The following is a 521467-nucleotide window of genomic DNA, read 5'->3' as shown; positions in this document are numbered from 1 at the left end:
GTTTGTCTCTGGATAAAGCCAATAACATCCCGTGGCTGGCGTATGTTAGAGCGGCATGCGCGAGGCTAGGGTGCCCAGAAATGTACTCTCTACCACACAATTTAAAAAAAGAGGATGTGAAGTGGGTCAAGCTGCATTTCCAAAACCTGTTAGAGTCTGAAAGGGAAACGGTTGAATTAGGTAAACCAATGGTTCGATCACTTTTCCAACTTTCCTCAACTTTAGCCATGGAACCTTATTTGAAATATGTTACCAAGCCGTACCATCGCTTTCTACTTATAAGGTTCAGGTTTAATCTAATACACCTTGTGCTCGGCTCACAATCAAAGTGGGGCTTACCAGAAAACCTACCCCCCCTGTACCTGCGATTGTTTCTCTATACAGGACACCCTCCACTTAGTTATGCTTTGTGAACATTATCTGGTGGCTCGCAAAAAATTCCTGGTACCTATTCTGAAAAATTTGAACTTTGTCCAGGTACGGCCAGCATTATTATATCTACAGATGCTGAATTCGGTACAGACAACATATGGGGTAGCTTGTTTTCTGGCAGCAGCTGCCAGACAAAATAAACTAAGAACGGCTGCTATTCCTAACAACCAAATTTGACATTTGTATAACTTTGTTGGACACCATTTAACTTTGCTGATACAGTCACTTACTTTAAACAAAATTCTTTTTGTGCTTTTATGAAGGTGTAGTAATGTCTTTTCATACATGTTTAATTGAATTTTAAACTAGCTTTGTATACTATGTTTTGCTTTTATGGTTTTAAATAACCGAATAAAGTTTCTTTGACTGACTGACTGACTGACAGAGGCCCCTCAGTCTTCTCCCCGGAGGCCCATCGCCCAGTGTCCAATGGCGGGCCTTAGGCATGCAGCACAATAAATCCAATAGAATTTAAACCTGGAAGCATTGTTCTTCGTTGTCCTCTTCACCCACATCTCCCAAGGGTGAGCCGCTTTACATTCCCCCTCCTGATGCTTGGGACTCCGGGTGACGTCCAGTGTTACGACCCTTCTGTTGCCGGTTAGATCGCCGAGGGTGGGCGTTCGTCCTCCATCCCTCCAGCCAGTCTTGCGCGGATTCTGGGGTGTCGAAGAACCAAGTTTTATTTTCCGCAACAACCCGCAACCTGGCCGGGAAGAGCATCGAATATGGGATCTCTCTCGCTCTAAGTTCTTTCTTCACCTCGAAAAACGTTCTTCTCCTGCGTGTGACCTCCGCCGTATAATCTGGGAAGAAAGCCACAGTGGAGTTCTGGAGCCTAACAGGGGGGGATGCTCGGGCAGCCTGCAAGATGGCATCTCTATCCCGGAAGTTGAATAGTCGGGCAACAATGGGCCATGGGGCCGCCCCTGGTTTTGGTTGGCCACCCGGCATGCAGTGCGCCCTCTCCATGGAAAAGAAAGTGGACAGTCCTTTCGGTTTAAGTTCATTTGTGATCAGGCTTTGAACGTATAAGTCCATGGCTCTCGTGCCTTCCGACTCTGGTACGCCAATTATGCAGATGTTGTTCCGTCTAGAGCGCCCTTCCTGCTCGTCGAGCTTCCCACGCAGTACCTTATTGTCTGTTGCCAACTTCTCCACCGCCAACTGAAGTTCAGACACATCCTCCACTAGTGATTTTGTTACCACTTCCATGGCGTTGACCTTCTCCGCCATTTTATGGAAGTCAGCTCTGATCAATGTAATTTCGGTCGAAATCGAGCCAACAGTTGTTTGTAGTTGTGCCAAGGCCTGCATCACGTCATCCAGTGTTGCCTTCTTGCCCCCTGGTGCATCCACGGATTTGCCAGCTGTCTCTCTCCCGGTCGTCGGGGAGGTGGCAGGCTTGTCGCAGGCATATCGGTGTATTCGGGTCTGTGTGGTACCACTCTTTGGTCCCTTCCCGCCATGCCGGTGTTTTTCGCGGTCGTCGGGCACTCCTGAGTCAGAGGACCGCGTCCACCCCTCCTGCGTTTAATGTTGTTCGCTGACGTCTCTGCCTGTGTCAGTGGTTGGGCAGGAGGCTTCGTATCTGCCCTGGGTTGCCCGCGAGCAGAGGACTGTGGAGCCGCACCGTCCCCTTATGCCGGGCGAGGTCTATAGGAGGAGACCTGCTCTGTAATGTCGGTTGTTCCCCGCTCTTTGGGCCTATGAGGTGTGCCGCCTTCCAGTTCCCAAGCAAAGGGTCGATTGTCAGTGGGCGCCCATGCACGGCGCTGTGTAGGGGTGCCAGACGTCCCTCTGCTGCTTGTACCACCGAGGGTGTGCACCGGAAACGAGTGGTCGGACCCACCTGTAGGGTATAACCATGCTGTGTGTGGCGCCTCTTCTCAGCGTCCCTAAAGCCAGGATGTGCTGCCCCACGGTTGCATATCTGCTGGGCGAGTCAGTCAGGCGCTTTGCGGCGTCAACAGCACCCTGTTTTCACCATGCGGGGCCAGCGCCAGAGGTGTGTTACAGGCCCCTTTAGTAACAGCCGCCCGCAGCTCCGTGGAGTCGGTGCAGGTCCACACAGTCTAGTGGCATATATGGAGTTTTGTTTGCCCCCTCAGCACCATGCGCTCCGTGATGCTGGTCCCACCGGTGGGGTTCAGAGTATGGTGCGGGCGGTTGCCCCAATCGTCCGACGTCTTCCCCAGCCGGTTAGGCCAGGCGTGCTCTTCACCCGCCTGAGGTGCACACAGTTAGTGGGTCGGTTTCACAGGCAGCCGCCACCCGCAATCGCCGTGTCTCCCAAATCCAGGCGCGGTGCACGTAGCCAGAGAGCAGTTAGTGCCTAGTGTGCAGTGTCCTCCGCTCCCCACAAAATGGCGGCTCACCTCTTTTCTGTTACTGTTTTCAGCGGCCTGCAGTTCACGATTCGGTCGCCGAGGAGAGGGGAAATGTTGGGCAGGTGCTGCCTCCGCACCTCCGTTTGAGGTCAAAGTCCGGCCGACTGGTGCACACTCCGGAGTCCGGCGCACCTTCGCTAAGCAGGGTCACTTGGCGGGAGCTTCCTGTGTGGGTCCCCCGGAGCAGCTTCACTTCCTGCTGGGCAAAGCTAACAGGACAGTCCCCGGCTTGATCGTTCCGAGTGGGCCACTCCGCAGCTCCGTCAGCATTCGGCTCCCAGACGTCGGATTTGCACACCGCTGGCCGCCGCTTGCACCGCCCGGTCCTGGGCTCTGGTTCCCTCCTGCAGGGATCTTAGGAGAGGCCGCCTCAACCACGGAGTACAACAAAAATGGCCACGCATTACCTCACCGCACAACACTGTGTGAATGACCTAAAGTGGACAGTCATCGAACAGTTACCTTCAGAGGCGGGCCTCTTTCAAAAGGAACAACAATGGGTATTCCGTCTTGGCACCGACATCACAGGCCTGAATGATGATGTTCTGTGGGGACAACTCTCCAACTAGAAAACTGACTGATTGTTTCAAATTTCATAATCATTATCTAAATGATGTCCCAAGATGATAAAACCACACTTCGGTACCCATACCAATCCTTGCTATAACGGTCTAAGTTGTAAAAATCCGCCCGTACAGACTGCACATATGATAGACCAACGCCGGCATGCGTGCGAGTAGGATCTTCGCGCATGCGCGTAGATAAAGACATGTGTGTGTTAGCTGTTCAACTACCGGCGCCCCATCAGGACACACGGAGACGTAGGATCATGATCGGATATGCCATACAAGGGCATACAATTAACCTGACCACAACGGAACACCCTTATTTGGTCAAGTCATTAAAGCATGTAATTAACCTGTCAATATCGGAATACCCATACTTGGGTCATGTAGTCATATCCGGCCGCTCAGACTCACAATCAGGAGCCGGGGATAAAATGTGATTGCCGCTAGCTCTCCTCACACCAGCGGAGCAGCGTATGGGGTAGGACGGTGAATAGTATGTCCCGGACCTGTGAGTATGAAACGGAAAACTTTCATTGCTCCAAACCAACTTAGTAAGTGAGAATGTACTTTAATTCCTACACTATCTCTCACTTCAGATTGCATAAAAAGCAACACCCCAGACGTTCCTATTTGCTCATGAAGCAAGCAAGCTTCATAAGTAAGACCCAGACTTCCAGTTTATTCTAGTAATTTGTGTATCTTTGTTGTATGTTTTGTCAGTATCTTCTTTTACAGGGCTTATTTAAGCGCATGGTACGGTTCCAGGTGACTGCACCTGCTTGAACTACCCGGTACATGGGTGACCATCTCTTTGTTTCTTTTTTCCTATAGGTCAATGTACTTGTAGCATACCGCTGTAGGCACATTATAGCCTCTTAGTATTTTCACTTTTGATATTTATCAATTTTATTACATTTTGATACATAATTTAAAAAAACGTGAGTAAGGTGGGGAAGTTGTGCCCCCGTCCTGAAGAAGGAGCTTTGCCTCCGAAAAATGTTGACGCACACCAGAGGTTCTGTCCATTAACACGACAGGTTTCACCTCACACTGCACTTTTTTTAATAGTACCAGCCGGAGTTAATAAAAATTATTTCGAGTACACTCACGTGCCAGGTACTTTTTAAACATTCACCACGTCCCACCACTCATTTTTAAATACACCCAATACACATGCACCACATATAGTAACTAACTATAAGAGCTCCCACGTAGTCGTAGGTCGCAGCACACCGCATCCCATTAGAGGGGTGCGAAGACCCCGATGATGAAGCATGACACCAAGGGGCCTTTTGGTGTGTGAGGGGTATTTTACAAAACACTAAGTGCTCCAACACCACTTGTTGAACACTTTCCCTTCCTTTGAGTTGGATTCTCTTTGTTTAATAAAGAGAAACAGAATAGCCTGAAGGTGTGCATTAAAAGGGAAGAGAGGTGAAATCAGCTGTCCTCCATCATGTGTGAACCCAAGCAGCATTGCTGTGCATGATTTTTTTTAAAGACATTTTTATTTATTGTTTAACATTTTCAGAATCACAGTAAAATTATGACAGAGATTATCCATCGCAGGTGCTTATGACAATAATATCAGTACAAACCTTTCCTCAAGCATGATGGATCAAGGAACTGCAGGCTCAGGCGATGCCCCTGTTCTGGGCTCAGCAGCATTAAATACTTGTGCAAAAGCGTTCTCACCATCTTGCGTACTACAGGAGTCCCTGAATTAACACCTCAAGGACCCTTCGCTCCCATCTTTAGAGACACCACCTCTTTCCAGACTGAGTGTCCAGCCCCACTGAATCTTTGGCATCCGCTGGAGTTGTCTCGGGCTATACCTTCAATTTCTATGATAAAATTGCATGATATAAAACTAGTAAAGCCGGGTAGCGAGAACATCACAACATTCGAGGCAATGAGAGAGCACAGTGAAGTAGTGTCCTATACACTAGTCAACCCTAAGTTGATCAACAATAATATAGATTACCTCCATGTGATAGGCCTGGATATGCTCCAGCAAAGACGAAGATCAAAACTAGCTGGTATAGTACATAATCATCAAAAGGAATTGTCCATGGTATCAAGTGGGCAAGAAAAGCCACAAGGTCCTCCAAAAAGGCCCAACAGCAGTTTTAGACTCCAGCCAGGCATGTTAAGTAATGCAAAAACGTTGAGAGTGACCAAGTGGAGATCTACTGCGGTTAGGACAGTGGCCATCAGACAGAATGAAAGGCCTGCTCCTCGAATTGATGAAGTCAGCTTGCAATGGTTGGCATACCTCTTAACAATTGCGAGAAAACCAAACCGAGAGGTGGAACAATTTTGCCTACACACCTTTAACTGAAAAAAAAGCCCAGTCTCCTGGTAACATTTGCAAGCCCATAGACAGTGATGAGACCTATTGTGGGACAGAGAGGATTACTATCATTTCATGGAACATAGCTGGATTGCAATCAAAACTCGAGGATATCAATTGGATAGCATTTGTGAGCGCAGAGCGGATATGTAGTTCCCAGGAGATGTAGGAAGCAAATATTCTTAGTGCCTTACATACACCTCCAGGCTTTATGGGGGTTGTCATAGTGGGACGCAAACTTAGCAGAGGGTGAGCAATAGGGCAACTAATCACGCCAGACGTTCATCATGGATATGTTGATGGGGCCCGCTGCAGCAGTAGACTGGATCAATCAGCTGGAAAGCAGGCTTGAACGTCATACCGGGATGTTTGATAAGGTATTGCAAGCTATCTAGGACTTGTAGACCACTATGGAGACTCCGCTCAGGGCCATTCAGATGGAAACGGGACTCCTGCAGGCAGACCACGCTAACTTGACAGAAAGAGTAGATGAAGCGTAATTCCCTCTGGCGTCCACGCAGCCCTCTTTTGGCTGCTGTCCAGGAGCAACTGAAGATGGTGTAAGCAGAGGCGCTTGACCTCAAGGCTAGGGCAGAACATGTTGAAGGACGGTCAAGATAAAATAATGTCAGCTTTCTGGACTTTCCATAGCGAGTGGAGGACCCCAACATGGAGTTCTTCCTTGAGGATTGGTTGCTGCAGATGGCGCTCCTTGACCGCACACCAAAGTTCTTACTGTAGAACATGCACACCGTGTACCTGGCCACCTTCCAGCCCCAGGGGCCCGCCGTGACCTGTGAATGCACGATTGATCAACTATAAAGATAGGGATTTGATCCTACAACTGTTTCGTCTGAAGGGCCACTTGTCTTACAATGGGAACACCATCACAGCTTATCCCGATTATACTGCAGAGACGGCGTGACACCTTCGGAGCAGTGAAGGTGCAACTTCGGTCCTAGGGATTGAAATAATCACTGCTCTTTCCGGCACGGCTCTAGGTAGTTGACTCTGATACAATGCATTTCTTCTCCTCCCCGGAAGAGGCCTGTACTTGGCTGTAAACCAAAGGCATCCAGAAGCAGGACAACGCGGAGGTCAGAGATCTACGAGCTGGTCTGATGGGCGCCCCAAACGACAACAGTGCAAACCACAGAGATCCTGTTCATGGCCCTCTACTGAGCAGATGGCCCTGGAACGGGCACAGGTTGCAGCGGAGGTCTACATGCACAGTGCCAATCGCTTCCAGGTGTTTACACCAGATACTGACTAGGACTCAGTCTCAGTGGTATCCGGACTGGGGTCCTCAGATGGGGACTCAAAAAGTGTATTGGTGAGGTCACCCCAATGGGAGGTGCAAGACTAGTGATTATACCATGGGTTGGTGAGTGATGCAGGTGCGGGGTTGTGGGGGGAGAACTTTAGGGTCGGTGTATGCCACATGGGAGTATGATGGGTATGCTCAGTTATGTGCTTGATGTGGGACTTGAGGTGCTCCCCAGATGGGCCTGGGTTGCTTTGACCTTTTAATGCAAAAGAAATCTTTGTCGCCATTCAGCCTGATCCCCAGGGACTTCCGTACAGACTGACTCATTTAGGCGGTGATGCCCTAGGGCACATTATGTACTGTTTGGGTAGTTGTGGCGTTATACCCGTTGGTATCCAACCCATTGGAATGGGTGTTCTGGTTAATGTTTTGGTCTATTGTTTTTTGTTTACTACCAGGACTGGGCTGATCAAGGAGAAGGAGGGGTGGTTCTTCTGCTCTACTGGTGGAGGGGGGTGGGGGGGCAGGGTCACCTGTCCACAGAACCCAGGAAGGGGGTGTCAAATGTTCATCATGGTGGTCACATACAATGCACTGACATGGAACATCAGGGGAACGTCAACCCCGGTGCACCAACACAGGTTCTATGCCTATCACAGGCGCCGCCAAATACATGTTGCTTGCCTACATAAGAGACATCTCTCTGCCCATCTGGCGAAGGTAGCCGGATGCTGGAGAGGGCAACTCTTTGGGACAGGGTACTCTGCCTTTCGAAAGGGGGCCTGACCTGGCTGTCCCCGGGTATTCAGTTTATCCAGCAAAGAACAGTTTTAGACCCAGAGAGCCGTTATGTCCTGCTGGAGGGGATGCTGGACGGGCGCCCGCTCTCTGTTGTTTCATTGTATGCACCTAATACACTTCAGGGTGAGTTTTTGCGCACAATAACCCCGGCCTTGCTTGCTGAACCCTTCCCCCAGCTCCCGGCATTTGGGGAGGGGATTTTATTTGTGTTCATTGCACCTCCTTGGACATGTTAGTGCCCCGTTACCTGGGACACAGGGCCTACAGGCGACCAAACACTTTCTATTGGGACGTCCACAACACACCTCCAGGATGTCTGGCGCCTCGGAAACTCAGGTGAGGTGGAATTCTCTGACTATGTTCCTGGCCACCAGGTGCACACTAGGCTTGATTATATCTTCTGTAATGCTGATTTTTGGCCCTGAGTGCATAGTTTGGAACACTTAGGCTGAACAACCTCAGCTCATAGTCCATTGACGGTGACATTCCAGTGGGGGAGTATAGGGCTCTGATCCTGACGGGGCAATTACGGAAGCTTTACTAGATCCGGTACACTATAGGGACCCACTTACAACGCTCCTTCGAAGAGAATGATGGCTTTACCATGACTAGTGGTGTGGAGTGGAAAGCCATAAAGGTCGTTATGCGGGACCATTGTATAAAGACTTCCTGGATAGAGTGCTAGGCCCTCCTTTGTAGCTTGCTGGCACTGGAAACTCAGGTGCGTGTCCTTGAGCAGGAGGTGGTCACTGTGGTTGAGGCCTATGCGCGGTTGCAGCCTTTTAGGGGGCAGCTTAGAAACGAAACGCGCCGGCTGCACAATATCGACCACAGGGCATTCCTTGCAAGGCAGCATGCAGACAGGGATAAGGCTGGCACCACTTTGGCTTGGCTCCTGCGCTTAGAAGTGCCTCAAACTGTTATTGGTGCCCCAGATGGAGAGGTGGTGAATGCCCAAGCTGACTTCTGTGAGACTTTTGCTCAGTATTATGAACAGTTAAATTTTCCCCTGGCTGATCCTTCCCTTTCTTACCCCCGGACCTATATAGCAAAGGCTTCCATTCCTCGCTTGAGTCCCTTACAACTTCAGCAGCTTGAGCAACTCCTGCACGTGAAGGAACTCCTCACCGCTATTAGCCAGATGGCTAGGAATAAGGTTCTGGGGTCTGATAGGCTCCTGATTGAATTTTAAGCTGCATAAGGGATGAGCCTTGCACTCAAATTGCTTGCAATATACCAGGAGGCACATTGGCTTGGCAAGTTGCCCGACTCCCTGCGGGAAGCTCTGATAGTGGTACTGCCCAAGGAGGGGTTTAATCCTCTGGACAAGGGTTCTTACCGTCCATTATCAATATTAAATCTTGATTATAAAATCTTGAGCAAGGCCCTTGCGAAGAGGCTACTGATGTTGTTCCCGACTATGGTGCATCCTAACCAATGTGGTTTCATCCCCAACAGAGCCACTTTTCTAATATTCGTCGGCTCTGGCAGATTATGGGGCAGTCGAGTGGTCTGAGAGGTTCCCATTGATGGTATCGCTGGACTTCGAGAAGGCCTTCGACACCCTTGGCTGGCCGTACCTGATGGCCGTCCTCGAAGCCTGCGGAAAGGGTCCAGAGTTCCTGGGTTGAGTTAGACTGTTGTACACAGCACCCAGGGCCAGAGTGCGGACAGGCCGTTTGATATCCCGTCAATTCAACATAGGCAGGAAAATATCCCACGGCAGCTTCCTCTCCCCAGTGATTTTTGCCGGAGCTATGGATCCACTGGCCAGTCTGCTACGGGACGAGGGCACAACATGGGGTAAAGCAGTGTGTCCCTGTTGGCGTGTGGTATCGCTTTATGTGTATGATATCCTGGTGTAACTGCAGCTACCTGCAGAGTCCAGAAAGGAGGCTCCTGGCTTATTTTGCCGCGCTGGACAAGTTCAGTGATTTGGAGGGCCTGCAGGTGAACTAGGGGAAGTCTTGCATTTATCCTCTTCTAAGGATGGAGTGTGCAGATTTGAAACAAATGACCATAAGCCTTGGCAGTTGGACACGTTTCGCTACTTTGGGGTACGGATTTATTATGCAGACTGTGACCTCCTGGATGGTAATCACGGAAAGGCCCTCGCATCAGTGAGGCGGTCCCTGGGTTTCTGGACATGCCTGCTCCTGTCACCCATGGGTCATGCCTCAATCACGAAGATGTTGATACTCCTGCGGCTCCTCTATCTCTTTGTGGCGGTGCCTATCGTTCCCACACTGGCCTATTTGAGGGACTTTCGGAGCTTGATCTCTGACTTCATATGGGGGGATGCATGCAAACCAGTATCTATCCGCAACTTGCAGTAGCGATTGATGGAGGGCGCCCAGGGAGTTCCTGATCTGGAGTGTTATTTAGCGGCAGCGCAGCTGCAATAGCCAATACACTGGTTGGCAGGTGAGGGGATGGAAGAGGGTGCAGCGGTATGGGAAGAGTTGGGAAATGTTGGATTACTGGGCTGGTTGCTGTCCCCTGGCGGTCCGCCGCGAGACCTGAGCCAACTGGCACGGGTTGCCAAGGTTTGTTGGAATAGATATATCCAGTTGCGGCATACGCTGCCGCCATATGCTCTGCACCTTCCAATTTGGTGTATGCCCAGCATGAAGGCCCTACTAAGGGCCCATGATCCAGGGCCATGGCAGGAGGCGGAGCTGTTGACCATAGGCGACCTTTATCAGGATGGTACCCTGCACTCCTTCCAGGATTTGCAGGACGTGAATGGCCTACATGACAGCCTGTTTTTTACGTATAATGCTCTAATGCTGGAACTCAGACACATACGGAAAGCAGCCTAGGATGCTCCGGCCCTGCATCAGGGGCTGCAGTGTGTTGACCTATGGATCAGACCGTAGAGCAGTCATGGTTCTCTCTGCAGCATTGCAGACCTTTGATGCCACTCTGTCGTTGTTGAGCAAGCCCTGGTGGAAGGAAAGCCTGGGCACTGCCCTGACTTACAAACAATGGAAGATGGAATTAGAGCCGGTAAAACAAGTGTCCCAAAACACAAGACAGAAATTTACCAGATTCAGTTATTTACATTGTACATACATTACACCCCACAACTTACACAAGATGTTGGTGCCCCTCATTGGCACGGATCTGGGTGCAGGTCATGGATCACACAACGGAGATACTGGAGATGCCTGTCCCACCCCATCTCATATTTTGTTTGCTAGGGATAACAAAGCTCTCAAAACGCACTAAAGGTCTGCTCACATTTGCTGATCTGGCAATGGTTCTTTTCGTTCCCATAATAGCTTTTGGTTTGTAGAGGAGGCCATGGCCTGTACATATTCACTAACACCACCCCATCGGCCACATGCCCTAACACCACATCATTAAGACCAATGATTTCTTTTTACAGATTACTGTGTTAAGTGTTGTTTTTATTATGCACCATTTCCGTGTTCACGGTGGTACACACCTGTATATGCCAATAAAGAAATATATAACAAAAAATAGATGCCCTGGCCAGCCATATTCCAAAGAAAGTAGACTGTACAGCCATTAAAATGTCCTCAACTGCTTCCTCACTGTACACACTGCTCGATAGATTTCCAAAAGAGCATAGGAAATGCAACTCTATACAAGACATCATAAATGTGTACCTAAATTCAAGCAAATGCAAGAAGTTTGAGGATCAACTTGCAGCCTTGCAAACACATTTCTGCGCCATGAAGAACCCGACCCCAAGCAACAGTATGCATTACCTTCTACTCTGTGGTCACGTCAATAACTATCCACCAGAAGATCTATGGGACACAGTGAAAAGCATAGGAGAGAACAGTTGGGGTATTCCATCACCAGAATTGGGTAGTTTTCTTACACTCAGCAGACGCAAGAAAGGGAAATTATTTAGCAGTTTCTTACCAAATCACAGCTAACATTCCTAAATGGTTGAACGATATCAGACAGCCCTGCAGCGCCCACATTTCAGAATAGCAAAAGATCTAGCCTGATCAACTACATTCTCTTTCCAAATGAATGCTGGGATTTGGTTTGTACAAAGAAGTGATCCAAAAACTTGAGAGCAACCACGACCCTCTGTGTTTTTAGGTGTGCAGGCCTGACTGAGCAGAAAAAGGGTGAACCCTTCACCTCCAGCTGTTGGGCCTGGCCCTTTTTGCAGGTTTAGACCCAAAATGTTTGCCTTTGGCCTCCTATTTTTCTGACCTGTTTTTGTTAGCTTAAGAATTCTGGGCACTTTACCATTCCTGATCAGTGGTAAAGTGCATATGCTCTCTGTGTTAATCGTAAGTCTGATTGTTTCTCCATGATAGGCATACTTGATTTACTGGTACGCTCATGGCAAAGTGCACTATGTGTGCCCAGGGCCTGTTAATCAAATGTTACTGGAAGGCCCACAGCACTGGTTGTGCCACCCACATGAGTAGCACTGTAAACTTGCCTCAGGCCTGCCATTGCAGTGTGTGTGAGTGCGGTTTCAATCTGCTATGTCGACCTGCCAAGTGCACCCCCTTGCCAGGCCCTAACCTTCCCTTTTACTACATGTAAGACACCCCTAAGGTAGGCCGAATGTACCCCCATGGGCAGAATGCAGTGTATGAGAAAGGTAGTACATGTACTGGTGTGGTTTAAATGTCCTGATAGTGAGATTTATGTATTTATTAATTTTTGGAGTTTTATATAGCGCTGGCTAGTCCCAGAGGTAACAGAGCGCTTTACATAGGTGAGAATGTGAATAGTTGCACAATTAACATAAAAGTAGATACAAACATCAATGTCCAACATTTGAGAAGAGAAGCGGAGCTAGGGATAAACACAGGCAAACGCAGCAAGGAGCAGAGGGGGATCGGGAGCCAGGCAGAAGGCAGTAGGAATAAGATTTAAGTCCAGCAGAACGGCACCCACCAGGGCACGCCCGGACAGTCCATCCCACCGGACCTGAAGCAAAGGCACCATTTGGTATAGCTTTGTTCGCCCTAAGTTGGCACGGTATGCCCAGACGTGGGTCCCTTGCTCACTCTGCCACTGGATTCAAGATAGCCTGGCTTAGGAGGGTTATGAACCCGAAACCGGCCCCAGGATGCTTGTTTCCGGACCAGGGAAGACATGGCTTGGCAGTTCGGGCTGAACTGTTCCCATGAGGGACAGGGTCAGACTGATTTGCATATGGCCATGTCTGAACTGGAGTGGTGGAGTGAGCTAAAGAATGATGATGGATTAAACCCAGATCAGTTGACTGGGGGTGAATGTTTGATTTGCTCAAATGCTCCATCCATCATCCCATTTGGTATAACATTTGAGAAGAGCAACGGAGCTAGGGATAAACACAGGCAAACGCAGCAAGGAGAAGAGGGGGGATCGGGAGCCAGGCAGAAGACAGTAGGAATAAGATTCAAGTCCAACAGAACAGCACCCACCAGGGCACGCCCGGCCAGTCCATCCCACCGGGCCCGAGGCAAAGGCAGACCAATATGAGTTCGGTGTTAAAACCCACAGGAGGGTTGTGGTGACGGCACGCAACGCAGGCGGACGGTTGTGCTCGCCGAGCCGAAGACAAGCAGACCACCGAGAGGCCATCAGATGAGATGAAAATGCCAGTTTGTTTTTCACTATTTCAAGTACTAGCTCTCCCATAGCCTATTATTGAAGCTGCCTTGTAACACAGTGTAACTTTCAATTGGGAACAGCCAGAGATTTAGAGTTTGGCCTCTCTGCCCTCAGAATTTAAAAACACACCTTTTAGTGAAGTTGGTTATTAAATTGTGGGTTTGAAAATGTTTGTTTTTAGAAAATGGTCATTTTCTGGTTTAACCATCCTGTGCCACTGCCTGCCTGTGGAATCAACATCTGGTTTAGTCTGACATAGACCTGTTTGTGCATTCACTCTGGACAGTCACATAGAGGGAGTTGAGGTATGTCCTGTGTAGGAGGCTGGCTTAGTATATGGTGCACACATATTTAAGTGAAGCACTTTGCACTAATCCAGACAACTTTTATGGTGATTTTAATGGTCTTTGAAAACTATAAACAGCTTTTTATCTGTTGAGAACAGTCTTCTGGCTTAGTCCAGAAGGAGTGTTAAGCAGCTTGTTGTACCAGATCTATTCATATAGTGTAGATTAAATGAAAAAGAACCACACAGTGTATTTATAAAAATATATGTCTATTTATCATACAACACTCACTAACACATTGGTATTGCTCCTACCCGGAGATATCAACATAAATACACACAATACTTCAATTGTAAACAGGTAAGTAAGCTCAATACACAGTGGTTTCCAGGGGGAGACCAAACCATATACTAAGAAAGTGGAATGCGGGGGCGTGGCTACTCGGCGGTGTGTGATGGCCGCCATGTAGTGGAGCTCCGGTGAACCTGACCTCTCCCGTACATCCGCCCAACTGAACTGCAACATTCACAGAGGGATCTGTGCATTGTAAGACACCCTGACGGATACGCCAGAAAAACTGACTTTCTAGCTTCCTCCTGGGCAGAGATACAGCTGCTGACGTGCTTGGGCCTGCTGAGGGCTGGGAGCCAGGAGCCGGGGCCTCGAGTAGCAGCGAGCGTCAAAAACGTGCTGACGCAGGTGGCAGAGATTGAGACCTGGGTGCGCGCCTTGTCTTCCCTGGTACGGTATTCAAGTTGAATAAATCAGCAACAGAGCGGGTGTTGAACTCCTGGAGAGCTGCCGCAGGATCGACGGACTAGTGCGGCGTGAGGCACAGAAGCGGCTGCCTCGCAAAGAGAAGACCCAGACGGTGGAAACGGGAGGGGGACGCGACCGAAGATCGGTGCTGCCTGAAGCCCGCAGTGAGTGAGACGGTCCCCCATCCTTCCACTGCCGGCATTAACATATAGACTGCACTCATCGGGGTAGTACTGCCAATTTTAGTTCCGTGCTGGGACCTGCACACAAAACAGTCATCGCGCCATGCCAGAGGCGTCCCACGCTGGGGGAGAGAGGTAACCAGCAACTGAGAAGGAGACAGAGATACCGACCCAACGCAGCTTGTATGCGGGCACAAAACTGCATACTACGGTCGTGTTGAGGTAGGTCTCCTTGCCCACTAGAGGCCCAGCTGAGGTGCCCACAAGTAAGAGGATCCGTAGCAGGGATATTTGATGGCTACAATTGGTCCTTATTGGAGAGTGTTGCACCACAGATCTTCACCTTCACCGCTTGGAAATCCCTGGGAGCAATATTGAGGGGCTGGTGCAACTGTGCCTTCCTTGATACATACTGGGCAGCCTACCATAGGCTTTCAACATAGCGACAACAAGAGGCCTTAAATCCGCCCAAAGAAATAAGCTTGACAAATATGCCTTCACCAGAGAAAGTGCGCAGGATAACTCCCCCAAACATAAGCCAGTCGGTGATCAAGGGGGCTCGGACAAAGAGCCTACACTAAAGGATGTGATGGCAGCAATCGCGGACATCAAAACCTCCCTGGAACACAAAATGGACGCTAGCTCAATCGAAGTCAACCTCGTTTGGGCAGATCTAAATAAGAACAATATGAAATTAAAGCAGGTGGAGCTCAAGACCAATAGCCTGGTAGAGGATACATCCCAAATACAAGCTGAAATAGGGGACTTGTAGGCCTTCAAGAAACTCGCCGAGGCGAAGATGGACGATTATGAGGGACGGCTAGGTCGCAATAACGTCCGAATTTTAGTGGTTCCGGAACAGGCAGAAGGGGAATCGGTAGACCTATTTGTGGAGGACCTCATTCTCCAGCATCTCAAACTGAAAGGTCTTGGAAAACTCTTTGTAGTTGAACAAGCTCAAAGGGTCCCCGGGGGTCGCCCGAAGCCAGGGACTCCCCCGTGTCCGATCCTGGCAAGGATTCTCAACTATAGGGACAGTGATGCCATACTGCAACAGGCAAGAACGGGGCCCCACTACGCTTTGAAGATGCAGACATTTTTTCCTGATTTTACCCAACTGGTCCAGAAGCAAAGACGGTCATTCCTGGGGGGTCAAGAAGCAGCTCCGAGATAAAAGCCTCAAGTACGCAATGCTTTTCCCGGCCCGACTTTGAGTGGAGGCGGACGGAAGAGCTTGGTTCTTTGATCTTCCCGATGTGGCTGCGCACTGGCTGAAATCTCGAAAGGCGTGAGCTGGGCAATGTTGGGACAGTGAGTCATTGACCTGGAACATTGAAAATATGCTGGGTCTGCCTGGGCACTTGGGTTTCCGACTGTATGTCTATGGGCCTACCGGCCTGCCTCACAGAACGGGTGTGAGTTTTTACTCCAGCTCTTGGGTGAAAGGTGAATTGTTCTACTATCGATCGACTCTTATATCACAGATGGTTACCTTGTAGAATTAAATGCTGGTTGGGAGGGGTTGGGGGAACTGGGGACATTACACTCCCTGTTTTACTTCCTTTAATACAGGACGTTGGGCGACAGGCACTCTGCCAATTTGCGATGGGCAGTTTTAAGTCCAGGGGCAGGGCAGCAGGGAGGGGGGATTGTTGAGGGAGGAGTCTGAGTTGTTTTTTATTTGTTTGGTTCTTCATCGACAAACCTGAAACAGGTGCAATGGGAGGCTGCACATTTTTCCGTGTTACTAATGCATTCACAGTGGGAGAAAAGTATTAAAATATTGAGTTGGAACGTCAATGGGCTTGGGGATAAAGTGAAGCGTAGTATCGTTCTCCAGTATGTCAGGAAACAGGCGCCCGATGTGGCACTCCTCCAGGAAACGCATCTGTTGGGCCACTCTTGTAAAGCGCTGAGTAGGGGTGGATATAGTCTGATCGCACACGCGGGGTTCAAGACTGGTTCCAGGGGGGTGGGGATCATGGTGCGAAAGTCCTTCCCCCTGAGTGTTGAATCTACCTGGTCTGATGATAGGGGTCGTTATGTGGGCGTCTCTGGTTCTTGGGAGGGACGCACCATCACGCTATTGTCTGTGTATTTTCCCCCTGGCCTCCAAACCACTACATTTCAGGATCTCCACACCATTCTTCTGTCTTTGCCACAGGGACTGCTGCTGTTGGGTGGTGATTTTAACTCTGTGGACTTGGGGGAGGTGGATCAAAATCCTCCCCGGAAATTGGGACCTGCTACACGTTGGCTGCCTGACTTCGTAGAAGCTATGGGTTTGGTGGATTGCGAGTGCACATATAACCCCGACAAAAAGCAGTACACTTTCCATTCCGGGGCCCATCGTAGTTTATCACAACTAGATTATATTTTGGTACCGAGTTCCCACATCACACAGGTCCACAAGATCCGACACTAAGCTAGGGGCATTTCCGATCACTCACCACTTTGGGCTCACATACTTCTTGACTACACTCGGGTGGGTAGGGTGGCTCCGATCAACCCCTGGTTCCTTCGGGACCCTAAACATCGTAAGAGGCTACTAACTACTATGGACAATTACTTTAGTGAGAATGAGGGTTCAGTGTCCTCTGTACAGACACTCTGGGAGGCCTTCAAAACGTTGGTTAGGGGGGAGGTTCTGTCCCTCATCAGGACGCAAGAAGGAACGACAGAGGGAGGTGTCTGACATAGAAGACGATATTTACAGATTGGAGAGAGACGCTTCATCTACTCTGACTTAAGCAGGACGAATACAAAGCATTAGTTACAGATGCTGCTCGCACACTGGGGAGGGAACAACTTGGGAGACTCTAGGACTTCGGTGACAAGGCGGGGAAATTAATAGCCTTGCTGGACAAATACAAATGGGCGAGTAGACTTGTCCCAACCCTACATGATGCTAACAACACCAGTTTGGTGCTCCCCCAGAAAATCGCAAATCAATTCGCCACTCACTTCAAGGCGGTGTATAGCACGAGTGCGCCATACAATGAAGTAGATTCTGCAGAATTGTTGTTAGACATTGTGTTACCCCCCCCTTTCCCCTTCGGACAGACTTTTGATGGACAGTCCTCTGTCTGCAGACGAGATTGCGCAAGCAATAAGAACACTTCACTCAGGGAAGGCCTCGGGACCAAATGGAATCCCCATAGAACTGTACAAACTTAACCCTAATAAACTAGCCGTTCATCTCAAATCTATGTTTGAACACAGTAGGGACAGGGGGGAATTGCCCTTAGATCAACGTTTAGCCAATATTGTTGTGATACACAAAGAAGGCAAGCCCAAGACAGACTGTGCCTCTTACAGGCCTATTTCCCTCCTTAATGCTAAACCCAAAATCCTGGCAAAAGTGCTGGCCAATTGGTTAGTTACATTTATTCCGGGCCTTGTTCACTCTGACCAATCGGTATTCATCCCACACCGAAATACGGAGCTTAATCTGCGCAGAGTCCACGGAGGTCTTGGTAGAGTGGATACCCTGCAGGAGATGGCGGTCTTCGTATCTCTGAGCGCCACCATGGCGTTTGACATGGTCGAGTGGCCCTACCTTTTTGCTGTACTTCATGAGCTGGGGTTTTGTTCCGAGTTCATTAGATGGGTACACCTTTTGTATGCTGCTCCTCTGGCGCGGGTAGTGGTTAATAACAAGCAGTCGGATACATTCGGTTTGAGCCGGGGCACCCGCCAAGGATGTCCGCTTCCCCCTCGACTCTTTGCGCTAGCACTTGAACCATTGGCGGCTTAGATCCAGCGGGATCCAGTGATTCGAGGTATGAGGTGGGCGCCGGATTGGTAGGACCATATATCGCTTTACACGGATGACGTGTTACTCTACCTAACCGACCCCCGTAAATCCTTGACTGCATTAATTGACATACTTGCAATGTATGGTAGATATTCTGGATTAAACCCCTTCATTGCGGCGGCTATTCCGCCGCAGTGCTAAGGGGGCGGGCGGCCGCGCGGCGGGCGCATGCTGGTGATGGAACCGCTCCGTCACCAGCCGCGGTTTAGCTGTGCTCATGACGGAGCGGTTCCGTCATGGCCCCGCCCGCTCAATAGAACGCGCCGCGCAGGTGCGGCGGCCGGGCCATGACCGAACCGCTCTGTCATCAGCACAGCGCCACCGCGGCTGATGACAGAGCGGTTCCGTCATCAGCATGGATAGGGTTAAGTTTAATTGGAAGAAGTCTCACGTATATTCCATTTGTGAGGGGTTACTGGCCCTACCCTGCAACTGCCCAATACAGCTTAGTACTTCAGTCTTCAAATATTTAGGGATCTTCATTCCCTTAGACTGTACTCTCCGGTACAAACATAACCTTTCCCTGTTACAACGTCTAAAACGCGACGTAGCCAGTTGACAAACCCTCCCGCTGTCTCTCTTAGGAAAGGCAGCTCTATTTAAAATTATGTCTCTTCCCCGCTTCCTCTACACTGTACTAAACTCACTCAATGTAGTTCCAGGGGCTTATTTTAAAGAAATTGATCAACTTCAGAGGGAGCTACTTTGGAACGGGGTGCCACGGATAGCTCTCAGAAAGCTTACTTTGAAGTGGTACGATGGCAGCATCGCTTTCCCTGATATTATGAAATATTATAGCGCAGCCCACATGCCCGCCAATAACCAGTGCGTTTATGGAAACCCCGAGAATCCGGGCTACCGTATGGACAGGTGGCTTCTTCCGGGAGGGACTTATAATAGAGCATTGTATTCAAAGCCAGCTAGACCTCCGCTGTCGGGCCCGACCGGGCACATGGTGGCGGTTTGGCATGCCGCCAATAGGTCTCTGGGTTGGGAGGATTGTATTCAAAGCCAGCTAGACCTCTGCTGTCGGGCCCGACCGGGCACACGGCGGCGGGTTGGCATGCCGCCAATAGGTCTCTGGGTTGGGAGGATAAACTGACATTGGCAACCCCTCTCTGGGATTCTGTGCGGTTGGGAAATCTGTGGACGACAAAGGGATTCGACAAATGGGTATCTCCCATGTCCGGGATATGTGGTAGAAGGGTGACATCAAAATATTTGCGGCCCTTCGGGGTCAATATGAAGTGGCCACCTCTGAACACTTTCGCTATCTACAGGCCTCTCCCTTAGAGAATAGGCTATTGGATGGTCACCTCCCAGAAAAGACCATTTCGCTGATCTATTATAAAAAAATCTTTAATATGGAGAACCCTTTCACTTCGTTACGACAAAAGTGGGTGGCAGACGGCATTGAGCTGGATGATGAAGATTGGCAGGAGGCTGCATCCTCTCACAGAGTGGTGGATATACCAGCTAGATTGCGATTAATACAACTTAAAATCCGCCATAGGATATACATGATGGGGCCTAAACTGTTGCAGATGGGAAAGGCTGAGACTGGGAACTGTCGTAGACACTGCGGACACACGGGAACCTTTCTACACATTGTTTGGAAATGTTCACATGTGCAGCCCTACTGAAGAAGGGATACATGAGGTGGTTGGGGCTGTGATGGGGACGTCCCTTCTCCCAGAGGCACGCAGGTGTTTATTAAACATTTGGGCACCAACCGATCTGAATACACACCAGACACAGTGGGTCACTCTGGGATTTATGGTGACAAAAAGGAACTTCGCCAAAGGCGTAGGGGACTCCAGCCCCACCTACTTTGGAGAAATGGAAGTCGGATATGGACCGGTGCATGTTCCATGAAAAGACTGTCTTTGTTGCGAGGGGCTACCCCAAAAAATGGTCTAGAATATGGGGGCCCTGGAACTCGTATAGCGGGGACATATGTACCCCGCCACAACAACCTGCTCTGGACGAACAGCTCACTCCTTGATTGACTCTCACTGTGTAATTTGTATGTCCTTACTGCTTGAACTTGCTGCACCCAAACTGCATTTGACTTGAAGTATTATTGTAAATTGTATGTCGATGACTGTTAATAAAAAGAGTTAAAAAAAAAAAGAAAGTGGAATGCGAACTGCGACTGAAGTCAGGACTTGGAGCAGGAGACTCAGAAGAGCTGGGGACACAAGGAACCACCCCAGGTAAGTACCCATGGAGGCTGTGTGCAGAGCGAAAACACAATCACATACTCAATCGAAGTCAACAGGAACGTTGTGGTTGCAGTTTTGGACAAGAAAAACCCTTCCCAGTGGACTCTAAAGAAACCAAGTGAAAGGCAGAAGGTTGGAGAGTTACCCCACCCGTGGATACCCCAAGAACCAGGATACCTACACCAGGGCAGCCAGGTGCATAGGTGCGAAGTGACGTCGGAAACCACCGTAGCCCACAATGGAGGACTTCAGGAAAGATGCTGCTGGTGATGACTGTGCAAGAGCCTATTGGATCCAAGGGTGGATTCTTATAGAGGAGAACCTGCAAGCAGAGGAGTCTATGCCACTGGGAGGTGACCAGGAGGCACAGAAGAGCAAGGACCACCGATGGAGGAAGATGCAGGAGGGATGACGGTGACCTTGTTGCTGCAGTTGTGAGGACCAGGCAATGCTGTTGAAGACCAATCGTCGTTCATGAGCTGTCCCACATAGGAAGTCGAGCACCAGGGGGTTGGTGTCCAGCAGGAGCACCAACAAGCCTTGGCAGCAGCAACAGACATGAAAAACGATTATGTCTCCCAACACGGAAATCCCAATGTCATCCCACCTACAGAAACCCATCAAAATCGCCAGTGGCCGGAGGTGTGTGCCGCGCCAAAGAGGTGTAGCACCGTTTAGCTTGCCCCACCATCTCATCTGTCGGACCGCTCTCCTCCAGATCTGAATGACAGTCCTACAAGCCGGAGGAAGTTCCATCAGAGACGAGCTATACAAGAAGTGGAGCAGCGGGGTTTCGGCCATGAAGAGACGTTCCACGGCATAAGCTGGGTCCGACTGTGACCCATACCACCAGTCGTTTATCACTAGGAGATGTGATGCCCAGTAATATGCCCGAACATCCGCCGCCGCTATCCCACCACAGTATGTAGATTGGATACAGGTTGCAAGCTCCGCTCGAACTGCTCCTCCCCCCAGAGAAACCTATTTAGTAATGCATTGACTTGACGAAACCACGACGGGGGGATTGGAAAGTGGTAATTTTGCAGTCTATAAAGCAGGCGATACTGTGTGTGTTTTGTACAAATACTTTACACATTGCTTCTGAGATTAGCCTGACTGCTCGTCCCAAGCTACCAAGGGGGTGAGTAGGGGTTATCTTAGCTGTGTAATCTCTTTACCCTGACTAGAAGGAAGGTTCCCTGCTTGGACAGGGTGTATACCACTGCCAACTAGAGACCCCCATTTCTAACATCAGCATCACCCCAAACAACAGCAGACAAGCGGTAAAATGGAACATAGACAACTGTTCAAACAACGAGACTTCATTAAAGGTGTGCCTGGAACATTTTTCAACCTGCACCATGGATAGCGACTAGCACGACTAACAAACTATTACAAACTCTCAAGGGAACTTATGCACCACTGGTCTGCACCATGGGTACTAAGGAGTATAAGCAGAAATAAAAGTTGGTATGATAAAGAGTGCAGAAGAGCCAAGAATAAGGTGATCTGGGTGTACAATGATTGACTGGGCTCTCAAGGATAAGAGAAATCCTTCAGGGCCATCCGGCGAGAATAGAAAGCTTTACTTGGACAAGATACTGAGCTACCAGCAATAACTATGGCAAGACCTGATCAAGGCAGCAGAAGAAAAATATAGCAAATCCTTATGGAGAAAAATCGCCAGAATATTTAGAGAAGGTCCTGGATACCAGGACAATCACATTTCACCACAAACCTGGATAGATCATTACAATACCATATATTCCAGTGGCAACCGAACTCCAGACCTGGTCAATTGTAATGTCCTCTGCCAACGGAGCAGTTAAACATTCTGTGCCCATAAGTAAAAAGAGCAATCCTGGGCCAGAAAACCAGAAAGGCGCCCAGACTGTGTAAAAGTTTACATGTTTGGCCTAGACTACAAGGCTTGGTCTGTGGCCCTGATTGGGATATTTAAAGTGGTCCTGAGATCAAACAATATCCCACATTCCTGGTGATCTGCCATCATAGTCCCATTCCAAAAAAAAGTAAACAAGTTGTTACCATGTAACTACAGGCCAATAATCTTTACAGTACCAGGAAAATCTTTGGGTGCGTCCTTCTGAACAGACTGCAAGCCTGGGTGGACAAAAATACTGGCCTCATAGATGCTCAGGCAGGGATTTGCAAGGGCATTAGTACCATCAGCCAAGCTATAAAAATATTTATGGGATTCCTAAAATACACAAAGATGGTCCAGCACCCACTCTGTTTGTTCTTTGTAAACCTTAAATAAGCATTCGACCTGGTAAAAAGAACAAAACTATGGGAAATGCTCAGAGAACAAGGAGTCGAAAAACATCTCTTACAAGCCATTAAAATATTGCATAAAGACACACGTACTTGCATTCATTACGAACACAGAGGAGAATGCAATCCTTATTTTGACATCTGTTTGAAGGTGAATCAGTGATGTGTCCTCGACCCACTATTGTTCTTCCTCTTCTTGAACAACCACGAAGAACTTTTACTCAAGTGAGACACAGACATACCGAAGCTGGGCACCAATAAAATAGTTTTCCTCTTAGTTTCCAGACGATGCAGTAATACTATCCTGCACCTAAAATGTGCTGCATAGGAGGTTGGGCAGTTTAGAAGGCTACTGCAGCCAAAAAGACCTCTGTATTGACGATCGAAAGACAAAAGGAATGCCACTGGGATTATCTCCATTGCTAATAAAACCACCAAGAATTGCTGTCAAAGTATTTGAAATTATTAAGTTCTGTGACTACTTGGGCATCTCTTTTAACAACTACTTACCCTGTCACGCCCACATTGACAAGGTAGCTACCAATTTACAGAAGTCTACCAACGAAATCCTAAAGCTCAAGAACAAGATCAGCTGCCACTCATTGAGCATCGTTTTCCAAGTATTCAAGCAAAACGCAGTGGCATCAGCAATTTACAAAGCAGAATTATGGGGGTATGGCAATAGCAAACATCTTCAAGAGATGGAAAATGCTTTCTTTAGATTGCTGCTACTTCTAACCCCTGGCACACCGCTTCTTCTGCTGTATCTCGAAATGGCCTGGTCTCTCTTTCTGAGCTCAAAGCTTTAGCCACAGTCCTGTGGTGGTTATGCTTAAACTACAATCGCTACGGTCCTATCTAAGAGCAATGCTTGAAGTGTCCCCTGTAGGAGAATCCATCCTAATTTCTGGGGAAACTACCTGATAAACTTCCTCCAAAACCTTGGCCTTGAGCACCTTTGGCTAGAGTCGCCCACATAACCAGTATCAGTGCTGCCATGGTCAAAGAAGCACTTCTTCATACTAAACTCAAGGCCCATATTGGCATAGCATGGCCGTCCATCTTAACTTGCAATTATATCCACACAAAGCACACCCTCAGCATGGAACAATATCTGAATGACAGCCCCAATGCATGTCGCGCTTCATATCTAGAAATAATGCCAAGACACCTTGCCCATTACAATCTATACTGGCAGATTCTCTAACAGCTGCCTCAACTCTGTGATTGCAAAGTGGGTGGTAAAAAGTCAATAATGCACTTTATGCTATTTTGTAGCAAGACTAAGCATTTACGTTCTAAGTGGCTTGTCCCACTGATTAAACAATTTCTGATTTCCTCTTGCACAGAAGCACTAGCAGTTTGTGCCAGATCAGAAATATGTACCCTCTACCAGCCCATGTTCAATTATATTAATGGAGCTTGGTCTAGCACAAGAAAGGCACAGAGAGCCCTTACTGCTGATCAATCATATTCTTATTCAATTTGGACTGTTAAATTATCATTGGGTTTTAATCAAATCAAATCAAAAAGTCTTTATTTCGATTTTTTTTTCAATCCTAAAAGACATTTACAACCTTAAACATTTTCAAGAAATTTTTTTTACTATTTAAAAAATGAAGAGAAAGTTTTTTAAATTACCCTTTCTTGACAGCTAGTATAATCCTTGGCAGGTAGTATAATCCACAATTCATCACTTCGTCTCTCATTTAACAATTATTAATAATAATATTGGCCAACCACCAAACATAAAATCCATAAATTACAATCAAATAAATTATGTTAAAAAGAAGACATAAATATTGTAAAAAAAAAATTCAAAATTCATCACAAGGAACATTACTCACTATATACAGTTTACAGTTTCAAGTATCATTAGGCCAAAATTACTGTAGGCTCATTTTACGGGCCCTAATTATCCAAATTATCAATAATCTTGTGTAATTGGAAAGTTTATTGTTATTGTTATTTAAATGTTATTTTTAGTATCTTATGGCATAAACATGGTAATAAAGATAGATGAGGTGAGCAATAAATACAGCCAAATACTTTACACCATTTGGAAATACTGGAAGTGGGCTCAAAAAATCAATCACCACTTTATCCAAGATAAAATGGGAATCTTAACAGGAGACAAAGGCATATTTCTCAATACAAAATGATGTGCAGCATCCTGACATGGTGAACATGACCTCAAGAAAATGTCAAGCGTATAAACCAGGCCACCAATAACACAACTTCAATTTTGTTTTGTGGACGTCAGTCCTAGATGTCCAGTATGGGCTAATCACACTAATATTTCTCTTACTTCCCTTGGCAGTACAAACCTATTCCCTTTCAGCAACAGATCTCCTTCAATACTCAAAACATCTTTGATTTTGTACAGCACACAATATTCCTTGGACAATTTATGTTCTTCTGGCCAACATTTACCAATCATCCTCTTGGTGTAATTCAAATTCTCATCCTCATCCATAGCAGGAAGCCACTCTTCTTTTCTTATGGAATCTCATTCTGATCAGTTACATCCATCAGTCCAATTACACATTCTTTCAGCCATTCACTATCTTTTTCATCAGTGCTGGACCTCACTGAAAAACATGACAACAAGTCTGCTCTATTATTCTTGCCCCCTGAAATATGACATACATCTAAACTAAATTCTTAGAAACGCAAAAAACTTTTTAATCTTGGGCTGCCATTGTCCATGCCTTTGTCTCCCAGAGCAAGGAGTATTTTCTCTACATTAGAGGTGACGTGATTGCATCGTTATTAATCATTTCCAATTTATGAGGATTGTGTATCTATTTTTCACACTAATTTTATTTGTATATTTTTGCAGTAACAAACAGTAGGTGGGTCCTGATGAAGGCACAAGACAGCACGTTTTCTGTATGTGCTGAAACATGTCGACCACTTTATACATTTTAGACAGCTATTTGGTTAAACTGTCTTTTCGCACTGTTTTGAATTTGAATTGCTGGAGACATTAATAAAGTTGGGGTTTATCGTAACTCAATTTTAAATCACACTTTTTCACCTATGCACTGCACTCTGTTCCCACACACTTAACTACTCAAATCTGGGATGATAAAGAGCTAATACTCCTATATGAAAACATTCTTGGGCTCCCCATCACTATGATAGGGTAGTAGCCCTTAGTGTCACTAGTGTGACTGAATGAGGAGACCAAGATGATGAAGCATGTCACCAGTTTGGTGAGTGATGGGAATCCGTAAATTAATTATATATTTCTTCTCCTTGTGGCGAGTGTCTCACTGTTGTTCTTTCCTTCAGACCGTGTAGTGTCCAGTATATGGTTGTAGACCCGTGGATATTCTAGGTTTGTGAAAGTCTTTTGCGACTTGCAATTTGCGAGGCGCTCTTTTGCATGTAAAACAGTGTGTTTAACACTGTTGCGGGCTGAGGATGAATTGGGGGAGATGATACCCTACTCCCCGATAGCCAAAGAGACTGAAGTGCTATTCCTCCATGTACAGGCTACAGGATGTCCCTTTAATTCCTCAGTGAGTTCGCTCGGGGTGGAGCCCCGTATGCCATGCCGGATGACGTCTTCCCCGCCGGCCCAATCAAGAGAGGACATCGTAAGCGAGGAGTGAGAGAGGACCCTTCAGACAGAGGAAGAGGATGTGAACACCAGAGGATGCAGAGAGACGGAGCCAGAGCAGATCCTGTGGACGTAGCCCAGGACCCCTGGTAGCGGACGTCCAAATCAAGGTCCAGGATGATGAGGAGATGCCAGGAGGCCAACGAGACTGCGCTTCGCCCCGCCACTCTCCAGGAGGAGCGTGCCTGGACAAGGTACGATTCCGGCTGCAGGGTTTTACCAGGCACTGGACAGGGAAGGGAACCCAATAGAGGGAGGATACAGTTTCTGTCTCTAAAATCCAACCCGGGCTGCACGTGGTGGTGGTAATTGGTGTTACTCCCACACATGACTGTTAACCTAAAATAAGGACATCCCGGTCCCGAATACTGATCCGAGTTTTTCTTGTTATTTACTTTCTGGGAAACGACAGAGATCCATGGTCCCTAATGAGCATCCCAGCCGTCCCAGGTGAACACAGGAACACCTCCGAAACCAGGACCTAACTGCACCAAGAAGATATATGTTTTCCACATCTGTGTACAACGAATAAAAGAGAAAAAGAGTACAGACTTTAGAGTCTCCTTTACATGTCATCTTCCGGGTTGTTTGTCCCTGGAGAATCGTGTGACAAACACTATGTGCGATTTCCAATGGAGTCGCAAATTGCGAGGCTCATGACTATTAATGAGCCTCTCGCAATTTGCAAGCCATTGGGAATGACAGGCCCTCCCAGGGATAGCGGCCTGATGGGCTCAGCAAACCACCATGTCTGGGATTGCTTTTAAATAAAAAACTTTTTTTAAAAAAATATATTTTTTATTTCAATTTTCCTCTTTTTCCAAGAATTCCAATGCATATTACATCACACATATTTCAAAATAAACATTAACAAACAAAAATATATTCCCGCCAATAATACACACCTAATTATACATCCCAATTTGCTTTCATGCAACAGATACAATTCTCCCCTCTGATCCCAGTAATGGAAGACCCTCCGCTAGCCTGCCGTGTTTTTCCACTGCTCCATAGGTTGCCATATCCTCCCCCCAATGTTCTTGCCCTTCTGCCCTTCTTGTCATATATAGCTTTCTCCATATTGTATGTAGATAGTAGCCTTGCTACCCACGTTTGAAATGTGGGTGGTGTTCTGTCAAGCCATGCTCTTGCAATGCCAATCCTATATACTGCCGTTATCATAAACAGAAATTCTGTGGGGAGGCCTTCAGCTCCTGCGATCACCCCTAGCATTATTAATTCATCTGTCATTTTGGTCTTAATCCCCAAGGACCCCTCCAAGAATTCCTCAATTGCCAACTTCAGTGTATGCAGTTGCGCAAACATGTCCACAATATCAGCATTACTTAAGTCACAACGTGTTCCTGTAACCCCCCCCCCCCCCCCGCCCCCTCTGTGCGATTTTGGCAGGCGTGTGGTAAAGCGAGTGTAGTGTTTTGTAATGCTGCGCTTCTAACGTCGCCGAACACAGAACTGTCCGTCCTAGATCTAAAGAAGCCTGTAGTCCCTCAGGGCGCGAACCCACTTTTTCCACCCATTTTCTAGCATGTTTTTCCCTATCGTCACTTTTTAGTGCATAAAGTTCTGCATATAGCTGCCTAATTGTGCAGTGATTACTCCGTTCTATATAATCCATTATTCTGCAGTGGCTAAACCCTATGGGTCCTCCCTGTTTATTTATGAAATAGCTCCTTACTTGTAGATACTTGAAAAAATTACTTCCAGGTACCTCAAATTTGCTTTGAATTTCCTGAAATTGTAATATTCCTCCCTCAGTGTCCAATAAGGCCCCTACCTTCTTAATCCCCTTGATATACCACTCCTTCATGACTGTAACCCTAAAGACCTCCCGTGTGAGTGAGTGATTTGTGTGCAATCTCGTATATCTATTACTAGCAGCCCGTCCCGACGTTGTCCGGGTATGAATTGCTGTCGGCCAGTAGTATATTGTTTTGTAGGATTTCGTTTTGATAGCATTTCTTATCTTACAGGCCTGTGAAACGCTCCGATTCACAGTGCACTGCTGATGCACTTAAGAGTGCGCAAACTCGACAACATGGCATGAGCACAATTTACATTACAGAAGAACACATTCATTTGTGGTAGGCACGGGGAGATAAAGCGATTTGCCTGGAATCACAGGACGTTGAGCTGATGCCGAGATTCGAACGTAGCTCCCCAGCTCTAAAGTTCGCAATTCTAGAACTTGCAGCGGGAGGTGTGTCTAAAAGTGTATGTCGTGCTGGCCATCAATGAGACCTGTGCATTTTTCAAATGGGTGGTGAAAAAATATGAGTATGTTGCTGGAGATGTGGGCCGCCGTGCCACCAATGTACTTACCGGGGGAGGGTAAACACCCATTATTCCGCAACTTTCTTTCCGCATACCGTCACTTCGCATACTTTCATTACGAAAGTACCATGACTCCGCAATGCCATTATAACGCATGGCATTACATTTTATATGCTTTTACCACGCATACGTTTACAAAGCAATTCGTTGTAAATGCATGAATGGTAAAAGCATCTATTTTTTTTAATGTTTGAATAAGGTAAGAATGGGTATAGGGGTATATGTTTTGGGGTATTGAGGTATATGTTTTGGGATGTTTGGGTATTTTAAGGGTTCAGATATAGTTTTGGGTTATGGGGTACAGGGGTAGTTTTAGGGTTTAGGGATAGGTATGGGTTTTGGGGTACAGGGGTATTTTTAGGGTTCAGGGCTAGGTTTGGGTTTTGGGGTATAGGGGTATTTTAAGGGTTCAGGGCTAGGTTTGGGTTTTGGGGTACATGGGTATTTTTAGGGTTCAGGGCTAGGTACTGGGTTTTGGGGTACAGGGGTATTTTAGGGTTCAGGGGTGGGTTTGGGTTTTGGGGTACAGGGTTATTTTTAGGGTTCAGGGCTAGGTTTGGGTTTTGGGGTACAGGGGTATTTTTAGGGTTCAGGGGTAGGTTTGGGTTTTGGGGTACAGGGGTATTTTAGGGTTCAGGTGTAGGTTTGGGTTTTGGGGTACAGTGGTATTTTTAGGGTTAAGGGCTAGGTTTGGGTTTTGGGATACAGGGGTATTTTTAGGGTTCAGGGGGTAGGTTTGGGTTTTGAGGTACAGGGGTATTTATAGGGTTCAGGGCTAGGTTTGGGTTTTGGGGTACAGGGGTATTTTTAGGGTTTAGGGATAGGTTTGGGTTTTGGGGTACAGGGTATATTTATAGGGTTAAGATGGGTTAGTGTTTAAGGGTGTGGGGTTATTTTAAGGAGTAAGGGTGGGTTATGATTATGGGTGCAGGGGTATTTAAAGGGAACATGGTGGGATTAGCACACAATATGAGACATGGCATGAAGGGCGGAACGTACCACACGCCCCCAGCGTTTATCACACCCCCAGCACACGCCCACAGCACATTGCAGACACGCCCACAAGGGACTACTTTGCTGGCACGGTTCTTTTACCTTTTAAATGTAAATGGTGGGCGTCTGCATAGCCTATGTCCTTCTGCTGCAACTGCCCTTTCCAACGCTGTATTGGGTGTTGTGATTGGTGCTGTGGTTCCCGAGATTACCCACCTCAAAGGTTTGGGCTCTCTCTTTATTATATTAGTATGGATATCTACCTATTCCCAGCTTTTTTTCAACCGCCTTCCAGATATTGTATACTGCTCTTAGAGTCTTAAACCTAGTGTGTTTGAAGTAGCTATAATCCACAGTATTTAATAATCCATTCTCAGCCTCCCTCCCCACCAGTGCTTCATAAACATTCGAGACGCCAGGTCTGCCAGCCCTTTGACTAGAGCCTCCTCCACATAAGAGCCCTTGAGACTACTGCAGTGCCGCTGCCCAATAGTAGAGTCTGAAGTTAGGTGCCCCCCAGCCCCCCTTATCCCTTGGGAGTGTCATAAATCAATAAGCTCTCCTGGTCTTTCCCTGTGTCCATATCAGTCTATTGAGTATTATTTCTAATTTGTTAAACCATATGCAGTCGAAGAAGAGAGGAACGGCTCTGAAGATATACAAGAATTTCGGAAATGTGACCATTTTGATCACTTTAACGCGACCCATTAGGGTCAGGTGTAGATTATTAATCCTATCAGTATTTCTTTTTACTTTCCCTAGCAAAGGTTCCATATTTATTCCTTCTAGTCTGTCTAAGTCCGCAGTCACTCTAATCCCAAGATATAAAGCTTCGGGTACCACCCTAGCATCCTGATATATTGTAAACCTATTCTGCACTACCTGTGTCTTCCCCTTATTTATCAGATATCCTGATACTAACCCAAAGTTCCTTGCCTCTTGCTCTATTTCAGCTATCGCTCTCCCAGGTTCCGGTGTTATAATGGCCACATCATCTGCATAAGCGAATAATTTATAATCCCTTTCTCCCTTTCATGCAGCATAACCGGGGGATATTATTATTGCTAGCAAGTCTACTTAACATGGGATCCAGGTATAGCGCGAACAGCAAAGGTGAGGCTGGACAACCCTGCCTGGTCCCGCGTCTTATCTGCACTGCCTTTGTATAGGTTTTATTAATTCTTACCCCCGCTGTCGGCTGTTTGTATAAGGCCTGTATTGCTTTGATGTAACCCTCGCCTATCCCACACCACTCCATAGCCTTCCACAAATAGTCCCAGGAGACCCTGTTGAATGCCTTCTCTGCATCAAGAAATATAGCCGCAACAGGGTCTCCTGCAACCTCCGCAGCGTCTAAGATGGTAATCATCTGTCTTGTATGCTGGGTGGTCCCTTTCCCTGGGATAAATCCATGCTGCGATTTAATGACTAACCCCTCAATAACCCTACTCAATCTTTGTGCAAGCGATTTTGAATTTTTTTTTGCATCCGCGTTTAAGAGTGTTATTGGCCTGTAAGACCCTGGTTCTAGTGGGGATTTATCCTTCTTTAATATCACTTTTATCTCCGCCCCTGCCCAAGAGTGTGGTACCACCCTACCTACCTGTGCCTGTCTGAAAATAGCCCACATATCCTCCCCTATTACATCCCAGAAAGTCTTATAAAATTCAGCCGGGATTTGATCCGACCCTGTTGCTTTCCCTGACGGGAGGTTAGTCACCGCCTCTCTTACTTCCTGCAGTGTTAATGGGAGGTCTAACATCTCTTTCTCCTCAGCACTTAACCCTACAAGTGGTATATTCGCCAGATATTCCGTAATCTTAGCCTCTGTATTGTTTACATTTTGCTCATACAAATTTTCATAAAATCTCCTAAATACTTCTTGCACCTCTTCCACCTTATTTACTATATTCCCTGTGCCATCTTTGATTTCTTTTATTTCCCCTGCTGCTAAGATTTGCCTAGTCCGAATTGCCAATAGGTGGTCTACCCTTTCATTGTATTCATACTTCGCTAAGAAGTTCCCCGCCGCCTTCCGTGCCAAATTTTCCCCTGCCTCTGCTTTATTTAATTATATTTCCAACAAAATCCCGTCTATAGGATCTTGCCTGCTTATGGCCAGATTTAAACCCTCTTCTAGCTTCTCCAACTTTCTCACTCTCTCCTCCATCCTGATCTTTTCATTCTTACTCCTCTGCAGCGTATAGCTCAGAGTTTCCCCCCTGACTCCGGCTTTAAACGCGTCCTACACCATGTCAGCTGAGGCTGAGTCCCTATTAATTTCCCAGAACTGTGTGATCCATTCCTGCATCTGAATTACGTATCTCTCTTCCTTCAACAGCACTCTCTCAAAAGTCCATGTGTTAATTTTCCTTTCCCTTCTGTTAGTCAGCGGAATACTTAATACCAGCGGATTATGTTCCGATACTATCCTCGGAAGCCGTTCTATTTGAGCCCCGCCTAACAAAGAGTTTGAAATAAAGAAATAGTCTAACCTGACGACCATCCTATGAGGTGCTGAATAATAAGTGCTCCCTGTCCCTATTGGATTGTTCTTGTCCCACACATCCACCAGGGCATTGTGTTGAGCTAGATTCTGTATTGCTTTATAGGTCTTCTTCTTCCGCCTACCATATCCTCCCCCAGCCCTTGAGCCAATCCGTCCAAACCATTAATATTAAAATCCCCACAACATATTACAGGCTCTGGCCAGAGTGGAAGTTCTAAATCAAGATATTCAAACACTTCAGGTTCATCGTCTGTAGAGCCATACACAGAGACAATTGTAAAACTACCAGCAGCTGTTTCCCCCTCCACAAGTATCCACCTCCCGCCTTGATCCTCCTTTTTCCTTTTGAGTTTTACGGCCCCTCTCTTAGCTAGTATAGCCACCCCTCTTGTCCTAGTTTCTTGTCCTGTATGGGCGAGCACCTCAAACCCCAACTGGTCCAACATGAACTTGTCCTTCCCCACAATATGTGTTTCCTGCAGGCATATGACATCCAGTCTCCACATTCTTAACATGGCGGCTACCTTCTGCCTTTTCTCTCCATTATTAAGACCGCAAATATTCAGTGAGGCTATCCTTAATGCCATATATACTTGCTAGAACTTTCCCTACTAATCACCCTCTTACCGCTCTTTATGCTCCCTTCTGTAAGTGTAGCTAGCCAATCTCCTCGACTCTGTGTATTTTGAAATTCTGTGCTGTTTTTTCCAAACCCCCTTCACCAACACCCTCAACCTTTCCCCCCACCCCTCCCCTCGCCCCCTCCCTCGATGCCTCCCTCCCGCTGAGATCCCTCCCCCCTTCCACAGGCAAATAGGTCACACATGACCTATGTGTGACTGATATGTGTTGTAGTGTCGCCTCCCTCTCCTTCCCTTTATTAAACCTGGTTTTCTGTCTGATTACATACTGTAACCCTGAACTACAAGCAGTGTCTTAGCCTTATCACTTATTGTTGTTTCTCCCCCTGTTCTGCTCAGTAAGTTCTGCTAAGTATTCCCCTGCCTTTATTTCTGAAAAAAACATCCTGGTATAACCTCCCGCAATAACCTTTAGTTTTGCTGGGAACATTAAATATGCCTCTGCTCCTTGTCGCCGAAAAGAGGTAATTAATTGTCTGAGCCGCCATCGCCTCTCCACAGTCACGTGGCAGAAATCAGGCCTTGCAAAGAACGTTACCCCCTCAAATGTTTTCTTAGAATCTGGCCTGGCTTTCTCCATAATTTCTTGTCTTACCAGAAAGTTACCAAAGAACACTAGCATGGCTCTTGGCAAAGTATCTGAATTACCGTCCCGTCTTTTTTTAATTGTTAATGGAAACCTGTGTGCCCTTTGGACTTCCAGCTCCCATTGCCATTGAGCCCCCGGAAAGGCCCCTTTTAACAATTTGATGACATATCCTTTTGGATCCTGCCCCTCCACCCCTTCGTCTAGTCCAAGAAGTCTCACGTTATTACGCCTCTGGCGATTTTCGAAATCCTCAATTTTCCATTGCAGATCTTCAACAGCTTTTGTCTGCTCCATTTTAAATGCTTGCTAGTCCGTTACTTCGTCCTCGAGCCTGCCCGTTCTTTCTTCCACCACTTCCACTCTCTCCTCAACCTCTTCATACTTTTTATTTACTTTTCTGATTGCTGCTTGTATTTTTTAGTGTCATGCCTGGCTCTCCGGCTTTCAGCCCTGGCTTCCGCCTGCATTTGCTTTATAGTATTGAACAACAGGTCCAGTGTGGTGTGCTGTAAGGGTCCCTTATCGTTCCTCCCTACTGCTCCTTCCCTTTGGGTGTACTCCCGATACACACTAGAGGTGGCGGAGTAGTCCCAAAGCAGCTTCTTGTGAGTGTCAGCAGAGGATCCTCCCCCTCCTCGTCTTGCCGCTGATTTACGCCTTTTCTGCGTACTTTTCCCTTTAGAACCGCTACTAGCCTCTGAATCGGAACTTATATCAGTAGTGTCTTTGTCCTCTCCACTGCTTGCAGGGGTAGAATCAGAGCCTTTGTTAACCCAAAAAAATCTATCTCCTTCTGTCTCCCTGTGCTTTTTTTGTGACTCCAGACTTGCCAGGCTCCCCCACTTTGCACATTGAAGTTGTGCGTTATCAGAACTCATCTCAGCTTCTAGCTGCATCAGTGCATTCATCATCTGGGCATTGTTTCGGCTTTCTGTCTCCCCAGTGGCCCCCTCGCTCACCGTTTGTTTGGAGCTGCAGTCCAGTCTCTCCTGCTCGTTTCCAGACGCTACAGCCGTTACCGCGGGAAGCGTGTGCTCCGAGACTGCTCCCTCCTGTTGCCCAGCAACCGCGACGCTTGCGTCCTCGAGGACGGCGGGTTCCATCACAGCGTCCTGCAGAGGAGGGTGGCTCACCGGGTGTCTGCCTGCCATAACTGTTAATCCCTTTGTGGAAAATGACTCCGTCAAGGTAGGCTGCCTAAGGGTAAGGTCTTTACCGTTTTTTTTCAATGCCTGAGCATTTCGCGAGAGTGTAGAGCCGTCTTTATTTCCCCCGTGTAAGTCCTGAGTCGACTCACTACGGGCTGCCGCGGTCTGAGTCACCTTTTTCTCCTTCTCCATCTTCCGCTGCTGAGCTTTTGAAGCCCCGCTTATTGCTGGGGTCGATCGTTTAGTTGGAGGCGGCATCTTAGGAATGGCTCCAGTGCCGAGCACGTCCCTCCGGGTCTGTGCCTTGGTCACGCTGACAGGTGCCGGCTGCAATTTTTCTTTATCCTTTTCCTGTCTCCCTCGCTGCGCCATTTCTTCGGTGTCCTGATGCTGTATAGGCCCCTCACACACTTCTTCAGGATCCTCAACACCGTTAAAACTCCGCGCTGAATCTGCAACTGAAGCTCGGTGCTGATATTAATATTTGGCCCTTGTTGCTTCTTAGTCAGCCGGTAAACCAGCCACATACTGCCTCATAAAGCCTTCTGCATATCCTAGGTCCGGAAAAGGAGTAGAGTGCGACTTTCCTCTACAACGTTGTAGCGGCCATCTTGCCCTATCAGCTTGAGTCAAAACACTTTTTTTTTTTTAATGCAGCCCGTTTTCCTTAAAGGAAAACGGGATTCATTTAAAAAAAAAGTAACGTTTTTGTTTACTTTTTTAAGGGCAGGCTCTGGTCCCTGGGACCACTGCCTGCCCTTAAAAATTATTTTTGGAGCTAGTCACAAAGGGGAAGGAGTCCTCTAGGGACTTCTTCCCATTTGCGACTTCATTGCCACCCTCTTGAAGAGGGCGGTAATTTGCAAGTGTTTTGCGACCGCAAGTGTGGTTGCAAAACATTCATACATGGCTCTTGGGTTACTATTAGGTAGGGTACATCCCTTCCTAATAGCGAGTCGCAATGCACTATTTTGCGAGTCGCAAATTATTTGCAGCTCGCAAAATAGTGTAAGTACATGGCCCAGACAAAAATTGCATTTGCAAACAGGTCACAAACCCATTTGCGCATGCAATTTTACGTCGTACATCTGTCCCTTAGTCTCCTGCCCCACAAAAAGATTTTAAAATATTCAATGTCTCAAACACTAGTCAATGCATCTTTTTCAGTTGTGCTACAGGGGTTTTCTGCTTCTTTTAGGGAACAAGATGCAAACCCTACTGTGTGTTCTTTACTCTCTACTAATTGTGGTAACATTGCACCAATCCCTACATTGCTAGCATCCATGGTCACTGTACAATCAGCTCTAGAGCACTGGGACCTCCCCCGCAGGTAGAGAGTTTACCCCTGGCCGAAAAACTCCTCATTACGCAGAGTGGGGGAGAGGAGAGAGCCACACCTTCCCAGACCCATAAGGGCAAAGACCCTAGCTACAGTAAGCACCTAAAAATATTAGTACTCAACACGCGCTCACTCCAGAAACACTGCCTAGAGATCGTCACTCCTGCAACAAGACTCTCCCGACATACTCACACTCACTGAAACATGGCTTGACAGTGACTCAGGTCCGAACATATTCGCAGCTCTACCCGCAGGGTATGATGCCTTGTGGCACAATAGGCTTGACGGGGAAAGAGGAGGGGGGTGGCGGTACTGTATAATAAACAGCTAGCAATAGAAAAATTGGCTGGAAAAAATGTGGAAGGAGCCGATATTTTAGTGGCCAAAGTATGCACAAATACCTCATATATGGCAATAATGGTTGTGTACCGGCCCCTGCAAGCGCCCTCACAGTTCATTGACCACCTTACTGAAATTGTCACCGATCTACGGTTATGGTATCAGCAACTCCTGATGGTGGGGGACTTTAACTACCACTGGGACCAGCAACCGAGATAGGCACAGGCCCAACAGCTAGAGGAAACTATGTCCACACTCGGGCTACAGCAACTCGTGGACACCCACTTCCAAGAGAAAGGCCCCACCTTAGACCTCATCTGCCACAGGTTAATCTGGTGGATACTATTGTTGGTGAGACCACTACTTGATTAGCCTCCAGATCCCCCAAGCTAGCTGCTCAATGCCCCCCCCCCCAATGGAAAATGGTGCGTAGCTCAAACAATAATGAGGAAGAGAGCCTGGGGGGTACTCTGCGAGGCGACTCACCAAAGAATACTAGGCCAGAGGATTTCGAGGAGAAGGAGTGAATCCATCTTCAACCAACTGAGAACAGCCATCCACAGGCTAGCGCCAGCCCGTAAAGTAAGAGTGGAAAACAGGGAAGGTTCCCAGGAATTTTAAAGAAGCCAGAGTAATCCCCCTACTCAAAAAGATGGGAGCACACACCACCAACAGGAAAACCTACAGGGCCATCTCCCAACTTCTTTTTCTGGCTACAATAATGGAACAACACGTCCTCAAAACTCTATCAATGTTTATGGAAGAACATCAACTACTTGGGGACAGGCAGGCAAGCTTTAGAGCCCACCACAGCACCGAGCTGGTGATGCTGTCAGTACTGGACGAAATCAGGCTCACAGGTGACAGCAAGAAGCTGTGCGCCCTGGTCCTCCTAGACCTGTCACCGGCATTCGACACGACTCTTGGCAAGAATCAGGGACATTGGTATCTGTGGGACGGTACACCAATGGATCACCTCCTTCCTGACAGACCGTACACAAAGAATTCAGATGGGTGATTGTGTGTCCAACAGAGGGTCAATAACCTGTGAAGTCCCTCATGGGTCAGCACTGTCCCCACTTCTGTTCAACATCTATCTCAGACTGCTGGTGAGGGACTTGGCTTGTATGGACTGGCAGGTGTTTAATTACGCTGATGACACGCACATTATTTTACAAATTGACAACACCCCACAAGCCCACACACGTGTGCAAGATACACTCAGATATGTGGTGAACTGGATGACGGCCAACTCACAAGCTTAACCCAGATAAAATGGAGGTACCGGCCATCTCTACGGACAGCAACCCGGGGATTGACCAATTCTGGCCACAGGAGCTGGGAGACACACCTTCTCCAACCCCAGTGGTAAAAAGCCTGGTTATTAAAATAGATGCCAAACTTTCACTGACCTACCAAGTTTCCACCGTGATCGGGACCTGTGTGGGCCTGTTGAGGCAGTTAAGGATAAAAGCCTGGTTAATAAAATAGATGCCAAACTTTCACTGACCTACCAAGTTTCCACCGTGATCGGGACCTGTGTGGGCCTGTTGAGGCAGTTAAGGAAACTATCACCCCTCTTTTCATTTTCCACCATGCGGACGGTGGTGACCACATTGATCATGTCGCGACTAGAGTATGGCAATGCGCTTTACATTGGGCTACCAGAAAAGTTGCTGGGCAAACTACAGGTTGTGATGAATGATGCAGCCAGGCTGATCTTCAAGCTCCCCAGACGCACACTTGCCACTCCCCTGCTGCAAAAACTTTACTGGCTTCCCATCAAACAGAGGGCTAGATTAAATGGTCTTTGTATCACCCACAAGGCCCTGAATGGACATGCCCCAAGGTACATCAAAGAGCATCTGGGGAAATGTGTCCCGGCAGCACCCTACGGTCATCTGTGGGAGGCCAGCTAGCCTGCCCACGGTTTAACCACAGGACTAAAGGAGGGCGAGCCTTCTCTGTCCTCATCCCGCAACTTTGAAATAAGTTGCCGGGCCACATCTGGTTCGAAAAAACCCTTCTCCCTTTCAGGAAGAAACTGAAGACCCTCCTCTTCACTGAGGCCTGGGCATAACGCAGAGAGATCAGGGGTTAACATTCGCTCTTGGGGGCTGTGGTTACTCTCTCAGCTCTTAGAGACCTGCCGGTATTAAACGCTCTACAAATCGCAATTAACATTAACAATGGGGTTCAGTTTACTTCTTGTGTTCCGGAGGATTTGTTGGAGAAAAGAGGTATCAAGCACATAAAGGCTGCATTTTATCATCTGGAATTCAATGGGGTTGTGAAAGGTTTGTAAAAGTTCTGAAGGAAGCCATGCAATTGGTTGTAGAAACTAGAAATGACTAGGAAGCGGCTGTCAAAAAGAAGGTGCAAGAGTATAGATGTACCCCACATTCATCTCAAGGGTGGCTCCTTTTAGGTTGTTTAGAGGAAGCGCCACTGTCCCTGAAGTTATTCTGTTGTGGGTTGCGTCTAGTAGGAAAATTGCCGATAGTGGTGTGAAAGGTACAGGGGCATGGAAAGAGAGAGAGATGAAGAAGAGGAAGGAGTTGTTTTATGATTGAAAAGCGGTGAACAGTTGTGGGGGTTGGTGACTGGGTCGGAGTCAAGTTACCAAAGAAGGGTTTGGGTAACTCCAAGTTTGGAAAGTCCTTGAGGATCACTAAGCTGTTCAATAATGCAGTCAAAACTAATGACCATAAGATATGGAATTTAAATAGGATTGCCAGATGTCACCCACAGGAAATTGGAGATGCTGAGGTTCCTGTGACCCAAGAGGTGAAGAGGAAATCTACCTGCACAAGGAGGATTCCTCGTCATTTACAGGAATGTGTTTGCTAATGTACTAGCAAAATATTTCTTCTCTTTAAAAAAAACAACCTTCTTTGCTTTTTGTATGTTGTTAGGGGGAAGGTGGTGTGGTGTTCTGTAGTAAGCTTCTTTCCTTATCTCCTGTTGCCAGGCTATGATGTAATAATCCAGAATGCTAATCTGGAGGAAGAATGTTGTTGCTTGAAGTTTGAGAGTTGGATCTTGCTGTGGGTGAGGTCTCTTGTTAATGCAGATTTTCCACAGTTTTAATGTAAAGAAAATCATGATTTTATTAAAAAAGGCACGGAGGCTAATATTATGTACAATAAACAAACTTTCACCTTACCTTGTTGAAGACTTGCCATCTGCTGATTTATCCCAAGGCATCACCTCAGCATGTTGTAGTGTAATTATACCTGGTCCTGCAAGAGTATGCTGTAATGCTGTAGATGGTCAGTGTAGGAACTGAGAGGGTGCACAGTAGTAGGCACATTATTGTGTTGCTATTCCTGGCCCTGCAATGTATGCAGTAGCGGGTGAGTGAACCCTGGTCCTACAAAACTATGCAGTAGGGGTGAACGAGTTGTCCCTGTTCCTGCAAGGTATGCAGTGAGGGTGAGGTTGAGTTCCCTGGTCCTGCAAGGTATGCAGTAGCGGGGGAGTGTATTAAATGTGATCCCTGGTCCTGCAATGTAAGCAGTAGAGGGTGACTATGTGAAATGGGATACCTTGGTCCTGCATGAATATACAGTTGGAGGGAACTGTGTAGTAGTTATCCAACAGTAAAGGTCAAGGATAAACACCTTACAGGCAACAATTCAACGGTGCCCATATACATTTAACCCAAATAATTCACCCACATTCCCTGGCAGATCCACGGGGTTGTTTTATCATTTACTCAGTTCTGATTAGTTCGCTTTCTATAATCCCTGTCAATTGAACGCTCACAGATACAAATTCACAGTGCAAACTCCTTCATCCATAGGAGAGAAAATTTCATTTAACACAACAATCATTGACACAAACTCAGTCGGCAACAAAATGCATAAGAGTATATAGTTGTAGAGACAGCAGGATCAAAACAAATTACATTTGCAAAGAAATATGCAACTTCAAGACAGGCTGATAGTTACCTAATTATGGAAATCTGGAAAATCAACCCTCTGGCTAAAGGACTGGAGGGAGTCCCCGGAATTAAAATCAGGAGTCAAAGACTATAGGACAGGATCAGGACAGGACACATACTTACTAAACTTTTCTCTAGAACCCGATGATCCGGGGTGCTTCCCTCTCTACCTCCTCGATGTTCTTCCGGAATCTTCTAATCTAATCAGGCTGTCATTTGGATCTGAATCTTCCCAGTCTGCTCTCCCTCTCTCTCTTTTTCTATCAGCTCTTGCCTCTCTCTCTCTCAGCATCTGTTATCTGCCTCATCTCGTTCTGCATCATCAATGGTTCTGCTAATTCTCGTGACTCTTGAGACTTTTTCTAATCTAAGTCACTTTAGTTATGGTCTTTAATTCAACATGTCGCACCCTCTAAAGTTGCAAATATCAGTGAAATGCTGCATATGATTGGTTGGGGCAAGGGGAGTTTCTTCATACCATGCTGACATATTCATTTTTATTATAGTACTTATTGTTCTGCAAACCCTTCCCATTACCTCATTCATAACATTAATTTGTTTACATATATCATTGCAACTTTTATTAACATCTCAATACAGTCTTCATAGCCAAGGGTTACATAACACCACTTTCCCACGTTGCCTGTCCTTGGGATCTCACCGCTGTTCAATTCTTCAGTCATCAGGTCACAATCATGATTCATTAGGCATGCACGACTTGTTCGTCATCCAGATGCCATTTTCTTACTGTCATTATCGTATTATGCCTAAACATACACTATTGATAAAAGAATCAAAAACAGTTCTTATTTTCTTAAACATATGATCCACATTGTTCACCACCCACTTCTATTCTATCCAATGTTATTATTATTTTTCTGAGCAAAAGCATTATTCATTGCAGCCTTCTTTTAAATTCAAGCAAGCAGATGTTGGGCATGTGGTTCCTCAAGACCACGTGTTAGTCCTTCTTGCGCATGCATGAGAGTTTTTCCCTCTCAACGCAAGTTAGTCACATTATTACTACGCAATTCTGGTTCGCACATGCACAAAGCGTTTCCACACATAAGAGTGAGTTTTAGTTGCGTTGCGATTTTATTTCATATTAATTTAAGGATGTGTAAAGCTTTTCTCCCCATATTGGTTTCTGGTGCATATTAATTTCATTCCATTCATAGTATTAACAGTGAGTAAATGTTAACGATGATTGCTCCAAGCAAGTTTTGTTTTTCTTGAATTCCTGCTCCATCAGTATGTTTCCCAGTAGTGTATGCAGTAGAAGGCATATGGATTTCACTGATACTGCCATGATTTCCCTGGTTCTGCAAGAGTATGCAGTTGAGTTGGAGCATGTAAACGGTTTCCCAAAAGTGTGTGCAGTAGAGGGTGTGTTTCCCTGGTCCTGCCATGTATTTACCAGATCCTGCCTATATGCAAAAGTTAGGGGTGCATTAACTGTATGTCCCTGGTCTGGCAAGTGTCCATGGCAGGGAGCAAGTGGTGAAGTTTATTGATTGTATTATTTGCTATCATGTTTCCTGTTGTATTTTTGTTCTTTTTCTAAGGGGAGGAGATGTGTTAAAGCCTGATGTTAGCTGTAATGTGATGTGAGTTGGCACTTGTATAGCGCGCTACCACTCCAAGGAGCATCTTGGCCCTTGACTCCTAGTTATCAGTAAACAGCAGAGTGTCAATGGTAAAAACTACCTGTCTGTGGGGAGGATCAAAGTAACGCTGTGCATCCGGAGTCTGACAGAGAATAGATCCATGTCTTTAATAGTTTTCTGAATTTTTGCTATGTTGCAGATTGACGCAGGGAGGGAGGTAGTTTGTTCCATGCCTTGGCGCCAATAACTGCTATGGATTTTCCTCCTCTAGTCATCATCCTAAACCTGGGAACATGGAGCAAGTTTGCTGTGGAGGACCTGAGTGCCCGTGACGGATGGTATTGTCTAAAGTACTTGCGCAAATACAGTGGGCCTTGATGATGGAAGGCTCTGTATGTGATGGTAAGAACCTTAAACAGGATGCGCTTATGTACTGGGAGCCAATGTAAGGCATCCAATGCTGCAGAGGCTGAGGACTTTCTAGGCAGTCTGAGGACCAACCTAGCGGCTGCGTGCTGGACCATTTGAAGTCTGTGTAGGGCTGATTTATTTAGCCCTGCATACAGACTGTTACAATAGTCCAGCCTAGATGTTATTAGTGCTACAGCAACCGTTCGTCTAGCACTCAGAGGGAGAAGGTCAAAGAATTTTCTGAGACCCCTAATGATACTAAAGCATATCCCTGCTACTTCTTTGGCTTGTTGGGTAAATGACAGGGTATTGTCAAATTTAATGCCCAGGTTACATGCTGTCTTTGGGGGGGCTTCTACCTTTTCGGGCCACCAATCTTGTGGAGAAAAACAGTTGTTAGTACCAAAAGGCACAATCTCTGTTTTGGCCGAATTACATTTTAAGTGGTTGTGTGTCATCCACTTAAAGGTTGCTGACAGGCGTTCTCTCAATGTCAGTTCTGCATTAGATTGATTCTTATCAAGAGTCAAAACCAACTGGGTGTTATCAACGTAGGCAATTGTGCTAATATTGAAGGAAGAAATTAATTTTAATAGGGGGACCATATATAGGTTAAACAAAGTGGGGCTCAAGCTTGAACCCTGCGGGACCCCTTTTTTTATAATTTTTTCTTCGGAGCAGAGATTGCCCAGCATAATGATCTGACGCCAGATCGTTTTTAAACCATTCGAGTACGGTTCCTGCTATGCCTGCATTAGCAAGGCGATGTAAAAGGATAGCATGGGAAACCGTGTCGAATGCTGCAGAGAGATCTAATAGGATTTAATGCATTCTCTCCATAGATTCTCTGTTCACTGCTGCTCAGCCACTATGTGATATCATTGTATTTTGATGTGTGCCTTTAAGAGTGCCAGCTAGCAAAGTAGGGCTGAGTATTTAAAATGCTGCTCCTGGTGGGGTATATTTACTTTGTAACCTGTAACCTAAGCTATAACTTCTTGAATAAACCTACAACGTGTTATTCTAGCTATAACTTCTTGAATAAACCTACAATGTGTTAATCTACATGAATTGGCTACCTGACTCCTGCCTATAAAGAGGGTATCTTTTAATTACAACAAATTCCTATGCAGGATCATAGGCCTTATTCTACGCAGTGATTATCTCAAGATGAAATATGGGTTTTTAGTTGGGAAATTGGACCAAAATGAAAGTTTTGTGCATTTTGCAAATGACTGGAGTTTGTGTTCATTGGTGTTCCACCTACTGAGATGTAGCTATTACCTAGTGGGGCATTGTTATTTCAAATATCGTATTTGCAGCAGCCAAGCCACAGCCATATAACCTCTAGACAGGCTCACAGGTGCCCACCAAAAGGGTACTGAAACGCATGCGAATTGTGCAATGTCAGTCAGTCAGTTAAGAATACTTTATTTCGGCTTTACAGCCACAAAAGCACAATATATTTTACATCCAATAAAATAAAAGAATTGAAAAAGGAAAAAAAATGTTACAATAAGGAGAACGGTGAAATATAAAAGTTCCAAACAACCATTCCTTAATCGACAGGGAGATATTGGATTTTTAACTCAACTTTAACAGTCATAGAATGAGTGACTGACCCCCAAGGTGATGGCTTGCAGGTTGTCAATAACACCAAATTCTCTTAATTGGAAGTTATAAAACTATTTAAAAACAAGATCAATACAATTTCATCGTTGATTAGACTTCTTGTTAAAAAAATAACTTAAAAGGAAAAACATTAAAAAAATTACATTCCCACGTAACCAAATTAATCACAGTTAAACTGTGCAATGTGCAATCTCAGCCGCGGTGGGTACCTCTTCAAAATATTCAGGGTCGCCAGTGTCCCGATTTAAAGTGAGCTACTGAATTATCCGTCCACTCTCCAACTACCAGATTTTCCGCCTGTTACTAAAACGTGCCAGGCAAATCTCATGCTTGCTTAAACTACAACCCCCAGGCTAGCGCGATTTACCATTTAGAGGAAAAATCGAAAACACCAATCGGAATCGAGAATGCACTGATTGGCTAGACATCTCGGCCAATTAGAGGCGACTCTGCCGGACTAGTGTGACCAGTCTCCAGTGGTTTTACAAGGACGCAGACACAATATGGCTGCTTACTAGTGGGGAGTGCTGTGCCACCGGGTCTATGAAACTCAGGGGGAGGTTACTGCTTCTTTTTCTTGTTCTCGTGGAATGGCACTGCCCTGTGCTCGCACAAGAGGCGGTAGAGGCGCAGCTGCGGCAATGGAGTCCGACGCCGAGGATATGATGCCAAGGTTGCTTCCTGTGGAGTACTGTGACATCGCTGAGGACTTCGACCCATCTGTCCCACCTAGGACACCGCAAGAGTATCTGAAGCGTGTCCAGTGAGTGATAAGGTTAAAAGCTCCAAATGTTGTGAGGTCATCCATAAACTGTAGCTCTTTCCACTTGGGTGTTTATTGATAGACACCTGCTCTGGTTTTCCAGTAATAGTCTATGCTGTTTGATAGTTTTAGCGTCGTATTATTATATATTTGCCATTATATACATTACAGTTCAATTGACATTGGCTTGTAGACTCTAGTATTTTCACTTGTATACCAACTTTTCTTTAGAATATATTTTAAAGATGGTAACTTTTTCTAATATAGGGACTCTGTGACAGAACAAGGTTTCGTTTCAAACGAAATCTTGTTCTGAATCTTTTCGTAGATACCTGACAGCAGGGCTTTTAGTGGGATGAGAAAACTGGGGGGTGTCTTAAGGGTGCCTGGCCAATGTAATTAAGGGCATGGCTTAAAAACACGCAAGATACAAATCTGTGCTTAGCATAGCATGTCACCCGACTGGTATTTTGCTGTTTCTGTTATTGCACCCAGATATGATATAACAAGTAACATCATACCTACAACAAGTCAGGACTGTTGGCTTTGTCAATGGTTGTTAGTTGCATAAGATAAATAAGCAGCAACTATGGCATGTCTATAATATTGAAAAAGCTTCCATATAAAGTCCGGTGACACCATGACAATGTTGCTGCTGCTCCTGAGTTCCGAGAAGGGAAATCCAGAGAGAAAACCACTCTCTTTAAAGGATTTCCCTTCCCCTATAACGCTCGAAGAAAACTGGACCGCCTGTGCCAGGGCATAAAACAGAGCCTGATAGAGACCCGTTTCGAGGCCTCCTTAAAAAAACTGCCGGTGCTCAGACCCGGTAAGACCCGGTCACTTAAAGCCCTGCCTGACAGTGAGTCTTTGGAGCTCTTCCCCATTATTGCGGTGTGTAACATAATTAGAGCATCTGATCTCTGCACCTATAATGACTTCTCCATGGGGCAGGGTTCTGATTGAATCAGGGTTCTTTTTATGTAAAATCTTTAAATATTCACAATCTTATCGCACACTGAGGCTTTGTTTTTGTATGCCTGTAATAGAATATTATATAGATACTCAGGGGGCCCAAACGTAAAGGGTTACTGGGCTGTCATTCAGGTATGTATTTCTTTTCATCTCCTTCTCTCTTTCTCCATTCTGCTCAGTAGGAGCCAGTCACTAATACAGCTTTATTCAATCTTCGGTAAAAAGACCATAAAAGCACAACCGCTCATATAAAATAATTTCAAGTTATTAAATACATATTTACATTGGTTAAAATAAGTATTAAACAAGTTTGCTGGGATTAGAAATAGGACCTTTAAAATAATTTGTATGAAAGAAGAGAACGGTTCATGATTAAAAATTACACACTATTATCAAAAAGTGGTCCCACCTTTTTCCTCTTCCTAAAACAGTCCCATAGGAATGAAGCATCACAGATGCGTACAAAGGGGCCTGGTAAAGCCTTTAGAAAATACATGGCGACCCAGCATTGCCTAAATTTATGGTGCCTGAGGAATGGAAGTATAAATATTTTCTTTTCCTCAAAGTAGTTTTTACAAAATAGTATAATATGCAGGTCCGACTGGACAGCATGGTTGTTACAGGTGTCGACATTTCGTTCCCTGTTGGTCTAAACGATCCTTGGGACCATCTTCAGGACGAAAAAGTTGCACATTTACATCTAATGCAATAAAAATAAACCATATATGTGCTAGTCAATCCTGTATCTAATAGAGGTATCGTCTGCTCAACACATAAAGACAACAATAATGTTGGACACCCAATTTGTCAACTAAAACTCCACAAATATAAAAACATGCCACCAAACAAATGACACCGAACACATATGTGAGCAAAAATCCGTGTGACAAAAATGACCACCACTAAAACCAGAGAACTGAAAAAACTCATAGGCCACTCACTTCTTGGAATGCTTATGAAGGTAGAGACTTATCCTGTGTTAAGTATTTTAGCCAGTCTATGAAAGAAACAAACGATAATAATAACATCAATGTACTAGGTCTCTAGAGACAACGTAGGCTAACTAGAGCGTTAGCAACAATAATCACATTTCTAGAAAATCAATCAGATATCTTATCACCTGTAAGTGTAATCGACCAAAAAGGGGCATTAGCTTCAAGATGAATAGTGAGCTGAAGCCCATATTCCCCATACAAACACTGCAGTGTGTTATAGTATCAGTTTCTACTCATGTAATTGTGGCAATCAACAAGCCAATGTTTGCCTGAAACAAAACACGATATCTATCAATCATAACCAAAAACACGAGGCTAAAACTGTATTCTCAACAGCTCCCCACACCAATGTGGAGGAGTGTGGCTCAATGGTTAGAGTGGCAGACCCTGATGCAGAGATCTGGCCCGGGACCAGGGTTCAATTCCCGCCTCGGCGGGTCTTCGGCTCAATTTCCTCGGACCTGACAATGCTCGCCTCGGTGCCTATTCCAATCATGGGCCCCACACTGCAACTCTGGGCAATAGCTTGCTTAACCTCCACATCGGCCCCAACAGCGCTAGGATGCCTGGCTTCACCCTGGGGGTGCCCAGGAGTGGACACTTCACAGGGAAAGCCAGGAAGGGTTCCACAGCGGTATGAGTAATAGCGCCAGGAAGCCGCTTGGTGGCAGTGCGCTCTACAAATACCTTGACATTTACATTTACCAATGCTACTAGTATTTAATTTCGGTCAACATGGTGTTTTGGTAATCCATAGTCTAAGCAAAAGGTGTTTCTAATACTACTGCTAACTAATGTATGAACTTTAGCAGTATATCTGTTGCCAGGAATCAAGTGATACATTTTTAAGTGGAATAAAAAACACTTTTTTGATACAATCTGGCATATCTGCATAGATTTTCCTGTATTATTGGATTAATGATCATGAATGTGACACTATCCTGAATTATGAATGATTTACAAATGTTTCCTCTAGGGACAATGTGATTTTGTTATTGATTATACCCAGTCACCAGGGGGTTATTGGGTGGCTCTATTGTATTTAGTAGTGGTTGTTACAGGGGCAGGGAGCGAGATCTGCTAATATGGATCGTGATAGGCACACCCATAACCTTGTGTTGTATATCTTAAATTTTGCTGAACCTGCACTTTGGGACTGTCAAAACTACATTACTTACATTGTATATGGATGAGATCTTGCTGAATTTGAATGTATTGATTTAAATGTTTATATAAATAGCAGATCTAGCTATCATGATTGACTAGCTGCAGTGATCCACTCTACAGAAGTTTGTATAGGGATAGTAAAAATCAACAGGTGTCATTCCAATTAAAATCTCTAAATGGCTTCCTTTGATGATAACAGAAACACCATTATGGACGACCTGTTCAATTCAAACTCTAGTAAAAAAAAAAAAAAATGAAAGCACAGCAACTACTGGCAAGGAAGGACTAAAACAAAAATTCCTACGTCTGGAGAGGCTCAAAAAACAGGAGCTCTCCAGATGGTGGGATGCAACTGTCCTTCACAAGTACATAGATAAGGAGCAAGTGCCTAGAGGGCTGCGCATCTTAATTTTTCCCTCATTTGAGGATCTGGATAAAGGACATCTCAGGGAATGGGAGAAATTATTGTTTAACTCCTCGGCAGGGATGATGGACACCCTAATTAGAGATACGGAGCTTAAAAGAGACAAACTATTAGTGGAAATCTCAGCACTAGAGAAAGAAATTGATGACATGAACCTTCCAGATGTAACGCAACACAATCTGGTGATATTGAACGACGAGATACACAAACATCAGCTATATTTAAAGGAGAAAAACATCTCAGCAAATAAGAAGAAATGAGAGAGACTACCAAAATGGCAGAGTCTACACTTTCGCAAGAAAGTTTGACTATGTAAAAACAGGAGAGAATGTGGCTAGACATCAGATCAGTTACCACTGAAACCCCGAGTATGTCAGAGCTCCAAAGGTTCCGCAAAGGGAACAAGCAAGCTCTACAAAAAGAACTATTCTCAAAAAGACCAGGAGGGGCAAATGTAGAAAAAGATCCAAACACAAAGGTGGGGATGACAACGAGATCAGTGGCGCGAACTCAGCAATCATAACTTGCCTACATGATGTAAAAGACAGAGATGATGTGAACGTGGTGAATTTATCAGAATATGAATTGTCAAGAACTGAAATAAATCTTTTGAGCAGAGGTCTTGGGTTTTGTTCTTATGCATATCCTAATTTCACTTCTTTTCATGTAAGTTGTTTTAAATTTACTAGAAAACTCAAACTTCATAAGTTTTTTTCTAGATAGAAAACATGTAAGCTTGAATACAACTGACTTAGAAACACTAGGGCAATCTTATTCAGTCAAGGACATCAAAGCGATACATCTATTAATGACTATTGATGATCAGGATACATCAATTACACAAGAAGTATCTAGGAGTCAGAGAAGAGAACTCTAATCACAAACAACCCTTATCATGACAGAAACCAAGTATTGTGAACTAGATTATTCAGTAACACCACGTGATTCAATATAACACAGTGCACGTGATTACTCTACTGGGAGACACATACCTAAGGATAGGTGAGAATTTTCCTATCAGTTGTCGATCTGTTCCACCACTTTTACATCATATGGGTTCCCCTTACCCATGAGCTAGTGCGATCAGTCACAAGAGTGTAAAAGGAGTATGAGAGTAAGAAGACCCTTTGTTATTATCTAGTGGGTGGTGTCAGTGTAATATGACAACTGAAAAAAAGCAGTGCAAATAAGTGTTTAGTGATGGAATAAAATTGGGTAAGACTGAGTAGGAGTGGAAATTTTAATGATTTCTCTCCGCTCCCCAAACGTAAAAACAATGGTGAATAAACAGATTTAACAGAATATCTGTTCAGCAAATAGTGGTCAACATGTTTCTGCATAGATGGAAAGTACCAATGCATTCATCAGGACCTAGATGTTGCTACTGCTGTTGAGTTAGTGAAAAAGATAAAATAGAATCATATCACCTGTTTTTCAGGTTCAGAAACTTCGCCACAATCCAATTCGTGTGGGGATCGCGCCTCACCTCACCTGGCTGCAGCTCAGGTAATGAGGAGCACCGCTCTATCCGTCGGTGTCTCCTGGCGTTCCTCTGCGCTTGACAGGCCTCCCCAGTGGCGGGGTTTCTGAACCTGAAAAACAGAGGCACCCACCACACAGCTCCACAGAGGCACCCACCACACAGCTCCACAGAGGCACCCACCACTCAGTTCCACAGAGGCACCCACCACACAGCTCCGCCGAGGCACCCACCACACAGCTCCGCCGAGGCACCCACCACACAGCTCCGCCGAGGCACCCACCACACAGCTCCGCCGAGGCACCCACCACACAGCTCCGCCGAGGCACCCACCACACAGCTCCGCCAATGCACCCACCACACAGCTCCTGTGGTACTGAAAATTCTGGACCCGTGTTATAAACCTCGTCGTATCATGACGATTTTGGTATCATAAAACCGAGAATGATTAGGATACCATGCACAAGCATTTCCGTCATATTCGGGTGACGAAATCACCCTGAAATCAGAGTTTCCGTTCTGAACCCTCGGGTTCTATTTTGTGAACGGCAGCCATTTTGTGCTTGCCCTCACATAGGCCCAATGACACTTATACCTTTGCTGACTCCTCTGTGACCTGGGCAAGCTGACTCCACTGCCTGAAGCCAAACCTGTTCGGCCAGTTCCTTTCCCAGTGGCCGAATGAGATTAGTATCTAGGCACAACATATCATAAACCTTTCATCGCACACAAACTATGCCTAATCTTACACACACCTGTCCCCGTTTCTTTCTTTATGACTTGCTTTACGAGGAGGTGCCTGTTTTTATTGGGCGTCCGGCGATATCTGATGAGAATACTGGGCCTTGCCGAGTAATTGATTGTGGGCTAAACAAACTGAAATATGGGCTTGTCATCATGACTCTGCTTTTTCTTTGTAGTGAAAATATGTGAATGGTCAACTGTAAAATAAGGAATGTTTGCCTAAAACATAATATTTTGTATAAAAAGAGAAGGCTGGCTTTGTAAGATTGAGCAGTCTCCTGAGAACATACATCGTGTTGTACTTCTAGGGTACCTGTTACTGGCTGCAGCCAATAAATACGATCTTTGACTTCACCAAGAAGACTCTGTGTTTCTGTAGTCTGAAACAGGAAGGACTCGAAGTCTTAGGGTGTGTTCCCTGGTACCGCTGGGTTCCGAAAAACCCAGTACTTCATTTGGCGCCCAACGTGGTGCGATTTCAGCGGTACTGGTCCAAGCCAGAGGTTCGTGAGGAGCTTCGTGTGAAAATTCTGGAGGAAGGCCGCCACTTCATGGACCCCTGTATGTCGACGTGGTCCGAAAGTCTTTGCTGCGAGGTTCCCCGCTTCCCGACGGCTACGAAGGACTACTGCCCTGACTATCGCCCTGTTTTGGACCCTCGATGATTGGTAGAGCGAAACGTTAGACGAGTCTTCTGGTGACGTCATCGATACCTCAGTTAAGTATGAGTGGAGCGTCTCCCAGTCCTTAGTTTGGTTCTTAGTTTTTGGGTATCCCCTTGGGATCGCTTTTATTTGGAACTTGCAAGCACCAAAGCCGAGGGACTCGTGTATTCACGAGACTATCGTATTCGATAATCCTTTGAAGTTTGAAGCTAGACTAGAGAGCGAAGATGCCTGGTCTTAGCAGACTTGGAAACTTGTTTTGTTTTGGTCGTAATAGGGATTCCCGATTGGAGGACTCGTGTCCGGTTCTTCCGATTGGAACTCCAACCTATGAAGTATATGTGAAGCATGGTTTAGGCCCCATCGCATATAATGAAGTATGGATCCGATACACCAGGAAAGATGGTGTTTTAAAATGGCCCCAATATGGTAGTTTTGACACAGAGATTTTGGATAATCTGGAAGTTAAACTTTTTAAGAAGAAAGCCCGGCCGGCAATGTTCGACTCCTTTCGCATATGGCGCAAAGAAGCCAAACAGAGAGAAATTAAATTAGCGAAGAAAAATAAACGAGAACGAGGGATGTCAATGGTACAAGCTGCTGTTGCGTTTAGGGATAATGAGGAAGAGCAAGAAAGTGAACAGATGCTTAGAGTGAAGAAGTTAGCGTTAGATAGATGCTACCCAGTTTTGCCACGTAAAGAACAGGAAGAAAAGAAAGATCCTTTAATGTCGCATCTCTTGAGTTCACCACCCCCTTATGCCCAAAATGCTACGGCACTACAGAGGGTGGTCAGAGATTTTGTCGACAAGTTTGTACATAATTTGCTTCCTGAACTGTGTAATAAGTTGGAGGATTCTGAGAGTGCTTGGGCTGTTTTCACGTCAGCACAGATTTTAGCTACGGCCCAGTACTATGAAAATAGGCGCAAGGATGAGTTGGAGAAAGCGGATAAGAAGACCGAGGAACTAAAGACTAAAGTTCTTCTACAGCAAGCTTATCCACCCTGTAGTAATAGCCAGCGCGACTACCAGCAACCTCAGCAATATTCGAGAAACTCGCAAAGCAACGAGTCTTCTCAACAGCGTTTTCCGTATGGTCCTAATCAGTGTGCGTATTGCAAAGAAGAGGGTCACTACAAGAATAGTTGTCCGGTTTTGTTGCAGCGTACGAATGGTGCTTCTGGTGTACGTGGTAGAGGTGCTCAACAAGTGCGTAGAGGTCGTGGACAGAATGTACTTTCTTTGCCTCCACAGAACTCGATGAATAGTTTTGATCAACAGCGAGGTTCATCTGGTAGGACAGCTCAGTACTATACGGACGATTACTATAATGAAGGTGAGGAAATGAATGGTAATGATTGTTAGGACAGCTATGGACAAAGAGAGGGAGTTGTTTCAGTTCCAGTAGATCAGAGTGGACCTTATGTTGAGGTGATTACATCAGGTGTGTCAGAGCCTTTTCTGTTGGATACTTGTGCTACAAAGAGTTCTATTATCCACTCAAAACTCCCTGGCGCACCTTTGTCTGGCGAAATGAATGTTTCAGTAGATTTTTCTGGCGCCCCGGTTAGGAACCCGATTTCTAGTCCTATGTCTCTTTCTGTTCGACCGTATGAATTTGAAGCACCCCTTATTCTGACAACAGGTTGTGGGGAGAACCTTCTAGGATTGGATCTGTTGAAAAGACTATATGCGACGTTGTATTGTTCTCCTTCGGGAGTACAACTTACACTGGGCAGGAGAGTGGTCTCCCCGATCTATTTGTCGAAAGATACACTTCCGACAGAATTTTCTTCTCTCCCGGATAGTCTTTGGCCTACTGGTCCTAACGACGTGGGTCTTTTGGAAATACCGCCATATATTGTAACATTGAAAGCCAATGTTAGAATGCCGCGCATTCCCCAATACAAGATCTCTAGCGAAGGTGACAAGGTGTTATTAGCGATCATTTATGATCTGATCGAAAAAGATGTAATTGAAGAGACAAGAGGCAACGTTTGTAATAGTCCTGTTCTGCCTGTTTTGAAGCGTACCGACCCATCCAGCCACCTGTTTACAGGTTTGTGATTGAGCTTAGAGAGGTAAATAAAATAGTTGTGCCACAGTTTCCAATTGTCCCTGACATCACTGCTCTATTGACTATGATTCCAGCTTCAGCCACTTGGTTCTCGGTGATTTGACTTGAAGAATGCTTTCTTCAGCATCCCGATTGCAGAGGAGAGCAGGGATATTTTTGGTTTCAGTTTAGGAGGCCGAAGCTTCCGCTTCAAACGCGCTCCTCAAGGCTGCTGTGAAAGTCCATCAATATATAGTCGAGCTTTAAAAACACAGCTTGATACGATTGTTTTTCCAGATGGCGCTACCCTTCTTCAGTACGTCGACGATTTGCTAGTCGCTGCAGATACTGAGGAGATTTGTAAACAAGAAACGTTGTCGTTGTTGCGTCATTTGTCTGATCTGCACCACAAAGTGTCTTTCAAAAATGCAATATTGTTGACAAGAAGTGACCTACTTAGGTCACCTCTTATCGAAGAAGGGAAGGAAACTGACCCCAGAAAGAATTCAGGCAATTGCAAAATTGAGTGTGCCGAGGACAGAGAGAGAAGTACGTGCTTTCTTGGGCATTACATCATATTGCAGACAGTGGATACCGAATTTTTCTTTATTGGCCAAACCTTTGGTGGCATTAACTTGTGAAGATACACCGAATCCCATTCCGTGGTCTGAAGATTGTCAGAAAAGTTTTTCCGAATTGCGTGATGCATTGTGTTCGGCTCCTGTGTTGGGTACCCCCGACTACAGTAAGACCTTTACAATATATGTCCATGAGAAAGAAGGTTGTGCATTGTCAGTGCTGACACAGTCTTTTGGAGACAAGCAGCGCCCATGCGCGTATTTTTCGTCGTTTGGATCCGGTAGCTAAGGCGTTGCCAAGTTGCATGAGAGCCACAGCGGCAGCAGCTGTTTCTATTCGACAGTCTGCTGGATTAGTGATGAATAATATGCGAATTGTGATGGTCCCACATGCGGTGGACACTTTGTTAAACAGAACCAAGACCCAACATTTGACTAGTGTTCGTTTGTCAGGTTACGAGTTGACACTGTTAGCGAGTCATGTGCACATAAAGAGGTGCAATACGTTGAATCCAGCCACGTTATTGCCGATTTCAGTAGAGACAGATGATGTCGAACGGCACAATTGTTTTCTCAGGACAGAAGAAGAAACAAAAGGGAGAATAGATCTAAAAGATACTCCTCTTGTGAAGTGTGATGGAACCTTGTGGGTGGATTGTTCATGCTTCAAGCTTCCGAATGGTGATACAACTGCGGCATATGCTGTCACGACTTTGTATACGGTTGTTGAAACTGCACGTATCCCACATAATTCAGCTCAAGCAGCAGAATTGATTGCACTTACGAGAGCGTGTGTGTTGTCGAAAGGAATGAGAGTGACCATATTTACTGACAGTCCGTATGCCTTTGGTGTGGCTCACAGTTTTGGATGATTGTGGAAAGAACGTGGGTTCCTGACTTCGCATGGAGCTAAGATTCAGCATGGTCAGTTGGTGAATGAGCTTCTTGAGTCACTAACCTTGCCGTTACAAGTTGCGATTGTGAAATGCAGTACACACAAAAAGGTTACGGATGATGTTGGTCGTGGGAATGCATTTGCTGACGAAACCGCGAAAGAAACAGCAAAAGATGTATTGAACCAAATGTATGTTGTAGGCCCTGCAAGATGGGTTGGTGACGTTGGAATGTGTGAAGATACGATTGAGTGTGTGAAATCCATTCAAGCTGAAGCTACAGAGAAAGAGTTGAATGAATGGAGAGAAAGTAAGGGTAGATTGGATTCGAATGGTTGTTGGACTGATTTGTCAGAGCATCAGAGATGGTTGTTACCCGATGCGTATGTTCTTGCAGTGGTGACAATGGCACATATTAGCGTGAAAGGGATTTGCAAGTTGTTGGCTCCGGTTTGGCAGAATGCGGCAATTCCAAAATGTGCAGAGAACTTGGTGAAGAATTGTATGGTGTGTCTGAAATACAATCCTGGTAGGGGAACCCCAACTCCAGCTGGTCATTTTGCGCCTCCAACGTATCCGTTCGAGATTTTGCAGCTAGATTTCATCCACATGGAATGGTGCAACAATCTGAATTACGTACTTGTTGTTGTTTGTGCCTTTTCAAGATGGGTAGAAGCATATCCCTTAAAAGACAACACTGCCATATCCACAGCTAAAGCCCATGTCAAAGACTTTTTCCCTAGGTTCGGAATGCCGATAATGGGAGTGAATTTGTGGGTCGAGTGATGAAGAAAGTATGTGAGGGGCTAGGAATCCATCAAAAATTTCATGCTGCAAATCACCCCCAATCAGCTGGACTAGTAGAGTGCTATAATGGCACACTAAAACTGGCCAAGATCCAAGCGAGTTCTGGTCTTAAATGGCCTGACGCTGTGCCTTTGGCACTCCTATCAACGAGAATGACTGTGCATTCGCGAGTGGGACTTAGTCCCTATGAAATTGTGTTCGGCCGTTCGGCCAACATATGGGGAGTGCTAAGGCCGACAAAATTCAGCGAGATCGAACACCCTCTACTGCATGATTATTTGTATGAATTGACGGCAAAATTGCGTGTTCTACACCAACAGGTTCACGACACCCTGCCTCAGGTCTCTGAAGCTCCAGGACATCCTATTGATCCTGGATCGTGGGTGCTGATTAAGAAATTCCAACGGACAAAGAATGACCAGCCCAGTTGGACCGGCCCCCACCTTGTCCTTCTCTCAACAAGATCAGCTGTTCCAGTAGAAGGGAAAAAGCACTGGATCCACGGCGTACACTGTAAGAGGGTCCCTCTGCCTCTTCCGTGCTACCGTAGGGTCCAGGAGGGGATTGCTGACTCTGAAACTGAGACTGTGCCTCGTTTTCTGTCTTTTAGCGATGCACGTGTAAAAGGAACAATTTCTGAACAAGAAAGCGACAATATCTTGCAAGAAGCTGTGCCACCGTCAATCCGATTGAACACTACAGAGCCTGAACTCTTGTTTCAGAACCAGACAGTACCTGGAAAAAGCTGTTATAATTTGAGGCCGAGAACTATGGAAAAATAAAAATTCTTTTCTTTTTTTTCTATTTTTGAAAGTGCAGCTCTCTCATCTGAGAAACTTCTTATTTTTGTTTTTCGAACTGCCATCCGGTTCAGCTGCTAGGGTCGCGGTTGCCCAAGTCTTTGGAGTGCAGCTGAAGACGTTAGGTCGACAGTTCTGGTCGGTCTAAGGGAGTTGCCCTGGACTGACAGAAGCATTCCTTAGCATAGAACAACCTACCACCGCGGGTAGCAATTAGAGAGGATGGAGTTTTTCAAGATGGAGAGACCTGCCAAACAGATCAACTTTAAAGCCAGAATGTGTATATTGATGACAAAAATACGATTTTTGATATTATGCATTTTCATGTTGCTTAGTGTAATGGCATTTTTAATAGGATATGTTTTATTCTCTTTTCAAGTGACCTTTGCACCCACTACACAGCCCATACCTCCTTCTACTGTTTCCTCGCATTCTTTTCACCCTCTGCCAGAGCATGAATCCACTAGAAGATTAGAGTTTATCAATAACTCCTTCATCCAGCTTTTACACCAACACCAATTAGTAATGAACACAACTAATTGTTGGGTGCGTGGTCTTATGCCACATACAACAGATAAGGGTATTCCATACTTGGTCTTACCATTTAGCTACAATGGTTCTTTTGTGGGCGTTTCAGACGATGTTCATATATGCCATCGAACCATACCCCCCACGTTCCACAAGAAGTAACTCGAGCAACAAAGCATTGGTAGTGGGAATCACAAATATGAGCAGAAACATTGACTCGTATAGAACGATTCCCAGAGATGAGTTGCAAGCTTACGATAGATGGAATGTAACAAGATATGGAGTTACTCTGAGTGAGAACAGGCGAGCAAAGAGATCCTCCCCGATTTGGATTGTACCCCATCAGGGTCACCTATGTTTGCAAGGTAACAGCAAGAATCCCAGAGCTCAGCTAGGGAAAAGTGTCTGCACTGAAACGTACGTTTTTTCGTCTCCGGCTTCCCCTCCGTTTCTAGCAGCTAAGGGTACCTATTTCATCTGCCATGATAGAGCCTATACATGGCTGCCCCCTGACTTCTCGGGCACATGTTTTGTCTCGTTCCTGTTGCCTCCCACCTACACGGCCGCGGCAGATTACCACAAGACAAGGATAGTTAGAGGTGTCATTAGTGAGGAAGACACTGCAGGACAAGAATTTGGAGATTTTGTAAAGGGTTTTCTGCCGTTTTGGGGACCTATGGTTAACAGCAGAAACATAAGGCAATTGACAAGGGTGGTTGAATCCACTGTAGATGAAACCGCCGGTGCCCTTAGCAATTTGACGGCTGAGCTCCAATCGGATCGCCTTACGACCCTTCCGAACAGGGTTGCATTAGACGTCATACTTGCAGACCAAGGTGGGGTATGTAAAGTGATCAATCAAGTTGTTGTATTTTCATCCCAGATAACGCTCCGACAGTTTACCAGGCCATTTCCAAACTACATAAGATCTCTGCATCTATTCACGTGGATAAAGGAGATTGGTCATTTTTGGGGTGGTTCTGGGAACTGATATCTGCCTGGGGATGGAAGATTCTGATAGTCATTGGGATGATCTTAGCCATTCTTTTCCTGTTCTGTTTGTGTGTACAGTGTGCTCCTGCAATATGTGGCCTCTGTACTACATCGTGTGTAAGGAAGCCTGTATCAAGAAACGAGCTAAGTAATAGGATGATGCTACAGCAACATCTCAATGACTTTATGAATATAGACCTGGACTCAGATTAGCGTGAGTATAGGTTGTTGCCTATGTAAGGGCAAAAGGAGGGTCTGTGGTACTGAAAATTCTGGACCCGTGCTATAAACATCGTCGTATCATGACGATTTTGGTATCATAAGACCGAGAATGATTAGGATACCATGCACAAGTATTTCCGTCATATTCGGATGACGAAATCACCCTGAAATCAGTTTCTGTTCTGAACCCTCGGGTTCCATTTTGTGAACGGCAGCCATTTTGTGCTTGCCCTCACCTAGGCCCAATGCCTAAGGCCAAACTCGAGTCTGAAGGACACGTATACCTTTGCTGACTCCTCTGTGACCTGGGCAAGCTGACTCCACTGCCTGAAGCCAAACCTGTTCGGCCAGTTCCTTTCCCAGTGGCCGAATGAGATTAGTATCTAGGCACAACATATCATAAACCTTTCATCGCACACAAACTATGCCTAATCTTACACACACCTGTCCCCGTTTCTTTCTTTATGACTTGCTTTACGAGGAGGAGGTGCCTGTTTTTATTGGGGGTCCGGCGATATCTGATGAGCATACTGGGCCTTGCCGAGTAATTGATTGTGGGCTGAACAAACTGAAATATGGGCTTGTCATCATGACTCTGCTTTTTCTTTGTAATGAAAATATGTGAATGGTCAACTGTAAAATAAGGAATGTTTGCCTAAAGCATAATATTTTGTATAAAAAGAGAAGGCTGGCTTTGTAAGATTAAGCAGTCTCCTGAGAACATACACCGTGTTGTACTTCTAGGATACCTGTTACTGGCTGCAGCCAATAAATACAATCTTTGACTTCACCAAGAAGACTCTGTGTTTCTGTAGTCTGAAACAAGAAGGACTCGAAGTCTTAGGGTGTGTTCCCTGGCACCGCTGGGTTCCGAAAAACCCAGTACTTCACTCCACCAATGCACCCACTAAGCTCCACCGATGCACACACCACTCAGCTCAACCACAGCATCACTCAGCGCACCCACAGCATCACTGGTTCAAATATGTTCTTTCAATGTTTCAAGCTGTTTTCAAGGTTTCACGCTTTATTACAAATCACAAAAAGATGTTAATATTTCACTTCTGTTCTTGGATTTTTGTCACATTAAAAAACACTGAACATAATCTTCACAAAAGTTTAAGCTATTGCCATTACACATTAAATAATTTACTTAAAAAATGAAAAGCCATTGTTATTTGTAATATCAATAGTAATAGTCACGTAAATACAAAACATGTTGCATTACAAATGCTATAGGTGTCACATTTGCAAAAGTTATAACTATTGGCATTGTAAATGACAAAGCTATTAATTTAGCTATTATAAAAAAGAACACCTACATAAAAAAAATCATTTATAAGACCAATAGCTCAAACTTTCCTAATGCGAGCCCTATTGCATTTCCAATGCTTGTTTAAATTGTAATGTAACTATGGACAGAACGTAAGAGTCCGTCCGTTGTGTTGGTGGATCAGATGCAGACTAGCCTGAATAGGCTCACACGGGTAGCAATTTTACTATTCACAAAAGATTACAAGTAGTGTACTAATATTACTTATAACTCGTACTAAGACATGATGATTTTATGATTAACTATGAAGAAACACGATATTTGTAGAGCGCACACATAATTGAACACTCTGATTACACTGGTACGATTTTCATCTGCTTTAGTGTAACACAATGTTTTTTAAAAATCCCCTTCATCATAAGTAACTGGGGCAATACCTTGTAATTCGAGATATGATGAAACCTTTAAGAAATGGCGACCATGCGCTACGTAATATAGTAATGATGCAGTGACGAAGTCTGCTGTCTATGTCGACTAGGAAGTGGGGATCCCGACGGCTTTAAATATGCGCAGTAAAAGCGGATTGTCGTCTACAAGGAATACAACACAAAATTTACAAACTGGGGTGGTCGCTGTACCTAAATTTGAGGTAAGGACGAGATTGTTTTAAAATCAAGTGGGTAACAGATTCGCGTTTAAGGAATGCTTCATCCGAAAATTGGGAAAATAAGAATTGAGACTTTATTCGTCCATTTCTACATGGCGTATGTCTCCTAATAGAACTAGAAGTATTAGATGTAAACGAAGAGGCATGGGTGACATATTTCAAATAAATCTTAGAACTACCAACTGCTCCACCTATATTAGTGTCCCCCTATCCCCCCCTCCCAGAAATTCCACCTCAGGAAGGATTAACCTAGGAATTGGGATACAATTGAAAGAAAAGTTAATAATGGGAGAGGCACTCCTTTGTTCACAAAACTCACAACAAATAGTTCAACACAATTATCTATGCGTGCAAGCAGAAGGAGATGGAAAGTCCAAACTCCATCACAAAATTACGAAGAACAAAGACATCAAGCAGTACAGCTTGCCCTCTGCGCACTGTTGCAAATCCCAAGAATGGGATACGTGTATTAATAAATTCTTTTTACTTGCTAAACATTTAAATTCAAAAAACACTCTTCAAGGTATGTGTATTTGATTGTGATCTTTACTAACATATCTCTTAAGTCAACTCATGACATTCTTTTTGTGAAACGATTTTCATAGGTACAGAAAAACAAAATTATGAATTACAAACAACTCATTTCAAAGACATCAACAACAAACAAAATACTGTCCAAATTTTTCCTGCCCAATGCATTTCGGGCCCCCCGGCCCTTCGTCAGGGGCAATGCCTAAAGAACAGAAAACAAAAAAATCCGCTTTAATATAATGAAAAGAAAGGTTCTTTTAGTGTGCAAAGTACACCGCAAGTCACTCAGTGCATGCAATAAATCTGCTCATATGCCATTTAATTCGTTGTCCTGTAAACCTATCAACAGTATTTTATAATCATACTCACATAGAGACAATGAATTGGGTTGGAGAAAAAACAATCCGATTCAGGTATGAATGTGGGCTTCTCTACGTTTTCTAGAAGTGAAAAACGGTGCGTCTTTAGGACCATGTCATATGGTTAATTGAAAGAAATTTAAACCAGCGACTGTGTGGGGAGTTCCTTTCTACTTACTATCAGTCACGCATATGGTGCTACCCACAACAACTTGATTAAACGACCACCGGTCCCACACGATCCAGTTTATCAAGCACTCGACCCGGACGGTCACTCCGTATAACTGAAAGAAACATGCGAAAGCGGGAGATTAAATTCCACATCTTAACCCACAACACAAGCGTACTACCTATTGCAAAAAGTTGTGATCTGACCCACAGTGTTAGCGGAACAATACACACCTCTTATCTGCTGCAGTTGCTAGTTTTAACAATATCCTCAGTCCCTCGCAAATAACTGCTAACTTGCTCGCAGTCCACTACAAAAAAGAAGGAAGCTGGTTCAGATACGAGCACAACGCCTAAAGACACCTCAATGCCTGCCTCGTGATAAGAAAATCACTACCTCTGTGCTTCCGGTTGTCTCTTCTAAATTCTCCCTTCCACGGCTAGCCTCTCGTGAAGATCCCGGCACTCGGTCCACAAACAATAACATCCCGCGTCTCTTAAACACCTACCACTATGACGCGGTGAACACGCGCGGAGGTGGAAACTGACGGCGGACTAAGATTACTAAGTGGTGTTCATTAAAAGAAACCGTGAGCGCCATCTTGACGTGTGCAGTGCGCTGTAAATACGTTCATAAGAGCTCAATAATACTGTGTGATAAATACATTGCAAGTTACATGGATACAAAAAAATGACATTTGGCAATCAGCCTCAGGGCGAGCTATTCTGTGCAGTATCATAGAAAACAACTAAAGTCCACTCGATCATTGATCCCTTTGGGATCTTGTGTCTGGAGCCTCTTGATCCAGTAAATTTCTCTTTGTAGCAACGTTTTTGTTAAACTTTTTCCGGGTGTGGAAGTCACCATTTCTAGAATCTGGAATTTTAGTTGAGCAATGGTATGTCTATTTTTGTCCCAATGCACTGCCAGGCTGCTTTTCACATTTTTATTTCGAATGGTGCTCTTGTGTTCAGAAATCCTTATTTTTGCTTTTCTCTCTGTTTTCCCTACGTACAGAAGTCCGCAGGGACATTTGATGGCATATATTATATTCATGGAATTACAATCCGCATTTACCCTGAGAGGGATGGTTTCACCTGTATGTGGGTGTTTCACTGAGTCTGCAACAATCACATTATTGCAATGTATACAGTTCTGACACTTTTTCATTCCTTTGAAGTTGGTGGAAGTCCTTGGCATTTTTGATTTGAGTAATTGTTTGATATTGCTAGACCTTTTGTAAGCAAAAATGGGTTTGTGTGTAAATAATTCCTTGAAGTCAGTTTCATTACTGAGTAAATCCCAATGAGAGATGATACTTTTCTTGATTTCCTGTGAGCACGTTGAATATTTTGACACAAAAACCTGGCGCATTGGTTGGTCTTTAGATTTTTTGGTGAGTAAAACTTCCCTGGGTAGTTTCTCAACCTTATCCCTCGCTGTCTGTAATACATCTGCTGGGTACTTTTTGGATGCATACTTACTGCAAATAGTGTTAATGTTAGTGTGAAGAGTCTCATCCAAAGAACAAATCCTTTTTGCCCTTAACATTAGGGAGAATGGTAAGTTATTAATGAGGTTTTTGGAATGAAAGCTGTTATATGCTAAAGCCGTGTTTTTATCCGTCGCCTTATGATACACCTCTGTCTCTAAAGTGCCTTCACCTAATCTCACTAATACATCCAGATATGGAATTGCCTTGTCATCGATGACATGTGTGAATTGAATATTCTCGTCACACGTATTCAACTCAGCTATTTTCTGTTCAAGTAACATTGTGGAGTTCTGCCAAATTAAAAAAATGTCGTCGATGTAACGACAATAAAGGACAACATTGTCGGTCCAATCTCTATCATTCATTAAGAATTGCGCTTCAAATCTTGCCATATAGGTGTTCGCATAGGCAGGGGCCCCAGAAAAGCCCATGGAAGTTCCTTTGTTTTGAAGGTAGAATGCATTGTTCCACTGAAAATAGCTGTGGTGAAGACTAAAGTGAAGAAGTTCTAACAGGAATACTTTACTCACAGATAAGTTCTCTTGTTGCAGCAAGGCCCACTCAACAGCCTCTATTCCTTTGGAATGTGGAATAGAGGTGTAGAGGGCCTTGACATCCAGGGTGCATAAGCACATGCCAGGTTTGATTACAATTTTGGATAATTTTTGCAAGAAATGAGTGGTATCTTTGGTGTATGAATACCATGCCTGTACAAAAGGTTGGAGAAATTGATCAATAAACTGCCCCAGAGGTTCGAAAATGGTTCCACATCCAGTGACAATTGGACGAAATGGTGGGTTTGAAAGATTTTTATGGACTTTAGGTAGCATGTAAAGTCCTGGTTGCTTTGGATAAGGAACCGTTAGAAACTGTCTAGTTTTGGTATTGATCCATTTCATCTCCTCGGCTGTTTCCAAGATTTTGTTTAGTGTCTCTTTAAGATCTCTTGTGGGATCTTTATCCAACATCAAATAAGTGTTCACATCAGATACATGTTCCTGAACTTTGGTGTCATAGAATGTCTGATCCATTACTACTATGGCGCCGCCTTTATCGGCTTGCTGAATTTGAATGCATTGGGCAGGAAAAATTTGGACAGTATTTTGTTTGTTGTTGATGTCTTTGAAATGAGTTGTTTGTAATTCATAATTTTGTTTTTCTGTACCTATGAAAATCGTTTCACAAAAAGAATGTCATGAGTTGACTTAAGAGATATGTTAGTAAAGATCACAATCAAATACACATACCTTGAAGAGTGTTTTTTGAATTTAAATGTTTAGCAAGTAAAAAGAATTTATTAATACACGTATCCCATTCTTGGGATTTGCAACAGTGTGCAGAGGGCAAGCTGTACTGCTTGATGTCTTTGTTCTATACAATTGAAAGAGACAGCTCTGCTGGGCTAAGATGGGACTACTCTGCCACCCAAATAGCTGGTATCTCTGATACAACCGCCATATCAGGTGGCAATCATACAATCATTGATAGCAATGGTAGACACAATGATGGTAAAGCTGGAGCCTGCGCTGACAACAGTACTACATACTATCAAAAGCTTTCAAGAAGAAGCCAAAGCAGACAGTCGCAGGTCATGTCTAGCCACAAAAAAACTCCAAGGAACTGTGAGGAAGGTTGGCAAAACCTGCACAGAGATTGCCGATAGGATGGCTTCTGTAGAAACAAGGACAGAAAATCTTGAGAAAGACATGGCGGTACTAAAACCCAAGGAGAACAACAGGATGGCATTGTTAAAGATCTTTTATGGAAGAGCAGGAAAACAGACGACGACGCAGTAACCTTCGCTTTTTAGGCATTCTGGAAGGGATAGAAGGGAATGATCCCAGAGGTTACATGGTTTTGCTTCTTAAAGGTGCCTTTCCAGAGTTACTTACATGGGACTGGGATAAAGAAATCCAACGGGCACATAGATTTCCGCTAACACCCTCGAAACGCTCCTCAGATACCCCTCACCATCCTCGTGCTATGCTCCTATACTTTGGGAATTTCCTACTCCGCCAAGCCATGTATGATCTGGTCAGACCAATAAGCAAAAAAACTTTTAACGGCTTAACTTTTTTCACAAGACCAAATTTCTGCACACGCTACAGTTGAGCATACGTGGCGACTCAGGCAGCTCTTCATCCCTTTTCAACAACAAGGGGCTGAAGTATATCTGCAAAATCCGGCGCGCCTAAAAATTGTATGTAAAGGGACTACTCGCAGCTTTATCTCTGAGATCCAGGCTACAGCATACCTACAGGAAATTACTGTGAAAACCGGTAGCAAGAAATAGTAGCCACTAGATCCGAATTGAATGCTCTAAAAACTTCTGTTATACATTTTTGCAATCTTTTTTTTTTTTTCTTTCATGTTGCTTCTCATCTTTTTTGTCTGATGTCTTTTTTCTGTAGTTGTTTGGCTCCTGGTATCTGCATTCACGCAATGAGGTTGAGTTTTGTGTAGGGTAACTCGGAGTATACTAAGGTTTATGGCTGATGAGCTTCTCAGAAGTTTTTAATTAAGAGGTCAAAAAATGGGAGGATCGCAGGGAAATCGTGATTTTCTTTCTCGAATGCCATTAACCGGGCCTTGCAAAGGTCAGGTAACCTCAATTTTAAGGGGGGAGGGGGGGAGGGGCAGGGGTGGAGAGTGGGGGGACAGGGTCGGGGTTGGTCTAAAGAATGGGAAATGACTAGTAGAAAGAGTCCTCTCACTTCGTTGGGCACGGGTTGGATCCTTTCCACCTTTCTTTTTTTCCAATTTTATTAGTCTAGATGAGTAAACTACGCATTGCCACGATCAACATTTGCGTTCTGAATGACTGGAAGAAAAGATTGAACACAACAGCTGCCTTAAGGCTCCTGAATGCAGATATAGTCTGCATGCAGGAAACGCACATTGAAGCTGCACAAAGACACCTACTAGAGACACTTGGGTATGTTTTGGTAGGGGCCACAATGCAGAATTCACGCACACGAGGGGTTGCAATATTGGCTTAAAATAACATGCTACAGTTTAGTCGCACTTCAGTAGACCAGCTAGGGAGATGGGTTATCACTCAGTTACACAGACAGTCAGGAGACCCACTTACAATCTGCTCCATATATGGCAGCAACCTTGATGATCCAACTGTAATTCAGCAGGTTAATAATGAACTGGCCACTACCGATAATAGTTTGTGGGGAATTATATACAAATCTACCAGCTGAGTGTAATTTGAAACGGGACACTAGGGGGATATATAAGGGCCGTAAACCAAAAGTGTATAAGGCACCGAGGACACTTTGTCAGGAGCATGCACTTATGGATGTGTGGAGCTGGTGAAGCCCTAAGAATCCTGGATACACTTATTTCTCCCATCCTCACTGTAAGCATGTCAGAATAGATTATATTTTAGCCTCCTACTCTATACTCTGAGATTGCAGAATAGAAAAGAAACCTCGAATATTAGCTGACCATAACCCACTGGAAAGGATCTGTGGTGGTACTATACCAACATGGAGCTTTGAAAGGGCTCTTCTTTTTAACGAGTAATATTGCGAGATTATGAAGGGGTGGATACCTCAATTCATTAAAGAGAATATAGACCGCACCAGCATTGATATCGTGTGGGATGCACTCAAGGCAGGGATTCGGGTAGAGACATTGCGCTTTTCTGCCAGAATGAATACCAAAAAGACAAGCAATAATGAAAGATAGCTTAACCAAATTAGCAGCCGCAGAAGAAGAGCTGGTTACTATAATTCAAAATGGAGGAGAGCATAATGAAGTACTATTGGGGGTTATGGCAGCTAAATCTGCTATAATGGGGATAATAGCTAAAGGGGTGGCTGATAAACTAGCCGTTGGGCGCGAGGAGGCCTATGAATGCAGTGAGTAGGTGGGCCATCATCTTGCTGTTAGAACCAGACAAAAGGCAACCCGAAATCTAATCACAGAGATTGAAGAGCCAGTTAAAGGATTAACTACAGATTCGGATGAGATCCGAAAAAGTTTTTATACCCATTATCAAAATCTTTACCATGAAGAATTGCAAAGAGATGAGAATGAAATAGCAATATATCTTAATCAGATCCCTAAAGAAAGATTTACATGGGAGGAAAAACTACAGTTGGAGGAGATTCCCCAGTGGCTAGAGATACTGCTATGTATTAAGTCTTCCAACTGGTAAAGCTACAGGCTCTGATAATATACCCCTTGAATTCTACAAAAAAAATTCAACCCAACTTAAAGAATGTATGATGCACCTGATTATACATGTTTTTAAGGGTGGCAGGCCCCCAGAGCCATGGACACAAGCCAAAATTGTTACATTTCTTAAAAAAAAAGAAAGCACCGACTGATCCAGGGTCATATCGTTCGATCACACTAATTAACTCAGACACTAAGATTTATTCTAAAGTGTTGGTTATGCGCCTTGTCCCGATTATTCACACTGTTCTCTCCCCTAGGCAACATGGCTTTATCCCTGGTCGCGGGATGACCTATCATATCCGTAGAGCCATTTCGATTTTTGATGCAAAAAATGTCACAAAAGAACCAATAACATTGATTTTATTGGATGCGGAGAAGGCCTTTGACAGTCTCCTGGGCATTTCTCTGGGAGGCTCTGTCAAGGGTCGGAATAGGAGACGGTTTTCTGCAAGCATTCAGAATGCTATATGTTTATCCCACTGCTTAGATAATGGTGAACGGAGGCTTAACCAACAGCTTTGATATAACGAGAGGCACTAGACAGGGCTGCCCGAGTTCGCCATTATTATTTGCAATATATATCGATTCTTTTCTGCGAAAGATAGAGCATAACCCTATCATTAACCCAATTAATACAAACCGCGGGGAAACAAAAACCTTGGCATACGCCGATGATGTCGCTATCATAACCCCTTAACCAGCAATAGCAATTGAGGAAACTGAAACAGACCCCCCCCCCTTAAAGGCCTTAAAGGCCTCCCAGACCGTCTGAAAGAAGTCTACCGATCCCACATTAGTCTCGAAAAACGTTTCAATCGATTGGGACAAGCTCCTCCCTAAAGAGGAGAGAATATGGTGGAATACACCATGCAAACGGGAGAATCCGAGTTTTGGAAGAAACCAGGGAAATTAGCACCGGGAATGGTCACAATAGGTACGTGGTAGAATCGGGCAAGCCCTGATCTGATGAAGTAAGTGTCGAGAGGCAATCCAATAATCCATCGTAGTGTGTATGTTTTATATTGTGCTGAATAGTGTGTTTATGTTATATTAAATTTATACAGCGCACAGCTACTAGAAGAGTGTCCCGGCGGTAAATATATATAGCCACCTTGTAGAGGATACCGGTATCGCCATACGTCCACCATATCATATCGCACCAGTGTAGATTAAACTACTCCCGCGGCTGCCGACTGGGCCTGACCGGACCATCTGATCTGTCGATAGTGGGTTGTCTTGTGAAGTTGAAATCCCCGCCCCACATAATATCCTCCCCTGGGAATAATAGGGTAGGGCAATCGTCGCTAGGGTGTTATAGAACTCCGGGCAATCATAGTTAGGGCCATATATGTTTAGGAGAACTATATCCAGTCCCTTCCCGTGGCATCTAGAAAGTGTGTACCTGCCGTCTCGGTCCGCCGTCAGGGGAGTCAAAGTTATAAGCGATTGTGGATTGACCCAAGTCAAAAAAACCCTAGCGTGTGTCAAAGCCCGAAGCATGTATGTTACCCACTAGTCCCTTAGTGCGTAGTATGGGGCTGCCCAGGGGAAGGTGTGTTTCCTGTATGAGGGCTATGTCCACCCTATGTCTGTGGAGGTATTGAAGGATTTTGCAGACCTTACGATAGTTATTGAGACCCCGGACATTTCAATTCGGCAGTACCAGGGAGTCAGGAGTGTCAGTAGAATCAGTCGTAGGCATGTTAGTCGTGGAAAGATTTTAGCAGTGCGAGTCTATCGTGTGCTGTACTCCATACTCGCGCCAAATGAAGAAAATGTACCGCAAGAAGATATAACTGTGAACAGCATCAATAGCCCCACAACCAGCAAACCCCTCCCCCCGTGGCAAGAACAAAAGCAAAGTGGATCAAGCCATACAATAAACACTGTGCAACATAAGCACCCATATAGAGGATCAGGGGCAAGAAGCGAACAGTCCTCCTATAAGGAAGGCCCCACCCATGCCCGCCCAACACAACAAGGCTGCAAACCCAACAACCCCCCCCCCCCCAATCTCCAACCAAAAAACACATCCCAGGTGTATTACACTCCGAGGCAGATGTAGCTCGCGGAAAGAAATGTAAAAAAAACTAGGGTAAGGATGTACCCCGCCCCGCCAAAAAAGAATAGACTCAGCTGCATAAACATAAAACAAGACTGAATGAAGCCGCCCCCCCACGCCTTCAACCCCTCCCCCACCCCCCCGGAAGAGATCCGGAGTGTGATCAAGCCCCAAAGGCATCATCAAAGCAGATCATAGCAAGAAAACGGAGGAGCAGTAGCAGGTCCCTTCATGGTCATGCAACGGCCGTGGAACTATAAGGCGGGCGATGTATGGGAACGCTCCAGGGGGTCCCGTAGCAAATAGGAGAAGGCACAGAGCTCAGCAAACACTATATACAACAAAGACTGTGAAGTGAGGTGGTGGCAGCGCCTTGTGACAGCGCTGGGAAACTAAGGGGAGCAGACTGCGAGTCAAGCTCTTCTGCTCCGCTTTTCTGCAGAGCACGATCGCTGTTGGCGCTTTTAATGCTTTCTTATCCTTTTTAAAAAAACGCTTCCGTTTTCACTGACCCAATCGATTTTAAGAATTGTGTGGTGTTTTTTAACTGTTTGACATTTGCACATTAATTGTACCTCATTGCTGCTTCCTGGTCCCCCTGGTCCCCGGTCCACCGCGGCTTGCCTGTGCCGATTGTGTGGAGGGACAGGTCAGGCGCCATCTTGGGTGTCCCGGACCCCTACTGGAACGGAGTTAGCGCTCCAGCTCGGGGAGGGGCTTGGCCGTCAAATAGCGATGTGTCCCAGAGCGCGCAGCGGTCTCGCGCAGCGGGCGCGCCGTCTGCGCGCCGAAGGAGCGCCAAAGGAGGGCCCGTCTGTGCCCGTCCGTGCCTCGGACGGGCCCAGGACCAGCCACTCTGCTCGGCTTCCTTTGGTGATGGCCAGTTCAGCGCCGCGACAATATTCGCGCTCAGATCTTCTGAGACTTGCTCCTCACGCTAAGGGCCCGCCTTGCACACGTGCAGATCTAGCCTGTGTTCCGGGCAAGTGGGCTACGTGTGGATTCTATCCCCAACCCTCCCCCCTCCCACGTTCAGTCAATAACGCCACCACTACTAACATAAGGGCGGGACTGATCAATGCTAGATCAGCGGTTAAGCATGCGGCTGATATTTTTGAGCTACTATCGGACGGCCAACTGGAGCTGCTGTTCCTCACGGAGACTTGGATGACCTGCTCCTCCGCTCCCAGTGTAGAACTTGCGGTCCCCAGGGGGTTCAAGATAGTTAGAGCAGATCGCCCCCTGGGTAGAGGGGGTGGACTAGCAGTTGTGTTCAAGGAGGGATGGAGCTTTGAATCCGAGCCTCAGACTGTGAGTCTAGGAGGTGAGGTTCTTCACTTCTCCATTAAAACTTCCCCCCACTTTACCTTAGGTGGATCTTTGATCTACAGGCCCCCGGGCCAGGCCACCCAATTCCTAGACTACTTAGAGGAATATATAGTGCCGCGGGCCTTAAGTCTTCCTAAGTTTCTTTTGGTCGGCGACCTAAATATTCATATGGATGTTCCCGATTCCTCTGAAGCCCGCAGGCTTGGGGAAATACTTGAGCTGGCCCAGCTCGAACAATGGGTCACTGGTCCGACGCACGCGGGTGGCCATCTACTTGACCTGGTCTGCGCGAATTTCCCCATTCAGTCTGTAATTGTTGAAAAAACAACTTGGTCTGACCATGATTTGGTCAGGTTCAGTTGGAAGATGGTAGAGCCCAGCCCCCCACCCTTCACATGCCACTCTCAAAAAATGAATCTACCCGCATTTAGACAGGCCTTGTCTAACACTCGCCCACAATTTAAGTTGGGTTTGGACGAGGCGGTTTGCGAGTTTAATTAGTGGGTACGGCAGGCGGCGACAGCCTCTACTAAGCAAACCTTGCTGACCAGAGCCAGACGCTCTCCCTCCCAACCCTGGTTCTCTCCTGAATTGAGAGGGATGAAACTGGGGTGCAAAAAATTAGAAAGAACATGGAGGAGTGTGTACAGCTCTGAGGCTAAGTCCGCCCTACGACTCGCCCAAAAAGACTACTATGCAGCCATTAGGGTTGCTAAGGGTAATTACTATGCAGGGCGCATTAACAAGGCTGATAACAATGGCAGAGAGATCTTTGCCATTGTTAAAAGCTTTGTGTCCCCTGTTGCGGAAGCTGTGCCTCTCCCGTCCTCTGCACAATGGTGCGAGGAGTTGTCCACCTTTTTCATTACCAAAATAGCGAGGATTCAGCAGGGCCTTTTAGCGGCACTTTCTGCCGACTGCTCTGCTGCTGGCCTCTGTTTGCCTTCTCTCTCATCCTCTGGACAACAACTTACCACCTTCGCACAAATTGCGGAGGGCGATGTTCTCCATCTCCTCCAGTCTTTAAAATCGGGCTCTCCAGCCGACCCGTGCCCTGCCAGAGTGCTTTCGGAGGCGGCGGTAACAGTCTGCAGTGAGATCACGCAGATAGTTAACCTCTCCCTGGCTGCAGGCGCGGTCCCCCAGGTTTGGAAACAAGCCAAACTCCTGCCGCTTCTGAAGAAACCTGGACTGGATGTGTCGGTTCCTGGGAACTACCGACCCATCTCCCTTTTACCTGCACTCACGAAAATCTGTGAGAAGGTGGTTCTTCAACAAGTGGAGAGTTTTGTCGAAACATCCAATGCCCTTCACCCTGCCCAATCGGGCTTTAGGGCTGCATATAGCACCGAGACGGCCCTGGTGGAGATGACCGAGGCAATTCGGGAATGTCTAGACGGGGGTGGCAGAGCGGTCCTAATTTTATTGGACCTCTCTGCCGCTTTCGATACCGTCCCCTATGAGCTCCTCTTTGGCCGGCTGTCTGCCATTGGCATTGGGGGAGTTGTGCTGGAATGGCTGTCCTCCTTTTTATCTGATAGGACCCAGCAGGTCTGGATGCCCCCCCATGCCTCTGAGCCCAAGCCTCTGCTTACAGGGGTCCCGCAGGGGTCCACACTTAGCCCCTTACTGTTCAATGTGTATATTACACCCCTGGTTTATCTAGCTGAACAGTTCGGGGCTAAGATCTTAGGGTATGCTGATGATACCCAACTGCTGTTTACTTGGCCAGATGACAATCTGGACACGTCTACAGTTCATCTATGTCTGTCCTCGGTATTTCGCTGGTTAACACAGGCCCAGCTGAAGTGCAATGAGGACAAGTCCGAAGTGCTCTTTTATGGCTCCTTCCCCCCCCCTCATTTATGAGCGCACTTTGGCCTTCTAATATTCCTAGCCCAAAAGAGATGGGGAGACCAGCTAAAAATCTGGGCATTTGGTTTACGGAGGATCTCAGATTTGAGCATCATATTAAAAAAACTTACAGGCACTTGTTTTGCCACTCTGAAAATGCTCCGTAAATTTTTCCCCTTGCTCCCTAGGGAGGCCAGGGAGTCTGTTGCCAGGGCGCTCATATTGGCTCGTCTCGACTACGCGCATGCTCTGTTCAGTGGCATCCCGGCATACCTGGTCAAACGCCTCCAAATCATTCAGAATGCGGCAGTACGCCTACTATTTAACATCCCCAGATGGAAGAGCGTTCGCGTTGAGCTGCGCTCGCTTCACTGGCTTCCTGTAGCACAACGCATTTTGTTTAAATCTTTGGTGTTGGCGTTTCGTGCAATTAATGACCAAGGCCCCTTGTACTTGAGAAAAAGATTCACAAGATACACCCCGACACGTACCCTGAGATCATCTACTTTGTGTAAACTGTCCCTGCTCCGTTTTAAACGTGCTAGACTGGGCGGTCAGTCGCTATCTGTGGTGGTGGCTCGGGCCTGGAATGCACTCCCTCTCCATCTGCGCTCCACGCCGACAGTGGCTGCTTTCAAAAAACATCTGAAAACTCACTTATTCAAGAGTGCAGTCTAGGAGGGTTCCTCGATGTTTTGCTTTCTGCCTTTCTGTTTTCCTCCCCGCGCCAGGATACTCCCCAGTAACAGAGCGCGTTACAAAATGGTTTATACTACTATACTGTTCAGGGGAGACCTGTAAGAGTTGGATATAACTATACTAAATCACACATGCCCCAATAGCAGACCCAGCGTGCATACTCCCCGCCGTCCCACATCAACCCAGATAGAGAAAAAGCATTTGCAATGCAATAGGTCTCGCATTAGGAAAGTTTGAGCTATTGGCATTGTAAATGACACATTTTTTATTTGTGTTGGTTTTGAAAATAGAAAAATTAATAGCTTTGTCATTTACAATGCCAATAGTTATAACTTTCGCAAATGTGACGCCTATAGCATTTGTAATGCAATATGTGTTGTATTTACGTGGCTTAGATGTATTGATATTACAAATAATAATGGCTTTTAATTTGTTTAAATAATGAATACTTAAATTAAAGTTATTGTAATTTATAATGGCAATGGCTTAAACTTTTGTATATAACATTTGTGAAGATTATGTTCAGTGTATTTTATTGTGACGAAAATCCAAGAACAGAAGTGAAATATTAACATATTTTTGTAACATTTGTAATAAAGTTTTAAACATTGATAGAATATATTTGAATCAGTTGTTGTTGAATGGTTGCACAGATTAATGCTGTGGTGGAGCTGAGTGATGTTGTGGTGCCCCTGAGTGATTCTGTGGTGGTGCTCAGTGATGCTGTGGTGATGCGATAGGGGCTTGATTCAAGACTACGCAGCCATGGTATTGGGCACCACGGCCAACCCCCAATAATGTGGTCAGTGGACTTCAAAACTTTAACCCGGGAACTTATTTGACAATCTGCAAAAGCATTTTCCTTGTGTCATGTTTCCACAGCAATTCCAAGAATCCCCTTTATTTGATATCGGATAATAATTTAAAACCAGTGCTAAAATGATGTTTAGGTACCTCAGATGTCTGTCTCGCAATTATAACGAGCTGTACAGCGGGGATAATGATTACAGCTAATGATTTGCATTATTACAAACATATGGCTCAGTAATGATTCCTGCAATGAGTCCAAAAGGATACATTTGTATATTCTATTCTGCTGAATGTTATTTGGTTCATGTAGTTTCGAACCTTGCAGATCTCAAAGTCCATGAAAGGGTTTGGTAAAGTGCCATACATCCTGAAAGTGGCACATGTGTCTTTGTAGATGAATTAAAGGTTAGTAAAGCAGTTGGACTAAAGGATGCTCCCGCAAGTGGGGTGAGTAGTTCGGCATTTGGAGGCTAAGGCTTCAATGTTAGAAATAAAATACGACCCCACAAAAATTGTGATAGCTCACTTTAGCAAACTGGTAAAACAATAGTGAAAACAAACAGAAGTTCAGCTGGAGAGTAAGTCTTTGAAGGATGAGAGCCTCATTCCTAGTATATGGTAAGGTGAGCGACCAATGAGAGGAGTGTTGGGCTGCTTGTCGAGGGACATTGAGGCTCAGCGATTAAGAAATGAATCGCTGGTCTAATGGGGCAGGGGGGGCGGGGCGGTTGATGCAGTCTCAGGAGAACGGTAAAGGTGTTCAGGAGGATGAGCCCTTGTCACCTGGTGAATAGGTCAGCATGGACACCAGGGCATCTCCGTCTGTGGCTATCAGCTACCAGCCTATGCCTCTAGACTCCTCTCTGTAGAGGGTCACGCTTTCTGCCTCTGCCCATACATTGAAGGATCCGCACCAAGAGATACTGAGAGGGGCAGACCGCTTTTCCACTGTAGGGTAATGATTTTTTTTTTTGCAAGCGCCAAGCTAAGGCACCCGGAAACTACCTTGTATTTCTTTGAATGCCGGTAAATACCTCTCACAACCATCACCTTTGAAACGGGCGGGATGACAAACGCAGACTTTTTACCATACTGCCATGACAAGTAACCTATAAGAAAGGTGACTGAAGAGAATTGAATTGAAACTGACTATTACTTCATATCACTTTGCGGAAGATGCAGTAGTGAACCATGAATGGAAATTATTGGATCAGTGTTGAACCGTCAGCTGATTGAGATTTGAGGGATAAGACGTCAGAAACCTCAGACTGACGATTGGATTGGGATGGCAAGATAAACCTTGGGTGCAGTTTGCAGAGTGGTGCTCTGCAGAATTCCGCGTAGTAAAAAAAACCCCAAAAAACTCAGTGGAACTACGCTCCAGCCACACTATTTATTTATTTTTTTTAAACCACTTTCCTTCTTTTCTCGCTGCAGGTCGCCCTCCTCCTCCTCTGCGGTGTCTCCATTCAGGCGTCCTCCTCACTCCCCCTATGTATTATGTCAAGTTCACGTCCGTGAGCAGAAACACTGTCATTTGAAAGGTCTTTAAATTGCTCTCCAGGTGAAAGGAAAAGAAAACAACAAACTCGCCCACAACTGCCCATCGAAATTGAAGAAAGAAAGGAGGGTGTTATAGGTCTAGTTGTTGTATATGGCAGTCAGTTCTTATTGGTTGCTAGGCGCGCGGACATCTGTTAGTGACTAGCGTGTATATAACTGACGTCATAGAGATGAACTGGCAGAACACACCGTGACTCTGCGCAGTCACCGCTCATCGCACAAGCTCTTTCTCTTGATGAATAAAGTTTCTTAAATTCATTCCTTTCTTCTGGAATTTCTTCACTTTCATTTCACTACATATGGCGACGAGGACGGGATACGATTAATTAGCGAGCTTGTGGATGAGTCGTCTTCCAGCAGCGTATTCATTTCTTCAAGGCAAGTGACGAGATTCATTCTTTTCCATGAATAAAGATATTATTATAATTCATTCTTCGTTTTGTTTTGGGCGTCTGTGAAGCGGAATAAAGTTCTTCCTGCATGAAGCAGTGTCTGATGAAAGGACGTCACGTGGAAACAATCGCACTCGCCGAGCTGTTAGAAGATTAATTTCAGGCAAGTTCAGAGCGCTTGTTATTTCAACAGAACCTTCATCTGTTTGTACGTTTCCTTTCAACTTATGTATTCGCAGCGTTGGAGATTGAGGTGAAGTGAAGTGTTGTGAAGCTTCAGTTACAAGTGACGGTTTCGTCAGCGCAACTGTCATCTGTCAACTGCCTCAGCTGTGTGGCAATCAGTTTCTCTTCTCACACTTCATTGCGTCTGTTACGTAGGTAAGGCGACGCCATTTTGGGTGCTGGATTCACATTGAAACGCACAGCCACACCGTTGCGATCACAGGATATTCAAGATACTTACAGAAAACTAAATTCTTTTTAGTTAAGAGTAAACATAGTGAAGTATATATTCAGTTTCATGCGGTGCCAAAGAAATTAAGAGTTTATCGGTGTAAGTTAAATGATTATGGGGAGTTGCCAGTAAGATATAACGCCCGTGTCAATTCGTTGCTTCCCAGGAGAAATTGTAGTTCCTTTCATTCTTTTGTAAAGTCGAAATTCCGGGTTAATATGGATGTTGGTTGTTGGTTCTGAGAACTCAAAGGATATTATGAACTGAACAATCTAACGGGATAAACAAGAGAATCGTCACAATTAGTGGTTCCCATTTATAGAACTGCCGAGACGAGTAAAAGTCTGTCATTTTGTTTAACTTGTTTCACTTTACTATCAGGTGTTAATGCAGATTAGGTCAATCAATTTTCCACTGAACATTTATCGTTATTCTCTACATTTGTAAGTAAAAGCCATGTCGATTTAGAATCTATGTCTTTCAGCAGCAAGTAAGTGAACAAAGGTCACAGTTTCAGCGCTTCGCAGAACAGAAGGTAAACTATGTTGGTTTAGCTTAAAAGTTGAAAACGGTCTGAACTTCTTATTTTGAGTAAATAACTCTTACCTCTAATAGTATACAGTTTATTCAAATTGCTTTTTTCTTCCATAAAATTATATGTGAGTAATATTCAACTGTAAAGATCTGTTCAAGTACCGTGATACTGCATTTTATAGAGAGTGTATCTATTCTGTGTAAATCCATTTAATATTTAAAATCCGGCTTCACAATTGATATCAGAATTAAGAGTCAGGGGAAGGAAGTCACGTCATGTCCAGCGAGAGTATTTTCAATGCTCCAGTACATTTTCTCGAAATCCCAGGTAAACCGGTGATGAAATGGAAGATATGGTACAAGGCTTTCGAAAATTATTTGGTTGCAATTAATGGCAAGAAATTTGACGCCGAACGAAAAAAAAGCTATTCTTTATGGACTCTTAGGAGTTGCGGGCCAGGAAATTTTTGAAAGCCTACCAGAATATGAACCTGTTCCGGGACAGTTCATTCCCCTTGATGATTTTCATGAGGCAGTTAAAAGATTAGAAAAACAATTCGACGAAGAAGAGAACATTATGTTGGGCAGACATCGTTTTGCATTAAGGAAACAAATAGGATCAGAAAATGTAGAGGAGTATATTGGGAGTTTAAGGGTGTTAGCCACTAAGTGCGATTTTGGTGACATGGCAGATATGTACATTCGCGACCAATTTGTATTTCATTGTTTTGAGCATAAAATTCAGGAGAGATTACTTGCCTGTAAAAAACCTACATTGGCTGAAGTGGTAGATATTGCCAAGGTCAGTTGAAGGTAAAAAAGAATTAGCTAAGGTAAATGAAGAATCTTGTTCTAGTGTGTCTTACGTAAACGACAGAAGGCGAAGAGAATATAGTAACGAAAAATCATACAGTTCTAACTATAATTCAAATTCTTTCCCCATCGTATGTTTCAGATGTGGTTCCCTTAACCATAAAGCTGATTCCATAAGTTGTCCAGCAAGTAAGAAAAGATGTACTAGCTGCCTTAAGGTAGGACATTTTGCAAGCGTTTGTGGAAAATTTGACCAAAAGTACAACGGCAGAACAAACATCAATGTAGTAGTAGATTTTGATGAGAATATGTATTCCAACATTGTTATATAGCCTATTCCACGGTGTTAGATGAGGGTTTCATTCCTCTCTAGTCTCTTCCATCAGATACCAGTTATGAAGTATCTACCGTATAAGTAAGTCTATTAGTAGATCCTAAGCTGATAAGGTGTAGGATATGTTTCATGCAGAAAATAGCAAGTCATTCCAACACATCGAGCAGATAGTAAGTACAGCAGTTCACAAGAACTTATAAGAAGTTGTTCTTATGAAGGGTTTTAAATGATAAATTGTCCATTATACTCATGTATTCATTTCAAACATAGATGGTTTTATACTGAGCTAAGAAAGAATAGTTGTGGAAATGGAAACCGGACTACAGTTCAAGGGATGCTTCCTGTTTAAATCATCTTGCAAGCGGCCCAAGAAGTTAACGTTCAAAAGGATGGCTACGCTGTAGACTATTTCTTCCTATGCTCGGTTGCTGCATCCAAGATACTCTAATTTCCTAGAGACCTCTCCATATATCCTCCAAAAAACGAAGAACTTATTGGAAGGACGCAGAGCTCCTCATGGACATTATTTCACAAGTTTTGGGCTCCTTGCCACTATTCTAACGACAGCATACGCGAAACAAACGTCATTGTTTATGATGTAAGGGAGGGATATGCCTGTCTTGTTGCCACTTATAGATTGAATTATATCTCCTCAAATAGGTTGGGGTACACAATCTATACCAGGCAGTTTTAGTATAACAGAGTTTTAGGGTCCTACCTGTAGGACCCCCCTACTAAACCTAGATGAATAGTACCTTGTGTATTTAATATTAACGCTTACTTCCTGTTATTGATGTTTAGTTTTCCATAGGTGTTTAGAGGGGTGTAAGGAGTTTACTATTTTCATCATTAGTCAAATTCAGCTGTTACAACTAAAGTGTATGAGTTCATTTAATTATTTCTCCCATAGAAAGGGAGATGTTATAGGCCTAGTTGTTGTATATGGCAGTCAGTTCTTATTGGTTGCTAGGCGCGCGGACATCTGTTAGTGACTAGCGTGTATATAACTGACGTCATAGAGATGAACTGGCAGAACACACCGTGACTCTGCGCAGTCACCGCTCATCGGACAAGCTCTTTCTCTTGATGAATAAAGTTTCTTAAATTCATTCCTTTCTTCTGGAATTTCTTCACTTTAATTTCACTACAGAGGGTTTAAAAAGTACTGTGCTGCTGATTACTATTAATCAATGTGTTCCAAGTCACGTGAGGCACGAGTGACTATGGCAGCAGCCATATCTAACAAAGTTGCAGCTGCTCGCCAATTACCGCTGCTCTTCTCCCAACAATACGAACTTAAAAAGTAAATTTCAAATCTCCTGAGTTCAAATACATTTTTCTCTTGCCACATGGAAACTTGTTGTGTTGGACAATTACCTTTGCCGCCTATTGTCCCCTTTAGGCCCCCGTCCCGTCCACGCGCGCGTCCCTGCCCTCGTGCTGGCTAAGCATGACATCAGCTGGCATTCTAGAATGCCAGCTAACAGTTTATTTTGACAGTTTGAGCATTGATTCAGCCTGCAGCGAGTATGTAACCCATCTTCTGGCTGGTGTGTTGTATTCCAGAATTACAATTAAAACTTGTACAACTACTGAAGCAGAACCGCGTCCTTCTTAACCTTGATGGTGATGAGGATGGGGTTCGAACCCACGTGCGCATAGCACAATGGATTAGGATGCCATGGGAAAGAGTGGGTATAGGCATTATGGGACCCGTAAGGTACATGGAACATGTACACATTGTGGTCATGGTGGACCGTTTTTTTCTAAATCGCCTGAGATTAAGATATGCCATAAAGTGGAGACACAGGATATAGTCACATCCCTGGATAGAGTTTCCACCAGGGAAGGCATACCTAAAACTGTCGTTAGTGTCAACGGAAGCCAATTCACATCAGCGTGCTCCAAGAAGTTCATGGGAAGGAATGGAATTAAACCTAAAACTATGTTGATGTATCATTCCGCAGGAAACGGTGCGGTTGAATGCTTCAATAGAGTAATAAAAGGCACAATACAACTTGCTAACAACAATGGACTGTGTTGAATGAAAGAAGTGCACAAAATGATCTGGGCATACAGGATTGTGCCAGGAGAGAGAGCACTCACACCAGCCCTTTCGAGTTTGAGAGGAAGGACACCTTTATCAAAGGACAACGTTGGATGGCTCAAAACAGCAAGGAGAGTAGAGTGGACGAGTGCATCTGCAATGGAGAGCATCCAAAAGAAATAAGAGACCTGTAAGGAAAGATATGATAAAAAAACATAAGAGCAAAGAAATCATTATCAAAGAGGGAGACCGAGTGAGGGTGACAAAGTGGTTTTGTTGAAAAGGGGCAAATAGATTTTCTAAACCGTTTAGTAGTGGAGAAAGTCTTCTGCAATTCTGCCTTCCTTAGCGATGGGAAAGTGTGGCAAAGTGTGGCATGCATCCGCGCTATCAGCTTATACATCTACAGAGGGAGAAAGGGACGTTGGAACAAATTATCAGAGCACTGCCGAATCGCCACAACATGAGGAACAGGAGGACACTAATAAGAAGGATAACTGTGACCGGTTGATCAATGAGGAATCTGAGTCGGAAGGAGAAGGGAACTGCCCACCTGCATTATCCCAATACAATCGCAACGTGGTTGGTACTGACCAGGCGCACATTGAGTCCATCGGGGAATACAGAGACGCAGGCTCAAGTAGTTCGGCTGAGTTATACGGCGGAGTGAGCGATTGTAAGTCAGAGGAAGATCTGGATCCTGAGGAAGTCATTAAGAAAGAAGGAGACCACATCATTAACAATGCTGAGGATTTTACGGGTACTGAGAGCAACATATAGTCTGAGGAAGATCATGGAAAAGAAGGTGACACAGCGAAGGAAGCAGTATGTGTCAGTAGGCGAGGCCGAAGTATTGTGAAGCCCAGCAAGTACAAAGACATTGTTTGTGACTAACAGACTATGTCAGTGGTTATACTCCTTCTCTTGCGACGAACCCCGTGGCAATATACATAATATGGGGCAGTAAATGGGATTCCTGTGCCCACAGTGTTAAATGCGTACATATATACATCTTTGATAGAAAAGCAGACGTTTGAGGTGAGCAGATCTAGAGTGTTGCAAAAACTACCATAACCATCATGCCTGTATTCACGACGCCCATTGGGGCGGGACTTACCAATGAATAAATGTGATGTTTCCATACTTCCTGCTTCTTCCGTCATCTTTGCCAGTGAACAAGAGCAACAACCTATGCTCGAAACGCGTATGGCTTAATTGGAAAGCTTGAGGCATGCTGTCAACCCTGCTACCTGTGGCGGTTTGTGTGTTACCCCTCCGAGTGCGGCAATTCCTAAAGGGCAACTTTTGTGGATAGAATATATATATATATATATATATATATATATATATACACACATATATACACACACGCATACTACATTTACCTTAATACTGATATACTTATATATTTTTTGTGGTAATAGTAGGCACTGTAAGTACGGGTCGTAATTTGCATGCATGGTTTAGATTGCGTTGTAATTGCGGTGTCCCCTTTTTTATGGACTCGTTAGCAGTAGAAATGAAAATGTGGGCCTAAAAAAGCCTCTTTTCTAATGGTACGTTTTCTGGAAAACCATTCTGCATAGTTGTAGTACCATTTTTTTACATTTTTCTTTTTTTTTTTACATTTTCTTTCTTTATTACAAGTTCAGAAACTGTTTAGCCCAAGGATGCTTCAAACATGCATGAAAATAATGAAATAATTGTTTCATTTTTAGGATTGAAGCAGCCCGATGCCCAGATGTGGTTGTGGCACAGATAGACCCAAAGAAACTGAGAAAGAAGCAAACTGTGAACATTTCGGTAATGTTTTTTTGTTTATTTGTTGATTTTTTTAAATTTTTTACATTTTTTACTTCGCACTTTAAATTTTAGTCGCGCAAAATTTAAATTGTGTGGCCTGTATGCTAGTGCAGTTCTAATATATTAGCAAAATGTGTACTAGATTGATAAACTGCTCCCAGATACAAAAGAGACTTATTTTATTCAGCTATTCATTTGCTCACTAGGCATTCCTGCATTTCTCATTATATTCTGCCATGCATATGTGACACTCCAAATGTGCTTGGGTTAAACTGACTCCTCCGCAAACTCCCTGTTGTTCAAATAGTTAAAAGCCTTCCTATGTAGTCAGTGTAATAACTAAGTTCGCAAGAACGTGGTGGATAACCACAAGTTTGAAATAGAGAGCCATTTTGTCAATCTTGCCTCGTATAACTGACTTAAAACTTGTTTTGTTTGCAATACAAAAAGCAAACCACTGTTTAAGCTATTAATTTAAATTATTTTGGGTGCAAAAACTTTAATATTTGACTATGTAACCTATTGTTCTGAAACTCTGGGCGGGACCTCTGTATCCCATTGCCCGTTTTCACAGTTAAATAGTAATTCTGGCAGCGGTATAATGCTGAGACTCAGACATGTAAAATGTACTGCTTGCGTGTTTGAGTGAGCTTGCTGAGTTTCAAACTCCACCTTATGTTATACGTTTGGATAGGAACTGTTTAAACACCATTCTTGTGACATTGTACTAATTAATGGAAATATGTCTGTTTTTGCAAACGTCTTTTGTTTACGAAACCGATCTGCTCCTTGTTGTGGACTACCTTCAGTGAGTTAGAATTGGGTACCTTCTTACTCCTGCCAGCCAGGTAAGGTACGGAGAAGGTGTGCCTACATAATTATTTCCCAAGAACAATAAACATCCTTTGACCAGATCTGATATACATTGACCAAAGAACAGAAGCTGTCAGCTGTCATACAAGGAATGACTGGAGGGGAGGTTGACATTAATCAGGAAAGGGGAGTTCCTGATCCCAGACCTCTTTAGAATTTTGAAGGATTGAGGTTTGAAACTGGACAGTGGCAAGCAGCGGCATAGCGCGGGTTGCCAGCAAATATCCTTTCAATTTTCTTTAAAAAAGTTTGTGCCCCTAAAGTTTTTACTCCTGGGGCAAGCACCCCCCCCCCCCCCCCCCCCCCCTCCCTTCCTCCCACACCAACACGCTACGCCACTGGTGGCAGGATCCCACAAAGATAGTCATTTATTGTAGCCTCAAGATATGGCATGGGGAGATAGGAACAAGTGTGTTTATCTTTGATCAAGAAAATGAGAACGTATTATTTTATTTCTCCTTCGGTCTCTCACCTTGTGTGAATCATCTAACGCATGTTGCTGGCTGTGAGGACATGTTCTGTCTGACTCTGGCCCACCTTGGAGAATACATTGTTCACCAGCACCGATTTCTGTGGCGCAGGCCAATGGTGTGTCCTAACTGGCTCAGGCATGGCCGAAGTGGCACCATAGAGGATCTTTGATGTCCCTTGAATCAGTTTCCTTACAGAGGCTAGTGAAGTACCTTATCTAAATGTTGTTCCAGAGGGACATGTATGGTACACAGCTTGACAATCTTTGACTTCTGTCACTCATAATTGCAGATTAAAAGACATCTGTTATAGGAATAATAATGGACTTCAGTCTGAAATGATGGAATACTCAAGGAAATTCTGAATAGGACTTTACCCTGTTGATAGAGGAGAGCAGACTGAATCCAATCCAGTCTGCCCCGCTACAGTCCACTTCAGTCTGCCCTGCTTCAGTCCAATCCACCTCATCCCAATTCAATCCACCCCGCTCACTACCTAGCCCTCTCCAATCCACCAACTACAATCCAAAGCAATCGGCCCCTTTCCAATCTGCCCCAATTCAATCCAAAAACAATTTGCTACAATGCAAAGCAGCCTGCCCCACCCCAGTTTGCTCCAATCCAAAATAGTATGCCCCACTCCAGTCCCCCTCACCCCACTCCAATCTACCCCAATCCAGTTCAAACCACCCAACTCCAGCCCACCACAATCTGCCCAAATCCAATTCGCTCCACTTCTATCCACTCCAAGCTAGTCCACCCCACACAAGTCCAATCTACCAAAATTCACCCCACATCTATCCAATCCACCCTACAGCAAACTAATCTACTCCAGTCCACCCGACCCTTTTTCAATCCACAACACTCCTCCCCATCCAGTCCACTCCAATCCATCCCACTCAACCTGAATCCATCCCGCCCACTCCTCTTCTACCTACTTTTGAAGCTGGCTTCAGTACTTTTAGAGGGGTCGTGCTCACCAAGCCATGCACCGTTCTCACATTCTGCAGCTTTCACTTAATCTGATTTCTGAAGCCTATAGGTATTCTCTAATCTATTTTCTGATTAAGAAAACCTTGCTAGGATTCTCTTGACAAACCGTTTGTAACCTCTGTTTTGCAGCTCTCTGGATGCCAACCAGCCCCTGAAGGATTTTGCCCAAGTTTAAAATGGCAGCAGCAGCAAGTGGCTCAGTTTTCAGCTGTTCGCCAGGTAAAGATGAACTTTATTTTACATTTCTACCGTAGAAACTGGTGGAGGTAACCTGCAACCTCTTTTGCCTTCCCACCCATGGTGGGTTAACCGGATCTAAGGCTATTGCAAATGCAATTGAGAAAAAAATAGTGGTGTTATTTAGCCTCCTGTTTTTCTTTAGACTTGATAGAGTACACGAGTAACAGAGAGTATAAGAAATGAAGCTTCACTAACAAAATAATGGAGAAGGAGCAAGTGTGTCAGGAAATGAAGTGGCTACCATACAAAGAGATTGTAGAGCATTCTGACTGTTGGTGGCTCTGTGTTCTCTTTCTACCTTGGTTAGGAGCGGTCCTGTTACATGGATTATATGTGGTCTCCATGTTTTTTTTTAACAACAAATTTTATTGATTTTTCCAGCGTACCAAATGGGTGAAGCCCAACGGGGATATTACAAATTAAATGTATGAAAGAAAAAAAACAATGGTACATTGTATAGAGCCCAATGAGGTCGCAAAACAACAAACAACAAACTACAAAACTACAAACAGCACAGTACACACATGTAGAACATTGCAAGTTCATTATATATAAATTACTAGCAACAAAGTCTAAGGCAGTGCATTAAATAGGTGAGTTGCTAAACAGCAATCTTTCAATGGGGTCATGGGTTGCAGACTGCAACATTGGGGGCAGGTCTATGCCTCTGTATGCAGCCCAACGAGACCAGATCTTTCCCTGTTTCTGTCTGCACCCTCTCGCCTGAAAAATACCAGTCTGGGGGTCAAGCAGACTAATCCATGCCAGGACACAGCCCAGGCAGGACGTTGCGTTAGTCCAAAATGGCTGAATCGCCGTGCAGCTCCACACCGTAAGAAGAAAAGAGCCATCAGCAGCATATGGGAGACTGGATTGCACCCATTTTCCATAACCTGTGGTAAGTGTATTTATTTATTTGTGTTTTATAGAGCGCGAACTTGACCTGTTACGGTATCAGAGCGCTTTACAGGAAAACATAGCCATGTACAGAGTAGGCATAGCTTCATCCAGTTATGGATCGAATGAAGAAGGGCAGGGTGCAGGGTACTTGAGGGAGATAGGGCACGTATTTACAGAATAAATATCCAAATAATCAAGATGAGATAACCTATTTACAGATTACTTTGACCAATGTTCGCGACAAGGCCCCAGGTTTCTGATGGGGTGAGCTAGCTAATCTGAAGGGAGGCAATAGATGGCAATAGATCAAGGCCGTGGTGTTGGTGGAGGCAACATTTAAACCAGATATTTGCTCATGAGGAATGATTTGGCATACTTTTTGAAGCGAGTCAGAGAGGGTATTCTTCTGATCTCCAGTGGGACAGAGGTCCATATTCTTGGAGCAGCCCCGGAGAAAGCCCGATTGTAGTTTTTTTTTTTCCCTGAAAGCGTGCAGGTTGGAGCAGGAAGTCTCTGGCAGATCAGGAGTTTCTGATTCCTCTGGAAATCACAAGTTTCTGCCTCAGATATGCAGGGGAGTTAGAATATAAGGCCTTGTGTGTGATGCATGCTACTTTGAGCTGTATTCTTGCCTCCAGGGGAAGCCAGTTGAGAGCTTTCAAGTGAGGGGAAATGTGGTCGTATTTCCTCGTGTCTGTGAGTAGTCTGGCGGCCGCGTTCAGGCAGGCTTTTAGAGGTGCCAGGGAGATCTTGGGTAGACCCGAGAAGGGAGAACAGTCATATTCAAGTCTAGAGATGACAAGTGCTTGGACTGCCATTTTTAGGTTGAGTGTATCGAGGAAGGGTTTTAGTTTCCTAAGATAGCTAAGGTGGAATCTGGCTGATTTGGCCATTGAATTGATGTGGTCCCGCATGTTCCGATTTCTGTTGAGGGTGATTCCCAGGGATTTGACCGAACCCACGGATGGTTGGTGGGCAATTCAAGGCTGTGATAGCCTTAATCCATGATTGAATCTCAGGGTTGGTGTTGGGTGGGGCGATCAGGAGAAATTCCGTTTTCTTTGCGTTTAGTTTGAGTTAATTGAATGCGAGCCATTGGACAGTGAGTTTCAAGGCTTTGTTCAGGGAGATGATCTCTTCGAGAGATGAGGGTTTGATGTAGATCTGAGTGTCATCAGCATACATATGATAGGAGATCCTAGCAATGCGTAGTACTTCGGTAAGCCGTTCCAGTTGAAGATTGAAGAGGGTGGGGGAAAGTGTTGATCCTTGAGGGACTCCAATCGTGACAGGGGATGGTGCTGATAGGTTGCAGTTGACAAGGAATCTCTGGGACCGGTTATGGAGGAAGGATCTGAACCATTCTAGAACAGTGCCATTCAAACCCATCTTGAATTTGAGGTGCTAGAGTAATTTGTCATGGTTGACCGGGTCGAAGGACGAGGATAGGTCCAGGAGGATTAGGAGACTGGTTTTGCCTTGGTCAAGGGCTTGGAGAGCATCATCAATGTTATGTTAGGTTATGTTATGTTATAAAATTTTATAGAGCGCACAGCTGCCCCAGCAAAGGGGCGTCCCGGCGCTAAACTCCAGAACAGAAAAAGAACCATGAGCAAAGTAGTGAATAGAGATCTCCCCCTACATTTTTTTTTTACAGAAATAGATGGATTTTTATAGCTTTCCTAAAAACGGACAAACTTTGAATTCCTCTGATGTAAGATGGAAGAGCATTCCAGGCTTTAGCTGCAAGAAGACTAAAAGAACGTCCTCCCGCTCTATTACGTTTGACCCGAGGCACTTCGACCAGATTTTGGCCTGCGGAACGTAAAGTACGCGGAGGAACATACAAGTTCAGAAGCGGGCAGAGCATCCTGGGAGTTGTCAGTCTTAAGATTTTAAACGAAATACAGAGAGTCTTAAACTGTATTCGTTGGGCTACAGGTAACCAGTGGAGCCTTCGGATGGTCGCAGAAATCGAGCTGAATTTAGGCAAGCCTACTAGAACTCTAGCAGCCGCATTTTGAATGCGTTGCATTCGGACGATTTCTGCCTGATTTGCGCCCAACAATAATGAGCAAGCGTAATCAAGTCTAGACATCACTGTAGCCTGGACTATCATCTGTCTGGTCTCAGAGTCAGAAAGTTTTAAGACGAGTTTCAGACTACGCAGGATGCCACAGCAAGTGGCAGCAACTTTCTTTGTATGAGTGGAAAATCTAAGAGTCTAGTCTAGCCAGACTCCGAAATTTTTCACTTCTACCTTCGGTTCCGGAGCTTTCACCAAAGTAGCTGGCCACCAGTGGTCTCCCAATAGATAGGTGTTCCTACCAACCAGTAGAACCTCAGCCTCAGCCTTGGCCGCATTAAGCTGTAAGCAGTTGGCTGTCAACCAGTCAGCCACTGCAGACAGCCCAGCCCAGCTCTGAATCTGACATGATCCCCGGTTGCACCCTCCGATAGGGCAACCACCAGCTGCGTGTCGTCCGCGTATGAGACTATGTTAAGGTCCCACATCCCAGCGACCGCAGCGAGCGGCTGCACATAAAGGTTGAACAGGGTGGGGCTCAAGGCTGAGCCCTGAGGAACACCCTGCTCGATGGAATGCGCCCTCGAAAGAAAAGGAGGGGTAGAAACAAGTAAGGATCTTCCTGACCGGAAAGATCTAAACCATGCAATTGCCAGATCAGTGACCCCTGCTTCTTCGAGCTGATGGAGCAGAATCTGATGTGAAACAGTGTCAAAGGCGGCACTTAGGTCCAACAGGACCAGTGCCGCCGTTTGACCCTGATCAAGAGTTAAGCGAAGATGCTCAGTCATAGCAAGCAACGCTGTCTCAGTGCTATGGCCGGCGCGGAACCCATGTTGAGTTTTATCCAGAATGTTATTGGTATACAATACGGTGGAAAGTATTGAATTCACATGGGATTCTGCAATCTTCGCTGCCCATGGAAGCAGGGAGATCGGTCTAAAATGTTCTGGCTTCAGAGGGTCCAAAGTCGTTTTTTTTTTAATATGGGTGAGACCCATGCTTGCTTCCATTTAGCTGGGACAGTAGCCGATGAAAATGAGGCATTGATAAGGCTGTGCAGAGGAGCCAGACAGCATGATGCGGCGTCTCTAAACTGTGCCGGCTTAAGGGGATCCGCAGGTGATCCAGATTTAATTTTCCTAGTTAGAATGTTGAACTCCTCCCAAGAAATTTGTGGAATTGCCATCAAAAGGGAGGCAGGACTAGGTTTCACCAAGGAGGGAAGATTCGGCTCCTTCACAGGGATGAAAACTTGATAATGTTAGTAAAGATCGGATCTGGTACATGGCCACCAATGTGAGTGGGGTCCTTACAGTCTGGAAGAGCTGAAAAGCGTCCAGGTCCTCAATCAGGGTACGAATAGTAGGATCGTGCTCCAATTCAAAATGGAGATTAAGATCACCCAGGGTGCTAAAATTCGCTTTCCCCACAGCAAACGACCAAAAGAGAAGTCCCAAAACAACCTACAGCACCCGGGGGCCTCTAAATCAACAGCCCTGAGAAGGTATAATGAGTATTAATAGATATACTAAAAATCGCACATTCTCCTCTCTCCATGTAGACTTTCTCAAAGCGGCAGCCATAGGCTGCTCTCGTAATCACAGCAATTCCACCTCCTCTGGTGGATCTGTTAACCAAAGATATCGAATAGTCAGGAGGTAGGGCTAGGTTCGGAATGGACAGTTGGTCTTCCCTCATCCATGTTTCTGTTAAGAACAGGATGTCCGGGGATTCATCAACTATGAGATCTAAAACTTCCGCATAATGCTTCATTAAAGATCGAACATTCAGTTGTTGCACCTTTACCTGTTGTTGCATCTGAGGATTACAGGAGGCTTTAATAGTGGTCCGAATGGGAGGAGAGAATTGACCACACTGACAGAAACACGGGCCACTCAAAGGATACAAATTCATACAGCCATCTCGCTGTTTTGGGGCGCAGCTCATAGAAGTCCTCTCGCGAATAAAAACCCCCATTCGGCGAGGTTTGATCAGCGTCTCTGGCGAGAGGCGACGTCCTGGCGCGGATCGGCGCAGACGGGCACGCCCAATGATGTGAAGCATAGTGATTTGGGTGCTGTGCCCTGGTCTAAATCCAGATTGGAAGTCATCAAGCAGGTGGAAGTTGTTGATGTGTTGACTTAGCTGCTGTTGCACACATTTCTCCATCCCGTTGGCTAAGAGGGGGATGTTGGAGATGGATGTGAAGTTGTCAGGGGAGGCTGGATCCAGTGACTGCTTTTTCAGAATGGGGAGGACTTGGCCGGCTTTTAGATAGTCTGGCATCGTTCCTCGCCTGAGAGAGGCGTTCATTATTGTAGTCCAGCTAGGAATAATGGATTGGGCGACGGCAGCTAGGCAGTTTGAAGAAAGCGGGTCATTAAAATGGTTATTAGGGTTTAGAGAAGATAGGATTTTGGACACTGCGTCGTCGTCATAGTTTGAAGTCAGTCCAGTGAGCATGGTTTTTGGGTGAAGCCTGTGGGGGTAACGTGTCTGGAGAATGCGGGTCGAGAGGTGTTTGGGGGTATGTGATGGAGTTGAGTTCTTTTACGAGGGCTGAGATTTTGGCAGCAAAGGAGGAGAATTCCTCCGAGTATATAAGAGACATTGGAGTTTTTTTTGAAGTTTTGGCCAATTTGTTGGATTGGTGTTTGACTAGTTCGAAGAGCTTTTGGGGTCTGTTCCTGGCCTTCTCTAGTGCAGTTCTAAAGAAGTCTTTTTTGGACTTGAGTATGTTCCTATTGTAGGCATTTCTGGCCTGGCGCATGAGTTTTAGATGGGCGGCAGAAGGGTGCTGCCTTCAGGATCTTTCAGATTGTTGGAGGACTCTCCTCTCGTTGTTAAGGGATCCCGTGAACCAGGGGTTTCTGTCTTTGATTTGGGTTCTTTTCGACTTTAGTGGGGCTAGATCATCCAGGATGTTTGAGATAGATGCAGAATAGTGATAATTGAGGCCGCTGACTGTTGTGATATGCGAGGGGGAGGAGGGGAGGCCGGATTTACAGCGAGCCTCTAGTTCTCTGCGGTCCAGGTTCTTAGTGTCTCTGATCCAGTGTTTAGGAATCACCGGTTGCGATGCCCTAGTCTTGTGGGTGCCAGGTAGGAGAAAGGGGATGGCGTGGTGGTCAGACCAGTCGCATTGGTATATAGAGATGAGCTTGACTGTTGTTTCTTTGGAGGTAATGCAGTCAAGGTGGCCCCTTTTGAATGAGTTGGGAAGTGAGCAGGCTTGGGTCAGGGCTTGATCGGCCAGGAGGTCCTTGATGGCGTTGACATGTGAATCCTTTGGATCGTTCCAGTGAAAGTCACAAAGGAAAATGTAATTGGCAATATTGGGACTCTTAGCTGTGATGATTTCCATGAGGTGATGATTTCCATGAGGTGATTTCCATGAGATGATTTCCTATGGAGGTACTTAAACTTAATGAGTCTATATCTGGTGGACATCGCAGCGTACCGAGGGCTAGCCAGGGCTTCAGCCCAGTCCTCATCCGTGAGGGCCGGCTGGTCGGCTGTCCACGCCGCTCTGGTTTTGCGGATAGTGGTTTTGGTGTTTGCATTGAGTGTCTAGTAAATTTGCCTGATTTTGTGATTCCCCCAATGTTTGCCATCAGTAGGCGGCCCTCCAACAGATGGAACTCAGGAAGGGTCTTCAGCCGTCGAACCAGGGGGTCCAAAGCATGTCGGAGTTGCAGGTAACAGTGGAACTGGGATTTATGAAGATCGTAATCGGACTGTAGCCTTTGAAAGGATTTAAGCGTAGTGCCCTACATAACCTCCCCTGGGTGGAAATCCTCATAAGGTCCCATTTACAAAATCCAAAGAGCAGTTGCTATCCTGCCCTCCTGCACACATAAACCATAAATGCTCATTCTCTGCACTTCATGTTTTAGCACAGCACCCAGTTTTAGTTTTTACTACTTTAATCTTGTGTGTCACCAATCATGCCATAGACTTCCAGTGAACATGCTTTTTCTTTCGATCTGTATTTATCAGGATTTAGTAACGTAGTAAATTCAAGTAACTGACACTTTTGGAGGGCCCGAGGCAGCTTTCATCAGAGGTAATAAGGAAAGGCATGCCCTCTGAGTGACTGTTTTTAATAATCGCCATAATATTAAAATTCAGCACAATTCACTGCAGCTATTTTATCTGCAGCCGTTTGAATAGTGATGAATGTTCAGCTATAAACTTAAAAGCCAGCAGCTGGCCAAACAACATTAACTACACACGATTTTCTTAGTGACCATTACGCTGTGTGTTGCTTTGTGCCCTCTGACTGCATGTACTGCGCAGCCTCTTCCTGGACACTGAGTGCTATAGGGGTGAGGGAGCTCACTCCTCATGCTGAGCGCAGAATCTTCCAGCTCAAGCATGTAAACAGACAGCTGCAGGGCTGAATCTGCCTCCATCACAGCTCTCCTCCTTCCTTCAAGTTCCCCTTCCCCCTCCACCTACTACTCAGACTCCTCCCCTCCCCTCCTCTATCGTACTTTCCGTACTTCCTGTGCTACAGGCAGAAGAACCCGCTCCTGTTCTTTTACTTGTTTTAAATCTCTTGGTGCTACAAGGACTTCAGTTCACTTTCGAGAGCTTCAATCCAGGTTCGGTACTTGCCTCATAATGCTTCAAATCACCTCCTAAGTAATGACGTCTTTCGCCATATTTACTTGACCACTACATGTTTTTTGGTATATTTACCGTAAAGTGTGCTTTATCTACACTGGAGAGAACAAAATATAGGAGACGGGATAGCTTCATAGATATGCAAATTTCATCTACTGCAATGCCTTTTAAGTATAAAACGAGCTCTCCGTCAGGAAGTTACGGCTCTCTTGGCCAAGGGAGCTGCTAAGCGAGTACCTGTACCTGTCCCTGGCGGAGAAGAACCATGCGTAGCCACGAAAGGGGTAAAAGGCAGACTGCACAGGACGAGAGGTGGCAGCGAGGACCAAGAATCTGTCCATAACTCTAGAATCCTTGAATCACTCGAGGTCATGGTCCTTCTCCGACTCGCTGCTTCGAGCCGGTTCTGGGACCGGAAGTTACGGCACTTGGAATTCACTATCAACGTGGCGAAGTTAAACCTGATTCCCTCTCAGAAGCTCCTTCTCATTGGAGCAGTTCTGGATACAGCAGTTTCGGCCCTGTTCTCCAGACCAGCGAGTCCGGGATTTTCAGGTTATGATGCCGATGTTTCACCCTCTATCCCGGATTTCGGTGAGAATGACCCTGAGGCTACTGGGCCTCATGTCCTCCTGTATCCTGCTGGTGGACCATGCCTGGTGGCATATGTGGCCTCTGCAGTGGGACCAGAAGTTCCAGTTGGCGCAGCATCAGGGGAATCTTTTCAATTGTGTCCAGATCTCAGAGGACACTGCTCACCAATTGCAGTGGTGGCTAACGAGCCAGGACTGGGTCGGTCAACGGCAGATCCCTCTCCCTTCCCCCAACCAGACCTCATAGTCGTGACTTATGCGTCACTTCTGGGATGGGGCGGCCACATGTGAGAGGCGGAGATCAGAGGCCTCTGGTCTCCGGCGGAGTTTGGGCTTCTTACAAACCTGCTGGAACTCCGTCTTGCACTGAAAGCATTCCTTCCTTCTGTGAAAGGAAGAGTAGTGCAGGTGTTCAGACCACACCGCCGCCATGTGCAACAAACGGGGCGGGGTGGGGTTGTGGACCCTATGTCAAGAGGCTCTCCGCCTCTGGACGTGGCTGGAACATCAGGGTATGTCCCTGGTGGTTCAACACCTGGCAGATTCCCTGAACGCATGTTGGATCAAGAATGGCGTCTTCACTCGCATGTGGTGCAAGGTCTCTTTCAGTAGTGGGGAGAGCATTGGTTCTGTTCGCCACCGAAGAGAATATGCAATGTCAGAAGTTCTGCACGTTGGAATTTCCTAGGTGGAACTCGCTCGGGGACGCTTTTCGTCGCGAGAGGAATTGCGGTCTTCTAAACGCCTTTCCGCCTCTACCACCTCTGCTCAGAGTGCTGAAGAAGATCAAGCGCGACGGGACCCAAGTTATTCTTGTGGCTCCGGATTGGGCACGGAGAGTCTGGTATCCCAAGCTCTTGAACATGGCCATTGTTCCTACGATCAGACTGCCTCTTTGGGAGGATCTTCTGTTGCTCTAGCAGCAGGGTACTGTCCTCCACCTGAACCTGTCCGGCCTCCAGCTGCTTGCGTGGAGATTGAGTGGCGACAGTTGACCGCTTTTGACCTTCCTCCCAAAGTCTGTAATGTCCTCTTGGCAGCCAGGCGACCCTCCACAAAGACGGTAAACTCCTGTAGATGGACCAATTTTTGGCATGGTGCAGAGCAAAGGCTCTGGAAAGGCTCTGGATCCCCTCTTTTCTGCACCTCTTTCAGAGGTTCTCCTCTTCATTCTTTCTTTGGCCCGGCAGGGCTCTGCTCTGGGCACCCTTAAAGGCTATCTTTCCTCCATTTCGGCCTTTCTTCGTCTTCCTGATCAGCCTTCTCTTTTCAAGTCCCCTATTGTAAATAGATTTCTTAAGGGCATTACTCACCTCTTTCCTCCTATTCCTTTCGTAATGCTCCAGTGGGACTTGAATATGGTCTTAACGTACCTTATGTGTGCTCCTGTCGAGCCACTTCATAATTTTCCTCTTAGACTTCTTGACCTTAAAGACTGCTTTTCTGGTTGCCATCACCTCTGCTCGCAGGGTGAGTGAGCTTCAGGCTCTTTCTTCTAAACCACCTTTCCTTGCTGTTCATCCGGACAAAGTTGTCCTTCGAACTAGACCGACTTTTTTTTTTCTCCCCAAAGTGGTTACCTCTTTCCACATAGGACAGACCATCTCTTCTCCCACCTTCTTCCCACCCCTGCATCCTTCTAAAGAGGAGGAGAGGCTCCACCGTCGGGATCCAAAATGTGCGCTATCATTTTATCTGTATTGCACAAAACCATTCCGGATGGACGATTAGCTCTTTGTTGGCTATGTGGGTGCCAAGAAAGGTCGGACCGTGCAAAAACGAACCATCTCTTGATGGGGCGTTCTTTGCGTTAAAATCGGTTATTCCTTGGTCAAAAAAGGATGCGGGCCCATTCCACCAGGGCGACTGCAGCCACTATTGCTTTTGGACGTGGAGTCCCCCTCGATGACGTCTGCTAGGCAGCCACTTGGGCATTATTGCACACATTCAATAAACATTACTGCCTGCATCTGAGAGATGGTTTCTTTGGTCGTTCAGTTTTCCAGGACTATCTGGTGTGAACTTGGTTCGCAGACCCACCTGGTTGGTATTGCTCTGGTATTTATTCTAAGGTAAGGAATCTATAACCAAAAGTCTCTTTCAGATGAACAAGTTATTTATCTTGTGTAACGATATAGCTGTAAGAGACGTATGTTAGTTATAGATTCCTTATCACCCCAACCATCTCCCCCGTTCTGCGAACTGTCTTCTAGAGCAAGGGACTCCCTTCAGGTGTCTAGTTTTGTGCTCCAGTGGTCCGTGTCGTGCATGGCTCTGCGCTTCTGGTGTGGATTTTAGTGTAAAGAACTGACGTCACCATGCAGGTGGGGTGTCTAAGTAGATACCGCGGCATCATTCCGGCAATCATGACGCCACCTACCAACGTGCAGGGGTATTGCTGAAGAAACATTCTCCGGATCCAGTCGGATGCCTGGGGGTAATTCTAAGGTAAGGAATGTATAACTAATATATGTCTTACAGATATATCGTTACCAAAGGGAACTAACATGTTCTTTATTATCACTGCAATGTAACTCTCCTGAATATAGGCAAGTAGTCATTGGCTTGTTGGATTTTTTTATTTTGTTTATTTTTTCATGCTAGATCTTGCCAGTAGCTAGACTATTGGATTCCCATTCTGATCTGTACACTAGCTCCCGGTCAGTCCAAATCGGAGAATGTCAAGTCTTGTCTGTGGCCTGACAAAACTGCCAGGTGTTCTGCCTGTAGGCAAGCGGCAGACTGAATTTTTTTAAAATATGTAACTTATTCACGTTACTGTCCTTTTGACATGTATGTGTCATCAAATACATGCAAATGCATTGATACCCTGATAGTGCTAGAAGTGCTTGCATGGTTTGATCCACCATTGGCTCATAACAGATCTTCTTCAGTTTAAGCCTGCATATGGAAGATTGGTCTTCCAAAAAAGATTCTCCACCACTGAGTTTCGAATGGCGATAAAGATTTGCCTCTTTCCTCAACGTATAAATAATTTCACAGTAGCATGCACTTTTGATGTTTGCTTTGCTGTGTACAAATGCATATATGAGCCACTGTTTCTGTGTTCTACTTCTACACAGCTGTTCAAAATACTAGTTGCTGAACTTTCACCAGAACAATCTGTTTCAGTAGATCTAAAGTGCATTTGTAATAACTGCAAGTAAAACAAGAAGGCAGCCTGACTGCAAATGTTTGTAGGGGGGCAGACACAATAAAAACATCCTTTATAGAATTGTCCAATGTGAATCTGTTTTGTCTTTCCATAACACAGAGTTTGCACAAACACAGAAGTCATTGGACGTCCCAACCTTTGGATAGCAATGTGGCAATGGTATGTATGATCGTTAAAGATGTTGTGTAACCATGTATGTTTTTATTTAAGACCTTCTTAGTTTGGACTTTACTTAGCACTTATTCTTGATGTATAATTAAAGATGCTTAATACATCACACCTTGTTCATGACAAATGCTTACATTTACTGCTTTCGCAAACCATTCAGTTGCTATAAAATATGAAACACTTACCTGTCAAATGTTCTCCGCGCAATACTTGACTTATTTGCATGTACAACTCCTATTTGATATCAGTTGACAACTTTAGACCAGCCAAGTCATCACCTATGTAGCTAATATACTGTAAGTTCAGGCATTGAGGCCCAAGATGGAGAGACCTCTGTTTGCCCTGGATAAGAAGGATTCTAAATTACTACTTTGCAGCCTACTCTTTTCACAACTATATCATGCACTGCATATCAAGGTTCGAGGGGGTGCCCCTTTGTCAGCAGCCTTGGTCGCCAAAGAAAAATAAGGGGGCTCTAAATCTTAGGAGAACTGTATCCTAATGGCTAGGTGTCACTCCCAGTTAGTGCTTTAAGTATTGTAGCACTTGTTGGTTCACCCCCCCCCATATGACCCATACAGGGAGGGAGCCTATGCTCCTGGTGTTTCTCTTTGTTGTGCCACTTTATATTTGGTTTTCCGTAACTAGGAGGTGTGTCTGCTTGTTTTAATGGTAAATTCCAGTGACGTGTATTGCAGCCCCTCCTTCTCGGCTATGCTGTTTCTCGTACCCCTCATCCTTCCTGGGCACGTTATTAGCAATATTTTTTTTCATTCCTTGTCCAATGATTAGTCTCTTGCTTGACCTCCGGTCGATGTCCGTTCATGTGACTTTTCATTCTTCTGAAACTGACTTATGTCTCTGTATGCTTTTGACTGAATAATTGATGATCTAGCAGTACTATCTGTCTCAAATCTATGTAGCAGCAGCATCCTACAACTGTTGTCCAACTGTCAGTGCTGCTGCAGCAACATCTTCAGCGGAACACGGAGGCGGCCTGGCGGCAACCGGTAAGAACGGGGCCTGGCGCTGGTAGGTGCCCATAATATAAACACGGCTGGCACTCACCGCTACCTGGAGAGTCATTGAGGCCTAGGGCGCGGAACGCAGGCTCTCCAATAACTGTGGGGACATTGGACACCGAGAAGGGAGTCGGGCGTACGAGAGCAGCGAAAGCCAAGACAAGGGGGCGAAAAGGGCGAGACGGGTGGCAGACCAAGTTATCTTGCTCCTGGATCCACTTTGGCTATCCGCGGGAAGAGAGACCCTCGCCCTTTGACCGTATCTGCTGTGTATGTCATTTGCTGGCACCTCCGGACGCTGTGGCCGAGTCTGTGGTGAGGACCCAGCTGGAGGGGAATTCTATATTCCGCTCAAGTGGTGAGGCGCCTATGAAAACTTTACTGACTACACCTGCAAAGCTCCTGAGAGGGGGACGCACACTGTGGGATTGGAATCGGACTGTCCTCAAGCGCCTTGACGTGGCACCTTGCTGGGGAAGGAACATCTAGACCTGCCGGTAGTCGATTGGCACGCACCATTGACCCTCCTGACAAGTGCGGCGAGTCTGGTAATTTGAGGGCCTCATTGCCGCTGCTGTTGGTCCGGCGTCGGGAGCGTCGATGCCCACGGCGCAGCAACTTGCAATGGGCAGGCTGAGAGACAAGTCACAGCCGAAGCAGCAGGGCCCGGGTGGCCCCGACGCGCCACAGGATCAGCGGAGGACTGATATGGAACCTGCAACAACCCTGGCAGCCAAAATGGACACTGTCCTGGCGGCAGTGGAGTGTATTGGGACTACCTTAGCACAAACTAAGACTTTCCTGGAAGAACGGCTTGACAAAGTCACCTCTGACTTCACGCTGTTGCATGCGGATCACCGCAAACTGTCGGAATCAGTCGCCGCGCAGCGCCAAACAGTCCAGGAACTGCAGCCGGTGGTACACAGCCACGCCTCTGCTTTGCAGGATCTAATTGACAGGGTTCATGCACTTGAGGATCGCGCGGAGGATGTGGAAGGGCGCTCCCGACTCAGTAATGTCCGGGTAGTGGGCCTGCCAGAAGGGGAAGAGGGGAAGAACCCCGTACAGTACATGGAAGACTGGCTGCGAATGCTTCTACCGGCTGGAACGCTGTCGCCCACTTTGTGGTGGAAAGGGCTCATAGGGTGCCTGCGCAAGCCCAAAGGCCTGGAACTCGGCCCGCCCGTTCCTTTTCAAACTCCTTATCAATGAGACCGCGATGCGGTGCTCCGCGAAACTCGGTAGATGGGAAACCTCAAAGTGGGCATTAGCCAAATCATGTTCTTCCCGAACTATACGGCGACTGTGCAGAGGAGACGTGGTTCCTACCTGGCAGTGAAGAAACAACTGCGAGAACTGGAGTTACCCTATTCCTTACTTTTCCCCTCCCGTTTGAGAGTGGTCACCAAGGAGGGCACGCGCTTTTTCAAAGCCCCGTCAGAAGTTTGGGACTGGCTGGAAGAAACAGAGCGATGGTTGGGACCGCGACCGGCGGGCCCAGAAAAAGGCGGATGGCAGGAGCAACGCTCCAGGAGGCGGAGGAGGAAGAGGGGGGGGGGGCCCGGTGGAGTGCAGGTCTGGGACAAGCCGCTCCGAGCCCAGAAAAAATGCTGCAGGAAAGACAGGAGGCCCTAGAGGCGGTTGCGACGATTGGTGCGGTGAACACCAGCAACGACCCGGGCCACGGTCAGCAGAGCGAAGTACAAGCCAGCGGACCATCATCGCCGTCCACAGAGTTGTCAGATGACATTGTTATGCCTGTGGTTACACCCCAGACAGCGGACTTCATAGTGTGACCAGAGGCAGACCTGGGACACCCTGATACATTATCTGAACTGAGTATACTGCATACTGTATCCTTTCATTGATTGACCATTGTATTGCTGTCGTTGGTGGCGGGCCCTGGCGCCTCGCGTGTAGCACACTGCAGACACATAACCGCGCCCGGTGTGTGGGAAAGGTGGGGCGATCAGCATGTGCGTCGCCCTGGTGGCTAACTCAAGTCAGTCCGGCGTGCATCACTGATTGGATGCTTCATAAACACCTCTGCAATCTTAAGGGCCCTAAGTGAGGGAACATCATGCTCCGCTACTGACTGCGTGCTTCCCCACACACACTCAAATTGTGGACACGTTACCTTGAAGAGAAATTGCCTTACTAAGTTTGAACGCTTGCCCCGTTGGGAAATTGCCCGCCGAGCTACAATGTTAATGTTAGTTTACATATTACAGAAGCGACACTAAGCGAACACCCTGCGACAGCCCGGCCCCCGGCTTAGAGGGGCGACCCCCCCAGCTCCCCAGGTGACTGCATTACAACACACGTCATGGCGACCACCACTATTATGACATCGAACATCCGCGGCATGCACACCCCGTCGCGTAAATACTCTGTCTTCGCCTACATGCAGAGACACAAGGTGGGGATCGCGCTTCTCCAGGAAACACATAGTCCCAGGTAGAGCTGGAAAGGCTTCGCAGGCGATGGAGGGGACAGATACACGGCACAATTTACTCATCACAAGCGCGCGGCACCCTGATATGGGTGAGTGCTGGCGTCCCCTTTAAATGTTCAGACGCTCAAATAGATAATGAAGGGAGGTACTCCTTTGTTAGGGGGAGTCTTAATGGGCTGGAGATATTGCTGGGCTCCAGCTATGCTCCCAACACAGACCAACCCGCTTTCCTGGCGTCCTTAAACCCTATTCTCCAGCGTCACACGGGCCTCCCCTGGTTGTTAGGCGGCGACTTTAACATGGTCATGGACACAAACCTGGACCGCTCCTTCCCACCCCTGCGTGCAGTGGCAGCGACATCAACAGCACGGGCCTTTAGGAACTGGCTACTACATTGGGACATACATGATTTTTGGCGCACACAACACCCTGCGGACAAGATATACTTGTACTATTCGGCTGTGCATGACCTCCACGTCCGCCTAGACCGTATAGTAGGTTCCCAGTCTCTAATCCTGCTATTGTCCAAGACTGAGTACCTAGGCAGGACACACTCAGACCACAACCCTCTCTGTTTCCATCTCAACCGGGAGGCAGATAGGCCTCCGGTATCCACATGGCGACTACAGTCTGCAGCGTTAGAAGACGCTGAATTTCGGTCATCTCTGGGCACAACCATCCTCTCTTACTTTGAAGAAAATGAGGGCACAACGAGCGACTCAGGGGTGGAATGGGACGCCCACAAGGTGACCATCCGTGGGCACTGCATAGGCGCCACATGGAATATCCATGCGCAGGTGTCCGACTCTCTAACTCTCATAGAGTCTGAACTACTACACTATGAAAGGGAGGGGGAAGGCACGGGCGAACACGCACGTAAACTGGGGGAACTCCGCGGCGAGTACGCAGTCCTAGTCGAACGGCTGAGGTGCCACAACTATGCGGCACACACAGCCAGGACACACTCAAAGGCAGATAGGGCTGGCCGCTTGCTAGCCTGGTTAGTCCGAAAGACAGAGCGCACGACTCCGATCGGTGCCATCCGTTCCAATGATGGGACGGTGGTGTACAAGCAGCGCGAAATCCACCGGACGCGGACAGACCACTATCGGAACTCTACAGGTTGCGAGGCGCTGGCCACCCACATCTGCTGATGGGGTTTCTGGAATCGGTCACTCTGCTGACTTTCACGGAAAGTCAAAACGGGGAGCTCAGTGCTCTGTTGACACTGGAGGAAGTGGGGGATGCAATTCGAGCACTAGCGTCTGGGAAGACACCGGGCAGGACGGTCTGCCGGCTGATTATTATAAGGCAAAAAGTGACATTATGGCGCCAGAGCTCCTCCGGCTCTATGAGGCATCAGTGGACGCTGGCCGGCTCCCACCCTCTCCTTGAAGTATTTAACAGGCACGGGGTCCATAGCATTTTGGAGAGCATACAGAAACCGAGGAAGCGCCAACATTTTAAACAATACCGCTCTGCCCAGGCGAGACCGAGGCAACGCCTTCCAACGCTCAACATCAGTACGTAGTCTAACCAGTGGAGGCAACAAGTTCTCTACGTATCTTGACCTGGCGTCCAAGGCAATATGAATTCCCAAATACACAAAGCCCGTAGTAGCAATTTGGAGAGGGCAGCTCTGTGGAATCACCGGCGGGTCTCCCGACAAAACTAACAATACAGACTTCGCCCAATTAATAGCAAAGTCCGAGTATTCACCAAACACTCTAAGAATATCAAGGAAGACCAGCAACGAGGACCTAGGCGAAGTGCGATATAGAAGCACATCGTCGACATCAAGCGAAATCTTATCTTCCCAATCCGGGGACCATCGAAGCCCACGTACAGATCTTTCCCATCTGACCCAAGCCGCCAACTGCTCCAGCGCCAACGCAAACAGGAGGAGCGACAGAGGACATCCCTGCCGCGTCCCTCTCTCCAATGTAAAATCATCAGATTGACAATTGTTCACAACGACGCGAGCCAATGGGGCAGAGTATAGCAGGCGCACCCTTCCTATAAACTCGGGCCCGAAACCCAGCTTCTCCAACACCGGGAATGGGTACGACCATTCGACCCGATCAAAGGCCATGGTGGCGTCTAAGGACACCAACACAGCAGGTTGTAACAGAGCACGGGCCCTACCCAGCACTCCGTGTAAACGCCGAAGATTCAACGCAGTGTTGCAGCGCGGCATGAAGCCCGACTGGTCTGGGTGTATCAAAGTGGAAATCACCTTGACCAACCTGATCGCCAGTATTTTGGCTAAAATCTTAGGTTCCGCGTTGAGCAAAGAAATAGGTCTATAGGAAGAGGGGGAGGTTCGGGGCTTACCTGGCTTGTGGATAACTACGATATTCGCAATCCGCTGATTATAGGGGAGGCTACCAGACTCTTTACTCTCAATAAACATGGCTTTAATATAGGGGGCAATTTTGTAAGCATTCAATTTATAGAGCTCAATCGGAATGCCATTGGGACCCGTCGCCTTCCCCGAGTTCATGCTCTTGATGGCTCTCGCTATTTCGTCATCAGTAATATCGGAATCCATACATTTCCGATCTTCCTCAGACAAACTAGGCATAATAATATCCCTGATCATCTCAGCCTGTTCTGTGCCAGTATATGCGTCCGAGGAAGCATAAAGACCCTTTTGCAGCATGAATCTTTCGGGATTCACTATGCTGTGCATATTCCGCAATCTGGTGGTTGGGTCCGGAATCGTAGTCTTTTTTTTTTTTTGTAGCCCAGGTGGGCGTCGACGTCCCACCATTTGGTGTACCTTCGGTGACGTCAGCATGCTTCCGTCGGAAGCTACCACCCTTGGGCGCCATCTTCAGATTCTTTTTTCCGCCGTTGGGTCTGGATTGTCGCGTGAAGCTCCAGAAGTTTTGGAGGAAAAAAGGAGAAAATACAACTACTATTCGACGGTAATGGCCGGAAAAGTTGAGGAGAAGAAGACCATCAGAGAGGAGACGATGAAGAAAGAGAATAACTTCGAGATCTTCGACGTCCTTGGAGGAATGCGCATACAGGGGGCCCCCTGAGCGCAGGGATGTACAAGACTCTGTTTAAATTCTGCAAAAACTGCCACCACAAGTTCGCGCAGAAGGACCAACACCCGGTCTGCAACCTCTGCCTGCCTGTCGACCACGAGAGCAGAGACTGCAACGCCTGCTCCGTCTTCAAGCCGAAGACACTCCGAGTTCGAGAGAAGCAGAGGAAAGCTCAACTGGGCCTCTCCACCGACGGCGAGGACAACATCGCCGAAGGTCCAGAGGACTTCACGGTCGCAGAGACCGATAAGAAAACGCCTGATAAGGCAGGAGAGTCTACGACGCCGAAAACCCCCTCAGGGCCTCGAGAACCAGAGGCGGACCCTCGAAAGGCAGAGTCCAAAGCCTCGAAAGGAGCACCGGTGCCGAAAAGTTTGACGGCCGAAGCTGCATCCTCTGAAAAAGAGCCTAGCGGATCCTTCGACAAGGACTCCCGGAGGCAGAAGTCCGGCGAAAAGCAGAGGTCGTCGAAGCAAGCCCCCGAAAAAGGGTCTTCGACTTTGAAGGAAAAGGAGCTGAAGAAAGCTTCGACCTCAACGACACCGCCGAAAAGAGCAGCCGAAACGCTCGACGACGACCAGGCCGCAGAGATGCTGAGAAAGAAAAGAAGGCTCGAGGCCGAGATGGAGAACATCCTCCAGAGAAAGAAAGACTTCGACGACAAAATGAAAATGTACAAGATCCCCTCGAGGCCGGCAACGTCCGTCGCTGAGGTGGTACAACAGGAGGAGTTCGACGTCGAAGATCCGCCGAAAACTCCGGAGCACGAAGAGGAAGAGGACCTCTATTATAATGATGAGGATTACGGGGACCAGCAGTCAAACTACGGCTCGGGTTCCTCGACGGCCCAGGACCAGGAATGGCAGGACATCGAGGCGGAAAACCCGGAGGAGGCGGTGGAGACATATCCGTCGAGGCCTTCGCCACCGGACGACATCGGGGCATACAACAAGGTCGTGAGGAAGGCAGCAGCAGATTATGGGGTGAAGCTAGAGGAGGAAAAGCCAAAAGCAGATTTCCTGCTGGAAACATTGCTCCCCACACAGACAAGAAGCCAATTCCTTCCCATGCTGAAAAGCATCACGGATCAGAGGAAGGAAGCCTTCAAGGACCCGGCTACATGTAGATCAGTAACGCCGAGGACAGAAAAGAAATACAAATTCTCCTCACAGGACCCAGCTTATATCAAGGGGTCCGTCACAGCTGACTCTATTATCGCTGCAACGGCCAGAAGAAGGGCCAACGTCCCAACAACATCTGGCCCTCCACCTGACAAGGAAAGCAGGAGGATGGACCTAACGGGCTGGAAAATAGAGAGAAACGCCGCAACGCACTGGCGGATGGCGAACTCGAACGCCCTCCTAAACGGACATCAATACCAACATTGGGATGAGATGGGGCAATTGCTCAAGCACCTCCCGGAGCAATACCGTGAGAGGGCATCACACCGAGGGGAAAAGCATTGCTAACTCGTGCCTAAAGACAGCCTTGGATGGGGCTGAAACATCCAGCCGACTGATGGCTATAGGCATCACAGAGAGAAGGCAAGCCTGGCTCAGGATCTCAGGCTTCAAAGCTGAGGTTCAGAACAACATCCTGAACACACCCTTCAATGGTGAAACGCTGTTCGGAGCCCCAGTTGATAAAAATCTCGCACAACTGAAGAAGGACAATGAGACGGCAAGGTCCATGGGGGCCCTGCAATTCAGGGGGATGAGAAGGGGCACTCCTACGTGGAGGCCAAACAGCAGAGGTGGAAGCCAGTGAGGAGATTCTCACCAGACGTTCCACCAGGGACAACAGAGTGACAACCAAGGTCACCAGGTCCAACAGAGACAAAACTGGAACTACCAGAACAGGGGCCAGTCCTTTCGTTCAAGAGGAAATGGACGAGGACAAAGAAGAAGAGGCGGCAAACAACCCCCCTCAAAGTGACTGCTCACGAGAAAAGGTGCTCAACCACCCAAACCCTCCGGGGGAAGAGCAGGGAGAAACAAAGGTGAGAGGGATACACGGACAGGACACAAAAGATCATGTAACTCCTGTAGGAGGCAGGCTAAGATTTTTTTCTCCAGGAGTGGAGAAAAATCACCACAGACAAGTGGATACTGAACATCATGCAGTTCGGATACTGCATAGAGCTGCTAAAGAATCCACCAAACAGAAAGCCAAAGAGAAGAGAACATTCGGGAGCAGAACTACAACTGCTCCAAAAGGAAGCTCAAGAACTACTCCTCAAAGAGGCCATCGAAACAGTCCCATTCAAAGAACGGAACAAAGGAGTGTACTCCAACTACTTCCTGGTACCGAAAGTGGACGAAAGCCTAAGACCCATCCTAGACTTACGGTTCCTAAACAAATACGTAAAGACCCAAAAATTCAAGATGACGTCCCTGCAAGAAGTCATCCCACAGATAAAGGCCGGGGACTTCTTGTCCACCATAGACCTCAAGGGCGCGTACCTGCACATCCCAATGAACAGGCAGCACAAGCACATGCTAAGGTTTGCAGTGAAAGACGACCACTACCAGTTTACAACCCTGGCCTTCGGTCTAAAATCCGCACCAAGGGTGTTCACCAAATGCCTCGCGGCAGTAGCCGCGCATCTGCGAAGGGAGGGGATACACTTGTACCCCTACCTAGACGACTGGCTCGTAAAGGCAAGCTCGTACAGGACATGCAAGGATCACGCACAGCAAGTCACGAACGCTAACTGGCCTGGGTTTCTCAATACACTGGGGAAAATACTCAATGGAACCGGAGCAGGTGAAGATCATCTTGGGTGCTCAAATGGACACCGTCCAATGCAGAGTGTCACCCAGCGAAAAGAGGACACTCAGCCTACTGAGGGAGAAACGTCACTACCTGAAGGGGCGAGGTCTGACAGTGAGGACAGTGAGCAAGATCTTAGGGAGGATGGCGTCATGCATACACCTGGTACCCAATGTACGCCTACAGATGAGACCACTCCAAGAGTGGCTACAACAACAATGGTCACAAGCTACAGGAAGTTGGGAGGATCTAGTGGTTGTGACGCACAGGGTGCAGGAAGAAATAAGGTGGTGGACCAAGGAACGGATAACAGTAGGGAAACCTCTAACACCACCGGACCCAACAGTGACCATTACCACAGATGCATCCCAGAAGGGGTGGGGCGCACATATGAACAAGCTCAGAGTGAGAGTCCTGTGGAGCCCTACAAATGCGGTCAGGCACATCAATTACCTAGAGCTGAAAACAGTGTTGCTGGCACTCAAGGCCTTCCAGAGACACCTGTACAGCCAGAAGGTGCTGATACAAACAGACAACACCACAACAATGTTGTACATAAACAAACAAGGGGGAACTCAATCATTTCCCCTGTTGAACTTGGCACAGGAAATCTGGAGGTGGGCAATACCACTCAAAATAGACCTGCTAGCCATACACTTGCCAGGGAAGGACAATGTAGAAGCGGACTGGCTCAGCAGGCAGACTTCAGCATCCCACGAGTGGGAACTCAATATGCAGGATACAGAGAAACTATTCAGGAGGTGGGGCACTTCAACAATAGACCTATTTGCAACACGCCGGAATGCAAAATGCCAATACTTTGCATCCAGAAGCACAATCACAGGGGAATGCCTTATGGATAAGCTGGGCAAAGACATTTGCCTACGCCTTTCCCCCGATACCGCTGATCCCCAGGGTTCTGAACAAATGCATGACAAGCAACATGACCCTGATCCTGGTGGCACCACAATGGGCCAGGCAGACCTGGTACTCTCAGATAATGGAGATGGCGCAGGGCCCTCCCCACAAGTTCCCAAAAAGAAGAGACCTACTGTCCATGGAAAACGGAGAAGTGCTACACCCAGAGCCGGAGAGCCTCAACCTCTCAGCCTGGCTCCTGAGGACTTGGAGTTCGCCCATCTAAAACTACCAGAGAGCACCCTCAGAGTGCTGCGAGAGGCAAGAAGGCCCAGCACATGCAAATGCTATGGGGCAAAATGGCAAAGATTCACTCAATGGTGTCGAAAGAAAAAACTACACAGAAAAATGACAAGGGAATCTACGGTGCTGAGGTACCTCCTGCACCTAATAAAGGCAAAATTAAGCTGGTCTTCGCTAAGGGTACACGTGGCAGCGATTGTGGCATACACAAGAGGAGAAACGGGGAGAAGTTTCTTCACATCTCAGGTCGTGAAAAGATTCTTGGAGGGGGCTAAAAGAATAGCGCCACCAAAAAGAATGCCACCACTGGCTTGGAACCTGAATGTAGTACTGACAGAACTCATAAAAGCACCTTTCGAACCAATGCACAAAGCATCACTGCAAATGCGGACTATGAAAACTGCCTTTCTGGTAGCAATCACATCACTACGGAGAGTGAGCGAACTGCAGCCTCTAACACTACAGGAACCCTACGTTCAGATACACAGTGACAGGGTCGTAATGAGAACGGACCCACACTTCATGCCGAAGGTGGTGTTGAGATTTCACATGAATCAAAGTATTCAGATCCCGAGCTTCTTCCAAAACCCCGCTACAAGCGCTGAGAGAGCACTCCACGCTCTAGACGCAAGAAGGGCAGTGATGCACTACATGGAAAGAACGAAAGGACACAGGAAGACAAAACAGTTCTTCGTATCCTTTGCAAACAGTTACATGGGTAAACCAGTGTCGAAAAACACCATAGCTCGATGGATCGCACAAACTATTCAGTTCTGCCACAAGCAAGCGGGCCAGGAGCTAACAGGAGGGGCACAGGCCCACTCAACCAGGAAGAAAGGAGCAACAATTGCCTTTCTGGTCAAGACACCAATTCAGGACATATGCCTGGCGGCAACATGGGATTCAGTGCACATGTTCACTAAGCACTATTGCGTGGATGTTCAAATCAACAAAGAAGCACAAGTAGGACAAAAAGTGCTTCAACATATTTTCAACAACCAACGCTCATCTTCCACCCAGCCGCCACAAAAGTAACAGAAACCGCTACAAAATCTATGCACAGCATGGTGAATCCAGAAAGATTCACGCTGCAAAACAAATAGTTTCTTACCTGTCGGTGTAGTTTTGCAGCTTGAAGATCTTTCTGGATTCACTAGCGAACCCACCCGCCTCCGCCAGAAAGATGAGGCTGGAAAAGAAGGTGGAAACACATAGAAAAGAAAAAGTTGAAGCTTACAAGATACGTGAAAAGAATTACAAAAAAAACAAGAGGATTAACAAACATAGCCATGGATTCACTACAAACACAGAAAAGAAAAGAGACAGAAAAAAGAATCTGAAGATGGCGCCCAAGGGTGGTAGCTTCCACCGGAAGCATGCCGACGTCACCGAAGGTACACCAAATGGTGGGACGTCGACGCCCACCTGGGCTACAAAAAAAAAAGAGAAAAAAGACTACGATTCCGGACCCAACCACCAGATGGCGGAATATGCACAGCATAGTGAATCCAGAGAATCTTCAAGCTGCAAAACTACACCGACAGGTAAGAAACTATTCGTTATAGTGGCAGCCAAAGGAATCCACGATCGTCTGAGGGTCTGTGAGAGCCTAAGGACCGTCACTCTCAAGCTCCGACACCAACCGAGAGGCGCGCTCTCCATGCTCCAGCCACGCTATGAGCTTGCCAGCCCTATCGCCATGCTCCTAAATCCTACTCTGGACATCATTATGTTGCGTCGCCGCCGATTCCCTAGACAGCCTATGGTACTCATCCTGCTTGAGGTGCAACTGATGCTGATTCTCGACAGACGCACCACTGGCAACTTGCTCTTCCAAATCGACAACCTCCGCTTCAACAGTATTATTCTCCACCAAACGTCTCCTTTTCTTACCCGCAATGAGACCAGGCCTCCCTGCGTAGAACAACTTTATAAGCCTCCCACAGCATCTGCGCGGAATCCACAGTGCCCTGATTATGCTGAAAATACTGTTCCGAAGCCCTACATATCTCCTTTCTAATGACTGGGTTTCTAAGGTGCCTGGCGTAAATAGGCGCAACTCTACTCCCCGTAGGCTGTCCCATCTCAACTCGAACCCAAACTGGGGAGTGATCAGAGACACCCCTACCCAAATGACGCGCCTCCCTGATAGTGTCTGCCATAGCCGCAGGCATTAGAACATAGTCAAGTCGCGACATAGAGCCATGCGCCGCCGAAAGATGTGTACACCTCCGTAAGACAGGATTCAAGAGACGCCACACATCAACCAAACCCAAAGAATCCAAGAATTCGGGGAGCCACTGACGCGATGGAGGAAGCGATCTCGGCGGGGCACGGTCTAAACTACCATCAACAACGGTGTTAAAGTCACCACCAAGAACTAGAAGACCAAGTGGGAGCGAGTGGAAAAACCTTGGCAAGATCCTTAAAGGTGTCAGATTGGAGGCCCGGGGGAACATAGATAGAGAGAAAGGTGACCGCTTTACCCCCCATCCTCCCAGAGACACCCACATATCTGCCCCGCTGATCGGACCACGTAACTTTAACTTCAAATGCGAAGGCCTTCTTCACCAAGATTCCAACTCCCCTAGAGCCTGTCGTAAACCCCGCATGCGCGATCAGTTTATATCCTCCTCTGTGAAGGGCCATACAATGGTTACCCACAAGATGCGTCTCCTGGAAAAGTACCACATCTGGTGAATGATGCCTGATAATCTGACTAACCATACCTCTTAATTTTGTCTCCCAAACCATTCACGTTCCAACTCAACACCCGGATCCCCGATCCATGATTAGAGCAACACATTCACCCCACTCCACATGCGCACATTCACATCTGCTAACACCCAATGCATTTCAAAATGAAACTGAAACCAAAAAGAAACAGAAAGAAGGACACAGTGGTATTTTCGTACCGTAACGGGCCATCCGTCTGCGAGGTCTGGAGTATGACATCACGGTCCCGATAATTCAGGACCCTCACAATCATGGGTCTAGCTGGCGCCTCCATTTTCGGCGGCCCGCCCGGAACCCTATGCGCCCTCTCCACCGTAAAAAACTTGCCGAGTCCCTTGGGCTTCAGGTGGTTAAGAATCAAGTCTTCCACAAATAGATTAGGCGCACGATCTTCCGCCTTTTCCGGTATACCTAGGATGCGAACGTTGTTGCGCTGATTACGGCCCTCATAGTCATCCAGCAGCCGTCGGGTCTCTTCCCGTGCTGCTTGCAAGGCCCGGACCTCCCTCTGTACTTCAGCGACGTCGTCCACCAGGCTAGTTGTTATGATGTCTAGGTACTTCACCTTTTCACTAGTCTTGGCGTGATCAGTGTGCAAAAGGTTAACGTCAATCTTAACCGAGTCCAGTTTGGTATCAAGCGCATCCATCATAGTCCCCAAAGAAGCCTCAATCCTAGTGACGACATCCATTATATCTTTCAGAGAAGGCTCGGAGCTGCCACTTGGGGAGAGAGGTCTGGTCGCTGGGTGTTGCCTCTGGTCACTCGGAGATCCCTTAAGAAAGTTATATCTGTCCAGTTTATTGGACTGGACTGCTCTCTATGCTCTCCCACCTTTAGGGGGCGGTTTCTCGATCTCCGATCTCGCCGCCATGGAGGGTGATCGTGGAGGCCTCAAGCAACCGGCAGATGTCGTACAAGTTCACACTGCCGACAACACTTTCCACCGCTCTCGGAGATCCCAACCAAAGCAGTCAATTAGTGCAGAGAGGGCCCCCTCAAAACACCCAGTCGTTAGGGATAATTCCTGGTAGCAGTTCCAGGAGGAGGCACCACTTCCGGTCGACACAGCCGCTGTTGTCTCATTAGTGTCGGACCACAACTGTCACCACAGTCCGCGGCTCAGGCGACGCAGAGGGCCAAAACTTCAGACGGCGATCCGGGAGGATAGAATTTCGAGCCGCAATTTCACCAGGGCGCAGCAATGCTTTTCTCCCATCGAACGTGGTCCTTGGGTCACAGGATAACTGGCAGGATAGACAAATGGAGGAATGGGTCTTGCGGAGCTACACGATCACGCGGCCATCTTGGTCCCGTGCTAGGCTCCTCCCCTTCATAAAGTTATTTAAGCCAAAATTATAAGAGCCACATTTTTATTGGACAATGTAACATGTACATGAGAATCGAGGGAACCCATACCTCCTAAGACCACAATACTTCCTTTTGAACAATTTTCCTAATGAATAGATTTCCCTTCCAGTTTGTGTGTATTATGGGAAAAGGAAGCCATGGTGGGGTTGATATGTATATATCTTGTTGTCTGTGTTGATTAATAATAACGGGCGATATGAATCTCAACTTCTGGTGGCTTGTCAGGCTTCAGGAGAACAGCGATAGGCATATTCCTTACCACAATCCGCGAAACGCTTCTCGCGACGGATTCGTTGTCCGTGAGGAGGGGGGCATATTCTTTGTAAAACGCAATCCATCAGACCCAGGTGCCTTATCGCCCGGGAGACCGGGGGTCACTTGTGCGATGTCTACGGTCATGAATTGCTGATCCATATACTTTCCGGCGGTATAGAGTTGGGAATAGAATAAGGATATTTTATCAATTATTGCTCTGGAAGAAGTGATTCTTCCAGCAGAGTCATCCTTTTATTCTGCTATATAAGAGGGGGCAAATAGTGCTCTCACTAGATTTGCCATCGTTTTGCTGGGTCGGTCGGTCTCCCCGTACCGGAACCCCTGAGGTAAATTACCTCTGCTCGGCCTCTGCATGCTATTCAGTCATCTTTGATCTTGTATCTGCAAGTATAGCAGGGGAAGAGTTGTCAACATAGCTTTGATCGAGTAATTTGAGTTCTGTTTCCAGCTTCTCCAGCGTGACCCTAATTGACCCAAGCACACCAGCCTGCTGTGCAGTGCATTCTCCCCGAACCACTACCATGAAGCTCTCCCAGAGGACCGAGTTTAAGTCCACAGAGCTGGTGTTAAGCTCAAAGAATTCAATGATGGCGCAGTGAAGTTCCTCTCTGAATGCGGCATCACGGTACGCATAAGACGGCAGACGCCACCCATCGAGGGGTCTGCAAAATCCACATGGTCGGGCTCACCTGTGGGTGGTCTGAGAGGGTACGTGCCAAATGCGTGGCAGAGGAAACCCAGAATGATACATCACGAGTAACCACCCACCGATCTATGCGGGACCAGGAGCCATGAGTTTTCGAAACGCAAGTGCCGTCACACCTGTCAGGGTGGAGATCTCGCTAGGCATCGATTAAGCTGATAGGTGTGCCGAAAAGTTGGCGCAGCATAGACTTCAGAAGGGTCTCCATTTTGTCGATTGCTGTGGATTCAGGGAGACCTACGATTCGAATGTTGTTCCTGCTGGAGTGGGATTCGAGGTCTTCAGTAGTAGCGCGGATGATCTCGAGCTCTTTGTCCATCTTCAAGAGTTGTTGGCACTTTTCCGCACCGGTAATGTCCTCGTCCTAGACCCTCGCCTCAAGCTGTGCAATACGGGTTTCATGGGTGTCTACTCGCTGCTTGACTTGGTCCAAGACGTCCGTCAAGGTAATAATCTTGGGATCAATCGTTTTTAGGCCTGACATGACTTCAAAGAGTATGGAGTGGATGCTGTCATCATGTTGGTCGGTTGTATACGTCCGCTCGGCCTGTTTGACGGCTCACCGGTTCTGCCAGTTCTACGGCCCTCAAAATTGAGCTTGGGCTGCTACGCGTCCGCTTTCCCCATTGCAGTGGTCCCCAGCTAGCCCAGTCGCCGTGCTGGGAAAGATACCTTGGTCAGAAACTTGAGGTTATAGCAGAAGCTCGATGATGCGCGGACCAAACATGCCCGCCCCGTGGTTTCCAGCCGATGAGTGAGTTCGGAGCGGTCAGCACCCACGCAGTTAGCCTGTTTGCGCAGGAGAAGGACCCGGCCAGCAGACCACCAGGGGCTTGCCCGGCCCCCCACAGCACCTGCACAAGAGGCCTGCCGGGCGGGGAGCGACGGGAGGAGACACCACTGGCAGCCAGGCCAGACCGACCCCGGATTGAGGCAAGGATCCCCGCGGTGCACTTTAGAGCGAGGGGGGGCCTGGGCAGACCAGAATCTCCACCCACACGGCCTGCCAAGCCTCCGGCACGCTCCCTCCCCACTCCTTACTTGTGTGTGTTGCTAGTCTCGATCGCTGCCTAGGTCCCAGCAGTCGGTGTTGCCGCTCCCAAATTGCATTAGGTGCATCCGCCCAGCGCAAGATAGGCCACCCGCTCAGACCCGCGGACCCATCCAAGGCCTCACCGTCACAGGAGGTGATGTTTAAACCGGGCCGCGCACTCCGCCTCACTGGCGGCAGCAGGACCAATGCCGGTCGGCGGGCAATCTCACCAATCGGGCAGGCAGGACTCCCACCAGGCCCATGCGCTTTGCTTGGGCCGTGCAGTCGTTGATATGGATCTTTGTCCAAGCTCCGAGCCGCGCACAGGTAGGGGGGCGGCGGCAGCGCTAATCGGAGCCGGACAGCGGCAACCCATAGTGAGTCCCCATCCAGCCAGTCCAGCCCCAGAAGGCGTGCAACAAGAAGCTCATGATAAGCGGGCCTCACCCCGCATGCAGGCCAGACGGCATCCCCACCAGGGCAGGCGGTCACAGCTCTCCGGCGTCCTGGGGCACCAGGGTGAGTAGATGGCAGTAGTATCGAGTCCCCAGGTGGTGCACAGTAAACGCCCACTTTGTGTGTGGTTCAGTCTCTCTGCAGCTGCAGAATGTTAGGATTGTTCCACTTGGCCGGCAGAGCTCGCTCAAAGCACAGCTATCTTGCCGCTGGTGAGTTCACGCCCTCTCAAGTTCACTTTAGTAGATGGTGTAGGAATTAGGGCCAGAATTAGCTTGATGAGGTTATGTACTACGTTTATCAACACACATTTCTTGTGCTGTAATCTATGTCCTGCTACAATAGAAATGGTTGAGAAATAATGATGGAAGCGTTCTTCTTAAGAGAGTCTTAATGGTCCAGAAGAGCAAGTACGTCCTACTAGGAAAGGTCAAAGATTCCAGGGTAGAACTAAGTTCCATTATTTTTACTAGCACAGTGGTAACATTTTACAGAAACTGAAAAAATATTCAAGTATCCCTCTAACAAGTGCATTATAATAAATACTCAATGTATCCATGGCAGAGTACCTTTATCTTGCTGGAGCTAAGGTAATTGTTGTGAGACTAGACGGCTTAGGTCACCGAACAAAAACTAAAGGTGTACTCCTGATTTGTTGGAAAGTGAGGCATAGTTCTAGTATGTAGGTGCATGGACTAGATCAACAATTCAAGAGTAGTTTCACAAACCAAACAAATACATCTAACTCTTCCTACCTAATCCATAACCAGGCCTGAAAACTTCTCACCCACTTGCTACGGCGAGTCCGATTTAATCAGGTCTAGGTATTTATCGGACCTACTCGTCCATTCCAGCAGGTGAACCTAAACTGGAAAGGAACAGATGTTGTGTTCATTCAGAAAGTGAATGAGCAATAAAGACACATTAAATCTTGTTTTTGTCTTGACACAATTGTTGTCTGGTCAATGACAGAGGTCAAATGTCAGTTTGCCTTTTTACTAATTGCTGCTTAACTTAGCCTGGAAAATTGTGTTTACTTTTCTTTCTCTTATTACAGCTAAAGGTTTTTGTCAAGTGATTGTGAAACAAAAGGCTGTAAGATGTCAGTTTTCTTTTCAAATTCACAACATTTAAAAATCTTGTAAACAAAAAGTACCCATATTAAAAAATATATCTGGAATTACGAAAGCACATTTTTTATTTCTTTTTATTTCAGAAAGTCTGATGCAAACCTAGATTTAAATAGGAGCAAAACAAATCAGAACACTTAACTTGATGATGTGCAAATGTATATTTTCAGGCACTCTATTGCTAAACATTGTTTGCACACTATATAGTTTTATTTTAAAAAGTGCATGTCAGTGGGACATTTTATGGCTATTTCAATGAAAAATTTCTGCTTTTCAAATGTGCGCTACCCCTTCATGCTTAAGGTATGTATTTATTAAAAGTGATTGTTTTTAAACATAATTTGAGAAACATTCCTGCCCCTGTACTTATGACAATGCTGTTAAGGAACTAAAAACAATTCAGCGGTCATGTGCATCTTATATTATTATTATTATTATTTATGAATCTTGTAGAGCGCACGGCTACCCCCAACGGGGGTGTCCCGGCGCTGAAACTGTAAGCAGGAGGAAAGGATCTACCTATATTGATGAAAATAGCCACGTCTTCAGACGGCTACGAAACAGTGCCTCAGAGGGAGCAAATCTGAGGTCTATAGGTAAGCTGTTCCAATGTTTGGCAGCGAGGACTGCAAAGGCTCTGCCGCCCATTCTAGTACGGCGGAATCGCGGAACAATCATGAGGCGTAGATTATTGGAACGTAAGCATCTGACTGAGTGAGATGATATTAATCTCTTTCTTAGATATTCCGGTCCAGTACCGTTCAGAGCCCGGAAAGCAAGAGTGAGTATTTTAAACTTGATACGACTGGCTATTGGGAGCCAGTGGAGCTCTTTGCGAAACGCAGAAATCGAGTGTCGGAAGGGGATGTTGCCAATCAGTCTCGCCGCCGCATTTTGAACTATTTGTAGGCGTTCATTTTGGTACAGAGGGGCCCCAGCGTAAAGGCTGTTGGCATAGTCCAAATGGGAGGTAATTAAGGCCTGTGTGACCGTTCTGCGAGCGTCTATCGGCAGGAATGGGAAGATCTTTCTCATCATCCTTAATTTTCCAAAACAGGCTGCCGTAACCTTGTTAATTTGAGGGCTGCAGGAGAGCGTGTCGTCGAACTGGAACCCCAGGTTGCGAGCGGAGTGGACCGGGATGGGGGGGGGGGGGGGGGTTGAGTACCGTTGGCCACCACAATGTGGAGGGTATGGATGTTTTTTGATTGAAAAACAAGACCTCCGTCTTGTCGGTGTTAAGTCGAAGATGGTTGGAAGCCATCCAAGAGCAGATTTCGCCCAGACAGTAGCGGAAGCTAGAGAGGCTGGAATCAGCGTGATCTCTGAAAGAAAATATCAGCTGTGTATCATCAGCATAAGAGATCACTCTGATACCGCATGATTCAACTACCTTGGCCAAAGGGGCCAGATAGACATTAAAGAATAATGGACTCAACGCCGAGCCCTGCGGGACTCCACAGACAAGTGGTTTGCACTCAGATTTGAACGGTCTAAGAAGGACCCTCTGCGTTAGTCCTTGGAGAAAGGAGCTAATCCACAACAGGGCAGAGCCGCCCAGTCCAATCTGCTCCAATCGCTCTAAAAGTATTTTGTGGGACACCGTATCGAAAGCGGCGGATAGGTCGAGTAGGACCAACATGGCTTCCTCGCCCCTATCCACACATTCTCGAATAGTCTCCGACACTTCTAGCAGTGCGGTTTCCGTACTAAAACCCGTGCGTAAACCTGACTGGGAGTCATAGAGTAAAGAATTGGTCTCCAAATATTCTGCGAGTTGTAGTTGGACGGCCTTTTCCAAGACCTTAGCTGGTTTCGGAAGGAGGGAAATGGGCCGGTAATTGCAAAATTGCGTGGGGTCCGCATCTGTTTTCTTCAGGATAGGCACAAGCATGACTTCTTTCCAAGCAGTGGGAAATTGACCTAGATGTAATGAGGCATTCCATATAGAAGTAAGTGGCTCTATCAATAAGGTAGCAAGATCACTCATGACCTTAGGGGGGGCAGGATCCAGAGGGGAACCTGATTTGCACTGTGTAAGTAATTTAAGTGCAAGATCTGGGGTGATGTCCTTAAACGCAACTAGGGCAGGAGCAATGTCATGGCTGCTTGAGACAGGGGAAAAGGATTGTTCGGATGCAGAGACTGGAGGAAAGGAAGATGAGATTTTCTCTTTTTTTTTTTTTTTTTTTTTTTTCTCCCCTGAAAGAAATCTGATAGCCCATTGCAAAGAGACTGGTTGGATAGATTATTAGGTGTCATGGCAGGGGGTTTGACAAAGTCTTTAACAATATTAAACAGGGTTTTTGCCGAGTTGTCTGCACGTTTAATTTGCAAGGCAAAAAACTCTCTCATGGCAGACTTTTTTAGTTTAGTAAATTTCTTTAAAGCCGTTCTGTAAATACTTTTTGCCTCTGTATCATATGTTAGTCTCCAGCTGCGTTCTAATTTTTTGCAGCGGCTTTTTTCTTCACGCAAGGCCTCTGAGAACCAAGGAGCTGAGGGGCGGGATCTCGCAGACAAAACTGGTAGGGATGGGGCAATACCGTCAATAACAGACAGTAAGGTCGCATTGAACTTGGTAACGCAAACATCGATGTCTTCTATGTGAGGCTCCAGGGGGCATCTAAAGACAGGCTCTAAGGCAGTGCACGTAACTTTGTGCCATTTTCTCCTGTGGTCTGTTCCCAGTTCCACCGGAATCGGTGCTGGAGGAAGTGGGATGTCGACCGAGAGAAGATAATGGTCGGACCAGGTAAGGGGAAGGGTAGGGTGGGTGATGGTACCCGGGAGATTAGAGAAAATTAGGTCCAATGTATGGCCGGCCACGTGAGTCGGGCCTTGGATTAGTTGCGTCAGGCTCAGGCTCTGAAGAGAATCTAAGAATCGGATAGCTTGGGAACAAGTAGGATCATCGGCATGTAGGTTGAAATCACCTAGTACTAAGAAGTGCGGGTGTTTGAGAGACCGATCTGTTATTATATGAACCAGCTGCGTTAGAGAGGAGGGAGACGCTTTTGGTGGGTTGTAGACTAGAATGCCGGTTAAGTAGACCGCCGCGGAGTCTGCAATCGAAAAATACATGGCTTCAATCAGCCCAATGTTAGTAAGTTTTTTGATGGTGATATTGAGGTGAGATTTAAACATGATGGGCAATCCACCCCCCGTTTTACCTTCTCGGTTGATGCCCAAGAAACGATAGTCCGGGGGGGGGTGGCTAGATAGATATCTGGATTTGAAGTGTTTTTTGTCCAAGACTCCGTGAGGAATAATATGTCCCAGCTGTAGGTGGTTAGAGTAGACCAAATTTCATTTGCGTGGCGGGGGAGAGATCTGCAATTGATCAAAGCTGCTTTTAATATACGTATAGTGCTCGGGGTGGGAGTTAGTGGCGGAATGCGTTCACTCCAGGGAGGGAGAATCAAGTTGCACTGTAAGCAATGAAAGGAGTGGCCGTCTAAATTATTTGGGGGGCAGTGGGCCGAAGCTGCACAGGAGCCCGATCCTAATTGTATGAGCTGTTCTCTGGTCCAGCTTACACGGTTCTTGTTCGTCAGCTGGACAGGGGTACTGGCCCTAGGCCCGTGCCAGGCGCGGACGGGCGCAGACGGGCTTGCCTTAGGCGCGCCTTTGGCGCGCCCGCTGCGCGGACGTGCAGGTAGTTTGTGTTTATACATGACAGGAGGGTGGGAATCGTCCAGAAGCTGGACCGCTACCCTGCCTTGCCCAAGATGGCGGCGGTTATTCCGCGACTACCGGCGTCAGCACCTCAATTCGGCTGCGCCGGTAGAATCGGGCAATGAATAAGACCCTGGAGGTGAAGTAGTTCTCACCTTCTAGGTCGCGTTATGTGGCTAGATTTGAAATCAAACAAGTGATTTTTGTACAGCAGACATGCTGAACTCACATGTTTGAAGTTGCTCTCGTATGTGATAAAGAAGAAAATGGCGGCTCAATGAATTAAAATATTTGCCCAGGATCACTTGATTTGAAACCAGTTTATGGGCCAAGAGCCTTCTAATTAGGTCGAGTAGATCTTCTAAGTCACTAGACCTGCAGGTCTAGTAACATTTTTATGATTTTTCAAGTCCTGCTAATCTGAGGCTTCTGATGACCGTGCTGGCAGAGTACCAAGGAAGTTCTTTAAAATTAGGCCTCAGAAGATGATGTGCCTCAAGGTGGCAACCCGCTTGGAGATCCATAGCTGGAAAGCCAGGAAGAACGGTGTAAAGCAGACTCAACGCAGAGGCTTCCTCATCAACAGGGAGAAAAGGCAAGCACCAGGCCACGTCCTGGGTTTGATGGGATCCTCTAATCCTGCAGTGCATCTTCAAATGCTGCTGTATTCTGCCTTTCAGCCTGGGCATCGATCATGGTTTTTGGTACATCTGCGTGGGTACATGATTGACTGTACTAATGATTTGAGGTGGGGGACCCACTATCCTGGGCAGCATAACTCCTGTCACACCAGTGCACACAACATACTGAGTCACTGTGCCTTAACCAGGGGCTGCCAGGCACAGCCAATTGTGCCCTGGTCCAGAGGTGGATGGGATTTTCGGCAACCGCTTGTGGCTAAAGCTGATCTGGAGTGGTATGAAAGAGAAGGACATTTTCGAAGAAGATGGTTGGGCAGTGGCGGAGGTGATTAAGGAAGGAGTAGGTGACACAGATGTGAATTCTATTCGATGAGATCTAGAAAAATGAGAAAATTGAATAAATGTATTAGATTGTGTGAGATGGTATGAAATAACATGAGGCTGTTTATAAGGGGTTGGGAAAGAACTGGTTGTTATAAAAAGAACAAAAGAGGAGTGATCAAGAAACTATTAGGTGGTATAAATGAACATTATGGGAGATTAACAGTAGATAAGGAAGAAGTAGATGTGTTGAAGTGTTAGATCAAGGATCAAGAGATCTGTGAGACAAGTTTAAAAGGTAACAAGGGGGTAAGAGTGAGACACTAAAATCTACTGTAGTAAGGAGGATTAAACAATTGTTGATGAGAAAGAGGAAATGATGAAGAGGGACTGGGGGGGGTGGTTTAGAGAGGAGAAAAGATAGAAGAATAATTCAGTTTGGAGTTTGTTCCGTAAGAGAAGGATGTGGTCCCCAGAGGGTGTTCTCACCAGAGGCTTGAATCATTTATGTTTGCTGTTACAGAAAAAGAAAACTGGTTAGCTTTTTAAGGTGGTATGGGAACATTTTCTTTATCTGTAGGGTACTTTAATTTTCCTTCAAACACTGAGGTGTTGCGAGGAAAAGATCATCCTTTTCAAATGTGTTGTAATGGTCGTCCTGAAGAGCCTCATGTTGTACTTCTGTTTTTGTGTTTTAAAGTCTTTGAGTTTTACATATACAACATTTTTTATGGGATGTGTCAAGATCTACAAAATAGATCCAATCGTGGAACACTACAAGACCTGTTGAGTTCAGCAAATCAAGTGGAAGTTAAGTTCAAAGAAAGAGTACCATTCACAACAGACTTTAAATAAGAAGTGAAAATGTACTAAAGAAGGATATGTAATCTACCTCCATACTTAGCACCAGGGATGGAGAGAAGAGTTGTACTTATATAATGGGTAGAGGTAATAGCCGAGAAAGTAGCCAGCCACTGTAACTAAAATATAATGGGAAGGATCAGTTTGAGTGAATAAAACATGTAGGAGTACACCAAAAGTGAAAGAGGTGATAAACCTAAAACAAAAATAGGAAAATGAGGACCATAGCATATAAGGTGTTGAACCACAATCAGCGATTCAGGGCTTGATGTTCTCATGTCCTTTTAGAACAATCTGTGTGGAAACTAGTTATGAAAAGTCAGATCAAGGTAGAAGGTAACTACTTTGTTATTATCAACGATTCCTTGTGATCTCTCTATTCTCTTGGACAAATTTAACACTTGTTGTTTACATCATGACCTGGAAATTAATAGTAACAAAACTAAGTACATGGTCTTTGGTGCCAAGAGGAAAATGCCCAAGAGTAAGGTTTTCTTAAGCGGGGGGAGGCATTGGATAAGGTACAGGAGTTAGACTATTTGGGCACAAGATTGGAGATTCCTATAGATGGGTACCCCAGGTACAGAAAAGTGTTATGACTTTAAAACCAAGAACAGGGTCGATCATAAAATGTGCCAATAGATCATCCACGTTTGCTATCCCTCCCACCCCCTTGGAGATATACAAGATTCAAGCTTGTGGGGGAGCTATGTATGGGGCAGATTTATGGTGGCACTTTAACACCCTTGAAAAACCTGAAAATGCCTTTATAAAGAACGCTTTGAGACTCCCCACCAGTGCCCTGACGCTGCCAATTAGATTGAATCTAAACCTAACATAAATTTCATACACCGCATTGCATATTGAAAATTGGCTATTCAAGTTGGGTCTGGAAGATTTCTGGTTGCAGCCTTCTGCATTACCCCAAGGAGCTGGGGATAAACTGAAAACGTCCTTCTCGAATCTTGTGCTAGGCGCCAAACCTTCTGCTGCATCCCCTGGTATCCTCCTAGACTCCTTAATGTTTAAATATGTACCACAGTATGAGCAAAACCTGAATATGGTTATTAACCTTGCTGCATGTGCACTTTATGTAAAATTTATTTTAGGCACCTTACCGTTGGCCACGTTACCCACTCCTGGATGAAAAAGGGAAACTAATCAAACCTGTGCCAGATGGGTTGTCAAGTACCAGAGAATATTGAACACTTGTTGCTTTTCTGTAAGGGCTAACTAAACCACGATTAAGCGGGATCATTCCTCTTTGTAAACTTCTTGCTTTAGGGCACCGCCTCAGCCCTTCGAGTATGTAAAACCAACACCAGAGACTGTGGTGTATTCATTTGCGAGATACTTGTCTGCTATATGCCACATTGGGTCGAATGCTCTTTAAAACAGTAAGCATATCTTTGCACACCTAATATCTTGTCCCAACTGCATTTGATTGATTTCAAATCATTTTTGTTGTTTTACCAAATTTGTTTTATAGGAATAGAATTGTCCTTATTTGGAAATCTTTTTAGCTTTGAGATGTTTTTTTTTAAAAAAATGTGCACCGTTTTTTTTATGTATTTTAAAACATGGTGAGACTTGTATTGATCTGTAATTTCTCACACAATTTTGTATTACCTAAAAAAAATTTTTGAATGAATTTGTATCAAGGAAATATGATGATGATTAAATTATAGACACCCTGACACTGTAAAGCTTGTATTTTAAACTTTGAAACCAAAATGTGTGTCCTTTGCAATTTTTTTTCTTCTCAATATGGCTTTTATGATACGTTTATTACTCATCTTGGTGATCCGACTGATTCAAGAATTTCTTGAGTAAACCATGCAGACCGTGCTAAAGTGATCTGTGATCCATGAGTTTTAATATATTTTTTTTAAACCATTTCCCTGTGTTGGTGCTTTGTAAAACCACAGTTAAAAAAATTAGTGTCTAGAAATTCAACTCTGTACTATAAAACACATTTAGGTCCGTCCATTTTGAATCTACTGTATCTCTATGTAACACTTAATTTAAGCCTGTTTATAATTTTTTGATAAGTTGTGTATGCAAATGGTAACTTCTGTTGATAATGGTGAATGCCTTATGATGATATTATCATTGCAAATATTTCCTACATTTAGCCACAGCCATATGACGAAGAAAGGTGGAAAACATTTTGCCTGGGGGAAAAAATTAATTCTGATCTTGCTTCTTCGTTGTTGAACACTGAGAATGAAAACCCAGGCATTGATTATATAAAGGTGTGTAGAACCCTCTTCCAATGTAAGTAAATCATTAAAACCCAAAAAAAATTTGCCTGTTCTTAGAATCTTTTAGTAATGTTTGTCATTTTTTCAGACTCTCCTGCATAGGATGGTCAAGTGCTATAATTGATTTTAAGTGAAAGGTATCTGGCAAATGTTGCATTCTTCTTTTTTTTCCCTCCTTCATCTTACCACTATAATGGCATTGAGCTTCTGTAGTTTTCATTAACTGTGCCCAGGTCCGAAGACTTATGGATGAAGGGTTACCCTTTGGATAGGTTTGTCCAGCCACTAGCTTCCATGTTCTTTGGCACACTATTGTTATCATTTATATAGCCAATAGTCTGCTGCATATGACTGGCTTGAAGCAACACCACCCACGTTACTCTGTTTTCAAGTGCTGATCTGCATTGAAGCATGAAACCTGACTGCACACTCTGAAGCTCACCCTGTGTGTATGTGTACATGTACACACTCCTGATATTCCTTGTGTGGTGCATTATGATTACACAAAAAACACTAAGACAGACGTCTGATAGAACAAAAGTAGGGGTTTCCAGAAACCAAACGTATACTCTAAATGTTTGGTATTCTGTTTCCCTTCTCTTCAAGTGTGGCCACAGTATTCTATGTAAAACCAGAGACAGAAGTCTGGTGGAGGACAAAGCAGGTCCTTCAGCAGCCAGATAAATGTGCCCCAAAGTGTTATAAACCCAGCAGACCTGTCAATCAGGATTCAACACTGTAATGTCAAAAATGACCCTAACAGCCCTCACCCTGCATATTTTGTGAGGTTCAGAGGAGTCCTCTCTGCTCAGTCATGTCAGCCTATGGTTTGCTGCTAGGAAGCAGTTATTCAAATGCTAATCCCATGGCTGGAAGACGTTTGAGAGTAAATGCAAATTAGCCTCCCGGAACCTCCGGTGTGGGGAAAAGGTAACTTTCTAAATGCTGCTTAAAAAAATATTTATAAAAAATTCGACTATCGACTTTTTGTTTTTAACAGTATTAGATATTAGAGATACAGTATTAGTATTTTGATCTGTGCTCTTTTTTTCTACATAGGACAACTAGGCCTGCAACAGTGAAAATAGCATCTGATAGAGACATCTAGCCGCAGATTCCTTACCTTTGAATTCTCCCCAGGAGCTGGAATGGATCTGGAAAATGTTTCACAGCAGTACCTCTACCCGTCGGTAGAGGGCGTCTAGTGACCCACAGTGATATTGTCCACCTGATGTGATGCCGGCGGGGTTCCATATAAGCCCTTCCCTGACACGCTGATGTCAGTTTCTTCTTTCCCCCCACTCCCAACTAGGATCTGGAGAGCGATTCCGCAGTCAGTTTTTTTGGCCTATTTAAACTTTTCGTCGACTTAACATTCTGCCTTTTCGAATTTCATCTGCGTTCAAATCCTGTGGATCTGGTGGACGTCGGATGTCTACCATAGACACTAATAATATTTGTATGTGGTGCCCCTAGAGGAATGAGACTCCTGTCGCCAACTTCGTCTGGAGGTGTTGTGATAACTTCGCATGAAGTTCTTGGCAGTGTTGTCGCGTCGTTCAAGGTAGCGCACCACGTATTGCTTGAGAGCCCGCTCCAGAAGTCCTTACCGTGGCCATCTTTCGACCTTGACATCTAAAGGTATGTTGCGATGTAAGTGGTCAAAGTCCCAGCATTCCCCGACTTTGCTGCATAGGCGCAGCGTCTGATGCCCCTCCTAATCCTCCGATTGAGGAGTCTGGGCAAGAGTTTACCCCATAACCTCACAGTATTCCCTGGAGCCGGGACGACTCTGGACCAGATGCGGGAGTATTATTCCTCCCTTCATGCGATCTTTGGGTCTCCACCTTCCTCTGGTGCGATTTGCAGCACCAAGGAGGTCAAAGGAGCCTTCATTGTATCCACGCCGGCAGGGGTCTCCCTTTGCTTCAGTTAGGCCCTCTGGATCTGTAGTCTGATCCTTGTCCGCTCCGATTAACAGCCCTTCGGTGTTCACACCTACGGCGCCAGTGTTTGCTCAGCCAGCTCTGTTGTCGACGTCAGTGGCTCTGTCTTCTCTACTTCCGACGCAGAGGCGTCGCCACATCGGCACTGGATGGCGTCACCACATCGACTGATGGCGACTGGGGCAGTGCCGGTGGTGCAGTTTGCCTCACATCTTTCCTCCTCCTTCTGAGGAGCCCCTACTGTTTTTCCTCCAGGAGAACACATTTTTGGTTGAGAAGGAGAAGAAATGGGATTTATTTACCCCATGACTGATACTCTCCAACCTCCTCTCGAGGTTAGTTGGCTAAATGAGCTGAGTGAGGCTAGTGGCTTTAACTCCTCCCCATCATCGGGCCTCTTTTATTCTCCCGGCCTCGCAACATAGGTAAGCTCTGCCTTTTCGGAGCTTTTTGAATAGGGCAGCTCTGGTTCTGGAGCTGTAGCTCCCTTCTGTGTGAGGTGGCCATTAACCCATTATTTGGGGTACTCCATCTGGGCCAAACAAGGTTGAGCCTGTTCTCCCCAACAGTGAAGCCCTATAGGATATTTCATTTTGATCTTGGGCTAAGTCTGCTAAGGGGACCCCAGTGGAGTGGCCTGTAGCATATACATTGTTCTTCCCCCGGGGACCCAGCCGGCCTACTCCAGCAGCCTACTCAGCGCAGCTTTGTGGTACAGACTGCTACATCCACCCCTAACATCAGCGCATTTCCTAACGTCCCTCTGGACTGGGAGTCCAGGAGTCTCAATACTTTTGGTTGGCAAATTTTTTCTGCCACCAGTTCCGCCCTGGGGTCACTAAATATCGCTTGTGTTCTGAGCCGGTTTTCTAACACATTAGGGGATTAGTTTCTTGCGCCTCATTTCCCTTCCAGATGAGTCCCGGAACAATCTTACCCTATACACCACGATGGCCAAGTGCTTCATTGGGCATGGATTCCACAGATTCTGTAGGTCGAGCCATGGCTCTTTGTGGCATTCTGCCGTCGTGCCTGGCTACTCCACTCCGGTTTTTCAGAGGCTTTCGATAGTGTACATCTGTTCGGCGCTCATGCAGATTCCGCCTTACAGCATTTTCGGGACAGTCGGGCTGGAATAGAATCTTGATTCTATTTTTCAATACTGCCTGCCTCCCTTATTCCTCCTGTACTAGGCTTGTACAGGAGGATGGTTTCTTTCACATATGAGCCTTTCAAAAGCAGTGCCCATTGGCTTTTTTGTTTTCAATCTCTGCCTACAGGTGGCTATCAATGAACAGGTTATGGTCCCCCATTATTGGGGAAGTATACTACTTTGTGACCTATTGGGCTTCAACGCCTGTTGATGCAAGGTGTTCTGTTATGAATGTGTTTTTTTTTCTACCCAAATTCTGATTAGGGTATTTTGCTTGCATTGTGCGGATAACTGTTGACTTGCTCCCTATCCTACAGGGAACATCGTCTGTATGCCTTATAAGCATTCCTACATATGTTTCTGACACTTAAGTACCTCTTATAGGGGACTTCAAATTATATGCTTTTGGTGAGATAGTGCCGGGGGTTTCTGCTTTGCACCTGTTTTGTCCAGTGTCTTGCTCCTTGCCATGGATTTGATTTTTTACTTTTTACTCTATCTGACATCCTTCCTTCCCTAGCAGATGCAGGGGGACGGGAGGAGTGTAGTCCTTGGCCTACGGTATATTGACTGCTCCTGACCTAGGCAGTGTTCCATCTTAGGTTCTTTTTAAGGACGTTGGCAATTCTTTGTGCTAGCTCTCGCTATGCATTGGCAATAAAGGCTCCTGCCACTTCTCTTTCTCACAAGGTTCCTTGTTGGATTATCTGGTCAGTATCTTTGCTATGGGTGTATTACCCGTCCGACCCTTTATTTCCTGTGCCACCTCCTTTGCAGTCCTTAATCTGCTTCTACCCTGCGTGAAGCTATTTTCTTTTTGCTTTTGGGCAATGCCTTTTACCTTAGTTCCTACAGCAAATACTTCTATGACAGTTAAGATATCAACCATGACACTTTTATCGAACTGTTGTTCTTTAGATGTCACCTCCTACCCCTTTCTTTGGAGTTCATGGCTGTGTTTATCTTTAAGTTTTCTTCTCGAACATGTGTTCCTTGACCACCATCTCTCTTGGCTTTGGTTCGTAAGGAGGTTTGGTGATCTTTTTGGATTGGGCTCACCAATTAGAACGGCTGAATGTCACTGGTTTCACTCCTACACCCATTGATTAACCAATACACCTTGGTATATAATTTAACACTCACACATTTTAAAAACGCTCAGTCACCGGATGATGTCATCAGTGATGTCCTCAGTAATGTCGTCAGTGATATCACTGACCATGTTATGATTGATGTAATATGTGAAGTCCTAAGCAGTGAATTGCGGGGGCGCGAGTTATAGTTAGCTCACTAATTGTAACTACTGAATTTCTCTGGTTTTGTACGAGTGATACCTGAGCCTGACTATAACATCTCTGTAACCTTTGTTTTTTTCAGTGAATGTGAAAATGTGTGTGTGTAACCGCGATTTCCCCTTCTACTTCTTTTAGACGCACAGCTGTATTTCCACCCTGCACACAGCCTCCGTGGGGTTCCTGAGTACTTACCTTGGGTGGTTTTTTGTGCACCCAGCTCCTCTGAGTCTCCTCGTTCAAGTCCCTACTTTGATCGCAGTTCGCATTCCACTTTATTAATATATGGTTTGCCCCCCCCCCCATCCTGGAGACAACTGTATTGTGTGCCTACTTACCTATTGCAATTGAAGTAATCTTGTGCAATTGTGTTGCTATCTCCGGGTAGGAGAGATACCAATGTGTTAGTGAGAGTTGTGTAATAAATAGAAATATATATATATATATAGATAGTACAGGACTTTTTCTTAGCCACTTAAAACAAGACGAGGCAAACCCGCAATTGGTACAAATTTCTTATTTATTGATGCCCAACACCAAAAACCGCCATGACGCGTTTCAGCCCGGAAAGGGCCTTGATCACATGACACTTCTGAGAAAGTGTGTAAATTTAAAGTGAACGCATGCTAAAAAAAACATTAATTGATAACAAACATAGAAGACATACTATCGTCTTTCTAAATCGCGGGCAAATGGATGTCAAAAATAAGACAGAATAAATAACTGTAAAATACATTGTCAGAGCTTCAAGTATATACAAAGGATATTATCATATTAGCAAGTCAAGTCAAGTCAAAAATACTTTATTCGATTAATTAAAATCATAAAAGTATACTACAAACACAGAAACACATATAACAATGAAGTAGGCGTACATTTCATTCATTTTTCACCAAGACAGTACATTATGTAGTATACATTTAAAAAGATGTTAAAAAGGACGTTAAAAAGAACATTTATGCAGGATGAATCGGGTTCAGGTGTTACTTTTAACTTTGTGTATAGATCAAACCCCTTGATTAAAACATCACTTTTATATTCTAAAGGTAGTTCATTGCCATATTCAAAACAAATTAAAACTATACGGAGCAAAATTAATTATGCAAATCATAAGGAAATATGTTTTATAATATGCTACATCTCAATATTTACATGGTTCATTCAGCTGTTGAGGTATTCAGTGATCTAAGTCGTTTAGCTCTCATGGCTGCTACCAAAAAACTAGCAACCCCAAACATTACAATAGGGGTCTCCATAATTTGTAAAAACAGCAATGCGGGTTTCAATTGCATAAATCCCCTGTTTCTCAAAAGCGGTAGTAAATATTTTTCTCTCCCCTCCGCAAAAAAAGGACAAAAAAATACAAAATGGATCTGGTCTTGGTCAGAGAAAGAATCGCATTTACATGGGGCATGATCCCTTGGCTTGTTCCATTTCGGATAATCACCCAGAAGGAGGTGCATCTGATTGAAACGGAATTTTGTGAGAAGCCACCGGTGGTATGGCCTATTCACTACCCTCAAATAAGGCTGGATGGACATGGTTGAGACAACAGTGTAGTGAGCCCTAACAGTTGTTTTCTCTATTTCTTGGGCTTCACGAAGCATGTTCCTGGACTCTGTAAAATGTGTTTTAATCCATGTGACATCCTCTTTACATAGCCTCTCGGGATTACTATACAAATCAGGACGACCCAAATGAGTAGCAACAGACTTAATATAGCTTAGCCATTTTATATCTTTAACTCTGTCTCTCCCCATGCAGTCAGTAATAATTTGACGGTTTAGCATCAGGTTCGGGTTCAGCCACATTTTCACCCAAAGAAGTAGTGGGGCCAGGTTAAGGGCATCCTCAATGTATCCTTGCCCTAATTCTGTCAAGACAGAGAAGATGGGTGTAGACTGTGGTAGGCCTAATAGTGAGCGCAGGGACCTATTCTCTTCCTTCTGAATCAGTGCCAAGTCCCTGAATCCCCAAATCCCAGCCCCATATCTAGCCAGAGCCAGGGTTTTGGCTCTATACAGTTTGAGGATGGCTTCAGTTGGTTTACCCCCCAGTCTCTTAGCAAAACTCAGTATTGCTGCAAATGACCGCCGTATAGCCATTGCTTTATTTGCAACCTGCGGGGTCCAGGTGCCCATGTCATCGAAGATGACTCCAAGGTATGTAAATGTTTTGACTTTGGATAAAATCACTCCATTGCATCGTAGGGTTTTTGTGGTGTTTTTACCTTTCCCAATGGACATAACGTGCGATTTTTCCATATTTACAACCAAGTCTAGATTTTCCATAAAAGCCCCAAACGAGTCAAGAAGCAACTGTAAACCATTGGGGGTTCTGGCAATGAGGACCGTGTCATCGGCGTACATCAGTACCGGCAACGGTGACCCTCCCATATTGGGTATATCTGGGGTAGCTGTTTTTAGAACAGAATACAGAGAGTTAATATACAAAGAAAATAACATGGGGGCCAAAATGCACCCCTGTCTAACCCCTCTTACTGATCTAAACCCAGTGGTACACTTGCCTTCTGTAGTCATCCGTACTGATGCAGTCAGGTCGCTGTGCAAGAAAGCTAAAAAGTTAATCAAAGCAAGGTCCAGACCCAGCTCCGCAAGAATCGTCCACAGCTTCGACCTATTTACTAGGTCGAACGCTGTGGACAGGTCCATAAAAGCTAGGTGGATAGACCCGCTGGATGCGACAGTGTATTTACAAACAGTCATGTATAAATTAAGACACTGCTCCTCAGTCCCCCTCCCTGTTCTGAATCCATATTGAGTGTTGCATAAAATTGCATGTTCCTTTTCCCACAAATTAATTTTGTTTAAAATGACTTTACCTAGAATTTTAAATGAGGAATCAAGTAGCGATATTGGTCTATAACACCTGGGATCACCCCTTTGCCCCTTCTTAAAAATTGGAATGATAACCGAATGTGACCAAGTGGTCGGAATGTCAGACAAATTCATACATGCTAAATTAAAAACATTCGCAAGTACTATAGACCATATGTAGGGATGTGCTTTATACATATCAGCGGGGACCCCATCCGGGCCTGGGGCTTTCCCGCCGGCAGTATTTTCAATTGCGTTTAATACTTCTTTTACCGTTACCCTTAGTGGAGTGTCTGTAGGTAAGGGATCTATAGGAGTAAAAGGGGTAGTAATGGTCTTACTTCCGTAGATGTTTTCGAAGTGATCTAGCCATTGCTTCTCGGTGATATTAACTTCTAATGGCTCATTCTCTTTGCCACTAAACAAAGGAGAGTTCACTATAGACCAAAATTTTGCACTATCCCTTAAAGTAAGATTGTCATAGAGTGCTTCCCAGGCTGTGTGTTTTATTTCTCTTTTACGGGCCTCGGTCGTACTCCTATATTCTTTCCTTAGTTGGGACACTTCAATTATGTTACGTGGCTTACATTTTAGGGCTTCTAAGAGTTTTTTATGTGCCTTTGAGCAATCGGCATTAAACCATCCCTGTGCCCTTCGTGGCTTATCAGCCGGTTTGCTTGTAAGGGCCTTAGCAACATTTTTACATATGGTTTCAAAGACTTTTGTGACATTTCCTCCTGTGGTCAAAGGGTCCCTGCATATATTTAGTTCCACACTTACTTTATCACACAAATTAGTAAAAAATTCCTCAACGTTAATCCTAGACCATTTAACTCGTCTACCTTGGTCATGGGCCCGGATGACATTCATATTAGCAGCATATAGAATAAAAAGACCATAAATAAATAAATATATAGACTTTAAAATTCAATAAATAAATACCTTAATGCTGTTAAAAAATATATATACACAATTGCTCTTTAATATTCTGTTTTATTGCTATTTGATTATGGAATTGTATATCTTAACAATCTCCGGGTAGGAGAGATACCAATGTGTTAGGGAGCGTTGTGTAATAAATAGAATGAATAGATGTGTGTGTGTGTGTGTATATGTGTATATGTGTATATATATATATATATATATATATATATTATATGTATGTATGTATGTTGAGTGGTTCTTTTTCATTTAACCAACACTAAATAATTAGATCTGGTAAAAGAAGTTGCTTAACACTCCTTCAAAATAAGCCTAAAGGCCGCTCTCCACAGCTGTCACTTAGAATGCTTTCTATGGTTTTTGAAGACCACTACAATCACCAAAAGGGTTGTCTGGATTAGTGAAAGGTGCTTTACTTAAATAAGTATACACCATATACTAAGCCAGCCTCCAACAGCAATGTTAAGACCTAAGTCATTTTGCCAGTCTAGTCTTGCTTTGGTCAAGCCCTGTGTATGCAAATCTTGTGAATATGCATATGTCTTGGCTATCGATGGGTAGGTGATTGCAAAAGTGAGGACAGGCCTGCAATTCTAATGGTCCTGTAAATCGCCTCCCAAAATGCCAAACATAGCATGTCTGGTTCTGTAATAGTGAAATTGCGTCAAAGTGGTGGGTGCATCACACTTTGAGACCAATCATCTGTCTTGGGGGCAGTTTAAAAGTTCTGGCTGCTTCTCCTTCATTTCACACTTGTAGAGTTTCTCAAAACAAGCTAGTAGAGCTGAGAAAATTGTGCGAGTTTGAATCCACACAAAACGTTTTTAAAAACCAGTCAATTGGTGCTTTTACTATTTATTCTTTGTGGTGGACAAAAGGAATGGGAATATGAACATCCACCTTTTAGCTTTTCAGTCCCGAGTCATTTGCTCACTATAGTGACCTTTCTGCATGTAGTCTCAACCCCTTATAAAATGATGATTAATTTTGTACTTTAGACCCCAAGCATGCCTGCTTAAAAATTACATTGTGACCTTCCTCTGTAAAAGTGCAGTAACAGCAGTAAATGCCTGTTCGAGGCATATGAGCTGCAGATCACACACTATGCATAGATCGTCATCTGGTGTTGGGCCCAGTTGTTTGCAGTTTGTTATTGTCGTGGAACAAGTCGTTGGAAGTCACGAGATAAGTGACTCCTCCTTTGGAAAATAGTGCGCATGGGCATCGACTCCATCTTCAGATTGTTTTTTTCCGCCATCGGGCACGGATGTGTTTGACGCGCTCCAGTTCAGTATTGTTACCGATTTTAACTTTCGAAGCTTAATCCTTACCCTTATTCGGTATTGTTTTCTATCACGTTTTCCCTTTTGACTCTCATCCCTACAAGCTTCTACTTCGGTTCCGGTGGTCGAAGCAGGCCTTCGGGCCTAGCTGCGCCATCAGGCCTTCTTGACTCATGGAAAGGACCCCCTTCAAAAAATGTCCTCAATGTGGATCCAAGTTTCCACACGCCGATCTTCATGAGGTGTGTAACCTCTGCCTTTCACCTGAGCACGAGGCCAAACACTGTCCGGCTTCTGCCTCTTTCCGCTCAAGAAAACCATCCGAGATAATCTAGCTCAAAGAAGCATGGCTCGATCATCGATACCTGACGACAACTTGCAACTTCCAGGAAGGCATCGATGTGCAGTAGCGGATGGAAGAAGGTACTTTCAGTGCCTCCGAAGCCGAGGAATCAGACGTTGAAGGCATCACCCCGGGGCAACCGGTCGTAAGTACTGACGTCTACATCCCCCTCCTCGACCCACCCATTCAAAGGCATCAGTAACACCTTCCCCTTTGGGCCTAGGTGCACACTGGGATGAAACTTCCCACACCCCGCCTTTGGGCATGGCAAAGAAATCTACACATAAGCCTTCAGGCCACTCTGCATCAAGCCAACTTGCTGTCTATGCCAAAACCCCATCCCCAGCACCGACAAAAGAGAAACAGAAAACATTGTCTTCGTCCGCGCCGAAGCCTGGATCCACATCCGTGCATTCAGCACTGAAATCAAGACACTGAACCTTCGGATCTGAAAAAATCCTCGGAACCGAAAAAACAACCTGTTCCAAAAACATCTGGCACACACCCCTCTGATCCGAAAAAATCATCGGAGCTGACCAAGCAACCGGTTCCAAAGACTGCAACCAAACCTTCAGAACCCACTAAAGCTCCTGATTCCAAACTAAAGTAGCATAAAACAAATCCAAAAACTGTTCCACACAAGCATTCAGACCAGAAAAAATCTGCACCAAAACACCATACTTCAGAGGAGGAACTTTTTCGACCAGATCCTAAACAAAAAACTCTGGAATGGACCCAGAAACAGGTCATCTTACTATTAGTCCCTCCAACAAAAGGAAAATGGACAAACCTACACCACCTCCAGTTCCTTCCAAGAAGAAAGACATTGCTACTTCACCTTTAAGGGTTCCTTCTACACCTCTTCCACAACACATTTCTCCTATTCCTTCTCCAGTACCAACAGAATCTCCCCCACCTCCAGATGATAATACCACTGGTGACGAAGGGGATAATGAACCTATAGGGGAACCTAGTCATTACATCCCAAATGACCCATGGGAAAATTATGGCCCACCAGATGTTCCTAATGTACCACAAGAGGATGTCTACCCATCTATACCATCCCCTCCAGCGAACACTATAGGTTTTCACTCAGCTAATACACAGGGCTGCACAATACCACGGTGTAAATTTACATACAGACCCCATAGAAGAGGACTTCCTCATGGACACTTTTGCAACATCTCAAAGGTCCACCTCGATTCTACCAATCTTAAAAGGGGTAATTAAACACGCTCCTGAAGTCTTTAAAGACCCTGTAAGGGCTATTCGTTAAGCCTAGAATAGAAAAGAAATACAAGGCTACCCCAACTGACCCTGCATACATTAAGAGACCGCTTTCCTTGGATTACTTGGCTGTTTCAAACGCCAGAAAAAGGGCCAACTCTCAAACCTCAGGCAATGCTCCACCACCTGACAAAGAGTCAAAACTCTTGGACGCATCTGCCAAAAGAACAGAGTCACAAGCAGCCAACATATGGAGGATTGCCAACACACAGGCTTTACTAGCTAGGGACGATAGGGCGCACTATGACGAGCTAGAGACCCTACTACAGCACCTTCCTGATCAATATAAAACAAAAGCCCATGATCTCATACAAGAATGTAAACTAGTAACTAATACTTCCATTCGGTGTGCTCTAGATGCCACAGATCCAGCCTCCTGAACCATAAATACCAGTGTCCTTTTATACAGACCTGCTTCGCTAAGGATATCTGGTTTAAACCTGAGGTTCAGACTACCATACTGAACCGACCCTTTGACCAAGATCACTTATTTGGACCTATGGTGGATTCATCTTTAGAGAAGATGAAAAAAGACACTGATCCCGCTAAATCAATGCGAGCCTTGCAATCGCAAGCTCCCAGAAGTTCCTTTCGTCCCTCCTCTTATAGGGGCGCCTCTAGAAGCTTTAACACCGATAACGCCTTCACTTCATATAAAAGTCCCACACAAACCTCCTCTACAAGAGGTTATTACAGAGGAGGCTACAGAGACGACAACCGCAAAGGTAGAGGCAAGACTACCAATACCCATACTGCCACCACCTCCAAACAATGACTTTCCGGACTATCATACTCCAGTCGGGGGAAGATTAACCCAGTTCCTACCGGTCTGGAACAATATCACCACGGACAGGTGGGTGAGACAAATCATTTAATCCGGTTATTGCCTGGAGCTCACTGCCACCCAAACAGCATTCAATGTCAACAGAATATTTAATGCTTCTAAAACAAAAGGTGCTTTTCCTACAGCTCAAACATGCAATAGAACCAGTTCCACCTTCACCATCAAAACACAGGGGTTTACTCCCTGTATTTTATGATCCCAAAGAAGGATGGAACCCTGAGGCTTATCTTAGACCATTAAACCTATACATACAATCAGACCATTTTCACATGGTCACACTGCAACAGGTCCCTCCCCTACTTAAACAAGGCGATTTCCTTGCCGCTTTAGATCTCAAGGACGCCGACTTTCCCATTCACAGGAAATCTCTTCGGCTTGTAGTGGACGGTCAGCATTATCAATTCAAGGTTCTCCCATTCGGAGTTACCACAGCACCCAGAGTATTCACAAAATGTCTAGCAGTGGTAGCAGCCCACTTAAGAATACAACATATTCATGTCTTCCCATACTTGGACGACTGGTTCATAAAAGCCAAGTCACATACCCTGTGTGTAAATCGCACACACGCCACAATCCAACTACTTCACGACTTAGGGTTTACAATAATTCTCCAGAAGTCTAAACTCCAACCATCCCGCATCCAACAATATCCAGGTGCCACAATATACACCTCAAAAGGCCTTGCATATCCCAATCCAGCCAGGGTAGCAAGTATGCAGGCTCTTATAGCAAAATTCCAGCCGCAACACTCACTGCCAGCTGAAGTGTTTATGCAACTAATAGGGATGATGGCCTCTAGTATATTCATAGTACCTCACGACGTACTGGTAAGTAGCATTTTCCTTTCCATTGAGCTTGGTTCCCGGTGTAGTCATCATGGTTTAGATAAGGTGTCTGCCTGTCTTTTAGTTATACAGGGTCCATAAATACTGGGACGCCTCACTTGTCCGCTCTCATTCTGACAATTTCCTCAGTATGCAATGCATGTATTTAGATTCCCCTCTAGAATCAAACACTTGGTTGCACTACCTCTGTCTGTCCGTTAATAGCATGTGTTGGTGTAGCTACACTTGCTCTGCAGACCGTGTAAATCAGTACCCTCTATAAGCGCTGCCTGACATGTGGATGATGCAGCTATCTGAATTATGGTCTTTAGGATTGTTTGGTCACCCATTGACTGTTCTCTGGCTAGGATATCTGCACAATAGTGTTTAGTGAAAGTGTGTGGGATTGACCATGTAGTTGTTTTGCACATGTCAACCAGGGGAATATTTTCCAGAAAAGACATATTTTTCCATGTAGACTGCACCCGGAATGTGACTGGGAGAGTTCCCTTGGCTTTATGATAGCAAGTTTGGATACACTGGACTATCCATCTAGCAATGACTGCTTTGGGTATAGGGAGGCCCTTGTGAGGTTTAGCAAATGTTATGAATAGCTGGACTGCTTTACGAAAAGGCTTAGTTCTGATGAATGTAATTTATGAGCGTGTTTAACATCCAGGGTATAGAGAGCTCTCTCTGCTACGAAGTTTCGTTGGGGATATAAGTCTATGAGCTCTCACCTTTTGGTTAAGGTGAAAAAAGGAAACCACCATAGAGAGGGAGGATCTTTGTTCTGAGCACTACCCTGTCTTTGTGTGCCTCCATAATGGGTTGCTGTAGTGACTTACTGAGAAAAGTTATTGAGATGAGAGGCCACTTTCCAGGAGAGGTACTTGAGAGGGCAAGGTTGTCGGTGCTCAAAAGGGTAACCCATAAGTCTGGTGAGGACTGTGTTCCAATTACACCCTGTGGTGGGAGGTGGATAGGGGATCCTGGGAACAATTGCCCTTTCAAGACCCTCCATGAATGCTTTAACTATGGGAATGCGGAAGAGGGAGAATTGTTCCCTGTTTTGCATGTAAGCTGCTATGGCCACTAAATAATTTAGTCTAACCTCTACCTAACGTTTAGATCTACATTATTATCCGCCTTCTAATTATGGTATTGGCTGAATAATTAACCTTTGCCTTCTCTACTTTATACCAAGTCATGCTTTATCCCTGCATGCCTCGAACGAGTTTTTAGGCCAGCCATCTGATTTTGGTTCACCAGTGTTCTCCCTAAGCAACCAGTCTTTGTGTCCACCCCTTCCAAATTCCTACGTCCCTTTAAACCTTTTCTCCCCAATGATTCTGCATAGAGGTGATGGTGAGTCGCTGTGCCGCTTCTTGCATCTGTGTCACTGTGTGAACAGTACCTCAGAGACCTAACCAGAGGCTTCCTTCTACCTTAGTTCTGTGCTTGGCCGGATGACCTTGCAATGTTGCTCACTACACATAGCTTTCTAAACATCCTAGTGGAATAGTTCTTCTTTCCTGCTTTTCTGTTATTTTTGTTAGCATGACTGATGATAATGATTGAAATTTCTATTGCTAGCTTGCACAATCTATACAATTCAAAAATATTCGTTTTCCAGACCCTAAGCTTCTCACATACATACTCTAAAGGATTAGTGCCTTCATGATTATCATACAGTTAGTCCTGTTGGACCACGCCTTATACGGATTTACCCGGGGACTAAAGGCAATCAAATTTCACTTAGGCTATATAAAATTCAGAAGCAATTTAGAAAAACCTCTGTTACATTATGCGTTTGATTGACATGATGTCTAGCCTTGAGAAAGCCCTGGCTCAACTCGCCACAGAGGGCGAAACACGTGTTGGCTGTTCCACTCTGTAAAATCTGCCTACACAAAAAATCAAATGAGTGAAATGTACTTCTAAATCAATTTATGCCAATAAAAGAACCAACTTTTTTTCATAAACTAGTGTGGATTTCTAAGTTGCATTCCAAGTAAGGACTTATCTTTCTGCTAATAAAAAAATCATTTGGGAAGAGGAACACTTGCTTACATCTTATTCTCATACAGTTAGTCCTGATTTGCTTGTAAAATGCCCCTGCCACTTACACCACCTCAAGATGTTTGGGTCAATAAATAACAAATGAAAAGGAGCATTCAATTCTATACAGGATTATCTGGTCCAAAATCAACAGATGGTTAAACTGTTCTCCAGCAATAGATCAAGTAGTCATGATGTGACAAATAAAAGTTATTCAGGAGTCTTGCGAGTTGCTTTGAATCGAATTTTATTAAAAAAATTAACGCCAATTGGACAGAATCAATCCATTCGGCGCAGCCAACATGTTTCATCCCAGTGAGACTCAACATAGCTTGATCAATATCCCAATGTTGTCATTCACCCAGTGTTAGCTCCTGTTTTCGCATTCTCATAGATACAATTTTGTACCACTAGATGGCGTGTTGCCCTCCCATCTTATCTTCATTCCTTCTGTTTTCTGGTTCGAATGTCCTATGAGTTCACGCATTTACTATGAAGAATAAGAAATACTTCTGATGTTTGGGTAGACTGATTGTAATCAATAATTGCTTATGGATAGGATTCTGTTGAATGGCAGCTGGCAGTCATTTATATTCCAGAGCTAGCTCTATCAGATGTACCTTGTGCAGTTGTTTATTCCTTCAGAATACTGTCCACAAAGGACCGCACACAGATTAATATTCCACTAGTCGACAAAGCACTAGCTTGATAGAAGGGTGAATTTCATCTTGCAAGGCAAAGGTCACTGCAGCTCTTTCCCCTTTTTATAGGTCTTGCAGAGGAAAGATGTTGTTTCAGATCACTCAACATTATATATGTAGTACTAGCTCCAGGTCTTTAGGACAATAATATCTGAACACTCCATTTAGCTCAGTCCAGAGGCAGATCCAATCTATTTATGGCTTCAGTTGTATACATTGTATTTTTCAATTATACATGCACCATGCTTATGAGGAGCCCAGGATCCCAGAAACATACACCCCACACCTCCACCTTTGCCACAATGCAACTCAGTATCTATACAAAAGTAGGGGGGGGGGACAGGTCTCCTCCCATTGAATGTGGAAACTGTACAGTTGTGCCCAATATACATTGCTGTTAATATGCAGAATAGACCCGAAAACATGTACCATAACGAAGCAGTTCCAACAATTCCGTCTAGGCAAACTATTGTGTATTCATTTGACATGCAAGAGTCTGGGAGGCCGGGCCAACAAGTCAGATTACCCCCAACCTACCCCCACTTAATCAAGGAGATAGTACTGGGTGAGTGCAATATGGGATAACTGTGCCAGGCACTACTAGACTGCAGTATCGCCCCCCCCCCCTCCTTTGGTTCCCGAGGCACGGGGAGAGGCACCGGTCAGGCATCCAGCACCTCTGTCCTAAGAGGCACTATGAGGCGTCACCTTACCCCACACTACCCCCTCTCCCCCACCATTTGAAGCACTAACTCTTGTGTCCTAGCCCATTTTTTAACGGCAGCCTCCCATGTGGACAGCACTGGGCCCCCTACCGACATCCAGGTCATGGCAATCTGAATCTGTGCCAAATCGGTTCCCCCACCTTCTTAGGTTTCGGTCTAGCGAAGGACATTTCTAAGTTACAAGGTATATAGCTGTGGAGTGTCCTGTCGAGTTTCGCACCACTGTTATCCAGAACTCATGGGTGTACGCACAATGTCAAGTCATGTAACAAAAATCTGCCTCCCCTAGGCACCGCCTGGCTCTCCATAGATAGCAGTAAGTTTTTGGGCATTAGGCATGTCTGGTGGAGGTAGTTGAATTTAATATATTTGAGGCGTGTTATGGGAGCCCTTCTGCGGGTACATTAATATTCTGATCCATTCTTGATCTGGTATGAACCTACCTAAGACCCCCCTGTATTTCATTCACAAGACCAACAACGGTTTTCTAGCCATTCTATTAAGGGCAGTATAAAACCACTTCACCAGGTTCCTCCCTGCCCCTATGGACAATAACAAATGAAATACTGCATGTGGCTGTGGTTCATACATCCCCTTGTCCCAAAGAGCTATAAAGGTTTTAACAAGAGCCTCATAATGAATGAGCCCTCCCAGGGGCAGGCCATGGAAATCAAGCAATGTTGCCAGGGGTATCCTTATAGAAGTCTCAGAACAGTGACCCACAGTAATCAATACCACCTCTGTCCAGACTGCCATTTGTGCTGCTGAGAAAAAATTGGAGGAATGCTGATAAGGCTCACTCCCCATTAGCCCCAGCTCTGCCAAATTTGCCCTATCCAGCCACTTAGTGATCCACCGCAACTGGGCTGCTTGAACAATATGCCTCAAAGTCCTGTACCCCAGACTCCACACCTGGATAGGCCGCCTGAGAGTATCCAAAGCCACTCAATGGCGCCCCCCCATCCTATATAAGCTCCCAAAGAAGCGAGTCCAGCTTCTGAACCACAGAGCCGGGATCCACACTGGAAGGTTGATGAAATAATAAAGCAACTGGGGTAGCATAATCATCTTGGTAAGTGTGATCTGCGCCATAAGAGGAAGCTTCAGTGTTCCCCAATAGGCCCTGCAAGAAGTGCAGGGCAGAACCCAAAGTACCCTTTCTTTTTCTACCATTCTGTGGTAAACTTGCATCCCCAAATAATGAAAGGTGCGAGTACCACCGAATACCTTGTACTAAAGTGTGAGGCCTATCCGGTCCCGGTTTTAGGGGTAAAATGCAGGACTTTGACAAGTTTACCTGTAGTCCCGAAATCAAACTAAATTCTTGGAGCAACTGCACCCTGAAGGCATGTCTGTCTCCATACTGGGCACATACAATGACAGGTTGTCCGAATATAAATAAATTAGATGTTCAGTCCTATCTGATACCATGCCTGTTCCATGACAGGCGCCCCTGTGTTTGGGTCTTGGAAAGTGTGACAACCATTGCGTCTCTGGCATAGGTCTGCAGTTTTTGTTTTTTCCAGGGCTGTGGCATAAACTGCAGTCCGTTTAGGCACCAGTAGCCTGGCAGAGGTAGAGCAAAATTCCGTCAGCAGGCTGTCCGTCCAAGGCGACTTCCCTCGTGCCATGTCTTCTATGGCACTTTTATTTTCCTCCAGTGTGATGGGGCCCCTCAGAGCCTTCACAGTCTCTGCGTCAACTGTATATAAACGCAAGCGGTTCAGATAGGTCTCTGTAACTTCTTCGGGTCCCTCTGGCTGCTTGTAATAAAGGGTTGTATAATAGTCTCGGAATGCAATGTTATTGTATGCCCGGCAATACACCGCCCCCGCCCAGTACTGGCAGCTGATTGATCGAGGACACCTTACACTCTGGCCTCGCTAGCCACTCCAACATCTGCACTATAGTGCTCTCTAACCTCTGCCAGTCTCACCCTGCCTCATCACCACAACCCAGTCAACATATCAGGTGACTGATATCTCCATCCAACCTAGTCAGATCCCGCTCCAGGTCTCTCCTCATCCTCGCTGACGCAGGCAAGCGGTATCCCGGCACCACTTCCTTGAAGGCCTCCTATTCCACATTCTGGTAAGTAGGGTCCTCCAAAGCACTGGGGAACAGGTGTCACATGGGGATTGCTGGAAGTTCCTCACCCAGGTGGAAGTGAATCAACTGTAGGCTATGATCAGAGATAGTGCAAATGAGGTATTCATTGTGCTGGTCAAATTGACAGTCGCCCTGAGCAAAGAAATGTATCTAGTCAGACATGCAGTGCATACAGGCTGGAGTAATGGGAGTATTTCCTCACTGAACTGTGTTGTGCTTTCCAGACATCCTCTAGTCCCCGGCTCCCCATCCAGTCCTGGAATAGTTTGCCAGCCTATAGGTAGGTGCCCCCGGAAAAGGCGGTCTGAGTCTGCATCAGCCACACAGTTAAAGTCACCCTCCAAGGAGCACGTCCCCAATCCAGCTCAGTTGCAAAGACAATCCAGAGAGGAATGCCATAAAGTCCTGATTCTGGGGACATAGTGATCCGATGGTCAGCGGTTTGGCATCTAGCCTCCCTTCCTTGTCCGTTGTAACTTGCAACTACCCCAAGGGGACGCGTGCCCTGACCCACACCATAGTCTTCCCTCCTGACCCCCCCCCCCCTCCTCCTAGCAAATGCATAATATTATGTGGCACATACCTGCTCCCTCCAGCGTATTCAGAGCTGTTGTGCCTCAACTTTAGTACAGTGTGTTTCCTGCAGTAGGACAGTGTGAAAGCCCAGCTCTTTAAAAACATGTGGTACTTGGCTGCTGGTCCCATTTCCGTCAACAGTTTAAACCCTTCATGTGATGCCATCTTACCTGCAATCCTTGCCCCGTACCATAGCACGCCTACTCCAGTCTCCCTCATCCATATGCAGTGCATTTCCACATGTAAGGATACTCAAGACCTAGAACCGAGCAAACAAACGGATCCCAACTTCCAAACCCCAGAGCAGCCTAGCAACGGCTTCCCGCCCCAACAGAGACCTGATGAACGTTAAGTTCAATATACTACCGCTATCCACAAGTGAGTAGACCAGGGTATGGGGTTAAACAAACCGCACAGACAGGACATTCAGGCACGTCACCACAAACAAACCATCTCACCCATCAGGCTCCCCAATGCCAAATCAAGTCTCTTGCCATTTTCTGCATCACCCGGGGCATGCTCTGCCTACTAATGGAGGTATTATCTGAAGCAGACCCCTCCAATTGGCCATTAGAACTTTTGCTGTCATCTGAGGCTATTGGGCCATCAACATGTGAGCCTGGTTGCACCCAGTAATTCCGATCCACTTGTTTCATATTTGACTTCTTTACGTGGGATCTCTAGGTATTCTTTGCATGCAGCGGTACGGTTTGGGCCAATACTTTGACCTTTTTCCCGTGCCTTCGGCATGGTACCTCTCAAACCCTCTCACTCCCATGCATCAAAAGGGGTCAGGAAGATGTGGGGTGTACCAGTGAGAATCCACTGCAGTTTTGCCTGTAGTAATTTAGCCGTGCTTCGCACAGTCCTCTCTTAACTTCCATAAAGGAAGCCCTTTAGCCTGCACATCTGCAGTAACGTCTGGAAACCTGTTTCCAGACTTTACCGCTGTGTTCTCAACATGGAAGGGACCCTCCATGCGTGGCCTCTGGAGCAAAGTGCTGCGGTCTCTGTAATGTAGCAACTTGGCCACTTCCGGCTGTAGCAGCCGACACGAGGCCGGAGGTTTTTGCAGGGACCTTGTGTGCCTGTTCAAGTGCAAAGAAAAAAAGAATGTTGGGTAGGCGCCACTTTGATCTTTATCTAGTGCTCGAAGTAGGTGACCATTAGGCTGCCCCCTCATGGAACACCCCAATCCGAACATTGTTGCGCCCCTCCGCATCCTCGGTCCTGTACTCCAGATCCTCACCCACTCAATTAATCAGTCATTTGTTGTTGCGAAGAGCATTAGCCGGTCGGAGTTACTCTTCAAGCACGTCGGTGGCTTTTATCTTATTAGCCAGTTTGTGGTGGCCCCGCCTAAGAAGACCCAGCTCCGTCGCCATCACACCAATCTTGTGTGCAGTGTGTTCTTGGAGTGTGCAATAGCAGCCAGTATTTTATCCAGCGTGAGCTGCAGTGCATGCGCCAGGAGCTCCAGGTAAGTCCCTGGGACACCCCCTGTGTGTCCACAGATGAGCCCTTGTCATTTTGTCTAGATCTACCCATTGTCTTGGGGCCACTGAGCATCACACAGGATCATCAACGGACAACACACTTAGCGGTGACTCCTCCCCTACCAGCAAGTCTGCAGTGTCGACACCCCCTTTACCCAGCCCAGTGTGCCAGAGATATTCGGCCTGTGCCCATTGCTCTAGACCACCGGACACCGAAGTACGCCCCAAGCAACCGCCACAAAGCCCACCAATCCTCCAGTACACGTTGGTCAGTGCTCTCTAGTGGGGCTACACCTGCAGATCCCCACCTCGGCACCGGTCTCCTGGTCTCCATCACGCTCCAGGGCCACCTCTGCTGAAATGCCCCAGGTGGGCTGGGTCAAGGTCCTGTCTCGTGGGTGATCAGCCCTGCCACATAGTGTAGATGTACCCCTAAGGTGCCACTACTGGAGGGCACCTAAGTAAAAAAGGTGGGGTGACGGCAACTGCCCTGCTCCCAGCTCTGCCCTAACTGTGTAATCCCCTCTACGGAAGCGCCAAAACCCAGTGACGCCTCCTGAATTCGGTGTTGTGTGCCGGAACCCCTCCACCACATCCAGGACCATTCCGAGGGCACCTCCGTGGATCAGGCCCCCAGCAGGGTCACCCGCGTCACCACAGGGTCCAGGCCGCCCTGTGCAGGGGACCTAGTGCCGACCCATGCTGGAACTTAAAAATGGTACTAAGTCCCAAGAAATGGTAACCAATATGGAGCAAGTAGAACAATCACAGAGGGCAACTATGCGCCCCAATCGCACTTGAGAAGGGGAAACCCCCAGGCAGTGATTCAGCAGGAGGGCGTAGCGAATTGTAGACTGTTAATGTACATTTGCATGTCAGTAGATGATGATGTTTAAAAGAGATGATGTGATGTGGTAATTCAGTAACTGTTGTGATCAATTGTGTACACACTTTTCACTAAAGAGTATTAAAAAATGTCACTAAGGCCTACCACACGATCTCCAAATGCTCTGAGGCCCAAGGGCCCATGATTTGTCTTTGCTCTTTCCAACTGTCCCTTGTTGCGGGAGCGGCGTCTCTTGACCTGTTTTCGCTCAGGTCCTCTTGATTGCGGGTCCCACTGTGTGTGCAAATAGCCATCACCGCACAGCGCCATGTGCGCTGTGGGTTTCTATGATCCTACAGGATAAGGATCCCTCGTAGGCGGCGCCAGGATAACAAAAACGAATAACGAAGAAACATTGGAGAGCCTCACACATCTGCGATCTTAGTCGGTCAAGCCATGTCCCCCCCCCCCCCTTAAGTTGTGTACATTGTATGACCTTAAAGACGATTCTTTTAGCATATGAAGCCTATTCTGAGGGATACTTCTAACTACAGATGTCTGACCTTTTGAATATTCCCCATGCGTCAGACTGGATCCAGAAAATCTCAAGAAATACCCCTGCCCGTCAATAAGTGGTGTCATGTGGCTCAGCACTGACATCATTCGGTTTTGAAGGGACGTTCGGAGGCACATAAAAGAGCCACCCAATGTGCACTGACATCCGTTCCTTTGTTTCTGCACCACCTGACATTGATCCCATGCTATCCCTCCGTATCTTCACAAGACTGTTTTTTCCAAAATTTAATTAAAATGCAAGTGTGCAAGGGAAATGTAACCCCCTAAAACCAGAGACTTCAAAAATTGTAGAGACTGTTACAAGCAAACATCTGTGACTGATTCCCCCACCAGATTTGTACTTCTGTATTTTTCCATGTACTGCTGCCACAAACCTACATAACTGCGCACCATGTGAAGACACGTGCAAACCTCCATGTACTGCTACCAAGGGCATACATACATACATACATACCAGTGTGCAATGTAAAGATACCCGCTTTTCGGGCCTTCCATCTGTCCTGACGGATGCCATGGGTGAGCTGAGCATAAAAGCAGCAGAACTTTCAGTTTACTAGTAGACCCATTCTCATGGCGCAGGTAAACCGGCCAGTCCATCCTACTGATACTCCTTAAACTGTATGCTGCCATCACAGTACTTTGATTATTTAGCTCTTGGTAAGGGCGTTAGCTCTTCTCTATGAGGGTAGTGTATTTTGCGCCCTTCCTGGTTTAACCCAACCGCAATCCATTAGACAGCCGTAAATTTTGGCACATTCACATCTGTGTTCATCCATGACCACAATTTGTTACCAGGGATCCAGATAGCTCCTCAGCTGGGGTTCTCTGGGCAGGAGTACACATCAGTTACCATGCAAGGTACTTTTCTGTCCCAGGAACCATTTTCTATGCAAGCTTGGAGAACAGCATCATCTGAGTACAGCAACAATGGAATGAGGTTTTGGCCAGTTTAGGTACATTGCAACAGATTTTGAGTTTGGGGTGTAGAGTGTGTATAGCAAGATTAAAAGGTTATGGTGCCAGGGTGCAAAACAGGTGTACTCCTTTTGGTATTTGAAACTCTTGACCGCTTTTTAACTATGCAAAAAGATTTGCGACAATATACATATGCAAAAGATGTTTCAGTTACATCGGAGAAGCATTAAATCCAGGTTCTCACATCATGTAACTTGTCCCTGGCCATGCCTTTGCTTTCTTGAAGCCTAAGAAAGCTCTGTCCTCTTCTGAAGCCTACAGAGGACTAATTTTCCAAACAGTGTACCTTGGAAATCAAGTACTAAAATATGCCTTTAATGTCCAGAGTTGAAGTTGGCTCCTTTTCTGAAAGTTGTAGTGATTTTGGCCATAGCCTACAACCATTTCTCTAATTGTCTAAAGATGGGGTTGATTAAACAGATGATCTCCCCGACTCCCCCAGTTCTTTATCTCCCTGTTGGCAGGAATAGCTTCCTTAATGTTTTGCCTCGCGCTCAAACTCAACAGCAAAGCTTTCTTTAAATCATAATCTTAAAAACTGTCCTTTACTCTAGGACAAGTCACAGCAAGATTTGCTGACTCCTGAATGCTCTAAATCTCCTGGCCCCCTGTGTTTCATTGGCCTTCATCGCACATCTCTGGCTATAAAAACATGTTTAGTTCGATTGTATCAGGTGTCCAACGTCAATTTACAGTGGACCCTTGCCTTGCAGGAGATTTTGGATGATCAGTAGGTGCCTGGAGACATAGTTTTCCACTTGCCTTTGGCCTCCAGATTCTTCTTGTTCCAGACTGATCCAGTGTTGCCGACCAGGTTTTCCTACTCATCGTTGTTTCTGCCAACAGAAGGCCCCGCGCACCCCAGGACCTACTTAATGCAAGCCTCAGTGCGATGGCGCAGCGGATGCGCCACAAGCAAGCTTGTCTGCACCTGGACAACTCCTGGTGCCACAACCCCTGGCGAAGATACGCCATGCCAAGCTCTACACCCTCGATGCCACAACAAACTCTGCCATCGTGCTGACCACCACTCCACGGTAGGACCTTTCACCTGCACCCATTGCCACTTCACCTGCCACTCCTCACACACCAGTCCACCGACCAGCCCCATCCGATCACACCACAAACGCCACCTGAACAAGAAAACAACTTCAGGACCTTTCACAACACATGCTCACTATGCAAGCAATCCACTGAAATATGGGACCTCATCGCCACCCTCGCACCAACATAGTCTTCCTCATTGAGACCTGGCTCAAACCTACATCCGCCCTAAACATTGCCACATCTAGAACAGATGGAAATATTAAATCACTCATTGGGACCGCACCAACAAGCCGGGAAGAGGAACAGCCATCATCTAACGAGACCATGCAGTGTACTGCCACCAACATCCCTATGGAACATCTCAACTTCAAGCTCCACATGACCATCAGAGTCACCCTGGTAATCCGGACCCCCACCCCCTCTACCACCGCCTGCTGATTGCAATAAATGGGACAGACTTTGTTGCATGCAATAACATTAAGGAATTCTCCAACCCAGCTGCCAGCAAAACATCACACCCGCATAGCAGCTGTGCGATAACCTCGCCTACTTAATCCACAACAAAATTGCACCCATATACTGAAACTTTGAACCCCAACTCACACCTACCGACTTCCTCGACAGATCCACCACTACCGTAACAGACACAAACCACACATTGACCTCCTAGAACATGCTCTCAACCAAGGACACCACCGCCACCATGAAATCCATCCATTCAGACCCATACCCGCACCACCAAAGATCAGGAACTCAAAACCCTACTCAATACCCCTATCACCACTGCAACATTTCCTTACGCCTGGAAATACGCTGAAGTCCGACCACTACTCAAAAAACCCTCCGCCAACTCGAGTGTTACTAATGATGGTACTAGATCTGTGAAAAGTCAGCTGGGCATTGGCCCATTTATACTCTACCTTGATGAGCATTTCCATGCAGACTCGGTGTGAAACGTCTGTAGAGGATCTAGGTGAGGACCGATCTAGACAACGGCTTAACAGACCAGGACTGTAGTGGTACTGGAAGATTAGAAATCCGTGTCTGAAATTGCTACATTTAAGTTATTCAAGATCCTAGACCAAACTTACTTAACGCCCAGTTGGCTGAACAAAATGTTTCCACTAATACTATACACATGTCTGGGGTGTCGCTCAGAAGACCCTGACTGCAAATGCTGTGATCCTGTACATCTTTAGCACAATAATGGTCTGAAATAGTCCAGACACTAGTACTACTGACAGCCAATACATGAGCCTGCATCCCTTGTGCATGTCTGTTGGGACTTAGAAACCAAATTACAAAAATACAAGTGCCGATTCCGTGATTTAACTCTGATATTGACCAAAAGACAAATAGCCATGATGTGGAAGCCCAATGATGCACCACAGGTAACACAATAGCGGAGGAGTATTCCAAATCGGCATAAGCAGATAACTGATCCATGCCTACACAATAAAAGGTGAGAGGGGAGCCTCGTCCGATAAGCAGCTGGGATACAACACCCCAACTTTTAGCAAAAGCGGATGGTAGCAGACGTTCCCGAATGACCGATGAGGCAGAGATGTGAACAAGAGATGCAAAACAACTAGGACTTAATACTTCCAAATACTCCCAGTTTCATCCACGCTGCCACTATTGCTTACTGAGAAGGAACACTCTATACCCCCCATTCCCCCCCCCCCCCTCCACCCCGCGGCGTCTTTTTCCTTCTTTTTTGTTCTCTCTCTCTCTCCTCTCTCTTCCTCCACTCATGTATATTCCAGGCTCCATGTAAATATATATTTTTTATACAATAAAAAACTACAGAAATAAAAAAAAAAAAAAATGGTTGACCCTATATTTTAAATGGCCACATGCTACCCTATTATATTGTCAAAGACACCACTACTTAGAGACTGTTCCTCACAATATACTGCTGTATGCTTCTTACCGGCAAATACAGCACACCCAATGCTGGCAGTAGATCTTAGGGGGGTTTTCCCGAAGCCCAGAGATGTAAGCCTTTGGCAATTGTATTTCTTTTCGTAGGTGAAGATCAGTCAAGGAATTGAGAGCTGCTTCTTCCTGACAGTGACAATGCCTTTTTGTCTACTTTAATCTTTGAAAAACAAAACTTTTATGTTGCTGCCAATATTTTAACCCTCATTCAGCTTGGGCTTGTAGTGAATTGTAGCTGCTGGTTATTTCTCCCTTTCACTATAGTCAGTCATCCTCTGGCGTTAATCATTTCCTCCTCTCTTGTAGTAGCTATGATAATGTTAGCGTCATTGAACGTATCTGTTCGTTATACCTAGATGATGCAAGTCCCTCCATGATTTTATGGGCTAGATTAAGTAATATCCGTGGCTAGTGCCAGTAATCATCAAGCGTGTATTTCGCACCAAATGACATATGATATATTGTATGGAAGTGCTATTTTGTTCTATATCTTAGGACAGTCTGTGACTAATTTAATCTTTTTACTACATGTTATACTGACTACGTATTCAGGCTTTCAACACTAACATTTACTTTGTTAATATTATTTTTTTCAGGTGGGGTTTGGTGGGATAGAATTGGGATCTTCTTTACAGTGCATTGGAAATGGCAGCTGAGGTACAACAAGGCGAGGAGCTCTCAAGAATATGTAGTGTAAACGCTATCTGTACCAGGGAATGCTTGTTGAGCATTCTCAGACCTCCTGAGCACTTACTAATGATAATAGAGAAGTCCGTGCTCACTACCCTATCCAAAGAATGGCCTCTGTGTACATATGTCTCTAGGCTAATAAAATGCTCACACAGTTTATAACTACCAACAATAACTGAGCCATCGAGACTCCAGGCCTCCAGGGCTTTGTGCACATAGTTTTGTTTTGTGCACATATGTGAGAACTGCACATTTCTGTATCCTGAAACTTAGTGAGCTCACGGGAAGAGGTCTCCGAACAGCTCTGCGTGGAGAATGTTCATGCCCACTAAACCAGTGTGTCTTAACAGCCCATTGGAACTTGCCTTCGAGGAGCAAGCGAGACAATATTCACAAGCGAGACTGATAGTGCCAGAAAATGCTCTTACAGTTAGGATATCTTTGAAGATATGTATTAACCTTCTTCTTGTTCTTTTCTGTGTGCTTCGATTTGCTGCTGGCATGGTTCACCTGAAGGCAGTATTATATTTCCTATAGGAATAGAAAAGAATGAAGGGAGAAGGGATTGGGAAGACCAGAACGCCAATCCATTAGTCTTGCCCTGGTATCCTGCCATTTTACAGTGAGGGTTCCCGATGTCAAGTTCAAGAATTTGTATAGCGCACTACTCACCCAGAGGGTCTCAAGGCGCTTGGGGAGGGGTTCATTATTTATCAAATAGCCAAGTTTTAAGTTCTTTTCTGAAGGAGATGTGGTTCTGTGTGAGGCGGAGGTGAGTGGGTAGTGAGTTCCATGTCTTGGCCGCCAAGTAGGATCTACCTCCCATGGTGGATCTTTGGATATGCGGAACTGCGGCAAGGCCTTGATTGGATGATCTTAGTTGGCGGGTGGTTGTGTAAAAGGATAGTCGAGTGTTGAGGCATTTGGGTCCTAGTTTGTAGAGGGCCTTGTGTGCTTGGGTGAGGAGACGGAATGTTATTCTCTTGTTGACGGGAAGCCAGTGGAGGTCTTTTAGTTGGCCGGTGATTTGGTCTTGGCGCGGCGTCTTTTTCCTTCTTTTTTGTTCTCTCTCTCTCCTCTCTCTTCCTCCACTCATGTATATTCCAGGCTCCATGTAAATATATATTTTTTATACAATAAAAAACTACAGAAATAAAAAAAAAAAAAAAAATGGTTGACCCTATATTTTAAATGGCCACATGCTACCCTATTATATTGTCAAAGACACCACTACTTAGAGACTGTTCCTCACAATATACTGCTGTATGCTTCTTACCGGCAAATACAGCACACCCAATGCTGGCAGTAGATCTTAGGGGGGTTTTCCCGAAGCCCAGAGATGTAAGCCTTTGGCAATTGTATTTCTTTTCGTAGGTGAAGATCAGTCAAGGAATTGAGAGCTGCTTCTTCCTGACAGTGACAATGCCTTTTTGTCTACTTTAATCTTTGAAAAACAAAACTTTTATGTTGCTGCCAATATTTTAACCCTCATTCAGCTTGGGCTTGTAGTGAATTGTAGCTGCTGGTTATTTCTCCCTTTCACTATAGTCAGTCATCCTCTGGCGTTAATCATTTCCTCCTCTCTTGTAGTAGCTATGATAATGTTAGCGTCATTGAACGTATCTGTTCGTTATACCTAGATGATGCAAGTCCCTCCATGATTTTATGGGCTAGATTAAGTAATATCCGTGGCTAGTGCCAGTAATCATCAAGCGTGTATTTCGCACCAAATGACATATGATATATTGTATGGAAGTGCTATTTTGTTCTATATCTTAGGACAGTCTGTGACTAATTTAATCTTTTTACTACATGTTATACTGACTACGTATTCAGGCTTTCAACACTAACATTTACTTTGTTAATATTATTTTTTTCAGGTGGGGTTTGGTGGGATAGAATTGGGATCTTCTTTACAGTGCATTGGAAATGGCAGCTGAGGTACAACAAGGCGAGGAGCTCTCAAGAATATGTAGTGTAAACGCTATCTGTACCAGGGAATGCTTGTTGAGCATTCTCAGACCTCCTGAGCACTTACTAATGATAATAGAGAAGTCCGTGCTCACTACCCTATCCAAAGAATGGCCTCTGTGTACATATGTCTCTAGGCTAATAAAATGCTCACACAGTTTATAACTACCAACAATAACTGAGCCATCGAGACTCCAGGCCTCCAGGGCTTTGTGCACATAGTTTTGTGCACATATGTGAGAACTGCACATTTCTGTATCCTGAAACTTAGTGAGCTCACGGGAAGAGGTCTCCGAACAGCTCTGCGTGGAGAATGTTCATGCCCACTAAACCAGTGTGTCTTAACAGCCCATTGGAACTTGCCTTCGAGGAGCAAGCGAGACAATATTCACAAGCGAGACTGATAGTGCCAGAAAATGCTCTTACAGTTAGGATATCTTTGAAGATATGTATTAACCTTCTTCTTGTTCTTTTCTGTGTGCTTCGATTTGCTGCTGGCATGGTTCACCTGAAGGCAGTATTATATTTCCTATAGGAATAGAAAAGAATGAAGGGAGAAGGGATTGGGAAGACCAGAACGCCAATCCATTAGTCTTGCCCTGGTATCCTGCCATTTTACAGTGAGGGTTCCCGATGTCAAGTTCAAGAATTTGTATAGCGCACTACTCACCCAGAGGGTCTCAAGGCGCTTGGGGAGGGGTTCATTATTTATCAAATAGCCAAGTTTTAAGTTCTTTTCTGAAGGAGATGTGGTTCTGTGTGAGGCGGAGGTGAGTGGGTAGTGAGTTCCATGTCTTGGCCGCCAAGTAGGATCTACCTCCCATGGTGGATCTTTGGATATGCGGAACTGCGGCAAGGCCTTGATTGGATGATCTTAGTTGGCGGGTGGGTGTGTAAAAGGATAGTCGAGTGTTGAGGCATTTGGGTCCTAGTTTGTAGAGGGCCTTGTGTGCTTGGGTGAGGAGACGGAATGTTATTCTCTTGTTGACGGGAAGCCAGTGGAGGTCTTTTAGTTGGCCGGTGATTTGGTCTTGGCGAGGGATGTCAAGAATGAGTCTTGCCGATGCGTTTTGAATGCGTTGTAGTTTTTTCTGTAATTTGGCTGTAATTCCAGCGTAAAGGGTGTTTCCGTAGTCTAGTCGGCTCGTAACCAGTGCGTGGGTGACAGTCTTTCTTGTTTCGGTGGGGATCCAATGGAAGATTTTTTTGAGCATACGAAGTACGTTGAAGCAGGAGGATGAGACGGCGTTGACTTGTTTGGTCATCGAGAGTGAGGAGTCTAGGATGAAGCCAAGGTTACGTGCGTGGTCTGTGGGAGTGGGTGCTGAGCCCAGGTCCGCAGGCCACCAAGAGTCGTCCCAGGCAGAGGGGGATGGTCCTAGGATAAGCACTTCCGTCTTTTCTGAGTTAAGTTTAAGGCGGCTGTTTTTCATCCACACGGCTACTTCTTTCATGCCTTCGTGAAGATTGGTTTTGGCGGTGTTGGGGTCTTTGGTGAGGGAAAGGATCAGCTGGGTGTCGTCAGCGTAGGAGATGATGCTAAGGTTGTGATGACGCGCGATGGAGGCGAGTGGGCTCATGTAAACGTTGAAAAGGGTGGAACTGAGTGATGATCCTTGTGGTACACCGCAGATGACTTCGGTGGCTTCAGATTTGAATGGGGGAAGACGGACTCTCTGAGTTCTTCCAGCTAGGAATGAGATGATCCAGTCCAAGGCTTTTCTTTTTATGCTGATGTTGCTGAGGCGTTGTATGAGGGTGCTGTGACAGACAGTGTCGAAGGCGGCGGAGAGGTCGAGTAGAATGAGGGCCACTGTTTCTCCGTTGTCCAGTAGTGTACGGATGTCGTCTGTTGCTGCGATGAGGCCGGTTTCGGTGCTGTGTTTGGCTCGAAAGCCGGACTGTGAGGGATCGAGGGAGTTGTTGGATTAGAGGAAGGCGGCGAGTTGGCTATTGACGGCTTTCTCAATGACTTTGGCCGGGAATGGGAGGAGGGATATGGGACGGTAGTTTTTAAGTTCAGAGGGGTCTGCTGTGGGTTTCTTCAGGAGGGCGCTGACTTCGGCATGTTTCCAGCTTTCTGGGAAGGTAGCAGAGATAAAGGAGCAGTTGATGACATCACAGAGAAGGGGTGCAATGATGGAGTCTGCTTTGTTGAAGATGTGGTGGGGGCACGGGTCGGTTGGTGATCCAGAGTGGATGGAGTTCATTAGGCGGATGGTGTCTTCAGTGGTGATTGGGTTCCAGGCACTGAGGTTGTTAGAGGGCGGTTTAGGTTCTGAGGGGGGTGGAGAGGATTGTTTGTTGGAACTGTTTCCGAAGCTGTTATGTATGTCGGCAATGTTGTTGTAGAAGAAGGAGGATAGCGAGTTGCAGAGATCTTGGGAGGGAGTGATGTCGTTTGAGGCTGCGGTGGGGTTGGTGAATTCTTTGACGATGTTGAAAAGTTCCTTGCTGTTGTGGGCGTTGTTGTCGAGTCGAGTCTTGAAAGCTGATTTCTTGATAGATCGAATCAGCTGGTGGTGTTTGCGGGTGGCTGCCTTGAAGGTGGTCATGTTGTCGGTGGTTGGGTTTTTTCTCCATGTTTTCTCAAGAGTGCGGCATAACTTTTTGGATTTCTTAAGGTCCTCGTTGAACCAGGGGGCCTTTTTGCTGTCTTGTTTGGTGTGATGGTTTTTCAAGGGTGCTAATTCGTTGGCGCTGTGAGTGATCCATTGTTTGAATTCAATGGCAGCTTGGTTTGGGTCCGATGAGAGGGCTGGTGGGTTTTGGTTGAGCGATGTAAGGAGTTGGTCGGTGGTGAATTTGTTCCATTTTCTTCGGGGGATAGGTTGTGGGGGGTTGTTGTTTGAGGTGGTTTTGTAGCTGAAGTGAACACAGCTGTGGTCCGTCCAATGGAGAGCTGTGGTGCGATCGAAGGAAATGTTTGCTGGAGGTGAAGATTGGGTCGAGCGTATGTCCGGCAACATGTGTGGGGGTGTCAACAAGTTGTTTTAGACCGAGATTGGCCAGGTTGTCAAGAAGGGTGGTGGTGTTGCAGTCGTTTTTCTTTTCCAGGTGGAAGTTGAGGTCTCCTAGCAGAATGTAGTTTTCGGAGGCGAGGGCATGTGGGCTGATGAAGTCGGTGATGTCTTCGCTGAATTGTTTACGGGTTCCTGGAGCTCTGTAGATGAGGGTGCCTCTGAGTGTGGTCCTGGGGTCGGTGTGGATCTGGAAGTGGAGGTGTTCGGCGGTTGAAAGGTTATCGTCGGAGCTGGTCGTGATTTTGATGGTGTTCTTATGGACGATGGCGATGCCTCCTCCTGTTTGGATGGTGCAGTCTTTTCTGATGATCTCGTAATTGTCCGGGATGGCTATGGCGATGTCTGGTGTTGATGAGGCGTTCATCCATGTTTCAGTAAGGAAGGCGACGTCCGGTGATGTGGTATCGAGTAGATCCCAGAGTTCGGTGGCGTGTCTGTGGACCGAGCGGGTGTTCAGCAGTATGCACTTCAGGTGGTAGGAGTCGGAGCTGAGTTTGGGGTTAGTGGTAGTGGTAAGGGTCTTGATGCTGGTAAATTTGCAGGAGCGGCAGGTGAAAGGGCCGTGGGTACGTCTCGGGCAGCTTCGTAGGATTGAGATGTGCGTCCGGGATTAAGGGCTAGGAGGGTGGCGGCGTTATACGTGATGTTGGAGGAGTGGATTTTGCGGGGACCAGGGGGGTCTGGCGCTGGGCGCGGTCCAGGCGCGGACGGGCGTAGACGGGCTACCTTTGGCGCACCTTCGGCGCGACTGGGGCGCGGTCGCTGCACGTGAACGCTGCGCGCTAAGGTGTCTGTCATATATGGATGATGAAGGAGGGGGAGGGGTGAGGTGGGGTCAGCTGGGAGGCGGGAGCGGGGTGGAGAGAGGGGCTGGGAGGCAGAACAACAAAATGGTGGCAGCAAATAATCGAACACGAAAACAACACAAGCAGGGCTATGCAGGAGTAAACAATGAAAGCTTTACAGTCAGCGCTACGATCAAATTCAGTTATTAATCAAATTAAGCAAAGTGGGCAGCCAGGAGCAGTGAAGCGCTACGATGATAACCAGGCTACAATTACTAATAGGCTGAAATTCAAATCAGGAGCAGGGAAGCGCTACGAGGTCTGTGGGGCACAAGCAGTGAAGCGCTACGATACCAGTGCAGGGATCGGCCGCTTCTGAGCCAGCCAGGATGGTCACCTGGAGTGCTTAATTGAATATGAGAAGGAAATCTGAGGGGCAGAGCACAATTCCAAAAAAAAAAAGTGGGGGAACTAACCAGGTTAGGTAGTATGCAGGTGACATCACAGCACTCATCATCACAACACAGCACAGCACATGAAATCACAGGAATTTACATCATAGAAAGTGGCATCACAATCCACGACTTTACAAGAAGTGGCATCACAAGAAGTGGCATCAGATCTAAAGCCCTCACATATGTTTAGCAGGTCTATCATGTGTACATTTGAGCGCATTGCGAGGATACTAGCACAGTGAGCTAAGGAAGATATGACTTCTACATCTTGCAATGCCCCAGTTTTATGTAACACGTCCTGTACATTCATTTACAATCTTATATAATTTATAATACATGTAATATGCATGTGTTGATATAAAGCGCTCTGACACCCTGCATTGGGATGAGTAGGGCTATACAAAAAAAAATAGTGGTACTTCAATTATTTCAATGCCTCCTCTATATAAAAGCAAATTGCTTTGTGTAAAGAATGGGGAAAAACCAACACATCTGACATTCTTACAGTGCATGCATATTTCCTAAACCGGGACTGACCAAAGTGAAAAGCTGCCTCACTAAGTATGTGTGAAGTGCTAACAAGGTGTGTGCCTTTGTTTGCCCTCTGCTTCATTTGCATCAGGTGTGAGGCTGCTGACTGCTCCCAGCCAAGAGACATGCACAAAAGGAGGCCAGATGACCCCTCAAATTCGGCCTTTGTTATGGGCCCAGCAGGAGTCTGAAATAAGAAAGCCCTGTACCCGCCTACACATTGTTGCTTGTTGCTGATGGAAAGCAGACAACGTGCAGGTGCTGCTGAAAGTACATGAAAACTGAAAAAGTGGAGAAAGGAGGGATCAATATCAAAATACTTCTGTGGTAGGGGACTCTAAATTCTCCTATCTATATGACATTTGTCCACTAATCTACTACTATCAAAGTACAATGACCATCACTACTATGTGGGGACGTGATTACATATTTTATTTATTGTAATCACACAGGATTAGTCTCTATAAATTTCTGCATTAAATTGTACACTATACAAACATATATATATATATATATATATATATATATATATATATATATATATATATATATATATATACACATATGTACACAAATATATACAGAAAAATAGAGAAAAAAACACATTAAATTTGTACCAAGAAAACAATCATAAATATTTTCTTCTTCACCCAGAAAAAATGTTTAGCAACAGCTAGGTGTCGTCCTATCAAATCTAGGTGGTACTCTCCGAGGTAATTAAACAGAACCTGAATCAGAAAAAAGTTTCAATGGCATTAATTCCCATCATATTTCAACATTCGGACTCCTCTATATTGAAAGTGTCGACGCGGGCGCGTTTCGGCCTTCCAACAAATCTGGCCTCTTCAGGACAGGGTGATGAAAAACTCCTAGGAATCAATCCTGCGACTCCCTGCACAAAATCTCAGGCAATGTGTGTGGGGTGCTTAAGCATTGTAGGCACCTGCCTACAAGAAGAAGTATCTCGAAGCTCTCCTGTGCAGGGTACTAAATATCCCCAGGTAAACAACTTAATTCACAGCTAATCGAAAACGCGCCCTTTTCACACGTGGGGTCGCCATCGCGGTAAGTGGCCCAGTGTTTGGAAATTACACCAGGACGAGTTCAGCACATTCCTCAGTGAAGCCCAAATTCTAGGCAGGTTGGACGGCGTTCAGCCGGTGAAAATAGTGGGTGAATGCCATCCACCCGTGTGTACCTATTACTCGTGCCCTAGTGAGGGGGAAATAGAGCAAGTTGATTAAAATTTCAAGAGTCTGAATTTTCAGAGAAACAACCAGCAGCTCCAGATTGAGGGTGTACACAATTTACTTGACCTAAGCCGCATCACGGAACAGAACAGGCTCTCCAAAGGCTCAGGTAAGCAGGAAACAAAGAGTGGAAGGGAGAAGTGCATTGAACGTGTGCCTTTCCTTGTAACTAGAATAAAACAAATTGGGTGGTCTGGCATAATAATCAAAGCTGCTGACTTTTGTCCTGGAGACCCGGATTCGAACTTAGACGTAGGCTCCATAAAATATATGCTGGGGTTAGTAAATAATTTAACAAGTATCATTTATTTTCAGCGTCGTGGGACTCTTGTGCAAATTTTTTCTTTTGTGCATGGGTGTAAAAGGCCTTTTAGCTGTAGGGCAGTTACAGGATCGGGTGAACAAACGTTGCCGGGTCAAAACAAGTGGGTGAGGGGGTGCACTACATAGAACAGGTGCCCTCCGAAGGCTCTGATGGGCAGGTATAAGTGGGGGGCTGGTGCCTTAGTGCATTGCCCATGCGCCCTCCCTTGCAACAAGAATAAAACAAGTTAGGGTTGTGGCCCAGTAAATAGAGCTGCCAGCTTTGGTCCTGGGGACTCGAGTTTTGAGTTGTAGACTTTATAAAAACATTTAACTAATATAATTAAGCAATGGTTGAACCTGTGCACAATACAGGATCAGAGAAAATGTTGCCTGATGTGTCTGAGCAGGAGATTAAGATGGGAGGGGAGAAGTGCAGGAGTAGGAACAAATGCATTGTTAGCTGGGAAGCGAAAACCATGCCTGCAACAGCAGAAAGGAGGAAGTCCGTTAAGAAAATAGTGCTCACAGAGTGTAAATAAAACACACCCTGTAACAACACAGTAAAAGGGACAGTGCTCATGGGAGGTTACAACAGGAGAAAAGGAGGTACTATTAATCCTATTACAAATCAAAAGCGACCATTTAGAAAGGTCAGTAACCTGGGCTAATTGAAATGAGGGGCGGAGCTACAAGTCCATTCCTGAATACAGCCCGTCTCGAAGAGACTGCGCAAGCGCTGCCTAGGTGAGACCTAAAAAGGAGGAGGACATTAAACATTCGCTCCAGTAGGCAGGTATCAAGACCAGGCCCAGCAGTGTGGAACCTTAAATACATATTTGGACTACATCTAGCAAGGATAACGGAATATACAGTGCATTCTAATGTCAATGAAGATCTGGGATACCCAAACAGGCAGCCCAACTACAGTTCCTCATAGATTGGATGAGAAAATAAACTGGTGCAGTTTGCTACAGGAGAGGTGCTTCACCTCCACAGGAATCCTAGACAGTGGAAGCTAAACTTACCCTTGGTTAAATGCAGGGACCACAAGAAAGCTCACATATTTAAAATGTAGGGTGTGCTATGTTTGCAGTATTTTGTGGCTATAAAATATTGCCAAAAGAGGCACCATAACTAGCTTCTCTGAATGATTGAGGAAGAGATAGGAATACAGTTAGACTAGCACAGATGGCATTAATATATTTGTGAAGCCAAACAATTTTGTCCGCCACACACAGGGATGGGAAACGCTTTACCAAATACTGAATTATTGATACTACACACTATAGACCTCTTTCGAGAGGACACTTGCTGAATGGGTTGTGAGGAAACATGGTTACTCAGATATGTAGTCCTGCCCTAAGATAAAGTTTTGGGAAGAGGTACTCAAACAATAGATGAACGCGCTAATAATTCTTAACAGGCATCTTGCGCCCTACACAATAGTTTTGCTTTATCATATCACTCCTGCCCTATTGGCAAAAGAAGTCATTTTGCGAGATTTGTGCAGGGTGACATTTGCCACAGTGGCATGTGACTGTAGAATGTATGGTGAATTTAAGGTGAGGAGAATTTAACCCTGATGGCACTGGGGGAGAATATACGAGGCAGTGAAGTCTGGTTATTGCAATACTAGCCGTGGATTTCAGGAGCTTTGCATGTCCCCACCATCTCTAAGTATTGAACACTCTCGAGTGTGCATTAGTGTAGCTGATAGCCTGTGGAAACGGAGCGAATGCGCTCTGGATGGGGCGACAGAAGAAGAATTTGGGAATGGTTACTGGGGAGAAATGGTAATGCTGGAAAAAGGTGGAGAGTCCTAAGCAGGTAAGGGAAAGTACGTTCTTTTGTGACTTTCCTCGCGCTGACAGAGCACAGTTCAGAAATCCATCTCAGCCCTCTGATCCATCTAGTGTTGACAGATGAGTTAACATTCACAGCTTCCCAAGATCACTGAGAATTTGTGGCAAACCTTTCCTAGCACAGTATAAAAAAACTTGGAAGGATAACAGAGGAACCCCTCCGCCTATTATAGAAACACTAAATTAGAATAAATATGCAACATGTTTACTTTTACAATTGACAGAATTTGGTGTGCCACTGTTACTCGTAAATAGAAAATAGTTTGAGAATGTTGCAGTGGTCCTGAAATATTTCAAACATGTTTTTTTTTCTATTAAGTTTCACTTCTTGCTCACCTTCTATCAAACACATCCTTCAAACAGATTTTTACGCTTAGGCAACAGTATGTGTTAAAAACACTTTTGTATCAATCTGTTTTTTTTTTCTAATGTAACATTTTGTTTCCTAGGTTGGCTTTCCTCCTTTGCTGAGCATTGTTAGCAGAATGAGCCAGGTAATCAATCTATTTATTTTAGTAGAAGTTATATTGTTACCTTTATTTAATCAACGTTTTTCTTGTAAACCTGCCAGCCCAATTTTGTCGTAAGGTTTGTAACTAGGAGCCTGTTTTTATTTATTTTTATTTCTTTATTAGTTTTATTAAGTTCCACGCATTGCAGCTTTTGCAAACAATTGAAGTTGCATACTTGCATCTTGCTCAGTTACATCTTCTAACAAGTAGTGAACTACTTTACATCCTATTAGGTACCTGGTAGCGAGAAGTGTGTACAATAGTTGCTAAATCAGTATATCATCACTCCAACTAATGTCCAACGAGAAATGCACTCAGTGCCTTTTATGATAACTTGCTAACTCTTGGGGTGGGGGTGAACAATAGGTTGGGGGGGATAGGAACGAGGGGAGTCACATCTCACAGTTTTGATACATTTAGGCGCAAAAGTCTTTACCAATGCAGTGTTTGCTGTATGTATCACCGTCTGTCTCTGCAGTCTGCATACTTCCTGTTTGCACTTCATGTTTTTCTGTTTATATTGTTACATTCTATGCCATTCTGTACTTTAGTGGCTCTACGCTCTGCCAACCTTTGACCTGGTATACTTTAGTGAGTATTATCTTGTATATTTGTGTCAGGGTTGCTGCTCGCATTATGTCTATGCCCTACTTTTGGGATGGTGTCTTCCAGAGGTGGGGGCGCCAGCTCCTATTCGGCGTTATCAGTATGTTCTCGGGTCGCGTTAGTCACTTGGGAACTTTCTCGTGTCTCTAAGTGTTCCTGCCAAGCTTCTCTGAGATCTGTGAGTATTGCGTCCCATTCTGCCGCTATAGGTATCTTACACATGCCTGTGGCATCTTCTCGCCGGAGCGCCACGCTTTCCGCCTGCGTCCAGCATACAATGGAGTGAAACCATGCCTTTACTGACGGGGGGTCAGCGGACTTCTAGAGCTTGGTAATGAGGCACTTTGCTACACAGAACCCCTTTTTCCCGTAAAAACTCCAAAAGACGTCTGGAATGGGTGAAAGGTTAATATCCCCCGGAACGTAGTAGGATGAGAATCCTATATATTAGTTTTTGGTTTGATCAACGTTGAAGGATACAGTGTTCCAAAATATTGTGCACCTAATCTTTGTTTCCTTGAAACTCGATCTGTAACAGAAAACTTTCAGTCAGTAAAAATGTCAGAAAGTGACGAAGAAAGAGAAAGAGAAGCCTTAGCAGCTCGACTCTTAGAGGAAGACATAACCCTCCACGAAAATGACCCGGATGCAATAATCATTCCGGTCAATATAAGAACTATAACTCTTAAACTTATAGAAAACGGACTGACACCACAAGGTGGTACAGTCATATTCGTGGTAGGGGCACATGAATATCGACAGACAGAGGTATTCTATTCATGGATACATTTTCCAGCAGCACACGCTACGACAAAAGACTTCCACTATTACAAAATAGAGGAAGCTCCGGTAGAATACACTCCTTTCGAGGAGATCGAAATCCCACTAAATTACCAAGAGCACCTGCTCTGGTTTAATGGCGCCCTAAAACATAACAATCACATCACCAGGCTCAGTCCACTAGGTAGACCAGGAGCCACGTGGCCGGTTCTAGCCAGCTACACACCACATCCAGACATTGATAAAATGTCAGTTTCTGAACTTCTAGCTCAGCTAAAACTCTTAATTAAAATACATAGACAAATTGGTCCAATATGTCATGCGGACTGCAACAGTCCAACCGACAATTAATATTCCACAGCTGACCCCTCACCAGGGTAACACAAACAAGATCACACCACAGAACATACAATCATGTTTTGGTAAAGTACCAATAAAACTGGAACAAATTCCATTCTGGTTAGCACAAAAAATTACTCAGGCAGTATTTCCAGATAATACTCTTACTGGGAAACACAGAATTCTGACTATCTGTCTCCCAATGGAGATCGCACCGCATGTGGAAGACTGTGACACTTGGGGCACAGTCTTTGGTTCGATCTACACAAAAACACATGGTGTCCCGTCTATGGCGGTCCTACCAGATGTATTAAGACCGATTCTAAATGAATACGGTCCAGAACCTGCTTTAACCCTGGGTATGAAATTACTGAAAGACTTCAAGCATGTCTCGGCTATATTATTAGCCAACATTAAAGGTTCCACCAGAAATTGAAGGAGACAGATATAGCAGACCAACCATTTGAACTCGCCAGAATCATAGAAAAATCCTATGAAGAGCTAGGAAGAGATAGTTTGGGTGGGAAACCGGTAAAACCCCAATTAACTGAAAATCCTGCAAAAACATTTATTAAAAATAATTTAAAAACTCCAAAAAAGAGTTGGGATAGTAATAGAAAATCCACTCCCAGGGAAAAACATTTTCAGTCCAGAGGAAGGTCTCCTCAGCGGAGAGAGAGATCTCTAGACCGAGAAGACAAGTCTCCCCAAAAGGAGCCCTCTGAAAAAAATATAACCTTAGAGATAGGGATAAAATAAGAAAACCTGACAGATATCAAGATGTTGATACACGTCCCTCTCGATCCTTCTCACTCAATCTTTCTCAATCTTCCTCACAGAAATCGGAAAGAGGACGGTCAGAACACAGAGAAGAGCACGTCAAGTCCAAAGACAAGGAACCTGCTCATCGAAGTAAAAAATTACAATTTCCCAGAAAGAAGGTAGCAAGTATTAAAATTAAACATGCCGAGAATTCTGAGGACACAACTGAAAAACGGAGAGTTGGCACAGACAATGCTAGACAGTGCAGCAGAAGTGACCATAGCTCGCAAGATCCTGATGAATCTTCTGGACAGTGGACACGAATGAGTACATTCAAGTGGAAACTGCAGACACACAAGTTAGTCATATAGTTAAAACTATATGAAATAACACTACGTATAGAGGGAGATCAAACTAGGAAAATAAAAGGTCTCTTTTGGGAAAAACTTTCAAAAGGCTATGACATTCTGTTAGGTGAAAAAGACTGGCCACCAGAGTTTGTCGAGGAGTGCCCTCATGGCGAATAAATGATTATGCCTGCCTTCTCGCATCATATCCCAATTCATAAAAAATACACATTGGCAAGAAAATGGGCAGTGGGCTCCTGCCTTATATAAAAATCATGTAGGATGGGATGAGGATTCGCCTCACCACAAAATCCAGTTAAAAAATCAGCCCACTGCACAAAGACAGTACCCAGTTAAACAAGAAGCTAAAAAGCAAGTCAAGGAGATCTTAGATCAACTTGAATATCAAGGGGTGATCGAAACATGCACCTCACAAATGAACAATCCTTTGTTTCCTGTCTCCAAGCCAGACGAGTAATATTGTCTAGTTTTGGACTACAGACACCTTAACTCCTGTTGTAAAACATTTGCTGTACAAAACTCACATAGTGCAGCACTAATGAATAACATTGTGCGCAAAAAATATAAAACGACATTAGATATCTCTAATGGATTCTTCTGTCAAAACATTGCACCTGAAAGCAGGTATTTGACCGCTTTCTCAATAATTGGATCGCAAAAACAAATTTACCGACTCCCACAGGGATTCAAGAATAGCCCAGGATTATTCTCAACGAGGGTAACCGAGTTACTACAAATATGATGATGAGGCATTATCCTATGTCGATGACATCTATCTCACAGATGATGACCTGGAGACTCACTTAAAAAGAGTGAACACCATAATACTTGGGTTCGCATCAGAGGGTTACAAATTCAACTTTAAAAAGTCACGAATTGCCCATCTAACTGTCCTATTTTTAGGATATGAATTATCAAGTGAAGGCAAAAGCCTAGCAGACTATTTCTTAGAGAAATGTGCTGTCCTCCAAGCACCAAAAACGCTGAAGAATCTACAATCAATATTAGGTTTCCTGAATTTCGGTAGAACATACATTTTAAATTATGCAGAGAGGGTTAAACCTCTCTATGAATTAATAAGACCAGATTTCAAACAAACCAATTGGACTCAGAAACACACAGATTTTGAGATCATTGCAAACCGACATGTTAACTAAAACAAAATTACAAACTCGCGAAAACATACGCAATCTTGTAATCCGAGTCATCCCAGGAAGATACGGATTCACATACCTGACCTCTAATGAGGGAGAAACGGTACCTATAGCTTACAAATCACATTTGTACATAGAAGCTGAAATGAAATTCAGCTCTACAGAAAAAATTCTGACTGCGGTTCAAACTGCTGTAGCAAAAGAAAAAGCCCTAGCCCAAGGCAGAAGAATAGCTGTTTTCTCATCAGAACCAGCCCATGAGGCGTTAACAAGTCCACATACTTAGACGATACTCAACTCCTCTTTCCCTTTAAAACCTTAACACCCGAAGTTAGGAACTCCTTCTCCTTGGGAATGAAAGCGGTAGCACACTGGATGTCTTCCAACTTTTTACAATGCAATGTTGGAAAGACGGAAGTCATGTTGTTTGGGGGGGTAAGACAACTCTGGACTCCGGACTGGTGGCCACAAGACCTTGGCCCAGTACCAGAGCCGAAACCATCTGTAAAAAACCTGGGGGTCCGGCTGGACCAGGAACTTTCCCTCAAGCAACACGCCAACCAGGTGGTGGGATCCTGCTTCCACATAATTGGTATGCTACGCAAAATCTTCCCCCTCCTGCCAGATGCCAGCAGAAGAACATTGGTACAGGCACTAGTCATGAGCCGTCTTGACTATTGTATCGGCCTGTTGCTAGCTGCCAATGAGGGAGTCATGGCAAGACTGCAGGTAGTCCAGAATACGGCTGCCCATCTAGTCCTAAATGCGCACCCTCGCTCCCCTTCTAAACCCCTACTGGAAAAGCTCCATTGGCTACCTATCAGACAGAGGGCTAAATTCAAGGTATGCTGTACCATACATAAGAGTCTCAATGGTATGGGTCCGGCATACCTGGCCACCAAATTTGTCCCCTACAAGCCCTCCCGCCCACTTCGCTCGAGCGAACAAGGCCTTCTAGTAGTGCCTAGGGCAAGGAAGGCAAGACAGGGCAGTAAAGCTCTCTCAATAGCTGGACCGTCTCTTTGGAATAGCCTTCCCAACTCCCTAAGGCTTTGCACGGAATACCTTCCCTTCAGGAAGATGCTAAAGACCCTTCTTTTCAGCTCCTAGACAGCTTACGTTCTCCCGATCGCACTGTGGCAGATGTCAAAAGCGCGGATATGCTCCCATGGGAGTCGATACCAGCGCTATACAAGCCAGTAAATAAATAAATAAAAATAAAATAAAATAATCTTATTAAAATGGTCTTGGATCCAAAATGGATAGAATGGGAAAATTCCTTTGCTACAGAAGACGTGAAATACTATTTTGACCAAAAACTGAAAAAACTAGATCTAGTATATGAACGAGAATCTCCTCTGCCAGCTGAAATCCTGCCTCTAGAACAATATACCTGCGTAATCTTTATGGACAGATTCGCACAACACTACGATGTAGAAAAGAAATCCTATGATGCAGCGCGCCCGATTGTTAAAGGTCGCTGGCGCTCTGGTAAATTCAAACCAATGATTACCAAAACTGAATCACTCCGGAAATGTTCAGCTCAGCGAGCTGAAATAAGAACTTTAAAGATGGCGCTCGAAAAATGCAGATCGCGAATTCCCCACACTAATAGTGTGTGATTCGTATTTCTGCGTCAAATCAAACAGTGACATGCAGACATGGATCAAAAACGGTTACAAAGATGACATAGGTGCCACAATAAAGCATAAAACGCTTTGGGAACAAGTAGTTCTTTTAAAGAAAGAACTACAAAAGACTTGCGTGATACACGCACTGAGTCATCGACGTGATGGCGTTTACGTTGCAGGGAATTCATTGGCTAATACAGCCACAGCGGAAGCGGTTCAACCGGCTCCCGTAGCCACGGAAAAGCGTTCAGAAAAACAAATAGATGGAGAAACCATGTTTGCAGTAAAAGCCACATTAAAAGGAGATTATGCAGCATTACCTCAACTATCCACTCAGTAATACATACATAATTGATGCAAACTCCGTTCCGTTTGCTCGAATCCCTGGAGTGGGGGATAGAGTAATTCTAAACACGAAGCAGAGAATCTTCTTACTACAAGAAGCACATATGGGGTTGGGTCTGAGGCACCAAGAGATCCTGAAATCTCTGATGGAACTACAATCGGAGTACTGGTGGCCAGGAATGAGCGCAGATATCTATTATTTTGAAAAAAATTGCAAGGACTGTAACAGAGATCGCAGTTGTGAACCTGACCAGCCTGTAGCCCAGATACCACTATTAGATAGCATGAGGCTATCTATAGCGCAGAAATCCTGTTGGAAAAATGCATCCCATAATTAATAAAAGACTTAAAACACTGACGCCAGAACTGTTATAAAAGATTTGCGAGTCTTTATCGGCACATACGCAATTGGCATGCTACATTCTGATCAGGGTCCTGCGTTTAGCTCTCGAGGTTACAAAGAGGCCATGAACAGCATGGGCATCGCATTGCGGTACTCTTCTCCCTTCCATCCTGAGGGTAATGCGGTTGTGGAAAGAAAAAAACGGGACATAAAGCAATCTAAAACGGCGAGGGTATTAGGTTTGGGTGATGGGTTGGTCAAACATTTAACAAGTGTCCAACGTATTCTTAATAATCTGCCAAGAAATTCTCTAATAGGTCTCACTCCATACGAACTATTGTTCGGAACTAGAATGCATATTCAGGATCTTGATAGTCCTACTTCAGTGGTAGATGAAAAATCCTTTGATATCAAAGATCGTTTGGCTGTTTTACAGGATTTAAATGAAACCAGAAAAATCTTAGTAACACAAGGTTGAAACAGCCGACAGCCACTGAAGAAAAACCACCTGTCCCAGCAAGACCTGTCTGGATTCCAAAGATTGGGGATCTGGTCAGAGAAAAGATCGCGGTAAAGAAGTAATTTGGACCTTCTTACAGAAAAGCAGTACCTGTCTTAGCTCTCAGCGGAACAAGATCAGTTGTACTACCGCCCCTTGCTGGTAAAAGGGAGAACAGAGTTGTTTCCATCGACCTGGTAAAACCACAATCATGTGGCCAATAATAAGTAGTAGGCCAAGTGGACTCCCAAGAAATAACAGAATACCGAAATTCGCTACAATCCAAGAGGCTCATATTGAGAGACTAATCACATTTGATAAAACTGCAGTGAGTAACAAAGGACTATGCAGTAATGCCATGGAACTAGTGCCTCTTGAAACCCAAATTACAACAGTTCGTCACAAAACACCAGTCTACAATGATGTAGCCCCTGACTATGCTAATGAAACAAAGAAAAATGCAAAAGCAAATGAAAATCCGGAAAAAATTCCAGCAATTGACAGAACTGCATCTGGCTACTTCATCAATTTCGACGACTTCTCTGAAGATCCAAGCGAGCATGAAGAAACGCCTCCAACAAAAACTTTCAAAGACAAAGTAATTGAACTTTTTCACCAACTAAAAGAAACATATCTGATTTCACCATGGATTGAATTTTGGATTGTGTTAGGTGTACTTACTCTCCTGCTTTGGCTCATCACGGTTCTATGTTTGGGAAAATTCATTGATGGAAAATATAGTACAATGGACACAGCAAGTCAGAACATCAACTTGGTCCTAAAGCCTCACACTTCCTCCCACATCGAGAAAAGAGAACTGACATCAGTAAACATCTCAGCCAATCCTATACTCGTGGGGTAGCATGGGACAGAACTGATTATGACATTTTTGGCCAGGTTGAACTCTTGAAATATCCACATCAGTTCAAGGTTTCATTAAGTGACTTTGTGACTCCAAGTACATTCTCTGATGATTGGGACTTTGAAAACATTAATATGATGTCAGATTTAGTAATGTCAGCAAAATTTACAGAACATGATTACTTACAGGGTTCATCGAATTATGAAGTTATACTGTTATAACCATTATGGTGATCACTATTTGCATAAAACTGCTCAGCCTAGAATAGTTTTATCTTCTAACCAGTGAGAACACTGTCCAACTCCACCAAAAGGCGGTTCGAAAATATTTTATGAGAAATTCCATTACTTCTCGGGGTTTAATACACGTTATCCAGAAACGTTTTATTTTAAAATGTTAAGTAGAACAGGAATGAAAACAATGTTGACAAATACTAAACTGATTTATTCTGAAAACATTTTATGACAAAATGTCTTCATTTGGTTTAGAAATTTGGAAAAACACCATTGAAACAAAAACGATCTGGGGTTCCAAAGATTGGCAAGTACAAGGCCTAGAAGGATTATTCAGGGCCTGCATGATCCCAGAACAAATGATATTCTTGAATGACACAATTCAGCAAACTACTTGTCTTGGCCTAGCTAAGATAAAAGACTTAAATAAACAGTCTATTCCGAAACCCATGACTGATAGTGACAGCACTGCAGATGTGGAGATAGACGTATCCCATATTTTACACCAAAACAGAACACATCCAGTTTGGAAGAAGTGGTTGATCTGGCCAACAGACACAAATAACTGTCAAGATAGATTCCTGAACAAAACACAGGGGTTCAAAATGACCAGACCAGACCCTAGCTACTCCCAGAGACAACATCCAGGGATAGTTACAACTTACTTTGTAGGGAAACTTTGCCTTGAGTGGCTTGAGAAATCCACACTGCCTGAAATTAAGCAACACTGGACTTTACTTAAAGACTGTGCTGACTTGCGTGATTTCATAATGGGACCACGCAATCAGCGTCAAACTTTTTATAGCGGCCGGTATATACGCTGCATACAACGAAGCATGGAAAGTAATGCAAATTGAAACAGCGGAAAAAATAAGATAAATTGCTTGTATAAATTTTGAAAAATCACTTTCTGTTGTGGACAATGGGTTAACGACTCTGTCCTCCAGAATATATTCATTGGACAGCATTGTATCATCTGCTTTTGATATAATAGAGCAGGACTTACTAATGTTACAACATGGTCAGTCTCCATTACGTTCTGTTGTACAGCTTGGTTGGACGTTGCAAAATCTGCGTTCAGGCTACGTACCATGGCGTTTAATCAACACAATGTCATTATTCGGTATCTTTAACCTTACTGATAAACAAATCAGTTTGGCGCAATAAGGAGCAGACTATACGATTCTGAGCATTGAGAAACTCGAGAGATTACCATTGACAATGTCAGAGAGACCTGTCATTGAATGGATAATACATGGAACGATTACAATTCCGATAACAACTTTCCAGTTTAAATACTGTCAAGAGTATATACCTGTAGGTCCGTATGAAAGGTTGGGTAAAGAATACATCAAATCAACCTGGGATTTACCTTATACACACAGATGTTATAGTGAAGGGAACAAGGAGGTATTTCTTAGTGGTAAAAATTGTAAAAAATCACTAAGCGGTACACTTCTGTAGCAAGGTATTAATTTGCATGGAGCCTGCGAAGGGATTTCAAATAACCTTTCATGTCACCTGCATGGTACACCAACAAAACAGATAGAGCCATTTTTTAGACCACTTTCTAACGGCAGTTACGTTTTAATAAGTGACCACAGCTGTTGTGGCATGCTGCCAGGAAAAGCCTATCTGACAACTGTAACTTCCAGGGCCGTTTGCTGTATGCAAGTATTGTATCCACACAGCAATCCAGAGATGGGGGCTGCGTTATGGCCTTCGTTGAATATCTCTTCTATTCGAATTGATACTTTAAGCAGAATGAAGTCTATTCTTTTACAGACAACTGCGCCTTTAACGTCCTCAAAAGAAATATATGATCTGCAAGTGGCAAGGACATCTGCAGAGATACATTCCCTTATATCGACAAATTGCCCCATGTATTTCGTAGAAATATTAAGCCAAATCTTAAACATGTCTGATACCAATGGCATCGCACATGTATTTAAGACAATTTTTTCGGGACTGTTAGCACCTTTTGAAACAGTTTTGGGCATCTTCCCGAATTTTGTCCATTCTGTCTTTGGCGGCCTACCATTAATCTTGGGACTCGTGGCAGGAATTTTATTTTTGCTCCTTCTGCATCGATATGGCAAGCCAATCCACAGACAAGACTCTAGCAACGATGGAAGAAACGATCCTAGCAATACGATACCGATACCGTATCACTAAGGTCCTCGGATTGGCCCGGCTAAGAGATCAGAGTTCAACCTGGTTTCTTTCATTCAGACCGATCTGGCAAGATTGCATCTTACCTGTTTTTCGATGTCTGCTATGCGGAGAATAATGCGTGTTGGACATCTGTCTTACTCTACAATCAGCAGTACCAATGGATATCGATACTTTGCTAGGTCCTGTAACGACTCATGCATCGTGTTGTCCCCAGCGGCTACCGATTCTGATGATGTCATTCGTTGAGACTTCACCACTACGTATAGGTGGCGGTGAGGTACGAGAGGAAAGCGGCACCAAACAGGTACAGCCTTCTATGAGCATTGCTGACCCAAACATCAATGATGGCAATCACGCAGAGAACAGCACAGTTGCAGCATTTTCGAACTTGGTCGAACTTCACCTGACGTTGTAGACCAATTTTTTGCGGGTCTGTCTGAAATGTACTCTCCAGTCAACCAGAATAACTCTTAATAAAAACAATGAGCACACAGAGTTCACTGAACTCTGAATTCGGCCTTCAGTTGTGATAAACAAAGCTACAGAAAATATTTGGAACTATTTTTCCCCTGAAAGCGAAATTATTTTTTTCCATTTTCCAGAATATTTACTTTTTTGGGCACATGGTACTCTGCTTAAAGTAAAACTATTCTTAGAGAACAGAGCTTCTATTTTAGAATACTAGAGACAATAATTTACCTCCGCCTATAGCACAATATACAGCAATTTGTATAAATATGTGATGAAATGGTCTCAACCTTCTTTTCTGTGTTTAGAGCCATTTCATGTGTAATTTTCGCAATTCATTCAGCTGATATATATATGCATTTATCTGAATGATGACACTGCTTGAAAAGCGTACAGTACCAACACATTTTTCGTGTATTTACCTTATACCATTTCAAATGCGAAATATGTATTTTGGGGTGGGTCGGAAAACACACATACATCGTTGAATGTTTACTATTGCTTAGTTTTTTAGTAATGATTGACATTAATCCGTGGAGTGGGTGTTGTGTTTATATCTAGGACCCTAATTCGGTATTCCCGATTCTTGGCCTTATGAGGTTATAATCCATAATGTCCTGATAAAGGCATAAGAATCATATCCATATTCAGTAATAGCCCATGCAGTTCAAAGCACAGCACGGCTACTCCCATCGACTCCTAGAAAGCACAAAGCGTTCTTTAAACAAACCAAGCCTCCAGCAGCCCGGGAAATCCCCCCTGCTTTTGTTATGATTTGAACAAGAACTCCTGAAGTCCAGAATGAACTGTAAGTTCTTAGTGACGTCTTATGTCCAAACTTACGTCAAACCCGGCACCTTCCAGGTATAAAATACCAACAGTTGCCTTAAGCAAACACACGGTGGTTTGGAGCAGAGCGGCCATCTACTTGCCCGAGAGCCCAGCTGATGCAAGAGCCCAAAGAAGCCGCCCCTCCTGCTTGACGCACTGAGAGACGCTGTCTGTTTCTCCTGCCGAGAAAATCCAGCTTCGGAGTTTCCAGCCTACTCTTGCGGGTGGCTGGGATATCGAGTCCTGAGGAAAGAGATACCAGACCTCCCACATTCTATTACCAAGGTACGGAGCTGACTAAACCCTTGAGAGAATTATTGATGCAGATTCTTGGCAAAACTATCTTAACCAACTTAACTTAAACTGCTAATTCATCCCTTCCCATGTATTAGGCTTAGGTCAGGTACACCGGGGTAGGCTTAGTTAGAAGCACCAGTTGAGTACGTAAGTCAATGTATTTGTGTGTGTATATATTTTATCCATTTTCAAGTATCATATGGCTAAGAAACCATATCAATGCTTTTACAGTATTATTTAATAATACTACTTTTACTGTACGCACTTTACTCTACTTTAAGTATTGCAATTGTGGCAATTCATTTCTCATGCATAAGGAAGAAGACTGCTCAATAAATAACACCTTTTATTGAAAACGCCTGTCTCTCTATTTCTCTGCATTCTGGTGAAACTAAGTATGCACTGCTGACTGAGTGAAATAGCTGCCTATTGTTTTCACACGACTCTAGAGATACACTCTTATTCTGAGGGAGCAAAGTTGTCATGTTTATGCGGTTGTCGGAAACTGAATCCCTTCTTGTCTGAGCCAGGTAAGTTCATCCCTCCCTATTCATTCAAGAAAGTTTCCAGTGACCTCTGAGCTACCTGGCGCAAACCTAAATTAAGTTTAACATAGTCAGTAGAGACCTAGATGACCTCAGTCCTACGTCTACACTGCCGGTTGTTATTCCAATGCGCAGAGCCAATTGGGAATATAGGAACTACACTACAGTCTATTCCACCATCTTACTTGGCCACTCCACCGGAAAAGAACCATAATAACCCTCACATCACTGGAGAAAACTCTGTGCTGTTTATATAATTCGTTTTTTATATCACATAAACAAATTCTTACTTTATGGAATTTTGTTTCTTAAAAAATAAAGATGTCATGAGTTTGCTTGGCTATCGTCAAAACAGACCGTGGCTGTCAACCACACTTTAATACATTGAAAGGAACTGTTGTGACAGCAGTTACCTTCAATGTACAGAAATTACCACTGGGCTGGTGGTCATCTCTAAATTAGGCCCTAGATCTTTATTATATGTGTAATTTAGTTGTTGTGGGAACAATAATTTTTCTTCAGTCTGTGATTTGTCAATCAAGACTGGTGGCCAGGGAAGATTGCAAGACTAGTTTGAACAGGGAACTTTCCCTGAGGGAGACTTCACTTCCTGCCAAAACCTAAATGTGTGCCTTGCCTTCAATGTCTTCGTATTTCTTTCAGATGTTCTTCTATCTCTTGTTTTCTTGAGATTTCTTTAATTGTGTGAATTGGATTCAGGCTCCCAAAAACTGGGAAGATAAAGAAATGCTTACATCGATATTACAGTAACAAACTTGCAACATAAACAAATGGAGAAGCCAGGAAGGATTTGAGTTCCTAAACGAGACGGACAACATAGCTAATCCCATAACTAAAGAAAGATGAGGAAAGCACAATCCCAAGCAAACCGCTACACAAGGCCGTATAGAGTACATGCTGTTTCTCCACCACATACATCATCCACCCTTGCACATCAATACATAGCAAGGACAGTAACTGCCCTGTGCAATCGAAGTCTGACAAAACTCAAGACTGGGCCCACAGCGGGGTTATGTTTGGCAGAATATTGGAGGACCCATATCTCTACAGTGATTCACTCAGCAGAAAAAGCCAAGACATGGATCAACTCCATGCTGGTTTTGTCAGCAGGTCGTAGGACCTGCCTCCCTCTTGACACCATCTGCAGGACAAGACCCCTCCCCCATTCCACATTACACTTACCCATAGAGCTAGGACATGTTCACTTCCCCACGCCACTATAGTATCCAATGTCTGAGAGGTCAGGTAGCTTGCATACATGTGTATATTTGGAAATCGCATGATATGAGCTTGGCCCATCTCTACCTCCCAAACCTTACAATCTTTTTCCAGTCAACTATAACTAGGATTTAGGGGATCTCTGCCTGGAGATAAAATGGGAATTTTGGTGACAAATGTAAGTGCCAAACATAATCTCTACAATGTATGGATGGCATAGTTGAAAGCTAACAGAATTTGAGTTTAAAAAAGTGACCCCCGACATGCACTACTATTCAGTAGTAACTATTACTGCCATTCATAGGGCCCATAGTCCAAAGTTTTCTACCAATCTGTTATTTGAGAGTCCCTTGCTGAGGGATTGTCCCAAGTCACTATTACTTGCTGATTGTATACCAGTTTGGCGCATATATATGAAAAATCAATAAAATATATTTACAAAAAAGTTGGTGCTTAACACAATAAAAGCAACACATGATACTTATACTATCAAGATGAAGGTGGAAACAGGTGTGAAACTCCTAGGTGAACCCAGAAAGCTGTACACTTCTGAAAAGTAGACAAAAGTCTGAATTCAACGAAGGGGATTTTGTGTTAGTTCATGGTTGTCTCAAAGAAACAAATCACAAAAAATCCAAATCCGATGAAAGTAAGGAAAACATAAAAATGGATGACAATGTATTCATCTGTATGTTCTTGCCCCATTGGCCTATTAACCAAAGTAGTTTACCATTGTGTCAGTCAACCTCTTGTGGTCCTAACAATATGTAGTGTTTGTTGCTGGTTCGAAAAATTGTAATACACCAAGTAACCTACTGAGCTGCAGCTTGTATTTTTTTCCCAATTTGTACAGACCAGGAATCCATTGTAATGGTAAAATCTAATGACTGAAAATGGGTATGAATGAAACCTATGTATTTTTTAAATGTGGCCGAATGTTCTGTTGATGAATAGTGGATATTTGTGCAACTCTGAATTTTGAGTTTCTACTACTCTGTGTTCCTACCCTTTTCCCAATAAAACGGTATCATACTTGTGTGGGTGAAGGGTGTGGCCTAAAACCAGAATGTTCCAGCCCCATGGCCTTTTTAAATCTACTCCTGGCATCCAGTGGGCTTTCTACCAACCCATTCTCCCCTTTCCAACAGATCCTCTCCTAAAGTGCTCTGTGCTTTGAGGGAGAGTTATGCTCCCGAGCACCGATCACAGTGAAAGCAGCTGGAGCTAAGGGCTTTCTTTATGAGGACACTGTTGGCAATCATGCAGCTTCTGTTTGTCTGTAAATAACATGGGACTTTTACACCTCTAGGTGGTAGTTATTATATTGATTTTTGTTCTGCCAAACTCAGTTTATTAACAAATCATTGTTCCAGTTGTGTTCCCATCAATAGGGATACCAGGCAGTCCTGTTTCTGGGTTGAAACTGATCTTTCCTTACTTATTTATACTAGATCTCTCAAGCCTGTTTCATACATTATGTGAAAAGGGGACCCTTAGAACTATGTGCCTTTTTCGCCCTCGTTATTTCCATAGTGGGGTAAGCTCCCCTTGCCCAAAAGACAGTAAAAAGTCTATTCAATATTATTGGAAATACTTGCATACAGTAGGTCAAATACCGTTTTTTAAATTCATGTATGCACACACTCTGTTTCCAGAAGACGGATGTGCTTTTAAAAAGGAAAAAAACATATTTTATTTAGTTCCAGTCCTTGTTTCTTGATCTACCGCCAATCCTGATGTGTAGCCAACATGTTTCCCTCCGTAATGGTGTGCAGGCCTGCGTTTAAAAAAAATATATATATATTGAAAGGCTGTATTAAGAACACATCGTCATATATGTTAGGTTATAGTTATGTTGTACTATGAGGACTGTGAGACAGGTGTGAAACTGGATCTTTTTTCTTTTTTTTATACGTAGAACATGTGTACACACTAGAGATGTCCACTTGGTTAGGCACTCCGAACATGCAGGACAAGAAAGATTAATAGTGGGGCCGCTTTTGAAATTAACAATGCTGTGGCAAGAAAAGGACTATGGTGTATTGACTTTGTTTATGCATCCAAAGTGCAGCTGAGTTCTGATGCTATCTATATGATTAGCACAAAGAGAACTCAAAAAGGGTAATGCTGAGGATTGAGATAGCATAAGACAGAAAGGGGTTTATGATTTGGTACCAGTTATCATTTGCTTAAAGTCTGGTCTGGTCTTGTGAGAAAGTGCATCTGTCTTGCATGGTATGCCCCCAACTTTTTGCTTAAGTACATTGACTGAGTGTGCCCTGGGTCCCTGCCAATCAGGTACCCAGGGCCTGTGTTCCTTCCATAAAAACTGCATTGAAGCCTAAACCCAATTGGCATCTCTGGCCACATGTCAGCTCCTGGTAAATGGTACCCTGGGTACCCAGGGCCCTGGGACCAGAGAAGACCCCAAAGGGCTGCAGCACTTATTGTGCCACCCTTAGGGGCCCTGTACCCTGACACACACTTTGCAGGCTGTGTGTCTTGGCGCAGAACTAGACAGTCGACATGGCACACATCCCTGTGATCCATGCCCACAAACTGCCCTCGTATACTTCAGTCACCCCTCTAGCTGGGTGCACTATGCCAGTGGTTTGGGCACAGGTGCATGAGCCCTGTGCCCCTACAGTACCCAGGGCCATTCCTAGGCACTGTAAGTACAGTGATGCCATTAAGAGTATATGGTCCTGGGAGGATGTCATTACAAACTCCACAGCACCATAATGGCTACACTGAAGACTGAGAAGTTTGGTATCCAACTTCTCAGCACATTAAACCCGCACTGATGCCAGTGTGGGATTTAATGTAAAATGCACGACAGAGGGCAACTTAGAGTTGCCTCCTGAAACCAACCCATATCCAGTGTCCGGACTTAGAGGCTGCCTAGGCTGCCATCCAGCAGACATGTTGCTGGACCCCTGGGTAGAGAGCCCTCCGCAAGGGGCCTGCAACCATGCACATCCTGGGACGAGGTGTTAGGTCTCTGCCCCAGGATGGGCAGAGGAAGCTTCAAAGGCATGCTGCCTTTGTGAGCTTCTTCAGGCCACTTGCTGTACTCAGCAACTGGCCCCCATCGGTTCTGACCCCCACTCTGGCGGGAAGACAGGCGGGAAACACAAAGTGAGGATAGGGGGTGGGCCAGCCTCTGCCAACCCCACCCCTCAGGTGGGGGAGACCAGGTAAAGCACAACACCAGGCTCTCGCCATTTTGAGAATGGGGAGCCCTACCCATCAGAGCTAGGCTTCTGCCCCCCCCCCCTCCCACTGGAGAGTGGCAGGATAGGGGGTGTACTCACCCCAGGACAGGGACCCATTGGTCCCTGCCCTTGCCCTACCTATAACGCCCCTAAATTTTGTACTTAGGGGCACCCTGAACCTTCCTTCCTCAGATCCTGATTTTGAAACAAGAAGAACAAAGACCTGCCGTGTAGCTGCTAACAAGAGGACGACACCAATTGACTTGCCCCAGCCCTACCGGCCTGTTGATCCTTGAACCTGCTCCTGCTAAATCCTGGTTGTGGTCAGGACCTGACTCCCTTGCTCATCTAAAGACTGGGACTCCCACGTGCAGTGGTTCTGCTCAAACAGCAACAACCCCTGGTGCCAGCCAGGAACCGCAAATCCAGCGCACTCTGCACCCGCCGAGTCCGCCCCTTGCCTGAGTGAATAAAGACCACGAGGACGTCCCCCCCGGCGACTGTGACTCGGAATCCAGCACCTAAGGACCCTCCTCTATTCTCCAGACGACGCCTGCAGCCTCACAACAAGGGACCCCGCCAACCGTGAACAGCTGAGGGTAAGCTTTCCCGACACCAAAAGACACCCCTGCGCCCCACAGCCCCCTGTGCCCCACTCCTGGGTGTCTACCTATCCTACAACATCCCAACTTACCTCTCGAAGTGGTGGTCGCACCTGAAGAATCTCCATCCCCGAGCCTGCAGCCTTTGTTCATCTTCCAGCTTTCCCATTGAAATACATTGGGTGCCTGATGGCCCAAAAGCACCCTTCACCCAGCCGCCCAAGTGCCACTGGAAGTGCAGCAACTATCCTATCTTACTTCCCCACTTGCTCTGTGTAAGTGACCAGGAGCTCAGCTCCCACAGCCGTGTGGTCTGCCTGCTAGCAGCCGCCAACCAAAGGCCCCCTATCCTCTATAGGATAACATTGGGCCTACCCGCTCTGCTCCCGGCTGCACCTGTGCCGCTGAGGGTGTAACTATTGTACTTATCACGAGATAGGTGGCTCCTCCCTTGGACTACAGTGCGCATGAGCATCCTCAGATTGTTTTTTTCAGCCATTGGGTTCGGATGTACTTTCCTTTACTCGAAGTTCGGAATCGAAAAAAACTTTTCTAAAAGGCCAAAAGGCCTTCGGACTCGTCTGTATTGTTTTCGATCGGTGCCGACAGCTTCATTTACAGTTTATTCAACTCAGGACGTCGAATCGGGCCGCGGGCCTTCTCGACGCCAAAGAGACCGGTCGTCGATGGAACGAAGTCCATTCAAAATGCCCTCTTTGTAATTCAAAATACCCACATATAGATAGACACCCTGTATGTAACAAGTGTTTATCTCCGGAACATAATGAAGCCGACTGCCTAGCCTGTGCCCAATTTCGATCCAAAAAGACACTTCGGACTCGACGGGCCGCTAGGCTAATCATGCAGAAACCAGAGCCGGAAAATATCTTCGACGATCATCTCGTCGAAGCCGAAGTATCAGATCAACATTCAGAGCATGACTCCAACTACTATATCCACGAAGAAGAAGGCATTGTCGAGGTAGGAGACGACTAACAAGGGATCGGAGCCGTCGAAGACGACTCCAGTGATGAAACTGGGCCAACCGTGAGTACGACGCCCCAAACATACACCTCTATGGTTCCACAGGCTCGGGTCGAGGCATCGCCGGAAGGCCTTAGCCAAGATCTCGAAACCCATTCCATAGCCCCGCGATACAGCTCGTCTAAGAATATTACAAAAGAGCCATCGGATCAACATCACCCAAAATTGTTGATCTCGAAACCAAAAGTTATGGAACCAAAAACAAAACCAAAACTGATCGACTACACAGTCTTCGGACCAAATTACATTGATCCATCGGAGTCGATCCCAAAGAAAATAGTCAACAATACGGTCTTCGGACCAAACTAGGTCGATCCATCGGAGTCGAACACAAAGGTCGTCGAGCCGAAGGCCAGGGCACCTATATCCAATTCAAAGGTTCTGACAACGCCACAAGGTCAAAAGGGTACTATCGAACCGACAGAAAACGTCGAACCAATAAAAACATCGGCTCCAAAGACACAGGCACAACCTAAAAAGACTGTTGTAACACCGAGGGCTCTCGGACGAATCAAATTTGGCATACCAACTTCCCTTAAGACAATACGGTCTTCGGACCAAACTAGGTCGATCCATCGGAGTCGAACACAAAGGTCGTCGAGCCGAAGGCCAGGGCACCTATATCCACTCCAAAACAAAAGCTGTTGAACCAATAAGATCGGCGCCGACAACACAAAAAAGGGACTCGATCTGAAGAAGGTTGTGTAACCCAAACAGAAAGTCGACAAGCCAATGGCTGCGCAACAAAAATCAATCGAGCCGAAGAAAATCGACCCGAAGAAGGCCATCGAGCCAAAACAGAAAGGCATTGGTCCGAAACCAAAGGTTCCGACAACGCCACAAGGTCAAAAGGGTACTATCGAACCGACAGAAAATGTCGAACCAATAAAAACATCGGCTCCAAAGACACAGGCACAACCTAAAAAGACTGTTGTAACACCGAGGGCTCTCGGACTAATCAAATTTGGCATACCAACTTCCCTTAAGACAAAGGCGGTCGACCCAAAGACCGGGATCGAACCGAAAGAAACAAAACAAAAGACATTGGGAAAAAAGCCAAGGACTACTGAGCAGGAGATCTTATATTCAGACCCCTCATCAGAAGAACAGTCAAAACTTTACATTGATCCTAATTCTGGCAAAGTCACTCAAGAGGAAAATCAGACCAGAGACTGATAAAGAGACTTGTATCATCCCACTCAAAAAGAAAAGGGACTGTGCTACTTCACCTATTCTATTTGAGCCTATAAAGCCAACTATGCCTAACACATACACATATACACCCACACATTCAGATGAAAAGGTGGATTATGAATATAATGAGTAATACAATTACCCAGGAGACCCCAACCAAGACAGTCAACCATGGGCGGACCAAGTAGATCCTGGTGACTCTCAGCCCATTCCAGATACACCTGCATACCCTGCTAAGTCTTCTCCTACAGAGGATATAGCTGCTTTTAATGCACTAATAGATAGGGCAGCCCTCCATCACAATGTAGAGGTGCATGCAGACCCCATTGAGGAAGATTTCCTCTTTGAGACTTGCCACATCAGAAATATCTGTCAAAACACTACCTATGTTAAAAGGGGTACTTAAACATGCAGGTGACATTTTAAGGAAACAACTAGGGCACAGGTCATTAACCCTAGAATTGAGAGGAAATACAGGCCAGCACCAGTAGACCCCACATATATTCAAGGCCAACTGCCTTTAGATTCTTTAGTGGTATCCAATGCACGTAAACGTGCAAACTCACAAACAACTGGAGAAGCTCTACCTCCTGACAAAGAATCCAAGATCTTAGAAGCCTCAGGAAAAAGGGTAGCCGCTCAAGCAGTTAATATATGGCGAATATCTAATACGCAAGCCCTGTTAGCTAGGTACGACAGGGCACACTATGACACCTTAGAGACACTTCTCCAGTATTTACCTGAACCTTACAAGGAACAGGCTGAAGACCGGGTACAGGAGGGAAAGTTAATAACTAACGCCTCCATTAAATGTGCCCTAGACGTGGCAGATACAGCAGCCAGATCAGTTAACACCAGTGTTATGCTCAGGAGACATGTGTGGCTTCGCATTTCAGGTTTCAAAAATGAAGTCCAGTCCACTTTATTAAACCAGCCAGTAAATCCTGACTATTTATTTGGTCCAGCTGTATATACAATACTGGACAAAATGAAAAAAGACAATGAGACGGCTAAGTCTATGGGAGCCTTACAGTCCCAACAACATAGAGGCTCCTTTCGTCGCTCCAATTACAGAGGAGCTGCAAGAGGTAACTCATCACAGTAGACCTCAAACTACAAAGGGAATGCGCAAACCACCTACAATAAAAACAATAGAGGTGGATACTGCGGCAATAACAACAACAACAAAGGCAGAGGACGAGGGAATAATACCACCAGGTCCTCTACCAACACAAAACAGTGACTTCTTAACACTACCCCCACACCATACAACACCAGTCGGGGGACGATTACAGCAGTTCCTACCGGTCTGGAAAAACATCACTACAGACAAGTGGCTAAGGCAAATTATCCAGGATGGCTATTGCCTAGAGCTAACCTCCACACCACCCAACATACCACCAAGACACCGTCCTATGTCTGTAGAACACCTAAACTTATTGCAGCAAGAAGTCATCAGCATGCTACAAAAAGGGGCCATAGAACTAGTACCATTAGAACATCAGGGTACAGGGGTATACTCACTATACTTCCTCATCCCCAAAAAGGACGGATCTCTCAGACCAATATTAGACCTCAGGCCCCTAAATCAATACATTTTATCAGAGCATTTTCATATGCTCACTCTACAACAAGTCTTACCGCTGCTGCGACAAGGAGACTTCCTCGCAACTTTGGACCTCAAAGATGCTTACTACCATATACTAATACATCCTGCTCACAGGAAATATCTCAGGTTCACAATACAGAATCAACATTACCAATTCAAAGTACTTCCATTTGGTGTAACAAAAGCCCCAAGGGTGTTCACAAAATGCCTAGCGACAGTAGCTGCACATTTAAGAAGACAACATATTCACGTCTATTCGTACCTGGACGACTGGCTAATACAAGCAAAGTCGGCCCAGCAATGTGCCAGCAACATGTTCCGCACCATTCACCTCCTGCACAGTTTAGGCTTCACGTTGAACTACCCAAAATCTCATCTTCAGCCGTTCCATGTACAACAGTACCTGGGAGCAACAATAGATACTCTAGCAGCAAAAGCATACCCAAACGCTGCAAGAATCAACAGTATGCAACTGCTGATCCAAAAATTCAAGCCCCAACACTCGCTCTCTGCCCGAGTGTTTGTGCAGCCCATAGGCATGATGGCTTCGTGCATCTTCATAGTCCCTCACGCAAGACTACACATGCGTCTGCTACAAGAGTGCTTAGCACGGCAGCGGAACCAGGCTCAAGGACAATTGAGAGACCTAGTGTTGGTGACCAGTCGTGCATACAACTCTCTGCATTGGTGGAATCCACAAAACCTTTGCAAGGGACGACTGTTCCAAGAGCCTGTACCACAGATAGTGTTGACGACGGACGCATCCCTAATAGGATGGGGAGCCCATGTCCTTCAGTACACAGTGCAGGGCCTATGGACAACACAACAAAAGAAAATGCACATCAACTTGCTAGAGCTAATGGCAATTTTTCTGGCAACAAAAGCGTTCAAAGTACATTTATGCAACAAGGCTGTGTTGATCCGGACGGACAACATGACAGCAATGTACTATATATAGAAGCAGAATGGAGGCAGCACCAAGTATGAAGTAGACCAGGACCACGTTGTATCAAAAATATATTTTCTTTTATTTTTTCATTTTTAAGACAGCCAAAGCGTTTCGCTCCCCAACCATGGGAGCTTCGTCAGGGCAAAGATGTTATAAGATCTTGAAGCGACGAGATGACGTAAGTGAAAAAGTTTAACCAAAACAGTAGTATGGATGCCGATATCAAAAATTCCGATATCCGGATAATGTTATACACACGTCAAGGGCTTTTGAATAAAGGGCACGATTCACCAAGGATGTAATATTTCCAAAAAAAATAATGTAAACTTCGCGTCCAATGACAGGCACGTGCGCAGACCTTAATAAGCTGCTACCACAAATGCTCCATGCTTGCTGTTACAGCAGTGTCCCCATGACGAATTCGGTCGACTTTCACTTACGTCATCTCGTCGCTTCAAGATCTTATAACCTCTTTGCCCTGACGAAGCTCCCATGGTTGGGGAGCGAAACGCGTTGGCCGTCTTAAAAATGAAAAAATAAAAGAAAATTTATTTTTGATACAACGTGGTCCTAGTCTACTTCATACTTGGTGCTGCCTCCATTCTGTCTCTAAAGTTTTCATCTGGATTTCCAGTAGGACCAAACCGCAGCAGGTCCTGGAGGTTATCAGCACAACAAAAAATTGGACATTTGAGGGACATCGGAATATGGAGGTGCTGGTTGTCAGATCCGCTGTGGAACATTTTCTCTTTGGTACTATATATAGAAACAGGGAGGAACACCCTCTCCACAGCTATCACATCTAGCCCAAAGGATGTGGAAGTGGGCCATTCAAAGAAACATTTTTCTCATGGCGGAACACCTCCCAGGCAACGACAACCAAATAGCGGATCTGCTCAGCAGACACAGCCAATAGATGCACGAGTGGGAGATTCATCCCACAGTGCTACAACCATACTTCCAACAGTGGGCGCAACCAGAGATAGACCTGTTCGCCACAAAAGAAAACGCAAAATGTCAGTACATTTCCGCCCGGTTTCCACATCCGCAGTCCCAGGGCAATGCGATATGGATGTACTGGTCAGGCAAATTTGCGTACGCTTTTCCCCCAGCACCGTTAATACCGCTAGTGGCACGCAAACTACGCCAGCATTCACTGACACTAATCCTGGTCGCTCCAACATGGGCGAGGCAACCATGGTACACAACCTTTCTAGAACTTCCCGTGGTGCCTCATCAAAGACTGCGGATAACACCCACTCTTCTCACTCAGAGCCATGGAGACATACAGCACCCAGATCTGCACAACTGAACCTTGCAATCTGGCTCCTGAAGTCTTAGAGTTTGGGTACCTAAACCTACCTCCTGACTGTATGAACAATATCAAAGAGGCAAGAAAACCTACTACAAGAGCATGTTACGCTGCAAAGTGGAAGCGTTTTGTCATTTACTGTAATAACAATGACATAAACCCACTAGATGCTTCAACGCAAAATATAATTTGCTACCTTTTGCACCTACATTATTGCAATCTAGCTTATTCATCTATAAGAATACACTTGGCTGCCATGAAGCTTATCTTCAGAACAGGCAGCATCTTTCGCTGTTTAGAATGCCTGCAATTAAAGCATTCATGGAAGGACTCAAACGAATAATCCCCCAAAACACCCACCTTCACCTGTCTGGAACCTAAACATCGTTTTAACCAGACTAATGGGACCACCATTTGAACCGTTGCATTCATGTGAATTACAATTTCTAACATGGAAGGTGGCTAGCAGAGTTAGCGAGCTGCAAGCCCTAACTATTCAAGAGCCATTCATCCAAGTACATGCAAATAGGGTAGTCCTTAGAACAAACCCTAAATTTATGCCAAAAGTGGTATCCCATTTTCATATCAATCAAACAATAGAACTGCCAGTGTTCTTTCCAAATCCACAGTCAGTACCTGAAAGGGCTCTACACACACTAGATGTCAAAAGAGCTCTTCTATACTACATTGATAGAACTAAGGATTTTAGGAAAACTAAACAGTTGTTTGTTGCCTTTTCACCACAACACAAGGGCAACCCCATCTCAAAATCTGGGTTAGCCAGATGGATAGTAAAGTGCATTCAAATCTGTTATCTAAAAGCAAAACGCACTTTAACAGTTCCCCCAAGAGCGTATTCTACACGCAAACTAGGGACATCCATGGCTTTCCTAGGAAACATTCCTCTAGAGGAAATATGTAGAGCAGCCACATGGTCTACCATACATACATTCACAAAACACTACTTTGTAGATGTACATTCCAAACAGCAAGCTGCTGTAGGACAGGCTGTTCTAAAAACACTGTTTCAGACTGCTGCAGCTGGCACAGGTAGCCACCGCTAAGGGAGAGACTGCTATACATTCTATGCACAGATATGAATTCAGCAGCCCACATGCCTCAAACGGAATATGCTACTTACCAGTATGCATCTGTTCTTGGCATGTAGGGCTGCTGACATTCATATCGCCCACCTTCCTCCCCGGTGCCTGTCGCAGCTGTAGCATTCATTCTTATTTTCTTGCATGGACATCTCTTACTGTACCATACTCCATCTCTGCCACAATGGCGAAAAAACTATCTGAGGATGGAGAGGATGCCCATGCGCACTGTAGTCCAAGGGGGGAGCCACCTATCTCGTGATACTTCGAAGACTCTTCCAGGACAACAATGTGCAATCATCCGGACCCAACACTAGGCGGCGATCTATGCACAGATATGAATGTCAGCAGCCCTACATGCCAAGAACAGATGCATACTGGTAAGTAGCATATTCCTTTCTCTATAGGGTAACATTGGCTGGGTTTCAGCCACAATTTCTTCTAAGTGTCGAGTTTTGCAACTTTGAAATCTTCAATGAAAATCGTCAAAAACGAAACTACCCGCCTGCTATCAGGAGAGACCGTAGTTCTGGATCTTTGTGCCCAGCACTGGCCCTCAAAAGTAATTATACCCGTGATTTACTGTTAACCCAATTTTCCTCCATAGGAATACATTGCCTGGTTTTTGCCAGAATTTTTTCTAAGTGTCGATTTTCAAAACGTACAAATGTTCTTTAAAAATCGCCTGTGTAACAAAAACGATTTCTTTCAACTGTTTACAGGAAATGCACCAGGGCTGAATCCAGGATCCAGCCCTGAGTAAGAAAAACATTCGTAAAGCCTCTGCCAAACCTCTGGGGACTGTGGACTCTGTGCACACTGTATCTTACTTTGGCGCAGTATATACAGAGCCACTTTCTTACCGGTCTAAAATGGGAAATAAAGGAACCGCATTCCAATGGATAATGCGTTCAGATATCGCAAATTGTGGGAAAGGTACCAAAATGAGTGTCTAACTGTTAGAAAGATGAAGCTGCTGCTAGTATTGTGTTTTCAGCTTCACTGTTACTTACTTTATTGTATGTCCAGATGCTGACATTACACCAGTTTATTTGTTGTTATTTTTTATTGAATATATGGATTAAGGTGAATAGGTGTGGACGTATCAACCCGCATGGGGTGGGTGAATAAAGAAAAGATAATGTGTCTGTCTCTCTCTCTCTGTCTCTCTCTCTCTGTATGTCTCTCTCTGTATGTGTCGCTGTCTCTCTGTCTCTCTCTCTCTCTCTGTATGTCTGTCTCTCGCTCTCTGTATGTCTGTTCTCGCTCTCTGTATGTCTGTCTCTCGCTCTCTGTATGTCTGTCTCTCGCTCTCTGTATGTCTGTCTCTCGCTCTCTGTATGTCTGTCTCTCGCTCTCTGTATGTGTCTCTCGCTCTCTGTATGTCTCTCTCGCTCTCTGTATGTCTCTCTCGCTCTCTGTATGTCTCTCTCGCTCTCTGTATGTCTCTCTCGCTCTCTGTATGTCTCTCTCGCTCTCTGTATGTCTCTCTCGCTCTCTGTATGTCTCTCTCGCTCTCTGTATGTCTGTCTCGCTCTCTGGAAGTCTGTCTCTCGCTCTCTGTATGTCTCTCTCTGTATGTCTCGCTCTCTGTATGTCTCGCTCTCTCTCTGTATGTCTCGCTCTCTCTCTGTATGCCTCTCTCTCTGTATGTCTCTGCGTCTCTCTCTGTATGTCTCTGCCTCTCTCTCTGTATGTCTCTGCCTCTCTCTCTGTATGTCTCTGCCTCTCTGCCTCTGCCTCTGCATGTCTCTCCCTCTGCATGTCTCTCCCTCTGCATGTCTCTCCCTCTGCATGTCTCTCCCTCTGCATGTCTCTCCCTCTGCATGTCTCTCCCTCTGCATGTCTCTCTCTCTGCATGTCTCTCCCTCTGCATGTCTCTCCCTCTGCATGTCTCTCCCTCTGCATGTCTCTCCCTCTGCATGTCTCTCCCTCTGCATGTCTCTCCCTCTGCATGTCTCTCCCTCTGCATGTCTCTCCCTCTGCATGTCTCTCCCTCTGCATGTCTCTCCCTCTGCATGTCTCTCCCTCTGCATGTCTCTCCCTCTGCATGTCTCTCCCTCTGCATGTCTCTCTCTGCATGTCTCTCTCTCTGCATGTCTCTCCCTCTGCATGTCTCTCTCTCTGCATGTCTCTCCCTCTGCATGTCTCTCCCTCTGCATGTCTCTCCCTCTGCATGTCTCTCTCTGCATGTCTCTCCCTCTGCATGTCTCTCCCTCTGCATGTCTCTCCCTCTGCATGTCTCTCCCTCTGCATGTCTCTCCCTCTGCATGTCTCTCCCTCTGCATGTCTCTCGCTCTCGCTCTGTATGTCGCTCTCGCTCTGTATGTCGCTCTGTAGGTCTCTCTCTCTCTCTCTCTGTACGTCTCTCTCTCTCTCTCTCTGTACGTCTCTCTCTCTCTCTCTGTCTCTGTATGTCTCTCTCTCTCTCTGTCTCTGTATGTCTCTGCATGTCTCTGTCTCTCCTGCCCCCACAGACCAGAGCCGACATAGTCAGGAGTACCATCCTCAGCCGCCTGGACTACTGAAATGCCCTTCTGCTGGAATCCCCCGCCTATCTTATTTCCAGACTTCAAAGTGTCCAGGCGGCAGCGGCCAAACTGGCTCTCTCTCGTGAGCGAAGATCCTCTACCACTCTTGCCCTGGCCGACCTACACTGGCTGCCTATACATCAGAGGATCTGTTTCAAATCCCTATGTATTGTTTTCAGGGCAGCTCACGGGCTAGGCCCCCGACCACTCCAGAACAAATTCAAGTGGTATGAGCCCACCCGGTCCCTTCGATCCGCATCTTCAAACCTCATTAGGATTCCCAGGATCAAGAAAGCCACCTGTGGGGGACGAGCCTTCAGTATAGCTGCAGCCCACCTATGGAATAGCCTCCCCATCGACATCAGAAAAACAAACAAACTTATGACCTTTCGTAAAATGGTGAAGACATGGCTCTTTCCCAAAAAATCCCCAAAAAACCCACCAAAATAAAAAACAAAATCTATTTCGATCAGCACCATGTCCACTGTCCTCTCCTGTCCACACTGAGTTTTTAGCTATATGTACTCAGCGCCAGGATGCCCGTAGGGTTGCAGAGCGCTTTACAAATGCTATAAATAAATAAATAAATATCTGCATGTCTCTGTCTCTCTATCTGCATGTCTCTGTCTCTCTATCTGCATGTCTCTCCTTGAGAAGATTAAAAAAGATGCGACACCTAAGGCAGTGGTAGCGCTGCAGATACCATCTCATCATGCTCCTTTTGCCGTTCCTCTTACCACAGAGGTTCCAAAATCACCTCCCCTCAAACCTTAGCTTCATATCAGTGGACTCAAACACAGACCACCTCACCTAGGGGTTACTACAAAGGCTCATATAGGGGTAACCACTCCAAAGGTAGAGGCAAGGGATCTAATAGAAAACATCCGCCACAACTTCAAAGCCCTGACTCCCCAATCTTTACCCTCGATCACACACCTGTCAGGGTGATTTTTATCCCACCTGGTGGAGTATCACCTCCGACTTGTGGGTGTTGACTATTATCCAACATGGTTGTTGTCTGGAGCTCACTTTCACACCCCGCAACATTCCACCTCGCAACTACAGACTTTCCCCACAACATCCGCAGTTTCTCAAGGAAGAAATACAAGCTCTCCTAAAAGAAACAAAAGAGCTTTGAACCTGTCCTACCCCACCCCACCAACAAGGCACACAGGTCTATTTACTATATTTCCATATCCCAGAAAAACCTTGGCCCTCATACCTCTAAATCAGTACATTCTCTCAGAGCACTTTCGGATGGTCACTCTTCAAGTTATCATACCACTGTTACAAAAAAGACGACTTCAGGGCTACACTCTACCTCAAGACTACTTTCATATTCCTATTCATACAGCACATTGCCAATGTCCAAGGTTCATAATAAACAGTCATCATTTCTAATTCAAAGTGTTCCCCTTTGAGGTCGCTACTGCGCTCTGGGTCTTAAACAAACATCTTGCTGCCGTAGCTGCTCACCTGCGCAGGCAAAGCATACACGTCTTTCCATATCTGGACAATTGGATCTTCAAGAGCACAACTCGTCAAAAGTGTTCAACACACCCAAGCCACCATAAACCTACTACATCAACTGGACATTAGATCAACGACTTGGTCTCACCTTCAACCCCTTCAAATGCAGCCTTACCTAGGGGCATTTCTCAGTTCACAACTAGGCGTTGCTTACCCAATACTGCCAGGATTACAAGCATTCCGGGTAGTTCTACCCCAATTTCAATCAGGTCAATAGATAACAGAACAGTCATGCGACTCCTCAGTATGATGACTTTATTTATAGCCATAGTACCGAATGCTAAACTCAACATGCTGCATCCGTTACAATCTACACCCAGCTCCATCCAAGCATTCACATTTATTAGTAGTTGCACCAGTGGTTAATCAGTAAAAAAATAAAGTGCCAGGGCTCTCGCAGGAAGCAGCTTGCACCTGCCCCTTTTTTTCCTGTTCGCGCTGCCTAAAACAGAACTAACTACTAACCATGAAAGTGGGTAGAGGATATGGAATAATGGCTGGAGTTGCCAACTTCGGAGCTGGTGAACGCTTCAAGCCTGGCTTCGGCTCCACATCTTGTGATTCTGGGTAAATGACTTAATCTCCACTTATCTGGTGCTCATGAAATGCGCCACTGCTGATGAATAAGTGCCGGTGCTGAGCACCGGAAACCACTGGCTCAAATTAAGCACTGCCCATCTTAAATTCTTTATCAGGTGATTTTATGATTCACACTGATCGCAGCTTCAGTGAATGTTTCTGATCTTCATCTTAATATCTAGTACTTCTGTCTTTTTCTTTATCTTTCCCTCCACATAGTAGTTTGTGTGGTTGTATCGCCCATTTCATACTATTCTGTTCTTTGGCTGTTTTGATTATTTTGTAGGATGTACTCCCCTCAAGAAGGGCTAGTCCAGAAATGCATTGGGGCTATTTTTCCATGAGAAATGTGACAAACCTAGTGTGATGAAACAAAACTATGTTAAAGGATTGAATGTTGTCAATAAATGAAGATCTCATACACAGTGTGTCAAGTTTGTGATTAAATTGATGCGAGTGGTTGAAGAATCACCAGAAAAATAGGAGCATTTGGACAAATCAGGATAAATCATTTTAGTGGGAATGTTTTTCCTTTCCAGGAAAACGCATCTATCTCATGCACATTACCAGCACAGGAAAAGTCGCACTTCCTCGTGACTCGAAAAATATTTTTTTAGAAGAAAAAACGCTGGACACATTCGAGCCCAACACTAGACTTCTGCTAAGCATGTGAATCTACAGCACTACATGCCACAAACAGATGCTTTATGGGGTAGGTAACATTATATTGAAAATGGGTTCCTGTACCATACGGTCCATGCACGGGCTGATTAAGAAGCGCGGCAAGTTAGAAGTGTCAAGTATTACCCTATCCTGTGGTCCTTCGAATTTGAAGGAGAATCTGGCCTAATCTCCAGTCAGAGAGCACAAGGTGCTTTTATTGCGGGCTCCATTTTATGCCTCATGATGCCATTAATGTCACTTTGCAGTGTCCATAAATAGTGGTGGCTAAGCTGTTAGAGGGAATAATTGTAGTCTAGAGTAGATGAAGGTATATTCGCATTGAATATGCATACTTATGTTCAGTTTAGATAGGTGAGGTATGAGAAATTCTAATGATGTGTGACCGGTCTGAGGGGCTTAAAAATGTCATATTTGTGTGGTAATCATGTTAAGGTGTGACTGAGCTGCCGTCTAGGAAGAGTGAAGTATGTAACAAGTTATGTGGAGGGGTGCTCTTTAAATCTGTGTGTTTTGGCAGCATGATATTGGTTCATCGCCATTTGTGGGAATATTATAATATTGCTTTATGGTAGTGTGGATTTTAGTTGAAGCTAGAGGACACCTTTTTTTTAATTGTATTTTGCATTAAACATCAACAGAAAATTACACATCCACAATCACAGTGCAAAAGAGCATGAGATACAAGTTGCACATAGTTACCCGCAACCACAGTGCTCCAGGGCAAAAAACAACCTCGATGAGGAGGTACATTGCAGCCGCATTCCAATTACTCTTAGACAACTGGGCAGATGTGGATCTGAACATAAAAATGTAACTTAACCCCCCCATACACATAACAAAAGAAGAAAAAGAAAAAAAAAGAAAAATGAACAAAAGCGCTTACAAACATGATGCAATAGCAATAGAAAAGATTGATCACTGCAAGACTGTTGACTAGATACTGTCCTGGCAAATGCCCCAGTCCCCCTACAGGGCCCCTCCGCCCTCCTCCCCCCGTGACTCAACTCCTTCCATACTCAGGCTCAACCAGCGTTCTGCTCAGAGCGCGCAAGCAAATATAATCGCAGCGGGTCCCATATATCTCTCGGCCTGGACGACAGGGGCAGCTCTTCCGCATAGACGCTGAGGTTATCGCTGCAATACACCAAGTTAGCTAACCAGGCCTTTAGTACAGGCCGCTTGCCCCTCCCCCACGTGATTGCCACCCGCCTAGCAGCCATCAACCACGCCAAACTCACCAATCTGCCGATCGCCCCTTGAATGTGCGGCACACAACATAGAAGACACACTAGCGGCGTACAAGGAAGATCCAATGTGACCATTACACGCAAGCTACCCAGCACATTGCCCCAGAATGCAGCAATCGGCCGGCAGCTCCACGCCAAATGCAGGAAATCCGCATCATCTTGTCCACACCGGTCACATTTCGCCGAGTCCCGCAGGCCATACCTATGCAGTCGTGCCGGAGTGTAATACACTTGATGTATAAACTTGAAGTGAATAATCTTGAGATTTCCATTCATACGCAGTGCTCCCGTCAGTCCGCACACATACTTCCAATTATCCTCGGATATATCCGCACCCAGGCACTCATTCCACTTGGCCCAACTTTTATCCGCGCCCACCACTGTTTCATCCTTGATGGGTTTATACAAAGCTAGAGGACACCTTATGATATATTCTGACATCCTATAGATATTGGTGTTTAACCATACTATATCAGAAATGTGTTACACATAATGGAGTCATACATTTGCAAAATTGATGTTATGATAGTAAATTGATTGTATGAAAATAATTTTAAAAAAGGCTAAAGTCCTACTCAACCCTTTTGAGTAGTTACAGATGGCAAGATCAGAGCTCAAGGCAATACATAATTCATGGTTGCAACTGACTAAATGAAATACCAGTAGACTTACAGTTATACTGAGTTCTGAGCCTCTTTTTGATCACGGAAGTAAATCTGTGTAGATATATTGTCCCATATGTAGATATTGAAATAGCTGTACATATATGCAGGCAGAGAATGGGAACCACCATTAGTTCTGAGACTCCAAATTAACTTTTAATATTGGGGTGTTCCAGGACAAAATAATGTCTGCATTCTATGCTGCATGTAATTTTATTTGCTGTGATTTATTCCCAGGAGAACCAAGAATAGTATATATGGTCTCTCATAGTACTACCAATAGTCAGTCGAGAATTAGTAGATTGTTCGATGACATGGAGAGGATGCCACAAGCCAGTCGTTCATTTCTGCATCCTTATTGAGCCCATGCTTTTTGGCCTCTAGTGTGAGAATTGATTCTCTTTCATGTTCCCTTTTGCCACCTCAGGAACGTTTAGGGATATCTTCCAATCCAAAGAAGGTGAATGTCTGATTGTGTTCATGGTTTTACACAAAGTGCTCTATTGGGGGCACTCTTAGGTCTGATATATGGCTGACCTGTAATGTTCTCGTATTCTCATTTTTAAAGATCTTATTGTGCTATCAACCCAAATTTTGTTTCAGGGCAGAGGAAGATGTAACTGACAAAGGTACTATTACAGTCACATAAATGTCTAGTGATAGCTACTCTGTCAAACCAGACCATAATCACAAGTCTACATGTTGAGAACCAGGAGTAAATATATTGATTGGATAGAAGTTATGTGCTTCCACAAAAATGTGCGTGCCCTCCAGTCAGCTGTGATGATTTTCCAGGTGCCTGAGCTTGAACTTTCGAGGGGACACACACGTGACATTGTAATGCTAATAAGCTGGCTTAGATAACTAAATATTGCATTGTGGTTTTCTCTTGCAGCAGCACAGATGAGGAGGGCAGTCATTAACTTACATCGTTTTTTTAGGTCTGGCTTGACAGTTCAACTGACACCTGACCTTTTACCCTACACAAACCTACACCAATATTATTCTGCAGCTCTTGACTTCCACACAAATGCACACAGTGATTCCCATGGTATGACTTGTAATGCTTCACATTACAATACAACATTCCTTTAAACCCAGACCCATTGGTATTGCCTGTGCTTGGTCAGTTCTAGATGAGTTAGTTGTTGGTTGAAAGTCTCCTGTGTATTTTTAGTAGTTTGTTTTATGTGATGTTGTCCATTATGCAAGCTACTTAGGAATATATTGTCTAATCATTGAATAATTTCTTTATTCAGTTGCATTTAAAACCATAAAAGCCTACATCTGAAACATAAGAACCGTGAATAAAAGCAATATGTCCATTAACAAATACATAGCAAGTTAGCAGCATAATTAATCTTCGTGTGAACTCCTCAGTTTAGCTTTAGCTTTTAAACAGCCTACAACATATGAAAGTGTGACTACATCAGGTAACCGCTGTAAAAACCGAATGGCTGGACAAACTTGTAAAAAGCCTTTATCTTTTAGCAATGGAACAGTGAAAATTCTACTGGGAACAGTATAAAATCTACAAAACTTAATAAAATGCATCTTATTCTGCTGAGACCTACTGTTGCAGCTGCAGGTGGCCAGGGATTTAAGATCAAAGCCACCGCAGAAGGTAGGTGGGGTAAATTAAATCTAAATCTTACAAGCCAAAACCTTTGTTTTTCACCAGTGCTAAATAAGGCTCCATACCTTGGTTGATGGTTGGCATCACATACTGTCAAACTGAGAGGAAGTGCTCCTTCTCCCATCTATAATCTGCTTTATGTATACCCTTGGGGTTAGAGGCTAATTCCGCTAATCCCATCCTGTAAAATGAGTCCTGGATATACTTGAGCCAGGGAATTTTTAAAGTGTGGCCAAATATTAACCGGATCCTGGTTTTAAATTCCTCCTTGGTCCATGCCCTGATCCTCCTCAACGAGGTGAGAGGGCTATTTGATCTCTAAGATACTGGACTCCAAGAACTTTGTGCGCACAATAAGTAGATGTGCTCTTGAGGACATACAACCAGCATCTAAAGAATCCTGATCCCATACACCGGAAACCAGTTGTTTGACAGATAACTCTGCGGTATCTAGTGTATCGTAGAAATACATTTGAAGAAAGTCTGGACAATGAATGCAGTTTCTTCTGGGTGATGAACCGTTGGGAGAAAAAAATCCACACAAGCCCTGTTGTGGATACAGCCGATACCGTTGAGTTATCGGTCAAAAAAACGGGTACCGGTGTATGAGATCAGGAACTTTCCAATTAGTTGTCTTGATTTATCTGGTCCAAAGGTCTCAACTAGTTCTAAGGGTAATTTATTATCCTCCACATTTCGTCCTGAAGCTGGTCTAACGGACATTGTATGCCACAAAAGACTGAAACGTCGACAAATCCATCTATTTCCACAGCCTTTGTTTGCCCCAAAGAATTGTACATTGCTTTGTCTTGACTTTTTCTTTGCATTTGTTATCATTTTGGAATAGATGATTACATCTATGATTAGAAGGCAGTCACTTGTGTATATCATTTTGCCTCGATCATGGTGTTTTGATATAGATTACTGTACCCCCTCTTTGTTCATATTAAATTTGTTTTTACTCTGAGAAGATTGATTTCCCTGTGTTAAATAAGTTTTGATTCATTTTCTTATAAATATTCAATTGACATTCAGATTAATCTCAAGTAAGCTACCAGGTGGGGCTTTACTGTCAAATAAAAGTGTGTTAATTTTATGAAACAAAATCCCTTGTAGGCATATTTACTCATTGGTAATTCAGTGTAGGGCGTTATGCCAAAAGTATTGGTAGTGGAGAGTTACTTTGCCCCATTCTACAGCCTAACTAGGCTTTCTCTCCATGGAGAAATTTGTCATGGTTCTCAATGCTCATCATCCAAACTGTTGAACCTGCTTTAAGGTTCTTCAGAACTCCTCGTTTATCTCCCCTGGACTCCAACACACACAGTAACACCCTCACAATCACTCTTTACACTCACTTCAGGCTGTGGTGGGTAAATGTATTACCAAAAAATAGTTTAAAATGATAAATGGTTTGAGACTTTCAATGGTTTAGATATGTTTGTAGAGAAGGTTGTGATTAACTCTGGGGCGCTCTCCTGAATCCGCATGCCTCAGGCTAACCAGTGAGGAGTAGAAAATGTTTTGTCCTGAAACAAGACTTTGAAGGTATCCAGAATAGTTCTGAAGTATTACTATGATAGACCACGAGCAAACCTCAATTATGTAAACTATTTTAATGGGTTTAGGGTGGCAACTTCATTCCAGGTCATTACAGATATTGTCTATGGTCCTAATCTTTTCACCAGGACGTCCTATTTCTTGTGTATTAGTCTAATTCATTGAAAGCAAAACAAGACTACAATTCTCAGAATGCATTAGGCTATCGCACAGAAACCAAGGACATGGAGGCGGGTGATTACTATAAATGGTGTTGGTGCATCCCAGACCTACAAGTGCTCAGGTTTCCGTATCCATGTGTTGATGCTTAATTGGAATGTCCAACAATTGGTTTTTATTCCGAGCCATGCTTACGTTTTTTTGTTTCTTTCTCTTTCAAAGGCCACAGTAACAAGCGTGTTGGAGTACCTTATGACCTGGTTTGGAGAGAGTAATTTTACCCCCGAGTTGGTAAGCTTGTAATCCTGTACCCTTCCTTTTATTATTATTATTATTATTATTCTCATGGTTTAAAGATTTGAAAGGAAAATTGTGCCTGAACATTCTGAACCATTAGGACTTTGTTTCGGTATGCATGTGTGATGGCAACATCGTGCACTGAAGTTTGTCCTGAAACAAGAACATTTTAAACAAATGACTGAAGGACAGTTGCCTTCTTGTCAAATGACTGCTTTTTACATTGCTTGACCCTCCTCTGTTTTCTGGATATTGCTGTGCATTAGCAGTGTTACTGCTCCACGTATATTGCGATCTCCCACGCAACTACTATGCTGAACCATAAAGCAAAAAGCTACTGTTTGATGCAGTGGTGTGTTTTGTTGATAACAAGCAATGCAATATGTCAAATAATGTTCTACCTATACATAGAAACAAAATAAGACGGTGCAGGCATTGTCAGTTAAGAAATACCTCCGCAAAAAAAATGGAAGCTGGCCTCTCCGTTCTTTGCTCCAGAGTCTTTCTATTAGATCCATTTCTGCATGCTCCAGTTCTGTCAGCTGCAGTTCAGTAAGCACTTGTATTTGGATCAAGTCCTACACGATGTCACTTTCTTTGTGATAATTTCAGGTTTGCAGAATATGATGTAGCTAACATGCTTACCACAGTCTTGCTAACTAGTGTTGGGCGCAAGATGGTGCAAGCTTTTTCTCTGAAGTAGAGGTTTTACTTTGGAGAGATCTCTTGATCACTTCCCAATACTCTCAGTGCACCAAAATATATATACTATAGCCGAGAGAGTTATTTTTTTTCCCCTTTGGTTTGGATGTACTTTTTGGAGCACTCAATGTCACACTACAGAAGTAAACTTCTCGATTCCGGATTCTGGATTTCATACATGGACATCAAACTGAGGACTGCATCAGGACTGGACCAAAAATCTAGAGTGCCGGTCGTATGAATATGTCTCCAGCGGGTTGGGGGAGGTTTGTGGAGGTTGCACCCTTCAAATTATGTGTGAAATGTAAATGGATTCCATGGCCATACCAAAATAGGGTGTCCAATCTGTGTCTCCTGAAGGGCCATTAGGAATGGAACTGTTCAGGCTTCAAATCATTCAGTATACAAGATAATGCTAGTGGGCTCACTACAGGATGCACTGTCAGGGTTCCCTGGAGCCATCTGCTGAAGTCGGTGTTGAATGTACATATTTGGATGGTGAAAGGGAGGTCTGTGTGGTATTCCCAGAGGCCAAGCAGAGAAGAGTCCAGGCTATCTTTCCTCCAAAGACTCTCGCTTCGGAGAAAATGTCCATGGCCCCCAATGAAGCCTCCACTTCGACAAAGACCGCACTTTGGCTTACACTGTCACATCTTTAGAGAATTTTCTTTCTTTGGTTCAACTTCAAGTCTAGCCTTGGATCCAGGGCAAAAAACTGCTTCGAGAGCCATGCTTTGAGCACTGAGCTGCCACCAAAAAGACCTCCACAATCGACCACTGTTCCAGGTCCATCTTTGCCCCCACCCCCTCCCCCATCCCTCACCCTGTCTATGCTACAGGCTTTTAAATTTCTAAGTCCTGAAACAGTCCGAGCCTGAGATACTGACATGCCTACGACGGAACTAAGGTTGATTCTGAAATCTGTTTTGAAACCAGCACCCACGAACTTGAACACGCAGAGTATAATCTAGGTTGACCCAGAAAGAGTCCACATTTTAGCACATCCCCCACAACTACACTGCCTGGTCTGTCACACAATAAGAAGTAGAGGATCACTTTTTGAGGAGGCAGTTTCAGGAGCTTAACACATTTGTAATTCCTTAAAACCTATACCTATAGGGTGTAGCCCACTACCAGTACGGGCACCTGCACTGTCTTGCTCACTGTTACACTCCTCTCACCCAGACTCTGATCCAAACCCTACAATGAAGCTCCCAAATCCTTACAAGGAACCCGTACCAACAGATGACCGAGACTAACTTCTGCCGGGCAGTCATCCAGCCTGCTGCTGACAGCCTTAACGCGAAAGGCATCGTGGTTGATGAAGTGGAGAACTTCCTTATGGAGATTCTTTACAAAATGGATCATTTTGAGCACTACCTGATGATAGTAAAGAGTTTACTCAAATGCTCTGCAGATAATTTCAAGTACGAGGTTAAATCAGGGTGTTCACGCCAGTGGTGGAGGGAAAAAAATACAGGGCAGTGCCGGAAGACACCGCCTATACATCTGGTAAAATGGGCCACCTGATTCTCTGGTGGTTCCTACAACTCAGAAAGAGTGTTTTTGTTTCTCCAGAGCACTGAGGACAACCCTCTTCCTGATGAAAGTAGGCAGATTGAAATTGCTGGAAGGAGGGTAGCTACGGGGACTGCCACTGGCACACCAACAGTTTGGTACGTCCACTGTTACTGCACGACTGGTATCACTAGGGAGAGATGGAGCCGGTAGTAAAATCTCAGCTAGAGGCATACCGGAAGAGAGTAAAAGAGTTCATCCATGAGGGGAATCCTCTCAAACTCCAGCAATATATGTGCCCTGGATGCAGCTGATACTGCTTCCAGAGAAACCAACAAAAGCATTACATTATGCTGCCTGGTTGTTGGCTCTGCACAGGGCCACGTGCATGCATTCAGTATAGCCATGGAGCTTGCAGAAGATGTCCCTGGTTTTGCTTTCTTGCTTGTGAGATACTATTGTTTACAAAAAGGAGCTTGGAGCCCACCCATGATCTACCATTCCTTTGCTTCGACGATACCCTATGCTCATATGAGTAGTGCTATACTACAAAGGGAATGGATATGAGAGAGGGGCATGGGTGAGATGAGGGGCACTAGTGGAGGGTGTCAGTGAGGGAATCCAAGGAGGAGGTCATGGGGTGGAGGAGAACTACAGAGAGTTGAGGGGCACTGGTGGAGGGTGGCAGTCGGGGAGTCTGAGGAGGAGGTCATGGGAAAACTACAGAGATGAGGGGCACTAGTGGACGGTGGCAGTCGGGAGTCTGAGGAGGTGGTCACGGGTCGGAGGGCACTACGGAGAGATGAGGGGCGCTGGTGGAGGGTGGCTGAGAGGGAATCTGAGGAGGAGGTCATGGGGTGGGGGGCTATGGAGAAATGAGGGGCCCTAGTGGAGGGTGGCAGTGAGGGAAGCAGAGGAGGAGGGCATGGGGTGGGGTAACGTCGGAGAGATGAGGGGCACTGGTGGAGGGTGGTAGTGAGGAAATCCGAGGAGGAGGTCACTGAGTGGAGGAGAACTACAGAGAGTTGAGGGGCACTGGTGGAGGGTGGCAGTGAGGGAATCTGAGGAGGATGTCATGGGTGAGGGAACTACAGAGATGAGGGGCGCTGGTGGAGGGAGCAGTGAGGGAATCTGAGGAAGGGGTAATGGGGTGGGGGGGACTAGAGAGAGTTGGGGGCAGTGGTGGAGGGTGGCAGTTGGGGAATCTGAGGAGGTGGTCACTGGGTGGGGCGAACTACAGAGCGATGAGGGGCGCTGGTGGAGGGTGGCAGTGAAGGAATTTGAGGAGGAGGTCATGTGGTGTGGGGGAGCACGGAGAGATGAGGGGCACTGGTGGAGTGTGGTAGTTAGGGAGTCTGAAGAGGAGGGCATGAGGGGGAGTGGCTATGGAGAGATGAATGGCACTGTTGGAGGGTGGTAGTTGAGTTATCTACAGAGAAAGAGGTGCAAAAAGACTTTTGCACCAGCACTAAAACCAGCCGATTAGGACAACTGTGGTGCATACTTTAACATGCATGCTAATAACATTTCCTGCTATGTTTAATGTTTCAAGTTTGAAGGTGACTTTACTATTGTTTTTTACTGGGAATAATGAAAGTGGAACTGAATGGAGGCTGATATGTGGCTGAGGCCCAAGGTCAGCTGTGAGATATGGTGTAATGGAGAGGGGTGGTAGAAAAGTGGATAATCAAGCCTGTAAGGGAGTGCGCCGCAGAGTCAGGGGTCAGGTGGAGGTAGTAATGAAAAGGGTTTCTCCCTGAAGGCTCGCACAGATGGAGCCCGAGTAGTGTCACTTTCTTGATACTCCCACCTTAGAAACCTCCTTTTTTCATCAAAGGGACATTACATGGAAGAAAAGAACTTTTTGAGAGTGAAAACATTTAGAAAGAGACTTGGAAAAGAGTGTTTTTTACTGTGCCGGCAGTTGGTGAGGCCTGCTCTCTTCAGAGCAGACTAGCAGGTATCTGAGCGCTTCCGCTCAAGCCCTGTAACTCAAAATGCATAGCTGCCAAGGTTACAGATTGCTATGTGTGTCATTTTTATAATTTCAGCGTAATTATGAGTGACATTTCAATAACGATGAGTGACACTTTTTACATATCAGAAATCACACCCATTTGAGCATCGAGAAACTCTCCAAAAATGGAAGGGTGCACACCTAGCCCAGGGGTCACAACCCGGTCGCAGACTGTAATTTATTAAAAAAAACAGCAGTTTAATAAAAAATCAATTAGCTGATGTCAGAAGGGCGCGCAGCTCCGCCCATAATTTATTATTAACCTGAGGCTGAGAATAAGTTACTAGGGTATTCTAGACCATTAACATACGACACAATGAGGCATCGGGAGGACAGGGGGTCAGGGCAAGCCTCAGGAGGAGGGAGAGGCTAACTAACCTAGTTCACAGTCTGGCATTATTATCTCAAAGATACAGTGAGCAGTAATAATTCATAAATAGCTGAGCGGCCTGGCCTCCCTGTCCGGGGTCCGTGCTACCTAAGAGTACATGCACCAAGAGTAGTCTAAAATCACATATGGCACAGAAGTGTTAACTAATACTTTGAAACAAACCGTCACTCTTTAAGGTGTTTAGTTAATCCTGATGACGTATTACTTCTTGTGGCAGCTCAATGGGCCCGGTGCAGTGAAGTCTGATGCCAGCAGCTCTGATCCTATAGTGCTGCACAGGTTCGCCGGTGAATCGGGAAGCCTGAGGTCATGGTCCGAGTGCCGTCCTGCTGGCGCCAGTCCAAGACCAACGCCGGTAATATATATTGATAAGCTCCGAGGTGCTGTAATGCATGCAGCCATTTCTAGAAGGGGGGGGGGGGGTGGGGGGGCAAGAAAAGGCACCTACTGGCAAACAGCACGTCAGCCATCAACGTTTGACAAACACACACGGTTTTGCCCGCTCACCCATTAACGTGTCACACTGCCTGCAGCGTCTCTTCTAGCTCCACCGAACAGGCTGTGGGAACGCGCTCGGCAGCGGATCACTCTCGCCCTCTGTAACTGGAGGCGCAGGCAATTTGGCATTGGCTTTTGGCCAGACAACTCTCTATCATAGTAGTTCATCTACCAGGGGAGCAGAATTCACAGGCAGATTTCCTGAGCCGCCCCTTCAAAGATCAGCAGGACTGGGTGTTAAACAACAGTGGTGGCGGACATTTTTCTACAATGGGGACGTCCAACAGTCGATCTCTTCGCAGACGAATAAAACAAAAAATGCCACGCCTTCGCATCAAGGTTTTACTGACCAGGACCGATAGGGAATGCCCTTTTAATCAACTGGTCAGAACTGGTCAAACATTTGATTACGCTTTTCCACCTCTTCCTCTCATCCCGAAGGTGATAACCAAGCTCACACGCTTTAATAAGAGTGATTCTCATAGCACCAGACTGGCCATGGCAGTGGCGGTACCCGGACCTGCTACACCTCTCCTAGTGTCCACACAGGAGGCTTCCGTGCAGACCGTACCTTCTGTCCAAAATGAATGGGAGGATTCATCATCCCAGCCTTCCCACACTGAACTTGGCAGCATAGCTTCTGAGGTCCTCCAGTACGGCCACTTGAATCTCCCTCGGGACTGTATGAAATCCCTATTCTTTTAAATAAAAGAGATTTTATTTGTGGTGTGTACGTAATTAGTTTCAACCTTACTGGGGGCAAGAGGAGGTACTCTTACTGTATCTCCTGCATTTGGCCAAATCAGGTCTTAAATATACTTCCATTAAAGTTCACCTAGCTGCCATTACGGCCTACAGAAAGTCTCCTAATCAACCTTCTTTCTTCCAGCTCCAGGTGGTTAAGGATTTCCTTCAGGGTTTGAAGAATGTTTTCCCCCTGTCCGACCTCATTCTCCTCCTTGGGAGTTAAACCTGGTTCTGTCCAAACTGATGGGTCCTCCTCTTGAACCTATTCATAAGGCTACCCTTCAACACATTACTTGGAAAGCCGCGTTCTTGGTGGCCATTACCTCAGCTCGTAGAGTAAGCAAGATTCAGGCTCTCTCTTCCAAAGAATCCTATACGGTTTTTCATCACAACAGGGTAGTGTTGAGAACTTTCGAAGGTGGTATTTGATTTCCATGTCAACTAGACTAATTCTCTGCCCTCTTTCTTTCCCAATCCATCCACACCAGCAGAACGGTATCTCCATTCCCTAGACCTTAAGATGGTTTTAAAATTCTATTTAGAAACAGCTGATCAGATTTTCTAATTGTCTTAGTTTTATCTAAACTATGGTGCCATCAGGACAGGTTTCCCAGCCTCCAAGCGTTCCATCTCCAGATGGATAGTGTCTTGCATCAAGCTGGCTTATCAATTGACAAGTTAAACCCTTCTGATTGCTCCCAAAGCACACTCCACTAGGGGAAAAGCAGCTACAGTGGCTTTTTTACACAATGTACCAATGGCCTAGATCTGCAAGGCAGGACTTTGAAATCAGTGCATACTTTTACAAGACACAATTGTCTCGACTCTGATTCCAGAGCAGATAATCAAGTAGGCCAAGCCTCCTTGAGGAATTTGTTTCAATGCTAAAGTCTTTTGAATGGTATTCTTTGATGATGTTGTCATTTATGGTTCTCGTTTGCCCACAGGAAGAGGGGATGGGTTTGCTATTCGATTCAAGTGTTTGACTATTGATGAGGATTCCCTGGAAAATAAGTATAAGGTTCGAGGCATGTGGGCTGCTGAATTCATATCTGTGCATAGATCGCCGCCTAGTGTTGGGTCCGGATGATTGCACATTGTTGTCCTTGAAGAGTCTTCGAAGTATCATGAGATAGGTGGCTCCTCCCGTGGACTACAGTGCGCATGGGCATCGATTCCATCCTCAGATTGTTTTTTTCCGCCATTGGGTTTGGATGTCTATTTGTTAACTCAAGTTCGGAATCAATAATAAACTTTCTCTTTGGCCAAAAGGCCTTTAGTTATAGTCTGTATTGTCTTGCGATCGGTACCAGTACTTGTTCCTGCTCTGTCCCGAGCCGGACATCAAGAGGAGCCGCGTGGCTTTTCGACACTGAAGGCCCGGTCGCCGCCAGAGGCCTTATCGACGATCCATCCCCGTTTGCAACTCCAAGTATCCTCCCATCGACGTCCACCCGGTGTGCAACAAGTGCCTGTCTCCGGATCACGATGAAGCCAGCTATATGGCTTGTTCTCGGTTCCGCTCTAAGAAAACTATTCGCCTTCGACGTGCTGCGCGGAAGGAGGCCCAGCAGACGGCACCTGACCCGGTGAACATCTTCGATGCCGAGGAAGTTGAGGGAGTTGAGCAGGAAGATCAGGAGAACCTGTCTGATCCAGCTTCGGAAATAGACTCCAGCTACGACGCAGATGTAGAGATGGTCGATACTGAAGACGTCGTCGACGAGGTAGGAGAGGACGATGAGGCCTTCGCGGCCATGGAAGATAGCTCAAGCGAGGAGCTAGGCCCAACCGTTGGTACGGGGGCCGTAACTAAAACACTCGATAAGGCTCAGGTCGAGGGATCGCCACATGGCCTTACCCAAGATCGTACACGTGGTTCTACAGCCCCGCCTCAAGGCCCGGCTACGGACATTTCCAACGAGCCATCGGTTGACCGATCCAAATCGAAACCGAAAGCATCGGTGTCTACACAACCGAAAGCGCTGGACGCTAAATCGAAACCAAAAGTGTATATCGCTTTGGTCGGTTCGAAGACCACTAAACCATCGGCACCGACAAAGCAGAAGAGTGTTATCGACCCAGCGAGGTCGCTCAAGGGTGTCGAGCCGAAGACCGGGGCACCGAAAAAACTGGTCAAGGACGTCGACCCAAAGAAGTCGGCGCCGAAGGCCGTCGACACAGACAAGGGACTCCGAACTCAGAAGGTTCTCGATCCTAAGCGTCGACCCGACAAAGCTCGGAGCGGTACAGGCCTCGAGTCTACACCCGTTGGTGGCTCGAAGGAACCCGTTGAGTCAACACAGCCATCCGCCTCCTTTTCGAAGCAGGTGTCGGACTCGCTCAAACGTATTAAAGAGAAGGCTACTACTGTCGGACCAAAGGCTACTCCGCCCCCGAAGTCGGTCAGTAAACCTCCAAAAACGTCAGCGCCCTTCCAGTTCACACTGCCGCCGAAGTGGTGCCTAAGGCCTTCGCCCCGAGGACTGCCGTCGAACCGACCAAGAAGGTGTCCGTGGGGCCGAAACCTACAACTGAGGAGGTGGCCATCAAGCATCGACAGCCTCCACCTGAAGATCAGTCGAGGCAATTCATCAACGCCGAGACGGGTAGACTTTCTATTTTCAAATGGAAGATCACCCCTGAATAGCCTATGGACCCTTCTAATTGTTTGGCTGCCTGATTGCGCTACACTTCCTCACCTACTCTTCACCTGCTGACCGGATTTGCGTGGGACAGACCTCGCCGGACCCGCTTCGCGGGTCCCGCAGCGCCGCATTTCCAGTGCGTGCATTTCCAAGGAGGAGCTGTAACTTCGGGGCTGTGGATTTGACGGCAGGGCTGCGAGCTAGGAAGCAGGGACTCAACCTTCCAGGAGTCCCTGCGAGCCCTCGTCACACCTGGGCTGCTCTCCCTGCTGGCCCCGCCCCCCCGCCCACGGACTGAAAAGCAGGCGAGGTGCCTGACTGTGTGGGACCCTCCTAATTGTTTGGCTGCCTGATTGCGCTACACTTCCTCACCTACTCTTCACCTGCTGACCGGATTTGCGTGGGACAGACCTCGCCGGACCCGCTTCGCGGGTCCCGCAGCGCCGCATTTCCAGTGCGTGCATTTCCAAGGAGGAGCTGTAACTTCGGGGCTGTGGATTTGACGGCAGGGCTGCGAGCTAGGAAGCAGGGACTCAACCTTCCAGGAGTCCCTGCGAGCCCTCGTCACACCTGGGCTGCTCTCCCTGCTGGCCCCGCCCCCCCGCCCACGGACTGAAAAGCAGGCGAGGTGCCTGACTGTGTGGGACCCTTCTAATTGTTTGGCTGCCTGATTGCGCTACACTTCCTCACCTACTCTTCACCTGCTGACCGGATTTGCGTGGGACAGACCTCGCCGGACCCGCTTCGCGGGTCCCGCAGCGCCGCATTTCCAGTGCGTGCATTTCCAAGGAGGAGCTGTAACTTCGGGGCTGTGGATTTGACGGCAGGGCTGCGAGCTAGGAAGCAGGGACTCAACCTTCCAGGAGTCCCTGCGAGCCCTCGTCACACCTGGGCTGCTCTCCCTGCTGGCCCCGCCCCCCCGCCCACGGACTGAAAAGCAGGCGAGGTGCCTGACTGTGTGGGACCCTCCTAATTGTTTGGCTGCCTGATTGCGCTACACTTCCTCACCTACTCTTCACCTGCTGACCGGATTTGCGTGGGACAGACCTCGCCGGACCCGCTTCGCGGGTCCCGCAGCGCCGCATTTCCAGTGCGTGCATTTCCAAGGAGGAGCTGTAACTTCGGGGCTGTGGATTTGACGGCAGGGCTGCGAGCTAGGAAGCAGGGACTCAACCTTCCAGGAGTCCCTGCGAGCCCTCGTCACACCTGGGCTGCTCTCCCTGCTGGCCCCGCCCCCCCGCCCACGGACCGAAAAGCAGGCGAGGTGCCTGACTGTGTGGGACCCTCCTAATTGTTTGGCTGCCTGATTGCGCTACACTTCCTCACCTACTCTTCACCTGCTGACCGGATTTGCGTGGGACAGACCTCGCCGGACCCGCTTCGCGGGTCCCGCAGCGCCGCATTTCCAGTGCGTGCATTTCCAAGGAGGAGCTGTAACTTCGGGGCTGTGGATTTGACGGCAGGGCTGCGAGCTAGGAAGCAGGGACTCAACCTTCCAGGAGTCCCTGCGAGCCCTCGTCACACCTGGGCTGCTCTCCCTGCTGGCCCCGCCCCCCCGCCCACGGACTGAAAAGCAGGCGAGGTGCCTGACTGTGTGGGACCCTCCTAATTGTTTGGCTGCCTGATTGCGCTACACTTCCTCACCTACTCTTCACCTGCTGACCGGATTTGCGTGGGACAGACCTCGCCGGACCCGCTTCGCGGGTCCCGCAGCGCCGCATTTCCAGTGCGTGCATTTCCAAGGAGGAGCTGTAACTTCGGGGCTGTGGATTTGACGGCAGGGCTGCGAGCTAGGAAGCAGGGACTCAACCTTCCAGGAGTCCCTGCGAGCCCTCGTCACACCTGGGCTGCTCTCCCTGCTGGCCCCGCCCCCCCGCCCACGGACTGAAAAGCAGGCGAGGTGCCTGACTGTGTGGGACCCTCCTAATTGTTTGGCTGCCTGATTGCGCTACACTTCCTCACCTACTCTTCACCTGCTGACCGGATTTGCGTGGGACAGACCTCGCCGGACCCGCTTCGCGGGTCCCGCAGCGCCGCATTTCCAGTGCGTGCATTTCCAAGGAGGAGCTGTAACTTCGGGGCTGTGGATTTGACGGCAGGGCTGCGAGCTAGGAAGCAGGGACTCAACCTTCCAGGAGTCCCTGCGAGCCCTCGTCACACCTGGGCTGCTCTCCCTGCTGGCCCCGCCCCCCCGCCCATAATCTCTCCTTCTCCATTTCTTAAGGACCTTTAGGGGCCGCTGCGCGGGAGCGACCGGGAGAAGCCCGGGACAAGGGCGGGACCGTCTGTGGCCGTCCGGGGCCGCAGGAGGCCGGGCTGGGCCACCCCATTAACAGCTACGGGCCAGGTATTGATCACCCCACTGTTGTTGTAACGGTTTTGTGACCTATTTCCTCATAGGTGGGTAGAAAGGGGGTGCCTAGTATTATGGCTAGCTCAACAAGTACCTCCTCTCCGCTGCCTCCCCTGCCTCCCCTGGGGGAAGCTGAACCTGCTCCTACTTCAAGCGTCGGCCGCAGGATATCGATAAAGAGATCGCTCTGGCAGAAAGACGAGCCGGGCGTAGGCTTTCGATTGAGCTTCTGAAAAACCCACTGGAGAAAAACCAAGGTTTGAACTTTCCTGCGCTGGTTACACCATTATCATCTATTGTTCTACCAGCCTCTCAGGACTTATTACTTGACGTACCTCTGTTTACTGAGTTAGTAGCTAACTCCCAATCGGACATTGTAACTACTAATTTATCTGTTGTGCATCCTGATGCACCTAGCCAAACAGTAACAGGGAAAGGAGCTTCACAAAATCACTGTGTACAATCAGATGCGACTAAACTTAAGCCTGGTCTTAAGAGGAAATGGGGAGCTACTGTAAAAAAATCACAACCTTTAAAACCTGCTAGAAAATACAGGAAGCTAGGTACTAAATCGACTTCTAATCATGCCCGTCCAAAGCAGGACGCATTAATGATAATAGGGGAGGCTGAAGTAGCTCCAGTTGAAGTGGACCTTGTAAGTATAGTGCCCCCGTCAATAATGGCGGTGCCTGCCCCAGATCCAACTGTCATAGTACCCCCGGGCTCGCTATCCCCTAACCATGATCTTCTGATAGAAGTGGAAAAAATAATGCGCTCCCTCCTTACTCCAGTAGAACTAAGACTTAAAAAGCTAGCAGAACAACTTGACCATCTAGAACAAGCTAGCCTAGATAACTTTTTTTCTATTAAATCCTTAATTAAGTCTGGCAAGAAAATGGATGAGTCTGGGAATTACCAACAGAAAGGTGACAAGGTCCAAGGAGCCGTGTTGGTTGACCTACAATCTCCGCCTGTAAGTGGTATCCCTGCACAGGTTAATAATAAAGGGGGGAATAGCAAGAATGTTCCAGACCTAGTGTCTAGTAAAACCAGTAGTAATTGCGGGAAACTGAAGCCCAATAACATCAGCAATAAGGGTAGCAAGGACAGTGTAAAAAACCCACCTACAACAACTAGCAAAAATGCCACACTTTTGACGACCGGATCGGGAAAAACTATGGCCCAACGGTCAGGAAATGATAAAATTCACCCTAGCAATGGGAATGGGATTAATACCTGTGTGACAGTGGTAAAACCTCCCACACAGAGCCATGTTCCCCCACAACAAGTACAAACACAACCAGATAAAATTCACCCTAGTAATGGGAATGGGTTTAACACCTGTGTGACAGTGGTAAAACCTCCCATACAGAGCTATGTTCCCCCTCAACAAGTCCAAACACAGACCCAAATAACCAAATTGCCAACTAGGATTCCGCCAGTACAGCTCACCCCTGACTCCTTCCCATATGTGGCCATACTTACTAACGTCCCACCCCTAACGGAGGGCCAAAGAGAAACCTATGACATGTTAAAAAACAAGGCCATGCATTGGCTTTCTGTCAATAGACCGCTCCCAGGGGGGGTGGATGGCCTGATAATCGGGGCTAGAAGGGTCCATTGGATAGGGAATACGATAAAAAAACAGGGGGGTGAGTGTATTATAATCAATTTTCAGGATCCAAGGGTTGTGGGGCTGATTACGGGACAGGGTTGGAACATCAATATTGGAGGGATTGGGGTTGTTGACCTCACTTTTTTTTACCCAAGACCGGCGATCTATCCAGGGGGCTCCTGGGAGCAACCGAGACCCAGTCCTTGCACTTGGGTAGAGGCTGGCCCACCTGCTGCTCCCATATTTAGATCGATTAATTGTTACACTGAGGCATTTAACCCCTATAATGGGCAGGGGCAGATGAGGTGGGGATGTTGACAGAGAACAGTTGAGCAACTACGACTGGATGAGGACATGGCTAGTGGAAAGGTCCATGATGTAACATTAATACCCCAAGATGAAACGAGCCGAAAACTCTTCGTGGAGTATGTGAGGGATGTGGATATCATTGAATGCTCGGGGGGGTGTGGGGGTGAACCGGGTTCGCAAACTATTGATTGCTCCAAAGATGGTACAGATGTTAATTGTATAAATTTTGTTCCAAGTGAGGTTTGTGATTGTGGGAGGCAGGATGATCTACCGCCTACGACACCTAATGACAAGGGGATTTGTGTAGAAAATATACTGGAGAGATTTTTGTCATGGAATGTTGCGGGGTTGGGGGCTAGATTGTTGTCACAGCATTGGATTGACTTTGTAAGCGGGTTTGAAATGTGCCTATTTCAAGAGGCATGGGCATGTGAGCCAATCCACTTCCTGGGTTACTTAAACTTCTGTATACCGGCAACGAGAGGCCACAGGGGTAGACCTATGGGAGGCCTTGCAGTCTGGATTAAACAAAACTCAAATATAAAGGCAAAAATGATAGATCTAGGTTGTAAGGATATCCAGTTACTGAGATTATCTGTAGCCAAGGGTTTAACAATTGACATTTATAATATATATGCCAGGGGCACGAGTCTAGGGAATTCTGTTACCCTAGAAGTACTATCTGCTTCCCTAGAATCTCAGTCACTTGGAAACAGAGTAATTTTGGCTGGTGACCTAAATAGGACATTCGAGCCCCTAGAACATACCGCATACCCAATAGGGCTAGAGGAAGATGCCCTTTGGGACATCCCTAATCTAGACCTCCTACCAGTGAAGCGGTGGACTAACGATATTTTGTTGTTGAATGCATTATGTCTGGAATATGGTCTGAGGGCCCTCAATGGCAGGACAAAAAGTGATCAATGTGGTAGTTGTACATACGATAATGGACACAATAAAAGCAGGATTGACTATGTCATCTGTAGTCTTGAGTTATGGTGTGGCGTGGGTGACATGGAAATTGTGGGCAGAATAGAAAGCGACCACAACCCCCTCTGTGTCTCCCACTCATGGTGGAAGGCCGCACGAGCCAACCCAGTGTCAGGTAGTGGGAGCGTACCTGTAATGGCCAATGACTCAAGAAGGGTGAAGTGGCCATATGTCCTGGCGAATTTGGCCACTTTGGAGTCTATTAATTTGGAGGTAGACAATGCCATTGCCGCCATGGAAAAAGTAGATCTTGTACTACCAGGCTCTGTCCAAATAACTGACATACATGAGACATTCTTCTCTCTGTTAAAACCGCATTTTACTAAGCCTCTGAAGGCTAATAGGAAAGTACCAATCACAATGCCAACCTGGTTCAACAAACAATGTAGGGTAGCTAGGCTAGAGCTGGGCAGAGCACTTAAAAGTAGGGACAATGCCTCGATCAAAGTCACAAGGAAATGTTATAACGACAGTATTCGAAAGGCTAAGAAGCAGTGGGACGAGGAGTACTGGGAGGAGCTACTGGAGGCTTCAGGTCAAAAGGACTCCAGAATGTTCTGGAAAATTGTGAAATGGGGAAGAGGGGGCGCCCCCAATAATCCCGACAACAATGTCGATGAGGCATTGTGGGTCGAGTATTTCAAACCCCAGTATGCCGAGTGCAGGGATATAGTGGCTATAGAACCTATCCCTTTGGTATTTTGCAAGGGTGATTTTTTCAATACCAAGGATGCGGAAATTGTAATTTCAGCACTGCAGGGGGGAAAAGCCCCCGGGCTGGATGGAATCCCTTCAGACATTTTTAAGCATGACAAGGTCAAGTGGGCAAAATATGCGACTCTGTTGGGAAATGGCTTGGCCAAAGGGGCAAAAATTCCCAATATATGGAAGGGGGCTATAATAATACCGATTTTTAAAAAAGGCGATCGGTCACTACCAGCAAACTACAGACCAATAAGTTTGCTGGCTACTATGCAAAAAGTAGTGGGGAAGATGCTTGTCGACAAACTTATGGCCTGGGTAGATGACAATAATGCCCTATCCCCTTACCAGGCAGGATTCAGACGTGCAACCAGTACGGTCGACCAAATTTTTCGCTTCACCATGCTACGGTGGGGGACTGTACTCCTGGGTAAAGGCAGCCTATATGTAGCATTTGTAGATCTAAGGGCTGCCTTTGATTTGGTGCCCAGGTGCACGCTGTGGGAGGTTCTGTCTAAAATAGGGGTTCCTCTTGATTTGCTCTCGCTGATAATGCGTCTTCACGAAAGCAACTATGCCAAGGTCCAGTGGGGGAGGAATGGGGAATCTACTACTAACTTCCCAGTTGAGCGGGGAGTGCGACAGGGATGTGCAATGGCACCCCTGCTGTTCTCCCTGTTCATCAATGGCATCGTGGATAGGATGTTGGACGCAATGGTTGACGCACCTTCGTTAGCGGGCATCAGAGTTCCAATTCTGATGTTCGCGGACGATACCTTGATTGTGTCTAAGACTCCGTCGGGCCTTCAGAGAGCCCTGAACATTTTTGACGCATTTTGCAAAGAACGGGGTCTTGAGGTGAATGTAAATAAAACCAAGTTGATGGCCTTTGGGCAAAAGTGCCAATCCCAACCTAGGGTATTTTTGAATAACATTAAGTTAGAGTTAGTAAACGTCTTTACATACCTCGGGGTTGAGATATCAAGTAAACTTGGTTGGTCAAGACACATAGAGAAGGCGCAGTTGAAACATCAGCAAATTTCAGGAGCCCTCAGGCTTGAGCAAGTAAAATCCAAGACCAGGCCCATAAAACCAGTTCTTATGGTTTACGACGCCAAAGCCTTGGGCGCAACCCTTTATGGGGCTGAAGTCTGGGGCTTTGAGAGTCTCACCACCATCCAAAAATCTGAGAACAAGTTTTTGAGAGGGATAACTAGTCTTCCCCAAAGCACCCCATTAATACCGCTTGTCCTTGATCTAGGCAGAAAATCGCTCAGGGACCGTGCCCGACTGAGGCCAATCCTTTACTGGAGACGGCTTTGGACAACCATGGAAATAAGGCACTACGCCGAGGGGTTCCTAGCATTAGCCAAATTAGATGTTTTTCGCAAAATTAAATGGCTAAAAACGCTTAGGGACGTTCTTGCTGAACTTGGGCTCTCCAAATTATGGGAAAACCCCCTTGGGGAAGTATTCCCTAGCAAAACCAATATTAAAGAAATATATTGGGACTACATTGACCAGAAACTATGGAGGAGCGTAACCTCGGAATCAATGGGGGGAAGATTTCTAGAAATTAAACAAAGCCCATCCCTAGAAAAGTATTGGGACAGCATAACTGTCCCATTAGACAGGAAACTATTTTTCCAGTTAAGGGCGGGCTCTCTCCCCCTGAGGTGCTTGACGTCCGGCTGGAGAACTAGTAGTAGTTCGTGCTGCCCGTCATGTGGGGCCCCCAATGAAAATATTGCACACTTCCTGTTTATATGTGAGTCCTATGCAATCCCAAGAAAATCATGGTTGGCCCCAGTATGTAGGAATCTTGGTGTCCGAAGCGGTGTGGAGGGGTTGAGAATTATCTGTTCCTCCACTGAAATGCCCATCGTAGTTGGAACAGCTAAATATCTGGGGTGGGCATGGTCCATAAGGAGGCGGGCTCTACTCTCCAATGTGTTTTGAATTTTACATTTTTATATTAGTCTGACTAAATTTTGCAAATATCTACGGGGAGTTGTATATGAATTTTAAACCACAAAATGCGGGTAACATGTATGGTATGAGCTTTTATTTGTGTAAACTTTGGGAATGGTCCGTAACGCGGAGGTCCCCATATCTTAACATGCATTTAGTTTTCGCATAGTATGAAAAAGCTTATCTTATTCCAATCGGTAACAATTTTAATGCCTTTGTATTATGTATTTCCAATTATAAATTGCTGTAACAGAATGTTTGATGTTTTAAAATGTATGAATTTATATGCCAGTGCTTTTATGAGTGTATAACTCGAATAAAGCTTTTCAATCATATAGAATTTCACTGAAGAAGAAGAGGGATTCTGCTACGTCGCCTCTTCTCTATGAACCTATATGACAAGACACTGCCCCTATCTCACCCACATACTCAGATGTGGAGGCAGGGGAAGGTGACAATGAGGAGTACAGCTATCCTGCAGACACTGATCCTGAAGATCACGCTGAACCCTGGACAGACGCTGCTGACCCAGGAAATACACAAACTGCCCCAGACAGTCCTGTCTATGCTGTTAAAACATCGCCTACTGAAGACACGGCTGAGTTTGATCACTTAATAAAAGGGCAGCAAAAAATCACGATGTCCAGCTTCATGCTGACCCTGGGGAAGAGGATTTTTTGTTTGACACCTTCTCAACCTCCGAGAGAACTGTCAAGACTCTGCCAATGCTAAAGGGTGTCCTAAAACATGCTGGGGACATTTTTAAGGAGACCACAAGGGCAAGGGTGATAAACCCCAGAATTGAGAAGAAATACAAACCAGCACCTGGAGACCCTACGCATATCCAGGGGCAGTTGCCGTTGGACTCTCTGGTTGTTTCCAATGCCCGGAAGAGGGCGAACTCGCAAACAACGGGTGATGCTCCTCCCCCTGACAAAGATCTAAAGTGCTAGAAGCATCAGGAAAAAGGGTGGCGGCTCAAGCGGCCAATATCTGGCGCATCTCCAACACTCAGGCACTCTTAGCCAGATATGACGGGGCTCATTACGATACACTTGAAACCCTGTTACAACATTTGCCAGATGAATATAAGGAGGCAGCAGAGATGCTTATACAGGAAGGGAAGCTTATATCAAACACATCTATCAAGTGTGCGCTGGACGCAGCAGACACTGCGGCCAGGGCAATCAACACAAGTGTGATGTTACGGCGACATGCCTGGCTGAGAATCTCCGGATTCAAGCCAGAGATACAAACCACCATACTGAATCAGCCTGTTAACCCTGATCATTTATTTGGCCCGGAGGTGGACACCACCTTGGAAAAAATAAAAAAGGACACAGACTGCAAAGTCTATGGGGGCTCTACAGTCGCAGCAGTTCAGGGGTGGTTCCTTTTGTCGCTCCAACAATAGAGGAACTTCCAGAGGCCAGCTGTCCCAGCAGACAACATACAGTAAAGGAGGCGCGCAGACCACCTACACTAAACAGAGTAGGGGTGGCTATCGTGGAAACAGCACCAAGGGCAGAGGTTGTGGTAACAACCGCTCCGATCCTCCACCACTAACAAACAGTGACGCCTTGTCACTGTCCCCCGACCATTCCACACCGGTCGGGGGGAGACTACAACAGTTCCTGCCAGTCGGGAAATCCATCACCACAGACAGGTGGGTGAGGCAACTTATCCAGTACGGTTATTGTCTGGAGTTAACATCCACTCCACCCAACATACCCCCAAGACACCGTCCTATGTCCACAGAGCATTTGCAAATATTGCAGCAGGAGGTAGTCGTCGTGCTGCAAAAAGGAGCCATAGAGCTCGTGCCTGTGGAAGAAAAAGGTACAGGGGTGTACTCGCTGTACTTCTTGATCCCAAAAAAAGGACGGGTCCCTCAGAACCATACTGGACCTCAGACCCCTAAACCAGTACATTCTATCAGAACACTTTCACATGCTCACATTACAGCAGGTTCTGCCGTTACTCAGTCAGGGAGATTTCCTCGCAACATTAGATCTGAAGGATGCATATTTCCATATACCGCTACACCCGTCACACAGAAAATACCTCCGGTTCACCATTCAGAATCCGCATTATCAGTTCAAGGTCCTCCCTTTCGGAGTCACTACGGCGCCCAGGGTGTTTACCAAGTGCCTGGCGACAGTGGCTGCACACCTACGGAGACAGAACGTTCACGTCTACCCATATCTGGATGACTGGCTTATCCAGGCGAAGTCGGCCCAGCAGTGTGCCGACCACATGTCCCACACCATTCACCACCTTCACGATCTGGGGTTCTCACTGAATTATCCAAAGTCCCACCCTCAGCCCGCCCACGTACGGCAGTATCTGGGCGCAACAATAGATACTCTGGCAGCCAAAGCACAGCCAAATTCAGTGAGGATCAACAGCATGCAATTGCTGATACAACTATTCAAACCACAACGCTCGCTTCCAGCACGAGTGTTCATGCAGTTGATAGGCATGATGGCCTCCTGCATCTTCATAGTCCCGCACGCGAGACTCCACATGCGTCCGCTTCAGGAGTGCTTAGCACGTCAGTGGAATCAGGCTCACGGACAGTTGAAAGACCTAAGTGTTGGTGACCGGTCACGCATACAACTCTCTGCATTGGTGGAATCCACAAAACCTTTGCAGGGGCTGACCGTGCCACAGATTATTCTGACAATGGACGCATCTCTCCAGGGATGGGGAGCTCATGTACTCCACTACACAGTGCAGGGACTATGGACACCACAGCAAAGGAAGATGCACATCAACCTTCTGGAACTGATGGCTATCTTCATGGCGATGAAAGCATTCAAAGTACATCTGTGCAACAAGGTTGTGTTGATCCGGACGGACAACATGACGGCCATGTACTACATACAGAAGCAGGGAGGTACACACTCTCCACAGTTGTCTCATCTGGCTCGGAGCATGTGGAAGTGGGCCATTCAGAGGAACATCTTCCTCATGGCGGAGCACCTACTGGGCAAGGACAATCAGATGGCGGACCTGCTCAGCAGGTACAGCCACCAGATGCACGAGTGGGAGATACATCCATCAGTACCCCAGCCGTACTTCCAGCAGTGGGGTCATCCAGAGATAGACCTGTTCGCCACAAAGGAAAATGCCAAAGCTTTGCCGCTAGGTTCCCACACCCACACCCACAGGGCAATGCGATATGGATGAATTTTTCGGGCATATTTGCGTAAGCTTTTCCCCCGGCACCTCGAATACCGCTGGTGGCACGCAAGCTGAAGCAACACTCGATGTCACTCATCCTGGTTGCTCCGACGTGGGCACGCCAACCATGGTACACCACGTTTCTAGAACTATCCGTGGTACCGCATCAAAGGCTGCACCTCACACCCAGGCTTGTGACGCAGAGCCATGGCGACATTCAGCATCCAGATCCGCAACAGCTCCGATCTGGCTCCTGAGGTCTTAGAACTTGGCTACCTCAACTTGCCTCCAGACTGTATGGATATCATAGGGAGGCAAGAAAGCCCACCACCAGAGCATGTTATGCGGCGAAATGGAAGCGGTTCGTCATTTATTGTGCCGAACACAACATCAACCCGCTACATGCATCTACTCACAACATCATTTGTTATCTGTTACATCTATACAAATACAATCTGGCCTATGCTTCCATTCGCATACATTTGTCCGCAATAGCAGCTTATCTCCAAAACAGGCAGCATCTCTCACTTTTCAGAGTGCCTGCCATTAAAGCCTTTCTGGAGGGACTCAAACGAGTTATTCCTCCCCGACACCCACCAGCTCCTGTATGGAACCTGAATGTGGTCCTCACCAGACTGATGGCTCCACCTTTTGAGCCTCTACACTCATGCGAGATTCAATTCTTGACATGGAAAGTGGATTTCTTAATAGCAATCACATCGCTACGACGAGTTAGTGAACTTCAGGCACTATTTATCCAAGAGCCATTCATACAGAGTCACTCAAACAAGGTGGTACTCAGCACTAACCCTAAGTTTCTGCCTAAGGTGGTTTCACAGTTCCATATCAATCAGACTATAGAACTGCCAGTGTTCTTCCAAAATCCTGAGTCAGTGGCGGACAGAATGCTCCACACACTAGACGTCAAAAGAGCTCTAATGTACTACATAGATAGGACCAAGGATTTTCCGAAAACAAAACTGTTTGTCGCCTTTTGAATGAATGTTGGACTTATAGAGCCATGGTTACCCGGAAGCGTCCCAGCGCTGTACCACTGAGGAACCCGTCCTGGCTTTCCCTGTGAGATGGTCCCTTTACAGGGCATCCCCAAGGTGAAGCCAGGCATCCCCAGCGGTGATGGGGCCGGAGTGGAGATTAAGCAAGCTATTGCCCAGAGTTGCAGCGTGGGACCCCATGGTTAGAGTGGCACCGATGCGAGATTTATCGAGCCCGCTGACAAAGGCCTTTTCTCCACAACACAAAGGCAACCCCATTTCCAAAGCAGGTATAGCCAGGTGGATCGTTAAGTGCATTCAGATTTGCTATCACAAGGCCAAGCGCACATTAACGGTTCCCCCAAGGGCCCACTCCACGCGAAAGTTGGGGGCCTCCATGGCTTTCCTTGGAAATATTCCTTTAGAAGACATATGTAGAGCAGCCACATGGTCTACCACACACACATTTACAAAACACTACTGCGTAGATCTGCACTCCAAACAGCAGGCAGCTGTAGGGCAGGCTGTTCTTAAGACACTTTTTCAAACTGTTGCAGCTGGCACGGGCGGCCGCCGTTAATGGAGGGACTGCTATGTATTCTATGCACAGATATGAATTCAGCAGCCCACATGCCTCGAACAGAGTATGCTACTTACCAGTATGCATCTGTTCTTGGCATGTAGGGCTGCTGACATTCATATCGCCCGCCCTCCTCTCCGGCACCTGTAGCGGCTGCAGGACTCAGAATTACTCTTAGCATGGTCATCTCTTACAGTGTTACACTCCATCTTTGCCACAATGGCGAAAAACAATCTGAGGGTGGAGTCAATGCCCATGCGCACTGTAGTGCAGGGGAGGAGCCACCTATCTTGTGATACTTCGAAGACTCTTCCAGGACAACAATGTGCAATCATCCAGACCCAACACTAGGTGGTGATCTATGCACAGATATGAATGTCAGCAGCCCTACATGCCAAGAACAGATGCATACTGATAAGTAGCATATTTGTTACTTAACTGAAATCCTAATTCTCTTCCAGTGGTGTCCTCATCAAAGTCATAAGCAACCCAATCACCTCTCTGGGCAAATGAACAATAATTGTTTATTTCTGTGTCTTGAACTCCGGGTCTCCACAAAGAACAACTGACCTAACTGTCACCCATGAGGCATGATGGGAAGCTAGGGGTCATGGCTGCCGTAAAGGCACGGTGCCAGTTCTGATTTTTTCACTGTATTGACTTTCAGATTTCTATGCTAATGAAGTTACAATGCAGCCTATGGGCTAGCAAAGCCTGCTTCTTTTCTCTTTGCAGAGATATGTTTTCTGCTGTTCATTAAAAGCAGTTCAAGTGTCCTTTGGTGTCCCTGCTTAATTTGGATATATGCAAAGATAATGTTTCCAGCATTGCTTAGCCTGTTATGTTTGGAAGGCTGCATTGGTTGTTTAAAAAATGGGCGGGAATATTCTAGTGCTTATGACTTTGAAAGAAAATAACACCAAATTCTCTTCCAGGGGATCCTCATCATTGTGCTACTCATTCCAATAAAGGGTGTTGGAGCCATTTTCATCACATGTACACATTCTACTTGACAATAAATCATAAATGTGTAAATCAAAGTATAGGATGGTTTACACAAGACTGAGATTTACAAGGTTTAGGAGTCACATCAGTTGTTTTTATTAAAAAGAAATATATATGTGTATGTATTTGTGTGTGTGTGTGTGTGTGTGTGTGTGTGTGTGTATATATATATATATATATATATATATGTATGTGTATATATATCAGGGGTCGACAAATGTACTCGCCCGCTCGCAAATGCGAGTGAATTTCCTGAAGGGCGAGTCAGTTTCAAGGTCTACTTGACCGGCCTGGCGAGTGCTTATCTGGCTCTGCAGTAGCAGGTGAAGGCTCTATGGGGCAGCATTACAATTGGAGCAACGACGGCATTCAAGTATCCAGTGCACGCGGTGCGCGGTGAAGGCTCTAGGGGGCAGCATGCAGGCTCCACCTAACTTAGTGGTGGAGGTGTGGTGCGCTGCCTATTGGTTCTCTGGGTCCCAGGGCCGTCAATCTTGTAGCGTGCGAAAGCGCTACCAATGACGGCCCTGGACTGCCCCGCACGCTGTGCTGCTTAAAGTGCAGCCGTGACGCAGCACGCCACCACGCGCGTGCTCTTCGGTGGACTCGGGAGTCGGGACGGAGTGCAGGGCGATTTGGAGGTGAGTCGGTTTTTATATATTGTTTTGTTGCAGGCCTTATCTTAAATTATGACTGCTAGGTGTCATCATACTATCCCTGAAAGTGAATGCCTATGGTGAAGGTAGCCTTACTGCACACCTAGTTCCAGTGTATCGGAGGTGGGCGTCAGCGATACTTGTTATGAGGACTGTCTTGTTGCCCTGAGTCACACAAGCCGCACAGAACTGACCCGACACTGCAAAATGAGAAATTATTTAATAGTACGCACATCAAATAAATGCTAACATTTTTAAACCTGGGTATCTGAATAGCTGACTGTCCCACTTCACTGTATTTTCCCTTGCCTTGTTTAGTTTCTGTAACTTTATACTCGGACCTGCCTTATTGTTTCAGTATAATATTGGGCAACCCAGATGCCGGTTGCTCTCAGTGGGTTATTATGTTCATGTATTACTGCTAGCCTCTCACATAACTCAAGTTCAGGGCTCAGTCAACACCTTGCTCTCGAGTACTAATGCTGTTCTACCCATCCAGGTATTATTCAACACTGCACAGATTGTCGGTTTATTGTGAGGTCCATTCCTCCACCTAGAGGCCTCCTCTAGGAAAGTGCATAACAGTGCTTTCTGTGCCTGTTGCCTAGTCAGATTGTGTTTATCTTGGCTTCTCTTTCTTCATGTCCACTGCCAGCCTACAACCTTAAGGGTTGCATGTGAACTTCATCTAGAGTGCAGCAATTCGCATGCTATTTTCGACGTTTTATTTTCTTTAAGCTTCTGAAATATGACATAATTTATAACTTACAATATCCTGTGATCTTCAAAAATGCAAAGCTCTTTGATTAGTTTTGTGGCGTCATAGCTTCTTGACAGATGAACACTGCCTCCTTCCACACTTTGACTAAGAAAGTGCCTGCACGTATAGTTGGCTATGGTGTTTTCGACGGTGCTGGGTTGGGTGACACACAGGCATGATATCCGTTCGCTCCAGGATTCGCTGTTATTGCTCTTTTAATTTGTACCCATAATCCGTTTTTTAAATTCTCTTTTTGATGTGTTAAAATGCAGTGTAAAGTATTAGGCTGTCCTCATTTGCGTAGAATTTTACTGTGATTAGGCATCAGCTTGTGCGTGGTCTTGCAGAGCTGATCATGCACAGTGTACCACGCACACACTTAATGTTGGCCTTATTAGCTCTTCTCGCATGCCTGTTTAAATGGTTTTTCAGCGCCTGCCTTGTCTTGCGCTGCTTATTCCTCTATCAATGTCACATTAAAACTAGAGTATATTGGTTTGTCAGTGCCTGTTCCTGAATGCCAGGAGTACGTTTTGGGAATGATTAAGGTTGTGTCCAGATCAGAGAGATCTGATAGCTTTCATTTTTGCTGCATGCTGGTTATTAGGGAGCAGGATTTTCCATTATGTGACGCTGTGCCTGACCGGAGACTTTTTAACTGTTATGTTCGTGCCTGCCTCGCTTAGCAGTGTTGCAGCTGGCCCGCTGGTGATCCCATGTGTCTGTGGTGGGTAAGTTGACCTTGGTCCTTGCTTCCTTTTCTTTTGTTAGTCTTGTTGGTGCATTGCTGTGATGTAAGTCCACCTTGATCCTGTCTTTGGAATTAGGAACAACTGGTTTGTCCTTAGTCCAGTGCCAAAATGAAAGTCGTCCCATATGAGAGAGCAAACTGTTAAAATGGCACAAGTGCACCTGAGGAGCAAATGCAGTATTATTTGTGCAAGTAAATTCTGAGGGCAGTCTGAGTGAGTTTTGTTGTGAGGGCTGGGAAATTTCTATAACCGTGACTTAACTGAGAGGAGTGAGCTTGCACAAAGCAACTTATGAGTAGCAGATGACATGTTAAAGTTTATGGGTTTTTTTTGCCATGTATGTTGGCAGAAACGTTCACCACAGCACTTTGATACACACATAGGAAGGTAACTGGGTGCTAAATTATTAAAATTTGCTGTTAATTTGGTTGGACAACGTTTTTTTTGGTTGTTGACGCTGCAAATGTTTTGAAAAAAAATCATATGCGATCAGTTTGTGGGTCGAGTGCATTGCTGTTAGGTCGAGTAGAAAAGTCTACTCACTCGACCTGCAGGTCAAGTAAGATTTTTTAGATTTGTCGAGCCCTGTATATGTATGTATGTATGTATGTATGTATGTATGTATGTATATATATATATATATATATATATAACAACACCAAAGTTCCGGTTGGCACTCAGTCACGCTCACGGGTGGGTCGGCGTAGGGCTACCGGTCACCCAATACATCCATAAGGTACCTTTATCCGTTAGAATAAAACGTCGCCGACACTCAGAAAGTTGCTGTGCACGATAGATTTTAATAAGGCATATGTAATGTGTAATATGTATGTATATATATATATATATGTGTGTATGTATATATATATATATATATATATAATATAATCGCTCATGCTATGCTCGCACCAACATCCGTAATCTTCAAGCCACCTACAAGGAATTTATGAAAAAACTTTCAGGATGGAAATGTGATGATTTACCTGTTTTATTTATAAAAAAGATGAGTACAATTACATAAAGAATGATAACCCCACCACTCCAACGATGTATTTCATCCCCAAAATCCATAAAAACCCTATAAATCCACAGGGGAGACCCATTATCAGCGCTAGGGATGGTCTAGTAGAACATGCAACCAAATACATTGATTTTTTTACCGGCAAAGCTTTGTTCAGGACTTACCATCATATGTTAGACACAAGTGACTTTTTGAGAAAAATTTCCAAATTGATCTGGCAGGATAATTTTCTCCTGATTGCATTGGATGTGACGGCGCTGTATTCAAGTATCGAACACACAGATGGTTTTGCAGCTGTTGTACATTATTTCATGAGCAGATCCTCAGAACATAAGGAACACAGTACTATGTTATTAGAAATGCTCAAATTCTGTCTTCATAATAACATTTTTATGTTCAGTAGCCAACTTTACCAACGAACCAGAGGTGTAGCCATGGGGGGCCAGTTTCTCACCAAGTTATGCTTGCCTGCATATGGGAGGAACTGGTCCTTATGGAAAAACACAGTCATCATATGAAGAACAATGTCATAATGTGGTTAAGATATATTGATGACCTGTTTGTGGTGTGATAGATGAGGCAAACAGTTTTGTTGAGGAAATCAATGTCCATAAGGTCAATTTACAGTTTACAGCATCAACAAGTACAACCAGTATTGAATTTCTAGACACACAGGTCTATATTGAAAACAACAAAATTGAAACTCTCCTCTTTAGAAAAATAACAGCTGGAAACTCCACTTTACATGCGAGTAGCTCGCACCCCAAGCATTTAATCAATAGCATTCCCTACGGGGAAATGCTGCGGTTGCGGCACATTTGCAGTAATGGTGAAGATTTGAGGGTAGCACAACTTGAGAGTAAAAGACAATTTCTACAGATATGCTATCCTGATAATATAATTGAGAAAGCTATCACCAAATCCATGCAACAGAGTAGAGAAATGGCTTTACAGGAGAAAACAACACAGATGAGTGCAAATACAAATCAAACCAACACAGAGTAGGCAGAATTAAGATTAATAATGAAATTCAGTAAACAGCATAGGTCACTTGAGAAGATTATCCAGCAGAATTGGCCACTGGTTAAAATTGATCCGGTGATTGGACCCCTGCTCCTGCAGAGGGTGTCCATCACCTACAGGAAGGCACCCTCAATGAAAGATATTTTAGTAAAAACAAGTGCTGAAGTGGTTGACAATAACAGCTGGATCAAAGCTAATAAGGGATTTTATTGATGTAAAACATGTAAACCTTGTTCCCATGGAGTCAATAAAAGTACCTACTATACACCCTTTAACGAAAAAACACATAAAATATTGAAAATATTGAAAATGTTGACATGTAAGACAGAGTTTGCTATCTATGTCCTGTTGTGCCCTTGTGGACTGCAGTACATAGGCAGCACGAAACTACCGGTTCATAAAAGGGTGTTGCAGCACCGCAACACCCGAGAGCCATCACAAATCATGACAACACCCATCTTGTGGCTCGTCATTTCAGGGAACATCATGATTCAAATAACTTAAACCTGAAATACTATGTGATAGACGCAGTTCCCCCAAGTAGGAGAGGTGGCGATCGAGAGACAAAATTGAGAAAACTAGAAACACGCTACATCCTACAGTTAGATTCAAAGCATCCGGGGGGGGCTAAATGCCACAGAAGATTTACATACATGTCTTACATGATTTTGAGGTATGAAACATTTTATGAATTGCAGGGCCATCTAGAAATATTGTTTATCAAATATTTGATGATCCAAATCTATTTATAGTTTTAATCAAAAAATCTATATTTCTGTTTTACCTACTTATGTTTTAGAAATCATTTTTATTGTAAGAATTATTTATAATGGTTATGTAGGAGTTTCGAACATATAGCATGAGATTGAGTGTATTACATGAAGGGTTTATAGAAATGTGGATTAACAATGGTATTTAATTATTTATTTATTTACTTATCCAGGTATATATTTAACTATTTATTGTGTGATGTTTACATTCAGATAACCAATCATGATACTTGCTAATTTGCACAAGATCTCGGTTTTTAAAATACATACATTTGGTCCGTTATTGAACATGGGGTGGTCTATAGATATATATAGAGAGAAAAAGAAATTGAGCTACACGAAAGATTTATATCAACTCTGATTATCAAACGAGATCTCTCCTAATCCACATTAGACATCCCACCACATAATGGTTCGAGATAAATGAAGGGAAAAAAAGTAAGAGAAACGCAAAAATTACTTTGTACTGTTTTTGGACATTAGTTGCATTTATTGCACAAGCACTAAGGGTTTTTTTTAAACTCGTACGGCTGTCAGATCATAACAATGAAGATATATTGGAGGACAGCGTAAACAGGGATTTAACCCGCAATTTTTTGTTTTGCCATCAACAATTGCAGTACAAAACAACAAATTTGGTATTTTACCTCCATGTATTAAAATAAGTTTAGCACATGTTTACATTAGTGATTTTATTCTATTGAAATCACTCGAAGTATGTTTTGTGCATATTTATTTTATTTGCCCATGTTTTTCGTGACATTATATAAACGATTAATAAAAAGCAAATTATTTTAACTATTGGCACAAAGAATATTGTATAGTATGTCTTCCATTTTTATTAACAGCCAGGAAACACATAACGAGTTGTACTGGTATCACTGTCACTTGAAATACTTCACTGTTTTACCTTACCACTGTCATGTGATCAAGGAACTTCTGTTCCGAAACGCGTCATGGCGACTGGTGAGGAAGAAATAAACTGTTGATTTCGCACCATCTTCTGGGTCCGTGTCCGTAAATGGAGAGAAAGGTCTGCATCAGTGGAAAACTGATATATATATATAATGTTTTGATTTATAATTTTTATGTTTTCCGGGGTTCCTGTACATGGGCGGGAATATTCTAATGCTTATGACTTTGATGAGGATACCCCTGGAAGAGAACTAGGATTACAGTTAAGTAACTTATCCTTGCAGTATTTAGATTATTTGTGTAAATTCTGGGACAGGCCAACACATCTGACATTCTTGCATGCATATCTCTTGTATACAGGGACTGATCAAAGTCAAAGCAGTGCCTCAAGTATTTGTGAAGTGATAACATGCTGCATGCCTTTGTTCCTCCCCCTCCACCTCTTCCCCCCCCCCCCCCCCCCCCCCCCCCCCGCCCAGTGAATTTGCATCTAAGTATGAGGCCCCAGACCGTGCCCAGCCAGGCTACAGTGAACTGAAGAGCCTGATGGTCCCTTAATTTCACCTTTTGTTTTGTTGGAATTTCAAAATAACAAAGCCCCCTCACCACCAGCACATTGCTGCTCGAAACGAAAGCAGACAACGAGCAGGCGCTGCTGAATGTATCCATGTGTCTGAAAATTACCCCAGGACTAGTTTAGTGTATTTCAGTGGGGCCCAACTTCTTGGCGGGCAGACTGTGTCCACCCTGTGAGAATAGTGGGTGAATGCAGCCTACTTGCGGGTCCCCTTAACCTGTGCCCTGTACCAAGTATTTATTTAAATAGTAACTAAGGTACCAGAACATTGTGTTTTATACTGTTGTATGGCTTTTACTTTCCTTACTAAATTGTGCGTTTGTTGGACAACCTAACCATCAGAACTGTGCGAGACGGACTCCACACACTGTCCAGATATGTTGGCCGAAATCCTGCTAGCTCACTGTGCACCACCTGTACCCCTAACCAGGATAACAAATGGATGTGCAACCTCAGAACATGACAACCCTGACTCCCCAAGGAAATTGTGGTAACTGATCTAGAATCCTTCCACTCAGATACTTATGCATTCCCAAAGAGATACACATGAAATACACAAAGCATTTCAATATTGAAGCATTGTATTTCTTGAGTAAAATATTTGTGCTGCAGTAATCAATAGAAGGAAACAGAATAATGTGATTAGCATTACAAGAGTGATAAAAAAGATGAACAGTTCATCCATTTTGCTTATTACAGAGAACATACGCTTGCATACAGGTAGTGTAATATATTGCACTCCTACCTAGCGCATCTTAACCTATCCTGTCTAGGGTGTGTGAATCTGCCAAATCCCTGTAGGGTGATCTAACTCCTTGTTAACTATGTATTAGTCCCATCGAGCTTCCAGTCTATGTAGACCTGGATAGCATCCCTCGTATTAGGTAAACAGGAATTAGCTGAGCTGGAATTCCGGCTCAGTGCCACAGAAATTCTCCTCTGTCGAAACAAAGGCTTGATGTCATATATATACAAGCATACTTCATATTGCCATGCGGAAGCACCAGCCAGGCCACTATTCTTCAGTCTATTGTGATAGCTCTGTCACTGAGTGGCCAAAAAAAATAGCAGCATCTTACGGGATGAACCTAGCATTTATGCAGCATGTTCAAGGTGTTCTGATAGAGTGCCTACGAAGTAGTAGTGTCAGCAAAACTGAGTTTGAAGAATATCATCTTGTATGTGCACACAAACAAATGTGTGCGAGTTGTCGTGTTTAGGGAGAGAAGGCAAATTAAGAACATGAGCATGTAAAATGGCGTTACTTAACTGGACCTAGTGTACCCGTGTGACAATAGAATATCACCCAGAGGTCATAGTGGTTGAACGAAGACTTGCAATCATCATTTTAGGACACACACCCGTTTGCCCTGTCTTTTCTATTTATTCTTACTTTCGCCGTTGTTGAATAGGAACCATTTTCCCCTCACTGTCCCACCAGAAAAAAAGCAGCTACAATGAGGATGAGAGCCCTTAACCGGTATAACCTAAGGCAGAAGGGCCATAAGGCTGTTAGAACATTTCACCAACTAAGATGAGACTCTTTTAAATTAAAAAGGGAGAAACTGAAAGACAAACAATGGAATATCTGAGCCAAAGGTCTATATGCGCCATTATTGGTCATGAGCAACTCAGTTGTCTTCAGTGGAACCCACAACATTCCAGTGTTCTAGTTAAGGGGTTTTGCCTGCACTAGCAGGCAGTAAATTCTGTGATTATATGATCCTTATACATACATTTTTGTTTAATTTGAGGGACATATCAATGTCTTATTTCTGTTATTTTCCAGATACTGAGATTGCACTTGCTCTAATTTTCCAAGCCATTAGCAACCATAGAATGTGTGCGATTGTAGCTAAAGGGCACAAGAGTTGTCTGGTTAGGCATGTTAACCCCTTCGCTGCGGGGGGAATTCCCCCGCTGTGCTGGGGGGGAGGGGGATGCGCACAGCGTCCGCATGCTCATGACGAGCTGAGCTCGTCATGAGCTACAGTGCTCCTGTGCTAATGACGAGCTCAGCTCATCACAGGGTGCATTGGCTCCCGTGGAACGCTCAGCACAGCAGGGGAATTCTCCCCGCACAGGAGCGTTCCACTGACCATGACGAGCTGAGCTCGTCATGAGCACCGTGCCTCATGACTAGCTCAGTTTGTCATGAGCATGCAAGGTGTTAATGGGCTGAGAGGACCATGTGAGAGTGGATTTGATAGTCTGTTTATATGGTGGTGTGCGAGAAAGTGGGAGGGGCAAAGCAGAGTTTTTTTTAAATTAAATCTGTAAATGTAAGTTTTACCTTCAATGATACTCCACAAACAAACCCCCCCACAGCATTACTGCAGACGCTGATTTCAACCTATTTGTATGTCACATCTCCTTGTAGTCTGCCCAGTTGTCCCAAAATTGCAAACTTTATTACCCCATATTCATCACTTCCCTCCATCCCTCCTCTTCCAGTATTCTGCAGTGTATGCGGCTAGTCCAGGAGTGGACCTCTGATAGTTCGTCCACCAGGCCCTTCCATGGGGACCAACACTTTAGTAAATTTGCTTGGACATGCTCAGGCTATATAAATCTGTTCTTCCACTTGCATGCACCAGTCCATGTTTACTTCCATTCGTTCCACTGTCTGGTTGGTGAACTTCCCCAACTCTGATTTCACATCGGCGACACATTGCAGCAAGTATTTGCAATGCAATCGGACACGCATTTGTTAAAGTTAGAGCTATTGGCGTTGTAAATGACAGTCTTCTTTACTTGTGTTTTACTAATGTATTTTTGTGTAGCCGTTTTGTTACAACAATATCGGGTAACAAAATAGAAAAAGAGGGGAGTTTCTATAATACACTTTTAAATAAGTATGGTTTAGTTTGTAGAATCACAATTAACTATGGCACTGTTTAACACTGTGTGGAACAAGTGAGGGGTGTGCGGAATGATTTTGAAGCAGTTTTTTTACGCTAGGGTTTGTCTATAGCCTGTTGAAGGCATGATTGGATTACAGTGAGAGATTTTGCACCATTGAGTAATATGTTTGCAAGGGCTAGTAACTTCAGAGAAATGTATGGAAGCATTTTGCAATAAAAGAAAGTGAGATGGCACAAAGAGTGAGTATTATAATTGACTGCACGCTCTGGGAGTTAACCCGTTGCATGCGCGCGTCGGCCAACGGCTGTCACGAGCACTACCTCAGTAGTGCTGCGCATGTCCGTTGGCAGACGCAGCCTCGCCCTCTCAATAAAGCTCCCGCACCGTGGCGGAATTCGCTCCGCGGTTAAGGAGTTAAACACCATCTTTCGTGACCACAAAACAAGGCACAAAAAATAAACAAGCGCTATGCACATTGTTGCACTTAGCAGCAGGGGCTGCGCTATTAAAAGGCGCGCAGCCGTACTAGTCCCCTGACATAAGACCAGCACCTTTGAGGCGATTTGCTGGAACTGCTTTGTCAACAAAGGGAAACTCAAACATGGATCCCCAGTTTGAGAGGATATGGCGCAGAGGTCGGAGCTGGGGATCACTGCTCAAGCCTCAGCTCAACATCTAATGAATTTGAGCAAATCATGTATTCTCCCCATGCCAGCGCTATATGAATGTACTCATTTAAATGTTTTAAAAAGCAGCGATCTTAGAGGGATGGTGGCGGCAGGCATGCAGTGTTGAGATGGTGGGGGGCAAGTAGTGTTGGGTGAGGGGTTGAAGGACAGCACATGGAGATTAAGTAACCGCAGTGCAAATCAAGCTGCTGAAGCTGAGTAAATGGAACACTTAACTAGCAGAGACACGCCAACGAAAAAAAAGTGCTCTCCAAGCTCTCTACATAACCGGACAAGTCAGAGCACATGTAACGAGCAGTCCTCATTAGAGGATAAAGAAGTTTAAAAGGAGAGACTATTAAGCGTATCTATTAAACAAAAGATGGCATTTCCAAAGGACGAAACAGGAACCAATTAAAAATGAGCGGTGCTCCAAGCCCATACTCTGAAAACCGTGCGTTTGCTGCATAGGCAAGACCTAAAAAAAGAGCGCTTACATGACTAGTGTAAATGTAAGTGTAAATGTAAATGTACAGGTATTTATATAGCGCAAATCACCAACTGGTCTCTAAGCGCTTGCTTAGGGAACCCGTCCTGGTATTCCCCTGTGAGATAACCCGGGCAGGGTATCCGCAAGGTGAAAGCCAGGCATCCCGCCGCGAGGGGCCGTTGTGGAGATTAAGCAAGCTATTGCCCAGAGTCGCGGAGTGTGAACCCGTGAGTCGAGTAGGCACCGGAGCGAGAATTGTCGAGTCCATGGACATTTTAGGACTCAAGACCCCGCCGAGCCGGGAATTGAACCCTGGTCCCGGGCAGACCTCTGCTTCCAGGTCTGCCTCCTCTAACCAGTGAGCCACAGATTCCAAGTGTGGCCACCCGGGAACTTGGTTCCAGTGGCTCCCCCAGTGCTTGAGACACCCTGCGTTGGACCCCTGTCCAGAATGAACGAACCCTAGGGCACTCACGTAGTGTGTTATTGGAGTGTGTGTCCCTGAGTAACCCAACACTGACCTGTTTTAATTCCATCTATTGCAAACAGTCTGGTTCTAGTACAGTACACCCTAAGAAAGCTTTTTTGCTTGATGATTCTGAATTCAGATTTAATACCCACCTCCCTAAGGTATCGGCATGCTGCACCCCATTCATCATCTTAGAATCTTCTGAGATCTTACTCTTGTTTGTTGCACAGCACCCTCAGTGAGGGGATACTTTTGGAAAGCAGCGTGACTTCTCACAGAGCTAAAACAACAGTTGATGGACAGAATGCAGAACAATGTCATACGTTCACCCCAGTACAGAGATCTGGGCCTAAATCCATCGTTTTTTTGCACTCCACACCCCCCAGTTCAGACATGGCCATATGCAAATCAGCCTTGACCCTGTGCCTCATGGGAACAGTCCAGCCTGAACTGCCAAGCCATGTCTTACCTGGACCGGAATCAAGCATCCTAGGACTGGTTTCTGGCTATCAGCCATGCAACATTCCGTCCATCATCTTGTTTGTTTTCGGTTCACCCTATGTGAGAAGGGTATGCCCAGACATGGGTCCCTTGCTCACTACACCACTGGAGTCAAGCTATCTTGGCTGAAGACGGCTGATAGCCAGAAACCGGTCCTAGGATGCTTTATTCCGGTCCAGGGAAGACCTAGCTTGGCAGGTCGGGCTGGACTGTTCCCATGAGGCGCAGGGTCAAGACTGATTTGCATATGGCCATGTCTGAACTGGGGTGGCTTGGTGAGCAAAATAACGATGAATTAAACCCAGATCTGTGACTGGGGGTGAATGTTTTGCCATTGTGCAACATTCCGTCCATCATCTTGTTTGTTTTGCTTCTCACAGAGCTACCATAGCAGTGTAGTGGGACCCCTAAGTACAATGCACTCCATCTGGCTCTCGTCCAGTGTATACTTCTGCTGGTCTATACAGCACCGTTGGATGTGTTTGAACTGCAAGTAACACAGGTTCTGAATTCCAGTCAGTGTCTGAAGGTCTGCAAAGGTCATCATGCCTGCATCAGTCCAAAGGTCTCCCAGCTTAGAAATGCCCAGCATATCCCATTTCATGTGTCCTCCTACCCCCTGCAAGGGCTCCAAGGCCACTGCATGCCATAACAGTGTCTCCAGAGTTAATGTACCCTACCATCCAATATTTTTTTAACTGCCCAACGCCACTCCTTGATTACCATTGCAGTGGGGAACCATAGCATAGTCCACTCTCCCCTCCCACAGATCAGCCTAACATAGTCCAACGCGTCCGTAGCTCTTCTGTCCACCATCAACCATAGCTCTTCTGTCCATCATTAATGACCAGTCATTAAGCAGTTTACTCCCAGTAGTAGTGGCATAGGTTTGGTAGTGCTGTGCCACTATCAAAGGGTTTTCAGGTCGGTGTCAATGTTGTGGTGCACCGCTGTCTCGCAGCAATACCGAATTTCGGCTGCCACCATCTGAGTTACTGCTCCGGTTTGGTAAGCGGGAGTTCTGGAGGGCATATAGGAGCTTGGGTAAGTATATCTTTTTGTGTAAGGCCTCACAACCTATTAAGGACAATGGCCTACATCTTTTCTGTAGTCTTCAAGCAGCCTGCCTAAGTTCCAATCATAAAAAAGCTGCTGATCTACAGTTACATAAATTTCCAGGCATTTGACACCCCTTTGTTCCCTGGCATTGAACACTGCCAATCCATACTGGGCTGTCACCCCGTGAGTTGCTATAGACGAGATTTATTCCAATTGATACAGAATACTTTCCAAAGACCTCCAGTATTCTGGCAGTTGACTTTTCAGACTCACCAAGGTATAACAGGACCTCGTCTGCATAGAGTGAGATGACATCCTCCCTTTCGTAATACCAGTGGACCCCCGAACGAGGGAATCTCAGTGGATCCAGGTGGCCACAGGCTCCATCGCCACCACAAATTAGGGGGAGGGGAGGGATGGTGTGAGAGGGTGTTGCGGGGCACTGGTGTGTGCTTCAGCAGTGTCATCATATGTGGCTTTTTCAGAAAGTCAAACACCCCTGTCATGCACAATGTATCTTGCCCTAGGACCCTGAGGTGTTTGGCCCATATTGCTCTGATCGCCTCTCCATTCTCTTGCCAATGGGCTTCTCCTTTTGGGCCGTGGTCCCAGCCGGTTCACCGGGAACTTTCTGCTATTTGCAACCCCATTCAGCTCTGATAATGGGGGGGGCCACTGGGATGCCACTGCCGGTTGCCCCCGTTCTCCTAGAACCTGTGCTTGCATTCTCCACTGCCTGATCTTAGGCCAGGCACTGCGCCTTCGCCGACCCCATCGTGTCAGCCCCTGTCTCGCCGTCTGTGCAGGTGAGGAGTGGGTGATATGCCCTTTTTGTGATGGGTCCTGCAGGCTGTCCCCGGCCTTGGTGTCTCACACGAAATATAACAGAGGGGCAACACACCATTTCAATTCCACCAACAATAGCACACAATCTTGGGTCTTCAATAGAAGTTTTAAGTTCTTTATTTTCTTGAACCAGACAAACAAGCAGCCAACGTGTTTCTCCCTAAACGGTGCTTCATCTGAGCTATCACAACACTTCTGACCAGTATTTGTTTGTGGTGGAATTAATGGCTTGTCCATTACTTGCAAAACAATTCAAGTACTGGTCAGTGGTGGTGTGATAGCCCTGATGAAGCCCTGTTTACTTCAACAGTCCATTAGGTGAACTGGTGCGTGGACGGATAATTCCTGATACGTCCTAGAGAGCCTTCAGCTACACAACCCTCAAGCAGAAAATTGCATTTTATAGCCATGAATGCAACAAATAAGGCATTCCACCAGGAGACCTGACCTTATCCAGTATCTTTCAGTCGTCATCCTTCTATGATTCAGGAATTGGACAACTTTATCTCCAGCTGTCACTGAACTGCATTGAATGCCTAATAATACTGAATGTTAGACAACACATGTGTCAATAGAAATTAAACATTTGGATTACATAATTGCATTCACATTGGAAACACTTCGCTATAGGAATTGTTAATACGAACTATGTATTTTATTAGTAAAAACAAAAATTAATCTTTCTAGAGCCTTGAGAGACGACAATGCGGTATTAACAAATAGGCTGATTCTCTGAAACCTTTAGCAGTAGAGTTCTGCCTCTGACTGGTTTGTTGTAGAAACTTTGAGCAGTAGCCAAATTGTCCGCTTTTATGTTCTTTTGAATTGTTTTCCTTGGGTGTACTTTTATTGCTTCACTCATTTTGGAGTTCTTTCATAAATCCCCTAAACATAAAATGTTGGTTTTCACCCCTACTTTGTGGAAATATGATGCCAAAGGAATAATGTGACAGTGTAATTTGTAAGCATGATTTTCTAAGGATGGGTATCGGTCATAAGATTGTCTCCTACAGTGAAAGCGTGTGGCATTGTTTGCTTCTGTAGGTGTCCACTGAATGTTAGTAATGGCAGTTTGTACCCAGCATTGCCAATTTAATAGTCAATTAGGTGCATATACAACTATTGTGGTAAGCTAGTTTTGCTAGCATACAACATAAATGCACTAGATATGCATTTATTTGGTTAACATCTTTAAAAGGCCTGCCCTAGTCTCCTTTGCTTTTATTTTGTGAATCGTATCTCTCAATCAATTCCAATCTTTCTTTCTAGTGGTAATGCTATAATTTTCCCCTCGTCTTTCAGCCCATCAATCTCGCCTTCATTTATCTTTCAAAATTACATTTTACTCAATATTGTGTTTGTTCGCTGGTATGTTTTAGACCCGCAATTGTTGAGTTCAGTTTATCTGCACAAGTCGAGTTCACATTCACAAAAAATGAATGTTGTAAAGCATTATTGACTAACTCTTTTGTTTGATGGTTTCAGGGTAGGTGGCTTTATGCTTTGCTGGCATGTCTGGAAAAACCTTTGCTGCCAGAGGCTCACTCTCTAATTCGACAACTAGCTAGAAGGTGCTCTGAAGTGAGAGCCACTGTGGTAAGTTGCAACTTAATTTGGATTCAAGGGCTGCGATAATAGGTATATCAGTTGCAGTATCTTGTATAGCATAATAAAGTATGAGCACATTTAACTGACTTAGTGGAAATTTAAACACTGAAGATGATCCATGTACTCAGATTCGAAATCCCCATTCTCAAATTTAAACTCCCTCCAATATGTTTGGTATATTCTCAACCTGGATATAAGGGCAACTTAAAAGCTAGAAATAACATTCTAAAACTCTTGCTTTCCCTAGGATCTTTTGTTGCTAACGTTTATCAGTTCTTGAATATACATATACAATATATATATGTGTGTATATATATGTGTGTATATATATATATCCTGATGAAACGCCAAAGATCCAGTTTAGACCACTAGGGCGTGAAACATGTTGACCCCTTGACCGGTATCTCTATTCACCTTTTTTAATAAAACTGAACTGACCCTCCTCATTGGTGGAGCGTCTGACAGTTCTTACTGTTTATAATCTTACCCGACGGATCCCAGAATAAACGTCTGTTGGGGGTACCGTCACAATATTTTTAACTCACCCTTGCAGTGACCTCACACAGCCGCACACACGACTACGGCATTCCTCAAAAAGATCTCCGCTAAAGAGCCGTCTCATGGGGCCTGTGGGGGGACTGCAGTTCCAACCCCACGAGGAGCAAAATCGCCCTATGATGAAGCATGACACCATAACAAGTTGTGAGGGCAACACTTCACATATGAGGAATTTCCCAACCACCTACTCTATCCAACCTAAAATGTATTCTTCTATGACAAGTGATCTCTGTTCTATATACACTCCTTTGGAATGCGTTGGTTATACTGCATGCCCATTTTGTGTTCCAAAGCAGGGCCGGCCATCTTGCTGTCTTCTGTTGTGTAGTTCCTAATAATACATAGGATCTGCGCGTTTAGACAACATAAATTAAAGGATTGGTGTCCAGACTGATACCAGACACCCTCAAACTATATGTTGGCCTTTACACCGGCTACCTCACCGTGCCACTATAAGCCCCCTACCCTTACAAAGGAGCGAATAGTTTCTGGCAACTATTGAATAGGACAACCCTTTATCCTTCAGGGATCAGGGAAACAGTACTTTTCGCTCACTTTATCGTGCTCATTTTATCTCTGAGAAATACACAGAATAAAGGCTAGGGACTTTTTTCAATAAGCATTTATTGACCCAGTGTCATGCTAGTATAAAACATGTTTGCTGTAAAATCATTAGCCAGAAACAGATATAGAAGATTACAAGCACAAGCAAAGTAAATAAAAGGTAGAAAACAGTGAATCTGTGCAGGCATATATACATGACCGTAATAAAGCATACTCCCACGAGGCAGCCCTACCTAAGAGAACCTAGTACGTATGTGGGTGTAGAGCCAAGAATCCCCTAGAAAAAATCCCACCCCATTACCAGAACCCCGTCTTGGTCTCGAGTTGAACACCCCGCAAGGGATGTCAGACCACTGTAGGAAGCTGGCTCTTTATATACTATACCATACCAAAATGAGGTATAGTGTGGACAGAGTCCAGTAGAACCCCAAAGGTAAGCAGAGGTAAAAGTAGATAGCACCTTACTCTCTATTTGTGGTAGTGTGGGCGAGCACTAAGGCTTTATCAGAGGGTAGTGTTAAGCATTTGTTGTGCACAGTCGGGCAACAAATGAGGTCACACACTCAAAGACTGAACTCAGACCAATTTGTTTTTATAAAAAAATATAATTTAATTATATTTAATTTCTAGAACCAAGCAAGCCTGGCACAGGTAAGTGTAAATGGTACTTTTCAAGGCAGGTTGAACAATACCAGCAAGCTGAATGAAAATGTCTTTGTTGCTGGTTTGTAAATCTTTTCAATAGAGTGGAAATACTGTTAGATGACTTTAGATTACTTTAGATTACTTTAAAGATTACTTTATGGATTACATTTTCTTCTCCGTGTGATATGCCTAGATATCACACTGGGACATTTCCTAGAGAAAAGGTATTAGCAGTTTTTTCAATTCCTCATACAAAACCAACTCCACAATTTGAGCCATTTGCAAGGAAAGACAGTCAGTGTAGTTCAATGGAGAAAATGAAATGTGGTTATCGGTTAACAGGTAAGTACTTGGTTGTGGGAGTTAGTATTCTGGGGATAGAATCAGAGTTCCCACAGGGTCAAGGATGCACCCTTGAAATATCCTCAGCGGCACTAAGGTGGCTGGCTGCAGAGTGCTGAGGCCTAATGTTATCCTATGGGGGATAGGGGGCCCAGGTTGGTGGCTGCTCAAGAGCAGGCCACAAGGTTATGGGAGCAAAGCTCCTGGTGTTATGCTCAGGGCAAAGGGGATCTGAGTTGGCATCCAAAATACACCCGCAAGGGCAGCTGGGTGCTGTTCTGACATCGGGTGCCCTGTTTTTAATGGGGATTCTCCGGTTGCAACAAAGACTGCAGGCTCGGAGACTAAGATCTTCTGGAGGTGACCACCGGTTGAAGAAGCAAGTTGGGATGCCTGGGGATGCTGGGACACAGTCGGTTGGGCCACCCAAGGCTGTGGGGCGTCGGGTGCAGGGCTGTCTTTAGGCATCAGGTTTTTGTACCAGCTCCGGTCACTGGGGTCCACCAGAAAGAGACTGCAGGCGTCATCGGGGGTGTCGAGACAGGTCAGAGATAACCAGATCTCAGGTCAGGATAGCCGGGGAGACCTCCTCATGGTGTTGGGCCACTCGAACTCTGGTCATGGGCGTCTGGTGCAGAGTGGTGCAAACTCATTTTTGGCTGGAGCCCGAGTCTGTTGGTGAACTAATTTGGTGCTTACTGGAGACAAAGTCTTTTGTTTGGAAGACTGAGCAGGTTCTTCGGGTTCTTGAGGCTGCTGGCTGCAGGACACACCAGAATTTTGATAAAGCAGGTTCGAGATGTAGACAGGCCGGTAAGGCTGGGGCCAAGTCAGTTGGCGTCGTCCTCTTTTCGTTGTTTCACAGCTTCTTTGCTCCTTCTTTTCTTCTTGTCGATTCTTGTCTGAGGAGGCAAGGTTCAGGGTTCCCCAAAATACTGGATTTAGGGGCGTTACAGGTGGGTAAAGGTTGGGACCAATGGCTCCTTCCCTTGGGGTGGGTACATTCCCTATTATGCCATTCTCCAGGGGGGAGGGTGACATATGCCTCACTCTGGTTGGTTGGGTCCCCCATCTGCAAGATGGCGGGGACTGAGAGTTGTGCTTCAGCTCACCTCCCCCACCTGAAGGGTGGGGTTGGCAAAGGTGGGCAGTCCTCCATTCCTCACTGGTTTTTCCTTTTGATTCTCCCGCACAAAGTGCTTGTCAGAACCGGTGGGGGCCAGTTGCTGGAAGCAGCAAAAGGCCTGGGGAAGCTCACAAATGTGACAAGCCTTTGAAGCTTCGCCTTCGTGGACCCTGCCCATCCTGGGGGAGGAGGCTTGAAATGTCGACCCCGGATGTGCATTTTGTCAGACCCCCAAGGGGGAAGCAGGCTCTTAACCCAGGGATCCGTAAACATGTCTGGTGGTGGCAGCTGTCAAGCAGCTACTCAGCCTGGGCACTAGTGTTAGGTCGTTTTTCAGGGGGCACCTCTAAGATTGCCTCTGAGTGCATTTTTCATTAAATCCCACACTGGCATCAGTGTGGGTTTAATGTGCTGAGAAGTTTGATACCAACCTAACCAGTTTTCAGTAAAGCCATCATAGTGCTGTGGAGTTCGTAATGACAAACTCCCAGCACCATATACCCTTAATGGCAGTACTGCACTTACAATGTCTAAGAATTGGCATAGACACTGTAGGGGTACAGGGCACATGCACCTGTGCCCTTACCACTGGTATAGCGCACCCAGCTAGAGGGCTGGCTGGCTGGCGAGAGAGAGAGAGAGAAAAAAATTCAGGGCCCCTAAGGGTGGCACAAGAAGTGCTGCCTATCCCTGGCCACAGGACCCTTGGTACCTGTAGTTCCATTTACAGGGGACTGGCCTGTGACCAAAGTGTGCCAATTTATTTTTCTTTCTAATGCAGTTTAGGGAAAGAATATAGGCCCTGGGTACTGGTTTGGCAGGAACCCAGGTACACTCAGTCAAAGTACATCAGCAGTTTAGCAAAAAAAAGTGGGGGCAACAATGTAAAAAGAGGACACTTTCTGACATCCACTGCTTGCTGGAGCTTTTGCAGGCCGGGACCTCAGCGTCTAGTGTCAGCGTGGAAGCTTCGCCTCTGCCTATCTAGTGTTGGTATGTGTCTTTTATACCATAAAGATGGCCTCGGGGTTCCTTTCATAATCAATATGTTTTGAGTACGATTATGCAAATAAGCCTAGAACAATTACCTGTAGTTATTTCGCCCTAGGTTGAAGATGACCATGACTTTTACACAGATTATATTCATGGTGTTACTTACTTCCTGTGCTGGGTCTTTTCTAAGAATCCTCATGTATAATAAATGAGGCTAGTTTCAAGGAAACAGAGCAACATTTATTCTGCACATAACTGGGTAAAAGGTCAGTTTTAGAACTGTTATGCAGAGCAAGGTAGGACAAATTTGGGTAAACGGTTGTGTAGCTACCTGGGCCTATATTGGGGTACATAACACTATAGCTGCAGCTGAGTTCAGTAGTGTGTGTTTGTTCAGGACAGAATCCTGTATACTCCAAAGGTGGAACGGCTTGCAATGGGATAGGTAAAGAATAACAGTAACCATGCCAATAATATTATCGCTCTGATTTCTAGACCAGACAACTCTGGCATCCCACTGGGTCCACACCCTAGTGATGTATCATCACATGCAATTGAAATGAAACAATGGTCTTTACGGACAAGAGATTATTGGTATAATGGTAGATCTTTCCACATGTCAAACACACGGATGCCCTCAGGTCTGGATGAAGAAGTTGAGCTAAATGAGTCTGCTCCAAAACCGAAAGGCGTCCGGACATGCTTCATCATTGGGGAACCTCATTGCACCATGAAGCCTAGTCATGGTCAATCAATCAGTCATTTGTTAAGCACACTACATACCCGAAAGGGTCTCAAGGCGCTGGGGGGGTCGGGGGGGAAGGTGTGTGTGTGTGTGTGGGGGGTGGGAAGGTGGGGGCTGCTAGTGATCGAACAGCCAGGTCTTTAGTATCCTCCTGAAGGTCAGCAGGTCTTGGGTCTGTCGTAGGCTCAGTGGGAGTGTGTTCCATGTCTTGGCGGCGAGGAGGGAGGAGGCTCTCCCGCCGGTGGTTGTTCTTTGGATGCGCGGGACGGTGGCGAGTGAGATGTCGGCGGAGCGTAGCTGGCGGTTGGGGGTGTAGGAGAGCCATCTGTTGAGGTAGGCTGGGCCAGTCTTGTGGAGTGCCTTGTGTGCGTGGATGAGGAGCTTGAAGGATATCCTCTTGTTGACGGGGAGCCAGTGTAGGTTTCTCATGTAGAGGGTGATGTGGCCGTGTCGTGGTACATCGAGGATCAGTCATGCCGAGGCGTTTTGGATGCGTTGTAGTCAATTGATGAGCTTGGTCGGGGCTCCTGCGTAGAGGGCGTTTCCGTAGTCGAGTCTGCTGCGGACGAGGACCTGGGTGACTGTCTTTCTTGTATCTGTCGAGATCCATCTGTAGATCTTGCATAGCATGCGGAGGGTGTTGAAGCAGGAGGAGGAGACAGCGTTGACTTGCTTGGTCATTGAGAGCGTTGAGTCGAGGATGATTCCCAGGTTGCGTGCGTGGTCGGTTGGGATCGGGGCTGCCCCCAGTGCCTGTGGCCACCAGGAGTCGTCCCAGGCTGACTGGATGGAGCAGAGGATGAAGACCTCCGTCTTGTCCGAGTTCAGCTTCAGACGGCTGATCTTCATCCAGTCGGCAACTGCCTTCATTCCTTCATGGAGGTTGGCTTTGCCGGTGATGGGGTCCTTGGTGACGGAGAGGATCAGTTGAGTGTCGTCGGCATAGGAGATTATGTTGGGGTCGTGCTGTCGGGCGACGTGTGCGAGCGGGGCCATGTAAATGTTGAACAGTGTCGGGCTGAGGGAGGATCCTTGAGGTATGCCGCTGATGATCTTGGAGGCTTCGGAACGGAACGGGGGGAGGCGGGCGCTCTGGGTTCTACCGGAGAGGAAGGAGGTGGTCCATTCCAGAGCCTTGTCTCGGATCCCTGTGGCGTGCGCGTAGTGTGCGGTGGCAGATGTTGTCGAAGGCGGCGGAGAGGCCTATGAGGATGAGTGATGCAGTCTCCCCCGTTGTCTAGCAGGGTCCTGATGTCGTCGGTGGCGGCGACGAGGGCGGTCTCGGTGCTGTGGTTGCTGCGGAACCCTGACTGGGAAGGGTCCAGAATTCTGTTCTCTTCGAGGTATCTGGTTAGCTGTCTGTTAACGATTTTCTCGGTGACCTTGGCCGGGAAGGGGAGCAGAGAGATGGGTCGGAAGTTCTTGAGGTCTCTTGGGTCTGCCTTGAGTTTTTTGAGTAGGTGCTACGACCCCCCTCTCTGAGAGAGAGGAGCTCAGGAATGTTTTGTTTACTAGGAGGGTATTTACGAACTAACCAATGTGAGCTTAAAGGCATGGTGAGGGACACAGTGCAGAAGGGGGAGTGAGTTAAGACTAGGTACAGGGTTCACAGCTTATTTTTATTCGGGTGACTGTGCCAGGATTAAAAACAAAAAAAGCACAGCAGGAGACATTAGACCTGCTTGCTTGCTTGGAGATAAACATGTTTCAGCAAAGTGTCCCTGTTAGTGTTGTGGCCTTCATCAGGATCTTAGTGCTACTGCTGTTAAGGTTATGTGTAAACCAGCTGAGGTACCAATTATTTATATGCAAAACTATTGATCCATTGTTTTTCCGGGTGGTGGATTCACTAGTAGTACCTGTTGAAAGACATAAAAAATATATATATATATTCAGTAAGGTATTCCTCTAGTGAAAGATGTTGAAGTGTCCAAATAAGTCTCTGCTTCAAAATTGTAATTGAAACGATTGTTACACCAGATACTTCTATATAAGTAGGTCAGTAACACCAAATGAGACTCTGGCGCTGAAAGAACCCAAATACTGGAACTCAATCTTCAGGAACATTGCGAGGTATCTGAAATAGACACCCGCCTAAGTCTTGTGTAATTCCTCGGCTGTCCTTTGACATTGGTGCTCAAGGGACAGTGAAGTCTCTGACCTGCGTAATAGTCAAAGGAGAGAGACTTACAGCCAAGCAGGACATTAACACGTGGTAACAAAACAAAGTTACATTGAGGACCAAATCTCTGTCATTAAAATAGAAAATCTCAAAAATGAAGTTCATTGATGAATATAGGTAGCTGGACAGCAACATTCTTTGTAGTCTGTAGCGAACAACGAAAAACACAAGTAGCAATACATGATTATTGGACCCGGCCCTTTTGGCAGGTTCACCCCGAGACTTTTTGCTTTTTCCTAGCCTGTGTCTGTGACCTGGTGTTGATGATTTTAGGCCTCTGCGCACTTTTTCACTGTGGTACAGTGCAAAGTGCTTGCGCTCTCTGTGTATGTGTGGTGAGTGACCAGCCCTCCCATAGGAGTGAATGGGGAATATGTATGCCCATGGTAGTTCCTGATGTGTGGGGAGTGCAGGGTTGAGTTTGATATGTGCGAACTCGTGAGATTGAATGCTGCGTAATGATATATGTGGCATGACTGTGTCTAGTGTAGAAGTGCCACTTTTAGAAGTTATATCAGAAAAAACAAGAAGTAGGCATATTTGTGTAATTTGTGTCTGGCGTGTGATTGTCTGGTGAGCCTGGTCCAGGAGTGCCTGAGCCTGCTTGTGGATTGACTGTCTGGTTTGAGGGTGACAGGGGCTGGGGAGCCCCAGGAGGTTGTCTGAGTCAGCCCGTGCATAAAAGGCTGCATCTGCTGCCAGGGAAGTGGGAGGAGATAGCACCTGGGAGTCTGCCTGCCACAATGCTGCCACATTGCTGGGCTGGCTCCACCTCCTGCTGGGCGACTGTCACCTCTGCCCCTCACCCTGAAAGGAGTTCCCTATAACCAGTTCTAGCTGGTTCTCACACTGCCTGCACCCTTTAGAAAAAGGATTTTATAGTATAAAAATGGGCTGTGTCCCCTTCCAAAATGTTCTTGTTTCCACTTGAATCAAACCAGGGGCGTGCTGCTGCTTGGGCCCAGAAGGAAGGCTTGCCTCCCTGGGCCCTGCCCAGCCCCTGGATTCCTGGACGCTGGAGGAATTGCCTTGCTGGGAGCTGCTGTGCTCCATCTGGATGCTCCAGGACTTCTTTGGACCCTTCTTGCTGTAGGGGTCATCTCCTGCTGGGGGCTATGTGCTCCCTCTTTGGACTTTTAGCGCTGGGGGAAGTGTGGAACTTTTGTCCCCCTGAGCACCCTGTGCTGCTGCCTTAGGAGCGCTTTATTTTTCTTTCTAGCGCTTGGAGCGCTGTTCATGGTCCTATAGCGCTTGAGAGCGCTTTATTTCTAACTTCGCGGCTGCCCACGCCGCTTAGGCCCGTTTGTGTTATTAATCGCGAGGGAGCCCACCCCTCGGATACTGTCCGCCCGCCTGCAAGTGCCGAGGAAGGGCCGCTGCGCTGCTCGCGGCGTCCCGGAAGTGGTTGGTTGGCCGGCCGGCCAATCTTGGCGCGGCCGGCTGGAGGTCCCGCCCCCGCCCCCGCCCGGGGACACGTGGAGCCCCGGAGGAGAAGTGCTGGCTGGTGCGGGGCTCCCGTGTGCGGAGGGAGCCCCGGAGGAGAAGCGGAGAAGAAGCATCGCGGGCTGAGGCAGGGCTCCCGTGGTCTGGAGGGAGCCCCGAGAGACGGTGGAGCAGTGCGGTGGGGGGAGCGGGGCACATTGCCGGTGCCCGCCCCTGCCGCAAGTCCAGGCCGCCAGCCGGCGGAGAAGAGAAGAATCCTGCGCTGCCCAGAGGAGCCCCGCCGAGAACAACCCGGTGAGTTGAGAGGGCTGGGGGGCTCCGTGATGTTGCTGGCGTTGCCGAATGGAGACAGAGTCAGGGCGGCCCCGGATGGCAACGTATGTAGAGCCCGGAAAGGGCTCCTGGTCCATCTCCTCGAGGCCGAGTCCCCCGAGGGGGACTCCAACGACCCCCGCATTTTTGTGTGGCGAACCTAGATAGGCTCTGGGGCATTTCCTTGATGTTGAGCCCCCGAGGGAGGCTCCAACGACCCCCCACAGTTGTTTACATAGCCTGCTAGGCTCAGGGGGCATATTTGTTCAGAGCCTGTGTGGCTCAGAGTGGCGCAGTTGTATTTTCAAGGGCTACTGAGAGCCCAGGCCACAGATTTGAGTCCTCAGCTGCCCAGCACTTTGTGGGCAGCTGCTACGTTTAGGCTTGTGCTTGGACTGGCGCTGCATGGCAGCGCGCCCTGACATTTGGACACAGGGCGTCTTAGCCCCAATAAGGCCAGTTGGCCTAGGGACTGCCATAGGTGGTGGCTTATGTAAGTTTTGCGCAATGTGGTTACCTGCTATGTTTAGGATGGTAATTGCCTACTGTGTGTTTTTGCGCTATTGAGCTGTGTTGGGGCAACTCTGAATGTTTTTATGCATCATGTGTCTTTTTTTCCCTGCGCTGCACCTCTGAATGTGTTTCATGCATCATGGGTAATTTGTTCTCGTTTATACCCCTAAATGTATTCTATTCTTAGGTGGTTGTTCTTTCTAATACAGGTGGTCCTAGTGAGGTCCTGGTTCCCTCGTTGACATTCTCCTAAGGGGTTTAGGATTGCGTGGGTGGTACTTACCTGTTACCAGTAGTTACTGGTTATGATTTATAAATGTTATGTTGTGCTATACTTATTCTAAGTTCTAGAAGTGCTATTTCTAAAAGTGTTGATTCTGACAGTGGCCCATGTGGCCCTGTCCTGTAAATAATCCCTTGTGAATATTGCCAGTGCCAGTTGGCACAATGTACATGTGTGACTTATATCTGATGTGTTTTTACAATACAAAAGTTATTTTATAATAACCTTGTGTGGAGTTCCTTTTGTGGTGTGCCTAGGATGTTGTTGCTGTTGTGTGCTGGCGCAAATGCTTTACACATTGCCTCAGAGTTTAGCCATACTGCTCGTGCCAAGCTACCAAGGGGGTGAGCGGGGGTTATCTTGGCGTGTGACTCCCTTGCCCTGACTAGAATGGTGGTTTCTGCCTAGCTTTGGCGTCAGCCTTAGCCAACCAGAAATAGCCAGTTCTAACAATGATATTGTGCATATTCAAGTAAATTGTCTGTCGTACCATCTCAACACCATGGGGTCACAGAATGCTGGGTGGGTTGTTGGGCTAGGGTATTAGAAAAACCTGGACCCTCGTAGTGCTGACCTGCCTTGCTTAAGTGAGGGTTGCATGCAGCAAACGATAAGTGGGATCAGGGATTAGCTAAAACGATGTGTCAGTGCGTGTAGAGGCTATGTACGCTCCTGGTGGACACCCCACTCCCAATCGTTGGTGGTGAGTACGTCCCTGATGCTAATGAAAAGCATACAAGTAGAGAAACTATCCCGTTGATAAAAGTTGTGGGAAAAGAATGGAAAGCCCTCTGTCTTGTATCTCGTACTCAATCTACAAGTAAAACCCCTCTACAAGAGTACGCGTGATAGTAATCGATACGGTTTCGGAGCTTTCATTCCAGCGTGAGCCTAGTGTGTGGACCCGACCGGGATATACGAATGCATACTGCTGGCCAGCGTTGCACTACCCAAGTAATTCTTCTTACCAGTGTGTTTTGGGAAACAGCTGATCATGCTGGGTAGCTGGAGCTGTGGAAGCCGGTCTGTTCCCTGTATGCTATAGTGGTATGCTTGGAAGTGTAGTGTTACCGGTAATGGTAATCTCACAGTAGGCTTCATAGATACACAATATAGGTTGTTCAATGCGGCGTGGCTTGGAAGCCAACGATGGCGGACGCATGAGCTTGTTGCGCCGCGCCGGCCCATAACATATCCTCTTCTTCTGAATCCCAGCCTGTTCTATACATCGCTGGAAGAGTGGCACTGGCTGGGGGAAAGCCTGGTGGGTCTGATGCGACATCCCCAGATTCCTGTGGAGAACTGCGGGAACATGGTGGAGGAGTCAGGCTATACAGCGGGCTGGGCCACAAGATGGCTGCTCCGGTCAGCGGAGCAGCGAGACCCGAGCATTTACTGGAGTCTTCCAAACCCCCTACCCCTGGGTACACGGAGGAAAGAGACAGAGAAGATCTCCGGAACCTGTAGAGAAGGGCACAGCTCATGAGATCGTTCTCTACGCGTACGATCTGGACCGTGGAAGAGGATACTGGGCATTGGCTGCTGCGGTGCCCCGGGGAGCAGGAATTGCTGGCCTAGGAGCTAAGCATGTCCCCAAGCAGTGGCTGGAGGCAGAGCCAGGTCGACCATGCAGCAGGAACCGCTAGCAGCCTGTATGAGCCCAGCGGTTATGGAAGCCTGACCTGGATCTGATCAGGGAAGACGTCGAGGCCAAGGCAGCAGATAGGGGTTCTAGTTATCGGCCCATGAAGGTGAGACGCGCGCGGCACTGGGGAACCCACCTAAACTTCATAGAGAGTTGAGGCCTGTTGTAATGCGGTGGGGGTCCCTGGCCTGTGGGGGCCTTGAAAAATCATGGATCACATGAGAAACACCACTATCGGGGGCCCAATTGCCAAACCCTGTCCTCTAAGCGACGGTCAAGTGGATGGACAAAGAGAGAACACTTTTTGCGGGGCCCTGGGGCCCAGTAAACTCTAATTGGGGGTAGAATAACAGCTCGGAGGTGGTGTGGTTAGCCTTGGCGAGGGGTAGAACCCCATTGCACTCCACCACAACAAACTTTGTACCTGCCTGGAACTTGTGGGGGCCCTGGTGGGATAATAATACTGAGCCCGATTAGCAACGAGGACGTGACCCCCCCTCCCCCTTTTGTACTTCTTGTGACTATGCCAACTGGTATTTGGAATATATGAGAAGATTATACCTGCATATATAGTCATTTCTTATTTTGTGAGTGCTCGAGGAGATCTGTTTATGTTAGGACCCACATTGTGGATCTAGGGGGTGTATATGGTAACAATATCCTCTCTTCTGGTAGCACCGTATTATTACCTTGAATATTAGCATTACTGTTTTCCCCTGCTGAGCGCCCATATCGCTTGTTGGTTACCAAATCATACTAATTTTCTTATCTTGTCTCATGTTTGATGCTAGTTTCAGTCTAGTATGGACCAGTTCGTCCTTCAGGTTGTTGCTCCTTTTGAAGGCAAAGAGGGGGCGTTATAGTAAGGGATCTCCTTTGTTCAAGATGTGCCAGTTTTTACATATCACTTTTTTAATTTGGTTGGACCAAGAGCAGAACGTGTTGACACATACCAGTATATCAAGATATTCTTCATGTGGTGAAATCTCTAGCAGTGTCTCCCGGCATTGAGTAGGGCCACAGTAATCTGGCTTTGTTTTCACCCCTCTTGCACTCTGTGTGCTATATCGTATGACCTTAATTGTCAATGTGCTGGTCTCGCAAATCTCTTTACGGCTGACGCGATGTGCCTTCTAGCTGCCTGCCCCGCCCTCCGAGTTCGGTGTGTTTTTTAGGTAGTGTATAACTCGATGAAACATTTACAAAAGCGAGACTGTATGGATGTAGATCTATGTATAGCTTAATTTTCCTTTCATGGTATTTAGGTGTCCGGGTTTGGTAGCCAAGTTGGTGGTTGGTTAAGTGTAACTTGTTCTTTTTGATGGTGTAATATTGTGAGTACATAGCGATTATATCCCTTTGAACTCTGCGTTCGTAAAATTGGTTTAAATGTCACAAACAATCTACACTTACTATCCACACAGCTACTGTAGAAGAGAAAATAAAAATAGAAATACCTTGAGGATAACACAAGCATTGCGTTTGAACATTCAATTCAATTCAATCCAAAGCAGCTCTATTCGAGGTAAAAAACTCATAAAAGCATGATTATCAATGTTTACAATAGGTAAAAAAAGAACCAATTCTATTAGAAAATACTAATTAAAACATACGTTTAATAAAAACAATCACTTAAAACAGATCTAAAACTATACTAGTTTAAAAGATGCTCAAGAACCATTTCATTTAGCATAATATGTAAGCTACTTCAAATACATGATTTAATAAAAACAAGAGAGAATAAAAAGAAAATGTAAGATCACTAAAAAAACAACGGGGAATCTACTCAATCATGTCAGACATTTCTTTCTGATAGCCCAGGCCCAGCCACTGCATATGAGATGACGGGTAAAGTGCGTATTAATCTTAGGGCCACTAAACTAACTCGCGTGCCAAGGAGTCTACAGCCAGCTTTTAACCACACACGCCTCGGGGTGCTATAAGCCGTGCACACACATAAAAAATGGGCAATGGTCTCTTTGTCTACCATACATGCCGGACACAGGATCGAGCTACCAGAAATCCACCTTCCAGTTAATGATCTTATTGGGAGTGATCCTGCTCGTAGTTGGAAATAAAGCTTTCGATCCCCGGGTTTTGTAATCCCATCCCAATATGGCTCTAACTTGGGGGAAGCTTTACAATCTAAAACGACCCTCCATAGAGGAGGGGTCGGCAATGTTGCAGTTGCGATATTCAATAATTTCCCAATATTTTTCTTTTAAAACAACCTTCGATGGGAATGAAGCTGTATCGGGTTCTCCCACAACCCTTTCATTCCCATTTCCATTAGGTTTTTAGAAAGGTCTTTTACCCAGACAATCTTGTGGAAGTGGTCGTTCTTAATTACATCCAGAAAACCCTGGGCATAATGGGTCAGATCAGGTGTTACCCACAACCTACGCCAATATAATATGGGGCGCAATCTAGCCAAGTCTGCTACAGCTTTTCTACCTAGGTCATATCATAAGGGTTTCATTGGTGTACTTTTGGGTAAGTGTGTAAGATTTCGGAGAAATTTGTTCTCCGCAATGGTTAGGGCCGCTAGATTGTCATACCCCCATATCTCGGCATCGTATAGTGCGGAGCTCAAGGCCTTTGCCTCATAGACTTGGGTCTATAGGCTGGCCGGATTGGCTTAGTCATAGATTTCTTATGCTCAATCAATACTGCCCCTGCATTTTGGCGAAGTTTCAAAGCCGCCATATGGACATGTTTTTCCCACTTAGTGCCCTTAGCGATATGGTGTCAGATTTTGTTTACCTGGGCATACATTTCTACTTTTGACCCATTCATGAAGAAATCCCCTTTATGGCTTTTGTGGGAGTTAAATGCCATGAGTTTGGTTTTTGCCACGTTTACCTCCAGCCCATGGTCAGTGCAAAAGTCCTCAAATATCCTTAGCCCCCGTTGTAATCCACTGGGAGTTTTTGATACTATGAGAGTATCGTCAGCAAATAACAATATCGGGGTTTTCTTTCCAGCCAAAGTGGGGGCGTCTACAGGTTCTGAGAGCATACGCTTGACTATCCCGTTGATATATAATGAAAAGAGTTTGGGGGCCATAGCACATCCCTGACGTACCCCACGCTCTACGGGAAATTCTGGGGTGACTTGCCCATACCCTCCCCCCCCCCTTGTATTTTTGCATGATTCATCTCATGTAATCTGATAACCAATGTCAGAATATCGAGTGGCAAACCTAACTTGTCCAGTATGTTCCACAGGTTGGCTCGAGGGACTAAATCGAATGCTGCTCGCAAGTCAATAAAAGCAGCATAAATACTACCTTTCCCTAGCAAGACAGTCTTCCAGTGTAATAAGGTAAACCGGAAGATCTGGTCTATAGTGCTTGTTGATTTTCTAAAACCGGCCTGGAATGGGGACAGGATACTTTCTTTTTCTTTCTTTTTCTACCCAACCCAGGATTTAATCTAAGGTCAGTTTCCCAATAACCTTTTGTATTGTGTCGATAAGGCTAATGGGCCTGTAATTCCCAGCCTGCGTTCTGTCCCCCTTCTTGTAAATAGGGATTATTACAGCCCCTAGCAAAGACCTCGGTACCGGAGCACCCTGTGCTATAGCATTAGCCAGCCTCCATATATACAGATCCCAGGGCGTTTCGTTTTGCAAAAAGACATCCGCTGGTACCCCTTCAGGCCCTGGTGCTTTTTCCCCGTTAGACAGCTTTCAATGTTTCACATCACCAATAGAAAAGGGTGGATCTATACTGAACACTTCCATTATGGGTTCCCTGAGCCTATCTTCCCGGCTACGTGTATATTGTGGACCATAATGTTCGACCCAACTTGCCTGCGATACATAGTTGACAGGAGGTTCAGGTCCACCATCCATCCCCCACTTAACAATACTCCAAAATACTTTTAGAACACTGGCTGATTTCAAGACCTGCCAGTGTAATTCATCCCATTCTTTCTTAGCCCGGAGGATAATCTTCTTGTAATTCTGCCTCGCCTGTCGGACAGCTTTGGGATCTCTATTCTTTAGTGCGGCACCTGGGGCTACTCTCGCCACTCTGCAGGATTTATTGTACCACCCCGCTCTTAATGGAAGCCTCTTTTTGCCTGCCGACTTTGACAATGTAAAGGGTCATTTTATTAGAGAACTACCAAAGAATATCTCATGGAGTCTAGTAATTTGCCGCAAGTCAACCTCTGCTCCATGAATACCAGCCATAGCAGCAATGGTTTTGACCAGTTCCTCGTTAATATTTACCAAAACGCTCTCTTGCATTTTTACACGTCCCCACTTTACCCGCCTCATATCGTTTGTCGGGACGGTCTCGAGTAAAGGCTGCACCACCCTATGTTCGCCACCTTTCACTGCCCCCCCCCCCCTCCCTCCCACACAGACTATGCGTAATACATAGGGGATTGTGTTCACTCTCCAGACTTATCACCACCTTCATATCATCAATGCGGTGCCAGATTGTCAGACTACAAATGACGTTGTCTATCCTGCTTCTAGAGCGACCATTATCAAAAGTATTAGCCCCTTCTACGTCAATCCTAGTTCTTTCATTTGGATGATGTTTTCTGACCACCTACAGATTGGTTTTAAGTCTAGGTTAGGGATTCACCACTGTGCATCCTCCTCATCACCCGCATGCCAATCACCACTTATTATCGGCTCGTAGGTCATATTTAAATCCCCAGCAATGATTATATTATTCATGCTTGGTTGCGACCCTATCAGGGAGTCCAAGGCCACTAGAGTCTGGGATTCAGATCCCCCCTGTCCCTCGAACGTATACATTATAAATGTCCAAGACACCGAGAGAACCAACTGAAAGCCTAATCAGCTGGATATCCTTAATCTTAGTATGTAACTCTGACTCTCTCAAAGAGATCCTGTCGTACCCAAACAGTTAAGCCCCCTTTTGGCCGACCCCTTTTGCCCTTGGTTGCAGGTGTACAAAAATTTAGAAAACCCTGGAGGAACAGGGGCTCACATGCCCAAGTCTCTTGAAAGAGACAGACGTCAAACCCATTTACAAAAGAAAGCCACTCTGGCGATTGCAATCTAGAGGAAAGCCCCGCAATATTCCAGGACAAGATCTTTCTTCCCACACCATTGACCACTTCACTTAACCCCACAAAATCTTCATCGGGTGATCGATGTATTTCCTGAACCCTCCCTGGAGTATCATTACATGCCCACATATCCAGTAGCAGTAAGTCATTATCCAGATTCCTCCTTTTCCCTGGAGGCTTACACCCTGGGCCACCAAATGCTGCCGGGGATATTTCTTCCGCGAAGCCTACCAGTGGAGAGACGAGGTTGCAAGTCTTGGTGTGTCAATCGCAATCATTTAAACCAGATAGGACAGCATATTGGTTAGATACATCAAGTTGTAGATAATCCTCCAGCCCGACCCCCCATTGATGCCCTTTGGGTACTCAATCGTGGAATAACCCAACCCTGATGTTCCTGGTTAGGGGGTGGCCTACGAATTTGCCCCTTATACCAACTTTTGTGATGCTCTTCCCGGTCAGCCCTATAGAAAAAGCCCATGGGCAGAATCATGATGCCTGAACTAGGGGAACCCCCCCAATAATCAACATCCACAAAGATTCTCTCCGCTACAAACCTAGAGTTAAAATTGATCACAATACAATCACCATTTATTGTTTTTTTTAGACTTGCCCACCCATGAGTCGTTGGACCATGATCACATTTTGTCCTACTTCCTTCCCTTGTATTATTAGCTAACCAGTGGGTGACCTTATTTTTAGGTCTCGCGACCTATCGATGTGCGCAAGCGCATCGAGCGGAGCGAGAATTCATGTGGCGAAAACATCTTCAAACCAAAGGGCTTTCAGCCCCTCGGTTTTCATGCTGTTCACGTGAACCACGTGATAACATGCACGCGCATTCAGGGCCAGCCAGCCCAGCACATCAAAGGGCTTCTCCTCCCCTAATTATTCATGGCCGTGCTTTCAGTTTCCCGGAACGGCTTCTCCTCACCTAATTAGGGGAGGAGAAGCCCTTTGATGTGCTTCACACCAATGCGCCTCAGTCATTCCTCTTGTTTGTATTTGCTTCCAGACTCCACGATCTGCTCATGTGCACAAGACGCTTTACACATTACACTCATCTGCCTGAAGTGGGAGTTTTAAACAAGCAAAGCTGGTCCTTCTGTACTTGCAGTTTCACTTCTAATGTGTGTTGTTATTTATCATGATTTTTAGCTGAGGTGTATCACGCTCGTTCATGAGTTTAAACTTTTCATACTGTGAAATGTTTTCTAAGTTGTTTTTGATTGTCTTACCACTGGAGGTCTCCCTGTGCTACATTTAGCCTCTGACACATGCAACGCCACGCAACCATGCAACGCCACGCAACCATGCAACGCCACGCAACCATGCAACGCCACTCAACCATGCAACGCCACTCACCTACGCAACGCCACTCACCTACGCAACGCCACTCACCTACGCAACGCCACTCACCTACGCAACGCCACTCACCTACGCAACGCCACTCACCTACGCAACGCCACTCACCTACGCAACGCCACTCACCTACGCAACGCCACGCACCTACGCAACGCCACGCACCTACGCAACGCCACGCACCTACGCAACGCCACGCACCTACGCAACGCCACGCACCTACGCAACGCCACGCACCTACGCAACGCCACGCACCTACGCAACGCCACGCACCTACGCAACGCCACGCACCTACGCAACGCCACGCACCTACGCAACGCCACGCACCTACGCAACGCCACGCACCTACGCAACGCCACGCACCTACGCAACGCCACGCACCTACGCAACGCCACGCACCTACGCAACGCCACGCACCTACGCAACGCCACGCACCTACGCAACGCCACGCACCTACGCAACGCCACGCACCTACGCAACGCCACGCACCTACGCAACGCCACGCACCTACGCAACGCCACGCACCTACGCAACGCCACGCACCTACGCAACGCCACGCACCTACGCAACGCCACGCACCTACGCAACGCCACGCACCTACGCAACGCCACGCACCTACGCAACGCCACGCACCTACGCAACGCCACGCACCTACGCAACGCCACGCACCTACGCAACGCCACGCACCTACGCAACGCCACGCACCTACGCAACGCCACGCACCTACGCAACGCCACGCACCTACGCAACGCCACGCACCTACGCAACGCCACGCACCTACGCAACGCCACGCACCTACGCAACGCCACGCACCTACGCAACGCCACGCACCTACGCAACGCCACGCACCTACGCAACGCCACGCACCTACGCAACGCCACGCACCTACGCAACGCCACGCACCTACGCAACGCCACGCACCTACGCAACGCCACGCACCTACGCAACGCCACGCACCTACGCAACGCCACGCACCTACGCAACGCCACGCACCTACGCAACGCCACGCACCTACGCAACGCCACGCACCTACGCAACGCCACGCACCTACGCAACGCCACGCACCTACGCAACGCCACGCACCTACGCAACGCCACGCACCTACGCAACGCCACGCACCTACGCAACGCCACGCACCTACGCAACGCCACGCACCTACGCAACGCCACGCACCTACGCAACGCCACGCACCTACGCAACGCCACGCACCTACGCAACGCCACGCACCTACGCAACGCCACGCACCTACGCAACGCCACGCACCTACGCAACGCCACGCACCTACGCAACGCCACGCACCTACGCAACGCCACGCACCTACGCAACGCCACGCACCTACGCAACGCCACGCAACTAGGCAACGCCACTCAACTACGCAACGCCACTTTCACACACACTGTGCAGTGCACAATAGGTCTCGCAGTAGGAAAGTTGGAGATATTGGTTTTTTAAATGACAAAGCCCTTTATGTTTTTAACATGCAAAATAAAAGGCATTGTTATTTGCAATTGTAATAGCTCCAACTTTCCTACTGCGAGACCTATTGGCAACGCCAGTGCTTGTTTAACTGGTTATAGTCCTCTTTCTGGCCTACAGCTAGTTTGAACATTCATATTTGGGGTCTGCAGTGATCAAATTTGTTTCATGTTGAGTTGTATGGCTGGCATGTATGATTAGGCAAAGAAGCACAAACATGAACCCTTTCTAGACTAATACCATGTTATATTCATAGCAGGCCCTCTGCTGTTCCCATCCTTAGGGCGTAACGTCAATGGATCAATCCCTCAAACGGATGTATTGCTTTATGTTAAATGGCACCGATATTCTAGTTTTCATATGGCTTTGGTCTCCATTGTTTAAAACCAGCATTTGAAGGATTAAATATCCCTTAATGCACGGTGGTGTGCCGCTCTTAACTAGGTCTTGCAAAGGCTTAGCTTTTAAAAAATATTTCTTTCCCGATCCTTGTTGGACTGGTAACTTGAGCAGTATTGTGGGAGGGGATTGCGGGGATGAGTGGAGGGAAGCAACCATGAAGGCAAAGCAATAAAACAAGCTTCCACAAACACGGGCAGGAAACGAAGAAGAAAATAGTGCAGAAAACGACTAGCTAAGTAGAAAAGTGTAAGGTCACAAGTAATTGGGCAGTGTTCTGTGGGAGGAAACAAAACAAAACCAGCATTTGCAATGCAATAGATCTCGCATTAGGAAAGTTTGAGCTATTGGTATTGTAAGTGACACATTTTTTATTTATGTTTTGTTTTTGAAAATAGCGAAATTAATAGCTTTGTCATTTACAATGCCAATAGTTATAACTTTCGCAAATGTGACACCTATATAATTTGTAATGCAATATGTGTAGTATTTACGTGACTTACATGTATTGATATTTCAAATAACCATTTTTTTTCAATAATGAATACTTCAATTTAAGTTATTATAATTTATAATGGCAATAACTTAGTTTTGTAAATAACTTTTGTGAAGATTATGTTCAGTGTATTTTATTGTGACGAAAATCAAAGAACAGAAGTGAAATATTAACATCTTTTTGTTGCATTTGTAATAAAGCTTTAAACATTAAGAGAACATATTTGAACCAGATGTTGTTGAATCGTTGCACAGATTGATGCGGTGGTGGCGCTGAGTGATGTTGTGATGGTGAACAAGTGATGCTGTGGTAGCGCATAGGGATGTTGTGGTGCCCCCGAGTGATGCTGTGGTGGTGCGGAGTGATGCTGTATGCGATGCTATGTTTTGTTTTGTTATGCTATATTTTGCTATCCTATGCTTTGATTTGTTATGCTATGCTGTGTTTTGTTATGCTATGTTTTGTTATGCTATGCTATGTTTTGGTGTGTTTTATTATGCTATGCTTTGTTGTGTTATTATTATGCTATGCTCTGTTTTGCTATGCTATATTTTGTTTGGTATGCTGTGTTTTGCTATGCTAATAGTATTATATGTTTTGTTTTTCTATGTTTTGTTGTGTTTTGTTAAGCTATGTTATGTTTTGCTATGGTATGTTTTGTTATGCTATGTTTTGTTTTGTTATGCTATGCTATGTTTTGCTATCCTATGCTTTGTTTTGTTATGCTATACTATGTTTTGCTATCCTATGCTTTTTTGTATTGCTATGCTATGCTATGCTGTGTTTTGTTATGCTATGCTATGCAGGTGAGGGGCTGGCAGAGGGTCTGACAGGCAGGAAATGCAGACAGAGGGGCTGACAGGCAGGTGGAGCAGACAGAGGGTCCGACAGGCAGGTGGAGCAGACAGAGGGATTTACAGGCAGGTGATGCTGACAGGGGTGCTGACAGGCAGGAGATGCTGACAGAGGGGCTGACAGGCAGGCGGAGCAGACAGAGGGGCTGACAGGCAGGCGGAGCAGACAGAGGGGCTGACAGGCAGGCGGAGCAGACAGAGGGACTGACAGGCAGGCGGAGCAGGCAGAGGGGCTGACAGGCAGGCGGAGCAGGCAGAGGGGCTGACAGGCAGGCGGAGCAGGCAGAGGGGCTGACAGGCAGGCGGAGCAGGCAGAGGGGCTGACAGGCAGGCGGAGCAGGCAGAGGGGCTGACAGGCAGGTGGAGCAGACCGAGGGGCTGACAGGCAGGTGGAGCAGACCGAGGGGCTGACAGGCAGGTGGAGCAGACCGAGGGGCTGACAGGCAGGTGGAGCAGACCGAGGGGCTGACAGGCAGGTGGTGCAGATAGAGGGGCTGACAGGCAGGTGGAGCAGACCGAGGGGCTGACAGGCAGGTGGAGCAGACCGAGGGGCTGACAGGCAGGTGGAGCAGACCGAGGGGCTGACAGGCAGGTGGTGCAGATAGAGGGGCTGACAGGCAGTCGATGCAGGCGAAGGTGCTGACAGGCAAGTGGTGCATGTATTTATATATATATTTGTAAGTATTTAATATAGTTCATGTTCAAAAAGACTTTATTTCGGTCAAAATGACCTACAATATAGAGACACAAAATTCAATCATTTCTAGAACTACACCATCCAACCACTCAAAATTAACAAGATTGTATGCAAAGCCAAACACTTTGAATTGAGAAGAGAATCCCTCGGAAGCTAGGAGAAAACAAAGCCATCCCTTGAAGAAGAAACCCGCATTAAAGTGGCAGGGTACGGACAGTATAAACGTGGCTATCAGCAAAGAGAATTCAGCAGACACACCAAAGTGAAAGTGCCTCTTTCAGCTTTTTATGAGGCAGCTGCACGTGCAACAAGTGATATTGTATATTTTATGTCTTGGAATGAAGTAAGGCTAAGTGGAAATTCTATCACAGTGGCAACATTAGCTCCTTACATTGTATAAGATGCACAATCCGCCCCTCTCCGTGATGCAAAACTTCACTTTATCCCGGATAGCAACATCCTTGGACAAGCCTTGTACTCTCCAAAACATTGGTCCTGTATACAATACACAGAAGCAGTTTTATACTTGCAGTCGGGCCTACATTTCACACCACTGTATTTTGAATAATAAACTTGGGAACCCCAAAAGGAGGCCAACAGGGCGGTATGTGCCTTTCTGCTCACAGGAATTTAAAACAAGCTATATTTCACAAGAAGCCAACATCTCCTGAAAGTTGTAGGACCGGAGCGGTGTCAGTCACATCCGAAGCATCCCGGATATGCGACGGACTTTGACCAGGCATATCGGATAATGAAAGATTGCAGTTTGGGGTTTTTGTGGTGGGCTATTGCCTCTAAAAGGCCAGTACAGTTTGGGTAATGTCACTTGCCTATCAGGAGTAGGAACGGGGATGCTGCATTGAGTGCTCATGATTGGACTCCCCGCAGAGCACTCCAAGCTTTTGACACTGCACAGCAGTTTGTATCATGAACTGATCTCTAAGCCAAGAGGGGAGTTCTAAAATTGGGTTCTGGAGTGGAATGCTACTCACCCCTAAGCGCTTCGACACCTCATCAGGGGCAGTAAGCGCTATATAAATAGAGTGTACAATTACAGTTACAATCTCCTGACAACATATGGCATCCATAATAATACCTGGTGGCACCATGCATTGACATACACTGCATCATGTGCCGTGCTTTGATTGTGCCCTTGGAAGTGTAACAAGGAGTGATGGGAGCCTAGGCCGCTCGACTCTGCATCACTGTGGACACGGACACCCCCTGCACCCTCCCCCCAGCTAGCCATACATTCAAGGCTAAATCAATGGAAACGTCACTAGCAATCCTTTTGGGACCGTATTAGGTGCTGAGCAAGCCTTCCCTTCCATTTTGCAAGCTGCTCTTCTCAATTAAACGCCAGTTTCTCATTCAATAAAACCAAGACAGTAATGGCTTGTGCCCATGGCTTATCTATTCTAAGCGAATTTCGACAGGTTTTTCTGGCACATTTCCGAATATCAGAGCTTGACCATCTTAAATAAAATTAAAAATTAAAAAAAAGTTACATTTTATGTTGTTTAATTACCCAGCCTGATAATCGCTTAGACTGACAGGAAATGCACAGGGATGCTATCATCATGCAACCAGAGCTGCGCCGCGGCTCGGGTGCCGGGTGAGACACAGGAAGCTAGGCGGGACTGCCCGGGACTGCCTGCTTGAGGGCGGGGCCACCAGCACACAGGAAGCAGACGGGAGCCTACCCCGCGCTTCTATGAAGAGAAGGGAGCAAGCGTGTTACCCAGCGGGGCTCCTGTGCTAAGGGAGAGCCGAGCCTGCAGCGCTGCCGTGAGGAGTTTGGGGAGAGAAGCGGAGGGGGCTCGAGGCACATTGCCGGTGCCGGCCCCCCAGTGAGGGAAGCCCCGCGTGTGCCCGGTGAGTGGGGGGGGGGGGGTGCGCGTGCGTTTGTGTGTGTATGTAAGTCCCGCGTGTGCCCGGTGGGTGGGGTGGGGGGGCGGAGTGCGTGTGTGTGTGTGTGTTCCACTTGCTGCCAATGTAGGACAGGAGATGTGCGCGGCGTGTGGGTGAACGTGCGCGCTCACATGGGGGAATCGTTCAGCGTTCAGCGTTTTTAGACAATTTATACCATGTCCGGAGACATCACAAGACATGAGCAGGTATTACAGGTTATTATCCTGGCCACTGTACTATCCAGGCCGGACAATGCATGACACGCTCTTTGTACCTAGGGTCCAATAGAGCAGAGATACATCGCCTACAAAGGGCCCAAAACTCATGCCGTCTGGATGCTCCTCGGCCTGCTGAGAATCTGCTCTATTTTAAACTTCATCAGTAGATTACACTGGCTTACGGTGGAGAAACATATCAACTTCAAAGCTCTCTGTACTTCCCATAGAATTCTGAACTCCCAATCCCCCGATAGTTTAGCCGATCTTCTCACGAACTACACACCCACATGCCAGCTGCGCTCTACTGGTCAGCACCTGGTGGTTGTTCCTCCAGTATAGAGGGGAAGAGGGCGCTCTTTTCGCGTTATTGCTGCTAAACTTTGAAATTCTCTCCCTGTGAGCATCAAAAGCATCCTAAATCATGCGCTATTCCGAAAGGCTATAAAAACATAAATCTTTCCTAAGTAATCTTATGTTCCTTCTCGCCAGCCCTCCCTGCTCCTCTGTCTGAGATGAGCGCTGGGACGCCCTTTTGCTGTGACAGCCATGCGCTTTACAAAATCCATAACTTTGGATAATTTTTGTCATTTCTGCCATTTAGGAAAAAACTTAAAACCATCCTGTTTACTGAGGCATTCGGTTAACTTCATTCAGTGCGCTGACTACACTTTGGACCAATGGACCTCGGCCCACGCTACCAGCGCCTAGAGACCTATGGTGATTGGCGCTCTACAAATACAAACTAACACTACATTGTAGACCAAGGGACTTCCCTTCATTGGGTAAATCAAAGAAGAAAGAACGTGGGATGCAAGTGCCACTGGACAGCAAAACCACAGCACTGGCAACACCCGAGATTATAAATGAATAAAGCATGCGAAAACGTTGCGCATGCTGCATGCGCAATAGTGACATTTATGACATTACCAATCATGGAAACGCTGTACACTCATTATCTTACCCTAGATTATAGGGTATACTGACTTCTTGAACAGAGGGGGATGGTGTCCTTTATAGTCCCACACTAGTGAAATCAGGTTATAAAAGTAATCCTTGTATACACTACATACAGTAGTCTTTGTTCTGGTAGTATGGTATTGGACTGACTCCAGTCATAAATCAGGCAGTAGAAAAAACTGGAGTGTCTATACATTGCGAGGGGATGAAGGCAATCATCCAGATTGCTCATAATCTTATTAGTGTGCCCCATGCAGGGATATGAGCAGCGCATGTGCACATTGATTACATATAGCCCCCATGACAGTGGAATATGCAGACCCCCCCAGTTGAAACATCTGTTGGCTTACTAGTAGAATGACGTGAATGATTCCCATATGTAATCTGTCCTCCCATCCACACTTGATAACATGCAACAAATGTTTTTTCAATGAAAGTACAAAATGCTTCCAATTTACAAGCAGGACCAAGTCCCTGCATGTGCTGCTGGTTATGACATCAAGCCCGTATGGCAGACCCTCTTGAGGAGGGGAGAGGTGGGGGACGCTTATCGCTTATTTCGTCGAGGTCCACCGTGCCAGTAAGCCTGCTCGGTTACAAATAGCCCCTGAGCTAATGAATTATGCAGGCCCCCGTTTGAATTATTTGTTGCCATATTAGTGGAAGTAAAGTCAGTGATTCACATATGGAATCTTTCCCACATCCGCACACAACAATCTAAAGCACTACTGGACCAAGTCCCTGGAACCCGCTACTGGTTGTGACATGGCATCCCCATGGAAGACCCCCCAAGGGGGAGGGAGAGGCACTTGCATCGTCAAAAGGCCCACTTTGCCGGTAAACCTGCTCGGCACCCACTCGCCACCGCTGGTACACATCTGGACAGAAGAAGCCCTTTTTAGGTCTCGCGTAAGCGCGGTCTCACAGAGACCTATAGTCAGTGACACAGCTTTCCAGGAGACAGGAGCTGGTCGCGCGCATCTTGAAAAAGGCGATCGGAGCGGGGCCACGTGCGTGCGAACGTGCGCGCTGTGGTCATCTCCTGTCTCCTGGGAAGCGCAAACACACACGCATACGCAGACACACAGACACACACACGAGCGCCCATACACGCACGCACACATACAGAGACTTCCCCCCTGCCCACACACATACACACACACGCAGACACACGAGCGCACCGAACACCCCAGCCCTCTCCCCCCGCCCTCCACCCACACCCTCCCGCCGCCAGGTTTCAGTTGTCATGTGGAGAAGGACAGGCGGCGCTCTTTTCTCCGCGCTGACAGCAGGGCTGTAGAGGTAGGCAGAGCGCCGTTTTGCCACTACCACTCCGGGTCAGGAGCCCGTTATTTCTGCGGCCCCGCCGTGGAGTGGGACCGCGCGTTGGTGCTGATGAAGCCGCTGCTTTGGAGGGAGGCTGGCTGGCGCTGATGGGGAGCGGAGCTCGGTGCGCGTCAGCCCAGCTCGGAGCTTTGTGCACCACAGCCTCGCCCTCCCCGGGATCCGCCCCCACAAAGGGACACAATGAGGGAAGCCCTGTGAGCGGAGGACAGGCGCCAGCTCGGGGGACACCGGGCACCCATCGCCCCCTCGCCGAGGTTGAAGCCGCCCTCTCCCCCCTCCTCACCCCGGTCGGCTGACCTGCCCGGAGGATGCTGCGGCTGCGTCCCAAAGGTGCGAGGGGGGCAGCGACGGTGTCACATCTCCTGCTCAGGGACCTGACGCTGCCGGCGAGTGAGCTTTGACTTCGAAGCACTACTCGGACTGGATCCCTTACAGGTGAGAGATGCGCGTCGGCCCTCCCCCTACCGGCCCAGTCTCTACCTACCCACATCCCCCTTTACTGATCCGCTATATTCATCCATTGCTCCCGTTTCCCTCTCGTTTGAGAGGCAGGAGGTGCACACAACTCCACCTGGGGACACGCCAGGACCTATTTTGAGCCCATGTAAAGAATCACGCTGAGGTTACACGCCAGGACTGGGGGTGGGGGGATTAGCTGCATAGAACTCCTTCTGCAGGTTTAGAGGCCCATCTTAAATTCCGTGACTCCACCTGCAGCTAAGTATTGGCTGCCCTTAAATTCTTGTGGGTGATGACGTTCTCTAAGTGTTCACACAAGTGAACTTAAAACCTCAAGGGGGATTCAGATGCACCTTACGTAGCCGAGCAATATAAACTGAATACAAATTCAAAATGCACAGCTAAAACATCACCTCCTAGGCGTGCCTTCACCTCCTGAGCTAAGAACCCTGTCTGCTTCATTTCCAATGTAACTATCTCTACATATTGTGAAATAACCAATGGAACTCTGCCCCGCCCTGAACTATTTTACCAACTTAGTCTCACAAAGCAAGGACTGGCACTTGGCTAATGCAATGCTTGGGGTCACTGGTGCCCAACCGCTCCTGCATACAATTGTCGTGGTGGGTAATGCTTCCGAGCTCAGCTGCGGCCCCGGCAGCAACCAGGAAAACCACGGAGACACGGACCTGTAGCATTCTCTTCGCTAAGCAGAGTTAGCGGTCATCGTCATTTCAGGGCTGGGGTCCGGGCACCTGTACAACTCCGGGTCCATGCCACACTCTGGCACCAGCTCACAACGGCTGTCACAGGTTGGGCCGTGCGCAACATTCCCATGTTGAGTGGCTGGGGCTCCGCCGGCCACTGCAACTCCGGAGGTCGCAGATTGCAGCCCAGGCTATGTGGTGAAAGGGACGACGGATAGGATATCACGGATTTAGGATTTACAGCAGGATTGTGTAGGATTACTACGGGGCTACGTGAGCCGGGCTAAGACACGCCCCCATGCTGGTTGTCATTGCAAGCGCCCGTCTTGTTTTTCAAGCGATCGCGAAAGTGAAAGCGATCGCTTTGTCTGCCGTCCCTCCCGGGCTCGCTGCGAGAGGAAGCTGTGAATAATAACTATCGGCAGCCCCGTGCTGAGGTGCATCATCGGAGCTGTGTGAATAAAACTGCGTCAGCCCAGTGCTGAGGTGCGTCATCAGAGCTGTGTGAATAACTGCGTCAGCCCAGTGCTGAGGTGCATCATCAGAGCTGTGTGAATAATAACTGCGTCAGTCCCGTGCTGAGGTGCATCATCAGAGCTGTGTGAATAATAACAGCTGTGAGCCCGTGCCTGAGGTGCATCATCAGTGCTGTGTGAATAATAACAGCTGTGAGCAACAGCATACTCTTGCACACAATCTCACTGCTCACCAATTCAAAGTTTGCTAAAAATTTTATGCAACGCATTGTCATACACAATGCCAATAACTCAAACTTTAATGCTGCGAGACCTATTGCATTGTAAATGCTTGTTAAAGTGAGTGGTAGGCGTTTCTTTGTCTTGGCCCATAGTGAGGAGGAAAGGGCGGTACTCACATGGGAGTGACTCCTCGTCGCTCCTGCCCGAGTGGTAGCTCCCTGGTCTGCCTCCCTGCCACAACGCGGTATTGGTGATCAGCGCTGCTCTGCTTTTGGCTGCTTTAGCGCTCTAAGTGTAGCAATCGTATTTGTGCATTTGTTTATTTTCTGACTTAACTTGCATTTATAACGCGACTTGCCCCGGCGCCCTGCTCTGCTCCCCCCTCCATTTTGGCTCCGGTGTTGTTGTTTGCTCACTCCCTGAGCCCGCCCCGCCTCCCAGCTGAGACGCCCTCCCACTACCTACTTCAGCGCCCCCCAGACCACGAAGCGCTGTGACTCCTCGTCGCTCCTGCCCGAGTGGTAGCTCCCTGGTCTGCCTCCCTGCCACAACGCGGTATTGGTGATCAGCGCTGCTCTGCTTTTGGCTGCTTTAGCGCTCTAAGTGTAGCAATCGTATTTGTGCATTTGTTTATTTTCTGACTTAACTTGCATTTATAACGCGACTTGCCCCGGCGCCCTGCTCTGCTCCCCCCTCCATTTTGGCTCCGGTGTTGTTGTTTGCTCACTCCCTGAGCCCGCCCCGCCTCCCAGCTGAGACGCCCTCGCCCCTCCCCCCCCTACATCCACTTATGGCCAATGACTCCACGCGCAGCGTCCACGCGCTACGGACACGCCGAAGGTGCGCCAAAGGTAAGCCCGTCTACGCCCGACCGCGCCCAGCGCCAGACCCCCTGCCCCTCGCGCCGCCCAGCCCGCCCGCATTACCTACGATGCCGCATCTCTCCTGGCCCTTAACTCCGGTCGCGCCCCTAACTGCGTCCAAGCCGCCCCTGGACATCCCATGGTCCTTTCTCCTGCTACTCCTGCAAATTCTGCGGCACAGACAACATCACCACTACGACCACACCACAGACTCCCGACCCCAACCACCTACAATGCATCCTTCTCAACACCCGATCGGTCCACAGGCACGCCATTGACCTATGGAACCTACTAGACACCATCTCTCCAGACGTCGCCTTCCTTACGGAAACATGGATGAACGCTTCCTCCGCACCAGACATCACCATAGCCATCCCTGAAGACTATAAGATCACTCGAAAAGACCGTACCAGCCACACAGGAGGAGGAATCGCTATCGTCCATAAGAAATCAATCCGCATATCAACCAGCTCGGACGCCAACCTCGCCAATTCCGAACACCTTCACTTCCAGATCCACATCGACCCCAAAACCACACTCCGAGGCACTCTCCTCTACAGGCCACCAGGACCTCGCGCAAAATTCTGTGAAGACATCACAGACTTTATCACCCCACACGCGCTCCCCTCCAAAGACTACATCCTTCTGGGAGACCTCAACTTTCACCTTGAAAAGAACAACGACCGCAACACCGCCACCCTTTTGGACAACCTCGCCAACCTAGGACTTAAACAACTTGTCACCACCTCCACCCACATCGCAGGTCACACACTCGACCCCATCTTCACTTCCAGCAACCACGTCTCCTTCAGCCACACCACAGACCTCCTCTGGACTGACCACAGCTGCGTTCACTTCACCTACAACAAACCAAAACCCAGCATCCACCTTCAACCTACCCTGCAAAGAAACTGGGACAAAATTACCACGGACCAAATCTCCGCTTCACTCCTTCAAAACACCCCAGCCCTCTCCTCCAACACTAACGAAGCCGCCGCCAACCTCACCATTTGGCTATCCAAAACCGCTGACACCCTAGCGCCACTGAAAAAACGTCAAAACAAACCTGGCTGCAAGAAGGCCTCATGGTTCAACGATGATCTCAAAAAGTCCAAGAAACTCTGCCGCACCCTTGAAAAGACATGGAAAAAAGACCCAACCACCAACACCAAGGACGCCTTCAAAAACGCCACCCGCACTCACCACCAACTAATCCGAAAAGCCAAGAAAACAGCATTCAAAGATCGACTTGACAACAACGCTCACAACAGCAAGGAACTCTTCAACATCGTCAAGGAATTTTCCAATCCCTCGGCCAACTCCGACATCACCCCCTCTCAAACCCTCTGCGACTCCCTAGCCTAATTTTTCCACAACAAGATTGCAGACATCCATAACAGCTTTGACAACCAACCCGGAAACCAACCCACCCTACCAATTGCTGATCATCCTCCCCCCGCGAACACCCTTAACGACTGGAACCCAATCTCCACTGAGGACACCATCCGCCTGATGAACTCCATCCACTCAGGATCTCCCACAGACCCATGTCCTCACCACATCTTCAACAAAGCAGACTCCGTCATAGCACCGCACCTCCGAGACGTCATCAACTGCTCCTTCAACTCCGCCACCTTCCCGGAAGACTGGAAACACGCTGAACTCACCGCCCTTCTGAAAAAACCCACAGCGGACCCCACCGAACTCAAAAATTACCGCCCCATCTCACTTCTTCCATTCCCGGCCAAAGTCATCGAGAAAGCCGTCAACAACCAGCTCGCCGCCTTCCTCGAAGCCAACAAATCCCTCGACCCCCTCACAATCCGGATTCCGAGCAAAACACAGCACTGAGACCGCCCTCATCGCAGCAACAGACGACATTCGAACTCTACTGGACAATGGTGACACTGTCGCCCTCATCCTTCTTGACCTCTCTGCAGCATTCGACACAGTCTGCCACAAAACACTTTTACAACGCCTCAATAACATCGGAATCCAAGGAAAAGCACTTGAATGGATCACCTCGTTCCTCACCGGAAGAACCCAGAGAGTCCGTCTTCCACCATTCACGTCAGAGGCCTCTGAAGTCATCTGCGGCGTACCACAAGGATCCTCACTCAGCCCCACCCTCTTCAACGTATACATGAGACCCCTTGCGACCATCGCACGCCAACACAACCTCAACATCATCTCCTACGCGGACGACACGCAACTGATCCTTTCTCTCACCAATGACCCCAGCACCGCCAAAACTAACCTACACGAAGGAATGAAAGAAGTTGCCGAATGGATGAAACTAAGCCGCCTGAAACTGAACTCAGACAAAACAGAAGTCCTCATCCTAGGTACATCCCCATCTGCATGGGACGACTCCTGGTGGCCGGAAGCCCTCGGAAAAGCACCCATCCCGACAGACCACGCACGGAACCTAGGCGTCATCCTGGACTCTTCACTTTCAATGAACAGACAAGTCAGCGCCGTATCCTCCTCCTGCTTCAACATTCTTCGCATGCTCAAAAAAACTTTTCGCTGGATCCCCACCGAAACAAGGAAAACAGTCACCCATGCTCTGGTCACGAGCCGACTGGACTACGGTAACACCCTCTACGCAGGTACTACCGCTAAACTCCAGAAGAAACTCCAACGAATCCAAAACGCCTCAGCCAGGATCATATTAGACATCCCACGCAACGAACACATCTCTGGTCACCTTAAAGACCTCCACTGGCTACCCGTCAATAAGAGGATCACTTTCCGGCTGCTAACCCACGCACACAAATCACTCTACGACATCGGTCCAGAATGCCTCAACTCACGACTGTCCTTCTACACCCCCTCCCGCCAACTACGTTCTTCCAGCCAAGCCCTCGCCACGGTACCTCGCATCAACAAGACCACCATGGGAGGCAGATCCTTTTCATACCTGGCTGCTAGAACATGGAACTCACTCCCCGCTTACCTTCGCCTTACCCAGAACCACCTAGCATTCAGAAAGCAACTTAAAACTTGGATATTTGACAAGTAACCCTCCCCCCTTCCTAAGCGCCTTGAAACCCTCTGGGTATGTAGTGCGCTATACAAATTCTCTGACTTGACTTGACTTGAACTGGGATGATTCTCAGATACTGGAATATGTAGTCCCTGATTACGCAGGGTCCCCAAAAGAAAGGGAAATTTAGTCTTTTAAGGTATACAAAAATATAACCAGGGATTTCCATCAGACGAAGTTGTTAGCCAGCCCATGAACAGCCAGGTCTAGCTGTATCTGCTGGAGACCTATAATTCGCGGCTTCTTGCTATACCACTTCGTTTCAAATAAAGTATTTTTTTTAAAAGTCTTAAGAGCAACAAATAAGTGGAGGTATTCTACCTGGCGGGGCACTCATTCAAATTCAGGTGGACACTCGCTCAGATGTAAACTAATAATCAATGGGACAAGTGTGATCTGTATGGTGCAGGTAACTGGCATGCTCTCGTCATGTGTTCATCATGACAAGGGGGTTAGTGTAATACAAGGAGGGGGGGCATTTTTTCAGTTGGATGAAGGATCATACCTTCATGCTCTCCCCTTTGGACATCGTCACTGAACCTGTGGCGAGCGGTCTGGAGCCTGTAGATCCATTTTTGTTCAAACAAGAATAGAGTTGCAGTCATGTTTTAGTGTTTTTTGCCGTTTCTCGATGACCAATAACTCCATTTCGTTTTCTTTATGGCCCATCTCCAAGTAGTGTCTCTTAAGTTTAGTTGAATCTCGTTTACACCTAATGGTGCTGCGATGTTCAGTGCTATGTGTGCATACATTCCTGGTGTTTATACCAATGTACATTAGACCACATGGGCATCTAATCATTTAGAGCACATCCCTGGAGTTACAGTTGGTAAGGTATTTCAGTTTCCAAGGTGTTCTCAGACCTAGGTTGAATTCCTTAGTCCTCTTTGTGAGCAGGCACTCACTGCAATTACCACAGGGGGAAATGGCCTACCAGAGGTGGGAGGTGTCAGTCCTTTGCCCTCCTGGGGTTGCAGTCCGTCTTGGATGCGTATACGCTAGTATGTCTTTGATGCGCCTGGCCCTTCTGAACGCATGCATAGGTTTCTGAATTACGAGGTCCCCTGATTGTGGTATTTTCCAATGTTTGTTGATGACGTTCTGGAATGTATTGATTAAGGGCTAAAAGTTGCCACACAGATCAATCTTTTGTTCTCTTCTTTCTCAGCTGATCTGTTATTCAAGGCTCTTTTCTTAGCATTTTTTATTACATGGGGTAATATTGTTTGTCAGCCAGTTTTGCTAATAGTTTCTTCACATATATCTTATAATCTGAGACCTCCGAGCAGTTGCGTATGAGATGTAAAAACTGTCCCACAGGGAGGTTTTGCCTTGGTGCTCGTGGATGAAAGATTTAAAAATGAAGCAGATTGTTCATGTCTGTAGGTTTCTAAAATAAAAACCTCGGTCTTGAGGTGACAGTCTTTTACCTAGGAGGTCCAAGAAAGGTAACTTGTTGCCTCCAATTAGAACAAGTGAAGCGTAGAAATGGACCTAGTGCGTTGAACCACTGGAAGAACACATTCGCTTTGTGCAACTCTAAATGAGGAAACGTCATAGGTGTAATGTTTCGATTGCTGGATCTTGTGCCTGAAGGGATTTGAATCATGTAAAACATATTTGGATTCATAGGAGTTAACATAAAGATAGGCCAGACTGGGAGCAAACGTGCTTCCCATGGACTTGGAGAAGAAAATTCCCCTTAAAATTACAAAACGTTTTGTGTCAAAGCTAAGTGTGCCAATCCAGGATGCAATCTTGTGGGCGCTGTGTATTTCCATTCAGTGTGACTCAGAATATTATCAACAACACCAGTGTGTCCTCCTATGGAATGTTGGTATACAAGGACTCCACGTCCAGGCTGATCAACAATTCCTTTCATCAATCGCTAGATCCTTAATTAGATTAAAAACATCCTGTGTATCTTGTAGATAGATACCAATCTTTTTCACAAGCGGCTGAAAGAAGTCACAAAATTGTGTCAAGGGTTCCAGTATAGAACCTATCCCAGAGACAGTTGTCTACCTGGGGGAGGATACCTATTTTTGTGGAGCTTGCGAAGGATGTAAAAGTACAGTACCATAGAATGTTACTTGGTCAAAAAATCGGCCTCATGTTTGGTGATCCAATTGTTTCCAGGCCCTTGGATACAAGGAAAGCCCCCATCCTCCGTAGTGAGGTCCTTGGTCAGACGTTTGTAATTCCAAGTATCATCCAAGAGCCTTAGGCTCTCATCTTTATACGTTTCCCTTGGGAGGATAGCAAGAGCACAACCCCCCCCCCCCCCCTCCTTGTCTGCCAGTTACAGAAGTGATTATGGTGGTTCTGCCTCATACCGTCTATTTCCCTGTTCACTGCTTTCTCGAAGGCCAAAACCTCTGGGGGCATCTTAGAAGGAGGTGGAGTGAAGGTGGATTTTTGACTGAGTCCAGTGCTTGTCTCCTGATCTGGGCAGGGTTTCTAACTTCAACTTGAAGAAGTCATCCTTGTGGGTTGGAACAAACCCCAGACCTTTTTCAAGGTCCCTCTTCTCACTGTTAGTATGTGATTGCTGTAGGTGATTACAATGTTTCCGGAGGGGTCTGTGTTCTGCTTGTGCTTGGTGCTGCATCGGCTGCTTCGTCTGGCCCTGATGAGTGTTCTTGCTCAGCCATGATAGCCCTTTCTTTTTTCCTCTTCCTCTCCAATGCCCTCTAGCTAAAAAGGCGGGAGGTTGCTTGGGTTGAACTATGCTATGTCATGGTATGCCCTGAGGTGGAAGGAACGTTGGTCATCCATATGTGGGCGGGACTCCATAGTTAGGATTCCCCACTGGGTTGAGGAGGGCTAAAGGGGGGACCGGAGGATTAAAGGTTCCTCGCAGGTTCTATCTACTCCCTCTGCGCTGTCGCCCATTGCCCCGATATTCCTATTCTGAATCTGAGAAGGTATTGCTCCTTGAAGTGTCGGAATTCTAAGCGGATTTTGGGACATAATCTTCCCTGGTGTAGGAGTACACAGTTTCATGTGCGAACTATTTGAGTTTTTTTTTAAACTTTGTGATTTTCTATTGGGCGACATAATCCTTAAATTTGGAGATTGTTTTGTTGGATTCCTAGAGTTTCTTCTTGAAAGTGATTATCGTCCGGCCTGTGTTTAAATTATGTACACTGGTCTTAATTTTGATAAACTAAGCATCTGCCAGTCTTTTGCCTGTTTTTATGATAAGAACTAGCCAATCACATGTGCATTTCCATGCAATAAGAGTCCAGTCCTTCCTTCACTCCTTGTCGTCTACGATGATCCTAGACTCATTAGTGACGATTAGTCCACTAGGGGCAAAATTACCATGCAAGTACTCTCTCATCACTGGACTGTGAAGCACTGTCTTGACCTGACATCTTTTTATCTCTGCTAGTGTGTCCCAGTCCCCTAACTGAGCAATAGTTTGGACCATTGTAGTGTCACCCAAGAGGGAAGGTGCGGCCAAGGTGGCCGACACATCCTCATCATCAAATGTTAATCCCTCCAACATAATGGAAATCTAGTGACCATACTTTCTATTAGAGCGAACACATTCTTATTGCTAGTTGCACCTCTCACAGCACCTCGTGCTGTACTAGCTACACATAACACAGGAGGAGGAAGTAAGCTGCCAGACACCCTCCTAGAGAGCTACACCACAAAAAATACGGCAGCTGCAGGTAGAATAGAAAACTAGTATGCTAACTTAAAGACAAAAGTCTCACTTGGACGGTCACAGAAAACGAGTGTGCGACTATAAATGACAACGTCCTTCTCTCTGTCCAAGAAGCCGGTTTCTCCTATAATCCAGGGTAAGATAACGAATTTATAGCTTTTCCATAATTGGATATGTCATTGCTGCAAATGCAGCATGCGCAACATTCTCGCATGTTTTATTCCCTTATTTTGTGTGTTGTTAGTGTTGTGGTTTTGTTGTGCAGTGTCACCTGCATCCCATGTTCTTTCTTTCTTTGGTTTACCCAATAAAGAGAAGTACTTTGGTCTACAACGTGTTCATTGACCTTATATCGTTTTTTTCCTCTTTTATTATTAGGTCATTCTAATTGTGTGTTTTCAGGTAGTACTCACCTAAGCACATTAGTAATAATGTTTGATTTAATTTTTCTACTAATTTCTCACCAAGGAAGCAGGTGAATAGGTTACCAAGAGGAAGTTGGGAATTCCTGGCCTTGAGGAATGGTCCAGACCCATATCCGCTTCTAAGAGGGGCAAAAACGTGTTGGCTTAACTCAATGTGAAAGCAATGAATTGCACCAACATTAATCACCCCACCAGTTTTTAACCGTCCCTAATGTACCCAGTGATAAAGGAAAATAGCCGGGATACATTAAGGTAGTTTTAATTCACTGACCTCGATCCCATTATTGTCGTAGCTTTTATATAAGATCTCCCTCCTGCGCAGAGTCCAACAGGAGGTTGAGTCTGCCCTGCAGGTACTATCCTTCCAGGGTGGGGAGAGGTTGCCGATGATGAAGCATGACACAATTTTGTGTGTGAGGCTTTGTCTTCCATTAGGATGATCTTCCTTCCCTTCAGTACTCCCATGTTTTCTGTGTACATTGAAGTGGGACTTTTGTGTCTTTTGTTTTCAGTCAAGAATACTAATAGTCTATTCTACCTGCAGCAGTTGTATTTTTTGTGTTGTCGCCAGATGTTATTAATCATTAAGTAAGGGCTTGAAGAATGGTTTAAGTAGCAGCTTATTTACTATGCGGGTTTGGAATCATAATTGTTAATACTCAGCATGGTGAAGGAGAGCCATCCACCGGGGTTTCCATGGCAATACCACATTAGTGCAATTCTGCCAACTGCCATGCACAAGGCGTTGGGCACAGGTGTGAGGTAGGGATATGCTGCAAGCTCTCATACCTCCTGATTAAATAAAACCACACACTGGGGTGTCTGGAACAGTAAGGCATCACTGAAATTCAATTATACTGTTGGCCACACACATATGAAGCTAGAAGCAGCAACAGGAATGCAGTTCCGGCACTCGCACCTACTGGGTGAGAACAGCCCCCATGTACGTCTGTGGTATTAACACACCAATGCAGTTATTAACCATTTGAATTTATAACCCCGTTGGACTTATCCATTGATTCAAAACTCGTCTCGCCCTGTAATTCCTGGTGCCCAGTGCATTCAGCGCCCACCTGTACAACCTCCCGCTTGGAAATGAGTGCTGCGGGAGATAGAGAAAGAGAACATGGGAATAAAAAGAAGCAGGTTGGAGACTGGTATCACATTGAATTTCTTGCAGCAGCTGCTCATTCTCTCTCTTCGGGGCTACTCACTCTCCATGCAAAATAGGCTCAACACAGAGCGCTTGCTCTTAGCCCCGTCCCTTCTCGGAGAGCTGTGTTTCAGACTGACAGAAATAGTTGCATCCCAAGTTGATCTTAGGTTGTGAGATGCGTGATTGCTGCTTAGCACGCACCAGCTTTTTTAAGAGCAGGGAAGTGGTTCCAAAACCTATTTTTCTTTCTTTTGGAGATACCAACCTATTCCTGTGTTAAACAAGCAACAGAGCTGAAAGTGTGGGAAGAATGGCAGCAACAACAGGGGTGGGTGACAGGAGAGAAGATGCAATAAAATACGGTCGCCAAAGCTGAACACCCACCCAGAGGGGAACATGCATTAAATCCCCCCAAACAACAGATAAACAACTAAAGCATAAAGATACAGTGCTTGGTCCCTGCTCCTTGGGAGGAAACAAAAGCCAAAAAGGTGGAACAGAGAGAAAGGCTTACCACTAGCAAGCGAGGATTTTTTAAGGAACTGAAATGAACCAATGGAAAGCAGTTGCCAGGCTTTAAGCCCCTAAAGAAGTATATACAAAAGTATATACTTGAGGTCTCAAAAGCTCGACCTAAAAAATGGAACATGTTCCGTTTGAAGATAGCTGCCTTGTTTATGCTTAATTGTTATAATGAAAAAGTTAGAGATGAGTCGTGATGATCCTTCTTTAACTGAAATTGTCAATTTAGAAAAACAACCAACACAATTTGGCTTGTGTAGAGGAAATCAAGACATAATTACTAATAGTGCCAGTAGTATTTCAATATGTATAGGAGAAAATCAAAAAAGAAAAGATGTGGGTTTTAACAGTTTACTTGAGGATGGAGACCGCAGTAGCAAGAATGGAAAAAAGCCAGGTTCGTGTAAAACAATTTGCAAGCAGATGTAAAAGGTGCGATATGACAGGTGTCACGTCTTACAATAAATTTTGCCCTGAGTGGAAGGTTGTACTCAAATATGTAAACAGGAAGGTAGTGTAAGTAATTGTTGCAGAAGTAGCAATAACTAAGGGAAAAGAAATTTAATTGAACAAGTAAATGATGAAAATAAGGAAATAGTGTTGCAAATAGCAGGAAAGAAAGGGGTTGGTTCTCACAAGTAAGTGGTAGTCCAGGGGAAGAAAGTGTGGATGTGGTTTGATTCTGGGGCAAAATTCACTATAGTTCCTGAAGAAATTTCTAAAAATAAAATATGACAAGTTTAAATATTTAAACCAGACATAAGACCAACTGGATATGGTGGTGAACCTATAAAGCTAGTAGGATACTTTGTGGGTGAACAGGAATACATCAATAGAAATGTTGTGGGCAAACTTTACATTGCAGTTAAGAGACATGCAGTTAATAGTTAACTCCACCAGAGGGATCTTGTTACTATCCTGGATCCTAAGTCAGATCTCCCAATACAATTGTGAGACTTTGTTCATCAGGACAGCATCAATAAAATTGATTTCTGTAGAGAATTTCCAGAAGTGTTGACTGGGAAATTAGGATGCTTAAAGGGGTACACACACAGAATCAAACCTAAAGAAGGCGCGCTACCGATTAGTTAGCAAAGTGAGAAATATTCCTATAGAAATAAGCAGTTCAGTCACAAAGTTGAGGAAACAACCCAAACTAGACTAAATGGCTTTCTCCTGATTTAAAATGTTCCTTTAAGAGTAATGAATGCAGTATAATCCATAGAACCCTCATGTAATTTGACCTGATGGTAGGCAGAGGCTAGATCCAAAGTGGAAAACCACCTAGCACCTCCCAACATTCTAGCAACTACTTTTCCAGCAGGCCTGATCCATTGTTAATTATTTAAGTATGTAAGTTTTGTGTGATCTATTGAAGTTGTCTTCAACCACTCCATGAAACTTCCTTGTGTAGTGTGATCAATTCCTAACAATGCAATAGAATATAATTTGTGATTTTCTTATGGTACTGGTTGAACTTTCAATGCTTACACACTATTATTGAGACTTCAGAGGGATTGTAATTTATGACCAGCGAAAAGGAGTTGACTGTAAAGGAGGGGGTTTCATAGGTGTAATGCAGCCCATGTTATGTGTCACTTTAAGTCAGTCCTGGCTGCTTAGCCAACATTTGGCATTCTAAGATTTTTGAGCCCATACAAACAATGTCAAAAGTGAAACTACAACTCTCAGAAAACAACATTCCCAAAAACCTTAATTGACCAAAAGTATCAATTGCTTGTTTTCTTTGCTGATGGTAAAAATCATTGGTAAAGCTAAAGGCACGACCTATTGGATTTGCCAGGTATTGTTTCCATTGGCACAAGATCCATTTAAATGTCACACTTGTATAACATGGTATTTTGTTTTTACTTTCAGGAAAACAAAGATGATGAAAGAGTATCTGCTCTGAATTTAATAATCTGTCTGGTTAGCAGGTATTGTTCATTTTAACATTTGTTTGACATAAGTTCCATGTGGTAATCTGGTGAAAGTAAATATCTGCATAGCTTTTTCTCACAGCTGGTACTTCTGAACCATGATTCCCCAAGTAGTAATGCAACTCTCCACAACAAATCCTGGTTTACTCAGCCTACCTCTAGGGGTTGGGTCATACACATTTTGGTATCACAACATTACCCCTGCGGGGATTACGGTGATCCATAACTATTTTCATCAGTGTATTTTAATATATAGAACGGATCGCTGTTCGACCAATCAAATACAATAAATGTACCTTCATTTATTTCTCATTAGAACTCAACCAACAAGCAAGTTGAGACAAGCTCCACACATGAAAACAAAAATGGACAATACAAATATACAATATCAAGTTAAAATAAATGTACAATATTTATAATTATCATCCAATTGATGGTTAAAGGTTGACATTTCGGTTCCATTGACAAATTATTAGGATCATCATCAGAACTGTCATTTTGTCTGGAGGAGTTCTTGTCTCACTGCTGGAAAGAGTTACACATTCATTATATTATGCTTCTATCCATTTCAGACTCTAAGCGAATGTGAAAGATATAGCTGTAGCATGTAGAACATCTATCATTGACATGTTTTAAGAATTAAAGACCAAAAGGTTGATATAAATCACTTTGAATAAGACCGTTCACATACCAAAATACCTATATAAATAAATTGCCTAATCAGAAAAAAGTTAACAGAATATATTTAATCTAATCATTGTAATCAGAATTTGCAATATAGGAAATAATAATTTGAAGAAGACTATCATATTCGTGAATTGAAAAAAAATCACATCCATGATTTCAATTGAGATAAACCTGCCAGACAATATACAGAGTTATTTAATTATAATGCATGGATTAAAACAATGGTCTCTTGAACCGAGCCCCAACTTAAGGATATGGATGCACATAAGTTACTCCACAGTTACTCTGAAGCAATAATGTGTTGTCCTATTACAAACCGAGACAACACGCACATATATTTAAATCAAGAAAGCAAAAACATAATTGAGTCGCCATATGCAAATTGAGCAAGAAAGGAAGTTCTAAAGAAGCACAGGTAAGCAGGACGGAAGTACTCTTGTGATGCTGAACTAGGAGGAAAGGCTAGATAAGAGTCACAGAAATATATCAAGTACTCCGTCACCAAGTTAGCACAAAGACCAAGCTTCTACCCCTAGTTGTATTTTAATTAGTGCGATATATCGGTTTCCCAGATTGTTTGAAAGAATACTCCAACCATCACAGCTATTGTAGTCTAACAACAATTGCTTATCAAACCAATTGAAATCACCAATGAGAGAGAATAAAAACTAGTACGTACACTAACAGTGGCCATATTGCAATAGTCAAAACAAGAAAGGGTCCCTTTCGTGTCTCTTACTTACGTTACACGTCCAATAAGATGAATAGATGTACACTCATTTAAGCTCGAAATGTCTTTATGTACATTCACTTCATGCAGATAAGGACATTTTGAGCTTGAATGAGAGTGCATTGATTCTTCTTTTTGGACGTGTACCTAGAGTAGGTGACGCAGAAGGGACCTTTTCTTGTTTTGACTGTAACTGGCCCTGTCCCTTTCGGGCGCAAGGGCACCTCTCACATTTCTGTGGGGCCATATTGCAAAAGACCATGCATGGTTCACCAACCATCAACCTTCACCATCTTGTAAAGTCTGTAGGGACAGAAATGGGCACCATCTTTGTAAAGGACAAGATCTCCCTAAAAGGACAGTGGGGAATGATAAATACAGGCTCATAGCAGTCGGATAAACGTCCTGTTCTTAAACGTTTCCTATTTCCATACACCAAGATGGCACATTTGTTTTATTTTTTATTTCCATTTTAGTTCCCAACATTACAAAGCAATGTACATAATACAGCCAGTGGTACAGAAACCTTGAGAGAGGAGAGCAAAATAAACGTTGGCGAATCATTTTAACATGCACAGCAGCTAGACTTTATAGGATACTGTAAGGCGAGGACAGAAGTGGTAGTACAGAAAGTATAACAACACTTTAAGCAGAAATTATCCTGTCAAGTAGTAGTAATGGACTCCTCTACGGATATCAGTGGCTTCAAGCGTCAACCCTACCAGGGTCCATGAAATGCTGTAATGGGTACATTCTCAAGGGTTCTCATGTGCCGCTAGGCCTTCAGGAGGAGGGCAGCATTTCCACATACAATATGAGTTGCTCATTGCAATATATTAAGTTGCGATCCATTGCTTGAATTTAGGGGCTTGTCCCCTGCCCTATCTGCAGTTCACTAGTCGTTTGGCCATTAAGTGACCCAGGGCTACAGAGGCTACAGATTTCCTGTACGACTCTTCAAGTATTTTAACATAGCCCAAGAGGGCTATGCACAGGTCTGAGGTGAGCACACAACCAGTCATTGAAGTCAGGACTGATAAAACATGCTCCCAGTATTTATAGACCACAGGATAGGCACAAGCCAGGTGGAGGAAACCAGCCTCCATCCCCCAGCATTGCAAGCATCGATCATCCTCTCTCAAGCCATATCTATGCAGTTTCTTTTGGGTAAGGTAAGCTTGCTGCAGGAATTTATAGTGTATAATACGAAGTTTACAGCTAGATGACACCTTGCTAGTTTGTTGCAGCCATATTTCCATATCTCATCAGAGATTATATGACCTACTTCCTCCTCCAACGCCCTCCTCGCTCCCAGAGCAGGGGCCTCAATCGCTCCTTAAGCTTTACGGTAGAGCATGGTAATTGGTTGTCTAGTAGATGTGGCGTCAAGCAAGCTAGCCAGTGTGATAAATACAGGAAGCTCATCTAGGAACGCCAGACTCCTGCTTCTACCGCTGCTTTTAAAGCAATGATATGTGAAAATTTCCAGTGGGGTGCCTGGGCCATCTACCAGGAATTTTGCCAGTGTTAAAGCGCCCTGTCAATATAAGTCACCCCTGTGTCGCAGACACCTCTTTCAGTTGGGACTGCACTAATGTCTCATGTGGTCAGTTTTAGCGGTGACCTCCTAATGTTAGGCAAGGGGAAATAAAGAGCACCTGTGCCAGATTTTTCTATAATCTTTCCTATGCTCTCATGGTGCATTCCACTGTAGTGCAATGCCTGGGGTTAGTGGTGGTGGGAATCCAATGAAGGACTGTGGCGGAACTGGTAACATGTAATCTGTCTCCACTGGCATGTGTGGAAGATAGTGTGGGTCGGTACCAGTGAAGTGCAAAGTGAGCCTGTGCACATATATAGTAGAGTTCGAAGTCTAGAGCCTCGAAACCCTCCCTTTGTAAAATGATAATATGAGGGTTTTCCATTTTGTACGTGGTGGTTTCCCAGCCCAAGCTTGGTGAACCATTTGTACCCTTAATCACCAAAAAGGTCGCCGTCCGCGGGAGCGATACATTTAAAAAATAAGAAGAGCAGTTTAGGCAGCAGCACCATCTTGATTAGCCCTATAGGACCTGCTGATGAGAATGGGAATGAGATCCAGCTACAGATCTGATCTGTGATGGTGGTAAGCGTAGTGGTGTAATTTGCATGTATAACAACCGCTCTCACAACGTATCCAGATATCCAATTATTTGACCTCATCAGTGCATCAGTGCATCAGCACAGTGGAAAATCCAGCATAAACTGCAGTGTATTGGCCATTAATGGAAATATCCAAGATTTCTCCCAATTGATATGTACACCAGAGTATGTAGCAAATCTTATAAATTCATGCAATATGACATTAATGCTTTCACTGGGTTTCCATATGTACAGCGGTGCACAGAGCGATACCAATGTATGTCTGTCTGTGAACCTAAGGGTAAACCTTTGAATAGAGCTCTTGGGCGCCAGCTGTCAGTATTTCCACTACAATGCAAATAAAGGTGGCGAGAGGGGACAGCCATGTCTGGTGCCACACACCATTTTGAATGACTGACACCTCTCCGTTTATGTGGACTCTCAGCATAGGTTTGTTGTATAATAACCATATCCATCCCCTAAAGGGACGCAGAATTGCCATTTTCTCAAGGATACAAAATAGGTAATCCCATTCCAGGGAATCTAATCCCTTGGTGGCATCAAGTAATGTCACAGCCGCGTCCATTACCGGGCAGGTGTCTGCTGTATAGCAAATAAGGTGCGCAAATTATGTGCTGTGGAGTGCCCCGGAATACATCGGGACTATTCGGACCTAACCAGGTGAGTTATGAGGAGCGCAAGACAGTTAGCTACCAATTTTGCTAACCTTTCGATATCCCAATTAAGCAGCGGTCGGTGGGAATCGCGCAGGACAAAGCATCACATAATTTAAGAATACATTTAGAATACAAGCAGGATCCCGGCAGGTCAGCGTGGTGCGTCTGTTCTCCGTCATTCGTGGTTCTCAGGTGCTTAATCAGTGGGTCTATCTCTGACTCTGTCCCCCTTCCCACCTTCCCTCCGGGGACAGCATAGTATCTATTCTGGAACCCAGTACATCCATTTTGGATTAAAATGATTCCAAGATGCCTTTCATGACCCAAAGATGGCCTTTATATCGGTGTCTTCCTCTCCAGTGTTGACTGCTGAACATAGCTGTGGCATAGAGGGCTCAGTCCATGAGCTCTTAGGTGCATCGAATTGGAGATAGTATTGCCTGTTGTTCCCCTGCTTCATCTCCAGTTATCTGTGCAGCTGAGCACTCTGTATCATGGCGGTTCGACAGTGGGTTCTGTTTTGCCAGCAAGCCGCCTAATCAGGCCACTGCCATCTGGTTCTTCCACCCAGTTCAGCAGGGGCAGTCCAGCGCAAGATCTTCTCTGCCTACCGCCTATACCAGTACGGCTGGTCCCTTCATAAGCTCTCCTAGAGTCTCCCTACATTGCAATTAGGGGGCAGGGGCATGAGCAGACCAAGCATACTCTAAGGCTGTTTAAACTTGGGGACCTATAGCTGGGCAGACAAAGACTGATCTGCCTCGTATGGTTAGGGGGTCACCTTGCAGAAATGGATGCTGACAGGCACATCCTACATGGGCCTTTAAAGAGTGGTGACGATCTGAGGGCAGGTCCCACACGCATTGAGAAGCGTCTCACTGGGCCCAACATGAGATCAGAGCACCTCCAGTGATCCCGTATGTATATCTACTCCAGGTGCCCCATCTACAGCGGCTCTGCATGAGCAGGCTCCCTGCCTTCCCTCATTCGCCCAGCCTCTGTCTCAGGATACACCCACACTCTGCCGGGCCTCCTCACCAGGCCTCTCTGGAGCGTAGCGCGGCTTCGACTCCAGTTTGAGTCACCGTGGCCAAACCAAGATGGCAAATCTGGATCACGATACCGGCTGCTTATAATCCTGGAGGTGGCTCAGGATAAAAATTGTCTCCAGGCCTGCTCCATTCCCACACAAGTAGCCAGCAATGTAAAGGCAGTTTACTGGCCAGAGCGTCACCAGAGCACGACCATCTTGCACACCGGCTCTCTGGCACATCTAGTCGGACTACAACACCAAATGTATGCTCGACATCCCAATGCAAGCGACAATCCAAAACCGATTACTGGAAGCTATAAAGGTCATCCACCATTTTCCCTTGTGGGCCAAGAACATGTTCAACATGGCTAGGATAGTGAATAATTGGGCATAAAACGTAAGTCCTGGAGCCAGCATCGTCTATAAATAGCTAAACAGTAATGTCATGTAAAACCACTGTCCTGTTAAACAGCAGATGTTAGGACAGTGTTAACATGTTTTTCAGTTTATTGGTAATTCAATGATCACACATACATTAATATCATAGACTGCAATGCATTGTAGTAACAGCACTTCCAGTGAATCTTCCTCTGCTATGTTCAAACCGTTCCTAACCGTGTTCTGTCTCCAAATGTGTTTTCCTCTCTTTTAAAGAGAATCTTTCCAATATTGGTTTGCATCTTTGAGGGACGTACCGCATCAATTACAACAAACCTATTTCTGTTTCCTTGTTTTATTTTGCAACAAAGCCTAGGAAAAGTTATCTTTTCAAAAGAGACTACATGGATTTTGAATAGTACTGAGGATGAGGGCAAAAATTAAATGGAGACTTAATTAACTTGCAGTGCAATGTTTCCCTCTGGTGTCTTCTGGGAACTCTAGAAGCAGGAAACTGCACTACCCAATCCTGGCACTGCTCTCACAGCATGGGAGTGGCGGCAGAATTAGATAGAGCAGGCTCTCTCAGTGCTCTTACGAGCACTTAGATAGCTGGGTTAGAGAAAGCTCGGGCCTCCAAGAAAACTACATTAGAGAACTTTAAAATGCGCATGTCTAGCTGGCCGTCCCAAGACAGCCTGCCATAGAGACATTCTCATTTTAAAGCACACAACCCTCTGCTGCTGTTCCTTGGCAGCACTGGCCACGCCCCGAAACTTGGTTCAGGACAGGTTGCTAAAAAATAAAATGGTAATAAATAAACCTGCCATTTTATTTTTCAGCTCTGGGGCTTGTGGGTGATGCTTCTCCGCTCAAATGAAGGAGCCACCCCTGGTTAAGTATGGTTCGAACACTGCAGTGGAATGGTGTTCTTGCTGCAAGGATGCATTTATGAGTGAGAATCCGTGTAGAGCAAACCGATGGCGGTTTGCTTTTATGGTATTATCATTTAGGTCTCCAACCTCATAAATCTCATAAGATTGATCTATTTGATGAACATCATCAAAGGAATACTAAGTTTCAACAGCTTTCAGACTGCAATCAGACATTCGTGAAGAGGCCGTAGTGAAATTTCTTCTGATTTTGGAGATCTGGATACAAAAGAATTCACTGCACATCTCTTCCAGAGGGGGAATCAAAGTAGAATTGGTACTCGATGCATTATTGTTTTTAAATGAAAGTGAAAACCACCTTCTCTGGGTTCTTGGAGCACTAATATTTGAGCTTGGATGTCTTTGCATATTGAATTTTTGCTTTATATTCTTTTCTTGTTTTTTTAAAGCTAGATTTGTTTGAGGAGGATTTATTGGTTTGCCAAGTGTTCACTCCAAGGACTATATTGAGCTTCTGACAGAGTAAAATTGTTTGAGCCACAGCTTATTTTGTAATACAAACAACTCAACAGAGCCTGCTCTTTTCTTTTTTTAAACCTTTATTTTTGCATTTTCTATATTTCAATACAATTTAAAGTGCATGGTAACCGGTGCCACTGTTACAATCAAAGAATGTAGGTACACAGCCATCCCTCCAGTATATATGAATAATCTCTCTGGCTGTCAAGACTCCATGTAATTTTTAGCAGTATGGACCCAAACTGTTCATAGCCTGCAAGAGATACTAGGTACACTGAAATCAGGATCTCCAGCTGATCCTCTCCCAATTTCAGTACTTACTCCTGGACATCCAACAACTTTCTGTTATTTGTAAGACACTTAATCTGTCTTTAACCACGGCTACTGTCCCTACTATGTGGAAACATGCCAGGGTGTCACCCTTACTGAAGAAACCTACAGCCGACCCCAATATATTGTCCTATTTTCGGCCCATTTCCCTCTTGCCTGTTTTCTCCAAAATTTTGGAGAAACATGTACATTGCCATCTCGCCCATTATACAGAAGCTAATCTATTACTCCATTCTACGCAGTCAAGCTTCCGTTCCGGATTTTCATCCGAGACCACACTGCTAGGGGTGTCTGAAAATTTACGCCTTTTGGTCGATAAAGGGGAATCCGCTGCGCTGATCCTATTGGATCTCAGCGCAGCGTTTGATACCATCTCTCATAACATCCTTTTAAAATCCCTCTCTGCCTTGGGCATTAGGGGCAAAGCCTTAAATTGGATTGCCTCTTTCTTATCCCATAGAACATTTCAAATTAAATCAAATAATGGATCTTCAAACATCCATTTGTCCCCCTACGGAGTCCCTCGGGGCTCGGTGCTCAGTCCTTTACTTTTTAATTTGTATGTAGCCACACTCGCTCAGATCGCCGAATCAGAAGGTTTGACTATGTTCACTTATGCTGACGACTCACAAATAATCTTTTCACTTTCGAAAGCAGATCGGGATTCACTTTCTCCTCTGCAGTTGGGTCTCAGTAAAATTGCGCGATGGATGAGAGACAATCTGTTGAAGCTTAACGGCGACAAAACTGAGGTTATAATACTTGGACAGAATCCAGATCTTTGAAGTGATAGACACTGTCCTCCTGAAATGGGAGCTCTTCCCATTCCATCAGACCAAGTTTGTAATCTGGGCATCATTATCGATAAAGGACTGACTATGCAGCCCCAAGTTAGTTGTTAATTTCCTATGTGCTTCACCATCCTAAGGTGGCGCAGGAAAATTATTTGGACGTTGCCTGAAGATACACAAAAATCTGTAGTCAATGCCCTTATCACCTCGCGGCTTGACTACGGTAATGTTCTCTATCTGGGTTCTTCGCAGGCTGTCCTGAGACGCCTCCAGCTTGTACAAAATGCCGCAGCCAGACTTTTGTGCAATTGTCATAGGAGAGAACGTATGTCGGGTCATCTTAAGGCCTTGTATTGGCTCAGAGTCGAAAATAGAGTTAAATTTAAGACTCTGAGTTTCATGCATGAAATTAAATTTGGATCTACTCCGAGATATTTGCAATCTCTGGTGCACACCTACTGCCCTGCTCGCTCTTTGAGATCCGCATCACAGGGTTATTTCAGAGTGCCTAAAGTTCGACTAGCCAGGATGGGTGGAAGGTCTTTTTCGCTTTTAGGACCAAAGCTTTGGAATTCTCTCATTTTAAATTTACGCGCAGAAACAAGCTATGTGCATTTTCGCAGAGCCTAAAAACCTGGCTGTTTAATCAGTAATCAGACTTTGCCATCTCAGAACATCATGCCTGCCCAATCAGCTATCTATTTCGTAGCGCCGGGAAACCCTTTTTGGGTAGCTGTCGCGCTTTAAAAGCTTAACAAATAAAAAATAAATAAATAAATAAACTGAGGTACTCAACAGCTTCCATTTGTGCATATATGGTGAGGTTCAATGTCTCATTTAGCTCTGCTCGTCCCCTTCCGAGTCCGTATCCATTACAACATATTCTTCAAAGGCGGTTAACATTGCACCCCATGCTACCAAATCCTCTGCGACTTTGTCTGTGCGAGAGAGCTACATATGATGTTCTTCAGCAATACCCTATTCCTACACATCTTTACCCATAAACTCAAACATGGGAATCTTGGCCCCATCCATTCTATCATTATCCTTTGTTTGGCAAAGAGCAATGTCAGTTTAAGGAGCATATATGACTTCTTGAGCCCCTTGGTTCTTCTGAAAAAAGGACTCCTGCAGGGGAAATGGCACATTTTGTACTAAATATAAACCTCGTGGAAGGCAGACCATCTTTGCCACTGCCACCCTCCCCATAACCGACAGGGGGCATGTACTCCAGAACTCAAATGATTTGGGGAGTCCCCTCACCACGTGATCCACATCAAGATGCCGGTGTTCCACCGCTGTCCTAGTAACCATATTGCCCAGGTATTTAAATCCCTCTATTTTCCATTGGATGCCCAAGTCTGGTAATTGGTCTTGTGGTAATAGTGCCATTCGGCCCAAGGGAAAAAACAGTGTTTTATTAAGATGTATTCACAGGCCTGATACCAGGACGAAATCCTCCAGACACTGCATCAGTACCGGAATTTCCTATATTGGGGATCGAACATATAACAACGCATCATTTGCGTATAAAGAGAGAATGAGTCTTTCCACCTACACATGTACCCCATTGCTCCATCTCCTGGTGGAGCCAGATGGCCATGGGCTCAATGGCTAAGGCAAATAGAAGTGGTGATGGGGGCATCCATATGGGATTCCCAGCTCAATCTACCTCGCCTCAGATACCTCACTCCCCACTTTTAACGTAGGCCATAAGCTGCGTATATAACAGTTGTATCCAGCCCCTGAAGAAGACCCATTCCATGCAGCACCCTCATGAGAGAGCTCTATCTAACCGTATCAAATGCCTTCTCAATGTCTAATGACACGAAAACAAGGTTCTCGTCTGATTCCATGGTCTCATGTAATACATGGGTCAAGCGTCCGAAGTTAAAGGTTGTGCTTCGTGCTGGCATAAAGCTGCATTGATCTTCTTGGACCAAGGTACTGACGACTCCCAGTAACTGTTTTGCCAGTAACTTAAAAAGAATCTTAGCATCTGTGTTGATCATAGTGATGGCCCTATAGGAGATTGGGACCTCAGGATACTCGCCCGGTTTCAACATAAGGCTAAGGATTCCTTCCTGCATAGTTGAGGGCTAAGTACTAAGATTGCTTGCCTCCATAAATTCAGTTAAGATACATCCCAGCATATGCCTTATACAATTCAGCGGAGAAGCCATCTCCGCCATGCCGGGGGGCAAACACCAATGTCTGTCAGCCCGTATATCCCTCCTCCAACTCAGGCAACAGAGCCTTCTAAATCTGGGTTCACATCAGAACACAGTACAGAGACCGCCTTGGTTGCTGCACTCCATTCCATACGATGTTCATTGGGCGTTAATATTCCCTCCATGCTTGTGCGTTTAGACAGGTATGCAGTTTTCAACACAATGTTGCGTGAGAAGCTCCTGTATAGGCTAAATGAGATGGGGATCTACGGGACTGCTTAGGAATGGTTTCGAGACTTCTTGAAGAATAGATCTCAAGTCATCGCTTTGGGTGACTTTGTCTCGAACCATGACAATAGATAAGGTGTACCCCAGGGATCGTGTTTGAGCCCCACCTTGTTCAGAAATATCTGTGGGACCTCTTGCCAAACGTAATAAATTCTTTGGCTTTGAAATCCTGTCTTATGCCTATGACACTCAGCTGATCAATTCTTTGACAACAACGTGGATAAAGTGAAGGAACACTTCTCCTATGGGATGAAAGCGATAGTAGAGTGGATGTCCAACAACTATCTTTAGCTAAAAGGACAGAGCTCATGCTCTTTGGGAAAGCCCAACAAATATAAGCTTCAGATCTTGCAAAAAACAGCAGCGCGGCTTAGCTGTAATTTGTCATTCAGAGCTGCATCTTCTCCTCTTTTAAGAACATTACATTGGTCACTGGTCAAAGAGAATTGTATTCAAGATTTGTTGCATTACCCATAAAGCTTTAGTTGGGAAAGGACCAAGCTACCTACATTAGAATCTTAAATGGCAATGCACTTTTTATCAACATTCAAAAACGTTTTCTACATAAGTTACAAACACTACAGAATGCCACGGCTAGGCTACTGCTGGACATTCCAAATAGTGGCAGCATACTGTTCAGATGCAGATTTTGCATTATAATCTAGCTGCTCAAGCTTGGGGATAAAGTGGCTGTTTATGTTCGAAAATGATGTTCCAGATATTTTTGACCAAAGTTTTGTTTCTGATTAGAGAGTTAGTGGTGCTGGTCTTACCATAAAATGCTTATAAAAGTGTATTTGAGAGTGATCTGACCAATCTGCTTCTTTGGAAGAACTGTTTGCTTTGATGAATAAGGCAAATCCTCCACTGAAGATACATTTTATGATCGTGTAACTTTAAAGTATACAAAAGGTTATGGATGGAATGCTTGAATTCTTCTCAGCCATTGGTCATTACTTGGGCCGCATCCCTGTCCATTGTTCTTTGCACACCATGCCACCTCAGTCTGGACCCAACTCTATGCAAAGCAGTTTTCACCATGCTTCAGTGGGAACAGTCCTGCCCAAACTGCCTAGCCAGGCCCTCCCTGAACTGGAACACAAGCATTGCAGGATTGGTTTCGCCCTTGTTGTATGCTCATCAGCTGAATATAACTTGGTTCCAGTTACACAGTATGCATGGGATCCACGTCTAGTCATACCAATCCCACTTAGGTCGACATATGAAAGTATACAAAAAGTGGTGAATTAATCTCAGCCACTGATAAATACTTGGGCTGCATCCCAGTCCATCATTATTTTGTGCACCATGCCACCTCAGTTTGGACCCAGCTATATGCAAATCAGTCTTGACCCTGCTCCAGTTGGAACAATCCAGCCCAAACTGCCGAGCCAGGCCCCCACTGAACCCGAACACAAGCAATCCAGGACTGGTTTAGGTCTTGTTATGGGCTCAGCAGCCCGGTATAGCTTGGTTCCAGTACAAGTGTGCATGGTTACCACATCTGTCCAAATTAGAGTGACATATGAAAGTATACAGTAAGTGATGGAAGGTCTGAATTAATGTCAGTCACTGGTAAATACTCTGGCCGCATCCTAGTCCATCGTTATTTTGCACACCATGCCACCTCTGTTTAGACCCACCTATATGCAAATCATTCTTGACCCTGCTCTGGTGGGAACAGTCTAGCCCGAAATGCCAAGCCAGGCCCTCTGGAACACAAGCAACCTAGGACTGGATTCGCCCTTGTTTTGGGCTCATCAGTCCGATATAGCTTGGTTCTAGTGACAGTGTGCATAGGACCAACGTCTAGGCATGCCCGCCCCACTTACAGCGACATATGAAAGTATACAAAAGGTGATGGCTGGAACTCTTGAATTAATCTCAGCCACTGCTAATTACTTGGGGCACCATCCCAGTCCATGGTTATTTTGCACATCATGCCATCTCAGTTTGAACCCAGCTACATGCAAATCCGTCTTGACCCTGCTCCAGTGGGAACAGTCCAACCTGAAATGCCAAGCTAGGCCCCCACCAAACTGGAACACTATCCATCCAGGACCGGTTTCGCCCTAGTTAGTACCAATTCCACATCCAAATAAGTCTATAAGCAACTGATAGGTAAGCAGTAAACCTTTGCAAAGGACCTTCCAGAGTTCTAATTATGCAGCAGATTACGGATTATGTGGCAAATGTGGTAAGTCGATAATTATTCAAAAAACTCTCCAGTCACATATACGTATAATTCCAGGGGCCCAGCTTATATTATAAGTGCCCCCCATGCTAGCTTACATCAGTTCCTTTCTTCCTTGTCTCCAGGCGTGTATTTGGAGCTTCTCCTAGGTCTTTTGACCAATTCTTTTTGTAAAATTATCTTGTGTGCAAGGGAAAATGTCACAGCCTCATTCGTGGTTTAAACCGTGTAGGGTCTCTTCCAAACAGATGTCTGTGACCAACCCTCACAAAGTCTGTTTGCGGTGCCTGCGGTCGGAGCACGACTACAGAGCCTGTAACTAATGCACCCAGAGGACCCCTTGGCCATACGAGACTGTCAGACCGAACTTTAGGTCGCCAAACACAAGAAGGCTCTACGTCATGCTTGGTCGAAGTCAAAATGTAGGGGCCGTTTCCACTACAGATGTTGTTCCCATGGCAGTACAAAAATGGGTGGTGATGGACGGAGCATCTGAATCAATCAAAAAGTAGGCTTTTGGCCGCCATAAGTGTGGCAGGGTATGCTCAGACGTGAGTCCCTTACTCACTTTGCCACTGGATTCAAGCAAGCCGGGCTGAAGACAGCTGGAATGCCAGTAACCGGTCCTCGGAAACTTGTTTCCGGTCCAGGGAAGACGTGGCTTGGCAGTTCGGGCTGGACTGTTCCCATGAGGCACAGGGTCAGACTGATTTGCATATAGCCATGTCTGAACTGGGGTGGCAGAGTGGGCTAAAGAACGGTGATGAATTAAACCCAGAACTTTTGACTGGGTGTGAGTGTTTGATTGATTCAGATGCTCCGTCCATCACCACCCCCTTTTGTACGACATTTGGCCGCCATAAGTGTGGCAGGGTATGCTCAGACGTGAGTCCCTTGCTCACTTTGCCACTGGCTTCAAGCAAGCTGGGCTGAAGACTGCTGGAATGCCAGAAACCGGTTCTCGGAAGCTTGTGTTTGAGGCACGTAGGCTGCTGAATTCATATCTGTGCATAGATCGCCGCCTAGTGTTGGGTCCGGATGATTGCACATTGTTGTCCTGGAAGTGTCTTCGAAGTATCACGAGATAGGTGGCTCCTCCCCTGGACTACAGTGCGCATGGGCATCGCCTCCATCCCCAGATTGTTTTTTTCCGCCATTGGGTTCGGATGTGTTTCGGTTCCCTCTGTCGGAATCGATAGTTGTGTAACTTTACTAACTTGAGACCAAAAGGTCTTTAGGCTTGGCGTCGGTATCGTTTTCGTTCGGGTTTAACTGTTCTTCAGCTCTGAACTCTGGCTGCCCATCCGCGTGCTGTCGGCGCGGACGGGCCTACACGACGCTCCAGACATGGAACGAACTCCGTTCAAGAGGTGCCCGGTGTGCACCTCAAAGTATTCACACCTCGACGTGCACCCAGTGTGCAACAAATGTCTGTCGCCGGACCATGATGAGGCCAGGTGTATGGCCTGCTCAAAGTTCCGGTGTAAGAAGACTCAAGCTTCGTCGGGCCGCTAGACTCCAGGCCCAGTTATCAGCGCCCCCGCCAGACAACATCTTCGAAGAAGACGTTGGAGACGACAATGTCTTTCAAGTTTCGGACTCTAGCCCGGCGTCGGAGGAAGAAAACTACGACGCGGGAGACGAGGAGTTTGATGAAGTCGTCGGTGAGGTAGGGGACGACGATGGGGCCATTGCCACCGTGGAGGATAGCTCAGAGGAGGAGCATCCTCAAACTGACTCAGGGGTCAACCCCCACTATACGGCCCAGGTCGAGGGATCGCCTTCGGGCCTTACCCAAGACCTCGTTAATCGTCCCACGGCCTCGCCTCCGGGCCCGGCCACGGACATTTCTGATGTGCCAATCCCGTTGAAGAAAACGAAAGTGAAGCCATCGGGGTCCACACCAACGGTTTCGAAACCGAAAGTGAAAGTCGCACTGGTGGGACAGAAGGCTCCAGAGGCCTCAACGTCTAAGAAATTCAAAATGGCCGACAGCAAGAGCCGCGCCAAGATGGCCGACCCCAAGACCCCGGTGTCGAAGCCGAAGGCGAAGACGACCGACGCGGTCGCGTCGGCGCCGAAGGTGGTCGAGGTCGATGACCCGAAGAAGGCTGCGAAGAAGCGTCAGGACGGCGCCGAAGCTCTGGCTGCGCCGACTCCGGCCGTCACGGCCAAAGATGGTGATGTGTCGGCTCCGAAGACCGTGCCTTTCGCCGACCCGACGCCGGACTCTGGGAAATCGCTCGAGCCGGTCCAGCCCTCCCCAGCCTTAACAAAAAAGGTCATGGAGTCCCTGCAGCGGATTCGGAAGGACGCCGTGGCTCCCGGACCAAAGGATGTGGTGCCGAAGCCTACACCAAAGCCGGCAAAGGCGCAAACGCCTATCCACTTCACGCTGCCGCCGAAGACGACGCCGAAGGCTTTCGCTCCGAAGCATGGGGCCGGGGTGCCTTTGAAGGTGGTGTCGACACCCAAGGCGTCATTGGTAGGGCCGAAGCCTCGGCTCCAGCCACTCGCAGATGAGGATCGTCGAGAGGTTATCATCGACGCCAACACCGGGAAGCTCTCTCTCCTCAAACGGAAGATCACCACGGAGCCGGTGTTGGAACATTATCGTATTCCACTCAAAAACAAGAAGGACTCTGCGGGTACTTCTGCCCCTATAGAGCCTGCATCTCCACATAATTTGGAACTTTCACCGACGCATTCAAATGCTGGGGAAGGTGTCGGAGATGAAGAGGACGAGTACAATTATCCAGCCTACTCGGATCCAGAGGAGGTACATGAACCTTGGTCTGCCGGAGGCGACCCTGAGGACCCTCAGTCGGGTCATGAACCGCAGCTTTTTGCAGCAAAGACTTCTCCAACAGAGGACTCTGCAGCCTTCAACGCTCTGATTGAGAGAGCTGCAGCTAATCATGATGTCGACCTACATTCAGATCCTGTGGATGTCGATTTTTTGTTTGACACTTTCTCAGTGGCTGAAAAGTCAGTCAAGACATTGCCTATGCTCAAGGGAGTGCTGAAGCACGCGCCGGAGGTTTTCAGGGAGCCCACTCGGGCGCGAGTCATCAATCCTCGCATTGACAAAAAATACAAGGCAGCGCCCTCGGATCCAACGTACATCAAGGGACACTTGCCACTGGATTCTTTGGTTGTATCCAACGCACGTAAGCGGGCGAACTCGCATACCACGGGTGACGCTCCTCCCCCAGACAAAGAGTCAAAGATATTTGAAGCCTCAGGGAAACGAATTGCTGCGCAGGCAGCTAATATTTGGCGCATTTCAAACACGCAGGCCCTACTTGCACGCTACGATAGGGCGCATTACGACACCCTAGAAACACTTCTGCAGCACTTGCCTGATCAGTACAAGGAGGCGGGTGAAATGTTGATTCAGGAGGGCAAGCTGATCACCAACGCTTCCATCAAATGCGCGCTGGACGTGGCTGATACCGCCTCCAGGGCGATCAACACTAGCGTGTTGCTGAGGAGGCATGCATGGCTTAGAATATCAGGCTTCAAACCTGATATACAGACGACCATCTTGAACCAGACAGTTAATCCTGACCACCTGTTTGGCCCCGAGGTGGATGCGACACTTGAAAAAATGAAGAAAGACACGGACACTGCTAAGTCTATGGGGGCCCTCCAGTCTCAGCAGTTTCGGGGTGGTTCCTTTCGCCGCTCCAATAACAGAGGCACCTCAAGGGGTCAGGCATCGCAATCCACACAGTACTATAAGAGCAACACCCAAATCTCATACACCAACAAGGGTAGAGGTGGTTACAGGGGCAACAACGTCAAAGGCAGGGGACGTGGAAACAACAGCTCCAGGTCCTCCTCCACCAACAAACAGTGACGCCTTGTCACTGCCCCCCGACCACACAACACCGGTCGGGGGGAGACTGCAGCAGTTCCTGCCCGCGTGGAAATCCATCACCACGGACAGGTGGGTCAAGTCTCTTATCCAGTACGGTTACTGTCTAGAACTTACTTCCACTCCACCAAACATACCTCCAAGAAACCGTCCTATGTCCGGCGAGCACTTGCACTTGTTGCAGCAGGAGGTTCAAGTCATGCTGCAAAAAGGGGCAATAGAGCTCGTTCCACTGCCGGAAAGCGGAACAGGAGTTTACTCTCTGTACTTTCTGATCCCCAAAAAGGACGGATCCCTCAGGCCCATCCTGGCCCTCAGGCCCCTCAACTGGTACATTCTATCGGAGCACTTCCATATGCTCACGTTGCAGCAGGTCCTCCCTCTGCTTCAACAGGGGGACTTCCTGGCTACGCTGGATCTCAAGGATGCATACTTTCATATCCCCCTGCATCCTTCCCACAGGAAGTACCTCAGATTCACGATTCAAGACCAGCACTACCAGTTCAGGGTTCTGCCTTTCGGGGTCACCACAGCGCCGAGAGTCTTTACAAAGTGTCTGGCTACTGTGGCAGCACATCTACGACGCCAGAACGCCACGTCTACCCCTATCTGGACGACTGGCTCATTCAGGCAAAGTCAGAACAGCAGTGCGCCGACCACGTGTCCCGCACCATTCATCGCCTGCACGATCTGGGATTCTCGCTGAACTATCCAAAATCCCATCTCCAACCCGCCCATATACGGCAGTATCTGGGCGCGACAATAAACAATCTGGCAGCCACTGCGCAGCCAAATTCAGTGAGAATCGCCAGTATCCAAACACTGATCCAACGATTCAGACCTCAGCACTCGCTTCCAGCGAAGGTGTTCATGCAGTTGATAGGCATGATGGCCTCCTGCATCTCCATCGTCCCGCACGCGAGACTACATATGCGTCCGCTTCAGGAGTGCCTGGCACGTCAGTGGACTCAGGCTCATGGGCAACTGACAGACCTAGTGTTGGTGAGCGGTCGGGCGTACAACTTTCTGCATTGGTGGAATCCACAAAACCTTTGCAAGGGCCGACCGTTCCAGGAGCCTGTGCCACAGATTATCCTGACAACTGACGCTTCTCTCCAGGGATGGGGAGCGCATGTACTCCATTACACAGTGCAGGGACTATGGACACTACAGCAAAGGAAGATGCACATCAACGTTTTGGAACTGATGGCAATCTTCATGGCCTTGAAGGCATTCAAAGTACATCTGTGCAACAAGGTCGTGTTGATCCGGACGGACAACATGACGGCCATGTACTACATTCAGAAACAGGGGGGCACACACTCTCCGCAGCTGTCTCATCTGGCTCAGAGCATGTGGAAGTGGGCCATTCAGAGGAACATCTTCCTCATGGCGGAGCATCTCCCGGGCAAGGACAACCAGATGGCGGACCTGCTCAGCAGGCACAGCCACCAAATGCACGAGTGGGAGATACATTCATCAGTACTCCAACCGTACTTCGAAAAGTGGGGTCATCCAGAGATAGACCTGTTCGCCACAAAGGAGAACGCAAAATGCCAAAGCTTCGCCGCCAGGTTCCCACACCCGCAATCGCAGGGCAATGCGATGTGGATGAACTGGTCAGGCAGATTTGCGTACGCTTTTCCCCCAGCACCTCTGATACCGCTGGTGGCACGCAAACTCAGGCAGCACTCGATGACTCTCATCCTGGTTGCTCCAACGTGGGCTCGCCAACCATGGTACACCACGTTTCTGGAACTCTCCGTGGTACCGCATCAAAGGCTTCATCTCACTCCCAGCCTTCTGACGCAGAGCCATGGCGACATTCAGCACCCAGATCCGCAACAGCTCAACCTGGCGATCTGGCTCCTGAAGTCCTAGAGTTTGGCTACCTCAATCTTCCCCCCGAATGCATGGACATCATTCGGGAGGCAAGGAAGCCCACTACTCGAGCTTGTTATGCGGCTAAATGGAAGCGGTTTGTCATTTACTGTGTAAACCACGATATTGACCCGCTAGATGCTTCCATTCAGAACATCATTTGTTACCTGTTCCACCTGTACCAATGCAATTTGGCGTACTCTTCCATCCGCATTCACTTGTCTGCAATGGCAGCATACCTCCAGAATAGGCTACACCTATCACTTTTTAAGGTCCCTGCTATCAAGGCTTTTCTGGAAGGACTCAAAAGGGTCATTCCACCACGGACACCACCAGCTCCGGAATGGAACCTCAATGTGGTTCTTACAAGGCTGATGGGTCCTCCCTTTGAGCCACTGCACTCTTGTGAGCTTCAGTTTCTGACTTGGAAGGTTGCTTTCTTAGTAGCAATTACATCGCTACGGAGGGTTAGTGAGTTGCAGGCGCTCACCATCCAAGAACCTTTCTTCCAAGTACACGCTAACAGGGTGGTGCTCCGCACTAACCCTAAATTCTTACCCAAGGTTGTATCTCAATTCCACATGAACCAGACAATTGAGTTGCCAGTGTTTTTTCAAAACCCAGAGTCGCTGGCGGAGCGGATGCTCCACACCCTTGACGTTAAAAGAGCCTTAATGTACTACATTGACAGGACAAAAGATTTTCGTAAGACCAAGCAACTTTTCGTTGCATTTGCCTCACACCACAAGGGAAACGCTATCTCCAAAGCTGGGATCGCTAGGTGGATCGTGAAATGCATTCAGATCTGTTACGCTAAGGCTAAACGCACTCACAATTCCACCAAGAGCCCACTCCACCAGAAAGTTGGGGGCCTCTATGGCTTTCCTAGGTAACATTCCCTTAGAAGATATTTGTAGAGCAGCCACATGGTCTACCACACATACTTTCACTAAACATTACTGTGTAGACGTGCACTCCAAACAGCAGGCAGCTGTTGGTCAGGCTGTTCTCAAAACACTTTTTCAGACTGCTGCAGCTGGCACGGGCGGCCGCCAATAATAGGAGGACTGCTATGTATTCTATGCACAGATATGAATTCAGCAGCCCACATGCCTCGAACTGCAAATGCTACTTACCAGTATGCATCTGTTCTTGGCATGTAGGGCTGCTGACATTCATATCGCCCACCCTCCTCCCCGGCGCCTGTAGCAGCTGCAGTATTCATATACATATATATATATGCTCTTAGCATGGGCATCACTCACATGCTTCATTCCATCTCTGCCAATGGCTAAAAACAATCTGGGGATGGAGGCGATGCCCATGCGCACTGTAGTCCAGGGGAGGAGCCACCTATCTCGTGATACTTCGAAGACTCTTCCAGGACAACAATGTGCAATCATCCGGACCCAACACTAGGCGGCGATCTATGCACAGATATGAATGTCAGCAGCCCTACATGCCAAGAACAGATGCATACTGGTAAGTAGCATTTGCATTCCGGTCCAGGGAAGACGTTGCTTGGCAGTTCGGGCTGGACTGTTCCCATGAGGCACAGGGTCAGACTGATTTGCATATAGCCATGTCTGAACTGGGGTGGCAGAGTGGGCTAAAGAACGGTGATGCATTAAACTCAGATCTTTTGACTGGGTGTGAGTGTTTGATTGATTCAGATGCTCCGTCCATCACCACCCCCTTTTGTACTGCTTTTGGCCGCCATAAGTGTGGCAGGGTATGCTCAGACGTGAGTCCCTTGCTCACTTTGCCACTGGATTCAAGCAAGCCGGGCTGAAGACGGCTGGAATGCCAGAAACCGGTCCTCGGAAGCTTGTTTCCGGTCCAGGGAAGACATGGCTTGGCATTTCGGGCTGGACTGTTCCCATGAGGCACAGGGTCAGACTGATTTCATATAGCCATGTCTGAACTGGGGTGGCAGAGTGGGCTAAAGAACGGTGATGGATTAAACCCAGATCTTTTGACTGGGTGTGAGTGTCTGATTGATTCAGATGCTCCGTCCATCACCACCCCCTTTTGTACCGTTCCCATGGCAGGTCATCATCGCTGTGTTAGACTATTTCCAAGAGAATCTAATCAGAAATCTGCCACTCTCAGAGTCCAAAAGAGGGTGTCAACGTGCCTCGTGTTCTTACTTTTGATCTCAGTTGGAGCAGATTCAGATTTTGGTCCCAGCGCACCCTGAATTCCCATGTCTGTCTGCGATGTTGCAGCACGCACAAGCATTCAGAGGGACCGTGATGTGGATATTTGGCACTTTCCCTGTTTCCTCTGGCACAATCCTTTGTGCCCCAAGGATCTTTAGTGGCCTCAGTCAGACTTCCACCAGTGGGTCCACCCTCAGCGCCATCAGTGCCCCTCATCGGGTTCAGCGCAGACTCCTGTGTCGCCTTAAGTTTCTATGCAACCCCTTTTTGTGCACTAGTCCCTTTTGCATAGACACCGTAGGAAGCTGTAAAGCCCATAGTGTTATCTCTCTCCAAGCCGAATCGACCTCCATTGAGATGGTGCTCAGATTCCACCAGCACGCTGCCTTTGGCAGCCCTTCAGATTCTGGTAATTTACCCTTAGCACATGGTAGGACCCAGACTTTACACAATCTTTTCGGCACAGACTCAGACAATGACAACTATGATGAAAGGGACAGCTTTGTTTCTCAAGCTCAAGCTGATATGAATACACGAGCCTTGTGAACACCCCAGGCTGTCTTAAACCACCTACAGACGATAGCAAACCTCTTAACATTATTTGGGTTCACTATCAACATGCCAAAGCCCTACCTGACTGTCTCATACGCTCCTGTTTATCTGAGCTATTCGAGATAGAGAACGGTTCCATGCTGTTCCCCTAAAGCGGAGGGTCCAGGACATTCATGTTATAATCTGGATGTTTCAGCCACTGTCCTGAATCTCAGTGCGGATGACTGAGGCTTTTGGTGTTGTTGGCCTACTGTCCAAACATACCAGATGTCACATGCAGGCTCAGCAGTGTGAACCTAAAATCCCAGTGAGCACATCATCAGGGAAATCTGTCTTTTTGCAACTACATTTCAGAGGGGACTGCCAAAGGTCTGCAGTAGTCGCTACTGGACCACGATTGGATCAGTGGCATGTGGCTCTCCAGGCACCCATCCCTCCCCCCCTCTGCCCCCTCCCCCCCCCAAGCAGACTGTGGTCAAGGATGCATCTCTATGGGGTTTAGGAGACCATTTGAGAGAGGTGGAGATATCTGGTGGAAACTCCAATGCACATTATTTATTTTAAGTTGATGACAATATGTTTGGTGTTGTTTGAAGGCCTTCCTGTCCACTGTCCGAGGAAGGCAGGTGTGGATGATAACCGAACCGCTATGTGTTTCTGCAACGAGCAGGACAGGCTGGGGTCCTAGGCCCTGTGTCAGGAGACTGTGCAACTCTGGAAGTGTCTGGAACATCAAATACATTTCTCTGGTGGTAAACCACCTGGCATATCTCTAAATGCCAGGGTAGACACACTTAACAGATCACAAATTGCAGTTGCACCCGAGCAGGGGCAAGGCGCCTTCAGCAATGAGGAGAGCTCTTGCTCGATTTTTTTGTCACCGCTGAGAACGCAACAATGTCAACACTTTTGTGCATTACAGTTTCACCTGGATGGGCCAGGATAGTGTAGTACCTGCACCTTACTTAGTATAAGCATCTGTTCTCTGATCAAGCGGCTGCGTTAGGAGGATCTTCTGTCGCAGGACAGGGCACTGCACACAAGCCTGTACAATTTGCTTCTCTATGCTTGTTAATTGAGCGGTGGCTGTTGACCTCCTTCCACCCTCTTTCTGAGGTTGTTGATCTCATCCTGGGAGTGAAGCACTCCTCCACAAAATCTGCGTACACCAGCCATTTGGTCAAATTTGTGGATTGGTGCAATACCTGACAAATTGACATATTGTAAGCAGAGTTGTCTGAAATGATGTAAGTTCTCTCCCTAGCCCAGCAAGGACTAGCTTTGGGCAGAGTTAAGGACTACTTATCCGCGCTTTTGTCTTTTTTTGTGGTTGCCTGTTCAGCCTTCATTATTTCCGTTAGCTGTTGTAATGAAATGTTTAAAAGGTGTGCAACGTTTGTTTCCGCTGGAACACTTTCTAATGAATCTGATCCCTGCTCTTTGTTTAAACCCATCCTATAACACTTTTCATCCAAATTAGTTGGTGTTGAGGACCCACGCTTAATTTCTACCAAAATTGGTTTCTCCATTTCATGTCAGGCAGGCTATTACACTGCCTCCATTCTTTGCTTTGCCTCACCCCTTTAAGGAGGAAGGCTGAATCCAATATGTGGACACTAAGAGGGCATTCATCTTTTATATTGATCGTTCCAAGGAACATCAAGGGGACGAGCACCCCTTGTATGGCTTTTCAGAGCAAAGAAAGGTTAGGTAGTGGATTGTTCTCTGCATAAAGACATAACTATAATTGGAATGAGGATGAGAAAAATCTATAAGCATTATAGCATTTATTTCACAAATTATAGTTTGCAATTAATTTGCTGTCCTTGATACATTTTCTGCCCTGTTACTTTTCAGTCCAAAAGTTAATTAGTCGATCCATATGTTCCATAGTATAAAAATATAGGTATGGACTTGGATGGATGGGGAGAACAGCAGGGTGATATCAGGCTATCTGAGGCGGGTCTGATCAGTCTTATTGCAAGGAAACAGTCTGCTACCCATTTACTATGGTAAGCCTGGCTAGGTATTTTGGCCAGACCTGACTTGGACCTATCCAACTGGCAACCTTGCATGAGACGAGATGGGGACACGAACCCCTGCACAAATTGTTCACTCAGTCCATGGGGAATAAGCGACACCACCGCCTTAAAAGGCTGCAGAGGTTCTGCTTATTCAGCCATATGCATTTGCCTTTGCAGTTGTAATCATTTTTGTTAGTCTTAAATGCAAAGCACCAGGCTGTATCCCTACTTTGGAAATATTGTGTTCTTTCTGCTTGTCTCACTGTCTGAATTAATGAGCCTGACTTACTTTGATTATGCTCTTTTATTGTAAACAAGCACAACCTAACATTGACCTTCAAGCTTGATTTTTGCTATGGGGTAACCCAGTTGTAAAAAAAAAGTACTTGCCACTTTGAAAACGCACATATACACACGGAACGAGTCCCATATTTTATTTAATCATGGGAGGAGGGCATGTTACTTGTCTTCAGAAATGGTAAGCAGTTTAGGATCTTCCTTAATAATTATAAATGTTAGTGTAATTCCCTGCTGCGCTTGTGGACCCCAGAACTTTTACGTACAAACATTTAAGAGAACGTAAAGAGTTCAGCATGTCCATTTAGGAGCAGCACCGTTCAAAGCCTGTCATAGGTAATGGTTTTTGGATTGTTTAAGACTACTTAAAAAAAGAAGAAAAAAAATCTCAAACCTACATTGCAGCACTTGTAAATCAGATTGCTGCCTAACATGTCTGAAAAACGAGGAAAATGTAGCCTGCTGCTCTTTAAGATTAGAAGAACTAAACAGCACCATGTTTCCTAAGGTTCCTGGGGCTTCCATGTACCATGATGCCTAGGATTGGCAGACCCCAAATTCACACACCTACAGATCATAAACAATGACCCCACCACCCAATTAGACATAGACCAGAACTCCATGCCCCTATAATATATAACGGGGTGACTTGTACACTGGTTTTTCCATAGCTACTCCAGAATTGTGTGCTAAGGCACCCCCAGCTAGTGACGTTGCAAGGCCATGTTCACTGCAGACCCATTACTGCACAAATTCCATCAAAGTTATGTACCACAAATATAGATGTCATGCAGAAGCATACCTTTTGTAGAGCTGTTCAACACATAGACTTCTTTCCACCTACTTGGGTTGTGGCGCTATGTAGCCGACATGTGAAAAGCATTAAAGCTTGAAAGATGGCTAGTGCATTGCAATCTGCATGTTGTAACATGTAAAAATAAAGCAAAACACCACCCAATGTTGTGAGCAGTTGCATAAAGGTTTTTGCCCTGAAAACCAACTACCAGGTCTGTTCATCCTCCCCAATAGTACTTTTATCGAGAATCTTAGCCCACTATTAAAAAAAACCATAAGCTCTGGGGCCGAACATTTACAGTAAAGAACAGCCCGATTTAACGTCCGCAATAGCTCAGAATAATACCATATACTAAAGTCGGTGTCTCGTTACGAATTATTTTAATGTAAGGCAAGCATTGTGCTTTTGTATTATAAGGGCCAGAAGTATTTGCGGGCCTATCAGCTTGATACAGTTTGCATACTTTCAGAGAAATAAAGGTAGAGCTTGTGAAACTAAATTTATTCATAGTCCTTTTCACTACATTTACTTGCTGAACGTAATGCTAAACTGCACTTTGTTTATCTTACAGGTATTTTGACCAGCGGGATCTGGCTGATGAGGAACCTTCTTGAAACGTTGTTATGCTACAACGGGAACCTTGTGAATGACATACAAAAATATTAAAGCAATACCAGTGTTTTAGGTAGTGTCAGTCAACTCTTCAGGTCAACATTTCATCAATTGCAGTGGTTGCTATCCATCACATTGTACCACATGCTTGTTATTTGTCCATTTGATAATCCACATTCAGTGTTCAGGTTTTTTTGTTGTATTTTTAGTCAGTGCCAGTGTTCACTGAGATTAAGGTCTAGATGTAGAAAGATTTCGCATTACAAACCCTCAGATTCTGTCAAATAGAGGGTCTGTGACCACAAAAACAGTTTTACATATGTACTAGTCCAATTTTGCGAGTTTTTCTGAATCGCAAAGTGGGTTTTGGAATCTTTACCAAATCAGAATTTGGACGGGCCTGTTGAGGCCATCGACCGGCTCAGACTTCGAAGTTGGCTGGCAACTGATTCACAAAGCGGAAGAGGTACCTTTTTGGAATCCTTCTCCTTTGGGAGTCATTCTGTGACCTCTCTGCGGTTCATTATTTTGTGAACCAACCTATTACTGCTTAGGTCACTACACAAAATAAATTAGTTTTTCAAACCACTTTCATAGTACATCTGGCCCTAAATTATTTGATTTCACTGAATGGTTCCATCATTTTAACTAAGCTCAGAAAGGATAACCTGATCATGTGGGTTACTCTGAAGTGCCCAAGACTCAATTTTATTATTTTATGTTCGGTTCCAAAGCTTTCTGGGGTTTATAGTTTACTTTTTTGTATGTTAAAGGGCTACGCTAAGAGTGTTCCAGTCAGAGTATGGATCACACTAGCAGGACGGCATACAAGTTAAGTGCCTGAAAGTTGTTACAAGGCCTTCTTCCTACAGTTGAATCACGTAAAAGTGGAGTGTTTCATTGAAGACTGTTCCACACATTTGGTTTCTTGTGTACCTATCGGTTACAACACAATGAATACATGTTTCACTTGAATCCAAAAACACTCATTTTGCTTGCCTGGCCTTCTTGTGTAAATAAATTTTAATATTGAGTTTAAACAAGGTCTTTTATTTTGTTTTAGAGGTCTCTTAAGAAAATGTATCTTTTTTTCATCAAACGAATGTTGTCTTGTCTAATGATTTTAGCAAGTATAGTAAATCTCTAACATGTTGAATGGATGAGATTAAAGTCTGCTTTAATATTGAAAGGCGAAGCATTGGCCTATTTGATAATGAGAAGTGCTGAAGCATTGACATCTGTCATTGTTGAAATTATAGGAGTGCCATCTGAATACTGTTGCTTTCTTATAGCCACTGGTGACAGGACTAATTGTTTTGGCCTCCGTTCATCCCTTAAAAGAAACCAGAATTGGCATAGCCAATAGGTCTCGCCTTTGGGACCTTATAAGTGTTTAGCCATGCAGCACATTATCCCCATTCACATGCCCACACACTCCAACAACGCATAACACACTGGGACCAGTTGGGCCAATCTTATAAGAAGAAAAGGCCTACTCTTGTTGGTTACAAATAATAGAACTGAAAGAAGTAAGTCATCAGACATGGGTCAACTTAAAATCTAAGCAGTCTTCAGAAAGAAAAAAACTGTCTAACACTGTCAACAACCACAGACGCTATTTGCCCTGTTGTTAGTGTGGTGCAGTGAGGGACAAAGGCACTCGAAGGGTGATTCAATAGCAATTGTAGTGTAGCGTTGTAATCCAGCTACCCCAGCCCCAGCAGACACGTTGTGAATGCCCAAACAAAAGATCTTCAATGCCAGAACTAAATGAAGCACACTTACTTCCACCAACATGCTGCAAATGCCTTGCACACCAAAACTAGGCACTATCATGATGATGTATGGTGACTCTTTACCTATACCACACAAGTGAAATCCAATATCTGGCTAAATGTAACCCCATCAGCCAACATTAACATTTGGAGCAACTTAAACCCACTCACACCACTGATCTCTCGCTGTAAGTGCATGGAGGCAATGTAGTAATGCTTTTCGTGTTATATAAACCAATAAACACAAGTAACTTTGGCTATCCTCCTAAAACCCAGGCATTATATCCTTCCATTCTGTGTAACATGTTAGTACTTCTTCTCTTACCTGCCCTTGTACGGTCTTCACAGGGATTCACAGTCACTATTGCACTGTCCATGGAGGCATTGCAGGGAATCTCCAGAAAAGGAACATTGATTTGCTTTCTAGACACGAAACAAAACTGACAGGAAAGCCGCGAGGTGTTAATTCTTGTTACCAGCCCTGCTAAGTACCATGCATCAGTCGAAGGGTGTTTCACTAAGGCCTCTTCTGCATAGTACATGGACCAGAGCGCACAGGTCACTAAGTCAGCAGAGTCTGTAGTGTAGCTCTTTGATAGGCTACAGCTGGTGTAATCTGGTGCCCAGTAGCGGGCTGTACAGGTAGCGGGCAGCGCTCTAAATAATACAGCCTGGCTGTGACCTATGTGTGCCTCATCCTCACTCTCCTGAGGGCTTATATGTTTTTCTCATCTTCATTGCTTGATTTTGCTTGGGGGAAAGTCTTTGGATTGTCACTCCTAATTACACTGAAATTATGAAAATGTCACACAGAGCTTATTCATTCTCCCATAGCTGTCAAGGTTTCAGATTGCTTATGTCTCTCTTTGACGTGTGAACTGGGAAGTAGCGAGCTCCACTCTAACAAGCGGCTGTGTTTGTGCAAGTCAACCAAAAATGTGCTTATTCAAGTTGCCGTGATATCATCAGCATTTACAGCATCGGTAAGTCTAGCATGCAGGCCCGGTTCTAGCGGGTGGGCCGGGTAGTCAGGCCCACCCAAACATGACCCTCCCAGTCGCAGCATAAAAGCCAAGGCAAAAACAGTGTTTAATTCCTCTTGCTTTCTGTGTTGTCGAACAAGCCGAGTGGTGTTTTCCCAGTTCCTGTTTACTGGAACCTGCGATGCGTTGGGCCAGGGTCTCTGTCTCGAAGGACACCCCATTACATCTCCTTTTAGAGAAGTGGACTTAGTCTCCACCTACTGTTGCAGGTGCATTAAGGGCATGGCAAGGGGCATACACCCTTTCCTCTCTCTGCTCCGTAATTTGGATTTCCAGCTGCTCTTCTTTCTTGCTCCAGAGCAACTTTTACTGCTATTAGAGGGGTGGGGGGACATCCTGCTGTGCCTTCTACCAGAGCTGGACCTTGCTCCATTAGCACCATGGGCAAAAAGAAATGTGCTGCCCTCGCTACTGCTGGTGAATAAATTGAGACAGCAGGCACTTTTCACAGGTCAGTCCTTGGCTGGCTACAGTAAAGCTGAAACTGACCTCAGAACACATATTTTCGCACCTCCCTCAGCTCACCTTAACCACTCACAACTTAGCTCCCCTCAGACATGTTTCAAGTTTTGTTGAGAAGGGGAGAGGGATGTTGTTGTGGGGAGGCAGGGAGTTAGGGGTAGATAGGGGTGCAAGGTAGATGGTTGATAGATTGCTAAAAAACGTTGCAGCATGTTATGAATGACTTAAAGAACTTTAAATGGAATTACTGGAGCCAAGGTAGGCTGCGTTGCTGTTTGCAGGTCGTTTTATGTAAACTGTTCTTTTTGCCCCTTGAAAATTGGTGCCCTGAGCCTGGACCAGCTCTCTCATGCCAAAAACCAACCCTGACTATTGCTCTGTGGGGATCCTCTTTGCTCTCCAGACCCTGTGGACAGAAATTAAGCCTGCTGCAGCCTTGCACCTTTCCTAAGTCATACAGTAACAATTTTAGTGGCTCATGAAGTGAGGCAAAGTTTGATTGTGTAGTTCAAAGAAGGTAAGAACATGAAGGGCATAGCTACGTGGGGCATGCTGACCATTTTTCCACATAAGAATACTGGGTAGTTGTCCGGCTCCCCCTGCGGCGCCTGTTGGGTTGACTCCGAGCCTCCCTCCCTTTCCGGAAGCCGGAGCGACCCCTGCCCAACTTCGCAACTTTTACGAAGCCCTTCACTCCATTTTTGGGCAGCCCGGCTACGCCTTCGGGCCCCGCAGACTCGGCTGGGGGTTTTAGCCTTCGATGCCGATCCGGATCGGCGCTGGTCGACCTTACGACACCACCTCTGGCGTCAAATCCACGGACGACACCTCTCCCCCTTCTGGCGCCGGTTTTGTCCCCAACTGCCGCCGACCTCATCCTCCCCTTCAACGTGGACACTGAGCCAGACCGATGTCAACCGGTACGTTTGTGCCATTGTTCTACCCTGGTGTTCCTTATCGCCCTGAGTGGCAATCAGAGGAGGTTGAGGAGGACTGGGAGGGGTCTATGGACCCTCTGGCAGATCAATTGGAAGAACTGGACTGCAGAGAGCAGTTGGGTGAAGCCAGTGGTCTGGACACTTCTCCAGACCTTGGCATGCTTTCTCCCCATACCGTGGCTACGGAGGAGGGTGCATCATATGTAGTGGTGGTCCAAGCCTCTACTTCCAAGGGTGCATCCCCTATCGCCCCACCAAATTGGGAATCCAAGAAGCTGGATCACTTGGGGAAGAAGATATTTTCTTCCGCCAGCTTAGGACTGTGGTCGGTGAACACCATATTTCTTTTGGGCCATTCCATCCACTCTATGTGGGATACGGTCGCGCAGGTGCTGCCACAGTGCCCGGAGGACGCCCGGGCTGTGCAGTTGCTGAGCGTAGAGATGCAGCGAAGTTCCCTATACGATGTGGGCTGGACACCGCCGACTCGCTAGGCAGGACAATTTCAACATCAGTAGCCCTGAGACTCTACGCCTGGCTGAGGTCCACTGGCTTTTCGGACGATGTCGAATTTACTCTTCTGGACAGGCCCTTTGATGGCCGTCGCTTGTTTTGGCGACAAAGCGGACAATGCGCTCAAGCGCTTTAAGGATTCTAGTGCTACAGCCAGATCCTTTGGCCTGGCTATCACTTCACGCCCCGCGCAGTCTGCTTTTGGTGGCTATGGAAGGGGTGCCCCACCATGTTTCGCCCAGAGCCACAGACTTGCACAAGCTGTTCAGCCTCTGCATGGCCGGGTACGTTGGTCCCAGTGTTTTGGGTCAGGGGGCCAGCAGGCGGGCCAGTTCACCAGTGCCCCCTCCGCAGCAGCCTCAAAACCTTCCTAGTCCGACCCTCCAGGGCCACCAGTTGCCAGTGTGCGGCAGGATTCACCATCACCTACCCCACTGGCAACTAAACACCAATAAGACAGAAGTACTCATCATGGGCCCAAACCCCGACGCCTGGACCGACACCTGGTGGCACCCCACGCTCGGAAATCCGCCCACCCCCACGACCACGCACGCAACCTGGGAATCATCCTGGAGTCCGAGCTAAAAATGGACCGCCAGATCAACTCAGTCTCGGCCTCCTGCTTCCGCACCCTCTGCCTCCTATGTAAGACCTTCTAATGGATCCCCTCGAACACAAAGACAGTCACTCACACCCAGGCTCGACTAAGGCAACGCACTCTACGCCGGAATAAACAAAAACCTCACCCTCAAGCTACAGAACATCCAGAACGCCGCCGCAAGACTGGTCCTCAACCTGCCAAAACACTGCCACATCTCCCAGCACCTGCGCACATCTACTGACTCCCCAATGAGGCAAATCACTTTCAAGATGCTCACCCACGCACACAAGGCCCTCCACGACACCGGACCAGCATTCCTGAACAGCCGACTCACATTTCATGCACCCCAAAGGACCCTACGATCGGCCCAGCTCTCCTACGCTGTGGTCCCACACACAAGAAAAACCAGATCGGGAAGCCGCTCCTTCTCCTACCTCGTGGCCAATGCCTGCTTCACCTCAGACAGACATCAATTCCCATCGTCGTAAGAAACCTCAAAACCTGGCTCTTTGACGGACCCCCTCCTTGATGGACTGGAACCTGCACCCCCAGCGCATTGAGACCTTTACAGGTGAGTAGTTGCGCTTCACAAATGTCTGATTGATTGATTGGCAGAATATCACGTTGGACAGGTGGGTTTTGCAGGAAGTCCGAATGGGCTACTCCCTCCCCTTCGAGACTACCCCTCCATCCATGCCACCTACATTCCATCGCATGTCAGAGGATCACTTGGTCCTTCTCCGTGAGGAAGTTACGGCTCTTTTGGCCAAGGGAGCCATCAAGAGCGTCCCTGTGCCGGAAGCAGGTCATGGTTGCTACTCCCACTACTTTCTGGTGCCCAAGAAGGGCAAAGGCCTGCGGCCTATCTTGAATCTCAGGGATGTCAACTGCTTTCTCCAGAAGGAGAAGTTAAAGATGTTGACATTGGCTCAGGTTCTGTGTTCCTTCGACCCTGGATGGTAGCATTGGACTTGCAGGACGCCTATTTCCACATCCCCCTCCGGCTCACAGACGTTACCTACAGTTCACGGTAGGCCATGAGCATTTTCAGTTTACAGAGCTCCCCTATGACCTTACGAGCACCCCTCCGGTGTTCATGAAAGTGATGGCGGTAGTTGCAGCTCATCTGCACAGATCAGGGGTTCCAGTCTTTCCCTATCTCGACGACTGGCTGTTTTAAGCGGGCTCTCCCCAGGCTGTCGTCTCCCACCTCCAGACTACGGCGGACCTCCTGCATTCGCTGGGGTTCACTATCAACGTGCCAAAGTCACACCTGATTCTCTCTCAGAAGCTCCTTTTCATCTGAGCGGTTCTGGACACAACTCCGTTTCGGGCATATCCTTCCCATCAGCGAGTCCCGGATATTTGCGCTATGATTACGATCTTTCAGTCTCTATCCCAGGTTTCAAACAGAATGTCCCTGAGGCTAATGGGCCTTGTGCATCCTGCTGGTGGATCATGCCAGGTGTCATATGCGGGATCTTTAGTGGGACCTGCAGTTCTAGTGGGCACAGCATATGGGGAATCTTTCCGATTGCGTCCTGATCTCGGAGGACACTGCAGACCATTTGCAGTGGTGGCTGGCGAACCAGGATGGGGTCAACGGCAGATCCCTCTCCCTTCCCAACCAGAGTTCACAGTGGTGACAGATGTGTCACTCCTGGGATGGGGCGCCCACATGGGAAAGGCAGAGATCAGAAACCTCTGGTCTTTGGCAGAGTCTGGTCCCCACATCAACCTTCTGGAGCTCAGGGCGATTCGTCTTGCACTGAAATTATTCCTTTTGTCTGTCAAAGGAAGGGTAGTCCAGGTGTTCACGGACAACACGACTGCCATGTGGTACTGCAACAAAATGGGAAGGGTGGGGGTCTTGGACCCTATGTCAAGAGGTTCTCCGTCTTTGGACATAGGGTCTGGAACACCAGGGCGTATACCTGGTGGTTCAACACTTAGCAGGTTCACTGAATGCCAGGGAGTAAGAACGCAGGTGCAAGATGGATCAAGAATGGCGTTTTCACTCTTAGGTGTTGCAAGGTCTATTTCAGCAGTGGGGAGTGCCTTTGTTAGATCTATTCGCCACCAAAGAGAACATGCAATATCAGCAATTCTGCGCGTTGGACTTTCCAAGTTGGCACTCGCTAGGCAATGCTTTTCATCGCAAGTCAAGTTGCGGTCTTCTGCCCAGAGTACTGAAGAAGATAAAGCGCGACCGGGCACCATTCATTCTTGTTCCTCCGGACTAGGTACGAAGAGTCTGGCATCCTGAGCTCTTGAACATGACATTTTATCATCCAATCAGACTGCCCCTTGGAGAGGATCTTCTGTCGTGCCACAGGGGACTGTCCTCCCCCCGAACCTGTCCAGCCTCCACCTCCTTGCATGGAGATTGAGCGTCTGCATTTGACAGCTTTTTACCTTCCTCCCGAAGTCTGTAATGTTATCTTGGCAGCCAGGCGTCCCTCCGCCAAAACGTTAAATGCCTGTAGATGGAAAAAAATTGTGGCATGGTGCACAGCAAAGGCTGTGGATCTCCTTTCTGCCCCTCTTTCAGAGGTTCTCCTCTTCATTCTTTACTTGGCCTAGCGGGACTCTGCTCTGGACACTCTCAAGAGCTATCTTTCGGCCATTTTGGCCTTTGTCTCCCAGATCAAACTTCTCTTTTCAAGTCCCCTATTGTAAATCGTTTCCTTAAGGGCATTACTCACTTGCTTCCTCCTATTTCTTTCATAATGCCACAGTGACTTACCTCATATGCGCTCCTTTCGAGCTGCTACATAACTGTCCTCTCAGACTTTTGACACTCAAAACTGCCTTTCTGGTTGCCATCACCTCTGCTTGCAGAGGCTCTTTCTTCAAAACCTCCTTTCCTGGCTGTTCATCCGGACAAGGTTGTCCTTCGCACTAGACCTTCCTTTCTTCCCAAAGTGGTTACCTCTTTCCACATAGGACAGACCATCACTTTGCCCACCTTCTTCCCGCATTCTTCTAAAGAGGAGGAGAGGCTCCACCGTCTGGATCCAAAACGTGCGCTTTCCTTTTATCTGGATCGTACAAGACATTTCTGGGTGGATGATCAACTCTTTATTGGCTATGTGGGCGCCAAGAAAGGTTGGGCCATGCAAAAATTAACCATCTCTCGATGAGTCGTCCTTTGCATTAAGATATGCTATTCCTTGGCGAAAAAGGAGCCTCCAGTAGGGCTGTGTGCTCATTCCACCAGGCTGATGGCAGCCACCACTGCTTTGGGAAGTGGTGTCCCTCTCCATGATATCTGCCAGGCAGCCACGTGGGCATCCCTGCACATGTTCACTAAACATTACTGCCTGGACATCCAAGTCTGGAGAGACTGCTTCTTTGGCTGTTCAGTTCTCCAGGACTTTGCGGTGTGAACTTAGTTCAAGACCCACCACCGGGGTTGGTATTGCTGGGGTAACTATTCTAAGGTGAGGAATCCATAACTAATAGTCTTTTCCAGATAAACAAGTCACTTACCTTCCGTAACAATATATCTGTAAGAGACATATATTAGTTACGGATTCCTCACCGCCCCACTCATCCTCCCAGTTCTTCAAACTGACTTCTAGGGTAAGGGACTTCCCTTCAGGGCCCTAGTGTTGTGCACCATTGATCAGGGTATTGCATGACTTTGCACTTCCTTGCGTGGAATGTCATTTAAAGAACTTACGGCAGCATGCAGGAGCAACGTCTAAGTAGATACTGTGATGTAATTCCGGCGATCACGATGCCAATGACTAACATGAAGTCAACCGATGCCACCTACCAATGCGCAAGAAAAGTTCTGCAGGTCCAGTCTAACACCTAGTGGTAATTCTAAGGTAAGGAATCCATATCTAATATAGGTCTCTTACAGATATATCGTTACCAAAGGTAAGTAACTTGTTCTTTACAAAGTATTATAAGCACAGTTATACTATGCGTAGAAGACAATCAACGCAAATCAACTCCACACAAAAAAACACAGCCAAATGAAACAAAGCAAAGGAGACTGTCCTAAATAAATCATAAAAGCTGTCTACCGTCGTTGTGTAGCTTATTTGTTATGGAATCCTAACTAATAATTACCTAGCTTAATAAAGTAGATACAACTGTAATGTATTTTCTTTTGTCTTGTGCATGCGCCAAGGCGAGTCTCCTGACATGCAGCCTTCAGAGCTGGAATGATAATGGCTTCTAAGCCACAGCACTGGTAGTGTTTAGAGGGGGCTGGGTGAGTTCTTAATGATCCGTCTATTGGTTTCACTTATTATGGTGCACAGAATCTTTTTTTGGCGAGGGTCCCCTGCGTACATGAAAAGTGCCTTTGTTTCAGTTTGCAATTAACAATTGGCAGGGATCCTAAGAAATAATGACAAAAGACAATATATCAGACAAAGTAAACTACAACGTTTTATGGTTTCCTAAAAGTGGGAGGAGGGAGTGGGAGGGAGCGAAAGGAAGAGTGAAGGGAGCGGGTGAGGAGCCAGTGAAGGGAGATAGATCGGAGAGATGAAAACAGTGCTAAACAAAAAAACACGGGAAAGAGATAAACAGTAGAGCGGCATATTAAAGTATCCTACAGCCTTATTTAAAACACCATGGATGCCTTACAACCCATGAGCATTTAAGATGCAGGCAGATGGGTCAATAATGCAGTCCAGTGATGTGGAAATGCACAATGACTGCGTTCCGCGACTTCGCAACATTTTTTGCTTGTTCGCGTTCTCAAATGCATGTTCGCAAGATATTTTCCCCCAAGCACGCAAACAGCGATTGCAAACAGTAAAAAAGCATCGCAAACAAGCAATTCCGCGTGTTCGAAATTTCTGCGTGTTTGCAGAGATTTTTTTACCGTTTCACAGACATTTGCGTAACGTGGTTATGCAAATTCCGCCCAACCCTACTATTTAGCTAGGCTAGGTGGTAGAGCACATGTTGGGGGGAGACTGCATTTCGTCAACTTCTACTTTTTACAGGGACGTCTTGGGTGTTTTACCTACTAAAAAAAATAAGGGGAGTGTTCTGGAGCGAACAGCATTTCATGACAAATTAAAAAAATTTAAATGTGCTGCTGAATTGTGTGGTGGGGGAAGTTGAAATTGGGAGGGTTGTGGGAGCAGCAGCCCCGCACGTCTCCCATGTCTGCTTCCCAGGCAATAAAAAAACAAAACTCAGGAAGTACATGTATTAAAATCAAACTCTGCAAGCGTGTGTGTTCCCTATGCGCACTTGATTACTGATTACCCAGCCACTATTTACATGGGCAACCACAAGAAGTGCATAAATGAAACCTGCATGGAGCTGCTGTTATCTGGAGCAGTGTAAGGCGACGTTGTCTGTAATTAGAGCGTTGGGGAGTGGCGGTGTATGAGAATAGATGGGCCAAGCTTCCAGAAGACGTTATGAGTTTCCTGAAGAGAAGAGCGTGCTGTTCTCATCATGCACTCAGGAAAGGAAAAGGAGGGAGGGAGGGGTTGGGAGCAAAGGTAACACGGACAACTGGTAGCGCTCGCGCTTAGAGCAGATTGTAGATATGCATAAAGGGAACGAGTGTGGCAGCGGGCAAGCGAGAAACGGTGCAGGACCACTGAATGCCAAAGAAAAAGAGTGCGCCAAACAAAGAATACATAAACCTGACAGTAAGGGCACTGGTGACAGGGGCAGTAGCCACAAACGTGAAAATGCACCCGAAGGCGGGACAAAGAACAGCTTATCACCAATAAAAATAAACCAATTTTGAAACGCACACAAAGCAACAAATGGAAAGTGGTGGGTGTGGCATTAACTCACATAGCAATTACAGCATGCCTCACAGTGCATGCGCGCTGTCTAGGCAGGACCTTTAAAAAGGGTAAAAAAGAATTTTCTGGCAAACTCTTCACATAAATATCACTGTCACTTTCAAACGCCGGCTGTGTAGATGTTCGCTGCTGTAGGCTAACATAATATCACGGCATTTAGCCCTCTAAACTCATTTAGTGATAAATACATTTCCTTTTGTTCTCCACAGACCTTACGTTTGGGCAGTTTATCCCTACCTCCTGTGTTTGTATTTGATCAATGGCCCTCAGAATGGGATGCATTATCGTAGATGATCGAGGAGACACCCTTGAATGTACAATTGTAACCTATACCCTTTGTTCTGCAGGTTTTTTTCTAACCATGCATCAGATCTCTGGTTGCCCTTAGCCAGACATTTCCAAATGAATTTGCTACTATGGGGACTTCTAATATAAAACAGTTAGGGCCATTTCACTGTTGTCTACTCATAAACTAGTTTTAGGTCTCACCTATAACAGCACTTGCACTGTGTGTGACTTCTATTGTTTATAATGAAGAGCTGGGAGCCCAACAAGTGCTTACTATTCACTGGTTTCATTGTCACTCTTCTTTGCTGCCTCCTAATTAGCCAGGGCGTGAATGACGTCCCTTACTTTTCTTTCTGTGGAGCATGGACCAAGGACAGATTGATTCAACTTAGTGTCCGGCTCCTGCACGCACTGTGAATGAGATGAGCATTTCAGGACCCTTCCTCTGTTTCCAGTTCTCGTGCAACTTTTGCCAGTCGTTCTATTTTAAATGCATTTTTGGACATGGTTTATCCATGCCTGCATCTTATGGCTTACTTGTACAACTAAAATGAAATTACATTTAACGTGGGTTGGATTAAGCAAGTACAGTGTATAAATGCCATACTAACATATTTACACCTTCATTATACGTGCCACTGTGTGACTATTTTGGTTGTCTTTCCGCTATTCGTCCCATTTATGCATCATACCTTTGTAATGATTTTAAGTTCAGTTTCTTGTTTAAGTTACATAAACTCACAACTGTTCTACTCCACTCCATACTAAGATACTACACTCTATACCACACAGGTGTGTATGTATGTATATATACATCTGTGTTTATATATCTGAAAGAGACACGTTAGTGATAGATTCCTTACCTTAGAATATCCCCAGGCGTCAGACTGGATCCGGATATTTTTGTGTAGCAGTACCCTCGCCTGCGTCTCCGCGTCCGTGATGACGTCGTCGGAGTACTTAGACGCCGCCTCCGCGTGCTGACGTCAGTTCTTCTTTTTTCCGCGCCAGCAATACTTTAGTCACTTTTTGAGTAGTCTTTTTTGTTCCCTTTTGATCATCTTTTCTTGAGTCTTGCGACTCCGGACGGTGCCTAGGGATGCCTGGTTTCAAGCCGTATGAGGATTGCGACCGTCTGATGTCGGTCACGGACCCTCACCATCGGTGTCTCCACTGTCTCGGCGTCTACCACAACGACAAGGCCTGCCTCGAACGCCGGGCCCGGACTGGAAGGCTAGGCGGGAGCGGCCCCGCAAGCGGCTCCAACTCCGGCAGTCGGCCCCACGCCGCAAGAGATTCCGGTCCCACAGGAGGTCGAGGGACAGGTCACGGGGTTGGAGCCATCACAGCTCCGAGAGTCGGCATCAGTCCTCCGGGTCGAAGTCGTCGTCAGATAAGCACAAGAAGTCGAAGAGACATCATCGCTCTTCTGACTCCCCCCGACGCTCGCACGACACGGCTGGGGGTTCGGGTGACACCGCCCACGCGACGCCGGGGGAGATCGAGCGCTTCCTCATGGCCATGAGGAACCTCTCTTCCTCGACGGGTTCCGCGGCGCCTTCGGGCCCAGCGGACCCGTCTGGGGCCCCTAGCAGGTCGGGGGCTTCGGCCCCGACCCTGCCGGCACCTTCAGGCCCGGCGCCGCAGGGCCCCTCTGGATCCGCTTCGGGATCCGGGTCGTCGCCTGTTGACCTAACGACCTCACCGGCCCGCCGGTCCCTCGGGTGTCACCTCCGGCGCCGTCTTCGGGCGGCGCCGTCCCCGATGCCTCCCTCGCTCCGGCGTCGGAACGGCGCCGCTTTCGACGCCGCTTTCGATGCCGCTTGGGGAGTTTAGCTTCTATGAACCGGCCTCATCGTTTGACAACCCTGACTATCAGGGGATGGGTGAAGAGGAGTATTGGGAGCGTCTGAGGACCCTCTGACCCGAGAGTGTCAGTCTCAAGAGGACTGGACAGGTGGACTTGGGGATGCCAGTGGTCTGGACACATCACCAGACACTGGCTTTGTCTCACCTCCTACCGTGGCTACGGAGGAGGGGGCGACCTACAGTGTGGTGTTGATGAGGGCAGCCAAGGCCCTGGGCCTTGAGCTCCCCGTCGCGGCCGTGAGGACTAACCTCCTCACTGAGGTCCTTAAACCGCAGTCAAGCTTGGCCGAGCCTCTGCTGCCCTTTAATGAGGCCTTGATCGACGTTCTTTTGGGCACTTGGTCCAGGCCCGCTACGGGTTCGCCCGTATATAGGAACGTGGCCAGACGCCACCGCCCGGCCCCGGGTGACCCGTGTTTCCGTCCACCCACCCCACTCCCGAGAGCCTGGTCATCCAGGCATCAAATTCCCAGTCCGCATTCCCGTCGGCTCCACCAGACAGGGAATCCAAGAGGTATGAGCAGTACGGCAAAAAGGTATTCTCCTCCCTCAGTCTGGGACTGCTGTCTTCCAACACTGCATGCCTCTTGGGCCGCTACAACCACTCTGTGGGATATGGTCGCGGATTTGCTGCCAGAGTGTCCGTTGGAGGTACGGGCCAAACTCGGCCAAGCCCTTGTAGAAGGCCGGGATGCCGCAAAATATTCCATCCGGTGTGGGCTGGATACCACCGACTCACTAAGTAGAGCGATGGCAACGACAGTGGCGATTCGTCGCCACGCCTGGTTGAGGTCCGCCAACTTTTCGGCCGATGTCCAGAACACACTGATGGACATTCCGTTTGATGGCCGTCGCCTTTTTGGCGACAAGGCAGACCATGCGCTTGAGCGCTTTAAGGACTCCAGGGCTACGGCCAAGTCCTTGGGCCTCTCGGCCCCACGCCAGCAAATGGGTGCCTTTCGCTCCTTTCGTGGCCAAGGAAGGGGCGCCCCCACACGTGCTGCCAGCCACGCCCGCAGACTAACATACAGCGCGGTGGCGGCCATGGAAATCGCCGTGGAGGCGGTCGGGGACAACGGCGAGGCCAGTCCACACCCTCCCCCGCAGCATCCGCCTCAAAACCCTCCTATTCCGTGCTTTTCGCCCCATGTGACGCCAGTGGGGGGGCAAGGTTCGACATCACCACTCCCACTGGCGCACTGTCACGTCAGACAGGTAGTGCTGCAAATCGTCCAAAGGGGCTACTCCCTCCCCTTAGAGGCAACCCCCTCAAGCCATGCCACCGCAACACCACCGCGTATCGGGGGATCATTTGTGACTTCTGCAGGAGGAAGTTACGGCCCTCCGGCCGAGGGGGCCATCGAGCTCCCCTTCAGCCTTACCAGTGCCCAACGGGTGTTCACGAAAGTGATGGCGGTGGTCGCAGCTCATCTGCGCAGGTTAGGGGTTTCAGTCTTCCCCTACCTTGACGACTGGTTGTAGAAGGCGGGCTCGCCCCAGACAGTCTTCAGCCACCTCCAGACGACGGCAGACCTCTTTCACCAGCTGGGGTTCTCCATCAATGTGCCGAAGTGTCACCTGTGTCCCTCTCAGAAGCTCCTTTTCATCAGAGTGGTTCTCGACTCGGCGCAGTTTCGGGTTTACCCACCCGAACAGCAGGTTCGGGATATACAGGCTCTGATTCCAATCTTTCAGCCTTTATCCCGAGTTTCGGTCAGGTTGACGCTGCGGCTTCTAGGGCCAATGGCTTCCTGCATCCTTCTGGTGCATCACGCCCGTTGGCAGATGCGGGCTCTGCAGTGGGACCTGAGGTTTCAGTGGACCCAGCATCAGGGCAACCTGTCCGACCATGTCCTGATCTCGGAGGGCACTGCAAGACAGCTGCAGTGGTGGCTCACGTAGCACGATTGGGTCAGCGGCAGATCCCTCTCCCTTCCCCAACCGGAGCACGTAGTTGTGACGGACGCGTCCCTCCAGGGCTGGGGAGGCGGAGATCAGAGGCCTCTAGGCTCCCGCGGAGTCCCGGCTCCATATCAACCTTTTGGAGCTGCGGGCGATTTGTCTAGCACTGAAGGCCTTCCTCCCCTCTGTTAGGGGGAGTGTAGTGCAGGTGTGTTCTGACCGACTTTTTCGGCCCTCCTTTGGGGAAGGATGATTGGAGGTGACTCCAGCCTATTATCATTATAGTGCAGGGATTAGAACTATAAACAGGGCCTATTCATAAGGCACAGTAATGCACTTTCGTACCCTTTTCTTTAGATCAGGGCTTATAAACTTAAGCTAGGGGATAGATTCATTAGTATTAGTGATAATCCGTCCTTTTGTAAGAGTGTTAGTATACCTTCTATGGAGTTATGCTTATTTCGGGCCTTGTAGGCCTCAAACGGGAGAGACTCCATCTTGCTTTCTGCCCCGGCAGCTATGAGATGCTTCTAGGTCAAGTGTAATGTTTTAGTTTCGAAGTGTTGTTCGCTTGGAGAGAACCGGCTCAGGCTGGCCCTTATCGAAAGACTGTATTTTTCTCCATTCCGAAGACACAACATCAGGCTGGCCAGCTGGGAACGTGTCCTTGGTACGGGGAGGTACAAGAATTTGGTGGGCGGCAGGTTACTGGTCGTAATTTTCCATGAAAGGACAAGCTTCCATATTAGCGAAAGTGTTAGGCGGTGAGTCAGTCAGTCTGTAGGCGGCAGCTAGCCGTTAGCATCAATGCCATTAATTATTTCCAGGCAGACAGTCGCCATTTTGAAGTCCGAGAAAGATCATGAAGCTGATACTCTCTGAGAAAGATTGAAGAAGAGGGAGAAGTAGCGCAGAACGACCAGAGACAGAGAGAGACAGCAGCTAATAAAGAGGAAGGTTCCAGTGACTTGGAGGAAAGTAGAGAAGACAGAGCATAGCGGTGCAGACGTGTACTCGTGACTGCTGAGGTGTGATTCCGAGACGAGCCAAGGCACAGACGAGAAGGGAACCTAGATGACTGCTGAACCCAGACTTCACATTACTAAGGTGACGTCGACCTTTTTCCCCATAGTGTGCACATTCTAACCTTTTACTTTTCTTTGCAGGATATATGTTATAGTATAGTGCTGTGTTTATAATCATTGTAATAAAATACCCCAGTTCTTAGTGAACCAACATGTGCCTTGTATTCTTGTTCAATCAGGGTAACCTGGTCTTCTAGTCAGACATCGTTTTCATGAACGGATGTAAATCCCGGTCAGGTAAGAGGTGACTGAATAATGAGGGAGAGAGGGACCATTTGATGCTGAGAGCAGAAGGTACATGATTCAATTTGGCAAGTTGTGCTAATTCCTGTTATTGTAGTATCACCCCGAGTAGCCAATGAGAGATTCCTTCCAAAGGTATTCATAGGAGAGTGATCGTCGTTGGTAAGCGGCGTTAATGAGAACACCAGGTGGGACACTGGTGCTTAGATCCGCCGGATTGCGGATCGGGCTGTAAGTGAGAGAACACTGGGGGGGGGATACCAGTGTCTAGGTCCGCACGGATTGTGGACCGGATTGGGAGGAAGAGAGCACTAGGGCTGCAGCCTAGTGTGTAAGGCACACCGGATTGCGTGTCGAGTGAGCACTGATGGTGATCAGTGTGTAATGGTAAATAATCAGAACTGCCCCAGGGTAGATTAGTCTGGGCCCAAGTTGCCGTGAGACTAGCTGGTATGAGTGGGATATTGTAGAAAACCTATGCATGTGTATTGCTATTTCCCCATCCTTAGGTACAAGATGTACATATATATATACATATACCTATTGTAAATACGTCCTAAGGAGGGAGGTGATTACGTTCCGACTGGGTTGGAGGTGCTCCAAGGAGCTGATCCCATCTGGTTCGAGAATCCGGTCGTTACAAGGTGTTAACGGACAACACCACCGCCATGTGGTACTGCAACAAACAGGGTGGGGTGGGGTCATGGACCCTCTGCCAGGAGGCTCTGCGCCTTTGGCAGTGGCTGGAACATCAGGGTGTGACCCTGGTGGTTCAACACCTGGCAGGTTCTCTGAACGCCAGGGCGGACAAACTCAGCTGCCGTTACATGATGGATCACGAATGGCGTCTGAACTCGGACGTGGCGCAAGGCCTCTTTCAGAAGTGGGGGGAGCCTTGGTTAGATCTATTCGCCACCGAAGAGAACGCGCAATGTCATCAGTTTTGCGCTTTGGAATTTCCAAGGCGGCACTCGCTCGAAGACGCTTTTCGTCGCGAGTGGAGTTGCGGTCTGTTGTACGCCTTTCTGCCTATACCACTTCTGCCCAGAGTGCTGAAGATCAAGCGCGACCGGGCACAAGTCATCCTTGCGGCTCCGGACTGGGCACGAAGATACTGGTATCCCGAGCTACTCAGTATGTCAGTCGATCCCCTGGTTCGTCTGCCTCTTCAGGAGGACCTTCTGTCGCAGCAGCAGGGGACGGTCCTCCACCCGAACCTGTCCAGTCTCCACCTCCATGCTTGGAGATCGAGCGGCAACAGTTGAGGCCATTTGACTTGCATCCTGGGGTCTGTAACATCATTCCGGCCGCCAGGCGTCCCTCCATAAAGTCGTTATACGCCTGCAAGTGGAACAGATTTGTGGCATGGTGCCCAGCAAAGGCTGTGGATCCTCGCTCTGCCCCTCTTTCTGATGTTCTTCTCTTCCTCCTTTCTCTTGCCCAGCAGGGCTCTGCTCTGGGCACTATCAAGGGCTACCTTTCTGCCCTTTCAGCCTTTCTAAGGCTGCCTGATCAACCTTCTTTGTTCAAGTCCCCTGTTGTTAATCGATTCCTGAAAGGCATCACACACACACGTTTCCACCTGTTCCCTTCGTGATGCCTCAGTGGGACTTGAACCTCGTTCTTACTTTTCTGATGTGTGCTCCCTTTGAGCCACTTCACAACTGTCCTATCTGCCTTCTTACTCTGAAGACTGCTTTCCTGGTTGCCATCACCTCTGCCAGGAGAGTGAGTGAGCTCCAGGCTCTATCCTCTAAACCTCCTTTCGGTCCATCCGGACAAGGTTGTGTTGCGGACAAGGCCCTCTTTCCTGCCCAAGGTAGTCACAGCCTTCCACATCGGGCAGTCCATCACCTTGCCCACCTTCTTTCCGCCTCCGCATCCCTCGAAAGAGGAAGAGAGGCTCCACCCGCTGTACCCAAAACGTGCGCTCTCTTACTATCTAGATCGCACACGCCAGTTCCGGGTGGATGACCAACTCTTTGTTGGTTACGTTGGTGCTAAGAAGGGAAAGGCGGTGCACAAGCGGACCATCTCGCGGTGGATCATCTTGTGTATCCAGACGTGTTAATCCTTGGCTAAGAAGGAACCCCCTGTTGGGCTGAGGACTCATTCCACTCGAGCCACGGTGACTACCACTGCCTTGGGCCGAGGAGTGCCCTTGCAGGACATTTGCCAGGCAGCTACGTGGGCCTCGCTGCACATGTTTGCAAGACACTATTGCCTGGACAGCCAAGTCCGGAGGGATGGCTTCTTTGGCCGTTCCGTCCTCCAGGACTTTCTGGTTGTGATTATTGGTTCGCAGACCCACCACCGGGGTTGGTATTGCTGGGGTATCTATTCTAAGGTAAGGAATCTATCACTAACGGGTCTCTTTCAGATGCACGAGTTACTACTTGTGTAACGATATATCTGTAAGAGACATTAGTTAGTGATAGATTCCTTACCGACCCACCCATCCTCCCCGTTCTGTGAACCGATATCTAGGGTTAAGGTCATCCCCTTTCAGGGCCCTAGTTTCAATGGCACCTGTGTTGGTTTTTAGCATAGCTCTGCGTTTCTGGCGCGGAAAAGCTGTGTCTAAGAACTGACGTCAGCATGCGGAGGCGGCATCTAAGTACTCCGATGACGTCATCACGGTGCCCATAACGCAGACGACGAACGCGGAGCCGCAGACGACGCCTTTGACGCACAAGGGTACTGCTACGCAAACATTTCCGGATCCAGTCTGACACCTGAGGATATTCTAAGGTAAGGAATCTATCACCAACTAATGTCTCTTACAGCTATATCGTTACACAAGTAGTAACTTGTGCATATGTACGTAAGTGTATGAGTAGCTCTGGTAAAGTACACCAGCTTTTACAGATATCCACCATTGGGAGGGCAATATGCGGATGGATGTAGGGTTTGCAGAGACTGCTTCTTTTGTTATTATGTGACATTGTTCCAATTATTGTAAGTGAAAGTGCACAGAGATGAAAAGCAAGCGCTCTCACAATGTTTAATGTAAGATTTTACAACCCGTTCCTATTGTGAGAGCTATAAAGGATTAAATGACATCTCGCTGAACAATGATTAACATTTATAACAGTGGCATCTTCACAACAGCATTCGTTTGAAGAAAGATAGTCAATTTTTGCTGGCTACATAGTATCCTCCTATGAAAAGGAGGCAAGATTCATTTAAAGACTCTGAGTGAAAAGCATTGTTGTGTCACTGACATTTGAGAGAGGTTTTGTATTTTGTATGCCGAAACGCGTCATGCCACTAGATTCCATTTTGGGCTTTCTGCAAACCTGATGATGTGCTCTGGTCTGTTCCAGAGTGGGGGGGTTCTGTTCTGTTTGTTTAACAGCCAAACATCTATTTTAAAAGCGGAAACCTAAATCCTGCCGCATTTTGGCTTTCAAGTATCATCTTTGTTCACAGGTGAGCAAGTTAAGATACCCACGTGGTTTTAGATCCAAAATGCCACGTGACTCAACAGTAAGATCATGCAAGCCCCAGAATGCACTTGAAATGTAATTTGTACATATCTTGGAACTGCAGTGCAATGTTTTGAATGTTCCTTTAATATCATTGGCCCACCGCAATAATAATCACCAACAATACTTTGTTCAAGTGCAGATTATTCCATGAAAATTAAGTGGTCGCTTGCATGTTGAAATGTTAGTCTTAGATCATCGCTCATACTTCATGTTGCCACAGTTTCTACAATGTCTTTAACTATGCAAGGAGTTAGGAATAGATTGATTAGAAAAGCCTACACGAGTAAGAACTACTCTTCAATCCCAAAAATGGTTATCTTACTCAATCAAATGTCTTCTTGGTCCCAATAGCATTTGATGCAGTCTGCATTTGGGCTGTCTCTGCCATGAAGAAGCTATATATGCTATGACCCTTTCTAGGTGATTAGCTAGTAAGCAAGCAAACATTTTTCAGCCATCCTCCATCAATAAATTGGCCCATATGTCCTATAATCCGAAAGAGGATCATATATTTTTTAGGATAATCATGATTTGATTCTGCCATATTTATAGAGCGAATAGTCATCGCCTTAGAAGTATCCTGCCGCAAAAGCCCTCCCCCCCCCCTTCCCAAAACCTGATAATGATATATCTTGCAATACGCACCCTACGGTTCAGATCTGCCCATGAAAAACCTGCAAATTACACTTTATACGAGAACAAATAAGTTTTAATCGGTTTCCTGAACTGCAGCAAGTGTAGTTGTGCTCTGATGGTTAATGGAAGAATATTCCAAACTTTCAGTGGCGACCACGATCTGGCAACTTCCCCTTCTTTTTTCCTGATCCTTGGCTCAGCAATCAAAGCACTATGTTTAGATCTTAGTTCTTTAGCAGGACTATACTACGAAAAAAAATTGATTACTTGTCTTGGTTATGACTGTAAATTATTTTGTGGCAAAGACAAAGGGCTTTGACTAGACATTGTTTAATTATTGCAAGCCAATGTAATTTGTCTGTATGGATTGAGATTGGTGCACTTCATTTTAGACCCAAAATCCATCTGACTGCTGCATTCTGTAGTAGTTGAAGATGTTGAATGAGCTATTCTGAGGCGCAGAGTAGCGTTGTTACAATAGTCCTGGCATGAAATAATGAGTTTTGTACCTACTCCTTACTAAAAGAATGAGGGATGAAAGATAGAATCTTGCTTAATAAATGGACTAGCCAGAAACCTGCAGCACATGTTATTTTAACATGTGACTCCATACTGAGTTCTTTGTCAGTAGTGATCACTAGATTTCGAACTTTGGGTACATGCATTGGTAGAGTTCCTAGCTTTTCTGGACATCACTCAGTTGCCCATGCATTATCAAGGGCAAGCACTATCCCACCAGTTTTGCCCAATTTAAAGTAAAGGAGTTGTAATCTTTCCATTTTGCCACCAGCTATAGTGTGTTTCTGAAGTTTGCCACAGCCTTCTCCAGGTCCTCATCCAGTCTGATTTTTATCTAGGTATCATTAGCATAGGTAAAAAAAAACGGATATCAAAGGATTCAATCAGACATGCCTAACGGGCAACATACAAATTGAAAAAGCTTGGACACTGAGGCACACTTGTTATAATGGCTTTGCTATCAGAGCGGTAATCTACGAGTTATATGGTTTGCAACCGATCCTGAAGGAGACCTAAACCATTTGAAAACTGTCCCTGCCATACCTACTTGTAGTTGTATGAGAATTATGGCGTGCGCGATGGTATCAGATGCCTCTGGTACATCTATTAAAATCAGGCTAAACATTTAACCTTTGTCTCTGATCTGATTTATCTCGTCCATCACCTTCATAAGAACTGTTTCCATACCATAGCCTTTCAGATGCCTGACTGTTTCTCATATAAAATTTCATTTGATTCTAGGATCACCATCCGCTGTCTGTGTACCAATGTTTCAGATAGTTGGATGTACATCGGCAGTAGAGAAGTTGGCCTGTAGTTCGAGAGTACCTTGAGAGCCAATTCCTGTTTTCCAAGAGGGATGTAACCAAGCCGATTTCCTGAGTTGCTGCCCCCATTCCGATATCTTCACATAAAGAAGTATTAGTGGTCCTAGTTCCTTGCAAGAACCGTGTAGACCTCAAACTGAATTTTCTGCTTTACGTTTGGGAACATAGACCTTCTTCCAAAGTTGCCTGGAGAGAGCATAGCATCCACATGGACTGGAGAAATGTATCACATTGTATTCTTCCTGAATAACTCCGCTTCAGACAATGAAAGCTCAGCAGCATATAACTGATCATTAAAGTAGAGGAACACTTGGAAAATCTTTGCTGAGCTATGCTTGGGGAGATTCTCTTGATCTTGTGGTGTTCTCATTAGCCATTGTGGCCAATGTTGCACTAATGCTCTCCGCCAATCTCAGAATTCTTGAATATGAAAGCATTAGCCTGCAGATGTCTGAGCTGCATACATTGAAAAGATTTGAGAGCAAACCACAGCCATCTCCAACTTATACAGAGCACCTACTCTTGTCCACAGTTAACTGGACATGCCTGTGCTGTAGATGCTGGAACTGCAGATGAAGATCAGACTCAAGGTACACTGTATTCTTCAGCTACTGAGCCCTGCTTTTTTCATCACTCTGATCATTGCCTTCAGTGTTTCCCTTAATATGGTGGTTGCAACTTTGCCTCACAGGAACTCCAGATTTAGCTAACTTTACATGAGTTTGCGTAATTCTAAATTCGGTTGAACACGTTCTGGCAGAATAATTACAGAATGACACTGGGAGTGGAAATACTGCATTTCTCGTCATTTTTCCCACTGCTTAAAGCTGGTAACCTTTGGGAATCACCACAGGAGTTGGGTGTGGTATTCCTGTTTTCCACAAGTTCCCATTTTTCAGCGGACCCTCAGAATAAAGGTGCTCATGATATTCCCAAATCCTGGATATACCAATACTCATCGTGTCGGTAATTGTGGAACAGAAATAAAGATACAATATTCCTATTGAACTCCTAATGCCTCATCTTGCCTAAATGCTTTAACTGACTGGGATGAACCACCCCTCTGTGGCATGGGACATGGCTTGGTCAGCTGGCGATGCTAGAATGCTAGAAGTTTTCCTGCTTTGGTATCGCATTGGGATTACGTACCTGGAAGATTTTTTTGGGGGAGGAGCCATTGTGCCATTTCAGGACCTAAAAGCCAACTGTTCGTTATCGAATTTGCAGTTCTTTCGGAATCTTCAATTGCATATGCCTTGTTTACTCTGGAGCTCCCGGGCGAAGCTCACCCGAAATATAGTCCGTTAGAGGCGAAGAAGATCTTTTTGTGGAGTCTGGGCAAAGGGGTCACATCAGCAATTTATCGTACCCTAGTCATTCATGCTCCAGATGGTCTTGGGAGGGCCAGACAGAGGTGGGAGTCCTGGGTGGGGAACCTGGATGAGGATGGTTGGAGGGAGGCATGCATGGCACCCAGGGAACTGGTTATCTCCGTGTGGCTGTGAATGGTGCTGTTCATTACTTACATGCTGCATATCTTACCCCGAGACGCCTGCAGCATGTATGCCAAGATGCGCAGGTGGTGTGCTCATGCTGCACACTCCCCGCGGATAATTTCTTTTGTGTTGACGAAGTGCCCGGTCTTGAAGCCCTTTTGGGTGGAGGTGGGTCATACGTTGTCTATTGTCTTAACTCACCCCCTGGAATTGAAGGCCCGTATTGCACTATTGGGGCTGGTGGAGGAGGTGGGGGCCTGCCTTACTGGGGGTGGCATGTTTTGATGCCAAGCGAGATGTGGTCCGTGTCTGGAAGCAAAACCAACCGACTGTTAGATGCTGGCATGCAGGAGTGGACTGATGCACGCGGCAGAAGAAGCCAATGTTTTAAGCCGTTGGTTGCCTGCAGAAGCATACCCGGAAATGGAGGGACTATTCTGGCATATCCATATGATGTGGTGCTGTCACCTCATTTTGGGTTGGGAGCGGGTTACTATGCCGTACTTGCATGTGAATCGAATGCGGTACTATGCTATGTTTTGCTGCTAAACTTTCAATAAAGTTGGTTATACAAAAAAAAAAGAAGTCTAATAAGTAAGTGGATGTGGGCTTTTGTTCAGTTTGAAGCACAAGGTTGCCAGAGATAAAATGGGAACCAAAATATATCGTTTCCTTTGATACTAAACCTCTTGATGAGGAAAAAAGTAGCCTGTAAAGGAATATTGTTTATGCTTTGTTAAAACATAGGATTTCTCCTGCCAACAAATCAGTAACCCTAGCAATTCCACTACCATTTTAATAAAAGATTAAACGTGTGCGGTTTACATTGTGAACTGGTGAACTTTGACTCCATAATGCAATTTAAATCCCCTTCGAAAATAAGTGGAGCACTGAACACTGCTACTGTAAGAGTTATAACATAAATCCTGGGGAGGTCTTGAATCGGACCGTCAATAGAGTACAAACTAAATACGAAGAATTGCAACTGATGGTAGCCACAAGCTTTAAGTCATTCTGAGTTTACAAATATCAATAACGCTACTCCTTAATTGAAGAACCCTGTGAAATGATATCATATGGTTTGCATTAAAGTTAAGGCTCCCTGTTTTCCGTTTTTACTGATTTTTACAAATAAATACAGACTGTAAACAATGTGTTTTCTGTCTGCATTTACTTTTAAAAGTGTATAAATACAGAAAATTGTGCTCTTTTCAAGTGAATCTCTGTGCTGTCTTTGATTAATTATAGGCCAGCAGCTGAGAATATGGCTAGCATGGGAAATTAAAAACAGGATGACATTTCTTAAATAATGTCACGTCAACATACTTTTTGGTATAATGTTAGTATTTACCAGTGGGTGTATTGGTATGTAATATTTGACAGCTTAAATGGCTAAAATACAACAGACATCAAATTATGAGTGTGCGGCTATCAGTTAAATAAATAGGGAAATGTACAGTTTTGAACTACATTTAAACACAAAACAAATATGGATCAGTACATACAAAATGGCACAAAAATAACTATGGATAAATGCAGACGGAAATGTTGAAAAAATAAATACCATAAAACCGGGAGCCCTAATTATAGTCTATATGAGATCTTCCTATCCTGGACAACGACAGAGGTCTCCTAAAGACGTGCAATGTCTGGCTGGTAGGAGTTCAGCTTAGCACAGGCTCTGGCGTCATTGGCCCTCACATTCAAACCCTTTATACTATGGGTGGTCCCATAGTATGCACATAGCAAGTTTTGAATTTCTCCAGTTCCTGTGCTGCCATTTTACCCCAACTTCTTGGCCTCTTCTTCCTCTCTGCCCTCCTTGGCACCCCTCCAGCTGAAAAGCTATTCCTCTCACTCTGCTTCTACGTCTTGTTGGAGTTGAGATTGTCTTGCACAACTTGGAACAGATCTTGCTACAAAAGACCAAAACCCACAGCAGCCCAGTGTGTGTAATTTTTCACTGATCATCTGCTATTTTTGGTTATACATTGTTATGGTCTAATAAGATGGTAGTGAAGGAAAACAGTACTGAATCATAGCATGCTTTGCAGTCTATGGAGCCAGCAATGATAGAGGAATGTGTTGTCTTATCCCTTGTCCCCTCATGACACTCAACCCATCCAACATTTACAGGGTCTTTGGAGCAGTGACAAAGCTGCAGTAATGTGTTGGTTGTCAAGTCCAGATGACAAAAAACACCATTATGTGCAGGCAATCACTGTCTTTAACATTAGGCGTCATTCACCACCACCCCTTCCAAAGGAGGAAAGTGAAGACTTCACCACATATATGGGAGTGCATGACATTGTGAGAATTCATCTCTATAATGCATTGTACTGCAACGTTTATATGGCACTTACTACCCCTATGTGGGGCACTGAAGCATTTGCCTACATGGGTTGGATGGATGTTGCCTTTGTTCTGATCCTGTGTGGGAAGTGTTTCCATGGGGTGCATAAAAAGTGAGAAACCGGTGCGTAGTTTATGGTTTTTAGTAAGCTGGCAGCTTTGAGCAGCTCTGCAGGTCCCTAATGGACTTTATTTTCTTAGTCCACTGAGCTTGGTATTGCTCTAGGTTGTCCATTCTGAGATATCTTTTTTTAAAGTTTATGGTCCTGAGCAGGTATTGGTTGGCAACACGGATCATAGTTCTGCTGTGATAGATTTTCTTTTTTTTTGTACATCCAATTTTTGGCTGCCTTTGTAAGATATCAAAGTGGTCTAGTATATAGTTAGTTGGGGCCCACAGTGGTGAACTAAATTAATGTCCTCCGTTGTCCAGTGGCATGTGCTAGATCTCTGCAGTTATTCTATGCCTGTTCAGTTGGTGATGGGAGGTTTATTGCTGTGGTCTGGTACAGTGCTGAGGTATGGACAAGACTCATTGCAGTTTTGGCTTATGTGAGTGTGTCATGCAGTATAAGCACATTATTATATAGTCTGTATGAATACAGTCGACTGCCCAACTGCTAAGTTATTAAATTAGTATGAGGGTTTTATATTGTAATTACATTTACATAGCACTTATTACCTGTGAAAGTTTTTTGTAGCACTTTAGTCCAGGCAGCACGCAGATCCGCAACCTAAGATTGGTAGTTTTGTTTTTTTGTGGGTTATTGTTGGTTATCAAGATTAGTCTTGTGCCCTTAAAAATAAAAAATGCATTTACTCCAGTTTCTATGTAGTTGATTATATTATTAGGAGTTAGATGTGCTCCTTAGTTGGATTGGGGGGGGGGGGGTAATTCATTTGATATCGGTTTTAAAAGATGAGCTACAGGAGATTAGGTAATGTTAGGATGCAGGGGTATTGCTTTTGAAGGAGAAGTTGTGATTTTTGACATGAGATGTGGGCAATTTTCAGAGATGCACTTATAGGGATTGAAGTAGGCATACATGTGACATACAGTAGGCTGTGCTAAGAGAGAGGACACATGCAGAGGATGGAGAGGAAAAAGTCATTTGAAGGAAAAGGTAGAGTTGAGAACTGGACGTTTTAAGTCAAATCCCATTTTTACACAGGGTTTTTAGGAATATTGTGGCAGCTTTTTGAGTCTGCATGCAAACCTGTAGAAAGAAGTAACATTATGTGCATGTGTTGCAGTTTAATCGTTGGCCATGACAAAACCAGAGAACACACACAACCATCACCTGTAAAATAATACTTCAGACTTGAAATAAATGCACACTTCTGTCCAAGAAAAATGTGTTCTGCTTAAGGAAGGAATTCTACTTTTTCCGAGTGGTGTATCCCAGATTTTCTTACTGGCTGTAGAATTCAGGGCACTTTACCCCTACTAACCAGTAGTCAAGTGCCTGCGCTCCCCCTTTTAACATAGACAAATTGGCATTCTCTTAATTAGGTCACTTGCCTAGAAGTCCCTAATATGTGCTGAGGGCCTAGAAATGAAATGCAGCTAGTGGACTGCAGTATCTAACATGGCTTCAGGCCTACCATTGTAGCAGTGTAAAAACTGCAGTACACTCTGTGACCATAATCCCTTTTGACAGGTAAAAACCTCCATTTTAAATATTAATAGGTCACCGCATGGTAGAATTAAGATATAAAAATTACGTTAACATGTCTTTACGGTGTCTAGTACCTAAAAGCTATTTTCACAGTGGCAGAAATAGTTGTCCTAATTAGAAAAAAAGAGAGTACAGATTAAATACTAGTACACTATTTAAGGAATAAGGGCGAGGTACAAAAATAATAAAAGCTATTTTTTTAATAGTTATTAGACATCAAATTCAATGGTGAAGCCATATTTGATAGAAGGCTAATTTGCATTGCCTCTCTAGCTTCTCCAGCCAGTACTTTGCCTTGACAAGGTGTAAGTACATGTGAATTGCCTCTCAGGGAAAACAGTAGGCTGACCCTAACAGGTGGAACAGTGACACCGTTACCGAGCACTCTCCCAATATTTTTATTGCTTAAACACCACTAAGCGAAACGCGCGATGGCGTATTACATATGACTTCAACTTCACCATTGTGATACACCCCATGGAGGGTAGTTGTATGAAACAGTCCCCTGAGCAATTGGGTTGCTTTTTGTTCGTTCATGCATTTCAACTTGACAGCTTTTTCGTTTGTTTATTCATAGTACTTTTGTTGCTAAATTAGATAGAAGCTGATACATTTTTGTGTGTTGTATATATGATTGATATATTCTTGTGTGTTGTATAAAGGAGTGACAGATACATTCTCTGTTTCACAGACTTCCCTGATGAAGGCCCCATGGCCGAAATGCATTGGAAGGAATGTTTTTTTGACATATGAAAAATAAGAAAGTTGGATATATATGGTCCTTGATGGATAATAATGAATGTGATCATGCAATTACATTGAACAAGCTCTGAGTATGAATAAAATACCTTTCAAGATAAGAAGTATAAAAAAACTTTATTGAAAAACTTTATTGAATAACATCAGCTGGTTCCTTCAGCACCAATTCACCAGTGCCCTAGGAGACACGTGCACATTTCGTGTCAGTGCTGTCCACATTCATTGTCCTATACTCCTGAGCGGGGAGTATTCCTAAGGAGCACGGTACACGCCTTTAACTGTACATATAGACTTTGCAGTGCACAGCCATCACCTACAGTGTATCCAGGAGAAAGACATGGACTCCAATGGTCATAAGGCTGACCACCTTTCAAGCTACAGGGATACACCAACTACAAGAGTCCTTTTCCTGGAAGTACCCAGCTGACCAGTGACAAGTGGACCCTGCTGTTGACTGTTGCTTGACACTCAGTGAGTCTCTAAGTGTCTCTCCTGAGGGTTTTAGAAGTGCACTCCTTTGGTGAGCTGGGACTTGAAGGACGAGTGGGATTATTTAGAGTTTGGTAGGGTACTCCTTTGCAATGGCAGTGGAGTTCCCTCTCTGCGAAACGGAAGGTCCATCTGTCTCTGTTCTACTCCTCTGGCAGCCCGATGGAAGTTGACCATTCGACTACCCGCCCAATTTAGAGTAGGCGTTTGAATGGTCAGTTTGTGTTCTCCCTTGCCACCATTAAAAATGTGGTTGCAAGGGACAATAAAAAGGGTATGCCTAGATGGGGGTCCTGTGGTCATTGTGCCACTTGAATCAAACTATACCTGACTGAAGAGTCCTTGTCAGGGCGAAACTGGCATTGGGTTGCTTCTGTTCAGGAAGGACCTGGCAGTTTAGGCTGATTTGTCACTATTGTAGCAGGGTGAAGACCGATTCGTAAATGGCTGGCTCCAAACTGAGGTGGCACGGTGAGGAAAAGAATGATGGGTTGAGATGCTACCCCAGCGATTGCCAGTGTTTAGACGGATTGCAAGCGTTCCTCCCATCACCTTTTGTGTGGTTAATGGATCTTAACAGCCAGCCACCAGACAACAGTAGGAATCAACGCAATCCTACAAAATCCAAATGCTAACTGTTCCTGCCTAAAGCTGCGTGGTTGGCACTGCATGAGTGACAGAGGTCTGTTGCAACCTCAGATAGTGACTTTCTGGGGTTGTAATATTTGTCGACTTATCCTGCAGTACTCAACCTAGTACCATTTGACTGCTCATCTTTACCCCTCGGACAGTTTTCAATTATATCACACATTTGTCTTTACAGAATGTGTGTTAGATCTATAAAACCAAGGACACCAAGCCTACATAGGTGCACCCTGGTCAACAATATGCCTCTCAGGATAACGTCTACAAAGACTGGTCTTAGACACTGACCATTAGGATAATGGTAGGAACACTGCCTTAACTCTGAGGTTAAGGGAACTGTTGAACTCTTAGGGACACTTTCAGATAAGTCATAGCACAGCGCAAACAAACAACTTGGAGCACTACTCAGAACCTCATTCTGGACACCACACTCATAGGCTGCATCTGTTGGGGATTTTTGGCAACATGCATATGTGTTCCTACAAAATGACACATCCCTTTCTTTTTTAGTTACCAATCTGAGTTGGATAATTAACAAAAGAAAAAATTGCACGAAAGGTTTTCTTTACATTTTTTATTTATTAAAAAGTGGGTGGGTGTGGGAAGGAAGCAACACTGGGGACAGCAGCTTGACAGCAAATATAATGCTGAAACCAGAACTGGATACTGCTAGGCAGTTTGTGCTCTCCCGTTGGGTAGTTGAAATCCTGATTAGCTTTTGTCTTGCTTGTCATGTAAGCAGCAAAATGTCGGACATTTAGTATTCCATACCAACTCACTGTAGCAAATAAAAAAATGTCCACGAAAAAGTGTATGGTTGGCCTCCCTGGTCATAACAAAAGCTGGCTTGTTCCAAACTGTGTAGCATTGTGGAAATAGCTGTGTCAAGTGGTATGAACAACTGATCCCGCAGATGTTTCAGCAAGACCGTGTTGCTCATCTGTCTCAACTGTATTCTCAGTTGGACATTTTGGCAGGGGAAACTGCCATTATCGTGCAGGCATTACAACGCAATGCCTTTACAAGTATATAATGTGTATGTATGTATGTCTTTTTTCAAGTGGCTAAGAAGACATCCTGTACCTTCGCGGGCTGAAACGATGATGATGTCACTGACCATGTCATGAATGATGTAATATGTGACATCAGCAGTGGATTGCGGGTGCGCAAAATATAGTTAGTACAACTAACTATATAGGAGCAATTTCAATGGTTTTTTAAATGCTAATTCCTAACTATATAAGGGCTGAAACCTATGTTTTTCCAGTGAATTTCAAAGGTTTTTTAAATGCTAACTCCTAACTATATATGACCTGAAACCTATGGTTTTTTAAGTGAATTTGCAAGGTTTTTTAAATGCTAATTCCTAACTATATATGACCTGAAACCTATGTTTTTTTAGTGAATTTGCAAGGTTTTTTAAATGCTAATTCGATTAGCGGATAACGTTTAAATATGTTAATATCCTTCTGGGACCACTTTTTAAATGCTAATTCCTAACTATGTCAGGCGTGAAACCTATAGTTTTTTTCAATAAATTTCAAAGGTTTTCTAAATGCTAATTCTAGTAGCGGATAACGTTTAAATATGTAAATATCCTTCTGGGACCACCTGAGCAGCCCTAGGGGGTCAGGGTGTTTCTACCCTGCACCCTTTTTGCGTTCTACACGTTTGTTTTTCTGCTTCTTTTGTGCCTCGGTCTACCTAGCACAAGATGAATGCCAACACTTCCTGGTTAGAAGTGTTGACAGCCAATGAGCATGCTGATTTCCTGTGAAAGGCATGCTGATTGGCTGCCACTGTCTGTCAACACTCCAAACCAGGAAGTGTTGGCAGCCATCTTGTGACTCGGTAGAACCAAGGCACAAGAAAGCAGTGGAACAAAGGCGCAAAACACGCAAAGGGGGCAGGGTAGAAGCACCCTGACCCCCTAGGCCTGCTCAGGGGGTCCCACAAGCCCCCCCCATTTTTGTAATTTAAAAAAAAAAAATTGTAATAAAATGTTGGGGGGGGGGGGAGGAAATCGCGGGGTGCGCGGACCCCGCAATTTTTTAAAAAAAAAACAATTTTTTTCTTAGGCCTGGGGGGTCCTTGCTTGTGGGACCCCCTGAGCAGGCCTAGGGTGTCAGGGTACTTCTACCCTGCCACCTTTTTGAGTTCTACACGTTTGTTTTTCTGCTTTCCTGTGCCTCAGTCTACCAAGGCACAAGATGGCTGCCAACAATTTCTGTTTTGGAGTGTTGACAGACATTGGCAGCCAATCAGCATGCAGCTTGCGCACGCTAAGGTCCGCGCACGTGCAAGGACAGTGGGTGCACGGGCGCGCACCGTGTCCCGCCCATAGATATATAATTTGAAAAAAGTCGATTTTTCTCAACAATTACTGGAGGGATTTTCACCAACTATACAAAAGGCACTTCTGCATACCACGCTCTACCATTTTGCCAAGTTTGCAGTAATTCCATTCAGCCGTTCGGCTGAAGCTGTGTCTAAAGGTCCTATGGAAAATTGCATTGGGCTACATTGCACATTCAATTTTCTCAAGAACTACTGGAGGGATTTACACCAAACATACAACAGGCACTGCTTCATAGCAGTCTCTACCATTTTGCCAATTACGGTGTAATTCCGTTCAGCCGTTGGAGCTGTAGCCTTGTTAGAATGTCCCTATGGAAATTAACATGGGGAAAACACGTTTTGGGACCCCCCTTTTTTCTCGGCCCCCGCTTGACGAATCCCCCCAAAACTTTCAGGGAAGGATCGGAGCGCAGCCAGGCAAATTTAAGGAAAATTACAGGCAGATCCCTCAATTGGCACCAAAGTTATTCCCAATAGAATGTTCGTCATTTTCTATGGTAACTTAGTCCTAACTATATATACCTACTGGCTATCGCCAGTAGGTAATATATATATAATTATTAGCTACTGGAGGTTGCCATTAGGTCGTTAGAATTAGGACCTAGTTTCAATATAAAGAGTGTTTTTTCATTTGCCAATAACTGCCACCGTTTGAAAAACCCTAACAAAACTAATACGATGCTCACTTAGCTGCTGTCTTAAAAGTTTTGGGGTGATCTGTCAAGTGGGGGCTGTGAAAAAAAAGGGGATGGGGTGTCCCAAAATGCGTTTTTTCCATGTGAATTCTCATAGGACTTTAAGACACGGCTGTAGCCCGAACTTCTGAATAGAACAACACCAAATTTGGCAGGTAGGTAGATGTTGGTCCAGGGAAGTGCCTTTTGTTATTTGGTGTAAATCTGTGCTGTCGTTTTTGAGCTATTAACCAAAATCCAAATTTGTATCTCAGGACACAATGGAACTGTGACCCCTCCCGATCTCATGCTGAGACCTGATTGGCTGCCAACACTTCAAACCAGGAGGTGTTGGCAACTATCTTGGGACTGTGTGTAAGCCAAGTCCCAGGAAAAACATAGGAAAAAAGAAATGGGGGCAGGGTATAAATACCCTTATCCTTAGGCCTCCTGGGGGGACACACAAGGACACCACATGGCCACAAATACTTATTTTTTTCTTTCTTTCAAAAGAAAAAAAACGGAGCACTGGTTTTCCCTGGTGGGCCAGGTCCCAGGCCGTTTTTAAAGAAAGGAGGGGGGCACAAAAGCCCTGCCTCCTTGGGCCTATGATGCCCTGGGACCAACACCTCCTCAGGGCTGGATTAATCATTAATAGGGGGTCCTCTTGGACCTCACCTCCCCCCGGGGTGCACCATCTCCCTGGGGCTATACACTAGAATCAAATTGGGGCGGGGGGGCTGGAGGACCTTCCCCTCCCCTGCACCAGGGACCACCAACTCCCCTGGGCTTATGCAGTCTATTAGTGGAGGCCTCTTGGACGCCCTCTGGGCACCGTGGACCACCACCTCCCCGGAAATCGGCCCAGAGAGGGTGGCCATGTGGCACCCCTCTCCCATTGAAAAAATGCCTGGCACGGGGGTATAGGGTCCTCTGACCCAAAAATATCCCAGGAAAGGGGGGTCATGCATCCATCCTCCCCTAATAAATAAGAAAAAAAATTACCGGCAAGTTGCTGAAGGCCCGCCCCCTTTCACCACCACTCTGCATATGCACCTCCTGGCACACAACTGGTTGGGGGATGAAGTTCCCTTGGATGCTGAGGGTCCTTGGGGGCTAACAAGCCCTCCTGATTCCTCCAGTAAGTCTCACACACTATTCTCCACCTCTCTACAAACTCACCTACTGGCGTGTTGCTGGTGGGGAATGACATACTCTTGGATGCTCACGATTCTTGGGGCCCAGAAGCCCTCCTGTTACCGCCAGTAAGTCTGACACAGCAGGATTCCCGAGAGCTGGTCAGAGACCCCGCCCCCTTTCTCCACCAATCTGTAAACGCGACTACAAGTTAAACAACGAAAATAGAAATCACTCAAAAACCAAAGGTTACAGGGACGTTCTAGTTGGGTTGAGATTTCATACAAAACTGAGCAGTTCTAAATTTTCAGTGAATGTGTACGTTTTTTAAAGTTCTATATCCTAACCATAATGCCTATCAATCAGTCAGGGAATTGTGAAGCGAGCCACTCACCCGTGAGTGTTTCAAGGCATTTGTTTGGGGGGGGTTTAGGTAAGTAGGAGACTCAGGTCTTGAGGGTCCTCCTGAAGATGTGCAGAGTAGGGGTGCATCTTTGCTGCAATGTAGGAGAAGGCTCTTCCACCAGTTCTTTCTGTGCGGATGCACGGGGTTTCGGCGAAGGCGAGGTCGGCGGATCGGAGGTTTCTCTTGGGTATGTGGAAGGAGATTCTTTCGTTGAGATATTGGGGTCTGCGGTTGTGGAGGCATTTGTAGGCGGGGTGAGTATTTTGAAGGCTACTCTCTTCTTGACAGGGAGCCAGTGGAGGTCTCGTAGGTGTTGGGTGATATGTATGTGTCGAGGGATGCCGAGGACGAGTCTGGCCGCAGTGTTCTGTATAGTCTGGAGCTTACAGAGCAGATATTTGTTGATCCTGGCGTAGAGGGCATTTCTGAAGTCGAGTCTGCGGATGGATGACAGTCTTTCTTGATTCGGAGGGGATCCATTTGAAGGTCTTGCGGAGGGTGTTGAAGCAGGAGGAGGCAAGGGCGTTGATCTGTCTGGTCATGGTGAGCGACGAGTCCAATATGATGCAGAGGTTCCGAGCGTGGTCCGTGGGGGTTGAATGGCTGCCAAGGTTGGTGGGCCACCAGGTGTTGTCCCACGCAGAGGGGGAGGGTCCAAGGACAAGGACTGCTGTATTCTCAGAGTTAAGCTTCAGGCAACTGCTGCTCATCCAGGACGCGACATCCTTCAATCCTTCCTGGAAGCGGAGTCTGGTGGTGAGGGGGTCCTTAGTGAGTGAGAGGAGGAGGTGGGTGTCGTCGGCGTAGGATAATATGCTGAGTCCTTGCTGACTGACGATGGCGGCCATATAGATGTTGAAGAGCGTGGAGCTGAGCGACTATCCATGGGGCACTCCATAGTGGATCACTGTTGGTTAGGAGCGGAAGGGGTCCCTGTAACCTTTATTTTTTTAGTGTGTGTGTGTGTGTGTGTGTGTGTGTGTATATATATGATTTTTCATGTTTATGTGTTTAGATGTTGGGTGGCTCTAAAAAGAGCCCTTGTGTTTATTGGGAGATTTTAGTACCTACAAGTAAGTATCGATGCAGAGTCTAAAGTTCATGAGGAAGACTCTGGTCCCTTCATCTGTAAAATGTACACCATCTCTCCTTTAGATGCCATGCATATTGAAACGGAGATTGTTGTTGTAAATGGACCCCATTCTATAGTCTCGTAGAAAAGTAGAAACAGATTTATTCACATGTTTCCTAGATTTCTCAATCTGTGGACAAAATTGATTGGACCAGTTCCATTTTTGTCTTTGGCATATGTTAGAATACACAAAGGCAGTTTGGGGGAAAAGTGACATCAGTTCTGTGAAGGTGTCCTTCATAAACATTTCCAAACCTACCCCAGTCAAAGTGCCTAGGTCATTGCCACCACAGTGCACAATTATGAGGTCAGGATGTTGGAGATGTAAAAAGGATTTCACTAATGGCATCAATTGGTGCCACTTTAACCCTCTCTGTCCAATCCATTTAATGTCTACATTTGGTAAACCTAGGTCTTTGCAAATTCCTTTCTGTTCTGCGTACCTTTGGCTCCAGAAAATATAGCTGTGTCCTACAATCCACACTCTAGGCATCCTGAAGAGAGGTCTGGATGCAGTCAGGTGGTCTCTGTAAATGAAATGGCAGTTTGAAAAGTAAGATTTTTCAAAAATGGTGGAAAAGATGCAGTTTTGAGAAAAGAAAAATGATTGGTTGTTTGAAAACATTTTACACAGAAAACTAGGGTGCAATTTTCTGCTTTTGAAAAGCCTGATATTTATTGTTTAACAAAAACTGATAGAAAAGATTGTTACATAAGATAAGCTGGTATATTGAAAAGTCAAGCACACTTGCTGTTTTGATTTGCAACATTGTTTGATGAACTTTTGACCTGTGTGCTTAGTTAAGTGTTCCGTGAAGTGTTTCTATGGTAACAGGCAGAAGGCAGAATGGGGGTAGGGTTGAAAGTTTTGTATTTGTATTTGTATTTTTGATTTGTAGAGCGCCTTATCACCCAGGGGTCTCTAAGCGCTTAGCGGCGAGTGGACACAAAGTTGTAGAGGGAGAAGCAGGCTAGATGGTACCCCATGCCTCTTGGAAGAGCACGGTTTTTAGCTTTTTCCTAAAGGGCAGGAGTTTAGTTTCTTTGCGCAGGTTCTCAGGCAGTTGATTCCATGCTTTGGGAATTGTGTGGGAGAACGTACGTCCACCAAGGGAGGACAGTTTAAACCTTGGGCAGATCAATAGTGCAGCCTCTGCTGAACGTAAGTTCCTGCTAGGGGGATATGGGACAAGGCGTTTTTTAATATATTTCGGGGCTTGTCCATATAGGGCTTTCTGCGTGATGCATAAGCCTTTGAACTTGGCTCGTTGATTCACTGGCAGCCAATGAAGCTCACGAAGAAGGGGGGTGGCAGGGGTCCTTCTTGGTTTATTAAAGATGAGTCTAGCCGCGTCATTCATGACAATCTGAAGTCTGTTCATTAGTTTTTTCGGAATGCCGAAATACATGACGTTGCCGTAGTCCAGCCGTGCCAGGATTAATGCTGACACTGCTCTCCTGAGAGTGTCCGCCTTTAGGATGGGAGACTGTTTGCGCAGTTGTCTCAATAGGCCTACACAAGTGCCCACCACCGCTGAAACCTGGGCTGACATAGTAACCTGGGCTGACATAGTAAGGTTGGTGTTGATAACTATGCCAAGGCTTTTTACTTGTGTTTTTTTTTGTCAGTTGGAAAGGGTTCAAATGTTCAAGCAATAGAAATGTGTGTTTCCTCTTGATTTAATGTGGGAATAAAATTGATTTGTTATTTATATGTATATGTGTGTAGATTGAGTGTGTATATTGAGAGGAAAACTTTATTTGCCACAGGACTTCCTGACCTCCTAGGCCTGCTCTGGGGGTCCCATAAGGATCCCAAAGGCGAATTTTATTATTACATTTTGTGATCCGCGTACCGTACACGTATCAAGTGAATAAAAAAAAAACCTTGAAGGTCACGTTCGTGGTAATTAGCCCCCGGGGGGGGCCAAGTCCCGGGGGCAAAGTGTTTATTGTAGTGGGGGGCCAGAGGGCCCCAGCCCCGGGGACCACCACCCCCTGGGGCTTTTTTAAAAATACTAATGGGGGCCCAGAGGGGCCCCAAGCCCCGGGGACCGCTACACCCCGGGGCTTTCGCATTATGTATGTGGGGGGCTCATGGCCCCCCCCCCGCAGCTCTGGGGACCGCCACCCCCGGGGCTTCTTTCTTTTTTGAATAAAAAAAGTTGTGTGTGGGTCAAGGCCCCCCCACGTGCCCTGGGCACCACCACCTCCCAGGGGTATTACATTTTTAAAATGGGGGTCTGTGACAGACCACCCAGCCCCGGGGACCACCATCCTCCGGGCTTTTAAATTTTGGGAGGGGGGCCGCGCGGCCCCCCCTCCTGGAGCCTTGTAGTGGCCCTGAGGACCGCCACCCCCTAGGGCTGACTCCTGCAGTGTCCCGGGGTGCCTATCCCCAGGACACTGTAGTTTGCTATGGTTTTTGGAAGAGAGCAAGAAACCTGCTCTCTCTTCCAAAAACCAAAGCGGATTGCTTTTCTACATGGGGACCAGCATGTTAGCTGCTCCCTATGCAGAAAAGCGATGCCGTCTCCCATAGGACACGGGGAGCCGACTGGGACCGTGGGGGCATTGGGGCTCCCCCCACGGTCCCCAACGTTTTATATGAGCCCCGGGGGATGGGGTCCCCGGGGATAATAAAAATTAGAGATAGGGGCTATTTTTTTATGGTTAAATTAGGGTACGCATAGCGAGCGCTGCTGTACCACGTATGGAACGAGGTTTGTAACACGTCCCATACGTGTACCTTAGCAAGGGAAAAAAAAACAAGAAAAAATATTTTGTTTTCAGATACCTATCAAGTTTATGTGTTTAGATGTTGGTTGGTTCTAACAAGAGCCTTTCTCTTTATTGGTACTTATAAGTAAATACCTATGCAGAGTGTAAACTTGTTGAGGAGGAGTGTTTTACAGTGTTGTGAACTTTTGAACTCTGTGGTCAGTTGAATTGTGCATGATCTGTTAGTATGGTAATAGTATTAAACAAATTGGGGTAGGGTTCAAAGTTATGTCAGTTGGAAAGGGTTCAAATGTTCAACCAATAATAATGTGTGTTTGGTTTTGAATTAATGTGGGAAGCGATTTGATTTGTTATTAACATGTATATATGTGTAGATTGAGAGGGAAAGTGTGCCATTTTCTGGTTTTGCTAAGAACACTGAAGTAGAGAGATTCTGTATAAGAATATCTGCTGTGTGACTGGGATTCTTTTTAATCTACAAATCAATTTGAAAGGCGAGTTGATAACTTGTAAGGGAATGTATGTGGTGCATTTTGTTTTTAGTAAGAGTAATGTGTGTATCCTTCTAAAGTGTGTAGAATCACATTCTGAGTTTGTCTGCATTTGGATAACCATTGTGATAAAAGCATTTGATAAGTTGATGTGTTTGGTGAGTCAGCTTTGTGCAGTAAAGTGCAGTACTTAAAAATGTAGAATGTGTGCAGACACTTTTTCAGTCCTAGAGTAGTTAATAGTGTTGCTTGTTTAGAATTAGGCTTGTGTTTCAAATCTACAATTTTCCAGACAGTATACATACACCACTGCAAACTCTCTGGGGCAGATTTACAAGCCTCTTGCGCGTCTTTGTGCTGCCATTGTGTCACTTTTTTGATGCAATGTTGGCACAAATAATGCAGCAAATTGCTTATGTATTTGCAAAATGAGTCCGGGTTGTGCACTGAAATGTAGTAGTTATATATATATGGAATGTTTGTAATCACTTTACCGTTTCTAGATTAGTAAATGTGTTTTGGTAAACTACAACGTCTAATATATTTTGTCTAGAATCACACTGTGCCTCTGTGCATTTAGGAATTATTCTGAGTGAAGCATTTTTGTATGTTTTGTGTTTGCAGACACATAAGTGCTTAAAAATCTATCCTTTCTTCAAGTTTTGATAGAATTTGAAACTAGTTATTGCTTTTGTATTTGCAAAATGACTCATAGTTGTACGGTAAAATGCAGTATTTATATTTCTGGAATGTGTGCAGTCATATTAGCTCTTTCAGAGTAATTTAACTGTAATCATTCAGTCAGTACCCAAGTACTCATGCAGCAAAGTAGGCCTTAGGGCATGTACTGCTTGAAATCCCTACACACTATGCATGCAGTGTTGTATCCACCTGCAAACTTGTCTTTTATACCTTCAATTCCCCAGTCTGTATCCTTCCACTTTCACCAAACACTCTGACATTGCTGTTTCAGTATTATAGTGACCCTTTCAGCAGTATGTGCTTATCCATTCACTGTGCTAAAACTGAAGCAGTTATAAATTCAGTCAGGCACTCTCCTTGCAGAACTGTAATCATTCAGTCAGTACCCAAGTACTCATGCAGCGAAGTAGGCCTTAGGGCATGAAGTGTTTCAAAGTGCTATGCATTATGCTTGTAGTCTTCTATCTACCTGCACACCTCTCTTTTATACCTTCAATTCCTTAGTTTGTATGCTTACTCTTCCACCAAGTACTCTGCCACTGCTGTTGCACACTGTTGTAGTGACCCATTCAGCAGTTTGTTCTAATCCATTCACTGTACTAAAACTCAAGCACTTATAAATTCAGTCAAGCACTGTCCTTACAGAACTGTAATCATTCAGTCAGTACCCAAGTACTCATGCAGCGCAGTAGGACTTAGAGCATGAACTGCTTCAAACCGCTATGCACTAGGTTTGTACTCTTTTATCAACCTGCACACTTGTCTTTTATACCTTCAATACCCTAGTCTCTATCCTTACACTTCCACCAAGCACTCTGTCACTGCTGTTTCAGTATTGTAGTGAGCCATTCAGCAGAATGTGCTTATCTATGCACTGTGCTAAAACTGAAGCAGTTATAAATTCAGTCAGTCAGTCAGGCACTCTCCTTGCAGAACTGTAATCATTCAGTCAGTACCCAAGTACTCAAGCAGCAAAGTAGGCCTTAGGGCATGGACTGCTTCAAACCCCTATACACTATGCATGCAGTCTTCTATGCACCTGCAAACTTGTCTTTTATACCTTCCATTCCCCAGTCTGTATCCTTACACTTTCACCAAGCGCTCTGTCACTGTTGTAGTGACTCATTCATCAGTGTGTAGTAATCCATTCACTGCATTGAAACACTAAGGGTCCGATTTACAATAACTGGCGCATCCCCAGGGATATGCCAGTTATTGTGCGCCATGCCACCGCTAAATTCACCCAGGCAGTTTCACCAGCACTGCAAAGGGAAGCATAGACTTGTAACATATTTATGTACATATGTTTCATTCAAATGCTTCGGAAGTACTACAGTATACTGTAAGTAAACACCTTATAGACTTATGCTGTAGCACTTCCTTATAGTTCTGCACTTGCACATTCATCATACACTACTAATGTATTCTTTCATTCATTTATGCACCACATTCATTCAAAAAAACTTTTACACACTATTATACTAATGTAGCTCTTTTTTTGACCAGTGAAGTTAGTTCTTAAAAACTTTTTTTTTGTATTTTTTGAAGTTTTAAAAGGAAAACAATTAACAACGGGAGAAATGGTGCTCCTGTTTGCGCCTGCAAATCAAATCAATTGATTGTTCCCGATAGCACAATGTCTCTCTACAAAATGTACAAAGAATTATCAGGTCTCTAAAATCGGGACGGATGTCCGGATGCGGACTGGATGGTGCTGTTGAAGTGCTGGCTACAGCGGGTGGAGGGTCGTCCCGCAGCCTATCACATGAAGCTCTTGCATAATTGGGAGGATGAAGAGTCTTCACGTGTCGAACCATGGTGGCGGTTCCAAATGAATATTTTTTGTTCAGGTCTCCTCTAGAAAGTGTGGTCCCACACACCTTGCAGGTGACCTTGACAGCATTCACCTTCTTTTCTCCATCTGGAAATGTGAATAATTTCCTGATTATAGCTTCTTTCCTTTTTGGCTGTGCATCATCAGCCAGAAATTTCTCTTCTGAAGAGTGTTCAGAAGTATCTTCCTCCTGACGTGCAGCCATATTAAAGTTGTCTTCTAAAACTCTGGAGCTTCAGAAAAGAGATGGTTCTTCAGTGAAAGTCAAAGAAGAATGATTAAAATGGGTGGGGTCTTTCAACAGTTGGAATAGTATTATGACCAATCAAATCTCTTGTTTTGAAGTCACATGGCGTGCGCTTACGGTACACTTATGATGCTCGTACGTATGACGGAATTTGCGTAATTGCTTTTAAAAGTAATACCCGCTTACTAAAAGTAAATAAAAACCATTTTCATGATTATCTCAGATAATGTCTTGCCTTAATATTTACATTAAATACATAGATATATCTTTTTAAACATAAAGGAACTTTCGTGGAGTACGCATTCGGTGCAACCGTATAAACGTACATGCGACGCGGAACGTCAAAACGTATTCCTAACGTATGCGCGGGTACACGTACAGTACGATTACAGATACAAAGGATGGTGCGAGAACAGTACGGGTACCGTACGTTTACCACAAAAAAATTAAAATGCAAAAAATATATATAGCAATTAATTTTAATATATTGGGTAACATTTTAAAAGAATGATTTTTTAAAATAATTTTACATTAAAAATATGTAATGTAATTTAAAAAATAAAATAACTAAAAATAATTATTATAACAAATGTAGGAAATTAGTGTAAATATATAATAATACATTTAAAAATTGCATTTACTAAACCTATGAAATACACTGAAAAAACCATAGGTTTCACATATGTTATAGTTAGGAATTAGCATTTAAAAAACCTTAGAAATTCACTGAAAAAACCATAGGTTTCACACATGTTATAGTTAGCTGGACATTTCACTCATACAAAACCATTAAAATTCCCTTGTTATAGTTAGTTGTACTAACTATAACTCGCACGCCCGCAATCCACTGCTGATCTCACATATTACATCATTCATGACATGGTCTGTGACATCACTGATGACATCTCAAATGACATCACTGATCACTTCATCCATGTGACAAACTAATACACCTCATCATATAGTAGCATAACCTTTGAACACTCATAAATTATGAAGTTCCATATTTGAAACCATTGACACACCAGTACAAGATTTCTAAAATCCCACTCAGTAATTCCTACATCTACACACACATCTAAACACTTACCTATAGATTCACTCATACATGCTAACAAAGATCAATAGAACACTATTAAATATACTTATATACCTACATCAATATTACACACCAGCACATATCCTATTCCTTTATGCAAACATCCTCCTCACTTATACAAACAATTGATCATACCATATTTACTTAGCTACTCACGTACACCACTATTTATTCATATAGATTGGAACTCATACTTATTGTGTTATAAAATCAGTATTACAAGTATACAGTTATCCATACATCAATCATACAATCACTGAGTATTATGTATACTTATTTATATACAATAACTGTCACATACACTGCCTTTTATATTATTAGTTTGTTGGACATATATCATTGAGAAATATATTTACTCATCACCACACCCATAAAGAGGTTCACTCACCCAAACAACTGTTTCCACATACAGTCTTAACCTCATATACCTACTAAATCAACTATTTACACATCTTTCGACAGTCACACACGTCCCACCCAACCACACACACATTCATTCACTATCCCATACAAATACTCACTTAACTAATTAATAACTAATGTAGACTTTCACATACCTAGTAACCAACTTATGTAGTAGTTTACACAACAAGAGATAGAGTGATACAGGTATTCACAAAGTTTAATCACTATCCCATATATTTAGTGAGACATGTTAAATTCGTCACTTAGACACTCAATCCCTTTGCTACTAAATCCTCCATTCAGACACTTATACATCCTCTCAGTGTTCAGGCACATTCATATATATATATATTCACTGAAAAAAACCATAGGTTTCAGACCAGTTATAGTTAGGAATTAGCATTTAAAAAACCTATTAAATTCACTGAAAAAAACGTAGGTTTCACACCAGTTATAGTTAGCTGGAAATTTTACTGACATAAAACCATTGAAATTCCCATGTTATAGTTAGTTGGACTCACTATAACTTGCGCACCTGCAATGCACTGCTGATGACGTCACATATTACATCACCCATGTCATGGCCACTACATTAGCATAGCAGTTGACACCAGAACTGTTTTCAAATTGAAATCCAACAACATCTTGAGCAGAATCCTTTTTCTTTCTGCTTACAATTACAGTTTCATCTACTTTTTGTCTTTTTGCTACTACCTCACTGCAATTATTCTCATTTCTTCTTTTTCGGCCTACCACACGTTTTTCAAACAGAGGATATTAAGGCAAATGTGGAGCATACTCTCTTCTTAACCTATTGTATTCTTTAACACAATCTAGATCTGCACAAATCTTTGTCTCATCACACTCAATCAAGTACAATCCTGATAAAGTTCTGAATCGTGATAATGCCACATAAGCCATACCCTCTTGAAACACAGAACTTCCAATGTTCACATAAGCACTATCTACACTTAAACCTTTAGATTTATGAATTGTCACCGCATATGCCAAACAAACAGGAAACTGTTTTCGGCGAACATATAAGTCTTTTACAAGCAAAAATCTAGCAGAACAACAACTAATTTGTTGTACTTGCTCAATGCCATCAAATTTTATTTTTAAAAATTCAATTCCATCTCTATTTCTATAATTCACAAAATCAACAACATGACCCATTGCTCCATTTACCAGACCTCTTTCAACATTTAAATTCCTTCTCAAAATGATACGACAATTTAAACACATATTCAGAGTCTTTTCAAAACCAGCTGTTTTAGATATACTTTTCTCTAATGAATCTAATTTTGTTTTCAAAATTTCTGACAAAACAATTGTTGCACCCATATGCTCTATTTTATCTATTGCTTCCAGTTTCACAATCTCTTCATTTTCTAACTTTAACATTTTGTTGTTGAAGATGGAACATTCTTGCAGAGTTGGCATCAAACATATCCCAGATTTCTTCTCAGTAATTTTCTTAAAAATATTCTCTGGAAGAATGTTTTCATTTGGATACAAATTTGAAATTAATCGAGCATGTAAAGCTTCTTTCCCAAGCTCACTTACTTTTCCGATTCTTACATCTTGTAGAATATTTTTATAATCTTCATCCTTTGCCTGTCGCATATTTTGAAGCAGTTCTGCATATTTAAAATTTAACCATATATTAACACTTCCAATGCTTCCAAGGGACTTCCTGGTATCTTCATGCGTGAGCATTTTAAACACTGGTTGTCCTTTTACTGGAGTCAACTGCAGTAGATCTCCAAAAACAATAATGTGTTTTCCTCCAAATAACACATCATACTCTGTTCTAAGAATTTCTTGCATTCTCAAATGCACAAAGCAAGCATTAGATTTGAGACCATGCTTACTTCATCAATGATAAGAAGTTTCATTTTCTTCAGGACTCTGAAAACTTCAGAACACGCATCTCCAGATAGCTTGTTGTAATGCAATTTATTATCATGCTCAACTGGCAGCATCAGTAAACGATGTAGAGTAATCCCTTTAATGTTATGTGCTGCCAGTCCAGTTGGAGCGGTTACAACACAAGACAGCGGTGATTCAGTCCTTTTCTGCAAATAAGTTGCAATGGCTTTAATCAGAAAACTTTTTCCTGTTCCCGCTTCTCCACTTACGTACAGTCGGACAGGCTTAAATGATGTACATGAGCACTCTTTTTTCTCATGTCTGAATCCATGTTCAATCTGTTCTGTGACTTCGTCATATATCTTTTTCTGCTCAACGTTTAGTTGCTTTACCAAATCTTTTAAGTTAACTACATCCTCTTGAGCTTATTCCATAGCTCTTTCCACCTCATCCATGGCAGTTGCAGCTTCATTTTGGATAATTGGTCCTCCTAGTGGATCCTGACTCAATGAAGTAGAACTCTGACTGTCTTGAGAACTGTCTCTAGCAATCTCTTCAGCAATTGTGGCTTCTTGCTCTATTTCTTCGTTCAACATTTGCAGATAATTTGGAAAAACAGGACATTCTATGGTATCCTTGGTTGCATTAAAACAGTCTTCAGCTCCAAGTAGTTCCTCTTCTGTACGCCATGGCTTAAAGAGTTGCAAAAGAGCTAAATAGTAAAATTCTCTTTTGTCTGGAGTTTCGCAACTCAATTTTTGATGATTAATCAAATGGCCTTTTCTCTGCTTCACTAGACATCCTTCATACCCAATGACAGCATATTTTCCATTATTGATATCTTCTGTGATGTTCCTCTTATAACTGTAGTTTTGCAGAACTTCATACAAACAAGTGTTCTCAAGGTGAGTACTTCTATTTGGATAGTATGTATCCAACATGTTTGTCTTCAAAATATCTGTACTGTTTGGTTCTTTCTCTGCCAAATATTCAATTTCTTGTACAGATTTCAAAACTCGGTTTCGTGTTGCAGCAAGACCTAGACTCACCCAAATGATTGTTCTTGATTTGGCATAGAGACTTGCTGATGATAACCGATCAGAACATTCATATGCTCCAATTTCTCGATGCGACAACATCTTCAGACTGAAACTGTATAATTTTTTACTTATACTCTTTTCATGTGAAATGTCTTCCCACATTTCCTTCAGTTCAGTCTTTTCTTTTTTTGTGATGTAAGACGTCACATATCAAGCCACATCAATACAGTTGTCAGCAACGAACTGAATATCCATGTTAGCATTCCACATGGACAAAATCACTGTGTTGTAGTCGTTGATATACTTGGACTCTTCATTTCTTTTTAAATTGTATGTATTTTTTGGTGATTTCCTTGTCACACTATGTCACAGAGAAGACATCAAATTATTTACTCTTCCTTTAGAAATCACTGGTCGTGGAAACGCGAAACGACATTTCGTGTAGAATTTGTCCTTGTTTTTAAATTTTCGACGACAGTACTTTCCACAACGATGGGATTGAAAACGTAAAACTTGTTGCCTTAAATTGTTTTCTTCAGTAGTTTTCGGAACAGCACATGTTGAATATTCTTCAATGAAACTCATCACTGTGTCATCCGAATCCGTTCCAAATTTGGGTGCATCTTTAATCCATAACAACATATGTATGTGAGGAGCACCTCTCGCTTGATACTCCTTCCTCCAAAAGAAATCCAAAACCTCTCCAAGGGGCGGATTGTTTTTGTTGGTAATAAAAGACATCATAGCTTCAAATCTATGATTAAAATATCTGCAAACATTCACTGGATCCAAAGAACACAGTTCTCCATGTGTTTTCAATGCTATATTTTGTATGTTTCCATTTGCCTCTCGTAGAAATTGAAGTAAGTCATCCCATGCATACTCAGCACAGCTAAGAGTGAGGAACCATGTAGGAGTTCCTAAGTTTCTTAGCATACATTTCAATTCCCCATGACGACGGAACCAATACTTGTTTGTCCCACGCTGACATGCCATGAGATTGATTAGCTGAGATTCCAAAATACTGTCTTGCAGATTGACTTTCTCCATAAAGTCCCTCGCCGAAACATTTTGCAGATGAGCTCCACTTTTCAGTATATGATTAACTGCATAAGAAAGCCCAGACAAATCACTTTCATACAGTAGATGAAACAAATACGGAATGCATTGACGAAACCTTGGATCTTCAGCATATAATCTTAAAGTCCGGTATTCAGCTGCAGGAATTTGAACTGGTCGATCGTCATATCGTCCACCTCGACCTGTTGGAAATAACTGTGGAAAACAACGAGCTTCCAAACTTTCTTCCCATACACTTATAGGACTTCCTTTTGCTGCTTTCATTTGAAACAAGTCAATTGCACTCCCCATTACTTCTTTGGAATGCAAAGGATGAACAGTATAATGTTCATAGATTTCTTCACTTTTATACACATCAACTTTTTCATTTTGGCCAACTGAACAATCACTGTCTTCTTCTGTAGCTGTGTCCTCTGCTCCAACACTTACATCTTTGTAGTACTCATTGTTTTTGACCAAATACAACGTTGCCTTTTTGACTTTCCTAACATCCACTAAATCTTACCAGATTTTATTACTCTTTGTCGGAATCCCATTAACTAGAATAACCAGAGGATCCTCTTCTACTCTTTTAACACCAATTGTATCAATATTTTTCTTGACATCTAGATGCAAATAAACAACTCTTCCCTTTAATCCTCTTTGTAAATCTGTAGGAGGTAATTTCCCTATCTTAGGCTCCATGCGAACAATAGCCTGAAAAGGATGGACACATTGAATCAAAATAGATTCATAAGTATTTAAATCCATCAATTCAGAAGGAATATCTATCAACTGAAGATTATTATGAACAGCTCTTGCAGGCATTCTATTTTCATTTAATTTTTTCAAACAATAATTACAAATACGCTGATCAAAACTCAAATCAAAAGAATTCTCCACCAACAAGTAACTTACAAAATCCTTCCATTCACTATTATTTTCCAATTCACATTTTGCATATAAATCAACTAACCTAGTCTGAATCTTATGAGTCCGTCAACAACACACACAAGTTAAATTAGGCCTTTCACTTGATTTCACCTTAAACTTGGTAATTTCCTAGTCAAACTTTTCTATACTTGAAATCTGTACATTGTCTTCCACATTACCATCCATTAGTATATACATTTCTACACTGTCCTCTTTGTTCCCAAAATACCAAAACTCAATTTCTTCACAAATAGTCTTCACATCTACTTCAGATCCATGCAAAAGAGCGCTGTTTAACTGTTTAAGCTTAAGTGCTGGACTTTTTGCATAATACAACCTTCTCACTAATTTCCTCACCTTATTATGATGCACTGCTAACATCATAAAATGATGAAAAACACTCTGACATACTTTTCTAGAAAGACAAGCCAGTGAATGCCCATGCAAACCTGTGTTTTCTCTCACTCTGCAAGGATCTAACTCTTGCAAGATCTTCATTTTCTGTTTTACACTTTTCTTACTATATGTACGTAAGAAATTTCGAAGCAAATCTTATTGAATCCTGTTGCACACTACAAATACTACTGCACTTCCATGTGTACACTGGACCCTTAGTATGTCTCCCTAAAACTTCATCAGCTAACACCTCTTCTGCATCTCTAGACACAAGTTTCTCTTTTTCCATCGGACAACCATCTTATGGCCGGGATGCCTGTCACCCCCTCCCAACACAATCCCCAAGGATGGGAAGACGGACGCAGTTCTGAACTTTTGGAAGGCGGGAGGGAGTCACCCTCCCGGCCGTATTTATTAAAATATGAAACAAAATTAAAACATTAAATAAAAGTTTCATATCATGTACAATTTTCATTTATTACATTTCGATGAAGACATGTTCATTGGCTAACCTTAACAAATCTCTAATACAAAGGTTTCCTAGCCGAGTCTAACATCCTGCAAATGCATACATTCTAAATTAAAATTGTACATCCGAGCATTAAGGGCCAACGGCAAGGTCGCAACCGGTGTCAGATCCCTACTACCAAAACTCTCGCCCTCACGGTGTGAGTGGCGGCCGCTTTGAGGACTGTACCCTCCGTGCCAACTCCAATTTCCCTTGTCTTGTTGGGGGCCCCCATTTCAGCTCGACGCCATCTTAAAGGTCGTCCGAGCACCCGTGTGAGGTATCTGTAGGAAGGACAGCGTGGACTCCCCCCCCCCCCCCCCCCCCAAACCCCAACCCCACCCCACACTCTCTATCACATCCGCCGTCGCGGATATCCGGGCCCCGGGAAATTCGTAGGAGGGGCATATAGCCGCCTCCTCCCCTGGAAGGGGCCTATGGCCGTCTCCCCTTAGGCGAGCCATCCTTAGTGGGTGCCGCCTCCCAGTGGGAGGGGCCAATGGCCGCTTTCCCGGGCGCTCCCATCCATAGTGGGTGGCGCCCCCCTCTAGGGACCTTGAAATTACTGCTCACCGATCATGACCTTACCGCCACAGGCCGGATAGTTGACCGGCTATCCGGCCCTCCCACAAAACTCCTCCTAATGGTCATGCTTCCTCAAACCCCTTAGCCATGCTATGAAGTCTCCTATGAGTAAGACATTCCCCTCCCGGGACAGGTGAACCCCATCATTCAGATACATGTGATCACCCCGAATACACCCATGCGGAATGCTATGCAACTGCGCAGAGCGAAACAATCTACCAATTTTGTTGTTAACCTTCTTCACCGAATGGTTCAGCGCTGACACTGAAAGGCCCCCCGCCAAACCCTTCTGGGAATCATGTGGGACCAGGCAATCGTGCACCCCGGGATTCTCTTTGCCAACCAGCTAACGGCAGACAAAACTTGCTCGAGTAATACTCGCCTACCCAGTGTCACCAAGTCATTGCCCCCCAGGTGGACTATGATTACAGATGGCGGTGACCTATGCCGCCCTAAGAGACCCTCAACAAATGATTCGAATTGGTCAATACAGAGCCCGCCCCTTCCGTGGAAGGCCACTCTGTACCCGTATTCCCCAGCTGCGTGAGTCGCGTCACCTGCTTTGAATACGTCCCCGGCCCGCCTCACGTATGAGTGGCCCACGACCCAGACCACTCTCTCCTCAGCAGGTGATCCGTGACCGCTGGTCCCCTGGTACTGGGTCGACTGCAAATTCCGCCCCGCATGACATGCTCGCGAAACTGTAAATCAAACAGAAGACAAGAAGCGTGAGTGCATGTAACTTGACTTCACAACATGTGCAATCGCACATACCTTTTAAAACAATTCGAGGACCATCGTCCTAACTGTTTCACCTCTTCCGCACTCTGACCCCTGGCTGTAGCCTCAGTAGCAGCCCCTATCCTAAAGGAGTGGGTCCCAAAATCGCACGGGTCCATGCCCGCCGCCGCGATTGTCAGTGCTAGCACCCTCTGGAACTGAAACCTCGTCAGTGGGGTGGCATCGAAGTGCCTCAGCAAACTCCCCCCCCCCCCCACGTATCCACCCTCAGAGCCAAGTATTCCTCTATGCACCTTATCGGGCATGTGGGAGACCCTCGCATGCGCTGGACAACAACGCTGCTTCCCATCGCTCCCTGGTCAGTTTTGGACCTAGCTATCATGACCACCATCGAATCACCCCTAATTAGGATGTGATCCCTGCACAAGCCTCCCTCCACATCTTTCTTATTTCTTGCAACCAGTTCGCTCACCCGCATAGCCCCATGGAACGCTAATGCGAAAGCTGCCCGGAACAGAACTGCTTCGAATTGGGAGGAGCATGTCGTCACTAATTTTGCCATGAGTAGGGACAACCTTTCCAAGCCAATCGGGCGTCTCACGTCATGCCTGCGACCCTCGAGGCGCTGCCAGCCGCGAAGGGCTTTTTTAGCCAAAAAGGAACCTGTTGGGTCTTTGATGCCATGCACCTGCGCCATGAATGAGATGGCCGCCCTGTGTCTATTGGCCATTGCCGCTGATCGGCCTTCTCTGTGCAGTGCTACCAGGAACCCCAGGAAGGACTCCTGCCCCCAACTCTGACTCCCTGTTGGACCCAAAAATGTACAATAGGAATGAAACGCTCCTTCGTATGCCTTCCTCGTCCTGGGGGCTAAGCTTGCTGCCACGAGGTCTTGTAATCCGGGGCACCGATTAGCCAGAGTGCTTCGGGGAACGGTGCCGCCACTAAGTCCGCTGTAGGTAGATAACCCCTGAACGCCTGCATATGTGAACGAGAGAGTGCATCAGCCGCATGATTCAGTACACCCGGCACATGTTTCGCCCTGAACTGTACATTTAGTCTCATGCAAAGTAGCACAATTTCCTTCAGCAATCTCAAAATCCATTTGCAGCGTGCTGCCTGATTGTTAATGCATTCTACAACAGTCATATTATCAGACCAAAATACAACTGAGCGGTCTCGGAACTCGTCCGGCCATGCCCTCAGAGCGACAAAAATTGGGAATAGCTCGAGGAACCCTATTTTACCTGTGAGACCGCTGGCGTGCCACCACGTCGGCCATGTTTGCGCCGACCATCGATTACCGAAGATGGCGCCAAATCCCACGCTCCCCGCCGAGTCGGTCCACAAACCCAGCTCGTCCGAAGACGCTGGCGGCTTGTTCCACACTATTCGACCGTTGAAATCCGCCAAGAATGCCAACCAAATGCGCATGTCCTGGCGGACCTCTGCAGACAGTCTCGTGCGGTGATGCCCTTCTTTAAGACCAACCATAGCTTGTGCAATAGAGCGTGAAAAGGAGCGAGCCATTGGCATCACTCTCAAGGCAAAGTTAAGCTGACCCACAACTTGCTGCAACTGGTCGAGGGTCACTTTCATCATACCAAGGCAAAGCTCCAAGGAAGCCCTAAATTTCGATACCTTACCCACTGGCAGGAGGAAACACCCCTCCACAGAATCGAGCTCAATTCCCAGAAACTCCAGTGAAGTAGATGGTCCCACCGTCTTACCTGGCGCCAATGGTACCCCAAACTCCTCCATGAGGTTGCAAAAATCCTGTAGCGCCTGCGCACATTTCGTGTCGCCGGCAGCTCCCAAGAACAGAAAGTCATCTAGGTAATGCATAACATGCCTATGCCCTGTGGCCTCGGTGAATGCCCACTCTAAAAAACAGCTGAATTTTTCGAAATAATCACAAGAGATGGAGCAACCCATCGGCATGCATTTATCCATGTAGTAACGTCCTTGGAACGCAAAACCTAGCAGACGCTGATCCTGTGGGTGTACCGGGAGTAACCGGAACGCCGACTCGATATCTGATTTCGCCATCAGCGCTCCGGGGCCCAGGCGATTCAACATGGTGACGGCATCATCGAAGGATGCGTACCGCACCGAACAGACTCCTGGGTCAATCGCATCGTTCACTGAGAAACCCCTTGGAGCCGACAGATTATGCCCGGTTACTCACCGGTAATACCCATTACTCCGAGTCCTGGTCTCCCCGTCCCATTCCTGATACATGAGCAGCTAGTCTGCTCTACAGAACCCCTACCTAGCTGAGCTGTTGGCACTTCCCCCTAGGATGACGTCACCATCACGTGACTACAAAAGGGGGAAGTGCCGGAAGAATCATCCTGAAAATACCAAAGACAACAGAACGAAACACATACAATCACCCACAGAAAACCCAAATCAGGGAGGGAGGGAAGGGCTCAGGAATGGGACGGGGAGACCAGGACTCGGAGTAATGGGTATTACCGGTGAGTAACCGGGCATTACCTCCTCGTCCTGGTCTCCCCGTCCCATTCCTGATACATGAGCCCATACCCAAGCACATGGTGATTGTAAGAAGAAAACAGACCAGAAGTATGCCAGAAAAACAGGTCCATTTTAATCAAATCAAACAGTACAAATCATAAATCAAGCACTGCAGACAGGACACTAGTCCCAAAGGCAGCGGAGGCCGCATCCCCAACTCCAGACGATAATGGGCAACAAAAGTGTGGGGAGAAGCCCACGTGGCAGCATTGCAAATGTCTCGCAAAGAGGCACCCCTGAACATGGCCCAGGAGGACGAAACGCTCCGAGTCGACCGACCCTGAACAGTAGAAGGCAGGGGACATTGAATCATAAGCAGAAACCACTGCGCCCTTGACCCAACGAGACAAGGAGGACAAAGAAGGACGAAGCCCTAGACCCGACAGGCCGTAGGTGACGAACAGGGAGTCAACCTTACGGAAACCAGCCGTACGCTCCAAGTAGATGCGGAGAGCCCTCAACACATCCAAAGAATGGAGGAGCTCCTCCTCAGGAGAGGCAGGAGCAGGAAAAAATACAGGGAGAACAATATCCTCCTGACAGTGAAAAGTGGAAATCACTTTAGGGAGAAAAAACTGACTCGGTCTGAGAACGACCTTGTCAGCGCAGAAGCGCAAGAAGGGGGGGGAAGCCATCAGTGCACCAATCTCACCAACCCTACGCCCAGAGGTAATGGCCACCAGGAAGATAACTTTGGCAGAAAGGAACTTCAGGGCCACGGAGTCCAAAGGCTCAAACGGGGGACCCGTCAAAGCCCGTAGAACCAAGGGCAGATCCCAAGGAGGCACAGGGGAACGGGAGACAGGACGTTGGAGCAAGAAACTCCTCAGAAGGTGAGCCACCAACGGGGACACAGACGAAACAGAGGAACCCCGAAAGGCAAGAACGGCAGCCCACTGCGCCCGCAGGGAAGAAACAGCCAGTCCCAAGATAAAACCATCCCGTAAAAAGTCTAACACCCTGACTGCCTCACAGGAGACAGGAGAGAGATCCCTCCCATGACACCAGGTGGAAAAATTCTTCCAGTGACGGGCATAAGACTTCAAGGTGGACGGACGCCGGGAAAGCTGAAGACACTGGGCAACCTCCAACGAGCAACCCAGACCCAGCAAACTCAACCTCTCAAGTGCCAAACCCCCAGCCGGAGGCGACGCAGGGAGGCAAGACTGAGAAGAGGAGCCCGCAGAGGGGAGGGAGACAGGGGAAACCTCCAATGAGGGCAAACGGCAAAAGCCAGCAGCAGGGGAAACCAAGACTGCCGAGACCACTCCGGAACCACCAGGAGAACCTCCGCCCGATCCAAACGAATCTTCCGGAGGACCCTCGGAATCAAGGCAAAGGGAGGGAAGGCAAACAGCAGACCCCCCGACCAAGGAATCGAGAAAGCATCGGTCGCCCAAGCCATCGGAGACGGAATGATGCTGCAAAACAGAGGAAGAAGGGTGGAATCCTCCGAGGCAAAAAGATCCATCCAAGGAAGGCGGAACCGAAGGACAATCTGCCCGAACAGATCCGGGGACAGACAGAGGGACACCGAGGAGGGGAACACCCTGCTCAAAGTATCCGCCGGCCCATTCTCCTTCCCCGGAAGATAGACCGCCGTCAGAGACAACAGATTCGACTCGGCCCAAAGGCCGATCTCCCGGGACAGGAGAAAGAGAGAACGACACATGCCCCCCAGGTGATTCACATAGGAGCGAACCACCTGATTGTCTGTCTGCACCGAGACCGCCCGACCCCGAAGGAGAGGAGCGAACCAAAGGAGAGCAAGCCAGACCGCTCGCAACTCCTTCCAGTTCGAGGACTGTAGGGACTCGAATCGGGACCACCGACCCTGACCCTTGGAAGAACCCAGAACAGCCCCCCATCCCAAAGCACTCTCATCCGTGGACAACACGACCACAGACTGAGGGGGAAGGAGATCGAACCCCCCGGAAAGGGCGAGAGGAGACAACCACCACTGTAGATCCGCCCGAATCCCCGGAGTGACAGGGATCAGAGTCTCGTAGTCCAAGGAGGCGGGATCCCAGTGAGACAGGACATGATGCAACAGGGGGTACAGCTGAAGCCTGGCCCAAGGAAGGAGATACAGAGTGGACGCCATCTCCCCCTGACTCCGCAACCAGAGACGGGCAGACACCTGCGACTGGGAAAGAAGCCAAGAAAGGTGGCGAAACAAAGTCAACTGGCGCTCCTGGGAGAGGAACACCATGCCCAGGTCCATCCGGAAGAAAGCCCCCAGGAACTTCAGGGACTGAGAGGGCACCAGGGAGGACTTCCGGTGGTTGATAAGGAAGCCAAAGGAACCCAGCAGATGACACACCTGGGCGACATCCGACAGAGCCTGCGAAAAAGAGGGAGAGACAATCAACCAGTCATCCAGATACGGAAACACCAGAAGCCCCCTGGAATGAAGAATACCCACCAGAGGGGCCAGGAGCTTGGGGAACACCCTGGGCGCAGAGGACAGGCCGAAAGGCAGCACCTGGAACTGGTAGTGATGGGTCTCCACAGCAAAGCGCAGAAAACGCTGGTCGGCAGGATGGACAGGAACATGCAGGTATGCATCCATCAAATCCAGGGACGCCAGGAAGCCACCCGGAAGGACCAGAGGTAGGATGGACTGGAGGGTCACCATCTTGAAAGGGCGATGGACGACGAAGCGGTTGACACGCTTCAGATCCAGAACAGGACGAAGATCCGAAGTGTCCTTCTTGGAAACCAGAAATAGGATCGAGTAGCAACCCTCGCCCCTCTCCAGAGGTGGAACCTCCACAATAGCATTTTTCTTCAACAGGAGTTGAACACCCGACAACAAAGCTACTCTTCGCAAAGGAAGACGGGGCAGCGGAGTCCGAACAAAACCCGGAGGAGGAGGAGAGGAAAACTCTATCCGGCAACCCTCCGAAACAGTCTGAACCGCCCAGGCATCTGGAACCGACAACCACTGGGCGCGGAAGCACTGGAGTCGACCACCAACGGGCAAAGGCAGACAGTCATTGTGAAGAGGAGGAAGCGGTAGTGGCAACACTGGCAGCGGCCCGGGGCTTGGCACTTCCAGGGGCCCCCCGGCCACGACCCCTGCCTCGAAAGGGCTGAGAAGCGCCACGAGCAGGAGGCCCAAAAGCGCGACGATAACCAAATCCGCGCCCCCGAGCAGGAGGACGGACCGGAGCCACCAGCTTGCGGTTCTCCGCGGACTGCTTGACCATGCCCTCCAGCTGAGGACCGAACACCTTAGAACCTTCAAAAGGCAACTTAAGTAGGACCGACTTCTGCGAAGAGTCCGCCTTCCAGGAACGCATCCAAATATGACGCCGGGCAGCAATGGAAGCACCAGAAGCGGCGGCCGCCGCCCCCAAATTGTCGAAGGAAATGTCCGACAGGTAACGCACCTGCATCTCCATCAAAGACAGAAGAGGAGTGGCATCCTCGCCGTCGTTCAGCAGAACAGACAGAGACTGGAAGTCCTTAAGGAGCGACTGAACCATATAGTTGGAATACGCAGTCGCCCTGACAGACAAATTAGAAGCAGCATAGGAACGCTTCACAGCCCCTTCAACACGCTTATCCACAGCGTCCGCAGGAAGGGCGTCTTCAGAAACAACCAAACCCTGAGAGGAAAGGCCAGCCATCAAATTGTCCACTTTCACAGACTGAGGGAACTCATCAGCAAAACCCTCAAGAGGGTAACGTCTGGACAGGAAACGAGGAAAAGAAGACTTGTCCACCTCCTTCCATTCGTGAGACAGCACATTGCGCACCGCACCATGCAAAGGCAAAGTATCCGGAGCCGGCTGGACATACTGTGTAAAAAAGTCATCCTCAACAACAGCATCCGCAGGAGGAGAAAAACCCAAGTTGGACCTCACATGGGCAAACAGGTCAGCGAGCTCAGCACCCTGAACAAAACGACCACGGACACCCTCATCCTCACCAGGATCAACGTCATCCTCAGGAGCATCTTGTGGATCTAAAGACACACGAGGCACCTTGGGAGGAGGACCAGCCGCGTCCCTAGCCAGGAAAGCAGCAGCCACAGCCTCATTAATAATGAGGCGCAGGGCATCAAGAGGAGCCGCAGAAGAAGAAGCATCCGAAGCCATAGCGGAAGCCAAAAAGTCCAAACACTCCCAACAGGCACAAACAAGGACAAAAAACATCCCAACTAGGACCCCAGATATAGCCGAGGACCCGAACACCTGTGGGAGGAGAAAAAAACCAGGCCGGCATAAAAAGCCCAGGCAGCAGCCAAAATCGCCCCTTAAGAGGATGCAGTACACCAAACTCCACAGAACAGCCCCTGCCCGCTATAGCAGGGCGAAAAAGGACCGGAGAAAGCCCAGGAACGGCCGCTGGAGCAGACCAACCCAAGTCAGGTGAGCATCACGAAGCACAAACACTAAAAACGGCCGCTAACGCGAGCCGCGTGTAAAGGAGCGCCCCCAAACAGAGCCGGCTGCTAACGCGAGCCGCGTGAAAGAAACAAGCCCCCAAAACGGAGCCAGCGTGGGGGAAAGGCAGCGCAACAAGCACAGGCGGCCGCTAGAGCAGGACGCCGCAAAAACAAAGGAAAACAGCCAGGAGACTTACCAGGACACAGGAAGCCTCCAAACAGCACAGCCAGGAACGCTGTCGTAGACTGCAGAATAGAAAAAACAGGATGATTCTTCCGGCACTTCCCCCTTTTGTAGTCACGTGATGGTGACGTCATCCTAGGGGGAAGTGCCAACAGCTCAGCTAGGTAGGGGTTCTGTAGAGCAGACTAGCTGCTCATGTATCAGGAATGGGACGGGGAGACCAGGACGAGGAGGTAATGGATCAGCCTAAATTCCCCCGGGTCTTTTTTGGGGACCACCCCTAATGGGGAACAGATGAAATTCGCTACTGGCGGGTGCTGAAAAGGGCCAGCGACTCGGCCTAGGGTCACCTCTTTAGCGATTTTTCTCTCCACCACACCTGGATTATGCTGTGCCGAAAGCTGTTTTCTACAAAAAGGTTCCCCACGAAAATCCCCCGCCGGGATGTGGAAGCCATATAAGAATCCCTTCCTCAACACCCCAGCGGAGACATAATCAGGGTATTTGTTTAGCCAGGGAGTCATAGCCGTGATATCAACGGGGGTAGGCAATTGTAGACAACGATCCCCCTCAGTCTTGTTTGGACCCTCCTCTACCTCCCGACCCGCTATTTTTTGACCTGCATGAACTCTCCGGGTGCGAGGAATTCCCACAACCCGCACAAGCATGTTTGAACTTACATGCCCCTTGCGGTCTGGTACAGTTGCCTCTATTGAAGCCCCAACAGACCCCCCGCTTTCCACCATTCCCGCCGGTTCTCGGCTGGTGATCGCCACCGGCGCCTGCTCGAAAGGGCACCGCGGGCTGCTGGCGGGAAAACCCTGACCCATTCCCACCTGGCGAGGACGTCCTCGCCGCGCCATGCAGGAGCTGCTTCTGCCAAGAAATCGAGTCGAGGCAATCCCATGTCAGAGAGGAATCATACTCTTTCGCTTTACGGAATTTCATGTCGTAACCCATCCATTCATTCCCCTCATATGTTTCATAAAAATCCATTATACGTGCCTGATAACAAGACAATTCGGGCAATACCTCGGGCTTACGTTCGCCAATAATCGCAGTAAACATTGCAAAGGCCTTGGCCCAATTTGTTATCGTCTCATCCACCCTGAATCCCGCCATTTTGGCTCGCCAGACACTCGGGTGCCACAAATCTTTCTGTGTCTTAGCATACTCCATCTCGCGATGGTCAGGCAACAACGAAAACATATTAACATACTTGTCTGCCCATATCAATTCTTTCATGGCCAACGGGATATGTTGAACCACTCTCTCCCGTCTTGATGGCAATGAGCCCTCCCCCGCCACTGGTAAAGCGAGCTTACCCGGTTCGGTCGCTGTTCCCGCCGTTTTCTCGATGCCAGCTGCCGGTCCTTCCGGGGTCACCTGTGGGGAGACAAGAGGGAGATTCGCCTTCGCGGCATCTCGCGACTGCCGCAACTGCTGGATTAGTAATTTGGCCTCTTCGGCCGTGTCTCCGGGCGCCGTAGCACCCCCTGCCTTTTTGTTGAGCCATGCGGCCAACTGGGTGGCCAATTCGGGAGGCATGTCCTCGTCGTTGGCGGGCGTAATCACAACCGGAATCGGTTGACCCGCGTCTGGGGTTGGTACCGGGCCATCGGCTGGTATGGCAGGGAGAACTGGAGGTACCTCAGGGACCGGGACCTCCCCTGCCCCCGCCCTCCTTTTGACCCGCTTTCCTCTACCCTCGGGGACGACTCCCGGCAATGCCGGGCCTATTACCTTTTTCGGGTTACCCGGCTTGTTCATTGCGGCCAGTTGTTTCTTGATGCCCGCCATATCCCGACCAAGCGCCGGGACTTGTCCGATGCTTCGCTCCATTCTCGCCATTCTGTTCACCAACATGCAAAGCACTTTGTCTGTCTCGGAACCCTTTCCTGCCTTCTTGCCAGACATCGTTTCGATTATCCGCTCCGAGTTGATCAACACGGTCCTGGATCCTTCGCCTCGAAGTCACTGAAAGAGAAACACAAGAATTACAAGTTCTCAAAATTGCTCCTTGTTCCGTCGAGGGCTCACATGCAATGAGTGGGTGCAGCTTCCAAGCACAGGAACAAGAGGACGCTTCTTCGGATTCCCGCTCTCTTTATTCTTCTTCGGGAGGGCGTGTACCCTCCGCCGGTACGCCTACTGGGCGTGGCCATCGGTGTAGGTGTCTAGGACAACCCCTCTTGGGCGGGAAAAGGCGCGCCCCGGCTACGCCGCTCCGGGCATACCAGCCGAGACACGACCCCGCCCAAAATGGTTTCCCGGGAGGATCGGGGCACCCAACCATACGTTCGGGGGGACTGAGTGGTCGCCCCTTTCCATTCACCTCATATGCTCGACCACTGGTGTCAACTGCATGCACCAAATCATTTTTCTGAAAGTAACTCTCCTCATTAAAAATTGGCTCAGAACTTGAACTATGCATCCATTCTCCAGAAAATACTTCACAAAAATGAGTCCGATTAATTATTCTTTTCCATCTACTGTTCGATTTGAAAACATCAACTGCCTTGTTAAGTATCCTAATTCTATTGATTACTACAATAAATAATTTTTTCTTAATTTCAAAAGCCTGATCAACAATCTTTTCTACACTTTTCTTTTTCTTGTAAAAAGCAGCTCTGTTTGCCTTTCTTTTCATTTTTTAGCAAATTTAAAACTACCCTCTTGCGAAACATTTGTCTACGAATGTCCCTAAATTGATTTTGCCTTCTATTGCTATCCATATTCTTCTTTCCTGCTCCAGTATAAACATTTTTTGAGGGCCTCTCCTTCCTTTTCAAATTTGCTCTCTCCTTCTGGATCTTCACATTCCCGTTAACATTTGTTTTTGTTCTACATATGTTGCGAAAAAAATACTTAGTTGTCTTACCAGGAGCTTTTTTGGTGTTTTTTGAAGTACTTGTTGTAGAGTATTCCTTTAATTCCGTTGCTGATTTTGTTCTTTTCCGTATGGTATTTTTTCTTCTCCTTTGCCTTGACGGCATTTTTGCTTACTTTTGAAATGTTGATTTCAATCTGTGGTAAAGAAAAAAATAACACATTATAGACCACTATTAGCAAACAACAAAGCAATGACAAAAAGCAAACGATATAAACACTAATTTGCAACATATCTAAGTTTATACCACAGCAACTATATAACTTAGGAGTAAGACAAAGAAAAACAGCTAGAGGGAGTAACACAAAAACACAGAGAGACTCAGACAAAGAAAGAGGGAGTAAAACATACAAAAGGACTAAGACAGAGAGAGTGTATAATATGTTGAAAGACAGAAAAAGGATGTAATAGGGAGAGGGAGTAAGTAAAAAAGGGAGTAAGTCAGAAAAAGTATGTAACAGGGTGTAAAACAGCGAGAGGGTGAAACAGGAAGTAACACAGAGAGAGGGTGTTAGAAGAGAAAAGGTTGTAAAAGAGACTAAAACAGAGAGAGCCTGTAAAGGAAGAGACAGAGAGTAAGTTTGAGAGAGGGTGTAAGAGGAAGTAAATCAGAGATAGGATGTTACAAGAAGTAGGTCAGACAGAGGGTGTAACAGGAAGAGAGAAAAAAAGTCAGAAAGAGAGATGTTATAAAACAGACAAAAGGTGTAATAGGGAGTAACTCAAGGCTAGAATATTACAAAGAAAAAGATTGATTAGATAGTATCTGCATGATTCAGAAAATATATTGGCACATTTCACAATCATGTCATCTATGTTTCCTCAGATTAGTCATGTTTTTTGATAATGCTTGGTTAAAACATTTTGCTGCATAGAGAAATTGTCTTTTGTGAAATAGTGAAGTTTCAGTAGTGAAATTGAATGCTTGTACATAGGATCTGTGCTGTGTTTCTAAAATGTAATTTTAAAAACGATTTTGGGGTAATTGAATGGCTTTTATATTTTGATAAGGAATTAATAGTGTCTTCCTCATTAAATAAATATATTTGAACCTTTTACAATGATGTCATCTGCATTACCTCAGATTAGGAAGCAGACTGAGCTTCTTTCTTGTTGGTTTGTGTCATGTTTTTTGATAATGCTTGGTAAAAAGATTTTGCTGCATAGAGGAATTGTATTATGTGAAATCGAGAAGTTTCACTAGTGACCTGGAATGCTTGTACATAGGACCTGTGCTGTGTTTCTAAAATTTTATTTAAAAAACGATTTTGGGGTAAATGCATGGCTTTTATATTTTTGAGAAAGAATTATTAGTGTTTGCCTCATTAAATAAATATATTAACACATTTCACAATCATGTCACCTGTGTTTCCTCAGACTACTAAACAGATTAAGCAGATGAGGTGAGGCCTATCCAGGGGTACAAAAGAGTTCAGCACTGTGTCCAATAGTGCAATGAATTTGACTTACCTTATCTGACCCTTGGGCAAGCCTCACCTCCTCTGTGCCCCCTTGACAGACCTCAATGTATTGGGTATAATTAAAAGTGATAGGGTGCACATGAAGTGAGGCCTGAACAGGAGTGCAGATGAGGTGATGCCTGTCCAGGAGAACAGAGGAGGTGAGGCCTGTGTCGAAGAGTGCAATGGACAAGACTTCAAAAAGCCTCTCCCCCACTGCATACTAAAACATAGACTTCACCTCCTTTGCACCCCTGAACAGACTTCTCTCCCACTACACTCTTGAACACAGGCCTCACCTCCTCTGCTCCCCTGTGCAAGCCTCACCTCATCTACAACCCTAAACAGGCTTCACCTCATCTGCACCCCTAGACAGGCCTCACCTCATCTATACCCCTGGACAGGCCTCACTTCATCTACACTATTTATTCCTTCTCCAAAATATAAAAGGCATTCATTTACATCAAAATCGTTTTTTAAATAACATTTTAGAAACACAGCACAGGTCCTATGTACAAGCATTCCATGTCACTAGAGAAACTTCTCAATTTTACATAATGCAATTCCCCTATGTTGCAAAACCTATTTACCAAGCATTATCCAAAAACATGACACAAACCAACCAGAAAGAAGCTCAATCTGCATCCTAATCTGAGGTAATGCAGGTGACATCATTGTAAAAGGTTCAAATATATTTATTTAATGAGGCAAACACTAATTATTCCTTCTCAAAAATATAAAAGGCATTCATTTACACCAAAATCGTTTTTAAATAACATTTTAGAAACACAGCACAGGTCCTATGTACAAGCATTCCATGTCATTTCATTTCATGCATTAAAATGTTTTAACCAAGCATTATCAAAAAACATGACACAAAACAACATTTAAAAAAACAATCTGCTTCCAAATCTTCTCCATAGAGTATACAAGTCTCTATCTAAATTAAATGAATCATTTCTTACCTTTACAAATGCTTTGGGAGATAGAGAACAATGTCAGACACACACACCAATGTTTCTTTAGCAGAGCAAAATGTATGCATTCCACACACTGCAACCAGAGACTGGCACAGAAAACCTCTAATTCTACACAGATATGCCTCATTTCAACAAATCAAAACTCTTCCCTCATTATTTTCAAACCAACACCTTCCCCCCCTCAGCCCTTTCTATCTGTTACCATAGCAACTCCCTCCTTACTTAACTCTCAGGTTCAAAAGTTTATTCTACAATGTTGCAAATGAACTAAGCAAGGATGTTTGACCTCTCGATACACCAGCTTATCCGATGAAATGTTTCTTTAAATGACTTTTTCTTAACCATTCAAATTGCTTCTTTCACAAAACACAACCATGCACCCTAACTTTTAGTTTTCAACTATCTGAATCCACCAATCATTGCTTGTGATTCAAGAGCAGTGAAACTCCACAATTATTTTTTTGTAAACTCCTACTGTTCCAACTGCCATTTAATTCCCACACTTCATCTGACTGCACCAGAACCTTCTCTCACTATGTATTCTGTGTGGATTATTGGACATAGCTACATCCACTGGGCTCAAAGGTATACAGCTAGCAGACATTTTCACAACCTTGATTTAACAAATGTGGAAATCAAGTGGATTGGCCAGAGAGGATTGAGATGTCACCAATTGATACCATTGGTAAAAACCTTTTTGCATCTGCCAAACCCTGACCTCTTAATAGTGCACTGTGGAGGAAATGACTTGGGCACTTTGACTGGGGTTGGTCTGGAAATGCTTTTAAAGGACACCTTTGATCAATTGATGACACTTTTTCCACAAACAGCCTTGGTATATTCCAATATATGTCAAAGACAGAAATGGAACTGGTCCAACCAATTTTGTCCACAATTTGAGAAAGCACGGAAACATGTGAATAAATCTGTTAAAGCATCTAGTCAGAGGCATATAGATCTGCTAGTCCCCAAAAAGAAAGAGTCTGAAGACAACAACATCAGATATATCTCCACTTTCAACTCTAAATCAGGTGACATACGAAGATGCCTTAAGAGGCATTGGAAAATTCTGCATACTGAACCAACTATAACAGAGGTGATAAAGAACTCACCCAGTGTAACTTACAGGAAAAGCAACTCCCTGAAGGACAGACTCTACAGGAATGAGGTTGTTTTAAGGAAATCTACTTTTAAGGAGATCCAAGGTTTCTATGTTTTCATGAAATGCAAAGCATGCAAGTATAGTTCCAATGTAAAAACTGTACATTACCCACTATCCAACACTGAGAGAAAGATTGAAAAACATCTAACGTGTCTATCTGACTATTGTGCCTACTTACTAATGTGTCCCTGTGAAAAGAAGTATGTCGGGAGCACAATGTTCCCGGCTAAGAAAAGACTATTGGAGCACATGCGTGCGAGTGCTAATAAACATAAATTGTCTCCAATAGCCCGCCACTTCGAGGAGTTGCACAATGGTAATCGTAATTTATTACGCTTCTTTGTGATTGACAGGATCCCCCAGTCCAGCAGGGGCGGGGATAGAATCCGTAAGTTGCGAAAAATGGAATCGAAACTCATTTCGGAGCTCGACACTAAGATTCCTGGAGGGTTGAACTCCGAAGAGGAGATGAATTGGTTCCTGGGAGAGTAATGAACTTGATATGTAGCGAATCTATGTGTAGTGAAATGTAATTGTGGAATTTTGTGGTCAATATTAATGTCATTACTGTCACAATCATGCAGAGGATGCAATGTAGATTGATGCAGTTGAATTGAATGTCTCTTTGCTTCATTCGTTTTGTTTCCTATAATTTTAACTGTAAATCTTAATTTTAAATTCACTAAACAAAAATTGTCAACTGGGAAGTGTATAACAAAGGATGAGCCACCAATATGCGTTTCGATTTTTTGTTTTTAGCCAGGGAGTCATAGCCGTGATATCAACGGGGGTAGGCAATTGTAGACAACGATCCCCCTCAGTCTTGTTTGGACCCTCCTCTACCTCCCGACCCGCTATTTTTTGACCTGCATGAACTCTCCGGGTGCGAGGAATTCCCACAACCCGCACAAGCATGTTTGAACTTACATGCCCCTTGCGGTCTGGTACAGTTGCCTCTATTGAAGCCCCAACAGACCCCCCGCTTTCCACCATTCCCGCCGGTTCTCGGCTGGTGATCGCCACCGGCGCCTGCTCGAAAGGGCACCGCGGGCTGCTGGCGGGAAAACCCTGACCCATTCCCACCTGGCGAGGACGTCCTCGCCGCGCCATGCAGGAGCTGCTTCTGCCAAGAAATCGAGTCGAGGCAATCCCATGTCAGAGAGGAATCATACTCTTTCGCTTTACGGAATTTCATGTCGTAACCCATCCATTCATTCCCCTCATATGTTTCATAAAAATCCATTATACGTGCCTGATAACAAGACAATTCGGGCAATACCTCGGGCTTACGTTCGCCAATAATCGCAGTAAACATTGCAAAGGCCTTGGCCCAATTTGTTATCGTCTCATCCACCCTGAATCCCGCCATTTTGGCTCGCCAGACACTCGGGTGCCACAAATCTTTCTGTGTCTTAGCATACTCCATCTCGCGATGGTCAGGCAACAACGAAAACATATTAACATACTTGTCTGCCCATATCAATTCTTTCATGGCCAACGGGATATGTTGAACCACTCTCTCCCGTCTTGATGGCAATGAGCCCTCCCCCGCCACTGGTAAAGCGAGCTTACCCGGTTCGGTCGCTGTTCCTGCCGTTTTCTCGATGCCAGCTGCCGGTCCTTCCGGGGTCACCTGTGGGGAGACAAGAGGGAGATTCGCCTTCGCGGCATCTCGCGACTGCCGCAACTGCTGGATTAGTAATTTGGCCTCTTCGGCCGTGTCTCCGGGCGCCGTAGCACCCCCTGCCTTTTTGTTGAGCCATGCGGCCAACTGGGTGGCCAATTCGGGAGGCATGTCCTCGTCGTTGGCGGGCGTAATCACAACCGGAATCGGTTGACCCGCGTCTGGGGTTGGTACCGGGCCATCGGCTGGTATGGCAGGGAGAACTGGAGGTACCTCAGGGACCGGGACCTCCCCTGCCCCCGCCCTCCTTTTGACCCGCTTTCCTCTACCCTCGGGGACGACTCCCGGCAATGCCGGGCCTATTACCTTTTTCGGGTTACCCGGCTTGTTCATTGCGGCCAGTTGTTTCTTGATGCCCGCCATATCCCGACCAAGCGCCGGGACTTGTCCGATGCTTCGCTCCATTCTCGCCATTCTGTTCACCAACATGCAAAGCACTTTGTCTGTCTCGGAACCCTTTCCTGCCTTCTTGCCAGACATCGTTTCGATTATCCGCTCCGAGTTGATCAACACGGTCCTGGATCCTTCGCCTCGAAGTCACTGAAAGAGAAACACAAGAATTACAAGTTCTCAAAATTGCTCCTTGTTCCGTCGAGGGCTCACATGCAATGAGTGGGTGCAGCTTCCAAGCACAGGAACAAGAGGACGCTTCTTCGGATTCCCGCTCTCTTTATTCTTCTTCGGGAGGGCGTGTACCCTCCGCCGGTACGCCTACTGGGCGTGGCCATCGGTGTAGGTGTCTAGGACAACCCCTCTTGGGCGGGAAAAGGCGCGCCCCGGCTACGCCGCTCCGGGCATACCAGCCGAGACACGACCCCGCCCAAAATGGTTTCCCGGGAGGATCGGGGCACCCAACCATACGTTCGGGGGGACTGAGTGGTCGCCCCTTTCCATTCACCTCATATGCTCGACCACTGGTGTCAACTGCATGCATCAAATCATTTTTCTGAAAGTAACTCTCCTCATTAAAAATTGGCTCAGAACTTGAACTATGCATCCATTCTCCAGAAAATACTTCACAAAAATGAGTCCGATTAATTATTCTTTTCCATCTACTGTTCGATTTGAAAACATCAACTGCCTTGTTAAGTATCCTAATTCTATTGATTACTAAAATAAATAATTTTTTCTTAATTTCAAAAGCCTGATCAACAATCTTTTCTACACTTTTCTTTTTCTTGTAAAAAGCAGCTCTGTTTGCCTTTCTTTTCATTTTTTAGCAAATTTAAAACTACCCTCTTGCGAAACATTTGTCTACGAATGTCCCTAAATTGATTTTGCCTTCTATTGCTATCCATATTCTTCTTTCCTGCTCCAGTATAAACATTTTTTGAGGGCCTCTCCTTCCTTTTCAAATTTGCTCTCTCCTTCTGGATCTTCACATTCCCGTTAACATTTGTTTTTGTTCTACATATGTTGCGAAAAAAATACTTAGTTGTCTTACCAGGAGCTTTTTTGGTGTTTTTTGAAGTACTTGTTGTAGAGTATTCCTTTAATTCCGTTGCTGATTTTGTTCTTTTCCGTATGGTATTTTTTCTTCTCCTTTGCCTTGACGGCATTTTTGCTTACTTTTGAAATGTTGATTTCAATCTGTGGTAAAGAAAAAAATAACACATTATAGACCACTATTAGCAAACAACAAAGCAATGACAAAAAGCAAACGATATAAACACTAATTTGCAACATATCTAAGTTTATACCACAGCAACTATATAACTTAGGAGTAAGACAAAGAAAAACAGCTAGAGGGAGTAACACAAAAACACAGAGAGACTCAGACAAAGAAAGAGGGAGTAAAACATACAAAAGGACTAAGACAGAGAGAGTGTATAATATGTTGAAAGACAGAAAAAGGATGTAATAGGGAGAGGGAGTAAGTAAAAAAGGGAGTAAGTCAGAAAAAGTATGTAACAGGGTGTAAAACAGCGAGAGGGTGAAACAGGAAGTAACACAGAGAGAGGGTGTTAGAAGAGAAAAGGTTGTAAAAGAGACTAAAACAGAGAGAGCCTGTAAAGGAAGAGACAGAGAGTAAGTTTGAGAGAGGGTGTAAGAGGAAGTAAATCAGAGATAGGATGTTACAAGAAGTAGGTCAGACAGAGGGTGTAACAGGAAGAGAGAAAAAAAGTCAGAAAGAGAGATGTTATAAAACAGACAAAAGGTGTAATAGGGAGTAACTCAAGGCTAGAATATTACAAAGAAAAAGATTGATTAGATAGTATCTGCATGATTCAGAAAATATATTGGCACATTTCACAATCATGTCATCTATGTTTCCTCAGATTAGTCATGTTTTTTGATAATGCTTGGTTAAAACATTTTGCTGCATAGAGAAATTGTCTTTTGTGAAATAGTGAAGTTTCAGTAGTGAAATTGAATGCTTGTACATAGGATCTGTGCTGTGTTTCTAAAATGTAATTTTAAAAACGATTTTGGGGTAATTGAATGGCTTTTATATTTTGATAAGGAATTAATAGTGTCTTCCTCATTAAATAAATATATTTGAACCTTTTACAATGATGTCATCTGCATTACCTCAGATTAGGAAGCAGACTGAGCTTCTTTCTTGTTGGTTTGTGTCATGTTTTTTGATAATGCTTGGTAAAAAGATTTTGCTGCATAGAGGAATTGTATTATGTGAAATCGAGAAGTTTCACTAGTGACCTGGAATGCTTGTACATAGGACCTGTGCTGTGTTTCTAAAATTTTATTTAAAAAACGATTTTGGGGTAAATGCATGGCTTTTATATTTTTGAGAAAGAATTATTAGTGTTTGCCTCATTAAATAAATATATTAACACATTTCACAATCATGTCACCTGTGTTTCCTCAGACTACTAAACAGATTAAGCAGATGAGGTGAGGCCTATCCAGGGGTACAAAAGAGTTCAGCACTGTGTCCAATAGTGCAATGAATTTGACTTACCTTATCTGACCCTTGGGCAAGCCTCACCTCCTCTGTGCCCCCTTGACAGACCTCAATGTATTGGGTATAATTAAAAGTGATAGGGTGCACATGAAGTGAGGCCTGAACAGGAGTGCAGATGAGGTGATGCCTGTCCAGGAGAACAGAGGAGGTGAGGCCTGTGTCGAAGAGTGCAATGGACAAGACTTCAAAAAGCCTCTCCCCCACTGCATACTAAAACATAGACTTCACCTCCTTTGCACCCCTGAACAGACTTCTCTCCCACTACACTCTTGAACACAGGCCTCACCTCCTCTGCTCCCCTGTGCAAGCCTCACCTCATCTACAACCCTAAACAGGCTTCACCTCATCTGCACCCCTAGACAGGCCTCACCTCATCTATACCCCTGGACAGGCCTCACTTCATCTACACTATTTATTCCTTCTCCAAAATATAAAAGGCATTCATTTACATCAAAATCGTTTTTTAAATAACATTTTAGAAACACAGCACAGGTCCTATGTACAAGCATTCCATGTCACTAGAGAAACTTCTCAATTTTACATAATGCAATTCCCCTATGTTGCAAAACCTATTTACCAAGCATTATCCAAAAACATGACACAAACCAACCAGAAAGAAGCTCAATCTGCATCCTAATCTGAGGTAATGCAGGTGACATCATTGTAAAAGGTTCAAATATATTTATTTAATGAGGCAAACACTAATTATTCCTTCTCAAAAATATAAAAGGCATTCATTTACACCAAAATCGTTTTTAAATAACATTTTAGAAACACAGCACAGGTCCTATGTACAAGCATTCCATGTCATTTCATTTCATGCATTAAAATGTTTTAACCAAGCATTATCAAAAAACATGACACAAAACAACATTTAAAAAAACAATCTGCTTCCAAATCTTCTCCATAGAGTATACAAGTCTCTATCTAAATTAAATGAATCATTTCTTACCTTTACAAATGCTTTGGGAGATAGAGAACAATGTCAGACACACACACCAATGTTTCTTTAGCAGAGCAAAATGTATGCATTCCACACACTGCAACCAGAGACTGGCACAGAAAACCTCTAATTCTACACAGATATGCCTCATTTCAACAAATCAAAACTCTTCCCTCATTATTTTCAAACCAACACCTTCCCCCCCTCAGCCCTTTCTATCTGTTACCATAGCAACTCCCTCCTTACTTAACTCTCAGGTTCAAAAGTTTATTCTACAATGTTGCAAATGAACTAAGCAAGGATGTTTGACCTCTCGATACACCAGCTTATCCGATGAAATGTTTCTTTAAATGACTTTTTCTTAACCATTCAAATTGCTTCTTTCACAAAACACAACCATGCACCCTAACTTTTAGTTTTCAACTATCTGAATCCACCAATCATTGCTTGTGATTCAAGAGCAGTGAAACTCCACAATTATTTTTTTGTAAACTCCTACTGTTCCAACTGCCATTTAATTCCCACACTTCATCTGACTGCACCAGAACCTTCTCTCACTATGTATTCTGTGTGGATTATTGGACATAGCTACATCCACTGGGCTCAAAGGTATACAGCTAGCAGACATTTTCACAACCTTGATTTAACAAATGTGGAAATCAAGTGGATTGGCCAGAGAGGATTGAGATGTCACCAATTGATACCATTGGTAAAAACCTTTTTGCATCTGCCAAACCCTGACCTCTTAATAGTGCACTGTGGAGGAAATGACTTGGGCACTTTGACTGGGGTAGGTCTGGAAATGCTTTTAAAGGACACCTTTGATCAATTGATGACACTTTTTCCACAAACAGCCTTGGTATATTCCAATATATGTCAAAGACAGAAATGGAACTGGTCCAACCAATTTTGTCCACAATTTGAGAAAGCACGGAAACATGTGAATAAATCTGTTTCTGCTTACATGAGAGACTATGGAATGGGTTCAATATACAACAATAACTTGCGTTACAACATGCAAGATGTCTACAGAGGAGATGGTGTGCACTTCTCAGATGAGGGGAATAGAATATTCCTTCTGAATTTAAGACTGTGCGTTGGAACCTCTTTGTAGGTACCTAAATCAGCCACAGAACCCAAAAGCTCTTTTCAGAGCTACCCTACCTCTGATCACTCAAAATGATTATCTTTCTCTAACTTTTTTCACTATTTTTCACCAGAGTACGCTCCCGGGTATGCTCCCCGGTGCGCGTACCGGGCGCTCCCCCGCGAAATAAATTTTTTTTTTGGCATATATGCCTCTCTAAACTCCCCTCAGAAAACCTAGAGGGTCAGGGGGTGTCTACTGTGCCCCTTTTTACCCATTCCCAATGTTGTTTATCCTCCATCTTGTGTCTCAATTCGACCGAAACACAAAATGGCGGACTCCCGTAGTGCTACCGGTACGCGTTCCGGGGCGCGCACCGGTAAGCACTCCCCAAAAAATGTGGGAAACGAAATTACATAAAAACTACTGGACAGACTTTCACCAAATATAGAATAGACCCTACTACATACCAGTCCCTACCATTATCCCACATTTGATGGTATTCCATTGAGCCATTTGGGCTGTAGCCCTGTCTAAATATCCTGAGGTAAATTACATGACAAAAACACATATGAAACTGTTGGAATTTACAACCAATTAAAATGTTACTTACATTTTGTACTTTTATGTGCTGACATTTGATTGGTTAAGTACATGAATATATATGAAAAATGAGAGGGAAACACAGCCATTTTGACTAATACTACCTGAGGTACATTTTGAAAGAATTTTGACAGAAAACTTCAACTACTTTGAAAAAGGTAAGTTGTTAATTTGGAAGGGGAACTATGTTAATTTAGGAAAACGTTTTCTGATAGTTATATACTGTCCCTATGTAAGAGTTAGAGATTGAGATGGACTTTTCTGTTATAATTATGGATTGAGTTAGACTTCTCTGGTATAATTATGAATTTAATTAGGCTTCATCACATGCACTTTTTAATAGTTCTACTTCCTGCCTGAAACCATACACAAAACTCAGAAGTACCTGTCTGAACTTAAACCCAACAGTACCCTAACTCTACTAATATAGTTAATTTTTATGCAATTTTCAGAAAGAAAATGGAAGGAGAAAAACAATGAACTGTTATTTCTTTTGAAATAAAGGTGGAAAATCCAGAAGAACAAAAAGAAGAACTTAATTTCATGGATGAATCTTTGGACCAACAGTTAATAGAATGTTTGGAACAAATAAAATCATGTACTAATAATTATGAGGAAATTCCGGACAGTATTATGTTAGAAGTTTTATTAAATTTTGAAAAAGAATCAGAAGAATAAATGTATATTTAATAATTAAAAATTGTTTGAGACAATATTCATTTTTATATGTAATTCATGAAGTAGTAACAAAATGATTATATTATAAAATGAGACTTATAGTATACTGTGCAACTTTTTTGTGTTACATAGTAAGTTTACTCATAGTTACTACCTTTCTCCCACTATATTATCTCCAATGTGTATTTTACATCTCTTTCATCATAAGGGAGCAGGATAGACTTCACATGATCCCCTAGGACTTCTCAGGGAGTGCTTAAAGGATCTGTTTCTGCTTTCCTGACAGACTATGTTATGGATTCCATATACCACAATAACTTCTATAACAACATGCAAGATATCTACAGAGGAGACGGTGTACATTAACTTTAAGTCTCTGCATTGGTACCTACATGTAGGTACTTAAAAAAAAAAAAAAACAACAAAAAGAATATTTTTTAAAAACAGCTACTTTTTTTTAAAACTGTCATTCTTTTTCCCCATGGTACGCTCCCCGGTGCGCGTACCGGGCGCTCCCCCCGCGAAAATCAGGGGGGTGGGGGAGGGTCTACTCTGCCCCCTTATGGTCATTTCCCCCTTTGTTTTTGCCACCTCTTGTGTCTCGATTTTAGCGAGACACAAGATGGCGGCCGCTCCGGACTGTTTCGAATGTTTACAGACACCCGAGAGCCAATCCGCTTTCCGTGCGCATATATAGTTTTTTTAACCTAAATTACTCAAAAACCACTGGAGCACATTTCTTGAGACTAGCAAAGGCACATCGGGCTACCAGTCCGTACAATTTTGCCAAGTTTGGTGGAAATCCATTCAGCCGTTCGGGCTAAAAGTGAGGTCGACCGCCCTATGGAAATGAACATGGGGAAAACACTTTGTGGGAACCCCCTTTTATCTCGGCCCCCGCTTGACGAATCCCCCCCCCCCAAACTTTCAAGGAAGGACCGGAGCTTCGCGAGGCAAATTTGAGGAAATTTTCAGGCAGATTCGTCAACCGGCGCCAAAGTTATTCACAATAGAATTTTTAGATTTTGCATTGAAAAAAATCCTAACTATAACTACCTACTGGCGACTGCCAGTAGGTAATATCTATATATATATATATATATATATATATATATATATATATATATATATAATTTAAATATCAAAGCAGACCACATTCACTGGATGATGTGCTCAGTGATGTCATCAGTGATGTCATTTGAGATGTCATCAGTGATGTGTCATGAATGATGTAATATGTGACATCATCAACAGTGGATTGCGGGCGTGCGAGTTATAGTTAGCACAACTAACCATAACGGGGTAATTTCAATGGTTTTGTATGAGTAAAATGTCCAACTAACTAACATGTGTGAAACCTGTTTTTTCAGTGAATTTCTAAGGTTTTTTAAATGCTAATTCCTAACTATAACATGTGAAACCTATGTTTTTTTCAGTGAATATATATATATATATATATATATATACACATATATATATATATATATATACACCTTTCCACTGTCCTTGTAATACGACCGGGACTCCTTCGGCGTCGGTGCAATCCTAGGCACAAGGTCGCCCTGCACAATCGCTCCCACCTAGCACTTTCCAGTACGTGATGCACTCTCCACAATAATTGCCGCCAGCCAGAGATGTAGCTTTGAAGACTTTATTTCACATCAAGCCAAACTATCAAAAACCCAACGCATTTCGGCGACACACTCGCCTTGGTCACGAGTAATGTTCTGTTTGTCATGCCGACATTAAATAAAGATAGAAAAAGTTCTCAAACAATGTGTGGTGTATAAACATCAACATAGGACTATACAACTTAGAGGTATGTGTCGGCCATCTTAACATGGTAAATGTGGAATATCGTGTACATCGTTTTGTATTACGCTTTTTACATACAAAGATCCTTTCTCCTCAGGCATTATCTTATTCCATCACCCTTATTAACAATCTTAATGCGTTTCATGTTTCTATGAAAATATTTTTTTATTGCGTCTGAAAATAAACATTCAATATCATGTTTATAAACTAATTGGATCATTAAACGTTAGTAAAATGACAATGGTATTCTATCCTCAGTGGGTGATTTCACCAACAGGTGAATATCATTAAACCTGTTTAAGGTCACATTTAACCACAAAAGAGCTCATAGAAAATAGTGTCCAATCCCAAGTGGGACATTATATAATTCATCAATGGAACCTGAAAGAGACTAAAACAATTATTTCATCCACATCCATGGATCTCGATCCCAAGTGGGTAAATCATAATAATTTGAGTTTACATTTCATGCTCTTTGTCTCTGTTTGTTCATTATGGGCAAATGGATCTAAACTCTACGAGTATGGGGGAATACCAGAATTTCCTGACACATTTTGCAGTTCTTGTATCCGCATCTGAAAGAAAATCGAAACGCATATTGGTGGCTCATCCTTTGTTATACACTTCCCAGTTGACAATTTTTGTTTAGTGAATTTAAAATTAAGATTTACAGTTAAAATTATAGGAAACAAAACGAATGAAGCAAAGAGACATTCAATTCAACTGCGTCAATCTACATTGCATCCTCTGCATGATTGTGACAGTAATGACATTAATATTGACCACAAAATTCCACAATTACATTTCACTACACATAGATTCGCTACATATCAAGTTCATTACTCTCCCAGGAACCAATTCATCTCCTCTTCGGAGTTCAACCCTCCAGGAATCTTAGTGTCGAGCTCCGAAATGAGTTTCGATTCCATTTTTCGCAACTTACGGATTCTATCCCCGCCCCTGCTGGACTGGGGGATCCTGTCAATCACAAAGAAGCGTAATAAATTACGATTACCATTGTGCAACTCCTCGAAGTGGCGGGCTATTGGAGACAATTTATGTTTATTAGCACTCGCACGCATGTGCTCCAATAGTCTTTTCTTAGCCGGGAACATTGTGCTCCCGACATACTTCTTTTCACAGGGACACATTAGTAAGTAGGCACAATAGTCAGATAGACACGTTAGATGTTTTTCAATCTTTCTCTCAGTGTTGGATAGTGGGTAATGTACAGTTTTTACATTGGAACTATACTTGCATGCTTTGCATTTCATGAAAACATAGAAACCTTGGATCTCCTTAAAAGTAGATTTCCTTAAAACAACCTCATTCCTGTAGAGTCTGTCCTTCAGGGAGTTGCTTTTCCTGTAAGTTACACTGGGTGAGTTCTTTATCACCTCTGTTATAGTTGGTTCAGTATGCAGAATTTTCCAATGCCTCTTAAGGCATCTTCGTATGTCACCTGATTTAGAGTTGAAAGTGGAGATATATCTGATGTTGTTGTCTTCAGACTCTTTCTTTTTGGGGACTAGCAGATCTATATGCCTCTGACTAGATGCTTTAAGGCATGCATCATTTATACATTTTTGACCATATCCCCTTTCGATGAAACGTTGTTTCATCACTTGGCATTCCTTCTCATACTCCAAATCATTACTACAATTTCTTCGCGGCCGAAGAAATTCCCCATAGGGAATACTGTAAATTAAAGATTTCAGATGGCTGCTCTCTGCATGTAGCAGAGTGTTGCCGGCCGTATCTTTACGGTGTAAACTAGATGTTAACCTATTGTTGACTACTTTTATCTCAAGATACAAGAACACCGCTTTTTCTTTACAAATTGTGCCATCAAACCGCAAGTTCACATTATTATCATTTAGGAAGTCAATGAACGCACTCGCTTGTTCAAGGTTCCCTCTCCAAATGACGAACAAGTCGTCTATGTAACAAAACCATGCAACCACATGATTTCAACAGTTGTCATAGCGAATGGGCACTTGCCGCTCCCACCACCCCATAAAGAGGTTGGCGTAACTTGGAGCAAAGCAAGTGCCCATCGCAGTCCCCTGTTTCTGTCTAAAGAACAATTCGTTAAAAATAAAAGAAATTGTTTTCCAGACAGAATTGAATCATCTGCAGGAGCATTTGATTGTGGTTCAAAAATGAGATGGAGCGAAACTTCAGATAATATTCGCACGCTTGTAATCCATCAGCGTGTTTAATAGATGTATATAGACTATTCACATCCAATGTTATTAAAAGAAAATCTTCTTCCCATGCAATCTCTTTGATTTTATTGAGAAAGTCACGGCTATCCTTTAAGTAAGAGGGTAAACCTTCCACAAATGGACGTAAGAAAAAGTCAATATACTGAGATGTTTTTTTTAGTAGGGAACCCATGGAAGAGACGATAGGTCTCCCTGGCAATTGTTCAGAATTCTTATGCAACTTAGGCAAAATATATAAAACTGCCACTTTAGGTGTACGGTTAAGCATGAACGAGTATTCTTCCCATTCTAACAGTTTACATGAATGCCAGTCTTTCAGCATTTGGTGATATTTCAAATAAATTACTCACTGATGTTGAATTTGATGTTTTAAGCTTTGGGCTATCTTTCTGCCCCACCACTGATTTTTCTTATCCTCAGGAAAGAATAGACCTTTACAAGTTTACCCGCAAATTAACGCTTCGAAAGTGGTACAAACTTAAAGTTAAGGGTACGATACCAACAGTAAAAAACAGTGTACCAGCATTAGAATCGGTAAATGAAGTAGAGGCCTTGATTGTATTAAAAGAACTTGAATGTGAGGATGTAGATTCTACACCATTAGATGCGGGTGCTTTGGGTTTCAATGTGAATTTGAACTGTCCAAACGATTTCAAACCTAAATAGATTTTTAATCCTACCTTGCCCCCATGTGGGATTGACATTTTTGAAGACCTAATGACTAAAGACTTTAAAAATATGGTGAGAAACAAAAGAAAATGGAATCAGGACAATTTATCAAAACCGAGAATGGCTGTGAAAAATTTGCAGATGGATCAGAGTATTACTATCCATCAATCTGATAAAGGAGGAAATGTGGTTGTGCAAAATGTGACTGACTATGTAAAAGAGGGAATGCGGCAGCTATCTGATATTAACTGTTACGAACAAACATCCAACAATGATATTCAAGAATCCACTATGAAATATCAGCAAATGCTGAAAGACTGGCATTCATGTAAACTGTTAGAATGGGAAGAATACTCGTTCATGCTTAACCGTTCACCTAAAGTGGCAGTTTTATATCTTTTGCCTAAGTTGCATAAGAATTCTGAACAACCGCCAGGGAGACCTATCGTCTCTTCCATGGGTTCCCTACTAGAAAAAACATTTCAGTATATTGACTTTTTGTTACGTCCATTTGTGGAAGGTTTACCCTCTTACTTAAAGGATAGCCGTGACTTTCTCAATAAAATCAAAGAGATTGCATGGGAAGAAGATTTTCTTTTAATAACATTGGATGTGAACAGTCTATATACATCTATTAAACACGCTGATGGATTACAAGCGTGTAAATATTATCTGAAGTTTCGCTCCATCTCATTTTTGAACCACAATCAAATGCTCCTGCAGATGATTCAATTCTGTCTGGAAAACATTTTTTTTTATTTTTAACGAATTGTTCTTTAGACAGAAACAGGGGGCTGCGATGGGCACTTGCTTTGCTCCAAGTTACGCCAACCTCTTTATGGGGTGGTGGGAGCGGCAAGTGCCCATTCACTATGACAACTATCGAAATCATGTGGTTGCATGGTTTCGTTACATAGACGACTTGTTCGTCATTTGGAGAGGGAACCTTGAACAAGCGAGTGCGTTCATTGACTTCCTAAATGATAACGTGAACTTGCGGTTTGATGGCACAATTTGTAAAGAAAAAGCGGTGTTCTTGGATCTTGAGATAAAAGTAGTCAACAATAGGTTAACATCTAGTTTACACCATAAAGATACGGCCGGCAACACTCTGCTACATGCAGAGAGTAGCCATCCGAAATCTTTAATTTACAGTATTGCCTATGGGGAATTTCTTCGGGCGCGAAGAAATTGTAGTAATGATTTGGAGTATGAGAAGGAATGCCAAGTGATGAAACAACGTTTCATCGAAAGGGGATATGGTCAAAAATGTATAAATGATGCATGCCTTAAAGCATCTAGTCAGAGGCAAATAGATCTGCTAGTCCCCAAAAAGAAAGAGTCTGAAGAAGACAACATCAGATATATCTCCACTTTCAACTCTAAATCAGGTGACATACGAAGATGCCTTAAGAGGCATTGGAAAATTCTGCATACTGAACCAACTATAACAGAGGTGATAAAGAACTCACCCAGTGTAACTTACAGGAAAAGCAATTCCCTGAAGGACAGACTCTGCAGGAATGAGGTTGTTCTAAGGAAATCTACTTTTAGGAATATCCAAGGTTTCTATGTTTGCATGAAATGCAAAGCATGCAAGTATAGTTCCAATGTAAAAACTGTACATTACCCACTATCCAACACTGAGAGAAAGATTGAAAAACATCTAACGTGTCTATCTGACTATTGTGCCTACGTACTAATGTGTCCCTGTGAAAAGAAGTATGTTGGGAGCACAATGTTCCCGGCTAAGAAAAGAATATTGGAGCACATGCATGCGATTGCCAATAAAGATAAATTGTCTCCAATAGCCCGCCACTTCGAGGAGTTACACAATGGTAATCGTAATTTATTACGCTTCTTTGTGATTGACAGGGTCCCCCAGTCCAGCAGGGGCGGGGATAGAATCCGTAAGTTTCGACAAATGGAATCAAAATTCATTTTGGAGCTCGACACTAAGATTCCTGGAGGGTTGAACTCCGAAGAGGAGATGAATTGGTTCCTGGGAGAGTAATGAACTTGATATGTAGCAAATCTATGTGTAGTGAAATGTAATTATGGAATTTTGTGGTCAATAATAATGTCATTTGTTGTGGAAGTAGCAAGGACCCTCTGAACCACTCATAGGTTGATTCCTAGGACAGGGAAAATGTCATCAATGTATTAACACTCCTAGGCAATCTTCAGTATATAAAGGTGTATAGGCAACTAGACTATTAGTCAGACAGCATTAATATATATTATCTAAATCAGATGACAACTAATAAAAAATGAAGTAGAAAATCAGAGTAAATTGCTTTATTTTTATAAAAAGTTAATTAAAAAATCCTCACTCAAGGATTAGGAACAAAACACACATTGACTAAATATATATATCACAGAAAGACATTATAATAATAAACATTATGATACTGTGAGTCATAAAATCAGATTGTGGCAGAAAAATTGTTCTTTTCGATGCGCGTTTCGGCGTAGTGGAGACGCCTTCTTCAGGAAGCCACGTATTTTAAATCTATTTAAACAAAATTATACAGAAAAGACCAATATTAACAATTTCGTATTGAATTAATAAACACAGCAAATTTCATTTACATTTTTTTAAAAAATAAAACAGTAAATACTTTCTATTCGTATTATACCTAAATAAATATATATATGCAAAACTGTAATGATAGTCTGACCTATCTAAGTTGAACTATACGCAAGAAACAGATCTCTATCCATAATAGTGGGCAGCTAAATACTCAGACAATCAGAAATGCTCCAGTATAGTCACTGTATGGTAGATTAAACCAGGTAGAGAAGGATTATTTATCTATTTATTGACATTCGTCTTAGCTAATTTATATTCAGACAATACTGTTTTAAAAGAAGATCGAATTTAAGTCAAGAGGACTTTTTATTTAGAACCGCTTGTTTTCAAATGGTATTTTCAAAAACATTTAGAGACAAAATTCAAGGATAATAACAAAATGATTAAATCGAATGATTTGTTATTTGGTTAACAACAGAACGAAATGTTTAAGTTCTATGTCGTACTCTTTTTTTTCTCTTAACTTTTTAATAAAATTTAAAGAGGTATTGCAAATGCCATATTATCTTTACCTTTTATTCTGAGTAGTGGTGTTCGATTCTTTAAAGGTTACAATCTGTTCCTGATATCAATTTAAAACAGTCTTGATAGGAGAGTACTTAATACCTTTCGCGATTCACCTGTAGATTGATATAGGTTGCAAGTCACATTGTTTATTTCTTTTCCTATATTTCAATAGATCTCTAAATTTATACTAATTACCTTTTGTTAGGGTGTTTAAATCATCCTCCTCGTCTGTCTCTATACAATTAGGATGGAAAAATTTGAGGCTAGGGTTGTCCTAGAATTTCAAAGATGGCGTAAAGATAAGAACGTCTTCTAATTAAAGAAAACACATAAGATCTGGCAATGTGGAGATGGCTTACGCCATTAGACATATCTATAAGTTACACTTTAAATAGAGCAAAGCAATAGGCTACCTTTAAACAGGTAACAAGGGTATGAATATACCTGCAGAAGCCGCCGTAGGTAACCCTCTGGAATATGCCTAATTTCGAGTTGTTATCTTCATTGGCCAAGGAGGACTTTTAATTTACGTGAAAGTTTAAAGGAAAAAGATGGCGAAAAGTAGAACCTGCATTTGCAGAAAAAGAAATGATACAGACTATTTGTAAGGGCAGAGTCTGCCTAATGTTTATTGTTTCTACAAAGGATATTTAGTTGTGTAAATATCCATGCTTGATTTTAAAAAACGACAGAAATCGTTACCTGATATAGGCTGATAGTGTTCTATTCTGCCCTGTTTTGGCGTGTCCGGAGGTAATGAACGTTTCAGGGTGAAAACGTGCAGACGGGAGTAATTACTTTGTTGTCTGCAAGATCGAAAAACAAAAAAAAAAAAAAACGAAACTCGCTTAGATATGATGAAAAGTTGCATACTGGCTAAGTTCTAACTTCTTATTGCGCTTTAGCTTACCTATTTTAACGGTGTTACTCTTCGCGTCCGATATCTCGTTATGCGTCTGTGCTGGTAATCACCGCGGACGCAACAGCCGTATAAATCACACCCTACTTTTGACACGTGTGTTGTGATATCCATTAGCGTTTGTCTTTGAATATCACCTGATTATTGTGGCCAATCAGGGTGGCCGTGTAGGTTTTCGTCACCACAAATGGACACTACGCCGAAACGTGCATCGAAAAGAATAATTTTTCTGCCACAATCTGATTTTATGACTCACAGCATCATAATGTTTATTATTATAATGTCTTTCTGTGATATATATATTTAGTCAATGTATGTTTTGTTCATAATCCTTGAGTGAGGATGTTTTAATTAACTTTTTATAAAAATAAAACAATTTACTCTGATTTTCTACTTCATTTTTTATTAGTTGTCATCTGATTTAGATAATATATATTAATGCTGTCTGACTAATAGTCTAGTTGTCTATACACCTTTATATACTGAAGATTGCCTAGGAGTGTTAATACATTGACAATAATAATGTCATTACTGTCAGAATCATGCAGAGGATGCAATGTAGATTGATGTAGTTGAATTGAATGTCTCTTTGCTTCATTCGTTTTGCTTCCTATAATTTTAACTGTAAATCTTAATTTTTAAATTCACTAAACAAAAATTGTCAACTGGGAAGTGTATAACATAGGATGAGCCACCAATATGCTTTTCGATTTTCTTTCAGATGCGGATACAAGAACTGCAAAATGTGTCAGGAAATTATGGTATTCCCCCATACTCGTAGAGTTTAGATCAATTTGCCTATAATGAACAAACAGAGATAAAGAGCATGAAATGTAAACTCAAATTATTATGATTTATCCACTTGGGATCGAGATCCATGGATGTGGATGAAATAATTGTTTTGGTCTTTTTCAGGCTCCATTGATGAATTATATAATTTCCCACTTGGGATTGGACACTATATTCTATGAGCTCTTTTGTGGTTAAATGTGACCTTAAACAGGTTTAATGATATTCACCTGTTGGTGAAAGCACGCACTGGGGATAGAATACCATTGTCAGTTTACTAACGTTTAATGATCCAATTAGTTTATAAACATGATATTGAATGTTTATTTTCAGACGCAATAACAAAATATTTTCATAGAAACATGAAACGCATTAAGATTGTTACTAAGGGTGATGGAATAAGATAATGCCTGAGGAGAAAGGATCTTTGTATGCAAAAAGCGTAATACAAAACAATGTACACGATATTCCACATTTACCATGTTAAGATGGCCGACACATACCTCTATGTTGTATAGTCCTATGTTGATGTTTATACACCACACATTGTTTGAGCACTTTTTCTATCTTTATTTAATGTCGGCATGACAAACAGAACATTACCCGTGAACAAGGCGAGTGTGACGCCGAAACGTGTTGGGTTTTTGAAAGTTTGGCTTGATGTGAAATAAAGTCTTCAAAGCTACATCTCTGGCTGGCGGCAATTATTGAGGAGAGTGCATCACGTACTGGAGAGTGCGAGGTGGGGGATATATGTATATATATCTGCTACTACTACAGGGTTGAGGGAGACCTGAAAAATGAATAGCCTTATTCCCACTTACCTAGAGTATATGCCTCTTCTTTGTGGGAGTAGGATGTTCTTTTGGGTATATGTATATATAAACACAAATGTATTTATATATATTTTTTTATATTTTCACACATATTTGTTGAAAAAGTGTGAGTGCATATATATATATATATATTATATAAATATATAAAATTCTTATATATCACCTACTGGCGGTCGGTAGTTAGGACCTAGTTTCCATAGAAAATCCGCAACATTCTATTTGGAATAACTTGGGCGCCGGTCGACGAATCTTCGTGAAATTCTCCAAGAAAATGGCCTGCTCCGCTCCTTCCCTGAAAGTTTCGGGGTGATTCGCCAAGCGGGGGCCGAGAAAAAAGGGGGTCCCAAAACGTGTTTTCCCCATGCAATTTTCCATAGGGTTCTTTAAGTGAGGCTACAGCCCGAACTGCTGAACTGAATTACACCAAATGTGGCAAAAAGGTAGAGTTCGGTTTGCAGATTACGCTTTTTGTTAAATGGTGTAAATCTGTTCAGTAGTTCCTGAGAGAATCAAAAGTAAAATAATAGATATATCTATAGATGAAGTACCGTACGCGTACGGTAAGCGTACCGTAAACCGTACGATTACGAGCACGAGCTGCATGCTGATTGGCTGTGAACTGTCTGTCAACACTCCAAACCAGGAAGTGTTGGCAGCCATCTTGTGCCTCAGTAGAACCGAGGCATAAGAAAGCAGTGAACGAACCGCAAAAAACACACAAAGGGGGCAGGGTAGATACATCCTGACCCCCTAGGCCTGTTCAGGGGGTCCCACATGGATCCTTAGGCCCCAAAAATGTATTTATTTTTTTTAATTTGCGGGGTTCGCGTATGGTACGCGTATGTGGTGAAAAAGAAAAAAAAACGAAGCCCGCTTAATTGTTAATTAGCCCCCGGGGCAAATTTTTTTTGATAATGGGGAGCCCAGAGGGGCCCTCTGCCCCAGGGACCGCCACTCCCGGGGCTTTAACTATATGTATGCGAGGGGCTCATGGCCCCCACAGCCCTGGGGACCGCTACCCCCCCGGGCCTCTTTTTATAAAAAAACCTCTGTGGGGGGCTCGAGCCCCCCCCCACACGCCCCAGGGACCGTCACCTCCCCGGGGCTCTAATATAGAAAATAGGGGGGTCCATGATGGACACCCAGCCCCCGGGGCTTTTGAATGTTGGGAGGAGGGCAGCGCGGCCCTCCACTCATGGAGCCTTTGATAGCCCTGGGGACAGCCACCTCCCAGGGCCGGCTCCTGCAGTGTCCCGGGGTGCCTACCCCCAGCACACTGCTGTTTGCTATGGTAGGGCGGGAGCCTCGTGGCTCCCACCCTACCATAACAAACTGCTTTCCTATTTGAAAGAGAGAGCCGGAAACCTGCTCTCTCTTTCAAGTAGGAAAGCAGACTGCTTTTCGTCAGAGAGAGCAGCATGTAAGCTGCTCTCTCTGATGAAAAGCAATGCTGGCTCCCGAAGGACGTGGGGAGCCGGCTGGGACCGTGGGGGCATTGGGGCTCCCCCCACGGTCCCCAACGTTATATTTGAGCCCCGGGGGATGGGGTCCCCGGGGATTATAAAAATTTGTAAAAGAGGCTATTTTTTTCCCGTAGATTTACCGTACGCGTACCATGCACATACATACGACATACAGTGCGAAGTCTGTAAGTCGTCCTGTAAGCGTACCTAAGCTAGAAAAATAAAAATATTTTTCAGATATTTATGAAGTGTATGTGTTTACATGTTGGGTGGCTCTAAAAAGAGCCCTTGTGTTTATTGGGGGATTTTAATACCTACACAAATAAGTACCGATGCACAGTCTAAAGTTCATGGGGAAGACTCTGTTCCCTACATCTGTAAAATGTACACCACCTCTCCTATAGATGTCTTGCATATTGAAACGCAGATTGTCCCGGCAGACTGCGCGAGCCTTTCATCGAGTGTCTCCAGACATGTTGGCGCATGCACTCTCATCCCATCCTTGCCAGCTGTCAGGGAGCTTAGAGGTGGATCTGGACTTCAAATCTATCGACCAGCCAAAGATGCAAGAAGAGTTAGCTCCAGAGACGGTCTCCCGTAAAGCATGCAAGCGGGCTTCCGCTCCGTGGTTTACTGCTTCCCTAGCTGAGATGCGGCGAAGATGCAAGAAAGCTGAAAGGGCCTGGCGTCGCCATTACGATTTTACCGAAAAAATTGAATATAGAGAATCCATTAGACTTTATCACAGTAACATCATATCAGAGAAAAAGGCCTATTTTGCTAGGAGAATTGAGGATGCGGCAAATACTAGCAAATACATTTTCCGCATAGTAAAAGAATTCATCTTAGCCACCCCTGTCCTGCCCATGTATTCTCATACTGAACCGTGGGTATGTCAACTTGCAAACTATTTTGCTACTAAAATTAAGTCTATTCAAGACGCTTTCCCCCTCACTAGCGCGGTGATTTCATCAGAGACCAGTGTCTCTTTGCTTACATCTTCGGCTCTTGACGATCCCACTCTTTCTGATTTTCCTCCCCTGTCTCTCTCTTCCTCACTGAACCTTCTCACTCAATTAAAATCTGGTTCCCCTCATGATCCCTGTCCCGCAAAATGTCTTGGAAAAATAGCTCCTGCTATCAACTCCCTGGTAAACCGGGTGCTTAATCTCTCGCTAAGCACAGGAGTGGTTCCCCGGGCCTTGAAGCATGCCCTGATCCTGCCGCTTCTGAAGAAGCCTAATCTGGACCCGCTGGTTCATGCCAACTACAGGCCCATCTCCCTCCTCCCGGCACTGGCTAAGGTGGTGGAGAAGCACGTCCACGTCTCTCTCTCCAACTACCTAGAACATAATACCATCTTACATGACACCCAGTCGGGCTTCCTTGCGAACATGAGCACGGAGACCGCGCTGTTAGAAGTCACAGATGCCATAAGAGAGGTATTAGACGCGGGAGGTAAGACCATGCTTGTAATGTTGGACTTGTCGGCGGCCTTCGACACCGTTCCCCATGGCGGTCTCCTTTTAAGACTCCGAGAGATCGGGTTAAAGGGAGCGGTTTGAGTAATTTCTGACAGACCGCCGTCAAACGGTCTGGGCCCCACCGTTCTACGCCAATATGCCACCACTGGAGGTGGGGGTACCTCAGGGCTCCATCTTAAGCCCCACCCTCTTTAACATCTATATGGCCCCTTTGCCGGCGCTGGTGGAGTGTTTGGTGCCCAGATCGTGTCCTATGCTGATGACACCCAGCTCCTCTTTACTTGCAAGAAGGGTTCTGATTTTGATGGCCTGCGGATCAGAGGCTGTCTGGGTGCTGTCTTCAAATGGTTTAAACATCAAAGCCTCAAATGTAACTCCGATAAATCGGAGTTGCTTTTTTTCGGATACCCACCCGATCCCAGATGGCAGTCTTGGTGGCCCCCAGATATGTATCCCCAGCGGCTGCGTCCTCCAAGGCCAAGAATCTTGGAGTACAGATCAACAATGGCCTTACTCTGAAGCCCCAGATTCTTGGACTCGCAGGGAAGTGTTTCGGCATCTTGAAAATGCTGAGAAAATTCCTTCCGATCCTCTCCATTGAGCATAGGAAAACTACTGTGCAGGCCCTGATAGGTTCCCGTCTGGATTACGCAAACGTACTCTACATGGGCCTGCCAGAGTATCTTCTTTCGCGCCTTCAGATAGTGCAGAACTCTGCTGCGAGAGCTATCTACGGTCTCCATCGGAGATCCAGTGCGTCAGAGCTTCTTAAACGACTGCACTGGCTACCTATTCGAAAACGGATTGCTTTTAAGGCGCTCACACTCGCTTTCAAAGCGCTCCATCTCTCAGGTGCGAAATATATCAGGAAACGTCTGGCTTTCTATTTGCCTACTAGGACACTGAGATCGGCCTCCCTGGCCGTGGCATCTGTTCCATCTATTAGACGGGCGAGAATTGGAGGTCACTCTTTTCGTCACCTGGCACCTCAACTCTGGAATTCCTTGCCCTTCTCTTTGAGGAAAACCTGCAAATTACTAGCCTTCAGGAAGGAGCTGAAGTCTTGGCTGTTTGCTCAATAACTCTTTTGTCCGTTCATCTGCCCCTGACCTCTGCATCGGGTATGTTAAAGCGCCGGGACACTCCTCGGAGTAGCTGAGCGCTATATAAATCCGATTTTAACATAACATAACATAAATGGACCCCATTCTATAGTCTTGGAGAAAAGCAACAACAGATTTATTCACATGTTTCCTAGCTTTCTCAATTTGTGGACAAAATTGATTGGACCAGTTCCAATTCTGCCTTTGGCATATATTAGAATAGACAAAGGTAGTGTGGGGGAAAAGTGACATCAGTTCAGTAAAGGTGTCCTTCATAAACATTTCCAGACCTACCCCAGTCAAAGTGACTAGGTCATTGCCACCACAGTGCACAATTATGAGGTCAGGGTGTTGGAGATGGAAAAAGGATTTCACCAATGGCATCAAATGGTGCCACTTTAACCCTCTCTGCCCAATCCATTTAATGTCTACATTTGGTAAACCTCGGTCTTTGTGAAATCCTTTCTGTTCTGCGTACCTTTGACTCCAGAAAATGTGTCCCACAATCCACACTCTCAGTGGCGTCACTAGGGGGGTACGGGGGGTGCGGACCGCACCGGGTGTCACCCCATCTGGGGTGACACCAATCTAGTTAGTTAGCTCAGCTGCCTGCCACAGTAGTGCTCACTGGCTTTAGTGCAGCGCACACCACCACAGTGCGCTGTGCGGAGTTGCGCACGCACCTTTTTACAAAAAATGTAAATGCACTCACTTTAGCCAGCAGCACGTCGCCACGCACGCACCAGCATGTGACGATCGTCAGTGTCTGGTGCGATGCGGATGCGCGCGACGTACGCCTCGTACCCAGCAGTTTGTGGGTCCCAGGGCCGTCAATCTTAGCGCTACCAATGACGGCCCTGGGACAGCCCACGCGCGCTGTACGCACCTGACGCGTCACGGCGGTCACGCGCCCACCAGTGAGAGGAGACGAGAGTGCGTGCGTCGTGAGAATAAAGAATCCGATTCAGTATCAGTACATGCTTTATTTTTCTTGGGAGCACTGACATTCGCACAAACGAAAACACTGTCCTCTTCGGGCGGGGGTACACCGTGTACTTTCATGAGCCGGGTATGTAAAGTTCAGAAACTCATCGCGAGTGCTGATCCCTTAAGTTATCTTTATGTTTTATGTTTTTTTTTTACTTTGATGACACCCGTTATTACTCCAAGTGTCGCCGTTTTTGTTAGAACGCATACAATTACAAACTATCATCTCTTGTTGCACAAGAACGTCATATGCACACTGCCTGTTTTTTCCCCACTGTGTGAGCACTCGGAGAGATATTTTCTGCACATTTGGCTCAAGTGAGTGCTCCTCGCTATGGCTTGCGTCCCGATTCTCATGCTTGCGCAGGTGTTTCTCTAATTAGAACTACCGCGGGGATGTATTTGAATAAGGGAAAGGCCTGACATGGCACCAGGCCAGATGAAGAGGTGACATCTGGATGTTCATTCAGAGAAGGAAATGATGTCATATCAGCACCTATAGACTGCTTTAAGGCCTGGCCTTTGAATAATACTATAATATGTACTTACATAGGGCCCTTAGGTCAGCAGGATTTTTCCATTGATCTGCTAAATTGTTATTCTCACTTTGCTTCCACCAAGACCAACATGCAGCATGAGGCAATTGGTCAGCTCACTGCAGCCATTGGTTCTATTTGGCAGCATCCATGGTATGTCAGCAACCTAGGAGCAAGGAGGCCTTTTGCGCAGCAGTCAGTTGCGCACCATGCCTGTGACCCTTGACTGCTGCTCAGGCCAATGGAATCAGAGTTTACAAACACAGCAGAGCTCAGCGCGAACATCGTGTGGCTTTCACAGCACAACTTCGGGTTTTGTGGAAGGATTTGTGTTTATGGGTGAGATTGATGGCAGTGGTATGTAAAACTGTGCTTGCAATTGCAAATCCGTGATCATGCGAATATCACTCTGTTCACGTCGCGGGTCTGTGTAATTTCATTCTGTTTGTTAACCTGCTCCCCTCCTTGTGAGTTTATGTTTCTTCTGTGAGTTAGTCACAGCAGCCTACATATCCATTCGTGACCCTGTGTTTGACCGAGCTGTCAAAATGTGTGTGTGGCTGTCAATAACTATGTTTGTGTGATTCATCTATCCCAACACGATGTCTAGCTCGAATGTGAATCTGATTCGAAGGAGGCAGGCACCCTTCACATGACATTGACAATGAATTGAGAGATTTGTAGTTGATACATGAAAATAATATGTGAACATAACCTTTTTCATTATAACTGGCGATTGCCGCTGTTTTAAGACTAATACATTATCCGAGGACCTACCACTGGGTAAAATTCGAGGGCTATTCTTTGATGGGAGAGGATGTGGTCCGTCGGCTAGATAGCCGACTTTGGTGCTGGAAACTAGGGTTCGAGCCTCGGGGTCCCGACCACATCCTGTGATTCTCGGCAAATCACTTAATCTCCCTGTGCCTGAATATGTACGAAACCGACGCTCATGTAAAGCGCTCCAATACCTTCGGGTCGAGTTTGCGCTGTAAATCTGCATTACAAAATGCTGTGTTTTAACTGTCATTATATTATTTTAGTGGACAAAAACTTTGTGGGTCAGCCCTCTTCATCCATGGATCAGTTCCAAAGTTATTACCATTTTACTTCTCCCCACTACAGCAGTTATGATGGTGTAATGGGGCAGACCACTTCAGCCACTGGTTTTCTTCCTCTCTGAGTGGCAGTATTTTTCCTGTCCACATGTGCAAGCCTGCCTAAAAAGAAGAAGAAGAAAAACAACGGCTCCTGTGGGATAATACAAAAAACGTTTGATAGAAATGACGCACAATGGCAATATGGGGGGTGGTTTGGATGTCAGAAAAAGAAGCTGTTTACACACTTGAACAGTTTAGTTTTTCATCCAAACCACACCCCATATTGCCATTGTGCATCATTTCTATCAAACTTTTTTGTATTATCACACAGGAGCCGTTGTTTTTCTTCTTAATCTTCATACCCAGGCTCCCAGTGAGTAGGGTTCCCTTGTTCCCCCTTCCAGTGCCTAAAAAGAGGAGCACTTCAATGCCAGGGCCAGTGAACTAGTACTTTACTTGGGAATCACCCCATCTCTCCATTTTTTCCACATGTTTTATTTTGTGTAGTCATCCATGTGTTTTAAACCATGTCCTTTGGTTACAGCAATTTAAAGTTGATAGCTTTTTTTTGGTGCCAATTAGAATAATATTTTCTTATAATGTACATTACAAATAAGAAGGGTTTCTATACCATGCCTCACTGCATAATCCTGACAGAAGGCACCCATACGTTTGTATTAAAATTTCATGCCACGGTTGATGCTTCCCAAACTGCTAAATTTAATAAGAGCCATACGCACCTGACCTGCCTCCCTCTGTTGTCCAAGTAGCTTGCCACCATCCACCCTCCCTCCCTTCATTGTGGACTTTGTTGCTTGCCGCCACCCACCTCCTTCATTCTCATTGTCTGTGTTTTTTACCCTCACCCACCCTCCATTGTTCTCTGTTCGCTGCGGAGGAGGTCCATGCAGTAAGTTGTGAGGGGGTGACACCATGAGTAACCCGCACCGGGTGACACCAACCCTAGTGACGCCACTGCACACTCTAAGCATCTTGAAGAGAAGTCTTGATGCACTCAGATGGTTAGTGTACATTAAAGGGCAGTTTGAAGATTTTTTTTGTAAAATGGTGGATAAGTGGAGTTTTGAAAAAAGCAAAGAAGTGATTGGTTGTTTGTAAACTTTTTAGATTGAAAACTAGGGTGCAACGCAGGGAAAGCAGAGGTACTTTTTAGCGCTGGCACTAAGATTCCTCGGCCATTCCCAGATAACTTCTGGCCCACTGAAACTGGGACCACAGTTCGTCCAGTGGTTACAATTCGCAACCTTGGGGTTATGCTGAATCAGAGACTCAGTATGGAGACGCACATTCAAAAGACTACTGCTTGTTGTTTTGCCATCCTCCGATCCCTAAGGAAGGTACTGCCCCTCCTCCCCACTCATGCACGTGCCCAAGTGGTAAGATATACCATCCTTAGTTGACTAGACTATTGCAATGCCCTTTTGCTGGGATCCCCTGGGTTCTTGCTAGACAGACTCCAAAGAGTCCAATCAGCAGCTGCTAAACTGGCATTGGGGCTTCCTAGAAGAGCAAATGGATCGTCTTCACTGAGCAAACTCCACTGGCTACCAGTGAGGCAGAGAGTGCAATTCAAAGCCCTATGTATAGCGTTCAGGGCGCTTAATGCAATTGGCCCTGCCTCCCTTCAATCCAAATTTGCTTGGTACACTGCAGCTAGGCAGCTTCGTTCTTCTGAAGCCAAGCTGGCAGTGGTTCCCAGATTCAAAAAGATCAGATCTGGAGGCAGATCCTTCGAGGTAGCAGCTGCCAAACTCTGGAACACGCTCCCAGCTGAAATTAGGCACATTTCTGAACTTCTGCCCTTCAGGAGAAGGATTAAAACCTGGCTTTTCCCCAAGACAACTGTCTGATAACTCCCGCTCCTGCTGTTCTCACTTCCTGCCCCATCGGATTCAGTCAGCGCCAGGATGCCTGCAATGGTGACAGTGCTTAACAAATGCCCTAAATAAATAAATAAATAAATAAATAAATAAATAAAACTGAAAAAAAAACTAAGCCTGCTTTATTGTTAATTAGCCCTCAGGGGGCCAAATCCCGGGGGCAATTTTTTTTATACCCTTTTTTTGGACCGCCACCCCTCGGGCTTTAACTATTTGTATGCGGGAGGCTCATGACCCCCCCCCCCCCACAGCCCCAGAAACCGAGACCCCCGGGGCTTCTTTTTATTAAAAAAGCCCCCCACATGCCCCGGGGACCGCCATCTCCCTGGGGCTATAATATAGAAAATAAGGTGGGCTGTGATGGACCCCCCCCAGCCCCGGGGACTACCACCCCCCGGGGCTTTTGACTGTTGGGAGGGGGCCCCCCTCCTGGAGACTTTGATGCCCCTGGGGACCTGCAGTGTCCTGGGTGCCTACCCCGGGGACACTGCTGTTTGCTATGGTAGGGCGGGAAGATCATGGCTCCCACCTTACCATAGCAAACTGCTTTCCTATTTGAAAGAGAGAGCAGGTTAAGCTGCTCTCTCTTTCAAGTAGGAAAGCAAATTGCTTTTCGTCAGGGGGAGCAGCATGTAAGCTGCTCTCTCTGATGAAAAGCAATGCCGGCTCCCGAAGGACGTGGGGAGCCGGCTGGGACCATGGGGGCATTGGGGCTCCCCCCAAGGTCCCCAACTTTATATTTCAGCCCTGGGGGATGGGGTCCCTGGGGATTATTAAAATAAGTGATAGAGGCTATTTTTTTTTACGGTAGATTTACCGTACGCGTACCATGCACGTACGGACGACGTACGGACGTAAGAGTATCTAAGCTAGAAAAAATCAATTTAAAAAATATTTTACAGATATCTATCAAGTTTATACGTTGGTTGGTTCTAATGAGAACTTTTCTCTTTATTGGTACTTATAAGCAAGTACTTATGCATAGTCTAAACTTGTTAAGGAGCAGTGTTTTATAGAGTGCTGAACTTTTGACCTCTGTGTACAGTTGACTTTTGCATTAGCTGATTGGGTAGGGTGCAAAGGTATGTCAGTTGGAAAGGGTTGAAATGTTGAACCAGTAGAAATATGTGTTTAGTTTTGAATTAATGTGTGTAGGAATTTGATTTGTTATTGACATGTATACATATGTAAATTGAGCGGGAAAATATGCCATTCTTTGGTTTTGCTGCAAACACTGAAGTAGAGAGATTCTGTATAAGAATATCGACTGTGTGAGTGGCATTCTTCTTAATCTACAAATCAGTTTGAGAGGTGAGTTGATAACTTGTAAGGGAATGTATGTGGTGCATTTTAATAAGAGTAATGTTTTTATCCTTTTAAAGTTTGTAGAATCCTATTCTGAGTTTGTCTGCTTTTGCATAACTATTGTGATTAAATTATTTGGTAAGTTAATGTGTTTAGTGAGTCTCCTTTGTGCAATAAAGTGCAGTACTAAAAAATGTACAATGTGTGCAGTCACTTTTTTTAGTTGTAGAGTAGTTAATAGTGTTGCTTGCTTAGAATTAGACTTGTGTTCTAAATCTACAATTTTGCAGTCGGTATACATACACTGCTGTATACACTCTTGGGCAGATTTACAAGCCCCTTGCGCCTCTTTGTTGTTCTATTGTGTCACTTTTTGGATGTAATATTGGCAAAAATAATGCAGCAGATTGGAAATGTATTTGCAAAATGAGTCAGGGTTGTCCACTGAAATGTAGTAGGTATATACATGGAATGTGTGCAGTCACTTAAACGTTTTAGTGTAGTAAGTGTGTTTTGGTAAAATGTATGATCTCATTTTTTTTGCCTAGAATCACACTGAGCGTCTGTGTACATTAAGGAATAATACTTGCCCCTTTTTTCCATAATCTCCCCCTCAGTCTACCTCTCTCTGCTTATACTGTCCCCTCTCTTCTGATATTCACCCTCTTTCCTTGTTCTCACTTTTCTCTCCTCATAGTGCTCCTTGTCCTCATACTCACTCCTGTCCTCATATTCCCCTCTCTGTCCTGTTACTCTTCACTTTCTCTTCATAATCCCCCTTTTCCTCATTTTCCCCACTGTCTTCATAGTCCCCCTCTCTGTCCTCATACTCCGTCCTCTCTCCTTGTATTCCTCCTGTCTCTTCATTCTCCCCTTATACTCCTCCCCGTCTTCATACTCTCCCCTCTCATCTCTTACTTCCCCCTCGGTTCTCATAATCCCTTTTGTCCTCATATTCCCCCCTGTCCTCATACTCCTCCTCTCTGTGTTCATATTTCCCTGTTTGTCCTCATATTCCTCCTCTTTATTCATTGTCCCTCCTGTCTCCTAATACTCCCTCTTCTTTTTATACCCCCTCTTCTCTCCTCTTAGTCCTCCCTTTCTCTCATCATACCTCCCTCTTAATAATTTTCCAATCAGTATACAGATATTGCTGCATACACTCTTGGGCAGATTTACAAGCCCCTTGCGCCTCTTTGTTGTTTTATTGTGTCACTTTTTTGATGTAATGTTGGTAAAAATAATGCAGCAAATTGAATATGTATTTGCAAAATGAGTCAGGGTTGTCCAGTGAAATGTAGTAGTTATATACATGGAATGTGTACAGTCTCTTAACCGTTTTAAGTAGTAAATGTGTTTTGGTAAAATGCATGATCTCATATTTTTTGTCTAGAATCACACAGAGCGTCTGTGTACATTAAGGAATTATACTCGCCATGACTTGAAGTGGACAATAATATCTAAGATCGAACCAGATCCAAGAGGTGGAGATGTGGAGGCCAAATTGAGACAGCGAGAAACGATGCTTATTCTAAAATTTAACACTACGATTCGGGGCTTAAATAAGATGTCAGAATTATATCATCTTTAAAGCTCTTTGAAAAAATTCACTGCTTGCTAAGGATCTTGGTTTAACATCTGGAGCGAGGCCTATTGAGAACATGGACAACAACTTCAAAAATCAAACTATAATATAATAAAATAAACACGCACCAGCGTGAGAGTGATGCGCGAATTGAGCATTTTTGAGAATACAAACAGTGTCAAGCGTAGTTCTAAACCTCAGCCAACGGAATGAAATGGTGCCCAAACTACAAATCCTAGCTATTCCAGCAGGTAAACAAGACAACTAAGTTGACGCATAAATTGAGCATTCTTGAGAATATATACAGTGTCAAGCGTAGGTCTATACCTCAGCCAACGGAACAAAATGGTGCCCAAACTACAAATCCCAGCCATCCCAGTAGGTAAACAAGATAACCAAGTTGCCCCGTAAATATGCAAATATGCGAAAAAAATGTAACACATTGTGCCTTCTCTTACTTATTTACATCTGATCACTTGAGAAAACAGTATGAGTTTAAAGCACGGACAATAGTTGAGCAACAACATAAAAAACTCTCCCGGGTCGTTGTTTCCAAACTACAACTCCCAGCACAACTTGCGTACTAGCACGGCAATCATGAGTTTCCTTTAAATAAGTCGAACCAGAAACAATAGCCAAATGGCGTCTGCATTGATGGCGGCACCACGCTAATGAGGACATCGAGAAGACTCAAGGTAAACCCACGAGCCACTTCGCTGCACGTTAATACTAATCGCAGAATGCTCCATTCGTTTGACCGCATTAACCAGCACACAGCGACGCAGTGCTGTCAGTGAATAATAATGCCGGTTGCCAATACGCAACAAAAGGTCACCGGAATGTATATGCTTGAAGCCAATTGCACTTCCTCTACAAAGTTATTTGTGTCACAATATTGGCAGTAGTTTCCCTGACGCTACCTCGCAATATCAGATTTGTAACAACAGCAGATTTTCCGGCGTGACTATGCACTAATTCTCCCGTTTATTTAGCTGACATTTTTTTACACCGAAACGCCGCTTTACAAGGAATTTACATCCTTTTCCTTTTCTTTTAGAGAGCAAACTACCTCTCATTAAAGGAACGATATTTACGGACATATAATCCAAAATGACCCATTTGATCGAATATATATGTAAGTGAAACCATCCTCAGATATTTCAATAGAAACCTCATTTTGAAAACAAGATCGTTCGACAAGTATACTTTATTTTTTCAGCCACCAGGACATGAAAAACATTACAAGACAAACCAGGTATGAACTAAGCGTATGCTGAGCCGTATGTAAGTTGAATGTCGCCCATATGAATAACTGCCAGTACGTTATTTAATGTATGTCTTCCAGATATTGTTGTATGGTCCTGAAGAGAATCCCCCAAACTTCAGGGATACGAAACGCGTCGACCCCCCCCCCCCCCTTTTTCTGATTCATTTTGCTTTATAGACCAACCGTTTTTCAAAATATGTTTTGATTACAATAATGTTGGATGGTCTTATTTCTAAATAAAATTTGTATCCGTATATCCCTCCGTTTAGTGGAGTAGTCCCACCTGTTCAATTTAAAACAGGACCCTTACAGGGCCCCTCAATAAAAAATTATCTCTTGATAGAGAAAAAGGTTCCTCTTTCCCCCTAATTCAAATATATCTGTTCCTGTCTGTCGTCAATTTGTTGTCTATGAGTGTTATATGTTACATGTACAACCTTCTGGGTTCAATTTCTGGCATTTTTGCCCCTTTCTTTTGTTTTCAACCCTTAGCCTAATAGTCCTTTTTTCATCCTCCTAGATTGTATATGATAAATGTAATAGATGTGAGTTGTAATCATACATTTGGTGCTTCTACCAACTCGAAAAAACTTTCTTACTTAAAAAGAAAAAGAAAAATATAACCAAAACAAAATAAAATCAATTATTTTTGATATCCTGACTGGAAGAGTGCTCTTTGGGATGAGCGATAGTTAGTTCATTACCTTGGTAAACGACTAAACCATTGCACAGTATTGGCAATTTTTTTTGCTCATTACGGCAAAAATAATGCAGCAGATTGGAAATGTATTTGCAAAATGAGTCAGGGTTGTCCACTGAAATGTAGTAGTTATATACATGGAATGTGTGCAGTCACTTAAACGTTTTAGTGTAGTAAATGTGTTTTGGTAAAATGTATGATCTCATATTTTTTTGCCTAAAATCACACTGAGCGTCTGTGTACATTAAGGAATAATACTTGCCCCTTTTTCCATAATCACCCCCCTCTCTCCTCACAGTCTACCTCTCTCTGCTTATACTGTCCCCTCTCTTCTAATATTCACCCTCTTTCCTTGTTCTCACTTTTCTCTCCTCATAGTGCTCCTTGTGCTCATACTCACTCCTGTCCTCATATTCCCCTCTCTGTCCTGTTACTCTTCACTTTCTCCTCATAATCCCCCTTTTCCTCATTTTCCCCATTGTCTTCATAGTCCCCCTCTCTGTCCTCATACTCCGTCCTCTCTCCTTGTATTCCTCCCGTCTCTTCATTCTCCCCTCTCTCCCCTTATACTACTCCCCGTCTTCATACTCTCCCCTCTCATCTCTTACTTCCCCCCTCTGTCCTCATATTCTCTTTTGTCCTCAAATTCCCCCCTGTCCTCATACTCCTCCTCTCTGTGTTCATATTCCCCTGTTTGTCCTCATATTCCTCCTCTTTATTCATTGTCTCCCCTGTCTCCTAATACTCCCTCTTCTTTTTATACCCCCTCTTCTCTCCTCTTAGTCCTCCCTTTCTCTCATCATACCTCCCTCTTAATAATTTTCCAATCAGTATACAGATATTGCTGCATACACTCTTGGGCAGATTTACAAGCCCCTTGCGCCTCTTTGTTGTTTTATTGTGTCACTTTTTTGATGTAATGTTGGCAAAAATAATGCAGCAAATTGAATATGTATTTGCAAAATGAGTCAGGGTTGTCCAGTGAAATGTAGTAGTTATATACATGGAATGTGTACAGTCTCTTAACCGTTTTAAGTAGTAAATGTGTTTTGGTAAAATGCATGGTCTCATATTTTTTGTCTAGAATCACACTGAGCGTCTGTGTACATGAAGGAATTATACTCGCCTCTTTTTCCATGTTCTGTCCCCTCTCTCCTCATAGTCACCCTCTCGTTGCTTATATTGTCCCCTCTCTCCTGATATTCCCCTTCTCCTCATAGCGGTCCTGGTACCCATACTCTTCCTGTCCTCATATTTTCCCCTTTGTCCTGTTACTCCTCCCTTTCTCCTCATATTCCCCCTTCTCTTCATATTCCCCACTGTCCTCATAGTCCCTCTCTCTGTACTCATACTCTGTCCTCTCTCCTTATATTCCTCCTCTCTCTTCATTCTTCCCTCTCTCCCCTTATACTTCTCCCTGTCTTCATACTGTCCCCTCTCTCCTCATACTTTCCCCTGTCTCCTCATAATCCCTTTTGTCCTTATATTTCCCTTTCTCCTCATACTTCTCCTCTCTGCATTCATACTCCCCTGTTTCTCCTCATATTCCTCCTCTTTTAGGAATTATATTCGCCCCTTTTTCCATATTTTCCCTCGTTTCTTGTCATACTCCCCCCTCTCTCCTCATTGACACCCCTTTCTCATTATAGTTCCACTCTCTCTACACACTCCCTCTCTCTCTACTCATACTCTTTCTTCTCTCCTCATACTCCCCTCTCTTTCCTGTTACTCCACCCTCTCTCATTTGTCCCCCTTTCCTCATACTCCGTTCTCTCATCATACTCCCCCTATTTTCTGATACTCCTCCCTCTTTCCACATACACATCCCTGTTCCATATACACATTTGTGTGTTTTATACTACTCTCTATTTCTTCATTCTCACTCCTCTGTCTTTATATTCTTTCCTGTTGCCTCATACTGCTCGTCTGTCCTCATATGCTGAAGCACTTATAAATTCCGTCAGGCATTCTCCTCACAGAAGTGTAATCTTTTAGTCAGTAATCAAGTATTGATGCAGTGAAGTAGGTCTTAGTAGATGAACTGCTTATTTTTTTTATAATGTTATGTATATTTTTTTATAACCGATTCTATTTATGAACACTAAAAGAAATTCATCATGCCTTCAAAAAGTGAAAGGAGAAAACAACATAATAAAGCTGATTATTTAAAGAGAAGTCATCCACAAGATTTACCTGAACAATGTGTGAACAAAAAGAATAAAAGTCCTGGTAAGAGATCAAAGATTTTCTTGAAGAACTTATCAAACAGTAGGAGTAGTGTGCACAATGATAAAAAAACAAATTGTTTATCTGCAACTAAAAAGAAAAGCAAGAGTAAAGAGAAAAACCATGGGAATTCATCTTGTAAACAAACAGTGTATAGTAAAAGGAGGAAGAATCAATTTCAGGAAAATAGAAAAATAATGTTTTATAATAGTTTTGTCGGATTTGATCAAAGAAGTGAAGAAATGTAAAAAAAAAAACAGAATTTTATAAGAAGAAGAAATGTATAGAAAATATAGTTGGGAAAGCTTTCGAATTGAAAAAAAAATGTGTTTATTTTAGTAATCAATAGAATTCGATCACTAGATAAGCTAATCCGTTTAATGAAGGCCAAAAGTAAGTGGAGAAGAGTAATTAACAGAAGTAATTTTTCTGAGTTTTTTTGTGGGGGTGAATGGAAACATAGTTCAAGTTCTGAGCCTTTTTTTAAATGAAGAGTTATTTTCCGAGTAATGATTTGTTGCATGCAGTTGACACTAGTGGTTGTGCTTATGAGGTTAGAAATGGTTGTCCTATGGAGAAAGAGAAAATTGTTCCTAGAAATGCAGAAGAGGTGTTGGCTGATGAAGTTTTAGGGAGACGTCCTAAAGCTCCAGTGTACACTTGGAATTGAAGTGGTATTTGTAGTGTACGGCAGGAATCTATTGATTTTTTACGCAATTTCTTACGTAACTATACTAAGAAAAGTGTTAAACAAAAAGATTAAGATGTTGCAAGGACTAGACCCTTGCAGAGTGAGAGAAAATACTGGTTTGCAAGGTCATTCTCTGGCTTGTCTTTCTAAAAAAGTATGTTGAAGTGTTTCTCACCATTTCAGGATGTACATCATACTCAAATGAGGAAATTAATCAGAAGGTTGTATTATGCAAAAAGTCCAGCACTAATGTTAAAAAAAGTTGAACAGTGCTCTTTTGAGTGGATCTGTATCAGATGTAATGAACGTTTACGATGAAATTCAGGCTAGTTACTTTGGTCCTGAGGAAGACAGTGCAGAAATTGATACATTAATAGAAGGAAATGTGGAAGTGAATGTACAACATTGTAGTACAGAACATTTTGAGCAAGAAATTACAAAGTTTAAGGTGATTTCAGGTGAAAGACCAAATTATTCTTGTATTTGTTGTCGACGAACTCATTATAAAAAAATCAGACCAGGACTGTTGATCTGTATTTAAAAAGTGAAAAGGAAAATAATAATGAGTGGATAGAATTTGCAAGTTATTTGTTGGCAGAGAATTGTTTGGGTTTGAGTTCTGATCAGCGTATTTGTAAATATTGTTATAACAAATTAGACAAGAACAAAATGCCTGCTAGAGCTGTCCATAATAATCTTGAGTTGGTAAATATTCCTTCTGAACTGATGGATTTAAATACCTATGAGTCTATTCTTATTCACTATGTGCATCCATTTCAGGCTATTGTTCGTATGGAGCCTAAGACAGGAAAATTGCCTCCTTCAGATTTACAGAGAGGATTAAAGGGAAGAGTTGTATATTTGCCTCTAGATTTAAAGAAAAATATTGAGACAATTGGTGTAGAAAATGTAGAAGATAAACCTTTAGTTATTCTTGTTAATGGCGTTCCTACTAAGAGTAAGAAAATCTGGCAAGAATTAGTGGATGTTAGGAAAGTGAAAAAGGCAACGTTGTATTTGGTAAAAAATAATCAATACTATAAAAATGTGTATGAGGGAGAAGATGAAATAACTGTAGAAGAAGACAGTGACTCGTCATCTGGACAAATTGAAAAAGTGGATGTGTCCAGAACTGAAGAAATCTACGAACATTACAGTGTTCATCCACTTCATTCCAAAGAAGTGATGGGGAATACTATAGAGTTATTTCAAATGAAAGAAGCAAAGGGAAGTCCCATTAGTGTATGGGAAAAAAGCTTGGAAGCTCTTTGTTTCCCTCAGTGGTTTCCAACAGGAAAAGGAGGACGATATGATGACCGACCTGTGCAGAATCCTGCATCTGTATATCGGACATCAAGATTACATGCAGAAGATCCAAGATTCCAACAATGTATTCCGTATTTGTTTCAACTTTTGTTTGAGAGTGACTTGTCTGAACTTTCTTATGCAGTGAACCATATATTGAAAACAGGTGTACATCTGCAAAATGTTTCGGCAAAGGAATTTATGGATACAGTACAGCAGAAAGATAATGTTTTAGAATCTCAGCTAATTAATCTGATGGCATGTCAGCATGGTTCTAATGAGTACTGGTACCGTCGTCATGGAAAACTTAAATGTATGCTAAGGAACTTAGGAAATCCTACATGTTCCTTACTCTAAGCTGTGCTGAATATGCTTGGGATGATTTACTTCAATTTCTTCGAGAGGCAAATCCAAATATACTAAATATTGAATACAAGACACCTGGAAAATTGTGCTCTTTGGATCCAGTTAATGTATGCAGGTATTTCAATCATAGATTTGAAGCTATGATGTCTTTTATCACCAATACAATAAATCCTCCTCTTGGAGAGGTTCTGGATTTCTTTTGGAGAAAGGAGTATCAAGCGAGAGGTTCTCCTCACATATATATGCTAATATGGATCAAAGATGCTCCCAAATTTGGAACAGGCTCAGATGATACTGTGTTGTCTTTTATTGAAGAATATGCTTCATGTGATATACCCAAAAATACAGAAGATAAGGACTTAAGACAACAAGTGTTACGATTCCAAAGCCATCGTTCTGGGAAATACTGTTGTCGAACGTACAAATCTAAGGACAAATTCTACACCAAATGTCGTTTTGGATTTCCACGTCCTGTAATATCGAAAGAAAGAGTAAACAGTTTTATGTCATCTTTGCGACATACTATTATAAGAAAGTCTCAAAAAAATACCTACAACTTAAGAAGAAATGAAGACTCAAAATACATAAATGTCTACAACCCAGTCATTTTGTCCATGTGGAATGCTAACATGGATATTCAATACATTGCGGACAATTCCATTGCTGTTGCTCCATATGTAACATCCTACATAACAAAATCAGAAAAGACGGAATTGAAGGAAATGTGGGAAGAGATTTCCCACGAGAAGAGTCTAAGTAAGAAATTATTTGAAGATGTTATCTCATCGAGAAATTGGAGCATATGAATGCTCGGATGGCTTATCATCTGCAAGTCTATACTCCAAATCTAGAAGAATCATTTGGGTGGGTCTAGGTCTTGCTGCAACACAAAATAGAGTACTTAAATCTGTACAAGGTATTGAATATTTAGCTGAAAAAGAGCCAGAAAGTACAGCTATTGTGAACACTTATATGTTGGATACATATTATCCAAATAGAAGTCATTATCTTGAGAACATTTGTCTCTATGAAGTGCTGCAAAACTATATTTTTAAACGGAATATTACAGAAAACATCAATAATGGTATATATGTCGTGATTGGGTCTGAAGGATGTTTGGTAAAACAAAGAAAAGGACATTTGATGAATCACCGTAAACTGAGTTGCGAAACTCCTGACAAAAGGGAATTTTACTATTTAGCTCTTTTGCAACTTTTCAAGCCGTGGCGTTCAGAATTGGAATTACTTGGAGATTTTGAGAGCTATGAAGATTCCTTCAACGCAAGTAAAGATACTATAGAATGTCCTGTTTTTGCTAATAATGTGAAAATGTTGAGCGACGAAATTGAGCAAGAAGCTACAATTGCAGCTGAGATTGCTAGAGACAGTTCTCAAGACAGTCAAACTTCTGCTCCGTTGAGTCAGGATCCACTAGGAGAACCAATTGTTCAAAATGAAGCAGCAACTGCTATGGAAGAGGTAGAAACAGCAATGTATCAAGCTCAAGAAAATGTAACAAACTTGGGAAACTTGGAAGAACAACTAAATGTTGAGCAGAAACAAATATATGAGCAAGTGAGAGAACAGATTGACCATGTATTACTTCATGAAAAGAAAGAGTGCTCTTGCTCATCATTTGAACCTATCCGAATGTACGTCAGCGGACAAGCAGACAAGCTGGAACAGGAAAAAGTTTTTTTAATTAAAGTAATTACAACTTATCTACAGAAAAGAACTGAGTCACATTTGTCTTGTGTTGTCACTGCTCCAACTGGGTTGGTGGTGCACAATATTAAAGGAATTACTTTACATTGTTTATTAATGCTACCAGTAGAGCATGAAAACAAATTGGAATACCACAAGCTATCTGGAGAAGCTTGTTGTAAAGTTTCAAGAATCTTGAAGAAAATGAAACTTCTCATTATTGATGAGGTAAGCATGGTATCAAACTTAATGCTTGCCTTTGTGCATTTAAGAATGTAGCAAATTCTTAAAACAGAGTATGGCGTATTATTTGGAGGAATGCACGTCATGGTTTTTGGAGATCTACTACAACTTACTCCTGTAAAAGGACAACCAGTGTTTAAAGTCTTTGGGGAGCATTGGAAATGTTAACATTTGGTCATTTTTTTAATATAAGGAACTTATTACAAATATGCGACCGGCAAATGATGCTGATTATGGAAGTATTCTTCAAGATCTAAGAATTGGAAAAGTGACTGAACATGGCAAAGAAGCTTTACAGAGACCATTACTTTCCAATTTGTTTCCAAATGAAAATATTGTTCCTGAGAAAATATATTTGAGAATTACAGAAAACAAATCTGTAATCTGCTTAATGCCAACACTGCGTGAATGTTCTACATTCAATGAAGAAATTTTAAAGTAAGAAAATGAAGAAAGTATTAGATTGGAAGCTATCGATAAGTAAAACTGCTGGCTTAGAAAAGAATTTAAATGCATGTGTAAACTGTAGGGTAATTTTACGAAGCAATTTGAATGTGGAAAAAGGATTAGTAAATGGAGCAATTGGTAAAATTGTTGATTTTGTTAATTATGTAAGTAGAGATGGTATTGAATTTTTTTAAATCAAATTTGACGAAATTGAAGAAGTACAACAGTTTAGTCGTTGTTCAGCTAGGTTTTTGCTTGTAAAAGATTTTTATGTTTGCAGAAAACAGTTTCCTATTTCTTTGGCGTATGCAGTGACCATTCATAAATCTCAAGGTTTAAGTGTAGATAGTGCTTTAGTGAATATTGGAAGTACCGTGTTTACAGAAGGTATGGCATATGTTGCTTTGTCTCGAGTGAGAACTTTATCTGGATTGTACTTGATTGATTTTGATGAGACAAAAGTTAGTGCAGATTGTGTGAAAGAGTATAATAGGTTAAGAAGAGAATATGCACCCAATTTAGGTCACTATCCAGTATTTGAAAAGCGTGTGGTAGGTAGACAAAGAAGATTTGAGAATATCTGTAGTGAAGTTGTAGAGAAAGAAAAAAAACAAGATGAAGTTGTGATTGCAAGCAAAAAGAAAAAGGACAGTGTTGAAGAGAATGTTGGTTATCAGTTTGAAAATAGTTCTGGTGTCAACTGCTATGCTAATGTAGTTGTTAATGTTGTTTTTTGTCTTGAAAGTTTGCAACAGCAAATTGTTGAAAATCAGAAAGAAAGATTCTGTTCGTTGCTGTATTCTGTTTATCAGAAATGTAGTAGTGATAAAAGTAAAATACAGAGTTTTCTGATATTCGAAATGTTTTGGACATATGTTCTGGTTGTACTCAATATATGCAGAATATTAAGCAAGATTGTCAGGAATTTCTAATGTATATGCTTGTTGTATTAGAAGATGAAGGTATAGATATTGAAAACCTTTTTGGCCTTTCCTATGAATGGCAACATGACTGTGAAAATTGTTTGTTTACATGTAGCACTAACAGACACTGAAAGATTTATATATTTGACTTTACCAGACTGTGAATCAGTGTCTTTTAACAATCTAGTTAGAGGAGCAAGTCAAAACATGGATGTGTAGCCAATGTAAATCAGAAATGTCATCAACATTATTTCTACAAAGATATGGACATTATGTGATTTTAATGCTGCAACGTTGTGGAGCTGATGGAAGGAAATTGGAAACTTTAATTAAACATGTTGTAGCTACTGAATTATCAATATCAGGAAGAACTTTTATAACTGTAGCAATTATTTTTCATAATGGACCTTCTACAACATCTGGACATTACACTGTTTATTTAAAATGTTTGAAAGGTTGGATACCTTGGAATGATAGTCAATTGGTTTTTAAACAACGTTTGCCTCGAGTTACCAAATTCTTACCTAATATTTTTAAAGCCAAAATTTTAGGAACAAAATTAGCCCTTTTAAGATTACTGCTGTTAAGGTCGGTTGGTCTGGTGTTGTAGAGTACTTTGTAAGTGAGGGTGAGGAGCTTGAAGGTGATCCTCTTGTCAAGGTGAATCCTGTGTAGATCTCTCAGGTGGTGGGTGATGTTGCTGCGGCAGGGGACATTGATGATCAGTCGGGCGGAAGTGTTTTGTACTCGTTGTAGGTGTTTGTCGGAGTTGAGATTTAGAGAGTTGATCCTTATGCAGTTGGTGATGTCTTTCGGTGGAATGTGGCTCCTTGGTGAGGGAGAAGATGAGTTTGGTGTTGTGTTCAGGTTGTGATGGCGGGCCACTTGTGTGAGGGTGCCATGTAGATATTGAATAGCATCAAGTTGAGGGAAGAGCCCTGGGGGACATTGCAAATGATGTCGGTGGTTTGGATCAGAAAGGTGGGACCCGGATGCTGAGGATTACTATTGAGGAACTTCTGAACTAATAATTTGAGATCTACTATTTGGCCATGAGGAAAAGTATGTAAAACCATTAAGGACTATTTGTTGTATATTTTGTCAGCATATATTCATTTGTAAGTTACTTTATTTTCAGTGTATGAAAATTAATGATAGTATTTTGTTATTTTAAGATTGTTTGAGATATCTCATAGTTACGTAAGAAGTTGCTGTTAGAAAAAAACATTTAACATATGTTTTCTTTCTATTTTTTAGATTGTTATTGAGAATGTTGAATAGGTTATTTTAAGATAATCTTATTGTCTTTTTTTTAATTCAATATATTCTGAAAACAGCAAAAAAGGCAAATGAAATACTTTACAAATTATTTTGTGTTGTGAAAGATATATTGTAACTGGTTTTTTTTGTCTTCCACAGATGCTAATTTTATAATACATATTTTTTATTATTTATTATGTTTAAGGTAAGTATAAGTAACTGTTAAAAATGGTTGATGGGATGTGCTTCTACAGAGTTGAAATAACAAAACATGATGGAGTACATAAGTGTGCAAAGATGGTTTGTATCTTTTAAAGACATTTGAAAAAATGTAATATATATTTACTACGTGTACCAGTATGCTTTGTATTTTACTACAACACATCTACTATTTTGGAAAGATAAGGTGAATAGACATATTGTAGCCTGAGTTTTTTCCTATAGTAATAAGGAGTGACTGGTTTGAAAATGTAAGAAAATGTAAAAACTGAACATCCATATAAATAATTATATTTATATAACCTTATAAAGTAGTTGAGAATGTTATTTGTATAATATTTTTTAAAGGGCAAAATAGTTGATAAACCTAGTTTTGTGTTATGTATTCGGAAAAATGATAAAATTAAGTGTTTTGTTTGTGTACAAGGACCTACAACATATGAAATTCATTATGGAAAAACAGAACAATATGGAAGATGGTTTTGAAATTAGTAACAGTCTCATAGAAGAGCTAAAGATACGTTTCACAGGCAGCGCGACAACAGGAAGAAATTAGTGCTGCAGATATCACCTGTGATTTCCTGCTATATGAGTGGAAGAATATGTGTATGGGTGTGTTAGTGAATGACTGTCTCAATAATATCTTTATGAGTAACCACATATGTTTTAAACTAGTATATGTGAGTATTGATGTATATAAGTGAGTATATGTGAGAGATGAGAGATTGGAAGAGTTCCTGTATAAATAAGAATGTGTTTCTATAAGTGATTGTTTAAGAGAGTAAGTATGTGTACGTTTCTGTAAAAGTAAGTGTAGTACTGTGTATATAGCTGTAAATGAAAGTTTATTTGCATGTGTGATTATGTGTGTGAGTAACTCTATGGATGATTATCAGTGTGTAACAGGATGTATAGGTGTATGAGTACATATGGTGAGTGCATGTATGAGTGACTGTATAGAACTGTTGGTGAATGAGTGGATGTGTATGTAGATTTTGTAATTACTGAATAGGTTGTTGTAACTGGTATTGGTATCTCCATTGTTTTGAATTTTTAGTTTCTGTTTTTCAATCTGTTTATCAAAGGTTATATTGCGGTGAGAGGAGGTCTGCCACTCTTTCACAAGGATGATGTCATCAGTGATGTCACTGACCATGTCATGAGTGATGTAATATGCGACATCATCAGCAGTGCAGTGTGGGCGTGTGAGTTATAGTTAGCTGAACTAACTAACGGTGGAATTTCAATGGTTTTGTAGGAGTGAAATGTCCAGATAACTATAACATGTGTGAAACCTATGGTTATTTCAGTGAATATATATATATATATATACACACACATACATACATACTGCTGCTGTGGTGGTGCCGTGACTTCTGAACATAAGGTGGGAATCTGAAGATTCAAAGTAATATATATATATATATATATATATATATATATATATATATATATATATGATCCATGAAACCCCACAACCCTTCACACCATACCCACCATAAATCCTAAAAATACCCTTGCCACTAAAAAAACCATACCCACCCTAAAATACCCTTGCCACACAAACCCATACCTGCCCAAAACCCTAAAAATACCTGTGCCACCGAAAAACCCTTACCCACCCGAAACCCTACAATCCCATACTTACCTAATGCTTACATTTAAAACGCATATGCCTTTACTATTCATGCCTATGCAACAAAATTAGTTGTAAAGGCCTATGAGTGGTAAAAGTTTGTGTTGGAATGGTATCTGCATTGTGATAACCGCGTTGTAATGGCATGTGTTAATATGACCACGATGGAATGGCTGTTTCCTGATAAGTCTAGGACAACAAAGACAAACACAGTTTGCTCAAGAATCCCAGGCGCATGCGTGAATAACTCACCCAGATAACGGAGTTGTAATGTGACAGAAGATAATTATCAGCGCCAAGTAATAATTAAACAAAAATAATGGAGTCTAGTAGAGCCTTTGCGGTTCTTTGGGAATGGAAAAAAATATTATACAACAGTGTTTTGTTAAGAATTCTCTGAAATACACACTGACCCACAATTGAATTGCTGACTCCACCGTGCAGCATTGTTTGTCTACCTAGACAGAACCCTCTCACAGTCATCTGCACAGCAAAGCTCCAAAGCATGGCCAATTCAGCGATACTGTCACACCAATATGCACCCTGGAAATACACAGATGAAACTAGCATAACAACATCTGCTCAGAGGAACATCTCTGACCATGCGTTAGGCACAAGTAATTGATGGAATTCCTAATTATACTCGACCTTCCATCATCCCAAAGTCTCATGAACGGTAGACTTCCGACACGTGCTATCCTTGCTGTATAGAATCGAAGCTCTACATTTTAGACCCCAAGGGAAAGTAAACCATCCAGGATTTTCAGTTTCTTTAGTTTTCAACCATAAAATCTCATGATTGACCGAATGGAATGCATCGCCAACATCCACACCTTCTGACAGAATTCCGATGTCTGCCTGCTCATCACGTTTTCCTCTCTGCCATTCCACAGTGATCAGGCCATTGTGTGCCCTTCTTGCTAACCACTTTCTTCTTGAGTTCGTTTTGATTACTTGCCTACACACGCTTTCTTGCAACACATGGACCTGCAACCATACTTGCGGCCCACTAAAAGCCTGCCGAACCTCTGTGCACAGATATTTTATTTTAAAATAGGAAAGCCACTAATTTCCTCACAATTACTCTCCATGTCTGTCTCAAACTGACAATGGCCAATGTTCATGTTTTATATAGTGATAGCTTGACCCGTAGGTATCAGAGCGCTTTACATACACACTGTGAAAAACAGAAGGACATTACATTACATATTAGGCTGACAGTAAGGAAGCAAACCAAAGATAAAGAATACAGCATGAAAAATAAACAAACAGTGCAACGGAGGGGGAGAGAAAAAGAAAAACGTGATTAACATAGTCCGGTCACCAACTATCCTTGAATGTCAAGAGAGAGAGGAGTCAACTCGGATATTGAAGTCTAGCTTAGTTGACGTTGGTCAGGAAAGTATTTGTTAAGGAGATGGAGTTTCAGGTCCCATTCGAAACAGGAGAAGGAGGGGTTGCATCTGAGGACTCCAGGGAGAGCGTTCCATATCGTGGGAGCGTTGCCAGAAAACGATCGGCATTGGGTGGTTTTCTTTTTCATTTTCGGAGGAATAAGAAGGAGTGAGTTGGATCTTCTCAGTGTTCTGGATTGACCTGCTCTTACCAGTTTGTTATTCAGGTAGTTGGGGGCCGGAGAGTGAAGGGTTTTGTGTGTGATGCATGCCAGCTTTTAAATACACCTCCCTTTCATGGGAAGCCAGTTGAGAGTTGGAGTGATGTGTTCAAATCTTTTTACTCCAGATACAAGTCGAACGGCCATGTTCAGCACTGCCCTTAGAGGGGCTAGGTGAGCTTTTGGAGTCCCTGTAAGGATGACGTTCCCATAGTCGATTTTAGAGAGAACTAGGGTTTGGACTACTGTCTTGAGGTCATCATGGGGAAGAAAAGGTTTCAATTTCTAGAGGTGTTTTAGAGAGAATAGAACACTTTTTGTAGACTTTTTGATGTGGGCCTCCATTGATAAGTTCTTGTCAAGGGTGATGCTAGAGAATTAACTGAGTCGGTTAGGACGAGGGGGCAGTTTAGGGCAACCAAATTCTTGAGCCACTCTTGGATTGGACGATGGTTGCTTTTTGGAGAGAATAGGATTAGTTCCGTTTTATCTGGGTTGATCTTTAAGTGGTTAATGATGAACCAAGTTTGGATCTTGGTTAGAGTGGTATTGAGGTGTTGGATGTCACTGGGAGACTTGATTTTGAAATAGATTTGGGTGTCATCCGCGTAAAGGTGGTAATTCACTTCAGCTTTTTTCAAGATGATTCTGAGGGGCTCCATGAAGAGATTGAAGAGGGACTGGGAGAGGATTGAGCCTTGTGGGACCCCAAAAGTGACTTTTGTTGGCTTCGAGAGACAGGAGTTGATTTTAATTTGTTGTGAGCGGTGTTGAAGGAAGGAGGTGAATCATTTTAGTACAATGCCATTGATGCCGGAGCGCTTCGACGGTCTCCAGAGAGCTGGATAATTTACTGTGTCGAATGCCTCAGATAGGTCAATAAGGATGAGTAGGCAGGCATCACCTTAATCTAAGGCCTTGTGAATCTCGTCAGAGACGTTGAGTATAGCTGTTTCCGTGCTATAGCCTTTCCTGAATCCAGATTGAAAGACATCGAGGAGGTTGAACTCACCAATGTGTTTATTGAGTTGGTGGGGAACACATTTCTCCAATGTTTTTGCAACGAGTGGGAGGTTAGAGATAGGTCTGAGGTTGTTAAGATCATTAGGGTCGGCCCCAGGTTTCTTGAGAATGAGTGTGATTTGTCCTAGTTGAAGGGAGTCTGGGACACAGCCTGAGGTGAGAGAGGCGTTGATGATTTTTGTCCAGAAAGGGGAAATGGTGTGGTTGAGTTCTTTTATAATTGTGGATGGGAGGGGGTCCATAGTGTGGGAAGAAGGTTTTAAATTACAAATTATATTGAAGACCTTGTTTTACGACATTAGTTCAAAGTCGGACCAATGCACATTGTTTTTTAGCTGGAGGCAGGTCTGATTGTCCTTATTAAGCACTCTTTCTGAGTGGTCAAGGGTGGTTGAAGGGGGGCTGGTTAAGCGGGAAGGAGGGTTAGCGGTTTAAAGATTGATCAATTTTAGAGGCTTTATTAGTGAAGAAGGTGGCAATTTCTTCACATCGATCAAGGGTGGCTTCGATTTTTTGAGAGGGAGTGTAGTTTGTTTGGCTTTTGACAATGTTGAAGAGTTCTCTCGGTCTGTTTTTCGCCAGATCTAGTTGGCTGCGGATAAAAAGACACCTTTTCACTGAAAATGTGTTTTTTGTATGCCTGCCGAGCAGATCTAAGTTGCGTTAGGTGTAATGTCGAGGGGTTTAGTCTCCAAGACCTTTCAGTTTGTCTGAGTTGACGCCTTTCATCATTCAGCTCCACGTTAACCAGGGTTTAGATTTGGTTCGCATCAGTTGTTTGAGTTTGAGTGGAGCTACTTGGTCCAAAACCTCTGTCATTTTTTGAGTTAAAGTGTGTAGTAAGGTCATCAGCCGTCCATGAGAGGGATGGAGTTGAAGATGGGGATGAATCTTGGATTCAAGTTTGGATAAAGGGACTTTTTTGATGTTTCTCGTCAAGAGTTTAGGTTTGACATCACAAATAGGTTGGTGGCTGACAAGTGTGTCAATCCTGAACAGAATGAGGTGGTTGTCGGACCAGTCAATGGGAGAAATCGCTCTTAGAGAGACTAGTTCGTTGTTGGTAATGATCGCATCTAGTGTTGCACCTTTGATGTGAGTTGGTTTATTGCAGTTTTTTGAGTTTATATACTTCCAGTATGTTGGATAGGTTCAGGACAGTGGAGTCTTCTGGGTCGTTCCAGTGGATATTGCGGTCACCCAGGAACACGTGTTTAGTGTCTGTCAAGGAGAACCGTGTTATTAGGTCTGTTAGTTCTTCGGGGAAAAGGGTATGCTCTCCAGGTGGATGGCAGATGGTGTGGAATTTGATGGATGAGGTGCCCTTGGCAGTGAGTTAGACACCCAGGTATTCAAACGATCGGTATTCTGCAGGTTTGAGTTTGGTAATCTGTATTTCAGCTGTGTGAAGGATGGCTAGTCCCGTCCCCCCCCCCCCCTCCCCCACCCCCTAGTTTTGATTAGACTGTCTTGTCTGATGATGTTGTACCCTGGAGGGGTGAGAATGTCAAGAATGGGTGTGGAGTGGACATTGAGCCAGGATTCTCTGAGGAAAGCTATGTCAATTTCTGCAGCGAGTAGAGCTTCAGCAATGTCTGTGGAGTGTTGTACTGCTGATCTGCAGTTTAGGAGCATGCAAGAGAGAGGACGGGGAGCCTCGTGATGGGGAAGTTAGGTGGATAGAGGAGTGTTGAGCAGGAGGTCCAGGCGAGTGGATAGTATTTGGGATTCTGTTACTGCCGAAAATAACAGGGATGTGGAAAGGGGCAGACTTCTGGTTCAAAGCGAGGTAAGAGTCATTGATCTCATCTCGTTTCGGTACCGAAAAGGGTTAGCTATCCCAGTTGGGTCTAAGTGTCTGACTCGCTGATGGACTGGAGGGTCGATGGGGTGCTCTGGGGGGCCATTGAAGATGTATTGAGTGGGATAGGAGTAAAACTACCCGGGGGAGGGAGCACGGTGGCTTGGTCCTGTTGAGGAGGTCTTGTAAGTAAAGGAAATCAGCAGCAAGGGAGTTAATTTTCAGCTCCATTCTGTTCAGTTGCTGTGCTATTGAGCTGAAAAAGTTTAAGGTTTTAGGCAGGGGTCGAGAATGACTTGGGTTTATGGAGGGAGATTGAACAGGGGGTCAGGGATTGGATATAGTCCCTGGGATTAGGAGAGGGGAGAGGATGTACGCAGGGAGCCCGATTTGTAATGTTCCCATTTGAGGAGTTCAAAGGAGGAGAAGTGGGACTAGTGTCCAAGTGAGGAGGGAGAGAAATTCTAGGAAAGATGTCAGAGTTCTGGGCATTGTCAGAGAGATTAGCGGTGGAGGCAAGTTGTGTATGTGCGAGTTTGACAGCGGAGGGGGAGTGTGCAGAGGTAGGAGGGGGAGAGAGACCACTGGATTGAAAATGGTGTTAGACCCGGGGCAAGTCAGGGTCTCGGAACAGGGACTGTGTAGGTGGTGGGGAAGATTGTGAGGGAGGTGTTCAGATTATCAGGGATAGAGAGGGGAGCAAATACCAGGCTATCCTGGACTTCCTAGTCCCTTTGAATGATGAACTTATTAAAAAATAAACCTTGTCCACACTAAAGAGCGGTGGGAAGAGGTGGCTATAATCCCTTGAACAGCCTAATATGCACATAATTTACTCCACCAAATGCTTCACCTTTGAATCTCAAAGTTGCCTAGAAATATCCTCAGGGGGGAATGGCTAAGCGTCGATGAAGATGGACGCTGTGTGAAGAGTTCCCGCGATCTAAATCCCCCACTGCCATATATCTGACTAATCTATCCATCTGAGGGGCAGAGAAGGACATGACAGACTGCAGTCCAGTGAGTAGTGTCCCGATTCCCCGAGATACTCACTTCAGCTGCTGTGCGGACCTGAAACTCTGAGTGCAGAGCAGGCTAGTCTTAGAGCCGTGGGCATGCCTAGCTTACGTCACCACCCGCCGAAGCAGAAATTCAAATCAGAGAGGATTGCGGCGTGCAGAGAAGCATCCTCGTCTGCTTGCCACCGTGATTGAGTGAAGCCGGAGTCGAGGTGAGGACCCGAACCCCGCGATGCCCCCAAGTGGCCCTGAGGTGCGTAGGAGTGGTTCTGGCAGACGCTGAAGGACTCGCAATGTTGCCCGGGTCCGAGCAAAGGCCAAGCCAAGATTGCCTGCGAGAATAAAAGCGGACTAAGAGGTGCAGTTCCCCCTTCATTCCGGGGCTTGCTAATTGATGCAGCAGCTGGGCAGAGTACCGATCGGCCGCACTTATAATTAATGACCGGGGCGGGAAGTGCATCATTAGGCCCAGGAGTGGTGTGAAAAGGCCTGAACTTCCTCCGCACGACAAAGAAGCACTCATTGGGAGCCAATCAGTGTTACTAATTGCAAGCAGTGTATGAGAGCACTGTGAAACCAGTAAACCCAAACATTTCAACAGAAGTAATAACTGCACCCAGCGACTGCCGCCCGGCAGAAAAGACAAAACCTACTAATTGGCTTAATCACCAATTTGGTGAAGTAAAATAGTGGCAAAGGGCATACGAGAACAGTGAGGGTAATTGTGGAAGGACAGTTTGAAAACTAACTAACAACAACATAAACCACCACAAAAGTAGATTGAAACAAACTAGCAGATTGGGCTGCAGCCCTGGCGAGAACCCCGACAGGCCGCCTAGGGACTCATAATCAGTGCTCCAGGGTCACACGGCGGACAGTACAAACTAGGGGCAGCAGGACAGCCTCAAGAGTAGGATTGACTCAATAACAACTGAGGTAACATTCATTTGAGCAGATCTACAAAAAATTTGCGAGAAGGTCATTTCAATAGATACAGTCACAGCAGATCTTTCCCAGGAGTCCGAAACAATGCAGCAACAAATCAAAGACCTGCAGGCAGCGAGTAAGATGATGGAAAACAAACGAACTAGATGATTATGAAGGGAGATCACGCAGGAACAATGTTTTGAATATTGGGAGTGCCGGAGCGGGCAGAGGGACCTAAGCCTGATCTCTTTGCGAAAGATCCAATCATGAAATGCCTTCAACCAAAAAATCTCTCAAACTTCTTTTCCGTGGAGAGGGCGCATCTGGTTCCAGGTGGCAGGCCGAAACCTGTGGAGACTGGAGAACAACAGGTGGGAAGGGTTGCACCGATAAACCCCTGGTTTTTGAAAAACCATAACGTTAAAAACACAATAACCAAAGAAATATAAATGTTCTTTCGGGAAAACAAGGGATTGGTGGAATCGACACAAGCATTGTGGGAGTCCTTTAAAACTGTGATCTGGGGTCACGCACTCTCCCAGATAGCATGGGCCCGCAAAGAGAAAGCCGCCCAGCTGGTGGACCTGGAGGAAGCACATCTCCGACAAAAAGGGCGGCTGGGGGGAGAAGATGAGACAGCAGTTAAACACATGCTGTCTGGGCCGGTCGCTCCACACACTGCGCGGCTCCCCGTAAGTGTGCCCGAGCTCCCCCGCTACTGCCACGAGTTCACCGCTGCCCCACAGAGGAGTCTGGGACTGGTAGTCTGTTCTGCCCTTGAATCGCCGCTGCTCCGGCAGCTCAGGACTCTGGGCTTGTATCTGTTTTTTGGTGCCTGCTTTTGCTGTCTTTCCTGCCCTTGACTGTTTTTCCCGCTTGCACTGTTGTTATGACTGTTGTATTGTTTTTTCCCCTTCCTATCCGTTCCCGCTCTTTCTCCCCCGTTCCCCGCTGCTGCTCCCCTGCGGCCTGCCCCTTTCTCTTTTGTGCCCCCTTCCCATTCGCCACCCCGCTTCCGCCTCCCAGCTGCTCCTCCCTCCCAGATTGCCATTTATGGTGGAGTGTACGCGCAGCGGGCGCGCCAAAGGCAAGCCTGTCTGCGCCCGTCCAGGTCTGGACCGCGCCCAGCGCCAGAACGCCTGGCCCCCGCCGATGCCAACCCACATGACGGACCTACGATGCTGCCACCCTCCACGCACTAAACGCCTGCCGGAACCCCGCCTGCTACCGAGCCACACCGAAGCGAAGACCCTTCGCCTGCCAAGCCTGCAAGTTCACCTGCTTCCGGACCTGCATCGCTCCCGCAAGACCAGACACCAGCAACACGCACCTCTAGTGCATCCTACTCCACACCCGCTCCGTCCACAGACACGCCGTCGAACTCTGGAACCTCCTCGACACAACATCACCAGACGTCGCCTTCCTCACGGAAACCTGGATGAACGCCTCCTCAGCCCCCCGACATCGCCATCCCGGAAGGCTACAAGATCGCATGGAAGGACTGCATTAACCAACCAGGAGGAGGCATCGACATCGTCCACAGAAACACCATCCACATCACAACCATCTCTGATGACACCCTCACCACCGCCGAGCACCTCCACTTTCAGATACACACCAACCCCAAGACCACCCTCAGAGGCACGCTCATCTACAGACCCCCGGGACCACGCACACAATTCAGCGAAGCCATCGCAGACTTTATCAGCCCGCACGCCCTCAGCTCCTCAGACTACATCCTCCTAGGGGACCTCAACTTCCACCTGGAGAACAACAGCAACACCACCACCCTGCTGGACAACCTTGCCAACCTCGGACTCAAGCAACTGGTGAACACCCCCACCCACTACGCAGGCCACACGCTTGACCCAATCTTCTCCTCCAGCAAGCACATCGCCTTCAGCCACACCACTGGACTACACTGGACCGACCACAGCTGCGTCCACTTCAACTTCAGGAAAACCACAACCCATCACCACCCGCAACAGGTCCCCCGCAGAAGCTGGAGCAAGATCACCACCGACCAGCTCACCACCTCCCCCAGCCAGAACCCTCCCACCAACACAACAGACCCCAACGAAGCAACCCACAACTTTACACTGTAACTCTCCAACTGCGCCGATGACCTCGCTCCACTGAAGAACCCTCCCAGCAGACCCGGCAGTAAGAAAGCCTCGTGGTTCACCAACAAACTCAAAACCTCCAAGAAAAACTGCTGCACCCTCGAGAAAGCCTGGCGCCACGAACAGACTACTGAAAACATGACAGCCCTCAAGATTGCCACCCGCACACACCACCAGCTGATCCGCACCACCAAAAGGACAACATTCAAAGAACGACTGGACAACAACACCCACAACAGCAAGGAACTCTTCAGCATCGTAAAGGAACTCTCCAACCCCAGTGCCTGCAACAACGACATTACACCATCGCAAGACCTCTGCGACTCACTCGCCTCGTTCTTCCACTGAAAGATCGCCGACATTCACAATCTGCGCACAGACCACGATCGCAACCCCTGAACCAGCGCCCCCCACCACCACCCTCTGCACCTGGACCCCGGTCAGCACCGAAGACACCACCCGCACGATGAACACCATCCACTCCGGCTCCCCAGCCAACCCCTGCCCTCACCACGTCTTCAACAAGGTCGATTCCGTCATCGCACCCCACCTCCGGAACATCATTAAAGCTCCTTCACATCCGCCACCTTCCCGGAGAGCTGGAAACATGCCGAACTCAGCGCCCTCCTGAAGAAACCCACCGCGGATTCCACAGACCTCAAGAACTTTCGTCCCATCGTGCTCCTCCCTTTTCCTGCCAAGTTAATCGAGAAGACCGTCGACAAACAACTCGCCGCCTTCCTCGAGACTAACGGATCCCTTGACCCCTCACAGTCCGGTTTCCGAGCAAACCACAGCTACCGACGACATCAGATCCCTGCTTGACAACGGGGAAACAGCTGCCCTCATCGTCCTAGACCTCTCAGCAGCATTCGACACAGTATGCCACGGCACACTAATACAGCGCCTCAGCAACACCGGAATCCAAGGGAAGGCACTGGAGTGGATCATCTCGTTCCTCGCCGGAAGAACCCAGAGAGTCCGCCTCACACCATTCTGCTCAGCAGGCACCTAAGTCATTTGCGGCGTCCCGCAAGGATCCTCGCTCAGCCCCACCCACTTCAACGTCTACATGAGCCCCCTCGCAGCCATCCCACGCCAATACAACCTTAACATCATTTCCTCGCCTACAACACCCAGCTGATCCTCTCCCTCACCAACGACCCCGCTACCGCCAGAGCCAGCCTCCTGGAAGGAATGAAAGACATCGCAGAGTGGATGAAGACCAGCCGCCTGAAACTGAACTCGGACAAAACGGAAGTCCTCATCCTGGGATCATCCCCCTCCGCCTGGGATGACTCCTGGTGGCCCCCTGTCCTGGGTACGGCCCCCAAGCCAACAGACCACGCAGGCAACCTAGGCTTCATCCTGGACTCCTCCCTCACGATGACCAAACAAGTCAACGCTGTCTCGTCATCCTGTTTCAACACCCTGCGCATGCTCCGAAAGACCTTCCGGTGGATCCCCACCAAAACCAGGAAGACGGTCACCCAGGCCCTCGTCACCAGCCGACTGGACTACGGGAACACCCTCTACGCTGGAACCACAGCCAAACTACGGAAAAGACTCCAGCGCATACAGAACGCCTCCGCATGACTCATCCTGGACATCTCCCGCCACAACCACATCTCTGCCCACCTGAGAGACCTGCACTGGCTCCCCGTCAGCAAGAGGATCACGTTCAGAGTCCTCACCCACGCACACAAGGCTCTCCACAACTTGGGCCCCAAGTACCTCAACAACCGCCTCACATTCTACACGCCTACCCGCCAGCTCCTCTCGACCAGCCTCGCCCTCGCCACCGTCCCACGCATTCGCAGAGCTACCGCCGGAAGATCCTTCTCCTACCTGGCTGCCAAGACCTGGAACTCCCTCCCCATCCACCTACGGCTGACCCAGGACCATCTCTCCTTCAGGACACAACTCAAGACCTGGCTATTCGAGCAGTAGCGGACCCCACCCCTCCCAGCGCCTTGAGACCCTAGCGGGTGAGTAGCGCGCTTTATAACTTTGATCGATTGATTGAAGAATATAAACACCTGGCCACAGAGACGGCCCAGGAGCACTATAGAACCACACAGAGTAAATTATACGACATAGGGGACCAAGCAGGTAGACTATTGGCGTGGTTGGACAGAAGGGAACAAGACAACAGACTCAGGTGGCGCAGACAACAGAATCAGGACAGCACCTGACAGAACCGCAAGAAATAGCACAGGGGTTTGCAGAATACATTCACAACATATATACATCGCACACGACCTCCACAGAGGAGGTTGCAAATGCCCTGCTGTCGGATATGGCCCTCCCTGCTCTCTCTGGAGAGTATTCCTCTAGCTTAGATGAGGAACTCACACATACTGAGGTTGAACGGGCTATTCCGGAGCTACAATCTGGGAAAGCAATGGGTCCCAACGGATTACCCATTGAATTGTATAAGCTTGCACCAAGCAAGATAGTGCCACATCTTACCGACATGTTCCTGGAGAGTTGAGACAAAGGGATACTCCCGGAAGACCAGAGACTGGCCACAATAGTGGTTATTCATAGGAAAGGTAGGCCCAGAGACAAATGCTCCTCATACAGGCCAATATTGATAAATGCAGCAGCTAAGATCCTAGCCAAATTACTGGCCACCCGTCTTCTGGGAGTAATCGCGAAGCTGGTACATCTAAATCATTCTGGCTTCGTGCCATCAAGAAATACCTCACTCAAACTCTGGCGCCTTCACAAAGGTATGGGTAGAATAGAGACATTGAGAGGAAGCAGTAGTAATGTCATTGGATGCCACTATGGCTTTCGATACATTCGAATGGCCTATATGCTGGAGGACTTGAAGAAAATGGGCTTCAGCCCTAACTTTATTAGCTGGGTGAGACTCCTATATAATAAACCATTGACACAAGTAGTGTTCAACAACAGACAGTCAAAAGGCATTTGAGCTAGAAAAAGAAACCAGACAGGGTTGTCCCCCTCTCCCCGCTGCTCTTTTCCTTGCTGCTTGAACCCCTGGCGCTGTGGATAAGGAGGGACCCAGTCATGAGGGGACTGCGGTGAGCAGAGGACTGGGAGGACCAAATATCCCTGTACGCAGATGATCTATTACATATCTTTACGAACTTCTGCAAATATTCTGGTTATCAAATAAATTGGTCTAAGTCAGCTATTTATGTATTGAGGGAAGGCTTTCCGGTCCTGCCCAGAGGATACAAGATAATAGAAGCAAAAGAAGGCTTTCAATACCTTGGTATTTTCGTTAATTGAGATCCAGCTCTCTATTATGAGCACAATCTCCTCCCCCTTTGCTAAAACTCAAACGCGATATTAAACATTTGAGATCCCTCCTGTTGCCCTTGCAGGGACGAGTGGCATTATTCAAAATGATGGCATTACCGTGATTCCTGTACATGCTGCAGAACTCCCCGGGCTCAGTACAGGCAGAATACTTTAAAAGTATTGAGCATGCGCAGAGGGAACTGTTGTGGGAGGGGAAATCATTGTGAATAGCGACTCAAAAGTTGAAAAGAGGGTGGTAGGACGGTGGCATAGGGCTCCCGGACATCAAAAAAATATTATTGGGCCGCACAACTGACAGCAATTAACCAATGTATGTACAGAACCAATGACAACCCTGGCTATAGAATGGATAGAATACGCCTTCCCTAGGGGCACTACACCATGGTACTATACACAAATTCTGCAAAATTAAACTTAAAGGGCCCAACCAAACATACAGTCCAAATATGGCACACCGTGACTAAGAGCATGGGAAGGGAAACTAACACAGGCAACCCCATTGAGGGATACAGAAAAATTAGGCAATCTGAGGGAATCCAAGGAATTCGCGTTTTGGGTCTTTATCAGCATTTCCCATGTGGGGGCGACCTATGGAAAAAAGGGTAGGCGATTCAATTTGCCCTGTTACAAAGAGAACACGAAATGGCTGAGACAGAACAGTTTGGATATTTACAGATCCAACAAGCACTACAAGCAGCCATCCCGCGGCTCAGCTGCTTCCTGAGTCCTTCCCACTCGAAGATAGAATCCTAGAAGAGTATATGCCCAAGCAAGCGATCTCATTGGTGCATAAGAAATTAATAAACAACATGCCCCGACCCCCTTTTGCAACTTCGATGTTACTGGGGAAAAGACACAATGGAAATGGAAGACGAGGAATGGCAGGAAGCTCTACCATCCCCTCAAGAGGTTGCAATCTCATCAAAACTGCAATTGGTGCACCTGAAAATATTACATACAATATATGTAGCAAACACTGTTCTTGTGAAGGTGGGCTATAAAGAAGATCCCAGATGCAGCAGAGGGTGTGGTCAGGAGTGAACCTTTATACATACCAGTTGGGGCTGTGTGTATATCCATCGGTATTGGACAAAAGTGACTCAATGCATGGGAAATGTACTGTGCAAGCAAGTAGAACCCAAGACAAAACTATGTATTCTGAATGTATGGGACCCCACACACATGACAGGGAAAGAAAGAGCCTGGGTGGCCCTGGGACTGATGGTAGCCAAGGGAAACGTTGCCAAATTATAGGGCGGGGCTTGAGATGCCTACATTGAAAAAAGATATGGACAGGTGCAAGGTAATGGATGATATATATGTTGTGTGGCTGCCCCAAGAAATGGTCACAGATCTGGGATATATGGAACAATATAGAGGGAATATTTGTGAACCCCCCCATGCAACGATACACTCGGCACTAGAGGTAGATTAAACACTGGGTTGGGTAACACTCCATAAATCATAGATAAGAGTGTACAAAAAGACGAAATGTATCATGTGGTCATAGTGAAGTTTGGAAATGGAATGTATTTAAAATGTCAACAATAAAAATAATTAATTTAAAAAAGAAATACCCTCAGGATAACATGGCCTACCTACATGTCATTTACTGAATACCTAACAGAGCATCAAATGTATAAGTCCTGAAACATAAATAAGGGGATTTTAACATTAACTTGGACAAACCTAATGACCACTACGTAGTGGCACTAACAAACCTCCTCGACCAATTGCACCGCAGTCAGTCATCCAAGTCACTGAACCACTCCAAGAGCAAGATTCTCAAGCTAATCCACACAAACACTCCACTAATTGTCTATTAAAGATCATTCAAACAGTTAACTAATGTACACTGGGATAGTGTATTTTCAAACATTTAAAAAAAAATCTCAACATGTGATGCACACAAATCATCTCTTACATTCCTACAATTATGCCTTCATAAGGAAATCTATTCCAGAGGCCCTTTGTGTAAATGCATACTAACAAAAAAAAAACTTAACTCGGTTCTCTGGTGATCTCTTCTGTGACGACCCCTTCCAGTATACCATGCGTAGTGGACTAGCACGCAGGGTTCATGTTGTATTAACCCTGTGGCGCTTTATTGCACTCTATCATACCATGACTGATGTTCTCCAAAACCTGTGATTCCATTGCACTTCAGTATTTGCAAGCATCCCCCAGAACCTATAACTCCATCATTCTTAAATCCCTATAATCTTCCCAAAGAATCGTGTGAGCCAATGGCAAGCCTTCATCCTCCTGTTACTAAGGCCTTGGTGTTGCTTAGCATTATGCATTTTTGAGCAAAACCGATACATTTCCTGTTCTTTGGCTTTGATCGTCAAGTGCACCTGCCCTTCCTGCAAGGTCAAAGTGAGTGTACTACTACATGTTTCCTTCAAGGGTTCAAGAACCTTCCAGACGGCCATGTGCCTCACATGAGCTAGCTACATTCCTTGAGCCTTCAAGAGGGTATATAAACCCCGCCCAATCCAGAGTTGTTGTTTGACCTTGCTCTCTGCTAAACAAGCTTTCCCCTTCCCACTCATCAGAAGAATCCAGCTGGAACCACGAAGCACTCCAGTCTTCTTCAAGTCCAAGGTGTACCAGTGGTTCCTGAGGCTCCAGCTCCCTCAACATCTTCCTCATCCCTCCCGCATACAAAGCTACTCCGTACCTCCCCGCATCTCCCCGAGTCAAAGTCTCGAGATCTTCTTCGAATTTCAGTCAAAAGTAAGAACTAGGTTAAGAACTTGACATCAGGTTAGTGCACACTAATTCTCAAATAGTAGTAAGCAGGACTATCATCGTCTTCAAAGACTATAGACTTTTCCACCATGCCCTCTCTGTGATTTTCTCCAGAGCTTCTTGTGTGTTTATACTCCAGAACCTTCTTGCAACCTCGGTGCTAGAACTGTGATTGCGCAAGGACTAGACTTTATTTAGATCTGTGTTTCTCTGATGAACAGTCGTGCCAAGAAAAAGCCCTCCAGAGTCTTTCTTTTTTTTTATTTATAAAAAACCTTTATTTTTAGATTGCACAGTACACAGCGTCTGCCTACAACCCGATCGGGCCGGCCGCTATAACAAAAAGTCTGGATACCAGACAACACAGTATATTATTAAGGCCATAAATCGCAACATAACGGTGTACTGGCATCAAAACATCATAAAGAAAGGATCAACCAGGTTTCGTTTTTATAATTTTGATGATAACTAGAAAAAACAACACAAACACTCACATGGTAGGAGCAATATCTAGGGTGCGGGCGGAGAGGAGGACGAGGTCAGTTTCCCCAAAATCTGTGACTACGATCAACTGGCGGGGGGGATGGCGAAGAGGATCATAAAGAAGATCTATCAGTCAGTCTTCAGGAACGAAAATTACGGGGACAAAGGGACATCAGCGGGGTATTCGAGTGGAGGGGTGCAGATATCTCCACGATACTCATTCCACTGCGACCAAATCCTGCCCCACTTCCTGGGACGGCCCGAGCCTCAATGACCGTCTTCTCCCGAAACATGCACCAGTCCATGTTTTCCTTCCAGGCTATTATCCCAGGCGGTCTATGAGAACCCCAGAGTTGTGCAATGTCCCTCTTGGCAACCATGTTGCCAAGAGTTTCCCAAAAAGTCTGAGTGGCCGTGCAGTCCGTAGGCTCCCAGACATTAAGCAGGCAACGACGCGCCTCAGGCAAAAGAGAGACCCCGGTGACCCGCCCCATAATATCATGCACTCTGGACCAAAAAGCGGAGATCACCGGACATTCCCAGATGATGTGGAGAAAGGTGCCACTCATGCCACAACCGCGCTTACACAGCCCATCACTCAAGTATCCCATTCGGACCAGACGCGTACCAGTCATGTAAACTGAATGGAGGATCTTCAACTGCACAAAGCGAAGACGAGCTGGAATAGCCACCTCTTTAGGGGAGGCAATCGCTATCTGCCAATCCTCGTCGTCTATCTCATGGCCGTCCGCAATCCAGGAAGCCCGAAGCCGCACCAGAAGATCAGCCCTGGTATTAATAAGCTTTTTATAGATCAAGGAAATCGTACTGTCAGGCACGTGTCCATCCAGAATACGATCCTCGAGCGGCGACGACTGGGGAATCTCTGTCCCGGGAGGGAACACAGTGATCAGAGCGTGGTGCACCTGAAGGTATCGAAAATACTCCCCATCGTCGAGCTGGTACTCCACCTTAAGGCCCTCAAAGGACTTAACTGCACCCTTGGACCAAAGATCCTCCACCTTGCTAATACCGATCATATCCCCATCTATCAAACCCTTTTGACCGCCACAGGCTGCCCAGTTTCTCAGTCATACAATGGAGTCAGCCGTGTCATCTTGTCACCCCAGCCCGTAGCCACATTCGCATCTCTCCACGCACACACGGCACATTTCGTAGGTCCAGTCAGGAGTCTGAATGGCTCCTTCAAATACAAAGCCCTGTTAAAGTTGCCACCCGGCAACAGTAATTTGTCCATTGCGAAGGCAGGGACGGGGCCCGGAGAATACGTCACATGGTTGACCGCACTCAACTGCGAGGCCCAATAGTAGCGCTTGATGTCCGGAAGGGCTATGCCCCCATCATACCATGGCAACGTGAGCTTAGATAAGGAGATACGAGCCCGTCCGTCCCAAATCAATTGCCTCTGGAGCGCCCTCCAGAGTCTTTGATATATGAATGAACTTTATACCTAACCCTGTAGTTTATCATTTGGAGTGCACGTAACTCCAACCTGTGTTTCACATTTATCCTTGTGAGTGCAAGTAACTCCAACCTGTGTTCAGAGTTTATCCTTGGGAGTGCAAGTAACTCCAACCTGTGTTCAGAGTTTATCCTTGGGAGTGCCACACTCCAATCTGTGATTTGGGTTATTCTACTCTCATGCCATTCTGCTGATGAGACCTGTGTATGTCACCGAAGTCAAAGTATGGTGATTGTATGTAGAGACCCTTTAGTGTACTGATGGTAACTGCTTCCTGTTGTTATTTACAGTGTATTGCATCATTGCAAAACCAGCGATTCTGGTCCAGTGCACATCTACCTTGCAAACACAAAAGTTTTGAGAAGTGACAAATCCTATTATGCAGTGTCGCACAGCCGATTAAAACGGGCTATGCTTGGGCAGCATGAGGCTGACCATACAGATTATGGGGAATATTTTTTGGTCGCTAGAAGACTTGGTGCCCATGTAGTGTTGCCAGTCAATAAAGTAAGGGTGATTGGTTCCACCCCCACTGTGATTAATTAAATATTTTAACTTGATTGGCAACTAGAAATGGTGTCAACTTTCACAGGCGATAGACAGGTTGTCTTCATGTTTGAGTAAAAAAATATAAGATATTATTTGCTTTTAGGCAGTGAGAAACGCTATACAAGTGCAGTCACTGCCTGAGCAAATAAGAAAGGAAAGCTTTTTGACGTCCATATTTATATATGCTGTAGAATTGGAGTTCCACTTCACCGATTTTGGAGGTATGGCAACAAGTGAATTTAAGTGAGCCAGGCATAATGTGGTTATCATACAGATTAATTATATGGAGGTTTTTGTTTTCTCCATAGAGGAACAGTGCAATCATAATAGATCAGTTCCCTCAATCATACGGAGTGGTCTGCCATCTTTTTAGATACAATTTGGCTTCTGATGGAGTCAGAATTAGGACATTAAATCGAAAAGGAAGAAATGCTCTGAGGTTTGTATAACAATTAACCTTTGAGATTGAATGACCAAGAGTAGGGAGATAGAATACCTTGTCCTTACTTTTTACCGCAATGCAGATTCCAAAGTATTTGGCAAATATTAAACAGTTGGTAGACAGTAAGCATACATAGGCAATATTATACCACCTAGTTCCTCTCACTGGTGAGTTCATTTATCAAATCATGTATGGGGATGGATGTAGTCTATTCAAGGCATGTGTGTAATTGACGACACTCCCAGTCCTGAACAAAGTATGGTGGGGATTGCTGTTTTACTATAAAAAAAAATTTTTTTACATACATGTATTGTAAATAATTATTGGATTTGGACCCCGTTATAGAAATGTATGTCTCTGTTCAATGTTTGAGTAGGATGTAGTGATGTAAAGCTGTGTATTTATTCAGTCATGTTTTTTACACAGGAAATTCACATTGATTTTCCTAAGAGGGAAAAATCTTTGTTGTCTTGAAGAAGGTGGTGTTATAATTAATTTCCACAGAAATGCGTCAGCGCAATTATTGTACTAAATTTGAGGAACAGAACCATGAGAAAAGGAAATAGTTTCCTCTACGTCTTTTTTTTATTGATTCCTAATTAATTCAAATCATGGGCAAATGAGGTTGTCTTGCTTGTTGTGTATATCTTTTTATAACTGTATTTATGTTGCTTTTCAGATTGTCTGGTTTTTAAATTTTATATGTGTATGATCCATATATATACATATATAAATATATATATATATTTTTTTAAATGTTATTTGTCAAATGGCACATATACAGCAGGGCCCTGTAACTCAGAGGCGTCTGCACAATCAGAGCATACAATACTGACTTGGACATTCTTCATGATGATACCCAAGAAATAGAATTAAAGGTAATACAGTGACCTATATCCCCCTCCCAATCCTCCCGGTGTTTCTGTAGTGTGGAAGAGCAGTGGATAAGTAGGGTTTGGTATATACTGGAAATCTTACGATCCTGGAGTTCTCCCCTAAAGACTTTGGCCTCCAGGAGACTGAACTCAGCCACTGACTCCAAGCCCTCCAGACTGGGGTACAGGGCGTGCCGGAACTGAAGATACTTGAAGAATTGGGACTTTGGCATATGAAATTCCGTCTGAAAGTTCTGGAAGGATTTCAAGACTGGACCCCTCATAACATCCCCCAAGACCGATATTCCTATATGATCCCAACCCTGGAATCCCTGTAGGGCAGCTACCGCAGCAACGGCCCATTATCCCAGAGGGGAGTCTCCCGCATCAGTGTGTTCCACCACCCCATCCTACGCAATGACTGCCTCCAGACCTGGAACACGACCTTTGTTGCCGTAGACTACGACCCCCGCAGCGGTGCCGAATAGAATAAATACCTTGTGCAGTGAGTGATCTCCCATAAGCCGCCGTTCTACTGCAGTAGACGGATCCTCCCTATTGCCATACCATACCACCATTCATTCAATACGAGCAGGTGGGATGCTTAATAATAAGACAATGTCCGACGTTGCTTGTCCCCCACAATAGGTAGATCAGAAGCACATCCGCAGGGCCACACGCACCTTGCCCCCTTCCCACAAGAACTGCCCAAGAGCCACATTTACTTACCGGAACCATGGGGGGTGGGGGGAAGAGGGGAAATCGGATATGGGTGGTTCTGCAACTGACAGAGAAGATGGGGAAGCGCAACCATCTTGAATATAGCTGATCTGCCATAGATAGTCAGTGGCATACTGGACCAAATCTTAATACCTTCAGGAACTCGCTCCCACACTGGTACCAGGTTGTGCTCCCAGGAAACTGTGGGCATGTTCGTTATAAATACACCCAACTATTTAAGTCCTTCCATCGCCAACTGAATCGACGATGCCTAGGCTCCAAATCCCTCCCAGCCTCAGAGCATCCACAAAGTAGATTTGCTGGGGTTCATATACAATACAGAGGTCTTCACAAAGATCTGCATAATGCACAGGAGCCGTGGCCCAGTTCTATCCACATTCGGAAGGAAGAATAGGACGTCATGCGCATAAAATGCAATCCTATCTGACAACCCCTGACCCCATTCAAAGCCCTGTACCTGCACGTCCATTCGCACCCACGCGGCCATCAGCTCCATTGCGAGGGCAAATAAATATGGGGACACGGGGCAGCCCTGTCTCGTTCCCCGACTGATAGATAACACGGAGGAGGCTGCGCCAGCTACACGCACCAACACTGTGAAGTCCATATATAGAAGAGTCAAATAGGATATAAACAGCGGTCCGAAGTTCAGCCTGTGTAATAAGGCAAAGAGGTATACCCAGCTAAAGGAGTCGAACGCCCTATCCAGGTCTGCTAACAGCGCCGCTGGTGCACCCAGTCGCTGGACGGCTTCACTGCTATATGCGCCAACCTAATGTTGTGCCTAGTCGCCCTCTGAGGCATAAAACCAGTCTGGTCCGGGTGGACCAGAGCAGCAATATTATGCAGCAGACGATTCGCCAGGGCCTTCGCCAAGATTTTGGCCTCCACATTCAAAGGGGATATGGGTCTATATGATGAGTGCTGATCTGGTGGCCTACCCGGTTTGTGAAAGACAACCACCTCCGCATGCCTCCAGTCCGAGGGGAGAGAGCCATGGTCTTGCACCTCCTTTACCACCGCACGATAATAAGGTCCCAGCTGCAAAAAAAAACCCACTTGATAAATTCAGATTCATTGATATTTTGATTGAATTTTTTAATTGAATTGTTCTTGCAACCTCTAAACTCATTCGAGACTGGGAGTATGAATTTCTTTTGATTGGGTGTCTGAATTTGAAATAATGTAGCTATAGCGCCTTCTACAGGGAATTGTTTACGACTGATAAGCAAAACATTAACTACAACACTCCTAGCCCTTCACTGGCTTCCCATTGAAGTCACAATCAATTTCAAAATTGCATGCATCATCTAAGTAAACTAGACTATTTACTCATATCAAAAGGGCCAGCCACAACAAAATCTTGAAAAGCTCACAGAGCCTCATGCTTGAATTGCCCCTCAAAGAATGATACCAGTGCGGCAAGACCAGCCCAGGAGCACAGGAATGCAGGCTCTGCAGCTACAAACGGGAGTCATTGGCTCATTTTCTCTTCTGCTGCCCGGCCCTGCGTTTGCCCCGCAGTCTTTACCTTAGGCCACTACTAAGACATACAGGGTTACGCTCTGCAAAGGATGGGCTCTTTCATCTTTATACCCTGTCCACGGTAAAGCACATGGCCGCCTTTGGGAAGTTTATCTTTCAAGCACGGACAATGCTGATGACTTCTACTAGTCGGATCATAGAGTCTTCTGCCGGCCCATGAACCTTTTCCTTGGCCTTTCTGTACTCTCGGAGCAACTAAATAACTTGATCTGTTTGAAATTCTCTTGATTTTAACTTTTGTAATGTTGTGACTTTTGTACCTTTGGTTTTATGTAATGGTTTTCAGTAACCAACAATAAAATATCATTCATTCATTCATTCATTCATGCTTGAATCTAAAGGTTTCCAGACAAGAAGGGTAGCAATCTTCTCAAAAACAGCCACCTTGACATGCAACTCCTTGTCTTTAAGTATCAGACTTGCTGAGTCAGATCTAATCTTCAGAAAAACTGAAAACACTCATATTTGACTTAACCTTAACTAAATCTGTTGCATTAACTACTTCTATGATCAGGACAATTCCCTTTTACTCGTTTGTTCCCTAAAGTACATTTCTAGTTCCCTTTCTTCTCACACTCCCCTCCCTTATATGCCTTTTCCCTGTCTCAACATTCCATAAATCTTCCTTTGTATTTTTTCTCCTTCCTCCTCTTTCTTCACTAACTGCACTTTCCTTACCACCTCCACCTATTCCCTGGTTTCCTCTTCTCTCTAGCACAATTCTACTTTGCACCTCACATGTTCCAGTTTCAACCCTCTTATGTGTTTGCCTCCTGTTTCAACTCCTGCTTGAGTTGGTATTGCACCATGTTTTTTTGCTGGTTAGTCACTTTATGTCCTACTGCCTTCTTTGTTTTCTGAGGTCTTACTTCACTCAATTTTAAGTACAGCGTGCTGACTAGTATGAGTGCGCTTTATAAGAATGTCTAAATAAATATATACAAAACACCATGTTGAAAGCTGAACAATACCCTGATTGAAAGAACAAATGAGAAAACTCTTTTGGCAAAACCAACTATACACATTAAACTCCAAAAACATTTTATAAGCCTGAACCCACTTCACTTTCAAACCAACACAAACCATTTGAATGCATCATCTACTAACCATGAACAAACACTATCATGATACATACTATTACATGGTGATTTGTAGCATTTATAGATGATCTTTCCCAATGGATATATGGGGTACTGAGATAGACAATGAGCTGCCATAACAATGGTCGCTGGTACCATACATATGCAAGATAACACTAAAGACTTACACTTTAACAAAGCTCTACATTGGAATCCGGAAGTCCTCTTCTAATGTGCCCAATATTTACACACCTGTGTTGCACTTCCTTGAAAAGCAGAAAATACCTGTGAACAGTTTTTTTTATATTCCAACCCATTCTAAGAAAATGGCTTTGCCAAAGCTTTTTTATGAGGTGTATATGGATGCTTGGTCAACAATTTGCAGTGGGGTTTCTGTTCAAGAAAGCCCAATCCAAGACGGCTGCTGATGCATCATGATGTATGGAGGGGCTATTTTTAATTTACCTTTCTAACATAGCGATCAGAAAAAAGTGTGTGCAAAAAAAACAAGCATTTACAATGCAACGGTTTTGCCTTTGGAAAAGTTAGAGCTATTAGCATTGTAAATGACACATTTTTTATTTATGTCTTAGTTTTGAAAACCGATAAATAAATGGCATTGTCATTTACAATGCCAATAGCTTAATCTCTCGCAAATGGCACACACACCCACCCACAGAGAGCACCCCCACACAGAACCCCCCACACACACACACCCACACAGAGCCCCCCACACACACACACCCACAGAGCCCCCCCACACACCCACACAGAGCCCCCACACACACTGCGAGCCCCCCACACACCCACACAGAGCCTCCCCTCAAACTCAGAGCCCCCCACACACCCACACAGAGCTCACCCACACAGAGCTCACCCACAGAGCCACAGAGCTCACCCACACAGAGCCCCCCCACACAGAGCCCCCCACACACAGCCCCCCACACACCCTCACAGAGCCCCCCACACACCCTCACAGAGCCCCCCACACAGAGCCCTCCACATACCCACACAGAGCCCCCCACACAACCACACAGAGCCCTCCACACACCCACACAGAGCCCTCCACACACCCACACAGAGCCCTCCACACACCCACACAGAGCCCCCCCACGCACCCACACAGAGCCCCCCCACACACTGCGAGCCCCTCACACACAGAGCTCTCCACACACCCACACAGAGCCCCCCCCCCCACACACCCACACAGAGGCCCCACACACCCACACAGAGCCCCCCACACACCCACACAGAGCCCCCTGTGCAAATGAACTGTTGTTCGAGATGAACCGCATAGGTAACCAACAGGTGTAAAAAGGACTTCAAAGGTGACAGACTGGGGAGAGAGATGATGATGTAGGAGTGAGAGAGAGGGTGATTGTGCAGATAAAAGAGGAGTGTGAAAAGGGTTGTCTACAGCAAGAAGTCTGAGAGGGAGTGTGTAGATAATGGGTAGGTTTGGGTGGGAGAAGCTCTTTGTGTAACATCAGGTGTACAAGGCTCAGAAGTACCACCTCCCCTAGGACCTCGAACATCTGGTACAGGCCGGATGCCTTGTTCACTTTCCTGAGGATGGCAGTGGTGAGCTGGGTGATGGGGTACTGTGTCGTGGGCCAGGAGACCCCATGATAGCGGTGTAGGGTGATACAACATGTAGTGTGCAGGTGGAATGAAGAATCGCAAAGGATGAGGGTGGGGAAACAACACAGAGGATGCGGGTGGGGGAAAGTAACATGGAGGTCGGGGTTAGGGGGAAGCAACAGGCGAAAGAACGTCATGGAGCGGGTGGGGAGGAGCACATGGATTAGAAAGCAACTCTTGGGGGAGACGTACAGGAGGGCAGCATAACATGGACAGGCAGGGGAGAAGCGCGGCTCTGGCCAAAAGGAATGCCCCCTAGAGCCTCCCTGGGCTCTCAATACAACGATGTGGCCCTGGAGCCTCGGGGCTCCTAATTACAAATGCCCCCGAAGCCCTCTTAGGGCTTTAACCAATAAGATGCCGCCTTGAGCCTCGCTGGGCTCTTTAACAAAGAATGCGGCCCGAGCCCCCCCCTGAGCTCACAATGAGAAATGCGGTCGGGAGCCTCTCGGGACTCGAAATCAAATGGGGATACTTGGGGGGGGGGGGGGGAATGAAGAAACTGTTCTCGAGCCTCTCTGGGCTCGCAAAACTAAGCAGTGCCCCCAGAGCCCTCTACACATACTATGGGAGTGCCCTCTACTAACAGAGTATTGATCTAGAATCCTAGACACGGTAGACGAGCTCTTTAAAACACAGAAAGTGAGACTACCGGTCTATGTTATCCTGGGACAGTCCAACCCCATCACGTTCCCTCTCAAAAGCAAGCAAGGTCGCCAGATGGGGATGGCATTGGGGGCGGCACTGCAAAACATATTGTTACAATGGGGCACCTCCACACACCCCACCCATACAGGCTGGCTAAATAGGCTGTGGTTCATTTTGGGGATGGAACGGATCTCCTCCACCTTAAATAAAACCACAGAGTGCTTACAGAGGACATGGAGCCCTTTCTTATCATTGCTCTCGTCAGGGTTCAACGAACTTACCCAACCCAAATATTTGAGAGTGCTATATTTATCCAACTTATGGACAGCACAAACACCACCGTCCACGGGGTGATGCATGATGGTTCGTACAAGGGCAGGACACTGGCCTATAGAGCTATTGCGATTATCGGCACAGGGAAGGGAGGGGGGGGGGGTGTCATTTCCTTTCGGTTCTATCCCGACACAAACCGACCCATCGTGATGACTAGAGGCCCCCTGTGCAGGGGAGCTGATGGGTTGACTCCAATCCCGCGTACCTGCCCCAATCACCCTCAGGCGCTCTGTGACAAGCACAATTCACGGGACAGAGGGATGCGGGCCGATGCAGAGAACGGATAGGGGTGCAGGAGGCAGCGGCACCATTACCATCAAACGGTCGGGAAAGAAGCACATCGTGCACATGGACAGACAACACACAGCAGTCCACGTCAGGGCACGGAGCCCTACCCTGCCGTGTCCACGGTACCAGCTCATCAAACCTAATTAGGACACAGCTGCATCACGGATTCGGCACCACTGCACACCTTTATAAAACAAAGTTCTCAGGAACCCTCAAGATTTGAAAAGGTTATTTACGAGGTTGCTGGGGGGGGGGGGCAGGAACGGGCACAAGGACAGCGGGAGGGAGAGGCTGGAACGGGGAACACGGACAGCGGGAGGGAGGGGGGGCAGGAACAATCAAAAGCACCCGCAAACATGAGTACGAAAAGTAAAGAAACACACACACAGCCTCATGGTGCGGGTGGGGAGGAGCACATAGATTATGCTGCCGGGGCGGGGGAGAACAGTGGAGGCGCCCCCTACCCCCATCAGCACTCACCGGGAGAAGCGCGTCTCGGCTACAAGGCGGCTCTTCTCTGCTGCTGGGACACAGGAGAGCTCCCGCACCTCGGGGCTCTCTCCCGCTGGTGGGACCGGCTTCCTTCTTCTGTGGGCAGCGCGGGGCTTTCTTCCAAACACAGGAGCCCCGCCTGCCTCTTCAGCCGCCTCTGCTTCTCACTGCGTGGGCGGGACTTCTGGCCCATCTCACATCGGTCAGCTTTCCGGCCCCCCACGCAGCAAGGGTCATACACGGATGCACGCTTTTAAGCGGTGCTGTGTGCTCGTCCCTGCCGCTGCCTCATGGTGTTTGCGGACGACATACACCTCATTCCACGACAGGGCCACCAGGGGAGGGGGCGAGAGAGAAGCAGCGAGAGAGGGAAGGAGGGAGAATCAGCGGGAGGGAACGGACACACGGAGAGCGGGAGGGGGTGCCAGGGCAGGAACGGACACACGGAGAGCGGGAGGAGGGGGGCGGGAACAGACACACGGATAGCGGGAGGGAGCCTCCCCTAGCCCCAGCACGGAGGGTAAACAAACAAAGCACTCACCTGGACTTCGTCGTCACGGAATGACTAAAACAAACGCACGGCTTCCTTCTTCTGTGGCCACGCCAATCCTTCTTCTGTGGCCACTCCCATGGAAGAAAACACAGGAACGCCTCCCAATCTGGTCCGCGTTGACGGACAGCACTAGTGTTGATGGATTAGCAGGAAGCAGGAAGGCGAGGCGATTCGGGGGCGTGTTTGGCCAGAATGACGTGCAACAAAGTCGATCCCACATAAGATAACCACGCCCAGGGAAAAAATCACGGGAACGCCCCCGAATCTGGTCCGGCCTTGACGGACAGATCTCTGTTCCAATGGCTAGCCTCCATTTATGGAGCTAGCCAATGGAACAGAGGGCGTATTCAAGTCCCCCTTACTGAAAACTAAAGATTTCTCCTGGGGGCGGAGCTAAAGCTCGGTGCCCCAGGCAAAACCTAAAAATGAGTCATGCAACCGGGTGACAATTTACAGCAGCTGGACCCTTGTAACAAAGGAAAACAAAAAAGGAAAACAAAGAAAAATGAGAAAACAAACAGAAGCCAGACTGGGAGCATAAAAGAATGATGGTGGGAGGGTTGTGGATGAAAGGAGTGTGTGGTAATATAGGAGTGGGTAAACCAAGTTTTGGAACAGACACTGTGATGCCTATTGACCTCTGCTCTTAAGGGTTGGGAACCATTGTTACCCTTCGCTGAATTTCCTTACAATACCTCACAGTATTCAGCCACTGGGATTGCCCCCTTTTATTGTTTAACTGGTACACATCCACATATGTTACCCAAAGAAGTTGCAATACATTCCGAAAATGTACCAGGCTTGCAAGACTTTGTAAAACATCTGGCTGATTCACAACAGCAGGTGTTATCACACTAACATCAGGTTAAGTATAGCAAAATATGCTAACAGTGTGTGTGTGTGTTTATATATATATATATATATATATATATCTATATCTCTAGAGAGATAGAGTGGGGCATCACTATGGTGAAACAGGAACAAGCAGGGGGGAGGGCAAGGAAACACACATACTCCCTTTGAGTGTCAAAAGCCAAATAAAAAAGATTTTTTTAAGGAGTCCTATCAAGTCAGCAGTGGCAGGATACACGTCACCCATTTAGAACACAGACCGGAATGGTCTGTGTTCTAAACCCTCCCCTGTACCATCCCCGCTCCCGCCTCCCAGCTGCCTTGCCCACCCGCGCACTTCGCCTTATATGGCGACCGTGCGGACGCGCAGCGGTCACGCACAGCGGGGGCGCCGATTGTGCGCCGAAGGCGCGCCAAAGGTAAGCCCGTCTGCGCCCGTCTGCGCCTGGACCGCGCCCAGCGCCAGGACCCCTGGCCCACGAGGACCCCGACCGACCCGCCTGACGTACTCCGCCGCCACCCTCATCGCACTCAACACCGGCCGACTCCCAGGATGCCACCATGCCACACCACGACGCACCCACGGTCCCTTCAGCTGCCACGCCTGCAAATTCTCCTGCATCCGGACCCGCCTCGCACCAGCACCCGCCAAGTCGAACTCCAGCAACACCCACCTCAAGTGCATCCTGCTCAACACCCGCTCCGTCCACAGACACGCCATCGAACTCTGGAACCTCCTAGACGCCACAGCCCCTGACGTTGCCTTCCTCACAGAGACCTGGATGAACGCCTCTTCAGCTCCCGACATCGCCATCGCTATCCCAGAGGGCTACAAGATCGTCCGGAGGGACCGCACCGCCAACCAGATGGGAGGAGGCATCGCCATCATCCACAGGAACACCATCCGTCTCACGACCAGCACCGACAACACCCTGACCACCGCCGAACACCTGCATTTCCAGATCCACACCGACCCGAACACCACCCTCAGAGGCACCCTGATCTACCGACCTCCGGGACCACGCACCCAATTCAGCGAGGACATCGCCGACTTCGTCAGCCCGCATGCCCTCCCCTCCGCTGACTACATCCTCCTGGGGGACCTCAACTTCCACCTGGAGAACAACAACGACCGCCACACCAGCACCCTGCTCGACAACCTCGCCAATCTTGGACTCAAGCAGCTGGTGTCCACCCCCACCCACCTCGCCGGACACACACTCGACGCAGTCTTCTCTTCCTGCACAGACATCGACTTCAGCCACGCCACAGAGCTTCAATGGACGGACCACAGCTGCATCCACTTCACCTTCAAGAGAACAACGACCCACCACCACCAGCAACAGGCCGCCCGCAGAAGCTGGAACAAGATCACAGCAGACCAGCTCGCCACCTCCCTGAGCCAGCACCCTCCTGCCAGCTCAGCAAACCCCAGCCAGGCCGCCGACAACCTCACGAAGTGGATCAGCATCTGCGCGGACGAGCTCGCCCCGCTGAGGACCCCGCCCAGCAGACCCGGCAGCAAAAAAACCCCGTGGTTCACCGACTAACTCAAGAGCTCCAAGAAGAACTGCCGAGCCCTCGAGAAAGTCTGGAGAAGGGAACCTACACCGGACAACAGGACCACCTTCAAGCTGGCCACCCGGAAGCACCACCAACTGATCCGCGCCGCCAAGAAAACTGCATTCAAGGACCGGCTGGACAACAACGCACACAACTGCAAGGAACTCTTCAACATCGTGAAAGAGCTATCCAACCCCAGCGCAGGAAACAACGACATCACCCCATCGCAAGACCTCTGCAACTCCCTCGCTTCATACTTCCACAACAAGATCGCGGACATACACAACAGCTTCAACAACCAACCAACGCACACCAAGACCGAACAACCACCCCCCACCACCACCCTCCACGCCTGGACCCCGATCAGCACAGAAGACACCATCCGCACGATGAACTCCATCCACTCCGGATCACCGACCGACCCCTGCCCTCACCACGTCTTCAACAAGGCCGACGCTGTCATCGCACCCCACCTGCGAGACATCATCAACACATCCTTCGACACCGCCACCTTCCCTGAGAGCTGGAAGCACGCCGAACTAAGCGCTCTACTCAAGAAACCCACAGCGGACCCTACCGAACTCAAGAATTACCGCCCCATCTCGCTCCTCCCGTTTCCAGCCAAAGTCATCGAGAAGACCGTCAACAAGCAGATGGCCGCCTTCCTCGAGACGAATGGATCCCTCGACCCCTCACAGTCCGGCTTCCGAGCCAATCACAGCACCGAGACCGCCCTCATCGCCGCCACCGATGACATCCGAGCCCTGATGGACAACGGAGAAACAGCGGCCCTCATCCTCCTAGACCTCTCCGCGGCATTCGACACTGTCTGCCACCGCACTATAGTACAGCGCCTCAGCAACGTCGGAATCCTGGACAAGGCGCTGGAATGGATCATCTCCTTCCTCGACGGAAGAACACAGAGAGTCCGCCTACCACCGTACAAGTCAGAGGCCACCGAAGTCATCTGCGGCGTCCCACAAGGATCCTCACTGAGCCCCACCCTCTTCAACGTCTACATGAGCCCCCTCGCGGCCATCACACGCCAACACAACCTCAACATAATCTCCTACGCCGACGACACCCAGCTGATCCTCTCCCTGGCCAACGACCCCGCCGCCGCCAGAGCTAACCTGCACGAAGGGATGAAAGAGGTAGCCGAGTGGATGACGACCAGCCGCCTGAAACTGAACTCGGACAAGACGGAGGTCCTCATCCTGGGCTCTTCACCCTCCACCTGGGACGACTCCTGGTGGCCTCCCGCCCTGGGCACCGCACCCAAACCGACAGACCATGCACGCAACCTGGGCTTCATCCTGGACTCCTCCCTCTCCATGACCAGGCAAGTCAACAACGTCTCCTCGGCGTGCTTCAACATCCTACGCATGCTACGGAAGATCTTCTGGTGGATCCCCACCGAGACCAGGAAGACCGTCACCCAGGCCCTCGTCACTAGCCAACTGGACTACGGCAACGCCCTCTACGCCGGTACCACCGCCAAGCTCCAGAAGAGACTCCAGCGGATCCAGAACGCATCAGCCAGACTCATCCTCGACATCCCACGAACCAGCCACATCTCCGGACATCTGAGAGACCTTCACTGGCTCCCCGTCAACAAAAGAATCACCTTCCGCCTCCTCACCCACGCACACAAAGCCCTACACGACCAAGGCCCGAGCTACCTCAACAGCCGAATCAACTTCTACGCTCCCAAACGCCACCTCCGATCAGCCAACCACGCCCTCGCCGCCGTCCCCCGCATCCGAAGAGCGACTACAGGAGGTAGGTCCTTCTCCTACCTGGCCGCCAAGACCTGGAACTCCCTCCCGACCGACCTGCGCTTGACCCAAGACCGCCTCTCCTTCAGGAAGAAGCTGAAGACCTGGCTGTTCGAGCAGTAGCGGCACCCCCCCACCCCCAGCGCCTTGAGACCCTACGGGTATGTAGTGCGCTCTATAAATGTCATGGATTGATTGATTGATTGAATGCACTTGGGAAGGACAAACATAAGAAAGGGAGAAAAGCTGTCAAATTAAAGGCAGAGACCTGAGAGAGCAAAAGAACACACTCAATCCTGAACAAGGGGCAGATCTAGAGCCCATTCCAAGTAGGTTAAACACTGGCAGCATAGAGTTAAAGCTGTCTGTAACAGAGGCCTAAAAAAGCAGGCACCAGCTAGAACAAAAAAAACTGCATATCTTTGACCACTCCCGCACCAAGTGCCATGGAGACTACAAAATAGTGTTACAGTTTCTCTTGTCCACTAAACAGATGAGTCACTGGTCTTGGTGCTGCAAGTGTATCTTAAAAGAACAAAAGGAATTGCCAGTGCTGATGTGAAAACTATTTAAACAACTAATGTCCAAACCTGAACTCAAAGAATGTAGGAACAGGGTACACTATTTAATAGTTTTTTATTTTAAACAAAACTTAAACCAAGCAGAATTTTTTTTTTATATTTTCATTTACACAGGGACATATTTACAAAAGGACACAAAAAAGTTACGGTCGTGATTTGTAAACCCTCAATCATACAAGGTTTCAAGCATGTCACATCCATTCGAAACACATTCATACCATTCGGGGACAAGGGAACTATACAGTGCAATTAAAAGTCTGTACACCAAGATATACTACAAAATTAAACAATAGGCCACTGTCTGCGAGAACCTTTTTCCAAAACGCAAATGACAAAATCGTTATGTATGTACAATCCTATATGAGTTGACAAACAAAAAAACTTCTTAATAATAAGAAACAGTATTGTACTAGCGACCAAGGGAAAACAAATCAACTCTTGTCGCTCTGGCAGACACGTGGTGGCTGGGGGCCTACGCGTTTCGAATCCCTGTGGTTTGTAAGGGATTCTCCTCAGGGCCTTCTGTAGTATCTAAATAAAAGGGAAAAACAACCATACAGAAAGGAAAAAATTACCAACACGAAACGGATATTTGTAGAAGTACAAAGAGAAATTGACAACAAAACATCAATGTTTTTTAAAAAAAAGTAATCAACAGACTTGGCATCGGAAAACCCAGCAAAAGTGATTCTCCGTGTTTACGTCGGCAAACCCACTTGCCTAGTGTTCTTGCTTAACAACCGGCAGGAGCTTGGCGAAAGGGCGAGTTTCCTTCAAAAATGCGAGCTGGCCTTGAAATTTTCACGATGGATTTGTTAACCGTTCTTAAACAGAGAAAAAAAGGGTGGTTTATCGACTACACTTTCACTTTTCACATTTTCCATGGGGTATAGTTGTCGAACTCTTATTACCTGGGTTTGTACAGCGCGATACGTAAAAGTGGAATTACCAAATTCTTCGCTACGGAGGAAAGAAACACTCCGTGTAACTGAAGGGGCTCGATAAACCTATATCGAACGGGGTAAGGCAGAAGATATAGTCGAGTACGCAAAAATTGCCATCAGTTAAAACAGAGTAAAAGCAACAAGTGCTTACCGCCTAGGTAGACAATCAGGTTTTCTACTATAGATAATTTTCACGGTCAGGAGGTCTTGGTCCGACCTGAAAAAGACAGGCAGGTTTATAGAAAACTTGAGAGAAATAGTCGGAAAAATCGACCCGAAGACGGATCGTTTACTTACTCGTGCGGTCAGTCGGCGGCCGCCGATCTACTGGCGTGGTAAGAGGTGCTACTCTCTGGCGCATGCGTCTCACACACCAACGGTGGGGGCTGGGTCAACTATATAGGATTACAACGCGCAATTTTACGAACGGAACCAAAGCCCGAAACGGAATCAAGCCTAACATGCAGGATGATCAACAAAAGGATTTCATAGTTTAAAAATTTCATTTAATTCATTCAAGCCGGATGTAGTAGTGTCGAATTTGAGGATAAGATGAGCCTCTCTTTTGGATAGTTGTGAATCCATGTCTCCCCCACGGGAGTCCTTTTCAATCCGCGATATTACCGTCCATTTGAGGTCACTGATGTTATGTTGGAGTTGTGTCTAATGTTGCACCAATGGTGCATTCTCGGTTTTATGTCTCAGTCTGGATTTTTGCTGTGAAATGCGTTGCCGCACTTCTTGGCTGGTTTTGCCTATGTACAACAGTAGACAAGGGCATAATATGCCATACACGACATATTTACTTTTACAGTTGCTAAAAGAGTTGTGTCTCCATGATTTTCCATTATGTTGGAAAAGGGAACCTTCCACTGTGGAGGCACAACATAGGCAATTGCCACATTTGTGATGGCCTGTCACAGGTGGCATTCCCATCATTTGTCTCAGTGTGGGCGGTCTAGGTGTAGGCAAGGCCGCACGGACGATGTGGTTTGCTATGTTGTTTTCCTTTTTGAAAGCGAACAGGGGTGGTTCCAGAAGATTCTCATCTAACTTGCTCACCAAATGCCAATTTTGAGAAATGATTTTTTTAAATTGATTGGCATTGGGGCAGAATGTCGTTACGCAGACCTGTCGTTTCAATTTGGCTTTCTCTTTGCGTTCTAGGAGAATTTCACGAGGGGTCCACTGAGCTCGCTTTTTGCAGTTTTTAACTAGCTTTTTCGGATACCCTCTATCGCACAGTTTGGATATTAGTTTCTCTGAGTGTAGATGGAAGTCCTCAGTGTACGTGCAGTTTCTGCGAACCCGCAGAAACTGTCCGTAGGGGAGATTCTCCCTAAGGCTGCGCGGGTGATTGCTGTTAAACATCAGGGCTTTATTGCGGTCTGTGGGTTTGGTGAACAGCGTGGTTGCTAGTTTACCTTCTCGCGGGAATACTTCCACGTCTAAAAAAGAGATTTTACTCATGGACTGGGTGAGACTGAATTTAATGTCGGTGGTCCTGGAGTTAAGCCACTGATGGAACAGGGATAGAGTGTTAATATCACCTGTCCATATCATGAACACATCGTCAATAAATCGGAGCCATGTTCCGATATATTGAATGAAGGGATTGTTGTCATGTATGAAGGTATCCTCGTAAAGGGACATGAATAGTACCGCCAATTCGGGCGCAAAAGGGCAGCCCATGGCTACACCTTTTACCTGAAAAAAGAACTCTCTATTAAAACTAAAGTAGTTCCTCTTTAAGGCAAAAGTTGCAAGATCAAGTAAGAATTTGGTCGGCACTCGCATCGGACGTGGTCTTTGATCTAAGAAATGGGACAGAACAGCAATTGCCTCATCTTGAGGAATTTGTGTATACAAGGACGTCACGTCAAGAGTGACTAAGATGTCACGGTGTTCACAGAACTCAATGTTAGACAATTTGTTAATAAAGTCTGTGGTGTCCTGCAGGTAAGATGTCACCTGACCCATAAATTCTTTCAAGAAACAATCTACGTATTTAGAGATGGGCTCGAGCAGAGAACCACATCCTGCCACGATGGGTCTGCCTGGCGGATGGTTTTCATCTTTGTGTATTTTAGGTAATACGTAGAACGTTGGAATCTTAGGATGTTTGGTTTTGAGATATTCCAGTTCTTTGGGGCCGACAAAGCCTTGATCGAACCCCTCTTGTATTATGGCAAAGAGTTCGTTTTGAAGATCGGTGGTGGGATCTTTTTCTATTTTACGATAACACGTGGGGTCATTCAGTTGTTTCATTATTTCGGCGGTGTAGTCATTGATGTCCCAAATCACTATAGCACCGCCCTTGTCGGCTTGTTTGACTACTACAGTAGTATCATTTTTAAGAGTATTCAATGCGGACATTTGACTCTTAGTGGTGTTAAATTTCACAAACTTTCTTTGCTTTTCCATCGCCGAAATAGCTGAAAGAACACTTTTTTCAAAGGTTAGGAGTTCTTTCGGTATTTTACTCGAAGGAGGAAAAAACGTGGACTTATTTCTTAAACCGGTTACTTCCGTGTGGTTATGATTCGGAATGTCTTTAAAGAAAAGGGTAAGGCGGAGTTTCCTACAGAATTCAATGAACTCAGATTTCATCTTTATGAAATCAGTTCTTTTGGATGGAACGAATGATAAACCCTTTGACAAAATGCTTTCCTCTTCTGGTGCAAGTATTCTTTTAGAGAGATTGAAAATAGGTGATAGCCTAAGTTCTTGTAATGCTGGCGTCTCGTTTTCATCTCCCAGGGAACAGTGTACCGTACTCTGGCCCTGGGGCGTGTCTGGCCTCTTCCTAAAAAATGTGGGTTAGAAGATTGATTCTGTTGTTGTTGGTTGGTATTCCAATTATTCCTATTTCTGTTAGGGCGATTATAGTTACCGCCAGCGTCACTGTCTGTTCCTGACGATGTGGTATCGGAGAAAGAAATAAACGGTTTCCTCGATCTGCCTTGGTTATCAGAGAGAAAACGACGTGATTCAGTGTTGGAATAGAAGTCTGCCTTCAAGTAAGGGTAAATGTTTTCCAATGAAAATGATTTTTTATCTTTCTCAAATTGATTACTTTTTTGAGTCACCGTATAATCTTTGAACTCTTCAATTTCCTTTGCTACTTTTTCTAATAGTGCCTTAGCGTCAGCTATGGTGGGATTCGTGCTTATTTCGGCTTCTAATTTAGCAATTTCCGCAAGTTCCTCTTTCGAGATTCTAACTGCAGTTTCAACAGTCAGGACCATAAGGTCTCTGCTGCACTTTGTCTCTATAAGAGAAAAGCCTTTCTTAAAGATCGGGTCTTCAGTAAAAATGACTGGTATATTTTTTATTTGCAACCCACCTGGGATCGTACCTTCTCTGAGGTGTTGTAACAGGAAGTGGCCGTGTAGGTCCGTTCGAATTTGTTTCTTTTTAAGGCGAAGTAGCTTCTCAGCCTCGTTGGACGATGTAGCGGTCTCACTAAGGGTAACCGACGAAAACACTGGAGGATCACTAAGCAGGTTTCTAATGTGGTCTTCTGAGTAGGCAAAAGTGTCCTTGTCTGCCATTACTTGAAAAAAACTACAAGAATGAAAAAATACACAATTACAAAAGATACAACAACATACACATAAGTAACAACTCAGGTCAAGCAAATTAACCTAGGCTTCAGAACTGAAGCAGAGCTAAACCTCGCCGGCAAGCGCCGGCTAGTAATCAATGAACAACAACTACGGGGGGCTCTAATCAGCAAGGCTGAGCCAAAATATCAAAAGAACAAAAGGAATTGCCAGTGCTGATGTGAAAACTATTTAAACAACTAATGTCCAAACCTGAACTCAAAGAATGTAGGAACAGGGTACACTATTTAATAGTTTTTTATTTTAAACAAAACTTAAACCAAGCAGAATTTTTTTTTTTTTATATTTTCATTTACACAGGGACATATTTACAAAAGGACACAAAAAAGTTACGGTCGTGATTTGTAAACCCTCAATCATACAAGGTTTCAAGCATGTCACATCCATTCGAAACACATTCATACCATTCGGGGACAAGGGAACTATACAGTGCAATTAAAAGTCTGTACACCAAGATATACTACAAAATTAAACAATAGGCCACTGTCTGCGAGAACCTTTTTCCAAAACGCAAATGACAAAATCGTTATGTATGTACAATCCTATATGAGTTGACAAACAAAAAAACTTCTTAATAATAAGAAACAGTATTGTACTAGCGACCAAGGGAAAACAAATCAACTCTTGTCGCTCTGGCAGACACGTGGTGGCTGGGGGCCTACGCGTTTCGAATCCCTGTGGTTTGTAAGGGATTCTCCTCAGGGCCTTCTGTAGTATCTAAATAAAAGGGAAAAACAACCATACAGAAAGGAAAAAATTACCAACACGAAACAGATATTTGTAGAAGTACAAAGAGAAATTGACAACAAAACATCAATGTTTTTTAAAAAAAAGTAATCAACAGAATTGGCATCGGAAAACCCAGTAAAAGTGATTCTCCGTGTTTACGTCGTCTTACCAAGCGAAGCTACGCAACTTATGAGCTGGAGCGTGGGGGGATGCAGAGGTCTTGATGTCTAAAAATGGAAATAAGAATAAAAATGCAAGTATTTAGATTTGTGTGACTCGATGGGGCTGAGAAATTTGAACATAGTCGGCAAACCCACTTGCCTAGTGTTCTTGCTTAACAACCGGCAGGAGCTTGGCGAAAGGGCGAGTTTCCTTCAAAAATGCGAGCTGGCCTTGAAATTTTCACGATGGATTTGTTAACCGTTCTTAAACAGAGAAAAAAAGGGTGGTTTATCGACTACACTTTCACTTTTCACATTTTCCATGGGGTATAGTTGTCGAACTCTTATTACCTGGGTTTGTACAGCGCGATACGTAAAAGTGGAATTACCAAATTCTTCGCTACGGAGGAAAGAAACACTCCGTGTAACTGAAGGGGCTCGATAAACCTATATCGAACGGGGTAAGGCAGAAGATATAGTCGAGTACGCAAAAATTGCCATCAGTTAAAACAGAGTAAAAGCAACAAGTGCTTACCGCCTAGGTAGACAATCAGGTTTTCTACTATAGATAATTTTCACGGTCAGGAGTATCTTGTAACTTATTAGAAAAGAGCCTTCAGGGAGTCGTATTAATTTGCAGATTCTAACACCCAGGCTGTTCATAAACTATTGTGAGGAACTTAACAGAAAGACTAAATATACCCTCAGCTACCACCGTTTTGAATGCATGGGTTTTGTTTCTAAAGTTACAGCGTTGACTCCCAGCGCTCTTTGTATCTTTAAAAGCATCGACCACTAAATATACCAGCAAAACACTGGTTGTTTCCATCAGCCATATTAAGTTCTCTCATTTTTAGGTCTTACCCAATACAGCGCATGTGACAATCTTTTGGTAACAAAAACCAAACACCTAAAAAAGGGACTAGAGCCTGCCCCTTACTTACCAGGCTGTCTTCATCTGAACTCATTTTTTTGATTCTCATAAGCCATTGTATCCATTCCACTTTGTCTATGGGTGATTGTCCCTTCCATGGAGCATGGGTCATGTATTGATAGATTTCTATCTAGGAGTCCTTCTGCTCGGATTAAGGTACTACTTTAGTTTCTCCCTCCCTCCCTCCCAGTTGGTCACCGCAGTCCCTCCACTTCCCCCACCCAAGCATATTAAGTCTGCATCTAAAACATGTTCACAGCCCCCACCACAGCTCTTTCTGGCAGAACAAGTCACCATCTGTACCTGTGTAGTCATGAATTTGCAGAGGAAACAAAATAATATCAATGTGTCATATTCTGTGGAGTCACTGATCTAAAACAAAAACAAACAAACAGTTATAGTTATGAGAAGTACGCTGGATTTCGCTCTAAAAGCCTCAGTCAGAAAAACACCAGAAAAGGTTAGTTTGGCCTTCTCTTAGAAGCTCCGGATGGTACACCCAGAAGGTAAATCCCTGAAAACACCCGCCCAGGTCTTTAAAGCAGTACGGTTTGCAAGAGGTGGCGTGGGTATTCAATGGTCTTTGGCAATTAAAGAGAGCTTTTATTTTAATTGCAAACAATGTATGTTTTTATGTCCTAAATTGAGCTATCAATAAAGTGATAATAAGCCCAAGCTTTTTCAGATGCCATAAAGCAAGAACTGCTGTGTGCAGTAATGGTGTGTGGGGGAGGGTAAATGATGGGATATGGTTAATTTTAAGCAGCGGATGCTAATGCAAAATGTACCAGTGGGGTAGTGTGCGCGTCTCTCACTTCCTGAGCCTGTATTACCACAAGGGTGCACTTTCCCGGTTTGCACCACGGCGCACCTTAAAACAGGTGTGCCTGGGAAAACAGGGAAATATGTGCCCTAGTCGGGAAAATGCCCTGCACTTAGGACAGCTGTGAAGTTGTGCTGCCTTGGGGGCAGCGCAGTCAAGTGAAATATGAAGTCTTGCTTCACAGCTGCTCCACGTTTCACAGTGCAGGCGGCACCTGCCTGCACTTTGTAGAGGGATTATAGATCCCCTTGCAGGCAGGTGCCATGAATGACTGCACACACCTGCAAGGGGATGTCTGGGGGACCATGGGAACCCCCTTTTCTCCTCTCCAGAGGGCTCCCTTTAGGAGGCGCACTGAAAGTGTGCCACCTTTTTGTGGCTCACTTTCAGTGTACCTCCTAAAGGCATGTCTGCATCTGCACTCACGTCCATAATACAGCGCGGGTGCTGAGGCAGTGATTCCCTCATTTGCATGGGATCACGCCACCATACAAATGTAAGAACGCCCACTCATGATAGTGCTGGCGCGTACTGAAGGGGTCAGACACGTCTGCCGGCTCCACTTTAGTACCAAAGTGTCCCCGGGGAAACACATGGCCGCTGCGCAGCCGTGGCCCTTGCCTTTCTGGAAAACAGCCCCCGGTCTTCTAGACATGTTGAGCACAATTGGAGGTGGGACATTGTGTGCATCATCGAGATAGCGGTTGAGGTGTATTCATGTACCCTGTTCTGTGCCAGTTGTGAGGGATCTGAGCTGCTTCTTATCTGTGTGATCTGCGGTATGTATCTGTAACCTGTGGTACATGCAGTATTCCCTGTGGTGGCTCTTGAGAGAATGTGCCTGTTGGGCAGGGCTGTTTTTTTGTATATGAGCTGTGTGTGCGATGTTTGTAGCATTTGGTCTGTGCTGCATTTGTGCTGTGGGCAACCTGTGCATGGGTGTTATGAGCTTTATGGCTGAAAATAAAACTTCACTTTGCTAAAAGGCAGCTCCTTTTGAAAAAAACACATGTTCACACAAACGACAATTTTTTTTAATGTAGTGTCCCAAGTTTAGCCTCTGCTATCTTAGAACCATATAAAAAGAGTTTATTGCTACTACTATTACTTTAAAACTTGCTTACCACCAATTGTGCTACATATTATGTTATGGGGGGTTTATTGAGCGCATGAACAAAAAGATCTCTTGGCGCAGCTGCAATCGGAAGTTAGCCACAGACCTGCCTAAACCGTCAAGTTTTTACGGGTTTACTGAACCCCTTTTAGTTGTCTGTAGATCTCAAATCAGGCGAGAGAGGGTTCCAAGTGTGGGGAGCAATCACTGAATATCTAGCTCCACCCAGCCGGTTTCTTTTGCTTCTAGGAACACTCAATAGTTTCAGGTAGGCTGATCTAAGATGGCATTTCAGAGTGTAGTGCTGAATTTTGGTCGATATTAAAGCTTGACTTCTGCCATGAAGGGATTTAAAAACAATACAGTTTTTAAAATGGTTCTCTGGGCTACCAGGAGCCAATCTAGTTTTACCATCAAGGGTAAGGAATGGCAATATCTAGGCTGACGAAAGACCAGCCGAGCTGCTTGGTTTTGCACTATTTGCACTCTATGGGTTAGGCCAATGGACACTCCGAAGTAGAGAGCATTAGCATATTCAATGCCGTATATTACGAAAGCAATGATCATTTGGATGATTGCTTCAAAAGTGAAGTATCTCCTTATTTTCTTAATCCTCCGAAGTTGGAGAAAGCATGGTGAGGTCACAGCACCTAGCTGGGCTTTCATGGATAGCTCCCCATCAATGAGAATCCCAAGACATTTCACTGCTTTCTTGGAAGTAGGAGGAGACACCAATTCAGAAGGCTAAAAGAAAGGATTCCATTGGTAAATGGAATTCTTAGTCACCATAATCTCCGTTTTGTTGGAGTTCAGTCTCTACTGATAGCAGTTCATCCAGTCCCGGATGTATAGCAAGCTAGCTTGGAACAATTCCTTGGATTCCATCGTATTGTTGATGGTGAAAGTCAGCTGCATATCATCATCATCATAGTATTATATTTCACCTTCTGCTGCTGGAGGGAGTGCATCAATGAGCAAATGTAAAGTTTACATTCCCGTGGGGTGATAGTGTGCTTTATAAGTTTGTATTGAATTACATCTGAATTACATTAAAAAGGAAAAAAGGTGGACCAATTGAGAACAGTCTTTAAGGAAGGATTACACCATCCATTCAAGGGCAGTACCTTGCAAGCCTGTGGCCCTGAGGCGGTTGATAAGAATAGTATGGTCGACTGTATCAAAGGCCACTGATAAATCTAAACAAAAAAACAATGCCTGTGTAGTGCCTGTACGAGCGTCTTTCCACAAGTCCTCTATGATAACAACAAAGACTGTCTCTGTAGAATGACGAAAGCCAGCCTGATGTTGGTCAAGAAAGTTAGACTCGTGCAAAAAGGCATAGAGATGCCGAGCAACAATCTCCAATAATTTGGTCAAATAAGGTAATAATGAGATCTACTTGTAGTTTTTCAAAGTAACTGGTTCCTCCCCAGGATTTTTTTTTCGGAGGGGGAGGGGGAATACAAAAACCTCTTTTCAGGAGCGGGGGACCTTTCTCTACCTGAGAGATTGATTAAAAAGAGAGGTGCTATCTTGGGGAAAATAGGACAAGATTGTTTTTTTTTTTTTTTTTAATCCGAGGGGATATCATTAGGAGAGCCTGATTTAACTTCAGCCATCAAATCAATAAAACGATCTTTACTGATGTCTGGGAAATCCGAGAGTACTGCAGAGGTTTTGTCTTCGTGTTCAGTTGCAATATTTAGCGAACTGGGAGGAATACAGTCTTTTATTATCTGTATTTTGAGTATGAAAATAAAGTTCAAGGCATTGCATAGCTCTAGAGTCGGAACCAGTGATGTGGTTACTCTATCTGGATTAAATTGTTCTCTGACAGCTTAAAAATAACCTTGGTTTTGTTTTCAGAGTTTAACATTTTATTTGAAGAAACAAAATCCACCAGCAGCTTGAAACAAAACCTCTTAAAAGTGGAATCTGTAGACCAATCCGCTGCACTTATAATGTCCTCTAATCAGACACCCAATTGAAATGCTTTGGAGGCCATCGCCCTTCTCGCAGGGTGTGCCCCAAACACTCCCACATTAATAATTGCCTCCTGCATGACGTAATGCATCCAGCGAGCGATCGTGGGTGAAGATACTACCCAATGTGGTTTCTGCAGAGTAATGAGGAGTGGTCTTTCGTCTGGCGGGCAGAGTATCTCGGTCATCTCCTCATATGCTTTCAAGCACAGATATCAGTAATGGACTATGTTGGGACTGCCTTGCTATGATTGGATATCATTTTTTGTTATGCCTTAAAGACTTTTGGGAACGTTCGTCTACACTAAGCTAATGTTAAAATGGCTGTTGTTGAAGATTTACATTAAGCGAAATAAAGATTTAAAGCATAATCCTCGCCTGCAGTCTGAACATAGAATTCTTGTTCAGGTAAAATCAACATTAGCTTAAAAGTCAAAGACTATAGTTTTGTCTGAAGTCTTCTTTTCTATATAAATATTATTAAAATAAGTGTGCACACTGTCGGCATCCATTTCCTCGTACACGGACTGTAACATGTGGAATAAATTGGGGGAAACCTTAAAATGGCGTTTCAGAGTGTATGTGCTGCTCTCATTGGGACGTGGTTCTCAGAATGGGAAAATGGGGATCCACAGCTTAATTTCTTCATTGATTCTACATGGTTTCCAGGTTTCTTCTTTGCAGAATTGTTACTTATTACCTTATGTATTTCTGAATAGATATTACAGGGGAAACCATATATCATAGGTCTTGATTAGACTAGAAGGGCAGTTTTTCAGCAACAAACTGTATCACCCAAGTCTATGCTATTTTAAATGTATCATTCGACATGTAGAATCTGGTGTACTGAGAACATCTCTGGAATGAAGGCTTTTAAGTGGTGATTGCATTATGTTCCCATTCGTTCTTAATTATGCACAATACAATTTCATTTGCTGTATCACCTTTGTTTCAACCCATTATGCATACATAGTTTTCACTTCAATAATCTAATAACTGCACTAGCTGAAATTGGTGAATCACAAATTGAGATCATATGACCACAAACTGTTTCTAGTATATCATTGTGGTTACAAGTACCGGCGAGCAAAAAGACGGAAATTCACCTGTTGCCTGAAAGAGTTGCCCTGACTGACCGCTGCCACGCGCAGTACCAGACAATACTTGTGGATTTGATATTCTGTGGTATGGTGCTTACCTGTTATCAAATTATTTAGAAATAAAATTCAAGAGAAGCTACTCTAAAAAAATGGGTTAACATGCTGACATTAACAATGGTGATAGAAAATGTGAATTTCTTTCAAAGGGATCCATACTCTCAAGCTCGAGGAAATCTGAGTTTATATACCACCCAGACTGTTCCGAACATCTTGTGAGAAAAGCTTACCAGTAGGGCTAACTATCCTCCTCCCCCTCCACTATCATGAATGCATGGGGTTTCCACCACTAAGAACACCAGCAAAACACTGGTTGTTTCAATCAGTCAAGATGTTTAAATGAAACATAATAAACTAAAATCTAAGCATAAGAGCTAAGCTCCAAGGGTTTGCAACAGATATATAAGTGGTTGTCATTGTTTTTCAATGGTGCATTAATGACATTCCTCTCTAACATCATGCATTCCATATGTATAAAACATTTTTTTGTAGGAAAACATTTTTACTTTCCAATTAAAAAGTTATTTTGTTTCAAAAGTAATGCGTGAACTTCTGGTAGAGACAGTTTATTAGATCTAGATTTGGAATTATGAAAAAATAGTATTTTAAACAGGCGTAAAGCAACAGATATTAAGAGTTGAAGGGATACAATAGAACGAAAACTGCGATTAGATTCGCCCCCATTCGTTATCTGCGGTCCATAGTTTTACTGGTGCTGACTCTTGTCTAGGTTTGGTCTTCCACATGCACAGGTCAATGAGTTGATAAACAATTTTAAAACTAAAGTGGAGCAAATAACACTAATGCACCCAACAAAACAACTGTTGTTATTAGTTTTATTTTATTTTGATTTAAGTTAAAAAAAACAAAAGTACAAACACTGAATAACAATACTGAAACACAAAGTGGTATGTACTCCTCAAGAATCACTGCTTAATAGTTTCATTACATATGTGAGGTAATGGAGAATCCCTCTCAATGTTCTGAGGCTTCACCAGGGATAGTACAAAAGAAAATGTGAAATAAGCTCTCCATCTCATTTGAAGAGATACGCTTGCAAGAAGGTAACAGTGACAGCAGGTAAAATGGGATACTGCTTCCCACAAGCCACTAAAGGGGCCTTTCAGTTTGAGGTGGTGCAATTAAACCATGCCACATGGAATGTTGCCTTAGCCAACTTATCTTAATTAACATTTGTAAAAATAAATATATAACAGAACTTTTTTTTATTTCCCAAAGAAAACATAAAAATGCCTTATATTTCCTACAGAAAACATGGAGCATTACATTCCGTCACAACACACATGTATAACTGTATTTGTTAGATTTGCATTATTTTAGCAACTGCTCACAATTCCTTTGGAATAACAGAATGTGTAAATGAGCTATGTTACAGGTCAGATTCCATAGACCACATATAGAGAAATGCAGCAGTTTGTAAGAGCATCTCAAAAATAATTTCAAATTGAAGACTGAATGTGAATTTCAATATTTGTTTAAAAAAACAGCTTGAAAGTTGTTGCCACCCATTTAAACATGAGGGGTCTTACACACACTGGTAAATAATTACGTTTTAAGTCTCTTCTAAAACCCAGTTGAAGGCTGGTGAAACATTCCTAAGCAGCGTGTTCTCAAGATGCAAAATCACCAGAGAATGCCTTATGCTGATGGTGGTCAAGTTTGACATTTTAACACCACCAAATGGAATCTGCCTAGTAACTGAATGAAATGCACATAAATATGGATGAACAGCCGTTCCCTTCAATTAGTCGAGCAAATATTCCCCAAAATGCGACATTTTACGGAAAACGGATAACTGTGTTACTGATCCAAAGAAACTGATCAATTTATCTCTTGCTGAATCAAGGCATGTGTTCTAAGAGAAAGGCATAACACTTTACATTGCTCATAAAGATTTTCATTTTTAGACATTAGTACAACATGTTCTGGGTGAAAAGGAATAGATTAATAAAAACAACTGCGTTATTTGATGAACAAGACTTTAGACAGAGCATCAGCATAAGTCATTTTAAACGGTAGCAGTATTGTTCTTAAAAAATATTTTATACAGACAATATATATTTTTCTACAATATTTTCGACTTCCTACTAAAGACCCCTTTTTTTGCAACAACAAATACAAAGATCTGATGTTAGCTGCAATATAATTAGCAATCTGAGCTTCTTACTGACTTGGGTAAGGTACTGTTATTTGCATGGAGCCTTGTAATGTAGGAACCCTCTATAAAAACAAGTGAGGTAAAAATAGAATGTCACAAGAAACTCACCAACCTCATTCTCAGAATTTGACAGGAGATATATGTGTATATTTCTGAATTAGCTTATATTGTGATGAAAATAGAACGCAACACTTAATATCAGCAAACAGGTGTGCCAGAGAAGCGGACAGTGCCAAACACTGTTGAGGTGTGCCTTATTTTAAAGGCTATAGCACTGGCACAAGTAGTGTTCATGTAAAGCGAGGGGATTTAGAGCATTCCCCACCGAGAAACATTCAGAGTGCTGTACAAATAGGAACTGGTCTCAATATTACAGAAAGAAGACACATTTGTTACTGAAAATGATATAACATTAAAACAGCCAAAGGCACAAGAAACACATTTAATGACAGTTTTTGTAAGGAAGGTAATTGTTAAAAAATTATCTAAAATACGTGCTTGAGAAAAATTAACCTATCTTTTCCCATGCCTAAGTTGTAGTGTTATGGGATGTTTTACAACACAACCTGGTTCCAGGATCCAGTTTAACTGGCAAGCTGTGCATTTGTAAGTGATGCACTGACCTGTTCTTAGCTCAAGGACAGAACCTGCAGTCAGACGGGGTTCAAAGGCTTTACCCAATAGGAAGACATTAGCCAAATTACACATGTAAAAAGCACACCTTTTCTATGAGATGAACAAAAAGGAGGGAAGCTTACAATAACAAAAGAAAGGGACACTGCTGAACACTATTTAAAGAAAAATAAAAGACAGTCTCTGGAGTGGAAGGATTTTTGGTGAACAAGGCAATTAATTATTTTACTTATATTTCTTTAGATCTTCATTTTGCAGGAAATAATGAAAGGGAGGACCTAACGGCGGCCTATTTGGGGACATTGGTTATTTCCTACTCAACCTAATTATGCCATCCAAAATATTTCTCATAAGATGCAGAAGCCATTATGAAAACAGTCAAGCACTTTCATAGGGTTAAAGTTGTCTGCCTGCTGAATATAATGCAAAGATGAACTTCAGTTACCCAAGTGCACCATCTATTCACACTCTCTATCTGACCATTAGCACTCCCTTCAAGCTGATCTGAACATTTAATCCCATCTCTGAAGAGGTAAGATGGTGTGTCTACCTATATTTGACGAATTACATTTCACAATGTGCATAACAGGTATTCCTCAGGATGGCGGAGCAATCAGTGGCTAGTGCCAGTCAGTTTTCAGCCATTTGTCCCACTCCTGTCTTTCAACTCCATCCCAAATAACTGCAGCTTGGATCTAGTTTTGAAGTGTTAGATCTGAAAGACCTTGATATCCTGTACCATTTCATCACTAGATGAAACAAGAACCTACTTCTTGAACCATAGCATAAAAGCACTTTTGTTGGTTTGATCTCTTTTATGAGGTGCACCTCTGAGTTAATTTGAGATCTGCTGTATACTGCTAGAAATACCCAAGTATGTATTGTTTAAAACATTTCTTCTCCACTTCCATCTACCAATATATTTCTCCAATGAGTTATCAGAGTCTCATATTGTTCTTTAGTTCTCCTGAATGTCAGCTGAAAATCTTCTCAAAACTCAATACTGTCAGGAATTCAATTATTTACTAATATTTAGCAGTCAATTCACAAAAGATTTGTGAATGTGGAAAACGACTTGAATATCCCCTACTATTGCAAAGGCATTAACAACAAGCTGTTCGGTAAAGCACTTGCAGCTGTGCATCTACTGATGTGCATTCATAAATGAGTAAAACGTCCTAGATGTGCAAGCAACGGGATGTGGGCAGGGACATGCCCAATGGTAGCACATCCTAATTCATAAAGCCAAGTCTAGGAATCCAAAATCCGATTGAGTGATGTGTACAACAGCAAAAAGGACCACGTGGTTACCACTTTCAACTTGTAGCTGTGCTCGAGTAATGCATAAAGGCAGATGCATACAATTTATGTTTCACCCTTACAAAGGCGGAGCAATATCTGAAAAGTGCTGGAAGGTCTACTGCTTTCAGGCCAGTATTATGAACTTAGGGTCTGTAACATCCAAGGTAACCTCCTGCCACCTACCAAAAGTCCGCTGTTGCTGTGCCAAATTTGCAATGGGAGCCAGTGAATTACGCACAAAGTTGGTACATGCCTCATTTGTACTTACTCATGAGACAATCAGCTTAACAACAATATTGCCCTCTCAAAATACATTGGTTTGATTTGTGATTCGGGCTTCCTGCACATTTTGGCATTATGCACAAATCACATGTCCGGGCACACAAGACTCCATGTAACAAAGCAAATGTTTGTGCATTTGTACCTACTGATTCTTATAGGAGTGCCACAATCCTGTGTTGACACTTGTGAACTTGCTTAACTATTATTAAGGCTAGTAGTAGAATACATTCAGTATTTGCCTGATAACATGTACCCTGACATCTAAGAACTTCCTCTGCCTCGGTCCTTGGAATTCTTTGGCTATAGAAAAATAGGAAAAATACATTTTGTGCAGGATATAAAAAGTGCTGCGCAGCTTGTGAGCGGTTATACTTTAAAAAAAATATTTTTTTCCATGTTCTGTCTATTGCTTGATAGCCCTAAGAAATGCACAACGTCTATTTTCCTAATATTATGATCATCATAAATATTAGACATTTCTGCCACATTAAACTCTCTGGTAGGAGACAAGGAAACTTATGTTAGGATGCCTACACTCTTTCACCCTAGAAGGTGACTTGATCGAGGCTAGAAAGAACTTCTTAAGCTTCAGAACTAGGCAAGTAAATAACAAAGGGACACCAGTGATTTTCCAGAGATCTTAAACGGAGGTCAAGTTATCACCCATTGTAGGGGTTACTCTGTGATTATTCTTGAACACCAACCCTGCCCTAAATAATGTTAACACTGCAAAATGTGTCGATTTGTTGAAGATCCCAGTTGTATCTTACAAATATGTGGCTGACACGTATAACTGAAAACAGGGCTAATCAAAAATTCAATTATTTCGGACTGATTAAGGTCTCTTACTGGAAGATTCCATCCTGTTTAGTTGGATTGGACAAAGTTACCGAGTACAAAAAAATCATTACTTTAAGCAAACCGATTTTCCCAATGGAGTAGTTGAAAAGTAGTGGTTGGAGGTCAGAGCAGTAAGAGTTGAAGTGACACAAAAACTCAAAAAGGTTGGTATAGTTTTCTGATGTTTTAGACTATTTGTGGTGCACTCCTACACTAGCTATGTATGGTGTGAGGTTGTCCAGTCAGTTACCACAAGGAATGCCTGTACGCAGGGTCATGTTAAGAAAGTGGAAATCCTGCAGTAGCAAGCATTTAAAATAACAAGGAAAGAAAAACCTAATCCAAGAGGACTCCTAAAATAATGGTTTGAATTCTACATGTATGTGTTTTGTTCTGGCTGGGTAGACTGATTTCCATTAAGCTGTTGGGGATAACATGGCTGTGGGAATAATGACTAAGTAGAGCACTAGAGGGCACAAGGGGGTGACAACTTTGCTTTCACGCAAACCTTGTCTAAGCTGTATTTCATCCAAGACGACGGTGCAGAAATCCGACCAGTACTTAATTTCTGAAACAATCAGATTATTTTCTGGATACTGTTACTGCACTTCTGATATGTGTTTTTCTTGTTGTGTTGCTTTGCTAAACACAGACTATTACATTTCATATTTAAAGTGATTTAGAGCCTTGTCTTCTGCTAGTACCCTAGAATTCTTGCTTTTGCTCTTCTTAATGCTCAGTGTGCACAGAGGCGATCTGTGATGGAAAGCATCTGTGTTCCCTGACTGTCTAGTGCTACAGGTGGCACTACAGAGACAGCTGCGAAAAACACGCGAAAAATTATTAACAGATGAGGACTCCGTAGCTTCTCCATCACACATCAGGCTTTTTAACATCTTGACAAACTTGCGAAACACCTAAAGGCAGTATGTGAAAGGCAGGTTTTGCATGTCGGTCCACATATCGACATTCTGTAATACTTAATTTGCCATAAAAAAACAAATAATACAAGTTTAGCTAGACAAAATGGACCCTCAAACTTCACAGTAATTGCTTTCTTTTTTAAAGGCTGGGTACCATAGAGAACCATAGGCCTCTTTACAACTGCTACTACACTGTTCACGACCCCTATCACTTTGTTTGCCACTTACTAGCTCCCCTTCATTATTGCCAGTACTAACGGCACTCGTTGTAAGTCACTTAGGATGTCACAGCCACATTATCACCCTGTGTTTTCTCACATGTCAAGTCATGCTGCCTACATCTGCTGTTGTGGTTTCTGCTATGCACCTTATAGTTGTAAACCTTCATCAATAAGGTTGACGTTCAAAAAGGTTCGAACCTCCACACTGCACATACACATTTCAATGAGAGAGGTTACGTTTGCTTTTGTATCATGAATAACAGGTTCATGCTGATCTGCAGAGAAGCATCAGTACTTGAGTGTCTCTGTGTAGCTGCAACTAAATTCAAGAGCATTCTTGCAGTAGTTTGAGAAGTGATCAATGGTGTATTTCAGCCTTCTTCTACGGGTGAGAAAAATAAATAAAATGTTCATCTACCTGGGGTTCTGCAAGTTGCAGACACAGAACATACATGTTTTGGTCAAGACATTATGGTTCCACGTTTTATTTTGATTGAACAAAATATTAAGAGGAACCTTAAGTAAATCTCTCTCTGAACTCTTCAGCAGCCTCTTACTTGTCTGTTTAAAAGAAGGTAAATTGAGTATTGTATTATTCTGGCAGCATTTATATTGTTCACCAAATCCTTCTTCCTACTCCTCTTTTTGGGGCCAATATACACAAATAACCCCTAGAGCTAGATAAAACATTGTTTAGCAAAAAAGGCCATATGTTTCAGCTTTTTCCGAGTGTGTTTTAAGGAGCAAAACGCATCTGTGCTACTTACTACAGGCATAATTTGTACTTTATCCTGAGGTACTGATGCGTTAAGGATTTCAAACGTTTCTATTATCATTCCTTTCTCAAATACATTATCTGGGTTTCAGTAGTTGTGCATCTTTGTTAATATCCATTGTTTTCTTTGTGCACCCAATAAAGGCATGTTTTGCATCAATTTCCTGTATTCTGAAGGTTGTATGAAGCATGTTTTACTCTTCAAATACAAAGGCAGTTGTAACCATAACGATACTAACCTGCAATCTAATTGTCTGCCTACCTCTGCTCACGTTGAAACAGCTTCAACAAGAGAAAGCAGCCGAGGGCTTCCATAACATGCTACAATAGCTCTGTAAGTATCTTCTCTGCAACACTTCCTGCTTAACATTTTAATTTCCCTGCTTTTATCACGTCACTGTTCTGGTCAACGTCTTAAGCGATATCCTTCACTATTATGTTACCTACTACAAAGCAAAGGCCTGCTACTTTACATTTCCTCTCTGTAGGATCCTTATTTTCTCTCTACTAGTGGCAGACAAACAGTTTTCCTTTTCTAGACGACGATTTAGTGCATAAGCTGGATTTCACAGAACTGGTAAAATGCAGGAAGAGCTTATTTGCTCTTGTATTCCTTTGCCCCCCAAAATTACTTAGATCTAGAGTTTCAGGACAACTTTGAAGTCCAGACATTGAGGATGAACCTTTCTCCACTTTGTAGAGCTTACACGTTTTTGATAACTTGGCAGAAATGCTGATTCGCCGTAGTTAGTCACATGAGAAAGTATGCGCTCTATTAAGTTAGGAATGTATGTCATCCTTCAGTGCCATCCTTCCTCAAAGAATTTTCTTACCCACTCTGGGTAATTGCACACCCAATGTATACCAAAGTAGATTGATTTTACTACCATTACAGGTGTAGATAGGTATGTTGTCGCCTTCAGCCTATGACCCAAGTAAAGTATCAGGTGCACAGAACCCCAGTAAGTGTGAGGTCACATTTAGCCTGTGGCAAAAGTAAAGTATCCAATGCACAGAACCTCTCTGGTTCAGTGTCACACACACCGCATAGTGTACACTGCTTTAAAGTTAAGCAGTTCTTTCCAATTATGTATCATTACACAGACTTGATTTATTTAAAAACCTTTATTCGATTTCCAGATAGCTTCGTAATTCCAAATAAACCCAATAAATCCACAATTTCAAAACAGCTGCATTTTAACAGCTTGCGTCTACTAACAGCAGCCCCATCAGGAAGTATTTGGATTTCGTACCCGGACACTGGGAACCGTGCCCCCTCAGGAGTTCGGTTTTTACCCAAGAACCTCCTCCAATTACACAAATCCACCTATCAGCCCCTAATAAAGAGTGAACCCCGAAATGCATTGGGACCAGGAACTGCATTGGGGTGAACATAAAACGCAATTGGGTGAAATTGTGGATTTGTGGAGTTTACATAAGGAATTATGAAGCTATCTTGATCCATATAAGAAATTTACAATTAGGTTTTTGTGTAATGACACACAGCTAGAGAGAAGAAATAACATTTTGACAGCGTAAGGAGTGTGGTGGGTGGCACTGACCCAGAAGCGGTTCTGTGCACTGGATATTCCCTCACAAAACAACATAAGTATGAACAACATAATGCAGCTTGTCAGAAATGAAGGGTCTCATAAGCAGCAACTTATGTAGCAAGATGACTTCTGCCAAGCATTAAACAATGCAGTAGATCATCTTCCCAAAGTAAGTAGAAATCAGCACTCACACAAATAAGAAATCCATACTTACATACTGGAAATCTCCAGCTCATTAAAATTAGAAGGTAAATTGTTACATGCTGTGAAGATATAGCCTCATTTGAAATCTAACATCGATAATAAATAATTTACTTTCAAGTTAGTGCTTTCAGGTAAAATACTTTAAATAATCAGGATGACTGGAATTTACTTCTTTTGAATGTTCTACATCTTCTGTATCATCACTTGGAATTTGCCTGAAAAAAAAAAAATGAAAAAAAGTTATTTTTTATCCTGATTGTCCAGGTCCCCCCAAAAAACTGAAAACTATATCCGGGTTTCTACAGTTTGGTGACACTTGTGCTACCGCCAGTTTACGACTTTGCACTTTTACAGCTTGGCGAAGCTAATCAAGGTGCTGAGAAAACTACATTATTTGACTGTGGAATGAAAGATAGATTTTAATTGCCTCTGTCACTCTCCGAGTATTATACAGTTATAAATAGTCAGACCGTGCCAATCTTATGCATCCCATTTCCAGGATCTATGTTTTTAAACCTCATGCCACAAGATTCTCTTTTTGTCCCTAAAAGGCTGGAAAAATATTCCCGTAATCGAAGACAAATAGCTCAGTTGGCCTTCAAAAAGTGACTGAAAATGTTTGTTTTGTTATTTTGTATTTTTCATGAGTATTTTTTAAGTTACCATCTCTCATTTATTTCGTCAGTGCCAGGAACTCTCTTGGATGGTTTGATTTCATGTTTTAGAAATAAATAATGAGAACAGCTGTAATTCAGCTAAAAGTATATACGAATAGCAGGTTCTCTGCAATTACGATGTACCAAACTGTATTCCAGGAGGCCCCATTTCTTAGGCATACTCACATGCAGGCATTATGGAGACTTCAGCTGTCACTATGCTTTTTATTCCCAAATTGGATAAACCTCCTCGGATTAATCCGCAGGTAAACGCCAAATACTGCATAAAAAAGAAAATTAATGTCTTACACAAGAAATTCGATGCATAACAAAATTTCACAAATGAAAAATATGAAACAAAATGGTTGAGGGTTAGAACAATTTTTTCCTCAAACTTCGTGAATAGTTTCATTTGATTAAATCGAGGTTATCAGATGAGAGAACAGACTGCACAGATTGATATTGAGGGTGGGGGGAGGAGAGATCTAAACATTTGGTTTCCTGAGACTGGCAATATCTCAGTGGAAACCCAGGATGAACAGGTCCATATTTGATGCCTCTTTTTGTTCTCAGGATACATAGAACGACGCAGAAGTATTGTTTGTTCATTTATAATGCAATGATAGGACAGGCATTACATTCACTTTGCAACACAAATTCAGACTCCTCCTCATAAGGTCTTTTCGGAAGATAATCACAATCGAAATTATTAGACTTTAAATAGTTTTAAAAATAATGTTTTTATTGTTTGATTTCTATTTCATCAGCCTTAAAAAAGTTGCAATGATCAATTTATTCGAACAAACAGCTGATGCCAATTGCAAATCAATGCATATGGAAAAGCGTGACGAAACACAAGTAAACACATTAAGGTATTCTTGGAATAGCAGGAAGAGTCATGCGAAACAGTTACATATTGCATTTGTTCGATTACTTCTCTAAATGTACCATCCCAAATCCAATGAAAAGGCACGTAGAAAAGAGGATACCGTCCTCCCACTGGCATGTGCTCCTTTACTGATGAACTAATTAGACGTCCCGGACTGCATTCTTTGCCTCTACCTCTGTATTGACAGACAAGATGCTTCTGCTGTTGGTTGTCAGTTGGCTTAATCTGTAATGAAATCCACTGCCGAAGGCCTATGGTCTTCAAAGCTGATGAAAATCCCTAGATGTTAACTGAACTCCCAGAGATCTTGCTGTGGCTCTTCCTTCCTTAAAGCACTTAAGAGCTCCAAAGAGATGTTCTACATAACAGAATTTCCATGAACATATTCTGTAGACTTGCAGAAAAGCCTGTGGGCGGCAGCCAGGCATGCCTTCTTAAGGTGACCGATAATCCTATCCTGACAACAGTCCACCGTGTTGAGGCCCACTTTGATGTGGCAAGAAGCATCCTATTCATCGCAGAAAACTTAAGGGTTCTGATAGATTAAGGAATACCAATGCTGGCATGTCTCAAAGGGCATGGTTACAGCAACCCAAAAGACAAGTTGTAGTCGCACAGTGTAATTAAGTCTCCCCAAAGAAAAGGCTTTCTTCTCCGCAGCTTCCAATTTCTTATTGGGAGGGTGTGCTGGGAAAGCTCTTGATATAGCGGAGATTCAATTCTGTTGTGTAGGGGAACATTAAACTCTCGAGTGATATATGCAGGGACAAGAGGGCGGGCTATCGATTGATTGAACACTAGATAGAACGCTGGTTTTGACCAGGATTCTTTTAGTGTTTAAATTAGAGGATTGTTAAAGGATAACAATAGCTCCACTGTGGCTGCTGTTGACTTTGAGACATCTGTCTAAATGATGGCCCGATACTCCACCGAAGTCAGAGGGATTTCTAAAACTTCATCTGCTTCCTCATGGCATGAAAGTTCTACATCTCTGCAGGAGCTAGGTCGATATCAACTTATCAAACCCACTCATGTTCCGAAGAGCCAGTAAATCCAAACCATCTGAGAAAGTCAAAGGGTCAAAATCATCTGCGTCACTATGGCTATCTAGGGATCACCATCTGAATCGAATCCCCCCAAAAACAAAACTAAAGGAGAGTGCACCAGTATTGTGCTCCAGCTTTTACCCTCTGGTTTTGTTCATCTTCTAAGAGGCGCTGAGCCCCTGTTTGATGTTCTCTGGATGTTCAAAAGTAAGTGGAGGAGGACCCCCCCCATCACCCCAGGTGTCACTAGAGAAGGTGGTGGTGCATAAATATATGACTTAAACTTATAAGATTATACACAAGCTTTGTCATCCTATCCCAGAACCTTTGCATGGGTGAACGGAAAAAAGAAAAATCTATTTTCACCTTGGCTTGCTTCTTGTACAATGAGGAGTTGCGTTTTTGCACTCAACCAAACATATATTACATTGGTTTCACGTTATTACAATACGAAGATCATAAAAACCTTTTTCCACTTTTCAAATGTGAAAGATAGGCATAATCAGTTTGCTCCATTATTTACTACATTGGAAAATTCATAGAATTGTTTTTTCTTGATCTAGGTTAGGTCATTAAAATCTCTATGACAACCATCTAATCATTTATACGGTTACATGGTTTTACAATGTGGTTTCTCATTTTGCCATGGTGCAAAAACCTTTCTGTTAAATGGACTGATGCAAAACTTTTGTATCTCACAAGAACCAAAATGCTGAATAAAATAGTTTGTAAGTATAAAGATTTTGTAGTACTGCCCTCGAAGCCTGGAGAATTCTACTCACGGTTCTATTGCATAATTCTCTCAAGTTGAAATCAGATTTTCTTTTTGGGGAAATTGGATTTTAATATAACGTGTTTAAATGCTGCCAACCCTTCCTCTCACATGTAGGCAACAATTTCATAGGAGAAGGAATAAAGCTGTCAAAATACGAGTATCCATTCCTAAAGTTTGAAGAGAATGTATGTCCTGATAAATCATTGTATAATTGTAACAAATTCTAATAATGTAAGAAATATAGTTCACTACATCAAAATGCATTCTTCAAAAGCTAACACTGGAGGACACTGCTTACCCTAACAAACTGGAAGAAGGCCGTCAGTCCCTATGGAAAGCAGTTTTAAAGAATAAAGTGAGGAGTGCCCCCCTCTCAGGTGAAAGTGGTAGGTCTCTTAGCAGGATGGGTTGACTGCTACACTCAAAATGTTATAAAAATTACTTATTCCCAAATTAGCAGCCCTATTCACCAATCGAGTTTATTCCAGAACAAGCTTAATGTTATGTCACTTCACTATGAAAATTCACTGGAAAAAACAACATTAAAAAAATTGAGCTATGGAGGGGCGTGGCCTAGCGGGCTAACATGGCGGATGCAGCATAGAATAGCTCTGTCCCGCCTGCCACAAATCCGTAGAATTATCCTTCTCCCCCACGTCGCTGTGCAGTTCAGCAGAGGGGTACTGGTGCATAGACCGCAGGCGAAGCTTCGGTGCGGTCCTGCGGATTCCGGGAGAGGCATCGGACTGAGGCCTGGTCCGTCTTGCGGCAGCCGGGACCTCAATTTTCGGGTCCCCGGCCGTGGCGCACGATCGGTGGCAGCTGGAGGAGGGGTTGTGACGAGCGAGCTGCAGCTCTGACCCTTGCAGGCAGAGTCCCGAGGCCTTCCCTGGTGACGTCCGGAGGCGCGTGGGCGGCCAAGAGGTAGCCAGATCCTTTCTGGGCATTAATTTGGGGCTCGACGACCGTCCGGTCGGAGGAGGGCCGTGAAGCCGGGACCCACAGTTTGGTGACTCCATTGGCGGTATCCTGGTGGGACGAGACTTCGTGAGGGCTCGGGGGGCAGGTCGGCCCTCGTGCGCGGATACCATGCCGGGACCCGTGAGGACGTGGGAGGCACTGGACACCCTTGCAGTGCGCAGTAGGGGGTGATTTACAGCCCAATGGTGTGCCAGAGATGGGGGGTGCCCTCATAGTCTGTGGTGGCCTCGGGACCCTGGACTGTTTGTGTCTCAGGAACCGCCTCCAGCACCAGACATTCTGCAAATGATTCTTGGCCCGTGGTGTGTGGCCCTCGGGGGGGGGGGGGATTTGGGGGGGTGGTGGTGGTGGCAGCGCCTCCCCCCCTTTCCCCCCCCAAGCCAACTTTCTGTACGGAGGCGGAGTGATCCTGGAAGCGGAGGCCTGCGGTGAGGGCCAGGACTGAGTGTCGGGCGCAATTTGGTGGCTGGCCCTGGCACACCGGCCCTGGAGACAGTCGGCTTCTGAGAGGGGCCCATAAACGCTGTGGCAGCCCAGACAGTGGAGGACTTGGGCTTGGAGTGTTGGTTCCTGGTGTTGGAGAGGGACCTGGCACTAACTACAGAGGAGTAATCCAACGCTGTGACCCATCCGAAAGCAAGCAGTGCGAGCACTGGTCGGTGGACCGTTTGCGCTGGTGAGTGCCCCAATGTGCCGGTCGTGATGACACGTGGTGGGAGCGGAGGGGGTGCCACGAAGCATGGGCCCAAGTACAAATATACGGAGCCTAATGGAAGGGCCGGGGCAGCGGGGGGCCCCCAAACCCTGGTCCTGATAATGCTACGCTGCTGGCTGCTATAACCCAATCTAGAGACACTCTAGATGCTAAAATTGGGGCTGTGGGAGCGGACGTTACTCTGCTGCGTCAGGATCTGCGCAACGCAGTAGCCCGCATCACGGAAACCGAAACAAGGATATCGGGTGTAGAGGATGACGCGATGACCCTGAAGCGTAAAGTCGCCAACATGGAGAGTGTGCAAAAGAATCTGGCGCTTCGGGCCGAGGATGCGGAAGGCCGGGCCCGACGGTACAACCTGCGCTTTGTGGGGCTCCCGGAGGGTTGTGAGAAGGGCAATATGGAGGCATTCCTGACGCGGTGGCTGACGAGCTGGCTCCCTCCGGACTCCGTCTCAACTTCCTTTATCATTGAGCGGACACACAGGGCCCTGGTTCAGAAGCCGCCAGTTGGCACCGCCCCAGACCGGTGATTGCCAAATTATTGAACTATCACGACCGGGACACACCTTACAAAGGAATCTCTCCTCTATGAGAACCAGCGGATTCTTATCTTTCCGGACTACACTAGGATGGTGCAACAGCAGCGCCAATCATTTATGGCGGCCAAGGCGCGGCTACGGGACCTCAAACTTCCATACGCTCTACTGTATCCAGCCCGTCTGAGAGTGGTATTCCAGTCTCGCACGCACTGCTTTGATTCTCCTGAAGAGGTTTTCCAATGGACCGAAGAGACAGTGAAGGTGGGGGCACATACCCCAACGGGCCTAGACTCCGACACCTCGCAAAGTGGAGAACAGCCTCGGACTGCCCGAGGGTCGAGGAGTAGGGGGAACTGGTGCTCCAGGTCCCGGAAGCGCTCCGACTCAGGAGGGGCGGAGGGGGGCTCTAAGAGTGCTGCAGATCCTCCTATAGTTGCACCCTGACTGTGGGTCCAGTGGGTACGGAGGTCATGGCTGTGCAAGGGTAGTGTACTGCTCCGGCTCCTTCTGCCGGGGTCAGACTACTGTTGCTTTGGTGAAGTACCTTGCTGAGAAGGACTGTGAAAGGATGTTGTGGAAATTAATTGTGGTTTGTCGGGTGGGGGGGGGATTGTAGGGGGCGGGCTCTACCCCTGGGTGGGTTTTGTTAAGGGGGAGGTTAGATGGTGGGTAGTTTGGGGGGATCCATTGGTAGGGCTGGGCTCGGGTCCTCTGTTTTGGACCCTGGGCTACCTACGCCGCGATAGGCACTTCAGTGTTCTTGAGGTATGGGGCTGGGAACCGGGTGTTGGGGGGGGCAGTTTGTTGTTGCACAAGGGGGGGTGAGTTGGCTGTTTTGCATGCGCGTATGGTGCTCAGTGCGAGGGCATTCCCCTTTGTGGTTCATTGATGGGGGGTGCGGAAGCTAATGTGAGTGGTGTCGGAGCATCCCTTCGAATCCTCAGCTGGAAAGTGCGGGGTATGCTGGATCAAATTAAGAGGGGCGCTGTGTTGCGACAGGCCAAACGAGGGCGCGCAGATATTTTATTGCTGCAGGAAACGCACCTGCTAGGTAACAAAACCCTTTGTTTGCAATGCTTTGCATCAGCAAGTCTTTCATGCAGGTTTTACCAGAGGCTACCGGGGGGTGGCCATATTAGTGCATCGCAGGCTCATGTACGTCCACCTCACCCAGCGGGTAGATCCACAGGACAGAGACATATTCATTAGGGGTACGATTGGGGAGGAGACTTTTGTGTTTGGCAGTGTGTATGCCCCCCCACCCCTCTGCAGTGGTCATTGATAGAAAAGTTGTTCACACTTTGGGCCGACATTCCCGAGTCAATAGCAGTGGTGGGAAGAGATTGGAATGATGTCATGGATGGTTTGGTGGACAGGTGCAGGCCGGGTGGCGGTCGGGGGCCTGCAGTAGCTACTAGGTTGGGGGGTATGGCTACAAATTTAGATTGGGTAGATACATGGAGGTATCTTTACGCGACTCAGCGGGAATACACTTATGTTTCGGCAGTACATAACTCCTTCTCCAGGTTGGATTATATTTTTGTCCCTAGAACAGTTATTGGCAGAGTAGGATCGGCGGCCATCTTGCCGCTGGGGCTCTCCGACCATTCACCGGTGTGTATAGAGTTCCAGCTGGGTAGGACGAGGCAGCCGTTCGGGTGGCGCCTGTCCACCTGGCACCTGCACAAGGAAGATTATCAGAAACACATAGGGGAGGCCATTGCACACTTTTTGACTGACAACGTCGGATCGGTGCCAGCGGCTGGGACGGTGTGGGAGGCCTTGAAGCCCACGCTGCGGGGAGTGGATATTGCATGGTGTGCGGCTACATGCCGACAGCGTACAGTAGACTTGCAGCGCGTCGCGGCAGGGGTAGAGACCCTGGAGCGGCGCTGTAGCGTGGAAGGAGAGAGTCAGATGGTGGGATAACTTCCACTAGCTCAGCAATCCTATTCGTCGCTGCTTCTAGATGAGGCTCGCCAGGTTTGGCTGGCGACGAGTAGTAGAATTTCAGTGGGGGGACAAGTCTGGAACAATGCTGCATCGGCTTTGTCAGGGCACGTTTCAGGCTCAGACTTTGCCAGGGCTGCTGGATGCCGCTGGGGGCCCACTTATGGACCCGGGGCGGATTGCCAAAAGCTTCGCATCATACTATGTGGAACAATATGCCCCGAATGAGTGTCTCCCAGCGGAGATGGTAGAAAAGTTCATAGCGGACCTGCCGCCCCAGTCAGTGACAGATGAGGTCCGTGAGGATCTCGAACTTCCGCTGACGGTGGAGGAGTTGGGGAAGGCCCAAGGTGAACTGAACACCGGGAAGGCTCCAGGACCTAAAGGGTTTCCTAGCGAGTTCTTCAAGAAATACCACACTCAGTTGGGAGTACATTACAGGGCAGCGCTGGAGGAGGCATGGGACCATGACCACCTCCCCGCAGATTGGAGACATGCAGAAATAGTGGTGTTCCAGAAACCGGGCAGGCTGCCGGACCAGCACGCTTCCTATAGGCCGATCTCCTTATTAAACGTTGAGGCAAAAATTTTGCCCAAAGCACTGGCCAATGGTCTGCTGCCCCATATTGCAGGCCTCGTCCACCCTGATCAGGCTCGGTTCATGCCACTAGGCATAACATTCGTAGGGCGCATGTGGCAATGGTGGCGGTCCGGGACCTCGGGGTGCAGGCGGCTCTTTTCCTAGCAGATATCGATAGGGCCATCGACTCCCTAAGCTGGGTATATTTATTTGGGCTACTGCCCAGGCTAAACTTGGGGCCTCGTTTCCTGTCCTACATACGGCTGCTCTACACAGACCCGACGGCTTCGGTGAGGGTAGCGGGTGCCATTTCTACTAAATTCGCAATCCGGCGGGAAACCAGGCAGGGCTGTCCCCGCTCGCCATACCGGTTTGGTTTGGCAATGGAGCCACTGACAGCCTGGGTCTGCATGGACGCACAACTTAGCGGCTTTGAGTGGGAGTTGGGTCCATCTGACAGAATAGCTCTATACGCGGATGACGTATTGTTCTTCCTTTTCGACCTCAATAGGTCGGGGCCTCGCATTCTGGAAATAATGCCACTCTTTGGCGAGACCTCTGGCCTGTACCTAAACCCCCGTAAATCGACGCTGTGGGTGCAGGGAGACCGGGCCAGAGTGGGGGACTGGGCTTCGGCACTGCAGGTGGCGGTTGGAGGCATCAAATATCTGGGAGTGTTTCTCTCTGAGGTCCCTGCTGTCTCCTGGGAACGTAACTTGGTACCGGTCTGGGATCGGGTCTGGACTGACATGAAGACTTGGTCCCGTATGCCTCTCACTATTTACGGCAGGTCGGCCATTTTAAAAATGGTGGCACTCCCCCGATTACTCTACCAACTACAGAATCATCCATATCCTATACCTTCCCAGTGGTTTCGTGAAGTAAATTCAGCGCTGGGGCAATTCCTTTGGGAGGGAGGTGTGGTGCGGGTGGTGTTGCGGACGGGTTTTCTTTCCACGTACTGTGGGGGTCTCGCATCCACGGTTGTCCTTTCGTACTATCAGGCCTCTCATCTCTTTGTTTTAAATGAATGGTGGTACGGGGACAGGGGCGACCCAGCGTACGCCCTGGAACGCCATCTGATGGGGGACAACTCTCTACATCGGATACTAAATGCGGCACACCTTCGCAGGAGGCTGCCGCCGGCAACTCGGCAGGTCTTCCAGATTTGGAGGCAGACATTGCGTCGCATGGGATGGTGGGGCAAACTGACTGTGGAAACCCTGTTGTGGCAGAATGGACGCTTCCTGGCTCTGGAGTCCCTTCGGGGACTCAGGGGATGGGACAATATAGGGATCTCGAGATTAGGGGATGTCATGTCAGGTACTACGCTTAAATCCTTTCAGAACCTCCAAACGGAATACGGTATGCCCCGGTCCCAATTTTTTGAATATTTGCAATTTCGTCATGCCCTTACACCAAGTCTGGTGGGTCTAGAGTCCCTCCCAGAGTTTAGTCCCGTGGAAGCCAAGGTCTTCATGGGAGACTTGGGTGAAAAAAAGATATCGCGCATCTATCAGACTCTCACCACACATTGTTCCTCGACACTACAGAAACTTAGGGAGTCGTGGGAAGGGGATATTGGGGCATTAGAGGAGGAGGATTGGTGGGAGGCACTGGAGGCCCCTAGAGGTGCGGCGATAGTAATGAGATTGCGGCTTATTCAATTTAAATATCTTCACAGAATTTATTATACTAGGGAGCGGTTGTGGAAGGTAGGTCTTATTGCAAGCCCGAACTGTCTGAGATGTGGAGGGGAGGTGGGGACACTGCTTCACACTGTGTGGGACTGCACCTCACTGGCTAGATTCTGTAGAGGAGTGTGGGTTGTCTGGCTGAGGTTCTGGGGTGGGAACTCCCGCGTACGGCACGACTGGGTCTGCTACATGGGATGGAGGGGGTTCGGGGGATCAGGTACAAGAGGCACCTATTGGTCTTAGGCTTGACCCTCGCTAAGAGGGATATTGCAAAAGCATGGAAGGATCCCCAAGCTCCTTCTGTTCCAGTGTGGAAGAAGGGGTTGGACTTCTGCATGGAGTTAGAGCAGCCAATTTTTGAGGCCCGAGGCTGCCAGCGTAAACACTATCGGATTTGGAAGAGGTGGGCCGACTACAGGGGCTTGTGGCTGGACCCTCCGGTAGAACGAGAGGCTATAGAGGGGAATGTGTGCTGAGCCATAATGGCGGATGTATATGGGATTCTGGCCTGAGACACCATGTGCTGACCAGGGGAGATGGGATTGGGTGACCAGGGGGGCGGGGGGGGTTTTCAGGGAAGGGGAGACGGGGGGGGGGGGGGGGGGGAGGTGGGAAGGGAGGGAATTTCACTATGTTAAGTTTGATATGGTTGCCGTATAAAATGATGTACAGATTGCTAGGACAATGATGTTTTGTTTTGATTGGCGGCTGCTCTGACATGCGGGGGGTCGCGTTATATGTGCAATCTATCAAATAAAATCGGTTTAAAAAAAAAAATTGAGCTATGGTTTTTTTTAATTACTAGAATTGTTTAATTTGTAAAGTTTCTCTACACAAAGGGATCAAACAAACTTAGTTAAAGTTCAGCTGCAAACTAAGAATGAGTTGCTGAACTTTGTGACACTGATATGTTTGTGTGGCTCGCTCTCATTCTTTCCCTTTTCTATACTGGTTCACTGTTCTGAGCTTTTGCTGGTTGTATAGCACTCTGATTCTTTTGGTCAAGTTGTATTTAAGACCTCCTATAATAAATAGACAAAATAATTAGGATGGTGGTTGAACAACAGTGTGGACAGGTAACTGACAGATTACATACTGTTTACTAACGTACATGCAAAAAAGGATCACAAAGTTGAAAAGTATCAGTTTGTTGAGACTGAGGCATAGGGCTGACTCAAGGCCAAAGACAGATGCAGCTCCCAGTGTTGCTTAGAGTAGTACCATTCTCCACCGATAGAGCCTTCCGAAGTCTGCCGAAAAAACCCTCCTGCTCTCATCTGCAATACTGCACTCCTATGTTGCTGTCGGGACGATGGTCACAGAGAATGGGAGGACAGCTGGAAAGCCTGCAAGAAGTGGAACGAGAGCAGGGGAAGTAGTGTACAGGATGCAGATGCGGGAGGCCAATTCTTCTGTGGCTGACACAAAAGTACAAGACCTGGTGTTAAAAGACAGTGATATATAAGGGATCCGTTTAATGGATGTATAATTGTAGGGATTGGATAATTTACAGTGAATGCCCCTAATCAAATGTAAGGGTCTTGGAGGAGCCTGAACACATTTAAGATGACAATAATAAAAAGGTGAAGGGTGGAATGCTTGAATAAGGCTTTGGTAATTACTTAGAGCCGCATTGTGGTCCATAATTTGTTTTGTTTGCTATGCTACTTTAAGCAGAGACCGGCTACTTGCAAATTAGGTTAGGTCCTACTCCAGTAGAAATAGCCCAGCATGAACTGCAAGGCCAGGTTCATGCAAGATCGGAACAAAATCAGCCACGAATGAGTTTCAGCCGAATGGGCAAAACGATGTTTGGGAGTGCAGCCCCAAGTGATTACGCTGGATTTGCTCACAACGAAGTTTATAAAGCAAACAAATCTTTGAACTTAACGACATTTTCAACTTAACTAATAAAAAATGTAATTCTGTACATCCCTACTTTTTTATTAGATGGGTCTTCTCAGATAAAATGTTATGCAAAGCAATAAAGCCCTCTGTTTGTAGACTGTCCTTAATGTATGGAAGTGTTCTATTAATCAGAATAAAAAATAAACACATTTCAAGGCTTGGAACGAGGCCACCACTAAAATTGACTATTTTCAAAGATGGGAAAAACTAAAGGGACAATTTAAAAAAAGTGAAAATCTTTCATTTAATATGGAATTTTATTTGGACAACACATCCCCCCTAAGCCTCAAAGCAATGCTCAGTGTGTATTCAAATTACACAGATGATCAGAAGTAACTTTTGGAAAGATTAATACCACTGGCCCACAAGTGATAAGCTATCCACAACTGAAACTAAACAAGCATTTGCAATGCAACAGGTCTCACGTACATGTGAGTTTGAGCTATTGGCATTGTAAGTGACAATGCCTTTTATTTATTTTTTAGGTTTTAAAACATAAATAAAATGCATTGTCATTTACAATCCTAATAGCTTAAACTCTTGCAAATGTAAGACCTATTGCATTGCAATAAAGGGCCTTCTCGACCGCTTGTTAGATTGTAAATATCAGAGGAAGAGACCGGCCTGAGAAGTCTTCAAAGTAGAGATGAATAGGGCAGTGAAGATGATGTGTAAGTGTTGTAAATTATACAGACACAAAGTGTGAAGTGAGAGTTACACATGGTCCAAGCTATAAACACTAAGAAAGTGCTCCAACACCTTTTGCTCTGTGATTACACTGTCCCGGCTCAGGAGAAAGAGCAGGAAGGGGGCTATTTCCGTCCCTCTCCGTGATTGTGCGGTGTGGCATTGCGTAATGTCATTGCTATCTTTGGCCTAATAAAAAAACACTCCAGTTGTAGTAGGGCCCTGGCTTCACCTCCTGGTGCAGGACGGGCTGTGCTTTATGGCAGGCATGGAGGGAGAGGGGGTTGGTCTTGGCTGCAGCTCAAGCCTCGTACAGTGCCCCTGCTATTACTAGTAAGCAGGAGGTGCTGAAGTGGTGGTAATGGTAGGGGGGCGGGCGGTGATATTGGTGGTACTTCTATTGGCAGTGGTATTGGTGGTGGCGGTATTGGTGGTGGGAGTACTGGTATTCGAATTGGTGGTGACAGTGATATTATTGGTGGTGGGATTTGTGATGGCAGTAGTATTGGTGGTAGTGGTAGAAGTATTGGTGGTGGTAGTTTTGGAGGTGGTGGTAGTTTTGGAGGTGGTATTGGTGGTGGTAGAGGTGCTATTGGTGGGGTGGTGGTGGTGTTGGTATAGGTGGTGGTGGTGGTGTTACTGGTATTGTTGGTGGTGGTGGTATTGGTGGAGGTGGTGGTAGTATAGGTGGTATTGGTGATGGTGATGGCGTTGTTAATAAAAACAAGCTTTTGAAAACAACCAGTCAGGTGGCTTTAGTACAGATGACATGTAACACAGATGAGCTGTTGTCAGCTTCAGGTCAGGATTATATGCTACCTGGAATTCACAGAACTTAATTTGCTATTCATTTCTAAATCCATTTTACTTGGAGGAGGAGGTCGGGGGGGGGGGGGGGGAGGGGGGGGGGGTGTAAAACAGACGAGATAATGCCCGGTTAAAGTGATTGAAAGCAGACACCAGTGTTACAGGGGCAGCCATGCTGCGTACAAAAGCACAAGCGGTTTCAGCTGAAGCAGCGCAAGTCCGGCCTGCACTAAGAGAAACTCTATAAAGTAAATAGTGCTTACAGACTAAATAACAGGTCCTGTGTAACAACCAAAGTAAAAGGGCCAGTCGCCATGGGAGGGTACAAATGAAGACAAGGCCGTACTAAGGCGGGACTAACAAGCCTATTAATGAATCCGAAGGCAGCATTTACAAAAGACAATGTCACAAGCCAATGCAAAATATGGGAGGAGAGTGGGCACGGCTTCTCTTCCATACTCTACTACAGCAGTCTCGCAGATCGAGCAGTGCAGGCGCGCTGCGGCTAAGCTCGACCTAAAAAGACCAGTACTAAACATAACAAGTAATATATGAGAACCAGTTGCTGCCCCATATTTAGTAGGCTAAAACAGTTGCTACTTCACCCTCGGTTACCTGAAAATACCAAAGTATTTAAAAAGGCATAACCCACTACTGCATGAACTGCTGCTTGCAGTTTTCAATCACTAATGCTACAATAAGTTTATTTTTAGTTTCTTCAAGTCCACTGCCAAATAATACAGGTCTAGATGGTGCTGAAGAAAATATTTAATTTGGCACAGGGATAAAGTCTACTGACTAAGGTTGATGGTCAACCCCCTTAGTCCAGTTTATGTTGCGATTATGTACCTTAGCTTTTATATCCTTTGTATTTTGAATTTCGCAGAGGTTTTGAAAGAGTGAGGTTAATGTTCCTTCTGTTTCTTGTGGGGTCAGCCTGCAGCAAGTCTGACAGAATTTTGCTTTGTAATATTTTTCTTACGGGGGAATATGTGGGTAAATAAATCATTAAGGGTAATAACCCAGTTCTGCTCAGAAGTAAAGGCTAAACTGCCTTCCTTTCAAGGCTTCTTTGAGCATCCTCTCTGTATCTCCAGGACATTTCAATAAAGTGTCCATAAGAGGGATGGATGGTGCAGTAGGCATTCTCTGGAGATATATACCTCTGGCAGTGTAATGACGCCACAAGTCTTCTTTAGAGGAGCCTCAAAAAATTGTGCAGATGCTATCAGTGCAATTGATACTGAGAAGGATGCACTGCAGATGGTTTTAAGAATGTACACAGGCAGTAACATATGTGGGCTTGTGGGGCACAGGGATTGTTCTCTGGTAGGTTTTCCAAAACTGGACTGCAGGGTGCGACTGCCCCGCTTCCCCTTCTGAGATCATGCACACTAAACACTTTACCTGGTCCATCTGTATTTGTCCCTCTGGCGGTTGTGGGAGAACTGCCCCAAGGCTGTTCGCTTTTCCCATAGCAAACCTCACATCTGTTAGTTTGTTACTGAGGTAGCAAGCTAGTAGCAGAAGTCACTTTGGTTTGTTGGGCAATGCTGCATGTTATGCATCTGAGGCCAGATGCAGCATAAACAACTATGAGTGTTTATGGGTGCATGTGTCTGTCTGCCTATGCTCATATGGAGGGTCTGGCGGTGATAAATTCACAAAGAGGAATTATTGAGAAGTTTGAAATATTGCAATACTATGAATTGATTGAATTTATGTTGGTTATATAGACTGGTGGTATTGTGAACTGTGCCACATACGCAACCACGAAATCACCATACCAATGAGTTCAGGTAGAATTACTTTTTAAGAACATGCACCTTCTCCTGTAACCAACCTCAGGTTCCCCCCTCCTTGTTGTTTTCTTTCCAAGTAATAGAACAATGGCAATTTGAAGTAGGAAGGCAAACTGCAAGGGTCATACTGATTAATGAAGGGATAAGCCTTAGGACTGACATTACCTTAAAGAAACTTCTCTGTCAACATCAAAATCAGGTCTTGCAATTCATGTGACATCAACCATATGTCTAGCGATCTTTCTCCTCTGTATTAAATGCATTTTAAAAATCAAGCCCTACGTTGAGGGATCAAATTACCTTAGGTGCATGTGACAAATACTGCTTTCCCATTGACATCTGACTTAAGAGACGGAATTTGTTGTCTTGAAGTACATATATTCCCTGAAAAGAAAAGGATATCATATGTAAAGCAGCACTGAAAAGTGGTTCTCTTCTATTGATTAATTTCTAGGTAATAGCAATCGGCAATATAAAATCAAGCTTCAGGCTAAAACTTTTTTTTGACCAAAAGTATATTTTTACTCTCAAGACAATTTAACACAGAAATAATTCGGCCATAAAACCAGCAATTATGTCAAATTTTCCTTTTTAGAAGAATACAATCAAATTAAATGTTATGCTTGGATGTAAACACTGGCAGTGGTTCAAACATCGCATTATATTCTCCAATAATTCGCTTTTTCAAAAAGAGAAATATATCTCAGTTTCTCCTAAAGCCATTTAACTAAAAAATGAAATTACACTATCAATAAAAGTTGAAAAATATTTGTGCTATTTCATGAGAAAAACACAAAAGGGTTTATTGATTTTAAAAAAAGTACTCTTCAGGATTACTCTTTACTTCATTTTATTTGCTGAACTATAAAAAATCTAGCAGACCGGAATGCATTGCCAGTTCGGATCAGAAACAAATTAAGAGCAGTAGAGGAGCAGTCTGGCTAAATAAAAATGCGTTGGTCTTTAAAGAATCCAGACACCCACCCCAAACCAGGAACAAAATATAGAAATTGTACTTCTTATGGGTAGTTTTTCCTACAGATTACTCACCTGTAGAGCAATATGCGGTGTCAGACTAGATCCGGAAACTTCAAAGGTCTCAGGTCGCCAGTAGGGGAGCACAGGATTCTTATTGATGTAGGAAGTGGCGTCAACGAAGCAATTTAGAGCCCGTCCCAGCATAACAACGTCAGTTCCCTTTTTTCAAACCTTTAACCAAGATCCAAAGCTAGCTTTCTCTGAGGAGCTTTCTTCACACAAAAATCAAAATCAGCCGAGTCACTTGTGGCCTAGTGGTGAAGGCCTCAGACTATCACTGTGGAGATTGAGGGTTTAAGTCTTAGTGCAAATTTCCATACTCAAAAAAATTAAAACCAGCACAGTGCCATGTCCCCTCCTACGAAATTGAGGTTAAAACCCTGAAGGGTTTGGGAGGGACACATATCCATAACAGGCCCCCAAGCTATTTGTCTTTGGTGCCTGGAGTCGTACCTTAACCCCCAGACCTGAACTTCCCGTCAAAGCATGTACCCAAAGGTCATAAAAGAGAAAGAAGCAAAACTCTCTACTGCCAGGGTCTAGTGATGACCGTCAAAGCAACAATTGTATGTGGGATCACTCCTGATCTCCATTGCCATCTACAGGGGCAAAAAGAAGAAGCAAAAGAAGTGTAAGAAATGTTCCAAAGGTAAGTTGACTTGTCGGTCTCAATCTCCTGCAGGATAATCATCCTCAGAGCAAGAATTATAGATTGGACCACAGTGGTCCCCCCTCTGTGGACTCCACTGTACCAAGCCTCAGATTTTTTCAGATACCTTGGCACCAGGGGCCTTCACTGGCCAAGCTTTAGACGCTGACAACCGTTGTTTCCTGCGTTTTCTGCACCAGGTTTGGATCCAACAGCGTTCCTTAACAATATGTATTCAATCTTCTCGAGAGCTTCACTGTCTCCTAGGACTCCTTCACAGGTAATGGTTCCATACAGATTTCAAATGTTTATGCCTTTGGCTCTGACGCCTCTCACTGCTGCACCAAAGGATCTAGTGCCTGCGCCACATTGCTTCAACCCAGCTCTTCAGTATTTGGCACTGCAACTCTCGACAATGATTCCCCCACCACCACCACCTCGGACTAGGGATATGGCGCCACCACAGTTACAGCCTGATATCACTCTGCAAGACAGACCCTGTAGTAATGCTCAACGTTTTCTGGGGAAAGAGGAGTATAGCAAATGTCTCCATGATATTTTTGGTACAGACTCATACCCCCTGACCTGTACCTTTATGAGCATACTGGAAATTAGGTTCATACATTTCAATGTTAAGCTTCTGCCAGTGGTCTAAAATCCTCTCCCGAACTAGTTATTGACTTCCCAACTGGTCAATGCCTGAAGTGGTCAACCATTTTTTCAAGGGATTAACACCACTATCATCCAACCCCCTTTGTTGTGCCCCAGCGGGCACGTAATTTAGTCTTGACTTTTCTTATGGGGACTCCGTTTGAAACCCAAGATTGTGTTTTTCATGGCTATCACCTTGAGCCAGGTTCAAGCTCTCAGGTCCAGTCTCCCTTTTACCTCTTTTTATGCAGATCAGTTGGTGTTGGGAGCAGGGCTGCAATCCTGCTAAAGTGGTGGCTCCTGTCCACCTGAAGTTCCCATCTCAGAGATCTGCCAGGGCGCAACGTGGGCATCCCTGCATACTGTGCCAAGCATTACTGCCTGGAGTCTGTAGTGCCTAGGAATAAACACTTTTCCAGAGTGGTTCATCAGGACTTCCTTGTTTAACCATCCATCAACACTCCACCCCTCCCCCAGGGCAGGAAAATGCTCTGTAATTGGTTTTACAGGTGAGGAATATGCAGGTAGGAGTATCCTTCAGGAGAAGAAGTTGCTTATCTGCGGTTATGACTTTTCTGATGGACCATTTATCTACCTACAGAATCCTCACCGACTGACCCAACTTCCTGTTTGATGGATGTGTTACAGGAAAAGTTCATAAGATTCCACTATAGATTTTTGGTACTGCACTCCTCTATGAACATCAGTCCTTCACTCAAGTTGAAGGCTGGAAAAAAATGGATGCAAAATGACAAACATACCAGAGCGGGCTATGTGGTTTCAATGACCTCACCAGACACCACTTTCGACGTCGATGCGAAACCAGCACCCCTCCCAGTGTCGTGAGGTCTCTGATGTTTCCAGATCAAGTCTGACAACTGGGACTGCACTAAAGGGACAAATCTGCAGGTAGACAGAGTTTCACTAGAAAGATCGAGGCCACTGGTAACATTTTCATCGAGTAGTCTATACGAAAAAACTGTTTCCCTCTCAGATAGAAGCCAGCTTTAAACGGAACGCATAAAACCGGTTGAAAAAATTGATGGCAAAACCATAGGCTCAAAATCGTCTGTTACCAAATTATCTTACACACATACATATATTAATTTCTTCTTTGTTTGGTTTTAGGCTGCAATACATATGTGACCCAGAGTCCTGTCTGAGTACAAATGACTCACCTAATGAGACTTGCCTACCAAAGCCTGGGGATATTTAACCCCCACTCTAGGAGTTTTATTTTAAGGGCCATCCAGTGAAAATAAAAGTTTGATTCACCCTGCCCACCATCACCAACATCAGGCTTTCAAAATGTTATTTTGTTTAATGATGTCTGTTAGGTTTAGGGATTTACTGGTACTTCATTTACCAGCTGTGCCCTTTAACCTACTTTCTGATGGATACTTATAACCGCAGATTCTTCACTTTTAGGCTATCCCCCAGGTACCAGACTGGATCAGGAACATTTAGAACAGCACTGCTACCACGTGCCAATAGGTAGCGCCATGCAGATCCCAGTTGACTTTGTACCACTCTATAAGTGAATGGAGCCACATATAAGCACCACTCCCGTGCGCTGTCAGTTCCTTTCTTTCTACGCCTTCGTGCATAGATCTGGAGCTTACTCTCACTCTTTCGATGGTGTACTAGCTTTTTCACTAAAATATATATTTTTTTTTTTTGTAAAATTTGTATTTTGATTTGCATAGGAGAATAAACAAAGGGCTGCGGAGGAACCGCACAGTACTCAAGATCAAGGCAAAATCATTGTTCGCACATCAGCAGTGACCCAAACCATATCATAAGCATATCCAGTCCAGGCGCTAGACAACATATCTAAAATATTTTTTTTAAATCAATGTACAAAGGAACATGTTCCTTCTAGAAACTACAAAGTTTAAACCTCTTTGAGACTGTCAAAACACATGTTTGTGACAACCAGCACGAGGTATGCCTCTGGTGTTTGAATTTCGAGGCATGAATATAGGTTGAGCAAAAAGTGTGCCCTCATGAATACAAAGGCGATCTGGGAATGTGACCTTTGATTGTTTGCTTATAAAGTTTGTGGATAAGCTCATATTAAAAACGAACTTGACCACCAGACAGAAATGATTGAGGACCCGCGTAAGTTTTGGTTAAACCCGTTATCAGTTGAAATACAGTTTTTATTGCCCACAACTAATATTTGTGTTGGCTGTAAGCTTATTGTCCAGGTTATACGGGTCCAATGGCTTTAACAATGTAGGCCAACTGGAGTTCGATGCACAAGGACTGTCTTTCCGCATACATCAGGTACATTACCCCAGCAGAATGCATGGCAAACATCCCCTTAAGTGACTGATGCATAAGGAAGGAGAAGGAAGGGCTCCTACACCTCAACTTTGGTCTGGAGCAATGATTCACCAGCTCAGAAGTTGAAAGGGCCACTCAAACTGCATCTCCTGTTAAGCTGCATCCACCAACAGCCAATCCAAATGCAGAGACCTTCAAGGGTTTTTCTGTTTGTTTAATTAGCTCTGTTTTGTCTGCAGGTGTGTGCACCTCTATTCCAGAAACAAAAAATGAAATCTGCTTTAGATTGTTTAAACACATGGACCTCTTTGTGCATGCATGCAAACTATATTTTTGGCACATTCAGGGCTATGTATTGGTACACATCCCACAGCAATAATTCATTGCAGCTTCAAGTAATAATGAAAAACGTGGAAATATTTTCAATACTTTCAACAAATTTGCTCAATATTTTGTCAACTTTTCTCAAATGGGCAAACATAAATTCCCAAGTGCTAACTAAGGAAATGTTGCAATGAATGTCTGAGCATACCACATATGTGTGGGCATAGAGTGGACTGGGGTGGGTTCGCGGAGAGGTGAGTTGGGCATCATAGTGTGTCGTGGAGTGCTGTAGAGTTGACTGGGTTAGAGTAGAGTGTCACAGTGGAGTTGCATAAAGTGGAGTATTCATGGTGTGATAGTGTACTGCCATTACAGACAACAGATTTTCAATTGAAATGGCCATTACATTTGCACAAACATACAGTTTTACTGATAAAACTATACAGCACACAAACAATAATGTGCAGAAATGGCAACACCAAGTGCATTTGTTTCCTCCACACGTCAGAATTACAAAACAAAAATGTGCTTCATTCATGCTTTGCTGATTCTGATATATTTGAAATATTTACACAGTTCATTTTACAGACATTTAAATGTTGTTGTGTGCTAGTAAAAATAACATCCTACTCCTTTTCGTCTCACATGGGTACCCAAGCAGGATTTACGCATAAATCCTCCCCCTTTTAAGTCAGAGAGAGAAAAGTAAATACCAAGCTCCCTCGGAAGACAGAGCCTGAAATCTGAGCTCTGTCTTTGAATTAACAGCAAATGTCACAGGATAACAATAAAATATAAAGGCCTGGTTACAGAAATCAAGTACTCGTGGAAGAATACAAGGAGCCCCGGTAAACAGGCTATGCTCTAAGAGAGGGACTAAGGAAGTGGTGTTTGCAATGCATGTTAATATCTCTACTACCTGATGATTTGTTCTCAAGTTGTCAATTTGCTTTTTAAACACAGTCGTCCAAAAATCCTTGCAAACAAACTTCATTATATCCAACTCATCCTTGAATCTCGCAGTGTCCTTTGTAAATCTGGAAATGAAATAATTGCATAGGTCACAGTGTAATCTTTATATAGAACACTCATGTACTAAATATAGGAATATTTTACAAGAGCATCCACAGATGAAAGAAAATGCATTCTCAATAACAATCATAGGTGCGATATTAGAAGCATCCAGAAATAAGCTGGGCAATGTACCTTTCTATCAGCCCCTGTCCCACTCTGAAGCCCATATTTTCCAGTTTAGTGATGCATCTTCCATTTTCCTAGAAGATAAAAAGTATGAATTGACGGCGATTAATTTTCTTCTGCCCAGTAAATGTATACAGTACATTTAATACAAAGGCTAATATGTCAGAAGTGTTATTTGCCCCTACATGTGAGCAGCAGTGAACTGAATAGAATGCCCCTGCAAAGAGCTTCCTTGTAGACAAACATTGTGTCTTCAACTCCAAATTGTAGTTTGCAGTCATATCGTTTTTTTGCATTAAAAATGGGTCAAAAACGTGCATATTTAATCCTTGGCATATTAGTAGACAGATAAACAAAGGGCAGCAAACTACAATTCCCCCAAAATATGGTTTTCCGATGATATCAAACTCTGATCAGTTTACAAAGGTAAAACCAAAAGAAATTATAAAAAGACTCCAAAACGCAATGCCGGCTGTCTTCTACAAAACACTGCTGGACGTACTTCACATTAAATATAGAAGGAATCTAATTCTGGATCAGTTGCAAAAATATTCCCATTCTGTCAAAATGTTTATCATGCAGCCACACTTCATAAGCTACCCAAGTCCAGTGTCTTGTATGAAGCATATGTCAAAGTTTTGTGAAACTTAAGCCTATATTGTCAGCTCGAAGTATGACCCTTTCTGCTGCAGGAGTACTCAAAAGAGAAGGTGCTCGTAGATAATAAAGTTCTGACAAAACAATTAGGGTTTTAAGTCTCACATAAACAGCACATGCGCTTTACAGTTAGTGGGTTTATCTTCTTGCGTGCTCATAGGCAGCTCAGCTCGTCATGAGGCACGGTGGCCGTGTGCTGATGACAAGCTGAGCTCGTCATGACACGCGCCGGGCTAATTCCCCCGTGGTGCTGAGCGTTCTAAAAAACGGGCGTGATCATGACTAGCTGAGCTCGTCACCAGCACAGTGCCAGCGTGATGAGCGGAGCTCAGCCCGAGCACCGTGGCGCTGCGCGCACCCCCACCTCCCCCCAGCGCCGCGGGGGAATTAGCCCCGCGGCAAAGGTGTTAAAGCTCGCCCATAGCTTACCATTGGCTAGCTTCAATGTCACTCTAATTTGCTTTGTTCTCATTTGGCTCAGTGCGCCAGCGTTATATCCCCTTGTTGTGTTTGTCCCTCCCCTAGAGCATGGACCAGGATTTGTGTCCCTTGTTTGAAACTACTTTTTTCTTTGTGCTCAAGAACTCCACGATTGCTTTTGTTTTCAGGCCATTTCCCAGATCTTGCTTCTTTCCCCTTCCACCCCCTGGCCCAACTCCGTTACTTCTACCTCCACCCACCCCATCCCTGCTTCATCTCTCTCCCCCACACAACCCAGTTTCATCTCACTCCTTCACCTGCCCCAGTTTGTTTTTGTGTCTACTCCACCAGCAGCCTGTGCAGGTTTCTTCTACCCTCCCAGACATTGCCCTCCAACTGTTCTCAAGTTCTTCTACAGCAGTCATAATCAAAGTTCGGCCCTGGGGCGCATGCGACCCTCCTAACCTCTGCATGTGCCCCATCCCTGGGCAAAAGCAGTCCTGGGCTGCTTGCTTGACTCATCACTAATGTAAAAAAATATTAAATATACCGGCAAGCATTTATTTAAAGTTAAAGTGCAAACATAATGCAACAAATCTGTAAAAATATGATAATCTTTTTAAAATCTCAAGAGGGGTATTTCATTAACATACCGGACCATTTCTCCTTGGTATATGAGAATATATCAGTGCATTGAAAAGGACTATTTTAAAAGTGATAGTTTTCAAACATGAATTTAGAAAGATTAATTCTTTCACCCACCCGGACAACAATGCCAGTAGTGAACTAAGGGTATGTCAGTTGTTACATGCACCCTCTGTTCACCATATACGTGATCAACATTATAGTTTATTAAATCAAACACATGAGATGGTTTTGTACAGCACATATCCTGAAGTCATGTATTTCGAGGTCCTCTTAAAGATAATATTGTAGAAAAAAGGAGGGAAAGTGAAATTAAACAGTTGCCCAAGATCACACAATTTGGTAAAGTGGGGAAGGCAGAATTAATCCCAGGATTTCTTGTTTCGCGTCGTGCATCCTAGCTATATGTAGCTTCCCCTATACCCACCATACCACCAACACCCTACCCCCTCCCAACCAGCTCCCCTGCCCCCACCCGACCACTAACCTGCTGGCACCAATGCGACCCTTGGTCACATAACAGACCAAATACCTTGTCCTGTCCAGGAGGTGCTGCCTGCTGATTCTAGCGTTGCAGTAAAAGGCTCCGAGGCAAGCAATGGGAGTGAGAATTCTTACTAGGTTCTGCAATTTGCCAAAAGCTATCCAGAAATCAATAAATCTCGGATTGACGATTTAGCCAGTCTTTAAAAGCTGAGCAGTCATTGACTAGAACACACACTCTTTCTCTGAGATAAGGGAAGTACTGACCAATGTCTCTGGATTCTATTCTTCCACCATAAGCTATGCATGTGGTCTGAGGATAGTTTTGCCCACCTACCATGATTTGTGGTTTTAGTTCACCCATACTTTTTTTTTGTTTAAAGAAAATGGAGCACTTCAAAAAAATAATTAGCAACAATTACACTTTTCTTCTAATATACACGTTTTAACACGTTGCATAAAGGGCCTCATTAGATATAATGGTATGCTTTCCAAAATCGCCAGAATTTTGACTTGATTCACACTTCACAAAACGTTGTCCACCCCTCCAATCTCACCCACCCTCCAGTTAACCACCACGACTAATAACAGCCAATAGCTCGCCCATTTGCAACACCCATTGAATTTGCCAATGCTTGGTTTATTTATGGGTGATTTTCATTGTGTGAGGGTGCATGAAAGTGTGAAGCAAGATGTATGAATAAAGGAATAAATGGGTGAACATAGGACTATGACGGAGAAGTGATAATGGCTTGATGAATGGGATGAGAGTATGAACCAACGAAAGTAGGCATATGAGATTGAAGATGGACAGATAGTGGAGAAAGGTGGATAGGCACGAATGAATGTCTAAATGAGTAAGTAAAAAGATGAAGGCTGAATGAAAATAACACTGTGGGAATGAAGTAATGGATGAAATAATGAGCATGGATATGGAGTAATTTGTATGGTGGATGAATTCATAATTGTGAAGATAGATGAGGGAGTTATAATTTAGGAAAAAGAATGAGGACAAACAGAAGGGAGAGGGAGCTGCATAATGGAGGCCGCAGCGCTGCCACACAGTGGACGTGCATAGCAGGCGTGCCACCAGCATGGCCAAAGGCAAGCTCGTCTGCACCCGTCCGCATCTGGACCACACCCAGCGCCATGGCACCTAGCCCTTCAGCCATCCACCGAGGAGACCCTAGCCTTCAACCTCGGACACCGAAATAACTGCTATTCCTCCCCACGATCAACCAGGACCCTTAACCTGCTGCCATTGCAGCTTCTCCTACAACATAAAAGCACCCTCTCGCACCAGAGCCGTCCACGCCCAGGAGACCTCTAACAACCTGAATCACTCCAATGCACCCTGAACAATGTCAGATCGCTTTGCAAACACACCAAGGAAATCTGAAACATCATCACCACACTTTCCCGCGACCTTGCCTCCATCATCGAAACCTGACTCAACCCCTCCTCGAACATCCACATAGCCATTGCAACACCCAAAGGATACAAGATGATACAACGAGACCGCACCAACAAACCCAACTGGGCATCGCCATAATCTTCAAGGAAACCATCCTATTCATAGCCAGCAACGACAACCCCACACCGCTCATGGAACACCTCAACCTCAGACCGACCCCAAGACCACGATCAGAGGCACTCTTATAAAGACCCCAGGGACCATGACCGTCTTTCTGTGACGCCATCCCCAACTTAATTGAACCACTAGCCATCGACTCCTATAACTACATCCTACTCGGCGACCTCAATTTCTATGTCGACAACCCCACGTACGCACACTCCACCTTCCTACTGGAGAACATGAACATCGGCCTCACCCAACTGATCACCGAACCCACACACAATTGTCCACACACTCTGCTTCATTTTCACCTTCAGCGGCAAAATCAAATTCAGCCTGGACCAACCACGTCATTGTTCACTTCACCATCTCTGAAGCTCAGCACTCCACCCCCAAGCACCACAGCGACACCTACCACAGTTGGGGCAAGGTCATTGAGACTTTGTGGACACTGGCCCTCAGTGCCACCCAACCGGAAGCCTCATCAAACCTTAAACAGGCTGTCCACAATTTCTCCACTTGGATCACTAAATGCGCAGATGAAGCCAGAAAATATGTACAAAACCTTATAACAAGCCAGCTGGTACACTGTAGAGCTCAGAACCACCAAACGCAACGGCTACCAACTCGAGAATTGATGGTGCACCTCATAAAACCCCTCCGGCAAAGCCACTCCCAAAGCAGCCCTCAGCAACTACCACTGGCACATCATGGAAGCCAAGAGTGTGGCCTTCACTGCCTGAGACACAACGGCCAACCACACAAAAGAACTCTTCAAAATGGTCAAGGAATTCTCCAACCCGGTAGCCACAGAGAACACCATCCACCCATCCCAAGAACTCTGCGACACTCTCGGGTTACTTCCACAGCAAGATCTTCACCATATACAAAAACTTAGACCCCTAACCCACTGCCCTCATCAGCAGCAACCAACTAATGCACACCGCCAAACGATCACCCCCTGGTCTCTGCTCACTACACAGACCACCACAGCCATCATGTCTGGCGTCCACTCCGGAGCACCCACTGACCCCTGCCCTCTTTATCTCTTCAACCTCAGAACCAAGCCTATAAGCAGGAACTCACCAGCATCATCAATGCCTCCATCTCCACAGCAGTCTTCCCCGAGAGCTGGAAACACACAGTGGTCAAACCCCTTCGAAAAGGAAACCCTCCACAACCCCAGAAAACTGAAAAATTATTGTTTTCCCTGATCTAGCACCCAGCTAAGGTACTCAAGAAGGCCATCAACCAATAGCTTGCCGAATACCTAGAACAAAACCACCTACTTGACACCTCCCAATCAGAAATCCACTCCAACCACAGCACTGAGAACACGCTGATTGCTGCCACAGACTACATCAGAACCCTCTGACCATGGAGAGACTGTGGCGCTGATTCTCCTCTACCTCTATACTACGGTTGACACTGTTTCCCACCACACTTTTATTAACAGACACTACGACATCGGCATACAGCAGAACACCCTCAATTGGATCACCTCCCTCCTCGCGGGACGCATGCAGAGTATCTGACTTTAGGAAGGGTCCATCATTAATATTCTGCTCTTTATCTGGCTCCCTCCCTTCACCTCCGAACCCAAAGACATAATTTGCAGAATACCCAAAGGATCTTTCCTCAGCCCCATCTTGTTCAACACCTACATCATCCCCTCGCAGACATCATCAGATTCCCTGGCCTCAATATCACAGAAAAAACTAAAATCATCCTCTCGCTCACTGAAGACCCCACCACCACCAGAACCAACGTATGCAACCCCATGACCAACGTAGCCAACTGGATGAGAGACAACTGCCTTAAGCTCAACTCAGACAAGACAGAAGTACTCACAGGTGTTCTTTTGGAAGAACACCTGTGCATGGGACCATAGCTGGTGAACACCCCTGCCTACAGACAACACACGCAACCTAGGCATCAACCACGACAGTGAACTGGCCATGAAATGATAAGTCAACACAGTCACCACCTGCTGTTTCCATACCCTGTGAACGCTTGGAGAAATCAAGATGGATCCCAGTCAATGCCAAGAAAACCGTCAATTGCGCCCTCGTTACCCGCTACCTCAACTACGGCAACATCTCCACACAGCATCTCCAAATACTCCAGGCCACACAGAATGCAGCAGTCAGACTCATCCTGGACCTCCCCACATGGATACATATCACCCCCCACTTCAACCTCCACTGGCTCACCATCCAGAAGAGATGTTAGTTCAAGATCCTAACACTCACCTACAAAGCTCTACACAATCAAGGACTAGCCTACATGAACCATCGACTTAACTTTCTGTTGTATTTTCATCACATTTTTATATGTACTTTTTCCCATTTAAATGTAGTTCAACTCATACAAAGAACACCAAGAACAGTAAAGCAACAGATGGTTAGGGCACAGTCCTGGTAGCCATTGGGCTAAAACAGATAATAGACCCTCATGAACATGTCCAGGGTTATTAGCATAAAATGACAAATGTAAATTAAGTTACCTTTCTGACCACAAGTCAGCCCAAATGAGAGCGTGATGGGGAAAGGGAGACTGACAGCAAAGGGATTATAAGTTGTCTGCAAAGAAATAGGATAAAATACGTGTGTGCGCTATTACCACAAATGGTCTTCTCTTTTCTTATTTCCCCTTTCTTTCTCCTTAATCAATGCTCTGAAAAAACGTCACATACAAATGAAAGTATGAATATAGATGTCTTGTGAAATCCCCTTTTCTTTAGACTTACAACCTCGCACATGTAGTTCATTACTCCACAGACACACTGCAAGCTGCCTGCTAGCCAGTTCTGGGGGAGGGGGAATGAAGAGTTTGTTGCAATGTTTTGAATGAATCTAAAAATTGTTCTTCGCTTGCCAAGTTATTAGTTAAGTATATTGTTGCTGTGGTAAATGTGTGACAAAAGCATGGCAATTTAAAATACTTCTTTGAGACATATATATTATAAATAACTATCAACTGTTTTGATTTGCACAGCTCTCTGCAGCCTCCCTACAACTTTCTCTTTTTTTCCTTGTACAAGCATCCGCAGTCAGCCTTCTTCATGCACCACGTTAACAACACTTCTCTGGTACAGGTACTGAAGCTTTTCAACACTTCTCTTTAGCAGTGTTCTTTTCAACCATCTAGACCTCTTTGCTACTTTTGACAGGACTGCTAGTATCATTCTTCTTTTGCTACTGTCCGTACTAAGAGTAATTACCAAACAGCCTACTCTTGCCAACTACCCTCATCGATACAGACTTTGTAGGTGTTGATTAACACCTTTTCGTGGATGACCTATGCTTCTTTGTTTCCACCACTACCCTAATCCTTCTCATCCAACCCATAATGCTTCACCATTATTGGACGACTTATACTTTCATTGGCAACAGCAGAAATTGAAATCACCCTTTCCACCTTCTCTGCTGTTCAAATTACACTGCTCTATCCTATCCAATTCACTCTCACAAAGAAATATTTGACAACTGCACTGGTCTGTATCCTACTAGCATCTTAATACTTCTCACCCACATAAACCTGATAAATGATATGCACTTGCGACACTCCTCATCTGCCTCCTTAACACTTTCCTCCCTTGGAACAAGGTCTAAAATGTTCTACCAGCAAACTCTTAACCTCCCTCATCACTATAACGCTTTCAACACCAGGGTGGCTCCGGGGCTCTGCTCCACAAATTAGCAACACTTTTTGGGAAGGTTTTTCTTTGGGTCCTTTGGTGGTTATTGTGCAATATTCATGGTGGAGGTTCGGAACTGAAATAAAGCAGGACACCCCAATCACACAGAATTAAATGTGAGTTAGAATTGTTACTTAGAAAAACAAAAGTATTTAATGCAGGGAGGCAACACTGAACACTAAAAGGTCCTACAAACCATAAGGGCTAAAATGGGACCACAAACCTAATCTAGAACTTATATTTCAAATCAGGAGTAGCCAGATACTACAAACTACCTTTGCTCGGTCAGGACTTTCACAGTGCTATTCTGAACCCAAGGTAACCACAGACTACAACCTGATGGGTCTCTTTTAACCTAGGCAATTGATTGGAATAAATTATCTTACATGATGTGATCTCTCTGAACTTGGTTCTTTTGCAGTTCAGGATGAATAGCTAAGTTGGTGGGAGCCTGTGTTAAAGGGAATGACCTCAAAAGTTAGCAGCTCATAACCCTAAAGCCATCTCCATCTCAACTACCAATACAGGGGAACTAAGTACTGTGTAAATGGAATTCAAAAGTCTAATTTTCTGCAGTGACCGTATATTTTACACATGCAAGTACCAGTGTGCAACAAAGGGGCATGCGTGGTGGTTAGACAGAGTTCAGGGGATTACTGGAAGCCTTGGAAAGTGCAATGCAGAAAGGGGCATTAGAAGAAGGATGATACACTGCAGTTGGCACTTAATGGGGGGACAAACTTTGTGTGCCAGTAGGACAGGTTGTGGTCAACATTTACTATTGGGCATGTTGGCACCTGGAACAGATAGGAATCCTGGTTTGGTTTATAACAGAATATCCTGCACGCTCCCACCTTGTTTTGGTTCTCGTTTGGGACCTGTGGATCTGTCTTGTGTGCTCTCTTCCGGCTGCTCAGGTGCTTCTCTTTGTGGGCCTCTTGGACCCATGTTCTGGTACCGTTTCTGCTCCGCTTGGTTTATTCACTCTTGCTAATTATGCTCATGGACCCAAAAATAAAACCAGACCAAAAAAAACAGAACGGCCTGACTCTGAAACACCAGGATTGCATCACACAGGACAATGACTGCAAGGATTCTGAACTCAGGATGAGGAGCAACATTGAAATGAACATTCAAGGTGTCTAGAGTGAAAAAGAGAGGCAGAGGGAAACCCTAAATATTCTCTATCAAATAAAAGATACAGGCGTCCACTAACTGAAAGGATATTCAGTGAACTTCGGGTCACGTTCCTGCCCAGCACTGGGTCAAAGGCCTTGGTGCTTACTGTAAGCCTCTATAGTGGGTGTACAAAGGCCAGGCCAAAGGGGACGGGGCTTGCTCACCAGCATACACAGTCCCCTTTGGTCTCTGGAGTGTTCTAGAACCTCTTGTAATGCAGCTGTAACTCGTGGTTCAGGTTCCAGACAGGTCAGCAGGTTTACATGGCTAATGGAAAAGCCCTTTCGGTCAGTTTTTCTTAGTGACTGTCTCCTTCAACTGAGTCTTGGTTTAATCTTCAGGGCAGGAGGAAGCTTCACTCTGTGGAGCAGAGCTCTTCTCCTTTTAAGCAGGATATGAGCACATGGTCTTCTCTGAATCGAAGAGCTTTCCAGTGTTTTGGGGAACCGGTGCGGAAGCAGTGGAAACAGCAAAATTAAACCCTGGAACTTTTATGCTGGTGCTGAAAAACTTCATTTCAACGTAATGATGAATGCAAAGTACTGCCACTAGAGGACCAGTAGTTATAGCATGACACACTGGGGACAGCAGTGGGGAGCGGCCAATTGAAAGGTGTTTGACCATTAAAATAATCCTAATCCCAGACAACCAATGTCGGACGCAGCTTTGCAGGAATTTTCCCAAGGTCCCTACACCAAAGGCAAAACAGATACAGGTGGTGCTGAGCGATGCTTTGGTGGTATTCAGGTGGTGCTGCGCTAATGCTGAAGTGGTGCTACATTGGAGCGGAGTTGCTGCTGAGGTGGTGCTGCGCTGGTGGTGCACTGATACAGAAGTGGTGCTGTGTTGATGAGGTGGTGCTGTAGTGATGTTGAGTGATGCTGACGAGATGGTAGTGCTGATAGATGCTCTGCTGGTGCTGAGTGATTCTGTGCTGAATAATGCTGTGCTGTTGCTGAGTGATGCAGAGCTGGTGGTGCTGATGCTGAGCTGGTGCTATGCTGAGGTGATGCTGCGCTGATGCTGAGGTGGTGTACATTGGTGCTGGTTTGCTGCTGGAATGGGACTGTGCTGGTGGACTGATGCAGAGATGGTGCTGTGCTGATGTTGAGCTGATGCTGTGCCGTTTCTGAGTTGGTGCTGTACTGATGAGGAGGTGGTGCTGCACTGATCTGGAGAAAATGCTGTGGTGGTGCTCAGGTTGTGATGAGTGATGCTGAGGTAGTGCTGAGTGATACTACAGTGGTGCAGAGTGATGCTGAAGTGGCGGTGCTTCACTGTTGCCGAGCTGGTGCTGAGCCTAGGTGATGCTGCACTGATGCTGAAGTGGTGCTACGTTGGTGCTGAGGTGGGGCTGCGATGGCGCTGCTGAGTGATGCTGAGCTGGAGCAGAGATGGTACTCAGGTGTTGTTGAGTGATGCTGTGTTGGTGCTGTGGTAAGGTGATGATGCGCTGATGCTGAAATGGTGTTACATTGGTCCTGAGTTGGGGCTGCTCTGGAGATGGTGCACTAATACAGAGGTGGTGCTGCGCTGATTCAGAGTTGGTGCTCTACTGATGAGGAGGTGCTGCTGCCCCAATGGGGAGAAGATGCTGAGTGATGCTGTGGTGGTTCTGTGCTGATGCGGAGGTGCTGCTGAGTGATGCTGTGGTGGTGCAGAGTCATGCTTAAATGGCGGTGCTGACCTAGTGCTCAGGTGAAGCGGAGTGATACTGTGCTGGGGTGATGCAGAAGTTGTGCCAAGTTGCTGCTGAGGTGGGACTGCGCTGGTGCTGAGGTGCAGCTCCGCCGGTGGTGTTCTGATGCCGAGGTGGCGCTGCACTGATGCAGAGGTGGCGCTGCACTGATGCAGAGGTGGCACTGCACTGATGCAGAGGTGGCACTGCACTGATGCAGAGGTGGCACTGCACTGATGCAGAGGTGGCACTCAGGTGAGGATGAGTGATAATGAGGAGGCGCTGAAGGATCCAGAGTTGGTGGTATGCCAAAGTGCTGCTGCGCTGCTGCTAAAATAGTGCTGCACTGATGCTGAAGTGGTGCTGTGTTGGTGCTCAGTTGCTGATGAGGTGGTGTTGCACTGGTGGTGGTGCACGGATGATGAGGTTGCGCTGTGCTGATGCGGAGCTTGTGCTGAGCTAATGCGGAGCTGGTGCACTGATGAGGAAGTGGTGCTGTGCTGATGCTGAAGTGGTGCTGGGTTAATGCTGTGCTGTTGGTGTGGTGCCGCACTGGTGCCGAGGTGGTGTGCTTATGCAGAGGTGGTGCGGAGTGATGCTGAGGTGGCGCAGCCTTCTGCTCAGCATGTTTGGAAAGCCAAACAAGCCAAGGAAAAAAAAATAGTGCTCCGAAACTAACATGCATGGCCGATAGTGAAGTGATCCATGGAACAGGGCCAATCTCCAGTGCATGACAAAAATGCAAAAGGAGGGACAAATGTAAACTATTCACCAACAAAAACAAAGTAAGTTCAAAAGGCACATGAAGGAATGAATGAAAACAGATAGGCGTGCAGAAAGCCCATACAGTAATATTCGAGAGAAAGCTCATGCACTGCCTAGGCAAGACCTGAAGAGGAGGGTGTGGGGGAGCAGATCAGGATTAGGCATGGTTTCAGAAAATGGAATAATTAGCTAAAGCAGTGCAGCATGAGTTAACGTGAACAGGTGACCCAACACCGAGCGAGCTAAACAGACATACTCAACTACCGAGCCTTTGGGTGCAAAGTATTTCGAAACGATTCAATAAGGCACTCGTGAAGAATTCAGGTGTCAAGGACCCAATGGTTCCACAGGAGCGAAGATGAAAGTCCCCACACACTTCGAGAAAACAACACTTGGAGGACAGAGAAAACGTGCTTGCAAGTCAGGTACTGTGGGGGACAAAAAGAAGCACCACAACATATATCATATGCTCTAACTGGAGACAATCTAACACCTTGATATATACCTTTAACAGCGCTCCACTCACCCCAAAGTCCTTGCGGTGATACTCAAAAAGATAAACCTCCTCTGGACAAGCTTGAGGAATGGAGACTCCAGCGATTGAATATCAAGAGGAAAAGATAGCGAAGGACTTACTCACTCACAGCAAGGAAAGGACAGGCGTAACGTGAGGGAAAATAGGAAGGACTGAACTGGGAAAACGCTGCCGGCAAAGAATAAGGGAAAAACTTCAATGCAAAATGAGAACACAGGGATTCATCCCGGCAAAAATTGTGAAGCAGGGACAGGAAGTATGACCGTCCGGCTTCCGGGGGCGAGAAAGCGGAACAGTACACTACTCCTGCAAAAATATAATGAACCAAGTTGTCCGGCCGAAGGGGAGTAGCGGAACAACCACGCATTCAAAACTAAACACTTGGGACGTCCGTGAGACGCGCCGTCCGGCTCCTAGAGGGAGGGAGAAAGAGTGGAACAGCTACGCCCTCAGGGAGGCGTCCCCCGAAATGTGATGCAGAAGAAAATTATCCATGACCTATAGGACTATCTCAGCACTGCAAAACGAAGTTACAAATATGTCAGTCCGTTCAAAATGAACCAAGGTTACAAACCACCGCACCATTCTCAACTTCAAGATGGTCACTATCAAGTTTTGTTAATTGTTTCAACCAGAAAGTCACAGTGAAATAAATGAAACTTATTCTTCCATTAGTCACAGTCGCTGGGGGTACGTTGAAAAATAAAGAGTATAGTGTAATCTGATGCAAAAACGAAGGAATTTGCATGAATAAGAATGAAAACACTTGCCATCTTGCATTATAATCGTTAATAAAGAGGGGCAGAACACAGCTGTTTTTTTTCATCTTGTACTGAAATAAACATTGTAAAAGGATGATAGTTTTGCGGCGGTAAGCTACACAAACTTGATTCAGGTTTGCTATGCCGAACTGGTGTGGTGAGGTAAGCTAGGCCTGCTGCTTTTGGTACTAGAATGTGATATGCAAAAATATTAGTACCATTTAGAACAAGGCATAACGAATCCTTAACAAAAAAAGGAGCATGTAAAAATAAAATTGTTCCTATGCAACCTGCTAGTATCTAATAGCTTACACACTATTAAAACATGCGCCCTAAGTGCAAACAGAATCATTGAAATACTAGGACTAATCAATAAGCAGACCTGGTGCACGTTCTATACAAGTTGGACAGATGTGGTTAGTTATTTCTGAAAGGGAGTGGGGCACACATTTCCTTTTCAAACAGCTTTGCGCTGCCCATATGTCCAAAGAAATAAATCAAAGATAAGTTTGGCTGATTGTACTAGCACTGGTGGGATAAAGGAGTGGCACAGATGCCGCTGATATGCTTTTAATTTAAAAGTAAAGCTTTCTTTTTGTAAAAATTATTTAAGATGCCAGTGATAATGGGACGAGATGGATGAGACTACATTTGTTCTGACGGGGAGGAGGGGTTAGGAATTAGGGAGGGCGCTGACAAATCTTTATCAGCTACAATAGCACACAAGTGCGAGCTGCATATAAGGCCCGTTCATATGTTTGTGGTTCTCATTTTTCACAGATTTGCGGGGCTTAGCTCGACATACGGATGGCATTAAGAGCATTTCAGATTTAGAAGATGTGATCATCATGAGAACAAGAAGAGAAAGTCCGCAATGAACCCAGAGCTAGGCGAGCTGGAGAACTTTCCTTCATCTGGCACAGATATTCAACAGCACTTGACAGAAATCAAAGGAAACACGTTTGATGGCCATCATTACGAGTAAATACTAGCGGGAAACGATGTACAATAAATCATTCTGCTGCATGGTCAGAGCATTCTACTAGAAAAAAGTCACCACCCAAGCGAGTTTGCAGCAAATCCACCAAGGCAATGCAATGCAAGTATTGTGTGTGCAATTTTAGCTTTAGCCGTAGACAGCTTCTGCTGAAGGAGGTTTGTGGGGCGCAAAGATGCCCCTACGAGTGTCCCAGCTCACTCTGCTTTGATCTGCTGCCATTACACCAGAGTTCATTTTAAGTGCCATTTACGAGAAAGAAAGACTTTTACTGCAGTGTTTTTCCACTTTTCACCACACTTTATTGATAGTGTTTGTAAAGTTATGGTGTACACTGGGAATTACTGCAAGCATTTGTATGAAGTAACGGGGAGGCAGGAAGAACAAGCAAGCGCTCAAAGACAAGCGCGGCCCAAAAGCATCTACAGCGTTTACCTTACAGGAGCGAGCAGAGGCGGGCGCGCTAATTGCTAACAGATGATGCCGCTGTTCCCTCCCGCAAGGCAAACGACGCACACACATGAGGCCCCTTGGAAACAGTGCAAAACATGCACAAGTTTCTACAAAAGCCCGGAGCTATTTCAACAGGTCCCTGCCTAAGCAGCGCTTGCGCACTGGTTAGGCGAGACCTACAAAAATATGCAACAGTAAAAAATAACAAAACTACCTTTTGTTTACATGTTCCTGATTTCATAAAGACTTAATTAAAGTGGATGGAGGGAAAATGAACTTGCAAACACTCAGGTTTTCGCATTAGCAAATCCATACATGCATATTTGCTCATGCTAAAATGCAGTTCGCAAATATTTTCTAGGAGTACAATTTCTTGCCCTACTTCTGTAAATTCTTGTGAATTCACGAAAGACATATAGCTGCACTTAATGCAAGGCTGCACTTTTGAGACTTTCTTCAATAATTGGGCCCCTAATTTGGTCTGGTGTTAACCATGACCGTTTGTGTTTATTAAAATTCTCTCTCTCTATATCGGCTGGCTTCACTGTGGTGACAGCATTCTGTCTTTTACAAGGAGCATATCAGCACACAGAGTAGTTTATTTTAATGCCAATACTAATGTGGCAGTGTGCTTTTTTGAGAACAAAAACTATTTTTTGCTTTTGCCAATGTCAATAAGGTTTTACAAAAACTATGCCAAAACAAGTCACGCATTGCCAAAACTAAAAGGCCGACCACCAATTTCAGACCTACTGGCTTTGCCAATGCTTGTTTAATTTTGTTTCCCATAACCTTATTGAAACTGGTTACACTGATTTTGCAATATGAATATTTTTGCGAAATACTAGCATGCATCAACACATTTTGCTAAATGAGTCTGCTAAGAAACGGTACCTGAAATTTTACAGTAGTTTAACAATGTTTTTTCCCTAATTTCATTTGTTTAGGAACATTTTATATTGAAAGCACAGAATCATTAATTTTGCTTTCAAGCTTCTGCTAATATGCACATCTAATTAGAGCATTCTGGGAGCATTTGCATAACCTCATATTGCTAAACTTTGAAACCGTGTGTGCACATTTTTACACTAGAACCACTGTCAGTAGTGCAGTCAGAATTTACATTTACTTAGAGTGCTCACCCTAATAATAAAGGCTTTCAGTTAATGAACCATAAATACAAGTTTGAACAACATTAACATATGTACACAAACATTAACTTAACCTTTTCGGGGCTCATGACGAGCTGAGCTCGTCATGAGCCACAGCGCTCCGGTGCTCATAGGGAGCTCAGCTCGTCATGGCCCGTGGAACGCTCAGGTGCGGGGAGAGTTCCCCTGCTGTGCTGAGCGTTCCACGGGAGCCAATGCACCTGTGACGAGCTGAGCTCGTCATGAGCACAGGAGCGCCGTAGCTCATGACGAGCTCAGCTCGTCATGAGCATGGGAGCGCTGTGCGTGCCCCCCTAGCCCCCCAGCACAGCGGGGGAATATCCCCCGCAGCGAAGGGGTTAACTGCAGGCAGTGCCCTTACCTGACCCTTAATGTGGTACTGCAAACTGGCAGCCAAAGGGGGCAGTGCCCTTACCTGACCCTTAATGTGGTACTGCAAACTGGCAGCCAAAGGGTTTGTGCTGCAAGGGGTTGGGCCTACTTGTCCCAAGGAGAAAATACACATTAAAACTTGTTGCCCTTGACCCCAAACAATATGTCCTGGGCGTCGGGCTATAGGAATTCCACATCCCTGTAGCATCAGCTTACACAGGCTGCAATGGCAGGTCAGGAGTCACAATTTGAGTGGTCTCTCGTGGGTGGCATAGACATGCTTCAGCTCACGGGAGACCCCTTGTGTACCTATGCCCTGGGTACCTTGGTACCATATACTAAGGACTTACAAGGGTACACCAGCAGTCAATCTGGGGAGTACCTAAGTACTTACCATAGCCAATTTAGGGGAAAAAGCACAGAGACTGGATCTCTAATTAGCAGGATCCCAGGTCAGACTAGTCAGAAACAGCATAACACCAGTTCAAAAGTGGGGGTAACTATGAAAGCATAGCCTACTTTCCTACAGAAGGTGAACATGACTTTAAGGATGGCGACACCCTCTATACGAGGGTGATAACAGGTACATAGCCACTCAGCTAAGTGGTACTCCTTTTGCCAAACTTAAAAGAGGGAATCTTAGTTGACTACGAGATTTGAACCAGTGATGGTGTATGCATATTTCCAGCAGTGAAACATTGTCATAGTGAGCTATCTTAACAACCATGCTATTGCAGGGTAGTTCCTATTTTCCCAATAGGCTCTGCGCATTGGAATAACATAAATAGCAGTGTAGACGTAGGACTGAGGTCATCTAGGTCTCTACTGACTATGTTAAACTTAATTTAGGTGTGGCACCTAACCTGTTATCACTACAGCACAGAGCACCATTCTGTTGATACTGTCAAATTATACGAGTTAATGCAATTATTTCTGCAAGTTGCCCAGGTTCCTACAGCGGATTATGGTCATTACTGTTGTTTTATGTGTGCTATATTTGTTTGTACACGTTTGCGATTTAAATTCATGGTCCGTTCGGAACCATTGTTCGCGTTACCGTTTATGTGCCCCAGTTCCAGGCGGTTTGGGGGCTACCTTCCGTGTGCTAGCCCAGGTTATGCCATGTTCACCACCTCCTTTTCAGTGTTGCCACTTCTGCCCCCTCAGTTCACTGCCCATTACCCTCATGCTGATACGTATTGTTCACAATCCAGTCTGCCAAACAATGCTCGTTAAGCTCCCCAACTATGCTTTTTCCGATGATCTAACCAACCTTTGGACAGTTTTAGACAGCGGTTACCAGGGACCCAGCTGAATCGCAGTACAAACTCTTTCATTGAAGAGTATCGTCTCTCAACTACACATAATGACGGCTTCCTATACACAATGCACCGCCTCTCGCTGCTGCATCCTGCCGTGACCAGCATCTCGTCTTACCGCCCATCTTTCTCCCTCCCCGTGCCCACCTCACATACCCTGCTTCAGGGAGTACCCCTTCCCCGTCCTTACCACTTCGCCCTGCTCGGCAGACTTGTAGACACAGGTTACGATCTCGTTATGCAGCAGCAGGAAGAGCGCCTCGTCCGCCATCTCCTGCTTGTTCATCCTCCCGGCTGCCGGGGCTCGTGAGGTCCTTTAGGTGGGGCAGGGGCTCCGTGGCAGCGCGGCTACAGCCGCAGGACACCCAGTCGCCAGCTGACAGCCCAGCACTGGCTGGGACACTCTGGCCCCGCCCACCAACGCGGGAGCGTCACTTCCGTTTCCAAACAATTCACTTCCGCCTCTTCTACAGTTTTGACAGGTGAAATAAAGTTGCGCGAGAGCAGGTTCTCTGTGCTGGGTTTCAGAATTACAAGGAACGAGTGTGAAAAGTTAGACAAGTAATGGTCTTGGAATTTTTAATTCTGTAACTAAAGTGTTGCAATTAAATAGCAGTAATTCCATACACAACTGCATACCTATGAATCTTTTAGGTCTCCACGGTCTGTTAGGTTCGAGTGGTTTTGGAACTTGGCTATGTATATTGAAGTCAATGGCAATTAAATATGTTTTGAGTGATGGCGACGGTTTTCCGGATGAGCGATTCCATTGAAGTCTATGCGCTGATCTTGTTTGGAGGGTGTAAGAGGCTGGCTTAGTATACGGTGCTCACTTATGTAAGTGTAGCACCCTGCACTAATCCAGACAACCCTTAAGGTGATTTTAGTGGTCTGAGACAACCTTAGAAAGCTCTCTAAGTGGTAGTTGTTTAGAGCAGCCTTCATCCTTAGTCCAGAAGGAGGGTAAAGCAGCTTGTTTTACCAGATCTTAATCTTAATCTTACCTTTCCAGTGGCGATTCTTGCCGCCCCTGTCACCCCGGTCCACCGCAAGCGCTAGGCTTGTTTGTTGTGGAGGGTGCAGGCTTACTTCCGGGCTTTTCACATTGCCAGGCAGTGATTGGTTGTAGCGTTGGGAGGCGGTGCTGACTGATAGCGCGGCCCCTACAAAGCCCCAGAGTGTTCAGGCGTCCAGTCTAAAGACACTTGTGATCGAGTATCGCCCCTAGCGTGAACTGAAGCTGATTGCGCTCTGCGTAAATTGATTTGCTAATTTGCACGAAGCGCGTTTATTTTTACTTTTAAAATGTAATTTTCTTGTACCTTGATTTTAATCCATTGGAGAACCTTTACATCCACGTTAGTTGTGTTGAACCTTTCCAGTGGCGATTCTTGCCGCCCCTGTCACCCCGGTCCACCGCAAGCGCTAGGTTTGTTTGTTGTGGAGGGTGCAGGCTTACTTCCGGGCTTTTCACATTGCCAGGCAGTGATTGGTTTTAGCGGTGGGAGGCGGTGCTGACTGATAGCGTGGCCCCTACAAAACACTGAGGATGCCTAACACGCGCAGCACCCGCGCCAAATCCGTGCCGAAGACACGCCAAAGACGAGCCCGTCTGTGCCAGTACGGGACACGGGGCTAGTGACTATACTCCTCTACCCAGGCTCTCAAAGGTAATGTCATCTGACCTATTAAAATCTTTGCGCCCCGTCCAACATGACAATTGCACTTTGCTTGAAATCCCTCGTCTGGGCACTGCTTCCTGCCCATTTTGTAGCTACACAATTACATCCTATCAGCCCTACCCCCCTCGTAGAACTAGACGTAGTAAGCAGGTGAAGCCAGCACACCCTACTAACGAAAACCATCTGTTCTACAGTTTAAATTGTCGCTCCCTACCTATGCATTAGGTTGAGATTTTCGACCTGCTAATGGACGACAAACCTAGCGCCCTGTTTCTCACTGAGACCTGGCTACATGAAGGTTCAGGGCCCGATATAGCTATGGCCCTTCCTCCCAACTATGCGATCGCCAGATTGGACAGAACCCTTAAAACCGGAGGTGGAATCGCGATTGTTTACAATAAACAATTTACTTGCACATTTGAATCGATAGTTATACCTGACAGTGAGGCTGCATCTTTTAAATTATGTCTTAATCCAAACTTCACGCTGTCCGGTATTCTTATGTACCGACCTCCCGGAAATGGCACCAAATGGGCTACGGAACTAGCAAATCATATTACCCCTTTTATATTAACATCCAAAAACTTCTCTATCATCGGAGATTTGAATCTTCATTTAGAAGATAAATCGAACACAACATGCATGAATTTGCTGGATGATCTTTTAGCCACAAACATTCATCTTATTAACTCAGGGCCTACCCACAGGGCAGGACACCTACTTGACCCGATATTGTCAAACCTTCCCTCACTTACCTGGATAGAAAATATCCCTGTATGCTGGTCAGACCATTTTCTCGTTAAAGTCTATCTTACTATACCCAGTACCTCAACAGACCAAAACAGGTCACTGCCTTCTCTGAGGAAAAACTGGAAAGCTCTAGACATCTCCAATCTTAACGCAAACCTAAACTCACATCCCCCAAATCAAAATCACAATATGGAAAGCATTGCCATGGCCACCCAACTATGGCTCACCAATGCGTCAGATGCCTGTTTAACCCAGACTAAGACCAAGGGGAACCTACATCGTCCCCGGCCCCCTGGTTTACTGACTCTCTTAAGGAAGATAAAACTAAATGCAAGGCACTTGAGAGAGACTGGCGCAGAGACTTCGATCCTGATAAAAAAAACAGGTATCATACAGCTAGAAATCTCTACCATACTGCATGTAGAAAAGCTCGCACTACATATGTAGCCACGACCATAATGGAAGCTGCGAATAAATCAAAAACGCTGTTTAATACAGTTAAAGACCTCGCAGGGGCTCAAACTACTGCTCCAACGCGACCCCTAAACATGAAGCAATGCCAGGACTTAGCTCAATTTTTCTCTGATAAAATTGACAATTTGATTGTCGAAATAGATAAAAACACTTCGACAACCGCCCCTAAGGAAGACTGGGAGTACACTCCGTCCATAAATCAGACCCTCCACAAATGGCCCCCTATTACAACTGATGCTCTCATCTCAATTATGAAGACGATAAAATCTGGTTCTCCACAGGATCCCATTCCTATCAAGATAATAAAATTACTTGACACACCTGCCCTCAAAATCATTGCGGATACCCTAAATTCATCTTTAGAGCTTTCCACAGTGTCAAAGATATGGAAACATGCTATAGTGACACCACTGTTGAAAAAACCTACAGCCGATCCGGATAGATTGGCCAATTATAGGCCTATTTCACTCCTTCCTGCTTTTTCCAAATGCTTGGAAAGACATGTGCATTCAGCCCTGACGCTTTTTTCAGAGGAAAATGCCTTACTTCACCCCACCCAGTCAGGTGTCCGAGCGGGTTTCTCTACAGAAACTGCCCTATTGGGTGTTTCTGAAACCATGAGGAAACTCCTCGACGATGGTCGAACGGTTGCGCTTATTTTACTTGACTTAAGCGCAGCCTTTGACACCGTATCGCATAATAGGGTAATCGCTCTACTGGAAAAAAATGGAATAGGCGGAAACGCACTGCATTGCATTAGATCATTTCTGAGTCATCGGACCTTTCAAATATCATCGGCAGCGGCATATTCGGGAATTTTCAATTCCCCTCATGGAGTACCGCAGGGCTCCATCCTTAGCCCGCTCTTTTTCAACTTATATCTTAGACCCCTAGCGGATTTAGTGGAAAAAGCGGGTCTAACCTTCATGTCGTATGCCGATGATTCTCAGATTGTGTTCTCACTATCTGAACCCCAAACTTCTTCCCCATCTCTCCTTAAAGCTGGCCTGCTATCCATTTTCAACTGGATGTCAACTAACCAGTTGAAATTAAATGGAGATAAGACGGAGATTCTCCTTCTGGGCAGGCAACCAGAGCTTTGGAACTCATTACATTGGCCTGCCCAGATGGGAAATCTCCCGACACCAGTGCCGCAGGCTAGAAATCTGGGTGTAATCCTGGACAATTCACTATCCATGAAACAGCAAGTCAACAAAGTAGTGAGCATCTGCTTTACCATCTTGAGATGGCTCAAGAAGATCCTGTGGATGCTGCCTAGCCCTATGCAGAAAACGGTGGTCAATGCCTTAATTACATCTCGGCTTGACTACGGGAACATCCTCTATCTAGGTGCAAATAAAGCAGTCACAAAAAGACTGCAGCTTGTACAAAATGCGGCTGCTCGTCTTCTTTGTGGCATACCTAAAAATAGCAGCGTGTCCCCTTACCTGCGTGAACTGCACTGGTTGAGGGTGGAGAATCGCATTAGGTTTAAAGCCCTAAACTACATGTTTAAAATCAAAGCAGGTACCGCTCCTAAATATTTGCAGGCACTAGCTTCCCCCTACATCCCTAATAGGAATTTACGATCAAAAGCAGCTGAAAAATTCTGTGTCCCCAGATTTAAGCTGGTCAGGATGGGAGGAAAATCTTTTGCCTACCTGGGTCCCGTCATTTGGAATACACTCCCAATTCAAATACGCAAAGAGCAAAACCCTCTCAGGTTTCGAAAGGAGATAAAAACCTGGTTGTTTAACCAGTAATCTGATCACTTACGCTGTCTACACTTTCTACCAGGCTGTGTGTTAGGCGCCGGGAAACCCTTTTTGGGTAGCTGTTGCGCCATATAAGTTGATAAAATAAAATAAATAAATAAATATAAATAAATAGGTTAAGTGAAAAAGAACCACACACGGCTCCAGTGTCTTCTGGCCTCGTTCCAACCACATACTAGGTACACCCGCCTATCAGTACGCATTCGCTCCATGGATCGCCATAGTTTATCTCCTCTCAGGCTCTCCTTCAACCACCGCCAATTGGCGCTCAAGCACTTCTCTCGGCCAGACACTGGGCGCACACTTACTCAGGTCCTGGGCATAAACACGACCACCAGCCGTCCGGCGCACCCGCCTTGGCTTGTCTCATAGATGCCACGGCCTCTGGCTCATCGCACGCCCGCGGCCTCTACCACCCACCCGCATCTCTAACTTCACGCGGCGCTTACACCGTGCCGGCTACCGACCAAGAGCACCTACACCTCTACTCATCCATTCCATTCAGTCTACCGCACACCCAAGACCGGGTTGGAATTATCACCGGCTCTATGGGGTCTACTCTCCTCATTCCTTCAAACACGGAACAGCCCTGAAGAGTCACAGGACCATTCCTAGTGACGAAACACGTGTCGGCTGGTTGTTTGGTTCAATACAGTCGTTGCTTCATTAAAAAAACTGTTCAACCTTACACTGGTGTCGACCACTGCAATTGTAATTTGTATAAGACTTCCACAACATTGTGATATCCCCACCACGTGTGCCCGGGACTGTGCTCCAAAAAGAACCACACAGTGTATTTATACAAATAGGTATTTATTATAAGACACTCACTAACACATAATAATATATCCTACCCAGAGATATAACACAATGCACCCAATACTTTGCAATAAAACAGGTAAGTAGCGCAAATACACAGTGATCGCCCGGGGGAGACCAAACCATATACTAAAATAGAGGGATGCGAATCGCGACTCGAGTCAAGACTATACACCGAAGACATAGATATGCTGGGGACCCAAGGAACCACCAGAGGTAAGTACCCAGGAACCCCACGGAGGCAGTGTGGACACACAGCCGCGTACTCAATTCAAGGGGTAAGTCGCGGTTGCAATTTTAAAGAAGAAGGAACCTTCCCAGTGGACCCTGAAGAAACCCAGTGGAAGACAGAAGTTTGGAAAGCCACCCCCGAGAACACCCTAGGAACCAGGATACCTAAACCAGGGAAGTCGAGTGCATAGGTGTGACGTGGCATCGGAAACCGCAGTTGACCCCAATGGAGTATTTCAAGAATATGCTGCTGTTGAAGAATGTGAAAGTGAACTCAAAAGTGAACTCAAAAGTGGACTCAAGTTCGGATGGGGTTCTCAACTGATGGGTTGTGTAAGCGTGGCTGTAGTATGAATGGCACCTTTCTTCACATTCTATGGGAATGTCCGGTTATCTCTGCTTACTGGTCTAGAGTGCATGATGTAATGGGACGAGTCACCGGGGTCTCCCTCCTTCCTGAGGCGAGGCGCTGCCTGCTTAATGTGTGGGAGCCTACGGATTTTACGGCCGCTCAGACCTTTTGGATCACTCTGGGTAACATGATTGCCAAGAGGGATATAGCGCAACTCTGGGGCGCCCACAGACCACCTGGAATAAGTGCTTGGAAAGATAACATGGATTGGTGCATGTTTCGGGAAAAGACAGTACATGAGGCTCGGCGCCGTCCCAAGAAATGGGGTAGGATCTGGTCACAATGGAACGGATACCGTGGAGACATCTGTACCCCACCGCTTGATTACACTGCTAATATTCCCTCGTCCCCGTAATTGACGTTCCCTTAGACTGGCTGCCATTCCTTTCTAATGCTCCTTTTCGCCATCTCCCCGCCCCTTGGAGGGCTGTCTTTATTCTTAGAGATTGTTTTCCCCTTCTCCCCCCTCCCATGCCCTAGACATTGTTTTCACCATGTGAGTGTTTGTGTTGTTTGTTTGAACTTCATCAAAATTATAAAATGAAACCTATGTGATCCTTCTTATGATGTTTGATGCCACTGCACCGTAATGAAGCGATTTATGGCTTTGTCCGCAACGTAATGTGGTTGTTTACTCTGTCGATTGTCATAGCGGCCGGCCCGATTTGGTTGTAGGCAGACGCTGTGTACTGTGCATTCGATAATAAAGGTTTTCAACAAAAAAAAAGTGGACTCAAGTTGAGAAGTACCTGCAAGCAGAGGGGACAGAGTCTACGCCACTCCGGAGGACCAAGGGGCACAGGAGACGAAGGACCAACGATGCCGGGAGATGCAGGATAGTTGACGATGATTTTGGAGCTACAGCTGTGTGGACCAGGCGACGCTGTGCACAGGGTTTTGTTCCAACAGTGTTGATGAGGGATACTGGCTGCAGACTCGGTCTGAAGACAGTGCAGGCCTCGATGGAGCTGTAGAACCGACACCTGTGTTACTGAACCTGTCGGAGTCCGTAGGAGCCCAGGATCAGCAAACTGGCCAGTTACGTTGTGGTGCCTGCAGATGCAGTGGAGTGACTCCATCACTCCAAGGGAGATTCCTCAGATGTCTTGGATGCCCACAGGCCTGTGAGGAACCTGTATGGAGCACGGACCCTGGCGTTGCAGCGGACTTGCAGTATGCGGAGACCTGGAGCAGTCGGAGTCTTCCCAGTTACAGTCTCGGTTCCTAGAGCAAAGTTCGATGCGGTCAGTCCGACAGGCTCAGTCCGACTCAGTCAGAGTGTCCAGACGGTTGAAGAGGACGTGTAGTTGAATCAGAATTGAATCCCACGACGAATCTAAGGACCCACCCACAGGTAAGCCCTTAAATACCCTAAGGAAAGGGTGGGGACGATTCACGGGGACCCTCCCTGAGGAGGGGCTGGACAGTGGGGAGGATACTCCCATGTCCTTGGTCCAGTTTTGTGTCAGAGCAGGAGCCAGCAGCTCCCTGAACTGGAGTATTCAAGGAGGGCATCAAATATGCCCTTCAAGAGGTCTCAGTGGCACTAGCAAATGCCCCCTCCCTGCCCCAATACACTAAACCCTGTCTGGGAGGTAGTCACACCTCCCTGTAACAGGATATCTATTGTTCTTTCTTCCCCTGCCCGAGCTTGGCTCAGCAGCAGGAGTGCAGAAACATGTCTCTGGTTGGCAGTAGTCCTAGTTTGCTGTTACTGGAAGACTGGTACCGGAAGCACTGAGGGCCTCCTGGAGGAGCTTCACTTGATACCAAACAGGACAGGGTTCGTTACAGCCGTTTTAGAGATGATCATAGCTTAATGATGCATGGCCACTCTATATATCGTAATGACTGATGCACTTACAACCCAGAAGAATGGACTCAAGAAGGTTGTAGGGGTGTCCCGCTGATGCAGGGGCACCCTCACACTTAGAACCGAGCACTCTGCCTTCAGGACTGAATCGCCCGCCTTAGGGGTGACATAGGTTTTAAGTGTAGTGACCTCAGATATAGGGAAACCTATATCTGTGGTAAGTGGTGCTAGCATCAGCTTACACAGGTTGCAATGGCAGGCCTGGAGTCACAATTTGAGTGGTCTCTCGTGGGTGGCATAGACATGCTTCAGCTCACGGGAGACCCCTTGTGTACCTATGCCCTGGGTACCTTGGTACCATATACTAAGGACTTATAAGGGTACACCAGTAGTCAATCTGGGGAGTACCTAAGTACTTACCATAGCCAATTTAGGGGAAAAAGAGCAGAGACTGGGTCAGACTAGTCAGAAACAGCATAACAACAGTCAAAAAGTGGGGGTAACTATGAAAGCAGATCCTACTTTCCTACAGAAGGTGAACATGACTTTAAGGAGGGTGACACCCTCTATACGAGGGTGATAACAGGTACATAGCCACTCAGCTAAGTGGTACTCCTTTTGCCAAACTTAAAAGAGTGAATCTTAGTTGACTACGAGATTTGAACCAGTGATGGTGTATGCATATTTCCAGTAGTGAAACATTATCATAGTGAGCTATCTTAACAACCATGCTATATCTACTGGACAAGTGTATTATCTGGTACAATACCTCAGATAGTTAAAGCACCCCTAGCAGAGAACAGTATGTTTCAAGTGGGTCTCAGCATTCACTGAAGCACGTTGCCTTGTCCTGTGTTTTTTAAGCAACAGAGCTTTGGCGGAAGTTGCAATTTTGATTGTCTTATAAAATGGATTTAACCCCTTGCCTGTTCATGACGGAACCACGCCGCCATGAGCCACGGGCGGCGTGTGCTCATGACGGCGTGGTTCCGTCATGCGGCTGCCGCTCCTCCCATGCAATATTAATTCCCCATCTTTGCGGTCGAATTAATGAGCGGGCGGGGCAGTGACGAAATCACGCCGTCATGAGCACACGCTGCCCATGACTCATGATGGCGTGGTTCCGTCAGGAGCACAGCAGAGCTGCGCTCACCCCAACCCCTTCGCACCGCGCCAAAATTAGCGCCGCGGCTAAGGGGTTAAAAGTCCCACATCAAAAATGTGGTTAGCTAAAAAGCTAGGAACCGCTGAGTGTGTCCCACTCTAAATGTCCATGGCATGCACACTTCTAGGAAACGCTATGCAGTTTACTCCTACATCAAATGCCAGAGAGCACAAATACCTTTCCTGCAAAAGACCTATGTCACAGTAGAAAAGTCAGACTGATTACGCAGGTGCTGGAGAGGCATAGTGTGCGTCACAACATACTCTGCATATGCGAGGGGTGATATAGTGTGTATTCATCCTGGGGTCATAGGGTGATAGACTAGGAGGGGCTTTATGCCCTCCTTGAGGGGCAACTGGAAGGTCATCCTGTTCTTGGTAGCATTTATGCACCCAACACTGAACAGTGGACCTTTTGAGCGATCCTCTCTAAAACACTTGCCCATGCCATGATAACACCATGGCTGTTGGGCGGGGACTTCAGTTGCGTGTTGGATCTGGGCCTAGACAGATCACATCCCCCCTGCCCCACCCCGCGCGCGGTCTGAATGCTTCCACTGGGCACTCACAGATGCATGGTGTTCCTGTCACCCCACATCGCATCTCTACTCTTTCCATTCCACCCCGCACAACCTATCAGTGGTGACTTGATTGCGTCCTTTGCTCTACTGCACTGGTACCTCTAATACAGCATGTGGACTATCAATCAATCAGGGTTGGTAAAGCGCAACTACTCACTCGTGAGGGGGGCGGCTCAGTTGAGTGCTGGGGTCAGCCGAAAGGCCAGGTCTTGAGGTCCTTCCTGAACTGGGGCAGTGTAGGAGCTTGACGGAGGTGGAGGGGGAGGTCATTCCAGGCATTCACTGCAAGGTAGGAGAAGGACTTTCCTCTCATTCTGGTCTTGTAGATGGGTGGGAAGGTGGCCCACGAGAGGTCGGCTGAATGGAGATGTCTTTTGGGTGTGGGGAAGGAGAGGCGGTCGTTCAGGTAGATCGGTTCTATGTTGTGAAGGGCCTTGTATGCATAGGTGAGGAGTTTGAAGGTTGTTCCTCTTTCGACTGGGAGCCAGTGGAGATCACAGAGGTATTGGGTGATGTGACTGCGATGGGGATGTTGAGGATCAGTTTGGCTGCGGCATTCTGGATGGGCCGGAGTTTGTGAAGGATTTTCTTGTTGATTCCGGCATAGAGAGCGGTGCCGTATACGAGTCTGCTGCTGATGTGGGCGTGCATGACAGTTTTTCTGGATTTAGGTGGGGTTCATCTGAATGTCTTTCGAAGCATATGGAGGGTGTTGAAGCAGGTCGAGAATATGGTGTTGATCTGGCGGTTCATTGTGAGTAATGACTCTAGTATGATGCAGAGATTTTGTGTGTGGTCAGTCGGGGTGGGGGTATTTCCGAGGGCGGTGGGCCACCAGGAGTCATCCCATGCGAAGGGGGTGGAGCCAAGGATGAGAACTTCTGTTTTCTTGGGGTTGAGTTTCAGGCAGCTGTTCTTCATCCAGTTGGCGACGGCTTTCATCCCTATCTGGGCTGAATAGTCTCTGACCACGATGCACACATCACAGACCTCCCCTGGGCGCTTCCAAAGGCACCTACACCCACCTGTAAACTACACCGATATTGCCCCGAAGGCGAGGTATTCCAGAGGGAACAGGAGAACTGCATTAAGTGATACTTTACTAAAAATAACAACGCAGCGTACAACCGGATGCTGGAATGGGATGCGTTTAAAGTAGTTATTAGTGGAGCGTCCATCCAACAGATATCAGGAATCCTCAGCACCCTTGAGGAAGAAATAGTTAAGGCAGAACGCACTCTTGTTGATCTCAGTAAGGTGGCGGACACAGACCCCGCGCTCAAGCCACAATTGGGAGAAGCGAAGACCGCATAGGCCTCCCACTTGGTATACCTACAGCATTACAATTTCACTGCTTACACCGCCATGGTATACTGTCAGGTTTACAGACCTAGCAGACTCTTAGCATGGCTTGTCTGACAGGATAACTGAGCCAATATCTCAGGTAGTCACCCTTACTGAAGTTATGGTTCACACCCAAGCTTACATCCTGCATGCTTTTTATCACTACTACTCTCGTAAATATGGGACTCCTCAAGACACCCAGATGGAGCGTGCATGTGAGTTTCTGTCTGGCATTGCCCTCCCACAGATCGCAACCTGCACAAAACTCTTCCTGGATGTGGAAATTGCCCCCGCCGACGTGAAGCAGGCGATTCGAGACTTGACCTGGAACAAAACTCCGGGTCTAGGCAGTTTGCCCCTGGAGTAGCATCACCCTTTCTCATCCTTACTTGCATCCTGGCTAGCAGCATTGTACAACGCATCGCTGGGTGGTAGAGGTCTTCCCTACTCACTCCACAAATCCCTCTTAGTTTTCTTGCCTAAGCCAGACCGCAACCCCACGCAGCTTACCTCTTACCCAATGGCAATACTTAGAGCGGACTACAAAATGCTGGGCAAGATCCTAGCTGACTGTTATGCCCAAATCCTGCCTGAGCTGGGGCACCATCAACAGAACAGTTTTGTTTCAGGCCACTGCCCCTCCCAAAACATACATTGTTTATTTCATGTGCAGGATCAAGTAAAAGGACGATTCCCAAGAGCAGCCTGTCTTATACTTGATTTGGAAAAGGCATTCAACACTCTGAACTGGCATTATCTCTCCGCCGTACTTACCCACATGGGGATAGGCCCCAAACTCTTAGCCTGCACCAAACTACTATACTCTAGTCCGACATTTTAAGTCTGCCTAGGTCTCTCTTTCTCTGCCTCCTTCCCGGTGTGCCGTGGGACACGTCAGGTGTGCCTGCTGGCCCCTCTCCTGTTTGCACTCACCATGGAGCCTTTGGCCTTGCGGCTGCATGCGAAACCCAGGAGTGGGGCATTCTGCTGGCAGGAAGAGCCCATGCAATGTCTTTGTAAACAAACAGCGTACTCCTATACATCCACGACATAACAGCCGACCTCACACCCATCCAGAGAATACTAGCAGACTTCACCAACGCGGCCGGGCTCTGAGTTAATTGGTTGAAATTGGCTATGTATCTGCTTCACCCAAGACAACTGACACAGGAGGTTTATCTTGGTGATGCTCGACTCAACTGGCATAACTAGATGTCACATTACCTATACCACACCCCCCTGGACCTCTATGAGGGGAATCTTCGCATATGATCTCAAATACACTTTTGGCAATCTCTCCCCCGGCACCTATTGGCAAAGTCACCTTAGCAGAAATGGTTGTTTTACCATGCTTTCTTTACTTCTTTGCAAAACTCCCGGCCATACAGCCCTGTTCCTTCTTCTAGGAACTGCACACACTTCTCTGTACACTCATATGGGGATCCGGGTGCCGACATAATGCTTTGGTTAAACTGCAGCTGCTGATGGACCTGGACATAGGACATTCCCATTCCTGCAATCTGACGCCTGCTCCTTCCAGGGGCACATCGTGCCTCCACCTGGTCCCCCCAAGTGAATACACCACCTCTCCCGAGTGACACCACTCTACACTCCTGCCACTGATAGGCCTACCCTGAGGTCGGGAACATTACACCACCGGGCCAATGCGAGCCTGGACAGACCATTCGCTCCTCACAGTGGGTGACCTCTTTGCGGCTGAGGGACAACTCCTTCCCTTTGATCAAATGGCCGATGAGAGCGACCTTCCACCAGGGCAGTTTCTCCTTCACAGACCACCACACGCACATGCCGTACCCTCTGGGATCTTTCAGGGGGGAACCAGAGGCTCTCCCAGAGCTTCAGACCATATTAGTCGTGGGGCTGGGCAGTCACCTATTCACATGGTTGTACAAAGCCATCTGAAAGCTAACAGCCACACCCTTCTGGCTGAAGACGGCTGATAGCCAGAAACCGGTCTTAGGATGCTTGATTCCGGTCCAGGGAAGACATGGCTTGGCAGTTCGGGCTGGACTGTTCCCATGAGGCACAGGGCCAAGACTGATTTGCATATGGCCATGTCTGAACTGGGGTGGCTTGGTGAGCAAAATAACGATGGATTAAACCCAGATCTGTGACTGGGGGTGAATGTTTCGCCATTGTGCAACATTCCACCCTTCATCTTGTGTGTTTTGCTGTTTACCCTATGTGCGAAAGGTATGCCCAGATGTGGGTCCCGTGCTCACTATGCCACTGGAGTCAAGCTATTCTGGCTGAAGACGGCTGATAGCCAGAAACCGGTCTTAGGATGCTTGATTCCGATCCAGGGAAGACATGGCTTGGCAGTTCGGGCTGGACTGTTCCCATGAGGCACAGGGCCAAGACTGATTTGCATATGGCCATGTCTGAACTGGGGTGGCTAGGTGAGCAAAATAACGATGGATTCAACCCAGATCTGTGACTGGGGGTGAATGTTTCGCCATTGTGAAACATTCCGTCCATCGTCTTGTGTGTTTTGCTGTTCACCCTATGTGGGAAGGGTATGCCCAGACGTGGGTCCCGTGCTCACTATGCCACTGCAGTCAAGCTATCCTGGCTGAAGACGGCTGAGAGCCAGAAACCGGTCTTAGGATGCTTGATTCCGGTCCAGGGAAGACATGTTTTATCAGTTCGGGCTGGACTGTTCCCATGCGGCACAGGGCCAAGACTGATTTGCATATGGCCATGTCTGAACTGGGGTGGCTTGGTGAGCAAAATAACGATGGATTAAACCCAGATCTGTGACTGGGGGTGAATGTTTCGCCATTGTGCAACATTCCGTCCATCATCTTGTGTGTTTTGCTGTTCACCCTATGTGGGATGGGTATGCCCAGACGTTGGTCCCATGCTCACTATGCCACTGGAGTCAAGCTATCCTGGCTGAAGACGGCTGATAACCAAAAAACGGTATTAGGATGCTTGATTCCGGTCCAGGGAAGACATGGCTTGGCAGTTCGGGCTGGACTGTTCCCATGAGGCACAGGGCCAAGACTGATTTGCATATGGCCATGTCTGAACTGGGGTGGCTTGGTGAGCAAAATAACGATGGATTAAACCCAGATCTGTGACTTGGGGTGAATGTTTCGCGATTGCGCAACATTCCGTCCATCATCTTGTGTGTTTTGCTGTTCACCCTATGTGGGAAGGGTATGCCCAGTTGTGGGTCCCGTGCTCACTATGCCACTAGAGTCAAGCTATCCTGGCTGAAGGTGGCTGATAGCCAGAAACCGGTCTTAGGATGCTTGATTCCGGTCCAGGGAAGACATGGCTTGGCAGTTCGGGCTGGACTGTTCCCATGAGGCACAGGGCCCAGACTGATTTCCATGTCCGAACTGGGGTGGCTTGGTGAGCAAAGTAACGATGGATTAAACCCAGCTCTGTGACTGGGGGTGAATGTTTTGCCATTGTGCAACATTCCGTCCATCATCTTGTGTGTTTTGCTGTTGTACACTGAGGCAGGAGGAGGCCACCACATGCTTTACCAGCCCAGACTGCCCCATTGTCATTCTGTATGTGGCAATTAGCCTGCATACAGAATGACAATGGGCGGGTGGGGCTGCTCTTGTGCTCCTGGAGGAGTGCGCGGTGGCCCCATCAGGGGGGGGTGAGGCCTCTCACAGGGGAACAGTGCTGCTCCCTGTGATCGCCAAAATTATGGACAAAAGACCTCCGTAAAAGAGATCCTCACGGACAATGGATGTGAGGTGCAAATTACGGACGGTGCGTGAAATGTACGGATGGTTGGTCACCCTATCCATAACTAGTGGCATGCCATTCACAAAACACTACGGGAGGTCACGGGGCTGCCAGGTATAGACACATGGGAGGCCTGCTCTTTGGGGTTATTCAAACACAGTAACATGCATAAAGTACAGATATGGTTTGCTGCCCTAGCCCTTCTTCTTACCAAATGCGCGGTTACAATGCATTGGCGCTCACCTGCGACCCCCCCCCCAATGGAGGCTGCGGAGAGGGTCAATGTGCGAAAGGAGTGCTACGGATTACTTCATCTGATACAAACAGGTCCATCGAATACACCAACAGCCCATATCTCTTCAATGAGCAGCCCTGCTACTGCACTTCTCAAGTCAAGTCAAGTCAGAATTTATATAGTGCACTACATACCCAGAGGGCTCAAGGCGCTTGAGGAAGGGGGGGAGGTTTACTTATCGAATATCCAGGTTTTGAGCTGTTTTCTGAAGGCTAGGTGGTTTTGAGTAAGGCGGAGGTGGATGGGGAGGGAATTCCAGGTTTTGGCCGCTAAGTAGGAGAAGGATCTTCCCCCCATGGTGGCTTTGTGGATGCGCGGAACAGCGGTGAGGGCTTGGTTGGACGAACGCAGCTGGCGGGTGGGGGTGTAAAAGGAAAGGCGCGTGTTGAGACAATCAGGTCCAAGTTCGTATAGGGCTTTGTGTGCGTGGGTGAGGAGACGGAACGTTATCCTCTTGTTGACGGGGAGCCAGTGAAGGTCTTTCAGGTGAACGGAAATGTGGTCTGTGCGGGGGATGTCTAGTATGAGTCTGGCTGAAGCATTTTGGATGCGTTGGAGTTTTTTCTGCAGTTTTGCGGTGGTACCGGCGTAAAGGGTGTTTCCGTAGTCCAGACGGCTTGTAACCAGTGCGTGGGTGACCGTTTTTCTTGTTTCGGTGGGGATCCAGCGAAATGTTTTTTTGAGCATGCGTAGGATGTTGAAGCATGATGATGAGACGGCGTTGACTTGTCTGGTCATCGAGAGTGAGGAGTCCAGGATGATGCCCAGGTTCCGTGTGTGGTCCGTCGGTATGGGGGCTTTTCCTAAGGCCGTTGGCCACCAAGAGTCGTCCCAGGCGGAAGGGGATGCACCTAAGATGAGGACTTCCGTTTTGTCCGAGTTCAGTTTCGGACGACTGTACTTCATCCACTCGGCTACTTCTTTCATCCCTTCATGTAGGTTGGTTTTGGCGGTGATTGGGTCTTTGGTGAGTGAGAGGATCAGCTGAGTGTCATCAGCGTAGGAGATGATGTTGAGGTTGTGTTGACGTGCGATGGTTGCGAGGGGGCTCATGTAGACGTTGAAGAGGGTGGGGCTGAGTGATGATCCTTGCGGGACGCCGCAGATGACTTTGGTGGCCTCTGACTTAAAAGGGGGAAAGCGGACTCTCTGAGTTCTTCCAGCGAGGAACGAGATGATCCAGTCCAATGCTTTTCCTTGAATTCCGATGTTTCTGAGGCATTGTATCAGGGTGCTATGGCAGACTGTGTCGAAGGCTGCCAAGAGGTCTAGGAGGATGAGGGCGATTGTGTCTCCGTTGTCCAGTAGTGTTCGAATGTCGTCTGTTGCTGCGATGAGGGCGGTCTCGGTGCTGTGTTTGGCTCGGAAGCCAGACTGTGAGGAGTCGAGTGATTTGTTGGTTTCGAGGAAGGCGGCGAGCTGATTGTTGATGGCTTTCTCAATGACTTTGGCAGGGAATGGGAGGAGCGAGATGGGGCGGTAGTTTTTGAGTTCGGTGGGGTCAGCTGTGGGTTTCTTCAGAAGGGCGCTGAGTTCGGCGTGTTTCCAGCTTTCTGGGAATGTGGCGGAGTTGAGGGAGCAGTTGATGACGTCTCGGAGCTGGGGTGCGATAATGGAGTCTGCTTTGTTGAAGATGTGATGGGGGCATGGGTCTGTAGGGGATCCTGAGTGGATGGAGTTCATCAGGCGGATGGTGTCTTCTGTGGTGATTGGGTTCCAGTCGAAAAGGTTATTCGGAGGAGGTACAGGTTCGGAGGTGAGTGGGGTGGACTGGTTTCCGGGTTGGTTGTCAAAGCTGTTATGAATGTCGGCGATTTTGTCATGGAAGAATGAGGCGAGGTAGTCGCAGAGGACTTGAGAGGGGGTGATGTCGTTTGAGCTGGCGGTGGGGTTGGTGAATTCTTTGATGATGTTGAAAAGTTCCTTGCTGTTGTGGGATTTGTTGTCTAGTCGGCCTTTGAGTGCTGATTTCTTGGCTGTCCGGATTAGTTGATGGTGTTTGAGGTGGCGTTTTTGAAGGCGGCTTGGGTGATAGTGTTTGGGTCTTTTTTCCAAGTTTTCTCAAGGGAACGACAGAGCTTCTTGGATTTCTTAAGGTCATCGTTGAACCAGGGGGCGTTCTTGCTTCCTTGCTTGATTTGATGTTTTTTCAAGGGTGCTAGTTTGTCGGCGGTTTGGGTTAACCATTGTGTGAGGTTGATGGCGGCTTGGCTAGGGTTCATGAAAAGGCAGGGGGTTTTTGAAGAAGCGATGTGGAGATCTGGTCGATGGTGATTTTGTTCCAATTTCTTCGCAGAGTTGGTTGAGGGTGGTTGTGGATCGTGGTTTTATTGTAAATGAAGTGGATGCAACTGTGGTCCGTCCAGGGGAGGGGTGTGGTGTGCGTGAAGGAGATATGCTTGCTGGAAGTGAAGATAGGGTCGAATGTGTGTCCTGCATAGGGTGTGGGGGTGTTAACAAGTTGTTTGAGTCCGAGATTGGCGAGATTGTCCAGAAGGGTGGTAATGTTACTGTCGTTGCTCTTTTCCAGATGGAAATTGAGGTCTCCCAGTAGAATGTATTCTTCCGAGGGGAGGGCGTGTGGGGTGATGAAGTCAGTGATGTCTTCGCTGAATTTTGTACGGGGTCCTGGTGGCCTGTAGAGGAGGGTGCCTCTGAGTGTGGTCTTGGGGTCGGTGTGGATCTGGAAGTGAAGGTGTTCGGCGATAGCGAGGTTGTCTTCTGAGCTGGTTGAGACGCGGATGGTGTTCTTGTGGACGATGGCGATGCCTCCTCCTGTTTGGATGGTGCGGTCCTAACGGATGATCTTGTAGCCGTCCGGGATGGCTATGGTGATGTCTGGAGCTGAAGAGGCATTCATCCAGGTTTCTGTTAGGAAGGCGATGTCCGGAGAAATGGTGTCGAGTAGATTCCAAAGGTCGATGGCGTGTTTGTGAACCGAGCGGGTGTTGAGAAGGATGCATTTAAGGTGGTTGGTGTTGGATCTCTGTTTGGTGTTTGTGGGTTTGGTGTGGGTCTTGATGCAGGTGAATTTGCAGGAGTGGCAGGTGAAGGGTCCATGGGTGTGTCCTGGTGCTGCTTGGGCGCAGTTAGGGAGTCGGCCGGGGTTAAGTGCTAAGAGGGTGGAGGCGTCGTATGTAATGCGGGAGGGGTGGGTGATGCGGGGAGCAGGGGGTCTGGCGCTGGGCGCGGTCCAGGCGCGGACGGGCGTAGACGGGCTTACCTTTGGCGCGCCTTTGGGGCGCGACCGCTGCGCGTGGATGCTGCGCGTGGATGCTGCGCTTAGATGCATCTGTCATAAATGGAGGGAGGGGGGGCGGAGCGTGGGAGGGGCAGCAGGGAGGCGGTAGTGTGGGGGAGGGACGGGCTGGAGGCACAACAAAATGGCAGCAACAAAAACAACAACAAACACGACGATATTGGGGGTAAATAATGTCAAATACTGCCGTGAGCACAATCAGGCAGCGTCAGGGGGCAATGCAGGCAATGCGAGCGGTGGAGCGCCAGGAGCACACACAGGCACAGACAATTAATACAGTAACACGAGGAGCAGGTAAGCACAAATTAAATCCAGGCACAGATTAAAGGCACAAGCAGCACTACGATACCACGAGATGCGAGCACAGGCACAGGCACAGATTCGTTATGGCAGAAGTGAGGGGAGAGCAGCGCTACGATGCCAGAGGAAGCCAGGAGCCAGGGGGGAGCGACCGCTTCTGCCGAGGACAGGCTGGTCTGACAGGTAGCTGGCAACAACGGCCTACCCCCATGAAGGCCCCCTTCTCTTCACATGCATGTCTTCTACCTGGCCCTACGACTCCTGCTCATGACTTCCATCACCCCTCAGTCTGTAACTGTCTCCCAAGCCGAGACCCATCCATACGCTCCTGCGCTCGACACCACCCACTTCATCAATAGTATCAAACTTTGACACATGCGCCCCTCCCATCTGATATCCCACCCCCAGTTCCCTCCTCGTTCTGATTGGGCACTCCTACCTATGACGAACCGTTGACAGCACGCACTTAGTCACAGAGCAACGAAGACACCTGGAAAAGCTACATACTGTACCTTTGCATACTGTGCCTTTGCCTGTGTAATTTGTTGTTCTTCATATATTCACCTCTGTGGTACATATAACAACAGCTTGTCATATATAATTGCTTTATATTCTGCAAAAACTCAATAAAAAGTATTTACAATTCTTTTTAAAAAATTGACAAAAATGCTATTGGAATGTTACAGAGGGATTTTAGAAAATGTGGATTACTGAATAGAGTGTAAAGCTACATTAAATGGAATTTTAGATGTAGGTAGCACTTGCTCAGAATGTAATGTTACAACTAGATAAATGTTACATGGTGTGTAATGCTACAAAGAGAGATTCGTGCATATGGTGGAATATTGCAGAGTGAAACGATATCAAGTGACAATGTTACTTCTACACGCAGAATATTGATTGTATCGTTAGCATTTACGTCTGATATGAAAATGAATATATGTGAATTGGGTTGCCAAATGTGGTAGCAGAACCATCATTCATTTGATTTTGATGATTACATGCTATTTCCTTGTGTTTTTGAATTGAAGAATTTTCAAGCTTGCCAGGGTGGAAGAGAAGGTGGTGAAACGGAAATTTTAAGAAGGGGGCAAGCAGCGGGGTTGTTACTGGACAAACAAGAAGAGGCAAGCAGGTGTCAGGATCACTCTTCAAGATTAAACACACCGAGACAGAGGCTTTGTAGGAACGTCTACCTTTATTCCCTGTCAGCCTCAGACTGACTTACAGGCTAATTCCTTTTCCTGTTGTCCTACTTCCTGTTCCTTCTTCCTGCTCGCCTGTCCTGTCCCAAAGGGGTCAGGCGAGACGACGTGACATCTCCCCTGTTTCACAGAGTCTTACTTCTACTACATTTCTTCCACCAGTCGTCGAGGTTTCCTGATGAGACGTTGAGGACGTCTCTCTCGCTTTGACGTTTGACTCTGATGGCTTGTGACTTCCACTGTCCTGGCCGGACTGTAAGGGCCTTGGTCACTGCTGTCACTTTGGTTGTGAGATTCACTTGAGGTTTGACTCGACGATGTTTCTCGCCGGGTGTTCCGATTGCATTTCTTGAAGTGTGAGATGTTTCTCGTTATCTGTTTGTGGTCTGCTTTGGCCGTAATCATGGTTCCTTTCTTTTTGACAACTTGGAAGGGAATGTCGAGATATCGGCTGTCTGCCTTGGCACGCCGATTACTTCGGACAATCACCCAGTCTCCTTCTTGGATGTTAGTGTCTTTGGCATGCCTACGCTGGTCCGCGTATGTCTTCATTCTGTGCTTGTTTCTATGGTCTATCTCAACTAGTGTGTTGTGATCGACGGTGACATGCCGCTGTTGAGGTGCGGAGTCCTCCATAGGTAGTCGGGTTCGAGGTGTCCTTCCTAGCATCACAGTGGCTGGGCACTGGTTAGTGGTGCTGTGTGGTGTGTTTCGATATGCTCTTAGCACTTCATTTAGTGTCTGTTGAACATCTCTGTGAGTTAGTTCAGTCTGTTGGATCGCCCTTTTGAGTGTTCCCATAAATCGTTCCACCATGCCATTTGCCTGTGGCCATAATGGGGTGATTTTCTTATGTTTGAAGTTGAGATGGGTTGCGAAATTTGCAAATTCATGTCCGTTGAATGGCGGTCCATTGTCTGTTTTTACGCGCAGCGGAATGCCCCATGCAGCGAAGGTTTCATCCAACACCGGGATTACTGTTGTTGCTCGAGTGGATGGTATTAGATGTGCAAAGGGGAATCGGGAATATTCATCCATGATGACAATGATGTATTGTCCCGATTGCAGTGGTCCGAAGAAGTCAACTGCTACTTGCTGCCATACCCCTTCCGGGAGGTCTGACATTTGTAATGGTGCTGGAGGCTCTTCCCGACTGACCACCTGGCAGGTCATACAGTCTTTCAGGGTTGTTTCTACCATGTGGTCAAGTGTGGGGAACCACACGCGTTCTCTCAAGGCTTTCTTGGTCGCGTTGATGCCTCTGTGGCCCTCATGTGCCAAGTTGATGACTCCTTGACGCAGGTTGAGTGGAATCACGATCCTCCCCCCTCGCAAGAGAAGACCATTGTCGCTGATGGAAAGTTCGTCACGCACTCGTTGGAACGCGGCAAGATCTTGCAGCGAGTGTTTCACATCCCTCCAGGAGTTCGTGCGCATGCGGGCCATGACAGCTTGTATGAGTGGGTCAAGCGTGGATGCTTCTTGAATTGCGGCAATGGGGACTGTGGGTGGACAGGCCGCGTCAACGACGAAGTGGAGGTATTCGTCGGCCACAGATAGGGCAGTCCGGGCCCCGGCCAGGGGATGGCGCGACATGAAGTCAGCTGGGTTTTCAGCTTTACCGGGTTTGTGTATGATTGTGAAAATGTAGTCTTGTAGGCGCAGGCCCCACCGTTCGATGCGCGGTGGCATCTTTGCGTTAGGATTTCCGAAGATGGTGATGAGGGCCTGATGGTCCGTGATGATCGTGAAGTGCTTGCCATAGACGAACAAGTGGAAGTGTTCGCACGCCCACACCACAGCCAGGCTTTCTTTCTCCGGTTGGGAGTAGGCTTTTTCAGTGTCTGTGAGGCTGCGGCTTGCGTACGCAATGATGTGGCGTTGATCCGAGTCATCACGATATTGGGCCAGGATGGCGCCCAGGCCCACTGGGCTGGCATCGACTGTGATTTCTGTCTTTTTCTTGGTGTCAAAGTATGCCAGATTTGTGGCGGACCCAACAGCTTGTTTGATGGTGGTAAATGCTTGTTGGCAGGAGTCAGTCCAGTCAAATGGTTGTTCCTGGCGAGTGAGTTCACGTAAGGGATAGCTGATCGTGGCGTAGTCGCGAATGTAGCGCGCGCAGTAGCTTGCCATGCCGAGGAAAGAGCGAAGGTCGCTCACGTCTCGAGGCTTTGGAGTGTCTGCAAGTGCCACTACCTTCTCGGGATCCGGTCGCATCCCCTCTTTGGAAAAGATGTGTCCGTAGAACTTCAAGGTGTCTCTGTGAAATTCACATTTGCTGGCATTAAGGGTCAGGTTTGCGGTCAACAGCGCGTGGCAGACCCTGTCCAGCGCAGTGTCATGTTCAGTTTGGTCTTTGCCAAACACTAGCAGGTCCTCACTATAATTGAAGGCATTGGGGATGCCTTGTATGACCCGTCTGATGGCCTCCTGGAAAATCTCGGCGGCCGAGGAGATGCCGAAATTCAGGCGTTTATACCGGAACAGGCCTTGGTGCGTAGTGAACGTAGTGATGTATCTCGACTTGTCATGGAGCTCCAGTTGGTGGTAACCTTTATTAAGGTCGAGTTTGGAGAATACAGTGGCGCCATTTAATTTCGTGATCATGTCACTGATGTGCGGCCCAGGATGGCGTTCCCGCTCAATGGCGGTGTTGGGTGCGCGCATGTCGACACACAGGCGGACTTTGTTGTCTTGTCCTTTCTTGGGGACCACCACGACTGGGGACACCCATGGCGTGGGTCCTGACGTGCGTTCAATGATGTCAGTCTGGAGTAGGTCTTGCAACTCATCATCAACGGCCTGTTGGAGGTGGAACGGCACCTTTCTGTGATGTTGAGCGATAGGTGTCACCTTCTCGTTGATATGGAGTTTTACTTTGAAATGATTCAGTTTCCCGAGGCCCTTGAAGAGGTTCGGGAATTTTGCTACGATGTCAGGAGCATCTTCCGTCATGTAGAGGAGTTCTACCAGCTTGAGTCTTTCTGCCGTGGGTAGGCTGAGAAGGCAGTCTGCTACATCTGGACCCTCTACCACATGGATGTACGCATCGACCGTCCGGTCTTTGAAGGTAAGGGTAGTGTGGAATCAGCCTAGGCATGCTAGGGGTTTGCGTGACATCCACGTGAAGATGCGGACGGCGGCAGGTGTTAGTTTGGGCCTCTGTTTCATGTTATAATATTCAAGAGCGCAGATGTAGTTTAGCGAAGCCCCTGAGTCCAGGACAAATTTTGCAGGATGTTCTCCTATCAGGATGTCCAGCTTCAGGTATCGTTTTAGACGGTCAGGATCAGATACCATGCAGATGTATTCATCGCTGTCTTGAGATGTTGGGGTGTGTGATGAGGAAGACTCACTGGATGTGTCCCTGCGTGACCGGTATGAGTCGGTTGCGTGGTGCCTGGTCCGATGAATGCTCTCAGAGCGACTTCTTGACTGGTTGGAGTAGGCGGACTGGACGCTGGAGTTTGACGAGCTGGAGGAGTGACTTTCCCTCCCTTTAATGGCTCTTGCGTGGTGGCGGGTGTCACGATGGCGAGTGTCACGGCCTCTGGTCGATGAAGTGTGAGTTGACTGCTTGGCTTGACATGCCACTTCAAAGTGATTGTCTCTCCCGCATCGATGGCACCGCTGGCCAATTGCTGGACACTGTCCTGAGTGTGGGTAGTCCTGACCACATCTGTAGCAGGTGGGCGCTGACTTGGCGGATCTGGAGTATCGTGAGCTTCCTTTAGACAGCGTTTTCCGGGAGGTATGGGATTTGTGGGAGCTTGACGTCGGTCTGGATGACTTAGATGATCTGTGTGTCTGGACACGTAGGGCGTGGTCCTTCTGGTCAGATTTGTGCTTACCCATTCGTTTGGCATAGTCTTCCGCTTGATTGTTTATCCGAGTTAGCTCCTCGATTTCCTCCAGCGAATATGGTTTCTTCAGAAGTCGTCGACGGAGGGTTTCAGAATGACATCCACCAATGATGCGGAGTCTCAAGGCATCTTCTGTCTTGAAGTTGTCGAAGTCACAATGTTGTGCTAGTCTTCTGATGCGCATGATGAAGTCACTCATGCACTCATCTTTTTCTTGAGTGGCTAGATGAAAGGTGTGTCTTTCGTAATCCACATTGCGTTTGTGGAGGAATCGTCTGTCAAGAGCGAGTTTTACTTCATCATAGGTGGCGGTCGCTACATTAGGTAATTCCTTAATGATCTGCGCAATGTCTGGACCAATCAGGTTCCTCAGCGCCACTATCTTTTGTTTGGAGTCCTCCACCCGGGAACCTATCATATAGTCCTCAAAATCTTCACTCCAACGCTTCCACGTAGGGCCCATGCTGTTGCCTGGTGTTAGAGGTAGTGGCTGAGGTTGACGCATGAACGAGGCACCAATGGGGTTGTTGGCCATGGTAGGTGCGTCGCCCGGATTGGACGGCCCTCCTGTGTTTGCTTGTGGAGCTGGGCCTGTGGTGTTACTCCCTCCAGATGAACTATCAGGAGGTGGGTTGGACATCTGTGGTGTCCCCTTCGAAAGGTGGGTGAATTTACCTTGCTGCGCAGTGAATGTGGGATCCTGAGAAAGTTTCCCGGTTTTTCTGCGTCTCTGCACGTGTTCCCTGTTGTGGCTGGCAGGTTTGATCTGTTGCGCATTGGCTGCAGGCTTCTGAGGAGGTTTCTGGGCCTTTCTGCGTCTTTGCGCGACTTTCGCTCTCTTTTACTCTGACTGGGGTGTTGTTCAATACATGGCGCCTGACCCCAAGATGGACGCCATCGTGAATTCGTGGGTTATGTATGCGCCGGCGCCTGACTTTAAGATGGCCACCGCGCGGGACGTCTTGCTCCTTACTTAACGCTGCTGCCGTGTATATTTGGGCCTTTGCTTGGGTCTGGTGTCGCAGGGGAGACTGCCGGGTGTGACTCACCCTCGCTCCTTGCTCGCGGATGCGGGCAGCTTCTTCCTCGCGCTGCACGGGCGCCGCGGACTTCTCAGGCTGCTCGTGTCGGGACCACGTGGGGCAGCGCTCTGGCATATGCGCTCCTGCTCCCCTTGCTCCTGGCTGGTGGCCCTCGGCTTCAAGGATTGTTCAGGCTTCTCGGTGAGTGCACAAGGCGGCAGCTCTGACGCTGAGTCGATGTTGGCAGCGCCGACGGTGATTTGAATTTCGCGCTTTGTTTTCTTGCGCCGCCGGCAACACAGGCTGCTGGGCTCGGTGGTCGGCCACTCTGGTTGGCTGAGTGATGTTGTAGTTAGTGGGGTTTAGGAGGATCCCACCCTCGTCGCCATTGTCAGGATCACTCTTCAAGATTAAACACACCGAGACAGAGGCTTTGTAGGAACGTCTACCTTTATTCCCTGTCAGCCTCAGACTGACTTACAGGCTAATTCCTTTTCCTGTTGTCCTACTTCCTGTTCCTTCTTCCTGCTCGCCTGTCCTGTCCCAAAGGGGTCAGGCGAGACGACGTGACAGCAGGTACAAAAAATCAATACACCGCACTAACTTACATACATATGTGAAGGAGTGTATATACTCCATCACGGCGTTCATTCCTGGATCTACCAATGCAGCGGCACAGCACAAAGTCTCAGGGGCTATTCAATTAATTTCTAGTTTATTTTATTTTTGATTTCTTCTGCGAACTCCAAAAATAGTCACAAAACACTGATTAATTGAAAATGAGACGACCAGCGAGTTTCGGCTAATGCCTTCAACTGGGTCTGAAAGACTTTGCCGAGCATTACAATGTATTGCCTTTCTCTACCTTCATGGCCCATGAACACTAGTGCGGTAATTCAATTCATTTTCCATTGGCAAATCGTGTCCACCATGTTTTCATCAGTGAATATCAGATCCTAGTGATGCAAATAAACATTAATTTTACAAACAGTTCACTTCACATAACTGTTGTGAGATTTTATCTTGACATAGCTGTTGTACCATTTCATGTTGCACACTCAATTTGGAGCCATTCCTTACTTGGATACGCAAATATATTTACCAAAAAAAAACCAATATTGTCACAAGGCTTTCTAAATGTGAAATGCTATCTGAAAAGCAAAGCTACCATCAAGGATCTTTCCAAGTTAATTAGTGCACAAATTCGTAATTAATGTCTAAAAGTACACTACTTCTTGTCGTGAAATTTGATCTTAACATAGCTTTTATACCATTTTATATTACACATTCGATTTGAAACCATTCCTTACATTGGACATGAAAGTATAAGTACAAAAATACAACCATTTAACACCGTAAACCTCCCCGGTTGTGAAGGTGCAATTTTCATGAGTTACAAATAAATCTGCTTTGAAGGACCAATCCAAATCCGTTATTGCACGAACCCATACTCGTTGTTTTCCAAGGATTCTCATGATCCCGATAATTCTCAGATGTTGAGGGGAATACTGTGAATCATAAGACCCGCCCACACCGCATGTATGAAAATCAAGACTCTTTACACTTTCAATTCATATAATGTGCATAATGCAACATATTAAGATTCAGGTATCTAAAGTGCACAGTGCTTGCAGCACAACACTGAGGTACCCAAAGCATCACAACATAGTGCAAATGTTTAAAATGCACACCGCTCTTAAAGTGCACAGTGCTTGATTACAATAAATCCTACAGTACTCAATCCTTCAAGGTGCTATGTACTATAAAGGGGCTCATAACTGCGCAAGAATCAGTACCTGTGATTAACCATCTGTAAAGTGCATATTGTAATATCATCTGTATAGACCGTACATAAAGTGCAATATGCCTGAAAAGGGCAATATGTATACAGTGCCCTATACAACATGTCTATGACGCGTAACACCCACAGAGGGCCCTGTAATGGGTTAAAAAATAATTCCCTCAACATTTTTGAATACATATTTTTATAGAGCCTTTTGCAAGTTCTTTTTATTTTTTGAAGCAAGCCAGCAGATCCTGCGAAATAACCTGATGAAGGGGAGGGGGGGCGAGAAAGAAGTGAAAAAGAGATTTAAAGGAGAGAGAAAAACGAAAGAAAGAAAACAGGAGGGAAAATGGCTACTGGGATAGACACCATCTGTGTGTGTATATATACATATACACATATATATATGTGGACTGTTCCCATGAGGAGCAGGGTCGAGACTGATTTGCATATGGCTAGGTCCAAACTGTGGTGGCGTGGTGAGCAAAAAAACTATAGGTTCAGACCCAGATCTCTTTACTGGGGTGAGATTTTGACTTTTTTCGGCACTACATCCATCAAGTGTTCTTTTTGCATTTGTCACCCCAAGTGGGGCGGGGATACTCAGACGTAGGTGCCAGGCTCACCATTCCACTTGATTCAAGCTATCCTCTCTGATGAAGGGTGATACCCCGAAACCGGTCCTAGGATGCTTGTTTCTGGTTCAGGGAGGTCCTGGCCTGCTAGTTCAGGCTTGACTGTTCCCAAGGGAATCAGGGTCAAGAAAGAAGTGAAAAAGAGATTTAAAGGAGAGAGACAAAACAAAGAAAGAAAACAAGAGGGAAAATGGCTAATGGGATAGACACAATGTGTTTGTGTGTATATACATATTCATATATATATATATATGTGATCAAGGCCGTTTCTTGACGGCCGAAACGCGTCATGCCGATGGCGAGGGAAAAATAAAGCCACTTTGATATAACTACCTGGTGTTGAGAAGATCTGTACCTGAGGGACGTGTGGGGAACCACATTGCAGGACTTTGCTTTTATATATATATATATATATATATATATATATTAACTGTTACCATGGGGATCAGGGTCAAGATTGATTTGCATATAGCTGGGTCCAAATGTGAATTGCGAGATGAGCAAACAAATTATGAATTCAGGCCCAGACCTCTGTACTGGGGGTGAGTGTTTGACATTGTTCAGCACTCCGTCCATGAACTGTTCTTTTTGCAGTTGTCACCCCAAGTGGGAAGTACCATGTGCATCAGTCATGGTGGTTTTGAGTGAGTTGGGACCTCTTTTTTGGGGGGGGGGGGGGTTTGACAAAAAATGCTTAATAATTTCTAAAGGTCTAACTTACTAAAATGACTTTTTAAATTCTAAACAGTTTTGCAAAGGGACTTCACCAAGGCCCTAACAGCTATTTTAAAGCAATTTAGAAAAATCGAAAATCAGTTTTTTTATAAACTCTAAAGACAGTTTTGGAGTCCTTCGTGAAATCACTTATCAACCAGGTGGTACAGCAAATGTCGAGTTTACTTTCCCATCGCTGCACCACAAATGTCGAAAGCTGGCTCTTTATATGATATATCACAGCCCTACTTTTCAGGTGCAAGTGTCAGCTCCTCCCTCCCAATCTACCCCAAAAGGCACATTAGCCTGGTGATGGGCCATCAGGATGCAGATGTGACACCCAGCTCCCTTGGTGTGTGCAGTGTTTTAGACCACTTGAAGTTTGGACAGTAGATTCTCATTGATGGAAGCCAGAAGTGAGTTGTCATAATCAAGGCAACTGATTACCAAGTCTTGAACCAACGTTTTCCTTGAGGAAAGAGGTAATATAGTTAAAACTCTTATCAGTAGACGTAGCATTTGGAAGCAGGACCCTGTGGTGGCAACAATGTGTTCTTTCATAGAAAGAGTTTGATCTAAGCGGACGCCCAGATATTTTGCTACCAATTTGGGTGTAGGACTGGGGCCCAGATTAGCTGGAAACCATTCTGGAGCCCAAAGTAGTTGAGCTTGTCCGAATGGCATATTTTCTGTTTTTGTAGGGTTAAGTTGCAGTCGGTTATCCTACATCCAGGTGGCCATAGCCTTCATTCCTGATGAGAACAAGGCTTTAGAATTGGACAAGTTAGAGCCAAAAGAGAAAGCTAGCTGCGTATCGTCAGACTAAGAAATTGGCGCTGATACAGGCAGAACGTAGATGGAGACTTCACTGTCATGTAGAAGATAAGATCACTTACACTAACTTGATGAAAGAATACAAACACTCTATTCTTCAAACCAAAAGAGATTTTTTTCCCAAAAAGGTTCTAAATTCAGCTAACAAGTCTAAAGATATTTTTTTAGTAGTAAATTAACTCTCTAAACCAGACAGAATTATGTTGAAACCGACTCCCTCACAATTCCTCTGTGATGCCCTCAACTCATATTTTATGGAGAAAATCACTACCATTAAGGCTAGTATTTTGACCCCTGCTACCTCCATAGACGTTCCCAATATTTGTAGATCGTCGCCCCAGCTGACTTTGATTCCTACTATTTCTCAAGAGAACTTCCTAGGTTTACTTAAAAAAGTTGGCTCTGGTTCTCCAACTGACTGTTGTCTTCCTCACGTCCTTCAGGAAGTTTTTTCTAAATGCCCGGATCCCCCACTCTCTCTTCCTAACAATTCACTTAAAACAGGCATTGTTCCTGACCTTTTTAAAAGTGCGGAAAGCATCCCTATCTTAAAAAAACCTGGTGCGGATCCATCTACTCTTAGCAACTACCGTCTGATCTCCTTATTACCTTACCTTGGTAAAGTTCTAGAGGCACATGTCTCAACTCACCTAATACATTTGCCGAACAGTTCCATGTTTTGGACTCCCACCAGGCTGGGTTTCGACCCTTGATCTTAGAGGGGGGGGGGGGATAGAGGCCTTTCCCTGGCCCAAATTCTCCTCGATTTGTCAGCAGCTTTTGGCACTGTCGATCATAACATCTTGCTTTACCGGGTTTGTAACGCCGGTAACGTACCTCCTTCCTCTAATCTCCTCTTTGCGGGAAAGGAAAGTTGGGACATATAATTATGTGGATGATCTTCAACTGGTCTTCGACATTAATCTCTCCCTCTTCTGTGTCTCTTTTTCAAGACACTATAAACTTCATAAGCGAGTGGATGAACAAAAATCAACTGAAGCTTAATCCAGATAAAACCGAGCTGATCCTCACTGGAGGACTTGCTAATCCATGGAACTCCAACTTTTGGCCCTCTACCCTGGGCAACCCTCCCCTTCCTGTTAGCTCAGCCAAACGTTTGGGTGGGCATAGTGGTAATCAATGACCTATCGCTGAAGGCTCAGATCAGCTCGGTAGTCTCTGCTGGGTTCTTTCAACTGCGTAGAATTAAGAAGATCAGCAGATTTCTGTTTCGGGAAGCCCTGACCTTAGTGATTTTGGCCTTGGTCATCTCCCGACTGGACTATGCCAATTCACTCTATGTAGCCATCCAGCTAGTCCAGAATTAGGCTGCTAGAGATCTTTCACCAATTTAAATGGCATCATGTCAGACCACTGATGAAAAGCCTTCATTGGCTACCTGTGTCTAAGCGGGGCTTATTTAAGTTGGGATGCACGATTTTCAAAGCTCTATATGGCAATAGTCCAGCCTTCATCTCTTCTATGCTATGCCCCCACTCGTAATCTATGATCTTCCTATCTGAATCTGTTAGTCACTCCCTCTTTTAAACTCAAGAAACTTGGTGGCTCCAGATTCGCAGTTTTAGCCCCTCAGTTCTAAAACTCACTTCCCGCGGAGCTGAGGTTGCTTACTTCTTATGTACTGTTCAGAAAACAGCTGAAGACATGGCTGTTTTCCCAGGCAAATGACAGTTAAGCTTACCCCTCTGTTGCTGCCTTACTTCCACTCCAGGGCCAAGAAACCGTTGGTGAATGTGCATTTGATAAGTACTTTATAACATAACATTACATAACATAACATAACATAACATAACATAACAACAGTGTGAATTACAAGAGTCCTGGGGTACTCCATAGGTCAGTGGACCTATAGGGGCAGAGGATGATCGTTTGGGATCTCTGTGAGAGGA

The 521467-nt window shown here is 45.6% G+C and overlaps 2 protein-coding genes and 1 pseudogene across 3 annotated transcripts; 1 reads left to right on the top strand and 2 right to left on the bottom strand.

Annotated features, from left to right (window-relative positions):
• The first annotated feature begins 44549 nt into the window (after window positions 1-44549).
• GEMIN2 (gem nuclear organelle associated protein 2) lies at window positions 44550-297034 on the top strand. 2 transcript variants are annotated; one of them, XM_086937355.1, is made up of 10 exons: window positions 44550-44872; window positions 81502-81586; window positions 84052-84141; window positions 95588-95647; window positions 121464-121583; window positions 158699-158743; window positions 194074-194142; window positions 231233-231343; window positions 270914-270972; window positions 295951-297034. In XM_086937355.1, the coding sequence occupies exons 1-10, from the start codon at window positions 44700-44702 to the stop codon at window positions 295991-295993; spliced, it is 855 nt and encodes a 284-aa protein (XP_086793481.1). In that variant the 5' UTR covers window positions 44550-44699; the 3' UTR covers window positions 295994-297034. The 2 variants fall into 2 exon arrangements, with proteins under 2 accessions (XP_086793481.1, XP_086793482.1); XM_086937356.1 differs by lacking the exon at window positions 121464-121583 and having other exon boundaries at window positions 44589-44872.
• A 39574-nt stretch (window positions 297035-336608) lies between these two features.
• Window positions 336609-352406, bottom strand: LOC147689861 (uncharacterized; annotated as a pseudogene).
• Window positions 352407-444877: 92471 nt separating this feature from the next.
• On the bottom strand, window positions 444878-491288 carry TRAPPC6B (trafficking protein particle complex subunit 6B). Its single transcript, XM_086937354.1, has 6 exons — window positions 491055-491288; window positions 474159-474226; window positions 473872-473989; window positions 468302-468385; window positions 453810-453903; window positions 444878-453182 (listed from the first exon to the last, which is right to left on the bottom strand). The coding sequence occupies exons 1-6, from the start codon at window positions 491148-491150 to the stop codon at window positions 453151-453153; spliced, it is 492 nt and encodes a 163-aa protein (XP_086793480.1). The 5' UTR covers window positions 491151-491288; the 3' UTR covers window positions 444878-453150.
• Between the last annotated feature and the right edge of the window lie 30179 nt (window positions 491289-521467).

The sequence above is a fragment of the Lissotriton vulgaris genome, chromosome 9 (assembly GCF_964263255.1).
Source record: "Lissotriton vulgaris chromosome 9, aLisVul1.2, whole genome shotgun sequence".
NCBI classification, from domain to species: Eukaryota; Metazoa; Chordata; class Amphibia; order Caudata; family Salamandridae; genus Lissotriton; species Lissotriton vulgaris.
The sequence above is the reverse complement of the archived record's forward strand: the minus strand, read 5'-3'. Positions and strand labels throughout refer to the sequence as shown.

Excerpts from the sequence above, each read along its gene's own strand:
- GEMIN2 (XM_086937355.1), top strand. The coding sequence starts at position 44,700 with ATGGCACTGCCCTGTGCTCGCACAAGAGGCGGTAGAGGCGCAGCTGCG. Across the intron at positions 44,873-81,501 it reads GAGTATCTGAAGCGTGTCCA|GATTGAAGCAGCCCGATGCC; the intron begins GTGAGTGATAAG and ends TTTCATTTTTAG. Across the intron at positions 270,973-295,950 it reads ATAATCTGTCTGGTTAGCAG|GTATTTTGACCAGCGGGATC; the intron begins GTATTGTTCATT and ends TTTATCTTACAG.
- TRAPPC6B (XM_086937354.1), bottom strand. The coding sequence starts at position 491,150 with ATGAACAAGCAGGAGATGGCGGACGAGGCGCTCTTCCTGCTGCTGCAT. Across the intron at positions 453,904-468,301 it reads ATTTGTCACATGCACCTAAG|TATTTGGCGTTTACCTGCGG; the intron begins GTAATTTGATCC and ends TTTTTTATGCAG. Across the intron at positions 453,183-453,809 it reads AGTCTCCATAATGCCTGCAT|GCAAATTCCAAGTGATGATA; the intron begins GTGAGTATGCCT and ends TTTTTTTTTCAG.